Below are 576716 nucleotides of genomic sequence, written 5' to 3'. Positions count from 1 at the left end.
GTTACCCTTCCCATATACAGTTCCATCTTACGTATGAAAGTGCAGGTTCGGCCCACCCGCCATCAGACACACCACCGTACTATCAGGGGCCCTGTGCCAGTGCCGTCGCCAATGAGTGGGCCCCCCCTGCTTGCTCAGGATCACAGCACTTGCAAAGTTGAGATACTGTGCAGTGAGATGGAAGATGGGGATGACGAGGAGTCCAGACAAGTACAGGGATTCCCTAGCGAGGAGACTTATTTGATTGTTTTCAATGTTGGGACAGCAATTTTTGGGGAGCACTATACTCTGGAGAATGATAGATGGGGCCCACCATACACTGGAACATTCCAAAGGTGGACATCAGACACTGGAGCAGCATTTACAGGGCCCATTATACACTAGAGCATTAGAAATGGGGCCCATTATGTTTGGAGCATTATTTGGGCCCATAAGACAGTGGAGCTTCATCCATGGGGACCAACATATACTGTAGCATTATGTGGAGCTCATCATATACTGTTTCAAACATTATATGGGACCAATGATTCTGTATGGAGAAATAGATGGGCCTTGTCATGAGATGTAAAAAGTGAAGTATTTTTCATTGTACTATACCGCTATTTCTCTGCCGTATCGGAGCATGATGAGTTGTGGCATGTGTTAAAGGGGCGCTCTTTCGCCCAGGGCACATGAAAACCTGGAGCCAGCCCTCCCCCCCACAACTGTAGCCAAATAACCCCCATTTTTCAGTGCGTAACTTGTATTATGAAGTTAATTAAGGTTGACAAGCTTAAGTAAGAAGAATTGATGCTTTTGGCATTCAAATGGGCACTGTTGGTGTGTTTCCTGTCCTCCTCTCACTGCCGACTTTTATTCCCCATTGACTTACATTGGGTTTCGTGTTTCGGTACGACCCCGACTTTTCCCTATAATCGGACGATCTTGCTCGACCCGACTTTTGGAAAAGTCGGGTTTTACGAAACGAAACGCGACCCTAAAAAACCAAAAGTCGCTCAACTCTAGTGAGCAGGTATGGACTAGGACAGAAATTCAGCCCTGGCATTTGCAATCACACAAGCCCATGTTGTCCCCGTCTCCAAGCACCAGATGGGATATACACTGCTCAAAAAAATAAAGGGAACACTTAAACAACAGAATATAACTCCAAGTAAATCAAACTTCTGTGAAATCAAACTGTCCACTTAGGAAGCAGCACTGATTGACAATCAATTTCACATGCTGTTGTGCAAATGGAATAGACAACATATGGAAATTATTGGCAATTATCAAGACACCCTCAATAAAGGAGTGGTTCTGCAGGTAGGGACCACAGACCACATCTCCGTACCAATGCTTTCTGTCTGATGTTTTGGTCACTTTTGAATGTTGGTTGTGCATTCACACTCGTGGTAGCATGAGTCAGACTCTACAACCCACACAAGTGGTTCAGGTAGTGCAGCTCATCCAGAATGGCACATCAATGCGAGCTATGGCAAGAATGTTTGCTGTATCTGTCAGCGTAATGTCCAGAGGATGGAGGCACTACCAAGAGACAGGCCAGTACACCAGGAGACGTGAAGGGGGCCGTAGGAGGGCAACAACCCAGCAGAAATGTGGGGTGGCATTTCTTTTGAGGGCCGCACGGTGTTGGGCTGTGAGCACAAGCCCCATCTGTGGATGTTGGGCCCTCAGTCCATCCTCATGGAGTCGGTTTCTAACCATTTGTACATTTGTGGCCTGCTGGAGGTCATTTTGCAGGGCTCTGGCAGGGCTCCTCCTGTTCCTCCTTGCAAAAAGGATGAGATAGTGGTCCTGTTGCTGGGTTGTTGCCCTCCTACAACCCCCTCCTTGTCTTCTGGTGTACTGGCCTGTCTCCTGGTAGCGCCTCCAGCCTCTGGACACCACGCTGACAGACAAAGCAAACCTTCTTGCCACAGCGCGCATTGATGTGCCATCCTGGATGAGCTGCACTACCTGAGCCACTTGTGGACAGTTTGATTTCACAGAAGTTTGATTTACTTGGAGTTATATTCTGTTGTTTAAGTGTTCCCTTTATTTTTTTTGAGCAGTGTATTACTAATATTACACTGGATGGAGGGAAGCAAGATTTACTACCAGACCAATATTTCTAATGATACCCGTGGCCTGGTGGGGTAAGTGATGGAATCAGCGACTTTGTACTCGTCACAACTTTTAACCGTATAGCTGTTGAGAGCACCCATTGTGTTAGCAACGTATCAGACAAGGCAGTCCACGACCAGAGAGACCCTTCTGGCATTTGTCAGAATTGCCAGATGGCCAGTCTGGCCCTGTATGTGAGCAGCGTTTTATCCTTATACTTGTATTTACAAGTCAATTCATGTACTATAAATGTGCTCCTAGTATCTTGCCTCTATGTTGTAGAGAACATACAGTTGAAACCATAGGCAGGGCCTCCGGCGTGTCACTTCATTCACCCGCGCTGCAGTCGCTTCTTCCCTTACCCATGCTTTGCATGCTCCAAGCAGAGCTTCCAGCCGTGTCCTTAGGGCATGCACGCACGCTCCCACCCTCTCAAAGGGCTAGCCTGTGCACTTGCTATTTCCTCCCCAGCCAATGTATACATGTATGTATATATTGCTTCCTCCCCACTGGGAAGGTGCCTGAGCAACCTTCCTGTTTTGCAGTCTAAGTTGTGTAAGGTTCCATGCCAGTCCCTGCTGCACTCTGGTACAGACCCTGCTTGCTGCACTCTGGTGCAGACCCTGCCTGCTGCCTTCTGGTGCAGACCCTGCCTGCTGCCCTCTGGTGCAGACCCTGCCTGCTGCACTCTGGTGCAGACCCTGTCTGCTGCACTCTGATACAAACTCTGTCTGCTGCACTCTGATACGTACTCTGGCTGCACTCTGATACAAACTCTGCCTGCTGTGACATCCAGTCTGTCCTTCTGAGTCCAACTGCTGCACGAACATTGGTCTGTCCTCGAGTGGCACCTGGTGTTCACCAGGAGCCAAGTCTAACCTTACCATCAGAGGAGCTTAGTCACGCCCCACCAGGCTCTCCACGGTCCGTGGCACAGTGGTTCCACAAACCACATCCGTGACAGTTTGCCCAGGCCATGGGTCCTCCTGGACCCCAGATCCTGCCTGTTCGGACCATGTACGATGAGCTCTGCCAACAGAAAGACATGCAGAAGGAGTTGTCCTTGCACTTGCAGTCCCTGACTACCAAGTTGGAGGCCTTAAACATCTCTGCAGAGTTCCCACATGTTGAAGCAGCTGTGTCTTCCCAGGAGACTTCTCAGACTGCCTGCTTAGTTAAAGATCAAGGCCCACGACTCGCAGCTCAACCACACTTTGAAAGAAATCCAAAGCTCTGCCTTGGGGTCATCAATCAGTGCCGGGTACATTTTGAACTCTTTCCTCACCACTTCCCGTTGGACCGAGCAAAGGTGGCATTCCTTATGTCGCATCTTGGAGGTGAGACCCTGGCGTGGTTGAACCCATTATGGGAGAGGAAGGACCTGATTATCTCCAATTTGCCTGCATTTTTGGCGGCTTTTCGCAAAATATTTGATGAAGCCGGGTGAACCACCTCTTCACCTTCCGCTCTTCTCCGTTTATGTCAGTCCAATTCATCTGTGGGACAATATGTGGTACACTTCCTAGGCTCTAGTTAACAGTCTGGTGCTCGCTTAGTCACGCCCCCTCCAGGCTCTCCGTGGTCCATGGCACAGTGGTTCCATAAACCATGTCTGTGACACATACACTATATAAAAAGACATATATGCATGTATTTCTCAATATCTGACTTGAAATCAGAAAAAGCCTTTCCTGTTTTAGGTCAATTAGGATTACCATAAACATTAATATTTGCCAAATACCAGAATAATGAGAGAGAGCCTATTTTAAAGCATTTTTTTTACTTATTGCTTAGTCAAAAGTTTACATACATTTCATTAGTATTTGGTACCATTGCCCTTAAACTGAATGACTTGGGTCAAACGTTTGAGATATCCTTCCACAAGCTTCTCACAATATTTGGTCAGAATTAGGGCCCATTCCTCCTGGCAAAACTGGTGTAACTGATCCAGTTTTGTAGGTCGCTTTGCTCGCACCTGCCTTTTCAGCTTTGCCCATAAATTTTCAATTGGATTGAGATCAGGGTTTTGTGATGGACACTCCATATCATTGACACTATTATCCTTAAGCCACTTTGTTGCCATTTTGGTAGTATGCTTTGGGTCATTGTCCATTTGGAAGACTCATTTCCTCCCAAGCTTTAACTTCCTGGCTGATGTCTTGAGATGCTGCTTCAGTATTGCCACATAACCTTGTCTCATGATTCCATCTATTTTGTGAAGTGCACAAGTCCTTCTGCAGCAAAACAACCCCACAACATGATGCTACCACCCCCCATGTTTCACAGTTGGGATGGTATTCTTAAGCTTCCAAGCTTCTCCCTTTTTCCGCCAAACGTAGTGATGCTCATTATGCCCAAAACGTTCAATTTTTGTTTCATCAGACCACAGGAAATCTCAGTGGCTTCTTCCTGGTAGAGTGGCCTTTCAGCCCATGTTGATACGGTATTTGTGGTTATGATATTGACACAATCTTACCAGCTTCCACCATCATCTTCACAAGGTCTTTTGCTTTTGTTCTTACGTTGATACGAACGTGTCAGACCAAAAAACGTTCATCTCTGGGACACAGAACCCGTCTCCTTCCGGAGCGGTATGATGGCTGGACATTCCCATCTTGTTTATACTTGTGTATAATTGTTTGTACAGATGAACAAGGCACCTTCAAGCATCTTGAAATTGTACCCAAGGATGCCACCCCACCTGATGTCAATATCACGTCAGGAGGATCATGTGGTAAGGCCTCCTCAATTGTACCAACGTGATATTCCGCGCCCCGCGTAAGGTCCGCTTGGCACAGGTTTACACAGACACCCCCTGTTCATACAGGTTCAAGGAGGCATGGGGAATGAGTGAAGGTGGCCCATGCAGTCACTGACATGGCACCACGCTTGCCCACAATCCTGACAGGCTGAGAGGCCTCTTTCACCAGTGAAACAGAACCTTATCAGCCGGGTAGGACTGCCACCAGTTCCTCATTCTATGTATGTGTAGTCCGTTAACAGGGTTATATCAGGCCATAAACCAGCTCCAGCAACATGTGAAATTAGGCCGAGAAACGAACGTATGGATAAGAGGATCGAGATAAAAGAGATAAAAGGTTAAGTTATATGTTTAATGGGCTTAAGGGCACACTAGACAATACACTATATACAAATTGGTTTATACAGCTCTGGCAAAAATTTAGAGACCACTGCACAGTTTTATAAAAATCAGCTTCTCTACATGTCTGACAGCCATTCCATTCCAGTGTCAGTTGGATTCCAACCAGAGTACACCTCATTCTACTTAATGTGTTTCTGTTTAGGTGATCACATGAACCAAATCTTATTTAACAAAAGAAAGAATAAAAAACCCTGCTGTGGTGTTCACAATCCTCTTGCAATAGGACAAGCTGGATGCTAAAACAAGTGCTTGTGATATCCCAAAAGTAATAGGAATGAAAAGATAACTTTTAACCATGCCAAAGGAGTTGAAAAGAAAAGTATTGAGTGAGGAAAAGACGGGCTCAATTCTGACTTTACTAGCAGAGGGATACAGTTAAAATTTCTAAGACGGCAGTCCATTACAACAAGTTCAAGCAGCAGACATTGGGGACAACAAAGCTCCAGACCGTCAGAGGGCGAAAACGACTCTCTGCTGACCGGGATGACCGTCATCTTATTTGAATGTCATTCATCAACCGCAGGATGACATCAAGTGACCTACAAAAGGAATGGCAAATGGCAGCTGGGGTGAAGTGCACGGCAAGAACAGTTCATAACAGGCTCCTAGAAGCAGGGCTCAAGTCATGTAAAGCTAGAAAAAAAGCCTTTCATCAATGAGAAGCAAAGGAAAGCCAGGCTGAAGTTTGCCAAAGACCATAAAGATTGGACCATAGAGGACTGTAGTAAGTAGTTTATAGAATAAAAGATCAATTTACATTTTACTCAAAAATATACCTATAAAGAGAAAAATCAGACAAACTGAAACTTTTGCAGAGTTGTAATTGTCAGATATGCAAATAATATAGTGTTAGCACAAAAGATATAATCAGAATATACAGTGGGTACTGAAAGTATTCAGATCCCTTTAAATTTTTCACTCTTGTTTCAATGCAGCCATTTGGTAAATTCAAAAAAGTTCTTTTTTTTTTTCATTAATGTACACTCGGCACCCCATCTTGACTGAAAAAAAAACAGAAATGTAGAAATTTTTGCAAATGTATTAAAAAAGAAAAACTGAAATATCACATGGTCATAAGCATTCAGACCCTTTGCTCAGTATTGATTAGAAGCACCCTTTTGAGCTAGTACAGCCATGAGTCTTCTTGGGAATCATGCAACAAGTTTTTCACACCTGGATTTGGGGATCCTCTGCCATCTTCCTTGCAGATCCCCTCCATGTCCGTCAGGTTGGATGGTGAACGTTGGTGGACAGCCACTTTCAGGTCTCTCAAGAGATGCTCAAATGGGTTTAGGTCAGAGCTCTGGCTGGGCCAGTCAAAAATAGTCACAGAGTTGTTCTGAAGCCACTCCTTTGTTATCTTAGCTGTGTGCTTAAGGTCATTGTCTTGTTGGAAGGTGAGCCTTCGGCCAAGTCTGAGGTCCAGAGCACTCTGGAAGAGGTTTTCATCCAGAATATCTCTGTACTTGGCCGCATTCATGTTTCCTTCAATTGCAACCAGTCATCCAGTCCCTGCAGCTGAAAAACACCCCCATAGTATGATGCTGCCACCACCATGTTTCACTGTTGGGATTGTATTGGGCAGGTGATGAGTAGTTCCTGGTTTTCTCCACACATACCACTTATAATTATCACCAAAAAGTTCTATCTTTGTCTCATCAGACCAGAAAATCTTATTTCTCATAGTCTGGGAGTCCTTCATGTGTTTTTTTAGCAAGCTCTATACGGGTTTTCATATGTCTTGTACTGAGGAGAGGCTTCCATCAGGCCACTCTGCCATAAAGGCCTGACTGGTGGAAGGCTGCAGTGATAGTTGACTTTATGGAACTTTCTCCCATCTCCCTACTGCATCTGAGGAGCTCAGTCATAGTGATCTTGGGGTTCCTCTTTACCTCTCTCACCAAGGCTCTTCTCTCCGATGATTGCTCAGTTTAGCTGAACGGTCAGGTCTAGGAAGACTTTTGGTGGTCCCAAACTTCTTCAATTTAAGGATTATGGAGGTCACTGTGCTCTTAGGAACATTGAGTACTGCAGAAATTATTTTGTAACTTTGGCTAGATGTGTGCCTTGCCACAATTCTGTCTCTGAGCTCCTTGGCCACTTCCTTTGACCTCATGATTCTCATTTGTTCTGACTGCACCGCTTGGTCCTGCATCATTCAGATAAGTTATTTGTTTGCTGGAATCTTTTTGCATTTGATCCAGTTTTTGCCTTTCTCTGCTTTCTGCTTTACTGTGTGGGTTCAGCATTGTTCCCGGCTGGGACCAGTGCTGGACCCCATTCCATATGTCACAGATTATGTCAGTCTGTTCGGTATTGCTAGTCCCCTGTTATATCAGTATCTTTTGTTTTGCTTCCAATTCACACCAGAATGCTGATCTAGTGGGGGAGAGGTCGTGTGGCCTCAATATTTTTGCATATCAAACGTGTTGGATTTTTTTAGGGTTTTTTGCGTGATTGCAGACAGTATCTTTCCTGTCCTTTTCTGTCTAGACAGTTTGGGCCCCATCATTTGCTTACTCTATTTTCTGCCTGTGTTTGTCTCACCAGCAATATATGTTTGGGGGCTATCTATTCCTTTCCTATCTTAGCTTTCCCCTTTCTTGCTTTAGTCTTAGTTAACTCTTTGGCTGTGCCGAGGCGTCTAGGGCATCGTAGGTATGTCCCACAGCTAATTCTAGCTGTGTTGTTAGTTTAGTGGTCTGCAATCCACTTAGTTACCAACCTTTCTGGTTTTCTGGTTGCCTAGCTTATTCCCCGGCTATCCTCCTTGGTGACCTAATCATAACAGGTGTGTGACTTAACAAATCAAGTCCTATAAGTTTAATTAAACGCAGCTGGACTACAATGAAGGAGTAGAACCATCTCAAGGAGGATCACAAGGAAATGGACAGCATATGACTTAAATATGAGTGTCTGAGCCAAGGGTCTGAATACTTATGACCATGTGATATTTCAGTTTTTCTCTTTTTAATAAATTTGCAAAAATGTCTTCATTCTGTTTTTTTTTTTCAGTCAAGATGGGGTGCAGAGTGGACATTAATGAGAAAAAAATGAACTTTTTTGAATTTACCAAATGGAGGCAATGAAACAAAGAGTGAAAAATTAATAAAGGGGTCTGAATACTTTCTGAACCCACTGTATAGTCAATTACCAGTTAGATGAATGGCCTGACTTGCAGGGGAGGGGCTTACACATGGGAGGCTTGTGGTCCCCTTTGTGTGTGACTTCTCCTAACATAATGTGTCCTCAGGACCGCCCAGAGGAAAAGCAATAGAATATGCTTCACGCAAGCATTTAACCCTCTGGGTCATGCCCCTTCTGCCCTCTGGGCTTTACCTAAATCCCCTACCCTGATATATCTCCCAAAACCCCTGAAATATCAAAAGTCCTTTCTGGGTGGCCCTAGGGCAGCGGTTTTGGTGCCATCGGATCTGATCGAGTCCCTGCTACTCATAGAGATTAAACACAATTTTGCTACAGTATCTAGCTGCTACTGGCTGTTCTATGTGTTTCCCCTCCCGTGCATGTTAGAATGGCTTGAGAGCCAGGCAGATGCTTGCCCTGTTCTTGGGATCTCGGAAATATACACAATGTAGAGCTAGGACATATAGTATTTCCATAACTCCTTTATTAAATCCTAGCTGGCTGAACAAAGCACTGAGGCCTCATGGCTTTGATTCACAGGGGATCTTTCTGTAGAAGGTTGCATACCAGGTAGCTAGTGGGGGGTGGGAATCCCTTTGTTTGAAGCTAGCCAGATGTAATATTACCACCACACTTGCTAAAGGAGTTTTTTATAATTCCATGCCCTATAGGATACAGATGATTGACATAGAATTATATCTCCGAAACTCTGCACAGAAGTCTATCCTCTTCAGCAAAGAGTTCTGCTCTTTTGTTGGATGCCATAATAGCTGGAGATTACTCTGGAGACCAGGTGAGCAACACCATGAAGAGGCCTTCATGAGGCAATGTCTTACTGATCTTAATCCCGAGATTAAGGTGTGTGGTAGTATAATGTATGATAGCTGGATGCCTCTAGTATTCATTCCAGAAACACTAACAGTTCTGCATTACATTAATTTGGTTGTGGAACTAGTGGTATGACCATTTCTCCAAAGTATTCCACGAGTGATTTTTCAACATGACAATGCCAGGCTGCATGTTGCCCGTGCTACTGTGAGCAGCCTGGCTTAAACATACTACCATAGCCTGTAATATCCCTAGACTTGTCTCTAACTGAGTACATCTTGGGCATTATTCGTCAGCAATTGTAAAGTGAAAAGTAAGTTGCCAGCAGCGGACCTTGATGATTTTCTGCCCAAGTGCATTCAGCATGACAGGACATTCCTCAGACAACTATTAACAACCATTAAAGGTAACCTGTCACAGTGAAAATGCAGTCCGATCTGCAGGCATCATACTATAGAGCAAGGGAGCTGAGTGGATTGATATATAGTTTTGTGAGGAAAGATTTAGTATAGCCTTTTCATCGTTTAAGCTTCTGCTATTTCTGGGATTTTTCGATCAGTGGGTACTCCTATCAGTGACTGACAGCTATGTTTGTATGCACACATATACAAATAGAGCTGTCAGTCACTGATAGGACCGCCCACTGGACCAAAAATCCCAGAAAGAGCAGAAGTTTAAATGATGAATACACAGGTTATACTGAATCTTTTCCAACAAAAATATATATAATTCTACTCAGTTCCTTCTGCTCTTTAAAATCATTATCCACAACTCTAACATTGGTGGCCTATCCTTAGGATAGATACATGAAAGTCTGATCGGTGGGGGTGTGACACCCAGCACCCTCGCCGATCAACTGTTCTCGGTGTTGATTGGGGCTGGAACTGAACAGTTACAGAGTTGCACAGTGCAGCTCCTTCTACTCTACTGTATAGTGGCCACAGCTGAGTGCTGCACATCCGTCCCTATTGATTTGAATAGGATGTAGATGTTCAGTACTTGGCCGAGGCCACTATAGAGTACACGGAGCTGCGCTGTGCAGTTCAACTGGTCAGTGCTGACCAATACCGAGAACAGTTGGTCGACACAGAAGCCGAGTGTCACACCCCACCGATCAGACTTAATGACCTATCATAAGGATAGGCCACCAATGTTAAATTAGTGAACAACCTCTATAACATAGTGCCTACAAATTAGACGGCATTTTCATGATTCAGTTTAATTATTTAATTGATAGCAGACAAGGCGTGAAAGTGCAGGGATTTCTGTGCGTACTCAATCCTGAATAAATTGAGATGTTTTGAAAATTTTGTTCCCATTTTCCATCATTTGCATATCATTAATATGTATATGAATCCTATGATTTCCATAAGTTCACAACTTTTCCTCCTGGGTGTTGCAATTTCAAGGTTGAGCAGTGTGTAAACTATCATAGGTCTAATCTCGCCCCAGTCAATTTATTATAATAAAGTTTTATGCAAATTTGCCATCCACATGTCTTATTTTTACTTCTTGGTTTTTTATTGCATTGCTGTTATCTGCAGTATGACTTTCAGTGTGTATGTTCGGCTTCCTATTGCTCTCTAAGAGTTCCATTTATGTCGGTAGAGCCTAAAGAAATTTACGAATGAGTTCCAGTATGTTCAGTAGGAACAGACCTCACCTAAGGCACTGAAAGTATGACTAAGGGTACCGTTACACGTAGCGATGCACCAGCGATCCCGACAACGATATGGATCGCTGGTGCATCGCTAAGTGGTCGCTAGTGAGCTGCCACACAGGCAGATCTCACCAGCGACATAGCAGCGGTCGGGGGTCGCTACTTACCTGTCAGACGAGGCGATCCTGACGTCCTCCCGCCCGCGTCCACGTGTCGCTCGTCGGCGCCACAGGAAGCCCAGCAGGAATCGGCCGACGAGAAACGGCCCTGGCCGTTCTCGCGCGATCACTGATCATCGCGGGGGAGCCGGTCGGAGGTAAGTTTCACATGTAGCGATATCGCTAGCAATATTGCTACTAAGTCACAAAATCAGTGACGTTACAGCGATATCGCTACGTGTAACGGGCCCTTAAAGTACAGAAAGGAACTGCTACAACTAGAAAACCACAAATGCCATTTTCTTGATTGGGCACAACGGGTTCAGCTAAATGTATAATTCTTTAATGGCACATTATTTTTATTGTATGAGAGCAAGTGGTTTGGATTTTTATGTGAAGAATTTGTAAGAAACAGGTAAAATCTCTTTTGTGAGTCCCAGCAGTCAGAAGTGGTATCTGACTGTTGGCACTACCACTGCTCCTGAAGCAACAGTTATCTATACTACTCACAGAAGCGAATACAGTGGTGGTCACTCCATTCACCCAGGGACTTTGGGCCCCCTGTTCTAAGGGCAGTCAATGATTTTATTTTTATCACCTTTTCTAGAATGTCTGATAAATGTATCTAGTGGGAAAAACCTTAATAACACTGAATGCAGAAAACTCAAAATCTCCACCTCGTAGTGGCTGCAGTCACAATGTTATAATGAAGCTGATTTATATGCAGCAAATATGAATTTTTGGAGCAGTAAACTAGTGGTATTGCTAAAAAGGGAATATTTACTTGACTCAGTCTCTGAAGTTTTCACAATTTCATTAGCAGAGCTGTAGTCCGAAAGACTAACAGTACAAAAATGGAACAAACTTTGCCCAGGAGAGGTATCGGTGTATCAATGTCATTACATGGACGATAGAGCACTCTGAAGACTAATGTCAATAAGTGGAGAAAGTGAGGCGCCACAGGGCTTTCACTATATCCCTCCAAAGTTGATGACTGGATGAGATTAAAGCAATCAAAGCCTTTACCATCGTTAAAAATAAGTTGTAGATTGCACATCTAAGTGACCAAGAACTTTCTTTAGGAAAAGATTGAACTCTCAGACCAGTAATGGCAGAGTCCTTAGTCTGAATTGGCTAGATTGGCTAAAAAGTGCTGAGCTAATGTCATCCATTTACAGTTTGATGGGACAAATTATTTTGCCTGAGTTGTCTAGAGTCAAGAATCAGTGGCTCCTAAGGTACTCTGTCACACCCAAAACAGTTAATGTCTTATTTGCATGTGAATTAAAATAATTTATTGGAAATACAGCAGCAGATATCAACAAAGGTTTCTAAGGATTTAAATTTCAAATGTCCTCTTTCAGAAAAGCTTGGTATTGAAAAAAACATTCTGTACTCGCGATCCTTGGGTGTCACATTGTGACTGTTCGTGATTAGAGAGAAGGGCCCTGAACCGTCCCTAGGACTGCGACCCTAACTATCAAAAACAAAAAATATGGATCTATAAAAATAATGAGCCTAAAGAATAAATGTAAGAATATTTAGCCCAAGATCCAATGAAACAAGACATAGAGGGATAAATGCGAATAATAAAAATGTCATTGCATAAATTAGCAAAAGGACAAAAAACAGGTAATAAGGTGAGGTAGAACACAATTAAGCAGCTAAAATGACCAGTGCTCACAAGGTATATGAATAATGACAATAAATCACTAGAAAGGAAACACGGATGTCTCACTACAAGTGCCCGCACAGGGTCACATGAAAGGATAAATGTCCACAAGGTATATATAAACAAGGTAGCAAATGACACCAGCTGCCAGTGGTAAACTCAAACATGCCCCAGTTCAGGGCAATTGAGACATGTAATGTCATAAGAATAGAATATTCTTTGTCATTGGACCCTAACTATCCCTGCTCCCAAAGGTACTTCTAAAGGTGAGGAGGTTTGGGCCACCAACCTTACTGTTCTCCTCTTATTCCCTTAGCTGTCCCCTCCCCCTGCCCCTGGAGGCCCAGGACAGAAATGCTAGTGTATCAACACGTAAGACAGACAAGGATAACAGAATGGAACAAACATACAAACACTCACCAAATGTTTGCTATTTTCCCCGACCTATAGGTACAGAGTCTTGCAAATATGGGAATAGAGTCGCCAGCTTCCTACAGGAGAGACCATGGGTTTGAGCAAACCAAGCATCCACCATATTGGTGTCATGAGCGCTTCGGAGGTGACAGGCTATCATCCTGCGTCAGGCCTCAGAAGGTCTGAGCGCCTGTCCATATAGACTGCTCCTTGAACCATCTGTCTCTAGGTCCCAGCGTCGACCTCCTCCTGACCTGAGAAGTTTGGACCTATTTAGTTAGTGGCTCAGCTGTGACCCAGTGCAGGTAATAGCTTCATTTTCACTTCTGCTTGCTAGAGTGTTGGGCCTTCTCAGAGTGCTCCAGTTTGGTGTCTGGAATCCCTCTTCTGGTATCCATATCTGGCGATTCAGCTAAGTGTTCCCCTGTTTCTCTCACCTTACCGTCTTTAGTTTAGTGTAGACTAACTAGCATGCATCTCCTCCCATTCCCTATTCAGGACAAGGCCCCAGGGAGATTCAGGGCCTCAAGTTCCAGCTCGGTGATTGGTGAGGAACCAATATAGGGACTCGGTAGGAGTTCTAGGGAGAGATTAGATCTAACCTAAGGGTCTCCAAATCCCTTCCTTAATGTCTGGGCCCCCTTCCCCATTTCCCTTTATGTTACATTTGGTTTTCCCTCACCGTGTATTTGGCCCCTTCCCCAATATCAAGTAGGACAGATATGTCTCAGTTTTCATACCTATAGCGACTTCTGCAGGGAGGGTAACTGTTAGGCATCGGGTTACTGCCACTGCACAGCAGGAATCCAGAGCCTTGCAGCCAGCGGTCTCCCATTCTTCTTCAGCCGCAGTGGAGCCTACTCAGCAGATTCGTCGGTCCCGGCGCTCTGCCCAGGCCAACTCCGTGGGTTTCCTTGCTGCTGCCACCTCTGGCACAGCTATGACAATGCATGCTGCTCAGTAGCAAGATTCTCAAGGGACTAAGTCCTCATGTCGGGCCACTGAGCATGCCTGTGGAGTGGTCACGTGCTCAGGTCCTGCTCGTGTTCGGATTGGCCCATCCGTAAAGCCAGGAAAATCCCGGACGCCCGTGGCTATAAAAGGTTCGCATGGCCGCTCGCCCATGCGCTAGTATAGACTGTATTTACAGACTATGTGGAGTGAGTGATGTATGCACGTATGAATGTCTCTGGTGAGTGACTCATTAAGGAACCCCTACCCTTGGTACGGATGTGTTGTGCAGCCTAGACTGCTAGCGCCCAGGCTTAGGCGTAGGTAGGTCTGAGGTTGAGTCAGGCATCTGGCCTCACCAGGGACTCGGCACGCCTCAGTGCACATGCTCCATAGCCAGCATCTATAGCAGTGCTTGCGGCAGCGACGACGCGAGTTCAGTGGGCCTAGAAGGACTCTAACCCCGTGTCCTTGGGGTAGAGGTCTGTGGCCGTACACTGTGCGCTCTTTTGGCCGGGCTCTGTGAGTTAACAGGCTCCGGCATCTACTTTCAGCGGTGGTGCAGCTCTGTGCAGTAACAGAGTTCGCCCTGTTCACATTGGGTGACATAACCCACGTGTGACTGGTTTCACACCGCTTAATTCTTCCGCCATTACTTAGCAGCAGTGTACCACCTCTGCACGGTGGACCCCGGGCTGCGAACGCACCTACTATTATTTTATAATTTGGTGCGTTCCGACAGCCCTAACAGTAACTGAGATACACATGTGGAAGAGATATATATGCCCAGGTGGTAATCCTCCGCACAATCTGGGGTCAGAAGTTTTCCCGACGGTTTCTGGTGCTTAGGTATAGACAGACAAACCCCAATGAAAATACCCTTTTTTGCCACAGTAAAAGCACACCCCGTTTTGCGGCGAACCGCAAGAGACCATTGACGGGGGGAATCCCCCTTAACTGCATAGCTTCTTAAGAGCATATAGGGAGACATTTAGCTTTATGAAGTACCACAGTGTCTATCCCTGAGGTGTCTATAGATACATATGGCAATATCCATGGTGGCCTCCAATGACGGTGGCGTTTCATACTGCGCCAATGCATCCTTTAACTGTTCAGACAGGCCATGAAAAAATTGACTCATTCCACTGGGTGTCAGTGGCCCATCTATGGAATTCTGAACAAAATTCCTCTGCTGGTCAGTCTCCATTATACAAAAACGAAAGGCCAGCAGTCAAAATGTCATATAAAATGCAATATTTTATTGATAATTAAGTAATATAATGAGACATAGGTACATGGAAGAGGGAAGGGGGAAAAAGGACCCACAAATGGCTAAAAAAGAGGGCCTAGCATGGCACCCCCATCTCCCAGGAATACAATCCCATGTGGTCGTACCACAAAACAGCACATGTAGTAGTCATATGATTAAGTAATTGTAATATATATCTGCATATTGTGCCGAGACTCAGAGAGCTCACTATAGATTAAGGTATCTAGACAAGATATTCGTAATAACTAGACCTACAAGGGATCTGTAATGTTACCTGGACAGAGTGGGGTTAAACCATGCAGCGGCCCTCTTTTTTAGCCATTTGTGGGTCCTTTTTCCCCCTTCCCTCTTCCATGTACCTATGTCTCATTATATTACTTAATTATCAATAAAATATTGCATTTTATATGACATTTTGACTGCTGGCCTTTCGTTTTTGTATATTTGTATCTGTGATTGCAGTTGTCTTTATTAATTGTCCTTTATGTATATGTGTATTGGCGTATTCTATCCGCCATGTGATCTAGTGTGGCTTATTTTGGCCCCATACACATTATGTATACCACAATTCTTATTTACTGGTCAGTCTCCATGCTGGATCTTACAAAACTTAGACTCCGCAAGGGAGATCCAGTCCAGGTCATCATTGTTACAGAACCACTCAGCAGCCAGAATATGTTGTGCAGTTATAGGTATATATAATAGGTTCCATGTGAGATGCATGTCCCTAATGTATCAGCAGTGTCCGCCCTCCCCCACCTTTGTAATTCCCACAGTAAACATACGCAGGCTCCAGCCACCTGCGGCTTTTGTAATGCATGTCTGGCCTGACGCTTGTCTATTGGCCGGCCCTCTGTATCTGTGTGATATATTCTGTGTCCTGTGAGTAAAGTGTTGTCAGACTGGAAATACATGGAGAAGCAGTGATCTTTTATATGCGCCCATGCACTCAGAGGAATTCCAGCCAGCGTCCTTCATTCAGACTCCAGCCAACGCAGAGCGGACCTCCGAAAACACGGGGTGGTACTGAATGAGGTACCCCAGCTTGGAAGACCCCGTTACACTGGTGGCAGTCAGCGGGATTTGATACCCCTTCTACAGGAGGAAAGGAATGAATGGAAAATAATTACCAGAAGTTAAAGAGGACTACATTAAAAGACCTGGTGGAAGCCCGAGGGTTGATCGCCAGCAACAAAACAAAAGCGGATTTGATAGCAGCCATCATGGAACATGACAGTGCAGCGCCCCCCAATGTGAATGTGGAGGAGACCGAATTCCAGAGGGAGGTAAAGAACAGACTGGCGTTCTATGGCCCAAACCCTGCAGTGGAGATCATACGAGAGGTGATGGCTGATGTGCGTACTGATCGGAAGGAAAAGATGGCCAAGCGGACCACGATAGAGCTAGCCAAGATGGAGATGGCAGAGCGGACCAAAGTGGAGCTGGCCAAGATGGAGATGGCAGAGCGGAGAGAGGAGAGTCAGGAAGCAGGGGGAGCTCTGGCCTTTGACCAGGTACCTTCAACAGTAAGCCACAAAAAGATCCAGTACAATGCCTTCCGACAGTTGGGGGAGGCAGAGGAAGACATTAATGACTTTCTGCAGGACTTTGAGCGGCAGTGTGCTCTTCATCAAGTAAAGCCGGAGGAACGGGTTCAGATTCTGGCCAGCAAGCTGACAGGCCGGGCAGCGGACGCCTATTGCACGGTACCTGATGAGGACTGTATGGACTATGAGCGGATCAAAGAAGTGATCTTGGCCCGGTATGCGTTGACACCAGAGGCCTACCGCCAAAAGTTCTGCGGACTTATAAAACGCGTAACCGATACCCACGCTGAATGGGCCTGTAAATTACGGCGGTCACTGCTACAGTGGGTACAAGGGAGCCAAGCAACCACTAAGGAGGACGTCCTCCAGCTCTTCCTGTTAGAACGATTCTTTAATGGACTAAACCCCGAGACACAGGAATGGCTTCGGGACAGGCGGTCAACGACTTGAGGAAGCCACTCGTCTGGCCGATGAACATCATGATGCCAGGAGGCCGCAGTTGTCCGGATCAAAGGTGGTCACTAGGGGCCTGCCTATGAACCTGGAGGGCCCCAAACCACCGAAGATTGTAGGGGGACCAGATAGAAACCCGGCCTACAACAGTCCCCCTGGGGCGCGATGCCACACCTGTCGTCAGCTGGGCCACCTGCAAAGACAATGCCCCAACCGGACTCAGCATACCCAGTGGCCAAAGGCAGGAACAGCTACCTTCAGCCGGGCTGCTGTACACTGCTACCAAGGTGAAGCTGACCCGGCATTGGGGGCTACGATTAACCAAGGGGTGGAAGAGATGGAGGAAGTGCTGCATGAAGTAGACCCCGTGCAGGCAGCCCGGACAGATAATCCACAACAGCATCGACAAGTCGTGTGGGTTAATGGGAAACGTATACAGGGACTAAGAGATTCCGGGGGAACTTTGACCCTTGTGAAGCCTCATCTCGTCCAGGACCAAGAAAAGACGGACCGGACAGTGGCAGTCCGTGTAGCAGGGAGAGCCATACATCGACTACCCACTGCCAGGATTCACCTGAACTGGGGAGTCGAGAATGGCCTTGTTGAGGCCGGCTTGATGGAGGATTTGCCTGCAGACGTCTTGCTGGGAAATGAATTGGGGCCCATGTTGTCTGCATTCTCGGTGGCCCCTCTGGCTGAGACATATCCTGTGACCACCCAGAGACAAGCTCGAGCTGCGGAGGCGGAATCACACTCAGAGGCCCAGGTAAGACATTCCAGCCCTACACGTATTCCCATAGCCAGACACATTTCTTGGGCCACCCCAGATGAATTTAAGAGGGAGTTACTTGAGGATCCTTCATTAGAGGAATATCGTGGGAAGGCACAGGAGGGGAGAGGGGTACTGGAAGGGGAACAGTTTGTATGGAAGCAGGGACTCCTCTACCGGATCACAGAGCAGCACCACACAGGGACGAGCCCCACTATAAAACAACAGCTGGTAGTTCCCAAGAAGTATAGGCAGGAGTTACTGCGAATCTCTCATGATATACCCTTGGCCGGGCACTTCAGCGTCAGTCGCACCAGGCATCGTCTGACACAAAACTTCTTTTGGCCGGGGGTAACCTATGATGTTCGTCAGTACTGCCAGACCTGTGACAGTTGTCAGCGCATTGGCAAGAGGGGGGATCGATGCAAGGCCAGATTACGCCCCCTCCCCATTGTGGAGGAGCCATTTAGCCGAGTAGCAGTCGATCTGATAGGGCCGTTAGCCAAACCCAGTCCATCCGGGAAAAAGTATATATTGACAGTGGTAGATTATGCCACACGGTATCCAGAGGCGGTTGCGTTACCTAACATACTGGCAGAGACGGTGGCGGCCGCCCTGCTGCAGGTTTTCTCACGGGTTGGATTTCCCCGGGAGATTATCTCGGACCAGGGTACCCAGTTTACAGCAGAGGTGACCAACCAACTGTGGAAGCTGTGCGGCATAAAATCCATTAGAAGCGCCCCATACCACCTGCAAACCAATGGGTTGTGTGAACGCTTTAACGGGACATTAAAACAGCTCATTGGGACTTTTACCAGGACCTACAGGGACTGGGAGAAATTCTTGCCACACCTCCTGTTTGCTTATCGGGAGGTGCCCCAAGAATCCACGGGGTTCTCCCCGTTTGAGCTGGTATACGGGAGACGGGTAAGGGGACCCCTAGACTTAGTGCTGGAACACTGGGAAGGGGAGGGCCTCATAGAAGGGGTACCTATTGTACCCTATGTGCTGGAATTCCGGGACCGCCAACAGGAACTGACCCAGGTTGTACGTGAGAACCTGCAGGCGACACAGCGGCGCCAGCGCTTATGGTACGATCGGAGGGCCAGAGTGCGCACTTTGGAAATAGGACAGAAGGTCCTGGTGCCTGGTGTTAGAGCCTACTAAGCAGAATAAGTTTCAAGCTGCATGGCAGGGGCCGTACCAGGTAGTGGGGAAAATAGCTGACACAACCTATAATGTCGCCGATTGTAACGACCCCAGGGTTACCCGCATGTTCCACGTGAATATGCTGAAGCCCTACCGGGAGCGCCCTGAAGAGGTAGTGGCCATCTGTGCACCTGAAGCAGAGGATTTAGCCGGACTTCCCTTGCCGGATGTCTTAGGGGAAAGGACTCAGTCTAAAGCATGGGACCAGGTACACTTGGGCGAAGACCTAGGCCCCCGGGAGAGACAGCAGGTGGAGGCGTTGTTGAGGCTGTAACAGATGATGTTTTCAGAGAGACCGGGGTACTACTCGCCTGACACAACACAAGGTTGAGACCCAGGATCAGACCCCCCTGCGACAAAACCCCTTCCGCGTCCCTGAGTCTGTACGAGAGGGGATGCGACAAGAGATTCAAGAGATGCTGCGTTTAGGGGTCATTGAAGAGTCAGATAGTCCCTGGGCATCCCCCGTAGTGTTAGTGCCCAAGAAGGATGGGACTACACGGTTTATGTTCAGGTACAGATTGCACTTGATGTGGTCATGCTCTAAATGTATTTAGGAGGCCGTAATGGCACAGCATTTATTATAAATATATAGAGTAAGACCCCCCATATGAGATTGCCTTGGCGCGGCGGGGTGGCTCAATTGAATTGATCAATTTTTTTGCTAAATATCTCATTTTTGAATACAGCTAGACATTATGTGCATATGCACTCCAATTTATGCGTTCTAACCTTAAGCAGTGCTGGCTTCCCCCCCTATTTTCTTTAATTGTGCACCTGTGTCTGGGCCAACATCGCCCTTCATCTATGTTTGCTGGTCAGGCAATGTGTGGAGGCCATTCCTGATATGTCTATGTTCAGACCTGGTTGGCCTTCATCTGCACTTGCTCCATCTGGCTTCATGGGAGCGATCCAGTAATGTTCAGGTACAGATTGCACTTGATGTGGTCATGCTCTAAATGTATTTAGGAGGCCGTAATGGCACAGCATTTATTAAAAATATATAGAGTAGGACCCCCCATATGAGATTGCCTTGGCGCGGCGGGGTGGTTCAATTGAATTGATCAATTCTTTTGCTAAATATCTCAGTTTTGAATACAGCTAGACATTATGTGCATATGCACTCCAATTTATGCGTTCTAACCTTAAGCAGTGCTGGCTTCCCCCCCTATTTTCTTGTTGTTGGTTTGTGGCTCACCACCACTGTTGCCGTGCACGCTTGGTTATGTCCGCCATAATTTTTCTGTGTTCATTGTGATGGATTAGGCTGCTGTGCACACACACGGCAGCCCCGCCCTGCCCCAAGCTTTATTTAATTGTGCACCTGTGTCTGGGCCAACATCGCCCTTCATCTATGTTTGCTGGTCAGGCAATGTGTGGAGGCCATTCCTGATATGTCTATGTTCAGACCTGGTTGGCCTTCATCTGCACTTGCTCCATCTGGCTTCATGGGAGCGATCCAGTAATGTTCAGGTACAGATTGCACTTGATGTGGTCATGCTCTAAATGTATTTAGGAGGCCGTAATGGCACAGCATTTATTAAAAATATATAGAGTAGGACCCCCCATATGAGATTGCCTTGGCGCGGCGGGGTGGCTCAATTGAATTGATCAATTTTTTTGCTAAATATCTCATTTTTGAATACAGCTAGACATTATGTGCATATGCACTCCAATTTATGCGTTCTAACCTTAAGCAGTGTTGGCTTCCCCCCTATTTTCTACACGGTTTTGTGCAGACTATCGTAAGCTCAATGAGAAAAGAGTGACGGATGCATATCCCATGCCGCGTGTGGATGAGTTGTTAGACCGGCTGGCGGGGGCAAAGTATTTGACCACCATCGATCTATGCAAAGGCTACTGGCAGATTCCCCTTAGTCCTGACGCTATTCCCAAGTCGGCATTTGTCACCCCGTTCGGCTTATTCCAGTTTCGAGTTATGCCATTCGGGATGAAGAATGCCCCGGCGACCTTCCAAAGGCTGGCTGACCAGCTTCTGGATGGTCTCCAGGACTATGCTTGTGCCTACCTGGATGACATCGCCATCTACAGTGCGACATGGGAAGAGCATCTAAATCACCTAGAGACAGTATTGGACAGGATCCACCAGGCCGGAATCACCCTGAACCCAAACTAGTGTCCAGTTGGTCAAAGCAGAGGTTCAGTATTTAGGGAATTGGGTGGGAAGTGGTAAACAGCGACCAGAACCAGCCAAGATTGAGGCCATAGCCAAATGGCCCATCCCACACCCTAAAACCCAGGTCATGGCGTTTCATGGGACAGCGGGGTATTACAGGAAATTTGTTCCCAATTATAGCAGCGTAGCCAAGCCCCTCACTGATCTGACCCATAAGAACCAACCCCGCCAGGTAACCTGGACCTCAGAGTGTGAGGAAGCCTTCCGCCAACTAAAGGACGCCCTCACCAATACCCCTGTATTGGCCGTACCCGATCCAACTAAACGTTTCCTTGTTCACACAGACGCGTATATGTTTGAATTGGGGGCAGTACTGAGCCAAGTCGGGCCGGACGGCCAAGAACACCCGGTAGCTTACCTGAGTCGGAAACTACTGCCCCGTGAAGTAAGCTATGCAGCCATCGAGAAGGAGTGCCTGGCGGTAGTATGGGCACTCAAGAAGTTGCAACCATATTTGTATGGACGACAGTTTTCCCTCCTAACGGACCATAATCCCCTAGTCTGGCTTAATCGGGTCTCCGGAGACAACGCCAGATTGCTGCGGTGGAGTTTAGCCCTTCAACCTCTGGACTTCACCATCCACTACAGACCCGGCAAACAAAACGGTAACGCCGATGGACTAAGTCGACAAACGGAACTTGTACCAACCCCATAAACTTCGGTCATCCCCAAACCGATCCGTTGAGGATCAGACTGTGTACGCCGATCGCGTCGCTGAAAAGGGGGAGCCGTATTACAGAACCACTCAGCACCCAGAATATGTTGTGCAGTTATATGTATATATAATAGGTTCCATGTGAGATTCATGTACCTAATGTATCAGCAGTGCCCGCTCTCCCCCCACCTTTGTAATTCCCACAGTAAACATACGCAGACTCCGGCCAAAGCGGGTTTTGTAATGCATGTCTGGCCTGATGCTTGTCTATTGGCCGGCCCTCTGTATCTGTGTGATATATTCTGTGTCCTGTGAGTAAAGTGTTGTCAGACTGGAAATACATGGAGAAGCAGTGATCTTTTATATGCGCCCATGCACTCAGAGGAATTCCAGCCAGCGTCCTTCATTCAGACTCCAGCCAACGCAGAGCGGACCTCCGAAAACACGGGGTGGTACTGAAAGAGGTACCCCAGCTTGGAAGACCCCGTTTCAATCATAAATGAGGCCAAGAGCTGTGAAAAATCCATCCACTGACTGCAGTGACAATGAGTCGGATGGTAGTGAGAAGGCCAGGGATGTAGGGTCGCCTTGAAGAAGGGAGACAACACTTCCCACCCTCTGTACTGCTCTCCGAGATGACCGCAGATGAAGCCTGAAATAGAGCTTACAGCCATCCCAGAATGCAACAAATTCAACCCGACCCAAAATAAACCTATTTGAGAACCTTTAGGTTCCGGTTCAGCTGTCTGTGACGAGACATTAGATCATGGGTTGGACAGCTCAAAAGACAGACCCTGCAGCTGTCTCGCCAACAGGATGTCAAGATACAGAAAAATGTGGGGCCTGTGAAAGTGTCACACTGTGACTGTTTGTGATTAGGGAAAAGGCCATGAACCGTCCCTAGGACTGGAGCCCTAACTATCCCTGCTCCCAAAGCTACATCTAAAGGTTAGACTTCAGAGTGAAATTGCAGCATGCCGAATACAACTGAAAAAAAATATGTAGATCTGCATAGCCTCATAGAATAACGTTGGTCCGAGTAGAATACTTTTTTCTTGCATTGCACTCATCCAATTTATATGCTAGTGTGAGCGAGCTCTAAAACCAAGGACAGTGAATAAAGTGGGGGGGTAGGGCTGGCTCCAGGTTTTCATGTGCCCTGGGCCAAAGAGCGCCCCTTTAACACATACCACAACTGATGATGCTCCGATACGGCAGATAAATAGAGGTATAGTACAATGAAAAATACTTCACTTTTTACTTCTTATGACTGATATCCATTTTAAATTCTCCAATAGCTCCAAAAATGGACAGTATCTTACTCCATACAGTATTATGGCCACCGCATAGTGCGCTATACAAAGTAATGAGGCCCATATACTTCACCATACAGAATCATTCGTCCCATATAATGTTTGAAACAGTATATGATGAGCTCCACATAATGCTACAGTATATGTTGGTCCCCATGGATGAAGCTGCACTGTCTTATGGGCCCAAATAATGCTCTATATATAATGGGCCCCATCTCTAATGCTCTAGTGTATAATGGGCCCTGTAAATGCTGCTTCAGGGTCTGATGTCCACCTTTGGAGTGCTCCAGTGTATGGTGGGCCCCATATTTCATTCTCCAGAGTATAATGCTCCCCAAAAATTGCTGTCCCAACATTGAAAGCAATTAAATAAGTCTACTCAAATAAGTCTCCTCGCTAGGGAATCCCTGTACTAGTCTGGGCGTACAGACGTGATGTCATTGCGTTCTCTGATCAGAATATCACTGTCAGGAAACGCAGAAGACGTCATGGCGGTGGAGCAGGGAGAGGTAAGTATTTCAACTTTGCAAGTGCTGTGATCCAGAGCAAGCAGGGGGGGCCCACTCGTTGGCGACGGCACTGGCACAGGGCCCCTCATAGTACGGCGGTGTGTCTGACGGCGGGTGGGCCGAACCTGCACTTTCAGCTGCACCTTCCTTTTTGTCACCATGTAAGGTGGTACAGTATGTGGGAAGGGTAACCTGAGTTTCATCTGGGTCACATTCAGGCTGTGTAGAGTGCAAGGGGAATGTAGTGGTCTGGGTCAATGTACCAGCAGAATCATCTAGCAATGGCTGGGCCTCAGTGCACTTGTGGAGCCCCCAGGAGTACGGTCGCCACAGTGGCATTACCTTCCTCCTAGGGAGTGTGATGTCATGCTTGGGAGCAACGAAGGACCTCTCTAGCAGTTAAACCAACACCCAACACATTTCCCACTCCAGGCCAGCAGGGAGACCTCTGAACCTGACTGCTGAGGAGCTGCTGTCTGTGGTTGGGAGGAGGTAAGTTAGGGCAGTCTGTGAAGGGAAGGGGAAGTGTGTGGACATGAGAAAAGGAGCTGGAGGATGGGCAGAGTTAAGGCTCACTCCTAGCTTGAGCGCATGGTCCGGATTCCGGTCTCCGAGTTTGTAGGGACACTGATGTTCCTGCAGCTTACCCAACTAAGGCTCGGTGGCCCCAGCAGCGACGTGTGGGAGCCAGAAGGAAAAGGCTACAGCTGCCTGCCATACGAGAAAGTTCCAAGAGAGAGTCAACAGGGGGAACTTCATTGAACTCAGCACTGCGAGTACCTCAGATAAGCGCTAGAACGGAGGCCACACTACCTATCTGCAGAGAGAGAATTCCAAATTGGCTTCCAGGCTGACCAACTCCTTCTCCATCTGTACTCTGGGTCCTGGACGGCACTTACCAAGTACAGGTAAAGGAACTGCATGACTGTGTCTGTCCTCTTTCTCCTACGCCTGGCGCACGGCTCTGCTACATCCTGCACTGCACACCATCTACCAACTCTTTCATGTGCCCTGCAACAATGGCCATACCTGTGCAGGGCTTCTACATCTTAGCTGCACCACAACTTCTGTCCCAGAGAAGCGCCACTGCAGCGCTGGTTAATCTACTCAGAAACCACAGGTGGCGTCACGTATCATTCACCTATAAACATAATTCACCCCTTTGCATGGACACCCAGGGAGACACCGTCCCGGTACCGATTAACCCCACTGCCCTGCCTGGCCACCCACACTCCATGTCAGATTCATCTTGGACTGGGGAATTCAAGATTTGACTTGATAACCCATGCATGGTATTATAGAAAGAGCTACATGGACTAATGTGAAGTGTGGCCTGCTGCATCATTCACTTTGGGTGGGGGTGCAGGGGACAAGGAAAGGGGTTCTTCCTGACCAGGAGCCAGCACTTGACCACTCAGTGCTTGCATTTTTTGAAACTTCAGAAGAGGAGGGCATATTTGCTGGAGTCTGTTTCGGCAATGTAAGCCCAAACCAGTTCCTCATGCTCCGACTTTAAAAACGGTTAACCTACTCCCAGAAAAGGTAGCCTTCCAGGCGTTCCGTAGACAGACCATGACGCAGGCTCAACACCTCCTGCCTTAGCTGCTATTGTGCTTTTGCCACTACCAGCAGATACACCACCACCATCAGCACCAGATGGCCCCCCCACGCCCACGTCCGTGGCCTCTTCCACCAAACTTCCAAATTTAGCACAAAATAGACGCAAAATAACATCACATATATGGCACTGTATCAGAAGCGTACAGCTCTATTCAGTCAAAGGATAATTGTCAATCTCCATATATATTCCATCAGTCACACAGAGACACTCCCAGGCTCAGTATGGATTAGACAAGAATATAAAAAGTAGACAAAGTGTACAGTATCATCAGATAGCAGGTATATATAGCATAGTTTAAACATTAACAATGTACGTCTATATATCAGGAGTAGTGTTGAGCCATCACGCTAGTGTTTTGGTTCGTCACACAGGAGGCAAGTTTGTCGAATGTTCGTCGAACCCCATTGAAAACAATGGCAGGCAAACACAAACACATAGAAAACAATTACAAAACACCTTAAAAGGTGTCCCAAAGCAGAGAAAATGCTCAGAAGACAAAAATTACATATGGAAAAGGGCAACTACGTTTAGAAAAGAGGTGGAGGAGTAAAAGGAGGAGGTGGAGGAGACACAGATCTAGGCTTGTCATGCCCTTATGAAGTCAAGAAAGTCTGGACTAAAAATGTAAAAACCAAACACAAAAAAACAAAATCTGAAAATGAACACGATCATATACCATTGTACTTCCCAAAAATAAATTATGGCAACTGGCGATCGGGCGGCGTTATTCCCATGAACCTCCAAACAGCGTCCATGAAGCCAAAGTGTTTGCTTTCCGGGGGCAGTATGATTGCAAAGCTGAACCTTAAAGGAATGTCCAAAAGGGCACCACCAGGAGTGGAGCCGGCGGCTTAATTGGACTCCACCGGGGAAACCACAACCATGCCACCTCAAAAAAAGATGCACACATTGAAAGCTTTGTCGATTGTGTGTGTGGTGTGGTATGTCCGTTTGTAGTTGTGCTAGCGATTTGTCAGCTTTATTCCGTTAATGAACGAGACTCCGGCATGCCCATGCGGTACGCGTAAAGCTTACTAGAGGGATACGCGAGGCGCTGGCATGCGCGATCGAGCAATAACAGGGCTATCATGGCCTTCCATGTCCGGGGCTACATGCGCGCTACACTGAAAGGACCATCTTTTGTCGCTTACAGGTGCAGATAACCTGCTGAACACCGTTAGTGATGGGGATCTGGGAATCCAATAATTCGCTGTGAACGATGATTTCCCAGTAAGTGCAGGTCAACAGCAATTCCTGATTTCAGCCTAACCGCCATTCCAGAAAAAATGCAAAACATTACGTGTCCAAACCACAGGTGCTGTAGCTTGCTTAACAGCTCTGCAGCCGTTCTCAGGCCCAGAATGGATTCTACAAGATTCGAGAAAGTTGATAAAGGGTACAGTTTCACTGGTTAACACGTATATATGATGCATAGTTTACACATTAAAAACCTATGTGTATCGATCAGGAGGCAGGCTCAGACGGTCTCAGGCCCAGTATGGATTAGACCAGATTGTACAAAGTTGAGATAGGGTACATTAACACTGGATAGCAGGTATATAGAGCATAGTTTAAACATTTAAAATCTCCGTGTTTTCTGCATGGAATACACAACAATCTAAAAACTAGAAAAAAGGAAATGTATTTCAAGCGTACACCAAGATACACTTTTGGTGGTATTTTTAAATCTTCATTTATATTTCTGTCTCACTAAGACAGCCCAGACTCTCTGCAATAGGAAATTAGATGCATACAATTATTTACCTAAAGTCTAGTGATTGCAGAAATGTACGAATTACTATTCACGGGAACAACTTCCGTCACAATTCTCAGAGGCGATGCTGACCCTCAATTAATTAGTGTGTGGACACAGCAAAAACCTTTCTTTGTGAAGAAAGTGTTGCTGTATTGCAGTACCGTTGATCCCATCGCCGTTACTCATATCCATCCAATTTTGATCACAGGGAGAGATTTAAACATGGTGCTCACTGCCTATCATGATCTGTCACGTAACTGGAGTTCAAAACACAGAAGCCACAGGCCGTAGTCGATTCAATTGGATTGGCATGAGAGGGAGGGCACATTTAAAAATGTGCGCTGGAATGTCACACGTCTGTGGGTAGGAAAACTGTTAAAGCTGATGAGAAACCACCACTGCATCTCATTGTGAGTCGATGTCCATAAGAAATGGAAGCCATTGATCATCTGAAGCTGGATCCCGGCCAGTGGGACAGGGCATAGCTACGTCTTAACCATCATCTTCTATCAGTTCACCAAATTTGAAGTGCCAGTCCCAGTGATGGATTTGACAGCCCAGACTACACAGCGGAGGAGCAGGGAGAGGTAAATATTGCAAATGCTGGGGCCCTGCCCAAGCAAGGGGGGCCCACTCGTGGGCGTCGGCACTGGCACTGGGCCCCTCATAGTACGGTGGTGTGTCTGACGGCGGGTGTGCACCACCACCGTCAGAGACACTTGATTGCACTATGAGGGACCCTGTGCCAGTGCCCGCGCCCACAATTCGGCCCACCCACCTGTCCAGGGCAATGGCACTCGCACGGTTGCGTGCGCTCGGTGGTGACCCCGGCCATTGGGGGAGGAGGCTGCCCAGTTAGGGAGGTTTACAAAATGGCATATGTTGATGTGGGACATTCACCTGCTGCTAAAGGCGAAATTGGTCAAGTCCCAGGAACAGGCGGACCAAAGAAAACAATTTTTCTGGCAACCTATGTGTCATCACTCAGGGTAAGGTGGGACAAAATCCTGGGAAACCCATTCATGGTTCATTTTAATGAAGGTTAGATCATCCACATTTTGGTTCGATAGACGGGTCCTTTTTTCTGTCAGTATTGATCCAGCAGCACTGAAGACTCTTTCCGATAGCACACTTGCAGCTGGGCATGCGAGCTCCTGTAAGGCATATTGTGCCAATTCAGGCCAGGTGTCCAGTTTAGCTGCCCAATAGTCAAATGGGAATGACCTGTGAGGGAGAACATCGATATGGGAGGAAAAGTAGTTTGTATCCATACTTGACAAGTGCTGTCTCCTGTCACTTTCAATCGATGCAGTATTATCAGTCGTGTGAGCGGGACTTGAAAAATCAGTCCACAACATGGTCATGAAACCCCTGTCTCCAACGCCACTTCTGATGTGTCCACCACAAACACCGCTTCCAAGTTGCCCCCAGCCCCTATGGCTCGTGTGAGAACCATCACCGCTGCTGTGTGCTGGGAATGCCTCAACCAACCGGTCTACCGGAGTAGCTTGTTTGTTAGCCAATATTAGGTCAAGGTTCTCCTGTGGCATGATGTTTTGTAATTTGCCTTTATAGCGTGGATCCAGGAGTCATCATCGTTCATCATTTTGGCAATGCGGGGGTCCCTTTTTAAGGATCTGCAAGGCATAATCTGACATGTGGGCCAATGTTCCTGGTGTCAATGATGCACTGCGAGTGCTGGGTGGAGGAGCACTTTCTGGCAAATCCACATCCCTCCAGTCACGCACAAACCCTGTACCAGACCTTGCAAAGCCAACATTTTCTCTTGCCCCATGAGAAGCATCCTCCTCCCCTAAATAATCATCCCCATCATCATCCTCCTCCTCTTCCTCTTCTTCCTCTACCTCGTCCATGACAGTTCCCTGACCAGACAATGGCTGACTGTCATCAAGGCTTCCCTCCTCCTCTTCCTCCTCATCAACCTCGGCTGCAGACGCCTGCTCCTTAATGTGCGTCAAAGTTTGCATGAGCAGACGCATAAGTGGGATGCTCATGCTTATGATGGCGTCGTCTGCGCTTACCAGCTGTGTGAATTCCTCAAAACACTGAAGGACTTTACAGAGGTCTTTCAGCTTCGACCACTGCACACCTGTCATCTCCATGTCTGCCCTCAAAGTGCCTGCCCATGTATCCTCCCACAAATGCATTACGGCCTGCCTTTGTTCGCACAGCCACTCAACCATGTGCAGGGTGGAGTTCCACCTTGTTGCAATGTCGATAATTAGGCGGTGGTTGGGAAGGTGGAGCAATCGCTGCAGCTTCTGCATACGACTGGAGTGTACCGGCGACCGGCGGATGTTCGAGCACAGTCTTCGAACCTTAAGGAGCAGGCCTGTTTTATCCGGATAATTAGTGAGGAAGCACTGCACCACCAGGCTCAAGGTGTGAGCCAAGCAAGGTATGTGTCTGAGTTTTGAAAGGGCTATGGCTGCCACAAAATTCCTGCCGTTATCACTAACTACCTTGCCTGCCTCAAGATGTAGACTGCCCAGATATGACTCAGTTTGTCGCTGAAATTAGTCGGCCAGTACCTCTGCGGTGTGTCTGTTGCCCAAACACATCATCTGCAACACAGCCTGCTGACGCTTTCCACTAGCTGATCGATAGGGGGACACCTCGTTTGCAACGCTGTCAACTGCGGATGCAGTGCTCGTGCGACTGCGCTCTGTGGACCAGTTTTCGCTTCTGGAGGAGGAGGAGGAGGGTCGAACGCCTATAGCCAACTGTTTCCTATACCGTGGGCTAGGCAGCACTGTGCCACTACCACTGTCCCCTGTGGACCCTGCATCCACCACATTAACCCAGTGCACAGTGATGGACACGTAACGGCCATGGCCATGCCTACTGGACCATGCATCAGTTGTGAGGTGCACCTTTCCACTCACTGACAGCTTGAGTGCATGGACAATGCGGTCTTTCACATGAAGGTGGAGGGCTGGTATGGCTTTGCGAGAAAAGAAGTGGCAACTGGGTAGTTCATAGCGTGGAACTGCGTAGGCCATTAGTTCGCGGAAAGCTGCGCTTTCAACCAACAGATAGGGCATCATCTCTAGCGAGATTAGTTTGGCAATGTGGGTGTTCAAAGCCAGTGTACGCGGATGAGAGGATGAGTACTTTTTTGTCCTACTCATAGTCTCTGGTAGGGTGAGCTGGACTTGAGAGCTGGATATGGTGGAAGTAGCGGTGGACATGGCGGACTGAGAGAAGGTTGATGATGGTGATGGAGTTGGTGTTCTTTCTGATGGCCTAGATTCAGTCTTTCGTTGCAATAACAGTGTGATTCCCTGAATGATTTGCCCTTGCGACGACAACTCAACATTTGCAGCTGGTGGTGTGCTAACCGGTGGACTTACAGTGGGGGAAACAATGTTGCGTTGCTGACTACCTTCTTTGGGAGCAGTAGCACATGTGGTACGTGAGTTTTGGTAGTTCCTCCACGCTTGCAAGTGCATGGTGGTTAGATGTCTTAGCATGCAACTGGTATTCAAATGTCTCAGATTTTTCCCTCGGCTAAAGGTCTTTGCGCACTTCTTACAGATTACCTTTGCCTGATCATTAGGATTTTGTTCAAAAAAGTGCCACACTGCACTCTTCCTACTAGGGAAGACAGTTTGAGGCCTTGCACGATGTGCTTTTTTGACCATCTGGCCAAGCTGTCCTGCAATTTTTTGGGTTTTTGTAGCCCGTTTTTGGACTGCTCTGGGCCTGCCAGATAACAACTGTTGCGATGTCGATGCCCGCTGCGGATGCTCCTCCTCCTCTTCTGAGCTATTGGCAGCGGCACACTCTACCCCCAATGGATGCCAATCTGGGTCAACAACTGGGTCATCCATCACCTCCTCTTCAATGTCATGTGCACCTTCCTCTTTGTCACCGTGTATGGTGGTATAGTATGCGGGAGGGGGCAACTGAGTTTCATCAGGGTATGATTCTGGCTCAGTACACTGCGAGGACAATGTAGTGCTCTGAGTGAATGTACCAGCAGATAAATCTAGCAGTGGCTGTACATCAGTGCACTCCATGTCAGATTCATCTTGGCCTGGGTAATTCACGATTTGACTTGATAACCCAGGCATGGTATGTGAAATCAGCTCCATGGAGTAATCTGTAGTGTGGCCTACCGCATCCTTCAATTTTGGTATGGGTGAAGGACACAAGGAAAGGTGTGGTTCATGACCATGAGCCTCCAATGATGACTCAGTGCTTTTATTTTTTAAAACTTCAGAAGAGGAGGCGATAGAGCTGGAGGCTGAGTCAGCAATGTAAGCCAAAACTTGTTCTTGAAGCTCCGGCTTTAGAAGCGGTTTACCTACTTCCAGAAAAGGGAGTCTTCGAGGCCTTGTGGAGCCAGACGATGACGCAGCCTCAACACCTCCAGTATTAGGTGCTATTTTGCTTTTGCCACTACCAGCAGATCCACCACCAACACCATCATTACCAGCTGCCAACCCCCGCCCACTTCCACGGACTCTTCCACCACACTTTCTCATTTTATGGAAAAATTTACCCAAATTTACTCCAACTCTCTGGTTACTGTAAAACAAGGTACAAGGTGTATATAGTGCTGGGGAGAATTGGAATGTCTCTACACTTCAGGACACTGTGGGATTCAGTCAGGCCCTGTTTATTTAACACCGCAATATGACAGGCAGATTCTCTATGCTGTTAGAAAGGTTTATAGAGGACTGTGGAGAATTGGAATGTCTCTACACTTCAGGACACTGTGGGATTCAGTCAGGCCCTGTTTATTTAACACCGCAACATGACAGGCAGATTCTCTATGCTGTTAGAAAGGTGTATAGAGGACTATGTAGAATTGGAATGTCTCTACACTTTAGTACACTGTAGGATTCAGTCAGGCCCTGTTTATTTAACACCACAATATGACAGGCAGATTCTCTATGCTGTTAGAATGGTGTATAGAGGACTGTGTAGAATTGGAATGTCTCTACACTTCAGGACACTGTGGGATTCCGTCAGGCCCTGTTTATTTAACACCGCAATATGACAGGCAGATTCTCTATGCTGTTAGAATGGTGTATAGAGGACTCTGCATAATTGGAATGTCTCTACACTTCAGGACACTGTGGGATTCCATCAGGCCCTGTTTATTTAACACCACAATATGACAGGCAGATTCTCTATGCTGTTAGAAGGGTGTATAGAGGACTGTGTAGAATTGTAATGTCTCTACACTTCAGGACACTGTGGGATTCAGTCAGGCCCTGTTTATTTAACACTGCAATGTGACCGGCAGAAATTGCCTAGTGTATGACAAACTACAAGGTGTATATAGAATTGGGCAGAACTGGAATCTCCCTACAGTGTAGGTCTGTAAGAACGGAACAACTCCTCGACTTATCCTTACAGTCACACACAGATAGCTTCACTGTGGCCGTGATAACAGCCGTTACATGATACTGAGAGAGGAGCGTGCACGTACACCGCTGTCCAGTGTATGTAAAATTGTCAAGCTCCGTGTTTTAGTATACGGACTGACACACGCTGTCTCCCTATAGTTTTGAATGTAATCAAGCAGCAAATATACTAAACTATTTGAAAACCTGACAAAACTATAAGGTGGAGGTCTGTAAGAACAGATCAACTCCTCGACTTATCCTTACAGAGTCACACACAGATAGCTTCACTATGGCCGTAATAACAGCCGTTACACGGTACTGAGAGAGGAGCGTGCACGTATGCACGTACACCGCAGTCCAGTGTATGTAAAATTGTCAAGCTCCGTGTTTTAGTATACGGACTGACACACGCTGTCTCTCTATAGTTTTTGAGTGTAATCAAACAGCAAATATACTAAACTGTTTGAAAACCTGACAAAACTATAAGGTGGAGTGTTGTGAGTTCATTTTCCCCTTCACTGAGGTCTGGGGAACTCCCTATTCTGGTAAAGGAAGGTAATGAGCCTGATTATCAGGCACCTGAGTCTAATGAGGATGACTGGCTGAATGGAGTCACTGACTGGATATAAGGCTGCCGACGCCCTCCTGCCCTGCGGGTGATTTCTCTTTGGACTTCTAGGACACCAGTCTGATTCCTGCTTCCCTAAAGCTAAGTTTCTGCTTTGCCTGTTTGCATTTATGTTTTGTGTTTGTTTTCCTTGCTTTTCTGGATTCTGCCATTCCCTGCTGGGATGAGCTGAATCTCCTTTTGCCGGTTGCTCTGTCTTCGGAATATTCCTGAGTGCTGACATGGCTTTGTCGTAGCTGTTTTTGTTCTGACCAAGCGTCAGATCTTTCCAGATCACCAGTGAGGCCGGATTGAGAGGTTTTGTCGCCCTTCTGATGACAAGCGCTTGGAGACAAAGGACTCAACACACACGGGTCGTGGTCAAATCACTTTATCTGACGTAATGAAATATAAGACATGTTTTTATACCATTTACAACAATATGTGACTCTGGAGCTCATTTGGCCCCCACCATCACCTCAGGGTCGTACGTACCTTGTTTACAATATACCCAGAACACGTTGTTGAGAACAAATATGATAACAAGTATAGTTTCCTTGAAGACAGAGACTACTAGTCTACATAAGAATAATTCTAGCAATAATAAGGCAAAAGGCAATTGAAGTCTTAAAGGCATTTAAAGGGATATAAAAGCAAACCATTAACTCTTCTATATCAATTTCCCCCTTTTGTAAATGGTATAACCTTTGCCACAGGGTCAGGTGATGTCCACAAAGGAGCTACTCTCTCATGGGTCTAGTACCCATAAGGGGGCTTCCTACCTGCTTCGCCCATCCACCCTCAGTGTGGACACTCACCTTCCCCATCAGCAATGGCTACCTGGGGTCTATGATACACAACAGAAGGTTCAGCCTTAGATTTTTTTTTTCCACACATACATTATTCAGTAGCTTAAGTAATACATATATTAGCGCTTTTACGGCTACATAAAACAATAAGCAAAACAACAAAATTTGCATACAAGTCTGCAAAATGCCAAAAATCCATCCTGCTAAGCCATTAAACCAATTTGCTGGATTTAGGAAAGAGAATGTGTTACCTCACCAGGAGTCTCTGTTTGCACTGTGTTGCTTTAACCATTGGTCTCTACGTTCACCTGTTTTGTCTATACCGGCCCTGATCTGGAGATTGCAAGCAGGGTCTATAAAATTACAACAGGTGGGACCCATTATCTGACACATTCCTCCTTCTTTTGCTGTCAGGTAATCTAGTACTCTAGTATGTTGGTTAGTAACTATGATTAATTGTCTCTGTATTGTATTAGTCTCATTTAGAACTTCAAGAATCTGGAAAATCTGATCGTCCAGGTAGTCGGTAGCTTCCACTAATTTATCCCACATTTGTGTTATGAAGGGGTATATTAGCATACTACTGAATATTTTGTTATCCCCATCTCTACTAGATGCGGCCTACCATTTGGCTGGGGCGTATTGTCTGCAGCCCTTCTATACAAAGTGTGAATTGGGACTGCTGCTGTGTCTATTTTACTATGAGGAACTATGAAAGTGGCTGGTGTCAGTTTAGCAAGAGTGCAGACCCCTCTTATGTCTGGGCTCACCCACCTGTAGGCACGATGTCCGCAAACCAAGAATACTCCTTCAGGGAGAACACAAACGTGACCAGGGGTCTGTATACATTGGTATAAACTCAAAAGTCCTGACCTACTGCAGGCTTATGGGCACACCAAGTATTATTCATTGGTTTTCCCCTTATACCAGATGTACATTTACCCCTTTCTTTCCTTATTATTTTACCCGTAGATGCTCTACAGCCTTCAATACCATCCTGGTACATCGTCTTTTTAACCTGTGTTTGATCATGAGTGTAATTATTGTCCTCACCACAGGTGTCTGCTCCAGTGTGTTGAAGACTGAACCACCGTCCATCATTGGGAATAGGGTCTGAGTGAGGGATTTCAGTCCTCCTCCTGGCGACCATATTTCCGACATCTGAATCATATTCCCGCCACCACATTTGTACCTTTAGGCCGCGTTATATTAAACTGAAACCAGGGATTAGCGGCCCATTCGACAATAGCCAATGAGGCAGATATATCACGGGGCACATCTTTTCCCCAAAACCTAGATTGAGTCCAAGTCCCATTGTGTATGCAGTGTGGGGTTAATACCTCCCATGGCTAAAGAGGTAAGGCTAAGAACGGCATAGTCCTCACGGATACAGGGCTGTGTGTACAGATCCAACAGTCTTTCGGTTTCTGTCCTTCCATGTCCTTTATAAGAAGAGCATGATGCCGAATAAGTTTGTTGTTCCAATCAGCATTTAAGAGTTTGTCCTGTGTCTCTGTAGAGTGCAGTAACCCTGTCACTGCCAGCAAGGTGATGAGGAGAACAGTCATTCTGCTGTTGACAGGAACTTCTTGCAGTGACTGGCGTGGATCCAGGTGGACTTTCCCTCAAGTTTTACTGAAGTGGATGTGGTCAGCTGGACTTGGAAGGGGCCGTCAAATCGTGGGTCCCGGATCCTTCTCACGTGTCTGCGTATAACCACCCAATCACCTGGATTCAGCTGATGCACATCTGCACTGGCATTAGGATCTGGAATGTATGAGAACACATGTTTATGCACCACATTAAGTCTTTCCTTCAAGGCATGGACGTAGGCTGTCATAGCACCGTGTTGCATTTGTAGCACCTGTGGGAAGTACAGACCAGTCTTTGGTGCACTACCAAACAGGACTTCAAAGGGAGACAAGCCTGTGTTTCTATTTGGAGTGTGTCTGACTGAAAAGAGTGCAAGAGGCAAGCACTCCACCCAGCTCTTTCCTGTGTCTGCCATGGCCTTTTGAATTTTCAGTTTGTGTCCCATTTAGTCTTTCCACTTTCCCACTACCTTGTGGCCTATATGGTGTATGAAATGCTTGCTGTACACCCGGGGCCTGCATGACTTCCCTCATTATTTCTCCCGTGAAGTGTGCACCCCTATCTGTTTCTGTGGTTTCTGGGACACCATACCTGCAGATCAGTTCTTTCATCAGTTTGTCTGTAGTCATTTTAGCATTTGCACGTTCTAATGGATAGGCTTCCGGCCAACCAGAGAAGAGATCTACACATACTGGGATATTTGCATACACTCCTACCTTGGTAGCTGTATGTCGTCAATCTGCCGTCTCTGAAACGGGTAGAGAGGCCTAGGTGTCGCTTTCTTAGGGACTTTTACTGTTTTACCTGGGTTGTGCTGTGCACAGATGAGGCATGATTGTACAAGTTTCGCGGCTGCGTAACTGAAACCAGGAGCGATCCAGAAGGCATCTACCATGGCACACATGTGACTTTTTGAGGTGTGAGTGGGGCCATGAGCTGCTTGCGCCATGATTGGGAACTGGGACTTTGGTGGGCACATTTTATCCTTATTCTCCCATACTCCATTTGAGTTCAGCTCAGCTCCCAGTCTCCCCCGGTGTACCTTCTCTGTTTGGGCAGCCTTTTACTGGAGGGATTTCAGGACATCTAGACCCAATGTGGCTGGAATACGCTGACTCCCCGCCACCGTCCACTGCTCTCTAGGCCGCCTTGTGCTATTTTAGCAGCCTCGTTCGCCCTTCTATTGCCCTCTACCTCCACGGAGTCACCTTTGTGTGTGCTTTTACCTTGACAATGCCAACCTGGACTGGTAACATCAATGCCTCCATCAATTGTTTCACCAGCTCTTCATTTTTAATGGTCTTCGAATCTGTGAAAATATTAGCGACTTTACCTGCAGCGGCTCTACACGCCTCAGTGAGTGCCTTCAACTCTGCCTCCTGCGCCGACATGTGAGGAGAGAGTGGTTCCGCTCGGATTACCTCATGTGAGGATACTACTGCATATCCAGTGTAGAATCGTCCATCCTGGTGGTATCTGGGGCCATCTACATGAAAAAAACTCAAAATCTGCATTAGGAACAGGTTTTTCATGAATGTGTGCAAACCCAACTGTCTCCTGACTCATCAGTTCTATGCAGACATGTTCATGCGTCATGTCAAAGTATCCTTCCTCACTTGCTAATACGGTCACCAATTCCCCCTTTTCTGAATCCACAGGCAGGAGGGTGGCTGGATTCAGAACGTTACATCTTTTGAGGGGTGACATACTCAGGAATTAGTAGAGCACACTCAAGTCGGAGCTGTCTGGCCATAGACAGATGTTTTGGTTGAACTTGTAGGAGTATGGCATAGATGTCATGTGGGGAATAGATTGTTAAAAGAAACGTCAGTGTGATCTCACATGCCTTTCCTAGTAGTGTGGCTGCTCCTACCGCACAGACACAATCAATTTTGTGTGAGGTCCCGGGTCACTAAACCTAGGAAGATGCATAGATGCTTAGGTGACCTGGGTAGAGGAAGATCTTGAATTGCCTGTTTCCTGTCAGGTGTCTGGTACCTTCGGCAATATAATGTCCCAACAAATGTCACCTTTTGTTTGTAATACTGTAATTTGTCACGTGAGACCTTGCAACCCTTAGGGTCATCCACGTACTGTAATAGTACAATCAGCGGATGAGGTGATTGCCACTACTCAAGGATCCCTGCCATCGCTGCTGAATAGATGGCAGGGGGTTTCTTTCCCCCTTTTGTGGGTGGACTGTCCAACAATATTGTTCACCTCTATGAGTAAAGGAGAAAGATACTGACAGTCTGTGTGCAGGGGTACAGAGAAAAATGCACCTGCTAAATCAATGACTGTGAAACATTTTGACATTACTGGGATCTGTGACAGTATTGTGTGTGTGTGTTAGGGACGATTGAGGTCACACTCACTGTATCATCATTAATAGCCCTTAAGTCATGAACCTTTCTGTAAGTGTCAGCAAACCCTTGAGTTCCTTTTTTTTTTTTTTTTTTTTCCTAATGGGATACAAAGTGGTGTCACAGGGGGAAGATCTTTGCAGTCCGGGGGGGGTTTCTTTGCACCAGAACCCCTGCCTTAACATACTCTCTAATATCTCTGCTCGGGGCAATTGATTTGGCTATTGATATTGCTAGGCTCAAGGGGTATTGCTTTAAACAAGGGGGAGTGGTTCCTTCTTTCATTTTAATCATGACAGGGGGAATGGGCAACTGACCCACATCCGTTTTTCCCCTTGCCCAAACAGTGTCTGGCACCTGTCCCATTTCCTCATCCTCAGGCATTTTGGTGTCAGGTGTTAGTTTCACCGCTTTTGTCATATACACCATTGCCGCAATCTTACACAAATGTTTATCTGAGAGGGGACTTGTGACTGTAATACCCTCAGGAGAGTACTGTATGATGGCCGGGATCGCACTCAGCACATCTGCTCCCAGTAAATTCATAGGGGTATTGTCACTAACAATAAGTTTTGTAAGTACCACAATTCCAGCACCTCACTGTTTCTAGGTCCCTTGGTACCTTACTACGTCTCCACTGTTTTCCTTGTGCTCCAGCATACATGACAGGTCGTCTTATTGTCCTTGTTTGCTCAATTTCTTTAGCTACCTTAAGGAGGTCTTTCGGATCTACATGTCTCCATTCAGGTCTGGCTGTCTGTACTGTGTCTCGTAAGTCTTTGCTCATACCGTCAATGAATGCATTCACCAGTATTCTAACATCAAGTGGGTTTATGCAAATGTACCCCATGTCTGCCCATTTCAGCTGTAACCGTCCAAAGTACATCTCTACACTCTCTCCTCTTTGCTGTGTCACGTTAATCAGGAGTACAGACTGCTCTGATTGTTCCACTGTAGCCCATTGTCTTAATGACTCACAGTATGTCTCCCCAGACCGTGCAGATTTATCATCCATGCCCCAAGCCTGATTCTTTGTCACATCTGTGTGTATCTTAATTATATGTCCTAGTGCGTCACCTGCCTTTAAACTCACCAACCTCTCCAGGTCTGCCCAGGTACACTTATATGTCTGCTGTATTTCCTGTATGTGTCTGTAAAATGGGAATGGTTGGTCTTCAGGGTCAGGCAACTGTTTCAACAAAGCTAGCTGGTCAGAGGGGCTCCAGGGATAATACACCTGCATCTTTCTTATTCTAGTCGCACTGATGGGGTTGGTCGTCTGATGTCTACTGTCAGCTTACTCCTCAAAGGTCAATGTCCCCACTACCCACCAACCACACTATTATGTCAGCTTCTTATGTCACTACATATGATCTTGTCTGGACAGGATTTAGCGCAACTCGCTTAGGTCAGTAGCACAGGTCACACAAGTAGCTATTCAGTCTGGGTTTGTCTGAGTCTGATCACAGTGTTTACAAGTCCATCTGTTTTGTCTGAGTCTCTGGTTACTTTTTGTCAATCAAAACATTCATAATACACCTTCCACACTGCTGCACATTCATTCTCAAGCATCATTTATACACTTGCTATTTTCTTCCCTTGTCTGTGCCTTTTTGTACATCCAAACATTCATACTCTGGTATTTTTGCCTTTTTTTTTTTTTTTAAATTGGTCCAACCTGTATTACTGCTTCCTTTCTTCTCTGTCTTTTTCAATTTGCATAGCTCTCTTGGATCTCATTGGGGCACCGACGGTACACAGAAAAAGTCGCCATGGCTTCAACCTTTTTCTGCCGACAGCTCACTTTTCTTCTGAAATGCCCTCCCAGTGTGCCTGGACTTCTGTCTTACAGGCCACACTTAGCAAGTCAGAGAGAGCCTGCCAAGGTGTAGCGGGAAGGCTCCTTGCCTCTCACCCGGTAGACCTACAGGATGTAGCGGGAAGGCTCTCTGCCTCTCACCCGCTAGATCAGCTGGCTAGAATAGGATCAGGCCTGCATCCTTCCAGCCCAGCTTTTTTGAAGCCTAGCGTCTTCAGGGCCTTTTTCCACTGTCTGTCTGTTGGCTCTTATTTTCATAGGGTTTTTCACGGATTGCAGACAGCAGCCTTCCTGTCCTTTCCTATCTAGGTAGTTTTGGGCCCCGTCTTTGCTCAGTCTATCTTTCTGTCTGTGTTGGTGTTTTCATCTTGCTTCACCGTCATTATATGTTGGGGGCTGCCTATTGCTTTGGGGTCTGCTCTGGGGCAGTTTGGATTTCCCCTTTCTTTCTTTAGGCCTATTTAATTCTCCGGCTGTGATCGAGGGGTCTAGGGCATCATAGGAACCCCCCACGGCTACTGTTAGTTGTTGTGATAGGATCAGGGGTCTGCAATCCGATAGCTGCCAACCTCTCTGGTTTTCTGGACTTAGCTAGCATTTTTGTTTTTGCCTCCTACGGTGACTCAATCATAACAGAATCACCCGCCATGCCGCAGATCCTAGGGTACCCAATAGCAGGTAAGAATTGTGTTTAACCCCTTCACGACCCATGACGCCTACGTAGGTGTCATGAAAAGCCGTGCCCAAACGACCTATGACGCCTACGTAGGCGTCATGCTATAAATAGCCCCCCTGCGGGTCGGGTGACCGGGGTCACTGAAAGGTCACCTGACCCGCACACAGAGGACATGCTACAGTTAATCCCTGGGGGCGTGGCTTAGCCCCCACGTGCCTACGATCGCTCTGATTGGCTGTTTCACTTTTAACAGCCAATCAGAGCGATTTGTAATATTTCACCAATGAAATTTGGTGAAATATTACAATCCAGCCATGGCCGATGCTGCAATAGCATCGGACATAGCTGGACACCGACACCCGACCCCCCCCCACACCGACTGGCGGGGCCGATCGGCCCCCGCCACCGATGGACGGCGGCGATCGGTCGCCGCCGTCATCATCTGCTCCCCCTCCCCTTCCTATCGCTCCCTCCCACCTTCCGATCCCCCCGGGACCTCCGATCGTGCTCCCGGTGTCCCGCCGTGGCTCCCGGCGTCCGGATCATGGGCGCCGCCATCTTGCAAAATGGCGGGCGCATGCGCAGTGCGCCTGCCATTGTCCAAAATGGCGGCGCCCATGAATTTGCCGGTTGCCCGTTCATTTTTCATTTTGATCACTGTGATACACTCTCACAGTGATCAAAATGAAAAAAAAAGTAAATACACCCCCCTTTTATCACCCCCATAGCCAGGCGCAAATAATAAAATAAAAAAAATATTTTTTTTTCCATTTAGGGTTCGAACTAGGGTTAGGGTTGGAATTAGGGTTACAGATAGGGTTAGGGTTAGAAATAGGGTTAGGGTTGGAATTAGGGTTAGGGCTGGAATTAGGGTTAGGGCTGGAATTAGGGTGAGGGCTGGAATTAGGGTGAGGGCTGGAATTAGGGTGAGGGCTGGAATTAGGGTGAGGGGTGGAATTAGGGTGAGGGGTGGAATTAGGGTGAGGGGTGGGTTGGGATTAGGGTTAGAGTTGGGATTAGGGTTAGGGGTGTGTTGGCGTTAGGGTTGTGGTTAGGGTTATTATTAGGGTTGGGTTAGGGGTGTGTTGGGGTTAGAGTTGGAGTTAGAATTGAGGGGTTTCCACTGTTTAGGCACATCACGGGGTCTCCGAACGCGACATGGCGCCACGATTTATTCCAGCCAATTTTGCGTTCAAAATGTCAAACAGCACTCTCTCCATTCCGAGCCCCGACGTGTGCCCAAACAGTGGTTTACCCCCACATATGGGGTATCAGCGTACTCAGGAAAAATTGCACAACAACTTTGGGAGTCTAATTTCTCCTGTTACCCTTGGGAAAATAAAAAATTGGGGGCTAAAAAAATGATTTTTGTGAAAAAAAATGATTTTTTTTGTTTTCACGGCTCTGAGTTATAAACTTCGGTGAAGCACTTGGGGGTTCAAAGTGCTCATCAAACATCTAGATAAGTTCCTTGGGGGGTCTAGTTTCCAAAATGGGGTCATTTGTGGGGGGTTTCCACTGTTTAGGCACATCAGGGGCTCTGCAAACGTAACATGACGCCCGCAGACCATTCCATCAAGTCGGTATTTCAAAACGTCACTACTTCCCTTCCGAGCCCCGATGTGTGCCCAAACAGTGGTCCCCCCACATATTGTGTACCAGCGTACTCAGGACAAACTGGACAACAACTTTTGGGGTCAAATTTCTCCTGTTACTATTGTGAAAATAAAAAATAGCGGGCTAATAAAATCATTTTTTGAGGAAAAAAAATATTTTTATTTTCACAGCTCTGCGTTATACACTTCTGTAAAGCACCTGGGGGATCAAAGTGCTCACTATGCATCTAGATAACTTCCTTAGGGGGTCTAGTTTCCAAAATGGGGTGAGATGTGGGGGAGCTACAAAGTGTAGGCAGACAGGGCCTCTCCAAACACGACATGGTGTCCGCTAACGATTGGAGCTAATTTTCCATTCAAAAAGTCAAATGGCGCTCCTTCCCTTCTGAGCCCTGCCGTGCGCCCAAACAGTGGTTCCCCCCCACATATGGGGTGCCAGCGTACTCAGGACAAACTGAACAGCAACTTTAGGGGTCCAATTTATCCTGTTACCCTTGTGAAAATAAAAAATAGCGGGCTAAAAAATAATTTTTGAGAAGAAAAAATGATTTTTTATTTTCATGGCTCTGCGTTTATAAACTTCTGTGAAGCACTTGGGGGTTCAAAGTGCTCACTACACATCTAGATAAGCTCCTTGGGGGGTCTAGTTTCCAAAATGGGGTCACTTGTGGGGGGTTTCTACTGTTTAGGCACATCAGGGGCTCTGCAAACGCAACATGATGCCCGCAGAACATCCCATCAGTCTGCATTCCAAAATCGCGCTCCTTCCCTTCTGAGCTCTCCCATGCGCCGAAACAGTGGTTTCCCCTGACATATGGGGTATCGATGTACTCAGGTCAAATTACACAACAACTTTTGTGGTCCATTTTCTCCTATTAGCCTTGTGAAAATAAAAAATAGCGGGCTAAAAAATCATTTTTGAGGAGAAAAAATTATTTTTTTATTTTAACTGCTCTGTGTCATAAACTTCTGTGAAGCACTTGGGGGTTCAAAGTCCTCACCACACATCTAGATAAGTTCCTTGGGTGGTCTAGTTTCCAAAATGGGGTCACTTGTGGGAGAGCTCCAATGTTTAGGCACACAGGGGCTCTCCAAACACGACATGGTGTCCACTAACGATTGGAGCTAATTTTCCATTCAAAAAGTCAAATGGTGCTCCTTCCCTTCGGGACCCTGCCGTGTGCCCAAACAGTGGTTTATGACCACATATGAGGTATCTGTGCACTCAGGAGAAATTGCCCAACAAATTTTAGGATCCATTTTATCCCATTGCCCATGTGAAAATGAAAAAACAGGCTAAAATAAAATTTTTGTGAAAAAAAAGTCCTTTTTTTTTACGGATCAATTTGTGAAACACCTGGCAGTTCAAAGTGCTCACTATGCATCTAAATAAGTTCCTTGGAGGGTCTAGTTTCCAAAATGGGGTCACTTGTGGGGGAGCTCCAATGTTTAGGCGCACAGGGACTCTCCAAACGCGACATGGCAACCGCTAAATATTCCAGCATATTTTCCATTCAAAAAGTCAAATGGCGCTCCTTCCCTTCTGAGCCCTGCCGTGCGCCCAAACAGTGGTTTATGACCACATATAAGGTATCGGTGTACTCAGGAGAAATTGCCCAACAAATTTTAGGATCCATTTTATCCTGTTGCCCATGTGAAAAATGAAAAAATTGATGCTAAAAGAAAATTTTTATTGGAAAAATTAAATGTTCATTTTTTCCTTCCACATTGCTTTAGTTGCTGTGAAGCACCTGAAGGGTTAATAATCTTCTTGAATGTAGTTTTGAGTAGCCTGAGGGGTGCAGTTTTTAGAATGGTGTCACTTTTGGGTATTTTCTGCCATATAGACCCCTCAAAGTGACTTCAAATGTGAGGTGGTCCCTAAAAAAAATGGTTTTGTAAATTTTGTTGTAAAAATGAGAAATCGCTGGTCAACTTTTAACCCTTATAACTTCCCAACAAAAAAAAATTTTTGTTTCCAAAATTGTGCTGATGTAAAGTAGGCATGTGGGAAATGTTATTTATTAACTATTTTGTGTCGCATAACTCTCTGGTTTAACAGATTAAAAATTCAAAATGTGAAAATTGCGAAATTTTCAAAATTTTCGCCAAATTTCTGTTTTTTTCACTAATAAATGCAAACATTATTGACCTAAGTTTACCACTAACATGAAGCCAAATATGTCACGAAAAAACAATCTCAGAATCGCTAGGATCCGTTGAAGCGTTCCTGAGTTATTACCTCATAAAGGGACACTGGTCAATATTGCCAAAAATGGCCAGGTCATTAAGGTCAAAATAGGCTGGGTCATGAAGGGGTTAAAAAAAAAAAAAAAAGTGTGTGTATATTCTTTCCTCAATATCTCTGAGGCCGTAGGGGGAATTTTTTTTTCTCTCAATGGAGATAAAGCAATTGTCTGATCGTGTGGAGCAGCTCGCTGCGGAAGTGCTGGGAATTTCCACCTACCTTGCTCGTTCGCATGCTGTTGAACCAAAGATCCCTACACCTGATGTATTTTTTGGGATTGATCTAAATTTTTGAGTTTCAAAAATAATTGTAAATTATTTTTTGCCTTGAAGCCTAACTCGTCAGGGAACTCCGCGCAGCAGGTTAAAATTGTCATCTCTTTGCTGCTTGGCGATCCCCAGGATTGGGCGTTTTCTTTGAAACCAGATGATCCTATTCTGACTAATGTGAACGCATTCTTTCAAGCTTTGGGGTTGTTGTATGACGAACCTAATGCTATTGATCAGGCTGAAAAGACCCTGTTGGCATTAAACCAGGGTCGAGATTCTGCATAGTTGTACTGTCAAAAGTTCCGAAAGTGGGCGGTCCTTACTACCTGGAATGATAATGCCTTGGCTGCTCTCTTTCGGAAGGGTTTGTCAGAAGCCGTAAAAGATACTATGGTGGGATTTCCTGTTCCCTCTGGTCTGGACGATTCTATGTCATTAGCCATTCAGGTTGATCGGCGTTTACGTGAACGCAGGATTGCACGAGAGTTGTTGCCTCCGGTTGAACTGACGTCTGAACCTATGCAATGTGATAGAGTTTTGTCTAAGGCGCAACGTCAGGAGTTCAGAAGGCGTAATAAGCTGTGTTTTTTCTGTGGAGATGCCACACATATTATTTCTGGTTGTCCTAAATGAGAGAAACGCTTTGCACACACGTTTTCTGTTGGTGGTGTTCAACCTAAGTTTCTTCTGGCAATTACTCTGATCTGCTCCCTGTCCACATTTTCCGCCAAGGCTTTTGTGGATTCGGGAGCAGCGCTAAACCTAATGGACTTGGATTTTGCTAAACGTTGTGGATTTCCGATGACACCTCTGCAGACGCCTATCCCTTTGAGGGGGATTGATGCTACTCCTTTGGCTAAAAATAAACCTCAGTTTTGGACCCAGGTGGTCATGCGGGTCGCCCCAGACCATCAAGAAAATTGCAGATTTTTGGTGTTGCATGGTCTGCATGATGCCGTTGTTCTGGGGTTTCCCTGGTTGCAAATTCATAATCCAGTTTTGGATTGGAAGTCTGTGTCTGTGGTGAGTTGGGGTTGTCGGTGTGCCTTTAGTGAGGCTCCGGTTTTTTCCACCTCTCCTCAGTCGCATGATGTTCCTGACTATTTGGCGGACTTTTATGATGTATTTAGTGAGAATGAGTCTGCGTCCTTGCCTCCTCATAGGAGTTATGACTGTACAATTGAACTAAGCCCGGGGTGTAAATTTCCCAAGGGTCGGCTCTTCAATTTATCTGTACCCGAGCACGAGGCTATGCGGTCCTATATTAAGGAGGAGTTGGAGAAGGGTCATATTAGATCATCCTCTTCACCCTTAGGTGCCGTTTTTTTCTGTGGCCAAAAAGGATGGTTCTTTAAGGCCTTGTATTGATTATCGTGCCCTCAATAAAATTACTATTAAATATCAGTATCCGTTACCCCTGATTTCGGATCTATTCTCTAGATTTAGAGGTGCTTGCTGGTTTACCAAGCTTGACCTCAGGGGGGCGTATAATCTTATCCGCATTAAGCAGGGGGATGAATGGAAGACGGCGTTTAATACTCCGGAGGGACATTTTGAGTACCTGTTGATGCCTTTTGGGCTCACTAATGCCCCTTCTGTCTTCCAGTGCTTCATGAACGATATTTTCCGAGACTTTGTCGATAAATTTTTGATTATCTATCTGGATGATATTTTGATCTTCTCCAAGGATTGGGATTCTCATGTGGAACATATTCGGACTGTGTTCCGGATCTTGAGGGAGAATTCCCTGTATATCAAAGGATCGAAATGCCTTTTTGGAGTACAGAGGATTTCATTTTTGGGATTTATTTTGTCTCCGTCAACTATTGAAATGGACCCGGCCAAGGTACAGGCCATTTATGATTGGGTTCAGCCCACTTCTTTGAAGGCCCTCCAGAAGTTTTTGGGGTTTGCTAATTTTTATCGGAAATTTATAGCAAAATTTTCTAGTATTGCCAAGCCATTGACTGATCTGACTAAAAAGGGTGCTGATGTGTTGAATTGGTCTCCGGAGGCTGTTGCTTCCTTTCAGGAGCTGAAGCGAAGATTTACCTCCGCCCCGGTTTTGCGGCAAGCGGATGTCTCACTCCCGTTCCAGGTAGAGGTGGATGCTTCTGAGATTGGTGCAGGAGCTGTTTTGTCCCAAAAGGATCCTGTAACATCTAAAACGAATCCCTGTGCTTTCTTTTCCCGAAAGTTCTCTCCATCTGAACGTAACTATGATGTGGGGAATCGGAAACTGTTGGCCATGAAATTGGCATTTGAGGAGTGGAGACATTGGTTGGAGGGAGCTAAACATCAAGTTGTGGTCCTCACTGACCACAAGAATTTGATTTACATAGAGTCGGCTAAACGCTTGAACCCTAGACAGGCTAGGTGGGCCTTGTTTTTTACACGTTTTGATTTTCTGGTTTCTTTTCTTCCTGGAACTAAGAATGTCAAGGCAGACACCCTCTCTAGGAGTTTCTTTGCTGATTCTCCTGTGGTGACCAAGCCTGCTACCATCTTAGGCGAAGGGGTAGTTCTTTCTGCCATCTCGCCCGATTTGAGACTTGCTCTGCAAGTGTTCCAGGAGGACAAACCTGAGCGTTGTCCCAGTGGAAAGTTGTATGTTCCTGACCAGTGGAAGAAGAGAGTGATGTCTGAAGTTCATTGCTCTGCATTGGCTGGTCATCCAGGTATTTTTGGTACTAGAGATCTGGTGAGTCGCTCTTTTTGGTGGCCCACCTTGTCTCATGATGTCAGGAATTTTGTGCAGTCCTGTGGGACTTGCTCCCGGTCTAAATCTTGTTCTCGCTCTAGTGGGTTGTTGATGCCTTTGCCGGTCCCCAGGAGGCCATGGACCCATATTTCAATGGATTTCATCTCTGATATGCCGGTCTCTCAAAGAATGACTGTTATTTGGGTGATTTGTGATAGGTTCTCTAAGATGGTTCATCTTGTACCACTCCCTAAGTTGCCATCTTCCTCTGAGTTGGTGCCCCTGTTTTTGCAACAGGTGGTTCGCTTGCACGGGATTCCTGAGAACATTGTATCTGACAGAGGAGTTCAGTTTGTGTCTAGATTTTGGAGGACTTTCTGTTCCAAGCTGGGAATTCAGTTGTCCTTCTCCTCTGCTTTTCACCCTCAGACCAATGGGCAGACAGAGAGAACAAACCAGACCTTGGAGTTGTATTTGAGATGTTTTATTTCCGCTGATCAGGATGATTGGGTTTCATTTTTGCCCTTGGCCGAATTTGCTTTAAATAATAGAGCTAGTTCTGCCACTTTGATGTCACCTTTTTTTTGTAACTTTGGGTTTCATCCTCGATTTTCTTCAGGGCAGGTGGAGCCTTCTGCCTGCCCAGGTGTTGACAATGTGGTGGAGAGAATGCACCAGATCTGGGACCAAGTGGTGGATAAGTTATCTCTCTCCCAGGAAAAGGTCCAGCAGTTTTCCAATCGACATAGGACCATTGGTCCCCAGTTTAAGATTGGTGATATGGTGTGGTTATCATCAAAAAATATTGCTATGAAGGTGGCTTCTCCTAAGTTTAAGCCTAGATTTATTGGACCTTACAAGATTTTGGAGATTATTAATCTGGTCTCTTTTCGTTTGGCTCTTCCTGTCACATTTAAAATCCATAATGTGTTCCATAAGTCCTTGTTGAAGAGGTTTGTTGAACCAGTTGTTCCTGGGGTGGCACCTCCAGACCCTGTATTGGTTGAAGGTAACATGGAATATGAAGTAGAGAAAATACTGGATTCCCGTCTGGCTAGACGGAGACTCCAGTATTTGGTTAAGTGGAAGGGTTATGGTCAGGAGGATAATTCCTGGGTCTCTGCCTCTGATATTCATGCCAAAAGATTGGTGCGTGCCTTTCATCGGGCTCACCCTGATCGCCCTGGTGGCGTGGTTGAGGGTTCGGTGACCCCTCCTCAAGGGGGAGGTACTGTTGTGAGTTCATTTTCCCCTTCTTCACTGAGGTCTGGGGAACTCCCTATTCTGGTAAAGGAAGGTAATGAGCCTGATTATCAGGCACCTGAGTTTAATGAGGATGACTGGCTGAGTGGAGTCACTGACTGGATATAAGGCTGCCGACGCCCTCCTGCCCTGCGGGTGATTTCTCTTTGGACTTCTAGGACACCAGTCTGATTCCTGCTTCTCTAAAGCTAAGTTTCTGCTTTGCCTGTTTGCATTTATGTTTTGTGTTTGTTTTCCTTGCTTTTCTGGATTCTGCCATTCCCTGCTGGGATGAGCTGAATCTCCTTTTGCCGGTTGCTCTGTCTTCGGAATATTCCTGAGTGCTGACATGGCTTTTTTGAAGCCTAGCGTCTTCAGGGCCTTTTTCCACTGTCAGTCTGTTGGCTCTTATTTTCATAGGGTTTTTCACGGATTGCAGACAGCAGCCTTCCTGTCCTTTCCTATCTAGGTAGTTTTGGGCCCCGTCTTTGCTCAGTCTATCTTTCTGTCTGTGTTGGTGTTTTCATCTTGCTTCACCGTCATTATATGTTGGGGGCTGCCTATTGCTTTGGGGTCTGCTCTGGGGCAGTTTGGATTTCCCCTTTCTTTCTTTAGGCCTATTTAATTCTCTGGCTGTGATCGAGGGGTCTAGGGCATCGTAGGAACCCCCCACGGCTACTGTTAGTTGTTGTGATAGGATCAGGGGTCTGCAATCCGATAGCTGCCAACCTCTCTGGTTTTCTGGACTTAGCTAGCATTTTTGTTTTTGCCTCCTACGGTGACTCAATCATAACAGTGGAGGTCTGTAAGAATGGAACAACTCCTCGACTTATCCTTACAGAGTCACACACAGATAGCTTCACTGTGGCCGTGATAACAGCCGTTACACGGTACTGAGAGAGGAGCATGCAAGTACACCGCTGTCCAGTGTATGTAAAATTGTCAAGCTCCGTGTTTTAGTATACGGACTGACACACGCTGTCTCTCTTTAGTTTTGAATGTAATCAAACAGCAAACATACTAAACTGTTTGAAAACCAGACAAAACTATAAGGTGGAGGTCTGTAAGAACGGAACAACTCCTCGACTTATCCTTACAGAGTCACACACATATAGCTTCACTGTGGCCATGATAATAGCCGTTACATGGTACTGAGAGAGGAGCATGCACGTACACCGCTGTCCAGTGTATGTAAAATTGTCAAGCTCCATGTTTTAGTATACGGACTGACACACGCTGTCTCTCTATAGTTTTGAATGTAATCAAACAGCAAATATACTAAACTGTTTGAAAACCAGACAAAACTATAAGGTGGAGGTCTGTAAGAACGGAACAACTCCTCGACTTATCCTTACAGAGTCATACACAGATAGCTTCACTGTGGCCGTGATAACAGCCGTTACACGGTACTGAGAGAGGATCGTAAACCGCTGTACGGTGTGTGAAAAATGAAGGCTCAGTAACTCACAAGGACAAAACAATAAAATCTGGATTGCTTTGAAAAAAGCAGTTTGCTCAGCAGTGGGCACACAGCAATGCAGCTACCAGGTAGCCTTAAAAGGCAGCCTAATAACCAACAGAGCTGATGCACCAAAATATAGCCTCCCCTTGCACTGCACAGTGACTGGTGTGTTGTACAGGCAAAATCGCTAGCAGCAGAATCAGTTTTTTGGTATCTTCTTCCCTGCCTAACACTCTCCCTACAGAATCAGCAGCAGCTCTCCCTATTCTGAGATCAGCATGATAACATGGCGGTCGGCATCCCCGCCCTTTTATACCCCCTGTGACACCCCACAAAGCAAGCCAATCACTTGCATGCCCTTCTCCAAGATGGTGGTGACCGCTGCCTATGTCATCACGTTGCCCACAGTGTCCGTTCTTCCTGATTGGCTGCAAAAAGGGCGCTCAAGCATCTTTTGAAACGCGACTTTGGTGCTAAAGTCGCCGACCTCGTGGTCAACCTCACGCTAAGGTCAGGTTTCGTTTCATGAAACCCGACTTTGGCAAAGTCGGCGACTTTTCAATTTTTTCGACCCGTTTCGCTAAACTCTTGTAGTAAGCAGAACATCTTTTGAGGATGGCAACCAAACTAACTTCTTGTGCTCCCTTGTGCTTGCAATTCATCTTTTATGCGTTTTGGTGGCATTCACCTCAATTTTGGCACATCTTGTGGTCAGTATGTTCACAAAATTGTCTAGGATACAGTGCTAGTTTGAGCATTATGGGTCAGGTGTTTAGAATTTAAATGAAAGTCCAAAAGCTAAAAATCCTCAAATTTACCTGGTTATATATTTTTGGGGTCTCATTTAGACATCTGTTTTCCACATACATGTTATATCTGTGCATAAAAATATGTATGCTCACCTCTGCCAATCCAATATATTCACTTACAACACAAAGTGAAAATCCTCAGCAAACTTGCCAGCTTCCACAGGTGAAAAATTCAAAAGTCTCTTCTACTTATTGGGGCGTAGCGACAGGATTCTGCCGATGCAGTAACTGAACCTTCATCCGAGACGCAGGTTCAGTTACTTTATAGCCTTGCGGGCCCACAGGGCAATAGTTAAATGCACCAGCCAATTGGAGGCTAGCAGCTGGCATCAGCGCGCACATCGCCGGTGTATGATGTCATGTAGACAACGAGGCAAAATGGAGACACGGGGGCAGGTTGGGAGATGCATAGGCAGGATAGGAGACACGGGGCAGAATGGGAGACAGGGGCAGGACTGGAGACACAGAGGCAGAATGGAGACACGGGAGCAAAATGGAGACATGGGGGCAGGATGGGAGACAGAGGCAGGATGGGAGACATGGGGCAGAGTGGGAGACAGAAATGCAGACAGGGGGCTGAATTGGAGACACGAAGGCACGATGGAAGACACGGGGGCAGAATGGAGACAAGGGGCAGAATGGAGAAAAGGGGCAGAATGGAGACACGGGGCAGGATGGGAGACAGGGGCAGAATGGAGACAAGGGGCAGAATGGAGACACTGGGCAGAATGCGAGACACGGGAGCAAAATGGAGACATGGGGGCAGGATGGGAGACAGAGGCAGGTTGGGAGACACGGGGGCAAAATTGGAGACAGGGGGCAGAATTGGAGACATGAAAGCACAATGGAAGACATGGGGGCAGAATGGAGACAAGGGGCAGAATGGAGAAAAGGGGCAGAATGGAGACAGGGGGCAGAATGGAGACATGGGGGCAGGATGGGAGACAGGGGAAGAATGGAGACAAGGGGCAGAATGGGGACATGGGGGCAGGATGCGAGACACAGGGGCAGAATGGAGACACAGGGGCAGGATGGGAGACAAGGGGCAGGATGGAGACACGGGGGCAGGATGGGAGACATGGGGGCAGAATGAAGACACGGGGCAGTATTGGAGACACAGGGGGCAGGATTGGAGACACAGGGGGCAGGATGGAGACAGATGGGGCAGGAACATGGGGCAGAATGGAGACAGATGGTGCAGGATCAGGGGGCATGATGAAGACAGATGGGGCAAGATCATGGGGCAGGATGGAGACAGATGGTGCAGGATCAGGGGACAGATGGGGCAGGATCATGGGACAGATAGGGCAGGATCATGGGACAGATGGGGTAGGATCATGGGAAGATGGTGCAGGATGGGGAGATTATATTGGGTAGGATGGGAGAACATATGCCTGGAGCCAGGAATGAGACACATGGGGGCGAGGATGGGGGATATTATTACCATAGGGGTTAATTAAGGGATATTATTACTGCAGTGATGTATTTATTTTATTTTTTGAGGATATTGTTGTAAATGGGGGAGGCAGTCCTGTTACTGTACAGAGCAACACTGTCACCTTTTTTTCTTCATCTGGTGTAGTTTAGAATTTGGGAAAAAATAAGTAATGTGTTCTGCAAGCATTGCTCTAGATAACTGTGTTAATTCCTGCAGAGATGAGCCCTGACTGGAAGAAGTGATAGCAGTCTGTGCTGGATGAAGATGAAAAACGATGATGGAGGACTTCACCTAGAGACCTCACTAGTGAGTCAGTGTGTTGCCTGTACACTGACACTATACAATGTATACTATATACATCAGTTCTGTGTACAATGTCACCAGTGATCACTGTATTACCTTTACACAGACACTGCATATTCAGTACAGATCTCCTGTGTATCATGGCACTTATGGTGATATTAGTATTGTGTTTTTCTATTACTGATCAGTATTGTAGTATTCAGTCATTATGTGGTGGTAATATGTTGTCTGGTCATAGTGTGGCGGTATTTGTTCCTTGTATGTGCTATTGTTTGGTCACTATGTAGTGGTAATATGTGGTCTGGTCATGGTGTGGTGGTATTTGTTCCTTGTATGTGGTATTATTGGTCATCATGAGGTGGTAATATTTGATCTGGTCATGATGCGGTGGTATTTGTTCCTTGTATGTGGTGTTATTGGTCATCATGTGGTGATAATATGTGGTCTGGACATGGTGAGGTGATATTTGTCCTTTGTATGTGATATTATTAGGTCACTGTGGTGGTAATATGTGGTCTGAACATGGTGTGGCGATATTTGTGCCTTGTATGTGGTTTATAGGTCACTATGTGGTGGTAATATGGTGTCTGGTCATGGTGCACTGGTATTTGTCTCCAGTATGTGATATTATTGGTCATTTTAAAAATTGAAAAATAAATAAAAATATACCTAAATTCTATTGGATATTTTAACAAATGTTTAATAGGTTAGAGTAGGGCCCAGCCAAAAGAGTCTACCTTGTTGTGGTGTTGGCTTAAAAATCTTTTGACGGTGGACAGTTCGAGGGGTGGAGGCGGGGCTGGGGTGGAGTGTCAAGGGGGCCCGGAAAATGTTGTCAGTATGGGGCCTCTAAATTCCAACTGGCAGCCCTGCTCATCAGTACCACACGGATGGGTGCCAGGGAAGAAGCGCTGCAGGAAGCACTGTTCCCTGGATCCGGGTGCTGAAGACGTGCTCATCATTCTCTCCTGCTCTTCTGCCGGCGATCACGCAAGCAGGGGAGAATGATGAGAGTTGTATGTAAGTGAGAACAATGACAGCAAGTGGCGGCTGATACGACTATTACTCCAAACAGCCTACACCTGCTGCCACTAATAACAGTGATGGGAGTACTCATCATCTGCCTCCTGCGCTGTAAATAAATAAAATAAAAAATGATGTGGGTTCCCCTCTATTTTCTTTAACCAGCCAGGCAAAACTCACAGCTGGGAGCTGCAACCCTCAGCTCTCAGCTTCAGCAAAGCTGAAGTATTCACAATCAATAATGGTTTCAGGAGCCAAGTAATCTGCTGGTGTAGGTCCACTGTGTTTTATCAAGACCAAAGTCAGCGCAGCCGTCTACCAGGAAATTTTAGAGCACTTCATGCTTACCTCTGCTGACAAGCTTATTGGATATGGAAATTTCATTCTCCAGCAGATATTCACACTCACATGTCCACACTGTGAAAAGTACTAATTCCTGGTTTAAAAACAACAGTATCACTGTGCTTGATTGGCCAGCAAACTTATCTGACCTTAACCCCATAGAGAATCTATGGGGTATTGTCAAGAGGAAGATGAGAGACACCAGACACAACCAATACAGATGAGCGGAAGACTGCTATCAAAGCAACCTGGGCTTCCATAACACCTCAGCAGTGCCACAGGCTGATCCCTGCATTGATGCCGTAATTGATGCAAAAGGAGCCCCGACCAAGTATTGCGTGCATTTACTGAACATACATTTCCATAGGCCAACATTTTGGATTTTAAAATCATTTTGTCAAGCTGGTGTTATAAAGTATTCTAATTTACTGAGATAATGACTTTTGGGTTTTCATTGGCTGTAAGCCATAATCATCAACCTTAACAGAAATAAACCCTTGAAATAGATCACTCTGTAATGACTCTATATAATATATGAGTTTCACTTTTTGTATTGAAGAACTGAAATAAATTAACATTTTGATGATATACTAATTTTGTGAGATGCACCTGTATATGTAGAAGATAAGGAGCCTTGGCTCTTTTTGCAGCTACCGCATACTGAAATGGCTAATTCTCCAATCATTTCCATGTGAAAGCCAAAATTACCATAACACCTGCTTTGAATGTACAAATCACAGGGACCTGCTCTCCTGGGGGTCCTAAAAGCTTAGTGGCTCCAGTGCTATACTTATTCTTAGAGTTCTGTCCTCTGTAGGAAAATTGCAGAATTACGGTAATTTTCATGCTGATCTACTTCTTTATATCTCTACCTCTTTAAAATAAAAAAAAGTGAGGTATAAAATTATATTTTCCATTGCTTGAGCTTTATTGCAGCAAGCCAGAGAATTGTGCTTCAAAGACAGACAAGGTTTTGATGCTACCCAACTGAAAGTTCTCCTATAGAAGTCCAATAAAAGCAGAACAAAAGGGATAGACAGGACACAGCCAATTAGAGGTATGACTGTTTACATGCCAGATCCCATACCTTCAAATAACGCAAAAGTCAAAGAAGGACATTTACTACTCATGAAAGGCCCATTTCATTACATGCTGACAGATCCCTCCGACTATCATGTACACTAGTGCATGCTCTTATCATCTCCCGCCTTGACTACTGCAACCTCCTACTCTCTGGCCTCCCCTCTAGCACTCTGGCACCACTCCAGTCCATCCTACACTCTGCTGCCCGACTAATCCACCTGTCTCCCCGCTATTCCCCAGCCTCCCCCCTATGCCAGGCCCTTCACTGGCTTCTTATTGCCCAGAGGCTCCAATTAAAACCCTAACCATGACATACAAAGCCATCCACAACCTGTCTCCTCCATACATCTGTAACATGGTCTCCAGGTACCTACCCGCACGCAACCTTCGATCATCTCAAGATCTCCTTCTCTACTCTCCCCTTATCTCTTCTTCCACAACCGCATACAAGACTTCTCCCATGCTTCCCCCATACTCTGGAACTCTCTGCCGCAACACATCAGACTCTCACCATCAACGGAAACCTTCAAGAAAAACCTGAAGACCCACCTGTACTGACAAGCCTACAGCCTGCAATGATCCTTCGTCTACTGAACCACCGCACATCCTGCTCTACCCTCTCCTACTGTATCCTCACCCATCCCTGTAGACTGTGAGCCCTCACGGGCAAAATCCCCTCTCCTTATGTACTTGTGTGACCCTTGTCTTACACATGTTTATTATACTTGTCTATATTTCCCCTTTTCAAATGTAAAGCGCCATGGAATAAATGGCGCTATATAAATACATAATAATAATAATAATATTATAGAACAGGACAACTCCGAAAATGAAAGGAAGAGATAGAGAACGAAAGAAAGAAGCAATGAAAGAGAGAAAAAGAGAGAGAGAGGGAGAATGAGAAAGAGAGCAAGAAAGAGAGAGAAAGAAAGAGAGAAACATATAGTTATAGAGAAAGGAGGGAAGGAATGGGAGGGAGAGAGAAAGAAATATAGAAAAAGAGAAAAACAGAGAGAAAGAAGTAAAGAAAAAAAGAGAGAAAGAAGTAAAGAGAGAGCGAGAGAAAGAAAGAGAGGGAGAAAGAGAGATCCCTCTGTCTATCATGTACATATTAATGGAAAGGGCCACTCCGAAAATGAAAGAAAGAGATAGAGAACGAAAGAAAGAAGGAATGAAAGAGAGAAAAAGAGAGAGAGAGGGAGAATGAGAAAGAGAGGAAGAAAGAGAGAGAAAGAAAGAAAGAGAGAAACATATAGTTATAGAGAAAGGAGGGAAGGAATGGGAGGGAGAGAGAAAGAAATAGAGAAAAAGAGAAAAACAGAGAGAGAAAGAAGTAAAGAAAAAAAGAGAGAAAGAAGTAAAGAAAGAGAGAGCGAGAGTGTTAGCAGCGGATTAATCAGAGTAACATCCAGAGTCAGCAACACAGAATATAGATTTATTCATATCCAGGTTGAACAGCTTACAGCATGAAATGTGATCAGTTTGGTATCTGCTGTGGCTTGCAGCATGGGAGCATTACAACAACAAGAAAGGAAGAGAAGGAGGGGGCATCCTGTCTTTTTTTTTGTCACTGAACTTTGTTAACAATCTCACAATATGCACAATATCTAAAACAGTACAGTAGCAGTTGTTGCAATACATACAGATCAATATGCATTATTCCAACACCCCCACTCAACAACTACTTATCCTCTTAGCCCCAGTGTGGTTCTCAATTCTTGGAAACTGGCTCGTGGCAATGGCTTTAAATCTGTGGACTTTACCTTCAGAGTCATATTTGGTTTTGAAGACCCACTTGCACTTGATTGCCTTTTTGCCCTGTGGCAGCTTGGTGAGTTTCCAAGTTTAAAGTTGATGAAGCGATTTGATTTCCTCATTAGCAGCATTGATCCACTTTGTTCTTTCATGGACAGGTAGTTCTTGCATTTCATCCCATGACTGCGGCTCTGATTCAGGTAGTGTCTTGACTATGTAGGATAGACGTTTAGCTGGTACGCCTCTGTTTGATCTTGAAGATCTCCTGATTTCAGATTCACCTGATTTTTCTGTTGTTCCTTTAGTGGTTGAAGAATCCAGCCAGACCTCTACATCCTCCTTGCTATTGTCTTGTAATTGTGACTTCAGCTGGACTACTGGGGTGATGTCACAAAACTTGGGGGACACAAAGTTCTTATCAATCACTACATCTCTACTTATTGTGACCTTGTTTGCTTCTGGGTGTAGAATCCTATAACCTTTCTGGGTTTCACTGTAGCCTACCAGGATCCCTTCCTTAGTGTGAGATTCCCTTAGTTCATCTTTCTTTGGGAACATGTGCAAGCGCTTTACTTCTGAATATTCTTATATGATGTAGTTTTGGCTTTCTGCTGTTCCATTGCTCAAACAGAGTTTTCTCTGTAGTCTGTTCTAAAGATAGCAAGCTGTCATGATTGCTTCTCCCCAATATGCTGTGGCAGATTTGCATCAAACAACATACTTCTTCCACTTTCACAGAGTGTTCGGTTCCTTCTTTCCGCGACACCAAGTTTCTCTGGAACTTCTTTCTTGCTGTGAAGCAGATGGACAACTGTAACTGTATATCTTGAATGATCATCAATAAATGTGAGAAAATATCTCTTCTTCCCAGGAGTCTGAGTGCTCATTGGACCACAGACATCTGTATGTATTAAATCTAGTGTCTGTTCTGTTCTTGTAGTACTTCTCTTAGGAAAAGCTTTTCTAGACATTTTCCCTTTGATGCAGCTAGTACATTTCATTATCTGGTTACATAGATCAATTGTAATGTCCTCAGCTAGTTGCTTTTGAACTAACTTCCTTATTGCTTCTGGGTCTCTGTGTGCTAGGTGCCTATGCCATACATAAATGCAGTTATTGTGCCTTTCTTCCTGAGCAGTGTACACACTCTTTGGCATTTAAGCTGGTAAAGTTCATTTGTGATTTTTCCTTCTGCTAGTGTGTGGCCCTCTTTTGAGATGATGCAGCTATCATGCTTAAATGTAACTTCATTTCCTTGTTTTGTGAGTTTCTTCACAGATAGTAAATTACTCTCGACTAGGCACATAGAGCACATCTTTTACTGGGATCTTCTTGCTTTGTGTTGGTGAGATTTGACAAGCAATATAACCATCTCCTATACCTTGTGAAGTCATGTACTGACCATTAGCCATAATCACTTTCTCTGACTTACTTTGTTTAAGCTTAGAAAAGAAGTCCCTGCTATTAGTCATGTGACTTGTTGCTCCAGAGTCTATACACCATGCATGCTTTGATGTATTTACACTGACAGTAAATGCAGTTTCAGTATTCACAGAATCATTTTCTGCAGACACAGCACTTTTAACCCTTTGAAGACTGCTTTGCTTTTTCAGCTGATTCATTCTAGCTTTCCAGACTCTGCAGTCGGCTTTCAAATGTCCTGATTTCTTGCAAACAAAACATTCACGTGTTTCTTTTAGGTGCTTTCTGTTATCATTTAGATTTTGTGACTGTAAAGCAGATCCTGCATCGCATGTCCTGCTGTTTACACCTTCCGCTTTCTGCTTATATTCATCTATGAGCTTCCCTCTGACATACTCCAATGTAAGCTCATCATCTGGGCGCGCATCTAGTGCGGTTACAAGCATGTCATAGTTTTCTGGAAGACCACTTAGCAGTAATGCGGCTACATGAAAGTCCTTCAAATCTTCCCCAATGCCTCTCAGGCGTTCTACAATCTCTAGAATGCTTGTTATGTAGTCCTGCATATCCTGGTGTAGTTTAGACTGGTACAATTTTCTCATGAGACAAAGTTTGTTGCTTAAATTTATCCTCTCATGCACCTTTTGCAGCTGCTCCCAAATTTCTCTTGCAGTTTCACTTTTACACACATGCACAATCTGATCATCATCTATGCTGAGTGATATGGTACTTTGTGCTTTCTGATCCTTCTCTATCCACTCCTGTGATACTGGGTCAGGTTTAGGCTCCTGTGTGTATTTCCACGTACCTGCTCTTATCAGCAGCATTTTCACTTTGAATTTCCAGGATTGATAATTCTGGTTAGTGAGACTTGGTACTGTAAACTTCATTGAGTTGCTGCTGCTGGTGGCCATCTTTGCTGTCTTCCTTTCTTTTCTTTTCTCTGTGCTCTGGGGATCTGGGACTCTGGGCCCATAACCTGTTAGCAGCGGATTAATCAGCGTAACATCCAGAGTCAGCAACACAGAATGTAGATTTATTCATATCCAGGTTGAACAGCTTACAGCATGAAATGTGATCAGTCTGGTATCTGCTGTGGCTTGCAGCATGGGAGCATTACAACAACAAGAAAGGAAGAGAAGGAGGGGGCATCCTGTCTTTTTTTTTTTTTTTTGTCACTGAACTTTGTTAACAATCTCACAATATGCACAATATATAAAACAGTACAGTAGTAGTTGTTGCAATACATACAGATCAATATGCATTATTCCAACAGAGAGAAAGAAAGAGAGGGAGAAAGCAAGATCCCTCTGTCTATCATGTACATATTATAGGAAAGGGCCACTCTGAAAATGAAAGGAAGAGATAGAGAACGAAAGAAGGAATGAAAGAGAGAAAAAGAGAGAGAGAGGGAGAATGAGAAAGAGAGGAAGAAAGAGAGAGAAAGAAAGAGAGAAACATATAGTTATAGAGAAAGGAGGGAAGGAATGGGAGGGAGAGAAAGAAATAGAGAAAAAGAGAAAAAAAGAGAGAGAAAGAAGTAAAGAAAAAAAAGAGAAAGAAGTAAATAAAGAGAGAGAGAAAGAAAGAGAGGGAAAAGAGAGATCCCTCTGTCTATCATGTACATATTAGGAAAGGGACACTCCGAAAATGAAAGTAAGAGATGGGAAAAAAAGAGAGAAAGAGGGAGAAAGAGAAAGAGAGCAAGAAAGAGAGAGAAAGAAAGAGAGAAACATATAGTTATAGAGAAAGGAGGGAAGGAATGGGAGGGAGAGAGAAAGAAATATAGAAAAAGAGAAAAACAGAGAGAAAGAAGTAAAGAGAGAGCGAGAGAAAGAAAGAGAGGGAGAAAGAGAGATCCCTCTGTCTATCATGTACATATTAATGGAAAGGGCCACTCCGAAAATGAAAGAAAGAGATAGAGAACGAAAGAAAGAAGGAATGAAAGAGAGAAAAAGAGAGAGAGAGGGAGAATGAGAAAGAGAGGAAGAAAGAGAGAGAAAGAAAGAAAGAGAGAAACATATAGTTATAGAGAAAGGAGGGAAGGAATGGGAGGGAGAGAGAAAGAAATAGAGAAAAAGAGAAAAACAGAGAGAGAAAGAAGTAAAGAAAAAAAGAGAGAAAGAAGTAAAGAAAGAGAGAGCGAGAGTGTTAGCAGCGGATTAATCAGCGTAACATCCAGAGTCAGCAACACAGAATATAGATTTATTCATATCCAGGTTGAACAGCTTACAGCATGAAATGTGATCAGTTTGGTATCTGCTGTGGCTTGCAGCACGGGAGCATTACAACAAGAAAGGAAGAGAAGGAGGGGGCATCCTGTCTTTTTTTTTGTCACTGAACTTTGTTAACAATCTCACAATATGCACAATATCTAAAACAGTACAGTAGCAGTTGTTGCAATACATACAGATCAATATGCATTATTCCAACACCCCCACTCAACAACTACTTATCCTCTTAGCCCCAGTGTGGTTCTCAATTCTTGGAAACTGGCTCGTGGCAATGGCTTTAAATCTGTGGACTTTACCTTCAGAGTCATATTTGGTTTTGAAGACCCACTTGCACTTGATTGCCTTTTTGCCCTGTGGCAGCTTGGTGAGTTTCCAAGTTTAAAGTTGATGAAGCGATTTGATTTCCTCATTAGCAGCATTGATCCACTTTGTTCTTTCATGGACAGGTAGTTCTTGCATTTCATCCCATGACTGCGGCTCTGATTCAGGTAGTGTCTTGACTATGTAGGATAGACGTTTAGCTGGTACGCCTCTGTTTGATCTTGAAGATCTCCTGATTTCAGATTCACCTGATTTTTCTGTTGTTCCTTTAGTGGTTGAAGAATCCAGCCAGACCTCTACATCCTCCTTGCTATTGTCTTGTAATTGTGACTTCAGCTGGACTACTGGGGTGATGTCACAAAACTTGGGGGACACAAAGTTCTCATCAATCACTACATCTCTACTTATTGTGACCTTGTTTGCTTCTGGGTGTAGAATCCTATAACCTTTCTGGGTTTCACTGTAGCCTACCAGGATCCCTTCCTTAGTGTGAGATTCCCTTAGTTCATCTTTCTTTGGGAACATGTGCAAGCGCTTTACTTCTGAATATTCTTATATGATGTAGTTTTGGCTTTCTGCTGTTCCATTGCTCAAACAGAGTTTTCTCTGTAGTCTGTTCTAAAGATAGCAAGCTGTCATGATTGCTTCTCCCCAATATGCTGTGGCAGATTTGCATCAAACAACATACTTCTTCCACTTTCACAGAGTGTTCGGTTCCTTCTTTCCGCGACACCAAGTTTCTCTGGAACTTCTTTCTTGCTGTGAAGCAGATGGACAACTGTAACTGTATATCTTGAATGATCATCAATAAATGTGAGAAAATATCTCTTCTTCCCAGGAGTCTGAGTGCTCATTGGACCACAGACATCTGTATGTATTAAATCTAGTGTCTGTTCTGTTCTTGTAGTACTTCTCTTAGGAAAAGCTTTTCTAGACATTTTCCCTTTGATGCAGCTAGTACATTTCATTATCTGGTTACATAGATCAATTGTAATGTCCTCAGCTAGTTGCTTTTGAACTAACTTCCTTATTGCTTCTGGGTCTCTGTGTGCTAGGCGCCTATGCCATACATGAATGCAGTTATTGTGCCTTTCTTCCTGAGCAGTGTACACACACTCTTTGGCATTTAAGCTGGTAAAGTTCATTTGTGATTTTTCCTTCTGCTAGTGTGTGGCCCTCTTTTGAGATGATGCAGCTATCATGCTTAAATGTAACTTCATTTCCTTGTTTTGTGAGTTTCTTCACAGATAGTAAATTACTCTCAAGACTAGGCACATAGAGCACATCTTTTACTGGGATCTTCTTGCTTTGTGTTGGTGAGATTTGACAAGCAATATAACCATCTCCTATACCTTGTGAAGTCATGTACTGACCATTAGCCATAATCACTTTCTCTGACTTACTTTGTTTAAGCTTAGAAAAGAAGTCCCTGCTATTAGTCATGTGACTTGTTGCTCCAGAGTCTATACACCATGCATGCTTTGATGTATTTACACTGACAGTAAATGCAGTTTCAGTATTCACAGAATCATTTTCTGCAGACACAGCACTTTTAACCCTTTGAAGACTGCTTTGCTTTTTCAGCTGATTCATTCTAGCTTTCCAGACTCTGCAGTCGGCTTTCAAATGTCCTGATTTCTTGCAAACAAAACATTCACGTGTTTCTTTTAGGTGCTTTCTGTTATCATTTAGATTTTGTGACTGTAAAGCAGATCCTGCATCGCATGTCCTGCTGTTTACACCTTCCGCTTTCTGCTTATATTCATCTATGAGCTTCCCTCTGACATACTCCAATGTAAGCTCATCGTCTGGGCGCGCATCTAGTGCGGTTACAAGCATGTCATAGTTTTCTGGAAGACCACTTAGCAGTAATGCGGCTACATGAAAGTCCTTCAAATCTTCCCCAATGCCTCTCAGGCGTTCTACAATCTCTAGAATGCTTGTTATGTAGTCCTGCATATCCTGGCCATTGTGTAGTTTAGACTGGTACAATTTTCTCATGAGACAAAGTTTGTTGCTTAAATTTATCCTCTCATGCACCTTTTGCAGCTGCTCCCAAATTTCTCTTGCAGTTTCACTTTTACACACATGCACAATCTGATCATCATCTATGCTGAGTGATATGGTACTTTGTGCTTTCTGATCCTTCTCTATCCACTCCTGTGATACTGGGTCAGGTTTAGGCTCCTGTGTGTATTTCCACGTACCTGCTCTTATCAGCAGCATTTTCACTTTGAATTTCCAGGATTGATAATTCTGGTTAGTGAGACTTGGTACTGTAAACTTCATTGAGTTGCTGCTGCTGGTGGCCATCTTTGCTGTCTTCCTTTCTTTTCTTTTCTCTGTGCTCTGGGGATCTGGGACTCTGGGCCCATAACCTGTTAGCAGGGGATTAATCAGCGTAACATCCAGAGTCAGCAACACAGAATGTAGATTTATTCATATCCAGGTTGAACAGCTTACAGCATGAAATGTGATCAGTCTGGTATCTGCTGTGGCTTGCAGCATGGGAGCATTACAACAACAAGAAAGGAAGAGAAGGAGGGGGCATCCTGTCTTTTTTTTTTTTTTTTGTCACTGAACTTTGTTAACAATCTCACAATATGCACAATATATAAAACAGTACAGTAGTAGTTGTTGCAATACATACAGATCAATATGCATTATTCCAACAGAGAGAAAGAAAGAGAGGGAGAAAGCAAGATCCCTCTGTCTATCATGTACATATTATAGGAAAGGGCCACTCTGAAAATGAAAGGAAGAGATAGAGAACGAAAGAAGGAATGAAAGAGAGAAAAAGAGAGAGAGAGGGAGAATGAGAAAGAGAGGAAGAAAGAGAGAGAAAGAAAGAGAGAAACATATAGTTATAGAGAAAGGAGGGAAGGAATGGGAGGGAGAGAAAGAAATAGAGAAAAAGAGAAAAAAAGAGAGAGAAAGAAGTAAAGAAAAAAAAGAGAAAGAAGTAAATAAAGAGAGAGAGAAAGAAAGAGAGGGAAAAGAGAGATCCCTCTGTCTATCATGTACATATTAGGAAAGGGACACTCCGAAAATGAAAGTAAGAGATGGGAAAAAAAGAGAGAAAGAGGGAGAAAGAGAGAGAGAGAAAGAGAAAAAGGAGGGAAAGAAGGAAGGAAGAAAGAAAGAAAGAAAGAAAGAAAGAAAGAAAGAAAGAAAGAAAGAAAGAAAGAAAGAAAAAGAGAAAGAAAGAGAACAAGAGAGAAAGAAAGGTAAAGAAAGAGAAAAGATAGAGAAAGCGAATGAGAAAGAAAATGAGAGAGAGAGAAATAGAAAGAGAGAAAGGAGGGAAAGAAAGAAAGAGAAAGAAAGAAAGAAAGAAAGAAAAAAGAAAGAAAATAGCAAATCATATAAAGTTTAGGTTATTATTGCTCATAAGGATACCAAATAGCCGGCTGTCATTTTATTTTAAATGTCCTTTATTAAATAAAATAAATTTTATTCTTTTTAGGCTGTGTGCACATTATGAGTTTTTGGTGGGTTTTTGTCACTGCTTAATTTTGCTGCATCCAAAATTCAGCATCCTACAGTTCAAGCAAAGCAGATGAGATTTATAGAGAGCTCATGCCCATTGTGTTTTTTTAGCTCAATTTAAACTGACCTGTGAGTCGCGTCTGAAATCTCTGGCTGTTACGCTGAGTTACGTTGAGTTTTATGTGCAGATTTTTCTCATAAAATTGCATTAAATGCAGAAAATTCAAAGCTATAAAAAGCACACATGTGCTTTTAGAGCGTTTCTGTAACAGAAACACAAAAAAACACATGTAATCTGCACATGACAGTATCTAAGTTTTGTGAATTCCAATTACCAGGAGTTAGAAAAACAAAGCAACTTTCTCAATCAAGAAATCACTTAAATAGGACCTGCCCGACAAAGTGAAGTAGACCAAAAGCACCTCAAAAGCCAGATATCATTCAGCCATCCAAAGAAATTTTGGAACAAATGAGAAACAAATTAATTGAGATATATCATTCTGGAAAAGGTTATAAAGCCATTTATCTAGCTTTGGGACTCCAGTGAACCACAGTGAGAGCCATTATCCACAAATGGGGAAAACATGGAACAGTGGTGAACCATCCCAGTAGTGGCCAGCTGACCAAAATTACTTCAAGAGCACAGCGATGACTCATCCAAGAGGTCACAAAAGATGCCACAACAATAGCCAAAGAACTTACTTCAGCTAAGGTTCATGACTCCACCATAGGAAAGAGACTGGGCAAAAATGGCCTGCATGGCAGAGTTCCAAGCTGAAAACTACTGCTGAGCAATAAGAACATAAAGGCTAGTCTCAGTTTTGCAAGGAAACATCTGGATAATCCCCAAGACTTTTGAGAGAATACCCTGTGGACTAATGAGACAAAAGTTAAACTTTTTGAAAGGTGTATATCCCATTACATCTGGTGTAGAAGAAACAGCATTTCATAAAAGGAACATCATACTAACAGTAAAATCTGGTGTTGTTAGTGTGATGGTCTGGCTCTATTTTGCTGCTTCAGGACCTAGAAGACTTGCTGTGGTAAATGGAACCATGAATTCTGCAGCAGTCTACCAAAAAATCCTGAAGGAGAATGTCTGGCCATCTGTTCGTGACCTCAAGCTGAAGCATATTTGAGTTATGCAACAGGACAATTATCCAAAATGCACCAGCATGTCCACCTCTGAGTGACCTATTCAAAATCCTGACCTTAATCTCATTTAGATGCTTACAACAGTTATGCAAAGATGAGTGGGCCAAAATTCCTCCATACTGTTGTAAAATACTCATTGCCAGTTATCACAAACGCTTGATTGCAGTTGTTGCTGCTAAGGGTGGCCCAACCAGTTACTAGGTTTAGGGGGCAATCACTTTTTCACACAAGGCCCTTTAGGTTTGGATTTCGTTTTTCCCTTAATAATAAAAACCTTCATTTAAAAACTGCATTTTGTCTTTACTTGTGTTACCTTTTTCTAATATGTATATTTGTTTGGTGATTTGAAACATTTAAGTGTGACAAACATGCAAAAGAATAGGAAATCAGGAAGGGGGCAAACACTTTTTGACACAACTGTAGAAAGGTGTAGATGATTGGTGGGTATTCAATAGGCATCTGTCTTTTTCTTATTTTAAGACCACCATGGGCTAATTTTTAAAGTAAGTAAACTAGTAAACAAGCCCTTCACTTCTTTATAAGCAATATCCTGGCATAATTCTTTGTGCCAGCATAATGATTATGTGTCTATGCATACAAATATGCAGGTTTCATTTTACTTTTTTCCTTCCCGTCTTCCAAAAGCCATAACTTTTTTATTTTTCAACCAATATAGTCGTATGAGGGCTTGTTTTTTGCGAGAGTTGTACTTTTGAATAACACTATTCATTCTAAAACATAGTGGTTTTTATTTACCATGTTCACTATATAGTAAAACTGACTTGGCAATAAAATTCTCCAGGTCAATAGAAGTGCGCAGATAAACAAACTATATTTTCAGACTATAAGACACACTTTTTTCCTCCAAAAATGTGGAGAAAAATGGGGGGTGCATCTTATAGTCCAGATGTACCTGCACTGGCTGTGGATTTGGAAGTGGAGGAGCGGAGCAGCGGGTCACAGGAGGCAGAAGCCGGCAGCTGCGGCTAACTACTGTGCCTGCTGCTAAAGAGAAACGAATATTCACTGCTCCCCACACCCATGAGAGTGGAAAGCAGTGAATAGTCATTTCTCTTTAATAGCAGACACGCTGTTAGCTGCAGCAGCCGGCTTCCTGCAGCTGTCTGGCTTTTGCATGTGCCCGCTACTTAAGTTAATAAATATTCAAAACTTGCCACTCCCTTAGGCATTGAATGCAATGAATATTCAATCCCTTTAGGAGCGAGGACACGCAAAAGCTCGGCAGCTGCTGGAAGCCGGCGGTTGCGGCTAACAGTGTGTCCTCTATTAAAGAGCAATGAATGTTCACTGCTTTCCACATACATAGTCCTGTACTTTGGGAGCAGTGAGTATTCCTGCAGCTGTTCTCTGCTTGTAAGTAGAGCATGGCATCACTGTTATGTGGTTCTTACAAGTATAAAGCAGCTGCTGGCATACGAACAAGACGCTGCGAGAGAGTGCAGGAAGATAAGTAAAATAGTTTATTTTTTTATGTTTTTCTGATGGGGCTATACATACTAGAATGGGGAAGGGGGCCAATCATACCAGGATAAGGGTTAAGCCATGCATACAAGGACGGAGATGGTGGCCCTGCATACAATGATAGGGATGAGGAGGCCATGCATACCAGAATAGCAAAGAGGAGGCCATGCATACCAAGATATGGATAAGTGGGACCATGCCTACCAGGCTAGGGATAATGGGAACATGCATACCATGATTGATAGGGGGATGAGGAAATCATGCATACCAGGACAGGGATGGGGGAACCATGCCTAACAGGATTGGGATGAGGGGTCCATGACAACCAGGCAAAGGATAAGGGAGACATGCCTACCAGGCTGGGAATGAGGTACCATGCATAGCAGGATAGGGATGAGGAGGTCATTCATACCAGGATAGGGATGAGGAGGCCATGCATACCAGGATAGGGATGTGGGGTCATGCATACTAGGATAGGAATAAGGGGACCGTTTACACCAGGATAGGGATGAGGGGGCCATGTGAACCAGGATAGGGATGAGGGGGCTATGCATACCAGGATAGAGATGATGGGACCATATATACCAGGGTAAGGGTTATTAGTACAGAACTGACCATATTTTTTGCTTGAATTTTTTTTCTAATTTCCTCCTCTAAAACCTAGGCACGTCTTATGGTCCTATGCGTCTTATATTCTGAAAAATATGGTAAATATTTTTTTTTTCTTTTTTTGGGTGGTGAAAAAAATTAATAAATTTGTAAGAAAAAATATTTTGTCACCATTTTTTGAGACACGTAATGTTTTCATTTTTCAGTATATTGGGCTGTGTGAAGGGTTTATTTTTGCACCCTGAGCTGACATTCTTGCCATTTGGGGGGAAAAAAAATGATATTTTGACAGCCTCAAATTGCATTTTATCGCAATATTTAGATTTTTTTTACATTACGTCATTTACCGATTGAATTAATTTATTATATATTTTGATAAATTGGACTTTTAAGAGAAAATGTGTATTTTTCTTTAAATTGTTTATTTTCAGTAAGACAAGATGGGGGTGATTTGAACTTTTGTTTCTCCATATTTTTCCATATTTTTAAAAACTTCTTTTTTTCCCACCGTTTACTGGATTTAACCCCTTTCTGCCAGCAGACGTACTATCCTGTCCATGTGCCCTGGGACTTAATTCCCAGGGACGGGATAGAACATCATAGCGATCATCGGCACCCACGTGGTGAGCGCCGCTGATCGCGGCCGGGTGTCAGCTGATTATCACAGCTGACACCCGGCACAATGTGTCAGGGGTGGTCACAGACCGCCCCCGACACGTTAACCCCTTGTACACTGCGATCAAACATGATCGCGGTGTACCGGAGGTTAAAGGGAAGCATCGGCAGGGAGGGGGCTCCCTCCGTGCTTCCCTGAGCCCCCCACGGCAGCGCAATGTGCAGCGCTGCTGTGGGGGTCTCTTCCCTAAAGGTCCCCGGATCCAAGATGGCGACGGGGACCTTCGGGGGCCTGTAGGGAACTGACTTCCTCACTGCCTGCAAAGCACAGGCATGAGGAAGTCTGCAGAACTGCCTGTGACAGATTGCTGATCTGTCACAGTGATCTGTGATGTGACAGATCAGCGATCTGTCACAGGACAGTGATGTCCCACCTGGGACAATGTAATAAAGTAAAAAAAAAAAAAAAGTGTAAAAATAATTTTAAAAAAATCGCTAAATAAATTAGTAAAACAAAAAAAATATTCCCCAATAAATTCTTTTTTGAAAATAAAAAAAAAACAATAAAAGTACACATATTTGGTATCGCTGTGTCCGTAACGACCCGCCCTATAAAATTGTCCCATTAGTTAACCCCTTTAACGAACCCCTTAAAAAATAGAAATAAAAAACTAAACAAAAAATAATGATTTGTTATCATACCACCGAACAAAAAGTGCAATAACGTGCGATCAAAAAGACGCATATAAATATCCATGGTACCGCTGAAAACGTCAGCTTGTCCCGCAAAAAACGAGCTGCCATACAGCATCAACCGCAAAAAAATAAAAAAGTTATAGCTCGCAGAATAAAGCGATGCAAAAATAATTATTTTTTATATAAAATAGTTTTCATTGCATAAAACTGACAAAACATAAAAAAAGACCTAAATGAGGTATCGCTGTAACCGTACTGACCCGAAGAATAAAACCGCTTTATCAATTTTACCGCACGTGGAACGGTGTAAACGCACCCCCCAAAAGAAATTCATGAAACGCAGGTTTTAGTTCATTCTGCGTCCCACAAATCAGAATAAAAAGTGATCAAAAAATGTCACGTGCCTGAAAATGGTACCAAAAAAAACATCAACTCGTCCCGCAAAAAATAAGACCTCACATGACTTGGTGGGTCAAAATACGGAAAAATTATAGCTCTCAATATGTGGTGATGCAAAAACTATTTTTACAATAAAAAGCGTCTTTTAGCGTGCGACAGCTGCCAAACATAAAAACCGCCATAAATAGTAAATCAAACCCCCTGTTATCACCCCCTTAGTTAGGGAAAAATAATAAAATTGGGAAAATAAAAAAATTGGAGACTAATTGATCATGTTTGTGGAAAAAATACCATTTTTTTATTTTCATGCCTGGGCATTATAAACTTCTGTGAAGCCCTTGGGGGTTCAAAGTGCTCACCACACATCTAGATAAGTTCCTTAGGGGGTCTAGTTTCCAAAATAGAGTCATTTGTGGGGGGTTTCCACTGTTTAGGTACATTAGGGGCTCTCCAAAGGCAACATGAAACACGCAGACCATTCAATCAAAGTCTGCATTCCAAAACGTCACTACTTCCCTTCCGAGCCCCGACTTGTGCCCATAGTTTTCTCCCACATAAGGGGTGTCAGTGTACTCAGGACAAATTGGACAACAACTTTTGGGGTCCAATTTCTCCTGTTACCCTTGGGAAAATGAAAAAAATGGGGACTAAAAGATGATGTTTGTTGAAAAAATATGATATTTTTATTTTCATGCCCGGTCGTTATAAACTTCTGTGAAGCACTGGGGGGTTCAAAGTGCTCCCCACACATCTAGATAAGTTCCTTAGGGGGTCTAGTTTCCAAAATGGGGTCACTTGTTGGGGGTTTCCACTGTTAGGTACATCAGGGGCTCTCCAAAAGCAACATGACACCCGCAGACCATTCCATCAAAGTCTGCATTCCAAAACGACACTACTTCCCTTCCGAGCCCCGACGTGTGCCCATACAGTAGTTTTCTCCCACATATGGGGTATCAACGTCCTCAGAACAAATTGGACAACAACTTTTGGGGTCCAATTTCTCCTTGTACCCTTAGGAAAATAAAAAAATTGGTGACTAAATGATCATGTCTGTGGAAAAAATGCGATTTTTTCATTTTCACGCCCGGGCGTTATAAACTTCTGTGAAGCACTGGGGGGTTCAAAGTGCTCACCACACATCTAGATAAGTTCCATGGGGGGTCTAGTTTCCAAAATGGTGTCATTTGTGGGGGGTTTCTACTGTTTTGGTACATCAGGGGCTTTCCAAACGCGACATGGTGTCCGATCTCAATTCCAGCCAAAAACGTCAAATGGCGCTGCTTCCCTTCCGAGCTCTGCCATGCGCCCAAATAGTGGTTTACCCCCATATGTGGGGTATCAGCGCACTCAGGACAAATTGCACAATATCTTTTAGGGTCCTGTTACCCTTGGAAAAATAAGAATTGAGGGTGAAAAGATCATTTTTGTGGAAAAAATATGATCTTTTAATTGTACGGCTGTATGTTATAAACTTCTGTGAAGCCCTTGGGGGTTCAAAGTTCTCACCACACATCTAGATAAGTTCCTTGCGGGGGTCTAGTTTCCAAAATGGTGTCATTTGTGGGGGGTTTCGACTGTTTTGGTACATCAGGGGTTTTCCAATCGCGACATGGTGTTCGATCTCAATTCCAGCCAAAAACATCAAATGGCGCTGCTTCCCTTCCGAGCTCTGCCATGCGCCCAAATAGTGGTTTACCCCCATATGTGGGGTATCAGCGTACTCAGGACAAATTGCACAATAACTTTTAGGGTCCTGTTACCTTTGGAAAAATAAAAATTGGGGGTGAAAAGATCATTTTTGTGGAAAAAATATGATTTTTTAATTGTACCGCTGTACGTTATAAACTTCTGTGAAGCCTTTGTGGGTTCAAAGTTCTCACCACATATCTAGATAAGTTCCTTGGGGGGGTCTAGTTTCCAAAATGGGGTCACTTGTGGGGGGTTTCCACGGTTTAGGTACATCAGGGGTTCTCCAAACGCGACATGGCGTCTGATCTGAATTCCAGCCTATTTTGCATTGAAAAAGTCAAACGGCGCTCCTTCCCTTCTGAGCTCTGCCATGTGCCGAAACAGTGGTTGCCCCCCACATATCAGGTATCAGCATACTCAGGACAAATTGCACAATAACTTTTGCAGTCCAATTTCTCCTGTTACCCTTGGTAAAATAAAAAAATTGAACCTGAAGTATTTTTTTTGGTGAAACAAAGTTAAATGTTCTTTTGTTTTTTAAATATTCAAAAAATTCCTGTGAAGCACCTAAAGGGTTAATAAACTTCTTGATTGTCGTTTTGAGCACCTTAAGGGGTGTCACTTTTGGGTATTTTCTATCATATAGACCCCTCAAAGTGGCTTCAAATGTGATGTGGTCCATAAAAATAAAATGGTGTTGCAAAAATGAGAAATCGCTGGTCAATTTTTAACCCTTATAACTTCCTAACAAAAAAAATTTTGGTTCCAAAATTGTGCTGATGTAAAGCAAACATGTGGGAAATGTTATTTATTAAGTTTTTTGTGTGCCGTATCTCTGTGATTTACAGGCATAAAAATTCATATTTGGAAAATTGCAAAATTTTCAAAATTTTTGCCAAATTTCCATTTTTTTCACAAATAAACGCAAGTTATATGAATGAAATTTTACCACTAACATGAAGTACAATATGTCACAAGAAAACAGTGTCAGAATCACCGGGATCCAGGGAAGTGTTTCAGAGTTATAGCCTCATAAAGGGACAGTGGTCAGAATTGTAAATATTGGTCCGGTCATGAACGTGCAAACCACCCTTGGGGCTTAAGGGGTTAATAGTACCCTTATGGGTCTTGAAGTTACGAGCAACCGATCTCTTGTGCTATGTATAGTGAAAATCACGATCTCCTATGAACGCCCGCCACAGGCCACCCTTCACAGGAGGATCACAATGACAGGCACAAGGGTCTTTAGCAGACCCTTGGAACGACATAAGCCCCTGTCGGTGTGTGTTAAATGCCATTGTTAGAAATTTACAGTAGAATTTAACTGGTTAATAACCGCGGACAAAGCTCCACTCCACCTGCGGCTGTTAGAGGCACATGATGGCTGATTAAATCAGCTGTCATGCGCGAGGAAAGATGCGCGCTCGGTGTGCGTGCCTGCATCAAAGTCAGGGAGCCAGCATATGATGAAAGTTTACATCATACGTCGTGAAGTGGTTACTAGCACCTAGTACAATTATAATTATTAGATGGTCTTGTGAACCTTGGTGGGGCATCTTACCTGAGTAGCAGACTGTATTATAGCTCAGATCTACACACAATAATGCTGGCCCCAGAGCTGAATTTCCAGAGCATTCCTTGTTTTCTTAAAAGAAGTTGTCCCATCAGTGACATTACAACATTACCACAAATTACAAGCTCTCTATAAATGTAGATTTATCTGCATAAACTTGTGAGTAAATAGCTGTGCATTTCTTTAGTTCATTGCAGCAACTAGGGAAATGATTCCCTTCACGTTGCATTGTGTTTAGTGCTGTGACATATTGCACCAATTTCACTGTTACTGCCACTGCAGTCATATTATCCAAAAATAAAAGGAGGCGACAAGCGAGCAAAAGAAAAGACAGCAAGCACAAGTGGTTTTCTTTTTCATAAGTGAGGCTATTAGCTTTTATGTCTTCTTTTCACCAATATTTCTATAGATGTGTCTGTTCTTCTCTTTACATACATGTAATTAGCGACAGTTGTGTTAGTGCATTAAAGAGAACCTGTCATCAGATTTATGCTTCCCAAACCACGTACAGCATGAATGAGAGCCCGAGGGCACGACTGCAGACAGGTATGTTCTTCTCTGAAAACAACTAATCTTCAGCGAAAACATGGTTTGAAAAGGCGTCCACCACACTCCAGTTGACTGACAGATCTCTCCTTATGGACAGACATAGTAACATAGTAACATAGTTATTAAGGTTGAAGGGAGACTTTAAGTCCATCTAGTTCAACCCATATCCTATCCTAACTTGCCCTAACATGTTGATCCAGAGGAAGGCAAAAAAACCCCATGTGGCAAACAGTAAGCTTCACATTGGGGAAAAAAATTCCTTCCTGACTCCACATACGGCAATCAGACTAGCTCCCTGGATCAACGCAATATTAAGGAAACTAGTGTATATACCCTGTAATATTATACTTTTCAAGAAAGGCATCCAGTCCCTTCTTAAATTTTAGTAGGGAATCACTCATTACAACATCATATGGCAGAGAGTTCCATAGTCTCGCTGCTCTTACAGTAAAGAATCCACGTCTGTGAGTATGCTTAAACCTTCTTTCCTCCAGACGTAGAGGATGCCCCCTTGTCCCCGTCACAGGTCTAAGAGTAAAAAGATCATTAGAAAGCTCTTGGTATTGTCCCCGCATATATTTATACATTGTAATAAGATCACCCCTAAGCCTTCGATTCTCCAAACTAAATAACCCCAAATGTAATAACCTGTCTTGGTATTGCAGACCCCCTAGTTCCCTAATAACCTTGGTCGCTCTTCTCTGCACCCGCTCCAGTTCAGCTATGTCTTTCTTATACACCGGAGACCAGAACTGTACACAGTATTCTAAGTGTGGTCGCACTAGTGACTTATATAGAGGTAAAATTATGTTCTCCTCATGAGCATCTATGCCTCTTTTAATGCATCCTATTATTTTATTTGCCTTTGCAGCAGCTGCCTGACACTGGCCGCTAAATGAGAGTTTGTCGTCCACCCATACACCCAGGTCTTTTTCAGTGACTGTTTTGCCCAGTGTTTTACAATTAAGCACATAATTATACATCTTGTTCGTTCTACCCAAGTGCATGACCTTACATTTATCCCCATTAAAGCTCATTTGCCATTTATCAGCCCAAGCTTCTAGTTTACATAAATCCTCCTGTAATATAAAATTGTCCTCCTCTGTATTGATTACCCTGCAGAGTTTAGTGTCATCTGCAAATATTGAAATTCCACTCTCTATGCCCCCTACAAGGTCATTAATAAATATGTTAAAAAGAAGCTGGCCCAAAACTGACCCCTGTGGTACCCCACTGCTAACCGTGACCCAGTCTGAGTGTGCTCCATTAATAACCACCCTTTGTTTCCTATCCCTGAGCCAGCTCTTAACCCACCTACACATATTTTCCCCTATCCCCATTGTTCTCATTTTATGTATCAACCTTTTGTGTGGCACTGTATCAAAAGCTTTTGAAAAGTCCATGTACACCACGTCCACTGCATTCCCTTGGTCCAGTCTGGAACTTACCTCTTCATAAAAGCTTATCAGATTAGTCTGACAGGAACGGTCCCTTGTAAACCCATGTTGATATTGGGTCATGAGGTTATTCTTCTCCAGATACTCCAGTATAGTATCTCTTAGAAAACCCTCCAGGATTTTACCCACAGTTGAGGTTAAACTTACTGGCCTATAATTTCCAAGTTCAGTTTTTGTCCCCTTTTTGAATATTGGCACCACATTTGCTATACGCCAGTCCTGTGGTACAGACCCTGTTATTATGGAATCTTTAAAGATTAAAAATAATGGTCTATCTATGACTGTGCTTAATTCCTGCAGTACTCGGGGGTGTATCCCATCCGACATGTTGTCATTCAACAGAAACGGGGCAGGTGAAGGCTTCTCAACAATGGATCCAATTCATCACAGCTTTCACACCAGATTTTTGCCGTAAAAAGCTTTGAAAAGTTGTAAAATTGAGAAGCAACTTGGAGTTGTGCCCAAATTTTGCAACTTTTGGCATTTTCACTCCAGATTCTTCCAGCTGAGATAACTGGAGCTGAGGTTGGAAAAGGGTACGGCAGGAGTAGGACATCACAGTTCGGCTATTTCATGATAAGCTATGCCATTCCCTACGCCACAAATCCCACTCCAGTACCTAACAGAAGTGGCATTTCTGACACAGCACACGGAGGTGCACACCACTCATCTGACACTCCACATCTATGAAGACTCCAGCACCCCCTCATTAAAACCGGTGTGAACAATGTCTAAAACGTGATCGGGCCCCAAAGTGTTCTCTGAAAAAGTCGCAATGTTTCATAGTAAAATTTAGTAGTTCGAGCAGCATGAATCTAATAACAGGTTCCCTTTAAGTGTGGAGTAACCATCTCACATCCAAACCATGGTTAATCTATATTATTAGAAGGCTAGTAAAAGACAGATGATATACATTGCTGTATGAAGCTGCATCAATAAAAACATATTGGGACAAAGCCAAATCCTAATGAAAAAAGTGTGCATTGAACCATGTGAATAGATTACCAGCAGGTTTGCTGAAAATCTTAACTATGCAAAAGGAAGATGTATCTGGATCTGATCCAGGAAGAGATTTTACATTCAATGTATAGCAAGTAGAGGTAAAAATAGACTGTAGTAGACAATCTGGGGGCAGATTTACTAATGACCTTGGCAAAAAAAAGTAACACAAATTTACACTTACTTGCACTGATTCATCATTTGCTCTTTTTTTAAGTCATTTTCTTTTTTGTCTTGTGATATTAGTTGCCTTGTTTGGGGTCAAATTCTTCAAAATAGCGCATGTGATTCATGAATGAGGCACAAAGTCAAAATGGTCTTTTTTTCTGCTTTGAACTGGGGATTTTTTTTACCTTTCGGCGCCAAAAGTCGCTTGTCTCGTAAATTGGTGCAGAGCACACATAAGAGAATGGTATCACACGTGCAGAGAAGACGGAAAAATTAATTTCTTCATCTTCTTCAATGTCTGAGTCTGCAGATATCGGACTACACTTCTAGGCTTGAATGAGTGCATGTGATCCGATTTGCAGAGCAAGACCGGGGTCTCATGTGTGTGCAATGCAAGAAACTCGCGTGAGTCTCTCGCATCAATACCCGGCACTGCCGCTAACACTCGGGACCGGAGTGTGCGGCTGCATGTCTTTCTATGCAGCTGAACGCTCCAGTCTGAACCGCCAACGGCAGTGCCGGGTAATGATGTGAGAGACTCACGCGAGTTTCTCGCATGGCAGATAATAAGATGAAACCAGGCGCACTAAATGAGATGATCAATCAAGGGAGGTGCAAAACCAGTAGTAATGAAATTGCAAAGGAAAAAGGAAAGAAAGCACGAATTGAGACGAGGGGAAGTCTCTTTCCCTGACGAAGCCGTACCTGTTACGGCGATACGAGTGGGGCCACTTTCTTGGGTCTCCACTCCTGGCCCTACGAATTGGGATCCTTTTGCACGTATGACCTTACTTTGGTAATATTGCTATGATACCCCATGTACCATCGGGCTGTGTCATGATCCAGGTTGGATTGTGACAGATTTTGCACAAGTAACCTTTTTTTTCCTTTAAGCTGTTTGCTTAAAGTTAGTTTTGCCCCCGGTGGCCATTAGGGTTATTACACTGTGGTTGTTTTAGTTCTAGTTTTGGCCCCAGTGGCCGTTAGGGTCATTACACTCTGGTTACTTTAGTTTAGTTGCCCCCAGTGGCCGCTAGTGTTATTGCACGTGATTATGAAACAGGTGTGATTCCCTGGCTCCTACTATCTAATTATGGGTCTGAGGCCTACCCTCTGGCTCCACTAGAGGGTCCATTTGCGGCTTTGGTGAAGATGCACCTTGGAGTCCCTGCTGGGGAGCAGGACTTGCTTATACAGGTGGACGTAACCAGGCAGGTGGGAGGAGTTGGTGTACCCATGATGTGGCCTGGTGTTCCCCAAGGTGAAGGGGTATGTACCTGTAGTGAGCAGACTAATGATTTAGTCTTTGGCACTGACACCGAAACTTCTGTACTGTCAGAGAAGCCGTGCCCCCCTGGTCGTGTGGAGGAAGACGACCTGGGAGTGTATATTTCCTCCTCGCCCTCAGAAGGTACTATGTCAGCAGAGGTGATGGTTGGTGAGGTACCTGATAGCCCTCATGTGCAGCAAGCAGGGAAGATCCCTGCAGCTCCACTGCCTACAGGAGAAAATGTCAAAGGAGCGGAGCTGCAAGGATATGTCAGTCTCTTCCGGCCCGCTCTTCCTGTCTAACACAACAACACAGCTGAATGACATCATCATTCAGCGCGCAGCTGAGTCAGAGAGAGCTGCTGGCAATGAAGATGCTGCAGGGACGTGCTGCAGCTGTGGAGAGGTGAGTGGTGCTGAGTGTGTGACTGCCGGGAAATGTGCAGTGTGGTTGTGTGGGTGTGGCTGCCAGGGAACGTGCAGAGTGGTGCCGTGTGTGTGTGTGGTGGAGAGGGCAATGATGGGTGTGGTGGGGGAGAAAGCAATGAAACATGCGGTGGAAAGGGCAATGATGAGGGTGGTGGGAAGGAAGGCAATGATGGAGGTGGTGGAAAGGACAATGATGGGGTGGTGGAGGAGAAGGCAATGATGGAGGTGGTGGAGAGGACAATGATGGGGTGGAGGGGGAGAGCAATGATGGAGGTGGTGGAGAGGGTAATGATGGAGGTGGTGGAAAGGACAACAATGAAGGTGATGGGGAGGGCAATTATTGGGTGGTGGAGAGGGCAATGATTGGGGTGGGGAGAGGGCATTGATGGAGGTGGTGGAGAGGACAATGATAGGGGTGGTGCAGAGGGCAATGATTGAGGTGGAGGAGAACGCAATGATGGGGTGGTGAAGAGGGCAATGATGGGGTTGGTGGAGAAGGCAATTATGGAGGTGGTGGAGAGGACAATGATGGAGTTGAAGGGGAGAACAATGATGGAGGTGGTGGAAAGGGTAATGATGGAGGTGGTGGAGAGGGCAATGATTGGGGTGGTGAAGAGGGCAATGATTGGCGTTGGGAGAGGGCAACAATGGAGGTGGTGGAGAGGGCAATGATTGAGTTGGGGGAGAAAACAATGATGGGGTGGAGGAGAGGACAATGATGGGATGTGGGGGATTAGGATAAGAGGAAGGAGGACTTATAATGGACTTACGAAGCAAAGGAGGTGGAGGAAGATGTTATATATGGATATAAAATGAATTGGGTCATGGAGGAGGGGGCTAAGCCCCTGATAGCATCCTTCCCCATCTCACAATTCATTGTGATGCAATTGGGGACTTAACATTTTTAGTGGATTGGGAGAGGAGGGGGTCAGGTGCTTAGAACCCTTTGTAATGAACTAAAAGGAGGGAGAAGATGCTGTCAGGGACTTGTAATGAATTGGGAGGTGACAGAGGGTACTTGGTACCTGATAGCATCATAATGAATTTGGGCGTGAGAGAAGACACTATCAAGGAATTACAGTGAATGATGGGGACACAGGACAGGGACTAAAGTTATGTGCACATTTAAGGAATAAGACCAGGCTGCGGGTGCTGACAGGGCACCGGGTCTGGAAATGCTGGTGCCGTACCTCTTTTTGCAGGGGGGAAGGAAATTGAGGATGGAGGGGGCCCATGACCTGCAGAGAGGGGGCGTGGTGAATCGGGGAAGTATAAGGAGGTTTGAGTGGAAAGAGAGAGGTGCTTCCCGCCGGAGAGCAGAACAAGTGAGGACTGGTGCCGTAATGTGGGGAGAGATAGGCCGCAGAGTAGAGATCCTGGACAAGTGTGGTGAGAACTCTCAAGTACTGGTGGGCGTGCAAAGAAACACACATCGAGTGGAGGGTTGTGGAGGCGTCCACTCTATTGAACGGCAGCTAAATGGACTAGGGGGTCAGTGGGCAAAACCGGTGACCATCGGCTGCCACCAGAAGTAGGACCGTTTGTTAGGCGGGGAAACCGGAAAACTGAGCACCGGCCTCAGCCAGCAGCCAGATAGCCATCGGACTCAGAGAGAAACAGACAACCGAGTCACGATAAGTGAAACTGATATGGGTCGCCCTCCCAGGGCTGTGGGGTACTCGGTACCGGGCCAGTGTCTCGGATGGGAATGTCACAGCAGCGGTGACCCGGTCCGTGGCCCTGGACGCCCAAGTAAAACGGAGATTGAATGGTGAAATGTAGTTGAAATGAATAGTTCGTGACGCCACCTGTGGTGTTCGGCAAGGGAGGTGTTAAGCCGACGCTGCATGCAGATCCTCTGGAACTGATGGTATGGTGCAGCAAAGATGGTATAGCTCCCCACAGGTGGAGCTGTAGTCCCAGGGCAGTGTAGATGTAGATGCCAAGGGAAGGCATAGGTGAGGCAACGTCGAGCACCGAGATGTAGCAGTGCCTGGTGTGTTGGCGCAGGAATAAGTGGAGGACACCAGAGCATGCAGTTCCAAAGCTTTACTCACAGTCTGTTGTGCAAACAGGTGCCTGCCTCCGTGCCGTGTCCTCTGGGTCAGGGACTCAGTCAACCTCCAGGCCAGATGAAATACTCCTTTCCAACACTCCGCTAACATGTGCATTTCTGAACGTCTCCTCTTATAGCGCCTTTAGATGAAGTACTCCTAGTACTGAGTTACACTGGAGTTCCTCCTGTCCGATGTTCCTATGAGCTCTACTTGTATGGCAGACAGCTGTAACCTGCTTAGGGGACTCCTTGCTACTAAGTCCCGGCTCACTATCCAGTTGCTGTTGTGCCCCCAAGTCTTGTGTGGGAATAAAGTGGTCACTACTTCTGTTCCTCCGGTGTCTGCTGCAGGACCATTAGTATCCATACAACCTCGGGGACCGGGCCCCGGCCTTGCGCTTAGAACTTCTAGGAAGGGTTCTCCTCTAACCCACGTCCTCTGTTCTCTTTTACTCCTCATGTTCCGTACTAATCCTTTCTTTCTATGGAGAATCAGGCTTTCAGTCTATGTTGCTCTCTCTCTTCCTTTCATGTGCCAGCAGACCCAGGTCACTGGGATCTGCTGCAGCACTTCCATCCATCTATCCCTCTCTCCGGGGATCTTCTTTTCTCCAGCTCTCTAAACAACTGACCTCTCATCCTAAACTCTTCCCACTCCTTGTAATGTAAACTAACTCCACCCACCTCCCAGCATGTTTTGTGTTCCAAGCAGGGAGCCACCAAAGGTGCTTTGCTACACTACTTTGTGGTGTGGGGTGCAGGTGTTGGAGCATGGTCAGGAGTCTCCACCTTACCTGGATGGTGGGATACCACACCACAGGAGGAGGTGCAGTACCTCTGTGGCAGCTGAGCCTCAGGGGCGCCACATACCCCCCCATTAAACACAGCACGTCTGCGGGCTGCAAGGCAAACAAAGAACATACAGTTGTGGCCAAAAGTATTGACACCCCAGCAATTCTGTCAGATAATACTCAGTTTCTTCCTGAAAATTATTGCATATACAAATTCTTTGGTATTATTATCTTCATTTAATTTGTCTTAAATGAAAAAACACAAAAGAGAATGAAGCAAAAAGCAAAACATTGATCATTTCACACAAAACTCCAAAAATGGGCCAGACAAAAGTATTGGCATCCTCAGCCTAATACTTGGTTGCACAACCTTTAGCCAAAATAACTGCGACCAACCGCTTCCGGTAACCAAAACGTTTTGGGGTTGAAGATAATAATACCAAAGAATTTGTGTTTGCAATCATTTTCAGGAAGAAACTGAGTATTATCTGACAGAATTGCAGGGGTGTCAATACTTTTGGCCACCACTGTACAAACATTTCTATATTGCATAACAAACATTCCTTATGCTAAACTTCCCAATGTGGGAGGCACTGTTTCTTGAACGTTACAAACAAGTTAACTGTCTATCTATATTTAAAGTTATGCTACCTAATTCAAAGTGCTATAGGAACAGATTCGCTATCACTTGAGCAACACATTTGCTAGTGACACTTTTCTTCTCCATTTATCTTTCACATTTTTATTTAACTCTCACATCTTTTCGATCCTCCCGTACAGAGACCCCAGTCTCCGCGTGGTCATTTGAGTTGCTAGCAACACTGGAATAATTTGGAAATCACTGGATCAACTGTGAAGGGCTAATTTAGCCCTCCCAAAATAGCTACCTCGACAGTGGCGCCCAACGTGTGGCCCCCGAACAGGGACGCCTCTGCCCCCGGAGGACAACAACACAAAGGACCCTCAGAGCGGACACAGGTGCTGGAAAATTGGGACTGATCACCCCCCACGGCAACCACGGTAAATTGGCAGTTATACTGTTCAGACTGACCGTTGGTGTGGTTTTCCTGTGCTTGTTGCTGCAAAGAGGATCTGAGGTTTGTCCCCTGGTGGGGTGATTCATGGGTGGAATCATATAGAGGTGTAGTCCCGTTGGGGGCCCAGTGCTCGAACCGTACCTCATAAGGGATGGACACCCCGGATTGACCAGTGATTGTGGCTCTCTTTATAGTCAAAATATCCTGAAATTCCCCATCATTATTAGTAATCGGGCGTGGTGAGTGATTGAAGACTGGGTAGGATACGTAACTCAGGTATATATAGATAGATATATATAGCCAGAGGTGTCCGGAGGGATAGTCTGAGACACCCTCCTCCTTTCACTGAGTACCGCGAATTTTGGGCAATCCCAGAGGGGGGATTATTGACCCGGTGGAACAGAGACTGAAATAGCCGCCAGATCTGTTCACAATTTGTCAGGATATTTATCTCTAAAGGAGAGAATTATGTTTCTGTGGAAGAAAAAGAAAAGTTTGGAATTGTGTGAAGGATCAGATACTGTTAGTCTTATGATTCAAAGACGAGGAAAGAAATTTGTCAGGAATGCAGGAAAAATATTTTCGATTCTGGGATTTCCTAAGGGCGGGAGGCTACAGCCTACGCAATGGGACAAAGGAGTTAAAAAAAAAAAAGAAATAAAGGGAGGTTGACTGATGATGGATTACTTAAAGGCGCTGAGGAATTCCGTGGCTTGGCACATGAATTGTATAATGAAGGTTATGTAGAAGTTGAACACCAAGTGAATTCTGATTGTTTTTATTGCTATGTGGAAAAAGGAAAATTGTCTAACACTGTGAAAAAGACTGAAGGTGTTGTGGTACAGGAAAGAATTGAGAATGTGATTAACGAAGACACTGAGATCGAGGTTAATGTGTCGGGCAGGAAATTAGTTAAGAATGATTTGAAAGAAGAGGTCTCCCTGCTAGATGACAATTGTACAAGGAGACCGAGAGTCGCAGCCCCCACCTTTGCTGACCTATTATCATCCGCAGCCATCCTCAATCCCGGTTCACCCGATCCAGAGGAAAAAAAAAAAGTTTTCAGAAGACTTTAACCTGCTCTGTTCAGGAGAGAGAGAGAGAAAAAAAAAAGCAAGCTAGCAGCTGCAGCTGCTTCAGTACCCCCTCCCATCTTAGCCCACACCATATCTTCCTTCACCCCCACCGCAGCTGCGAGCACACAGTGTGCCCTTCAGCCCACACAGCAAACTCTCGTCCCCCCCCAGACTTCAGCTAGTGGGAACCCTGCTCCTCAGCCCCTCCCTGCTAATTCTCGTTACTGCTCAGTTTGTGATCTGTCCCACATGTCCAGTAAATTTATTAGGGGCAGATTTATTATCACAGTTCTGCTCCAGAATACAATTCCAAGATGATGGTCAGAAGGTTTTTTTGTTATATAATCCCTATGTAGATGAAGACAGTGAGGAAATCTGTATTTTGCATGCCCTTCTCACAGTTATGATGGCCCTGATAGGCTCAGATCCACCCCCAATATTGCCTGAGGATCAATGACTCACCCCATACCTCTCAGAGATACCATTTAAACTCTGGTCAAAAGGGCCAAATGATATAGGGAAAATGCCTGTAGAACCAGTAAAAGTGTTTCTCAAACCTGGTGCCTAATCCACATACTCTTTTGTCCTAAATACCCCAGGATGCTGCTTGGTTTACAGTTATTGATCTTACCAATGCCTTCTTTAGCATTCTGTTACACCCAGACTGCCAGTTTCTATTTGCATTCACTTAGCAGGAACGACACTTAAAATGGACAGTTATGCCACAAGAGGCCCAAAACAGTCACAACCAGTTTTCAAAAAAAATATGAGCAGGTGTCTTTTGCCATTTCTGCCACTGTTAGCCTCCTTAAAGCATCTGGCAGCACTGAACTGTTGAATTTCGGCCTCGAGACTTCAGTTCTGCCTTGGTCAAGTGATGTTCTTGGGTCACTGTCTCCTTCAGGGTGCCAGACACCTCGCAGAAGAAAGAAAAATAGCTGTCAGCTCCCTTCCTTTCCAAACAGATGAAACTGAACTCCAGCGTTTTCTTGGACTATGCACTTATTTTTGTTAGTGGATATCGGATGCATCCCACATAATGCAACCCCTCTACAATGCCTTGAAAGACGGTATAGCGAACTATAAGGAAAGATGGCAGTGATGAGGATTACCTCCAACATGACTGTTCCCAACTTCTGACTGAAGAAACAGCTACTCCACCAAATGTCAGTGAGAATCCACTCCCAAATCCTGATCTGGTGTTATACACGGATGGTTCAAGATATGCTGACGAGTTTGGTAGTTTCACACGGGATACGCTGTTACCACAGAGGACACTGTAGTGCACGCAGCTGCGCTCCCGCCATCACAGTCAGCACAAGAAGCAGAACTTCAGGCTCTGTTTACTGCATGTACTTTGGCCAAGAACAGACAGGCTAATATATACACGGACTCACGGTATACATTTGGTATTGCTCACAATTTTGGGGCTCTATGGGCCAATCTAGGGTTCATTATTACTGCCGGAACCCCAGGGAAAAATGCTGAAGCTGATAAAACCCTCATGGATTCGATCAAATTACCTTCTCAGGTGGCCATTATCAAAGTTAAGGCGCACGGTCCTAGGAACAGTCCACAGACTGTTGGCAACATATTTGCGGATATGCAAGCAAAAGCCGCCGCTCTCTTACCGGTTGAACCAACCATACCAACTATGGTGACCACACGCTCTCAGCGTAAACAGTTACAAGAAGCATTGACCCTACAAGAACCTGATGATCTACAACAGACTGAAGTTTTCTGTCGGACCCCACGAGACCACTTAATGACGATGCAGAGAATGTCTCCAAAGGAAGAGGTGAAGCAATGGAAGACTGATGGGGCACGAATGGATAATGGTCTCTGGAAAAGGACCAACTTGTGTGTCTCCCTAAGCGGATGAACCCTGCTATTGCCATATGGGCACATGGACCTATATATCAAGGAAAGAATCAGGCCCTCGCACTGGTGCAAAAATTCTACTGGGCCCCGATTCTCCAGTTGGCCGGAAGCATTCCCTGTTACCAACATGACGGCAAAGACCACAGCGAAGAAACTTGTGATGGAAGTTATATGCAGATATGGGGTTCCAGAAGTTGTTGAAAGTGATCAAGGCCCGGCCTTTTCTTCTCATGTGTACTAAGAAGTTCTGACAATTCTTGGATCCACTGTATCCCTCCATACTCTGTACCACCCACAATCCAGTGGGAAAGTTGAGAGGTTGAAAGGCACACTGAAGGGACAATTGACCAAAATGATGCAGGAGACTACGGCTCCATGGCCAGAGCTCCTACCCATTGTACTATACCATATTCGTACTACCCCTATTGCAAAGCATGGCCTGTCCCCATATGAGATATTGTTTGGTGCTAGGCCCCCAGTTGCAAATTTCCAGCCCCAACAGTTATCAGAAGAAACTGACCGTGCTGTTCAATGTGTTATTCAGCTTAGTAAAAATCTTGCTAACACCTAGGTTCTAGTTTTCTTTTCTTTTCCAGATTCAGCAGAAACCGACACCTGTCATAACCTGAAGCCTGGTGATTTGGTAGTCGTGAAGAAGCATGTCAGGAAGCATGGACTAGAACCCTTGTATGACGGTCCCTATCAAGTTCTCCTCATCACCCAACAAGCCAATAGCAAATGAAGGAACATAATGTTTTGGTTTTTCGCATTTTCTATATTATTATTGGTAGAAGTTAAAGATATTCAATGACTCAGAGATCAATACGATAACGATAATGATCGTACTAAGGACAGTTGGTGGTCAGACACCTTCTGCTTTCTCAATCCAGCCAATTGGTTTAAGGGAATTGGGGGCTGGGTAGCTGGGATCTTACAAAGGTTGTTACACATTGCTGCCTGTATCCTTGTTGTATATGTGATACTAAAACTTGTTCTTTGGTGTATTTCTGTATGTATTAGGAAATTCTACACTAAGCCAGATAATGATGATACCAAAGGTGTCGATGCCCCTGCTCTTCTCTGCACCGATCTCAAAAGGCTACTTGATGAAGATGTTGAAGCCAAGCACATGCCTACCTACAAAAGATCCCCACCACCGTCATCAAAAATTGTTATTCGTGAACTGCAGTACACAGGGAGGATGGGTGCGCCGCGACAGCCATGACCGATAACACGGCATCAGTCATGTGAAGACCAGTACCCCTCAAGCTGTTAGCTTGGGATAGCACCTCTGATGCCGCATATGTGTTAAAAAAATTTATCTAGGGGGGAATGTGAAGGGTTAATACTAATATCAGAGTTGAAGTTTCGTTTTATCCATTCTCTGAAGGTTTAGTTTCTCTGTTTTTGTTGCTGTAAGATAAATTTTTATAATTGGCATGGGCTGTCATGAAACCAGACTGTTCTCATCAGGTACAAAGATAAGGGAGGCAGGAGTGTAAAACTCTGAAGAATATGTCATTATACTACTTTCTATTTGGATACGGACATACACTCACTGGCCACTTTATTAGGTACACCATGCTAGTAAGGGGTTGGACCCCCTTTTGCCTTCAGAACTGCCTCAATTCTTCGTGGCAGAGATTCAACAAGGTGCTGGAAGCATTCCTCAGAGATTTTGGACCATATTGACATGATGGCATCACACAGTTGGCGCAGATTTGTCGGCTGCACATCCCTGATGCGAATCTCCCGTTCCACCACATCCCAAAGATGCTCTATTGGATTGAGATCTGGTGACTGAGGAGGCCATTTGAGTACAGTAAACTCATTGTCATGTTCAAGAAACCAATCTGAGATGATTCGAGCTTTATGACATGGCGCATTATCCTGCTGAAAGTAGCCATCAGATGTTGGGTACATTGTGGTCATAAAGGGATGGACATGGTCAGCAACAATACTCAGGTAGGCTGTGGCGTTGCAACGATGCTCAATTGGTACCAAGGGGCCCAAAGAGTGCCCAGAAAAAATTCCCCACACCATGACACCACCACCACCAGCCTGAACCGTTGATACAAGGCAGGATGGATCCATGCTTTCATGTTGTTTACGCCAAATTCTGACCCTACCATCCGAATGTCGCAGCAGAAATCGAGACTCATCAGACCAGGCAACGTTTTTCCAATCTTCTACTGTCCAATTTCGATGAGCATGTGCAAATTGTAGCCTCAGTTTCCTGTTCTTAGCTGAGAGGAGTGGTACCCAGTGTGGTCTTCTGCTGCTGTAGCCCATCTGCCTCAAAGTTCGATGCACTGTGCGTTCAGAGATGCTCTTCTGCCTATCTTGGTTGTAACGGGTGGCAATTTGAGTCACTGTTGCCTTTCTATCAGCTCGAACCAGTCTGCCCATTCTCCTCTGACCTCTGGCATCAACATGGCATTTCCGGCCACAGAACTGCCGCTCACTGGATTTTTTTTCTTTTTCGGACCATTCTCTGTAAACCCTAGAGATGGTTGTGCGTGAAAATCCCAGTAGATCAGCAGTTTCTGAAATTCTCAGACCAGCCCTTCTGGCACCAACAATCATGCCACGTTCAAAGGCACTCAAATCACCTTTCTTCCCCATACTGATGCTCGGTTTGAACTGCAGGAGATTGTCTTGACCATGTCTACATGCCTAAATGCACTGAGTTGCCGCCATGTGATTGGCTGATTAGAAATTAAGTCTTAACACACAGTTGGACAGGTGTACCTAATAAAGTGGCCAGTGAGTGTATATGTAGTTTCCGGTTTTCTTGCAATATTATTGGCTTACAAAGTGAAATGATGCTATTGGTACTTGAGAACCTATGCATAATTAAGCAAAATATTATAAAAGATGTGACTAAAATAAAGGGGCTTAGTGATCTGCCTCGGTCCTCCCGTACAGAGACCCCAGTCTCGGTGTGGTCATTTGAGTTGCTAGCTACACTGGAATAATTTGGAAATCACTGGATCAACCGTGAAGGGTTAATTTAGCCCTCCCAAAATAGCTACCTCGACACTTTATTCAAACTCTGTAACACAGTCACTGTATTTCTTTTCTCAATTAGACCCTATAAAATCTGTCAATAATACTTTCACGACACACTATCATTGTCTAGCTTCTTATTCAAAAAATATTAAGCATTATCAATAAGTGCAAAGAGTAGACACTGGTACGGCCATTATGTCTTGAAATGTCCTTATTCCGAGGTAGTCCTTGTTCCAGGGAAGGTTCCTATGTAAAACCAAGAGAGAGCACCTAAAGAGGTGCAAACTATTTACATTTACAGTTCTGGATCACTCAGCGACCATGATCTCCACAGTTCACGTGCAAAGGCTGCCATTGGAACTAGGCAACAACTGGATCAACAGATAACATAATCAAAAATAGAAAGATATTAGAAAAACTGAAAAAACAGGCACAATGGTGCAAATACCCTCCTGGGCAACAAAGTTAGTTTACTGTAAATTACTAGTGGTGATCCCCTCCTGGGGTGAAAAACGAGTTATCAGACCGCAAGTACTTTTCCTCCCAAAGGGTGAAATTGGTGACCTCTTGTACTTTTGGCTGCAGGACTGGTGCTGATGCAGCTTGGCTTATGGGGGCAGATACTCGCACGGCTTTGGTGATGACTGAGGGTAGAGGAGCAGCAGGTTGCTTCTGCATGTAACTCTCGATGAAATCCTCCGGGATACGGTGTATATTTAGGGCATACCACCCCCTTAGCCCCTCATGCCGGGTGAAAGTCACGTAATCCCCTGGGTGCAGGTTCCGGGCAGGGTGTCCCTTTTTCAGATGGGACTCCACGTCTCTCCGGTTAAAGAACAGGTTGGAGATCCATTTGGGGTCAGAGATAAAACCGAACCCCCGCTCATGGTTCACATTGAGAACCTGGCCCCATCCTGCTGAATCCCGGGGACCATAGTGACCAGCACTGGTTTTTTCTTTGCGGTCTAGGTCAGGGCCCAGCACAGACAACCTTCTCTGTCCCTCTCCCGCTGCTCGACTGCCAGTTGTCGGATGGTCTCCTGGCAGTGGGCCTTCGTCACTTCCTCCTCTTCCCGGGACTGATCTCTGCCCACCCTAGCCCGTGGTACTATGGTTAGGGGTTCCGGTGTTCCCCCCGGGGGACTGGTATCCTGGTCCCAGACCAAATCTAGCACGACCTGGCCAGCTGCTGGGACCCTGGTACACCCCAAGGTCTTCCCAGGTGCAGGGACGCCAGACATACCTGGAGCCTCCTGGCGGCACTCCGGTGCAGGTTGGAGATAGCCGGCGGCAGCGGGGATATCCACCGGGATGGGCCGGTGAGGCGACAGAGGCGCCAGCGGAGCAGATGGCGGCTCCGGGTCCGCAGGGGTCTCCGGTGGGATCTGCGCAGCCGCATCAGGTCCAGGCGGGAGCTCCTCTTTCTCCGCTTCGGTTCCTTTGGCAGCATGGAGCGGCAGGGAGATGCCCACAGACGCTGCCGAAGTCATTGCAGCCATCTAGAGTGATACAAGGTCTCCCTGGGGGAGATCCGGTGCAGCGGTGACAGGTACCAGTGTTGCGGGTACCGCTGGTGCAGGCCTCTCCTGGGCGCCCTGCCGGTTGAATGTCCATAAGGCTTCCTGCCTCAGTTGTAATCAGTGCATCAGCTGGGCAATCTCGTCTTCTAGCTGTCGGCGGTTCATCCTGGAAGCCGGGTCAGAGCCTTCAGCCATGGCGCCGGGGAGATTCAGCTCAACCTCCTCACGCTCCGCAGGCCTCTTCCCTTCTCCTTCCAATATGGCGTTCTCCCGTTCTTCTTCCTGCCTCGGCTCTTTTCCCGCCACTGGCCTCCGCTTCTCCTTCTGGGGGCGGCGTCTTCTTCCAACTCCTCCATACCAGGCCAGTATACGAACCCCTCGGGGGGTGGGCCATGTTGCTGTCGCACAGAAGTTCAGACAGGGGAGGCCCAGGACAGTGCAGTCTTTCTTAGGACGACCCATGTTGTCACACCCTTCTTCACCATGCCAGCGGCCATTTTTAGCGTTCATTTTACAGTCTATTAAATTGGGTCTTCTGCACATTTTCAAAAACTTTGAGTCTTAGGCACACAGAACCCGATGGCATCGGGTCTCGTCATCCTGTTTGTGACGCCAAGTTTGGGTCGCCCTCCCAGGGCTGTGGGGTAATCGGTATCGGGCCGGTCTCTCGGATGGGAATGTCACAGCAGCAGTGACCCGGTCCAAGGCCCTGGGCGCCCTAGTAAAAGGGAGATTGAATGGTGAAATGTAGTTGAAATGAATAGTTCGTGACGCCACCTGTGGTGTTCGGCAAGGGAGGTGTTAAGCCGACGCTGCATGCAGATCCTCTGGGACTGATGGTATGGCACAGTAAAGATGGTACAGCTCCCCACAGGTGGAGCTGTAGTCCCAGGGCAGTGTAGATGTAGAGGCCAAGGGAAGGCGTAGGTGAGGCAACGTCGAGCTCCGAGATGTAGCAGTGCCGGGTGTGTTGGCGCAGGAATAAGTGGAGGACACCAGAGCATGCAGTTCCAAAGCTTTACTCACAGTCTGTTGTGCAAACAGGTGCCTGCCTCCGTGCCGTGTCCTCCGGGTCAGGGACTCAGTCAACCTCCAGGCCAGATGAAATACTCCTTTCCAACACTCTGCCAACATGTGCCTTTCTGAACGTCTCCTCTTATAGCGCCTTTAGATGAAGTACTCCTAGTACTGAGTTACACTGGAGTTCCTCCTGTCCGATGTTCCTATGAACTCTACTTGTATGGCAGACAGCTGTAGCCTGCTTCGGGGACTCCTTGCTACTAAGTCCCGGCTCACTATCCAGTTGCTGTTGTGCCCCCAAGTCTTGTGTGGGAATAAAGTGGTCACTACTTCTGTTCCTCCGGTGTCTGCTGCAGGACCATTAGTATCCATACAACCTCGGGGACCAGGCCCTGGCCTTGCGCTTAGAACTTCTAGGAAGGGTTCTTCTCTAACCCACGTCCTCTGTTATCTTTTACTCCTCACGTTCCGTACTAATCCTTTCTTTCTATGGAGAATCAGGCTTTTAGTCTATGTTGCTCTCTCTCTTCCTTTCCTGTGCCAGCAGACCAAGGTCACTGGGATCTGCTGCAGCACTTCCATCCATCTATCCCTCTCTCCGGGGATCTTCTTCTCTCCAGCTCTCTAATCAACTGACCTCTCATCCTAAACTCTTCCCGCTCCTTGTAATGTAAACTAACTCCACCCACCTCCCAGCACGTTTCGTGTTCCAATCAGGGAGCCACCAAAGGTGCTTTACTACACTACTTTGTGGTGTGGGGTGCAGGTGTTGGAGCGTGGTCAGGAGTCTCCACCTTACCTGGATGGTGGGATACCACACCTCAGGAGGAGGTACAGTACCTCTGTGGCGACTGAGCCTCAGATGCGCCACAGATAGAAAAACTGTTCATCTGAATTATTGTTACCCTGTTTAACCCTCAGCTCTTTAACTGTATTTCCCTTGTTTTCTCCCTGCGAGGAGGTTATTTCTGCATTGATAAAGTGAATAATTGTTTAACCCTATGCATCCATGTACCTGTGTTACATTTGGCATAGTCGGCCGGATGCAGTCTTTGGACACAGACGCTGCAGACCAGTCTACCATAAGTGCCCCGAGATCCAGCTTGCCATTAGGGGCCATGCTCAGCAATCTCCCAAAATTCACATGGAGTAACACAATGCTGTGGAAATGGAATGAGATGGTTAGGAGCGTGTTGCGAATGCACCCCATGACCCCTGCTATGAGCTGAGATTACTTTGATGGCCCTGGATGGCGAGGCTCAGTATTCTGTCATGTTCCACCCCCCCATGAGTGGTATATACTGGATAAGTTGATACAGATCCTGGAAAAAGTGCATGGTGACCAAACTAATGGGGAGCTGCGGATGCGACTGCTTCATCGCGTCAGCGGGAAGGAGAGTCGGTGACCCAATATTTTAACGCGTTGCAGGAGGTGAATGCGCATATCATTAAGCGGGATGATGTGGGGGCCATAGGAGTGGGACTCCCTGATGTGATACTGAGAATTTGCGTCAGGTCTCAGGGACGCAACGCTCAAACATGCCTTGTGAGAACACCTATGTACTAGCCCGAGTATGACTTTCCTATAAATCGAGGTGGAGGCACGCATGAGAGAGCAGCAATAGGGGGTGGCAGCCCTAGCAGGGATGGTCCAGAGCAATGAAGTACCCACTCCACTCGCAGCTGAGCCAGAGTAGGCCCGGGAGATTCGGAGAGAAATACGGGAAATGCGGAATGAGTGGTCCAGCTTTAAAAGAGCCCCAGCTCCGGCCCAAAATACATCGAGAGCGGTCTCCTCATCAAGAGATAGGAGTGATTCAGTGTCCCGCTTGCCGATCGAACCTTGCCAGAGGACGAGACAACCCCGTGAGAATGGGTCCCGACTTGCTACAGGTGTGGAAAGACAGTACACTCTGCCCGAGGCTGTGCGAGACGAGGTCGGTCCCTACCACGGCAGCTATTAGTCTAGTGGGCTCCATGGCTGCGTCGCAGGGAGCCTGGAGCCCAAAAAACTGAGGAAGAGAGACGAGAGACCCGGAGGTATCATTTCCACGAGCCCTACCATCTGGGCTGAAGTAAATGGGCTAGAGGTTCACTGCTTAGTTAACACAAGGTCACAAGTGACTACCATGCCGTTAGCCTATTTAAGACAACATCTCCCAGAAGTGTCACGGCCAGAGTAGGGTCCGGTAATTAGATTGACAGCTGCCAACCAGTTGCCCATCTTGGTCACAGGGGTAGTCTGGATGGAGATCAGAGAGCGTGGGAAGGATGTCGGCCAATTAGGGGTCATGTTGGCTGTTGGGGATGTCGGCAGCAGGCCCGTAATGACCCTTGGAATGAATGTACTGAAAGAAACTGGAAAACTCCTGATCAGTGAACCGCAAGAGGTCTTTTTGGACCGGTGGAGCCTGCGAACCCCTCAACGAAAGGTGTTCAGCAGTTGCTCAGGCTCAGGAAATGTCAAGGGAAGGGAAAGTCTTGGGGAAGGTGATGGTTCCTGCAGCCGCTCAACTCACCCTACCGCCCAGTCAGACAGTGCTCATGTTACCAATACGAGCTTATACGCCTCTTGAGGGGATGGAGGTGCACATAGTGGGTACCTCCTGGACTTCTCATAGCTTGGACGCTAGCCACAGTCCATGGCGGTATTGTTATAGTGCGGTGCGTCTACATGGGAGAAGACAATCTCACCCTTTCACCTAAGAGTGAAGTGGCCCAGATTCTGGAAATGCCGGAAAAGTTAGTGCGACCTGAGGCCATACAATTGGCAGTCATGTGAAGAGATCCCTGGACTCTAGCAGTCACAATGGCACCGCAACACTCATCTGGAAGCACAAGGGAGGGTCATCGGATCCTAGAACAGATGTAGGCTGAATTGAAGGGACGCTCACCTCAGCAGGTGCTACAAGTGGAAGCTGTGTTAGAGCGCTATCAGGAGGTCTTCAACCGCCATGAAGATGATTTTGGTTGCACCCAGACCATCACCCATGAGATCCACCCATGCACCAGTTCGGGAAAGATACTGGCAGATACCCCCTCAGATGTATGAAGAAGTAATGGAGATGCTAGCTCACATGTTGCAGAGTGGAGTGATACGGGAAAGTCAGAGTCCATGGGCGGCTCCCATTGTCCTGGTTCGGAAAAAAGACAGAACTCTGCATTTCTGCGCTGATTATAGACGGCTGACTGCTTGCAGTGTGGGAATCCTATCCATTGCCCAGAATTGAGGAATCCCTATCTGCCTTGGAAAAGGCGAAGTACTTTTCGTCCCTCGACCTGGCCAGCGGGTATTGGCAGGTGCCCATAGCTGAACATGACCAACAGAAGACGGCATTCATATTGCCCATGGGACTGTTTGAATTTAACAGGGTGCCCTTTGGCCTGACCAATGCCACTGGGACGTTCCAGCGCTTTGAAAGAAGGTGACGGGAACCCTTGGTTGCTCCCTCTCCCCTTCCCTGATGTGGCCCTCCATGCGGTGCTCTGACAGTGGGTTACGCCTTGTGTATTGCTGTTATGTATGTACTAATGGGTATTAATAATGCTGTGCTGTGTTTGTAATGTCTTGATGTTGTATCATTGTAATGTTTATGTGTTAGTTAACTTAGGGATAGAAAAGGGTTAATTGAGGGGGTTGAGTAAGCAGCCTCCAAGCAGACAGGAAGTCTCTGTCTGCAGGCATGCCCATGGCAGGATGTGCTCCCATGTTGGGGGCTTGCTATACCCCTGGAGGGGACAGAGCTGTCAGGGACTATTGAGCACCAGGACTAGGTGTGTGCCCCACCAGAGACTTTTAGCACCGGAGAGCTTACTGGTATTTATTGTCTGTACCACTGCAGCCGTTGCTGGACATAGGGACAGCTTAGGGATTGTACCTTCTTTTCTTCATCACCTTTATTAAATATAAGTTGCCACTGCAGTGCCATACAACATGTGATGTGTGGTGCATCTGTTCCAGAATGGAGAGGAGCCAGATGTCTGAGTTAACACACTGTGACCAGGGGCTGGGACCAGAACTGCTTATTCATGTGCAAGGGGGGTTGTGGACTGATTGTACCTTGGTGGACTTGCCCGTGACTACCACCCTGTGCCACCTTGCTACATTTCGGCATAGTCAGTAGGATCAAACCCAGCAGCCCTGAAACCCTAAGACTACCAGAGAAGGATCTGGGATCTATGACCGGGGTGGGAGCAGCTGAGATGGTGTTCCCGGCACCTTTCCCAATTGGAACCGGACGAGGGACTGACAGTGATTTTGAAATGCTGATGGAGAAGACTCCCGGGCCTTTGTGAATTGTTGACCGCCATGAAGGAATTGAAGATGGTGGCTGACTGATTTTGAGATGTTGACCGCTGTGAAGGAATAAAAGATGGCGGCTGACAGTGACTTTAAGATTCAGGGATCTCATTCACTTTTCTTGTATGGTAAAACCTTGCATATTTTCCGTGTGCACAGTTAATTTGAGAGAGTCACAGAATGAATTATTTATATTATTGGCAGGGATTATAGGTAATGGGGGCACAGAACTGCTTATCCCTTTATATTTTTAATGGCGCTTGGCTAATAGTATATTAATGGTGGGATACATATCTGTATTCGGGGGGAGACACATGTATGTGTAAGGGGTATGCTAAATTTATGCTATTCTCATTCGTTACTTTCTCGTTCTGGTACCGTATGTTATAAGTGTATATATTCACTGCTCAAAAAAACAAAGGGAACACTTAAACAACAGAATATAACTCCAAGTTAATCAAACTTCTGTGAAATCAAACTGTCCACTTAGGAAGCAACACTGATTGACATTCAATTTCACATGCTGTTGTGCAAATGGAATAGACAACAGATGGAAATTATTGGCAATTATCAAGACACCCTCAATAAAGGAGTGGTTCTGCAGGTGGGGACCACAGACCACCTCTCAGTACCAATGCTTTCTGGATGATGTTTTGGTCACTTTTGAATGTTGGTTGAGCTTTCACACTCGTGGTAGCGTGAGACGGACTCTACAACCCACACAAGTGGCTCAGGTAGTGCAGCTCATCCAGGACAGCACATCAATGCGAGCTGTGGCAAGAAGGCTTGTCTGTCAGCGTAGTGTCCAGAGGCTGGAGGCACTACCAGGAGATAGACCAGTACACCAGGAGAGGTGGAGGGGGCCATAGGAGGGCAACAACCCAGCAGCAGGACCGCTACCTCAGCCTTTGTGCAAGGAGGAACAGGAGAAGCACTGCCAGAGCCCTGCAAAATGACCTCTAGTAGGCCACAAATGTGCATGTGTCTGCATAAACGGTTTGAAACCGACTCCATCAGGATGGTCCGCGTGCCCGACGTCCACAGATGGGGGTTTTGCTCACAGCCCATCACCGTGCAGGACGCTTGGTATTTGCCACAGAACACCAGGATTGGCAAATTTGCCTCTGGTGCCCTGTTCTCTTCACAGATGAATGCAGGTTCACACTGAGTACATGTGACAGACGTGACAGAGTCTGGAGACGCCGTGGAGAGTGATCGGCTGCCTGCAACATCCTTCAGCATGACCGCTTTGGCAGTGGGTCAGTAATGGTGTGGGTTGGCATTTCTTTGGAGGGTCGCACAGCCCTCCATGTGCTCGCCAGAGGTAGCCTGACTGCCGTTAGACACCGAGATGAAATCCTCAGACCCCTTGTGAGACCATATGCTGGTGCGGTTGGTCCTGGGTTCCTCCGAATGCACAAAAATGCCAGACCTCATGTGGCTGGAGTGTGTCAGCAGTTCCTGCAAGATGAAAGCATTGAAACTATGGACTGGCCCGCCCATTCCCCTGACCTGAATTCGCTTGTCTCGCTCCATCCACGAACGTCACATTGCACCACAGACTGTCCAGGAGTTGGCAGATGCTTTAGTCCAGGTCTGGGAAGAGATATCTCATGACAACATCCGCCAACTCATCAGGAGCATCCCCAGGTGTCGTAGGGAGGTCAAACAGGCACATGGAGGCCACACACTACTGAGCATCATTTCCTTGTCTTGAGGCATTTCCACTGACGTTGGGTCAGCCTGTAATTTGATTTTCCACTTTGATATTGAGTATCCTTCCAAATCCAGACCTCCATGGGATATTAATTTTGATTTACGTTGATCATTTTTATGTTTTCTTGTTTTATTGCATGCCACTATGTAAGGAATAAAGATTTCCAGCTGCGATATTTCTTTCAGTAATATCTACGATGTGGTATCTTAGTATTCCCTTTATTTTTTTGAGCAGTGTATATATATTCATGTATAATCGTATACTATTTTAATACTGCTATGCTACTATGTGTATTACCATTTTGCTAAATGTATATTTAACATTATATACCTTTGTGCTGCTATGTTTAGGGAATAGGGTAAGTGCAGTTACAAAATTGGCCACTAGATGGGGGAATTTTGGTACACAGATTTTTCAGCTAGAATGTAGCATAGGAAACAGCTAACCATAGCAGGGGCTGCAGTGTGGTAAGTGCAGATGGTGAGGTAGACTCAGAAGGGCCCTGGTGCCCAAACAGTCCACAAGGGTTATAGGCCCAGGACACTGCAGAAGTCACGTAATGTTAGTGAAGCAGTGAAGACCAGCCATTCAGGGTCCTTAGGACAGAAGAACAGTATTAAGCAGCAGTGTTGCGGCAGTTTGTAGGAGAAGAAAGCGGTCCGGGAAGAGTACAGGGCGCAGATTGTCCATTATGTGGCAGGTCAATACATGGGCTGATGCCCTCCGATCCAGGGTGAAACCGATGAGGGAGTCTCCATATACAGTGAGTGTGGACAAGGAGGACGCTGCGGTCCCGCCAAAGGCGCTATTACCCCGTAATGTAGTGGAGGACGAGGAAAGGAGTGCAGGGAAAGATGAAGATACATGTAGTGTGAAACCTGTGATTAATGCTGTGAAATAATTGGATGTGCTGAGAAATGAAAAAGGTTCACCACTTGAACCGAAACGTCGCACTTATAGGCTAAATAAACAGCTCTCATTTAACCCTGAAAAACCAGTGTGCTGTTCCAGCTTTTTGGATTTTTTGCATCATAAAGGTTTGGTACATGCCTTTGGGAGCTTTGCACCTGGACTCTCTTTTGTATTTTTGTGCTGCTCTATTTCTTGTCTTTAATATATCTATAGATAGATAGTCGATACATAGATAGATAGATAGATAGATAGATGATAGATAGATAGATAGATAGATATGGGATAGATAGATAGATATGGGATAGATAGATATGGGATAGATAGATAGATAGATAGATAATACTAGATAGATAGATAGATGCTAGATAGATAGATAGATACTAGATAGATAGATATGGGATAGATAGATAGATAGATAGATAGATAGATAGATAGATAGATAAATACTTAGATAGAGAGATGATAGATAGATTGATAGATAGATAGATATGAGATAGATAGATAATACTAGATAGATAGATAGATAGATAGATACTAGATAGATAGATAGATAGATAATAGTTGATAGATAGATAGATAGATAATACTAGATAGATAGATATGGGATAGATAGATAGATAATACTAGATAGATAGATAGATAGATAGATAGATAATAGTTGATAGATAGATAGATAGATAATACTAGATAGATAGATATGGGATAGATAGATAGATAGATAGATAGATAGATATGGGATAGATAGATAGATAATACTAGATAGATAGATAGATAATAGTTGATAGATAGATAGATAATACTAGATAGATAGATATGGGATAGATAGATAGATAGATATGGGATAGATAGATATAAGATAGATATGGGATAGATGGATAGGTAGATAGATAGATAGATAGATAGATAGATAGATAGATAGATAGAAGTGGTTTGTTCATGCATTCAAATTTTTAGCTCCCAAATATGCCTGAGCCATTGTTTTGCTGAGATTTTCCAAAATTGTGGCAAAATCATTGTATTTCTAAAAATAAATATGTATAAAGAAAAATTGCCGCCTGCCAGTGATGTGTGAACGCAGCCTAGCAGCTTCTTCTCAGCTTCTGTGCACTCGAAAGTCCCAGTCTATGACACCCATATAGTCAGCCAGTCATACTGTCTAATGTCTATGATAAAGTTCTAGCCCCCAAGTTGGCAGGAAATCAGAGGGTGGCCATAAAAACCACATCGTGTCCGTAGCGATGTCTACAAGAAGCCACTAGTTGCCTCAGCTCATGTGAAATGTTCTAGCCTTCATTTAAAGGGATCAGACCCCCTCGTGTCTCGGGCAGGAGCTGAGCGCACACAGGCGGCGGGCAGTGCTCCTGTACTCGGTGCAGTACGGTAGCAGTCGGGCTGCGCTCTTCCTCTCCTTCTGCTACAGGCACAGATGAGTAAAGTTGCGTTCACACAATGCGGGTGTTACTGTGAGGATCAGGCAGAGTCCTGATGAGCCCCGGACTGCAGGAATGCTGCTCAGCCATGGAGCCTGAGAGGAGCAGCTCCCATCTGGCCGGTGATGAGGTGAGTGACTCCACTTATTGATTATTGGCACATATAAGAACACAGATCCTGAGCCAAGAGCAGCCGGACCCCTCGGCCAAGTGCCTGGTGCTCCTGCTGGATCTACTCATTGATTTTGTAGGGGGATTTTGTGGAATGTTAGTGTTTCTTGCCTGTTTTCTGCCTACTGTCCCCATTAGGGTGACGGACCAGTTGTCTTTCTAGGTGATTCTGGGCACAGCTGCAGACAGTCCTCCTCCTCCTCCTCTGGAAATGTGATGAGGGGCAGAACCAGGTGTGATCACAAAGGTTCCTTAGACATCAGCCGATTCCGTCCCAAATAACTCGTCACCCCATCACTAGAGTGAGAACCACGGGAATTATCGCATTAAATATCCTCCGCGGCTCATTGGGCGCGACATTGCCAAATACATGACGGGATAGCAGTGGGCAAAAGACAAAAATATAGAATAATTTAAAATGTGTCTGATGATGAATTAATATGAATTGGATATATCCATTAATATATAATATTAATATTATTGAAACAAGTATGTGAATGGCCAATCCCAGCTATGGCACGCAACAATTCAATGATGGAACATCAATTAGGGGCTGGATAACGTGAAACATTGCATATAGTGTGGATATAATGTGTCTAGATGTGATAGAAGCAATGTGCTAGGGGTCTCCAGCGCTAGGGGTCTCCAGTGCTAGGGATCTCCTGTGCTAGGGAGCTTCAGTGCTAGGGATCTTCAGTGCTAGGGATCTCCTTTGCTAGGGATCTTCAGTGCCATGGGTCTCCAGTGCTAGGGGTCTCCAGTGCTAGGGGTCTCCAGTCCAGTCCAGTGCAAGGGATCTCCTGTGCTAGGGATCTTCAGTGCTAGGGGTCTCCAGTCCAGTCCAGTGCTAGGGATCTCCTGTACTAGGGATCTTCTGTGCTAGGGGTCTCCAGTGCTAGGGGTCTCCAGTGCTAGGGGTCTCCAGTCCAGTCCAGTGCTAGGGATCTCCTGTGCTAGGGATCTTCAGTGCTAGGGATCTCCAGGGCTAGGGACCTTCAGTGCTAGGGGTCTCCAGTGCTAGGGGTCTCCAGTGCTAGGGGTCTCCAGTCCAGTCCAGTGCTAGGGATCTCCTGTGCTAGGGATCTTCAGTGCTAGGGGTCTCCAGTCCAGTCCAGTGCTAGGGGTCTCCTGTGCTAGGGATCTCCAGTGCTAGGGATCTCCTGTGCTAGGGATCTTCAGTGCTAGGGATCTTCAGTACAAGGGGTCTCCAGTGCTAGGGGTCTCCAGTCCAGTCCAGTGCTACGGATCTCCTGTGCTAGGGATCTTCAGTGCTAGTGATCTCCAGTGCTAGGGGTCTCCAGTCCAGTCCAGGGTTAGGGGTCTCCAGTGCTAGGGGTCTCCAGTGCCAGGGGTCTCTTGTGCTAGGGGTCTACAGTGCTGGGGGTCTCCTGTGCTAGGGATCTTCAGTGCTAGGGATCTTCAGTACAAGGGGTCTCCAGTGCTAGGGGTCTCCAGTCCAGTGCTAGGGATCTCCTGTGCTAGGGATCTTCTGTGCTAGGGATCTTCAGTGCTAGGGGTCTCCAGTCCAGTCCAGGTCTAGGGGTCTCCAGTGCTAGGGGTCTCCAGTGCTAGGGGTCTCTTGTGCTAGGGGTCTCTTGTGCTAGGGGTCTCTTGTGCTAGGGGTCTACAGTCCAGTCCTGGGGGTCTCCTGTGCTATGGGGTCTCCAGTGCTAGGGGTCTCCAGGCCAGTAGAAACTTGTAGGCTCTGATAGAACTATTTAGTAACTAGCTGAGTACATCGTGGTCTCCTGCTGTTGGGTGAGAACTATTGCTGGCCACATACAGCTCTGGCAAAAATTTAGAGACCACCACATCAAAACCCTGTCTTGGGCAGCCATTCTCCAGACCTGAACCCCATTGAAAACCTCTGGAATGTAATCAAGAGGATGATGGATAGTCACAAGCCATCAAAGAGGAAATGCTTAGGCTGTGTGCACACGCTGCAGTTTCTGCTGCGGTGTACAGTACCATGATTCCCTATGGGAATCAAAAACCGCAGTGCAGACGGTGCGGAATTTTCCTTGTGGATTATCTGCGGTTTTCAATCCGCAGAAAGAATTGACATGTCAATTCTTTCTGCAGATTCCCCTGCGGTTTGCCATCTCCTCCATTGAGGAGATGAAAAACCGCAGGGCAAAACCGCAGAGCAATCCGCAGGTAAAACCGCAGGTATTTTGACCTGCGGTTTCACCTGTGGATTTTACAAAATCCGCGCGGATGAATCCGCACCTAATCCGCAGCGTGTGCACACAGCCTTAAACTTTTGTGCCAGAAGCAGTGTGACAGACTGGTGGAAAGCATGCCAAGACGCATGAAAGCTGTGATTACAAATCATGGTTATTCCACAAAATATTGATTTCTGAACTCTTCATGAGTTAAAACAATAGTATTGTTGTTTCTAAATGATCATGAACTTGTTTTCTTTGCATTATTTGAGGTCCGAAAGCCCTGACGTTTTTTTTTTAATTTTGACCATTTTTCTTTGTCAGAAAAATATACAAAATTTATTGCTTGGAAATTCAGAGACATGTCAGAAGTTTATAGACTAAAAGAACAATTTACATTTTACTCATAAATATACCTATAAAAAGACAAACTGAACATTTGAAAGTGGTCTCTTAATTTTTGCCAGAGCTGTATATACCATAAAACTTGATCCATCAGGTTTTATTAGAACTGATAGTTTCCAAGTAGAGAGGGGAATGTGGCATCAGACTGAAAGGTAACAGAACTGATTTTGCATTGCTGACTGCAGGTATCAAAACCATTTCTCCTGTATGTGATAGATCAGGACCCCTTATTCTGAGCCATTGGTGGACGTTTATAGGGGAGGACCCCTGTGCCATGGTTCAGTAATTCATCAGAATGGAAAATTATTTTTTTGACGGTGGAAATGGCCCCCCTTCCGTTACCTCTTTGTTCCCTGTGTGGCTGCACAGATTGCGCCAATGTTATGTCCACCCTTGTTCTAAACCATTGTTGATTGCTGAATTACCATTGTGGATAAATATTGCTACATTTAATCCCGTGTGGTCAGCTTCATTTTATAGATGGCGAGTCTTATGAATAATAAATACAGACTTGGCAAAAACTCCACATTTTATCGTAATGAGATATCATTTAATAAAAGGCTTCATTTACCATTTCATTAGCGAAGCGATGGGTCTTAAAAACGACTCGTGTTAGATGTGTCAGTGTTATCCGGGCACTGTGACGTCTCACTAAGTCTGGAGGTTTTACCTACAGTCCTATGGATTACTCAGTTGTTCAAAAAAGTAAAACTTGGCTCTGCTACATGAACGTCTCCACTGCTTTACTTTGTGTTTGTTGCTATTGTATATATCTTAGGTGTAATATTGTGCATGGCAGCTTTATGGATCCTACTTTAAACATCGGAATAGTTTACCACCATGTATGGGAACTTGTATAGAGTAAGACTTTAAAGGATGAGCGCATAAAGCAGCGGCGAGCACTGATATACTGATAGATTGGCCAAACCCCTCCATTTTTCTCATCCACAGCCTTAGGCTGGTTTCACATTTGCGTTTTTTAGCTCTGGAAAAAAACGCATATGTGCGCATGCGTTTTTTCCCCTATATTTAACATGGGTGCGCATACCTGCGCGCTTGTAAGCGCATGTATGCGATTTTCATGCGCTGCGTTTTTTTGGGGTGTGCGTTTGTATTTTCCAGACGCAGCATGTTGCATTTTTTGGCCCTGCAAAAAAGCGCATGCGCACATATGCGCACGTTTTGCGCTAAAAATGGCCATTATAGCCTATGGATGCGCATATGTGCGCACTGGCATGCTCATGTATGCGTTTTTTTGCACATGCGTTTTTTTTTGTTAACCATGGAATTTAGGGGTTTGGGTTAGAGTTAGGGTTAGTTAAGGGGGTTTAGGGTTAGGGTTAGGGTCAGGGTCAGGGTTAGGGTTGGGGTTTGGGTCAGGGTTAGGGTTAAGTATGGTTTGGTTAAGGGTTAGGGTCAGGGTTAGGGTTAGGGTTAGGGTCAGGGTTAGGGTTAAGTATGGTTTTGTTAAGGGTTAGGGTCAGGGTTAGGGTTAGGGTCAGGGTTAGGGTTAAGTATGGTTTGGTTAAGGGTTAGGGTCAGGGTTAGGGTCAGGGTTAGGGTTAAGTATGGTTTGGTTAAGGGTTAGGGTCAGGGTTAGGGTTAGGGTCAGGGTTAGGGTTAGGGTCAGGGTTAGGGTTAAGTATGGTTTTGTTAAGGGTTAGGGTCAGGGTTAGGGTTAGGGTCAGGGTTAGGGTTAAGTATGGTTTGGTTAAGGGTTAGGGTCAGGGTTAGGGTTAGGGTCAGGGTCAGGGTTAGGGTTAGGGTTAGGGTCAGGGTTAGGGTTAAGTATGGTTTTGTTAAGGGTTAGGGTCAGGGTTAGGGTTAAGTATGGTTTGGTTAAGGGTTAGGGTCAGGGTTAGGGTCAGGGTTAGGGTTAAGTATGGTTTGGTTAAGGGTTAGGGTCAGGGTAGGGTTAGGGTTAGGGTTAGGGTCAGGGTTAGGGTTAGGGTCAGGGTTAGGGTTAGGGTCAGGGTTAGGGTTAAGTATGGTTTTGTTAAGGGTTAGGGTCAGGGTTAGGGTTAGGGTCAGGGTTAGGGTTAAGTATGGTTTGGTTAAGGGTTAGGGTCAGGGTTAGGGTTAGGGTCAGGGTTAGGGTTAGGGTTAGGGTCAGGGTTAGGGTTAGGGTTAGTTAGGGTTTAGGGTTTGGGTTAGGGTTAAGTATGATTTGGTTAAGGGTTAGGGTCAGGGTTAGGGTTAGGGTTAGGGTTAGGGTTAGGGTTAGGGTCAGGGTTAGGGTTAGTAAAGTCATGGTTTGGGTTAGTGTGAGGGGCCACCTAATGTTGGAAAAAAACGCAAACGCGGTAAAAACGCACTAAAAACGCATACAAACGCATAAAAACGCTGCGTTTTTTTCATGCATGCTCATAAAAATGCTTGAAAAAAACGCAGCAGTTGTATGCTTTTGTATGCGTTTTTTCAATGCGTTTTTTTTGCGGGAAAAACGCGCTGCAAAAAAAAGCAAGTGTGAAACTAGCCTTACACAGTTACATAGGGTAACAAAGACACAGGAGGGTCAATCAAGTTCCACCTTTCTCCACCAGTTAAACATTTGCTATTGCTACATTAATTTTATTCCACAATGCAATTTGTTGTGAGAAAAGCCTCCAGCCCCTTTGTAAATGTTGCCATAGTGCCTGCCAGTCTGACTGCTCTGACTGTAAAGAACCCTTTCCTATTTAGCTGGCAGGATCGCCTTTCCTTAACACATAATGAATGCCCCCTTGGTCCTTGAAAGGTCCTTGGAAGGAATAAATTATATGCCAGTCTTCCATGCACATATATTTATACATACTGTATAAATGAGATCGCCTCTTCGGTTCCTATTTTCTAAGCTAAACAAGCCCAACTTTTCGAACCTCTCCTCATATGAGAGGCCTTCCATCCCTTGTAATAATCTAGTTTCCTGCCTTTGAATTGACTCTAACTTTACAGTACCCTTTTTAAAATGTGGAGCCCAAAACTGGATCCCATATTCTAGATGTGACCTCACCAGTGATTCATAAAGGTGTAATAATACGTTGAGATCTTGGGATTTTAGCTCTCTTTTTATACATCCTAAAATCGTGTTCGTTGTTTCAGCTGCTGCTTGACTGAGTACTGCTGCTCAGCTTACTTGTGACTAGAGATGAGTGAATATTTCAACGTTTGGTTCGGCTCACGATAGCTGAATTTGCAATATTCACCTCCGAATATAGCCGAACATACACAGGGACAGCCTGGGAAACACCGGCGTAGCTCTTATGATCAGCATTGAAATCATACCCGCCGGTAAGAGAGCCGCGGTTCCCATGCTGTCAGAAGACAGAATGGGCACTTAGCTGTGATCGGAGGTATAAAGCTTACCTCCATTCACTGGTGTCAGCTAATGGGACTACTGCTCCCATCAGCTGATACCTGCTTCCGCTAATAACAATGAGAGCAGGAGCGGCTGATGGGGGTATTCATCAGCGGCTCCTGTGCTGTAAATAAATAATTTTAAAAAATGGCGTGGGGTCCCCCATTTTTCACAACCAGCCGTGCTAAAGCTCACAGCTGGGGACTGGTATTCTCAGGCTGGTAAGGGGCCATGAATATAGGCCCCCCCTAGCTTAAAAATAGGAGCCTGCAGCTGCCCAGAAAAGGCACATCTATTAGATACGCCTATTCTAGCACTTTGCCCTGCTCTTCCCACTTGGCCTGTATAGGTGGCAAGTGGGGTTCATATTTGTGGGGTTGATGTCACCTTTGTATTGTCAGGTGACATCAAGCCCTGAGGTTAGTAATGGACAGGCGTCAATAAGACGCCCCCATTACTAACCCCATAGTCACATTGTATAAAAACACACACACCAAGAATAAAGTCCTTTAATTGAAAAAAAAGACACAGACTTCTTTAATAATTTTTATTTAACCATACTTACTGTATCGCCTAATTCCACCGAAGCCATCGTTCTCTTGTAATAAACCAAAAATAATAAAACAACAATCCCTCACCTTTTTGTCATTCTGTCCCACACCGTAATCCATGTCTGGGGGAGAAATAGTTTCCAACCTGGACGGTGACAAGATGCAACCGTCCAGGATGAGAACCCCTGGTGAATGGGCTGCTGGGAGCGCAGCTTCAGTGACTAGCAGTGACGTCACTGAGGCTGCGTTCCCTGCCGGGCTGAATTGCGGTGACCTCGGTGAGATCCCCACTAGCACTGTGAGAAAGTCACACGCAGCAGAGGTGAGTTCACCACAGTTTCTCAAGGAAGAAGTTACTGCGAAACGGCTTAGAGGTTGGGCATGCGTAGCTGTCTTGGTCTCCTGGTGCACTCTACTATTTTAACCTTTTCAGGTGATGTAGTCTTTTGTTTTACTAATCCTTTTCCTTGGCACTAAATGATATTGTATATGCATGGAGCATGGCTGTTTTGTATTTGTAACAATGTACCTTCATGCATGCTGGGGTTACAGCCTGTCCATAAATTATTTCTTTGGACTCTTTTTTAGCACTAAGCAACTTTTTGCACTAAGCACTTTTTTGGAGTCTCTAATAAATCTTAAAAGTAATTGAAAAAGGATTTTTCATTGGACAGAACTGCAGTCATTGACATACATGATAGGAAAGTTCCGTAGGCATCAGAGCGCTGTTTTATGTCATGAGCTTTGTATTATACTGCACAGGTGGCCCAGCTTTAGTTTGATTTCACATATACCCTTTTTTGGAGGTTTATTTCCACCCTGTTTTTTTATTTTTATGTTTTCTTATATTTTATGTTTATTCTTTAATCTTGTATCAATAAACTATTAACTTTTAAATTACCGCTGGAATCACTCTGTATCCTTAGGCAGTAAAATACCGCTAGTTTGGAAAGTGTGGGATCTGTTGGCCATGCAGACATATTGGGGCTGGACTGTAATGTTGTGTGCGTAGTAATACTAACATAAAAATAACCATAGCCATGAAATCTGCCATAATCACTGTACTGCACACATTGCAGGCTTTTGTGATTTGCAATGTAAAAAGTTTGTTCACTGTGTATTAACAGTTCTCAACTCTGAAATATTATAGGCTTAGGTGAGTTTGTCAGAGAATCGTTTCTTCTGTGTTCCGTAATATAGCGCTTAGTAAAGGTAATGTAATAGCTTTATCTATATATATAAAGCTGAGTGTGTGTATATATATATATATATATATATATATATATGTGTGTGTGTGTGTGTATCAAGCCATGCCCACTCCACATAACCCCACCCACTGGCAGATGGAGAGCGAGGTGGCAGAGGGAAAGTGTGGGACGCGGGTGGAGAGCGGAGCTGAGAGGGAGAGATCAGGACATGGATGGAGAGCAGTGCTGCGGAGGGATAGAGTGGAATGGCACGTGGAGAGCGGAGCTGTGGAGGGAGAGAGCGGGGCTGAGGAGGGAGAGCGGGACACGGATGGAGAGCAGGGCTGCGGAGGGATAGAATGGGACGGCGCATGGAGAGCGGGCCTGCAGAGGGAGAGAGCGGGACGGCGGGTGGAGAGCAGGGTTGCGAAAGGAGAGAGCATGATGGCGGGTGGAGAGCGGGGCTGTTAAGGGAGAGAGTGGGACGCTGGTGGAGTGCTGAGCTGCTGAGGGAGAGAGTGGATCGGCGAGTGGAGAGCGGGATGGCGAGTGGAGAGCGGCGCTGCAGAGGGAGAGAGGGGGATGGCAAGTAGAGAGCGGGGCCGCGGAGGGAGAGAGTGGGGCTGCTGAGGGAGAATGCGGGACGGCGGGGTGGAAAGCTGGGCTCCAAAGGGAGAGAGTGGGACGGCGAGTGGAAAGCAGGGCTGTGGAGGGAGAGAGCGGGACGGCAGTTAGTTACTATGCCCGGGCAACACCGGGCTCTTCAGCTAGTCTTTCTATAATGATGACTTGTCTATAAAATTAATTATAACAGTTGAAAATAATGTAGTTGTTGACTACAGGTGACTGTAGTTTATAGCAGGGGTCTGCAGGCTTCGACTGTCTAGCTGTTGTGAGACTGCAACTCTCAGCGTTACAGCCACAGGTTTTCAGTCGACAGAGCATAAACTGTGTTGTCATGGTCATGTAACAAACTTGTTTTGTTTCAATTCTGCAGAAAATGTCATTTTATGGGACTAATTGATAAGTTGCGAAGTATTTTATCGATATCTGTCAAATTGCTCTTGAGGGATCCAGTAGTGTACTTTACAGTGGCTTGTGAAAGTATCCCTCCACCTTGGCTTTTGTTACATTACAATTTGTGTTTAAATATTTTGGTAATCCAATTTGTGTATGATGCATCAGCACAGAATAGTCTAAGTTGGTGAAGTGTAGTGAGAAAAATATAGGCATAAATTGAATTTATGGGATCAAATAACTAAGAATTGGCATGAGCATATGTATTCACCCCTTTTGCTGTGAAGCAATTAAAAAAATTTGGTGTAAGTAATTACCTTCATAAGTCACATGCTTAAATGTAGTGAAAGGAAGACCACCTGTGGGCAATCTAAGTGTCACATGTCTGTCAGTATATACACACCTTTTCTGAAAGGCCACAGAGATGGCCACACCTATAACCCTTTAAAGGGGAGTTTCCCACAAACAAAAGTACACTTTAATTAATAATAATAATAATAATAATTATTATTATTATTATGCATTTATATAGCGCCATTTATTCCATGGCGCTTTACATTTGAAAAGGGGAAATATAGACAAGTATAATAAACATGTGTAAGACAAGGGACACACAAGTACATTAGGAGAGGGGACCCTGCCCCGAGGGCTCACAGTCTACAGGGATGGGTGAGGATACAGTAGGAGAGGGTAGAGCAGGTCGGGCGGTGGTACAGTAGACCGAGGATCATTGCAGGCTGTAGGCTTGTCGGAACAGGTGGGTCTTCAGGTTCTTCTTGAAGGTTTCCATTTATGGTGAGAGTCTGATGTGTTGCGGCAGAGAGTTCCAGAGTATGGGGGAAGCACAGGAGAAGTCTTGTATGCGGTTGTGGGAAGAAGAGATAAGGGGAGAGTAGAGAAGGAGATCTTGAGATGATCGAAGGTTGCCTGCGGTTAGGTACCTGGAGACCATGTCACAGATGTATGGAGGAGACAGGTTGTGGAAGGCTTTGTATGTCATGGTTAGGGTTTTGAATTGGAGCCTCTGGGCAATAGGAAGCCAGTGAAGGGCCTGGCATAGGAAGGAGGCTGGGGAATAGCGGGGAGACAGGTGGATTAGTCGGGCAGCAGAGTGCAGGATGGACTGGAGCGGTGCCAGAGTGCTAGAGGGGAGGCCAGAAAGTAGGAGGTTGCAGTAGTCGAGGCGGGAGATGATAAGAGCATGTACTAGTGTTTTTGTGGTTTCATGGTTGAGGAATGAGTGGATCTGGGAAATATTTTTGAGTTTGAGACGGCAGGAGGAGGCGAGGGCTTGGATATGTGGTTTGAAAGAGAGCGCAGAGTCGAGGATCACCCCAAGGCACCGAATGTGCGGGACTTGGGAAAGAGAGCAGCCATTGACATTGATGGATAGGTCTGGTGGAGGGGTGGAGTGAGATGGGGAAAGATGATGAATTCTGTTTTGTCCATGTTTAGTTTGAGAAAAAGCAGAGAAGAGGGCTAAGATAGCAGACAGACATTGTGGGATTTCAGTCAGTAAGGAGGCGAGGTTGGGTTCAGATAGGTAGATCTGCGTGTCATCGGCATAGAGGTGGTAGTGCAAACCGTGGGATTCTATGAGCTGTATGTTTTGTCGCTTTTACTAAATAAAAACTACTGTAGAAAAAATAATTATTTCTGCATCTCTTTATTCTGAGAGCTATCACTTTTTCTGCTAATGGAGGTGTATGATGGTTTATTGTTTGCTTTTTTGTTTTCGCTTCCAGCAACAACATTTTTATTTACATTTGTCTTTTTGATCACATTTTATTTTACGTTATTGAGGCGGTGTGATGAAAACACATACCATATTTTTTGGATTATAAGACCCACTTTTTTCCCAAAAAATTTTGGGGGAAAATGGGGGTGCATCTTATAATGTGTATATACCTTATTGGTACCATTGCTGCAGGCCACAGACTGGGAAGAGGGGGTGTCCGGCGGTGCTACGGGGGTGTCTGCCGCTGTGGGGGTGTCCGGGAGTGCTGCCCGGTGCTGCTGCGGGTGTCTCTGGTGCTGCTGGTGCTCTGTTGACATTTTGTGAAAGGCCAGAGGCCCGGCAGTTCCATGGTTTCCTGTGCAGTGTACTTTGGGAAAATGTCCGCCGGGGGTGGCGCATGCACAGATGGAGATCTCGGCACCAAGATCTCAAGAGGTGATATTTCAGCGCTGAAATCTAATCTCTCGAGATCTTGGTGCCGAGATCTCCATCTGAGCATGCACCGCCCCCCGGCGACCATTTTCCCGGAGTCCGCCGCACAGGAAACCATGGAACTTCCGGCGGCTCTGGTCTTTCACAAAATTTTGGCAGAGCCCAGGCAGCGCCGGACACCCCCGTAGCACCGCTGGGCACCCACAGAACTGGAGACACCCGCAGCAGTACCGGGCAGCAGTGATGGACACCCGCAGCAGCGCCGGACACCCGCAGCAGCGCGCCGCACATCAGCTCCCCCCCCTCATCCCAGCCTGCAAAACAGGGATCCCGCTTCATCGCAGCCAACACCTCCGGAAGGCAATAAGATGCATGGATTTGGGGTGCGTCTTATAATCCGGAGAGTCTTATAATCCGAAAAATTCGGTAGTTTGCCAAGTTTTGTTTTGTTTTTTGTTTTTACTTGAAGGGGTTAACTATTGTGACAGTTTTATAGATCGGTTCCTTCCAGCCTCGGCAATACCAGATGTGTATTTTTTTTGTTTATTTTTTTACATAAAAATGTGTATTTATTGGTGTATTTTTTTTTTAATTAAATTTTTTTTTAACTTTTTTACTTAGTCTCTCTATGGGACTTTCACTGTTTTTACTTTGATTGCAGGTATAATGCTGTCACAGGAGCTCTGATACTAAGGGGACTCTCTCTCCCTGCCTCCTAAATGTTGCAATCAGTCTGGAGTCACAGCTGTGATTGAGCCGGAGGTGCTGATAATTCACATGCAGTGACAGTTTAAAGTCATGAAGGACATAGCACATCATGATGCGAGAACTGACAACCGCTCATGACATGCTATGTCAACTGTTCGCCATTAAGGGGTTAAGCAAGAGGCACCACTAACCAAACAACACTTTGAAGACTTAAGAGATCTCCAAACAAGTCAGGTACAAAGTTGTTGAGAAGTCAAGGTTGGGTTCTAAAAAAAAAAAAATCTCTGGGGATTCCACTGAGCACTATCAGATCCATTTTCATCAAATGGAGAGAACAAGAGAACATGGTACCATAACAAACCTGCCAAGAGAGGACAGCCCACCACAACTCTCAGCCTAGGCAAGTGGGCTATTAATCATAGGGGCAGCACAGAGCCCAAAGATAACAGTGAAGGAGCTGCAGAGTTCCCAAGTCGAGACTGGAGTATCTGTTCATATGAGCACAATAAGGGTGGTTTCACATTGGCGTTTCATGCAGCAGCATCGGCCTGTGCACGGCCGCCGTTAAGCCCTGCCCCCTGCCATGCCTCCTCCGGTAGCTCCGCCTATGGGCGCATGACGCTGCATGCGACCTGCATCTCCTATCTTTAGCATTGGGGACGCAGGCCGTGCGCAGATATGCGTTTGCCGGCGCATGCGCCCTTTTGACGGTGTGTCGACCTTCGCCAAATGCACCATGTGTGCATTTTGGTGCGCCCGGCGCACCGTCAAAAGGGCGCACGCGCCGGCAAACGCATATCTGTGCATGGCCTGCGTCCCCAATGCTAAAGATAGGGGAGGCAGGTCGCATGCAGCGTCATAGGCGGAGCTACCGGAGGAGACGCGTCAGTGGGCGGTGCTTAGTGGCGGCCGTGCGCAGGCCGACGCTGCTGCATGAAACGCCAGTGTGAAACCACCCTTAGCCGTACACTCCATAGAGGTGGCCATTTTGGAAGAGTGGCCAGAAAAAAGCCTTTACTTGCTCACAGAAATTGTAAGGCTCATTTTGAGTTTGCTAAAAGACATGTGGGACACTCCCTAAATGTATGGCGGAAGGTGCTGTGGTCAGATGAGACCAAAATTCATTCGTCATAGCGATCAGCTGCGCTCACTGGGGTGTGCAGCTGATCACGGCCGGATTTCTGCTGATTATCACAGCTGACACCCGACACAATGTGTCAGGAGCGGTCACGGACCGCTCCCAGCACATTAACCACTGGGACACTGCGATCAAACATGATCGCAGTGTACTGGGAACATAGGGGAGAATCGCGCAGGGAGGGGGCGCCCTGTGTGCTTCCCTGAGCCCCTCGGAACAAAGTGAAGTACTCACATTGTTCTGAGGATTTCCTTCCTGCAGGCCCCCAGATCCAAGATGGCCGCGGGGGCCTTCGGGGGCCTGCAGTGCTATGCAAAGTGTCAGATCAAAAAGTGTAATAACACGCAATCAAAAAGAATATAAATAAACATGGTACCGCTGAAAACACATCTAGATAAGTTTCTTGGGGGCGTCTAGTTTCCAAAATGGGGTCACTTGTGCGGGATTTCCACTGTATAGGCACATCATGGGCTCTCCAAAACGCAACTGTCACAGGTCAGTAGGGGGAAAACAGGAGACATGGAACCTGGGCCCTTGCACTGCCCCTCATGCTAAGGGGGTGCCCTGACTCTCCTTAACTTGGGGGTACACTTGATGGTAGTGAGGCCCAAGTCCCTTATCTCCTGTTTAGCCCTGAGCTAAACCCCCAACCCCTTCCCCAGGAGGTGAGACAGAGAAAACTTGTACTGCACCAAATAACCAACAAGAAAAGATAAGACAGACACCTAAGGGTAAAGTAAACTAAAAAACAAGACTTAGCTTCTCTCTGCTGCTAATGCTCCGAGCAGCAGAGTAAGGCAGCAGAACAAGGGGATAGCTGGAGCTCCACTGCAACACAGCCTGCTCCTGAGTCCAGCTTGGTTGGTCTCCAAATGAATAATATCACCAACAGTGAGTTGCAGCACCTGATGACCCTTTATAGGAAGGAGGGAGTGGTCACACCTGCTGACTGACTAAACATGTAGTAACACCAGCGGCCACTGGGGGGGAAGCTCAGCAGCAGACTCACTAAACTTGTAACACCAGCGGCCACCGGGGGCAAAAACCCATATTAACCCCCGAGGGCTAGAAAGGAAAAAGGTTTATATAAGAGAGTCCAGACTCTGACACAGATCCAAAAATGGATCGTGACAGCAACATGGCGCCCAATCTCAATTCTAGCCAATTTTGCATTGAAAAAGTCAAGCGGTGCTCCTTCCCTTACGAGCTTTGCCATGCACCCAAACAGTGGTTTACCCCCACATATGGGGTATTTGCGTACTCAGGACAAATTGCACAATAACTTTTTGGGTCCTGATTCCCTTGGGAAAATAAAAATTGGGGGTGAAAAGATCATTTTTGGGAAAAAATATGATTTTTTAATTGTATGGCTGTACGTTATGAACTTCTGTCAAGCCTTTGGGGGTTCAAAGTTCTCACCACACATCTAGAAAAGTTCCTTGGGGGGTATAGTTTCCAAAATGTGGTCACTTGTGGGGGGTTTCCACTGTTTAGGCACATCAGGGGCTCTCCAAACGTGACATGGCGTCCGATCTCAATTCCAGCCAATTTTGCGTTGAAAAATCAAACGGCGCTCCTTCCTTTCTGATCTCTGCCATGCGCCGAAACAGTGGTTTCCCCCCACATATCAGGTATCAGCGTACTCAGGACAAATTGCACAATAACTTTTGGGGTCAAATTTCTCTTGTTACCCTCGGTAAAATAAAAAAATGGACCTGAAATAAATTTTTTGTGAAAAAAAGTTAAATGTTCATTTTTTTCATAACATTCAAGAAATTTCTGTGAAGCACCTGAAGGGTTAATAAACTTCTTGAATGTGGTTTTGAACACCTTGAAGGGTGCAGTTTTTAGAATGGTGTCACTTTTGGGTATTTTCTATCATATAGACCCCTGAAAGTGACTTCAAATGTGATGTGATCCCTAAAAAAAATGGTTTTGTAAAAATGAGAAATCGCTGGTCAACTTTTAACCCTTATAACTTCCTAAAAAAAAAATTTGGTTCCAAAATTGTGCTGATGTAAAGTAAACATGTTATTTATTAACTTTTTTTGTGTGCCATATCTCTGTGATTTAAGGGCATAAAAATTCAAATTTGGAAAATTGCGAAATTTTCAAAATTTTCGCCAAATTTCTATTTTTTCACAAATAAACGCAAGTTATATGAATAAAATTTTACCACTAACATGAAGAACAATATGTCACGAGAAAGCAATGTCAGAATCACTGGGATCCATGGAAGTGTTTCAGAATTATTACCTCATAAAGGTACAGTGGTCAGAATTGTAAAAATTGGCCTGGTCATGAACGTGCAAACCACCCTTGGGGGTAAAGGGGTTAAGAAGTTTCAATGTTAGTTATCACTGCCTGGTTTGGAGTTTGAGGTGTAGTTCGTGATTGGAGTTGGCGTTTGAAGATTTGATGAGGAGATTGTTGCTTTTGTTGATTGATGAGTTTTGTTTGTGTGCATATACTCATCCTCTCCTATTTGGGTTCTCCTTCCTTTAACTCCCCTGTGTTCTAGGGACCACTTTAGCGCGTACAGTCCCAAGACACTGTGTAACATGAAAACTGGCCCATACCTTTTTTTATCCATCATGGATCCAGTGGCTACTCTGATAGGGCAACTGAGCAACTCAGCCTGGAGGTGGAAAACTTGCGCACAGTTGTTTTGCAGCACACAAGAACATCAGGCTTAGGACCCGCGGCTCTGCGGCAACTCCTGGTAGATCCCAAGATCGCTCCACCGAATAGGTGTTCTGGGAGTCTGGATAAGTTTATTGTTTGCAGGAAGGCCTGTAAACTATATTTTAAATTAAGTCTTCACTCATTTAAATTGACTGGGAATACTTTACGCATAGGTCCCATCCAGCATTATGTTTGGGATTTTATCTCCTGTAAAATTAATTTTGTTGTATATATTACCTTTTGCCCCTGTGGCTTTTTTTTTACATTGGTAAGACTGTCCACCCACCATATGTTTGGTTTAGGGAGCACTTTAACTCAATCACGACTGGCAAAGGGGTTCCTCGGCTTATCAGACATATTAGGGAATGCCATGGTGGTAATGCTGAAACTCTGAGGTTTGCAGGGGTTGCGAAGGTTAAATCTCCCTGCCAAGAAGGTAACCACCGCAGAATGTTACTTGTAACAGAAGCTAGATGGATTTATGCTACAGGTCCCCTGGGCTTATTAGGTTTTTTGTGTGCCATATGTCTGTGATTTAAGGGCATAAAAATTCGTATTTGGAAAATTGCAAAATGTTCAACATTTTTGCAAAATGTCCTTTTTTTCACAAATAAAAGCAAGTTATATCAATGAAATTTTACCACTAACATGAAGTACGATATGTCACAAGAAAACACTGTCAGAATCACCAGGATCCATGGAAGCGTTCCAAATTTATTACCTCAGTGGGACAGTGGTCAGAATTGTAAAAATTGGCCCGGTCATGAACGTGCAAACCACCCTTGGGGGTAAAGGGGTTAAAGATTATTACAATATGAAACCATAATGGCATATCACTAAGATACAAGATTACTGTTTGATCAGTGGAAGTCCAGTGTCTAAGACCCTCAGGAATGCTGAGAACAAAGAGCCATCAGGTGCATTAAGCACTAAAGCCCCATTGTGATTTTTTCCTGGCACAGTGCACCCATTGACCAGGGGACTGCAGCATAGCTCCATTTAGGTGAAGGGCGTCATGCCACAGTTCCCTGCACAGCTGGTAGAGTGAAAGAATCAATGTGCAAGGAAAATTTTGACCAGGGTGCCATCATTGTCATAAAGCAGCACTGCGGCCCCTTTATTCTCAAAAACGTAGTAGCCCAAGCGGCATCCAGGTCAGCTTTGGTATCATTAATACTACCTATCTAGTAATTAATGGTATCTAGTGGAATCTCCTTTCTCTTATCCCATAGACCATTTCCTTAAACACCATCATTTTTTGTTTTCATTGATGAATCAGCACTTCCCAAAACTTGAATAAATGATATCTCATCCGGCCAAGCTGAACCCCGCTCTGTAACTGAAAAGGGTCGAGTCACAAAACAGCTGTCTACCTGAAGTTCTGGTTTGGTTAATATTTTTGGTCATGACTTCTGATGAGCGAACATGCTCGGATAAGGTGCATGCTCAGGTGTTAACCGAATGTCTTTGGCGTGCTCGAAAAATATGTTCGAGTCCCCGCAGGTGCATGTCTTGTGGCTGTTGAACAGCTGTCAGGCATGTGGGTGTGGGAACTCGAAGATATTATTCGAGCATGCGGAAGACACTCGGTTAGCACCAGAGCATGCTCAGATTACACCTTAACCGAGGAGGCTCACTTATCAGTAGTCATGACTCATGACATACAAATGACTTACAAATCAGCTACCTCCAGTAGGTGGCGCTAGAGAGACAGATGTCTTCTTTTTCTAAAAATGTATCTGCATACCTTTTTATCCTTAGTCGTTGCCCAAAATACTTAATACTTTTTCACTGGATCTCGTTTATAGGAACCAATGATCCTACAGAGCTAAGAGCTGAAGATATCTCTAACACTAGTGTTAAAGTTCTTAGCTCCCTTGAGTACGGCCAGGCATGGAGTATAAAAATAACTTAGAATTATATAACTAAGTTCTGTAACTTTCTAAAGTATTTAGAGCTTCACTTCGTCATCATTGTCAGGACCTCAAGAACATCAAGTTTAGGCAATCCTCTATGTCATTCATTGCTAACCTGTGGTTGTCATTCTGTTGCAAACTACAACTCCCAGCATGGACTGATGGACTGCAACTGCGAGGACATGTATTTTTTCAACAGCTGAAGAGCCACACATTGGTGACCTTTGATGATCAATACAGACTTAGAGGGCAATTCATCAAAGCTTTTTTTGCCAAAAAAAGCTTTTAAAAATAGAATTTTTTTTGAGAAAAACTATGTTGTGCACAAAAATGCGTCTTCTGATGTTTTCCATATCATTCTTACCCCAAACCTGACAAAGTGGGAACAGCTGGGGTGGGATGGGGGCATGACGGGGAATGGCGACCCCCTGCTCATCAAATTCATGATGCAGGGACAGATCCGACAAACTTGATGAATTGCCCCCTAAGTCCGAACGGACGTGTCCAGTGAATGGTAATAAGAATGGTTTCCATTCACGTAGACCAGTGGTTATTAATGTGTTTTCACGTCCACTTGTTGTTGCCACATGCATGGAAATCGTGGGCCAAATCATGGAGCTCAGAGTCTTATGGAAACTGTATAATCACTTTTGTAACCAGCTCCCCTTAGTGGTGGCCGCAGGAAGGCAGAATTTTAACTTTTAGCTCTTTGTTGTTGCAGAGCATTTGGAGCTATGAATTAGATAAAGTTCCAACCACTATAAAGTTATAGAACAACATTCAGCATAAATATTTGGCCTAAAAGCATGTTAAAAGCTAAAATATCACTTTGGTAATTAGTAATAAAGAGAAAAGAATTGTAAAGGTTGTGTTTGTGTCTGTACAAAATTAACTCTTCGCTCATGGTCAGCGTAGTATAAGCCATGATGCAGCTAGTTGTAATTGTATTAGGATGAAAATACAGCGCGATGAGTCATGTGGATGGAAACCAATTTACTGGGCCGTGAAATTTGACCGGAGCCCATTTGACACTGCCATTGCAATGTGTAAAGTGTCACATGAGCTGTCACTACAACACTTATACAATAACTTTCTACAATGACACCCATTCACGTCACATTGGGATTTATGGGTCTAAATACAGCAAGGTCACACAAGGTGCCCATACAAAATGTAGATGAGGTAGTGCTAATGGAAAAGAAAGATGCCTCAGCAGCTCCTAAAAATGGAAATCTTTTTATAGAAAGATGATCACTCTCATCCCATGCGCCAGACCATGATCCCCATCAGACAGCCAGTTATCCAGTTATTTATACGGGCACTACAATGCCCATAATGCTCAGTTGTACCTGTACTAAAGAGCCCATGAAGGGGAATTTAGTGCTACTCATATTCGGTGATTTCAGATTTGTAACTATGAAATATGGCCACTCATCCCAAGTCATAAATATCAGAAGCGTCTACACTCGCTCTTATGTATATCGATTCATTACTGCCTCGTTCACATGTAATGATCCCACAGGAAGCCAACAGAGAAGGAAAATCACAATATGCTGCGTTTTGTGGCTTATTAGGGGGGGTTCACCCATAAATGGGGGATTTTTTCAGCTCGGTTTTATCTGTGGCTTCATTGCATTTATTTGCACCAAATGTTTAAGTGTCACACAATGTTTGGAGCATTTTTAGATACAGCACTTCTATCCAGAGCTCCCCTCTAAAGCTACCCCTTGCTGGAGTGGGCATTGCAAGTTTTTGGGGACTTTTTTCTTATTATTAATAATAATAATTTTATTTCTATAGCGCCAACATTTTCCGCAGCGCTTTACATTTTAGAGGGGACTTGTACAGACAATAGACATTACAGCATCTCAATAATCACATAGATAAACAGATACCAAGAGAAATGAGGGTCCTGCTCGCAAGCTTACAATTTCGGTGGAAAAAGGAGAGACACAAAAGGTGGGTGGTAACAATTGTTTTCGTTGTTCGGACCAGCCACAGTGTAAGAAATCAGGTGTTCATGTAATCCTGCATGAACCAGTTATCAACCAGAATATGTAAAAGTACTGAAACATAGGGCTATTAAATGCATAAAACATGTGAGAACATGATACGAGGAACCTGGTTATGGTAAAAGTTTTGAATGGGCAGCACAGGGATAGTTAGATTAATGTGTCGAGGCGGTAGGCCAGTCTGAAGAAATGCGATTTTAGGGCACGCTTAAAACTGTGAGTATTGGGGATTAATCGAATTATCCTAGGTAGTGCATTCCAAAAAATTGGCAAAACACATGAGAAGTCTTGGAGACAGGAGTGGGAGGTTCTGTTCATTGAGGATATTAACCTCAGGTCATTAGCAGAGCGGAGGGCACGGGTAGGGTGGTAGACTGAGACAAGGGAGGAGATGTAGGGTAGTAGACTAAGACGAGGGAGGAGATGTATGGAGATGCTGAAGCGTGGATGGCTTTGTAGATTAGAATAAAAAGTTTATATTGAATTCTGGAGTGGATGGGTAACCAGTACAATGACTGGCACAAGGTAGGGGCATTGGTGTAATGGTTGGTGAGGAATATGATCCTGGCAGCATTCAAGACAGAGAGTTACAATAGTCCAGACAAGAATGAATAAGACCAACAGTAAGAGTTTTTGCAGAGTCGAAAATAAAAGGTCGAATTCTAGAAATGTTTTTGAGGTGCAGATAAAAAGAGCAAGCCAGTGATCGGATGTAGGGGGTGATTGAAAGCTCGGAATCAAGTATGGCCCAAAGACAGCAGGCAGGTTGCTGGGGAGTAATGGTAGAACCACACACAGAAATGGCAATGTCGGGTATAGGTAGGTTAGTAGAGGGAGGAAACACAAGGAGTTCAGTTTCTGACAGGTTCACTTTCAGATAGAGGGAGGAAAAGATATTGGAAACAGCGGCAAGACAATCACTTGTGTTTTCTAATAATGCAGTTGTGATGTCAGGAGTAGAGGTGTGTAATTGGGTGTCCTCAGCATAGAGATGGTACTGGAATCCAAATCTACTGATTGTTTTTCCAATAGGGGCAGTATACAAAGAGAAGTGAAGGGGGCCTAGGACTGATCCTTGAGAAACCACAACAGTAAGGGGAAGATGAGAGGAGGAGGAGCCAGCAAAAGATACAGTGAAGGAGCGGTCAGAGAGGTAGGAGGAGAACCAGGAAAGAACGGTGTCCTTGAGGCGGATGGAGCTGAGCATAGTGATGAGGAGGAGCTGATGATCCACAGTGTCGAGTGCTGCAGAGAGATCCAAGAGAATTAGCATAGAGTAGTGACCATTGGATTTAGCTGTTGGTAGATAATTACAGACTTTAGTAGGGCAGTTTCAGTAGAGTGTAAAGGGCGGAAACCAGATTGAAGAGGGTTAAGAAGAGAGTTATCTGAGAGATAGCGGATAAGACGGGAGTGGACCAAGCGTTCCAGGAGTTTAGAGATGAAGGGAAGATTAGAGACAGATCTAAAGTTAGCAGCACAGTTTTGGTCGAGGGATAGTTTTTTAAGTAATGGATGTATGAGGGCATGCTTAAATGAGGAGGGAAAAATACTGGAAGAGGGAGAGTAGGTGAGTGGTGACAGCAGGGGAAAGGGACTGGAAGAGATGTAACGGAATAGGGTCACTGGTACAAGTAGTACGGCGAGAAGATGCAAGTAGCCTGATCATTTCTTCTTCTGTGACTGGTTCAAAATCAGAGAGTGAGTTAGATGCAGTGGGGGAGAGGAGGACAGTGCATGGTATGAGGGGATTGGGAGATAATTTCCTGTCCGATATGGTCAATTTTTTCTTTGAAATAATTGGCCAGATCGTTAGCGCAGAGATCCGTGGTTGGGGCCTGCACTCTTGGGTTGAATATTGAATGAAAAGTGTCAAAGAGACGTTTAGGGTTATTGGATAGTGAATAGTGAGGTGATGAGGGTGTTCAAATAGGTTTGATTGGAGAGGTGAAGGGCAGTGTTGTATGTTATAAGCATAAACTTGTAATGGATGATATCTTCAGGAAGATTGGATTTTCTCCACAAATGTTCGGCACACCTGGAGCACCACTGTAGGAAACGTTTTTGCAGCGTGTGCCAGGGTTGTCACTGTCTGTGCTGAGTTGTTCTATGTATAGGAGGCGCATCTTCATCCAGGGCACTTTGCAGTGTTTCGTTATAATGCTTCAGTGCAGAGTCAGGACATGAGAGGGAGGAGATAGGGGCCAATGATGACTGCAAATTCTTCATAAGTCTCTGGGTGTTAATGGCCCGTATATTTCTATAAGTGTGGAAAGGGGGGTGTCCTGAGCGGGATGGCAGCTCTTGAACGAGAATGAAAGAAGGTTGTGGTCAGAGTGCAGGAGAGGAGAGTTGGTAAAATCATACACTGAGCAAAGCCAGGAGAAGACCAAGTTGAGGGAATTTCCGTCTTCATGCGTAGGAGAGTTAGCAAGCTGAAGGAGGAGGTGAGGGATAAAAAGTGAGTAGCAGATGGGGAGAGGGGAAAAGCCATGGGGATGTTAAAGTCTCCCATGATGAAGGTGGGGACTTTTTTAAAAAAAAAGCCACATTTCATAAATCTGGCTTAAACATAATTTGCACAGCTGAGCATGTCCACTTTTCTTAAAGGTGACAAGAAATGCGCAATATAGAAAAAAGTCACACATTTTTGTCAAAACTGACATATGACAAAATTTCAGTTTTTTGACGCTAAAAAACTTTTGGAAAAGTCTTGATTAATGCCCTCTCTTGCCAACAAACACACACATATACATACATATAATTTTTTTTAGATTATGTCTCAGTTCTGATATTTAAAAAAAGAGTAATATTTCTACTTCAACTTTTGCCTTTAACTCAAAAGACTGCATCTACAATCATAGCAGAATAGGCACTACGCACAGCTCAGGTGTGTGCACGAGACCTTTATCCGGACACTGTGTGGCTATGCCATGATTGAACAGGGTTTAACTAAGCTATGTACTCCTGCTACAATATTACCCTGAATGAGTTGAGAACTCACACATAACTTTACAGGGGTTGTCCACTGCTAGGACAACCCCTTCTTAAACTAAATGTTTTGCCCAGATAAAATAATAAAGTCTACACTTAACTCCTGTGCCGGCTCCATTCCAGCAGTGTTTGCACTCACTCTCCCCAGCGGTGTTGTGACACGTGACACCGTCAACCAATCTGGGCTGGCGTCACTGTCTCCACCTTTGGACAAACTAAACATGAAGAGGAATTCAGGGATCAGCTCCAGCCTGGACTTCCTCTTCTTGTTCAGTTTGTATGAAGGTGAGGACAGTGACGCCAGAGCTGATTGGGCACCGGGAATCATGTGTCAATCCACCACATCACAGCCCCAGGACCGCAAGTACCAACACCGCTGGAATGGAGCTGGCACAGGAGGCGAGTATATGCATTATTAATTTATCGGGTCCAAACATTTAGTTTAAGAAGGGGTTGTCCTAGTAATGGACAATCCCTTTTAGAGGCTTTTGTCAGCTTTCCTGGATAAACTGAGCTTTCAGCATTTGACTGGAAGAACTTTAAAGGGCAATTCTGATTTCTGAAAATAAAAGCTTGTATTTTGTAGACTAAAAAAATTATAATAGACATTTATTCCTAATATACTCGTTGGGGCTGCTGTAATACACTTGAATAGTTCCAATATTTTTGCACAATGTGAAGTTGTACAAAATGTTATAACTTTTGGCACTTTCAAGCAGCTCCGCCAATATGGGTGGAACTCGGGAGAGGCATGGGCAGAGTGAGGCTAAGCCCACCAATCAAATTCATTGACAGTGGTGGCAATTGTTACACTTGAAATATTACTCTAGTCCCTAACTGGAGTACAAGTCTCTGATAAGATGCACTAAATTCATGAGCTACATCTCCTAATGAATTCAGCACATCTTGTTCCTGCATGCCCACCATTAGCACTAGTATATGAAGCACCAGGCTTAATGATTGGGGGCTTTTATTTTAATTTCTCATATTTTAAAGGGAACCTGTCACCTCGTTTTTCAGCTCTAAGCTGCGGCCACTGCCTTTCGGGCCTTATCTACAGCATTCTAGAATGCTGTAGATAAGCCCCCGATCTCACCTGAAAGAGAAGAAAAACATGTTTTATCATACTCACGCGGGGGCGGTCCAGTCCGATGGGTGTTGCAGGTCCGGGTTTGGCACCTCCCATCTTCATGCGATGTCGTCATCTTCCTTGCTTCGTGTTGTGGCTCCTGCTCAGGCGTACTGATCTACCCTGTTGAGGGCAGAGCCAAGTACTGCAGTACGCAGGTGCTGGGCCTCTCTGACCTTTCCCGACACCTGCACATTGCAGTACTTGGCTCTGCCCTCATCAGTGGAATGCTGTAGATAAGTCGCGAAAGGTAGTGGCCGCAGCTTATAGCTGAAAAACGAGGTGACAGGTTCCCTTTAAAGATCTCAGCATTCATATGTTCAGTTCTTTCATTATCTAGTTCCAGTGGATGAATTTCTGTTCAGGTGATGATTCCATACAGTTAATGTACATCTCCTTACAGAAATTGGCTCCGATAACTGTACTGTAATGAGCCGTGCCTCTGCCTAATCATCAGAAAAGATTTGTATCCAGTAGTGAACAAGGAAGATTCATATTCAGTGACTGCACTCAGACATATGGAAAACCTTGAAGGGCTGATACACAATGTATATTAGAATATTGCATAGCTTTTCATTGCATATTAAATATTACATAATAAATGAGTTTTTTGTTTGCTGTAAATGTAAGACCACTTTAAATATAAGGAAAATGATATTATTAGAGTAATGCAAACTTCAGGCCAAATAGAGCACCTTCTCTGCTCCTTGTCTGCCCTTTGTCTGAGGACAGCTGTCATGTACTGCAAGATTAAATCTTTTCTTTTCATCCAGATAAGAATTGAGCTTCAGCAGGAAGCTGGGAATGCCCTCGCTCTATTGTTAAATTATGCTCATCTGCAGCCCCATAAATCTGTGGTCTTGGATGACAATAGCGACACAGTGACTGCGACTGGAAAAACAGCAAAGAATTTGTGCTGCACTTTTTTGTCCTTTGAAAATAGACTACTAACATGACACAAGAAACAACACATTAAATGGCCAGCTTTGCTTCCTTCAGTAACACTCTAGCTGGCACTGTCCATTTTTATTACATCATCATTATGATTTCCTCACCACTGTGACCTCCTAATGTTCCTTGCAGTGATGATGACTTTCAATGATATCATTCTACCCGCATCATCAAATGTAAAGGAGCCATAACTGCTTAAAGGGAACCTGTCAGCAGGATTTTTCTAAACTACAGGCATTATCGGGTTGCCGCTGTTATACTGATACCTGGGGTGAAGAAATCCATCTTGTGGTTCTTGTGTAATCAGTGTTAGAAGATTTCAGTTAATGAGATTGTTACAGAACCACTCAGCACCCAGAATATGTTGTGCAGTTATATGTATATATAATAGGTTCCATGTGAGATGCATGTCCCTAATGTATCAGCAGTGTCCGCCCTCCCCCTACCTTTGTAATTCCCACAGTAAACATCGGCAGGCTCCAGCCACCTGCGGCTTTTGTAATGCATGCCTGGCCTGACGCTTGTCTATTGGCCGGCCCTCTGTATCTGTGTGATATATATTCTGTGTCCTGTGAGTAAAGTGTTGTCAGACTGGAAATACATGGAGAAGTAGTGATCTTTTATATGCTCCCAAGTAACCCAGGGATTCCAGCCAGCGTCATTCATTCAGATTCCAGCCAACGCAGAGCGGACCTCCGAAAACACGGGGTGGTACTGAAAGAGATACCCCAGCTTGGTAGACCCCGTTACAGAGATGCCTGTGCTTCGGGGCGAAACCTTACCCGCTCCGGAGCACAGGTATCTCATTAACTGAAAACTTTTAACACTGATTACACAAGAACCACAAGAAGAATTTCTTCACTCCAGGTATCATTGTAATCAGTATAACAGCACCAACCTGACAGTGTCTGTAGTTTACTTAGCAAATCCTGCTGCTCAGTAGTGGATGCTTGTGATCTATGGGCCTTCAGGCGGCACTGCATTAAAAACAGACATGATTTCATCTTGCAAATCACTGCATCGGCTCACTAATACTTCCAGAATTATTGTCTGTGAATACAGTGTGCCATGCTATCCAATCCAGAAGCATCTCTGAGTCAAAGCTCCGTTAAAATGGACTGAAGCAAAGTGGGAAACTTCTGTAGTCAGGTGAATGAAACTTTGATAATTTTTTATAGAAACCACAAACTGGGTCCTGAGGACTCAAGTGGAGCGCGACCATCCCGCCTGTTATCAACATACAGTTTAAAAGCCACATACTGCACCTATCACAACAGCATGGCTTTGCAGAAGAAGAGTTCAGCTGGTGAACCGGCCGCCTGCAGTCCGGACCTTTCACTAATTGAAAACATTTGCTTCATTATGAAATGAGAAATCTGGCAGAGAAGTCCCAGGACTGTTGAGCAGCGAGAATCCGACATCTGACAAGAACGGGACAGAATTCCACTTCCAAAACTCCAGCATTTGGTCTCCTAACTTCCTAGATGTTTACAGACTGGTGTTAAATGAAGAGGGGATGCTACACAAGAGTAGACATGGCTCCCATCAATTTCTAAACGAGTTAAAGGGAATCTGACAGCAAGTTTTCTTCTATATATTTTGACAACAGCATAACATAGGGCAAGAAAGCCTGATTCCAGCAACGTGTCGCTTACTGGGCTGCTTGCTTTTGTTTACTGTACATAGAATACCTATTTTGTCTAATGTATGTAGATGTAGCAGAGCTACATTTTCTGAGCTGTGTATAACCCCACCCACACACTTGACCGGCAGCTTCCTATTAGGCTGGTTTCACATTAGCGTTTTTTAGCGCTGCGCTTCGTGAGCAATAGAAACACATGCAAAAAACGCATCATGCGTTTTGCACGTGTTTGCGTTTTTTAGGCGCGTGCGTTTTAACCAGTTTGGGTAACATTATTAAAACACCTTTATCTCCCTTGGATTAAACCCTATCGCACTGTCTGTTTCCTCCTAGTTTTATTCATTGAGTAATGGGAGGAGGAAATAGTTTAGAAACTTGATATTGCAATGAGAGTTCAGCAAAATTGGGGATTTCTACTCTAACAAGTAGAATTTTCTAAGCAACTGGTAATGTGTTCCAATCTATATGACCGGGGTTGGACCAGAAATGTTACTCCTTGTAGCAATTGTCCTGGGCTTCTGCTGTACCCCACACCCTGATAAAAACCTCATTCACACCAGTGTCAGCGTTAACCCTTACGTTAACCCTTACGTTAACCCAGCGTCGCTGGTCCTGATCGCTGGGGCTGTCTATGTGACAGCTCACCAGCGATCAGCCTAACGATGTCCCAGCGATCCCATCCATGTCGGATCGTTGGTGGGATCGCTGGGACATCGTTATGTGTGACGGGGGGCTTTAGTATGGCTGGAATTTTGTCAGTTTGGCTATTACATGTCTCATCTGTATTAAAAACTGTAGTCATCTCTACATCTCAAGTGTAAAAATTGTATACCCTGCAGGAGTCCATGACAGACTTACTCAAGCGTATAGGCAGAGAGTTATTGCTACAGAATAAACCACTTTTCTGATCAAAGTCCTGCCACCTGCAAACACCCAAAAGCTGGTCAGGCAGAAAGCAGACACGTTTATCAATAAGAAAATTTAATTTTCCATTATAGATAAAGATCATTGGAGGTTGATATTTCAACTTATACCTGAGTGCTCTTTCAAATCTACGCCATTTCTCCTTCCCAGTCCTAAGCAAAAAAGACATGGGTGTGTCCTCCAGAAATGAAGATCCCTGAGTAAAATACCTCCCAAAAAAGAGTTACTAAAAAATCTTAAAAAGAATCAGTCTCTAGGTCACCTTCCCGACTCAGAGTTTCGCCTCTTGGCTTCTTCCTGGAGTAAAAAGTATTTTATGGATGAAGTTTTGCCCACTGGTCTTCACCATTAGAGGATGCATCCTCATTTTTTCTGTTTTGAGACTGGGAAGCAGCGGTGGTCTGGTGATCCATGTATTCGCCCTGTGGATTTTAAAGAGCTGCTGCCTGTGCTGGCACTTAGATATGAGTATGTAAGATCATGGGGTCTTTATGTTTCTGAAATGGAAAATCAGCTAAAATCTCATACTTACCTTTTGATGAATGTGGCCGCGTGCTGTCTGACCAGCTTTTTGGTGCTGGCAGGAGGGTGATATAAAAGTGGTTTATTCTGTAACAGTACCCGAGTGCTCATCTAGTGCACACTTATCAGTGGCGTAGCTATGGGGAGCAGAGGGTGCGGTCACCCCAGGCCCCGCGCTCTGAGCTGCCCACCTGGAGCTATGCTACCCTGTATCAGCGTGTGAAGCTCGCAGAGACACACTTAATTTCTGAGGTAGAGGAGGGAGATATCATTTCCCGGCACTACCGCTCTCTGTTCTATAGACCGCAGGTCGGTTTAGGCCTGCAGCCGACAGACAGAGAGAAGCATGGATTAGATGGGGCGGAGCGGCGTGATGACGTGATGATGCTGGGACTCTGCGCGCCCCAGCAAAATGACGCGTTGGTCCGCTCACGCCTTGGTCCTGTCTGCCAGTAAACTCCTTAGGATCCATGGTCAGGAGAAATGTACTCAGAGCCTTACTACGATCTTTGCGAGGCAGAATGGAAAAATCAGTAGTATGTCAAGAATCAGTTCTATTAATTTTTTATGCTGTTCCTCGTGCAGCATAAGTGATTAGACAACATTATTCCATGGGTTGGTGTAATTACAGCCATACCAAATTTATATAGTTATAAAGTTTTTTTATGATTTTGGCAGCTATAATGTTTCCACATTTCATCTGACAGAGTCATGTGAGGGCTTATTTTTTGCAGGACGAGTTGACGTTTTTATTGGAACCATTTTCGGTCACCACATTATTTGATCTTTTTCTATTCCTGTAGAATGAACAAAGACCAGCAATTCAGGAATTGTTTAACTTTTTTATGCTGTTCCACGTCTGGTAAAATTGATAAGGACGCTTTATTCTTCGGATCAGTATGATTATAGTGATACCCCAGTTATATTGTTTTTTTATGTTTTGGCGCTTTTTGCACAATAAAAACTATTTTATAGAAAAATTATTATTTTTACATCACTTTTATTTTTCTGCTGATGGAACTGTATGGCGGCTTGTTTTTCCCATACAAGAGAGAGAGACAGAGCTCTGGAAAAAATTAAGAGACCACTGTCTGATCTTTCTCTTTATAGGTATATTTTTGAGTAAAATGTAAATTGCTCTTTATTCTATAAACATCTGACAACTAGAGTTGAGCGATACCAGCCGATACTTGAAAATATCGGATCGGAATGGATCGGCCGATCTTAAAAAAAAGTATCGGTATCGCCGATTCCGATACCGGGAACCAATGCAAGTCAATGGGGCCAAAATATCGGAATTAAAAAAAACCCTTTCTTTCCTTGTAGGTTAATTCTACATGAAGAAAAACAACTAAGAATAATGTAGAATGTATTGTGGGAGGTGGAGGAGATATTAAAGCCATAGAGGTTTAGCCCAATCAAATGGAATAGCAGGAATTAAACTTTTTTTTTAAAGACGTTAGGAGTTACAAAGATATTGACTATGTTAGCCTCATTTATATTTTGCCAGACATGTATGTCTTCTTCTTCTTTCTTCTTTCTTCTTCTTTCTTCTTCTTCTTCCTTTTTTTACCTTCTTCTTATTATTATTCCTTTTTTTACATTCTTCTTCTTCTTCTTCTTCCTTTTTTTACATTCCTCTACTTCCTTTTTTTACATTCTTCTTCTTATTCCTTTTTTTACATTCTTCTTCCTTTTTTTAAATTCTTCTACTTCCTTTTTTTACATTCTTCTTCCTTTTCTTACATTCTTCATATTCTTCTTATTCAACAATTATTATTCTACATATTCAGCTTCTTCATCTTCTTCCTATTCTTCTTCATCATATTCTTGTTTGTGTCAGGCATTCCTGTAGTTGTTATCTAGAAAAGTTAGAAGTTTACACCTTCTGTTCTGCCTGTCACAAAAGATTTACAACAGGATTTGTCCGCGTTCAGTTTGGCCTGCAGCAGCAGGCCTTTTCCAGGGGCACCACGAGGAGGAACGGACTCACCCCCATACACTGCTTAGTCTTCTTCTGCTTATAAATAAGATAATATCATTTGCTCAGAGTATTAGTCTTATGCTTAATGTTCTTCTGCTTTGTTTTTTTATGCTTCTTTGTCTTCTCTCTCTTGTTGTTCTGCATCTTGGTGGTTGTCTTCCTGTTCTTTGTCCTCTTGAACCAGCTGACGGTACTGGCTCCCGGAGGGGCAGCAGAAGGAACAAGAGCCAATGGCACTACCGAGGACCAGCTGACGGTGCTGGAACCCGGTTACTAAGCAGGAGGTACCTGTGCTACAAAGCACTACCAAGGACCAGCAGACGTTGCCGGAACTCGGATACCGAGATGGAGGCACCTAGGCCAAAGGCTCTGACGAGAACCAGCTGACGGTGCTGGAACCCGGAGGGGTAGCAGAAGCTGCAAGAGCAAATGGAAATAGCGAGGACCAGCTGACAGTGCTGGCACCCGGAGGGGCAGCAGAAGGAATAAGAGCCAATGGCACAACCGAGGATCAGCTGACGGTGCTGGAACCCGGTTACTAAGCAGGAGGTACCTGTGCTACAAAGCACTACCAAGGACCAGCAGACGTTGCCGGAACTCGGATACCGAGATGGAGGCACCTAGGCCAAAGGCTCTGACGAGAACCAGCTGACGGTGCTGGAACCCGGAGGGGTAGCAGAAGTTACCCCTGAAAAGCAAAGTTGGCATGCCGCAAGCTGGCCGCAGTTACCGAATCACACAGTCCTACAGGGGGTGCTTGTCCTACTGGCACTACGGAACAAGCCTTTCTTACCAGAACCCGCAGTCCAGATAGGAAGCACCTAAACTGCTGGCACCCTAGCCTCGGCTAACCCAACCGCAACACGACATGGCAACTTGGGGTGGCAAACTGACATTGACACTTCCCGGAAACAGCAGGCAGGGCTGGAACCAAGCTGGGCAGGAGGGAGTACCCGTGCCAAAGTCAGTTATGAGCAGCAACTGGCGATGTTGGAGCCCAGGATCAGGCGTGGAGCAGGCTGGGGCCTACTGGATTTTGGCAGGTGAAGGCAGCAGGAGACTTGCCATCTCCACAGCAGGGGAACAGCTGGCAGTGCTGAACCCCACTAACACTTGAACGAATGTGTTTGGCTCTGTGGAGACGACACTTCTGAACACCAACTGACGCTGTTGGAGCCCAGGATCAGGCGTGGAGCAGGCTGGGGCCTACTGGATTTTGGCTGGTGTAGGCAGCAGGAGACTTGCCATCTCCACAGCAGGGGAACAGCTGGCAGTGCTGAACCCCACTAACACTTGAACGAATGTGTTTGGCTCTGTGGAGACGACACTTCTGAACACCAACTGACGCTGTTGGAGCCCAGGATTAGGCGAGGAGCAGGCTGGGGCCTGTTGCTTTTGGCAGGTGAAGGCAGCAGTAGACTTGCCATCTCCACAGCAGGGGAACAGCTGGCAGTGCAGAAACCCACTAACACTTGAACGAATGTGTTTGGCTCTGTGGAGACGACACTTCTGAACACCAACTGACGCTGTTGGAGCCCAGGATCAGGCGTGGAGCAGGCTGGGGCCTACTGGATTTTGGCTGGTGTAGGCAGCAGGAGACTTGCCATCTCCACAGCAGGGGAACAGCTGGCAGTGCTGAACCCCACTAACACTTGAACGAATGTGTTTGGCTCTGTGGAGACGACACTTCTGAACACCAACTGACGCTGTTGGAGCCCAGGATTAGGCGAGGAGCATGCTGGGGCCTGTTGCTTTTGGCAGGTGAAGGCAGCAGTAGACTTGCCATCTCCACAGCAGGGGAACAGCTGGCAGTGCAGAAACCCACTAACACTTGAACGAATGTGTTTGGCTCTGTGGAGACGACACTTCTGAACACCAACTGACGCTGTTGGAGCCCAGGATCAGGCGTGGAGCAGGCTGGGGCCTACTGGATTTTGGCAGGTGAAGGCAGCAGGAGACTTGCCATCTCCACAGCTGGGGAACAGCTGGCAGTGCTGAACCCCACTAACACTTGAACGAATGTGTTTGGCTCTGTGGAGACGACACTTCTGAACACCAACTGACGCTGTTGGAGCCCAGGATCAGGCGTGGAGCAGGCTGGGGCCTACTGGATTTTGGCTGGTGTAGGCAGCAGGAGACTTGCCATCTCCACAGCAGGGGAACAGCTGGCAGTGCTGAAACCCACTAACACTTGAACGAATGTGTTTGGCTCTGTGGAGACGACACTTCTGAACACCAACTGACGCTGTTGGAGCCCAGGATTACGCATGCCGCATGCAGAGGCCAATGGGCAGCGGTTTTTATGGAGGTTGTTGACTACTACTGATTCTAACCATGCTCCACTTAGGCCTCTGGCTCCACTGTCTCTACTATTTACCCTGGCCTCCAACCCCGCCAGCTACATCTCTGAAGTGGCGTCAGCACAATCTACACTTGTTCCTGTGTTACTGGTGCTCAGTCCCATCAGTTGATCCCCTGATGTTTGTCCGGCAAGTTCACCAGCTCTGTCCTCATTCCCACTACTGGTTATGGGAATGTGGACAGAGCAGGAGACCTTGCCGGACACACATCAGGGGATAAACTGATGGGACTGAGCCACAGGAACACAGGAACAAGTGTAGATTGTGCTGACGCCACTTCAGAGATGTAGATGGCGGGGTTGGAGGCCAGGGGAAATAGTAGAGACAGTGGAGCCAGAGACCTAAGTTGGGCACGGTTAAAAATCAGTAGTGGTTTGAATGTTGATGGAGCTGGTGACTTTGCCGTCCACACAGCAGGGGATCAGCTGGCGTTACTGAACCCCACTAACACAGGAGCTAGTGTGTTTCTCTGTGCAGACGACACATCTGAGCGACAACTGGCTGTGTTGAAGCACAGGGATTATAGTTCAGGTGGTAGAAAAATGAACACACCAGCAGACCTGGATACAGTTGCCAACCACTAATTTAGTCTGTAAGAGGAATGGCAAAGTCTTTGGAGATCCAGGCCTTGTTCATTTTCAGAAAAGTCAGCCGGTCAACATTATCGGAAGATAGTCGCGTGCGACGGTCTGTTAGTACACCACCTGCGGCACTAAAGACGCGTTCCGATAATACACTGGCAGCAGGGCAAGCCAGCACCTCCAATGCATACTGGCTAAGCGCTGGCCATGTATCCAGCTTAGAGACCCAAAACTTGAAGGGGGAAGAGCCATCTGGGAGTATAGTGACAGGGCAAGACATGTAGACTGACACCATCTGACGGAAGCGTTGCCTTCTGCTGACTCAAGGCGTCGCTGATGGTGTAGACAATTGTGGTGGACACACAAAACTTTGCCACATTTGGGCCATAGTGGTCTTGCCTTGTGCTGCGGTGCTGCCTCTGCTCCCTCTTTGTGCAGAGTTTCCTCCACTGCCTCGACGCACAGAGCTGCTTTGTAAAGCACTAGCAACAATGCTGTCGGGTGGAATGGAAAACATTATGGACTGCACCAGTGACTCTTCGTACTCCCACAGTTTACGCTCCCGGTTCAACGTTGGTATGAGCCTTTGTACGCTGTCCCGGTAGCGAGGATCTAGGAGGGTGTACACCCAATAATCAGCCGAGACGAGAATGTGGGCAATGCGGCAGTCGTTTCTCAGGCACTGCAGCATGAAATCAACCATGTGCTGCAGACTCCCAACTGCCAAAGAACCGCTGTCCCCTGCTTGAGGCGTGACCTCGGCCTGCTCTGCATCACCCCACCCTCGCTGTACATACTGAGTAGAGGTTTGTGTACCTCCCTCCTCTGGAGAGATGTCTTCCTCCTCCATCGACTCCTCCTCATCCTCCTCACAAAGTGTCCCCTGCCTAGGCCTTTGTGAGGAAACACGTAGCGCAGACTGTCCAGAAGCAGATGGCATTTGGGACTCCTCATCCTCCACCTCTTCCGAAACCTCATCCCTTAGTGCTTGCAGTGTTTTTTGAAGCAGGCAGATAAGGGGGACAGTCATGCTGACTAGTGCATCATCTGCACTCGCCATCCGCGTGGATTCATCGAAGGCACGCAAAACGAGGCAGATGTCCTTCATAGAGGCCCACTCAATGGTGCTGAAGTGTGAACGGCGCACAGTGCGACTTGTTTGCGCCTGATGCAGCTGGTACTCCATGACTGCTGCCTGCTGCTCACACTACCGCTCCAACATATGTAACGTTGAATTCCACTGGGTGGGTAGGTCACATATGATGCGATGTTCCGGAAGGCCAAATCGTCGCTGCAGAGCAGCAAGGCGCGATCTTGCCGTGCTGGAACGCCGCAAGTGAGCGCACTCTATGCGGACCTTGTGCAACAGTGCATCAAGATCCGGATAGTCCCTCAGAAAGCTCTGCACGACCAAGTTAAGCACATGTGCCAGACATGGGATGTGTGTGAGGTTGCCTAGGCCAAGAGCTGCCACCAGATTTCGGCCATTGTCACACACTACCAAGCCCGGCTGGAGATTCGCTGGCCCAAACCACACATCGCTCTCCAGCTTGATAGCATTCCAGAGCTCCTGCGCTGTGTGGCTTCGATTCCCCAAAGAAATTAATTTGAGTACAGCCTGTTGACGTTTGGCCACGGCTGTGCTCATATCGGTCGTAACAGGCTCCTGCTCTGCTGTTTCTGAGGAACTTGAGTAGGAGGAGGAGTCTATGTGTACAGACTGGAGTCCTGCAATCCGTGGCGTTGGAAGAACACGTACAGCGCCACTCTCCGGATCTGTACCCGGCTCCACAACATTGACCCAGTGGGCAGTGAGGGAAAGGTATCGTCCCTGTCCATGGTTACTGGTCCACGCATCGGTGGTCAGGTGGACCTTGCTACTAACGGCGTTTAGTAGCGCAAGTTTTATTTTGCCCTCAACATGTTTCTGCAGGGCAGGGACAGCTCGCCTGCTGAAATAAAAGCGGCTGGGCACGTTGTATTGGGGGACTGCCAATGCCATTAAGTCCCGGAAGGTGTCAGTGTCCACCAGCCTGAATGACAGCATTTCAACTGCCAGAAGTTTGGCAATGCCAGCATTCAGAGACTGTGCTCGGGGATGGTTTGCCGAGTAAGGGCGCCTTTTATCCCATGCCTGTGCTACCGATGGCTGTGATGGATGGGAACGTGCTGCTATGGGTGGAATCTGACAGGGTCTCCGGACAACAGTGGCAGAGGTTCTTCCTTGGCGATCCTGTGAGGAAGCCGAACCAGCAGTGCGTGAGCTGGAGGAAGAGGCCCCAACACGAACTGAAGAGGTGGTAGGTGGTGCTGTATGTTGGCCTACGTCTTCAGGGTGTCTCTGCAACTCCAACTCGTGCTTGGAGCGCACATGTTTCCACATATTTGTGGTATTGAGGTTGCTGACATTTCTCCCTCTTTTGACTATCTGATGACACAGCTTGCATTTGACAAAGCAAATGTCATCTGCAACTGTGTCAAAAAAGGACCACGCACTGCAACTCTTGGGAGCGCCCGTTTTGCCTTTGGAATGAGGAATGCTCCTAACGGGTGTCGAAGTGGAGGGTACAGGCAACCAAGTCTTCCCCCTCCCTCTGCCTCCTGTTTTGGCCGGTAGGGGAATCTCTTCCTCCGAGCTGCTCCCACCACCTTCCTGTTCCTCACGCCATGATGGGTCAAGGACCTCATCATCTTCCCTCCCCTCTTCAAACAGCTGCTTCTCCGGGGTTGTCTCGCCAGCACCGTACGCACCAGAAAGTGGCAACTGAGTCTCGTCATCATCTGATGCGTACTGAGGTGTGCTGACCATAGGCACTGGCCCACTCGCCTCTTCAGATTCAGAGGGACAAAGAAGTTGCGCATCACTGCATACTCCCTCTTCTTCACATTCAGGAATGCTGCTTGGCTGGCCCCCTCTTTCCAAGCCAACAGATTCCGAGAACAGAAGTAGAGACTGTGATGGCTCCTGTCCATGTCTCTCTGACGGCCTGGGCACTTTGGCAGGTGGTGAAGAGACAGATGGTTGCTCTTCGGTGCTCTGGCCCTGAGAGGATGTGGAAGTAATTGAAGTCGATGCGTTAGCTGCCATCCATCCGACAACGGCTTCAATTTGTTCCTCCCGCAGCAGTGGGGTACGTTGAGGTCCTACAAAGCTGCGCTTAAAGGACTGTTGCCTGCTAAAACTGGGGGATGCTGATCCTCTGGTGCCCGCAGCAGGCCCAGAATCCCCACGTCCTCTACCTGCAGAATCCCCACGTCCTCTCCCTGCAGAATCCCCACGTCCTCTCCCTGCTGAAACTCCACGCCCACGCGCCTTACTCCCTGCCTTCTTCATCTTGCCAGACTGCTTAAGATAGGCAGAAAAGTACAAAGGGGGGCCTTAGTGTGCTTATTCCTGAACAGCTGGTTACAGGTACAAGAAACACTAATTTTATGAAGTGTGTGTGTGTGGACTACACTTTAATAGGAGCTGATGTGGCCTACACAAGTTCCAAATGTAGTGTTTGGTGAACTTTTTTTGTGGTTTCTTTGTTGGAAACAAACTCAAAGTATGTGAACAAAGAATTGAAACTGATAGTATCACCAACTTTTTGGAGCTATTACAATGCAGGCAGGTAACCTACAATGCAAAAGATGAGGCTCCAAAAAAATTGGGTAATACTAATCTGGCTGCGCCGGCAGGGCACAAGCCAGAAAAAAAGGCTCCTCTATCTACTCCTATATAGTGTTTGCAACCAACCAGTGTTGATGGATACGGATGGATGCACACTAATAGGAGAAGAAAAAATGAGCTGCACTCAAAGACAAATATGTGTGAGGCAGTGACGCACGTTGAGCGTCCTACAACCAGACGTAGCTGCAGGACACTCTACTCTGCGTGAGCTGCACTCACACACAGTCAGAGACCTCTCAGACAGCCGTGAACAGTGCAGCTAAGTGGGCACTGGCACTGACAGGCTGCAGAAAGGCTCCGCTGTGTACTCCTATATAGTGTTTGCAACCACCGTAGATGGAGACGGATGGATGCACACTAATAGAAGAAAAAATGAGCTGCAATAAAAGAAAAATGTGTGAGGCAGTGACACGCTGAGCGTCCTACAACCAGACGTAGCTGCAGGACACACTACTCAGCGTGAGCTGCACTCACACACAGAGACCTCTCAGACAGCCGTGAACAGTGCAGCAAAGTGGACACTAGCACTGAAAGGCTGCAGAAAGGCTCCGCTGTATACTACTAGTGTTTGCAACCAACGTATATGGATACGGATGGAAGCACACTAGATTGAAATTATGTAAAAAATGCAGCTCAAAAATTAAAAGATGTATGAGGCAGCAGTGATCACACTGGGTGGCCTACCGTGGCTGCAGGACCCACTCCACAGCGTGAGCTGCACTCACACAGCCCTTGCAGACAGCTGTGAACACTGCTGCTAGGGCAAAGAAGGCTACAGTGGTGGTTTATGTAGCCTGGGTAAAGCACTAGATGTTTGGTGGAATCGCTATTTCTAACTGTCCCTCACAGTCTTCTACAGCAGCCTGTCCCTAACTGAATTCACAGCAGAGTGAACCAGAAATGGCGGCTGCAGCGCTTTTTATAGTGCATCATGACATCATTTCGGCAGCCAATCACAGCCATGCCAATAGTTAACATGCCTACATGCCTAACAGGATGTGCCCACACTTCGGAGGATTCCCATTGGCTTAATCAAAGCAAGCAGGCTCATAGCATGATGGGAACTTCCGATTCCGATTCCGGAATCCGATATGACAAAAGTATCGGAAGTCAGTATCGGAATTCCGATACCGCTAATATCGGCCGATACCCGATACTTGTGGTATCGGAATGCTCAACACCACTGACAACATGTCTTCGAATTTCCAAGCACTAAATTTGTATTTATTTTCAGAAAATGCGAAATGGTCAAAATAACAAAAAAATGCAGTGCTTGCAGACCTCAAATAATGCTAAGAAAAGACGATCATAATCATTTAGAAACAACAATACTAATGTTTAACACAGGAAGAGTTCAGAAATCAATAATTTGTGGAATTATTGATTTTTAATCACAACTTTCATGGGTCTTGGCATGTTTTCTACCAGTCTTTCACACTGCTTTTGGGTGAATTTATGCTACTCCTTGTACAAAAAATTAAGCAGTTCTTATTTGTTTGATGACTTGTAACTATCCATCTTCCTCTTGATTACATTCCAGAGGTTTTCAATGGGGTTCAGGTCTGGAGATTGGGCTGGCCATGACAGAGATTTGATGTGGTGGTCCTTCATCCACACATTGATTGACCTAGCTGTGTGGCATGGTGCATTGTCCTGCTGGAAAAAACAGTCCTCAGAGTTGGGGAACATTGCCTGAGCAGAAGGAATCAACTGTTTTTCCAGGATAACCTTGTATTCGGCTTGATTCTTACGTCCTTCACAAAGATTAACTGTCCAATTCCAGCCTTGCTGAAGCATCCCCAGATCTTCACCAATCCTCCACCAAATTTCACAGTGAGTGCAAGACACTGTGCCTTGTACGCCTCTCCAGATCTCCATCTAACCATTAGACCACCAGGTGTTGGGCAAAGCTGAAAATTAGACTCATCAGAGAAGATTACCTTACTCCAATCCTCTATGGTCTTTGGCAAACTTCAGCCTGGCTCTCCTTTGATTCTCATTGATGAAAGGCTTTTTGTAGCTTTACATGACTTGAGCCCTGCCTCTAGGAGCCTGTTACGAACTGTTCTTGTCGTGCACTTCACCGCAGCTGTCATTTGCCATTCCTTTTGTAGGTCACTTGATGTCATCCTGTGGTTGCTGAGTGACATTCGAATAAGATGACGGTCATCCTGGTCAGTGGAGAGTCATTTTCACCCTCTGCCGGTCTGTAGCTTTGTTGTCCCCAATGTCTGCTGCTTGACCTTGTTGTAATGAACTGTCATCTTAGAAATTTTAAGGATGGAGGAAACATGACGCTCACTGTATCCCTCTGCTAGTAATGCCAGAATTGAGCCCTTCTTTTCCTCACTCAAGACTTTTTTTTTCAACTCCTTTGGCATGGTTAAAAGCTATTTTTTCATTCCTATTACTTTTGGAATATTATTAGCATTTGTTTTGCCATCCTGCTTGACCTATTGCAAGAGGCTTGTGAACACCACAGCAGGGTTTTTTTTATACTTCCCTTCGTTAAATAATAAGATTTGCTTCAGGTGATCATCTAATCAGAGGCACATTAAGTAGAATGAGGTGTACTCTGGTTGGAATTCAACTGACACTGGAATGGAATGGCTGTCAAACATGTAGGGAAGCTGATTTTTATAAAAGTGTGCAATGATCTCTTATTTTTTGCCAGAGCTATATATATATAATTTACAATTTATCATTTGTTTTAAATATATATATATTTACAATTTTTTTACTTCTTTACTTAGTCACTCTATGGGACTTTTCCTTTTTTTTTTAACTCTGCTTCTGATCGTTTATAAAGCATAGAATGCACGAGCATTGCTATGCTTTATAAACTGTCAGTTCTGCACTGACACACAAGCTTGATACACCATGCACTGAGCATGGTGTAACAAATGTGCTAACTCTGGTGACCCAGATGTCGTCATGACAACATCGGGTCACCATGGCTACAAGTGGCCTCTTGTGATGAAGTCATAGGGGCGCCATTCGGAGGGCAGAGGGGGCCTTCTAAATGCTGCGATCAATATCAATTGTAGCATTTAACGGGTTAAACTGCCAGAAGCTGAAAATCCAGTAGTGATCTCCTGAGCACAGCCTCCTCTGCACGGGCAGTCGCCATGATGTATATATACTTCATCGATCGGAAAGTACTAACCAACCATGATGTATATATGCTGCAAATGTCGGGAAGGGGTTATATTGCAAGCAGTTTCCAAGCAGAAGCCACCAAAAGCATGAACTTGCTCCCTCTTTTAACCACTTCCCGGGTTTCAAAGCCTGAAGCCGTTAAAGAAGTGACAAAAGGTAGAACATATGCACGGTATGCCGATTTTACATTGCTGTGCATTATGTTCATTCTTTGCAGCACTTTTTTAGCACATTTTTTATCCAGGCGGAACGCACCTGAAAGAGTTGTGTGCACAAACTCTGAAGTTGACTTAGGCCGGTTTCACATTGGCGTTTTGTTGCGCAGCGCATCGTGCGCGTCCATGCGCATGCATCATGCGTACCTATGTTTAACAGGGGGGGGGGCGCATGGTCTTGCGTTTGCACGCGTTCGTATGCGTTTTCTTGCTCATGCGTTTTTTCGTTGTGTGCGCCTTTGCGTATTTTGGGTCCGCAGAAAGGCGTCAAAAAACCGCTTGCGCACAGAATGCGACAAAATAACGCATTACAGTCTATGGGAACACAGACGTGCGCATGGACATCTGCATTTTCGTGAGCATGCGTTTTGCCGTAAAAATGTGTAGTCACTGGTTTTAACCTCTAGAGAACGAATGCGCATAAAAAACGCAAATGCGTTTTTTGCATGCATTTTTATTGCGCACGATGCGCTGCGCAAGAAAACGCCAATGTGAAACCGGCCTAAGCCATTTCTGAAGCCATCTGTTGCAGCTCTGTACTATCGTGGAGCAGTCACATCTCCTACCTAGAATATTCTTTTCTTGTGTTTTGAATTTCAAGCTTCTGCACCGATGCTCTGCAGAGCCGGCTATCAGTCAAAGAGCTGGGGTCCGCTTACATTCGCTGCAGCTGCGCCGCCACGTCTGTATGGCTGAAAAGAGAAATAAAGTTCATTTTCTCCCAGGTGCAGTTTTAGTTCGGTGGCCGGGGACCTTCCTACCGCTATAAACCTGTAGACTAAGCCCATGTCTGCAGGTTAATAGTGTTATGCAAACTGACAGCTTCCCTCTAAAATATGACTCTACCTATCCAAAAAGTCTTGTTCAAATCAAATCTCTGCTTGCCGCTCTGCCTCTAGGCACAACAGACCGTTAGAGAAATGTCACCAGAACACTATGAAAGACAAATTAAAAGCTATTTAAAGAGAAGTCATTTCAACTGATGTGTCTAAACAAGTGAAATTTTGTCTGGAAGAGGCGAAAGTTCTCCAGACAGTCATGACATTGATCATCCAATATGCCTCCATCAGAGGCGTAGCTAGGGTTTTGGTTCAGGGGGGGGCGAAACTTCTGAGTGGGCCCCTAACCAGAGAACCTCAGCAGATGACCGCACTGTTTTTCACTGGGAAAATAATGCAGCGTCTTACAGTTACTGTAAAGTGGATGGGATTTATGGAAATCTCTTGACGTTGGTATTGTCAAGTATTTACCTCGTGGGGATAACAAGCATCTTGACTTACCCCCAAAAACCCCACCGTGACCATAAAATCACCACCCCCACCTCGGCGCCAACTAATACACAGACACCAGTATTTCTATTGGAATTTTATGGCCACAGCAGCCTTTTATTATAACAACAAACAAACAATAAACACTGTATCATAAATAACGTGAGTACAATGAATTTAACCCTGGAAGGAGAAGTCCTTGAAGCCACAAGATCATGGTGAAATAGTCCAAAATATTGTGAACAACCCCCGACCATTTGCGCCCAGCCGTTACCCCACAGGCTCGGGAGCATCAGCACACCAATAGATGTTGTCCACAAACTCCTTGGAGATCCGCCCTCTTCCGATGAAAAACTCCCCATCCACCTTTCACCAGATCACGACCAGCATACCTTTAAACGAAGGAGACCCTACCCAGAGAGTCTCCCAAACCAATTTCCACCGACTTCAAGGACTCCCCCTCCCCCAAAACCCGCCAAGCGACAGCCTTCTCTATACCCTCCTGAAGGGCAAGAGCCCAAATATCAGAACCCACTGCATTCAAGTGAATCCCGTTCGCCAACCAGTAATCGCCCTCACCCTTTTCCAAATCGAAATGTCGCATGGCAACTCCCCCGTTTTTAACTATAAAAGCAAACACCACTCTGTTGACCTTGATCCTGGCCCGGTTGACCTTTTCCAACGATCTCATGGACCGCCAACGCCTACGTGGCACAATCTCCGACCACACAATCGTGATCTCCCGATAGGTTACCTACAACCGCAAGCAATCTTGCTTAATGTCCTTGATCAATTCCCGAAAGGGACGGACAGCCAGATCGTTACCCCCAGCATGAATAACGAGAACATCTGGTGCCTGGTCCAACTGGACACACTCGTGAATTTCCGGCAGCACCCGACGCCATACCAGGCCCCTAAAACCGGTCCACCGCACCACCGTCGCCGTTCTGGAAATTCCCAACTGTCTGCCGTCGTTCCTGACATCGGCTCTCACCGCTCCCCAATAAACAAAGGAGTGACCAAATATCCAGACCAGCAGCGGTTCCGCACCTGAAACACAAAACGACACTCACAGAAAAACATATCGCAAAAAGATAATGCTCCAACCCCTGTAACATTTAATCGACCCCATGAACCCCACCAACCAGGCCCACCTCCTGCACACCTGAAGGCCGAACATAACTGCGATAACGATTAGACCTCCACCCGCCGATGCGCTGTATGAAAGAGGGACCCAAACCACGCTCAGATGCCTCAGTCGCCGCACCAATCCTAAAAGAATGAGAGGCAAACCGTGAATCATCCAACCCCAAACACCGAATTGACTTCTTAAACACTGCGCCAAACTGATACCGAGACAGACTACCACCGTCTGCGTGACACAACAAAGATCCGCCCAGACTGGGACGAAGGTCCCAAAAATTACGCAAACACTGAACCGGGCACATTCCGGAACCAGACACAACACCCAACACAACTCGACGGCCTTTTCCAGACTGGTCCGTTTTTGACCTACGCAGCCAAAACTCGACGCCCTGGGAAGTCAAAACCACATCCCTGGCTAGCAACCCGCCCATCGACTCTTTATCGTGAGACACGAGTTCCCCAATCCGCAGTGCCCCAAAAAATGCAAAGGAAAAAGCCAGACGAAACAACGCAACCTCATAACCATCTGCGCATACCGATCCCAGAACCAGTCCCAATTGCTCTAGCATATTAAACAACACGGGCCGTCTTAAATCACCCCCCCCTCTGAAACGGTGAAAACCTTTCACTGCCTGTCTCACCAGAAATGTTTTCGTCAAATCCCTGTACCCGCGCAACCGAAAACCGAAAGACAATCCGGCCAACAAACGTGTCACCTTCACACGAGACCAACCTTCGCTTGCGCCCTGCCCCAACCACGACAACAACAGACCCTCTTGCTCAAGCCTAACCCCAGTGGTGGGGCCAGCCGTAAGGACCTCTTCCCACATACGCCACACATTCCGGTAGGCCTCCTAGGTTTTTGGTGCCAACGACGATACAATCAGTGACTCCACGGCTCGTAAGCCACCCTCCACAACTCCTCTGGACAAATCAGACCCTCGAACTCTGCCTCCGGAGCCAAGGAACGAAAACGATCAAATGCAAGCGAGAGAGAGAGTGAGCTATCTCGTTCTTCACTCCAGGCACATGCGTCGCAGTCACATGCGCATTCAAAGACAAACATGATAGCACCAACTTCTGCAAAACCCTGACAACTGGAGGGGACGATGCAGTAAGACCATTAATTGTGCTCACAACCCCCATGTTGTCACAATTAAAACGAACGCGCCGATTCCGAAAATCCTGACCCCACAAATGTACTGCCACCAGAATCGGAAAAATCTCCAACAACGTGATGTTACGCACCAACCCCGCCGAAACCCACGCAGCGGGCCACTGAGCAGCGCACCATTGCCATCCAAAATAGGCACCAAAACCGAATCCACCCACCGCATCCGTAAACAAACCCAAAGCATCGTTACAAACCACATCAGCCATTACCAACGAACGACCATTGTACTCCTCCAAAAAGGACTCCCAGACCACCAAATCAGCCCTGAGTTTGGAAAAGCCAAACTTCACATGCCACAAATGCAAGCTTGTGACCCTGTTGGAGGAAAAGTTGCAAAATCTCGAAGAGAGGTTAGCTACGTTGAAGATCATTAAGGAAGGTGAAGAGTTCTTGGACAGAGCAGAATTATCTCTTCATGTTACAGAAAGAGAAGAAATTCGAAGTGCACCTGAAGAAACAGAGGATTGGAGACATGTGACCCAGAGAAGCAGGAGGATCAGGAGGCAGTCAGCACCCATACTGCTCAGAAACCAGTACCAGGCTCTCACGCAGGAAAACGATGAAGAAATACATCAGGATAAGACTTTGCCAACAAACAGCAACCTTGTACGCCTTCAGAGTCCTCCTGGATGGAGAAAGAAAAATGTTGTGAAGAAGAAACGAAGAGTGGTGGTCATGGGGGATTCCCTGTTGAGAGGAACAGAGGCCGCTATCTGCAGACCGGATATAACTTCAAGAGAAATTTGCTGTCTTCCAGGTGCAAAAATTAAAGATGTGTCTGACAGGATATCAGGACTCTTCAGACCTACAGATGACTACCCATTCCTGCTACTACATGTGGGGACAAATGACACCGCAAGAAACGACCTGGAAACCATCTGCAGAGACTTTGAAGACTTAGGCAAGAAAGTGAAAGAACTGGGAGCGCAGGTGATCTTCTCTTCCATCCTCCCAGTGGATGGCCATGGAACAAGGAGGTGGAATAAGATTCTGCAGGTGAACAACTGGCTACGTCGATGGTGCCGTCAGCAACGATTTGGATTTCTGGATCACGGAGTGAACTACTTATACGATGGACTACTTGCTAGAGATGGGGTGCACCTTACGAAGACTGGAAAGCAGGTATTTGGAAGTCGCCTTGCTACACTTGTAAGGAGAGCTTTAAACTAGAACAACATGGGAAGGGAAGCAAAAGACCAGAAAAAGCCATACACCTGACAAATGCTACTGAGAACTCTGCTATTAGAAGTGGAAAGGAAGAACAAAGATGAAAGAATCTAATTAAAAAAAATATTGGAGAAAGAGAAACCAATCACAAACTAAAATGTTTCTATACTAATGCACAAAGCATGGGCAACAAACAAGGAGAATTGGAACTACTAACACAGGAAAAGAAATATGATGTCATTGGAATCACTGAAACTTGGTGGGACAATACACATGATTGGAATACAAGACTAGAAGGATACAACTTATTTGCAAGAAACAGACTTGATAAACGAGGAGGGGGTGTCGCATTGTATGTTAGAAATGCATGTATCTGCACAGAGATTGAAGCTTCAGAGACTGGGAGTTCTGTGGAAACTGTTTGGGTAAGAATACAAGGACAGAACAATGGAAAGGACACCATTGTAGGCATTTACTACAGGCCGCCTGTGCAAGCTGAAGATATGGATGAACTCTTTATGCATCAAATGGCCAAGTTCTCCAAAAAATATGACATAGTTGTCATGGGAGATTTCAACTATCCAGACATTTGTTGGGAATCTCTCTCAGGCAAAACTAACAGGTCAAGGAAATTCTTATCCTCTCTTGCTGACAACTTTATCTTCCAAAAGGTAAAGGAGAAAACAAGGGGAACTGCTACCTTGGATCTAATCCTTATAAACAGGGAGGAAATGGTTGAGGAGGTAAAAGTGGCTGGGACCCTAGGAGGTAGCGACCATGCTATTTTAGAATTTTGGATAACTAGAGGCGGAAGACCTGTGAAGACTCAGACGTCAAGGTTAGATTTCAGAAAGGCAGATTTTAAGGGATTCAGAAAGAGAATTGGAGGGATCCAATGGCTGGATATCCTTAAAGACAAAAATGTCCAGGAAGGATGGGAAATCTTGAAAAATGAAATTCTCAAAGCACAGTTGTTAACAATTCCGAAAAGAGGGAAGAATAGGAAGCATTTAAGGAAACCAGGATGGATGAACACAGAACTTAAGCACATGCTAAAAAGGAAGCAAAAAATGTTTATAAAATGGAAAGACGGAGGCATATCTAAAGAAGAATATAATGCTGTCTGCAGAACCTGCAAGGCACAAATCAGATTATCTAAAGCTGAAAATGAATTGAGGCTTGCAAGAGATGTCAAAAGCAATAATAAAGGATTTTGGGGATATGTCAAAAGTAAAAGAAAAGTCAAAGATGCTATAGGATTTTTACAGGATGAAAATGATGAAATGGTAAGACAGGATGTTGAGAAGGCTGAACTTTTAAATTCCTATTTTGCATCTGTTTTCTCTCAGAAAGGAAATGTAACATCAACTGTTATTCACTGTCCTATTAAGGGAATAGAAGAATCCAGGATATCTATAAACAGAAAGATAGTGAGGAAACACTTAGCTAACCTAAATGTATTCAAGTCTCCAGGTCCAGATGAATTACACCCCAGAGTACTGAAGGAGATAGCAGAAGAAATTTTTGAACCCCTCTCCATAATCTTTGAAAATTCTTGGAGAACAGGAGAAGTGCCAGAAGACTGGAGAAGAGCAAATGTTGTTCCTATCTTCAAAAAGGGGAAGAAGGTGGACCCAGGCAACTATAGGCCGGTGAGTCTGACTTCTATACCAGGAAAGATCTTTGAACAAATTATTAAACAACATGTATGTCAATACCTGGATAAGAATGAAGTGATTAAACAGAGTCAGCATGGGTTTGTAACTAATAAGTCATGTCAGACTAATTTAATTTCCTTCTATGATGGTATTACTGATTGGGTGGATCAAGGAAATGCTGTAGATATAGTATATCTTGACTTCAGCAAAGCATTTGACAAAGTCTCTCATACAATCCTTATTGAAAAAATGACTAAGTATGGAATGGACAAGGCAACTGTTAGGTGGATTCATAACTGGCTTAGTGATCGGACCCAAAGAGTGGTCGTAAATGGCTGCACATCCAGTTGGAAGAATGTCTCAAGTGGGGTACCACAGGGCTCTGTCCTGGGCCCTGTATTGTTCAACATCTTTATCAACGATTTAGATGAAGGAATTGAGGGTAAACTGATTAAATTTGCTGATGACACAAAGCTAGGAGGGATAGCTAATACTAGAGAAGAGAGAGGATTCAAAAAGATTTAAATAAACTGGAGAAGTGGGCAGCAACTAACAGAATGGTTTTTAACAGGGAGAAATGCAAAGTACTACATCTGGGCAATAAAAATGAAAAAAGCATATATAGAATGGGAGGAATAGGGCTAAGTGACAGCACATGTGAAAAAGACTTGGGTATACTAATAGATCACAGACTGAATATGAGTCAACAGTGTGATGCAGCAGCAAAAAAGGCAAATGCAATTCTAGGATGTATTAACAGAAGCATACAGTCTAGATCACGTGAAGTAATTATTTCCCTCTACTCCTCTTTGGTCAGACCTCATCTGGAATATTGTGTCCAATTTTGGGCACCACATTTTAAAAAAGACATCAACAAACTGGAGCAAGTTCAGAAAAGAGCGACCAGAATGGTGACCGGTCTGCAAACCCTGTCTTATGAGGAAAGGTTGCAGGATTTGGGAATGTTTAGTTTGCAAAAGAGAAGACTGAGAGGAGACTTAATAGCTGTCTACAAATATCTAAAGGGCTGTCACATTGTAGAAGGATCAACTTTATTCTCATTTGCACAAGGAAAGACTAGAAGCAATGGGATGAAGCTGAATGGGAGGAGACACAGATTAGATATTAGAAAAAACTTTTTGACAGTTAGAGTGATCAATGAGTGGAACAGGCTGCCACGAGAAGTGGTGAGTTCTCCTTCAATGGAAGTCTTCAAACAGAGGCTGGACAGACATCTAACTGGGATGATTTAGCGAATCCTGCTTTGAGCAGGGGGTTGGACCAGATGGCCCAGGAGGTCCCTTCCAACTCTACGATTCTATGATTCTATGATTCTATGATTCTATGACAATCTCACAAAATGATGAGGAGCCCGAATCCCCGAAGTAGCGCTAGCCAGCCTACGTGAAAAAACTCAACCCATCGGCATCACCCGACAAGCGAAGTTAAGCTTTCCCAACAGCGAATGAAGATCCCGCAACAATATTTTTCGCAACCGACGTGCACGAACCACCTCAGACCTATCTACACCTATCTACAAAAAACCTGCCTTCCCAAAAACAACCCAACAACCTCACGCTTTCTGGGTGGACCAGAAGTAAACGAAAAGCGGATTCAACATCAGTCTTAGCCATAAGGGCACCGCGACCACATTTCCGGACCCAACTTGCCGCCTCGTCAAATGAAGAGTATACCACCGAACAAATCTCCAGATCAATACCGTCATTAACCGACCTCCCACGTGGGTAAGACAAATGCTGAATTAGCCGAAATTTATTGGGCTCCTTCTTTGGAACCACCCCCAACGGGGAAACCACCAAATTCGGAAAAGGAGGGGACACGAAAGGGCTCGCCATGCGACCCAACAAAACTTCTTTCCGGATTTTCTCCGAAACAACTGAAGAATGCTCCAAAGCGGAGCGCAAATTTTTTAAAACAAACGGGATTTCAAACGGAGGTCCCGGAATGCGAAAACCCTCCTTAAAACCTGAATACAACAGCCCCGCTCTTACCCTATCAGGGTATCTATTTAGATAGGGGACCATCCTTTCCAGATTCACTGGAATCTCCCCCTTGCGAATTACCCCCACCCGATTTGGACTTCCCTTTCTTGAAACACTTTGATGCCCCGTGTGAGGCACCATTGCAATTTGAGCAGAGGTATTTAAATTTACAGTTGGCCCCGAACTTACACTGGCCGTCATTAAACTGCCAGCACACCCCCGCCTTGTGTGTTCCCGACTGCCCTTGACCCCCGCCACTCGTAGAGCCGGAAGTGCCGCTATTCTGGCTGGTGCTTCCAGCCCCCCCATGAAAGGAACTCCGCGACTTATTCTGCGCTATCACACGCATCCACAAACCAATGTCTTTTTGTTCCCAGCGGATAGCCGGACGCACAGCTTTCCTCTGACGAAATTGCTCATCATACCGCAGCCACGCCTGACCGCCATATACTCTGTAAGCCTCCTCAATAGCATCCAAATAACAAAACAATGCGGAGCAATTATCGGGGGCCTGTTCCCCAATAACACTCGCCAAAATGGCAAAAGCCTGCTGCCAATTTACAAATGTCTGAGGAATCAAGCGCCACCTCCGCTTTTCCTCCTCTTCCTTTTTGCTATCCTCTTTCTTACTTTTATCCAAATTAAACTTCTCAAGAGGCAATAGCGAAAATATTTCCACATATTCATCCTTCCAAATCCGCTCTTTCACCTCCTTTTTTAAATGGGCCCCCAACGAACCTTCGAAGCACACATACACCTCGCCATGCGCCCGATCATCCAGATGCACACGACACTCCTTTTCTCTGTCGGTTTGCACCGACACTGACACCGGCTCGCCAGCACAAGGGCCCGACGCAGCCACGCCCTGACCCGCCAACCCGCCACCCTGTGGCCCAACCCACGCTGCTACCGGTGACGACCCAACAAAACCCCGCTCCAAACGTAAAAGCAAGCTACGCACATCCGCCAGCATATCACATACACCCCCGGCCGACCCTGAACTGCTCAACCCAGCCTCAAACCCACCGCCCCTGGATTCTGCTAAGGGGCCCCCTACCACCACTGACGAAGACAATAGCGGGTGACAAACAGGGGACATAGACACATACTCACCGGGCTGCGAGGGGGCTGTGTGCCCTCCAGCCGGAAATCCTGTATCCCCTGATGCCTCGTGGACCTCGTGCCTCCCGGCGGCGAACTCACCGCCTCGTTGTTGCGGCCTGAACACCCCCGCAGGCTGAGCCGGGGTAGGAGGCCTGAACCCTCGGACTGAACCGGGCAGCGGTACCCCCACATACGAAGGCTCCTGGCCCCCCCACCGAGAGTCATTCCAGACGTGCCATCGCGAAGCACCTGGTCGCCTAGGGCCCCCCACGGCAACTGGGAGCCCGACAGTGTCCTCCGCCCAAATCTTCTTGCAGCTGGCCCCGACTCAGCCGGGCTGCACTCTGGTCCCGCTGCAGCCCCAGGGCTGTGACACATACTCAGGGGGTCAGAAGCAAGCGCCTCTGCGGGGCCAGCGCAGCAGCGCCCACCCGCTCCAACCATTTCCCCACACCGCTGGGGACGAGACAGGACCCGGCCCTGCCGCCTGGCAGGCCGCCACTCTGCCGGCGGCCGAAATGCTGGGAGCTGGGGCAGGCCGCGCGGCACGTCCATAACCGCCGCGGCCCCCCGAAGGACCTGGTGCTGCCGGATGTCGGGCGCGCACCGGCCCCGCCCCCTTCCTGCCCCGGAGTGAAGGTCCGGACGCCGCCGCAGGGCCTCGCCGCGTATGAGGATTCCTCCCAGGCCGCGCCCCCATGGATGGGGAAGGCAGCGTCGCGCGGCCTGGAGGGTCCCGGGAGGGGCTCCGACGGAGATGCGAGGCCCGGGGAGCGGTGTGGGGCGATAACCGCTCTGGAGGCCGCGCCCGTCTGGACCTCCGCTCCCTCACCTCGGCCTGCGCTGGAGCCCCCTGAAGCAGGCCAGCCACTTGAGCCTCCAACCATCCAGGAGGCTGCCCTGCCGCTGCCGCCCGCAGTCTGTCCAGGGCCTGATCCACTACAGACATCCCGGTAAGCTTGTGGGACTGTTCTGGAGCTGGGAAAAACAGGAACAGAGGGCGGGCACCCCCCAGTCCCTGTCTTAAATACCCCCTAGCTCCCCCTCCCCTTTAACCCTTCCCTCACTAAACTTCCAACCCCCCGTCATGATGGCCTCCGCCCACGCCTCCTCCAGGCTCACTCCGGCCATTTCTTAACCGTTGTGCTTTTTTTAACTCGGTGTAGTCTGATCTGTGGAGCTTGTTTCAAAACTGTAACATCACTTTCTTTTGCGGGTACATTGAGTTTTCTGAGCACATTTTCCTCATAGGCTTGTAATAGACACAGAAAATCTGCAAGCAAAAAACGTATGTAAGGCCGGTTTCACATTTGCGTTTCAGGGCGCAGCGACGGCCTGCGCACGGCCGCCGCTGAGCCCTGCCCCCTGCCGCGCCTCCGCCGGTAGCTCCGCCTCATGTAGCTGCGTCATGCGTCCCCTATCTTTATCACTGAGGACGCAGGCCGTGCGCAGTATGCATTTTGGCGGCGCCTGCGTCCTTTTGACGGTGCACCGACCAGCGCCAAACGCAACCTGTTGCAATTTGGTTGCGCTCGGCGCACCGTCAAAAGGATGCAGGTGCCGCCAAACGCATACTGCGCACGGCCTGCATCCTCAGTGATAAAGATAGGGGAGCTACCGGCTGAGGCGTGGCAGGGGGCGGGGCATAGCGGCAGCCGTGCGCAGGCCGTTGCTGCGCCCGGAAACGCATATGTGAAACCGGCCTTATCCGCACATTAGGTTTTGTCAAAGCCAAATGCCAAGAAGTATTAACAGCAAAGCAGCTTTATTTAAAACATGACACATCAAAAATAAACAAAAAGGCAGTGTCAAAAGCGTAAGGGTATGTGCACACGATGCGGATTGCTGTGCGGAATTTTCCGCGTGGAATCTGCATAGAATCATAGAATCGTAGAGTTGGAAGGGACCTCCTGGGCCATCTGGTCCAACCCCCTGCTCAAAGCAGGATTCGCTAAATCATCCCAGTCAGATGTCTGTCCAGCCTCTGTTTGAAGACTTCCATTGAAGGAGAACTCACCACTTCTCGTGGCAGCCTGTTCCACTCATTGATCACTCTAACTGTCAAAAAGTTTTTTCTAATATCTAATCTGTGTCTCCTCCCATTCAGTTTCATCCCATTGCTTCTAGTCTTTCCTTGTGCAAATGAGAATAAAGTTGATCCTTCTACAATGTGACAGCCCTTTAGATATTTGTAGACAGCTATTAAGTCTCCTCTCAGTCTTCTCTTTTGCAAACTAAACATTCCCAAATCCTGCAACCTTTCCTCATAAGACAGGGTTTGCAGACCGGTCACCATTCTGGTCGCTCTTTTCTGAACTTGCTCCAGTTTGTTGATGTCTTTTTTAAAATGTGGTGCCCAAAACTGGACACAATATTCCAGATGAGGTCTGACCAAAGAGGAGTAGAGGGAAATAATGACTTCACGTGATCTAGACTGTATGCTTCTGTTAATACATCCTAGAATTGCATTTGCCTTTTTTGCTGCTGCATCACACTGTTGACTCATATTCAGTCTGTGATCTATTAGTATACCCAAGTCTTTTTCACATGTGCTGTCACTTAGCCCTATTCCTCCCATTCTATATATGCTTTTTCCATTTTTATTGCCCAGATGTAGTACTTTGCATTTCTCCCTGTTAAAAACCATTCTGTTAGTTGCTGCCCACTTCTCCAGTTTATTTAAATCTTTTTGAATCCTCTCTCTCTCTTCTCTAGTATTAGCTATCCCTCCTAGCTTTGTGTCATCAGCAAATTTAATCAGTTTACCCTCAATTCCTTCATCTAAATCGTTGATAAAGATGTTGAACAATACAGGGCCCAGGACAGAGCCCTGTGGTACCCCACTTGAGACATTCTTCCAACTGGATGTGCAGCCATTTACGACCACTCTTTGGGTCCGATCACTAAGCCAGTTATGAATCCACCTAACAGTTGCCTTGTCCATTCCATACTTAATCATTTTTTCAATAAGGATTGTATGAGAGACTTTGTCAAATGCTTTGCTGAAGTCAAGATATACTATATCTACAGCATTTCCTTGATCCACCCAATCAGTGATACCGTCATAGAAGGAAATTAAGTTAGTCTGACATGACTTATTAGTTACAAACCCATGCTGACTCTGTTTAATCACTTCATTCTTATCCAGGTATTGACATACATGTTGTTTAATAATTTGTTCAAAGATCTTTCCTGGTATAGAAGTCAGACTCACTGGCCTATAGTTACCTGGGTCCACCTTCTTCCCCTTTTTGAAGATAGGAACAACATTTGCTCTTCTCCAGTCTTCTGGCACTTCTCCTGTTCTCCAAGAATTTTCAAAGATTATAGAGAGGGGTTCAAAAATTTCTTCTGCTATCTCCTTCAGCACTCTGGGGTGTAATTCATCTGGACCTGGAGACTTGAATTCATTTAGGCTAGCTAAGTGTTTCCTCACTATCTTTCTGTTTATAGATATCCTGGATTCTTCTATTCCCTTAATAGGACAGTGAATAACAGTTGATGTTACATTTCCTTTCTGAGAGAAAACAGATGCAAAATAGGAATTTAAAAGTTCAGCCTTCTCAACATCCTGTCTTACCATTTCATCATTTTCATCCTGTAAAAATCCTATAGCATCTTTGACTTTTCTTTTACTTTTGACATATCCCCAAAATCCTTTATTATTGCTTTTGACATCTCTTGCAAGCCTCAATTCATTTTCAGCTTTAGATAATCTGATTTGTGCCCTGCAGGTTCTGCAGACAGCATTATATTCTTCTTTAGATATGCCTCCCTCTTTCCATTTTATAAACATTTTTTTCTTCCTTTTTAGCATGTGCTTAAGTTCTGTGTTCATCCATCCTGGTTTCCTTAACTGCTTCCTATTCTTCCCTCTTTTCGGAATTGTTAACAACTGTGCTTTGAGAATTTCATTTTTCAAGATTTCCCATCCTTCCTGGACATTTTTGTCTTTAAGGATATTCAGCCATTGGATCCCTCCAATTCTCTTTCTGAATCCCTTAAAATCTGCCTTTCTGAAATCTAACCTTGACGTCTGAGTCTTCACAGGTCTTCCGCCTCTAGTTATCCAAAATTCTAAAATAGCATGGTCGCTACCTCCTAGGGTCCCAGCCACTTTTACCTCCTCAACCATTTCCTCCCTGTTTATAAGGATTAGATCCAAGGTAGCAGTTCCCCTTGTTTTCTCCCTTACCTTTTGGAAGATAAAGTTGTCAGCAAGAGAGGATAAGAATTTCCTTGACCTGTTAGTTTTGCCTGAGAGAGATTCCCAACAAATGTCTGGATAGTTGAAATCTCCCATGACAACTATGTCATATTTTTTGGAGAACTTGGCCATTTGATGCATAAAGAGTTCATCCATAGCTTCAGCTTGCACAGGCGGCCTGTAGTAAATGCCTACAATGGTGTCCTTTCCATTGTTCTGTCCTTGTATTCTTACCCAAACAGTTTCCACAGAACTCCCAGTCTCTGAAGCTTCAATCTCTGTGCAGATATACGCGTTTCTAACATACAATGCGACACCCCCTCCTCGTTTATCAAGTCTGTTTCTTGCAAATAAGTTGTATCCTTCTAGTCTTGTATTCCAATCATGTGTATTGTCCCACCAAGTTTCAGTGATTCCAATGACATCATATTTCTTTTCCTGTGTTAGTAGTTCCAATTCTCCTTGTTTGTTGCCCATGCTTTGTGCATTAGTATAGAAACATTTTAGTTTGTGATTGGTTTCTCTTTCTCCAATATTTTTATTAATTAGATTCTTTCGTCTTTGTTCTTCCTTTCCACTTCTAATAGCAGAGTTCTCAATAGCATCTGTCAGGTGTATGGCTTTTTCTGGTCTTTTGCTTCCCTTCCCATGTTGTTCTAGTTTAAAGCTCTCCTTACAAGTGTAGCAAGGCGACTTCCAAATACATGCTTACCAGTCTTCGTAAGGTGCACCCCATCTCTAGCAAGTAGTCCATCGTATAAGTAGTTCACTCCGTGATCCAGGAATCCAAATCGTTGCTGACGGCACCATCGACGTAGCCAGTTGTTCACCTGCAGAATCTTATTCCACCTCCTTGTTCCATGGCCATCCACTGGGAGGATGGAAGAGAAGACCACCTGCGCTCCCAGTTCTTTCACTTTCTTGCCTAAGTCTTCAAAGTCTCTGCAGATGGTTTCCAGGTCGTTTCTTGCAGTGTCATTTGTCCCCACATGTAGTAGCAGGAATGGGTAGTCATCTGTAGGTCTGAAGAGTCCTGATATCCTGTCAGACACATCTTTAATTTTTGCACCTGGAAGACAACACATTTCTCTTGAAGTTATATCCGGTCTGCAGATAGCGGCCTCAGTTCCTCTCAACAGGGAATCCCCCATGACCACCACTCTCCGTTTCTTCTTCACAACATTTTTCTTTCTCCATCCAGGAGGACTCTGAAGGCGTACAAGGTTGCTGCTTGTTGGCAAAGTCTTATCCTGATGTATTTCTTCATTGTTTTCCTGCGTGAGAGCCTGGTACTGGTTTCTGAGCAGTATGGGTGCTGACTGCCTCCTGATCCTCCTGCTTCTCTGGGTCACATGTCTCCATTCCTCTGTTTCTTCAGGTGCACTTCGAATTTCTTCTCTTTCTGTAACATGAAGAGATAATTCTGCTCTGTCCAAGAACTCTTCACCTTCCTTAATGATCTTCAACGTAGCTAACCTCTCTTCGAGATTTTGCAACTTTTCCTCCAACAGGGACACAAGCTTGCATTTGTGGCATGTGAAGTTTGGCTTTTCCACTGGTAAGTCTGTGAACATGTAGCAAGAAATGCAGCTCACCAAATGGCTCCTGGCCTCTTCCATCTTGAGATTTCTTAAAAACGATGAAAGATGAGCCCAAATTTTCCGATTTCCTCTTTTCAGCTGCAACGGCCAAAACCCAGTGATCGTTGAGCTCGCGGAGACTCTTCACTTATCCCAGAAGGCACTGGGAATATGCAAATGATCTCCTCAAGACTCTTCCCCTGGTTTTCCGATTTCCTCTTTTCAGCTGCAACGGCCAAAACCCAGTGATCGTTGAGCTCGCGGAGACTCTTCACTTATCCCAGAAGGCACTGGGAATATGCAAATGATCTCCTCAAGACTCTTCCCCTGGTTTTCCGATTTCCTCTTTTCAGCTGCAACGGCCAAAACCCAGTGATCGTTGAGCTCGCGGAGACTCTTCACTTATCCCAGAAGGCACTGGGAATATGCAAATGATCTCCTCAAGACTCTTCCCCTGGTTTTCCGATTTCCTCTTTTCAGCTGCAACGGCCAAAACCCAGTGATCGTTGAGCTCGCGGAGACTCTTCACTTATCCCAGAAGGCACTGGGAATATGCAAATGATCTCCTCAAGACTCTTCCCCTGGTTTTCCGATTTCCTCTTTTCAGCTGCAACGGCCAAAACCCAGTGATCGTTGAGCTCGCGGAGACTCTTCACTTATCCCAGAAGGCACTGGGAATATGCAAATGATCTCCTCAAGACTCTTCCCCTGGTTTTCCGATTTCCTCTCGATTGCATCTCTTGGCAGAATCCGCAGGTGAAAATCCACGCTTTTTTTATGCAGATTTCCTGCAGATTTGGCCTGCGGTTTTACACCTGCGGATTCCTATAATGGAATGGGTGCAAAAACGGTGCGGAATCCACACAAAGAATTGACATGCTGCAGAAAATAAACTGCTGCGTTTCTGCGTGGATTTTTCCGCAGCATGTGCACGGCAACATTTTTTCCCCATAGAATAACATTGAACTGTAAATCAATTGCGGATCCGCAGCAAATCCGCAACGTGTGCACATACCCTAATAAAAATGCATGGCAAAAACGCAATGAAAAAATGCAAGCAATCTAATATACTAAATGGGTACAGAATATCTGCAACATCAAAAATTCACAAAAAGCTAATCGTGGAACTACAGCCTTGAAATGAGTCAGTATTATGTGTTGGTTTTCTTTTAGTTTTGCCAAAACCTTTAGATTTCAGCAAAATGGTGGTCGCGCTGGTTGCCATTTTGCAGTTCTCGTATGGAGCGAATTGCAGTAAATCTGTATTCTAGAGAATATGGATTTTGTCATATTCGAGTAGAATTCAATACAACTCGAATTAATTTGATTAATTTGCACATCGCTATTGGTGAGATGATTTTAATGTAATAACCCACTGGTGTAGATTTATCAACACTGACTAAAATAAAAACTGTTTTTATTGCCCATAGCTACCAATCACAGGACAGATTTCATTTTACAAGAGCTGTTTCAAAGATGAAAGCTGTGTTCTGATTGCATGCTATGGGCAGCAAAGGCAGTTTTTCTTTTAGACAGGTCTGATAAATTACTGCCTATAAAAAGAGTACGTCTATACGTCTATCAATGTTTTATTGGGCAGGGTTTATGGTGCCAAAATAATGTCCCATATATTAAATCTTCTCTGGTGCAAATTTATCCCTGTCAGTAGGAACAATGAAGGATAAATTGTTTCATCCATTCAACTGATAATGTGGAAAGAATAGGAATGTCATAGAAAAATTGCTTAAGGTCATGGGTTCAGTCTGATGAATATAAACTGGAGGTCATCTCAAATTGCCTTTATTTTGGCAGTAGGAGAAATTAACAGGGTTTACCATCAGTATTGCCACCCAACAAAGTCCTTGAAGCCTCTCAAGATACCTGAGATTACTCTACCTAAGGCCGGTTTCACACGTCAGTGGCTCCGGTATGTGTAGTGACAGTTTCCTCACGTATCGGAGACACATTAAAATGAATGTCTCTCTGCACATGTCAGCGTATTTTCACGGACACACGGTCCGTGTGAAAAACACTGAGACATGTCAGTGTTCGTGGGAGCGCACAGTCCGCAAAAGTGCTGAACACGTGCACACAGAGAACAGTTCACACTGTCCCGAACAGTTGCCGGGGAAGAAGCACTACTGTAAGCGCTGTTCCCCTGCGGCTGGTGCTGAACATTCTTCTCTCCTGTTCTGCCGGCAGCAGCGAGCAGGAGAGAAAGAATGAATGAAAACCCGACGTGGGGTCCCCCTCTGTTTGAGAACCAACCAGACGAAACTTACAGCTGGGGTTAAATCAGCTGAAACTTAAAGCCACGTTGGGTTTTCATTCATTCTTCTCTCTTGCTCGCTGTTGCCGGCAGAGCAGGAGAGAAGAATGACAGCCGCATTCAGCACCAGCCGCAGGGAAACAGCATTTACTGTAGCGCTTCTTCCCGGCGGCTTCCCGTGTGGTCCTGATTCTGCACGCGTGCGACACATGGTGGCCACACGTGTGCCACACGGTGGTACCACGTATGCACACGGACATATGGACACGGATAGCTCTGGTACTGTTTTTTCCAGTACCGGAATTATCTGGACTTGTGAGACCGGCCTTAGGGCTTGTTTACATGACCGGATTTCGGTCAGAGTGTAATTTGAGATAACATCAGATCACACGCTGACCAATATTATTCTATGGGGCTGTGTACATGTCCTGATTTTTCTTTGACGGAGTGTGTCTGAGGAAAAAGTTGCACCGTGTCTGAGTTGAATCCAATTATCAGACTGCACTTGACCATGCAAGTCAATGAGTGCGTGGAAAGCATAGGGCTGCAGTAGGATGATATCTGACTGAGATCTGATTTTCACAAACTGTTTTTTTCCATCTACTCCCCATCTGAGAAAATCAGATCACACTGTGATCAAACTCTGATCAGACTTTGAACATAGCGTTATTAGCATAATCCACCCGATTCTCTCAGAGGAGAGAAAATGCTGTCATGTGAACCTAGTCATAGTGAAAGAATTATCTTATCATTCTGTTCGGGTTTGATGTAAGGCCATGTTCACACTTTGCGAAAATGCTGCTTTTTTCTGCTGCTTTTTATCTGCGAGTTTTCTTGTCAGCACCAAAATATGCAACAACAATCTTTTCTAATTATTTCAGTTTGCTGTGTTTTCTATTTTGCCACTCATTTGATATGTTTTGGATGCAAATTTGAAGCAGCATGTTTATTGTGTTTCTTTTAGCACAGAAAAGTTTTGATTCTGCACTTAAAACTGCGTTTTCTTCATGTATTTTGGAAGCCTATAGCGAATAAATGCACCAAAAAACGCAGTTCAACAATGTCTTTACACGCACAGTGGGCAGGAACGCGCATGTCTGGAAAGAAGACAATTTCTTCACCACTGGACATTCATACTGTGCCTCTGAAGCTGGGAAGGGTACACCCGACTTCAGAGGCTTAATGACTTGGGCAAAGAAAGCCATGCGAGATTTGCAGAGAGCTGGCAATGACCCCATCTCTTGCACAGCATGTAATCATGCTCACACGGGCGTGATAACATGCTGAGTAGGACATCTAGTCTGGAGAAATAAACTTCCCATCAAATGGCACACCCCAGGAAGAAGCGATAGTGAAACGCGCATCGGGGTTTTCCCTCCTGAGCAATCTCATCTACACAGGTACTGGCAGCACTTCCACAACTTATTCTCTTATTCATATTTTTGGATCCCCTTGTTGCAATGATCATTATGCACTTTCATGCACGTGGGCTTTAGCACATTGCGCTTTCATCCCATGTGGTATTATTCCCTTTTTGACCCTTTATATGCAACACATTATTTAGTTTCTTGCTTTATGCACAGGCCTGCATTTAACATCCTTAAACACCTTCATTTGTCACTTTAGTGCTTTGCTAGTGTACTCTTATACTTACATTCTTATTCCATTGCAACATCTGTGTTGAAATTATCTCAGCCACTGGGCTTACATTGTTATTAAATACACTGTATCTGGCCGTTATTTCCTCTTTTATTGAATGTGTTCTTACCTGTTTTACTTGATTTTCTATGATTTTGGGTGCTCTGCCTTGTTCTATGCCCTTACCTCAAGTATTTACTTGTATTATTATTCTTTTTTAAGATCTCTGCTTTTATCCGATATAGGCCGGGGTCACACGAGAGCATCAGATGTGATATGCTGATGACCCTTTGCTCCTTCTCTGCTGTGAGTGGGAACTGTTGTGAGTTCATTTTCCCCTTCACCATTGAGGTCTGATGAACTCCCTCTTCTGGTGAAGGAAGGTAGTGAGGCTGATTACAAAGCACCTGAGCAGAATGATGATGACTGGGTGACTGGAATTGCTGACTGGATATAAGGCAGTCGACACCCTTCTGCCTTGCGGGTGATTTCTCTGAGGGATTCTAGGAGACCAGTCTGATTCCTGCTCCTCAAAAGCTAAGTTTTCTGCTCTGTTTTTTGCATTTGTGTTTTGGTTTTATTTTGCCTTGTTTTTCTGGATTTCTGCCTTCCCCTGCTGGGTGAGCTGAATTCCTTTTTGCTCTGTCTTCAGAAAATACCTGAGTACTGATATAGTCTTTTTGAAGCCTAGCGTCTTCAAGGCTTTTTTCCCTATCAGTCTGTTGGTTCTTGTTTTTGAGAGGGTTTTGGCGGATTGCAGACAGCAGCTTTTCTATTCTGTCCTATTTAGTTAGCTTGGGCCCCATCATTTGCTCAGCCTAACTTTCTATCTGTGTGAGTGTTTTTTTATCTTGCTTCACCGTCATTATATGTTGGGGGCTGCCTATTGCTTTGGGGTCTGCTCTGGGGCAGTTTAGATTTCCCTTTCATTCTTTAGGCTATGTAGTTCTCCGGCTGTGATCGAGGGGTCTAGGGCACTGTAGGAACCCCCCACGGCTACTGCTAGTTGTTGTTGTTAGGTTCAGGGGTCTGCAATCCGATAGCTGCTAACTTCTCTGGTTTTCTGGACTTAGTTAGTATTTCTGTTTTTGCCTCCTATGGTGACTCATTCATAACAGGGAACCGTGTGTCATGCTGCTGTGCTCCGATCCTCTCGCACAGAGAGAATCGGAGCACAGCTGCGGAGGAGACGGAGAAATGAATTTCTACATCTCCTCCATTGCCGGGGTCAGCGTACAGTATATCGCACATCACTACGATGATATCTGAGTTATGTGCTCTGTGTCACTCGCAACCACATGCTTATATGGGTGCGAGTGCGCCGAGGCTCGGCCGAGCGTCGGTGCAAATCACAGCATGCTGCGATTTCACTCGGGACGCTGAAAACGGCCGAGAAAAATAACCTTTATGAGAGCTGCCCCATAGATGAATACTGGTCCGAGTGCTATGCGATGTTTTATCGCATAGCACTCGCCCATATTCCTCACAAGTGTGACAACGGCCATATACTAATAAAATATTTCAATTTTACTTTGGCTTGTGCACTTCCCTTTTTTTGGGTATATTATCTATTTTGGAAGTTTCCCTCTACATTTTTTATTATATGGTCTTTATTTGGGTTTTTAGCATATGAAAAGCGAAGTTTATAAAGATTTTTTTTAAACAGTTTTTTAGGCATGGTACAAATCCTGGTGGCTTGGAGAACAGAGGGGACCTGTCAGTTTCCTTTTAAATTCTCAACGGAGCAGGTCTTAATTTGTTTTATGCCTGGATGTAACTACTTTATTTGTTTTGTACACCAACAACGAAGTACGGGAGAAGCCCTCTTTTGAACCGAACTTCTTTGTCACTTTCTCTGACTGTATTTGAGCTCATTTTGCCTACTGCTACGCAACTAATTTTTCTTTATATATATATATATATATATATATATATATATTAGAAGCATAGCTAATAGGGTCAATCAAAGCTTTTGCCCTTGGTGCTTTGCGTCAGAAGGTGAGTCAACAAACTATCTTTCCTGGGTCAGGGTATTTAGATACATGGTCAGGGCAGCACGTAGAATATGTTTCTCCAGGTGAAGAAGGAAAGTGTAGCTACAGCTTTCTATTATTTATATATTTAGCCCAACATCTGCAGGAGGTCAAATTGTTATTCCGTTCTGCGTACGCCACATTTTCCATATTATGACACATCCTAGAACGCTCAATTAGAGTTGAGCGACTTTGGTCAGATCGGGTTTCATGAAACAAAATTCGTTTCAGATGAAACTGGTCCGACTAGGGCAAAAAAAAGTTTGAGTTTTGTCCAAAACCCGACCCCAATGCAAGTCAATGGGGAATAAAAGTCGGCATTGAGCGGATGAATGTCATCCTCTCAATGCCGACTTTTATTTCCCATTGACTTGCATTAGGGTCGGGTTTCGGACGAAACTCCAACTTTTTTTTGCCCTAGTCGGACCAGTTTCATCTGAAACGAATTTTGTTTCATGAAACCCGATCCGACTAAAGTCGCTCAACTCTATGCTCGATGCATCAATTCCGTTAATAGACATTGACCCACAGAAAAAGATATATAAATATCTTCTTTGATAAATGGAGAGCTATAATATACATATTTCCATAGTGATTTACAAAATGTAAAAAATGTGTGAATCACCCTACGGAGCCCATCTCCATGCCTGGATTTCACATCTTTTATTTATGTTCTGTAGATATATCTATGAGCAAATCACTTTCTATTATTTATATTATACACACGGATACACAGTAGGGGATGAAATCGTGGAGCTTCAAAGATATAATAGCTTACAGGTTTTATAAAGTGAATGTGTGAGCTTCACATGGTGTAGCCAGCGGTCAGTTCTCTGGAAAGTTAGGACATTACTGATATATAAAGCCTAAAGTTCCTAGAAAACTGATTCCCTAAAAAATACATCTCTTAAAAAATATTCATTTTGCTAATTTACAGTCTGCGGACTATTTCCTTCCTAATATGTGAATATGGTAGAATTTTCAAACATACAGTTCTATTTGCAAACCTTTGTCCATGTTCTTTTGCATCATAGAACTGGATTATACATCACCTTTTTTCATGTTGCCAATTTACTATTACCATCTGTGTTCAAGTTTTAGTGAGAGGAATGATTGCTCAAACCAGATCACTAATGCTCTATTATCCCACCTCTCTGCCACCAAATGTCAGGAAAAAAGACCTTTGGCCGGCACACGGCTATCACATGTGCAGGGGGGTTTATCTTAGTTATCCCACCACTGCCAGCAATGTGATGAAAAACAGCAAACAAGGCTATTGACCTATCAATTTACCGCAGGGGCTTATTTTAGTTATCCCACTGCTGCCCACAATATGTCACAAACTGCCAGGATTTATTTATATCCCACTTTCCAGTTCTGCTTTGGAACTTGCAGCTCTCCGGCGCCCCACCATACCCTCAGGTCAGTCAGGGAACTGCACCTAGGATATTTGGTCGCCGGATGGGCCGCTTCACTGTGGACTGGCTGTCAGGCACGCTGCAGCGAGGGAATTATAAATGCTCTGGCCACAGCCAGACAATAGCTTATAAAACCTGTTCTGTCACTGCCAGCTTTACCCACCTAGCCCAGAACACACTTCGCTGCCACCTGCTCCGATTACTCTATTAAGATTTCCAAATTAACAAAGGAGTACGAAGCCAACCCAAATTAGTAGCGTAATTAACTTCAGGAACGTGTAAATTCATTATAGAGCATGGAGAAGACGAAACTAATAGTTTTATATTTTACTCCAAAAGGTAGGCAGTGTTTACAGAAGGTATAAAAAGATTTTACAATATGAGACAATTAGAGTATGTACAAGGCAATTGCAAAAAAAAAAACAGGATTAAAGAAGAAAAACACTTGCAATTGCTTAGATCATCTCAGGCAAACCAGGCTGGTGGGAGGAGCCATATGTCGCAATGCATTACAGAGTGGCTCTGTATCTGTTTCCCCAGGCAGACTGAGACTGCAGGCTGAGTGGCAGTAACTTATAATTCTGGGTCATGACATAACTAAAGGGGCTGAGTTACTGATGTCCTCCCCTTTTCTCTGAATTGCGATTTTGGTTCTGAAAACTTCTTGGCTATATAACTGGGCTGGAGAAACTAGCAGAGTAACGCCAGAATCATCACTCATTTTGTCTTGAAATTAGATTCCTATTGACTCTAAACACGGACTGTCTATTCAGCTCGGTTCAGGAGAAATATATTTCTCGGATTCTGCTGGCGCTGGAGCCTGGAAAAACACAGGCTAAGAGGTTCTGTCGAAGCACGTCCCAGATATGTAATTATCATATTCCTACCATAAACTGGCATCGCATTATGTCCAAATGATTGGATTCTAACTCTAGGCTATGAAAGACCCAGAGCACATGTTGGAAGACAAAGGACATTCCTTAGGGAGGGGTGAGGAGATCACATACTAGAGTATTGGATTACAGGCAGGTAGAGAAGAAACTCTCCCAAGGAGCAGGGGGGTCACAGCTGCAGCATGTGTGTGTGTGTGTGTGTGTGTGTGTGCACGTGTGCAAGCCATGGACCGTTATGGAACAGTGTAGAGAATGGAAGATTCCACAAGGTGTGTTAATAAGGGAAACCATAGATCATATTCACACTATCGTGACAGGCACTTCGCCCTTGCAGGACGCATGATGGTGGGAACGTAGGCTAGCCAGTATCGGATGTTATAGATTTTTATGAGGGAGACCACCACTTAAAAATAAACTGTCTTTTACTGAATCATAACATGGGGAGGAGTATGTACAGTGAATAGTGCAAAACTTCAAGGACGTTTCTCTTAACACACAGAACATTGTTATACACATTCTTTCTTTACTTCCTAAATTCACAAGGTTCTGCCTCAGTTAGTTCCTCTGCTTTCACCACAACTCAGCATAGTGCTTCAGTAAGTGAGAGCCCTATTTCTCCACCCATGGTTCCACGTCCTTTTCAGTGAGCTACTTCTGACGCTATGGCCTTTACTAACTTCACTACTTGCCAATACCTGAGAAATACCACACGGGGCACTCTCCTCTTCTCACGTTCACTCCTCCGAAATAGTTCTGTTACCTTTATGGCTTGCAAACTTGGGACGGTCTCGCTAAGCCTACTGACCCAGGTCACATCTCAGGAGAATCTCTCACTCCTTCTATCATTTTTCCTCATCTCTATCCTGGTTCATGCTTTTCGTTGCCTCTGTCTCCTCCCACTTTAGGGACACAGGCTTCATGTGGCTCTGCTCGGTGGTAAGATCATAGGTCTGCTTCTAATGCACGCTTGCACTGTCTCACATTCTGACCGGAAACTGTCTCCCTTCCTTCACTTTACCTCCTTCCACTCAGGGCTAGTCCCATCTATTAATACTAACTGACTGTCCCTATTAACTACTGCTGCTGGCTAGAATACAATCTATCACTGATAACACACATTACTAAACATGTCGCACATAAAATACATTGTAACAATAAACATGTCTTTGAGGGGAAGCATGGCCAACACTTCCATCTTCTTACACACACCTGTGTTTTGGTATTAAGACTCTTAGCTTTCTGGTGTCCAGCCTGCCTGCGGTCTCCAGTGCATCTAGTACCTGCTCTATACCTGCTTTCTCATGTCCTGTCTCCCTGATGCTTTCAGTCCTTTTAGTAAATGCTCCTTACCTGCTTTCCGGTGTCCTGTTTGCCTGCAGTCTCCAGTGTTTCTAGGACCTGCTCCATATCTGCTTTCCAGTGTCCTGTCGGCCTGCGGTCTCCAGTGCTTTTAATACCTTCTCCATACCTGCTTTTTGGTGTCTTGTCTGCAGTCTCCAGTGCTTCTCATACTTACTCCATACCTACTTTGTGGTGTCATGTCTACCTTTGGTCTCCAGTGCTTCTAGTACCCGCTCCATACCTGAGAGGTGAGTATTGTGTGATATATATATATCAGTGGGTGAGTACTGATGGCCATAATACTGTGGAGAGGCGACAGTATATTCTATGGAGGGGGGCTGCATTATACTCTTATGAAAGTCTACATTATATTCTGGGGTGGCTGCATACTATATGAAGGGAACTGCGTAATACCCTATGAGGGGGCTGCATTATACCCTGTGAGGGGGCTAGATTATCTTCTTTGGGGGGCTATATTATATGATATGAGGGGGCTGCATTATTCTCTGAATGTCTACATTATATTCTATGGTGGGTGCATGATACTATATGAGGGGAGCTGCATTATACCTTATGAGGGGGCTACATTATATTCTATGAGTGGCTTCATTATACCCTATGAGGGGGCTACATTATATTCTTTTGGGGCTGCATTATACCCTATGAAGGGACTGCATTATACTCTGAGGGGGCTATATTATATTCTATCGGGGGACTGCATTATACCCTATGAGGGGGCTGCATTATACTCTGAGGGGGCTATATTATATTCTATGTGGGGCTGCATTATACCCTATGAGGGGCTATATTATATTCTATGGGGGGCTGCATTATAACCTATGAGGGGGCTACATTATATTTTATGGGAGGCTGCATTATACCTTATGAGGGGGCTGCATTATACCCTATGGGGGCTACATTATATTCTATGGAGGGGAGGCTGCATTATACTCCGAGGGTCCACATTATATTCTATGGGGGGCTGCAATATACCCTATGAGGGGGCTACATTATATTCTATGGTTGGCTGCATTATACCCTATGAGAGGGCTACATTATATTTTATGGGGGGTTGCATTATACTCTTAGGGGCTGCATTATATTCTATGGGGTTCTGCTTTATACTATATAAGGGGGACTGCATTATATTCTCTGGGGAGGGGGGGCTGCATTATACCCTATGTGGGGGCTACATTTTATTCTATGGAGGGGAGGCCGCATAATACTCTGAGGGTCTGCTGCTTCTAGTAACTGCTCCATACCTGCTTTCCTGTATCCTGTAGTGTTTCCATCATTTGCGGCAATTCGTTAGCTAAATTGCAGAGCACTCACTTTACATAAACATTTTGGAATCCTAGATCATTAATAATTCTCCTAACCTTGATGATAGCAGTCTTGATATGAACATTGTTTGCACCTTACGGAAAGGATCTTGTTTGGTACAGTAGAAGTCATTAGTATTCTCTACATTATCAAAACACAGTGATTTATTTGCAAAACCATCTGTCTCTTCTATTCGCTTCAGGTCGGGCACAGAAAATTGCATTTACTTTTGGTTGTAAGCCGCATTACAGAAATGTCACAGTGCGCAGCAACAGATGATATTTCTAAGGAATAATACAAACAGACTCAACGTATCCAGTTTAGGTGATTTGTAAGTAGCATCCATCATCAAAGCCAGGATAATTCAAGTTAAATCCTTGCAAATATAACATTTTATAGGTTTAAAAATATATGAGCATTTACTGTATGTTGGGGCTTGTTGGCCAACCCAGTCTAAAATCATGGGTGTTAAAGGTGTATACCCAAAATGTAATAATGTACGGATATATTTAGTAATGTGTATCAATTAGAGTTGAGCGAAACGGGTCGAAAAAATTCAAAAGTCGCCGACTTTTGGCAAAGTCGGGTTTCATGAAACGAAACCCGACCCTAGGATGAGGTCGGCCACGAGGTCGGCGACTTACGCGCCAAAGTCGCGTTTCAAAAGTTTGTTTTGCGCTCTTTTTCAGCCAATCAGGATCCACGGACACTGTGGGCAACGTGATGACCTAGGCACGGGTCACCACCATCTTTCAGAAGGGCATGCAAGTGATTGGCTTGCTTTGGTGGGCGTCACAGGGGGTATAAAAGGGCGTGCACGCCGACCGCCATCTTACTTCTGCCGATCTTAGTATAGGGAGAGTTTGCTGCTGATTCTGTAGGGAGAGCGTTAGGCAGGGAAGAAGGCAAAAAAACTGCTTCTGCTGCTAGCGATTTGGCCTGCACAACACACAAGTCACTGTGTGTGCAGTGCAAGGGGAGGCTATATTGTGGTGTATCAGTGGTGTTGGTTGTTGGGCTGCCTTTTAAGGCTTCCAGACACGCTGGCATTGCTGTTTACCCACTGCTCCGCAAACTGCTTTTTTAAAAGCAATCCAATCTCCCTTATCCTCTAGTCACTTTTGTCACAGCTGTGCCATCGAGCGTGTCACATAGCGCTCAGATATCAGTGGGCCTCACACAATCCACAAGTGTCCAGTGTCCAAAAGTGTGCGCAGAGATTCAAAATCTCCATTATCCTCTCGTCACTTTGGTCACAGGCAGCTGTGCCATCGAGCGTGTCACATAGCGCTCAGATATCAGTGGGCCTCACACAATCCACAAGTGTCCAGTGTCCAAAAGTGTGCGCAGAGATTCAAAATCTCCATTATCCTCTCGTCACTTTGGTCACAGGCAGCTGTGCCGTCGAGCGTGTCACATAGCGCTCAGATATCAGTGGGCCTCACACAATCCACAAGTGTCCAGTGTCCAAAAGTGTGCGCAGAGATTCAAAATCTCCATTATCCTCTCGTCACTTTGGTCACAGGCAGCTGTGCCATCGAGCGTGTCACATAGCGCTCAGATATCAGTGGGCCTCACACAATCCACAAGTGTCCAGTGTCCAAAAGTGTGCGCAGAGATTCAAAATCTCCATTATCCTCTCGTCACTTTGGTCACAGACAGCTGTGCCATCGAGCGTGTCACATAGCGCTCAGATATCAGTGGGCCTCACACAATCCACAAGTGTCCAGTGTCTAAAAGTGTGCGCAGAGATTCAAAATCTCCATTATCCTCTCGTCACTTTGGTCACAGGCAGCTGTGCCATCGAGCGTGTCACATAGCGCTCAGATATCAGTGGGCCTCACACAATCCACAAGTGTCCAGTGTCCAAAAGTGTGCGCAGAGATTCAAAATCTCCATTATCCTCTCGTCACTTTTGTCACAGGCAGCTGTGCCATCGAGCGTGTCACATAGCGCTCAGATATCAGTGGGCCTCACACAATCCACAAGTGTCCAGTGTCCAAAAGTGTGCGCAGAGATTCAAAATCTCCATTATCCTCTCGTCACTTTGGTCACAGGCAGCTGTGCCATCGAGCGTGTCACATAGCGCTCAGATATCAGTGGGCCTCACACAATCCACAAGTGTCCAGTGTCCAAAAGTGTGCGCAGAGATTCAAAATCTCCATTATCCTCTCGTCACTTTGGTCACAGCTGTGCCATCGAGCCTGTCACATAGCGCTCAGATATCAGTGGGCCTCACACAATCCACAAGTGTCCAGTGTCCAAAAGTGTGCGCAGAGATTCAAAATCTCCATTATCCTCTCGTCACTTTTGTCACAGGCAGCTGTGCCATCGAGCCTGTCACATAGCGCTCAGATATCAGTGGGCCTCACACAATCCACAAGTGTCCAGTGTCCAAAAGTGTGCGCAGAGATTCAAAATCTCCATTATCCTCTCGTCACTTTGGTCACAGGCAGCTGTGCCATCGAGCGTGTCACATAGCGCTCAGATATCAGTGGGCCTCACACAATCCACAAGTGTCCAGTGTCCAAAAGTGTGCGCAGAGATTCAAAATCTCCATTATCCTCTCGTCACTTTGGTCACAGGCAGCTGTGCCATCGAGCGTGTCACATAGCGCTCAGATATCAGTGGGCCTCACACAATCCACAAGTGTCCAGTGTCCAAAAGTGTGCGCAGAGATTCAAAATCTCCATTATCCTCTCGTCACTTTGGTCACAGCTGTGCCATCGAGCCTGTCACATAGCGCTCAGATATCAGTGGGCCTCACACAATCCACAAGTGTCCAGTGTCCAAAAGTGTGCGCAGAGATTCAAAATCTCCATTATCCTCTCGTCACTTTGGTCACAGGCAGCTGTGCCATCGAGCGTGTCACATAGCGCTCAGATATCAGTGGGCCTCACACAATCCACAAGTGTCCAGTGTCCAAAAGTGTGCGCAGAGATTCAAAATCTCCATTATCCTCTCATCACTTTGGTCACAGGCAGCTGTGCCATCGAGTGTGTCACATAGCGCTCAGATATCAGTGGGCCTCACACAATCCACAAGTGTCCAGTGTCCAAAAGTGTGCGCAGAGATTCAAAATCTCCATTATCCTCTCGTCACTTTGGTCACAGGCAGCTGTGCCATCGAGCGTGTCACATAGCGCTCAGATATCAGTGGGCCTCACACAATCCACAAGTGTCCAGTGTCCAAAAGTGTGCGCAGAGATTCAAAATCTCCATTATCCTCTCGTCACTTTGGTCACAGGCAGCTGTGCCATCGAGCGTGTCACATAGCGCTCAGATATCAGTGGGCCTCACACAATCCACAAGTGTCCAGTGTCCAAAAGTGTGCGCAGAGATTCAAAATCTCCATTATCCTCTCGTCACTTTGGTCACAGGCAGCTGTGCCATCGAGTGTGTCACATAGCGCTCAGATATCAGTGGGCCTCACACAATCCACAAGTGTCCAGTGTCCAAAAGTGTGCGCAGAGATTCAAAATCTCCATTATCCTCTCGTCACTTTGGTCACAGGCAGCTGTGCCATCGAGCGTGTCACATAGCCCTCAGATATCAGTGGGCCTCACACAATCCACAAGTGTCCAGTGTCCAAAAGTGTGCGCAGAGATTCAAAATCTCCATTATCCTCTCGTCACTTTGGTCACAGGCAGCTGTGCCATCGAGCGTGTCACATAGCGCTCAGATATCAGTGGGCCTCACACAATCCACAAGTGTCCAGTGTCCAAAAGTGTGCGCAGAGATTCAAAATCTCCATTATCCTCTCGTCACTTTGGTCACAGGCAGCTGTGCCATCGAGCGTGTCACATAGCGCTCAGATATCAGTGGGCCTCACACAATCCACAAGTGTCCAGTGTCCAAAAGTGTGCGCAGAGATTCAAAATCTCCATTATCCTCTCGTCACTTTGGTCACAGGCAGCTGTGCCATCGAGCGTGTCACATAGCGCTCAGATATCAGTGGGCCTCACACAATCCACAAGTGTCCAGTGTCTAAAAGTGTGCGCAGAGATTCAAAATCTCCATTATCCTCTCGTCACTTTGGTCACAGGCAGCTGTGCCATCGAGCGTGTCACATAGCGCTCAGATATCAGTGGGCCTCACACAATCCACAAGTGTCCAGTGTCCAAAAGTGTGCGCAGAGATTCAAAATCTCCATTATCCTCTCGTCACTTTTGTCACAGGCAGCTGTGCCATCGAGCGTGTCACATAGCGCTCAGATATCAGTGGGCCTCACACAATCCACAAGTGTCCAGTGTCCAAAAGTGTGCGCAGAGATTCAAAATCTCCATTATCCTCTCGTCACTTTGGTCACAGGCAGCTGTGCCATCGAGCGTGTCACATAGCGCTCAGATATCAGTGGGCCTCACACAATCCACAAGTGTCCAGTGTCCAAAAGTGTGCGCAGAGATTCAAAATCTCCATTATCCTCTCGTCACTTTGGTCACAGCTGTGCCATCGAGCCTGTCACATAGCGCTCAGATATCAGTGGGCCTCACACAATCCACAAGTGTCCAGTGTCCAAAAGTGTGCGCAGAGATTCAAAATCTCCATTATCCTCTCGTCACTTTTGTCACAGGCAGCTGTGCCATCGAGCCTGTCACATAGCGCTCAGATATCAGTGGGCCTCACACAATCCACAAGTGTCCAGTGTCCAAAAGTGTGCGCAGAGATTCAAAATCTCCATTATCCTCTCGTCACTTTGGTCACAGGCAGCTGTGCCATCGAGCGTGTCACATAGCGCTCAGATATCAGTGGGCCTCACACAATCCACAAGTGTCCAGTGTCCAAAAGTGTGCGCAGAGATTCAAAATCTCCATTATCCTCTCGTCACTTTGGTCACAGGCAGCTGTGCCATCGAGCGTGTCACATAGCGCTCAGATATCAGTGGGCCTCACACAATCCACAAGTGTCCAGTGTCCAAAAGTGTGCGCAGAGATTCAAAATCTCCATTATCCTCTCGTCACTTTGGTCACAGGCAGCTGTGCCATCGAGCGTGTCACATAGCGCTCAGATATCAGTGGGCCTCACACAATCCACAAGTGTCCAGTGTCCAAAAGTGTGCGCAGAGATTCAAAATCTCCATTATCCTCTCGTCACTTTGGTCACAGGCAGCTGTGCCATCGAGCGTGTCACATAGCGCTCAGATATCAGTGGGCCTCACACAATCCACAAGTGTCCAGTGTCCAAAAGTGTGCGCAGAGATTCAAAATCTCCATTATCCTCTCGTCACTTTGGTCACAGCTGTGCCATCGAGCCTGTCACATAGCGCTCAGATATCAGTGGGCCTCACACAATCCACAAGTGTCCAGTGTCCAAAAGTGTGCGCAGAGATTCAAAATCTCCATTATCCTCTCGTCACTTTGGTCACAGGCAGCTGTGCCATCGAGCGTGTCACATAGCGCTCAGATATCAGTGGGCCTCACACAATCCACAAGTGTCCAGTGTCCAAAAGTGTGCGCAGAGATTCAAAATCTCCATTATCCTCTCATCACTTTGGTCACAGGCAGCTGTGCCATCGAGTGTGTCACATAGCGCTCAGATATCAGTGGGCCTCACACAATCCACAAGTGTCCAGTGTCCAAAAGTGTGCGCAGAGATTCAAAATCTCCATTATCCTCTCGTCACTTTGGTCACAGGCAGCTGTGCCATCGAGCGTGTCACATAGCGCTCAGATATCAGTGGGCCTCACACAATCCACAAGTGTCCAGTGTCCAAAAGTGTGCGCAGAGATTCAAAATCTCCATTATCCTCTCGTCACTTTGGTCACAGGCAGCTGTGCCATCGAGCGTGTCACATAGCGCTCAGATATCAGTGGGCCTCACACAATCCACAAGTGTCCAGTGTCCAAAAGTGTGCGCAGAGATTCAAAATCTCCATTATCCTCTCGTCACTTTGGTCACAGGCAGCTGTGCCATCGAGCGTGTCACATAGCGCTCAGATATCAGTGGGCCTCACACAATCCACAAGTGTCCAGTGTCCAAAAGTGTGCGCAGAGATTCAAAATCTCCATTATCCTCTCGTCACTTTGGTCACAGGCAGCTGTGCCATCGAGCGTGTCACATAGCCCTCAGATATCAGTGGGCCTCACACAATCCACAAGTGTCCAGTGTCCAAAAGTGTGCGCAGAGATTCAAAATCTCCATTATCCTCTCGTCACTTTTGTCACAGGCAGCTGTGCCATCGAGCGTGTCACATAGCGCTCAGATATCAGTGGGCCTCACACAATCCACAAGTGTCCAGTGTCCAAAAGTGTGCGCAGAGATTCAAAATCTCCATTATCCTCTCGTCACTTTGGTCACAGGCAGCTGTGCCATCGAGCGTGTCACATAGCGCTCAGATATCAGTGGGCCTCACACAATCCACAAGTGTCCAGTGTCCAAAAGTGTGCGCAGAGATTCAAAATCTCCATTATCCTCTCGTCACTTTGGTCACAGCTGTGCCATCGAGCCTGTCACATAGCGCTCAGATATCAGTGGGCCTCACACAATCCACAAGTGTCCAGTGTCCAAAAGTGTGCGCAGAGATTCAAAATCTCCATTATCCTCTCGTCACTTTTGTCACAGGCAGCTGTGCCATCGAGCCTGTCACATAGCGCTCAGATATCAGTAGGCCTCACACAATCCACAAGTGTCCAGTGTCCAAAAGTGTGCGCAGAGATTCAAAATCTCCATTATCCTCTCGTCACTTTGGTCACAGCTGTGCCATCGAGCCTGTCACATAGCGCTCAGATATCAGTGGGCCTCACACAATCCAAAAGTGTCCACTGTCCACAAGTGTGTGCAGAAATTCTAAATCTCCCCTGTCCTATAGATACCTTGTACCTTGTTTTACATTACTATATAGTTTGTTGGATTTTGTCTACATTTCTACCAAAAATGAGGAAGGCTGGTGGAAGAGGCCGTGGAATTGGGCGGGGGTTGGCAGCTGGTAATGATGGTGTTGGTGGTGGATCTGATGGTAGTGGCAAGAGCAAAATAGGACCGAATGCAGGAGGTGATGACCCTGTGTCATCGTCTGGCTACATAAGGCCTCGAACGCTTAGTTTTCTAGGAGTTGGCAAACCGCTTTTAAAGGCAGAGCATCAGGAAAAAGTTTTGTCTTACATTGCTGACTCAGCCTCCAGCTCTATCGCCTCCTCTTCTTCAGTTGTAAAAAGTAAAAGCACTGAGTCGTCATTGGAGGCTCATGTTCATGAACCACACCTTTCCTTGTGTCCTTCACCCCAACCAAGATTGAAGGATGACGCAGGCCATACTACTGATTACTCCATGGAGCTGTTTTCACATACCATGCCTGGATTATCAAGTCAAATGGTGAATTACCCAGGCCAAGATGAATCTGACATGGAGTGCACTGATGCACAGCCGCTGATGGATGATTCTGCTGGTACATTCACTCAGAGCACTACATTGTCCTCGCAGTGTACAGAGCCAGATTTTGACCCTGATGAGACTCAGGTGCCCCTTCCCGCACACTATACCACCATACACGGTGACAGAGAGAAAGGTGCACATGACATAGAAGAGGAGGTGATGATGACCCAGTTGTTGACCCAGATTGGCATCCATTGGGGGAAGAGGGTGCTGCTTCCAATAGCTCAGATGAGGAGCATCCACAGCAGACATCGACATCGCAACAGCTGTTATCTGGCAGGCCCGGAGCATCTAAAGACAGGTTCCAAACATCAAAAGAGTTGCTGGACAGCTTGTCCAGAGGGTCAAAAGATCACAGCGTGCTAGGCCGCAAAATGTCTGCCAAAGTAGGAAGAGTGCAGTGTGGCACTTTTTTGAACAAAATCCTCATGATCAGGCCAAGGTTATCTGTAAGAAGTGCGCAAAGACCTTTAGCCGAGGGAAAAATCTGAAAAATTTGAATACCAGTTGCATGCTTAGACATTTAACCAGCATGCACTTACAAGCGTGGACACAACACCAAACCTCAAGTGCCACATGTGCAACTGATCACAACGAAGGTAGTCAGCAACGCTACATTGTTTCCCCCACTGTAAGCCCACCGGTTAGCACAGCAGCAAATGTTGAGATGTCGTTGCAAGACCACAGCAGTCAGGGAATCCCACTGTTATATCAACGAAAGACTGATTCTAGGCCATCAGAAAGAACACCAACTCCATCACCATCATCAACCCTCTCTCAGTCCGCCCTGTCCACCGCTACTTGAACCATATGCAGCTCTCAAGTCCAGCTCACCCTCCCAGACACTTTGAGTAGGTCAAGAAAGTACTCAGTCTCTCATCCGCGTACACTGTGTTTGAACGCCCACATTGCCAAACTAATCTCGTTTGAGATGATGCCCTTTCGGTTGGTGGAAAGCACAGCTTTCCGCGAACTCATGGCCTATGCAGTACCACGCTATGACCTACCCAGTCGCCACTTCTTCTCTCGCAAAGCCATCCCAGCCCTCCACCATCATGTGAAAGACCGCATTGTCCATGCACTCAAGCAGTCAGTGAGCGGAAAGGTGCACCTCACAACTGATGCATGGTCCAGTCGGCATGGCCAGGGCCGTTACGTGTCCATCACTGCGCACTGGGTTAATGTGGTGGATGCAGGGTCCACAGGGGACAGCGGTGGTGGGACAGTGCTGCCTAGCCCACGGTATAGGAAACAGTTGGCTGTAGGCGTTCGACCCTCCTCCTCCTCCTCCTCCAGAAGCGAAAGCTCGTCCACAGAGCGCAGTCGTACGAGCACTCCATCTGCAGCTGCCACTGTTGCACACGATGTGTCCCCCTATCGAGCAGCTAGTGGAAAGCGTCAGCAGGCTGTGTTGCAGATGATGTGTTTGGGCGACAGACACACCGCCGAGGTGCTGGCCGAGTACTTGAAGCGACAAACTGAGTCATGGCTGGGCAGTGTACATCTTGAGGCAGGCAAGGTAGTTAGTGATAACGGCCGTAATTTTGTGACAGCCATAGCCCTTTCAAAACTCAGCCACATACCTTGCTTGGCTCACACCTTGAACCTGGTGGTGCAGTGCTTCCTCAAAAATTATCCGGAGTTAACAGCCCTGCTCCAGAAGGTGCGAAGACTGTGCGCGCACATCCGCCGGTCGCCTGTACACTCCGTTCGTATGCAGAAGCTGCAGCGATTGCTCCACCTTCCCAACCACCGCCTCATTATCGACATTGCAACAAGGTGGAACTCCACCCTGCACATGGTGGAGCGGCTGTGCGAGCAGAGGCAGGCCATAATGCATTTGTGGGAGGATACACGGCCAGGCACTTTGAGAGCAGACATGGAGTTGACAGGCGTGCAGTGGTCGAAGCTGAAAGACCTTTGTAAAGTCCTTCAGTGTTTTGAGGAATGCACACGGCTGGTAAGCGCAGACGACGCCATCCTAAGCATGAGCATCCCACTTATGCGTCTGCTCATGCAAACTTTGACGCACCTTAAGGAGCAGGCGTCTGCAGCCAATGTTGATGAGGAGGAAGAGGAGGAGGGAATCCTTGATGACATTCAGCCATTGTCTGCTCAGGGACCTCTCCTGGACGAGGTGGAGGAAGAAGAGGAGGAGGAGGAGGATGATGGGGATGATTACTTAGGGGAGGAGGATGCATCTCGTGGGGCAAGTGAAAATGTTGGCGTGGCAAGGTCTGGTACAGGGTTTGTGCGTGACTGGAGGGATGTGGATTTGCCAGAAAGTGCTCCTCCACCCAGCACTCGCAGTGCATCATTGACACCGGGAACATTGGCCCACATGTCAGTTTATGCCTTGCGGATCCTAAAAAGGGACCCCCGCATTGCCAAAATGATGAACGATGACGACTACTGGTTGGCCAGCATCCTGGATCCACGCTATAAAGGCAAATTACAAAACATCATGCCACAGGAGAACCTTGACCTAATATTGGCTAATAAACAAGCAACTCTGGTAAATCGGTTGCTTGAGGCATTCCCAGCACACAGCAGCGGTGATGGTTCTCACACGAGCCGTACGGGCCGGGGGCAGCTTGGCAGAGGTGTTCGTGGTGCACACAGCAGAAGTGGGGTTGGAGACAGGGGTTTCATGACAATGTTGTGGACTGATTTTTCAAATACCGCTCACACAACTGGTAATACTGCATCGATGGAAAGTGACAGGAGACAGCAGTTGTCAGCTATGGTTACAAACTACTTTTCCTCCCATATCGATGTTCTCCCACACAGGTCATTCCCCTTTGACTATTGGGCCGCTAAACTGGACACCTGGCCTGAATTGGCCCAATATGCCTTACAGGAGCTCGCTTGCCCAGCTGCAAGTGTGCTATCGGAAAGAGTCTTCAGTGCAGCTGGATCAATCCTGACAGAACAAAGGACCCGTCTGTCAACCCAAATGTGGATGATCTAACCTTCATTAAAATGAACCACGCATGGGTTTCCAAGGATTTTGTCCCACCTTCCCCTGATGACACATAGGGTGACAGAAAAATGGCTTGCTTTGGTCCACCTCTTCCTGGTACTTCACCTATTTCGCCTTTTGCATCAGCTGAATGTCCAACATCAACATATGCCACTTTCTGAAACTCCCTAACTCTGCTGCCTCCCCCCCCATGGCCGGGGTCACCACCTACCGCACGACACCGTGCGAGTGCCGTTGCCCTGGACAGGTGGGTAGGCCGACTCTTGGGCGCGGGCACTGGCACAGGGTCCCTCATAGTGCAATCAAGTGTCTCTGACGGTGGTGGTGCACACCCGCCGTCAGACACACCGCTGTACTATGAGGGGCCCAGTGCCAGTACCGACGCCCACGAGTGGGCCCCCCTTGCTTGGGCAGGGCCCCAGCATTTGCAATCTTTACCTCTCCCTGCTCCTCCGCTGTGTAATCTGGGCCGTCAAATCCATACTGTGCCTGACACCGTCTGAGCCTGCCTCATGCTGTATAGACATATATTTTGAATGTGTACGCTATCCATACATGTTATCCAGGGATACGGTACCCTTTCTAACCTTTGTGCAATCACGTGCAATCCATACTGGGCCTAACACCGTCTGAGCCTGCCTCATGCTGTATAGACATATATTTTGAATGTGTATGCTATCCATACATGTTATCCAGGGATACGGTACCCTTTCTAACCTTTGTGCAATCACGTGCAATCCATACTGGGCCTGACACCGTCTGAGCCTGCCTCCTGAGACATATATTTTGAATGTGTACGCTATCCATACATGTTATCCAGGGATACGGTACCCTTTCTAACCTTTGTGCAATCACGTGCAATCCATACTGGGCCTGACACCGTCTGAGCCTGCCTCCTGAGACATATATTTTGAATGTGTACGCTATCCATACATGTTATCCAGGGATACGGTACCCTTTCTAACCTTTGTGCAATCACGTGCAATCCATACTGGGCGTGAGAACGGCTGGCGAGCTGTTAAGCAAGCTACAGCACCTGTCCAGACAAGTACAGGGATTCCCGAGCGAGGAGACTTATTTGATTGTTTTCAATGTTGGGACAGCAATTTTTGGGGAGCACTATACTCTGGAGAATGATAGATGGGGCCCACCATACACTGGAACATTCCAAAGGTGGACATCAGACACTGGAGCAGCATTTACAGGGCCCATTATACACTAGAGCATTAGAAATGGGGCCCATTATGTTTGGAGCATTATTTGGGCCCATAAGACAGTGGAGCTTCATCCATGGGGACCAACATATACTGTAGCATTATGTGGAGCTCATCATATACTGTTTCAAACATTATATGGGACCAATGATTCTGTATGGAGAAATAGATGGGCCTCGTCATGAGATGTAAAAAGTGAGGTATTTTTCATTGTACTATACCGCTATTTCTCTGCCGTATCGGAGCATGATGAGTTGTGGTATGTGTTAAAGGGGCGCTCATTCGCCCAGGGCACATGAAAACCTGCAGCCAGCCCTCCCCCCCCCCCACAACTTTAGCCAAATAACCCCCATTTTTCAGTGCGTAACTTGTATTATGAAGTTAATTAAGGTTGACAAGCTTAAGTAAGAAGAATTGATGCTTTTGGCATTCAAATGGGCACTGTAGGTGTGTTTCCTGTCCTCCTCTCACTGCCGACTTTTATTCCCCATTGACTTACATTGGGTTTCGTGTTTCGGGACGACCCCGACTTTTCCCTATAATCGGACGATCTTGCTCGACCCGACTTTTGGAAAAGTCGGGTTTCACGAAACGAAACGCAACCCTAAAAAACCAAAAGTCACTCAACTCTAGTATCAATATAACCCATTTTTAAATCTGCCCCGTTTTGCACATATCACCCCACTATTATCCATCACTAAGGCTGAGTTCACACGTGGCAGTTTTTTCGCGTTTCCGCGACGGTTTTAACCGCACGATTTTGCCGCGAAAACGCGAAAAATAAGCATCCCATGCATTGCTATGGGATTCCGCAATGCTGTGCTAATGCTGCAGTTTTTACAGCGGCGGAATCGCTACGCAGTAAAAAACGCAGCATGCTCATTAATTTCACGGAATTGCGGCGATCCCGCACCCATAGGAATGCATTGTTCTGCTTACTTTCCGCATGTGGCTGTGCACACCATGCGAAAAGTAAGCAGAACATTTGCGGATGGTACCCATGGTCCGGAGGAGAGGTGACTGTCCTCCGGGCTTTGGGTACCATATCCCTGTAAAAAATAGAATTTAAAATAAAAAATATTGTTATTCTCACTTTTCGGAGTCCTGCGCAGCCTTCCACGCTCAGTAAGCCTTTGCGAGTGATGACATCCGTTCTCGCGGGATCGCAAAGTCTCGCGGTCATTAGCGCCACGTCATCGCAAATGACCGTGAGACGTCGCGATCCCGCGAGAACGGACGTCATCGCGGTAATTGTTGCAAAGGATTACTGGGACCGGGGGCGTGGAGAGAGGTGGAAAGGCTGCGCGGGACGTCAGAAGGTGAGAATAACAATTTTTTTTTTTTTTATTATTATTTTTTACATTCTATCTTTTACTATTGATGCCGCATAGGCGACCTCAATTGTAAAAAGTTGGTCACACTCGTCAAACACTATGTTTGACGAGGGTGACCAACCTGTCAATCAGTTCTCCAAGCAATGCTACAGATCGCTTGGAAAACGCTAGCAATTCTGCAAGCTAATAACGCTTGCAAAATGCTAGTTTTTCCGCAGGAAAATCGCAGGAATTTAAAATGCGATTTTCCCGCGGAATGGAATTCCTGTAATTTCCGCGAGCGTTCCGCTATGTGTTAACCCACCCTAACAGTTGGGACTGTCCTGCAGTTGATTCTGTGCAGTGCTGTCTCTGTGAGTGCCATCCTGCCAGTCTAGCTATATTTGTGTAGGGACAGTATCCTTCTTCCACCAAATGTTTTAATATACACTATACATTCTGGTAGATAGGCCTCTACGGGCATCTGTCAAAGCCAAATTTGTCTGTTACTAAGGGTATGTGCGTCAGGCGTTCAGTAATTGGCAGCGCTTTGGATACAGCACATGTCCGCTGCGTCCAAAGCTCTGCCGGATATTGAACGCAGGAGAATCCACATGTGATCACTGAACCGTGCGGAATCACCGCGTCCTATACATTGTACGGGTGAAATTTTTCTTGCGAAGGCTCATGTCTCTGCAAGATAAATAGACATGCTGTGGTCTGGAAAGACGCGTCGTATGTGCGTCTCCGCAGGTGAGCGACTGGTGTCTGTGCATGCATAGTGAGCATGGGATTTCTTGAAATCCCCTGCACTATGCTGTAACAACTGGATGTTGCAGGTTGGATGTTGCGCAAGTACGCAGCATCCAGTCCGCAGCATTTACTGACCGTGTGCACCTACACTAACATGTGGTACTGTGCATGGTAATCTAAGGTTTGTGTGCTGGTGCTGAATCATGGATACAAAGTTTACGAAGCTCCTGATACTTAGATTTTGTGTAGTCACTCCCAAATATAATTTATGACCCTGTAGTAAGTGATGCAACTGATTATGGACGATCTTTGCTGCCCACACGTTTTAGCACTTCACCTCTCTGTTCTGCCTAGTTGTCTAGTGTACTGCTTTATGACTGAACCCTTACGGTATGTGCACACTTTGCAGATTTGCGTGCTGAATTTTCTGCACGGAATCTGTATCTCTTGGCAGAATCCGCAGGTCAAAATCCACACCTCTTTTTGCGGATTTTGTGCGTTTTTGTGTGGATTTGCTGCAGAATCTTTGCGGATTGGCATACGCTTTTACCCCTGAGGAATGGGTGTAAGAATGCATGCGGATCCGCAAAAAGAATTGCCTTGCTACTTAAAATAAACCGCTGCGGATTCCATGCGGAATTTTCCGCAGCATGTGCACAGAATTTTATTTTCTCCATTGATTTACATTGTACTGTAAATCACTTGCGGACCTGCAGCGATTCCGTGCGGAAAATCTGCTGCAAATCCGCAGCAAATCTGCTTGCATTTTTGCCGAAAAAAATGCAGCATAAGGCTGTGTTCACACGTAGCTTTTTTTTGCGTTTTCGCGGCGATTTTAAACACGCGATTTTGCCGCGAAAGCGCAAAAAAAAGCATCCCGTGCAATCCTATGGGATTCCGCACATGCTATGCTAATGCTGTGGATTCTTCCGCGGCAGAATTGTATCGCGGAAAAATACGCAGCATGCTCATTCTTTGTGGGAATCGCTGGAAAATCCGCACACATAGGAATGCATTGTTCTGCTTACTTTCCGCATGTGGCTGTGCCAAACATTCGAATAGTAAGCAGAACATTTGCGGATGGTACCCACGGTCCGGAGGAGAGGAGATTCTCCTCCAGGCTCTGGGTACCATATCCCTGTAAAAAATAGAATTAAAATTAAAAAATTGTGATATTCTCACCTTCCGATGTCCCTCGCAGCATCACCAGGCCTCAGCGATGCTCCCGGCAACTCCTGTTCCCAGTGATGCATTGCGACAATGACCTTTGATGACGTCGCGGTCTCGCGAAACCTTAGCGGCCTCGCGAGACCGCGACATCATAAAAGATCATTGTCGCAATGCATCACTGGGAACGGGACCTGCCGGGAGCATCGCGATGATCGGGAACGCTGCGCGGGATGCCGGAAGGTGAGAAAAACACCATTTTTCATTTTTTGTATTATTTTTAACATTAGATCTTTTTACTACTGATGCTGCATAGGCGGCCTCAATAGTAAAAAAGTTGGTCACACCAGTCAAACACTATGTCAATCAGTTTTCCAAACGATGCTACAGATTGTTTGGAAAACGCTAGCATTCTGCAAGCTAATTACGCTTGCAAATCGCTAGTTTTTCCACGGGAAATAGGCGGAAATTAAAATGCGGTTTTCTCGCATATTTCCCCGCGGAATGGAATTCCCGCGGAAATGTCCGTGGCAATTCCGCAACGTGTGCACTTAGCCTTATACTGTCCCAGCAAAGCAAATGAGATTTCAGAATTTTTCTTCAGATCTGCTGCATGGCAACTATTTCAGCATTTTTGCAGTATGTTTCACCCATTTTAACCACTGGGGGAAAAAAAAATTATTCAGTGTTTTTCCTTGCAAGTGACACTTTTTTGATGCAGAAATGACTCTAGCAAATAATTATCGTATGCACGTACCCCTTACTTAGATGGGTCCACATGTCATTACTAGAACTTTCTGTTCACTGAAGCAGATCTAGAGGATCAGAAATGTCATCAACTGACTTGTAGTCAGGGTAGTGCATGTTTATAGTGAATATGTCTTTAGAAAACAACCTATTGTGTATGGTAATGGTTACCTGGATGTACATACACATTTATGTAAAAATAAATATAGCAATGTGTTTTTTCCAAAGAATCATGTGTACTAAAAATAAAAGTTAGAAATCTTTTAATCTCACACTTGCCACTGGGACTATTTCAGACTTTATCTTCCTGTGGTATCAGAAAATCCACATGTACATTAGCAGCAAAGAACAGACTCTGGCCCTATCTTTTGTACTGAAGCATCTAATGAGCATGTGAAATCACCGATTATGATTGGTAGTTGGTAGATCCTGTGTTATCAGCTGTGAAAAGGGTTGTTTCCTACCATTGTAATCCTGCCTCTGATGGTATGGTGTCTGTTGAAAACTCTTCCTGAACGGACAGGAAATATGGGTTATTAAAGCTCCAGTAGCCACTGGTAAAACTGCAAGATGACTAATTCTGTTTTTCTTTTTACAAAGATTGTAATATGGAGAAAAAAAATTCCTTTAAACAAATGCATGTAACACAAAATTCTGATTTAAACAATAAGTCATTTTTTTATGACACTTTCCCTTTAGAGTCACTGAGCTCTTCACTATGACCCATACTACTACGGGTATGATGTTACCAAAAGTCGCCTACACACTAGAAAATAAAATTGACTTTCAGGGTGGGAAAAAATATTCTGCATGCCAATTTACAGTTAGAATTTGCACTTCAGAATATACACCCTTTAATGAGCAGGGGTGAAATCCACAGTAAGTTTGCAGTAAAATCGGTGACAATATCTGAATTTAATGGTCACATTCATTATAGATTTATGGATGTTCTCAGTTCAGTTACTGTTAGGGAACAACCATACAGAATCATAATGGTTTGATGGAACCGATGTACCGTATATACTCAAGCATAAACCCGGTTTTTCAGCCCTTATTTATGCTGAAAAAGCCCCTCTTGGCTTATCCTCGAGTGAGGGCCCACAAACTGGAGGGGGAATGGCAGCGGTGGAGCAACGGGTCACAGGAGGCAGGAGCCAGCTGTTGTGGCTAAAGCCTGTGCCTGTTGCTAAAGAGAAATGAATATTCACTGTTCTGGCAGTGAATATTCATTGCTCTCTTATAGTGTGCACAGTTAGCAGCAGCCGCAGGCTTCCTGCAGCTGCCAGATGATCACATGTGCCCGCTACTTAAGAGAAATGAATATTCACTTCTCTCCACTCCCATGTGCATGGAGGGCAGTGAATATTCCTTCCCTTTAGTAGCATGCAAACGTGATTGCCTGGCCACTGCAGGAAGTCGGTGGCTGCTGCTGCTGTGCCCGCTACTAAATAGCAATGAATACTCACTGCTGTCCATGAACATAGTAGTCCCAGTATGCAAAGCAGTGAGTATTCCGTCAGCTGTCCTCTGCTTGTAAGTAAGATGTTTTTTTCTTTTTTAACATTTCTCTGGTGGGTGCCATACCTACCAGGATGGGGGTGGGGGCCAATCATACCAGGATAGGGATGAGGAGGCCATACATACCAGGATAGGGATGAGAGTGCCATGCAAACCAGGATAGGGATGAGGGGGCCATGCATTTGATGATAGGGATAAGGAGACGATGCATACCAGGACAGGGATGAGGAGGTCATGCATACCAGGATAGGGATGAGGAGGCAGTGCATACAAGTAGGGGGATGAGGGGGCCAAGCATACCAGGATAGGGATGAGGAGACAATGCATACCAGGATAAGGATGAAGAGGCAGTGCATACAAGGAGGGGGATGAGGGGGCCAAGCATACCAGGATGGGGATGAGGAGACAATGCATACCAGGATAAGGATGAAGAGGCAGTGCATACAAGGAGGGGGATGAGGGGGCCAAGCATACCAGGATAGGGATGAGGAGACAATGCATACCAGGATAAGGATGAAGAGGCAGTGCATACAAGGAGGGGGATGAGGGGGCCAAGCATACCAGGATGGGGATGAGAGGGCAATGTATACCAGGCTTATACTCGAGTCAATAAGTTTTCCCAGTTTTTTGTGGTAAAATTAGGTGCCTTATCTTACATTCGGGTCGGCTTATACTCGAGTATATGCAGTATTTCTGACCTACTAATATAAGAGGAATATTGTGATGATCAAAATTTATACAAATGTAACAGGCGGAAACGCTTACTTTTGCCAGTTATTTTTATGCGTAATCCACTGAATGACAATCACTTTCTAATAATATCCTAATGTTTTAAACATTGGGATATTTTTCTTCATCATTGATCACATTCCCTGGTTAATGTCTGGTAATTATATTCCCTTCACATACAGTGATCTCATGACATTGAGATAATCTTTGCTGTTTGTCTTGTCACATATGTCCTTTACTGACCTGTAATATAAATTGGAGGTCACTAACATTTGCTGCAGCAGAGTATAAGACTTCACACTTCTACAGATTTTTCCAGGGTATGTTACCTGCAGTTCAATTGTATGTAAATTTGGCTTTAATTTATTTTTATAGTTATTATGCAAATCAGATGGTATAACAGCACCTTGGCATAGACGGCGGTTATAAGAAGTAAATCATGTTTGTTCTCTGTTATACATATTGTAGCTATTTGCAAAGATTACATCTTGTTTTGTGAAATTGACATTCAGGGGATCATAGAGATTTGCTAATCTTGTCTGTATTGTGCCAAGTCTTTCTAAACGATGTTATCCACCTTTGGACAATTTGCATAAAAGAAAAATGACTCCTCTAGAATAGAATTGTGGTTTCAGTAACATTGAACTTCTCATATAATACTGAATTAAAGAGGTATTTTATCTTCGAGATCTTATAAAAATATGTAGTAAGTGTAGTAGTAATAATAATAATATTAGCAAATACCTCTAATTAGAAATGAAGTCTAGCTCTTCTGATAACGTATGTCACTTTCCCCATGTACAGGACATTAAGCAACAAAAGAGACAGTGCATAGGGCTATTTTGTTTTTAATCTAGGCTCTAAGCTTGGCATCTTCATGACCGTGCTGTGGTTGGTCCATTCTTCTGGTACATCTGGTGAATAGTTCTTCTGATGAACATGACATCTTCGTGTGCAATAGATGAAGATGGAGTTTATTCCCCTCCTTTTTTTCTTTTTTCTTCTTTCCTTTTTGTGGTTATTATTATTCATTATTATTCCTTTGGACTCTGCATGGGTTGTTTATCCAAATTTGGGACTCTTTTGTCCCTTTGGGATTTATACAACGTACCGATATTAGATATTTATGGGAATTAATGCCTTATATGATTGCTACTATGCTATGCGATATTTTCTCGTTGTGGGTATGACATATTCAGATATTGTAACTCCTTGTATTCCCATATATATATTTATTGTACTTTTGTACCTTACTGTCTGTATGTATTCTTTGCCTATATAATTTGCATTACTAACCTTGCGTCCTGGAGTCTTGGTATCTCATCATTTTTATATTACCTTCATCTATTCATATATGCCCGTCAGTAATTCTGCTTTATTTTTGTTTATTTCTCTGTGTATTTTATCTAGACAACTTGCCCATGATGTTGCCCTTTTTCAAGATGGCCGCGGTCTGTTTTGACCGCGTCTGCGCATGCGCGGGTGACGCGCTCGTCGCTCTACCCACATCCACCCGTGGTCTGGCGTCTGACATCACGGGGCCCCGTGCATTGTCGGCGCCAGCCCGGGAGAGATGGGAGATTATGGGTGTCACGCGGCGGCTGCCGCGGACCTCCTCTCTTACCTCCCTCCGGCCCCGGCTCACCCGCTCTCCGGGGGTCACCTCTCTGCCTCACCGGCCGCTGCGGGCCTCGGCGCGGTCTCTCCCGGTCCCCCGTCCACGGCCCACGCCTGCCTCTGTCCGGCCCCCTGGTGCGCGCTCCCGCTCCTCCTCCTCGGCGGGTGCGTCTCCTCACTATGGCCGGGCGCGCGCTCTCCCCCGCCTGAGGACGCGCGTCTCCTCCTCCAGCTGGAGGTCATGACCTGGCAGGCCTTCGCTCTCCCTATATCAGGCCGCCTCCTTCTGGAGGCGATGCCTGACTATCATTAGTATTTGCTAGTGACTCTGGCCGCTCTCCTAGCGCTCCCCTGCCTTTTCCGTGCATTTACCTTGCTCCTCTTGTGTTTCCTCTCCTAGGTTCTGTGGCTTCAGTCCTCGCCCGTTTCCCTCCTGTGTCTTCAAGCCTTGCCATTCCTCCTGTCTCGCCAAGACTTGCCGTCTCTCCTGTGTCTCCGAGCCGTGTCGTCTGTCCAGTGCCTGCCCTTCGGATCCACCTCTCTGACCGCCCTGACCTTCCCGGGTACCGGCTACCGTGGTGATAGTCCCCCGTGGGCCTGCCCCATACACTCCCTGTATAGGGGGTGGTCCACCTGGTCAGCTCGCCCTTGGGGGATTCGTTGCCACGGTCTAGTGGGTCCACCCCAGGAGTACCTTACAGTATAGTCAGGCCATGGATCCCGCTGGTACCTCGACCCCGACCCAAAAGGAACTTTTGTTCCTTCGTGAGAACCAGGCGAGGATCATGTCGTTCCTCAAATCGATGGATTCCCGACTTTCCGCTTTGCAGACCTCCGATCCGGGAGTTGCCTCCCAGATCTCCGGCCTGCAGCAGGAACTGGCCCAGCAGCGCGACACCCAGGCCCATATTTTGAACTACATCGCCTCTGTAGATAACCGCTTACTAGCCCTACAGGCGGCAGCCGCAGTACCGGCACCTGTGGCAGTTCCACACGCCTCTCCCCGGTTGGCTAAACCCCCACGTTATAGCGGAGATCCCAAACTCTGTCGGGGGTTCATCAACCAGTGCCAGTTGCATTTCGAGTTGGCTCCCCTACAGTATCCCTCCGACCGGGCCAAAGTGGCCTTTATGATTTCCCACTTTGAGGGTGAGGCACTGTCCTGGGTGAATCCCTTGTGGGAACGCGATGACCCGATTGTCTCCCAGCTCGCGACTTTCTTGGAGACCTTTCGTAAGGTCTTCGATGAGCCCGGTCGCCTGGTCTCTGCTACCGAGTCTTTGTTCTGCCTGCGCCAGGGTACCCTCTCGGTTGGACAATACGCCATCCAGTTCCGTACGTTATCCTCGGAGCTGGGGTGGAACAATGAGGCCCTGGTTGGGGCTTTTTGGCGAGGCTTATCATCCCGAATCAAGGACGAGCTGGCAGGCCGGGATACACCCTCGACTTTGGAGGACCTCATCTCGCTGGCAACACGAGTTGATCTGTGTTTCCGGGAGCGTTCCCGCGAGATCGCCAGGGAGAGAAGGCCCAATCATTTTTCTCCTCCTACACACAGCCCACCACGCTCACGGTCCTCCGCCGCAGCCACAGCTCCCGAACCCATGCAAGTGGACCGACTAAGGCCCGCGGAGCTTCGCCGCCAGGACAGACTCGCTCATGGCCTTTGTCTCTATTGTGGCAGCGCCTCCCATCTCCTACGTTCCTGTCCTGTGAGGCCGGGAAACTCCTCCGCCTAGGACAGGTAAGAGAGGCCTCCCTAGGTGTCACTGACACCTCTCTACCCTTGACCCTTTCTGTTGTGTTTTTCCTGGGCTCCAAACGTTTTTTGGAGTTAGCCTATATTGATTCGGGGGCTGCGGGAAACTTCATCCAACTCGAGGCGGTGAAGAGATTAGGGATACCTGTCAGGTCCTTGGAGGTTCCCCGGCAGTTAGCCTCTGTCGACGGTGCTCCCTTGCGCGAAGCCGTTACCCTGGTCACTGAAGAGCTGGACTTACAGATCGGGGTCTTGCACCGTGAAAAGATAACCTTCTTCGTGCTGCCGTCTTTGTCCCACACCGTGCTTCTGGGCCTTCCGTGGTTGCGGATGCATGAACCTGTTCTGGATTGGCGCTCCGGAGACATCCTTCGTTGGGGCCGTTTCTGCCAGACCAGATGTCTCCGCCCAGTACGACCCCTCAAATGCTCGTCTCCTGTCTCGGGCCCTGTGGACTTGCCTTCGGCTTACTGGGCCTTCGCGGACGTCTTCGATAAGAAGGAAGCAGAGGTCCTTCCTCCGCACCGGCAATATGATTGTCCCATCGAGCTTGTTCCTGGCTCGACTCCGCCCCGAGGGCGGATCTATCCGTTGAGTCCACTCGAGTCCCAGGCCATGACCGAATATGTACAGGAGAATTTGGCTAGGGGCTTCATCCGAAAGTCTTCCTCCCCCGCTGGAGAGGGCTTCTTTTTTGTCAAGAAAAAAGACGGGTCCCTGCGCCCCTGTATTGACTATCGTGGTCTCAACGAGATTACCGTTAAGAATAGATATCCGCTACCTCTCATCCCCGAGTTGTTTGACCGGCTGCGTGGGGCACGAATCTTTTCTAAATTGGATCTCCGTGGAGCCTATAATCTCATCCGTATTCGCTCTGGAGATGAGTGGAAGACCGCCTTCAACACCAGAGATGGACACTATGAGTATCTCGTCATGCCCTTTGGGTTATGCAACGCTCCCGCAGTCTTTCAGGAATTTGTGAACGATGTCTTCCGAGACCTTCTGTATTCCTGCGTGGTTGTGTACCTCGACGATATCCTGGTCTTTTCTCCTGATCTGTCCACTCATAGAAGATATGTCCGGCTCGTCCTGTTCCGTTTGAGGGAGAATCGTCTGTACGCCAAGTTGGAGAAGTGTGCCTTTGAGCAGTCCTCTCTCCCATTTCTGGGCTATATCATCTCCGACTCTGGTCTGCGTATGGATCCTGAGAAGGTTTCGGCCGTGCTTAACTGGCCACGTCCTCAAGGGGTGAAAGCCATTCAGCGTTTTCTCGGCTTCGCAAACTACTACCGGCAGTTCATCTCCCATTTCTCCTCTTTGACTGGCGCTATCTCATCTTTGATCCGTAAGGGAGCCAACCCACACGTCTGGACCCCTGAAGCAGAAGAAGCCTTTCTATCTCTGAAACGTGCCTTTGCCACGGCCCCCGTACTCCGTCGCCCTGAGGTCAACAAACCATTCGTCCTTGAGGTGGATGCATCCGCAACAGGAGCCGGAGCTGTTTTGTCTCAGAGGTCCTCCTCCGGCAGGCTCGTTACGTGCGGTTTCTTTTCAAAATCCTTCTCCACCCCAGAGCGGAATTATTCCATCGGAGACCGAGAACTGCTTGCCATCAAGTTAGCGCTAGAAGAGTGGAGGTACTTGTTGGAGGGCGCCGCACATCCCTTCACAATCTACACAGACCATAAGAATCTGGCGTACCTGCGGTCTGCACAAAGACTCAACCCTCGGCAGGCCAGGTGGTCTCTGTTCTTTGGCCGATTCGATTTTGATCTGCATTTTCGTCCAGGCAACAAGAACCTCAAAGCCGACGCCTTGTCCAGGTCCTCTCTTTCCACGGATGTCGAGGAGGAACCTGCACATATTTTGGATCCATCCAGGTTCATCACCGTGGCTCCGCTTTCTCTCCTCGCTACCCCACCTGGTAAGACTTTTGTTTCTGAGACGGACCGAAGACGAATCCTCCACTGGGGCCATGCTTCTAAACTGGCAGGTCATCTCGGCCATAAAAAGACACTTCTTCTGGTGTCCCGCTATTACTGGTGGCCGACCCTTTCCCAGGATGTCCGGGATTTCGTCGCCTCCTGTCTCTCGTGTGCCAAGATCAAGGTGCCTCGGCAGCTGCCTTCTGGTCTTCTACATCCACTTCCAGTACCCTCGTCGCCTTGGCAACACATTGCCATGGACTTTATTACGGACTTACCCTCCTCTGCCAAGTGTACTGTCGTCTTAGTAGTAGTGGATAGATTCTCTAAAATGGCCCACTTCATCCCTTTGCCTGGCTTGCCATCGGCTTCCGCCTTGGCGAAGATTTTCGTCCAGCACATCTTTCGTCTCCATGGTCTGCCCCAACATATTGTCTCGGACAGAGGAGTCCAATTCACCTCTCGCTTCTGGAGAGCTCTATGCAAATCGATGGATGTCACCCTTGACTTCTCCTCATCTTATCATCCACAGTCCAACGGTCAGGCAGAACGGACGAATCAGAGTTTGGTGAACTACCTCCGGCACTTTTCTAATATCCACCAGAACGACTGGTCTGAATTACTCCCGTGGGCTGAGTTTTCCTATAATAACCACATCAGTGAATCTTCTGGCAAATCCCCGTTTTTTGTTGTCTACGGTCTACATCCTGGTGTACCTCTACCAATTCCCCCCGCCTCGGGTGTACCGGCGGCTGATCTTCTGTCCGGCGAATTCTCCAGGATCTGGCAGGAGACCAAGACCGCTCTCGAGTTGGTGCGTAACAGGGTAAAAGGATTCGCAGACAAGAGGCGCCTGGATGTCCCACCATATCACCCAGGTGACAAAGTTTGGCTAGCCTCCAAGTTTATTCGCCTCAAGGTCCCATCCCACAAACTGGGTCCCCGCTATATTGGACCTTTTGAGGTCTTGTCCCGTATTAATGATGTCTCCTATAAATTGCGTCTTCCCGCCTCTCTCCGCATCCCTAATGCTTTCCATGTGTCTTTGCTTAAGCCAGTTATTTTCAATCGTTTCCTTTCTGAAGCTCCTCACTCACCTCCGCCTGCCGCCGCAGACGATGTATTTGAGGTGAGAGATATTTTGGCCATGAGAAAGCAAAAAGGGAAAACCTTTTTCTTGGTTGATTGGAAGGGCTTTGGTCCTGAGGAGAGATCCTGGGAACCCCAGGAGAATATCCAAGCTCCTCGAATCCTGGCTAAATTTTTGTCCGGTCTGCAGGGGAGGGCGCGTAAGGGGGGGGGTACTGTCACGCGGCGGCTGCCGCGGACCTCCTCTCTTACCTCCCTCCGGCCCCGGCTCACCCGCTCTCCGGGGGTCACCTCTCTGCCTCACCGGCCGCTGCGGGCCTCGGCGCGGTCTCTCCCGGTCCCCCGTCCACGGCCCACGCCTGCCTCTGTCCGGCCCCCTGGTGCGCGCTCCCGCTCCTCCTCCTCGGCGGGTGCGTCTCCTCACTATGGCCGGGCGCGCGCTCTCCCCCGCCTGAGGACGCGCGTCTCCTCCTCCAGCTGGAGGTCATGACCCGGCAGGCCTTCGCTCTCCCTATATCAGGCCGCCTCCTTCTGGAGGCGATGCCTGACTATCATTAGTATTTGCTAGTGACTCTGGCCGCTCTCCTAGCGCTCCCCTGCCTTTTCCGTGCATTTACCTTGCTCCTCTTGTGTTTCCTCTCCTAGGTTCTGTGGCTTCAGTCCTCGCCCGTTTCCCTCCTGTGTCTTCAAGCCTTGCCATTCCTCCTGTCTCGCCAAGACTTGCCGTCTCTCCTGTGTCTCCGAGCCGTGTCGTCTGTCCAGTGCCTGCCCTTCGGATCCACCTCTCTGACCGCCCTGACCTTCCCGGGTACCGGCTACCGTGGTGATAGTCCCCCGTGGGCCTGCCCCATACACTCCCTGTATAGGGGGTGGTCCACCTGGTCAGCTCGCCCTTGGGGGGTTCGTTGCCACGGTCTAGTGGGTCCACCCCAGGAGTACCTTACAATGGGTTGGGGGTCGGGCGCTCTTCCCTGACTGGCGCTCATTTTGATTTGTACCTCTATTTAAATCACACCCGGCATCCATTCTGACACACCCCCTGAGGAAGGAAGCTCTTTTTGCTTCCGAAACGTACTGTTATGTTGGACACTGTTCACACCAGGGTGTCCGGCAGACAGCGGTAATACCCTGTTGGGTATTCTGTTCCAGTTGGGATAGGGTTAACCAGGTTGTCATGCTGGCTGAGGGCTGGGCCACGCCCTAGGTCTTTAAATAGTTCGTCCTGACTATGGGCGTCGCCGACTATAGCTTTAGCCTAGTGCTAGCAATACCGGTCAGTAGTGGTGGTGTTGGAGCCTCTGATATCTGGTGCAGTTGTAGTGTCGGTGGTGGGGTGCCGAGCTGGGGGGGGTGGTCCTACTTTTATACCGCGCAGAGATGACAACAGAGACACGATGGAGGCAGATTCTGGGTGCAACAGGTCCAAGTTTATTTCTTCACTTGCCGTCCGACTGACGGCACACCTCGCGGCCCTCCGTTTCCAGAGCCGCTTCTCACACCGTACACTGGAGACGTGTCTGCACACACCGTCCCCTCCTTTACTGTCGATGCTCCTGACAGTTCCGTCACTGTGGCCGCCTTAGGCCCATTAACCAACAGCGCTTCTACTGCTCAGTCGTCGTGTCACATACGGTGTCTTACACCCAGTACCTCGTCTCAACTGCGGTCCTTTCCTGTTAGGACCACCCCCCTGACGTCCTCTCTCCTCAGTCCCCCTGGTCTGGATTCTCCTCAGAGTGCACAGACTGTCGTAGTCCTCCTGTCACTTGAGCTCCCCCTGGGGACTGGAACTTTCTGGAACCCTCCCTCAGTATTTATAACTCCCCCGGTTCCTTGAAACTGTCACTCTGTCACCACGCCCCCCATGACCAACGGTTTCTAAAGCCCTAAGCTGCTGTAAAGTCCTTTGCTCACACTCCACCCTGCCATCTAATGGTCATCCCAAGGTACTGCACATCCACTACACTTTCCTAGTTGTTTCCCCACTGTAATCACTGACTCCTACCTACACTGTGCAAACCTATCATTCTTCACTCTGACTAGTCCGTCCGTCCGTCAGGTCACCTTCCCTACACTCCCCCTTCCTTTGTCCATTGTCGTCCTCGACAATCGTCATCCCTGCCTTCGTCGTTCTGAATCTACACCTACATTCTGTTGTCGGACCAGAAGTTGAGCCAAACCCACTATCTGCGGGGGCCGAACTATACTGGGAGCACTATGCTCTGAGCAGCCTACTGCTACTCACCAGCGCGCACGCCACATGACAACGTCTTTCAAATTGGGCAAGGTACACCCGTATTCTCTCTACGGCGTGTATCTTTCCCCTACTCTCCCCTACTGTTACCTTTCACTATCCGGTACGCCATGATCGAGGCCACTCACCTACCAGATCATTGCCGGCGCCCGCCTTTCCTTCTTCAGGGGTGTCCGTGGTGTTGGGGACCTGACCTAGGACGGCTGTCTTTCTCACGTCTTCCAACTCATTTTCCTTCTTTCAATTACATGTCATGGTCGGCGTCCCGGTCTCCCAGACCTCCTCAACTCTTACATCCCTACCGGATCTCACACTTTCCTTTGGTCCCGCAGACCTTCCCTTACCCGGACCTGTTGCATTTACTTTGGCATATTATACATTAAACAACTTTATAATAGCACAAGTACCCATTTTTATATTATTTTTTTTTCATTTTCTTTTGCTTTAAAACTCAACGTTCAACAATAAACATCGCCAGTACTCCTTTTCCCTCCCCCTTCCTTGGACATGAACACTCCCTCTTGTCTTCGTATCCCCGTTCTGTCAAGTTTCCAAATCAGTAAAATAACATCCTGTAAGAGGAACATTCTAAAAAAAAACAGCTTAATCACATAAAACATTTTTTTTTTTAAAACTAGAACTGTTCTTTCAGACTCTGACAGTCCAGGCCATCTCCTGATGGCCGGTAGCAAGGGGCCCACAGCCGTGGAACTCCTGGGGTGAAGGGAGTGTCCAATACAGTCCTCTTTACGGGGGTTCGCGTTCCTCAGGTACCGCCAGTACCGCCACCGCATAATACCCGCGGGGGCAGTATTCTTTATAATAAGAGACAAAGTCCCCTATTTCCAGGGCACGGCCGTGGCGTATGGAGGCTACGTTCACGTATACCTTCTGACCAGTCTGATCACATATGAAGCCATACCCCCGGGCCACATTGGTGTACACCAGCCGCCCCCGGGATCTTTCCACCGCCATGCCAGCCTCCCCTTTTGAATGAAGCAGGCTCCATACCTCCTGCTCTCGAACCTTCTTTTGTTTTACCACCTCCGCAACCCAAACGGAGGGTACCGCGCCAGTCCCAGAGTCCGGTGGGCGGGACCTTGCCGAGAAGGGGCGCGGGGCAGAGGCGGTCGATGATATCTGTGGCCCAGCAGCCGCTGGGGCCGGGTAGCGGATGGGAGCAGCCGTGATTCCGGAGGGCTGGTTCACAGGGCCCGTTAAACAGACCATAGCCGGTTCCAATACTGGCATTACCGCGGCCGCAGGGTAGGCCACATCCACAACTTCCAGCAAAGCCGGAGTAACGGCCGGTTCGGGTGATGAGGCTGACACCGGCCGAGGGAGCGCAACCGCGCCTTCTGTAAATAAGCTCCGCCCTGGTGACTCCGGGCGGGAAGGCTCGGGAACGGGAGCTAGGGCCTTGCTCAATTCCACGTATAGCATAGGGCCCTCCGCAGCCGGGCCTTCCGGTACACTGGAGGCTGCGTGTTGTGGCAAAATGATAGGGGCCGCTTGTGAAGCCGCCGGCAGGGCCGGGGGAACTCTCACCTTCCCCGGCGCCACGGCCTCCGTCACACCACCGCACGGCTTATCCCGCAGCCTCCGCTCTCCAACTCGCTGCTCAGCGGGCCTAGCTTCCAGACTCAGGGGCTCCGCGGGGAGACTCTCCGCCGGTATCAATGGCGGCCGCTCCTTCTGGTTCTGCACGGGCTCCGCACAGATTCCTCTTCTTGCCCATGGACCCGAAGATGACGTCTTCTGTCTCAGCTCGTTCTCCTGCCACCACTGCCATTCTAGGCGGCCGATGCCCCGACACCTGCAGAGTCTCATACCGTCCGTTGGGCAGCACTCGAATGGCATCAGACAGCCGCAGCCAAGTTTTTCTTCTGTGCCACTCCCTCTGTGAGGTGAGGTGTCGGCAGGCCTCTCCACCATCCTGTCAGGGTCCAATATATGGAAGCGTCGATTTCCAGGCACATACTGCTTCCTTTTGGGGTACGTTGGAGGGGGTCCCAGTCCATTCAACACGACTGTAAACACCCGGACCTCTCCTCTGCGCTGAAGCAACACCGCCATACTGCACAGTACCTGGTACCGCCCCGGACCCTCTGCTGGCCACACAGATCCGCCACAGCGCTTCCCATTTGTATTCCACAGGTAGGTCATTTGTAATCCACAGGTAATTGTAATCCAAACAGAGTAGTCCAAGTCCTTTTCCATTCTTTGAGGCAGGTCTGCCGCAGAAGATGGGGTATTAGCGGCGGCAATCCTGCCGACTACGCCAAATGTAGTGTCGGTGGTGGGGTGCCGAGCTGGGGGGGTGGTCCTACTTTTATACCGCGCAGAGATGACAACAGAGACACGATGGAGGCAGATTCTGGGTGCAACAGGTCCAAGTTTATTTCTTCACTTGCCGTCCGACTGACGGCACACCTCGCGGCCCTCCGTTTCCAGAGCCGCTTCTCACACCGTACACTGGAGACGTGTCTGCACACACCGTCCCCTCCTTTACTGTCGACGCTCCTGACAGTTCCGTCACTGTGGCCGCCTTAGGCCCATTAACCAACAGCGCTTCTACTGCTCAGTCGTCGTGTCACATACGGTGTCTTACACCCAGTACCTCGTCTCAACTGCGGTCCTTTCCTGTCAGGACCACCCCCCTGACGTCCTCTTTCCTCAGTCCCCCTGGTCTGGATTCTCCTCAGAGTGCACAGACTGTCGTAGTCCTCCTGTCACTTGAGCTCCCCCTGGGGACTGGAACTTTCTGGAACCCTCCCTCAGTATTTATAACTCCCCCGGTTCCTTGAAACTGTCACTCTGTCACCACGCCCCCCATGACCAACGGTTTCTAAAGCCCTAAGCTGCTGTAAAGTCCTTTGCTCACACTCCACCCTGCCATCTAATGGTCATCCCAAGGTACTGCACATCCACTACACTTTCCTAGTTGTTCCCCCACTGTAATCACTGACTCCTACCTACACTGTGCAAACCTATCATTCTTCACTCTGACTAGTCCGTCCGTCCGTCAGGTCACCTTCCCTACACAGTATATCCCTCAGTGGTTCTTTCTCCAATCTGTTATATATATATTTGGTTGCCCTTGCACATTATTGTATTCCCTTGTGTATTTACTGTGTGGTGTTTTCTTTTACCCCTGTCCATACGTATTTGTGGGGTCTGGTGTCTGGTCCCCTCACTGGGTGGAGGGAGGTGGGTTCAGCTTAGGGCTGGACAGGAGACAGGGACAGGGTGGAGGCTCAGGCAGGCACACCTTCAGTGTAAACCCTGGGTAGAGGGACAGACAGGGTTCCCCTAGTCTGAGGGACATCACAGGGGTCCCGGGGTTTTTGCCTAAAGTAACCTAGGCATTCCATGACATTATAGTCGGCCCAAATAATAAAGTGAAAGAAAAAAAAAAAAAAAAAAAAGGAATATAGGGGTTACTTACTATGGATCCTATACTTTCCCTAACCAAGCAGCTGGAGGCTCTATCCATACAGGTCACTGATCTCAGGGGGGCGGTCCAGCAACAAGGCCTGTCAGCTCCTGCAGTACCTGCTGAGGCTGCAGCCAGGGCAGCTGAGCCCAAGTTTCCCCTTCCTGAACGATTTGCTGGTGATCGTGGTAAGTTCACGGTGTTTCGTGAGTCATGCAAATTGTATTTCCGTATGCGTCCACATTCCTCAGGTAATGAGGCTCAACGCGTGGGCTTGGTGATTTCTTTGCTGAGTGGTGACCCACAGGCCTGGGCCTTTTCACTCCCTTCAGACTCACCGGCATTTGAATCTGTAGATTTTTTTTTCTCTGCTCTGGGTTTGATCTATGACGATCCAGATAGATTAAACTTAGCAGAGTCTAAGATACGCTCACTGCTACAGGGTGATCGACCAGCTGAGGATTACTGCACGGAATTCCGGCGCTGGGCGGTGGACACGCAGTGGAATGACCCTGCGCTTAGAAGTCAATTTTTGCATGGGGTTTCTGGAAGGGTTAAACAGACTCTCCTAATGTACGAGACTCCCGCCTCTCTGGAGGCTGCGATGGCACATGTAGTACGCATAGACCGACGTCTCCGTCAGGGGGCGCTGGTTTCGTTGCCTCCGGGAGGTGGGGGAGTGGTCGGTGAGGTTGCCGCGGGTGAATCCGTGGAACCCATGCAGATCGCTGGTATAGCACAGTCACCGAGTAACAAGCCTAAACGTCCTTGGCACAGAAGCCAGGTCATCCAGGGGTTAAGAGCACTCTGGAACTGGTATCGCGTCGTTTTTGGTGGCCTAAAATCCGGCAGGATGTGGCCTCATATGTGGCTGCCTGTAACACGTGCGCACGGGCCAAGACTCCTCGTTCCCGTCCCGCTGGTAGCTTGCAGCCTCTCGGGGTGCCCAGTAAGCCATGGACTGAGATTTCCATGGATTTTATTACTGACTTGCCCGCCTCGGCAGGGAACTCGGTCATTTTGGTAATTGTTGATAGGTTCTCCAAAATGTCACATTTCGTTGCTTTACCGTCTTTGCCCAATGCTAAGACTCTTGCTCAGATATTTATTTGCGAGGTGGTCAGACTTCATGGTGTCCCGTCTGACATTGTGTCTGATCGAGGTACGCAGTTTGTGGCAAAGTTTTGGAGAGCTTTTTGTTCTCGCCTTGGAATCAAATTATCTCATTCATCGGCTTTCCACCCTCAGTCGAATGGACAGACTGAGCGGATGAACCAAAACCTGGAGCAATACTTGCGCTGCTTTATTTCCGACAATCAGGAAGAGTGGTCAGCGTTTCTTCCTCTGGCAGAATTCGCAATAAACAACCATTGCCAGGAATCGTCTGGAGAATCTCCTTTTTTTTGTGTGTATGGTCAACATCCTCAATTTTGCACCTTGCGTCAGGGGTGCTCAGTTGGCGTCCCTGAGGAGGACCAGTTGGGAGCTCAATTGTCATCTGTTTGGAGGAGAGTCAAGCAGCGCTTGTTGAAGGTGGGTTCCAGGTACAAACGGGTGGCTGACTGCAGACGTGTGCCAGGTCCGGACCTGTGTGTGGGTGATTGGGTGTGGTTATCTACTAGGAACATTAAGCTCAAGATACCGTCACTTAAGTTGGGTCCCAGGTTCATTGGCCCATTTAGAATCTCCGCAGTGATCAACCCCGTGGCATTTCGTTTGGAGTTGCCAGCTGTGTATAAGATTCATAATGTATTTCACAAAGCATTGCTAAAGAAGGTCGTGGGTTTGGTGGATGGTTCCCCCGGGCCACCACCTCCCGTCTTGGTGGATGGCGCGTTGGAATTTGAGGTGTCCAAAGTGGTGGACTCTAGGGTTGTGCGTCGCACTCTACAGTACCTGGTCCACTGGCGTGGCTATGGTCCTGAGGAGAGGACATGGGTGCCGGCCTCTGACATTCATGCTGATCGACTGGTTACTATGTTCCATCGTCGCCATCCGGACAAGCCAGGTCCTTGACATGGTGAGGTTCCGGAGGTCCCTCGTAGAAGGCGGGGTACTGTCATGTTGGACACTGTTCACACCAGGGTGTCCGGCAGACAGCGGTAATACCCTGTTGGGTATTCTGTTCCGGTCGGGATTGGATTAACCAGGTTGTCATGCTGGCTGAGGGCTGGGCCACGCCCTAGGTCTTTAAATAGTTCGTCCTGACTATGGGCGTCGCCGACTATAGCTTTAGCCTAGTGCTAGCAATACCGGTCAGCAGTGGTGGTGTTGGAGCGTCTGATATCTGGTGCAGTATATCCCTCAGTGGTTCTTTCTCCAATCTGTTATATATATATTTGGTTGCCCTTGCACATTATTGTATTCCCTTGTGTATTTACTGTGTGGTGTTTTCTTTTACCCCTGTCCATACGTATTTGTGGGGTCTGGTGTCTGGTCCCCTCACTGGGTGGAGGGAGGTGGGTTCAGCTTAGGGCTGGACAGGAGACAGGGACAGGGTGGAGGCTCAGGCAGGCACACCTTCAGTGTAAACCCTGGGTAGAGGGACAGACAGGGTTCCCCTAGTCTGAGGGACATCACAGGGGTCCCGGGGTTTTTGCCTAAAGTAACCTAGGCATTCCATGACACGTACGTTGGGTTCTTACAAACATCAGGTATCTTGTGTCCCCCTTTTACGGTATGTGCAATATTATTGTATTTGCATAATCTTATGTTACATTGGGTAGCTGATCGTTTGGGGATGGTTCCCCTTATGATTTAATGACTGGTCGGCCTCTCTTTTTTCACTGTGTACCATTTTGCACACATGTGGGGATTCTGATTATCCTGGTGCTTTTTCTATGTCACTCTTGTTATGCCATTATGCCATATTTTACCTATGTGTCTAAATAAAGATCTGTGATGTTTATATCTACTTTGGATGTCTATGCACTGGTTCTTTCTCTGCTTTTATGTACAGGACATTGTAGTAACTTAAGCATCCATGGTTACGACCACTCATATATTGACAATTGGTTGTTAGTGGTCATAACCATGGATACCTAAGCTACTGCAATGCCCTGCACATGGGGTAAGCGACATAGCGAGTCAGAAGCACTACCGTATATACTTGTGTATAAGTCGACCTGAGTATAAGCCAAGGTACCTAATTTTGGGGAAAAAAACTGGGAAAACTTATTGAATCGAGTATAAGCCGGATATGCATTGTCCCCGCATCCCTATCCTGGTATGCATGGTTCCCCATCTCTGTCCTTGTATGCATGGCTCCCCGTCCCCGTCCTTGTATGCAAGGCTCCCCATCCCTATCCTTGTATGCATGGCTCCCCATCCCTGTCTTTGTATGCATGGTTCCTATAAAAAGAAAAAAAAATCCTACTTAACATCTCTGCGCGCCCTCGTATCTCGTTCCAGTGCCAGCAGCTATTTTGGCCGAGCGATCACGTGGCCCCACTCATTAACCCCTTTACCCCCAAGGGTGGTGTGCATGTTAATGACCAGGCCAATCTTTAACATTCTGACAATTGTCCCTTTATGAGGTAATAACTCTGTAACCTTTCCATGGATCCCGGTGATTCTGACACTGTTTTCTCGTGACATACTGTCTTTCATGACAGTCGTAAAAATTTTTAGATATGACTTGCGTTTATTTGTGAAAAAAAATGGAAATTTGGTGAAAATTTTGAAAATTTCACAATTTTTCAACTTTGAATTTTCATGCTCTTAAATCACAGAGATATGGCATACAAAATACGTAACATTTCCCACATGTCTACTTTACATCAGCACAATTTTGGACCAAAATTTTTTTTGTTAGGAAGTTACAAGGGTTAAAAGTTGACCAGCGATTTCTCATTTTTTACAAAACCATTTTTTTGGGGGGGCCACATCACATTTGAAGTCACTTTGAGGGGGTCTATATTATAGAAAATACAAAAAGTGATACCATTCTAAAAACTGCACCCCATACAGTGCTCCAAACCATATTTAAGAAGTTTATTAACCCTTCTGGTGCTTCACAGGAATTTTTGGAATGTTTAAAAAAAAATGAACATTTAACTTTTCTTCACCAAAAAAATTACTTCAGCTCCAAACTTGTTTATTTTCCCAAGGGTAACAGGGGAAATTGGACTCCAAAAGTTATTGTGCAATTTGTCCTGAGTATGCTGATACCCAATATATGCAGGTAAACCACTGTTTTGGCGCATGGCAGAGCTCGAAAGGAAAGGAGCGCTGTTTGACTTTTTCAATGCAAAATTGGCTGTAATTGAGATCGGACGCCATGTCGCGTTTGGAGAGCCCCTGATGTGCCTAAACATTGGAAATCACCCACAAGTGACCCCATTTTGGAAACTAGACCCCCCAAGGAACTTATGTAGATGTGTAGTGAGAACTTTGAACCCCCAAGGGCTTCACAGAAGTTTATAACATAGAGCTGTAAAATTAAAAAATCATATTTTTTCCACAAAAATGATCTTTTCACCCCCAATTTTTATTTTCCCAAGGGTAACAGGACCCCAAGAGTTATTGCGCAATTTGTTCTCAGTACACTGATACCCCATATATGCAGGTTTACCCCTGTGTGGACACATGGCAGAGCTTGGAAGGGAAGGAGCGCTGTTTTACTTTTCAATGCAAAATTGGCTGGAATTGAGATTGGATGCCATGTCTCGTTTGGAGAGCCCCTGATGTGCCTAAAAAGTGGAAACCCACCACAAGTGACCCAGTTTTGGAAACTAGAACCCCCAAGGAATTTATTTAGATGTGTGGTGAGAACTTTGAACCCCCAGGTGTTTCACTAAAGTTTATAACGCCCGGGCGTGAAATTAAAAAAAATCATTTTTTCCACAAACATGATCTTTTAGTCCCCAATTTTTTATTTTCCCAAGGGTAACATGAGAAACTGTACCCCAAAAGTTGTTTTCCAATTTGTCCTGAGTGTGCTGATAACCCATATGTGGGAGAAAACTATTGTATGAGCACACGTCGGGCCTCGGATGGGAAGTAGTGATGTTTTGGAATGCAGACTTTGATGGAATGGTTTGGAGAGCCCCTGATGTGCCTAAACAGTGGAAACCCCCCACAAGTGACACCATTTTGGAAACTAGACCCCAAAGGAACTTATCTAGACATGTGGTGAGAACTTTGAACCCCCCCCAGGTGTTTCACTAAAGTTTATAACGCCTGGGCGTGAAAATAAAAAAATCATATCTATTCCACAAACATGATTTTTAGTCCCCAATTTTTTTCCCCAAGGGTAACAGGAGAAATTTGACCCAAAATGTTTTTGTCCAATTTGTCCTGAGTACGCTGATACCACATAAGTGGGAAAAAACTACTGTATGGGCACACGTCGGGGCTCGGAAGGGAAGTAGTGACATTTTGGAATGCAGACTTTGATGGAATGGTCTGCAAGTGTCATGTCGCATTTGGAGAGCCCCTGATGTGCCTAAACAGTGGAAACCCCCAAGTGACCCCATTTTGGAAACTAGACCCCCCAAGGAACTTATCTAGATGTGCTTCACAGAAGTTTATAACGTTGGGCCATAAAAATGATCATATTTTTTCCACAAAAATGATCTTTTCGCCCCCAATTTTTTATTTTCCCAAGGGTAACAGAAGAAATTGGGTACGCTGATACCCTAAATGTGGGGGTAACCACTGTTTGGGCACATGGCAGAGCTCAGAAAGGAAGGAGCACCAGATTTTACTGTTATGGTTTGCCGATGCCATGACCCAGTTGGAGAGCCCATGAGGTGCCAAAACAGTAGAACCCTCCCATAAGTGACCCCATTTTATGAATTACACCTCTCAATGAATTCATCTAGGGGTGCAGTGATCATATTGACACCATGGGTGTGTCACAGAATTTTATACCATTGGGCAGTCATGCGGAGAGACTCGGGAGGAACGGAGCGCTGTTTGCCTATTCAAGTGAATGGGACTTTGCACGTCAGTGTGTTTCCACGGACCATTTATCTGTTTGCAAAACACGCTGACATGTCCATTTTTTAATGTCAGCATGGGCCTCATAACACACATGGATGTCATCCATGTAACACGCATCGACGAAGAAGCCTTACAGTAAGCGCTGGTCCCCGGCGCCGGGTGCTGAACACGGCTCTCATCATTTTCCCCTGCTTGTGCCGATCACTTACTGTAACACTTCTTCCCTGGCACCCGTCCTTGTTGTACTGATGCGGCACACGCATGCGACACGTGTGCCGCAAGTATTACACACACGGACACTGACATCTCCGGGACCAGAAATATCAAGACGTGTGAAAGAGGCGTTATAGCGTGTTTTTATGTTTGGTGCTGTCACACATTAAAAGACACTTTTTATTGCAAAAAATAGTTTTTGCATCGCCACATTTTGAGAGCTAGAATTTTTCCATATTTTGGCCCACACAGTCATGTGAGGGCTTGTTTTTTGCGGGATGAGTTGACGTTTTTATTGGTACCATTTTCGGGCACATGACACTTTTTGATCGCTTTTTATTCTGATTTTTGGAAGGCACAATGAACAAAAACCATCAATTCATGAATTTCTTTTGTGGGACATATATATACCGTTCCACGCGTGGTAAAATTGATACAGCAGTTTTATACTTTGGGTTAGTATGATTACAGCAATACCTCATTTATATTTTGTTTATGTTTTGGCGCTTTTACACAATAAAATCTATTTTATATAAAAATCCATCTGCTACAGATGGATCTGGATAAGTTGGGAACTTGGGCCGAAAGGTGGCAGATGCAGTTTAACAATGATAAATGTAAGGTTATACACATGGGAAGAAGGAATCAGTATCACCATTACACACTGAACGGTAAACCACTAGGTAAATCTGACATGGAGAAGGACTTAGGGATCCTAGTTAATGATAAACTTACCTGGAGCAGCCAGTGCCAGGCAGCAGCTGCAAAGGCAAACAGGATCATGGGGTGCATTAAAAGAGGTCTGGATACACATGATGAGAGCATTATACTGCCTCTGTACAAATCTCTGGTTAGACCGCACATGGAGTACTGTGTACAGTATTGGGCACCGGTGCTCAGGAAGGGACTGGGAGTTCTGTGGAAACTGTTTGGGTAAGAATACAAGAACAGAACAATGGAAAGGACACCATTGTAGGCATTTACTACAGGCCACCTGTGCAAGCTGAAGATATGGATGAACTCTTTCTGCATCAAATGGCCAAGTTCTCCACAAAATATGACATAGTTGTCATGGGAGATTTCAACTATCCAGACATTTGTTGGGAATCTCTCTCAGGCAAAACTAACAGGTCAAGGAAATTCTTATCCTCTCTTGCTGACAACTTTATCTTCCAAAAGGTAGGGGAGAAAACAAGGGGAACTGCTACCTTGGATCTAATCCTTATAAACAGGGAGGAAATGGTTGAGGAGGTAAAAGTGGCTGGGACCCTAGGAGGTAGCGACCATGCTATTTTAGAATTTTGGATAACTAGAGGAGGAAGACCTGTGAAGACTCAGACGTCAAAGTTAGATTTCAGAAAGGCAGATTTTAAGGGATTCAGAAAGAGAATTGGATGGATCCAATGGCTGGATATCCTTAAAGACAAAAATGTCCAGGAAGGATGGGAAATCTTGAAAAATGAAATTCTCAAAGCACAATTGTTAACAATTCCGAAAAGAGGGAAGAATAGGAAGCATTTAAGGAAACCAGGATGGATGAACACAGAACTTAAGCACATGCTGAAAAGGAAGAAAAAGATGTTTATAAAATGGAAAGAGGGAGGCATATCTAAAGAAGAATATAATGCTGTCTGCAGAACCTGCAGGACACAAATCAGTTTATCTAAAGCTGACAATGAATTGAGGCTTGCAAGAGATGTCAAAAGCAATAATAAAGGATTTTGGGGATATGTTAAAAGTAAAATAAAAGTCAAAGATGCTATAGGATTTTTACAGGATGAAAATTATGAAATGGTAAGACAGGATGTTGAGAAGGCCGAACTTTTAAATTCATATTTTGCATCTGTTTTCTCTCAGAAAGGAAATGTAACATCAACTGTTCTTCACTGTCCTATTAAGGGAATAGAAGAATCCAGGATATCTATAAACAGAAAGATAGTGAGGAAACACTTAGCTAACCTAAATGAATTCAAGTCTCCAGGTCCAGATGAATTACACCCCAGAGTACTGAAGGAGATAGCAGAAGAAATTTTTGAACCCCTCTCCATAATCTTTGAAAATTCTTGGAGAACAAGAGAAGTCCCAGAAGACTGGAGAAGAGCAAATGTTGTTCCTATCTTCAAAAAGGGGAAAAAGGTGGACCCAGGCAACTATAGGCCGGTGAGTCTGACTTCTATACCAGGAAAGATCTTTGAACAAATTATTAAACAACATGTATGTCAGTACCTGGATAAGAATGAAGTGATTAAACAGAGTCAGCATGTGTTTGTAACTAATAAGTCATGTCAGACTAACTTAATTTCCTTCTATGATGGAATCACAGATTGGGTGGATCATGGAAATGCTGTAGATATAGTATATCTTGACTTCAGCAAAGCATTTGACTAAGTATCTCATACAATCCTTATTGAAAAAATGACTAAGTATGGAATGGACAAGGCAACTGTTAGGTGGATTCATAACTGGCTTAGTGATTGGACCCAAAGAGTGGTCGTAAATGGCTGCACATCCAGTTGGAAGAATGTCTCAAGTGGGGTACCACAGGGCTCTGTCCTGGGCCCTGTATTGTTCAACATCTTTATCAACGATTTAGATGATGGAATTGAGGGTAAACTGATTAAATTTGCTGATGACACAAAGCTAGGAGGGATAGCTAATACTAGAGAAGAGAGAGGATTCAAAAAGATATATATAAACTGGAGAAGTGGGCAGCAACTAACAGAATGGTTTTTAACAGGGAAAAATGCAAAGTACTACATCTGGGCAATAACAATGAAAAAAGCATATACAGAATGTGAGGAATAGGGCTAAGCAACAGCACATGTGAAAAAGACTTGGGTATACTAATAGATCACAGACTGAATATGAGTCAACAGTGTGATGCAGCAGCAAAAAAGGCAAATGCAATTCTAGGATGTATTAACAGAAGCATACAGTCTAGATCACGTGAAGTCATTATTTCCCTCTACTCCTCTTTGGTCAGACCTCATCTGGAATATTGTGTCCAGTTTTGGGCACCACATTTTAAAAAAGACATCAACAAACTGGAGAAAATTAAGAAAAGAGCGACCAGAATCACCATTCTGCAAACCCTGTCTTATGAGGAAAGGTTGCAGGATTTGGGAATGTTTAGTTTGCAAAAGAGAAGACTGAGAGGAGACTTAATAGCTGTCTATAAATATCTCAAGGGCTGTCACATTGTAGAAGGATCAACTTTATTCTCATTTGCACAAGGAAAGACTAGAAGCAATGGGATGAAACTGAATGGGAGGAGACACAGATTAGATATTAGAAAAAACTTTTTGACAGTTAGAGTGATCAATGAGTGGAACAGGCTGCCACGAGAAGTGGTGAGTTCTCCTTCAATGGAAGTCTTTAAACAGAGGCTGGACAGACATCTGACTGGGATGATTTAGCGAATCCTGCTTTGAGCAGGGGGTTGGACCAGATGGCCCAGGAGGTCCCTTCCAACTCTACGATTCTATGATTCTATACCAAGGAAGGTGACGGTCACAAGGGGGCATTCTCTGCGTCTGGAGGAGAAAAGGTTTTTCCACCAACATAGAAGAGGATTCTTTACTGTTAGGGCAGTGAGAATCTGGAATTCCCAGCCTGAGGAGTTGGTGATGGCGAACTCAGATGAAGGGTTCAAGAGAGGCTTGGATGTCTTCCTGGAGCTTAACAATATTGTATCTTACAGTTATTGTTAGGTTCTTTAGAAGGACGTAGATCTGGGGATTTATTCTGACAGAATTTTATAGGCTGAACTGGATGGACTAATGTCTTTTTTCGGCCTTACTATGTTACTATGTATGTTTTACATCGCTTTATTCTGAGAGCTATAACTTTTTTATTTTTCTAGTGATGGAGCTGTATGGGGGCTTATTTTTTGTGGGACAAGATGACGTTTTCAGTGGTACCACTTTTTTTTATATGTCTTTTATGGGTCTTGTGGAGGAGTTTTTCATAAAAATTGGTGTCAGATAAAATCCTATAGGATTCCTGTACATAGTCTTTCCTGTCCTGTATTACAATACCACTGCCTTTATCAGTCCAAAAACCCAAAGATTTATCAGGAAAATCACACTCCTCAGACACTTTGAGATAAAAAAATCTCTTCCTCCCACTATTGGGGTTAATTCTACTGATTCCTCCTTCCACTTGGATGTGAAAGGCAAATCCACCTTTTTCCCCGTGGAAAGTAAAGGCCACCATCTAGAAACTTTCTCTGATCTACTTCTAGACCAGTTGAAAGATCTAGATAAGGAGCATACCTCTATCAACAAAAATCTTACTAATAGGGAGCAGGCAGCATTGACTAAGCTTGAGAAAAACTGCAATATTAACATCAAATCTGCTGATAAAGGCGGTGGTATTGTAATACAGGACAGGAAAGACTATGTACAGGAATCCTATAGGATTTTATCTGACACCAATTTTTATGAAAAACTTCCCCACAATCCCATCCCTTCTGCCACCATTGCTTATAACCTTTTAATCAATGAAGCTTTTACTGAAGGAACCATCAATGATCAAGAGAAGAAATTTCTGGTCAATAAAAATCCATCCACTCCCTTCATTTATCATCTTCCTAAAATACATAAATCTACAACCAACCCCCCAGGTAGACCCATAATTTCTGGCATAGGGTCCCTTACAAGTAACTTGTCCTTTTTTATTGACCGAATAATGCAACATCATGTTCTCTTTTTACCCAGCCACCTGAAGGACTCCACTGAATTGATTAATCTGGTTCATGATGTGTTATGGAAAGACTCTTAATATTTTATTTCATTTGATGCATCTGCTTTATATACAAACATTGAACATGAGTTGGGTCTTGAATGTTTTAACAGGTTCCTTTTATCAGACATTCGTTTATCTGTTGTATAAAAAGCTTTTATCTACAAAGGGATGGATTTTATTTTGCATAATAACTTTTTTACTTTTCTGGGGGAATTTTATCACCAGACACGTGGGACCGCTATGGGATCACGAGTAGCACATACGTATGCAAATCTTTTTATGGGGGTCTTTGAACAAAATTTTATCACCAATGAGACTTTTAATAAAGGCATCATTTTATACAGAAGATACATTGATGACCTGTTCTTAATCTGGGACAATGACGTTTTAGATGTGGGTGCTCTTATTTGTTCCATCCAGAATAATCCATGGGGCTTGATTTTTACCCCATATGTTAATAATCAGTCCATGGATTTTTTAGACATCACATTTTTCATCAGGGATTCCAAGATTTGCAGTAAAACGCTTTTTAAAGAGGTGGATTCTAATAGTTATGTACATTTTAAGAGTGGACACTACAAAAAATGGCTTTTTAATATTCCTCACAATCAGTTCCAAAGGATAAGAAAGAACTGCACTAATGATGAGGATTTTAACACACAATCCGAGGTCCTGAGGGAAAGGTTCCTTGCTCAGAGGTATCCCAAAAAACTCATTAGTTCTACATGTAATAATGTTTTTAAAAATTTTAACCAGAATATTCTCCTCAGCAAATCTCTGACTAAACAAAAGAAAGATGATGCTGAACTCTTTAGAACAAATTTTATTACAACATTCAGTTCACAACAGAACAGGATAAGAGATGTTCTAAATAATTTATGGCTCATCATTAAGAAGGACCCAATACTTAATGGGGTTCTTCCAGACAAACCTGCTATCACCTTCCAAAAGGCCAGGTCATTAAAGAATATTCTGGCTCCAAGTAGACTTCTACCCCAGAAGCCTACTACCCATACCATTTCATCACCAGGGATTTATAGGTGTCACCGTCCTAATTGTGTTTGCTGTCATACCATTTCACACTGCACGTCTGTGTTTGTCCACCCCATTACACTTGAAAAATTTCCCCTCAAATTCCACCTCACTTGTCATTCCTCTCATGTTATATATGTCATCTCCTGTCCTTGTCCCAGATTGTATGTAGGTCGCACTACATTGTCGCATGAATTCACACCGTCACAATATCAAAATAGGCTTCCAAAAACATGGACTTTCACGACACTTGACACCACACATTCCAGAGATTTCAGTAAAGCCACCATTTATCCCATTGATCACATACCAGACCACATCCCCAATAGGTTTCAATCACTATGCAGAAAGGAAGTTTTTTGGATCTACAAACTCAAATCTATTGAGCCCAATGGTCTTAATATCATCAATGATGTTTTTTATTGATTTTATTTTGACCATGTGTTTTAATATCTTATCCTTTCAATTCCTTTATATAATCATCTTCGTTTTTTAAAGAAAAAAAATTTTATGCATTTTTTTTTCACCCATTAATTTTTTTTTTTTTTTTTTATTAAGTCTTAACACTCAATTTGTAACCATTTTTATATCACCTATTCCAGAGAGTTTCTTCTTATTGTTCTTCTCTTTTATCCACCTAGAAAAAAGATATTTGAGGCTAGTTTTAGCTATTTACACATGATTTTAACCATTTTTCTCCTCACTTTTCAGTTTCACATGTAGCATAGTGGACTAATACCATGAGTTATATCTTCTGAGGCAAGTTCTAATCCACCTCAGGACTCGCGAGCCATTTTTTTAATCTTTTACCTCATGATCCCCCCGTGTCTTTTTATTTTTTAATCACGTTTTTTATACCAACACTCTTTTTATGGCATTTTAAACATCGTTTTTAATATGGTTGTAATAAAGTTTTATTGTTTTGTATGATTCATGTATATATTCATGTATCCATGCTGACGTGTCACACCACTATTCTTGGCGCCTCCCCCCTTTTTTTTTTTTTTAATGTATATATACCCTTGCAATGATCTTCTGTAACATGCCCTGATGAAGTGAGCTGGGACTGGCTCAGGAAACGTGTTGGCAATATAGATATCTTGAATTCTACCACAGCAGCGCAGTCTCTTATTGCACTACCAGCCTTCTCTAAGTTTCTCTACCTGTGTGTTTATAGGGGGATACCTGTCAGTTAAATGGAGCATGGTGCTTTAAATGACATTGGCTATTAAGCAGGGGCGTAACTACTGAGGTTCAGGGTCGCATCTGCAACGGGGCCTGAGTGCTCATGGGCCCGGTGAGTCCATCAAAGAAGCAGCTGGCTCCTATCTGTGAGCTGCGTCCGCGTCATTTCCGGTCCTGTGCATTGTGGGGAGTATTGGGTGTACTCACCATCTTCAGAATGTGCAGTGCGCATGCTCTGGTGCCGACCGGTACACCCAATACACCCCCACAATGCACAGGACCGGAAATGACACACTGCAGTGTCATATAAGGAAGAACTCTGTGTCTGCACATCCTTCCCATAGCTCCCAACCATCCCGGATTTCGCAGGACAGTCCTGATTTGGCCCCCTCTCCACCCGCTGTCCCGCGCAGGGTTTCACTTTGCCACACTGCAGGGAGATAAGCTGCACCCCCATGCACCGACCCCATCCTCGCCCTCCCAGAGACCAACGCAGCCCCTCAGAGCGAGCAATCTCCGCTAGGCTGTTCTATTCTGTGCGCACAGGACCTGTGATGAGGTCACAGGAGGGGAGGAGTCAGGGGTCACATGATCAGGGGCCTCGGTGTGCAGGACTCTGCTGTGCTGGTTGCCATGGTGCTGGATGAGGGTAAGTTTATGTGTGGGGTCAGGAGGGGTTTCCAGTGTGGATGTAGTAGAGCCATGTGGTAGAGCCGTGTGTGCAAGGTGTACGGAGTGGAGCTATGTGTGTACGAGGTGTATGGAATGCAGCCGTATGTGTATGAGGTGTACGGAGCGCAGCTGTGTGTGTACAAGGTGTACGGAGCCGAGCCGTTTGTGTATAAGGTGTACGGAGCGCAGCTGTGTGTGTACGAGGTGTACGGATCCGAGCCGTTTGTGTATGAGGTGTACGGAGCGGAGCCGTGTGTGTACAAAGTGTACGGAGTGGAGCCGTGTGTGTACGAAGTGTACGGAGTGGAGCCGTGTGTGTACGAGGTGTACGGAGCGGAGCCGTATATGTACGAGGTGTGCGGAGTGGAGCCGTGTATGTACGTGGTGTACGGAGAGGAGCCGCATGTGTATGAGGTGGACGAAGAGGGGCTGTGTGTGTACGAAGTGTACAGAGCGGAGCCGTGTGTACGAGGTGTACGGAGTGGAGCCGCGCGTGTACGAGGTGTATGGAGTGGAGCCGTGCTTGTAGGAGGTGTACGGAGTGGAGCCGCGCGTGTACGAGGTGTACGGAGTGGAGCCGCGCTTGTAGGAGGTGTGCGGAGCCGCGCGTGTACGAGGTGTATATAATGGAGCCGCGCATGTACGAGGTGTACAGCATGGAGCTGCGCGTGTACGGAGCGTAGATGTGCGTGTATTTTGGCATGGGGGGGCCCCATTTGCAAGTTCGCACCGGGGCCCATAACTTTGTAGTTGCGCCACAGCTAATAAGCCCTATCACACATTTTCTTACAGGAGCTGTTCATATTGTGCAGCAGAGCTTTCTGCAGCATAATCTCTTGAGCTGAAGAACATTTCCTGGACATAACATAAGAGATTACTGTAATAGCATTTCTTACATAACGTCTTGCTGCCCAATCGAATGCCATGCATTCTTTATGCAAAGGCTCAGCCACGGCACAATGTACATTAGGAAGGCAAATAAAACCATAAATGTTTATAAATTAAGTTATGTGTAATAATGAGAAATGTCACAGGGTAAAAAAGCATTGAACACATGAAGCAAGAAGGGTGTGAAAAGCCATGGAAAGTCATGTACAGTACTTAGAAAGCAATTCTGCCACTTAGTGAAAAATAGCTGAGAAATATCAGCTGGTTCAACTGATAGCCTATAAAAAAGTGTCTCCTTACCAAGTTGTCATGCCACGGCAGCTGCCGTTCTCACCGCCGCTCCCCGCTCCTCGGCACACTTACTCATCGTCCCTGCGCGCTCTCTCTCTGTCTCCTGCTCCCCGACGGGCGCACCCCCCCACTTTGCTTTCTGCTCCCCGACGGGCGGGCGCTCGCACTGTGTTTAGGAGCACACGTGCACTCCGTCCTTCCTGAGTGCGCCCGCTCCTGTCACTCTGCCCTGTGGGGGTCCTGACCCGGAAGTCCTTGGTACATTCCCCATATCAGGCCGCCTCTTCCTCCTGACGGTGCCTGATTGTCATTTGTGCCTAACAAGTGATTCTGGCCCCATGTTCCGCTGCGCGTGTCCCTGCCTGCAGCTTCTGCTCCCCGTGCCTGTATCTTATCTTTCTCCATTCTCCTCTCTCCTAGTGCCTGGCTGTGCGTGGTTCTATCCTGTCTTGTTCTGGTGTCCCAGCTGTGTCCTCCAGCCCGTGCCTCGACCCTGCTGCCTTGCCAGTGTTTCCAATCCGGCCCGCCATCCGTGTTCCTGTCCTAGTGGTCCTCCACCAGCCTCTCCAGTCTCCCGCTGTGACTCCTGAGTCCTTCCCCTGGCTACCAACTACCATGGTGATAGTCTCCCGTGGGTCTGCCCCTAAGGCTCCCTGTATAGGGGGGTCCACCTGGTCAGCTCGCCCGTGGTAGGTTCGTTGCCACGGTCCAGCGGGTCCACTCCAGGAGTACCTCCAAAAGTCTCACAGTACAATCAGGCCATGGACCCCGCTGGTACCTCTGCCGCCGCCCAAAAGGAACTAGCATTCCTGCAGGAAAATCAGACCCGGATCATGGCTTTTTTGAAGACCATGGAGTCCCATCTCTCGGCTTTACAGCCCTCCGATCCAGGGAGCACGTCCCAGCTCTCCAGTCTCCAGCAGGAACTCACCCAGCAGCAAGACACCCAAGCCCACATACTTAATTACATGGCCTCGGTGGACAATCGACTGCTCTCTCAACAATCCGCCACCTCTGCTCCGGTTCCGGCCTCACATCCGTCACCCCGTTTGGCTAAACCTCCATGGTATAGCGGAGATCCCAAGCTGTGTCAGGGGTTTCTTAACCAATGCCAGCTGCATTTCGAATTGTCGCCACAGCAGTACCCCACCGACCGAGCCAAGGTGGCCTTTGTGGTATCCCATTTGGAGGGTGAGGCACTGGCCTGGGTAAACCCCTTGTGGGAGCGAGAAGATCCTCTGGTCTCCCAGCTCGCAACCTTTCTGGAGACTTTTCGTAAAGTCTTCACCGAGCCCGGTCGCCTGGTGTCTACCACCGAGTCCCTATTCAATCTCCGCCAGGGTACTCTCTCTGTAGGCCAGTACGCCATCCAGTTCCGTACGTTGTCCTCCGAGCTAGGATGGAACAACGAGGCCCTAGTAGGAGCTTTTTGGTGCGGTTTGTCCTCTCGAATTAAAGATGAGTTGGCTGGGCGAGACACACCAACGTCCTCAGATGACCTCATTTCCCTGGCAACGCGTATCGACTAGGGATGGGCGAATCTACTCGTTAGGACTCGTTACTCTGCGAGTAGTAGGGGACTCGCAGGAGTCGGTACTCTGCGAGTTTCCAAGTGATTACTTGCACAGTAACGAGTCCAATGCAAATCAATGGCAATCCTAGTTTTTTCAGAGTTTAATACAAGCAATCCTAGTTTCTTAGCGATTTTGTGTCCCGCTGTCAGCAGCGAGTCTTAGCGAGTCTAGGACTCCTATATACTGTATTCGGGACTCGCAGAATACAGAATATGTTAATTTTCAGAGACAGCCTAGTTTGTTAGGTGAGAAAACTGTGAAGAGCACTACTATGATTGGCTGCTGTCCATCGTGATGCCTATGTCATGTATCACAGGCAAGGCTGTATATAAACCCTGCCCCCGCCATTTTGGGCACATTCCTGTGACGATCTGAGCTAGTGCAGGGCGAGTTGGAGACATAGAGCAGATCTAGGGACTGTTAGTCAGTGTAGGACCTCAAGATTCCTCACATATAACACAAAAGTTCTTTTCAGAACTACCAGGACGGAGGAGTACTGTAGAGGACTGTAGGCAGGGAGAAAGGCAGGAGCAGCCTTACAGTGCATACAGCACCATCCTCAGAGCTTAGCTTACTCACTCAGCATCCATCAGAGCTGAAATCAGAAGCATAGCTAAGCAAATTTTCTTTTTTTTTTCCACCAGATATTATTGGGGTCATATTTACCCCTGCAGCGTTATTGTTTCTGTGGCAGACCAGTGCGTTGCTGCTATCTATCCCACCAGCTAATAGCACGCACGCTGCCTGCTTGTGTGCACTAAACAATTTTTTCAGGGAGAGTGCGTTGCTTCTCTGCTAAGTTACAGCACGCACTTCACCCCAGAGCGGTGACGCAGACAGCACCACAGTCCACCTAGGTGACTGCCTTTGCGCACTAAACAATTTTTTCAGGGAGAGTGCAGGGCTTCTCTGCTACCAGCTAATAGCACGCACGTTACCTTCCTGCTGTGCCAATACGCATCACTAGCCTTGATTGTCCTCCTATTACAGTCCCCTGTAGTTATCCCCTTTGCACTGTGCATCCCCTGAGACTACAGCACGGGTCACATCACATCCCCCAGTGAAGCAGACCCCGGCCCGGTGCTGGGTACCACGGTTTCAGTGCGTCACAGACGCCAATGGTGACACAAGAAATCTCACTCTCTCCTAATCCAAAAAAGGGTACAGTAAAAGAAAATAGAAGAAATGACATCACATAACTCTTACCCATGTTTGCCTGCCCATCTTCTCCAGCGTGATCAAATGACGGGAACATACTTCTGGCGATGGACCTCCAAGCCATATTTCGCTGTCTTTCATCACCATAGCCAGGGTGGGTGGGCTGCCACAGCTGGGGCCACTCTCCGACCAGGCCGATCAGCCTCTCTGTATCACGTCTGCTACACATCTTTGGTGGGCCTGTGTGTGCAGATCTGATCGCCCTGTGTGTGCAGATCAGATCGCCCTGTGTGTGCAGATCAGATCTGCCTGTGTGTGCAGAATATCAGATCAGCCTGTGCAGTAAATCGGTTAGCACAGGCGACTTCCTGTTTAGCTTCTAGCGTGATGTAGAAACGATTTTCTGTGCTTTAGGGATGAATTCTAAATCGCTAAGTTAGGGGCCACTTGCGAGAGTAAAGAGTAAAAAAAATGGCAGCACAGGAATCGCTGCAATACTCGCATCCCCATTCATTAACATTGGACTCGCTAGACTTGCAACGAATAGCGAGTTTCCGAGTCGGACTCGTTAGAGTCTAGCGATTCCGAGTATTTCAGGATTCGCCCATCCCTAGTATCGACCTATGTTTCCAGGAGCGTTACCGCGAAGCTGCTAGGGAGAGAAAACTTCCTCGTTCGTCTCCCTCTACACGCAGTTCTCCCTGCTCATGATTTTCTACCGCGGCTTCAGCACCAGAACCCATGCAGGTGGACCGACTCAAGCCGGCTGAGCAGCGTCACCAGGAGAGACTCGCACAAGGTCTCTGCCTCTATTGTGGCAGCGCCATCCATCTGCGTTCCTGTCCGGTGAGGCCGGGAAACGCCTCCGCCTAGGACAGGTAAGAGAGGCCTCCCTAGGTGTCAGTGATACCTCTCTACCCTTTACTCTCTCTGTCTTGTTAAACCGGGGTTCTAAACGTTTTTCTGAGGTGGCCTATATAGATTCAGGGGCAGCATGGAACTTCATCCAGCTTGAGGCGGTAAAAAAATTGCGGATACCTGTCAGGTCCTTGGAGACTCCTCAGTAGTTAGCTTCGATCGACAGTGCTCCCCTGCGCGAGACCGTTACCTTGGTCACCGAAGAGGTGGAGTTACAGATTGGAGCCTTGCACCGAGAGAAGACAGCCTTCTTCGTACTGCCATCATTATCCCATACGTTTCTTTTAGGTCTTCCTTGGTTAAGGATACATGAACCTGTCCTGGATTGGCGGTCTGGAGACATTCCTCGTTGGGGTCAGTCCTGCCAGACTAAGTGCCTCCTTCCTGTGCAGCCTCTCAAACCTTCGCCACCAGCCACGGTGCATGCAGGTTTGCCTTCGGCCTATTGGGCCTTCGCCGACGTCTTCAATAAGAAGGAGGCAGAGAGTCTTCCCCCGCACCGGCCATATGATTGCCCGATCGATCTTATTCCAGGCTCTACTCCACCCAGGGGTCGAATTTATCCTCTGAATCCTCTTGAGTCTCAAGTCATGACCGAGTACGTCCAGGAAAATTTGGCCAGAGGCTTTATCCGGAAGTTGTCTTCACCCGCTGGCGCAGGTTTCTTCTTTGTCAAGAAGAAAGATGGGTCTCTTCGTCCTTGTATCGACTACCGGGGTCTTAATGAAATCACAATCAAGAACAAGTACCCGCTACCTCTCATCCCGGAGTTATTTGATCGGCTGCGGTTAGCACGAATCTTTACCAAACTAGACCTTCGTGGAGCCTACAACCTCATCCGCATTCGCTCCGGAGATGAATGGAAGACCGCTTTCAACACCAGGGATGGGCACTGTGAATATCTTGTCATGCCCTTCGGTTTGTGCAACGCTCCCGCAGTATTCCAAGAATTTGTAAATGATATTTTCCGAGACCTTCTGTACTCCTGTGTGGTGGTACATCTGGACGATATCCTCGTCTTCTCTCCTGACCTGTCCACCCACAGAAAAAAATGTCTGTCAAGTACTGCTGCGCCTGAGGGAGAATCGCCTGTATGCTAAAATGGAGAAGTGCGCCTTTGAGCAGTCGTCCCTCCCGTTCCTTGGTTACATCATCTCCGACTCAGGCTTACGCATGGATCCAGAGAAAGTGTCTGCTGTGCTCAACTGGCCCCTTCCCCACAGTGTTAAGGCAATTCAGCGATTTCTTTTCTTCGCGAATTACTACCGGCAGTTCATTCCTCATTTTTCCTCTTTGTCCGGGCCCATCTCCTCTTTGATCCGCAAGGGAGCTAACCCTTATGTCTGGCCATCCGAGGCCGAGAACGCATTCCTGTCTCTGAAACAAGCCTTCGCCACGGCACCCGTGCTCCATCGCCCAGAGGCTAACAAACCTTTCATCCTCGAGGTTGATGCCTCGGCAACCGGGGCCGGAGCAGTGCTTTCTCAGAGATCATCCTCCGGCCGGCTTTTTACTTGCGGTTTCTTTTCCAAGACATTCTCCACTTCGGAACGGAACTAGTCCATCGGAGATAGGGAACTGCTGGCCATCAAGTTAGCTCTGGAGGAATGGAGGTACTTATTGGAGGGAGCCGTACATCCTTTTACAATCTACATGGACCATAAGAACCTAACTTACATCCGATCGGCACAGAGGCTCAACCCCCGGCAGGCCAGGTGGTCCCTGTTCTTCGGCCGTTTCGATTTTGACCTTCACTTCCGTCCCGGCAACAAAAACCTCAAGGCCGACTCTTTGTCCAGGTCTTTCTTGTCTGCAGATACTGAGGAAGAACCCACGCACATCTTGGACCCTTCCAGGCTCATCACGGTGGCACCTGTCACGCTAACTTCGCCACTTCCTGGTAAAACTTTCGTGCCAGAGAAAAACCGGATGTGGGTCTTACGCTGGGGGCATGCCTCCAAACTTGCAAGTCATGTTGGCCTTAAAAAGACGCTTGTCCTTTGTCCCGCTACGACTGGTGGCCTACCCTTCTCCAGGATGTCCGAAGTTTTGTCGCCTCTTGTCCGTCCTGTGCCAAGAACAAGGTTCCTAGGCAGCTGCCCTCTGGTCTTCTACACACGCTCCCAGTCCCTTCGGCTCCCTGGCCGCACGTCGCCATGGACTTTATTACCGATCTACCTCGGTCTGCAGACTGCACCGTCATCCTTGTGGTCGTAGACAGATTCTCCAAGATGGCACACTTCATCTCTCTCCCTGGGCTACCCTCAGCGCCTGACTTGCCGAAAGTTTTCAACCACCATATCTTTCGTCTCCATGGGCTGCCTCAGCATATTGTTTCGGACAGAGGAGTCCAGTTTACCTCTCGATTTTGGAGAGCTCTATGCCAGTCTATGAACATCACACTTCACTTCTCCTCATCGTATCACCCACAGTTCAATGGTCAAGCGGAGCGGACTAACCAGAGTTTGGTGAATTATCTCCGGCATTTCTCTAATGCCCACCAGAATGACTGGTCTGACTTACTCCTGTGGGCTGAATTCGCATATAACAATTATATCAGCGAGTCTTCTGCCAAGTCACCTTTTTTTGTCGTCTATGGGCAACATCCGGGTGTACCCCAACCGGTTCCTCCTGTCTCGGCTGTACTGGCGGCTGATCTTCTGTCCAGGGATTTCTCCAGGATCTGGCAGGAGACCAAGACCGCTCTCGAGTTAGCACGTGACAGGGTGAAAAGACACGCAGACAAGAGGCGCTTGGATTCCCCACTATATTGTCTGGGTGATAAGGTTTGGTTATCCTCCAAGTTCATTCGCCTAAAGATCCCTTCGCATAAACTGGGTCCCCACTACATTGGACCCTTTGAGGTCTTGGCTCGCCTCAATGATGTCTCCTACAAACTGCGGCTTCCCGCCTCGCTCCGCATCCCTAATTGCTTTCACGTGTCCCTTTTAAAACCTTTCATCCTCAATCAGTTCCATGCCTCTACTACCCATTCACCTCCGCCTGTCTCCGCTGACGATGTGTTTGAAGTTAAAGACATTCTGGCCATGAAAAAGCAAAGAGGGAGGACCTTTTTCCTGGTTGATTGGAAGGGCTTTGGTCCCGAGGAGAGATCCTGGGAGCCTCAGGAGAATATCCAAGCTCCTCGAATCTTGGCTAGGTTTCTTTCCAGCCTCTGGAGGGGGATGCGTAAGGAGGGGGGTACTGTCATGCCGCGGCCGCCGCTGGTCTCACTGCCGCTCCCCGCTCCCGGGCACACTTACTCATTGTCCCTGCGCGCTCCCGCTCTGTCTCCTGCTCCCCGACGGGCGCGCGCCCCCACTTTGCTTTCTGCTCCCCGACGGGCGGGCGCTCGCACTGTGTTTAGGAGCGCACTTGCACTCCGTCCTTCCTGTCACTCTGCCCTGTGGGGGTCCTGACCCGGAAGTCCTTGGCACATTCCCCATATCAGGCCGCCTCTTCCTCCTGACAGTGCCTGATTGTCATTTGTGCCTAACAAGAGACTCTGGCCCCACGTCCCGCTGCGCGTGTCCCTGCCTGCAGCTTCTGCTCCCTGTGCCTGTATCTTATCCTCTTTCTCCGTTCTCTCTCCTAGTGCCTGGCTGTCCGTGGTTCCATCCTGTCTTGTTCTGGTGTCCCAGCTGTGTCCTCCAGCCCGTGTCTTGACCATGCCGCCTTTTCCGTGTTTCCAGTCCGGCCCGCCGTCCATGTTCCTGTCCTAGTGGTCCTCCGTCTGCATCTCCGGTCTCCCGCTGTGACTCCTGAGCCCTTCCCCTGGGTACCAACTGCCGTGGTGATAGTCTCCCGTGGGTCTGCCCCTAACGCTCCCTGTATAGGGGGTGGTCCACCTGGTCAGCTCGCCCGTGGTAGGTTTGTTGCCATGGTCCAGCGGGTCCACTCCCGGAGTACCTCCAAAAGTCTCACACAAGTTGCCACACAAGAACCATCTCATGATGGATTAAATCAGTGAACTGCCTCAATACCTTTGCAACCTCATGTTGCCAAACATACTTACGACATTGGTATCAGAATAATTCCTAAACTGAGGTTCCAATGAGCACTGTTGGGGCTATAATTCGAAATTAGGAGAATATAATTTCACCATAAACCAGCCACAAGGTGGTCCCCACAAGATTTCAGACAGAGAAATGAAAAGAATTTTCAGAAGAGTTGTCCAAGAGCCACGGATCACGTATGGAGAGCTACAGAAAGACCTGGAGTCCCAACTTTGATCCCAACTTTGATCGTCTATATAAAACTCGGACAGTAGTTGAACACTTCAGCAGAGTATTTGCTGAGGCGTACAACCCCTAAATGGACATCTGCATGGACAAATATCTGATGAATATCTGAGGCTAAAATTCCAACAATATTTTCCCAGCAAGAGGGCAAGGTATGGAATTAAACTGTACAAGCTTTGCGAGAGTACCTAAAGGTATGCCCACAGATTTATGGTCTACGAAAGGAGGATTGACCCACCTGAATGCTGCCCTGTCTTGGAGGTGATATTGAAAATTCGGATGGAACTGGTGCACCCATTGCTGGATAAGAGTTGTCACCTCTACTATGATAATTCTTATACCAGCATTCTACTCTTCAAGACCCTCTCTGCCAGAGGTACAATTGTATGCGGCATTGTGCAAAGAAATCAGAGAGGCCTCCTTAAGCCGCTAATTGGGCAACTGCTGAGAAAGGACAACATCAGAGCCCAAAATCAACAACAACATGCTGGTGGTTAAGTATAAAGGGGGCTTTACACATAGCGATATCGCTAAAGCGTCACCGATTTTGTGACGCAGCAGCGATATCGGTAGCGATCTCGCTACATGTGACACTTGTCCAAGAAGAAAGGAAAAAAATTCGGCACCACTGCCGCCACCTTGATGTGCACTATAGTGCGGTACAAGTGCACACACCTGGGCTGCACACCAGCTACCCACAGAACGGGTGCTCAATCCAAAGAAAAACATGCATGGCTACGTTGTGTGTAGCAGAACAAAAGGGATGACACTCACCGTCCTCGGAGGACACGTTGAAGCGCAGTTGGCGTGAAACGGCCGTTGTCCACAGTTCACACATCTCTCCCGAGCCTATGCTTTTTATCTGAAAATAAATTCACTACTTCAGAACGTTGAGTGCCATTCCTTTTGTTCTTCTCCACACAACGCTACATGTGACACTTACCTCCGACCCGGCTCCCCGCTGGATATCGCTGATCGCGCGAGATCGGCCTTGTCCATTTCTTGTCGTCGGCTTCCTGCTGGAGCCGACGAGCGACTCCATGGACGCGGGCAGAGGACTGTCATCATCACCGTGTCTGACAGGTAAGTAACAAACGCCGAGTATCGCTGTGTCGCTAGTGAGATCTGCCTGTTTGGCAGCTCACTAGCGACCATTTAGCGATGCACCAGCAATCCTGACCGGGTCATATCGTGGTCGGGATCGCTGGTGCATCGCTAAATGTAACGGGGCCCTTAGGAACAGAGGGATGTCCTTGTTGAATTGTTTCAGAACGTATCACATGTCCATGAATTGATACAATTTGTTAACACAACACACTTTTATAATCTGATGTCCTCCATACAACTTACACATAATACCACATAATAAATTTTTACACCAGTAAAGCCAAAAGCATTATTACTAGAACTATGCCTCTAGATAATTTTTTGAGGGGTGTAGTTTCAAAATGGGGTCATTTTTTTCTCATTAATGTACACTCTGCACCCCATCTTGACTGAAAAAAACAGAAATGTAGAAATGTTTGCAAATTTATTAAAAAAGAAAAACCGAAATATCACATGGTAATAAGTATTCAGACCCTTTGCTCAGACACTCATATTTAAGTCACATGCTGTCCATTTCCTTGTGATCCTCCATGAGATGGTTCTACTCCTTCATTGGAGTCCAGCTGTGTTTAATTAAACTGATAGGACTTGATTTGTAAAGGCACACACCTGTCTATATAAGATCTAACAGCTCACAGTGCACGTCAGACCAAATGAGAATCATGAGGTCAAAAGTAACTGGCCAAGGAGCTCCGAGACAGAATTGTAGCAAGGCACAGATCTGGCCAAGGTTACAAAAGAATGTCTGTAGTACTCAAAGTACATAAGCGCACAGTGGTCTCCATAATCCTTAAATGGAAGAAATTTGGGACCACCAGAAGTCTTCCTAGACCTGGCCGTCCAGCCAAACTGAGCAATTATGGGAGAGGAGCCTTGGTGAGAGAGGTAGAGAAGAACCCGAAGATCACTGTGGCTGAGCTCCACAGATGCAGTAGGGAGATGGGAGAAAGTTCCGCAAAGTCAGCTATCACTGCAGCTGTCCTCCAGTCAGGTCTTTTTGGCAGAGTGGCCCAACGGAAGCCTCTCCTCAGTGCCAGACATGAAAGCCCATATAGAGCTTGTTAAAAAACATATGAAGGACTCCCAGACTATGAGAAATAAGATTCTCTGCTCTGATGAGACGAAGATAGAACTTTCTGATGATAATTCTAAGTGGAATGTGTGGAGAAAACCAGGCACTGCTCATCACCTGCCCGATACAATCCCAACAATGAAACATGGTGGTGGCAGCATCATGCTATGGGGGTGTTTTTCAGCTGCAGGGACTGGACGACTGGTTGCAAATGAAGGAAACATGAATGCAGCAAAGTACAGAGATATTCTGGATGAAAACCTCTTCCAGAGTGCTCTGGACCTCAGACTTGGCCGAAGGTTCACCTTCCAACAAGACAATGACCCTAAGCACACAGCTAAAATAACAAAGGAGTGGCTTCAGAACAACTCTGTGACCATTCTTGACTGGCCCAGCCAGAGCCCTGACATAAACCCAATTGTGCATCTATGAAGAGACCTGAAAATGGCTGTCCACCAACGTTCACCATCCAACCTGACGGAATTGGAGAGGATCTGCAAGGAAGAATGGCAGACGATCCCCAAATCCAGGTGTCAAAAACTTCTTGCATCTTTCCCAAGAAGACTCATGGCTGTACTAGATCAAAAGGGTGCTTCTACTCAGTATTGAGCAAAGGGTCTGAATACTAGTTATGACCATGTGATATTTCAGTTTTTCTTTTTTAATAAATTTGCAAACATTTCTACATTTCTGTTTTTTCAAGATGTGGTGCAGAGTGTACATTAATGAGAAAAAAATGAACTTTTTTGATTTTACCAAATGGCTGCAATGAAACAAAGAGTGAAAAATGTAAAGGGGTCTGAATACTTTCAGTACCCACTGTAGTTTGAGGCTGTGTGCCCACGTTGCGTTTTTTTAAGCGTTTCTGCAGCGTTTGTGCCGGCTCAGACACTGCAGAAACGCTTGAAAGAAGCTTCACATTAAATTGCATGCGTTTTTGGCTTTTTGTGTTAATGCATGCGTTTTTAAACGCTCAGGAATCGCTTAGCAGCTAAAAACGCAGCATGCTCATTAATTTCCGCATTGCTGAGTGTTTTTAGCCTTTTCCAATGTTTCCAGAAAACGTGAGGAAAAAAACGCGCGTCTTTTGTGCAAAAAACGTGCAAGAAATGCGCGGAAATAAAATGCGCGTTTTCTGGGAAAGGGATCAGTTTCCTGAGCGTTTAAAAACGCTAACGTGGGCACATAGCCTGAGCCTACAGATAATTTTGCATAAATAAGTTATCGCCACTTCCAATCGTCCTTCATTGTACTGCAAAAAGTCATTTTTACTTACACATTTAGTTATCCAACTTTAGACAAAAGTTATCATAGCTGCCTGACAATATAATCAATGACTCCACTCCCATAGGATCTAACAATCATTTATGTTCTGCCATCATCAAAATATTTCTTATCTAGCTTTTTGAGAAATGTTTCTTATTTTCCTGCCTCAGGAAAATAACTGATGGTTTCTGCACATTAAATTATTCCTTTTCTTGTGCCCTCAAGTCCTTAGCACTTATAAGAAAAAAAGAAGTGTTTCCTGGATCTCACTTGGAAAACCAATTCCCCATGTGCCACAAGAGAAATTACTGCATTTCTCTAAGCTGCATCTATTTGAGGTCACATTCAGGCCTTGTTGAACGGACAACGTTATGAATGAGAACTATAAAGCAATTTACATTTCAGTACTGTACCACAGGTGATGGTACGTGTCACCACGACCGTCCAGTTATCTCTTAGGCTTTACAGAACAGTGCTTGAGCATATCGCCATTTTTTATCGTTGCATACGTATAAAATATGACAGACAAAAAATCTTTGTACCAGCTTAAGAGACTTGAGGCACCCGAGGAGCCTCCTGCCACATTGAGAAGCTCCAAATACACATGAGGCGATCCCAATTGGGAGAAAGTTGTGGATGACCTAGGGCTAAAAGATAAAATTGAGAAAATAACAATAGAAAGCCGTTTTTTTTTTTGCGGCGCTGCTGAGACCAAGCGAGTAAAGGTAACCAGAGGATTGGAAAAAGGAGGACTTTATTGACAACGCGTTTCAGAGTCGTTTTTATATGATACTTCCAAAACGCATTGTCAACCAACCATGTACTCTTTACCCATTCCTCTGATTACCTTTTCTCCCTTGGATTCAGCAGTGCCCAGAAACACAGCGTCTTTCAATTGTTATTATCCCAACTTCCATGCCTGACTTGGTCAGGTTCAGCGAGTGGAGCAGCAGCCAAGTCTGACCAGTTCACATGCCCCACAACCTTACCAGATGAGCGGCTCCTTTGAGTCTTTATTCCTCAGCCTCATCCCACTGATTTTACCCATAGTGCATTCCTGCTTCTTGTTCTTTCATTAAAAGATACAACTGGAACTTCAGAGATGGCAGTTCAGGCCTCATTTACAGCATGGGACATTTTAAAGCTTCCAATTGTAAGTTCTGCACCAGTATTGGGTTTCAAACAGACATACATTATAAAGGTTTTTACGTGACTTGGAGCATGTTGGGACCACCCGGTAATGTCCCAGGTTTCACGCTTTGTACCTTTCCATCCAGTCTTTTAAATGGTTGGTTCCTCATCAGCATTCTGCCTGCGCTATATGTGCAGGAACCTCCTTTTACGTCACTTTTCAGTATCAATAGGAAAGCATAACCCCAACTTTCTGTAATCATCCTCCATGTCTCTGGTGCCGGAGATCAATGTACCTGACAATAGAGAGTGGACAGCAAGTTGGCTAAAAGGGAAACTCCTAATGACCAATGCTTTGGAGTGATATAAAGTGATTTGCAGATTTTCTAGGTAGCGTATGGTCTATCAGATGAGATCCAAGTGGCACTTAGATTTTACGGTAAGCCAAACGTCTTATCAGACGAGCTTGAATCTGTTGGGTATAAAAATTGTGATAGAGCTTTAACTCTAAATGACTTCTATACGCTGCCGGCTCTTCCTAATGACCCAGCCATGGATGAATAAAAGACAGCATAGCTAAACTCCTGAGCGTGGAAATGTAATTTACACACCGCTATTTTCTAATCCTGCCGGTTCAAACAGTTCCTTCATTCTGCTGCAATGAATGACTCGATGCCTGCGTGTGATTGAAACATAACTGGCTTCCGTTTCATTCATCTCAATGTGCTATGATAACATTTATTAGACGGGGTAAAGTAATTGATTTTTTTTTTTTAAAAATGAAAGATGAGAGAATTAAATCTATTCCCTAATGAAATAGGTAATTGCTGTGTCTGTTATATTTTTCTAATAAAGCACACTTGATACTTTTTCTGAATCAGAACGAGCACTAGAATATTAAATACGTTGAGAGGAATTTAATAAAATGTGTATTACTCCAGCCGATGAAACGTCGACTGACAACCGAGAAATCACAATTTACACCGCGGAATTTAGCAAGTTGTTAATCTGTTTTTCATTTGTTATTTTAATCCCACTGATTACCTACATGCCGATGTGCAATGACCTCGATGATTGGTAACCTTTATGCCGTGACAGCATATTGCCATGGACTTTGACAGAACTAGTAGCAATTAATAGGTGTGGAAAGAATTCTCTAAGTAGCATGCTGAAAATTAGAGACAGTGTTGTACATTAAAAGGATTGATAAAGAATAAAGGTCTTTTCAAGAGCATAGCCACACAAATTGGCACAGTCTTTAGAAATGTGTGATTATTGTTCAGTAACCATGAAAGTATTTAATGAAATGATATTAGCAATATAGAAATGTGAAATATTACTCTTATAGCTCGTGCACACGACCGTTTAATTCAGTGGTTTTGCTCTTGGTTTTTTCCTCGGACCAAGGAAAAACATTACAGTATCGGATGGCACTAGTCCATCTGAGTGCAGTCCAATTTTCACATACTGACATAATGGAAAAGGTGGAGAAACTTCTTTCTTTCCACCTTCGAGAAAATCAAATCTCACTCTGATCGAACCAGTATAATCGGACTGTTTTTTCCTGAATGGAGAGAAAACGGTCGTGTGACCATAGCCATACTTGATCATAGTGTGCCGCAAAGCCCTGGCTATTATTATTTTCAAGAAGTTGTCTCATCATCTTAAATGTATAATATTCTAGCAACATAACTGGGATGAAAATCTAGGGACACTATTATATTGGCTGTCTCTATGTACCACTACTCACACAAAGAGATTTCATCAGATAGCTTGACTCGACTGCAGGAGGCTTGCATGAAGATTAGTGATGGGTGAACCCCTGTATGGTTGGGTCCAGTGGGTTCAGTCGCACATTTAAAAGAAGTTTGGGTACCAGAACAGTACCCGAATGCCGACCCCATTCACATGAATGTGGGTCCCGAACATCCAGTGTTTGCCACACTGTCAGGTGCACGGCAGCACATGAAACACTGCTTCTGATCAGCAATAAGATCATTACTGCTAGTCAGAGCGCTGCGGCTCGCTGTCAGATGACAGCGTGAGCCCACAACTGTGACCGGAGGTAAAAAGTTTACCTCCTGTCACAGGCATCGGTTGATGGGACTAATACTCCCATCAGCCTATGCCTGCTGTTGCTGATAACAGCAGGAGCAGGCAGCGGCTTATAGGAATGTTTATCAGTCGGCGCCTGCGCTATAAATAAAAAAAAAAATGATGTGGTTCCCCTGTATTTTGGATAACCAGCCAGGCAAAATTGACAGCTGTGGGCTGCAAACTTCAGCTGTCAGCTTTAGCAAGGCTGCTTATCAAGAATAGAGGGGTCCCCACGCTGTTTTTCTACATTAAAAAATGGCATGGGGTCCCCCCCAGTTTTGACAACAAGTCAAGCTAAAGCAGACAGCTGGGGGCTGGTATTCTCAGGCTGGTAAGGGGCTATGGAAATTAGCACCTCCAGCCTAAAAACAGCAGCGTGCAGTTGCCCTATAAAGGTGACATCAACCCCACAAATATTAACCCCACCTGCTGGCTGCTATTTTCTGGCTAGGGAGGGCAATACCCATGGCCCCTTACCAGCTTGAGAATACCTGCTTTAACTGCTTTAGCTTGGCTGGTTGTTAAAATGAGGGGAATCATAATTTTTTAAACTATTTATTAAAATAATTTAATAAACAGTGTGGAACCCCTCTATTCTTGATAATCAGCCTTGCTAAAGCTGACAGCTGAGGGCTGCAGCCAACAGCTGTCAGTTTTGCCTGGCTGATTATTAATAATACAGCGCAGGCACCAGCTGATGAATACACCCATACACCCATCAGCGACGCCTGCTCACACTGTTATCAGCAACAGCAGGCGTAGGCGGATTGGAGTAGTAGTCCAATCAGCTGATACCTGTGACAGTCCCTCATTTGACAGAGAGGGAGCTGCAGCACTCTGACTGGCGGTAATGATCTTACCGATCAAAGCCGCTGGTCACAGCGCGAGAAACATTTGGCATTTGTGGTGCCGAACCCAAACAGTAATGGATCACCCCCAGGGCTGTTGGTTTTACTCTGTACTGGGCCGGTCTCTTACAGGGGATGTGTTGCGGTGGCGGTGACCTGGTCCGTGGCCTTGGGTGTCCATGTACAAGAGGTGGAATGAAGCTGAATAAAGTTTATAGGTAGATAGTTTGTGACGCGACCTGTGGTATCTGGTCAGAAGGGGGACCAGCGCTGCAGTGCAGATCCTCTGGGACAGATGGTGTGGTGCAGAAAAGATGTAATAGCTCTCCACAGGCAGAGCTGTAGTCCCAGGGCAGCAGTAGTAAGTGTTGAGGTAGATGATGTAGTGTTAGGCACAAAGTTGTAGCAGTGCTGAGTAGGTTGGCGCAGGAAGAAGACAATGACACAGCTGAGTGCAGTTCCAATGCTTTACTCATGTTTCTGGCATAAGCAGGTGCCCGCTTCAGTACCGTGGTCTTCAGGTGAGGGACCCAGCCAACTCCCAGGCAGATGGAATACATCCTTCCAGCACTCCCTTCCAAATGTTCCTTTTCTGAACATCTCCTTACTAGCGCTAATCTGAAGTACTTGTAGTTATGAATTACACTCAAGTTCCTCTTTCTTACTGTTTCTTAGAACTCCACTCGCATGACAGGCAGCTGTAGCCTACTTCGGGGACTCCTCACAATCATGTTCCGGCTCATACACGTTGCTGCTGTGTCGTCGAGCCTTAGGTGGGAATAAAGTAGTCACAACTTCTATTCCTCCGGTTTCTGCTGTAAGATCATAAGTATCACACACAGCCTCAGACACTGGCGCCCGGCCTTGGCGCTTAAACTTAGAGAAGAGCTCTGCTCTAGCCCTAGTCCCCAGTCTCTCTCTTCCTCACGTTCCGTTCTTATCTATCTTCCTTCTGAACAAATGATCTTTCCTTTTCTCTCCTTGCCAACAGCTCCAGCTCACAGGAGGCTGCTCCAAACATGTCCTCTCTCCATCCCCCATCGGGGATCTTCTGTCTTTCTCCCCCTCTCTGGGGATTCTGACCTTCCTGTCAGCTTTCCCCTCTAGTGTAATCTAAGCTCCACCCACCACCCTTCATGAACCAAAGCAGCTGCCAAAAGGGTGCTCTGCTGTTCTAAGGTGTCTGTGCTGGATATAGGTGCTGAAGTCTGGTCAGGTGTTACCATCTTACCTGAGGAGTGGGCTACTACACCGCAGGAGGAGGTGCAGTACCTCTGTTGGCGACTGAACCCTCATGGGCGCCACAGTAACATAGACTTCCTGATGAAGTCCATGTTCGGGGTCAGTGCCCGAACAGCAGGTGTTCGGTACAGACCTAAACTTTATTGGTCAGGTTCACCCATCTCTAGTGAAGATTCCTGAAGGTTTATTTTCAAGCTGAATTCTAGAACTTATGCACAATTACAGTGGGTAAAAAAGACTAATCTGAATCAGCTGAAGACATGTGCTTCTTGAGATGGCTGACACAGGATGAGGAAAAAGGTGAGTTGCTGACATCAGAGCTAAGGAGGCAGATGGAAAAATAGGATAGACATAAAAAAGCAACACCTTATTGCATAACAACACGAGCAACAATATAATATAGTATTGTTCGATTCCCAAGTCGTGAGACATGATAGGTAAATTAGCAGATCGTCTGCAAAAAAAAAAAACTTTGCAATTTACGACTTATTAAAATGTTTCATTCTCAAGAACAAAGGAATTTGTAATGTTATTGTTTACTCATTACCTAGGCTACCAGCCCTTTCCGCTATCTACTAATGATGGCTGCTATCCTAGGCAAAGAGTGCAGTGCTAACAAGATCTTTGCTAAAGAGCTTGTAAGCACTGCTCTAAACTTGCATGATTTCTGGATACAGCCAGCTTCATTGTTTCTGCACTCATCTCAAGCTGTCTGATATAGTGTTATCAGAGAGCACAGTCCAGGTCAGCAGCATAACCAAGACACTGGTGTGAACATTCAGTTAGGAGCTCATCATTCTCCCCAGCAAGCAGGAAGGAAGGAGGCAGAGAAGTTGTGTGATCTTGTTTAACAACATGAAGCAACAACCTTTTTAGGCTGCTGTCTGGATTAAGTGTACCTAAAGCTGTATCAAGGTTGTAAAAGGAACAAGGACAAAAATATTGGTGGCGCTTATCTCTAATTTTTGTGGCCAAAGACATTAATGATATTGTCAAAATCCAACAATAAACTAATTTATATAGTGACCACTTTCTCCCAAATACTTTCTGTCTGGAAATATCTGCTCTGAGACTTGAGCTTGCACTGTTCAGCTAGAAGATAAGTGGAAAAAGATGTATTTTGCAGTTGATTATTCTCCTTTTTTATTGAATTTAAAATGCACTCTTAAATTTCTCATTTCTTTTTGTTACTGCAAGAATTGATCTTCTGTACTAGAACTTTATAGAGGGGTCCCTGCTGGTAACCAGAGCCAAAAATCACTGTGATAAACTGTTATACTTTATCTTCTTCTTTACTGTTGGGAAATGCGTAGGTGTTGGCATCTTCCCCTGGAAATACTGCTTGTTGCTGGGATATCCAGCTGTCAGCAATCAGCTTATAGTTGAAGGAGCGTCAGATGGAACGGGCTTGTCTTAATGTCAAAGGAGAAAACAAAGAATTGTTATTCCATGCGTTGGTACTAAACTTACCATAGTTTTCATTTCAGGACTTATCTGATTCTTTGATTTAAAGACAACACTTTCATATCACTGAATCTACTCAGTTTCTTGTATCAGTCAGTGCCATAGCTTATTTTTCACAATGAATGAAATTGTGTAAAAACATTTAGCAATGGAAATCATCAAGATCCGCTGTTGGCAGCTCCCTTTGTCCAAGATGTGATCAATGAAAGACGGGGATGGAGATGTTGCAGGCACAATGGTTTTCTCTTCTTCCTATATTGATATTTCTGCTTCACATCTCTTGTCTCATTACTGCACTATTCCTGGGTCCTTTGTACAGATATGTGACTTTTCATATTTTGTGTTATACTACAGTATGCCTGTATGCCTGATAAAGAGAACTGAGTAGTGTAGAAAGATTGCTAATTGTTATCATTTTCAGGTAGCCATTAACAGGTATCAACTGCTCTCAATTTTGACTATTTTTGGTTTTTGGTTCTACGACCAAGTTAATGTAAAATTAAGCTGTTAGTGTAACCTGTCTACAGTTTCCAGCTCGTCTCCTCGCTTCCTTTGGCCTACAGTCCCTCAGTCTCCTGTCCACCTGTGGTCTACATTATCTCTGATATCTGATTCCTATGTGCTTCACCTGCTTGCTGCACCGACACCTGTGAGCCATAAATGTACTACAATGACCTGCAGCATCTACAGACTTGTCACAATGGGTGACAATTACAAAGAGAGCTGCCAGCAGCGGATTTTGATGATGTGAGCTCAAGTGCATTCAGTATGGCCGAACATTCCTCAGACAACCATTAATAACCTCATTGACAGCATGCCAAGTTGTATTACTACGTGTATATCTGCGAGTTGCACTTATACTCGATCCTGGGACTTTTCCATCTTGGTTTTGCAATTTCAATGTAGAGAAGTATATTTACAGTAGTTTTACAGCAATGTAGATAACACTAAACATCTTTTAGCATTTGATTTAAAAAAAATGTTTTACTTGGCCTCATCCTTTTATCGTAATGGGTAAATCTTTTTTATTGATACTCTGCAAAGAATATAAACTTTAGATTACTACTAAAATTTTTACAGATGAATCTAGACTAACAATATCAAAATCCACATTAGTACATTCCTGGTTGCAATATTCATTTTTCAGAAGGGTTTGTAACTGCTCCATGATACAATCTCTGAGCCACAATTGTCAAATCAGCGGTTCTGCTTTCTGCTCCAAATTTTATGCACTGGCTGTCAGAAAACCTTTTTCCGCAGCTCCGAAACCAGGGAACACTAACTCAGCCTTCAATCTGCTCTGCCTCTAAGAAGAATTACAGCACAGGCTTTCAGCACCCTGGTCCAGCTCATAGCACAGTTAGTCCACATTTTCTATATTGGTGCCAAACTTTAACTTCATATAGGTCAGTGCTGGTGAACTTATGGCACATGTCCTAGAGGGGGCACTCAGTGTGCTTTCTGTGGGCACACATGCCAGGTCCGCCACCTCATGCACGCCGCTTCTTTCCCTTGTTGAAATGTATTCGCTTCTTAAAGTCGCAAATTCATTTGAACAGTGCTGCGCCGGGACTGGGGCAGATCATAGATGAGCGCCTGCAGCCCCAGGTCCAATGTGTAGCAGTGTGAAGTCAGGTATCAGGAGTCAGGTATCAGGTATCAGAATCAGGTATCAGGTATCAGAAGTCAGGTATCAGATGGAGTATTTCTGATGTTTGATTTTGATATATGATCATGTCCTAAAATGGACACTGTACGCCACTGACCTCATCACACTACTGCCGGGGCCGCAGAGGAGCAGAGACAGCATGGGCACTGGTAAGAGCTCCAGGGGGAGCCGAACATTAGATGTATCATAGTGAAAGGGGGTGCATTTTTGACAGAGGCAGTGTGTGGGGATGAGGGGCTGCTTTATTTAGTGGCAACAGTGTGTATGTGTGTATATACTGTGCAGAGGGACAATGTGTGTGTATATTGCAGAGGGGCAGTGTGTGTGTTTGTGTATGTTTGCATAGGAGCAGTGTGTGTGTGTTTTTGCAGAAGGACAGTGTGTGTCTTGTTTGCAGCGTAGCAGTGTGTGTGTCTGTGATGTCTGCTTCAGCCCCATGTTAAATTGCCATGTTGGCACTTTGTGATAAATCAGTGGGTTTTGGGTTGCTGTTTGGGCATTCTGTCTCTAAAGGGTTCGCCCTCACTGATATAGGCTATCCACTTCTCCACTTGACACAGTGGTGATGTAGGTCGCCCTCCCAGGGCTGTGGGGTACTCGGTACCGGGCCCGATGAGCTTCAGTGGGAGATGTTACGGTAGCTGGGACCCGGCCCGTGGCCCTGGGTGCCCATTGTAAAAAGGGGAATGAGTTCAGTGTGATCAAAGTCTATGAATGATTCGTGACACCACCTGTGGTGTTCAGCAATGAAGATGTTAAGCCGACGCTGCAGACGGATCCTCTGGGACAGATGTTGTGGTGCAGCAATGATGGTGTAGCCCTCCACAGGCAGGGCTGTATTCCCAGGGCAGTGTAGAAGAAGAGATAGAGGAGAGACGTGGATGGTGCAGGGCTGGACACAAGGATGTAGCAGTGCTGGGTGTGCTGGCGCAGTAATAAGTGGAGGACACCAGGGCATGTAGTTCCAAAGCTTTACTCACAGTCTGTTGCAGGTACCGGAGCCTGCCTAGGTGCCGTGACCTCCGGGTCAGGAGCTCAGCCAACCTCCAGGCAAGATGAAGCACTCATTTCCAACACTCCGCCAACATATGTGCCTTTTCTGAACGTCTCCCTTTTGCGCCTATAGTGAAGTACTCACAGTACTGAGTTACACTGGAGTTCCTCCTGTCAGATGTTCCTATGCACTCTACTTGTACGGCAGACAGCTGTAGCCTGCTTCGGGGACTCCTTGTTCCTAAGTCCCGGCTCACTCACGTTGCTGTTGAGCCCCCAAGTCTTGTGTGGGAATAAAGTGGTGACAACTTCTATTCCTCCGGTGTCTGCTGCAGGACCATTAGTATCCATACAACCTTGGGGACCGGACCCCGGCCTTGTGCTGTGAACTTGGGAATGGTTCTGCTCTAACCCTAATCCTTAGTCCTCCTCTCCTCACGTTCCGTACTAATCCTTTCTTATGGAGAGAGTCAGGCTTTCTCTCCTTGTTTCTGTCCTGTGCCAGCGGACCCAGGTCACTGAGGTCAGCTGCAGCACTTCCTTCATTCATCCCACTCAGGGGATCTTCACTCTTCCTCTGACTCTGTCAGACTGCCCCAAATCCTAAACTCTTCCCGCTCTTTTGATGCAACCTAAACTCCACCCGCCTCCCAGCACGCTTCGTGTTCCAAGCAGGGAGCCACCAAAGGGTGCTTTGCTACACTACTGTGTTGTGTGGGATGCAGGTGTTGGAGTGTGGTCAGGTGTCTCCACCTTGCCTGAATGGTGGGGTACCACACCTCAGGAGGAGGTGCAGTACCTCTGTGGCGACTGAACCCTCAGGGGCGCCACATATGCATCTGAGTCACCAGAGTCCATCCCCAACCATCTCCAGGCTGAGGTCCTACACAATTATCTGCAATAAGCAGCCACTATTAGATCATATGAGAAAAAATAGAGGTGAACCCCTTGCCTTGGCCCTCTCATTTAGGCCGATTTCACACATCCTGATATTTCCGGTACCTGAGATATCCGTGTCCGTGAGTCAATTTGTCACATTTGTATGGCATCCGTGTGCTATCCATGTGTCCGTGTGAACCATCCGTGTGTGATCTGTGTGCTGTCCGTATGCTGTCCCTGTGTCCGTGTCCGTGTATTGAAACAATTTGTTTCAATGTTATCCCTATGATTTTTAAAAACGCACACGGCTGGCACACGGACGCCATCCATGTGCGGAACGTGTTTACATGGACCCATTGACTTGTATGGGTCCGTGTGATCCGTGCTGTTGCTCAAAAACGGAAATGGCGTGTTTTGCACACGGTCACACGATCCGTGAAAACATGCTGACATGTACATAGACCCATTCATTTGAGTGGGCCTACGTGTGTTAGTGTCTCCGGTACGTGAGAAAATTGTCACCACAGGTACCGGAGACACTGATGTGTGAAACTGGCCTTAAGGGCCCATCACACTAAGCGATATTGCTAGCGATATCGCTATATGTGATACTTACCTCCGACCGGCTCCCCCGCTGGTTATCGCTGATCGCGCGAGAACGGCCTGGGCCGTTTCTCGTCGTCAGCTTCCTGCTGGGCTTCCTGCTGTGGCAACGAGCGCCGACCGCTGCTGCATCGCTGGTGAGAACTGCCTGTTTGGCAGCTCACTAGCGACCACTTAGCGATGCACCAGCGATCCTGACAGGGTCATATCGCTGGTCGGGATCGCTGGTGCATCGCTAAGTGTGACAGTGCCTTTAGTCAAAGCAAAGAACTTTTCACTGAAAGTGTCTCTGTATCTGAAGAACCCAGCTCGTCTGGCGTTTTTTATGGACAGCCTATTGATTTTAATGAATGCTTTGTAATGCTTGTTTTCCATCACCAATGAAAATCCCAACTGGTGACTCCCTGATAAGAATAGCTGATGTCACACTAGCAGGGGCTTCTCAGAATCAACTTGTTGTTGTAAAACCTTTGAAATGTTTAAGTGTTGTTTAAATTGCAGTCGATTTTTTTTCTACCACACACAAGACCACTATTTAAGGCTGTTTTATGGGCTTGATTATTTGTCTTTTGTGTTCCCGATTCTGCTGCTCAGCTGTTATTCAATTCAATAGGAGCTGAGTTGCAGTAACCAAGAATGTCCACTACACAGTGAACAGAACTGTGCTCTTCAGCTCCATTCATTGCTTCCATCCAGCCATTGCAGCAGATGAACACACCTGCCAAGTGGGACTGCCGGATGTAGGAGCTCCCACTATTATAATACTGGTGACTAGAGTTGAGCGACTTTTGTTTTTTTAGGGTCGCGTTTCGTTTCGTGAAACCCGACTTTTCCAAAAGTCGGGTCGAGCAAGATCGTCCGATTATAGGGAAAAGTCGGGGTCGTACCGAAACACGAAACCCAATGTAAGTCAATGGGGAATAAAAGTCGGCAGTGAGAGGAGGACAGGAAACACACCTACAGTGCCCATTTGAATGCCAAAAGCATCAATTCTTCTTACTTAAGCTTGTCAACCTTAATTAACTTCATAATACAAGTTATGCACTGAAAAATGGGGGTTATTTGGCTACAGTTGTGGGGGGGGAGGGCTGGCTCCAGGTTTTCATGTGCCCTGGGCGAAAGAGCGCCCCTTTAACACATACCACAGCTCATCATGATCCGATACGGCAGAGAAATAGCGGTATAGTACAATGAAAAATACTTCACTTTTTACATCTCATGACGAGGCCCATCTATTTCTCCATACAGAATCATTGGTCCCATATAATGTTTGAAACAGTATATGATGAGCTCCACATAATGCTACAGTATATGTTGGTCCCCATGGATGAAGCTCCACTGTCTTATGGGCCCAAATAATGCTCCAAACATAATGGGCCCCATTTCTAATGCTCTAGTGTATAATGGGCCCTGTAAATGCTGCTCCAGTGTCTGATGTCCACCTTTGGAATGTTCCAGTGTATGGTGGGCCCCATCTATCATTCTCCAGAGTATAGTGCTCCCCAAAAATTGCTGTCCCAACATTGAAAACAATCAAATAAGTCTCCTCGCTAGGGAATCCCTGTACTTGTCTGGACTCCTCGTCGTCCCCATCTTCCATCTCACTGCACAGTATTTCAACTTTGCAAGTGCTGTGATCCTGAGCAAGCAGCGGGGGCCCACTCGTTGGCGACGGCACTGGCACAGGGCCCCTGATAGTACGGTGGTGTGTCTGATGGCTGGTGGGCCGAACCTGCACTTTCATCTGCAGCTTCCTCTTTGTCACCGTGTAAGATGGAACTGTATATGGGAAGGGTAACCTGAGTTTCATCAGGGTCAGATTCAGGCCGTGTAGCGTGCGAGGGGAATGTAGTGGTCTGGGTCAATGTACCAGCAGATTCATCGAGCAGTGGCTGAGCATCAGTGCACTTGTGTCGCCCCCAGGAGTACGGTCGCCACAGTGGCATTACCTTCTTCCTAGGGAGTGTGATGTCATGCTTGGGAGCAACGAACGATCTCTCTGGCAGGTTAACTGATTGGGCGGCGTTATTCCCACGAGTCATGACCCTCCAAACAGCGTTCATGAAGGCAAAGTGTTTGTTTTACGTGGGCAGTATGGTTGCAAAGCTGAACCTTAAAGGAATGTCCAGAAGGGCACCACCAGGAGTGGAGCCTACGGTTAAATTCGACTCCACCTGGGAAACCTCAACCATGCCAGCTACAGAACAGATGCACACATTGCAAGCTTAATTCCGTTAACGAACGAGACTCCGTCATGTCCCGCGGTCCGAGTCCAGCTTACTAGAGGGACACGTGAGGCTCTGGCACATGAGATTGGCCAATAACTGGTGTGTCATGCCCTTACATGTCCGTGGCTGCATGTGCGCTACACTGAAAAGGCCAGCGTTTGTCGCTTACAGGTGCAGATAACCCGCTGAACAACGTTAGTGATGGGGATCACTGATTACAATTATTGCCCGCGAACAATGATTTCCCAGTAAGTGCAGGTCAACCGCAGTTCCGGAATTAGGCCTAACCGTCATTCCTGAAAAAATGAAAAACTTACGTGTGCAAACCACAGGTGCTGTAGCTTGCTTAACAGCTCGCCAGCCGTTCTCACGCCCAGTATGGATTACACGTGATTGCACAAAGGTGAGAAAGGGTACCGTATCCCCAGATAACATGTATGGATAGCGTACACATTCAAAATATATGTCTATACATCAGGAGGCAGGCTCAGACGGTGTTAGGCCCAGTATGGATTGCACGTGATTGCACAAAGGTTAGAAAGGGTACCGTATCCCCAGATAACATGTATGGATAGCGTACACATTCAAAATATATGTCTATACATCAGGAGGCAGGCTCAGACGGTGTTAGGCCCAGTATGGATTGCACGTGATTGCACAAAGGTTAGAAAGGGTACCGTATCCCCAGATAACATGTATGGATAGCGTACACATTCAAAATATATGTCTATACATCAGGAGGCAGGCTCAGACGGTGTTAGGCCCAGTATGGATTGCACGTGATTGCACAAAGGTTAGAAAGGGTACCGTATCCCCAGATAACATGTATGGATAGCGTACACATTCAAAATATATGTCTATACATCAGGAGGCAGGCTCAGACGGTGTTAGGCCCAGTATGGATTGCACGTGATTGCACAAAGGTGAGAAAGGGTACAGTATCCCCAGATAACATGTATGGATAGCGTACACATTCAAAATATATGTCTATACATCAGGAGGCAGGCTCAAACGGTGTCAGGCACAGTATGGATTTGACGGCCCAGACTACACAGCGGAGGAGCAGGGAGAGGTAAAGATTGCAAATGCTGGGGCCCTGCCCAAGCAAGGGGGGCCCACTCGTGGGCGTCGGTACTGGCACTGGGCCCCTCATAGTACAGCGGTGTGTCTGACGGCGGGTGTGCACCACCACCGTCAGAGACACTTGATTGCACTATGAGGGACCCTGTGCCAGTGCCCGCGCCCAAGAGTCGGCCTACCCACCTGTCCAGGGCAACGGCACTCGCACGGTGTCGTGCGCTTGGTGGTGACCCCGGCCATGGGGGGGGGGAGGCAGCACAGTTAGGGAGTTTTAGAAAGTGGCATATGTTGATGTTGGACATTCAGCTGATGCAAAAGGTGAAATAGGTCAAGTCCCAGGAAGAGGTGGACCAAAGCAAGCCATTTTTCTGTCACCCTATGTGTCATCAGGGGAAGGTGGGGCAAAATCCTTGGAAACCCATGCGTGGTTCATTTTAATGAAGGTTAGATCATCCACATTTTGGGTTGACAGACGGGTCCTTTTTTCTGTCAGGATTGATCCAGCTGCACTGAAGACTCTTTCCGATAGCACACTTGCAGCTGGGCAAGCGAGCTCCTGTAAGGCATATTGTGCCAATTCAGGCCAGGTGTCCAGTTTAGCGGCCCAATAGTCAAAGGGGAATGACCTGTGTGGGAGAACATCGATATGGGAGGAAAAGTACTTTGTAACCATAGTTGACAACTGCTGTCTCCTGTCACTTTCCATTGATGCAGTATTACCAGTTTTGTGAGCGGTACTTGAAAAATCAGTCCACAACATTGTCATGAAACCCCTGTCTCCAACGCCACTTCTGCTGTGTGCACCACGAACACCTCTGCCAAGCTGACCCCGGCCCGTACGGCTCGTGTGAGAACCATCACCGCTGCTGTGTGCTGGGAATGCCTCAAGCAACCGATTTACCAGAGTTGCTTGTTTATTAGTCAATATTAGGTCAAGGTTCTCCTGTTGCATGATGTTTTGTAATTTGCCTTTATAGCGTGGATCCAGGATGCTGGCCAACCAGTAGTCATCATTGTTCATCATTTTGGCAATGCGGGGGTCCCTTTTTAGGATCTGCAAGGCATAATCTGACATGTGGGACAATGTTCCCGGTGTCAATGATGCACTGCGAGTGCTAGTTGGAGGAGCACTTTCTGGCAAATCCACATCCCTCCAGTCACGCACAAACCCTGTACCAGACCTTGCCACGCCAACATTTTCACTTGCCCCACGAGATGTATCCTCCTCCCCTAAGTAATCATCCCCATCATCCTCCTCCTCCTCCTCCTCTTCTTCCTCCACCTCGTCCAGGAGAGGTCCCTGAGCAGACAATGGCTGAATGTCATCAAGGATTCCCTCCTCCTCTTCCTCCTCATCAACATTGGCTGCAGAAGCCTGCTCCTTAAGGTGCGTCAAAGATTGCATGAGCAGATGCATAAGTGGGATGCTCATGCTTAGGATGGCGTCGTCTGCGCTTACCAGCCGTGTGCATTCCTCAAAACACTGAAGGACTTTACAGAGGTCTTTCAGCTTCGACCACTGCACACCTGTCAACTCCATGTCTGCTCTCAAAGTGCCTGGCCGTGTATCCTCCCACAAATGCATTATGGCCTGCCTCTGCTCGCACAGCCGCTCCACCATGTGCAGGGTGGAGTTCCACCTTGTTGCAATGTCGATAATGAGGCGGTGGTTGGGAAGGTGGAGCAATCGCTGCAGCTTCTGCATACGAACGGAGTGTACAGGCGACCGGCGGATGTGCGCGCACAGTCTTCGCACCTTCTGGAGCAGGGCTGTTAACTCCGGATAATTTTTGAGGAAGCACTGCACCACCAGGTTCAAGGTGTGAGCCAAGCAAGGTATGTGGCTGAGTTTTGAAATTGCTATGGCTGTCACAAAATTACGGCCGTTATCACCAACTACCTTGCCTGCCTCAAGATGTACACTGCCCAGCCATGACTCAGTTTGTCGCTTCAAGTACTCGGCCAGCACCTCGGCGGTGTGTCTGTCGCCCAAACACATCATCTGCAACACAGCCTGCTGACGCTTTCCACTAGCTGCTCGATAGGGGGACACCTCGTGTGCAACAGTGGCAGCTGCAGATGGAGTGCTCGTACGACTGCGCTCTGTGGACGAGCTTTCGCTTCTGGAGGAGGAGGAGGAGGAGGGTCGAACGCCTACAGCCAACTGTTTCCTATACCGTGGGCTAGGCAGCACTGTCCCACCACCGCTGTCCCCTGTGGACCCTGCATCCACCACATTAACCCAGTGCGCAGTGATGGACACGTAACGGCCCTGGCCATGCCGACTGGACCATGCATCAGTTGTGAGTTGCACCTTTCCGCTCACTGACTGCTTGAGTGCATGGACAATGCGGTCTTTCACATGATGGTGGAGGGCTGGGATGGCTTTGCGAGAGAAGAAGTGGCGACTGGGTAGGTCATAGCGTGGTACTGCATAGGCCATGAGTTCGCGGAAAGCTGCACTTTCCACCAACCGAAAGGGCATCATCTCAAACGAGATTAGTTTGGCAATGTGGGCGTTCAAACACAGTGTACGCGGATGAGAGACTGAGTACTTTCTTGACCTACTCATAGTGTCTGGGAGGGTGAGCTGGACTTGAGAGCTGCATATGGTGGAAGTAGCGGTGGACAGGGCGGACTGAGAGAGGGTTGATGATGGTGATGGAGTTGGTGTTCTTTCTGATGGCCTAGAATCAGTCTTTCGTTGATATAACAGTGGGATTCCTTGACTGCTGTGGCCTTGCAACGACACCTCAACATTTGCTGCTGTGCTAACCGGTGGGCTTACAGTGGGGGAAACAATGTAGCGTTGCTGACTACCTTCGTTGTGATCAGTTGCACATGTGGCACTTGAGGTTTGGTGTTGTGTCCACGCTTGCAAGTGCATGGTGTTTAAATGTCTAAGCATACAACTGGTATTCAAATTTTTCAGATTTTTCCCTCGGCTAAAGGTCTTTGCGCACTTCTTACAGATAACATTGGCCTGATCATGAGGATTTTGTTCAAAAAAGTGCCACACTGCACTCTTCCTACTTTGGCAGACATTTTGCGGCCTAGCACGCTGTGATCTTTTGACCCTCTGGACAAGCTGTCCAGCAACTCTTTTGATTTTTGGAACCTGTCTTTGGAGTGCTCTGGGCCTGCCAGATAACAGCTGTTGCGATGTCGATGTCTGCTGTGGATGCTCCTCATCTGAGCTATTGGAAGCAGCACCCTCTTCCCCCAATGGATGCCAATCTGGGTCAACAACTGGGTCATCCATCACCTCCTCTTCAATGTCATGTGCACCTTCCTCTGTGTCACCGTGTATGGTGGTATAGTGTGCGGGAAGGGGCACCTGAGTCTCATCAGGGTCAGAATCTGGCTCTGTACACTGCGAGGACAATGTAGTGCTCTGAGTGAATGTACCAGCAGAATCATCCATCAGCGGCTGTGCATCAGTGCACTCCATGTCAGATTCATCTTGGCCTGGGTAATTCACCATTTGACTTGATAATCCAGGCATGGTATATGAAAACAGCTCCATGGAGTAATCAGTAGTATGGCCTGCGTCATCCTTCAATCTTGGTTGGGGTGAAGGACACAAGGAAAGGTGTGGTTCATGAACATGAGCCTCCAATGACGACTCAGTGCTTTTACTTTTTACAACTGAAGAAGAGGAGGCGATAGAGCTGGAGGCTGAGTCAGCAATGTGAGACAAAACTTTTTCCTGATGCTCTGGCTTTAAAAGCGGTTTGCCAACTCCTAGAAAACTAAGCCTTCGAAGCCTTATGGAGCCAGACGATGACGCAGGCTCAACACCTCCTGCATTCGGTCCTATTTTGCTCTTGCCACTACCATCAGATCCACCACCAACACCATCATTACCAGCTGCCAACCCCCGCCCAATTCCACGGCCTCTTTCACCAGCCATCCTCATTTTTGGTAGAAATGTAGACAAAATCCAACAAACTATATAGTAATGTAAAACAAGGTACAAGGTGTCTATAGGACAGAGGAGATTTTGAATTTCTGCTCACACTAGTGGACACTGGACACTTTTGGATTGTGTGAGGCCCACTGAATATCTGAGCGCTATGTCACAGGCTCGATGGCACAGCTGTGACCAAAGTGACTAGAGGATAAGTGAGATTTTGAATTTCTGCTCACACTAGTGGACACTGGACAATTTTGGATTGTGTGAGGCCCACTGAATATCTGAGCACTATGTCACAGGCTCGATGGCACAGCTGTGACCAAAGTGACTAGAGGATAAGTGAGATTTTGAATTTCTGCTCACACTAGTGGACACTGGACACTTTTGGATTGTGTGAGGCCCACTGAATATCTGAGCGCTATGTCACAGGCTCGATGGCACAGCTGTGACCAAAGTGACTAGAAGATAAGTGAGATTTTGAATTTCTGCAGACACTTGTGGACACTGGACACTTTTGGATTGTGTGAGGCCCACTGAATATCTGAGCGCTATGTCACAGGCTCGATGGCACAGCTGTGACCAAAGTGACTAGAGGATAAGTGAGATTTTGAATTTCTGCAGACACTTGTGGACACTGGACACTTTTGGATTGTGTGAGGCCCACTGAATATCTGAGCGCTATGTCACAGGCTCGATGGCACAGCTGTGACCAAAGTGACTAGAGGATAAGTGAGATTTTGAATTTCTGCAGACACTTGTGGGCACTGGACACTTTTGGATTGTGTGAGGCCCACTGAATATCTGAGCGCTATGTCACAGGCTCGATGGCACAGCTGTGACCAAAGTGACTAGAGGATAAGTGAGATTTTGAATTTCTGCTCACACTAGTGGACACTGGACTCTTTTGGATTGTGTGAGGCCCACTGAATATCTGAGCGCTATGTCACAGGCTCGATGGCACAGCTGTGACCAAAGTGACTAGAGGATAAGTGAGATTTTGAATTTCTGCAGACACTTGTGGACACTGGACACTTTTGGATTGTGTGAGGCCCACTGAATATCTGAGCGCTATGTCACAGGCTCGATGGCACAGCTGTGACCAAAGTGACTAGAGGATAAGTGAGATTTTGAATTTCTGCAGACACTTGTGGACACTGGACACTTTTGGATTGTGTGAGGCCCACTGAATATCACAGCGCTATGTCACAGGCAGAAATTGGCTAGTGTATCACAAACTACAAGGTGTATGTAGAATTGGGCAGAGTAGGAATCTCCCTAGAGTGCAGGTCTGTAAGAACGGAACATGTCCTCGACTTATTCTCACAGAGTGACACAGATAGCTTCACTGTGGCTGTGATAACAGCCGTTACACGGTACTGTGTGCGGAGCGTACACCGCTGTATGGTGTGAAAACATGCACGCTCAGTACCTCAGCAGGACAAAAAAAAAAATTGGGATTGCTTTTAAAAAAGCAGTTTGCAGCTCAGTACCTCAGCAGGACAAAAAAAAAAATTGGGATTGCTTTTAAAAAAGCAGTTTGCAGATCAGTGGGTAAACAGCAATGCAGCTGTCAGGAAGCCTTAGAAGGCAGCCCAACAACCAACACCACTGATACACCACAATATAGCCTCCCCTTGCACTGCACACACAGTGACTGGTGTGTTGTACAGGCACAATCGCTAGCAGCAGAAGCAGTTTTTTTTTCTTCTTCCCTGCCTAACACTCTCCCTACAGAATCAGCAGCAACCTCTCCCTATGCTAAGATCGGCAGAAGTAAGATGGCGGTCGGCGTGCACGCCCTTTTATACCCCCTGTGACGCCCACCAAAGCAAGCCAATCACTTGCATGCCCTTCTGAAAGATGGTGGTGACCCGTGCCTATGTCATCACGTTGCCCACAGTGTCCGTGGATCCTGATTGGTTGAAAAAGAGCACAAAATAAACTTTTGAAACGCGACTTTGGCGCGTAAGTCGCCGACCTCGTGGCCGACCTCATCCTAGGGTCGGGTTTCGTTTCATGAAACCCGACTTTGCCAAAAGTCGGCGACTTTTGAAATTTTTCGACCCGTTTCGCTCAACTCTACTGGTGACCTATTCTAAAGATAAGTCATCAACATGTTAAAGGGGTTATCCAGTTTTAAACTACAAGTCTACAGTCACTCTATGTGACTACAGACTTGTGAATCCTCACATCGCATGCACTGCGAGTGTAATGAGCATGGCCAGAATGTGGCCAGCAGTATACATATATTATCGCCCATGACTTCCTGCTCCTAGTGCCGGTGTAGGTATCAGCAGGTTCGCAGGATGCAGTGATGAGACGCGAGACTGGTTTAACTTTGAAAAGCAAACTTTTTATAATTTAAAGCCGCTAGGGCTATACTAAGCAACCAAAAAGGGATAACAACAGTTGTCCTCGCAGGGACTCAGTACAACCAGACTCAGTACAACCAAACACTATTTGGAAGAACACGACTAACCCGGCCGAGGCCGGTTACTATGGGGCCACGGTATGGCCGTCTACAGGTCCTTATACTCTATAATGTCACTTATCCGTACTGATGTCCCTCGGCGTCTCTGTGGAAGCTGCGTTGCTGATGAAGCTGCTTTGGCGTCTTTGATACATTTGACAAATTCTTGGAGAACAGGAGAAGTGCCAGAAGACTGGAGAAGAGCAAATGTTGTTCCTATCTTCAAAAAGGGGAAGAAGGTGGACCCAGGCAACTATAGGCCGGTGAGTCTGACTTCTGTACCAGGAAAGATCTTTGAACAAATTATTAAACAACATGTATGTCAATACCTGGATAAGAATGAAGTGATCAAACAGAGTCAGCATGGGTTTGTAACTAATAAGTCATGTCAGACTAACTTAATTTCCTTCTATGACGGTATCACTGATTGGGTGGATCAAGGAAATGCTGTAGATATAGTATATCTTGACTTCAGCAAAGCATTTGACAAAGTCTCTCATACAATCCTTATTGAAAAAATGACTAAGTATGGAATGGACAAGGCAACTGTTAGGTGGATTCATAACTGGCTTAGTGATCGGTCCCAAAGAGTGGTCGTAAATGGCTGCACATCCAGTTGGAAGAATGTCTCAAGTGGGGTACCACAGGGCTCTGTCCTGGGCCCTGTATTGTTCAACATCTTTATCAACGATTTAGATGAAGGAATTGAGGGTAAACTGATTAAATTTGCTGATGACACAAAGCTAGGAGGGATAGCTAATACTAGAGAAGAGAGAGAGGATTCAAAAAGATTTAAATAAACTGGAGAAGTGGGCAGCAACTAACAGAATGACAGGGAGAAATGCAAAGTACTACATCTGGGCAATAAAAATGAAAAAAGCATATATAGAATGGGAGGAATAGGGCTAAGTGACAGCACATGTGAAAAAGACTTGGGTATACTAATAGATCACAGACTGAATATGAGTCAACAGTGTGATGCAGCAGCAAAAAAGGCAAATGCAATTCTAGGATGTATTAACAGAAGCATACAGTCTAGATCACGTGAAGTCATTATTTCCCTCTACTCCTCTTTGGTCAGACCTCATCTGGAATATTGTGTCCAGTTTTGGGCACCACATTTTAAAAAAGACATCAACAAACTGGAGCAAGTTCAGAAAAGAGCGACCAGAATGGTGACCGGTCTGCAAACCCTGTCTTATGAGGAAAGGTTGCAGGATTTGGGATTGTTTAGTTTGCAAAAGAGAAGACTGAGAGGAGACTTAATAGCTGTCTACAAATATCTAAAGGGCTGTCACATTGTAGAAGGATCAACTTTATTCTCATTTGCACAAGGAAAGACTAGAAGCAATGGGATGAAACTGAATGGGAGGAGACACAGATTAGATATTAGAAAAAACTTTTTGACAGTTAGAGTGATCAATGAGTGGAACTGGCTGCCATGAGAAGTGGTGAGTTCTCCTTCAATGGAAGTCTTCAAACAGAGGCTGGACAGACATCTGACTGGGATGATTTAGCGAATCCTGCTTTGAGCAGGGGGTTGGACCAGATGGCCCAGGAGGTCCCTTCCAACTCTACATTTCTATGATTCTATGATTCTATGATTCTATGATAAGGCTGCTTTGGCATCTTTGATGAAGCTGCTCTGGCGTCTTTGATGAGGCTGTTGTGGCGTCTTTGAGGCTGCTCTGGCGTCGCAGCCGCTGGGCCCAGCTGCTGAAGATTTGGAGTAGTCTTCAGGCGCCCAGGAGGAGTTGGGGCACAACAGGCCCTGATGGAGTCCTGAGATGAAGTAACCCCTTGTTGTAACAGCAGAACAGCAGGGTTGCGCTTTTTAGCGAGTTCAATGGGACTCCTGTTCCCAAGCAAGGTTGTGTCGCAGTGCTCAAGATTGGCGGTTTACTGGCCACGCGCACAGCCTGGGGCTGTGTGCAGAGTGTCTCTGTTGATGGAGAACAGGCCCCAACTGCCGCCTGCAGCGGGGTGAAGGCAGCTGTGAGCGGTGATAGACAGGCCGCAACCACGGGCTGATGTGAAACGGCAACGTCCACGGGAGGCAGCGGGCAGGCCGCAACCGCGGGCTGAAGGGGGATGGCAGCAGCTGGGAGAGGGAGTGGACAGGCGCGGAGGGCTCGAGCTCATCGGTAACGGCCGAGGATGACCGGGGGCAGATCGTAACCCGGGATTGGGGTGAAGAGACAGTCCCCTGTTGGCAAGCTCAGCACCTCTTTCCTGAGGGCCACTGCATATCTATCCTCTGCTGCTGGTCTCTTCTATGAACTGTCAGTGTCCTTCCTGTTCTCTCACGCCCCCTCCGTCTCCTGCTCGGTGTCTGCCGTATCACCAACTGACTACTCTGCGCGCTCCCTGTCCCTTTTATACTCGCCCCTCCCCTTGCTGTCCTGTCACTCTCAACAGTCCACTCTCCTCCTCTGTTCCCCGGGTACTGTTTCCTTAGGAACTCAGATGGCGGTCCCCTTGCTTCCGACCCGGACACTCTGTGGGGGTCCTCCTCCCTACACCGGCACCAGAGAATCACTTCATCGTGTAGTACGCACGATGTGAGGATTCACAAGTATGCAGTCACATAGAGTGACTGCAGACTTGTAGTTTAACCCTTTCCTGATATTAGATGTAGTGGTACATCCTATTTTATAGTGCGTTCCCACAAATGGACGTACCAGTACATCCTGGTGATCGATCGGCCACAGGAGATATGCCCACATGGTTGCCACTGTGAGTTCGACTTATGTGATAGCCGAGGCCCAGCTGTCATAGCCATCAGTGGTGCCCACACAGCCCCTGACTGTTTAACCCTCTAAATGCCGCGATCGATAGTGATTGCAGCATTTAGAAGGCTTGGAGAGGGAGGGACTTCCTTTCCCATCCAATCAGCACACTCACTACATCATCGCAGGCTGATGACTGTTGTCATGGCAACCCGAGGTCAAATGACAACCTCTGAGTCTGCCAGCTATGGTGGCCTGTTTAGTCCATGCCAGCAGCATGGTCTAAAAGGCATTCTGTCAGTGGAAGGGCTCGCTCACACATGCATATAAATAATCAGTCCTATTCTACTCCAGGAGTGTGACTTTTTTTTCCCACGTGTCATCCGTGTGCTGCCCTTGTGCTCCCTTTTTTTAACTCAGCAGCTATTAATCTTACTGAACCATTTACAGTTTCCTATGCTACAGAATTATAAAGCGACCATAAAAATCAGATGCTTTACTAATGATCCATATGGCATGCGATTTTTTTCTCGCACTGTTCAATTTCGGAGTGGAAAACTGCATTGTATTAGTGATAAGAGAAATAAAAGTTAAAGTCTCATAGAGGAACTAAGTAGAAAATTGAAAAAAAAAAGTTTAAAAAACTGGAAAAATATTTTTTTAATCACAAAATAACAAAAAATGGAAAAAATATTATACCAATAAATTTGTATATTTATATAAAAACAAATATAGATAATGTTCAAATATTTGTTTTCACTGAGTCCGGAGCGAACCAATCTATAAAACTGTCCCACCAGTTAAGAAAAAAGACGAATGTAAATAGAAATCATACCAATCAAAACGTCAAGTCATCTTGCAATAAAGAAACCCTCACATGACTGTCAGCAGAAATATAGGAAAATTATAACTCTCAAAAGAGCCGTTTTTAGTGTGGGATAACAGACTAACATAAAAAAAAATATAAATCTGGTATCAATGTAATTGCACAGACGCTGCCTAATCACTTATACTGCACAAGGAACGGAATAAAAAATAAATATTACAAATTCTTGACCTGCTGTTGATTTGTTTATTCTGCCTCGCAAAATGCACAGGAAGGCTCGGCTCACATCTATCCTACGCTCTACACTGAACACTTACACCGGCGTTTCCATGTAAATCTCTGAACCACCCAATTCAGACGGAACTCCCAATGGAAGATGAAGCAGATGGAGTCATAGTTGATGCCACTTAACCTATGATCCTGTAGGGTGTCCGTCTTTTTAAGCATGCATAAAAGAACGGTCGGTTTCAGTTTTGTGCACCTCTGAAAAGAAGGACACCCTTACTGATGGAAAAGATGGAAACCCTTACTGATAGCACAATGGCTCTGGAAAAGCGCTATGGCTCCTCACTCCCAAAAGAAATATGGTGAATTCTGCACTCCCAAATCCAAATGCCCATCGCCCTTCTGAGCCCCAATGTCCACGTGTTTAGCATTTCTGTAGCAATGTGAGCTCTCTTAACTTACAGGGTGTATGCCTCCAGAAGCACAAACTTGGCATAATGAACTGAGAGCTACAATGTACTGGGCTCTACAATGGTAGATTTGCAATTTTCAGTCAGCATTATCCACTGCTGCTTGTTTCTGGAAAGCAAACATGGAGTCATAATCGACACTACACCTGTAGATAAATTCCCAGAGAAATGTAATTTCCGAAATACTGTAGGGTCACTTGAGAGGGTATTCTGTTCTTCTGGCACTTAAGGGCTCTGTATATGGAGTCTGCAAACTATACTCCGAAAATCTGTGCTCCAAGAGACAAATAGGGCTCCTTCCTTCCGGAGTCTCGCTGTGTGGCAAACTAGTATTGTACAGACACATATGGGGTATTGCCACATTTAGCTGAAATTGTGGCAAATTTTGGTGCCATTTTTACCCATTTCCCTGTGGGAAAATGTAAAATGTGGGGCTTGAACAAAATTTTTGTGGTAAAAATTTAATTACTGTATTTTCCTTTCATTGCCCAATGGCATAACAATTTGTGACACAACCGTGGTGTCAATATGATCATTGCACCCTAAGATTAATTAATTGAGAGGTGTAGTTTTATTTATTTTTTTTTACTCATCTATATAGCGCCACGCTTTACAGACATTATTGGCACTCATTATTGGTGTCATGGTTTGAACAGGGTTCTTGCCCTGCACTCACAGGGTTAAGTGTTTGTGGCCTCTTTCTGGATCTGGGAGGGGTATTTATACTCACTCTTTACCAGGGTTCTCTGTCAGCTATACTGTTGTTCTGGTGTGTCTGACCCCTGGTGTGCGTGTATTCGGCATTGCTTGTTTGCTTCCCGTGTATGACCCGGTCTGTTCCCTCACTCTGTACTCCGTCTCTCATTTTTGTACTATTGTCTTTTCTGGTTCTGACCTCCTGGCTTGGATATCGTTACTCCGTTACAGTTTGTCCCTATTGTACCATCTATTGCCCGTTCCATTCTGTCTAACCCTTTGGTACTGTACTGCTATCTCGTGCTTTGACCTGGCTTGATCTGGTTTTTGAGTCTGTCTATGCCCCTTGGTAACATTGCCCTGTAGTTACCTTTCTAGGAGTTTCCCTGCAGCTCTTGGCTCTGTGGAGCTGAGGCCACGCCCCCAGCAGTCACGTGCTTCAGGTCCTGTGAGCTTTGAGCTTGCATCGTCTCCACTGAGACCCCGCTCTGCAGGTATCTTTGTGCACAGTCTTTGTACTCAGGACATGCGCACTGGCTCAGTGAGCAAGTGCAGTGCGGTGTTCCTGACAATTGGGCTCACAATCTAGACTCCCTATCAGTTTGTCTTTGGAGTGTGGGAGAAAACTGGAGAACCCGGAGGAAACTCACGCAAACACGGGGAAAACATATAAACTCCTTTCAGATGTGGTCCTTGGTGAGATTTAAACCCAGGACGCCAGAGCTGCAAGGCTGCAGTGCTGACCACTGTGTCCCTGAGCCCTCAGAGGCTCCTTCAGTGGCCATGGCATCCACAAACCATAACCATAAAATAAACACTATAGTATGGCGCTTCATCCATTCTGAGCTTTCCACTGTGCCTGAAAAGCAGTTCCCAATGCAATACATCACAAACTGTGATGTCTGTTCTTTCCTCTTAGCCCTTATAAAAATTAAAAACTTGGGATAAAACAACATATTATTGTTAAAAATGTAATTATTCTTTCTTCACCGCTCAATTAATTGACAATCATTCCCTTCTGAGTCCTGTCATATGCCCAAACAGTAGTTTTCCACTACATATGGGGTTTTGGTTTTAGGGTCCATTTTCTCCTGTTTTCCTTGTGAAAATGAAAAATGTGAGGCTAAAGCAAAATTTTTGCAGAAAAAATTTATTTTTTTCAATTTTGCAGCTGTGGAATTAGGGGTTCTCACTATACCTCAAGATAAGTTGCTTACGGAGTGTAGTTTCCAAAATGGGGTTACTTGTTGGGGGGGATTTTCACTGTTTAGGCACATCACGGGCTCTGTAAACATGACATAACGTCGGTTATCTATTACAGCAATTTTTGTGCTCCCAAAGTCAAGTGGTGCTTCTTCCCTTCCAAACCCTGCCATGCGCCCAAACAGTAATTCTCCAAAATATATGGGGTATCGGTATACTCAATAAAAATTGCACAACAAATTGAATGGTCCATTTTCTCTTGTTACCATTATGAAAATGAAAAATTTGGGGCTAAAGCAACATTTTTGTGGGAAAAAAATACAATTTTTATTTATTCGTTCCTCATTGCTTTAAATCCTGTGAAGCGCCTAAAAGGTTAATAAACTTCTTGAATGTGAATTTGAGGGGTGCAGTTTTTAAAATGGTGTCACTTTTGGGTATTTTCAGCCACATAGGCCCCTCAACACTGGTAACACTGTGGACCCACTGCGCCATAGGTCGGGCTTACCCTGGAGGGGCATAACTAAGTGACTACTTGGTTTTCACTTGAGCCTCTAATGGTAAGGATAGGCTTGGCTGCAGTCAGTCACCAAGTACCATTCCATGGCAGCTCCCATGTCTGCAGCAGCTGACTGGAGGGTCAGAGAGGAGGTACTGGAGACAGAAGTTAAAGACATGGTCAGATATTTTTGTGGTCAAGGAAGGCAGCATGGCAGCACAGTGTCAGAGTACAAAGCCAATGTCTGGAGCGGAGAGATAAGACAGGACACGTACACGAGCCGGGTTGATAATGAGAGAATATAAACAAGCATATAAACAGTATACTAGCAGGTGAGCTAACTAGGAACCAACGGTGAGGCAAGAAATTGTAGGAGGAGCTGCCTAATAAACCTTCTGCTGCCTAGGGATAGGCTGGAGAAGTTATACACTGCAGGTAGCAACAGGGTTAATTTAAGGTGCAGCAGGATTTAGCTGCGCCTCCCTATAGTCAGGTGGAGATAGCAGGGTAATGTAACAGAGCTGAAAGAGCTGCATGAGGACTAAGCATGGCGGCCTGACACAGGAAAGAGCAGAGCGGCAAGCGCAGTGAGCAGCACAGCTCTGGGAATGAGTGTACATTACTGCCATGACACAAAGTCACTTCAAATGTGACGTGGTCTCTAAAAAAATTGTTTTGTAAATTTTGTTGGAAAAATTAGAAATTGTGGTTAAACTTTTAACTTCCTATCAAAAAAAAATGTGGTACAAAATTTTGTTGATGTTAAGTAGACATGTGGTAAATGTGATTTATTATCTATTTTGTGTGGTATAACTTGGTTTAAAAGTATAAAAATTTTAATTTTGAAAATTGCAGAATTTTCACATTTATTGTCAAATTTTCTATATTTTCAGAAATAAATGCAAAAAATATCGACCTAAATTTACCACTAACATGAAGTACAATGTGTCAAACAAAACAATCTCAAAATCGCTGGGATATGTTGAAGAGTTACAGAGTTATTACCTCGTAAAGTGACGCTGGTCAGAGTTGTAAACTTTGGCCTGGTCAGGTAGGTGAAGCAGACTCGGTGAAGAAGGAGTTAAAACAAGACAGGCACTTTAAGTCAAGAAAACCACTTTATTAATTAAGTATAAGTATTAAGCTATATTCACAATATTAGGAGCTGTAGATTCAGTCATTTTGTCATTTCTTTCATCAACTGCTGAGGGTATTATGAGGGTATATTTACCATCTCTTCATAATTATCTGGACTGATTTTTCTCATAAAGGCATTATATAATGCACATTTTATTTTAACCTTTATTTAAACCAACTGTATTTTCTGTTCTTTAGACTTTATTATTTAGTGGTCTAAACATGTATGTGGGAATGATGTAGCTTCTGACTGGAGTGGAGGAAGTGTTTAGAGAGGCTGGAAAGAGGTCTGAATTGATGCTCGGGATACAGACAATGAATTCTCTATAGTGTTTGTTGGAGTGTGCTGTTCAATGTTTGAGGCAGTACTAACATACTAAATAACTGGGAGCAATGGTTATGTAGTTCAGTATCAGAAGCGACAGTCCATCTGTTTAATAATGCATGGTCACCCTAGTGCAGCTAGTGCACAATAGCTATGCTATGGGAAACACATGGTGGTCTATTGAAGCTAATATAGTACAGCAGGCAATTATAATATCACATTTATTTAATCATCATTATTAGTGAAGCACCATGGATTCTGAAAATGATTACAATATTTATGGCACCTGAAATCATGTACATCTGTGTCTGGCATTGAATGTAAAAGTAAGTATTTTAGGGGCACCTTCAATGACACCCATTTTCAATAGAAAATTTGTACAGTAGCTTTAGTGAATGAACTGCAACATCAGTGGTTGTCAATACATTTTTTCCAGAAAGTTTATGTGTGGAGACACAGGGGGGTCAGCAGGTCCCCTAGTACGCTAGCCTAAACCGCATGGACCAGGGATCATCCCACCAAGCGCCCACTCTCCTTTTACCGTGGGTGTAATACTACTCATACAACATAGGGTGAAGTTAGAACAGTGTGACAATACTTTCTTGAACCACAAAACAAGCAAATAACACATAGAACAGTCCCAGCAAAATAGCCAAGATGGTGCAAATTACAGAGTCTCACCATTTCGCTGACTTGCCAGGATAAGAGTAGCTGTGACTTCAGAGCTTCTAGAGCCGACAATCCCCACCATTATAACGCACAGAAAAGAGCTAACAACAAGCTTATAAACCAATAGAGAAGAGAAAAGCCGGGGTTTGACCGCGCTAGACCACAAATACCATTGCTGCCCTGATGAAGTGGCCAGGAGGCCATGAAACGCGTTGGCTTGAATGTGAATAAAAGGTTTGCTTGCATCTTCGGTTGGTTCCTTGTGGTCTAGCGCTGACAAACCCCGGCTTTTCTCTTCTCTATTGGTTTATCTGCATCCCGGGGTCTGCAGCGGCCAAAACTTCCTTAGGTGGTTGTGACCCTTCACAACCACATCAGGTGAGTGGATTACCTTTGTTAAACACACTGGTGTCCCTCATTTACCGCCTTAGTGCGCTCCCCCTCTTTTTATTTTTTATTTTTAACAACAAGCTTAGGAAGCTGACATTCCATTGAGGTACAAGGACAGGTGACCGGAGGGTCACAACCTGGCATCTCCGAACATCTCCATGAAGCCAGGTGTTTGGTGGGTCCCAATCCTGGTATTCCCAAATATATCCATAGGGTTTAGGTGACTGGTGGGTCCACATCCTCACTACCCCAAACGTATCCATGGGTTCACTGATGGTTAATGGAGCAGATCTGTATTCTTTCAGCAGGGGCGTTGGTCCCCTATGCTAGCATCCTGTAGAATGTCAAATCTGTGTCCCTCGTGATGGAGCTATGAACAGGCAGTTATCCTGCAGAGTGATCTCAGCTGTGGTTTTGTAAAGAGTCTCTGGTTCTTTGGATCTCTAGATCTCTTGGCTGTCTAGATGTATCTTTTTAGAGGTATATACCACTTACATGGCTCATAACTGTTGTCCTTCAAGCAGCATCTAGAGGTCAAGAGGAAGGTGTGATGAGATTAACTCACATTGTTTGACTAATCAATTTGGATAGTTTTTACTCCTCTGTTTTGCAAGTCAACTTGCCACAGGACCCACACAAGGTCATTCAACATATTAAGCAAACATATATTGTTCAATGATCCTGCATCACTGTCTTGCAATGATAGTAGACAATAAGTTGTAGGATATGATATAAGAGGCAAACATTAGCCATTCAAAAATAGCAAAAATCAATGTTTAAGACTCATGACAACAGTGTATGGTTCTTGACCAGCTCAAGAACAAATGCATAAATTCAAAAGTCAACATATAGATAACAGTCTATTCCTCTTGACTTACTGAAAATAGATGTCTGGTAAATTAAGATAAAATGCTGTGTCGTTACATTATGCTTATTAATCTCTTTTATCTATAGAGGACAGCACGGTGGCTCAGTGGTTAGCACTGCAGCCATGCAGCACTGGGGTCCTGGGTTCAAATTTCACCAAGGAAAACATCTGCAAGGAGTTTTAATTTTTATAAGGGCTAAGAGGAAAGAACAGACATCACAGTTTGTGATGTATTGCATTGGGAACTGCTTTTCAGGCACAGTGGAAAGCTCAGAATGAATGAAGCGCCATACTATAGTGTTTATTTTATGGTTATGGTTTGTGGATGCCATGGCCACTGAAGGAGCCTCTGAGGGCTCAGGGACACAGTGGTCAGCACTGCAGCCTTGCAGCTCTGGCGTCCTGGGTTTAAATCTCACCAAGGACAACATCTGAAAGGAGTTTATATGTTTTCCCCGTGTTTGCGTGAGTTTCCTCCGGGTTCTCCAGTTTCCTCCCACACTTCAAAGACATTCTGATAGGGAATCCAGACTGTGAGCCCCAATGGGGAAAGTGCCAATCATGTCTGTAAAGTGTTGTGGAATTAATGGCGTTGAGTAAAATAAATAAATAAATAGTGGCTTAAGGCCTGTTTCGTTGATAAAATGGTCCAAATGCAAATCTAAAGTTATATTGTCACTGTATTTTTAGACAACTTGATCTCATTTTAAGTATGGTATGCTATATAAATAATCTGCAAATCACTTTATTTATAAATTATGTTATCTTGCATAAGAAAAATCATTCTAAAGTGATGGCCGTTCAGTGTTTCCTTTCTGTCTAACTTGCTGTACATTGGCTGTTGTCAGATGCAATCGCTACTAAACTGCATACAGACATCACAGAGTTTCAATTTCAGGCTTTCAGTTCAAAACTGACCAGCATTGGACAGTAACAGAAGCAATGCATAATCTGTTCAATTCAATTGAAATACAAACTGAAATCTTTTTTGATGGAAAAACAAAAATAAAGATCTAAAATAATTTAAATTAATACTTTGTTGAAGTACCGTTTGAATTTCTAACAAAGGTGAGTGTAGACCCACTGTGCCATGGGTCGGGCATACTCTGGAGGGGCATGGTTAAGTGACTACCTGGTTTTTGCTAGAGCCTCTGGTGGTGAGGATAGACTTGGCAGCAGGGAGTCACCAGGTGTCACTCCATGGCAGTCCCTAGACCTGCAGCAGTTAACCCATGAGTAAAAGCATGAAGGTGAAGCACAAAGGGTGAAGAAAGAAGTGTAGCAGATGGTTTCAGGTCTGGGCAAGCAGTACAGGTTCATAAAACTAAGCCGAGGTCAGTAGTGGAGAGGTTAGACAGAACGGGAAAATAAGCCAGGTCAGTAGAGACAAGACAAAATACTAGACTGAACACTAGAGATGGACAGCAAAAGGAAACTAAGTTCAGGCAGGGAACAGAAAGAATAGCAGCCTAATATATCCACTGGTGCTGGAGGATAGGTTGGGGAAACCGAACCCTGCAGGACACAGGAGAGTTAAATTCCTGCAGGATCTGGCAGTGCCTCCCTGTAGCCAAGTGGAGACACCAGGAATATGCAGCAAAGTTGGAAGTACTGTATGAGGTACACATCACCTACAGACTGACATGGGAAGCAGCAGAGCGACAAACACAGTGAGTAGCATGGCACTGGGAATGAGTGCGAGTTCTGACAGAATTTATGACAGCAATCTTTTTGAGTATGAGTCTGGCAACCTGGCACATATAGTATTGACAATCCTTGCCCATCTTTCTTGCAGCAACCACCTCTGCAACTTCCGCTCTTCTCCGTTTATGTCAGTGAAATTCGGATGGAACAACAAAGCTTTGGTGGCGACATTCTGGGAGGGGCTTTCTGGAGATATTAAGAATGAGCTAGGTGGTCGAGATCTACCAACTACCTTCGAATACCTGATCTACCTCACCATCTGTATAGACCTCCACTTATGTGAGCATGTTCCATCTTTTCAAGGACCGCCCTCTCCTTTCAGGGACTAATCTGAACCAAGGCAGTTCGACCACCTTGCCCTTGCTAGACTGTGACTGAGGGATTGTTGCGCTAAAGGCCAGTGCCTGTATTGTGGAGACATGGGTCACTCCATTCGTGTCTGCTCCGTGAGACCGGAGAAGCTCTCTAGACAGAAAGGACATCTCTTTACCCCGGACCCTTACTGTGGCCATGACAACTGGGTGAATCCCAGTTTGGTGAGTCAGGGGATTTGGATTCCGGGGCAGCCGGAAATTTTATCCTTCAGGCTGTGGTGGATCGGTTCCAAATCCCAGTTCACCAGCTCCAGAACCCTCTGGCAATAACATCTATCGATGGGAGAACTCTTCGGGAGATGGTTCATCTGGCTACTGAGCCATTTGAGGTCCATATTGGGATGCTTCATACGAAGAGGATGGTCTTTTATGTTCTTCCCACATGTCTCACGCCTTTCTCTTGGGCCTACTATGGGAATGACAGCATGAACCTGTGTTGGACTGCAGAACTGGAGAGATTCTCTGCTGGGGAAATTCCTGTCATGGGAGGTGTCTGGCTCCAAGACATCTGGCTAAGGGCCCATCTAATCCAGCATCACTGCCCAATTTGCCATCTGCCTATTGGTCATTCGCCAATGTATTTGACAAGAAGGAGGCAGAGACTTTACAGACCGTATGACTGCCCTATCGACTTGATTCCTGGATCTATACCCCCTAGAGGCTGAATTTACCCTCTGTCCCCAGCTGAGACTAAAGCTATGTCAGACTATATTCAGGAGAATTTGGCCAGGGAGTTAATTCAGAAATCCTCCTCTCCTGCTGGCACAGGATTTTCTTAGTTAAGAAAAAGGATGGATCACTCTGACCCTGTATTGACTATCAGGCTGAGTTCACACGTGGCGTTTTTTTCGCGTTTCCGCGGCGGTTTTAACCGCGCGATTTTGCCGCGAAAACGCGAAAAATAAGCATCCCATGCATTCCTATGGGATTCCGCAATGCTGTGCTAATGCTGCGGTTTTTACCGCGGCGGAATCGCTTCCCGGTAAAAACCGCAGCATGCTCATTAATTTGCGGAATCGCGGCGATCCCGCACCCATAGGAATGCATTGTTCCGCTTACTTCCCGCATGTGGCTGTGCACACCATGCGGAAAGTAAGCAGAACATTTGCGTATGGTACCCACGGTCCGGAGGAGAGGAGACTGTCCTCCGGGCTTTGGGTACCATATCCCTGTAAAAAATAGAATTTAAAAATAAAAAATATTGTATCCCGCGCAGTCTTCCCGCTTCTCTTCACGCTTTCGTTCCCAGTAATCCTTTGCGAAAATGCCCGCGATGGCGTCTGTTCTCGCGGGATCGCGAAGTCTCGCGGTCATTCGCGCGACGTCATCGCGAATTACCGCGAGACATCGCGATCCCGCGAGAACGGACGTCATCGCGGGCATTTTCGCAAAGGATTACTGGGAACGGCTGCGCGGGACGTCGGAAGGTAAGAATAACACCATTTTTTTTTTTTTTTTACATTTTATCTTTTACTACTGATGCCGCATAGGCGGCCTCAGTAGTAAAAAGTTGGTCACACTCGTCAAACACTATGTTTGACGAGTGTGACCAACCTGTCAATCAGTTCTCCAAGCGATTCTACAGATCGCTTGGAAAACGCTAGCATTTTGCAAGCTAAATACGCTTGCAAAATGCTAGTTTTTCCGTGGGAAAATCGCGGGAATTTAAAATGCGATTTTCCCGCGGACTGGAATTCCGGAATTCTCGCGGTAATTTCCGCGAGAGTTCCGGTACGTGTGTACTTAGCCTCAAGGTCTCAACCAGATCACAGTGAAAAGTAAAATACCCCTTTCCCTCTGATTCCTGAGTTTGACCGATTAAGAGGTGCCAGGATCTTCACCAAATTAGACTTAAGAGGCGCCTACAATCTAATCCGCATTCACCGAGGAGACAAATGGAACACGGCTTTCAACACCAGGGACGGACATTATGAATACAGAGTGATGCCCTTCAGTCTCAGTAATGCACCGGCAGTTTTTCAAACGTTCGTCAGCGACATCTTCCAAGACCTGCTTTATTCCTGCATTGTCATATATCTGGATGATATTTTGGTATTCTCCCCAGATCTGGCCTTCCACAGACGAGCAGTCCAGCAAGTTCTTCAGTGTCTTAGGGATAATCGCCTCTACGCCAATTATGAGAAATGCATTTTTGAACAATCCTCTCTTCCCTTCTTGGATTATATTATCTTGGATTCCGGACTCAGGATGGATCCTGAGAAAATCCCCTCCATCCTTAAATGGCCTCTGCCCGTGGGAGTCAAAGCAATGCAGCGGTTCCTTGGCTTTGTTAATTATTATCGGCAATTCATTCCTCACTTCTCCGCAGTAAATGCTCCCATCTCTGCTATGATCTGAAAGGGAGCCAATCCAAAATACTGGTCCTCCAAGGCTGAAGAGGCCTTCCACTCTCTTAAACGGTCCTTCTCCACCGCTCCCGTCCTACATCACCAAGATTTGAACAAACAGTTCTTCTTAGAGGTGGATGCATCCTCGTTAGGGGCTGGAGCAGTGCTCACTCAGAAGTCCTTTTCGGGTAGCCGCGTAACCTGCGGTTTCTTCTCTAAGGCCTTGGCCGCTCCTGAGCATAACTACTCCATCGGGGACCAGGAGTTACTCACCATTAAGATGGCTTTGGAGGAGTGGAGATACCTGCTGGAGTGCGCAGTCTATCCAATGGTAATCTACATGGACCATAAGAACCTGGCTTATCTCCAGTCCGCCCAGAGACTTAATCCACGCCAAACTAGGTGGTCTTTGTTTTTTGCCCGCTTTAATTTTCTTTTACATTTCAGGTCCGGTGACAAGAATGTCAGAGCAAATGCCCTCTCTCGCTCTTTTCTGTCTGAGGATCAAGAGGAGGATCCACAATTTATCATCGAACCATTCAAGCTGGTCATTGTTGCTCCGGTCAGTCTGTCATGAATTTCCACAAGGAAGACTCTTGTGGCTATATCCGAGAAGGAGCGAGTTTTGTTTCGGAGCTACACGTCCAAGGTGGTTGGTCACGCGGGACAAAGGAAGACTCTACAGTTGATTTCTCGCCACGATAGGTGGCCGTCCATAAGGGAGATCTATGCTTACGTGGCTGCCTGTTTTTTGCCTGCAATAAAGTCCCCACATGACTTCCTACCGGTTCTCTCCTGCCGTTACCCGTCCCATCTGGTCCATGGCAGCACATAGGATTTCATTATGGATTTGCCAGTATCCGAGGGTTGCACAGTTGTCTGGGTTCTCATGGATCGCTTCTCCAAAATGGTGCACTTTACTCCGTTGTCAGCTCTTCCGTCCGCTCCTGAACTGGCTGACAGCTTCATCAAACATATTTTCCACTTGCACGGATTTCCTCATCACATTGTGTCTGATCGAGGTTCGCAGTTCACTTCCAGATTCTGGCGAGCTCTCTGTAAACATCTAGATCTCGCCTTGGATTTCTCATCGGCCTATCACCCTCAGTCCAGTGGGCAAGTGGAGTGTGTCGACCAGGTCCTGGGCAATTACCTGTGGTACTTCGTCAATGCCCACCATAATAATTGGGTGAAATTACATCCCTTGACTGAGTTCTCGTACAACAATCACATTGGTGAGGCCTCAGGAAAATCTCCATTCTACATTATGTTTGGTCAGCAACCCTAGGGTCCCCTTCTGGTAACAGTTCTTTCTGATGTCCCTGTGGTAGATGTCCTCTCCAAGGATTTTGTAAAGTTGTGGGAGGAGACCAAAGCCACGTTAGAAGCATCTTCCACCCGTATGAAGATACATGCAGACAAAAGGCGTCTGGATCCTCCGTGCTTACGCCCTTGTGACAAGTTATGGCTCTCGTCCAGGTATGTCTGGCTGAAGGTCCCTTCTTACAAGTTGGGTCTTCGTTTTATCATACTTTTCAAAGTGTTGAAGTGGATCAAGGAGGTCTCCTATAAATTGAAGTTGTCTCCTTCTTTACGGATTCCAAACTCCTTCCATATATCTCTGTTATGAATGAGTCACCGTAGGAGGCAAAAACAGAAATACTAGCTAAGTCCAGAAAACCAGAGAAGTTAGCAGTTATCAGATTGCAGACCCCTGAACCTAACAACAACAACTAGCAATAGCCGTGGGGGGTTCCTACGGTGCCCTAGACCCCTCGATCACAGCCGGAGAACTACATAGCCTAAAGACAGAAAGGGAAATCTAAACTGCCCCAGAGCAGACCCCAAAGCAATAGGCAGCCCCCAACATATAATGACGGTGAAGCAAGATGAAAAAACACTCACACAGATAGAAAGATAGGCTGAGCAAATGATGGGGCCCAAGCTAACTAAATAGGACAGAACAGAAAAGCTGCTGTCTGCAATCCGCCAAAACCCTCTCAAAAACAAGAGCCAACAGACTGATAGGGAAAAATGCCCTGAAGACGCTAGGCTTCAAAAAGACTATATCAGTACTCAGGTATTATCTGAAGACAGAGCAAAAAGGAATTCAGCTCACCCAGCAGGGAAAGGCAGAAATCCAGAAAAACAAGGCAAAACAAAACCAAAACACAAATGCAAAAACTAGAGCAGAAAACTTAGCTTTTGAGGAGCAGGAATCAGACTGGTCTCCAAGAATCCCTCAGAGTAATCACCCGCAAGGCAGAAGGGCATCGGCTGCCTTATATCCAGTCAGCAATCTCAGTCACCCAGTCATCATCATTCTGCTCAGGTGCTTTGTAATCAGCCTCACTACCTTCCTTCACCAGAAGAGGGAGTTCATCAGACCTCAATGGTGAAGGGGAAAATGAACTCACAACATATCTCTCTCATGCTCTGCATGCTCCCAGCAGCACTTCCTGCCGTGTCCTTAGGGCACGCATGCACACTCCCACCCTCTTAAAGGGTCTGCACGTGCACTTTCTATTTCCTCCCCAGCCAATGGTTGAGAGGCATTATATATATATATATATATATATATATATTGCTTCCTCTCTACTGGGGAGATACCTGAGCAACATTCCTGTTTTGCAGTCTAAGCTGTGTAAGGTTGCATACCAGTTCTTGCACTCTGGTGCAAATCCTACCTGCTGCACTCTTGTGCTAATCCTGCCTGCTGCACTCTAGTGCAAATCCTGCCTGCTGCGCTCTGGCGCAAATCCTGCCTGCTGCACTCTGGTGCAAGTTCTGTCTGCTGCACTCTGATGTGAACTCTGTCTGCTGAACTCTGATGCAAATTTTGCGTGCTGCACTCTGGAGAAAATCCTGCTTGCTGCACTCTGGTGCAAACTCTGTTTGCTGCACTCTGGTGAAAATCCTGCCTGCTGCCAATGGTGCAAGTACTGTCTGCTGCACTCTAGTGTGAACTCCGCTGCACTCTGCTGCAAAATCTGTCTTCTGCACTCTACTAAAATCTCTGCCAACTGCTTCCTCCAGTCTGTCCTCTGGGTTCAGCTGCTGCGCGTCCGTTGGTCTGTCCTGGAGTGGCATCTGGCGTTCATCGGGAGCCAAGTCTAACCTCACCATCAGAGGCTCTAGTGAACTGTCAAGTGTTCACTTAGTCACGCCCCTCCAGGCTCTCCACGGTCCGTGGCACAGTGGTTCCACAAACCACATCCGTGATACTGTTGCACTTCACAAAATAGATGGCATCATAAAGCTTGGGCGGAAATGGGTCTTCCAAATGGACAATGACCCGCAGCATACTGCCAAAATGGTAACAAAGTGGCTTAAGGATAGCAAAGTCACTGTTTTGGAGTGGCCATCACAAAGCCCTGATCTCAATCCTATTGAAAATTTATGGGCAAAGCTGAAAAAGCAGGTGCGAGCAAGGCGACCTACAAACCAGGATCAGTTACACCAGTTTTATCAGGATGAATGGGCCCAAATTCCTACCAACTATTCTGAGAAGCTTGTGGAAGGGTATCTCAAATGTTTGACCCAAGTCATTCAGTTTAAAGGCAGTGGTACCAAATGAATGAAAAGTATGTAAACTTTTGAATTTGCCGTAAGTAATAAAAATGCCTTAAAACATTCTCTCTCATTATTCTGGCATTTGGCAAATATTAATAATTACGGTAATCCTAATTGACCTAAAATGGGAAAGGTTTATTCTGATTTCATGTCAGATATTGAGAAAAACATGCAGATGTGTCTTTTTATATAGTATATGTAAGCTTCTGTATTCAACTGTATACTCGCCTAACGCCGATTCCATTGAATCCCTTGTCTCCTGTAATGAAATAAAAATAAAAAACAATAATATCCCTCACCTCTCCATAATTCTGTCCTGTGCCATAATCTATGTCTGGGGATAAATAGTATTCAACTTGTATGGTACCAAGATACGACCATCCGGGCTGAGAACCACTGATGAATGAGCTGCTGTTAGCGCAATATCAGTGAATAGCGGTGACCTCATCGACATGACAAAGGTGACATCAACCCCACCGTTTTTTACTGAGCATGCGCCAGCTGCTTCCCATTCATTCCCCAGTAGTTTACAGTCGGAGCGGCTGTGTTAGCAGCGCTTCAGCTGTAAACTGATTAATACCCCCGAGATGGATTTACGCTGTGGTACGTGACTGATCGCCGGACAGGTATGGGATATTGTTGGTTTATTATTTTATAATTTTTTACAGGAGAACGATGGCATCGATATGGAATTACAAGCATATTAAAGCTTTAAACACTGTGTGTAATGCATTCTTTTATTAAAATACTTTGTTCTTATTGTGTGTGTGTTTTTTTAACCCTTGAATAACTCTAGGATTAGTAATGGACAGGTTTCTTTTTGACACCTGTCCATTACTAAGGGTCCCGTTACACATAGCGAGGCTCCATCGATCCCGACAGTGATACAACCTGGTAAAGATGACTGGGGTGTCGCTACATGGTCGCTAGTAAGCTGCCAAGCAGGCAGATCTACTCAACGACGCAGCAATGATACATCGATACTCGGCGGTCGTTGGGACCTTGTCACACAGCAGCTATTCTGATGACTCAGACCTCGATAGGCGTGCTTCAACAAGGTCGCTCGTCATTGTTATGGCGTTAAACACAGCAATGCATGCTGGTCAGCAGGACACCAATGATCAAAAAATGGCCTGGGACTTTCGAGCACGATCAGCGATATCACAGCGGGGGGACGGTCGCCGCTATGTGTCACACGTAGCGAGATCGCTGGCGAGGTCGCTGTTGTGTCACAAAATCTGTGACGTTTCAGCGATCTCGCTAACGATCTCGCTATGTGTGAAGTACCATTAAGCCAGGCTTAATGTCACCTTACAATAGCAAGGTGACATTAACCCCTTCACCCCCAAAGGTGGTTTGCACGTTCATGACCGGGCCAAATTTACAATTCTGACAACTGTCCCTTTATGAGGTAATAACTCTGAAACATTTCCATGGATCCCGGTGATTCTGACATTGTTTTCTCCTGACATATTGTACGTCATGATAGTGGGAAAATTTCATTCAAATAACTTGCGTTTATTTGTGAAAAAAATGGAAATTTGGCGAAAATTTTTATGCCCTTAAATCACAGAGATATGGCATACAAAAAACTTAATAAGTAACATTTCCCACATGTTTACTTTACATCAGCACAATTTTGGAACCAAAATTTTTTTTTGTTAGGAAGTTATAAGGGTTAAAAGTTGACCAGCGATTTCTCATTTTTGCAACACCATTTTATTTTTACGGACCATATCACATTTGAAGCCACTTTGAGGGGTCTATATGATAGAAAATACCCAAAAGTGACATCATTCTAAAAAACGCACCCCTTACGGTGCTCAAAACCACATTCAAGAAGTTTATTAACCCTTCAGGTGCGTCACAGGAATTTTTTGAATATTTAAAAAAAAAATGAACATTTAAGTTTTTTTCACACAAAAAATACTTCAGGTTCAATTTTTTTTATTTTACCAAGGGTAACAGGAGAAATTGGACTGCAAAAGTTATTGTGCAATTTGTCCTGAGTACGCTGATATACCTGATATGTGGGGGGGGAACCACTGTTTCGGCGCATGGCAGAGCTCAGAATGGAAGGAGCGCCGTTTGACTTTTTCAGTGCAAAATTGGCTGGAATTCAGATTGGACGCCATGTCACGTTTCGAGAGCCCCTGATGTATCTAAACAGTGAAAACCCCTCACTAGTGACCTCATTTTGGAAATTAGACCCCACAAGGAACTTATATAGTTATGTGGTGAGAACTTTGAACCCACAAGGGCTTCACAGAAGTTTATAACGTACAGCGGTACAATTAAAAAATCATATTTTTTCCACAAAAATGATCTTTTCACCCTCAATTCTTATTTTTCCAAGGGTAACAGGACCCTAAAAGTTATTGTGCAATTTGTCCTGAGTACGCTGATACCCCACATGTGGGGGTAAACCACTATTTGGGAGCATGGCAGAGCTCGGAAGGGAAGCAGCGCCATTTGACGTTTTTGGCTGGAATTGAGATCGGACACCATGTCGCGTTTGGAAAGCCCCTTATGTACCAAAACAGTGAAAACCCCCCACAAATGACACCATTTTGGAAACTAGACCCCCCAAGGAACTTATCTAGATGTGTGGTGAGCATTTTGAACCCCCCAGTGCTTCACAGAAGTTTATAACGCCAGGACATGAAAATGAAAAAATTGTATTTTTTTCAACAAACATGATCTTTTAGTCACCAATTTTTTTTATTTTTCCAAGGGTACCAGGAGAAATCTGACCCCAAAAGTTGTTGTCCAATTTGTCCTGAGTACGCTGATACCCCATATGTGGGAGAAAACTACTGTATGGGCACACGTCAGGGCTCGGAAGGGAAGTAGTGACGTTTTGGAATGCAGACTTTGATGGAATGGTCTGTGGGTGTCATGTTGCTTTTGGAGAGCCCCTGATGTACCTAAACAGTGGAAACCTCCCACAAGTAACCCCATTTTGGAAACTAGACCACCCATGGAACTTACCTAGATGTGTGGAGAGCACTTTGAACCCCCCAGTGCTTCACAGAAGTTTATAACGCCCGGGCGTGAAAATAAAAAAATCGTATTTTTTCAACAAACATGATCTTTAGTCACCAATTTTTTTATTTTCCCAAGGGTATCAGGAGAAAATGGACCCCAAAAGTTGTTGTCCAATTTGTCCTGAGTACGTGGATACCCCATATGTGGGAGAAAACTACGGTATGGGCACACGTCAGGGCTCGGAAGGGAAGTAGTGACGTTTTGGAAAGCAGACTTTGATGGAATGGTCTGTGGGTGTCATGTTGCTTTTGGAGAGCCCCTGATGTACCTAAACAGTGGAAACCCCCCACAAGTGACCCCATTTTGGAAACTAGACCCCCCAAGGAACTTATCTAGACATGTGGTGAGCACTTTGAACCCCCAAGGGCTTCACAGAAGTTTAAAGTGCCCGGGCATGAAAATAAAAATATCGTATTTTTTCCACAAACATGATCATTTAGTCCCCAATTTTTTTATTTTCCCAAGGGTATCAGGAGAAAATGGACCCCAAAAGTTGTTGTGCAATTTGTCCTGAGTACGTGGATACCCCATATGTGGGAGAAAACTAATGTATGGGCACACGTCAGGGCTCGGAAGGGAAGTAGTGACATTTTGGAATGCAGCCTTTGATGGAATGGTCTGTGGGTGTCATGTTGCTTTTGGAGAGCCCCTGATGTACCTAAACAGTGGAAACCTCCCAAAAATGACCCCATTTTGTAAACTAGACCACCTATGGAACTTATCTAGATGTGTGGAGAGCACTTTGAACCCCCCCAGTGCTTCACAGAAGTTTATAACGCCCGGGCGTGAAAATAAAAAAATCGTATTTTTTCTACAAACATGATCTTTAGTCACCAATTTTTTTATTTTCCCAAGGGTACCAGGAGAAAATGGACCCCAAAAGTTGTTGTCCAATTTGTCCTGAGTACGTGGATACCCCATATGTGGGAGAAAACTACAGTATGAGCACACGTCAGGGCTCGGAAGGGAAGTAGTGACGTTTTGGAATGCAGACTTTGATGGAATGGTCTGCGGGTGTCATGTTGCTTTTGGAGAGCCCCTGATGTACCTAAACAGTGGAAACCCCCCACAAGTGACCCCATTTTGGAAATTAGACCCCACAAGGAACTTATATAGTTATGTGGTGAGAACTTTGAACCCACAAGGGCTTCACAGAAGTTTATAACATACAGCGGTACAATTAAAAAATCATATTTTTTCCACAAAAATGATCTTTTCACCCTCAATTCTTATTTTTCCAAGGGTAACAGGACTCTAAAAGTTATTGTGCAATTTGTCCTGAGTACGCTGATACCCCACATGTGGGGGTAAACCACTATTTGGGCGCATGGCAGAGCTCGGAAGGGAAGCAGCGCCATTTGACGTTTTTGGCTGGAATTGAGATCGGACACCATGTCGCGTTTGGAAAGCCCCTTATGTACCAAAACAGTGAAAACCCCCCACAAATGACACCATTTTGGAAACTAGACCCCCCAAGGAACTTATCTAGATGTGTGGTGAGCATTTTGAACCCCCCAGTGCTTCACAGAAGTTTATAACACCCGGACATGAAAATGAAAAAATTGTATTTTTTTCAACAAACATGATCTTTTAGTCACCAATTTTTTTTATTTTCCCAAGGGTACCAGGAGAAATCGGACCCCAAAAGTTGTTGTCCAATTTGTCCTGAGTACGCTGATACCCCATATGTGGGAGAAAACTACTGTATGGGCACACGTCAGGGCTCGGAAGGGAAGTAGTGACGTTTTGGAATGCAGACTTTGATGGAATGGTCTGTGGGTGTCATGTTGCTTTTGGAGAGCCCCTGATGTACCTAAACAGTGGAAACCTCCCACAAGTAACCCTATTTTGGAAACTAGACCACCCATGGAACTTACCTAGATGTGTGGAGAGCACTTTGAACCCCCCAGTGCTTCACAGAAGTTTATAACGCCCGGGCGTGAAAATAAAAAAATCGTATTTTTTCAACAAACATGATCTTTAGTCACCAATTTTTTTATTTTCCCAAGGGTATCAGGAGAAAATGGACCCCAAAAGTTGTTGTCCAATTTGTCCTGAGTACGTGGATACCCCATATGTGGGAGAAAACTACAGTATGGGCACACGTCAGGGCTCGGAAGGGAAGTAGTGACGTTTTGGAAAGCAGACTTTGATGGAATGGTCTGTGGGTGTCATGTTGCTTTTGGAGAGCCCCTGATGTACCTAAACAGTGGAAACCCCCCACAAGTGACCCCATTTTGGAAACTAGACCCCCCAAGGAACTTATCTAGACATGTGGTGAGCACTTTGAACCCCCAAGGGCTTCACAGAAGTTTAAAGTGCCCGGGCATGAAAATAAAAAAATCGTATTTTTTCCACAAACATGATCATTTAGTCCCCAATTTTTTTATTTTCCCAAGGGTATCAGGAGAAAATGGACCCCAAAAGTTGTTGTGCAATTTGTCCTGAGTACGCTGATACCCCATATGTGGGAGAAAACTACTGTATGGGCACACGTCAGGGCTCGGAAGGGAAGTAGTGAAGTTTTGGAATGCAGACTTTGATGGAATGGTCTGTGGGTGTCATGTTGCTTTTGGAGAGCCCCTGATGTACTTAAACAGTGGAAACCTCCCAAAAATGACCCCATTTTGTAAACTAGACCACCTATGGAACTTATCTAGATGTGTGGAGAGCACTTTGAACCCCCCAGTGCTTCACAGAAGTTTATAACGCCTGGGTGTGAAAATAAAAAAATCGTATTTTTTCAACAAACATGATCTTTAGTCACCAATTTTTTTATTTTCCCAAGAGTACAAGGAGAAAATGGACCCCAAAAGTTGTTGTGCAATTTGTCCTGAGTACGTGGATACCCCATATGTGGGAGAAAACTAATGTATGGGCACACGTCAGGGCTCGGAAGGGAAGTAGTGACATTTTGGAATGCAGCCTTTGATGGAATGGTCTGTGGGTGTCATGTTGCTTTTGGAGAGCCCCTGATGTACCTAAACAGTGGAAACCTCCCACAAGTGACCCCATTTTGTAAACTAGACCACCTATGGAACTTATCTAGATGTGTGGAGAGTACTTTGAACCCCCCCAGTGCTTCACAGAAGTTTATAGTGCCCGGGCATGAAAATAAAAAAATCGTATTTTTTCCACAAACATGATCATTTAGTCCCCAATTTTTTTATTTTCCCAAGGGTATCAGGAGAAAATGGACCCCAAAAGTTGTTGTGCAATTTGTCCTGAGTACGTGGATACCCCATATGTGGGAGAAAACTAATGTGTGGGCACACGTCAGGGCTCGGAAGGGAAGTAGTGACATTTTGGAATGCAGCCTTTGATGGAATGGTCTGTGGGTGTCATGTTGCTTTTGGAGAGCCCCTGATGTACCTAAACAGTGGAAACCTCCCACAAGTGACCCCATTTTGTAAACTAGACCACCTATGGAACTTATCTAGATGTGTGGTGAGCACTTTGAACCCCCAAGGGCTTCACAGAAGTTTATAGTGCCCGGGCATGAAAATAAAAAAATCGTATTTTTTCCACAAACATGATCATTTAGTCCCCAATTTTTTTATTTTCCCAAGGGTATCAGGAGAAAATGGACCCCAAAAGTTGTTGTGCAATTTGTCCTGAGTACGCTGATACCCCATATGTGGGAGAAAACTACTGTATGGGCACACGTCGGGGCTCAGAAGGGAAGTAGTGACGTTTTGGAATGCAGACTTTGATGGAATGGTCTGTGGGTGTCATGTACGTTTGGAGAGCCCCTGATGTACCTAAACTATTGAAACTCCCCACAAGTGACCCTATTTTGGAAACTAGACCCCCCCAAGGAACTTATCTAGATGTGTGGTGAGCACTTTCAACCCCCAAGTGCTTCACAGAAGTTTATAACGCCCGGGGGTGAAAATAAAAAATCATTTTTTTCCACAAAAATGATATTTTTGCCCCCAATTTTTTATTTTCCTACGGGTAACAGGAGAAATTGGACCCAAAAAGTTGTTTTGCAATTTGTCCTGAGTAGGCTGATACACTATATGTGGAGGTAAAACACTGTTTGGGCGCATGGCAGAGCTTGGAAGGGAAGGAGCACCATTTGACTTTTTCAACACAGAATTGGCTGGAATTGAGATCAGATGCCATGTTGCATTTGGAGAGCACCTGATGCGCCCAAACAGTGGAAACCCCCCAATTATAACTCAAACCCTAACCCCAACACACCCCTAACCCTAATCTCAGCCCTAACTCTAACCCTAGCCCTAACCCTAGCCCTAATGGGAAAATGGAAATAAGTAAAAAAATTTTTAATTGTATTATTTTTCCCTAACTAAGGGGGTTATAATGGGGAGTTTGATTTATTATTTATGGCGGGTTTTATGTTTGGCAGCTGTCACACGCTAAAAGACGCTTTTTATTGTAAAAATATTTTTTGCATCACCACATATTGAGAGCTATAATTTTTCCAAATTTTGACCCACCGAGTCATATGAGGTCTTATTTTTTGCGGGACGAGTTGACGTTTTTATTGGTATCATTTTTGGGCACGTGACATCTTTTGATCGCTTTTTATTCCGATTTTTGGGACGCAGAATGAACAAAAACCAGCGTTTCTTGAATTTCTTTTGGGGGGTGCGTTCCACGTGCTTCTTCGTTATTCTTCGGGTAGGTACGGTTACAGCAATACCTCATTTAGGTCTTTTTTTATGTTTTGGCGCTTTTATGCAATGAAAACAAATTTATGTAAAAAATAATTATTTTTGCATCGCTTTATTTTTGCTGATGATGCTGTATGGTGGCTCGTTTTTTGCGGGACGAGATGATGTTTTCAGTGGTACCATGGATATTTATATGTGTCTTTTTGATCGCGCATTATTGCACTTTTTGTTTGGCGGTATGATAATAAATCATTATTTCTGCTTCGGTTTTTTTTGTTTTTTTTTAAGGGGTTCGCTAAATGGGTTAACTAATGGGATAGTTTTATAGGGCGGGTCGTTACAGGCAAGGCAATACCAAATATGTGTACTTTTATTGTTTTTTTTTTTATTTCCAAAAAATGAATTTATTAGGGAATATTTTTTTTTTTATTTATTTATTTAGCGATTTTTAAAAAAATTATTTTTACACTTTTTTTTACATTTTTTTAACTTTATTACATTGTCCCAGGGGGGACATAGCTGTCATGTGACAGATCGCTGATCTGTCACATCACATCACTGTGACAGATCAGCAATCTGTCACAGGCAGTGCACTTGGCTTCCTCGTGCCTGCGCTTTGCAGGCACTAAGGAAGCCAGCTCCCTGCAGGCCCCAGAAGGTCCCCGTCGCCATCTTGGATTCGGGGACCTGCAGGGATGGAGCCCCCTGCAGCAGCGCTGCACATTGCGCTTCTGTGGGGGGCTCAGGGAAGCATGGAGGGAGCCCCCTCCCTGCCGATGCTTCCCTTTAACCCCCGGTACACCGCGATCGAGTTTGATCGTGGTGTGCAAGGGGTTAACGTGTCGGGGCGGTCCGTGACCGCCCCTGACACATTGTGCCGGGTGTTAGCTGTGATAATCAGCTGATACCCAGCCGCGATCAGCGGCGCTCACCATGTGAGCGCCGCTGATCGCGCTAGACATACTATCCCGTCCATGGACATAGGGGCCCGGGTCCCATGGACGGGATAGTACGTCTGATGTCAGAAAGGGGTTAACCCCTTATTAACCCCACTTGCCACCGCTACAGGGCAAGTGGAAAGAGCCAGTCAAATCGCCAGAATTGGTGCAGCTAATAGATGTGCCTTTTCTGGGTGGCTGCGGGCTTACCAGACTAAGAATACCAAGCCCCAGCTGTCTGCTTTAGTTTGGCTGGTTGTCAATAATGGCGTTGATCTCCACTCCGTTTTTTTTAAATTATTTATTTAAATAATTTAAAAACACGGTGTGGGGAGCCCTCTATTCTTGATACCCAACCTTGATGAAGCTGACAGCTGAGAGTTGCAGCCCGCAGCTGTCAGTTTTGCCTGGCTGGTAATCAAAAATAGAGGGGAAACCCACATCATTTAAAAACAAATCTATTTACTTATAGTGCAGGCAGGATGAATACTCCCATCAGCCACCACCTACTTTCATTGTTATCAGTTGAATGCAACTCTCAACATTGTCCCCTGTTAGCGCTGATAGCTGTCTTCAGCACCTGTCACCAGGGAACAGTGCTAACAGTGCCGCTGATTCCCAGGTGCCAGTACGTGTGATACTGATGTGACACATGAGTGGCACATGGTTGTCACATGTATGCTGCAAGTATTATACACACAGATGCTGATATCTCCAATGCCAGTTTTTCCACTACCAGAAATATCACGACGTGTGAAAGAGCCCTTAAGGTGTAATATAATGTTTGATGTCTACATAATCAGATCATAATTATAGTTTTAATAAAGCTATTTTTTTCAACCACTTATTCGATCACCATGGGATTTCATGCAGAGAATGACTTAAATTGTGCTGCCATAACAGCTTTGGAGAAATACTGAATAATATTGCTTCCAATTTACTTCAAAACAATAGGTTTATAAGTATGTACCCAGAACATCTGTACTGTGCGAGAATGGGAGTCATGGTGTTCAGTTTTCAGCTACGGTGCATTCACATCGGTAATTATGATCTCACCATGGACACATGAAAACTGGTGAATATTAAAAACCTCTAATTGCATTTTAGCAGACATACAGTAGCTTTTTAAAAAAAGCTGTAAACAAATAAAGTAAAAAATATCAGAACATCTGTAATATACAATTTTATATCTGACTTATAATTAAGAATAGTGCCTGTAATGCAATTCAGGCATGGAGAGGTTAATTTAAATGTTTCTACACTCTCATTGCCCTTTGTGAGGAGCGTAACAAACATAGTCGACCACGATCGGGCTCGTGCAGGTAAGGGCTCACTGATATCAACACAATCTTCAACTGGATATGCGTCCTCGGTCACAAATTCAGCTGAAATGTATTGAGGTGCAGAGACCCATCAGGTCCCTGCAGAGCAATACGTGCTGCCGGCCAATCAGAGGATAGCAGCTAACATCGGCATGCACATGCCTGGGGGTGCTTGCATGCTGAAGTCAGCTGCCGGCTTCAAAAGAGGACGCCACACAGCAGGGGATCGGATGGGAGGTGAGTAGAAATGTTTATTTTTTTCTGTGCATTAAAAAACAGCATCAGAACGGGTAAAATATACCAGGATGGGGAACATACATACTACGATGGGGGATATGTATACTAAGATGGGGGATATACAGCTCTGGCAAAAATTAAAAGACCACTGCATAGTTTTATAAAAATCAGCTTCTCTACATGTCTGACAGCCATTCCATTCCAGTGTCAGTTGAATTCCAACCAGAGTACACCTCATTCTACTTAATGTGCTTCTGATTAGGAGATCACCTGAACCAAATCTTATTTAACGAAGGAAAGTATAGAAAACCCTGCTGTGGTCTTCACAATCCTCTTGAAATAGGACAAGCTGGATGGCAAAACAAGTGCTAGTAATATTCCAAAAGTAATAGGAATGAAAAAATAACTTTTACCCATGCCAAAGGAGTTGAAAAGAAAAGTCTTGAGTGAGGAAAAGAAGGGCTCAATTCTGGCTTTACTAGCAGAGGGATACAGTGATCGTCATGTTGTCTCCATCCTTAAAATTTCTAAGACAGCAGTCCATTAGAACAAGGTCAAGCAGCAGACATTGGGCACAACAAAGCTACAGACTGGCAGAGGGCGAAAACAACTCTCCACTGACCGGGATGACCGTCATCTTATTTGTATGTCACTTAGCAACCGCAGGATGACAAGTGACCTACAAAAGGAATGGCAATTTGCAGCTAGGGTAAAGTGCATGGCAAAAACAGTTAGTAACAGGCTCCTAGAGGCAGGGCTCAAGTCATGTAAAGGAGAAGCAAAGGAGAGCCAGGCTGAAGTTTGCCAAAAACCATAAGGATTGGACCATAGAGGACTGGAATAAGGTAATCTTCTCTGATGAGTATAATTTTTAACTGTGCCCAACACCTGGATGTCTAATGGTTAGATGGAGACCTGGAGAGGCATACAAGCCACAGTGTCTTGCACCCACTATGAAATTTGCTGGAGGATCGGTGATGATCAGGGGATGCTTTCACAAGGCTGGAATTGGGCAGGCTAATCTTTGCAAAGGACGTATGAATCAAGCCGCATACAAGGTTATCCTGGAAAAACAGTTGATTCCTTCTGCTCAGGCAATGTTCCCCAACTCCGAGGACTGTTTTTTCCAGCAGTACAATGCGCCATGCCACACAGCTAGGTCAATCAATGTGTTGATGAAGGACCATCACATCAAATCCCTGTCATGGCCAGCCCAATCTCCAGACCTGAACCCCATTGAAAACCTCTGGAATGTAATCAAGAGGAAGATGGATAGTCACAAGCCATCAAACAAAGAAGAACTGCTTACATTTTTGTACCAGGAGTGGCATAAGGTCACCCAAAAGCAGTGTGATAGACTTGTGGAAAGCAGCCAAGACGCATGAAAGTTGTGATTAAAAATCATGGTTATTCCACTAAATATTGTTTTCTGAAATCTTCCTGAGGTAAAACATTAGTATTGTTTTTCTAAATGATTATGAACTTGTTTTCATAGCATCATTTGAGGTCTGCAAGCACTGCATTTTTTTGTTATTTTGACCATTTCTCATTTTCTGAAAATAAACCCAAAATGTAGTGCTTGGAAATTCGAAGACATGTTGTCAGTAGTTTATAGAATAAAGGAACAATTTACATGTTACTCAAAAATATACCTATAAAGAGAAAGATCAGACAAACTGAAAAGTTTGAAGTGGTCTCATAATTTTTGCCAGAGCTGTATATATGCAATAGCAGGATAAGGTACATATATACCAGGATGGAGGACATATATATATATATATATATATATATATATATATATATATATACATAAAATCAAAAGGATAGAGGCAGCACACCACATTGAAATAGAAAAAAGTGCTTTTAATAGCCCATGTGGCGACATTTCGGTCTTGAGTGCAGACCTTTCTCAAGCAGTTACAATAGTGCATATGCTCAGTATTTAAGGCAACCCAAATAACAAGTATTTAGTAGCAATATATAAAATATATAGCATTGTGATAATGATTTTCACATGATTCATATAAAAGTGCAATATAGCTCAATAATATAAAGTGACATAGTGCAAAATATTGTGCAAAAATATACATTACACCATAAGAATCATGTATATAAGATAATTGATAATTTAGACCAGCTGTGCATAATCATACAGCATGACTCACCCCATCCTCACATAATGCATTGCATCGAAAACCGGCGTCCTGCAATAACTAGTGCGCATGTCATAGAAAAAAGTTCCACTATAGATAGATGATCCTATCCGGTCATGCGCAGTTACAACTGGAAGTTTTCAGCACGCCATCTTGGAATAGGGCAACTCAATGCAGCACGCATGCGTCAAACATCGCTAACAACCATCTGGACAATCGCATGCTCAGTAGAGAAAGGCGATGTTTTAAACGCCAACTTAAACATTATTTAGAAAATGGATAATGAATACTTGCACCAATAAATCAATATTAAATTATAATAAATTAAAAAATATATGCTCATTAGCACTAATCAATTAGACACCTGTCCACTACTAATCCTAGAGTTATTCAAGGGTTAAATAAACACACACTCAATAAGAACAAAATATTTTAATGAAAGAATACACTACACACAGTGTTTAAAGGTTTATTATGCTCCTAATTCCATATCGATGTCATCGTTCTCCTGTAAAAAATTATAAAATAATACACCAACAATATACATACCTGTCCGGCGATCAGTCACGTCCCACAGCGTAAATCCTTCTTGGGGGGGGTTAATCAGTTTACAGTCCAAGCACTGCTAATACAGCCGCTCCGACTGTAAACTACTGGGGAATGAATGGGAAGCAGAGAGCCTGTGCGCGCTGCTTCTCCTTCATTTTAATAGATGCGCCTTTTCTGGGCAGCTGCGGGCTGTTGTTTTTAGACAGTGGGGGGCCAAGTTCAATGGTCCCTTACCAGCCTGAGAATAGCAGCCCCCAGCTGTGAGTTTGGCCGGGTTGGTTCACAAACAGAGGGGGACCCAATGTCAGGTTTTCATTCATTCTTTCTCTCCTGCTTGCTGTTGCCGGCAGAACAGGAGAGAAGAATGACAGCTGCCGAGGAACAGCGGCTTACAGTAGCGCTTCCTCCCCGGCGGCTGTCCGGAGGACAGTGTGAACGTGTTCAGCACGTTTTGCAGACCTTGCGCTCCCACAAACACTGACATGTCAGCATGTTTTGCACACGGACCGGTTTCACACTGAGGCTGGAGTCACACACAAGGAATAAAAAATCGGTCCCATTTTAACGGTCCGAAATCGCACAAAGGTATCTTAACCAGTGATGCGTTTTTGATGCGATTTATCTTCATTGATGCGATTATAATCGCATGTAAGGATCCTTTTGACATCCTTCTGGCGAGATTTTCTCGCAGGAAAGCAAAATGGACATATAATGGAGCCTAATGACAGCTTTCCCCACACAAACTAATTAATAGATATAGACACATTAAATAAATATATATATATTTATATATATATATATATATATATATATATATATATTTTATACATGTCATAGAGACACATTAATATATATATTTCTAGTTCTTACAGTTCTTAATTGCAGAATAGCCGCTGACACATTAGCGGGCTTTTGTATAATTCTGCTCCTGCCCGACATGAAATGACACATGGTTTACATATAGTTAACCATTTCATTTCATGTTTTTTATTTTATGTCTCTCACTATTAATTATATGAGGGTTTGTGGGTTAAATTTTGGGCTTGTAGGGGTTCATTTAAGGGGTTAATTCGTTGTATTAAATTGCGGAGACTCCCGCTGACGTCACTGAGGCTGCAGGGAGTCCCCGTAATTTAATACAACGAATTAACCCCTTAAATGAACCCCTACAACTCCAAAATTTAACCCACAAGCCCTCATATAATTAATAGTGAGAGACATAAAATAAAAAACATGAAATGAAATGGTTAACTCTATGTAAACCATGTGTCATTTCAAGTCGGGCAGGAGAATGTTATACAAAAGCCGGCTAATGTGTCAGCGGCTATTCTGCAATTAAGAACTGTATGAATTAGAAATATATATATAAATGTGTCTCTATAACATGTATAAAATATATATATATATATATATATACATATAATAGATATATATATGTGTGTCTAGATCTATTAATTCGTTGCTTTATTTAACCGGTCACTGTGATTTTACTGTGTTTAGGAAATAAAATTGCCGGCTTTTGGTGCGATTTTTATCGCAACTCACACATCGGGTCCGTTTTTAGTCCCATTTTTTCTCGCCCCCATAGACTTGCATTGTCGAATCCGATCCGAAAATCGGTGACAATCGCAGCATGCTGCGATTGTCTCAGTCAGAGGATCGGATGCAATAAAAAAATCGCATGATGGGAGCTGCCCCATAGAATAACATGGGTTCGAATGCAATGCGATTTTTTATCGCATTGCATTCGTCCGTTTTATTCGCCAATGTGACCCCGGCCTGACGTGTGAAACCGGCCTAATATGATGTTTTGAGACAAGTCTTCCACGATGTCGCTTATTGAGGCTCCTTTTAAAAGGCGTCACAATTACCTGATAATGAAATCATTTGTGATTTATAGTGATGTGTGGTTAATCATCGCTCTAGCCAATTATATATATGTCTGTAACCATCAAGCTCATTTCTCCCAAGTGAGAAATATCTTTTTGAACTGTTGCTAGTATCTGACAATATTCCTGGGGGACTAAACAATTCTGTTCATCAAGTGCCAATGTATTCAAAATTAAAAATGGGCATAACACATAACCCGTTCACAGGTGTATACATGTTAGGAGGACGATTTCACACATCGGTGGCTTCGGTACGTGTAGTGACGGTTTCCTCACGTACCAGAAACACTGACACACGTAGACACATTAAAATGAATGTATCTCTGCACATGTCAGCGTGTTTTCACGGACACACAGTCCGTGTGAAAAACACAGAGACATGTCAGTGTTTGTGGGAGCACACGGGTCCGCAAAAGTGCTGAACACGTGCACACAGAGAACAGTTCACACTGTCTTCAGTGCTCACTGACAGCCGCCAGGGAAGAAGTGCTACAGTAAGCGCTGTTCCCCTGCGACTGGTGCTGAACGCGGCTGTCATTCTTCTCTCCTGCTCAGCCGGCAACAGCGAGCAGGAGAGAAGACTAAATGAAAACCCGACGTGGGGTCCCCTCAGTTTGTGAACCAACCAGATGAAACTTACAGCTGGGGGCTGCAGCCCTCAGTTGTCAGCTTCAGCAAGGTTTGTTCTCAAGAATAGAGGGGTACCCATGCTGTTTGTTTAATTATTTAAGTAAATAACTTAAAAAGGTGTGGGGTCCCCCCTATTTTTGACAACCAACCTGACAGCTGAGGGCTGATATTCTCAGGCTGGTAAGGGGACATTGATCTTGGCCCCACAGCCTAAAAACAGCAGCCCCTAGCTGCCCAGAAAAGGCACATCTATCAGATGTGCCTATTCTGGAGCTTTGCCTGGTTCTTCCCACTGCCCTGTAGTGGTGGCAAGTGGGGTTAATAAGGGGTTAATGCCACCTTTCTATTGTAAGGTGACATTAAACCCGGATTAGTAATGGAGAGGTGTCAATAAGACACCTCTCCATTACTAATCCTAGAGTTATTCAAGTGTTAAATAAACACACATACAATAATAACAAAGTGTTTTAATGCAAGAATACATTTCACACATTGTTTAAAGCTTTATTATACTCCTAAATCCAAAATGACGCCATTGTTCTTCTGTGAAAAAGTATAAAATAATAAACCAACAACATACATTGCCTGTCTGGCGCTCTGTCACATTCCACGGCGTAATCCATCATGGGGGGGTTAATCAGTTTGCAGCCCCCAGCTGTAAGTTTCGTCTGGTTGGTTCACAAACAGAGGGGGACCCCTCGTCGGGGCAGAGCAGGAGAGAAGAATGACAGCCGTGTTCAGCACCAACTGCAGGGGAGCAGCGCTTTCTGTAGCACTTCTTCCCCGTCAGCCGTCCGTGTGGTCCTGATGCGGCACACGTGCTGCACAAGTTTGCCACATGTGTGCCACACGGTGGTACCACGTATACACATGGACACAAATAGCTCCGTTTTTTTCCAGTACCGAAATTATCTGGACGTGTGAGCCTGCCCTTAGAAGATGTCCTTTATTTTCCAGAGCAGACCGCCAGTACCAAAGAGCAACTCTCTCTTGAGCAGGTCCAGATGGTCTATATATTATGTGACTAGCAATTCATGTGTATAAGCAGCATGGGAAATGGCTGCCAGATGCTGAAGAGGATTACTGTGGCTTTTTCTACAATATGCCATACAAATCTGGACACTGGTTCCTAAAGAAGAATGACGGGTCATAACATATAGTCTGCGGATGCCAACTGTGTTATACAGCTTGAATCTGCCTGTAACAGTGGATCGCCCGCCAGGGTAGTGAGGTACTCGGTACTGGGCCGGTAACTCAGAGGGAAGTGTCACAGTAGCGGTGACCCGGTCCATGACCCTGGGCGTCCATGTAAAAGGGCTGAAACGTGGCTGATTAAAGTTTATAAGTGGATGATACAGTGGGGCAAAAAAGTATTTAGTCAGTCAGCAATAGTGCAAGTTCCACCACTTAAAAAGATGAGAGGCGTCTGTAATTTACATCATAGGTAGACCTCAACTATGGGAGACAAACTGAGAAAAAAAAATCCAGAAAATCACATTGTCTGTTTTTTTTTCATTTTATTTGCATATTATGGTGGAAAATAAGTATTTGGTCAGAAACAAGCAATCAAGATTTCTGGCTCTCACAGACCTGTAACTTCTTCTTTAAGAGTCTCCTCTTTCCTCCACTCATTACCTGTAGTAATGGCACCTGTTTAAACTTGTTATCAGTTTAAAAAGACACCTGTGCACACCCTCAAACAGTCTGACTCCAAACTCCACTATGGTGAAGACCAAAGAGCTGTCAAAGGACACCAGAAACAAAATTGTAGCCCTGCACCAGGCTGGGAAGACTGAATCTGCAATAGCCAACCAGCTTGGAGTGAAGAAATCAACTGTGGGAGCAATAATTAGAAAATGGAAGACATACAAGACCACTGATAATCTCCCTCGATCTGGTGCTCCATGCAAAATCCCACCCCGTGGGGTCAGAATGATCACAAGAACGGTAAGCAAAAATCCCAGAACCACGCGGGGGGACCTAGTGAATGAACTGCAGAGAGCTGGGACCAATGTAACAAGGCCTACCATAAGTAACACACTACGCCACCATGGACTCAGATCCTGCAGTGCCAGACGTGTCCCACTGCTTAAGCCTGTACATGTCCGGGCCCGTCTGAAGTTTGCTAGAGAGCATTTGGATGATCCAGAGGAGTTTTGGGAGAATGTCCTATGGTCTGATGAAACCAAACTGGAACTGTTTGGTAGAAACACAACTTGTCGTGTTTGGAGGAAAAAGAATGCTGAGTTGCATCCATCAAACACCATACCTACTGTAAAGCATGGTGGTGGAAACATCATGCTTTGGGGCTGTTTCTCTGCAAAGGGGCCAGGACGACTGATCCGGGTACATGAAAGAATGAATGGGGCCATGTATCGTGAGATTTTGAGTGCAAACCTCCTTCCATCAGCAAGGGCATTGATGATGAAACGTGGCTGGGTCTTTCAACATGACAATGATCCAAAGCACACCGCCAGGGCAACGAAGGAGTGGCTTCGTAAGAAGCATTTCAAGGTCCTGGAGTGGCCTAGCCAGTCTCCAGATCTCAACCCTATAGAAAACCTTTGGAGGGAGTTGAAAGTCCGTGTTGCCAAGCGAAAAGCCAAAAACATCACTGCTCTAGAGGAGATCTGCATGGAGGAATGGGCCAACATACCAACAACAGTGTGTGGCAACCTTGTGAAGACTTACAGAAAACGTTTGACCTCTGTCATTGCCAACAAAGGATATATCACAAAGTATTGAGATGAAATTTTGTTTCTGACCAAATACTTATTTTCCACCATAATATGCAAATAAAATGAAAAAAAAAACAGACAATGTGAATTTCTGGATTTTTTTTTCTCAGTTTGTCTCCCATAGTTGAGGTCTACCTATGATGTTAATTACAGATGCCTCTCATCTTTTTAAGTGGTGGAACTTGCACTATTGCTGACTGACTAAATACTTTTTTGCCCCACTGTACGTGATGTCACCTGTGGTGCTCGGCAATGAAGGGGTTAAGCCAACGCTGCAGGCAGATCCTCTGGGACAGATGGTATAAGTAAGCAAGATGTAATAGCTCCCCACAGGTAGAGCTGTAGTCCCAGGGCAGTAGTAATAGGTGTTGAGGAAGAGGGTGCAGTGTTAGGCACAAAGATGTAGCAGTGCCGAAGGGGTTGCAGGAAGAAGGCTAAATAACACAACAGGGTGCAGTTTCTTTTACCTTTACTTTGCTTTGCAAGTGCAGTCAAGGATCCAGATTACAGATGGAACAGGAGTTGGCCAGCCTGGAAGCAACTTAGGAATCTCTCTATGCAGATGGGTTGTGTAGTCTCCTTTCTAGCGCTTATCTGAGGTACATGCAATACTGAGTTACACTAAAGTTCCTCTTGCTTGCTCTCTTTTAGAACCCCCTCGTATGGCTGACAGCTGTAGCCTCCTTCTTCTGGCTCACACATTGCTGTTGTGCCTCCAAATCTTATGTGGGAACAGAGCATTTACAGCTTCCTATTCCTCCGGTTTCTGCTGCAGGAACATCAGTATCCTTACATCCTCGGAGACCGGACTCCGCAACATGCGCTACGCTAGAAGTGAGCCTGAACTCTGTTCAATCCTCTAGCTCTTCTTCTCCCGTCCATACACTTCGCCCTCCTCACACGAACTAACTAACTTCCCCTTCCCGGCCCCCAGAGAGCAGCTCCTCCCCCAGCTTTGGTTCAGAACTCCCTCTGCTGGCCTGGAGTGGGAACTGTGCTGTGTGTTGCATTTACCTGACAGAGAGACGATTTATTGCTTCCAAGCATGACATCACACTCCTAGGGAGGAAGGTAATGCCACTGTGGCGACCATACTCCTGGGGGCACCACATTCCCCCCTAGTGCAATTCAGTACTCCCGGACTGAAGAAAACATGCAAACATATTAACAAATTAACAATTGTAACTGTTAAGATTTAAAAAATGAAAAATTACAAAAACCAAAGCTCAAAAATAGTCCTTGTGACGATTAGTCCATGCGCCAATGTCCATGGTCCAATTCCTGAGCAGTTGGTAAACTATGTACAAGTAGAGTTTTGGCCACACATAGTCCAGTGGCCCAATTGTCCATCAAAAACAAACTGATATTGCTCAAAAGATTCTTACAGAGTCTCTGTAGGCACATAAGCTTGAAAAGTTGCATGTTTACAGTTTACCATTTACATAACTTATTTATATACAAAACCTTAGGGGTGTTAGACCTTGGGTACCACGGACAGACCTACGTAGAACTGGTGTTGTTGGGGACCTTACTGGATGCCTTTTGTTAACTACTGGTGTAGTGTGTGTTGTACTGGCTGCACTACTGGTGGTTCTGCGTAACACAGGGATACTAGATTTCCTAAGACCACTTCTACTCACTGTGGGCATGACAGATTCACCACTGGCAGGGTGAGAAGTCTCTTGTTCCACTGCTGCCTGTACTTGCTGGTTTTCAGGGTGGTCTTGAGTCACTTTTTCTTGTATTACCAGTTGGGGAAAGGTCAAAACTGGCCCCACTATGGCTTGATTCGCTCTAGTCCAATTTGCAAGGAATTCTCCGATTACAGTACTGACCTTTTCTTCTTCTTCCTCTATGGGCTGAAGTTTGTTTTGCTCTTCCTTTCTGTCCTTTAGTTGGTCAGGGCACAGTTTCAGATGATCCTCGACACTGCTGATCAGCTTCCCATTGGTCATCCAATTTATGCATCCCTCTTTTCCTCTTTAGGACTTGTTCTCCTGGTGACAAGGGAACTGCAGGTGCATGTTGATTGTAGTTCTTCTGCTTTTGTCTCACCTGAGCTAGACTCTTTTCTACACACTCTTGTACTCTATGGTACTGCTGCTACCACTCTGTATCCCAGTCAGCACCAGGTGATGTCACCTCAGGTGTAAGGACTCCCATATCCAAATCAATAGGCAACTTGCCAGGCCTCGCTCTCATTAGGTAGGCTGGAGTGCAGTTGGTGGAATTCACAGGAATGTGATTGTAGAGGTCTACCAGATCTGGCAACTTCTCTGGCGACAGATTCATCTCTTCCAAAGGCAAGGTCTTCAGTAGTTCGATCACCACTTGATTCATCTTTTCACACATGCCATTCGTCTGTGGATGGTATGGTGTTGTCCTGATCTTCTTGCAACAGTACAAGTTATAGAATTCCTGGAACACTTCTGCCTCAAAGGCTGGACCTTGATCTGTAAGCACTCGCTCGGGATATCCGTGTGGTCGACAAAAGTGCTGTTGGAATGCTCTGGCTGCTGTCCTGGCTGTTTGTTCCTTGACAGGCACGACTACCAGGAATCTCGAGTAGTGGTCAACGATGGTAAAAGCATAAATGTAGCCTGAACGGCTTGGGACCAGTTTCACATAGTCCAGGGTGACCAACTCAAGTGGTTGTTTGGTTATTATTGGCTGCAAAGGAGCTCGCTGGCTGTTACAGTCCTTCCTGCGCATGTTGCATTGTCCACACTCCCGGCACCAATTTTCAATGGCCTTCCTCATACCAGCCCAGTAGAATCTCTCTCGGAGCAAGGCCTCCAACTTCTTCCATCCGAAGTGTCCAGCTCCTTTGTGGTATGCTTCCAAGACCATTGATGCCTCCCTCTTTGGGACTACCACCTGCCAGACCAACTCATGAGTGCGGGCATTGATACTCCTCTGGCACAGCTTTCCCTCATAGATGAACATCCTGCCTCTTTCCTTTCACAACTGCTGGGCTTCTTCAGGAGCATCTGGACTTGGGCGTGAGTCAGCTTGTGACAGTAGCTCCTTTATCAGGCTGATTGCGGGGTCGTTATATTGTGTTTCTGCTCAGTCATGATGAGGCAATGGATTTAGGGTGGCCTCTTTCATGATAGATCGTCTGTTTCTCACTCCTTGAGCACGCTGGGCCACAATTGGCCGGTGGAATGCAGGTAACTCTATTTCTTCGAGTGCCTCAGGGTCTTCTGCATCTGGCAGATTAGGCATTCTTGACAGCGCATCAGCATTGGCATTCTTGTGCCCCGCTCGGTACTTGATGGTGAATTCATAGTTAAATAGCCGGGCCATCCATCGCTGCTCCAGTGCACCTAGTTTGGCAGTTTCCAAGATGGTCAACGGGTTGTTGTCCATGAAGATGGTACACTTGGCTGAAGCTAGGTAATGCTTGAATCGTTCAGTCACAGCCGAGACTATGGCGAGGAACTCCAGTTTGAAGGAACTGTAGTTGTCAGGGTTCCTTTCAGTGGGACGAAGCTTCCTGCTAGCGTAGGAGATCACTCTTTCTTTGCCATTCTGTACCTGTGACAGTACTGCTCCCAGTCCCACGTTGCTGGCATCAGTATACAAAACTAATGGTTGGTCATAATCTGGTTAGGCCAGAACTTCATCTCCTGTAAGAGCCATCTTCAGTCGAGTGAAGGACCTCTCCAGTTCCTCATTCCATTCAAATGTAGGACTCTTCTTCCTGGCTTTCTTGGGCTGGCCCACCAGAAGATTTTGCATAGGCGTGGCTATCTCAGTGAAGCCTTTGATGAACCTTCGGTAGTAGCCTACCAACCCGAGGAATTGACGTACCTCATGGAGGTTGCTGGGCTTCTGCCAGTCCCGGATGACACTGACTTTGTCAGGATCCGGTGCCACACCTTCTGCACTCACTACATGACCGAGGTACTGTACCTTGGGCTTCAGGAGGTGGCATTTGGATGGCTTCACTTTCAGGCCAAAGTTGGACAAGGCTTCAAACACCTCAGCCAGGTGCTTCAGATGGTCTTCATAAGTCTTGGAGAAAACAATGACATCATCAAGGTACAAAAGGACTGTCTCGAAGTTCTTGTGTCCAAGACAGCACTCCATTAGCCGTTGAAATGTCCCTGGGGCGGTGCAGAGCCCGAACGGCATGTAGTTGAACTAGCAGAGACCCATTGGTGTAGTAAACGCTGTTTTCTCCTTGTCTGCCTCTGCCACGGGAACCTGCCAATACCCACTATTGAGATCTAAGGTGGAAAAATAGTTAGAAGTTTTAAGTGCTGCTAATGACTCCTCAATTCTGGGTAATGGGTAGGCATCCTTATGTGTAATGCTGTTAATTTTTCTGTAATCAACACACATTCTCATGGTACCATCTTTCTTTTTCACAAAGACTATTGGAGCTGCTCAGGGGCTACAACTGTCTCTGATCACCCCATCCTCCTTCATTTCCCGCAACATACTTTAGGCACATTGATATTGTGTTGGGGTAAAGGCCAGTACCTTGTATTAATGGGTGGATGATCTCCAGTGAGGATATGGTGTTGAACCCCTTTTGCCTTCCCAATGTCTAGAGGGTGTTTACTGAATACCCGCTCATACTCCCGAGTCACTCGGTAAACCCCACTCTTTTGGTATGAAGGGGTGGAGTCAGTTCCCACCTGCAGCTGCTGACACCACTCCTCCAGCTGCTTTACAGAGCCATTTTCCCCTGCCAGGTCGGACAAGACCAAGGGCTCTGCTGCCTGTATTGCGTTGTTACTGATGGTAAGCAGCTTAGCAACTGTGGCATACCGAGGTATTGTGGCCTCCTCTTCCCCACAATTCAAGAGGCGTACAGGTACTCTCCCTTTGCGAACATCAACTACTCCGCTGGTTGTCAGGACAGTGGGCCGGCTATCAGAGTACACTGGCTCTACCAATGCTTGGTAATCTTTTCCTCTGAGGCCGGTGGCTGCCCGACACCAAATTAACATTTCACATCTGGGGGTATCGCAATGGGGAAAGAATCACTCACTCTGACGCTGCCAATTTCTCTGCCAGACAATTCTACCTGCTGTCTTTGCATCAGGGCCTTGATCTCCTTCTGCAGGACTCATTGTTCACTGGAACCAGCAGTCTCGGCTACCTGTTGCAACAAAACAATAACCTCGGCAAGACAATTTTTAATCACAATAGTACCTAAGGTCATCATTGGGTTACATTCTCGTCGATCAATGTCTACAACTATCAGACCTTGAGATTTTTACTCTACTCGCCCCACTTTAATGGTAATCTCTTTACATCCTACTTGCGGCAAAGACTGACCATTGCTGGCAACTACGGTCAGTTCATCACTTGAGCCAGGGGTAAGTTCAGAGTCATCCCAATATCGCTTGTAAAGGATATATGGCATAGTTGTCACCTGAGAGCCAGTGTCCAGCAAAGCGTTCATGGGGATGCCGTCAATCACCACTGGGAGGACTGGTCGCCCTCCAACATACTTGGCTCACAAGTTCTTTGGGCCTTGTGGTCCTACTCCTGGGGGTTGGCCCTCTGCCCCAGGGGTTGCTCGTTTAAATAGCAGAATCTTGCGATGTGGCTTGCCTTGTGGCAGTGACGACAAATGGGACGTCCGTCCTCGTCATAGCGATCATTGTTTCTCCCTCGGAGTGGCGGGATCCTCTTCCGTAGCCACGGCACATCCTCTGGACTGGAGGCCAGCTGGATCTACTCCTTTGAGGACACCTGCATGGACTGCACAGTTTTGGCAAGTGCAGCCATACTTTTGGTCAGCTCATGGACCTGAAGGCGCAGTTCTGTAGATGGATCATTATCCAGAGTCTGTGCATCAGCCCCCACAGGGCTGGGAGGGAAAGATGCTGCTTCTTGTTGGTATGTGATCGCTGGTTGCCTAGGGGCACTGGACGGCTGACATTTGGTTCATGCAGCACACGGATAGCCCTGTCTTTGAAGTCTGCAAAGTCTAGGTCAGGGTTTTGTAGGGCTATGATGCGCAGCTGTGCTCTGTGGGTACTGGATAGGAGTCCCTCAATAAATTGCTCCTTTAACAGTCTGTCTCCATCTTTCACACTGTCTGGGTCAATCTGCTTTATGGCTCGCAGTGCCTCCTGCAGGTTAAGAGCATAGTTCCGTATACTGTCCTGCGCTCTCTGCTTACACCCAAAGAATCTCATTTTTATTTCAGCTGCAGTGCGGGTGTCAATGGTGCTTCTTAGCTTAGCCAGAATCGTTTTAACAGTCTCTTTATCAGTGTCCTGCCAGGCTTTTACCTCTCTTTGCGCTACACCAGTTAGCTGCCCAATAAGGATGTTCACTTTTTGGTTTTCAGACAGAGGATACACTTCAAACAAACTGCACAGTCTCACTTTGAATTCACTCAGGGTATGTGACTCCCCTGAGTACTGCGGTAGCCAGGCTGCTCCCGGTATATTGGGCATGGACAGCGGCATTTATGAGGACTGTTGCGGTGGGCGCTTGTTCCTGCTGCGCTCTGGAGGCGGCGCTGACCGCTGAATTATGCGGTGCCATTGGAGCTGCAGCTGCGCTGGCCCCTGCATCTTGCAGTGCTGTGGGGGGTGCGGTGGCATTCACAGTGGCATCTTCTCTTGCCTCAGACATTCTCCTCCCCCCCAGTTAACATTGGCCAGGCCCTGGTTTGCGCTGGCTTACCGGTTGCCTCTCCACAGGGTGGATGATCGAGAGACGCCGGGACTGCAGGCCTCTGCTTCTCATTTCCCGCGCGCTGGTCTCTTCCCACACAGCACTTCACTTTTCGCGCTCTCCGGCTGGCTCTGCCCACGATGGCCAGCCCCTTTGGCTTCCCGGGCGCGCCAAGTGGCGGGGTGATGGTGGCAATGGTGCAATAGGCCTATGGCACACACACAGTCTCTGGCACACAGGACCCGGGGACACTGGGCTTCTTAAATCCTGTTCGTGATGCCAAAATGGATCACCCGCCAGGGTAGTGGGGTACTCTGTACCGGGCCAGTATCTCAGAGGGAAGTGTCACAGTAGCGGTGACCCGGTCCGTGGCCCTGGGCGTCCATGTAAAAGGGGTGAAACGTGGCTGATTAAAGTTTATAAGTGGATGATACGTGACGCCACCTGTGGTGCTCGGCAATGAAGGGGATTAGCCAACAATGCAGGCAGATCCTCTGGGACAGATGGTATAAGGCAGCAAGATGTAATAGCTCCCCACAGGTAGAGCTGTAGTCCCAGGGCAGTAGTAATAGGTGTTGAGGAAGAGGGTGCAGTGTTAGGCACAAAGATGTAGCAGTGCTGAAGGGGTTGCAGGAAGAAGGCAATAACACAACAGGGTGCAGTTTCTTTTACCTTTACTTTGCTTTGCAAGTGCAGTCCAGGATCCAGATTACAGATGGAACAGGAGTTGGCCAGCCTGGAAGCAACTTAGGAATCTCTCTATGCAGATGGGTTGTGTAGCCTCCTTTCTAGCGCTTATCTGAGGTACATGCAATACTGAGTTACACTGTAGTTCCTCTTTCTTGCTCTCTTTTAGAACCCCCTCGTATGGCAGACAGATGTAGCCTCCTTCTTCTGGCTCACACGTTGCTGTTGTGCCTCCGAGTCTTATGTGGGAACAGAGCATTTACAGCTTCCTATTCCTCCGGTTTCTGCTGCAGGAACATCAGTATCCATACAACCTCCGAGACCTGACTCCGGAACATGCGCTATGCTGGAAGTGAGCCTGAACTCTGCTCAATCCTCCAGCTCTTCTTCTCCCGTCCACACACTTCGCCCTCCTCACACGAACTAACTAACTTCCCTTTCCCAGCCCCCAGAGAGCAGCTCCTCCCCCAACTTTGGTTCAGAGCTCCCTCTGCTGGCCTGGAGTGGGAACTGTGCTGTGTGTTGCGTTTACCTGACAGAGAGACCCTTTATTGCTTCCAAGCATGACATCACACTCCTAGGGAGGAAGGTAATGCCACTGTGGCGACCATACTCCTGGGGGCGCCACAACAGCTCCAGACAGAGCAAGCTCTGGCATTTTCAACATTGAAATGCTGCTGTCAATCACTCAACATGCATTTAAATAGTTGGCTTTTGGTGTGTGTGTGCACTGACTTCCATCATGTTGTGGCACAATCACTGGGTGCCAATGAGTTGTCAGGGCAGCCAGGGGCTCGTATTTCCTCCACTAAAGCTAAGAAAGTGGACTGTTTGTATTCATGCATGTAACTGCAGCAATTGGAGCTTAGCGCTGATCCCTGTTGTTAACCATTTAAATGCCAGTCAATCTCTGAAAGTAGTATTTAACACAAGTTGTAATGTGGACACCGTTCTGGGCACTTATCATCCCCTCCCCCACAATGCGATGCAATGGGTTATCATGGCAGCTTGGTTTCTGGTTAAGACCCCATGGCTGCCATAACGGTATGTCAGGACTCCAATGGAACCTAGCCGCAACCGTCGTTTTTGCTGTATACTGCAATACCGTGGCATTTCAGTGTATAGAACCAGTAATCAACTGATTTCACAAAAAGACTATGTAAAAGTAAAACAAAAATAAAATAAAAGTCCCCCATTAAAGATAAAGACATAAAAAATAAAAACATTTGTTATAATCACATCTGTAAAAGTCTGAACTATCAAATTATAAAATTATTTAACTCATACGGCAAACAATGTAATGAAAAAAATAATTGGAATTTTTGATACTTGCCACCTTTCGATCCCTGTGCTCCCCTCATCCCCTTCAAATGCAATAAAAAGCAATTAAAACAATTTACCTCACAATGGTATCAATGAAAGATTCATCTCACCATGACAAAAACAAGTACTCCCACGGGCCGTCAGCGAAAAAATAAAAAAAACTACACACCATTTTGTTGTTTTTTTTCACAGATTTCTGATTTTTTTCTCACCACTAAAATAAAAAAAATACAAATTTGGTATTTGCCTAATCACACTGACCTGATATTTTTATAGAACAATGAACACCATATTAATAATAATAAAAAACCCCAAAACACACTGGGGAAACTGTGTTCTATTCTCCATTAAAACCGCTTTTGGATTGTTTCCCATTTTTAATTACATTATGTAAAATGGTGTTGTTAAAAACTACAACTCGTCCCACAAAAGCAAGCCCTTAAATAAAAAAGTTATTGCTATTGGAGGAAGGGGGGATAAGACGAAAGCCTAAAAGCAAAAAAATCTGTAAGGAGTTATTTGTAATTTTCCTCCAAATTTCCCTCAAAATGAAATGATGCTCCCGATGTCCTCAAAACTTCTTCTGATTCGAAAACTGTTTCAGAGCTTTATGGTTATCTGTAATCCAGCATCCAGTAATCTCAAAAATCTACTAATCCACCACATCCATAGGGCATAAGGCTCAAACACTCCATATCTTTCTAGTGAAATGATCTTTTATTGCGTGTGACGGTCTGACCTGACCCTGGCGATGTACGGTCGCCTCTCCAAGTATTTTCCAGAATTGCATTATATGTGACGCCTTTAGGGAATGGCCGTTATTTACTCAGCAGAGTGAGCCGGTCGCATTGGAAGCTCTGTGCTAGCTGTAGTCATTCGACCCCAGTGTGCTAAGGAAAATATGAGGGATTTATGAAGCCCCTGTGTGTGTTTTCCATCTACTGACGATAAGGACAGATGCTGTATAAGCTCCCTGACACTGAGCAGGTCCATGCTCCTTGTGATGTTTTTTTCCTTGCAGTGGAGTGTGGCCCCTGTTCATGGCGGCTGTTTTATAGCACTTTATCATTATTAACTTGTCAGGGATAATGGTCACATTAAAGCATTTTGCAGCTCGCACATTTTTACTGTTTAACATTACATCTGTTCACTACAATAAAACATCCCTGGGGTATGGGTCATACAGCGGTTTATCCGTCATTTTCTTTTTCGAAGTGCTGCTACTCCTGTTCAACGGTAAGTTAACCTATTCTATCTGGAGAACAGTCATAACATGATGCTGATCTCTGCTTTCGGCATTTATTAGCACATTTATATGGATACAGTTGTGGCCAAAAGTGTTGACACCCCTGCAATTCTGTCAGATAATACTCAGTTTCTTCCTGAAAATGATTGCAAACACAAATTCTTTGGTATTATTATCTTCATTTAATTTGTCTTAAATGAAAAAACACAAAAGAGAATGAAGCAAAAAGCAAAACATTGATCATTTCACACAAAACTCCAAAAATGGGCCAGACAAAAGTATTGGCACCCTCAGCCTAATACTTGGTTGCACTACCTTTAGCCAAAATAACTGCGACCAACCTCTTCCGGTAACCATCAATGAGTTTCTTACAATGCTCTGCTGGAATTTTAGACCATTCTTCTTTGGCAAACTGCTCCAGGTCCCTGATATTTGAAGGGTGCCATCTCCAAACTGCCATTTTTAGATCTCTCCACAGGTGTTCTATGGGATTCAGGTCTGGACTCATTGCTGGCCACCTTAGAAGTCTCCAGTGCTTTCTCTCAAACCATTTTCTAGTGCTTTTTGAAGTGTGTTTTGGGTCATTGTCCTGCTGGAAGACCCATGACCTCTGAGGTAGACCCAGCTTTCTCACACTGGGCCCTACATTATGCTGCAAAATTTGTTGGTAGTCTTCAGACTTCATAATGCCATGCACACGGTCAAGCAGTCCAGTGCCAGAGGCAGCAAAGCAACCCCAAAACATCAGGGAACCTCCGCCATGTTTGACTGTAGGGACCGTGTTCTTTTCTTTGAATGCTCTTTTATTCTCCTGTAAACTCTATGTTGATGCCTTTGCCCAAAAAGCTCTACTTTTGTCTCATCTGACCAGAGAACATTCTTCCAAAACATTTTAGGCTTTTTCAGGTAAGTTTGGCAAACTCCAGCCTGGCTTTTTTATATCTCGGGGTAAGAAGTGGGGTCTTCTTGGGTCTCCTACCATACAGTCCCTTTTCATTCAGATGCCGACGAATAGTACGAGTTGACACTGTTGTACCCTTGGACTGCAGGGCAGCTTGAACTTGTTTGGATGTTAGTCGAGGTTCTTTATCCAACATCCGCACAATCTTGCATTGAAATCTATTGTCAATTTTTCTTTTCCGTCCACATCTAGGGAGGTTAGCCACAGTGCCATGAGCTATAAACTTCTTGATGACACTGCGCACGGTAGACACAGGAACATTCAGGTCTTTGGAAATGGACTTGTAGCCTTGAGATTGCTCATGCTTCCTCACAATTTGGTTTCTCAAGTCCTCAGACAGTTCTTTGGTCTTCTTTCTTTTCTCCATGCTCAATGTGGTACACACAAGGACACAGGACAGAGGTTGAGTCAACTTTAATCCATGTCAACTGGCTGCAAGTGTGATTTAGTTATTGCCAACACCTGTTAGGTGCCACAGGTAAGTTACAGGTGCTGTTAATTACACAAATTAGAGAAGCATCACATGATTTTTTAAACAGTGCCAATACTTTTCTCTACCCTCTTTTTTATGTTTGGTGTGGAATTATATCCTATTTGATTTTAGGACAATTCTTTTTGTGTTTTTTCATTTAAGACAAATTAAATGAAGATAATAATACCAAAGAATTTGTGTTTGCAATCATTTTCAGGAAGAAACTGAGTATTATCTGGCAGAATTGCAGGGGTGTCCATACTTTTGGCCACAACTGTATCTGTATCTCACATAATCCATTATTAGGCATTTGTCCTTTTATTCACTTAAAGGCTACTTACATGTCATTTTGTACAAAACCTTGGGAAAAACATTGTCTTGCTGCTCTCATCCCCTTCAACAAGATAAATATGATATTTTTTCCAGGGACTGTCCCAGGGCTCATGCAGTGGCCAGCTCCTCTTAGGGTAGGTGAATGTAACACAGGTAATTGGATGCAGTTGACACAGAAGCACAGAGCAAGGGTTAACAGGGGTAAACAATTAATGGTTTACTTATTACAGGGATAGACCTCCTCGCAGGGAGTAACAGGGAATAAATCAGGTGAATACCGAGGGATACAAAGGGAAAGGATAACTCATGGTGGCAGTTTATATACAGTATAACTTACTTTCACTTAGCGTGACTCGGGTGTCTGTCTCTTCTCATGGGTTGGGTGGCTGCCGGCTGAGGCTGGTGTTGAGTTCTTCCAGCTCCCCCACCTAACAAGTCGATCTCATTCTGGTGGCAGCGGGCGGTCACTGGTCTGACCTGCTGAGCCCCTAGTCTGTTGTGCTGCTGCGCAGCCAAGAGTCGTCCACGGCAATTCTCCACCCGGCGTTCACTTCTCCACACGTCCGACGAGGTCTGAGAGTCCTTGCGGCACCCTGTCTTTATTGCTGCTGTGCGGCCTATCACTACCCGCAGCTCAGCGCCGGTCCTCACTGACTCTTCTCTCTGGCGGGAAGCCCCTCTCTTTTCCCGCCCAAACCCTCATACTTCTCTGGCTACCCACGCCCCCCATTAAACTGGTCAACAGTAGACCTGGCCCTAGCAGTTCCAGACATAGTGCTCTGTCAGCACCCACAGCCCGTTATTCGCCTCTACATGAACACCACCATTTTTGCTCCTTCCAAGAAAAATGGTACTATTATTCTGATCAGTTTTTGAGCAGAGTGGCATCGTTTTTTTTATAGCTCCATTAATTCCACAGACATCATCATCACTGTCCCCATTGGGGCTCTCAATCTACATTCCCCATCAGTATGTCTTTGTAGTGTGGGAGGAAACCAGAGAACCAGGAGGAAACCCACCAAAACACGGGGAGTACATACAAAGTCCTTTTAGCTGTTGTCCTTGTTGCCCACCCTCCCCATTCTTTCAGTCCGTGAAAATCAGACTGTACTCAAATGTCATGTGAAAATTATATTAATTGGAAAACCACATTATGCGCATACACATAGCTTAATTTTCTGTACCTTTTGTCTTGCCTAGTTTTCAGAATAAGTTGCAGGGGGATTAATCCGTGACAATGTGCCTTTATTGCTAAGCGCTAACAGTAATAATCATTGGTAACGATCATGTGTTAGTAAACGCAGCCACCTAGAATGTGCAAATAAACCATAAAACCAATACCAAATGCATAGTAAAAAGTAAAAAAAGATTTAATGCAGACCGACATATAAAGTTACAGCTTTTCTACTTGCAGCTATTCTACTTAAAAAATGGAGCTTCAGTTTAGTTTGGCAGGTCACGGGCAATTATTCCCATGCGCCTAATTATGCCTTTATTTTTGGGTTTAATGTGGAAAACATCCGTTGTTTTGTTTTTTTACTGACAATTTTCATATTGAGATAAATAAATTAGTTTTGTTTGCAATTTTAGCAAATAAGTCTTCAGAGGCATTAACCCAAATGTATCTTTCATGATTAATAGTATGAATTACTATCATTGCACTAACAAGTATACAACCCTTTAGGACTGCTGCAGTACATAGTGTGCCTCTGAGTCATCAATATGATGTAGGTGGGTGTCTGTCAACCAGAATCCCCACTAATCAGCTGAAATCTGCAGCATCCCGATAAAAGCAATGTACAGGTGGGAATGGAACACCTACATATGTTGCTTAGTGGCTGCTTATGAGTACTGGACCTGATTTTATTTTCCAGTGAAAAGAAGAAAAAGTGCAGTCAGATTTCAGCTGATCAGTAGATCTCATAGTGATCCATTGGCTAGGTCATCAGTTGTTAAGCCTTGAACATTTTATTATCTATTACAGAGATATTCTCCCTTAGGCCGAGTTCACACTTGCGAGTGCAATGCGAGAAATTTGCGCGAGTCTCTCGCCTCAATACCTGCCACTGGCACGCGGTACCGGAGCAATCAGCTGCTAGAAATACATGCAGCTGCACACTCTGGTCCTGAGTGCCGGCGGCAGTGCCCAATATTGAGGCGAGAGACTCGCGCAAATTTCTCGCATTGCACTCGCAAGTCTTAGCCTTAGCATCATTGCCCCATGAAGGCACTATACAGTTCCTTTAGGTCAGTTATACATATACGAACGCCATACTTTTTCATACAGTGTCCCTTTATTTAGCCCTGCCATGTATATAGATCCGAGAGCTAAGGCTTAGTTATAAAAAACATTTTTTTAAGCAATGCAGTATACGCCTTTGCAACTAAGTGGTATAAAACAGTATAAGGCTAAAAATAAATGCCAGGAATTTAATGTTTTTTACAGGCCCTTTTTCACATTGTTTATGAATTACTTTGTTCCTATAGATAGTCTGCAGGAAGATTTCTTGGAAATAATGTTGTACCTAATGCACATTGCATTTAAAAAAAAAATTATAGACCCCCCAAAAAATCTCTAAGCGTGAAAAAAATTCACAAAAAGGCAGTTTGTTGTGAATTTACAACTCTTTGGTGCTCAGTAATTTTTTTGTTTTTTTCTTCCACTTTGCGAGCCAACGTTTTAACTCCGTATCCAGGCTTCTTTTTTACAGGATGAGTTGTAGTTTTGAAAATCATGAATTACTTAACCAAAAATGGAAGAGAAGTGAAAATGAAAAAAACAGCTACCAGTATTTTGCCATTGTTCTTTTGAATTTTATTTTTACAGCGTTCACTTAATGATTACCGTACATTTTATTTATTTATTTTTATTACTTAAATGGGTTGTTCTATGCTGGACCACCCCATCTTGTGATATTGTTATGTCACATGACTGCAGTAGCCAATCAACAGCTACTGATTGGCTGCAGCCTTACCACTCAGTCAGCATGGTCAACTTGGGACACAGAGCAGCAATTGGTGGAATGACCCTGGTCTGTTAGGTAAGAGTTCAAGGTTTTTATTCTTTGATGGAGGGTGCAGGTGCTAAGGAGGAGTTGTTAAGTATATGAAAATCCCTTTAAAAAGAAATTACAAAAAAATTACAAAAAAAATTGTTTTGTCACCATATCCTGCGAGCCACATCATTTTTAATTTTTGATAAGTGTAGATATATGATTGCTTGTTTTCTGGAGGATGAAGAGTACAGATGGGCAAAACCAAACAGTAAAGTTCGGCGTCCGTACCGAACACCTACTGTTCGGGCACGGACACCGAACATGGACTTCACCAGGAATTCCAAGTCCATGTTACTGTTCGGGTTCAGGCCCCCGAACACTGGGTGTTTGTCGCGCTCTACCGCCGATCAGATAGCCGCGGTTTCCATGCTGTTAAATGGCAACATGAGCCCGCAGCTGTGATAAAGTTTTCTTTTGGTCACTGGCGCAGGCTGATGGGACTACTGCTCCCTTCAGCCTACACCTACTGCCGCTAATAGCAGCGAGAGCAGGCGGTGGCTGATGGGAGTAATCATCAGTCGTGCCTGCGCTCTAAATAAATAATTTAAAAAAATGGAGTGGGGTGTTCCCCGTCTTTGACAAGCAGCCATGCTAAAGCTGAAAGCTGGGGGCTGGTATTCTCAGGTTTGTAAAGGGCCATGGATATGGATTGACCGACCAGCCTAAAAATAGCAGTCCACAGTCTCCCAGAAAAGGCACATCTATTAGATGCACCAATTCTGATGCTTTGCCCGGCTCTTGCCACTTGCCTTGTAACTTTGGCAAGTGGGATTTATATTTGTGGGGTTGATGTAACCTTTTTATTGTCAGGTGACATCAAGCCCACAGACTGGTAACCGAGAGATTTTTTAAGACACCTCTCCATTACTAAACCTACAGTTGTATTGTAAATAAAAACACAACCAGAATAAAGTCCTTTATTAGAAATAAAACAAAATGCTTTTGGATTTTTTATTTCAAAATAAGAAACACAGTTATACTCACGTAACACCAATTCCATTCAATCTCGTCTCCTGTAATAAAACAAAAATAAAAAACAACCATATTCCTCACCTGTTCAATGTTCTGCCTCACGTCGTAATCCATTTCTGGGAATAAATAGTTTTAAACCTGGACAGTGCCAAGATGTGACCGTCCAAGCTGAGAACATCAGTAGCATAAGGGTCTAGCGGTTACATCATCGAGGTTACCTTCGGTCACTGAGGCTGCTTTCCCGGGCCGAACTGCGGTGACCTCCCTATGGTGAGAGGTGAGTCCACCAGAGTTCACTGGGAGAATTTCACTTCTGTGAATTCACCTCTCACCAGAGGGAGTTCATCACAGTTCAGCCTGACTGAGAATGCAGCCTCAGTGACCAGAGGTAACCTCGATGAGGTCACCGCTGCTCATTGATGCTGCACTCATAGGAGCTCATTTATCAGTGGTTCTCAACTTGGATGGTTGCATCTTGGCACCATCCAGGTTGAAAGCTATTAATCCCCAGACATCGATTATGGCATGGGACAGAACGTCGGACAGGAGAGGGATATGGTTGTTTTTTATTTTTGTTTTTTAACAGGAGACAAGGATTTAACGAAATGGGTATTAGGTGAGTATAACTGTGTTTGTAATTTTTAAATAAAAAATGGAAAAGTTTGTTTTATTTTTATTTCAAATAAAAGACTTTATTCTGGCTGTGTCTTCATTTACAATACAACTATAGGATTAGTAATGTATACGTGTCTTATAGACGCCTCTCCATTACTAATTTATGGGTTTCATGTCACCAGTAATGATTTCACCGCCGATCAGAAGCAGTGTTGCCGCGCTGGTGAACTGTCATGTTCGGGCCCCCCATTCAAGTGATTCATATCTGGGTACTGTTCTGGTACTCAAACCCAAACTTTTTTTTTAACTGTTCTGCCTGACCCGAACATCCAGGGGTCCGCTCATCTTTAATGAGGAGCGTTTTTTATTCAAACTGCTTGGGGAATTATATGACTTTCTCATGTATTTTTATGGCATTATGGCTTAATTATTATTAATTACCGTAATTATTAATTATGGTATTATGGCATTTTTAGGGAGTGACAAAGTGATCAAAAAACAGTGATTCGACCATTTCAAATTTTTCATTTTCGCCTTCATTGTGTTATATATAGTGCATATTATTGGTTCAGACAGTTGTGCATGTGTGCATTAAATCTGTTTTATGTATTTTTTTCATAATTTATTTTTGTTCAGGTAAAAGGAGGTGATTTGAAAGTTCATGTGTTTTAGGTGAGGGGCTAACATATTTAAAAAATACTTTTGCTTCTACATTGGTACCCCTAAGGCACTTGAATCTGCGATCTCTTGATCACTTGTACAAAATATTGCAATATTGTAGTATTGCAGCCTATTGTAAAAACCAAGCTATTGCATCACTCATAGACGAAAGCTGAGCGGTTTTGTCAACAGAAGGGACTCCCGCCAATTTGCAACCGCTTGAATAAAGTTGTCAATATTAACAGGTATACTACAGTGCCAGCTGTAGAAATACAGCCAGCGCATGTAGCGTATGGAGTTCCCTCAGCTTCTGAGGCTGGTGTACACATCCAATGTATATATACAGTTTATGTCACCAGGGATCTTAATATTTCCCCAATGATTTCTAGCTGACATCTGTTAGTACCAGAAAGCAAAAGATGCCATGAAAAATGCTGCATAAATGTATACATTAAAAAAAAAAATAGCATGTTGTAAACCACCCCAACAAGGGAATATGGCACGACTACTGTTGTTCAACTGATTTTTCTAATTGTGTACATCTTTCCAAGCGCGTGATAGAATATATTCTATCTATGTCATTTTTCTCTCAGTTCTAAATATAATGGAAAAACCACCTAGTGAGATAGAAAGGGATCATTACTTCTGCCAGAGGAAGCTGAAAAGGCGAAACTGGTGATGAGTCAAGCTAGAAAACCCATTAATCACTATGACATAAAGAATAGTCACTTCAAACTGGAGTTGTAAAAAGAAAAGGGTTTTTCCATTAAATTCCAAGAACAAATTGATAGATAATTACATGGCAGAACTATAAAGGTCCCAAGCAGAGCTGCATGTACAAGCGGAACAGAAGCGTGTGACTCCATGTTGTGTGTCACCGAGAGATGCTGCGTGAGGTGCTGCATTAGCAAGCGATCCTCCCCCAGAAGCAATGTTCTGTCCTATCTCCATAAGACGGCAGCCAAATTCACACAGAATAAAACTGCAGGCACAGAGAACAATAAAAGGATTCTAGTCAATAGGTGAAATTTGTGGCATTTCATCGAAGCTTGGAGCTCTTTTTAGGAATTTTTCTTCAGCTGTTTTTGACCTGCTGGATAGCTCCATTGTTTCATAGAGCAAGACAAAGGTCATCACTCAATTCAAGTCTATCAGTCTTGTTCTGGCTCTCTCTCATAGACTTGCACTTGTGACTGTCAGATACTGTGGTCACAAGATGACGCCGTGAGACCGGAGATGTGCCGAAAAAAGTGAAGATGCCCAAGGGTGATTAGAAGACGGGGGGCATGGATCTTGTGTTAGAACCACCCCTCCTAGGCTGAAAAAAAAATCTGAAGTCCTGCTTTAAGGCTGTGTGCACACGTCCGGAATTCCTGCAGATGTTATGCATTTTTGCCGCGTTTTTTTTGCCACGAAAATGCAGCGTAAACGCTGCAAAAATGCATAAAATAAGCAGTCCATTGTATTCAATGGCATTCCGCACATGCTGTGCTAATCCTGCGTATTTTTCCGCAGCAAAATCACATCGCAGAAAAATACGCAGCATGCTTATTTTTTGTGCGGAATTGAGGGAATTCCGCACACATAGGAATGCATTGTTTCGCTTACTTTCCGCGTGTACCATGCGCAAAGTAAGCGGAAAATGTGAGGCTGGTACGCAGGGTCTGGAGGAGAGGAGATTCTACTCCAGGCTCTGGGTACTGTAATGTATAATAATTAGATCTGTCTCTTTAAGCAAGCCAGACTTATGGGACTTGGGGGGTGGAGACAAGAAGGATGAGAAGGGAAGTTTCAGTTTCACTTCTGTGTAGCCTGGGAATGCAACTGTTATGCTGTGTGCTGGAGGATGAAGAATAAAACATATCTAAAGTTTAATACCTTGAATTCTTCATAACGTGTGGATATTACAACTGGCGACGAGGATGGGATATAATCACCTACTGCTGTGAGTACGGACTATATTTTACCGCTTCACACGCCAGCACCACTGAGAGACTCTATCATGGCTGACTACTTGCACACTTTCCCACAATTTGATATGACTGATGTCATTAATCTCTCCCATAACTGGAGAAAATGGCTAAACAGATTTGAGAATTTCCTAGAAGCCATGGACATAAAGGAGGAGAAAAGAAAGAGAGCTTTGCTCCTGCATTGTGCAGGCACAGGAGTTTATGACATATACAGTACGTTACCTGCAGCAGAAACAGACACATACAACAACTGCACTAAAGCTCTCACTGGCTACTTCAACCCTAAACAGAACATCAGATATGAAATATATAAATTCAGGATTGCCAAGCAGCTTCCAGAAGAGTCCATAGACACTTATGTCACACGGCTGAAAGAGTTAGCACATGGATGTGCCTTTACAGATGTAGATGATGAAATCCTAACTCACATAATTGTCACCTGCTCATCTAATAACCTAAGGCGTAAGGCTCTGCAGCAGGATATCTCTCTACATGATTTGCTCAAAATGGCCTGTGCTATAGAAATAGCAGATCATCAGGCTACCGTAATGGAGAATGGGGATAAATTACATGTGCATAATCTCAAACAGAAAAATTTACCAGACAAACAAGCCCAGAAACAGAAGAAATGTTATAGATGTGGACAGGATTTCCCTCACCACCAGAACAAATGTCCAGCTATGGGACAAACCTGCAGTAAATGTGGAAAAGGGAATCATTTTGCAGCTGTTTGCAAATCAGCACACTACAAGCCTCCGCTGCCTATGACAAAATCTGCAGAGGTAAAAGTGATAAATCAGGACACAGAAGAAATGTCTGCGACTGAGAACTATGTGTTCACTACCTCTGTCACTGGTTCAGTACAGTCTCCCTGTGTTACACTCTCAATCTGCAACACTGACATTACCTTTACAATAGATACAGGAGCTTCAGTGGATATCATAGATGGCACTACATATGAACAATTGAAAACAAGGCCAGTCTTACAACAAGTGCAGACTAAAATCTTTCCTTATGGATCTAAAACATCTCTAGCTATAATGGGACAATTTGATGCTGAAATTAGATATAAAGAAAACAGGCAGAAAACCACTTTCCACACATTACAAGGATCGGGAGGCTGTCTTCTCAGCTATCACACTGCCTTGGAGCTAGGGCTCATCCAGGTTATTCATACCATAACTGACCCTGAGGATATGGATGTACAAACTATGGTGAACAGCTTTCCCTCCCTATTTAGTGGTTTGGGAAAACTAAAGGACTCTCAAGTACACCTTCATGTGGATGACAATGTTCGTCCAGTAGCCCAGCCTCACAGGCGTATTCCATTTCACCTGAGACAGAAGGTAGAAAAAGAACTCCAATTGCTCATGGATGAGGACGTTATTGAAACTGTTACTGGTCCCACTCCGTGGGTCTCTCCACTTGTGGTAGTTCCAAAACCAAAGACTCCTGATCAAGTGAGACTGTGTGTTGACATGCGCCTGCCCAACACCGCTATACAGAGGGAAAGACATATCTCACCTACGATTGATGACATTATTCATTTATTAAATGGAGCCACCGTCTTCTCAAAGCTCGACCTCAATAAGGGATATCATCAATTAGAACTGAGTCCAGAGTCCCGATACTTGACCACATTTTCCACCCATGTGGGCCTCAGAAGATACAAAAGATTGACTTTTGGAGTCTGCTCAGCAGCAGAAATTTTTCAGGATGCAATAAGGAGTGTCATTCAACACATCCCAAATGCCTTTAATTACAGTGATGACATATTGGTTTTTGGTAAAACTCAAGCTGAGCATAATCGTGCTCTATATGCTGTCTTCGAATGTCTGCTTTCTGCTGGACTCACTTTAAACAAAGAGAAGTGCGAGTTTGACAAGGGTTCATTAGAATTCTATGGTCACATCTTCTCGGCAAAAGGAGTACAACCAGACCCCAAGAAAGTGGAAGCCATCAGAACAGCCTCAATTCCACAGGATGCCAGTGAAGTGCGTTCTTTCCTTGGAATGGCAAGTTACTGTGCTAGATATATTCCGAATTTTTCAACAATCAGCAATCCACTACGGGAACTTACAAAACAAAGTTGTATTTTTCAATGGTCTCAAGACTGTCAGGCCTCTTTTGAAACAATTAAAAATGAACCACTATGGCTTATTTTGATCCAGCTCTTCGAACTGAACTGATTGTGGACGCCAGTCCCGTGGGACTGGGTACTATTCTAGCGCAGTACAAGGATAACAATCAAAATCCTCACATCATTTCTTATGCAAGAGCTTAACAAACACTGAAAGAAAATATTCTCAACCTGAAAAAGAAAGCTTGGCAGTTGTCTGGGGATGTGAACACTTTCACTTATTTCTCTATGGAGCTCCCTTCACCATTGTCACAGATCATCGAGCACTTCTTACAATTTTTGGAAATCCCAGAGCTAAAATGCCTGCACAAATTGAACGATGGGGCCTACGTCTACAGGACTACAACTATAAAATTGTTCACAAACCTGGAAAATACAGCAATCCGGCTGATTATCTTTCAAGACATCCTACTAATGATGATATACCTGTGCATTCCTCCATTGAAGAATACCTACGTTTTGTTACAGATCATGCCGTGCCAAAAGCACTTTCTCTTGATCAATTTATAAATGAAACAACAAAAGACAAGACACTCTGTGCCCTAATACAAATCATCCAAAATCGAAGGTGGCATGAAATTCAAAAGGAAAAATTTCCTGATTCTGAGATTGATCTGAAAGAGTTAAAACTATTCTCAAACGTACGTGAGGAATTATCAGTCACTGAAGAACACCTCATTCTTCGAGGTACCAAACTAGTTGTACCTAAGACTTTGCGTAACTTAGTCATACAGATAGAACATGAAGGTCATTTAGGAATTGTTGGCACAAAGAAGTTACTCCGAGAAAAAGTGTGGTTGCCAAATATGGATCACTTGGTGGAAGAAAAGATTAGACGCTGTTCTACTTGTCAATTAATCACTCCATCATCAAACTTAGAGCCATTACAAATGTCTCCGTTACCCACTGCTGTCTGGGAGGAAGTGGCAGTCGATATATATGGACCATTGCCAAATGGCCAATACATTCTCGTAACAATTGATGAATATTCTCGATACCCTGTCATTTCATTTATCTCTTCAACATCTGCTAATAATGTCATACCAGAGCTGGACGACATTTTCTCGGCATATGGTATTCCAAGAGTGGTCAAAACAGACAATGGACCTCCATTCAATGGACATGTGTTTACACAATTTTCTGAATACTTGGGATTCAATCACAGGAAAATCACACCTTGCTGGCCGCAAGCCAATGGAATTGTGGAACGTTTTATGCGTACTCTGGGGAAACGTATCAAGGCAGCGAGTCTGGAGCACATCCCACTGAAACAGTCATTATACAAATTCATGCGTAATTACCGCAATACGCCACACTCCACTACTAATGCTGCTCCAGCTCATTTAATGTTCAGCAGAACCCTGCGTATACGTCTCCCTGATGTGACCAGCCATCCCCGACCGAGTGACTCCTCAGTGAGATCCACAGATTTCTCCAACAAACAAGCCATGAAACGTTATGCAGACAGAAGGCGAAGGACACAGTCAAGTGCCATCGAAAGAGGGGATGTCGTGGTGGTACGTCAAAGACCAACCAACAAGACCTCACCTGTATATGGTCCTGCAAAATATTATGTTACTAAAAGGAAAGGCAGCATGATCACAGCTGAACGAGATGGACACTCCATAACGCGAAATTCTTCATATTTTAAAGTCATACCGCAGAATGATGACAATGAACTCTCTTTGGTGGAAGATTTGGTATGCGATGGTGGAGACGACCAACAAGAGGTAGCTGGTCCATCAATAATGAACCCTCTCAATGAGCCCAGACGTTATCCTACACGAGAGAGAAGAGCTCCATCGAGGCTTATTGAAGAAGTGTAACTACAGTTTTGTTTTGTTTTTTTTTTGTTTCTCTGGTTTTTGAATTGAACAAATAACACAAAACGGACATATGATTTCTTTGGACGTTTTCATGTTGTTGCATTTATTAGTAATATGGGTTATTTATAGTAAAAAAAAAAAAGGAAAAAAAAAGGGGGATGATGTAATGTATAATAATTAGATCTGTCTCTTTAAGCAAGCCAGACTTATGGGACTTGGGGGGGTGGAGACAAGAAGGATGAGAAGGGAAGTTTCACTTTCACTTCTGTGTAGCATGGGAATGCAACTGTTATGCTGTGTGCTGGAGGACGAAGAATAAAACATATCTAAAGTTTAATACCTTGAATTCTTCATAACGTGTGGATATTACAGGTACCATATTCCTGTAAAAATAATAATTAAAATAAAAAATGGTGATATACTCACCCTCCGGCGTCCCACGCAGCGTGCCTCAGCGATGCTCCCGGCAACTCCCGTTCCCAGTGATGCCTTGCGACAATGACCTTTGATGAAATCGCGGTCTCACGTGATGCTACATCATCAAAGGTCAATGTCGCAAGGCATCACTGGGAACGGGAGTTGCCGGGAGCATCGCGAGGATAGGGAACACTGCGTGGGACTCCGTTTTCCAATCGATGCTTCAGATCGCTTGCAAAATGCTAGTTTATCATGGGAAATGCGCGGGAATTCCGCATGCAGAATTCTAGCGTATTTCCCGCAGCCCTGAGTTGTGGAATTCCCCCGGAAATTTCTGCAGCAATTCCGCAATGTGTGCACATAGCCTAAATGTATATTTTTGACTGAAAAGCATTTTTTTAAAATAGGGTCATTAACAATTTTGGACTGTTTGGCTACCACAGCCTTAAGATATAACAGTACCTAGATGTCTCAAGAACGAGTTCAGTGGAGTTCTTCAGTGAGCTCATCTGATCGCAGAGTCTGTAATTTTTTTTGTGTTTTTTCAGCTGGTTTTAACAAAATAAACTTCAATTGATCATAAATCATTTTAGAAGATCATTCATGGGAGAATAGATAAGGGCTACAGACCCTGCCATTGATAAAATCTTAATAATGGATTTCAATGTTGTAGAAGCCCTCCTCCTCCTTCTCCCATCAAAGCTTTTATCCTCTTAATATATTGCAGTCATCACATTATATAGCACTGTGTACTTACAATTGTTCATTTTTCCTTTCTACCCAGCTAATTCTTCTCTTTTCTGTTAGGTATATGACATCAAGTGATTAAAAACAGACAAGCTGAATCCTTTTAAGCTCTATGTTGAAACAGAAAGTCTCTTTTCCTTGTATGAGTGATCATTAGAACTACAATTCTACATCATTAACAAAAGGAAACAAGGAAGAGAGATAAAAGCAAGGGGGAGTAATGGAGCTGGACTGCCAGGGACTTTGCTGTGATGTAGAATTGTAACTCCAATGATGACTCATGCAGGGAAAAAACACTTCCTGTTTCTACTTTGATCGGAGTGCTTCTTTAAAGATATTTTCAAAGACTTCTCAAAATTTAGCAGCCTCAAGACAAGAAGTGATAACACCCCTTTAATCAGTCACCTGATTACTTTAGCCAGTCACAGGCCATAGCTACCATGTGTTCATGTATAGCATGTGCTCGCTGAGGTCTTTATGTACAGGATCTCACAACATTGGAAGTGATTACATACTGGAAATCAGTCATATGACTGGTGCAGCCAATCAGCGGTCTTACCACCCTATCAATACTGCTGCTAGAATGGTAAGTAATGATTCATTTCTTTATTTTGTAGCAATTGCTACAGTCTACCAAATTAAAACAATAGAAATAAAAACTGAAACCCCTTTAACAGGTAATATAAAAATGATAAAAATGGTACAGAAGCTAAACGGCCCAACATTTTTAATGAAACACTATTGGGAAAAATGCTTTTTAGCCACAAATAAGCGATTTACATAAAAATATTCACCAAAGGTGACCGTATATTATAGCTTTGACTCCAATATGTATAAAATAATATAATCTGTATAATTTGGAATTTTTTGCCATAACGCCTGACAACCAAGGATTGTGTGTTGACAAGACGCTGAACCTTGTTTTTCGGGGAAACAAATATTTACACAGAATATAATTGCCTCTGTCAGATTGCCTGTCGGAGAGTTCATGATTAATAAACAAATAGAAAAAATTGTTCAGCTTCATTTAACTCGGGAAGTCTGTCACGTTGTCTTTAGCTAATAGACTTTATATTTAGCCTGCAGAAGAAAAAATCTAATTCTTAGGGTTTTCCATTCTCGTAACAGTGAGGGCAGAGCTCTGATACACCTTCACTTTGTGCTTTTTGGGAGTTTGACCTCTTGGAACCCTTCTAATTTTTCCTGCACAGAATTCCAACTGCTCGGGTAATTGGGCTGTATTGTAGGTTTCCTCACAACCAGGTAGCAACGGGCCATTGTACATTGTGGGAGACAGCGATGAGTTCTTCCTTTTCAGTTAAGATGTGTAGGGGGCCGCAGGTCAGACCCTCACTGATCGTAGAGTGATAGCTTGTCCTAGCAATATTCTCAAAGGAGTTGGGAAAACATGCAGGAAAAACAGTGTATTATTTTTAGACCTTGGAAAACATTCTTAATAATGACATACATCAGTAACATGTTCAAGGGGATGTCAGTCTATGAACAAGGCACAAAATGGCATTAAAAAAATTATAATCCCACCCCCCCATTCCCATAACTCCTCCCCATTGGTCTCTACTTCCTGGTCGTTCTCAATACACAGGAAATGACTACTCGGCCAATCACTGGTCACAGAAGTGACCCACACCAGCCAGTGACTAGCTGCAGTGGTTTCATGTCACTATCCTTGGATGTCATTGCTGGAAGAGACTGGGTGGGGCGGCCATCCTGGGTAGAAGCCTTTGGACACGACGGGTGATGTATAGAGAGTTTCTTGAATTTTTTTAAGTAATTCCAAGCCTTTCTAAAAATATGTGATTTGAACAACCCGTTTAACTATTAATAGTAGAATATAACAATTTACAGACTGAAGCCCCCTGTTAGGTGCTGGCGGAACGCACCAAATAATAAAGATGGTATAAGGTGCGTTCGCAGCCCGGGGTCCACCATGCAGAGATGGAAAACTGCTGCTCAGGAATGGCAGAGACTATATGGTGTTGTACTAGACACCGGCGGGATAACCGCTGACCCAGTGTGTACAAAAGCGGGCTCTGTTACCTCACAGAGCCGCACTACCAGTAAACATAACTGCTTGTTCAAGCTCACAGAGCTCGGCAATGAGGAGCGCTCCACAAATGGTCACAGAACACAGCCCCAAGGACATGGGGTCAGAGTCCCTCTAGACCTGCAAAGCATGCAGCGCCACAACTGCGAGGCCAGCAGTAGATACACTACAGATATAGCGCGCAAGTGTGCGCAGCACCGCTCAGGCGGACACCAGTAATTGCCCTGGGTTGGGCTAAGATAGTGCACAACTTGCACACGGCACTGCACAGGAGGTTGCTGTTACTATGTGCAGTACGAAAGTGCCCTATACAGGTAGGCACAATCGGACGCTAGTGGGTGCGGATACTAGGAGCATGGCGTCGTAAGCATTGCCACCCGTTGGTGCTGACTCCAACTCTAATTCCCAAATACTAGCATAACCAGAGGGAGGGAGTTTTTATTGAGACAGTCACCAGTTTCATGCATCCATCATCATGCACACAACTACCAAAAAAAGTCAATACTAGCGCACGGCTTGCGGCTGTGCGATCCTTTTATAGGAGCAGCCTTCTGGGACCTTCCAGATGGTCCAATCCGAGCTGTAGCAGGACCTGAGCATGTGACCCCCGACCTCCAATGAGAGGACGACCCGCGAGCATGCTCAGTAGCGCGAAAGAAGGAATTAGTCCCAGGAGCTGCTTGCTGCTTACCAGTGCAGGAGGCTATAGCTGACCCTGAAACGGCAGCAGCAACTGAACCGACAACACTGGCCTGATTAAGACGCCGGGAACTACATCTTTGCTGAGGAGCCTCCTCTGCGGCCGGGACTGAATGGGAGACCGCAGAAGGCAAGGCTCGGGATTCCTCCTGTGCAGAGGCAGGAACCCGATGCTTAACACCCCCCATATACATTAGACTAAGATTGAATTGATGACCCTGTAAATGTCTCCATTTATATACACTGAAACTAAAGATGACTCTGCACTAGATTCTCTAATTCTATCATTATTGTCATAAGTCACTTGATGGCAAAGTCATGATAGTAAGATTATACATGGAAAAATTCCTGATGTTCCATCTAATATTCTATTTATCCCGTCTCCTCATTAGCATAGTGTAGACATATTGAAGCTTGAAGCTATTTCATCCACCATTCATGAGTCGGTTATAATCTTATCATCTATGTTCTATCATAAATGCAGTGTAAAGCTTTTCATGCACTTTGGGCGTAAATTGGAGAAAACGGATCATTTCATCCAGTTTGGCTGATGGTTGTGGGAAGACATAAAGAGACAATAATTCTTGAAAAGCAATATGTATCAGCTGAAGCTTGTGTCGGTAGTGTGGATCTTTTAGGCAGTGGTGCGTGAATTGCATCTCTGTAGTTGGCCAAGAATTTTCTGAAACCTGTACCCCCAAAAATGGTCTGTTGTTGCAGTTAAAGGGAACCTGAAAGCTGACACATGCTGCCCGATCCACAGGCAACTTGTATGAGACAGTGACTGTATGATACCACTCATTTATGTTTAACTATGAAATGCTGAGGCGTTTCAGAGATAAACAGTTTATTAGACACCCCAGGCAGAGACCTATCAATCCAGGGCAGGGGGAAACCACCAGGGACTCACTTGTCTGAATGGTCCCCAGCAGATAATTAACTATGTATTTCTCTGAAATATTTCAGAGTTAAATATATTTGGCTGGAATCGTGCAGCCTTTGTATGATACATGCTGCCCGTGGATCGGGAACCATGTATTAGCTGTTAGGTTCATTTTAATGTAAGTGTATTTTGGAATGTTCAATTGTATCAAGATCTAGCAAACAATTGATTGGCCATTTGTATAAAAGCAATAAGAAAGAAAACGCGGACGGCACCGCTGTTACCGTGTCTTGTCAGGAGAGTTGCGGTACATGGGAAACCAGCAGCTGCAACACTCAGGTGCTTGACCTGAAATCAGATGATCCTCAAGGTACATAAGAAAGAATGAAGGTCGCACTCATCGAGTGAAAAATTCATGGGTTTATTGGCATACAAATATATTCATGCCAAACCGGGGGAGTGACAAGGAGTGCAGAAAAGGCTGACAACGGCCGTTTCGCGCTACTCGAGGGCTTCAACGGGTCATGAATATATTTGTATGCCAATAAACCCATGAATTTTTCACTCGATGATTTGATTGGCCATGTTTAGTCAACTTTTGATCTAATATGTATAACGAGTATAATGGGGTACTACTGTGGGGAGGAGGACCCCCATACAGTGATTGGGCTGGAACCAGGGGGACCGCCATCAGGGTTGTTGAAGAAACCACATCAGGGGGATTACAAAGGGAGACATGCGACTGAAGTTGTCAGGGCAACAGGGGGCGGGGCGAGGGTAAAAGGAGCAGGGGACGCGCTGAGGTGGCAGTTGGCAGAGAGCCTGACAGGAGAGAGGAAGCCGTGCAGCAGAGAGAGGACTGTGGCAACTGACGGTGTGGAAAAGAGAGACAGGCAGGAGTCTGAAAAAGGGAAATTTGAGACTGAGCAAAGGTTGACGCGTAAGAGACTCTCCCCGGGAGTCCCTCCCTGCAAACATTCAGATAAAGTGACGGCCGCTGATTCCCTCCGTGGTGTGACAGGACCAGGATCTCAGGTGACCGCTGCGACGAGACAGAAATCCGGTACAGTGGTCAGGACACTGCCCCCCTGTCTTCTCCCACAGCTACGGCCCCGTCATCACCGACCTCAGGGGACGCCACCTCGCTATAGGCGGCCGCAGAGCCCCGTCCCGGTTACTGAGGGGACACTGAGCAGAGTTTGTTAACGTTTATGTTTTTGGAACTGCGTCATGACCTGGCTGGGGAACGAGCGCCTCTAAATGGACGCCTGGGAGATTTACCCCCCCGAACAGTCTCTTCAGGGCCCGTTGTGCCCCACCGACCCCATTTCTTCAGGGCCTGTTGCGCCACACCGTTCCAGTTTCTCCAGGGCCTGTTGTGCCCCACCGTTCCAGCTTCTTCAGGGCCCGTTGTGCCCCACCGACTCCATTTCTTCAGGGCCTGTTGCGCCCCATCATTCCAGTCTCTTCAGGGCCTGCTGCGCCCCATCGTTCTGGTTCCTTCAGGGCCTGCTGCGCCCCACCGTTCCGGTATCTTCAGGGCCGGACGAGCACGAGTCCTTCCGGGAAATCGTGGATTGCAAGACAGCTACATCTGCAACCCCTGAGTGGTCGTGAACTCGAGCGACGCCCAGAAGGCTAAGTGCACTATAGAAAAATAAGGACCCTTTCTGTTTGAATGTTGTTTTACGAGTCCCTGCGTGGACAAATAGGTGTTTCTTCTTTATTTGATTGAAGCAGTTTAGCCCTTGCGGCTTTAAACTTATAAAAGTTTATTTCACCCCACGTTCAGTCTCGTGTCTCGTCACTGCATCCTGTGAGCCTGCTCGAACCCTACACTTGGCGTAGTCGGCAGGATGCAGTCTCCGAGCACGGACAGTGGTAGCCCCGAACATGGGGGAGCTGTAAGCTCTGTAAATAATGAGGGTCCCCGTACCAGCATCTCATTGGGGGCCATGTTGAACAACCTGCCTAGATTCTCTGGCTCAAATACTATGCTATGGAGCTGGACAGAGCGGATGAGGGGGCTTTTTCGGATACACCCAATGACCCCTGACCTGGAAGCTGAAGTGGCACTCATGGCCCTAGACGGGGAGGTGCGGAGGTCAGTGATGTTGAAACCTCCGGGGCACCGCAACACTTTTGAAAAGGTGTTGCAGATAGTGGAACAGACCCACGGGGATCCCACTAATGTGGGAGAGTTAAGGACCCGACTGTTTAGCCGGATGCAGACAGAGGGGGAGACGATTACTCAGTATATGAATGTACTCCAAGAGTTGCATACGGCTATTGAAAGAAAAGACGGGGTAGGGGTAGGACCTGTTGACATTACCCTACGTGACCTACTGGTGACTGGACTACGAGATCCACTGATAAAGCAGGCATTACGGGAACGGATCAGAATGAATCCCCAAATAGACTTTTCAGAAGTGGGAAGTCAGGCACGAGTTCGGGAGCAAGAGCAGGGGATGGCGGTCCCCGTGGGGAAGGTCCGAGGTGTGGAGGCCTCCTCGAACACAGTTGAGGAACCTCAATGGGTGGAGGAGATGAAGCGAGAATTGAAAAATATTAAGAGTGAGTTGGCTGAAGTAAAGAGAAGAACCGAACCGGAGACTGGGCGACCCAGTGTTAATCCCGGTCCCTGGGGGTCACGCTCTCCGCGGGGTGGTCAATCTCTACCGGCCCGGTGTTATGAGTGTGGAGAACCAGGCCACTTTGCCCGAAAGTGTCCGCGGCGTGGGAGATACCCACCCCGGCGGCCATTAAACTAAAGGGCTCCGGGCTGGGGGGACGCCGCTCGGAGCCGAAAACCACAACTAGGGGTGGTGGAAGTCCCGAAGATTTGGTAGCAAAGTGTCCAGTAGTTTGGGCAGAAGTAGAGGGCCGGGCCGTCCGGTGTCTGGTGGACACAGGGTCACAAGTAACCACTATGCCCGCAGCGTACTTTCAACAAAACTTTCCGGAGGCAGCAAGGCCTCAGTGGGGGCCCATGATTAGACTAGTAGCCGCCAACCAACTGCCGGTTCCGGTTGCCGGGGTAGTGTGGGTGCAGGTGACGTTGTGCGGTAAACCCCTCGGCCGCAGAGGGATGGTGCTGACTCAAGGAGAAGCTGATCAACGACACCCCGTCACCCTAGGCATGAATATTTTAAAAGAGTTTGGTAACCTGTTGCTTAATGATCCCACACAAAGGACACTGAAGCAGTGGGGTTCTCGCACAGCTCAGGGACAGGTATTCCAGCAGCTGGTGCGAGGTGCGCGGGTGCATCGGGACTGCCAGGAGGGTGAGGCTCTGGGCAAGGTCATCGCGACAGCGGCACCCCTGCTTGTGCTGCCTCCTGGACAGACAGTGGTGGCCCTGCCAATTCGGGCCCCGATACCTTTGGAAGGCGTAGAGGTGCAGGTGGAGCCGTGTCACTCAGAGCACTTACCTCCTGGCATACTGGTGGCCCGTTCCCTCGCTACGGTGCGAAAAGGAACCGTCCTGGTCCGCTGCGTTAACCTTGAAGACCGAGATACCATTCTGAAAGCACGGACTGTACTGGCCAAACTAGTAAAGCCTTTAGAAGAAGTGCTGCCCGCCCCTGCGGTTCAATTACGAGTACACCCCGAGGATCCTTGGGAGGTAACAATACGAACCCTACAGGCCCACGAAGTCTCGACACAAGAGAAGGGCCGAAATATTTTGGAGCAGATGCGGGCCGAGCTTTCTGGACTAACTGCGGCCCAACTTTCACAAGTAAAAGCATTGCTGGGACAGTACCATGAAGTATTTGCTAGTCATGAGGACGACTTTGGGTGTACCACCGCCATCACTCATGAGATCCCCACAGCAGGAGCGGCCCCTATCCGAGAACGATATCGACAGATCCCGCCACAACTCTATCAGGAGGTGAAAACTTTGCTGGCTCAGATGCTACAAAAAGGGGTGATACGGGAAAGTCAAAGCCCTTGGGCGGCCCCCATCGTGTTGGTCCGGAAGAAAGATGGTACACTACGATTCTGTGTTGATTATCGTAAATTGAATGCTTGCACTATTAAAGACTCATACCCACTGCCCCGCATAGAAGAATCTCTGTCTGCATTGGGTAAAGCAACATATTTTTCGACCCTGGACTTGGCCAGTGGGTACTGGCAGGTGCCTATGTCAGAAGAGGACAGAGCTAAGACGGCGTTCATAGTGCCCATGGGACTGTTTGAGTTTAATCGAATGCCATTCGGGCTGGCCAACGCCCCCGGGACATTTCAGCGATTGATGGAGCGATGTCTAGGGGATCTCAATTTTGAGGCCACGTTGATCTACCTGGACGACATCATCGTCTATGCCGCCTCATTCGAGGACCACCTGAAGCGGTTGGGACAGGTACTCAGCCGGCTGCAAAAGTACGGGTTGAAGGTGAAGCCTCAGAAATGTCACCTATTTCGCTCTCAGATTGAGTATCTGGGTCATGTCGTTTCGGCAGAAGGTGTGAGGCCATCCCGGGAGAAGATTGCTGCTATCCAGGAATGGCCTACCCCCGAGACGGTGAAAGACGTGCGGGCTTTTCTGGGGTTAGCTGGATATTACCGTTGTTTCGTAAAGAATTTTGCATGTCGAGCTCGAGCCCTACATGACCTGCTGAAGGGGGCTCCCGCTGGGGCCAATGGGCGAAAAATCCAGTGGCAACACCCTCAGGAAGAGGCCTTCCGAGATCTCAAGGCTGCACTCTCGGATGCCCCAGTGTTGGCTTATGCGGATTTTTCTCAGCCGTTCATCCTGCACACTGACGGGAGTCTTCACGGGCTAGGAGCTGTGTTGTCACAAGTTCAGGATGGCCGGGAAAGGGTGATCGCATATGGAAGCCGTTCACTCCATGACTCCGAGCGTAACCCTGACAATTACAGCTCTTTTAAGCTCGAGCTCCTCGCAGTGGTGTGGGCTATGACGGAGAGATTCGCAGAGTACCTAGCGGGCTCCGAGGTGGTAGTGCGAACTGACAATAACCCACTGGCTCATTTGGAAAACGCCAAGTTGGGGGCTTTGGAGCAGCGATGGGTGGCCCGAATGGCGAAGTACAATTACAAGATTATTTACAAAAGAGGGGCCGAGAATGTTCATGCAGATGCTCTCTCTAGGATTCGACATACAACTCCTGGACAGAATCGAGACGAAGAATTAGAAGGAGAGGAAATACCGTTCGCTCTTACCGCTGCTGTGCTCACCAATGTTGATGCAAAAGTATCTTCCCCAGAGGCCCACAGGGGCATCCTGGAACAATCTCGTAATAAGTGGATACAACAGCAACAAGAAGATGAAGAAGTTGGACTTCTCCGGACATGGGTCGCCGCTGGTCAATTACCCACTGATACTCAACGACAAGCTTTGACCCAAGACCTGTCGCTGATGCTGCGACAATGGGAGAGACTGATTATCCGAAGGGGATTACTGTACCGTAAGATCACTTCGCAAACAACCTCAACGACTGTTTGGCAGGTGGTTACGCCCGGAGCTCAACTACACGAACTGGCTCGAGAGGCTCACGAAAAAGGGGCCCACTTTGGAGTCAAAAAGACTTTGCAATGGTTACAACAGAAAGTTTATCACCCACGCTTGTCGGCTGTTGTGGACGAAGTTTGTCGTACTTGCCGCTTATGTGAATTGGCCAAACCGCCTGCTCAGAGGGCCGCAACACAGACGATTGTGACTTCAGAACCCTTGGAGCTCTTGACGGTGGATTATCTGCACATTGGTCCCGCATTCCAGGGATACGAACACTGCCTCGTCATGGTGGATCATTTCACTAAATTCGCTGTGGTCACCCCTACTCGAGACCAGACCGCGGAGTCAGCCGCCTCCGCAATTTGCAGAAATTTTATACAAGTGTACGGCTGTCCTCAACGCATACATTCCGACCAGGGAGCATGTTTTTTGGGGAAAGTTATGGAGGAACTACATCATCTTTATGGGATTGATAAATCCCGGACCACACCATATCACCCGCAAGGGAATGGGGCTTGTGAGCGATTTAATCGGACATTGATTCAAATGCTACGCACTCTGGAGAGTGACAAGAAAGCTCGTTGGCCTGAATATGTTTCTGAATTAGTGTGGGTTTATAATAATCGGGTACATCGAGTAACGGGCTATACTCCTTATTTCCTGCTGTTCGGACGAGAGGGTAAAGGGATCACGGAGGTAGAGTTGGACCCCGAAGAGCCTCGGCCCTGGACCGGAGTGTCGTCTTGGGTCCGAAATCATCGCCACAGGTTGCAAACTCTTCACCGAATTGTACATACCAAACTTCAAGACTGGGAACACCCCGGGAAGAATACAACCTCCCCTCCCCATCTCTAAAGCGGGGACCGTGTGCTTGTACTAGATCAACGCCCCCAGAATAAACTGGAGTCACGTTGGGAAGAGAGTCCTTATCGGGTACTACGCCGTATCCATTCAGAAGGACCTGTGTACGAAATACAGCCCGAGCAGGATGAAACACTGCCTACTCGCATTGTGCATCGTAATATGTTACGCCTGTGTATTTCTTCCGACCCGAAGCAACTGGAACCCGTCCCCAAGACATCCGAACCGGAGTCCATATGCTGGGACTCAGACGACGAGGATTTCCCTCCAGTTCCCAAGGGCCCTCCACCCAATAATGAGCCAGTTGACACAATTAACCCACCGGCATCTTGCAGCTCACCGACGTCCACCACCCCAGAAGATTCCACCCCAGTCGAACTTAGACGCTCCGAGCGGTCAACAGCCGGCAAACCCCCCGAACGGTATGAACAAGACCAGTTCGTATGGCAACAAATATTGACACCTTTACAGACCAATCTCAATAGACTAACACCCTCGCCCGAGGACTGGCGAGCTTACAGGGTGGGGGAATGTGGGGAGGAGGACCCCCATACAGTGATTGGGCTGGAACCAGGGGGACCGCCATCAGGGTTGTTGAAGAAACCACATCAGGGGGATTACAAAGGGAGACATGCGACTGAAGTTGTCAGGGCAACAGGGGGCGGGGCGAGGGTAAAAGGAGCAGGGGACGCGCTGAGGTGGCAGTTGGCAGAGAGCCTGACAGGAGAGAGGAAGCCGTGCAGCAGAGAGAGGACTGTGGCAACTGACGGTGTGGAAAAGAGAGACAGGCAGGAGTCTGAAAAAGGGAAATTTGAGACTGAGCAAAGGTTGACGCGTAAGAGACTCTCCCCGGGAGTCCCTCCCCGCAAACATTCAGATAAAGTGACGGCCGCTGATTCCCTCCGTGGTGTGACAGGACCAGGATCTCAGGTGACCGCTGCGACGAGACAGAAATCCGGTACAGTGGTCAGGACACTGCCCCCCTGTCTTCTCCCACAGCTACGGCCCCGTCATCACCGACCTCAGGGGACGCCACCTCGCTATAGGCGGCCGCAGAGCCCCGTCCCGGTTACTGAGGGGACACTGAGCAGAGTTTGTTAACGTTTATGTTTTTGGAACTGCGTCATGACCTGGCTGGGGAACGAGCGCCTCTAAATGGACGCCTGGGAGATTTACCCCCCCAAGCAGTCTCTTCAGGGCCCGTTGTGCCCCACCGACCCCATTTCTTCAGGGCCTGTTGCGCCACACCGTTCCAGTTTCTCCAGGGCCTGTTGTGCCCCACCGTTCCAGCTTCTTCAGGGCCCGTTGTGCCCCACCGACTCCATTTCTTCAGGGCCTGTTGCGCCCCATCATTCCAGTCTCTTCAGGGCCTGCTGCGCCCCATCGTTCTGGTTCCTTCAGGGCCTGCTGCGCCCCACCGTTCCGGTATCTTCAGGGCCGGATGAGCACGAGTCCTTCCGGGAAATCGTGGATTGCAAGACAGCTACATCTGCAACCCCTGAGTGGTCGTGAACTCGAGCGACGCCCAGAAGGCTAAGTGCACTATAGAAAAATAAGGACCCTTTCTGTTTGAATGTTGTTTTACGAGTCCCTGCGTGGACAAATAGGTGTTTCTTCTTTATTTGATTGAAGCAGTTTAGCCCTTGCGGCTTTAAACTTATAAAAGTTTATTTCACCCCACGTTCAGTCTCGTGTCTCGTCACTGCATCCTGTGAGCCTGCTCGAACCCTACACTACAGCCTCTTGAGCCCCTTAATCCTTCTGCGATCAGTTAAAGCTCTTTGTGGTCGTTTATTTCTACTGCTTCTGTGACTGCAAGGGAAATGTAGAATTACACAGTGCCCATCAGTCACTCTAAGTCTGCTAGAGGAGTGGCCTTTTTAGCCTCCTCTACTCTGAAACATAGAGATTAGTTGTCCACGTGGGACAACCCTTTTAAGAGTGAGAATATCTGACATATCCGCCTACTGATATGCAACTAATTTTAAGCTCGAAATATGACTTTTAATGCTTGATTTATCTATAAATGATGATAAAAACTAAATAACACTTTCAGCTTGCATATCACTCTCCCAAACCTTCAGTTTTGTTATCTGATTATACTTTAGCACTTTCTTTTCTAATGGGTTGGGCATATCTAAACATCTCTTCTTCACTTTTCCTTCAAGTTGGTAAAGGAGATTGAAACCTTTCCTGCCATACTTGGTTATCATTAAGTAGCGAAAAAGTGGAAGGAATATTTTCTCCTCTCTTTGACCTCTTCTCTGGAGAGATTTATTCTATACAGCAATGAAAAAAATAATTTTACTGTTTTTTATTCAAACAGCCATTTCCGTTGTCATTGTCAAGTTTAAGTCAAGTGAACATTATACCATTTGTCATTGACCTGGCATCGAAGTTATTATGTATTGTGTATCTAATCTAATATATAAAGCTCAAGTGTGTGTATGTATGTATGTATGTATGTGTGTGTGTATGTGTGTGTATATGTGTGTATGTCCGGGATTGGCATCCGCACCGTCGCAGCTACAGCCACAAAATTTGGCACAGTCACACGTCTGGACCCCGAGAGCGTCCTAGGCTATGTTGTGAGGTGAAATTTTAACCCCACGCGTTCCAATTCACCAAGCAATTTTGCCCCTATCTACATAATGGGGAAAAGTGTGTGTATCAAGCCCCGCCCCTCATTATGATGGCATAATGGTTGCCATGGTGATGCTGATGTCATCATAAGTTGCAAGCCCCGCCGCTCATTATGATGTCATAATGGTTGACTATGGGATGGAGGATGTGTGATGGGTATATGTGCACTGGACTATGGGATGGAGGATGTGTATGACGGGTATATGGGAACGGGACTATGGGATGGAGGATGTGTGATGGGTATATGTGCACTGGACTATGGGATGGAGGATGTGTATGACGGGTATATGGGAACGGGACTATGGGATGGAGGATGTGTGATGGGTATATGGGCATGGGACTATGGGATGGAGGATATGTATGATGGGTATATGGGCATGGGATTATGAAATGAAGGATGTGTGATGGATATATGGGCGCTCGACTATGGGATGGCGAATATGTATGATGGGTATATGGGCACTCGACTATGGGATGGCAAATATGTATGATGGGTATATGGGCATGGGACTATGGGATGGAGGATGTGTGATGGGTATATTGGCATGGGACTATGGGATGGAGGATGTGTGATGGGTATATGGGCAATCGACTATGGGATGGAGGATATGTATGATGGGTTTATGGGCACCGGCCTATGGGATCGTGGATATGTATGATGGGTATATGGGCACGGGCCTATGGGATGGAGGATATGTATGATGGTTATATGGGCACGGGACTATGGGATGGAGGATAATTATAATTTGCTATAACTAACCACAGTTAGTTACTATGCTCAGGCAGCGCCGGGCTCTTCAGCTAGTATGATATATAAAAATGGGAAAACCTGGGAAAGTATCAGTATGAATATAAAACTCATTTCACGAGGGAATAAAAGCGAAATGCATTAATGAGGTTATTGTAAAATCTCTTTAACAGGAATATCAGACGACATTTTTCGTTATTGGAAAAATGTGACATGTCCAGTGCAAATAATTTGGAGCAAAAGCAGAGTTTAGTTTAAAAGTATTTGATCACTGAGTACAGCTTTATTCATGAGCCTTGGCAGACACATAGCGCATGCATTAATCTAATGTGTCTCCGTTGTAAAAAAAAAAAAAAAAATTTCAGAGAAAAAGTGGACAAATTCGTCATAGTTACCAGGAACTCAAGAGTTTTCTAAACTGCACGGGAGCCATTTTCATAGACCAAAGTTTGTATGTTTTGACAATGTAAACATATGCATGGATAGTAATAGTCGTACAATTGTGCATTTGAGGCTACGGTTGGAAGTACAGTACATCAAACAAAATTATGAAGTATATCACTATATGGCTATATATTGGCTATCATTATAAGTAAAACATTCTTATGCCATATGTACATCGTATTATTGGCTGCAAGATACTGACATAAAGAAGGCTTTAAACCTGTCTAACCATTGCCTTATTATGTTTCAGCTGAATACACACCTGGATTAACATAAGAAGAACTCGTCGTTCTAACCATCACACACTCCGGTTTCTACTACTTTATCTAGCAGACATCTGGTGTGATCCTTCTCCTTCAACGTCTCAAAAAGGCTTATTTAAGTATTGGAGTACTCTAAAATGTATCTGTGAACACCTGGAGCCCCCATCTAGAGGTTCCTCCGAATTAACGGATTTTAGAGCAGTGTTTCAAACTTTCATACAAAAGAGCCCAAAGGAAACACTAGAAATATATTGTGTTAACCCCCAAGGAGCACACTTAGTTTATGAACTTCTCAACGGTTTACAGCCAAAACCTATAATGACCAATTTAAACCAAGGACACTGATGTAAAATAAGTTGTGTCGGAGTCCAGCAGGAGGTACTAAAACTCTTATTCCACCAAAGAATAATGACAAGAGATTTATCCAAACATCTGTAATGCATCTCACTGAAAGAGTCCAAAGTAAAAGAAAACATTGCAAAAACAAAAAGTAAAAGTTGCCATCTTCACATCATTCTAAATGAATGGGAATGTAAACAAGGCATTGGCTGAATTCTTCATTTTATACTCTAATCAGTGCCTGGCTGTACCTCTTGGCCCAAAAAATTATTTCCATAGCATTTACTCATAAACAAGATTTCTTCAGTCAAAGACCTGGGAAAATAATCTCTGCGAACGAACATCATTTTTCTTGATCATGGTCCTGTTTAATGAGAATAACTCGGTAGAGTCCATCCCTCTCTGTCTAAACTGTACCCACCAGACATCTACAAACAATATTTCCAAATCGATCATCATAGGAGTCATTTTTGGAATATTCATCACATTTGGTGTACTTGGAAATATTTTGGTCATTCTTTCGGTGGCATGTCATCGGCATCTACAGTCTGTAACCCACTACTTCATTGTCAACCTTGCTGTTGCAGACCTTCTCTTAATGTCCATGGTGCTTCCTTTCTCTGCTACTTTTGAAATCCAAGGATATTGGCTCTTTGGCCGCATCTTCTGTAATATATGGGCAGCTGTTGACGTTCTTTGTTGCACAGCTTCCATAATGAGCCTATGTGTAATATCTATAGACCGCTACATCGGTGTTAGTTACCCACTGAGATACCCCAGTATAATGACTGAAAAACGAGGTCTTCTTGCTCTCCTTTGTATATGGGTCTTGTCTCTTGTAATCTCAGTTGGACCATTGTTTGGCTGGAAAGAACCAGCACCAGAAGATGAAACAATCTGTAAAATTACAGAAGAGCCAGGCTATGTTCTCTTCTCAGCTTTTGGATCGTTCTACCTTCCACTCACCATCATCCTCATCATGTATTTTAGGGTCTATATTGTGGCCAAAAGGGAGGGAAAAGTCCTAAATCGTGGAATGAAATGTGACAAATCAGACTCTGAAGAGGTAACCTTGAGAATTCATCGAAAAAATACTCCGGATAGTATAAATTCCAATTCCAGTGCGAAGCAAAAGACTCACTTCTCAGTGCGACTCCTCAAGTTTTCAAGGGAAAAGAAAGCAGCAAAGACTTTGGGAATTGTAGTAGGATGTTTTGTCCTCTGCTGGCTGCCATTTTTTATGGCAATGCCTATAGGTAAGAACGCAAATAAAAAATGTATTTGTAGAGTGTTTTTAAGGATCTCCTAATATTAATGTATAGAACTTGTTTATATACTTTTATTTCCAAAGGTTCCCCAATCTTCAGATATTGATGTGGTATGAGCAGTTGTAGTTCCAAACTTGGGCTCAACTGTCTTTCAGCAGTTATCCTCAAAGCTGTGAGAGAAGGAGGATGTCAGGTTCACTTCAATAGCTAAGCCAGCCACCTTCATGGATTATGCATCAGCTGCGACAGAGAAGGAGGCAAGCCTAACCATAGAAAGTAGTTAGTGCTGCAGCTGCTTTCACGCCACCGAATGGCATGCCAACAGAGGGAATCTTCTATGTCGAGCACAGGGTTGGAAGTAGAACAGCCACAATAGCGACCAGAGTGGATAACTGATTAACGGGGCACCTTTGGAAGCAAAAATAAATTAGTAGATTTTAAATAAAACATTTAGAAATAATTTTTTAAGACAAGACTACCAAGTTAAGGATAAACATACAGATATCATATTTTCACTGTTGATCATCCTGCAGCATGCTGTAGAGAAACATTGCCCTTCTGTGTGTCTTTAATTAGGTGCACCAGCGTTTTTTCTTATTAATTGTGACTTATATAAAGAAATGCTCTATAAAACTCTATCCTATGGGCAAGATGTTGGTTCTCTCAACACAGTCAAGCAGCTCGGCCCTGATAGTACCAATCTAGTATACAGATTTGTGCACAGCAACACAGTGAAGCAACCCCTTTGTCATAATTAATTATCAGGTGTAACCAGGTTTCAATTATAAAGTCTGTGTGTAATGGAGTGTTACAGCAGCACACGCTTTTAACTAATATTTTCATTTTTTTAAATTAACATAAGACCTTAGCAGCTGCTAAGCTGATGATGATGTACATAAATGATATTTCTGGCGCACATGCCCAAGCAGCTATGTGCAGTGGGGTGCTTCCTGTTAATATAGGGGTAGTTCAAAGTTAAGTAAAATGGGCTTAGGATGACCAAAAATATATAATGTTGTGAAAAGAAATTACTTTGCAGCTGACAATGTGAGGAATTTTCACATTTACAAATTGAGGTCCATTTAACCCCTTAATGACAGCCAATACGTCTTTTTACTGACCTGAGATATATGAGAATATCATCCCCATACAGGTGATAATCCAGCAGCTGTCGGCTGTACACTATAGCTGACAACTTGCTGCATTAGCCACGGTCAGTGTTGGCTCCGTCCATATCTGTTTAACCCCTTAGATGCTGCTGTGAATAGTGACTAAATCATATAAATGGTTAACAGAGTGTGGGGGCTTCCTCTTCATCCCCATCAGCACCCTGAGATCATGATTGTGTGGTTCTAATGTTTGCCATGACAATTCACAGCCAAATAGCGGCCTTAGAGTCTGCCGGCTACAGCGGCCTCTTCAGAAGTCAGCGACATTTAAGTGGTAAAAATATATTTTTTCATTTCTGCCATGCCACTTTGCATTCATTCCTTAATTTCACCAGAAGGGTTAATAAAATACCTGACAGCAGTTTTCAATATGTCAGGGGGTGCTGTTTTTAAAATGGTATCACTTTTGGAGGTTTTCCGATATCTAGGACCCCAAAAGTCACTTCAAAGCCGAATAGGTCCTTCAAAAAATAAAGTTTTGTAAGTTTCCTTGAAAAAATTAAAAATCACTGCTATATTTTTAAATCTCCTAAAAGGCTAACAAAATAAAATAACATTTTACAAATGGTGCTGATGTAAAGCCAACATGAGGGAAATGTGATTTATGAATGTTTTTCTGTGATATGACTATCTGTATTAAAGGGATAATCATTCAAAGTTTGAAAATTGCAAACATTTTTTACATTTTTGTCAAATTTCTGATATTTTTTATAAATAAACACAAAACATATAGAAATAAATTTACCATTAACATAAAGTACAACATGTCACGAAAAAACATTCTCAAAATCATTGGGATCTGTTGAAGCATTCCAGAGTTATTACCACATTAAGGGACACTGGTCAGATTTAAAAAATTTGGCCCCGTCACTAATTAAACATAGGGGGTTCTGGCCTAGAGGACCCTTATTTGGTTAAAGCTTACCTGTTTGAGAATAAGCTGTTGGGTGTGTATATCATGAGTAATAACACCATTTCTGGCCATTGCATAACCTCTATCCTGCATTTTTCCATCAATTCACCTTCTATAGGGTCTATTTACTTTTTATTTGCCTCTGAGCTAGCAGATGGAGACTGATTGCTATGTCTCCATGCACAGAGACATGAAGGATTACCATTCTCCTGTCTCCATGTAGGTCAGAAGTAGCTTTTTTAGAGAACCATTGATTCCATTGCACTGTACATGAGAAGGGGTTACATACAAAATACAAATATATATTACAGTGAATAAACTGTGACAGACTGGTACAGAAGGGAAGGGGTCCTGATCTCGCAGGCTTACAGTCTACAGGATAATGGGGAAGGAGACAGTAGGTTGGTGGATTGTGGTAGCTCCAGTGGTGAGGTGGCAGTGGGGTCATTGCAGGCTGTAAACCTTCTTGAACTGATGCATTTTCAAGTTCTGTCTGAAAGTTCCGAATGTGGTAGATAATCGGACATTTTGGGACACAGAATTCCAGAGGATGAGGAATACTCAGGAAAAGTTTTAGAGGTGATTGGGTGAGGAATGTTTAAATATAGAGAGGAGAAGGAGGTCATGGGAGGATCAGACATTATGTGTTGCAAGATATTGGGCGATTAGTTCGGAGATATATGGGGGGACAGATTATTGACAGCTTTGTAGCTCAGTGTTAGTAGTTTGAACTTAGGGAATTGGGAAATAATGAAGAGATTTGTAGAGGGGAGAAGCAGATAAGTAGTAAGGAGCAAGGTGAATTAGTCTGGTGTTAGGATGTTGCAGTAGTTGAGGCGGGAAATGATGAGAGCATGCACTAACATTCTATTAGTTTTAGGTTGGAGGAAAGGACAGATTCTGGAATTTTTTTTGAGTTGGAGGTGGCAGAAGTTGGTGAGAGGTTGAATGTGTGGATTCCAAAGACATACTGATAGAGAATTTAGATTGTGAGCCCCATCAGGGGCAGCGATGATAATGCGTTCCAACTTTAAAGTGCTGCGGAATATGTTAGCGCTATATAAAAATAAAGATTATTATTATTATTATTATTATTATTATTATTAAAGAATGGGGCAGAGTCAAGGATTAATACGAGGCAGCGAACTTCCCGTATGGTCGAGAACATGATTAAATTTATTGTGATAGATACAACAGGTGGGGGAGTTAAGTTAAAAAGAGAAAAAATTATGAGTTCAGTTTTTTCCACATTGAGCTTTAGGAAGCAGGATGAGAAGAAAGAAGATATGGCCGATAGACACTCTGGGATTCTGGACAGTAGAGAGGTGACATCTGGGCTAGAGAGGTAGGTCTGCGTATAGATGGTACTGAAAGCCATGGGGCTTTTTGAGTTTCCCCAGGTCAAAGGTGTAGATTGAGAAGAGTAGGGGTCCCAGGAAAAAGCCTTGTGGAACACCAACAGAGAGCGCGTAGGATGATGCGGTAGTATAGGGAAACTCTAAATCTGCTTTTAGAAATGTATGAGTAGATCCAGAAGAGGGCAGGGTCTTTGATGCCAAGGGAAGAGAGGATCTGCAGCAGGAGGAAGTGGACGACTGTGTCAAAGGCAGAAGACTGGTCTAGAACGAGGAGTATAGAGAATTATCTGTTAGCTTTGGCGGTAAGTAAGTCATTATTAATTTTGGCTACGGCAGTTTAAGTGAAGTGGTGGGGATGGAAATCGGATTGTAGGTTTTCAAGGAGCGAGATAGATGAGAAGGGGGGAGTTCAGCATGGGCATGCTCTTTGAGGAATTTGGAGGTGAACGAGAGCAGCGACAACGCAAGTAGGACATACAACAGAACTGAGCAGTGTAGTTGTGAATCCAGGGACTCTTTTATGGCTAAGGTTTTTAAACTTTAACACATAAAAGATTTCCAAAATTAACTCCTTTACTTAGTTCAGTACATTGGTAAGTTTTCAAATACAAATGTGAATAATATGTAACGGACAAACGCATGAAAAAGTTGTTTCTTGCCAACATTCCTCTAGTTACAGTGGGGAAAAAAAGTATTTAGTCAGTCAGCAATAGTGCAAGTTCCACCACTTAAAAAGATGAGAGGCGTCTGTAATTTACATCATAGGTAGACCTCAACTATGGGAGACAAACTGAGAAAAAAAAAATCTAGAAAATCACATTGTCTGGTTTTTTTTCATTTTATTTGCATATTATGGTGGAAAATAAGTATTTGGTCAGAAACAAGCAATCAAGATTTCTGGCTCTCACAGACCTGTAACTTCTTCTTTAAGAGTCTCCTCTTTCCTCCACTCATTACCTGTAGTAATGGCACCTGTTTAAACTTGTTATCAGTATAAAAAGACACCTGTGCACACCCTCAAACAGTCTGACTCCAAACTCCACTATGGAACCAAAGAGCTGTCAAAGGACACCAGAAACAAAATTGTAGCCCTGCACCAGGCTGGGAAGACTGAATCTGCAATAGCCAACCAGCTTGGAGTGAAGAAATCAACTGTGGGAGCAATAATTAGAAAATGGAAGACATACAAGACCACTGATAATCTCCCTCGATCTGGTGCTCCACGCAAAATCCCACCCCGTGGGGTCAGAATGATCACAAGAACGGTGAGCAAAAATCCCAGAACCACGCGGGGGGACCTAGTGAATGAACTGCAGAGAGCTGGGACCAATGTAACAAGGCCTACCATAAGTAACACACTACGCCACCATGGACTCATCCTGCAGTGCCAGACGTGTCCCACTGCTTAAGCCTGTACTTGTCCGGGCCCGTCTGAAGTTTGCTAGAGAGCATTTGGATGATCCAGAGGAGTTTTGGGAGAATGTCCTATGGTCTGATGAAACCAAACTGGAACTGTTTGGTAGAAACACAACTTGTCGTGTTTGGAGGAAAAAGAATACTGAGTTGCATCCATCAAACACCATACCTACTGTAAAGCATGGTGGTGGAAACATCATGCTTTGGGGCTGTTTCTCTGCAAAGGGGCCAGGACGACTGATCCGGGTACATGAAAGATTGAATGGGGCCATATATCGTGAGATTTTGAGTGCAAACCTCCTTCCATCAGCAAGGGCATTGAAGATGAAACGTGGCTGGGTCTTTCAACATGACAATGATCCAAAGCACACTGCCAGGGCAACGAAGGAGTGGCTTCGTAAGAAGCATTTCAAGGTCCTGGAGTGGCCTAGCCGGTCTCCAGATCTCAACCCTATAGAAAACCTTTGGAGGGAGTTGAAAGTCCGTGTTGCCAAGCGAAAAGCCAAAAACATCACTGCTCTAGAGGAGATCTGCATGGAGGAATGGGCCAACATACCAACAACAGTGTGTGGCAACCTTGTGAAGACTTACAGAAAACGTTTGACCTCTGTCATTGCCAACAAAGGATATATCACAAAGTATTGAGATGAAATTTTGTTTCTGACCAAATACTTATTTTCCACCATAATATGCAAATAAAATGAAAAAAAAAACAGACAATGTGATTTTCTGGATTTTTTTTTCTCAGTTTGTCTCCCATAGTTGAGGTCTACCTATGATGTAAATTACAGACGCCTCTCATCTTTTTAAGTGGTGGAACTTGCACTATTGCTGACTGACTAAATACTTTTTTTCCCCACTGTATATGTGTCCTATAGGGAACCCATGGAAAAGAGTCTTATTTTTTTAGGCACTATATGGCCCACCATAAGCAGGAGAGATATCATTTAAAAGGCACTGCACAGGAAGCTAGCCAAATAACAGTTCTGCCAGTCTAATTCCCTCCAAGTTCCAATTTCTATACATTGATTGAACTTGTTTTTATAACTAATTCTGCTTTTATTAGCATTCCTGTCCTTATTTATATATGGCATTTTGTAAAGAATGATTGCACCCTTGTTGTTAATTATTTCTCTGATAGTCCACAAAAAAATTGTTTTAATTAGTCAAAGTTTTCATTAACAGTGAAGAATTTGCCAGCTCTGCTTCTGTGCTACTGTTGAAAGGCCCACGAGGCTGTGAAACATTTTCACATGCTGTATGAGTTCTGGGGCACACCTCTCCTAACTGAATTTTATTACTTTCATTCATTGTATTGCATTTGTTTTACTCCTGATTGACTTTACTTGATTTTACCTGTTGGGGGATGGAATTGGAAAAAAAGTGATGAAGCAACACAATCTGTTAAGGTTCTCTGGGAATTGTAGTTTTGCAACAATTTGTGATTTAAAGAGGACTTGTCAATAGCTCAGAAGTTGCAATTTTTTGCTCTTCATTCCTGCTGATATCCCTTTCAGTATTCTGTTTTTTTGTTGTTTTTTTAACCCCTTTACGAACTGGGATGTATAGGTATGTCTAAGATCACCTTCCTCTGCACATGACAGCTGATCTGATCATCTGTCATGTGTCTCTAACAGCAGCAGGTGGGTAGTTAACAAGTTAAATGCTGCTGTCAATATCTTACAGTGGCATTTAACTCATATGAGCCTGAACCGCATCATAAGACACACCCATCAGCTCCGTCACGTGATTGCATCATTTTAAATCTACTTTGAGGCCAGCGTCCATAGGAGATCATGATTTATGCTACACATAGCAGGGCACAGATTATCTGATGATTGCAGCTGCAAGTCTGCTAAGGGAACTATGGAAGTAAGTAAAAAAAAGTTTTAAAAAATAAAAACAATTCAAAAATATATAAATGTTCAAATCACCTCCTTTTGCCCCATTCAAAATAAAAGAATAAAAAATACACTTTTGGTATTGCTACTTTCAGAAACGTCCAATCTATCAAAATATAAAGTAAATTAATCCGATTGGTAAACGATGTAAAGAGAAAAAAGATTGAAATGCCAGAATTATGTTTTTTGTCGTCACCACAGCATTGAAATAAAATGCAGTATCCAAGCAATCTATCAGGATCCTGTCAGCGCCGGCGGACTGCCGCGGCTGAGGCTAGTTTCACACTTGCTTTTTTTTGCAGCGCGTTTTTCCCGCAAAAAAACGCATTGAAAAAACGCATACAAAAGCATACAACTGCTGCGTTTTTTTCAAGCATTTTTATGAGCATGCATGAAAAAAACGCAGCGTTTTTATGCGTTTGTATGCGTTTTTAGTGCGTTTTTACCGCGTTTGCGTTTTTTTCCAACATTAGGTGGCCCCTCACACTAACCCAAACCATGACTTTACTAACCCTAACCCTGACCCTAACCCTAACCCTGACCCTAACCCTAACCCTTACCCTAACCCTTAACCAAATCATACTTAACCCTAACCCAAACCCTAAACCCTAACTAACCCTAACCCTGACCCTAACCCTAACCCTGACCCTAACCCTTAACAAAACCATACTTAACCCTAACCCTGACCCTAACCCTAACCCTGACCCTAACCCTAACCCTGACCCTAACCCTAACCCTGACCCTAACCCTTAACAAAACCATACTTAACCCTAACCCTGACCCTAACCCTAACCCTAACCCTGACCCTAACCCTGACCCTAACCCTTAACCAAACCATACTTAACCCTAATCCTGACCCTAACCCTGACCCTAACCCTTAACAAAACCATCCCTAACCCTAACCCTGACCCTAACCCTTAACCAAACCATACTTAACCCTAATCCTGACCCTAACCCTGACCCTAACCCTTAACAAAACCATCCCTAACCCTGACCCTAACCCTAACCCTGACCCTAACCCTTAACCAAACCATACTTAACCCTAATCCTGACCCTAAACCTGACCCTAACCCTTAACAAAACCATACTTAACCCTAACCCTGACCCTAACCCTAACCCTAACCCTGACCCTAACCCTTAACCAAACCATACTTAACCCTAATCCTGACCCTAACCCTGACCCTAACCCTTAACAAAACCATACTTAACCCTAACCCTGACCCAAACCCCAACCCTAACCCTGACCCTAACCCTAACCCTAAACCCCCTTAACTAACCCTAACTCTAACCCAAACCCCTAAATTCCATGGTTAAAAAAAAAAAACGCATATGCAAAAAAAGCATACATGAGCATGCCAGTGCGCACATATGCGCATCCATAGGCTATAATGGCCATTTTTAGCGCAAAACGTGCGCATATGTGCGCATGCGCTTTTTTGCAGGGCCAAAAAATGCAACATGCTGCGTCTGGAAAATACAAACGCACACCCCAAAAAAACGCAGCGCATGAAAATCGCATACATGCGCTTACAAGCGCGCAGGTATGCGCACCCATGTTAAATATAGGGGAAAAAACGCATGCGCACATATGCGTTTTTTTCCAGCGCTAAAAAACGCAAATGTGAAACCAGCCTGAGCAGGGTCACTCACCCAGACTACGGGAGGGCCCGGGGTCCGAAACTGCAGGGAAAGTTCTGAGAACAGGACCTGCGACACTAAAGGTAGTAAAGAGTACAAGGACCTATGATCATGTGACCACAGGGGGCGTGGCTTAGCGTCCTGCTGCAGTTGATGACTGTAGGATTCTATTACAGGAATCCTGGAGTAAAGATTAGGGGAACTTAGGTCAGACAAGCGGGGGGTCATACACAGAGAGGGCAGCGTGGTACCAGAGTAGCAAGCAGAGAATAGTCAGAACGCAAGCAATGAGTCATACACAGAGATAGCAACGCAGTACAAAAGGAACAGGCAGAACTCGTAACAGGGACAGAACCGGGTCAAAACCAAATAAGCATAAAGTATCACAGTCACAAAGCACACCAGGGTCACACACACTCGGCCAAGGATCTGAGTATAAGCGACGAGGAATGAGTCCACAATGAGGCTATTAAAAGCCTCCCAGAATCTCAGAGTGAGGCCGTCCAGCATAGATCACAGGATAAATGTGATGCCAAACGTTATGTAAAATGTTTACAATAAAAGCTTCAACTCAATCCATAAAAAAAACCACACTCAGGTCCGACATCTGTCAATGGAAATATAGGGGGCTTCCACGTTACTGGTAGCACAAAGACTCTGTAAAAGCAAAATTGCTCCTCACCTCCTAAAAGAAATTTAGAAAATTCTACGCTCCCAAATCCAAATGCCTGCCGCCCTTCTGAGCCTCACAGTGTACCTAAACCTCATTTAGCATCCACATGTTTTTTTAATTTCTGTAGTGATGAGAGCCCACCTAATTTATGGGTGCGTGTGTCAAGAAGCATGACTAGGGCATAACGTACTGATCACTACAGCGTATTGGTCACTACAACGTACTGAGTAAACCAAAGATTAAAGGCCCTCCTATAAACTTTGTAAACAAAACCTATACAGAAACTAGGAGTATAAATCCATATGAGGGTACAATAAACTTTTTTTGAATACATAACACAATAAGCAAACAGATAAAAAGGAGATTCTAAAACAGAAATATATCTCACCAGGGTAATTACTGTACAAAAGATCTAAATATCATAGATTTGGAGGACTCAATAATAGGTTTATAAAAAAGTTAATCGAATATGTCCTCTTTATGGAGCAAAGAAATAGACACTACTGTATGTTAGAAGTAGGCTCTTCAACAACAGATGATGTTGAGGTGGTAGGGATTATTATTATTTATTATTATAGCGCCATTTATTCCATGGCGCTTTACATGTGAGGAGGGATATACATAATACATACAAGTACAGTAATCTTAAACAATACAAGTCATGACTGGTACAGGATGAGAGAGGACCCTGCCCGCGAGGGCTCACAATCTACAACATGTTCATCTGAAGATTATTGAAAAGGTAAGGTGTACAAATAAATAAATATAATGTATAAGTGGACAAAATGCTACAAAAGATACTAGTTGAAAACGTTTATATGCTTAAATTACATGAAACTACCCTCTATCAGTTATCATGCAGTTAACAATGCTTTAGGCAAGTTCAACATCCTCCACTCATGCGCAGGTTAGTAGCGTAATCATGTCCCAAGAGTCATATCTACCCATGGTGAGAGTCAGTACCTGGAAGAACACCCCTAACGCGCGTTTCACGTCTGGCTTCTTCTCTGAACCACATATTGGTATTTCCGCATTCCGCAGAAACTGTAGAACAAATATTAGTGCCATTTTTACCCAAATTTTTCAGTGTGAAAGTGTAAAATCTAGGGCCAAAACAAAAGTTTGGTGGTAAGAATGTAATTATATTGTCTTCACTGCCCAATGGTATAACATTCTGTGACCCACCCCAGATGAATTCATACAGAAGTGTAGTTTGTAAAATAGGGTCTCTTATGAAAGGTTCTGTTATGGCACCTCAGGGGCTCTGCCAATGTGACATGGCACCCTCAAACCAGTGAAGCAAAATCTGAACTCTGAATCTGAATCTTTCCTTCTGAGAGTTGCACTGTGCCTCAAAAGTAGTTTTCGACTACATATTGGGTATCGGTGTACACAGGAGAAAATGGAATCTAAAATTTGTTGTGCAATTTATCTTTTTTACCCTTGTGAAAATAAAATAATTGGGGCTAAAATAACATTTTTATAGGAAAAATGTGATTTTATTTTCACGGCTACGTTATAAACTTCTGTGAGGCACCTGGGGGTTCAAGGTGCTCAAAACACATCTAGATACTGTATATTCCTTGAGGGGTTTAGTTTCCAAAATGGGGTCACTTGTGGGGGCTTTCCACTGTTTAGGCATATCAGGTGCTCTCCAAAAGCGACATGAGACCCACAGACCATTCCATCAAAGTCTGCATTCCAAAACATCACTCCTTCCTTTCTGAGATCTACCATGTGCCCAAACAATAGTCCCTCCCCCCGCACATATGAGGTGTCTGCGTACTCAGGAGAAATTGCACAACAAATTTTGGTGTCAAATTTCTCCTAATACCTTGTGAAAATAAAAAAATTGACTAAAGGAACATTTTTGTTGTAAAAATGTGTTTAAAATTTTACAGCTCTACGTTATATACTTCGGTAAAGCAATTGTGAGTTCAAAGTGCTTACCACACATCTAGATAAGTTCCCTGAGGGGTCTAGTTTCCAAAATTGTGTCACTTGAGGGAAGTTTCTACTATTTAGGCACATGAGGGGCACTTCAAATGCAACATGGCGTCCACTAATTAATCCAGCAAATTTTCCATTCAAAAAGTCAAATAACACCCTTACAAGCCCACAGCAGCACTCAAACAGTAGTTTTCCTAAAAACATATGGGATATCAGCATAATCAGGAGAAATTGCAAAACAAATTGTATGGTGCAATTTCTCCTGTTACCCCTGTGAAAATGCAATATTTGGGGCTAAAATACATTTTTGTGGAAAAAATTTGATTTTTTTTATTTTCATGGCTCAATGTTATAAACTTCTGTGAAGCACCTGGGAGTTCAAGGTGCTCACCACATATCTAGACTAGTTTCCAAAATGGTGTCAATTGTGGACAGTTTCCACTGGTAGACAAATGATAGGCTCTCCAAACGTGACATCGTACTCTAATTATGCCAGCATATTTTGCATTCAAAAACTCAAATGGTGCTCCTTACCTTCCGAGCCCTGCCGTGCGCCCAAACAATGGTTTTCCCCCACACATGGTTTATTTTCATGCTAAGGAGAAATTTCACAAACAATTTTTTATTACATTTTTTACACTTGCAAAAATAAAAATATTTGGTTCCAAAGTAAATTTTTTGTGAAAAAGTTAAATGTTAATTTTTTTCCACATTCCAAAAATTCACTTGAAGTTCCTGAAGGGTAAATTTCTTTAATGTGGTTTTGAGCGCCTAGAAGGGTGCAGTTTTTAGAGTGGTGTGACTTTTGTTTTTTTGTATGTCATATAGACCCCTCAAAGTCACTTCAAATTCTATTTTATATGAGAAAGCTCTCTGATTTAAGGGCATACAAATTAAATATTTCAGGGTTTTTTCACAAATAAATGCAAGTCATATCAAAGACGTTTTGCCACTATCATAATATACTGTCCTCATACACGTTAGCAAAGTGTGTAGTGAGACATATAGCTAAATAACTATGCTTAGAGCAGGCTATTTAAGGAGCATAAAGAAAATGAGTGATGTGTTTTCTCCTCGGAAGCATGGAGGAACGATGGCTGCTGTTCCTTTCACAGTGTCATAATAAGACCACAATGCAACAGGAACAATCGCACAATGCCCTAGGAACTTCCCATAATACATTGCATATTAAACTAGAATCTATACATTATACTGCCAGCAGATGGTGCTGTTACCTTACAATATAAAATATAGGAAGGATTAATACACAGAAAAACACATTGTCTGTAATAATGGAGACATAAAGAAATACGACTAAAACTTCAGACAGCAATTATACTGCTTGACAGAACATATGAAGTACAATATGTCATGAAAAAAACTGCCTCAGAATCAGTGGAATCTTTTGAACTATTCCAGAATTATTACCTCATAAAGTGAAAGTGATCAGAATTGTAAAATTTTGCCAGGTCATGAAGGTGAAAACAGGTTTGGGGGAGAAAGGGGGTTAATGATACTGGCTGTTTGTGTTTCAGTAGCTAATTTTGGTAGCTTGATTCCTTTTTTACATTTCTTTTTGAGATTTTTATACTCCTGAAATGCTATTTCTGTATTCATGGCCTTTAAGATTTTGAATGCCCTTTTTTATCTTATTAAACCTTGCAGTCTTATTTATCCACAATGGTTTCTTTTTAATCTTGGACATTTCATTACTCTGGGAAGAAGGGGAGCAAAAAACAAAAATGCAAAAACGGAAAATTGCAACGTGGTGAAGGGGTTAAAATAGTTTCTGGGGACATTTGTGCTCTGCATTATTATATGCTTTCTAAACCTACAACGAAATATCTACCGTATATACTCGAGTATAAGCAGATCCGATTATAAGCCTAGGCACATAATTTTGCCACGAAAAACTGGGTAAACTTATTGACTTGAGTATTAGCTGGGTATGCTTTGTCCCCTCATGCCTGTTTTGGTATGCATGTCTCCCCCGTCCCTGTCCTTGTATGCATTGTTCCTTATCCCCTATCCTTGTATGCTTGGCTCCCCGGTCCCTGTCCTTGTATGCATGGCACCCCCATCGCTGTCCTTGTATGCATGGCTCCTAATCCCCTATCCTTTTATGCATGTTTTCTATTAAAAAACAGACATCCTACTTACCTTAGGCTGGTTTCACATTTGCGCTTTTGTGCGCAGCGCATCGTGCGCACCAGTGCGCATACGCACTGCGCACCTATATTTAACATGACGTGCGCATGGTCTTGCGCATACTTGCGCTTTCGTGCGCATGCGTTTTTTTGTCTTTCGCGCCAGGCGCGTCAGAAGCAACATGTTGCATTTTTGGTTCCGCCCTGTCTCGTCAAAAAAACGCATGCGCACGCTTGCGCACGGAATGCGCAAAAACACCACATTGGAGCCTATGGGAGCGCATACATGCGCATGGTCTTGCGCACGCTTGCGTTTTTATGCGCATGCGTTTTTAAGATAAACACGACTGAAATGTGGTCTAGACAGTAAAAAAAAAATTAAACCAAGGTGATAAAATGGTGTGGGCACTGCACTGGGATTCCACAATACTTTAAGGATTGCTCACGAGTGGACACACAGCACAAGCTGCACCAATGTAAGTATGAAAAACCTAATGTCTGGCTGAAATTTCAATACATTTCTATGTACTTATGTCTCTTTTTTTTTTATTGCAGCATGTCTTCATCTGGTGAGGAATATGTCCCCGGGACAGGGCAAGAGGCAGAAGTGAGTACCATGCTTCCGTATGGATTGGAAAAAATAAACACATGTGGTTAATTTTTTTTGTTTAATTTTCAGACCTCATCCTCCATCACGCCACCACCACCGGAGGAACGGCAGGAGCAGCAAGGCCAAGTGCGGGCGGGAAGACGTGATGTAAGTACAGACGGACTGTTTTTTTTTTTTTACTTAATTTCTATGCTGGTTTATTTTCTTTTTTTTTTTAACTGCATTGAAAATTCTTTCAGGTGTTTATTTTTTTTATGTTTTTGGTAAATTTTTATTAGTATTTTTTGGTAATTTTCCTTGTTTTTTTTGCTGCTTTTTTGGTTACAGATTTTTTTTTAAACTTAATTTCTATGCTGGTTTATTTTCTTTTTTTTTTTCGGTATTTTTTAAAGTATTTTTTTTAAATTTTCATGGTTGTTTTTTTCGATGTTTGTTGCTTTTTTTGCATTTATTTTCATTTAAAACAAAAAATTTTTTCATGGCTTGTGTATCAATATCTAAAGCTCAAAGTGTGTATGTGTGTATGTATGTGTGTGTGTGTGTGTGTGTGTGTCATGGTATGCCTAGGTTACTTTAGGCAAAAACCCCGGGACCCCTGCGATGTCCCTCAGACTAGGGGAACCCTGTCTGTCCCTCTACCCAGGGTTTACACTGAAAGTGTGCCTGCCTGAGCCTCCACCCTGTCCCTGTCTCCTGTCCAGCCCTAAGCTGAACCCACCTCCCTCCACCCAGTGAGGGGACCAGACACCAGACCCCACAAATACGTATGGACAGGGGTAAAAGAAACACCACACAGTTAATACAATAATGTGCAAGGGCAACCAAATATATATATATAACAGATTGGAGAAAGAACCACTGAGGGATATACTGCACCAGATATCAGACGCTCCAACACCACCACTGCTGACCGGTATTGCTAGCACTAGGCTAAAGCTATAGTCGGCAACGCCCATAGTCAGGACGAACTATTTAAAGACCAATGGCGTGGCCCAGCCCTCAGCCAGCATGACAACCTGGTTAACCCTATCCCGACTGGAACAGAATACCCAACAGGGTATTACCGCTGTCTGCCGGACACCCTGGTGTGAACAGTGTCCGACATGACAGTACCCCGCCTTCTACGAGGGACCTCCGGAACCTCACCATGTCGAGGACCTGGCTTGTCTGGATGGCGACGATGGAACATAGTAACCAGTCGATCAGCATGAATGTCAGAGGCCGGCACCCATGTCCTCTCCTCAGGACCATAGCCACGCCAGTGGACCAGGTACTGTAGAGTGCGACGCACAACCCTAGAGTCCACCACTTTGGACATCTCAAATTCCAACGCGCCATCCACCAAGACGGGAGGTGGTGGCCCGGGGGGGAACCATCCACCAAACCCACGACCTTCTTTAGCAATGCTTTGTGAAATACATTATGAATCTTATACACAGCCGGCAACTCCAAACAAAATGCCACGGGGTTGATCACTGCGGAGATTCTAAATGGGCCAATGAACCTGGGACCCAACTTAAGTGACGGTATCTTGAGCTTAATGTTCCTAGTAGATAACCACACCCAATCACCCACACACAGGTCCGGACCTGGCACACGTCTGCAGTCAGCCACCCGTTTGTACCTGGAACCCACCTTCAACAAGCGCTGCTTGACTCTCCTCCAAACAGACGACAATTGAGCTACCAAATGGTCCTCCTCAGGGACGCCAACTGAGCACCCCTGACGCAAGGTGCAAAATTGAGGATGTTGACCATACACACGAAAAAAAGGAGATTCCCCAGACGATTCCTGGCAATGGTTGTTTATTGCGAATTCTGCCAGAGGAAGAAACGCTGACCACTCTTCCTGATTGTCGGAAATAAAGCAGCGCAAGTATTGCTCCAGGTTTTGGTTCATCCGCTCAGTCTGTCCATTCGACTGAGGGTGGAAAGCCGATGAATGAGATAATTTGATTCCAAGGCGAGAACAAAAAGCTCTCCAAAACTTTGCCACAAACTGCGTACCTCGATCAGACACAATGTCAGACGGGACACCATGAAGTCTGACCACCTCGCGAATAAATATCTGAGCAAGAGTCTTAGCATTGGGCAAAGACGGTAAAGCAACGAAATGTGACATTTTGGAGAACCTATCAACAATTACCAAAATGACCGAGTTCCCTGCCGAGGCGGGCAAGTCAGTAATAAAATCCATGGAAATCTCAGTCCATGGCTTACTGGGCACCCCGAGAGGCTGCAAGCTACCAGCGGGACGGGAACGAGGAGTCTTGGCCCGTGCGCACGTGGTACAGGCAGCCACATATGAGGCCACATCCTGCCGGATTTTAGGCCACCAAAAACGACGCGATACCAGTTCCAGAGTGCTCTCAACCCCTGGATGACCTGCCAGTACCGTGTCGTGATGTTCGCCCAACACTCTAGAGCGTAGATGTAGCGGCACAAAAGATTTATTAGCAGGCAACCCCGGCGGTACCACCTCCTGAGCCTCCGCAATCTCTGCCTCAATCTCTGTCGTGATGGCAGATACCACCACACCCTTTTGGAGAATAGGCACCGGCTCTTCACATAACTCTCCACCAGGAAAACACCTGGATAAAGCGTCTGCCTTAACATTCTTCGACCCAGGTCGATAGGTAACAATGAAGTTGAACCGGGTGAAGAATAATGCCCAGCGAGCCTGTCTGGAGGACAGGCGCTTAGCAGATTCTAAATAAAGCAAATTCTTATGGTCGGTTATCACAGTAATCTGATGAACAGCCCCCTCCAAGAAGTGTCGCCACTCCTCAAATGCCAATTTGATGGCCAATAATTCCCTGTTGCCAATATCATAATTACGCTCCGCAGGCGACAGCTTCTTGGAGAAGAAGGCACACGGATGCAACTTGGCCCAAGAAGGGCCCTGAGACAGTACAGCCCCCACTCCAACCTCCGACGCATCCACCTCCACGACAAACGGTAAGGAGACATCAGGCTGCACCAGAATGGGCGTTGAGGCAAAACTATTCTTGAGGAATTCAAACGCCTGTACCGCAGGCTCAGACCAGTCAGAAAAGTTGGTACCCTTCTTAGTCATGTCAGTCAGTGGTTTGGCAATCATAGAGAAGTTCTTAATAAATTTCCTATAGTAATTGGAGAAGCCAAGAAATCGCTGAAGCGCCTTAAGATTATCAGGCCGATCCCAATGTAGTACCGCCTGCACCTTTGCGGTGTCCATCTTAAAACCTGAGGCGGAGATTATATAACCCAAGAACGGTAGCTCCTGTACGAAAAACACACATTTTTCAAGCTTGACATAGAGCCTGTTCTCTCTGAGCAACTGCAGAACCTGTCTAACATGCTCTATATGTGTATCATGGTCGCGAGAGAAAATGAGGATGTCGTCAAGATAAATTATAACGAACCTCCCCAACAGCTGAGAGAAGACATCATTAATGAAGTGTTGAAAGACCGCAGGTGCCATAGTCAACCCAAACGGCATTACCAAACTCTCAAAGTGACCCTCAGGGGTATTGAACGCCGTCTTCCACTCATCCCCCTGACGGACTCTTATAAGATTGTACGCCCCCCTGAGGTCCAGTTTGGAGAACCACCTGGCACCAACCACTTGGTTGAATAAATCGGGTATAAGTGGCATAGGGTAAGGATCACGGACCGTAATCTGGTTGAGTTCTCTGAAATCCAGACACGGGCGTAAACCGCCATCCTTCTTTTTAACAAAGAAGAAGCCAGCAGCCAGAGGAGAAGAGGAAGGTCTAATATGACCCTTGCTCAGGCTATCCGCAATGTATTCCTTGAGAGCTAGCCTCTCGGGACCTGAGATATTAAACATTCTAGCTTTAGGTAACTTGGCCCCTGGTTTCAACCTAATAGCACAGTCATAGGGGCGATGCGGTGGTAGTTCTGAACAACCCTTCTCAGAAAATACATCCGCATAGTCCAGCAACGGCTCCGGGATACTGGGGGTCAAAGCGGAAATACATGTAGCCAGGCACTTCTCCTGATACTCCCTGCTCCACTGAATTATGTCCTGGGTCTTCCAATCAATAACAGGATTATGCATTGACAACCATGGAAAGCCCAGAACCATCTGAGCTGGTAAGTTACTAAGCACCTTACAAGTTACCCGCTCTGAGTGTAATACTCCAATGTGGAGTTGTATATCCAACACACACTCTGTGATCTCCCCTTGAGACAACGGGGAAGCATTGATGGTAACCACCCGGATGGGGTTCGGCAATTTCTCCAACGGAAATCCCGCTGTATGCGCGAACGTCTCATCAATGAGATTGGCAGCTGAGCCACTATCAACAAACACTGTAATAGAGAGCATTTGCCCCCCAAGTGCTACCCTAGCAGGGAGCATACACTGGGAAACCATGATGGAGGATACACAAAGGCTCAGACTAGACTCCTCCAAACCCTCTGAGCCTATCAGTTTTCCGCCGGTGCGCCCTTCTTAGGTACCAGGGGGCAAGCGTTAATAAAATGTCCTCCTTTGCCACAAAAAAAACAGAGCCCCTGCCTTCTGTGCCAAGGACGTTTAGGCTTGTTACTCGGTGACTGTGCTATACCAGCGATCTGCATGGGTTCCACGGATTCAGCCGCAGCAACCTCACCGACCACTCCCCCACCTCCCGGAGGCAACGAAACCAGCGCCCCCTGACGGAGACGTCGGTCTATGCGTACTACAAGTGCCATCGCAGCCTCCAGAGAGGCGGGAGTCTCGTACATTAGGAGAGTCTGTTTAACCCTTCCAGAAACCCCATGCAAAAATTGACTTCTAAGCGCAGGGTCATTCCACTGCGTGTCCACCGCCCAGCGCCGGAATTCCGTGCAGTAATCCTCAGCTGGTCGATCACCCTGTAGCAGTGAGCGTATCTTAGACTCTGCTAAGTTTAATATATCCGGATCGTCAAAGATCAAACCCAGAGCAGAGAAAAAAAAATCTACAGATTCAAATGCCGGTGAGTCTGAAGGGAGTGAAAAGGCCCAGGCCTGTGGGTCACCACTCAGCAAAGAAATCACCAAGCCCACGCGTTGAGCCTCATTACCTGAGGAATGTGGACGCATACGGAAATACAATTTGCATGACTCACGAAACACCGTGAACTTACCACGATCACCAGCAAATCGTTCAGGAAGGGGAAACTTGGGCTCAGCTGCCCTGGCTGCAGCCTCAGCAGGTACTGCAGGAGCTGACAGGCCTTTTTGCTGGACCGCCCCCCTGAGTTCAGTGACCTGTATGGATAGAGCCTCCAGCTGCTTGGTTAGGGAAAGTATAGGATCCATAGTAAGTAACCCCTATATTCCCTATCTATACCTCTTTTTTTTTTTTTTTCTCTCACTTTATTATTTGGGCCGACTATAATGTCATGGTATGCCTAGGTTACTTTAGGCAAAAACCCCGGGACCCCTGCGATGTCCCTCAGACTAGGGGAACCCTGTCTGTCCCTCTACCCAGGGTTTACACTGAAGGTGTGCCTGCCTGAGCCTCCACCCTGTCCCTGTCTCCTGTCCAGCCCTAAGCTGAACCCACCTCCCTCCACCCAGTGAGGGGACCAGACACCAGACCCCACAAATACGTATGGACAGGGGTAAAAGAAACACCAAACACAGTTAATACACAAGGGAATACAATAATGTGCAAGGGCAACCAAATATATATATATAACAGATTGGAGAAAGAACCACTGAGGGATATACTGCACCAGATATCAGACGCTCCAACACCACCACTGCTGACCGGTATTGCTAGCACTAGGCTAAAGCTATAGTCGGCAACGCCCATAGTCAGGACGAACTATTTAAAGACCAATGGCGTGGCCCAGCCCTCAGCCAGCATGACAACCTGGTTAACCCTATCCCGACTGGAACAGAATACCCAACAGGGTATTACCGCTGTCTGCCAGACACCCTGGTGTGAACAGTGTCCGACATGACAGTGTGTGTATGTTTGTTTGTTTGGGTATATGGGCACGGGACTATGGGATGGCGGATATGTATGATGGTATATGGGCACAGGACTATGGGATGGAGGATATATATGATGGGTATATGGGCATGGGACTATGGGATGGAGGATATGTATGATGGTATATGGGCACGGGACTATGGGATGGAGGATAATTATAATTTTCTATAACTAACCACAGTTAGTTACTATGCCCGGGCAGCGACGGGCTCTTCAGCTAGTTTTTGAGATTTTTTTTTTTAAAATCTTTCAAAGATTAATGTTTGTCTTTCTTTTCTAGGCTCCACAGCGGGAGGAGGACCTCGCCCTGGACAACGACGAGCTCATCCGTCTAGTCCAGGAGCGAGTCCCGTTGTGGGACACCCGTCACCAACTGCACTCGGACAACGTGGTGATCCGGCGGCTCTGGAACGAGGTGGCCGCATCGCTGATGGATGGCTGGGACAACGCCTCTCCCCGGGTCCGCAAGGATTTTCGTAAGTATTTAAATGCAGTGTGATGCAGCAGTGATCTTGGCCGGGATCACCCAACTGTGTGTGATGCTATTAACTCCATGGAGTTTCTATCATCACACACAGTTGGATGATCACAGCCTCCAGTGCATAGTCTTACTTTTTTTCTTTTTTTTTTTCCACCACAGTGAACAAAGTCAGAACCCGTTGGCGCTCGATGAAGGACCGCTTCAACAGGGATATCCGTCAGGAGAATCAGGTTCGCAGTGGTGCTGCGGCAAGGACCGGCACGAAGTACAGATACCATCGTGCCTTGGCATTTTTAAGACCGGTCCTTGCCTCCCGAACGTAAGTATTTTCTAGTTGTATTGTGTTTTATTCTGTGCTTTTCTATTCCACAGGAGTTGGCGATTGTTAATTTATGGTAGTAATTTCTTTCTTTTCTTTTCACAGCACCTGGAGCAGCACCCTGCAACCTGGGCCCGAAGCGGTCCTTCATCAAGCTGCCCCGGACCCCTCCCAGCCATCCATCAGCGAGGAAGCACCTTGCAGGTCTGCACCACAGTCATCTGGAGACCAGGAAGCTGGTCGCTCAGGTGTTCCCCTGTCCCAGGTCTCTGCCACTGGTTTTGCGGGCACTTCCCGCCAGCAGCGGCAGAGGACCTCGGACAGGCCTCTCATGCCCGAGTTCGTTGAATTGAGCTCGGTCTTTCAGAGTAGCCTCAAGGCACTCTCCGATAGACTTGAGAGTGGTTTCCTCCTTTTGGACCAACGCTACAAGTCTATCGAGGGTCGCCTTGAGCGCCTGGAAGTCGACCTCGCCAGACCAGCGCATCATTTTTATGCCCAAATAGCTCGGGACACGGCGGAACACCTTACCCCTGACCTCCAGTTGACTGTCATGCAGGCCTGCAACAATGCTTTTATGCAGGCTATGCAGCAGAGTAGGATTATGCAGCAGTCAGCGGTGGCATTTCCACCGGTGCCACCCCTGACTCGTTTTACAGCATTACCTACTTCTGCTGCATATCACTGCACAGCCACCACACTTCCAAGCCTCGCCGGACACCAATATACCGCCCCAAGTCCGAGTGCAGCTGGACACTTACCCGCCAACACCATGCCAAGCGCTGCTCCTGCCTGGCCCACCACTGCTGCCGCCACCACCACTGGATGGCCCGTCGTCACCACCCCTGCCTGTAGCGCCGCCACCACCACCACCAGCGGGAGGACCACCCCGGTATGGACCGCCACAGCCATCACGCCTGCATGGACCGCCACCACCACCAGCACCACCACCTCGGAGCAGCATCAGCTGGGGGACCCGCATTCAATATTTACGGCCCCTGCCAGGACATCCACCACCACCAGCATGCCACAGCAGGTACAAGATCCTGGCAGGCGGTCCACAAGCGCCAGGCGGTCCCCCAGCTCCAGCCAGTCCACAGCCTCCAGGCGTTCCAGAGGCTCAAGGCGGTCCAGAGGCTCAAGGCGGTCCAGAGGCTCAAGGCGGTCCCCTGGGTCTAGCCAGTCCTCAGGCTCTAGCGAGGACAGCAGCAAGACGACGGGCCACCGTCATAAAAAAACAAAGATGAGGACTCTGACCATCCCTCCTCCCTCACCTCCCACTTCACAACTTTCCTTGCCTCGGCTCCCTTCCCCCACTTCTTTGGTTCCTCCTTCCCCTAGAACCCCTTACTCCACCCAAAGCCGTTCCTCATCCCTCCACACCCCCCAGTTTCCACCAACTAAAAAATAAGTAAAATAAATGTTATATTTTTATTTCAAAATAATGTTTGGTTATTGTGTCTTTCGCCGCCTGCACACACTGCGCCGTACACTATGGTTTGTTTTTCTTTAGTTTATACCGGATGGTCAGCCATACTATATTTCATTTTTTTATTTTTTTATTTATATATATATATATATATAAATATATATATATATATATATATATATATATATAAATAAAAAAATAAATGAAATATAGTATGGCTGACCATCCGGTATAAACTAAAGAAAGGGAAACCACCATAAAAAAAAAATTATATATATATATATATATATATATATATATATATTTATATATATTTATATATATATATATATATATATATATATTTATTTTTATTTTTTTTTTTATGGTGGTTTCCCTTTCTTTACTTTAACCTGGGCAGGTGAGTAGTGGAGTTTATTAAGACACAGTACACTGGGTACAGGTATAAAAAAACATGTATTTTATTTTTAACAAACAACAAAACTATTAAACCATTTGATCCTGCCATGCTACACGACCCACATCGGATAAAAGAAGTCCGCAAATTGGTCCCTCATTTGGGCAACTTCGACTGAGGACCGAAGAAGGTGCTGAGTAAAATCTGGCAAAGGGTTGGCAGCAGGCTCATCCATGTCAAAGTTCGGCCGCTCCTTTGCCATAACAAAATTGTGCAGAACCACGCATGCCTTCACCACCTCATCCACTGTTTCCATCTTGAGATTGATGGCGGTGCTGAGAATTCGCCATCTGGACACTAGAATGCCAAAGGCGCACTCTACAGTCCTGCGAGCCCTCGTAAGCCTGTAGTTGAAAATTTTCTTGGGGTGGTCCAAGTCACGGCTGGAGTACAGCTTCAGCAGGTTTGGGCACATCTGAAATGCCTCATCCCCAACCACTACAAATGGCAGTGGTGGAGTTTGGGTTTGGGGAAGAGGCCGTGCCAGTGGAAAATTGAAATGGTTGCCGTACAACCTCCAGCCCATATCAGAGTTCTTAAAAGTCTGTGAATCGTTGCCCCGTCCGAATGCCCCTATGTCCACCGCCACAAACCGGCAGTCTGCATCCGCAATGGCCATTAGGACTGTGGAAAAGTACTTCTTGTAGTTGTAGTACTCAGAGCCACTTCTTGCAGGTTTTGTGATGCGGATGTGCTTCCCGTCCACCGCTCCTAGGCAGTTCGGGAAATTGCAGACTGCCCAGAATTTCTCCGATATTTGAAGCCACTTTTCGGCAGTGGGCAATGGCAGAAACTCCGGACACAGAACATCCCACAGAGCCCTGCAGGTGTCGGCAACAATCCCGGATAAAGTAGAGATTCCCAGCCGGTACTGGAAATGCAGGGATGAAAGACTCTCTCCAGTTGCCAGGAACCTGCCAAACATAAAAAGAAAAAATAATTATATTTCTGTCTTGGGTATTACTAAAAACACTGAAATTAAAAAAGTACATGGCCTAACTATTTTGCATGTTTTTTTAATACAACATAGCAAAAAAACATTTTATAAAGGCTTGGGATTAGTACATGCCAGAAGAAAAACCATTATGCAAAAAAGCAATTTCCCAAAAATAATGTTAAAATTAAATAGCCAAAAAAAAACCTAATTTTTTGGATCAAAAAAAAAAAATGGGATTAGTACATGCCAGAAGAAAAACCATTATGCAAAAAAGCAATTTCCCAAAAATAATGTTAAAATTCAATAGCCAAAAAAAACTAATTTTTTGGATCAAAAAAAAAAATGGGATTAGTACATGACAGAAGAAAAACCATTATGCAAAAAAGCAATTTCCCAAAAATAATGTTAAAATTCAATAGCCAAAAAAAAACTAATTTTTTGGATCAAAAAAAAAAATGGGATTAGTACATGACAGAAGAAAAACCATTATGCAAAAAAGCAATTTCCCAAAAATAATGTTAAAATTCAATAGCCAAAAAAAAACCTAATTTTTTGGATCAAAAAAAAAAAAAAAAAAAAAAATGGAAAAAGCCAAAAAAATTATGCAAACATAACAACATACATACCGTAAGGTGACAAGGAGCCTTTCTTAGGAAGGAATGGCACGCCGGAGCTGAGTGTCCCGTCTCCGGATGTTTCCTTCAACCATACCCAGCAAGTCAAGGAAGCTTTCCTGGGACATCCGTGTATAGTCAGCAAATTTCTCCGGGTTTTCCTGTAGCTTGCTGTACAGCGTGTGATATGCTCCACGGCTTGCCCGGAGTTCGATGATTGGATGCCTCCAAAACCGACGCCGCTGCCGTCTCTGCTGTCTCTCCCTCTCCCTTTCTTGCTGGCAACAAAAGGCATACGCCTGAGACAGCGCGATGTCAAGATCCAGCTTGAAGCGGAAATTATCCAGACGCAGGTCCATCTTGACACCGGAAACAGCAGCAAAATCTGATGAATTCAGCAGTACAGAGTCTATAAAACATTCCAATGACTACGCCCACTGGTGACCCATTGGTGTTCAAGGATTTTTCTATTGTGAAATGTCACACCTAAAAACGCATGCGCATAAAAAACACAACCGCATGCAAAAACGCATGTAAAACGCAAGTAACGCTGCGTTAATTTGACGCGCGTTTGTTTTGCGTTTTTCTTTGCGTTTTTTATGCGCACGATGCGCTGCGCAAAAAAACGCTAATGTGAAACTAGCCTTACCTGCACGCCCTCAATGCATCTCGTTCCAATGCCAGCAGATCTTCCTGCCGAGCGATCACGTGGCCCTTTTCATTAAGGTAATGAATATTCACTCCCCACCTATGGGAGTTGAGAGGTGTGCATATTCATTGCTTTAATGAGCAGGGCCATGTGATTGCTCGGCCGGAAATGCTGGCTCCGTAACCAACGAGATGCAGCGAGGGCGCGCAGGAAGGTGAGTGGGATGTCTTTTGTAAGCCGGTGGCTGTGAGTGCCACTGTGCGCACTATGAGGGTATGTGCACACGCTGCGGATTCTGCTGCGTTTCCGCAGCGTTTTAGGCTCTGCAGAAACGCAGCAGATTCTGCTGCGTTGTACAGTACCTTTATTTCCTATGGAAATAAAAAAAAGCTGTGCACATGCTGCGTGTTTTTCTGCGCGGTTTTGCTGCGGTTTACAATCCGCAGCATGTCAATTGTTTGGTGCAGAAACGCTGCAGTTTTACACCTCATCCATTATGAGGTGTAAAACCGCAGGGCAAAACCGCAGAAAAAACGCAGATAATCCGCAGATAAACCGCAGAAAAACCGCAGCACTTTGTCCTGCGGATTTCCTGCGGTTTTCTCTACAAAATCCGCAGAGACTAAAAACTACGTGTGCACATACCCAAAAATGAATATTCATTTTTCTTTAGCAGCGGGCACAGTTACAGCCACCGGCTCCTGCCTTCTCTGTGATCCGCTGCTTTGCCACTCCCCCTCCCCCGCCAGCCCTCTGGGACAATTGACTCATTTGTGATGGTGGGATATGGTATGTGGATATTATTTTGTTTGTATTAATAGCTGTTGTTGCCATCTGATATCTGCCCCCACAGTACTGTACTGTTTGCTAATATGCTAATGACATATTGACCTAGCTTGTTGAAACAATGAGCCCCTGCAACCTTCCCCCCCCCAACCTGTGAATGAGGAGGGAGACTTTTAAAATATAAGTGTGGTGAGACACTATCTCAGATCATGTATGGAACTATGATATGGTCACAGCACCTAAGAGAAAGAAGAGTAGATGGCTTATGTTATCCTCTCTGCTGGATTGTTGGACTCTCTTTTTCCCAGGGCTGTTATCCTGTTACTGAACTGCATTCATGTTCTGGACTATCTTATCCTTTGTGTGGTGGATCGTATATGGACCTTTCATATATTTGCCTAAATAAAGGTCTTCGGATTGTTCACTCTTCTTTTGCTCTGTTGATTGTGTGATACCAGAGTTGGACCCAGTGACAACTGGTGGCAAGCAGTGGGATGAACAGAGCATAACCAAATGGAGAACCACTCACAGAGTGAGTGCAGAAATTTGACTGTATCCAGTTTACAGGAGAGAGCCAGAGACCTGGGCCTGAACTACCAGGGACTGACTAAAGAGGCCTTAATTGATTTACTGGTGGGTGCTAGCCAGACCACCTACTCCCATATGTGTGAAAGACAAGCGCAGGAGACGGGGACCCCCGCACCAAAAAGCAAGTGGGTGGTGTGATACAAAGAAGAGATGGCAGTTCTGGGCAAAGGTGTCTCTCAGGAGTATAAGAAGGAGGCTGCTCGCTGAGCACAGCGGAGACAAGAAGCAATGGAGATCAAAAGAGGGAGTAATGTAATGTGGAGTGTAAACTCCACAATCCAGGAGCCTGTACGGATCACCAGGACAGACTTTAAGCCATTTGATAAGGCTTCAGGAGATGTGGAGGGGTTCTTTAAGGACTTTGAGCTGCAGTGTGTTGTGATGGAGGTACCCAACTCTGGCTGGATGCGTTTATTAGTGGGACTCCTGAACCGAAGCATGGCGGAGGCTTACCGAACCATTGACTCCCAGCAGAAAATGGATTATAACATTGTATCCTGGATTACCATGCTATCACCCCAGACTCACATAGGGCCCAGTTCCAAGACCTCCAATGCACCACGGGGGGGTTGTTTAGGATGTATGCCCATAAGATGTCCCAGGCATGTCGGAGATGGCTGGAAGCAGAAAACGCGTTTACTGTGGAAGATGTTCCTTATGGAACAATTTTTTGCCAAGTATCCCACAGAATTAAGTGAATGGGTCCGGAAGCGTACACTGTGCACTGTGGACAGAGCTGCAGCTCTGGCCGATGAGGACCTTACTATCTGACCGCAATGGAGGAGGCTTCTGGACAATTAACCACAGCCTGCTCCCTCGCCCCCTCAGACTATATCTGCCCTTCCACCCAGCCACAGGCCGATGACAATCACACCTCACAATCCTGGGCCCCCACAGTTCTGACCATGACCTGGGGATATCACCGAGAGGCGATGTTATGGGTGTGGCCAACCTGGGCATTTGTAATCCAGCTGTCCTTCAAGGATTCGAAGGGAGCCCCACGCAGCCCCAACTTGTCCAGTGCATCTTGTGCACTCCATCTCTCCTGAGGAGGAGTTACCACCACCCCCACCTGAGTGGACCACCGACCATGGCACCATAGATACCCCTCCTGGAGTGTACGGAACCCAGCCTTTGTCACTCAGCTAGCTAGAGCAATGGCAGCGACACCTGCAGGATGCTTTAATTGATGGATACAAAGTGTTAAGATTTAGAGGCAAGGGGGCATTCCTGACTATCGCTTACCCACAACCCGAAGCAATTCACCAGGGCCCAGGAATTCCCATTTTCCTGGCAGGAGGTGCCCTCAAATATATACAGCGAGCTTCTGTACGTTTGGATTATGCTACTAGCTAGCTACTTTGGCTAGTGAACAACAGCGAATGGCCCAATCCAGACAAAAACCTGGTATGACTGTAACACCAACACCAGGACCAGGGAATTTATAGAAAGATTATTGCTTCCCCTGCCAACAAGCTTCAAGCAACATGGGAAGGCCCTTATCAGGTTGTCAAGAAAATTAATGACACTAACTACGTTATTGCCCTGGACCCTAGTGGTCGATGACAGAAGACCATCCACATCAACATACTGAAAGAATATCATGACCGATCTATGCCTGTTCTAGCCGTCTGCCACCTCCAAGTGATACCGCAGAGGACGAGTATCTCGCTGATCTTCTCCAGGTAGCCCAAGAGGGAGGATCTCTGGAACAAGTGCCCCTGGGCTCCCATTGCATATACAAAAGAATGATATTTTCTCTGTACTAAGACCGTGGGCTGCTGCTTTCTCCTCAAGACTGGGTCATATTACTCTCACCAGCCACCTTGTGGAAACCTCTGGACAATGCCCGATCCAGCAGGCTGCCAAACGGGTTCCAGAGGTTGTTCAAGGAATGATAAAGAGCGAACTGGAGGAGATGAAACAACTGGGAGTTATCCAGCCATCTCTTGGGCCTCTCCTGATGTCCTGGTCCCCAAGAAGGATGGTACAACGTGGTTCTGCGTTGATTACAGATGACTAAATGATGCCACTAGAGATGAGCGACTTTGCCTTTTTTCGGGTCGAGTCGGGTTTCATGAAACCCGACTTTCTCAAAAGTCGGGTCGAACGAAATCGGCCAATTATCGTGAAAAGTCGAAGGCTGACTGAAACACGAAACCCAATGCAAGTCAATGGGGAAGAAAAGTCGGCAGTGAGTGGAGGACAGGAAACACACCTACAGTGCCCATTTTAATGCCAAAAACATCAATTCTTATTACTTAAGCTTGTCAACCTTAATTTACTTTATAATAATAGTTAGGCATTGAAAACTGGGGGTTATTTGGCTAAAGTTGTGGGGGGGGTAGGGCTGGCTCCAGATTTTCGTGGGCCCAGGGCCAAAGAGTTTCAATGGGCTCCTTTAACACATGCCACAATTCATGATCCTCTGATACGGCAGAGAAATAGCGGTATAGTACAATGAAAAATACTTCACTTCTTACATCTCATGACTGATATCCATTTTAAATTTTCCAATAGCTCCAAAAACGGACAGTATATTACTCCATACAGTATTATGGCCACCGCATAGTGCGCTATACAGAGTAATGAGGCCCATATATTTCTCCATACAGAATCATTGGTCCCATATAATGTTTGAAACAGTATATGATGAGCTCCACATAATGCTACAGTATATGTTGGTCCCCATGGATGAAGCTCCACTGTGTTATGGGCCCAAATAATGCTCCATATATAATGGGCCCCATTTCTAATGCTCCAGTGCAGAATGGGCCCTGTAAATGCTGCTCCAGTGTCTGATGTCCACCTTTGAAATGCTCCAGTGTATGGTGGGCCTCATATATCATTCTCCAGAGTATAGTGCTCCCCAAAAATAGCTGTCCCAACATTGAAAACAATTAACAAGTCTCCTCGCTAGGGAATCCCTGTACTAGTCTGGACTCCTCGTCATCCCCATCTTCCATCTCTCTGCACTTGCACTGTTTAGGCAGAGGGCGTACAGACGTGATGTCATCGCGCTCTCTGACCAGAATGTCACTGTCAGGAAACGCGGAAGACGTCACGGCGGTGGAGCAGGGAGAGGTAAGTATTTCAACTTTGCAAGTGCTGTGATCCTGAGCAAGCAGGGGGGGCCCACTCATTGGCGACGGCACTGGCACAGGGCCCCTTATAGTACGCTGGTGTGTCTGACGGTGGGTGCTCACCCACACCGTCAGAGACATTTGATTCTACTATGAGGGACCTTGTGCCAGTGCCGTTGCCAAAGAGTGTGCCCACCCACCTGTCCAGGGCAACGGCACTCGCACGGGTGTGTGCGCCAGGTGGTGACCCCGGCCCTGTGGGGGGAGACAGCCCAGTTAGGGAGGTGGAAAAATTGGCATATGTTGATGTTGAACATTCAGCAGCTGCAAATGGAGTAATTGGAGAAGTCCACGGAAGAGGAGGACAAAAGCAAGCCATTTTTCTGGCAACCTACGTGTCAGCAGGGGAGGGTGGGACAAAATCCTTTGAAACCCATGCATGGTTCATTTTAATGAAGGTTAGATCATCAACATTTTGGGTCGACAGACAGGTCCTTTTTTCTGTCAGGATTGATCCAGCAGTACTGAAGACTCGTTCAGATAACACACTAGCAGCAGGGCAAGCGAGCTCCTGTAAGGCATATTGTGCTAATTCAGGACAGGTGTCAAGTTTACTGGCCCAATAGTCAAAGGGGAATGACCGGTGAGTGAGAACATCGATATGGGAGGAGAAGTAGTTTGTTACCATAGTTGACAACTGCTGTCTCCTGTCACTTTCGATCGATGCAGTATTACCTGTCGTGTGAGCGGTACTTGAAAAATCAGTCCACAACATGGTCATGAAACCCCTGTGTCCAACGCCACTTCAGCTGTGTGCACCACGAACACCTCTTGTTGCCCCCTACGGCTCGTTGGAAAAACATCACCGCTGCTGTGTGCTGGGAATGCCTCAAACAAACGGTTTACCAGAATTGCTTGTTTGTTAGCCAATATTAGCTCTTGGTTCTCCTGTGGCATCATGTTTTGGAATTTGCCTTTATAGCATGGATCCAGGATACTGGCCAACCAGTAGTCGTCATCGATCATCATTTTGACAATGCGGGGGTCCTTTTTTAGGATCTGCAAGGCATAATCAGACATGTGGGCCAATGTTCCAGGTGTCAATGATGCACTGCGAGTGCTGGGTGGAGGAGCACTTTCTTGCAAATCCACATCCCTCCAGTCACGCACAAACCCTGTACCTGACCTTGCCACACCAACATTTTTTCTTGCCCCCTGAGAAGCATCCTCCTCCCCAAAATAATCATCCCCATCATCCTCTTCCTCCTCTTCCTCTTCTTCCTCCACCTCGTCCACAAGACTTCCCTGACCATAAAATGGCTGACTGTCATCAAGGCTTCCCTCCTCCTCTTCCTCCTTGGCTTCAGATGCCTGCTCCTTATTGTGCGTCAAGTTTGCATGAGCAGACGCATAAGTGGGATGCTCATGCTTATGATGGCGTCGTCTGCGCTTACTGGGTCGCTCTCCCAGGGCTGTGGGGTACTCGGTACTGGGCCGGTGTCAGGGGGTTGTGTCACAGCAGCGGTGACCCGGTCTGTGGCCCTGGGCGCCCAAGCAATGGGGAGATGTAGTTAATGGTAGAATAGTTCGTGATGCCACCCGTGGTGTTTGGCAAATATGGTATAAGGCCAACGCTGCATACAGATCCGCTGGGACTGATGGTATGTGCAGCTTAGATGGTAAAGTTCCCCACAGGTGGAGCTGTAGTCCCAGGGCAGTGTTGATGTAGCTGGCATGGGGATGTAGCAGTGCCGAAAGCATAGGGAACAGACAAGACACAGCGGTTGTAGTTTCTGTACCTTTACTGAGTATATGCAGTCCAGAGTCCTGATTACAGATGGTATTGGAGCAGGTTAGCCTGGAAGCAGATCAGGATTCTCTCTCAGCAGAAGGGCTGTGCAGTCTCCTTCCTAGCACTTTGTAGTGTGAAGCACTCCAGTACTTAGTTACTCTGAAATGCCTCTCTTCGGATGTTCCTAGAACTTGTATGACAGACAGCTGTAGCCTCTCTCGGGGACTACTCTCCTGAGTCCTGGCTCTCCATTCAAATGCTGTTATGTCCCAAGTCTTTGGTGAGAGCAGGGCATTTACAGCCTCCTACTCCTCTGGTATCTGTGGCAGGACCGTTAGTATCCGAACCACCATGGAGACCAGGCTCCAGTCTTTGCGCTCTAGCGGTGAGGGAGCTCTCCTCCCGGAGCTCAACCTCCACCCCGCTTCACACGTCTGCACACGTGGACCTCCTCACACTATCTGACTACTCCTTCCTCCTGACCCTCAGAGAGCACTCTGCTCCTCAATCCTGGTTCAGAGCTCCCCCTGCTGGCCAGAGTGGAACTGTGTTGCATGCATTAGGTTAACTGCTGGAGAGACCCATCACTGCTTCCAAGTCTGGAATTACCCTCCCCTGGAGGAAGGAAAAGCCAGTGTGGCGACCATACTCCTTGGGGCGCCACACTTACCAGCCGTGTGCATTCCTCAAAACACTGAAGGACTTTACAGAGGTCTTTCAGCTTCGACCACTGCACAGCAGACAACGCCATGTCTGCCTGCAAACTGCCTGCCCCTGTATCCTCCCACAAATGAATTACAGCCTGCCTCTGTTCGCACAGCCTCTGAACCATGTGCAGGGTGGAGTTCCACCTTGTTGCAACGTCGATAATTAGGCGGTGCTTGGGAAGGTGGAGCAATCGCTGCAGCTTCTGCATAAGACTGGAGTGTACGGGCGACCGGCGGATGTGCGAGCACAGTCTTCGCACCTTATGGAGCAGGGCTGTTAACTCTGGATAATTATTGAGGAAGCACCGCACCACCAGGTTCAAGGTATGAGCCAGGCAAGGTATGTGTCTAAGTTTTGAAAGGGCTATGGCTACCACAAAATTCCGGCCGTTATCACTAACTACCTTGCTTGCCTCAAGATGTAGACTGCCCAGCCATGACTCAGTTTGTCGCTGCAAGTAGTCGGCCAGTACCTCCGCAGTGTGTCTGTTGTCTCCCAAACACATCATCTTCAACACAGCCTGCTGACGCTTACCACTAGCTGTTCGATAGTGGGACACCTCATGTGCAACACTGGCAGCTGCGGATGGAGTGCTCGTGCGACTGCGCTCTGTGGATGAGCTTTCGCTTCTGGAGGAGGAGGAGGGTCGAATGCCTACAGCCAACTGTTTCCTATACCGTGGGCTAGGCAGCACTGTCCCACCGTCGCTGTCCCCTGTGGACCCTGAATCCACCACATTAACCCAGTGCGCAGTGATGGACACGTAACGGCCCTGGCCATGCCTACTGGACCATGCATCTGTTGTGAGGTGCACCTTTCCACTCAGTGATTGCTTGAGTGCATGGGCAATGCGGTCTTTCACATGCACGTGGAGGGCTGGGATGGTTTTTCGTGAAAAGAAGTGCCGACTGGGTAGGTCATAGCGTGGTACTGCGTAGGCCATGAGCTCGCGGAAAGCTTTGCTTTTAATCAACCGGTAGGGCATCATCTCTAAGAAGATTAGTTTGGCAATGTGGGTGTTCAAAGCCAGTATACACGGATGAGAGGATGAGTACTTTCTTGTCCTACTGAGAGTCTCTGGTAGGGTGAGCTGGACTTGAGAGATGCATATGGTGGAACTAGCGGTGGGCATGGCGGACTGAGAGAGGGTTGGTGATGGTGATGGTGTTGGTGGTGTTGCTGATGGCCTAGATTCAGTCTTTCATAACAATAACATTGTGATTCCATGACTGCTTTGCCCTTGCGACGACACCTCGACATTTGCTGCTGGTGGTGTGCTAACCGGTGGGCTTACAGTGGGGGAAGCGATGTAGCACTGCTGACTACCTTCATTCGGAGCAGGTGCACATGTGGTACGTGAGGTTTGGTAGTCCGTCCACGCTTGCCAGTGCATGGTGGTTAAATGTCTAAGCATGCAACTGGTATTCAAATTTTTCAGATTTTTCCCTCAGCTAAAGGTCTTTGCGCACTTCTTAAAGATAACTTTTGCCTGATCATTATGATTTTGTTCAAAAAAGTGCCACACTGCACTTTTCCTACTATGGAAGACATTCTGAGACCTTGCACGCTGTGCTAATTTGACCGTCTGGCCAAGCTGTCCTGCAACTCTTTTGGTTTTTGTAACACGTTTTTGGACTGCTACGGTCCTGCCAGATAACAGCTGTTGCGATGTCGTTGCCTGCTGCGGATCTTCCTCCTCTTCTGAGCTATTGGCAGCGGCACCATCTTCCCCCAATGGATGCCAATCTGGGTCAACAACTGGGTCATCCATCACCTCCTCTTCAATTTCATGTGTACCTTCCTCTGTGTCACTGTGTAAGGTGGTATAGTATGCGGGAAGGGGCACCTGAGTTTCATCAGGGTGTGATTCTGCCTCAGTACACTGCGAGGACAATGTAGTGCTCTGAGTGAATGTACCAGCAGAAAAATCTAGCAGTGGCTTTGCATCAGTGCACTCCATGTCAGATTCATCTTGGACTGGGGAATTCATGATTTGACTAACCCAGGCATGGTGTGTGAAGAGAGCTCCATGGAGTAATCAGTAGTGTGGCCTGCCACATCCTTCACTTTTGGTAGGGGTGAAGGACACAAGGAAAGGTCTTGTTCCTGACCAGGAGCCTCCAAAGACGACTCAGTGCTTTTATTTTTTGAAACTTCAGAAGAGGAGGCGAGAGAGCTGGAGGCTGTGTCAGCAATGTAAGCCAAAGCTTGTTCATGAAGCTCCGGCTTTAAAAGTGGTTTACCTACTCCCAGAAAAGAGAGTCTTTGAGGCCTTGTGGAGCCAGACGATGAGGCAGGCTCAACACCTCCTGCCTTAGGTGCTATTGTGCTTTTGCCACTACCAACAGATGCAACACCACCACCACCACCATTGGGACCAGCTGGCAACCCCCGCCCACTTCCATGGCGTCTTCCACCATACTTGCTCATTTTTGTGAAAATGTACCCAAAATACCACCAGCTATATGGTACTGTAAAACAAGGTAGAAGATGTATCTACTATTGGTGAGAATTTGAATCTCACTATAGATTTGAGGACGCAGAACTATTGTCTCTGGCCCAGTAGAGATTACATCTCAATGTAACAGACTGAAATTGGATGGTGTATGACAAGGTGGAGGGTGTCTATAGGATTGGTGAGAATTTGGATCTCACTATAGATTTGAGGACACAGAACTATTGTCTCTGGCCCAGGAGAGATTACACGTCAATGTAACAGGCTGAAATTGGATGGTGTATGACACGATGGAGGGTGTCTATAGGATTGGTGAGATTTTGGATCTCACTAGAGAATTGAGGATGCTGACAATGATGCTCTCAGTCCAAGTATGGACGCAGGCAGCCTAATAAGCAGGACTGCTGCACAGTGCACACACAAAAGGGTGGAAAAATGAACCCTTGTGCAGAAAAGAAGAAGAAAAGTATTTTTGCTTTTAAAAAAGCAGCTTGCACAGCAGTGTGCAAACAGCAATGCAGCTATCAGGGGGCCTTATAAGGCAGCCTAATAACCAACAGAGCTGATGCACAAAAATAGAGCCTCCCCTGTCACTGCACACAAACTTTTGTGTTGTACAGTGGAAATCGCTACCAGCAGAAGCAGTTTTTTGTTTTTTTCTTCCCTGCCTAACGCTCTCCCTACAGAATCATCAGCAGCAGCTCTCCCTATGCTAAGATCGCCATAAGTAAGATGGCGGTCAGCGTTCACGCCCTTTTATAGCCCCTGTGGCACCACACAAAGCCAGCCAGTCACTTGCATGCCCTTCTCAAAGATGGTGGTGACTGATGCCTATATCATCGCGTTGCCCACAGTGTGCGTCCTCCATCATTGGCTGAAAAAGGGCGCTGGAAGCATCTTTTGAAATGCTACTTTGGCGCTCTAAGCGCCGACCTCATTGCCGACCTCACGCTATGGTTGGGTTTCATTTCATGTAACCCGACTTCAGCGAAAGTCGGCGACTTTTGAATATGACCGACCCGTTTCGCTCAACTCTAGATGCCACCAATAGTGACTCTTATCCCATGCACAGGATTGATGATCTATTAAATCGTCTAGCCAGTGCCCAATTTGTAACCATGTTAGACTTGAGCAAGGGATACTGGCAGATACCCTTAACAGAGGATGCTCAGGAGTGCTCAGCCTTCTTTACTCTACTTGGGCTTTTTGAGTTCCTGAGAATGCCCTTTGGGAAGAAAAATGCCCCTGCTACTTTCCAGAGATGGGTAGATCGACTGTTAGAACAATGTCAGGATTTTGCATGTGCTCACTTGGATGACATTGCCATTTTTAGTACAACTTGGGAGGAACATCTTAAACGCTTGGGCATAATGATGGACTGTATCCTTACTGCAGGACTGATCATTCACCCTGATAAATGCCAGTTGGGAATGGCTGAGGAGCAGAATCTCGGGCATAAAGTAGGGGGTGGGACCCTAAAGCCCGAGCCTGCCAAGGTGGAAGCCATTAGTAACTGGAGTAGACCCTATACTAAAGCAGGTACTTACATTTTTAGGAACTGCTGGTTACTATAGAAAATTTGTTGCTAATTTCAGCACCTTGGCCAAACCTCTAATTTATCCTGACCCGCAAGAACATGCCTAGGACTGTGACGTGGACGACCGAATGTGAGGATGCCTTTTTAGCATTAAAGACTGCCCTCAAGACTGCCCTCATATCTTGGCTGCCCCTGACTATAAGCACAGGTTCCTTGTGCAGACAGATGCATCAACTTTCAGGATTGGGGCAGTACTTAGCCAAGTGAACGCCGCCGGAGAAGAGCATCCTGTTGCTTTTGCCAGTCGGAAACTACTGGATTAGGAAGTTGCATATGCCACCATTGAAAAGGAGTGCCTTGTCATCGTATGAACACTAAAAAAATGGAAGCTATATTTGTATGGCAGAGGCTTTACAATTGTCACAGACCACAACCCCCTCATGGGTCTCAACCACGTATCAGGGGACAATAGAAGATTGCTACAGCTTCTCCAGATGACATGGCTCCCCAAACCTTCACTGATTGTGGAAACTTCACACTAGACCTCAAGCAGCTTGGATTTTGTGCCTCTCCACTCTTCCTCCAGACTCTGGGACCTTGATTTCCAAGGTCTAGTGTTGAGTATCCACAATCAATGATGGTTTCGGGAACCATGTCATCTATTGGTGTAGGTCCACTGTGTTTTATCAAGACCAAAGTCAGCGCAGACGTCTACCAGGAAATTTTAGAGCACTGCATGCTTCCTTCTGCCTACAAGCTTTTTGGAGATGGAAATTTCATTTTCCAGCAGGACTTGGCACCTGTCCACACTGCCAAAAGTATCAGTACCGGTTTTAAAAACAACAGTATCACTGTGCTTTATTAGCCAGCAGACTCGCCTGACCTTAACCCCATAAAGAATCTATGGGGTATTGTCAAAAGGAAGATGAGAGACACCAGACCCAACAATGCAGACGGGCTGAAGGCTGCTATCAAAGCAACTTGAGCCTCCATAACACCTCAGCAGTGCCACAGGCTAATCGTCTCTATGCCACGCCGCATTGATGCAGTAATTGATACAAAAGGAGCCCCGAGCAAGTATTGAATGTATTTACTGAACATACATTTCAGTAGGCTAACATTTCGAATTTTAAAATCATTTTTCACGCTGGTGTTATAAGGTATTCCAATTTACTGAGCTAATGACTGTTGGGTTTTCATTGGCTGTAAGTAGTGTTGAGCATTCCGATACCACAAGTATCGGGTATCGGCCAATATTAGCTGTATCGGAATTCCGATACTGACTTCCGATACTTTTTTCATATCGGATACCGGAATCGGAAGTTCCCATAATGCTATGAGCTCGCTCGCTTTGATTCAGCCAATGGGAATCCTCAGAAGTGTGGGCACATCCTGTTAGGCATCTTCACTATTGGCGTGGCTGTGATTGGCTGCTGAAATTACGTCATCATGATGCGCGGTCTGTGCCGACTGCGGGGGTCTGTGCCAACTGTCGGGGGTCTGTACGGGCCTCTCGGGGGCCTGTGCCGGCTGCCGGTGGTCTGTACGGGCCTCTCGGGGGCCTGTGCCGGCTGCCGGTGGTCTGTACGGGCCAGCCGGGTGCCTGTGCCGGCTGTCGGTGGTCTGTGCGGGCCTGCCGGGGGTCTTGTGTGTGTGCAGGCATCGTCCGATGGGACTACAAGTCCCATCGGGTGATGCCTGCTACACTGACAGTGATTGACACATTAGCCAATGATGGGACAGTAGTAGTCCCATCATCCGGCTAATGTGTTGAATGTAAGAAAAAAAAAAAAACACTATATACTGTATATACAACATTCATACAACATACATACATACTACATACATACTTCATATATACTACATTCATACAACATACAATCATACTACATACATTCTACATATATACTACATTCATACAACATACATACATACATGCTACATATATACTACATTCATGCAACATACATACATACTGTAGGGATGTGACTCGCTCAGGTGCAGCGGGAGACAATCATGAGACAGGTTTTCCCAAAGTTCATGGGGTTTATTAACTTCATAAACCCACAAGGCAGCATAACACTGAAATGTAACCTTCACTTCAGGCAAAGGAACAGAAATGTCCGTGGCTTCAGACTCGGACTGAGAGTCTCAGCACATGCTGGGAGCTGTAGTCCTCCCCGTATACACTCTCTGTAGTGTCCCACCTGGACACATGGAAGTCTGTCCACACTTGGACAGACTCCCTCCACTCTCTCTCACATGTGCCAAACACCTCAATTACATAGCCCTGTAACCACACCCACAGGTGATCACATGACTATGACATCACTAAAGGTTGTATAGACACACACAGGCTTCCCTGACACAGTGTAACAGAAAGATCAGCAGTACTTCTGCTGATCAATACACCCTGGAGCCTGCATCCCAAGGCCACCCACCTTGAGACCCATAATGGTCATTTAGGACCCTGCTCCTGTTACCACACTGAATGTGCCTGTACACCCATCCTGGGACACCCACGCAGCGCCCCCTAGCTGACATAGTGGTAACTACACCACATACCTCCCCCCTCTGTTCAAACTTGTGGGGTTGAACACATGACATCACCCAGGGATCTTGAGACCTGGCACCCATGTCACCTTGCCCTACCAGTCGGGAGGACCATCTCCGTCTGTTTCGGTAGTCATACTGCATATTTACGTTAGGCCTCCCCTGCCCCCAGCGGTCAGTATCTCGGCCTTGGGCCTTCCCGTCAACGTCCGTCAGTGTGACCAGACACTCTTTAGTCTCCGCCTGTCTGCAGTGTGCTCCATCACGCGACCTTTCTCTCACTGACTGGCTCTCCCAGTTCACACGGTCATGAGTCCCACGTCCAGCTGGGCCAACTGGCTGGTCTGAGTCTGACCCTCTGTCGCTATGTCCACCACCAAGTCTCGTGCCTATGTTACTAAGATTAGACCGGCCACTTGCGGACTCTCGACGTTCTTGCCTTCGACTACCTGTCCTTTCATTCCTTGGAGGATCCCTTCGGGTCCTTACACCTTGGGTTGGAGGGGGACGCCACCTGACATTCTGTATCTGCTTATTCACCTGCAGTCGATCCTGTCTAAGCTGCTCAATCTCCTTCAGGTACGCTACCCGATATTCCAGGAGCATGCGAAGCTTCCCAATGCTTTCCACCGAACCAACCACAATGACAGGAACCATGTCATCTTCAACAGCGACTTGGATTTCAGCAGCAGGTGGGATCCTCACTCTCTTCACACTGGATCGATTCACCATCTCCTGCATTACCTTTCCAAGTCTGCCAACAACTTTCCCCACCAGATTTTTGGGTACCGGAATTATGTCTTCCACAAAGCCCAGCCGACTTTGCGCTTCCCTTGCAAGCTCCAGACGTCGAGCGGCTTTCCTATTACGCTCCACGAGCATCTGTTTCGTGCGGAGACATTGTAGGTGCATCTCCTTCAGGACAGTCACCCTTCTCTCAGTGTCTTCCGTTTCTGCCAGTATCACCAACTGGTCTGTTTCTGGTGCCCAGCTCACACTATAGGCCTTTACTGCCTTTTTAAAGGTCTCATGCACACCTTCGCTGGCACACGCTTCTCGCACGTCTTCGGGTACCTCCATCACGCACTTGAAGGTCATGGACTTGCTCTCATCCTGGACAGATGGCTCTAGGTTCCCCACGGACACTTCCCTCAAGGTATCTGCCAAGACCGGGTGACTGTCTTGTGCAGCTCTTGGCTCACCATCTTCCTGAGATTTACAGTCTTCAGGACCCTTTTCCAAGATGGGCTTTGGCAGTTCTGCCTTGCTATTAGTCGGGCAAGGCCGCTGTACGTCTTCGCCCATCCACTTCTTCTCCTGTAGAAGACCTTTTACTACTCCATTGAGTTCTTGCAGAACTTAACTCGCTCCTCTGCCAGGTAGCGACGCTGATCCTCTCTCCTGAGAATCTCCTGTTGATGCTTCTCTTGGGCCTCTCTGAGCACCTCCATATCTTCCAACAGGGTCTTGTTCATGGTTTTACACGCTGACAGGTGACCTCTGAGCTCAGAGACTTCCTTCTCCAGCTCATCCACTCTGTGCTCAGCTGCTTGCCTTAGGACTCTTTCCCGTTCGACATGTTCTGTTACAGTCTCCTTTATAAGCTGTATCTCACGATCTTGTTCTCTTTTGGCCAGCACGTGTCTCACCACTACCTCTTTAATTATATCATCAAAGGGTACCACTGGGTCAGTCACACCAGTCGAGTGAACCCTCCAGTTACCGTTCAGCACCAATGTGTCTAGTCCAGTAGTCTCATCTCCCAGCCCACCATCTGTCTTATCACGAGACGTCAGGTCCGTCAGTTGGGCAGATGTACTTCTTCCTCTGGTCAGTTCTACCTCTGACCTGTCCATGTCAGGAGCCGTCACTGTTTCAGTGTCTGCTTGCCCCACAGTCGAAGCATCTCCACCGTCCGACCAAACGTCATCAAACAAAAGAAAGTCCCGGCCCCTCTCCCAGGCATAGACTAAGTCCTGTGGTATCCCTCTACCTTGGCACTCACCACCTTTGGTCCCCTCAAACACTACTGTGTCTACTGCGTAGTTCACCGTGACCCCGTGTTTACAGCGAACCCTGACGTTTTTCTCGGTCAGAGAGAAAACGAGAGGCGCTCCTGTCAGAGTCACCTGACTCTCTGAGTCCAGCCGACCAAAGGCTCCTTCCCGGTGCAGCATCACTGTACACATCTGTGGCCCATCATTACTACCTGGAAAGGATATTCCACATTCTGAAAAAGACCTGCACATACACTGCGGTACTCCAGACATACCTACTGAGTCACCCAGTGCTGTCACTTCTTCACACTTGGCCACTTTCTGGACCACCACCCCACTTTGGGTTGCCACTCCAATTTGGGTCACCGCCCCCTTTTGGGACCCCACCCCTTTTTGGGTTACCACTCCAATTTGGGTCACCGCCCCCTTTTGTGACTCCACCCCTTTTTGGGTTACCACTCCAATTTGTGTCACCGCCCCCTTTTGGGACTCCACCCCTTTTTTGGTTACCACTCCCTTTTGGGTCACCGCCCCTTTTGGGATTTCCCCATGTCCGTTCTGCAGAACTTCTTATGCCACAGTTCACACAGTACAGTTTGTCTTTTAACGATACCACACAAGTCTTTGTTGGCACCACCACAGCTCCTGCTGTCACTGATCACTGGCACCTCCGGCTGCTGTTCACACACACACAGCGGCTGGTGTCACTGCAGCTCCTGCTGCGCCATCTTCGTGGACCCGCCGATCCACCAGAAGCCGCTTGTCCCCTTCTTAACCCCGCCGGGTTACCGGAAACCGCTTGTCACCCTCAAAGATAAAAACCACAAAAGCGCGCCCATAGGGCCTTACCAGTGCAGGTATAATGGGTTATGAAGCAATGATACAGGGTACTCACCCTCAATAGTTGTGTAAAGCCACAACTACTGTATCCGCTTAGTCACATGCAATAAAGCTGCAGCAGGATGGTGTAGACAGACAGCGTCTGCTACCAATGCTCCCAGGGCAGATCCCAAAAAAGGAAAAACACCAGGACCCTGTGCTGCGAGACCTTCGTGACCCCACTGAGCCACAGCAAGCACCTTCAGGTTTTGCAGAGGAAAAGAAAAAAAAAAACAAAAACACATGCACAGTCTCTCATGTCCTGTCCGTGTGCTGTTCAGGACGTACCGTCTCCACCTGAGACCGTCCAACACACAGGCGCACACCGGGTGCTATTCAGGGAGCAGCCCTCCTCCCAGGGTTTCCCAACACACCGGTCTCACCAGGTCCAGGGGCTCAGCGAGTGCTCTTCAGGACATCCGTCTCCACCTGAGATTGCCCAACACACGCCTCACCAGGTCCAAGGTCATAGCACGTGCTTCAGGGCTCCTCCCAACACTGACCCTCCAGGACCTTGCTCACTGACCCCTCCAGGGACACAGTCTCTCACTGACCCTGGTCAGTGCAACACAGACTCCTGTCTGTTACCTGTGTCGACCACACAGGTTCTCGGATGCCTCTTCTCCTCAGAGGTATCCCACAAATATTAACACAGTCACTTTCTCTGACCTCGGTCAGTATTACTCACGGTTGTCAGACAGTCTGCTCTCCTGGCTCAGAATCGCCAGCACTGCCACACGTGCTTCTGGGAGTCGCTGCCCGCAGTCTGTCACCAATTGTAGGGATGTGACTCGCTCAGGTGCAGCGGGAGACAATCATGAGACAGGTTTTCCCAAAGTTCATGGGGTTTATTAACTTCATAAACCCACAAGGCAGCATAACACTGAAATGTAACCTTCACTTCAGGCAAAGGAACAGAAATGTCCGTGGCTCCAGACTCGGACTGAGAGTCTCAGCACATGCTGGGAGCTGTAGTCCTCCCCGTATACACTCTCTGTAGTGTCCCACCTGGACACATGGAAGTCTGTCCACACTTGGACAGACTCCCTCCACTCTCTCTCACATGTGCCAAACACATCAATTACATAGCCCTGTAACCACACCCACAGGTGATCACATGACTATGACATCACTAAAGGTTGTATAGACACACACAGGCTTCCCTGACACAGTGTAACAGAAAGATCAGCAGTACTTCTGCTGATCAATACACCCTGGAGCCTGCATCCCAAGGCCACCCACCTTGAGACCCATAATGGTCATTTAGGACCCTGCTCCTGTTACCACACTGAATGTGCCTGTACACCCATCCTGGGACACCCACGCAGTGCCCCCTAGCTGACATAGTGGTAACTACACCACAATACATACATGCTACATATATACTACATTCATACAGCATACATACATGCTACATATATACTACATCCATACATACTACATACATGCTACATATATACTACATTCATACAACATACATACATACTTCATATATACTACATTCATACAACATACAATCATACTACATACATTCTACATATATACTACATTCATACAACATACATACATACTACATACATGCTACATATATACTACATTCATGCAACATACATACATACATGCTACATATATACTACATTCATACAGCATACATACATGCTACATATATACTACATTCATACATACTACATACTGTACATGCTACATATATACTACATTCATACAAGATACATAATACATGCTACATACATACTACATATATACTACATTCATACAACATACATACATACTACATACTACATACATGCGCTACATGTATACTACATTCATACAACATACATACATACTACATACATGCTACATATATACTACATTCATACAACATACATACATACATACTACATACATGCAACATATATACTACATTCATACAACATACATACATACATACATGCTACATACATACTACATATATACTACATACAGTCATATGTTAAAGTTTGGGCACCCCTATTAATGTTAACCTTTTTTCTTTATAACAATTTTGTTTTTTGCAACAGCTATTTCAGTTTCATATATCTAATAACTGATGGACTCAGTTATATTTCTGGATTCAAATGAGGTTTATTGTGCTAACAGAAAATGTGCAATCTGCATTTAAACAAAATTTGACCGGTGCAAAAGTATGGGCACCTCAACATAAAAGTGACATTAATATATCATAGATCCTCCTTTTGCAAAAATAACAGCCTCTAGTCGCTTCCTGTAGCTATTAATGAGTTCCCGGATCCTGGATGAAGGTATTTGTGACCATTCCTGTTTACAAAACAATTCTAGTTCAGTTAAGTTTGATGGTCGCCGAGCATGGACAGCCCGCTTCAAATCATCCCACAGATGTTCAATGATATTCAGGTCTGGGGACTGGGATGGCCATTCCAGAACATTGTAATTGTTCCTCTGCATGAATGCCTGAGTAGATTTGGAGCGGTGTTTTGGATCATTGTCTTGCTGAAATATCCATCCCCTGCGTAACTTCAACTTCGTCACTGATTCTTGCACATTATTGTCAAGAATCTGCTGATACTGAGTTGAATCCATGCGACCCTCAACTTTAACAAGATTCCCGGAGCTGGCATTGGCCACACAGCCCCAAAGCATGATGGAACCTCCACCAAATTTTACTGTGGGTAGCAAGTGTTTTTCTTGGAATGCTGTGTTTTTTAGCCTCCATGCATAACGCCTTTTTGTATGACCAAACAACTCAATCTTTGTTTCATCAGTCCACAGGACCTTCTTCCAAAATGTAACTGGCTTGCCCAAATGTGCTTTTGCATACCTCAGGCGACTCTGTTTGTGGTGTGCTTGCAGAAATGGCTTCTTTCGCATCACTCTCCCATACAGCTTCTCCTTGTGCAAAGTGTGCTGTATTGTTGACCGATGCACAGTGACACCATCTGCAGCAAGATGATGCTGCAGGTCTTTGGAGGTGGTCTGTGGATTGTCCTTGACTGTTCTCACCATTCTTCTCTGCCTTTCTGATATTTTTCTTGGCCTGCCACTTCTGGGCTTAACAAGAACTGCACCTGTGTTCTTCCATTTCCTTACTATGTTCCTCACAGTGGAAACTGACAGGTTAAATCTCTGAGACAACTTTTTGTATCCTCCCCCCTGAAAAGCTATGTTGAATAATCTTTGTTTTCAGATCATTTGAGAGTTGTTTTGAGGAGCCCATGATGCCACTCTTCATAGGAGAATCAAATAGGAGAACTACTTGCAAGTGGCCAACCTAAATACCCTTTCTCATGATTTGATACACCTGGCTATGAAGTTCAAAGCTCAATGAGGTTACAAAACCAATTTAGTGCTTCAGGAAGTCAGTAAAAAGTAGTTAGGAGGGTTCAAATCAAGAAAATGATAAGGGTGCCCATACTTTTGCACCGGTCAAATTTTGTTTAAATGCAGATTGCACATTTTCTGTTAGTACAATAAACCTCATTTGAATCCAGAAATATAACTGAGTCCATCAGTTATTAGATATATGAAACTGAAATAGCTGTTGCAAAAACCAAAATTGTTATAAAGAAAAAAGGTTAACACTTGTAGTCCCATCGGACGATGCCTGCACACACACAAGACCCCCGGCAGGCCCGCACAGACCACCAGCAGCCAGCACAGGCACCCGGCTGGCCCGTACAGACCACCGGCAGCCGGCACAGGCCCCCGGCAGGCCGGCACAGGCCCCCGAGAGGCCCGTACAGACCACCAGCAGCCGGCACAGGCCCCTGGCAGGCCGGCACAGGCCCCCGAGAGGCCCATACAGACCACCAACAGCCGGCACAGGCCCCCGAGAGGCCCATACAGACCACCAACAGCCGGCACAGGCCCCCGAGAGGCCCATATAGACCACCGACAGCTGGCACAGGCCCCCGAGAGGCCCATACAGACCACCGACAGCCGGCACAGGCCCCCGAGAGGCCCATACAGACCACCGACAGCCGGCACAGGCCCCCGAGAGGCCCGTACAGACCACCGAGAGACCCGTACAGACCCCGCCCGCACACACAAACACGCACAGTGTCTGCCCATGCACCGCCCACACTCTTCCCCCCTCCCAAACAGGCTGTACAAGGCAAGAAAGGGTTTTTTTTAATTCCGATATTTCTGTCCCATAGACTTGAATGGGACTTCCGGGATCGGAATCGGCGATACCCGATACTTTTTTTTAGATTGGCCGATCCATTCCGATCCGATATTTTTCAGTATCGGGTGGTATCGCTCAACACTAGCTGTAAGCCATAATCATCAACATTACCAGAAATAAACACTTGAAATAGATCACTCTGTAATGACTCTATATATATATGAGTTTCACTTTTTGTATTGAAGAACTGAAATAAATTAACTTTTTGAAGATACTCTAATTTTGTGAGATGCACCTGTATATACGGTACTTCAAATACGGAGTGCACATACCCTAACACTACATTCCCATGATGAGTTTTTGATGTGGCAAATTTATTGCACCTATTAAGTAAATTAGATTACTTGCATTTTTTCATTGCATTATTTACATGCTTTTTATCACATTTTTGACACTTCGTTTTTCGTCTCCGGTGTGTCATGTTTTAACCCTTTAGTGACCGAGCCAATTTTGACCTTAATGACGAAGCTAATTTTTACAATTCTGACTACTGTCACTTTATGAGGTTATAGCTCTGGAACGCTTCAACGGATCCCACTGATTTTGAGAATGTTTTTTCGTGACGTATTATACTTTATGCTAGTGGTAAAATTTATTTGATATGACTTAATTTATGAAAAAAATGGAATTTGGAAAAAAATGCTGAAAGTTTTGCAATTTTTAAACTTGTAATTTTTGTGCCCTTAAATCAGAGAATCATATCGCACAAAGTAGTTAATAAATAACATTTCCCACATGTCTACTTTACATCAACACAATTTTGGAAACATAATTTTTTTGTCAGGACATTATAAGGGTTAAAAGTTGACCAGTGATTTCTCATTTTGCCAACAAAATTGACAAAACCATTTTTTTAGGGACCACATCACATTTGAAGTGACTTTGGGGGGTCAAAGTGACATAAAATACCCAAAATTGACACCATTCTATATACTGCACCCGTCAAGGTGTGCAAAACCACATTCAAGAAGTTTATTAACCTTATAGGTGCTTCACGAGAACTAAAGCAATGTGGAAGGAAAAAATTAACATTTAATTTTTTTCACAAACAAATTTACTTTAGACCCAAACTTTTTTTTATTTTCACAAAGGTATCAGGAGAAAATGGACCACTAAATTTGTTGTGCAATTCCTCCTGAGTATGCCGATATGGGGGAAAGCCAATGTTTGGGCTCATGGCAGGGCTCAGAAGGGAGGGAGCACCGACTGAATTTTTGGCTGGAATCAATGGAGAGTCGCATTTGGAGATACCCTGATGCACCTAAACAGTGGAAACCCCACAATTCTAATTCCAACCCTAACACAGCCCTAACCCCAGTCCTAACCCCAAAACACCCCCAACTGTTGTGAGTTCATTTTCCCCTTCACTACTGAGGCCCGAGGAACTCCCTCTTCTGGTAAAGAAAGGTAGTGAGCCTGATTATCAAACACCTGGGCCTAATGATGATGACTGGCTGAGTGGAGTTACTGACTGGATATAAGGCTGCCAACGCCCTTCTGCCCTGCGGGTGATTTCTCTGTGGGATCCTTGGAGACCAGTCTGAATTCCTGCTCTTCTAAAGCTAAGTTTTCTGCTCGACTTTTTGCATTTGTGCTTTGACTTTGTTTTGCTTTGTTTTTCTGGATTTCTGCCATTCCCTGCTGGGGTGAGCTGAATTTCTTTAGCTCTGTCTTCTGAAAATACCTGAGTGCTGATTTAGTTTTTGAAGCCTAGCTGCTTCAGGGTCTTTTTCCATATCAGCTTGTTGGCTTATGTATTTGATAGGGTTTTGGCAGATTGCAGACAGCAACCTTCCTTTCCTGTTCTGTTTAGTTAGCTTGGGCCCCATCGTTTGCTCAGCCTATCTTTCTAGCTGTGTGAGTGTTTTTTCATCTTGCTTCACAGTCATTATATGTTGGGGGCTGCCTTTTACTTTGGGGTCTGCTCTGGGGCAGTTTAGATTTCCTTTTCTGTCTTTAGGCTATTTAGCTCTCCGGCTGTGATCGAGGGGTCTAGGGCACCGTAGGAACCCCCCACGGCTACTGCTAGTTGTGTTGATAGGTTCAGGGGTCTGCAATCTGATAGTTGCCAACTTCTCTGGTTTTCTGGACGTAACTTCTGTTTTTGTGTCTGCCTCCTACGGTGACTCAATCATAACAGAATCACCCGCCATACCGCAGATCCTAGGGTACTCAATAGCAGGAAAGAATTGTAAAAAAAAAAAAAAAAAAAGTGTGTATATTTTTTCCTCTATATCTCTGAGGCCGTAGGGGGAATTTTTTTTTTTTTCCTCTCAATGGAGATAAAGCAATTGTCTGATCGTGTGGAGCAGCTCGCTGTGGAAGTGCGGGAAATTTCCGCCTACCTTGCTCATTCACATGCTGCTGAACCAAAGATTCCTACACCTGATGTATTTTTTGGGGATCGGTCTAAATTTTTGAATTTCAAAAAAAATTGTAAATTATTTTTTGCCTTGAAGCCTAACTCGTCAGGGAGCTCCGCGCAGCAGGTTAAAATTGTCATCTCTTTGCTGTGTGGCGATCCCCAGGATTGGGCGTTTTCTTTGAAACCAGATGATCCTATTCTGACTAATGTGAACACATTTTTTCAGGCCTTGGGGTTGTTGTATGACAAACCTAATGCCATTGATCAGGCTGAAAAGACCCTGCTGGCATTGAACCAGGGTCGAGATTCTGCAGAATTGTACTGTCAAAAATTCCGAAAGTGGGCAGTACTTACTACCTGGAATGATAATGCCTTGGCTGCTCTCTTTCGGAAGGAGTTGTCAGAAGCCGTAAAAGATACTATGGTGGGATTTCCTGTTCCCTCTGGTCTTGACGATTCTATGTCATTAGCCATTCAGGTTGATCGGCGTTTGCGCGAACGCAAAGCTGCACGAGAGGTGTTGCCACCTGTTGAAGAAATGTCTGAACCTATGCAATGTGATAGAGTTTTGTCCAGAGAGCAGCGTCAGGAGTTCAGAAGGCGTAATAAGTTGTGTTTTTTCTGTGGAGATGCCTCGCATATTATTTCTGTCTGTCCTAAATGAGAGAAATGCTTTGCACACATGTTTTCTGTTGGTGGTGTTCAACCTAAGTTTCTTCTGGCTATTACGCTGATCTGCTCACTGTCCACATTTTCCGCCCAGGCTTTTGTGGATTCGGGAGCAGCCCTAAACCTAATGGACTTGGATTTTTCTAAACGTTGTGAATTTCCGATGACACCTCTGCAGACGCCTATCCCTTTGAGGGGGATTGATGCTACTCCGTTAGCTAAAAATAAACCTCAGTTTTGGACCCAGGTGGTAATGCGGGTCGCCCCAGACCATCAAGAAAATTGCAGGTTTTTTGGTGTTGCATAATCTGCATGATACTATTGTTCTGGGGTTTCCCTGGTTACAAATTCATAATCCAGTTTTGGATTGGAAATCTGTGTCTGTGGTGAGTTGGGGTTGTCGGTGTGCCTTTAGTGAGGCTCCGGTGTTTTCCACCTCTCCTCAGTCGCATGATATTCCAGATTATTTGGCGGACTTTTATAATGTATTTAGTGAGAATGAGTCTGCGTCTCTGCCTCCTCATAGGAGTTATGACTGTGCAATTGAACTGAGCCCGGGGTGTAAATTTCCCAAGGGTTGGCTCTTCAATTTATCTGTACCCGAGCATGAGGCTATGCGATCATATATTAAGGAGGCGTTGGAGAAGGGTCATATTAGACCATCCTTGTCACCCTTAGGTGCCGGGTTTTTTTTGTAGCCAAAAAGGATGGATCATTAAGACCTTGTATTGATTATCGTGCCCTCAACAAAATTACTGTTAAATATCAGTATCCGTTACCCCTGATTTCTGATCTATTCTCCAGAGTTAAAGGTGCTTGCTGGTTTACCAAGCTTGACCTCAGGGGGGGTGTATAATCTTATTCACATTAAGCATGGGGATGAATGGAAGACGGCGTTTAATACTCCGGAGGGACATTTTGAGTACCTGGTGATGCCTTTTGGGCTCACTAATGCCCCTTCTGTCTTCCAGTGCTTCATGAACGATATTTTCTGAGATTTTGTCTATAAATTTTTGATTATCTATCTGAATGATATTTTTGATCTTCTCCAAGGATTGGGATTCTCATGTGGAACATATTCGGACTGTGTTCCGGATCTTGAGGGAGAATTCCCTGTATGTCAAAGGATCTAAATGCCTTTTTGGAGTACAGAGGATTTCTTTTTTGGGATTTATTTTGTCCCCGTCAACTATTGAAATGGACCCGGCCAAGGTACAGGCCATTTACGATTGGGTTCAGCCCACTTCTTTGAAGGCCCTCCAGAAGTTTTTGGGTTTTGCTAATTTTTATCGGAAATTTATAGCAAAATTTTCTAGTATTGCCAAGCCATTGACTGATTTGACTAAGAAGGGTGCTGATGTGTTAAATTGGTCTCCGGAGGCTGTTTCTTCCTTTCAGGAGCTGAAGCGAAGATTCACCTCCGCCCCGGTTTTGTGGCAACCTGATGTCTCACTTCCGTTCCAGGTAGAGGTGGATGCTTCTGAGACTGGTGCAGGAGCTGTTTTGTCCCAAAAGGATCCTGTAACATCTAAAATGAATCCCTGTGCTTTCTTTTCCCGAAAGTTCTCTCCATCTGAACGTAACTATAATGTGGGGAATCGGGAATTGTTGGCCATGAAATGGGCATTTGAGGAGTGGAGACATTGGTTGGAGGGAGCTAAGCATCAAGTTGTGGTCCTCACTGACCACAAGAATTTGATTTACCTAGAGTCGGCTAAGCGATTGAACCCTAGACAGGCTAGGTGGGCCTTGTTTTTTACACGTTTTGATTTTGTGGTTTCTTTTCTTCCTGGAAGTAAGAATGTCAAGGCAGACGCCCTCTCTAGGAGCTTCTTTGCTGATTCTCCTGTGGTGACCAAGCCTGCTACCATCTTAGGCGAAGGGGTAGTTCTTTCTGCCATCTCGCCCGATTTGAGACGTGCTCTGGAAGAGTTCCAGGAGGACAAACCGGAGCGTTGTCCCAGTGGAAAGTTGTATGTTCCTGACCAGTGGAAGAAGAGAGTGATGTCTGAAGTTCATTGCTCTGCTTTGGCTGGTCATCCAGGTATTTTTGGTACTAGAGATCTGGTGAGTCGGTCTTTTTGGTGGCCCTCCTTGTCTCGTGATGTCAGGAATTTTGTACAGTCCTGTGGGACGTGCTCCCGGTCTAAATCGTGTTCTCGCTCTAGTGGGTTGTTGATGCCTTTGCCTGTCCCCAAGAGGCCATGGACCCATATTTCAATGGATTTCATCTCTGATATGCCTGTCTCTCAAAGGATGACTGTTATTTGGGTGATTTGTGATAGGTTCTCTAAGATGGTTCATCTTGTACCACTCCCTAAGTTGCCATCTTCCTCTGAGTCGGTGCCCCTGTTTTTGCAACAGGTGGTTCGCTTGCCCGGGATTCCTGAGAACATTGTATCTGACAGAGGAGTTCAGTTTGTGTCTAGATTTTGGAGAACTTTCTGTTCCAAGCTGGGAATTCAGTTATCCTTCTCCTCTGCTTTTCACCCTCAGACCAATGGGCAGACAGAGAGAACAAACCAGACCTTGGAGTCGTATTTGAGATGTTTTATTTCCGCTGATCAGGATGATTGGGTTTCATTTTTGCCCTTGGCCGAATTTGCTTTAAATAATAGAGCTAGTTCTGCCACTTTGATGTCACCTTTTTTTTGTAACTTTGGGTTTCATCCTCGATTTTCTTCAGGGCAGGCGGAGCCCTCTGCCTGCTCAGGTGTTGACACTGTGGTGGAGAGAATGCACCAGATCTGGGACCAAGTGGTGGATAAGTTATCTCTCTCCCAGGAAAAGGCCCAGCGGTTTTCCAACCGACATAGGACCATTGGTCCCCAGTTTAAGGTTGGTGATATGGTGTGGTTATCATCAAAAAATATTGCTATGAAGGTGGCTTCTCCTAAGTTTAAGCCTAGATTTATTGGACCTTACAAGATTTTGGAGATTATTAATCCAGTCTCTTTTCGTTTGGCTCTTCCTGTCACATTTAAATTCCATAATGTGTTCCATAAATCTTTGTTGAAAAGGTTTGTTGAACCTGTTGTTCCGGGGGTGGCACCTCCAGACCCTGTATTGGTTGAAGGTAACATGGAATATGAGGTAGAGAAAGTACTGGATTCCCGTCTGGCTAGATGGAGACTCCAGTATTTGGTTAAGTGGAAGGGTTATGGTCAGGAGGATAATTCCTGGGTCTCTGCCTCTAATATTCATGCCAAAAGATTGGTGCGTGCCTTTCATCGGGCTCACCCTGACCGCCCTGGTGGCGTGGTTGAGGGTTCGGTGACCCCTCCTCAAGGGGGAGGTACTGTTGTGAGTTCATTTTCCCCTTCACTACTGAGGCCCGAGGAACTCCCTCTTCTGGTAAAGAAAGGTAGTGAGCCTGATTATCAAACACCTGGGCCTAATGATGATGACTGACTGAGTGGAGTTACCGACTGGATATAAGGCTGCCAACGCCCTTCTGCCCTGCGGGTGATTTCTCTGTGGGATCCTTGGAGACCAGTCTGAATTCCTGCTCTTCTAAAGCTAAGTTTTCTGCTCGGCTTTTTGCATTCGTGCTTTGACTTTGTTTTGCTTTGTTTTTCTGGATTTCTGCCATTCCCTGCTGGGGTGAGCTGAATTTCTTTAGCTCTGTCTTCTGAAAATACCTGAGTGCTGATTTAGTTTTTGAAGCCTAGCTGCTTCAGGGTCTTTTTCCATATCAGCTTGTTGGCTTATGTCTTTGATAGGGTTTTGGCAGATTGCAGACAGCAACCTTCCTTTCCTGTTCTGTTTATTTAGCTTGGGCCCCATCGTTTGCTCAGCCTATCTTTCTATCTGTGTGAGTGTTTTTTCATCTTGCTTCACAGTCATTATATGTTGGGGGCTGCCTTTTACTCTGGGGTCTGCTCTGGGGCAGTTTAGATTTCCTTTTCTGTCTTTAGGCTATTTAGCTCTCCGGCTGTGATCGAGGGGTCTAGGGCACCGTAGGAACCCCCCACGGCTACTGTTGATAGTTGCCAACTTCTCTGGTTTTCTGGACGTAGCTTCTATTTTTGTGTCTGCCTCCTACGGTGACTCAATCATAACACCCAACCTTAATCCCAATCCTAAACACAACCATAACCGTAACTCCAACACCACAACCGTAATCCTAACATCACCTTAACCCCATCACCACAAACGTAACCCCAACCATAACTGTAACCCCACATAACCTTAATCCTGGCCCCAACCCTAACCATAGCCCAACCCTAACCATAGCTCTAACCACAACCCTAACCCTAGCTGCAAAGAAAGGGAAAAATACAATTTTTTTATATTTTTATTTTTACCAAACTAAGGGGGTGACAAAGGGAGGTTTGATGTACTGTTTTTTTTTATTTTGATCACTGTGATAGGGTCTATCACAATGATCAAAATGAACAAATGAGAAAAAATTTCCTATAGTTTCCAGGGGCCATCTGGCAGATCTCGGTGGGCGCACTTTGCATATGCCCGCCATTTTCTCCCAGGAAGTTGACACAAAGGGTCGGGGGATAAAGCAAGAGGGTCCGGGGATGGCAGAGGTACCGGGGGAGCTCAGGGGACCCCATTTCTCTCTTCTCTGGTATGCTAGATCATATCAGAGGAGAGGGAAATACATTGAAAATTGGACTTTTTTTTGGCGATCGCTGTTATCCAGTGAATAACGGCAGTCACAAGACTGGGGATGGTAAAAACAGACCGGAATCATGTTCTCCAGGGTCTCGGCTACTATCAGAAGCCAAGACCCCGGAGATTTTCCGACGCTGGTGGTGCTGTACACTTATTTCTCAGCGTCGTTAAAAAGTGGAGCTGATGAATAAGTACCCTTAACAGTTAAAAGGTTTATCAGCAGTTGTTAAGGGGTTAAACAAAACTGCTTTGTTTTTGATATTTTCTGATATTTGGCTTTGACAAAACTTTATTGATACAGTTGTGTGTAGATTACATACATTTTTTGATACGTTTCACCTGTGGAAACGCACTAAAAACACATATTCATTTTTTACCTGCTGATTTTTCGCATCTAATGCAAATCTATAGGAAAAATCTGCACATAAGGCCAAGTAGTTCACATGTTCAGTATTTGGTCAGTATTTTACACCAGTAAACTGAGCATTTGTAAGCCAAAACCAGTAGTGGAACAATCAGAGGAAAAGTATAAAAGAAGCATGTCACCACTACTGTATTATCACCCACTCTGGGTTTTGGCTTACAGATATTGATGCAAAAAAACCCTCACCAAATACTGATAGTGTGAATGTGACCCTAAGGCTACGGCCACACTATTACTATTAGTGTTTAGTCAGTATTTCACATCAGTATTTGTAAGCCATAACCCGGAGTGGGTCAAAAATGCAAAATTGGTGCACTTGTTTCTATTGTAGATAGATAGATCTATAGATAGATAATGGATAGTTAGATAGATAGATAGATAGATAGATAGATAGATAGATAGATAATGGATGGATAGATAATAGATAGATAGATGATTTATAGATTGATAGATATTAGATTAGATAGTTAATAGATACATTTGTGCAGAAAATTAGTGATAGCAACACTGGGTGCAAGCTGCGGTATCTTACAGTAATTGTGCTTTATTCCTCAGTTGACGTTGCAGTGTAATTACCTGCTGACATGCTGCTCGGCAGTGTGCCAATATCAGTAAATATATCTCAGTGTGTTCCCTTTTTTTTCTAAATACATAAACCATAATGCTCCTGTATAAATCTATGGGGACTTTCTGTTGGTTCGTGGCTGTATTTTCCAGGCGATCAGGGTTGAGCTGCGGCAGTGTTCTGCGCTCCTTCATGTCCCGTTTGGCTGTGACATTCTGAATTACCTCAGAGCAGGAGAATGAGTTTGTTCGTCTGCATTTCCGAAGCTGCTGTGAAACGATCTCTCCCGAGTGCTCGTTATTAATAGTGAAGTCAGGAAAGGTTTGATACTGCTGTGAAGCTTTTTCCTCTACACAAAGGCCTCCAAGGGTCAGTAATAAGGAAAAACTGCAGTATTGCCTATAATTACTTAGCATTTCTACTCCTTTTTAAAACCTTAATAAAATTTCACGGTGGTTCTATATATATCTGTGCATTTAAAAGGACGCTATTCCCATACAGATCCTTGCTGTTGTGGTAACAGATCCAACTGAAAGAGTGCTGGACGTAGTGAACAAACAGCGAGGAACGTTTATACCCCTGACAGTTTAATAGGATATATTAAAGGGAGTGTGTAGGAAACTGGGAATCTCTTGTTAATGCGCTCTGTCTGGTATCACAGTTAATCCCCATTCATGTGAATGTTAATAAGTTGCAATACTAAATGCAGCTTGCGAACAAACCCTGTAAGGCTATGTTCATGTGGGGAAGGTGACTTGATGGACAGACTTGACTGGAAGTAGGAAGGAACGGTTGGTGCACTATGGATGGAGATTGACAAGGACAGCAGGGTGATAGCTGGGACAGACAAGAGAGTGCAGTACCTAGAAATGACCACAAGATGGCAGGGGGGAATAGTTCAGGACTCAACAGCAGCTTAGGGCTTGAGAAACGCTTAGTCATGGGGGCAGGGACATAGGAACCCAGGAGGGGAATTCCTGGTGAGAGAGGGGATGAATAGGACTGGTGGGGGTTCCAGGCAGGTTAGTCCCGGGAGGAGCTCAGCAGAAGACGGAGAACAGGGAAGAGCTCAGCGAGGGGACTGACAGGAAAGAGACAGTCAGGGGGGTGGCCCTGACCCGATGGACCGCAGGACAGATGAGGCGATTGGACGACGACCTCGGGCAGGTGAAGCGCTGGTGGTAGATTGGTCTAGGACAGCCCCAGCGAAAGATCCATGAGGGACGTTACTTCGACTGGAGGAAAGGTGCAGGTACCCGGGCCTGGAAACGGAGAACTGTAAAGAACTGCGGTGCGTGGTTGTGGTCGTCAGGAGGATGACGAATAAAATCCGGAACTATTACAACTGAACTCTGCCTCTGTCTTGTCCTTGCTTCGTCTGGTGCCTGTGTTGTCCGGACGTGGTAAGCAGTGGACCACCCCCCCAACCCCGGCCCCTACCACATTCACACGTTGCGTTTTTTCAGCATTCATTCAATGCATTTTTTGAAGGCAGTTTTAAGCTGCGTTTTACAGTACCAGCAAAGTGTGTGAGATTTCAGAAATCTCATGCACACAGCTTGGTATTTTTGTCCTCAGTATTTTGTGCAACCCCTCGGTTTTTGCAAAATGCAGCATATCACTTCTTTCAGTGTATTTTCAGCATTCTCACCCATTGAAAGCAATGGATGGTGCAAAAAAAACCACTGCAAAAAATGCCGGTATCAGTTTTTGCTGCGTTTTTGGTAGCAAAACCTGATAAAGCAGAATCAGATTTTTTTTATGCACTAAACTTTTTGAGTGTGCACAAGAGACAAATGTATCATGGAAAAAAACACAGGAAAAACACACCAAAAGCGCAGAAAAACATCACAACAACAACTAAGGCCTCTTTCACACTTCAGTTATTTGTGTCAGTTAAAATCCGCCAAAAAGGCGTAAAAGCGGATCCGTTCTTTACTGATGTGAACGGATGCCACCGGATCCGTTTTTGTACGGATCTGCCGAATGAAGAATTTTAAAGGAACCGCTGGAGAGAGAGAGAGAGAGAGAATTTTTTTTTCCACCGCCAGAAAGGATTTCAGGGTTAAATTCACGGCTGACTTCCTTTCTCCGGACATGCGCACTGTAAAATGCGGATCCTACAGCAAAAAAAAGGTTGCATGGTCCGTCCAGGCATGCCGGCGGACGCAAACATTTTGGCGCATCTGCAAAAAATGGATCCAACGGATGGCCATCCGTCAAGATCCGCCGGTAATGCAACTCAATGGGGAAAAAAACGGATCCGCCAAAAAAAATGGCTGATCCCTTTTTTTCAAAATCTGGCGGATTTTGACTGATGGTCAAAAACGGATGTGTGAAAGAGGCCTAAGAAAAACCTGCTTTTTTTAAGTAAGTTTCTTACTGCCAAGAAAGCAGGTTTCGCATGAGGAAAAAAAAAACGCATTAAAAACGCAATGTGTGAACACAGCCTTAGATGGATCTTGATAGTCCATACTGATTTATTAATTCATTTAATCCATTTATTGGAGAATTTAGGCCAATCTTAAACCAATGAGCCAGATTGGCAGGAATCATCCCAAATGTCTGTTCTTAGACGTAAACTTCATGGTTAGATTGCATTACTTGGTTCCAGACCAACAACTCATAGTGGGATTGTGTTATTGAAAGTTGGCTGATAAACTGTCATCTGTATATCGGGATTTTTGGACAGGAGGCTTACAATCTTTTACCTTCCGTGATCACCAGAGCAACTTTTGATTAGCCACATCATCATTGCGGCATGACGCATAGATGACTTTGTACCAGCCCAGCTATTCAAAAGAGCCATGCTGGGGATTCCAGAAATGGAGAGATTGGTGAGCGTTCCATCAAGCAGAGAGTACCGAAGTGACGGATTTGCCGGAGACTTGTGAATCGTTTCACCCAACTCTAATCTACACCAAAAGTAAAATACGTGTATAGAAATTCATAAAAGAAAAAAATGTAAACATTACTTCCCCTTCCCCCACACTCCTCTAATTTACAAAAAGCCAGAACCAAGAATGATACGTCGGTTGGTAGGTATACGAACATAAAGGAAGATTTGGCACTAGCCTGTAGGATAGTTGTGGGAATGGACGGTTGCTAAAATGAATGGGTGTAGGGTTGCTAAAAAAAACATTTTCCTTTAAAACAAAATGACATGATGAGAAACTCTAGGTGGTACACGTCCCAAAAACCAACATCTGCCACAGGTCATTTGTCTGGCGAGTAAGGGTGTAATGTTGGACTATAGAAAACAAGAGTGCAAAAAAAATGTAAAAAATTGTACAACACAGCACACTTTATGTGAATTCTCTCTGTCTGACTAACTTTATTTTCAGTATTTTCTTTCTGTGGAAAAATTATGACTGAGGGGACTTAAGAACACCAATTTACTTTAATTTTTTTATGTTATGACTGAGGCGCCGGGCACTTAAGAACACCAATTTATTTTAATTTTTGACGTATCACATACAAGAGCAAATAAGGTGCTCATGATGGCCAACCTTCCAGAAATTTCTGGACAGACTGTAAAAATAGGACACTATGTCACTATCGGATGATAGGGAAAGATAAGAAGATGTCTCTGTGTTTGACTTGTGCTGCCTATGTGTTGAATACGCTGCTGTCTAGTAAAGTTAAGCTTTTGGAAAAAGACCTCGTCTCTGAAGTGATTTGCAGAGCTCATGAATGTGGAGCCGACATGGCAGTAGCTGAGGGGAATCTGACAGAGCCTGTGAGTGTGCTGTGGTGCATGCTGCACATGCAGAACAAGGGACTTTATCTTTTCATGTACAAGGTGCCGGGGTGCTCACTGACTGTTGCTTAGTGAACTCGCCCACGACTACCACCTTGTGCCACCTTCTTACAGTAGTACAACAACCTGATTTAGCATTTCTAGCCTTATACCTAATGAAGAGTTGTGCACTTATCTTCCTATCCCTAAAGTGTAAAATGCTGAAATGGTAACTGCATTCCCTGTATCATATAGTATACCACCTGTGAGAGTCTCCCCTGATTTGCTGCGCTAGACCATGTCATGTGATAGCTGCAGGGCATTATGGGGAAACCTGCATGGCCACATAGTCATGTGAAACCCATTCTGTGGCTGGTGAAGTCCTTAAGAAATGTGTGAAAGAGAGCTAGGCTTTTCTTTTTTTTTTTAATCCAGACCTATGAAATTGCAATTTGCTTAAATTCACAAGGTTTTGCAAATGTCATGAAATTTGTCTCAATGTCGACTCACAGCTGATTGGTTTAGTGTCAATTAAAATTATTATTATTATATTTATTATTATAGCACCATTTATTCCATGGCGCTTTACATGTGAGGAGGGGTACACATAAATACAAGTACAGTAATCTTAAACAATACAAGTCATGACTAGTACAAGAGGAGAGAGGACCCTGCCTGCGAGGGCTCACAATCTACAAGGGATGGGTGAGGATACCGTAGGCGAGGGTAGAGCTGGTCGTGCAGCGGTTTGGTCAATCGGTGGTTACTGCAGGTTGTAGGCTTGTCGGAAGAGGTAGGTCTTCAGGTTCTTTTTGAAGGTTTCCATGGTAGGCAAGAGTCTGATTTGTTGGGGTAGAGAGTTCCAAAGTACGGGTGATGCGCGGGAGAAATCTTGTATGCGATTGTGGGAAGAGGAGATAAGAGAGCAGTATAGAAGATCTTGTAAGGAGGTTGCGTGCAGGTAAGTACTGGTAGATGAGGTCACAAATGTATGGAGGACACAGGTTGTGGATGGCTTTGTATGTCATGGTTTGGGTTTTGAACTGGAGTCTTTGGGTAATGGGGAGCCAGTGCAGGGATTGACAGAGGGGAGAGGCCGGGGAATAGCGAGGGGACAGGTGGATTAGTCGGGCAGGAGAGTTTAGAAGAGATTGGAGGGGTGCGAGAGTGCTAGAGGGGAGGCCACAGAGCAGGAGGTTGCAGTAGTCAAGGCAGGAGATGATGAGGGCATGAACTAGGGTTTTTGCAAATTCTTGATGTAGCAATGCACGGATCTGAGAAATGTTTTTGAGTTGAAGTTGGCAGGAAGTGGAAAGGGCTTGGATATGTGGTTTGAAGGAGAGATCAGTGTCAAGGATTACTCCAGGGCAGCAAGCTTGTGGGACTGGGGAGAGTGAGCAGCCATTTACTTTAATGGATAGGTCTGTTGGGTGATTCGAGTGAGATGGGGGAAAGATGATGAATTCTGTTTTGTCCATATTTAGTTTTAGAAATCTAGCAGACAAGAAGGATGAAATAGAAGACAGACATTGTGGGATTCTGGTTAGTAGGGTGGTGATATCTGGTCCAGAGATGTAGATCTGTGTGTCTTCGGCATAGAGATGATACTGAAAGCCATGAGACTCTATAAGCTGTCCAAGGCCAAAGACGTAGATGGAGAAGAGCAGAGGCCCTAGGACTGAACCTTGCGGAACTCCGACAGATTGGGGGTGAGGTAAAGAGGTGGTGTGTGAGTGGGAGACGCTGAATGTCTGGTCTGTTAGGTATGACAAGATCCAAGATAGGGCCAAGTCAGTGATGCCAAGAGATTAGAGGGGCTGTAATAGTAGGGAATGGTCCACTGTGTCAAAGGCACAGAACAGGTCTAGGAGGAGGAGGACAGAGTAGTGTTGCTTGGCTTTGGCGGTTAAAAGGTCATTGGTGACTTTAGTTAGGGCAGTTTCAGTGGAGTGATGAGGCCAGAAGCCAGATTGTAAGCAGTCGAAGAGGGAGCAGGAAGAGAGGTGGGAGGACAGTTCAAGATGGATGTGTTGTTCCAGTAGTTTTGAGGCATAGGGGAGAAGTGATATGGGGCAATAGCTAGATGCAGAGGATGGGTCGAGAGGGTTTTTTGAGGATAGGTGTGATTGAGTCATATTTAAAGCTTGAGGGGAAAACACCAGGTGTTAGTGATATGTTGAAGAGATGGGTTAGGGTTGAGATGAAGACTGTGGTGAGGTTTGGGATGAAGTGGGATGGGATCGAGTCAGGTGCACAGGTGGTGAGATGTGATCTTGAGAGTAGAGTGGAGAGTCGATCTTCTGTAAAGGCGGAGAAGTTGGTTTTGGAGGACGAGGGTTGGGCAGTTAGGAGGAAAGGCTCTGGGGGTTGTCGACCAAAACTGTCTCTGATGTTATCAATCTTTCTGCTTGAAAAATGATGCAATGTCTTCGGCTGAGATGAGTGGAGAGGGAGGGGATGCTGGGGGATGGAGGACAGAATTCAAAGTGTTGAATAACTGTTTAGGGTTGTGAGACAGGGAGGATATGAGAGATTAGAAGTAGATTTGATTTGCTGCAGCGAGTATGGCCTTCAAAGTAGTGAGACACCTCCCTGTCTTGCGATGGATACCGTGACATAAGATACCCGGCATATACCTATTTTGGCATACCTGTTTGCAGGGCACTGACCACCCATGTTCCGGGCTACACTCTTTACCTGATCTTTGGCTACTATTTGTGATTTACTCACACTAGCATCTAGAAATTAACCCTAGTACACTGATGAAGGTCTATCACAACCGAAACGTTTGTAACTAGTGGCTACTGTATGCATTAAAATTCAGATTTTTTTTGCATCAAAAATCCTTGAGTGTGCCCGGTATTTGATACAAAGTAGTGTGGGACTGTTTGAATGCGGTGAAGTGCTTGTTGGAGTGGGATCTTTTCCATCTCCGCTCAGCAACCATGGTAGCCCGTCTCAGTTCTTTGGTCAGGCTGGTGTGCCAGGTCTGTCTTTTAATTTTGCAAGCTTTGGTATGTCTGAGAGGGGCAACCAATTCCAGAGCTACATCTATTGTGATGTTATATAGAGCATTGTGGAGGGAACTTAAGAGGGAGGAGGGATTCAGAGAGTGAGTGTAGATCGGGGTGTTTAAGATTTCTGCGAAGGGGTGCAAGTTTGTAGAGTGGGGATTGTGGACAAAGAGTGGTCAGGAAAGAGATTGTAAGTAGGTTGTGGTCAGAAAGAGGGAGAGGTGAGTTAGAGAGGTTAGATAGGGAGCAGAAGTGGGTGAAGGTGAGGTCCAATGTGTGGACATCTTTGTGAGTGGCTGCAGAAGACCATTGATTGAGGCCGAAGGAGAAAGTGAGAGATAGAAGTTTAGTGGCAGCTGAGAGGGAAGTGTCAATGGGGATGTTTATGTTGCCCATGATGATAGTGGGGATGTCAGCAGAAAGGAAATGAAGTAGCCAGGTGGTAAAGTGGTCAAACAAGGTGGTGGCTGACCCTGGGGGGTGGTAAATGACAGCCAGTTGAAGGTTGGAGGAGGAATAGATGCGCACAGAGTGCACCTCAAAGGAAGGGAGGGTAACAAAGGGTGGCAGTGGAATTGGGGTGAAGGAGCAGTTGACTGACAGGAGAAAACCAACTTCTCCATTATGCTTGCTGCTGGGGCGGGGGAGTGTGGGAAAGGTGGAATCCACCATACGAGAGTGCAGCAGGTAAGGCTGTGTCAGAGAGGGTGAGCTAGGTTTCGGTGATGTTGAGGAAGGAAAGTTTGTGAGTAATGAAAAGATCATGGATATAGGAAAGTTTGTTGCAGACAGAGTGAGCGTTCCATAGAGCTCCTGTTATTGGGACTGGGGAAGTGGGGGCTGGGTGAATGGGTATAAGTTTAGAGAGGTTACAGAAAGTGGTGAGAGAGAGTGTGGATGGGAGGCAGAAATGACTGGGAATGTGGTGAGGAGGACCAGGATTTGGAGAAATATCAGCTGTGAGGAGGAGCAGAGAAAGTGTTAGCAGGTGGAAGTAGGAGAGGGCATGAGGGGGCTGTCTGTGTTTGGAGACAGAGGACTGTATGTTGAGGAACAGTTCAGAGGAGGAGGTGAGACGGATGGGAAGGATTGAAGAAGAGATGACCAGTTCCTTACTGGGTATAAGGATTAGGGGGGGTTAGCAGAAAGAGTGAAAACAAACAGGAACATTGTTTACAGTGATTGTATACAGTTACCTTCAGTTCCCTTCTGGTTCAATTCTGGATTAATTTTGAGCTTCACACTTGTATGATACATGGAACAGACTGACGTCTTGGCAGACATATGCTATACAATATACAGTACAGACCAAAAGTTTGGACACACCTTCTCATTCAAAGAGTTTTTTTTATTTTCATGACTATAAAAATTGTAGATTCACTCTGAAGGCATCAAAACTATGAATTAACACATGTGAAATTATATAATTAACAAAAAAGTGTGAAAAAACTGAAAATATGTCTTATATTCTAGGTTCTTCAAAGTAGCCACCTATTGCTTTGATTACTGCTTTGCACATTCTTGACATTCTCTTGATGAGCTTCAAGAGGTAGTCACCGGAAATGGTTTTCACTTCACAGGTGTGCCCTGTCAGGTTTAATAAGTGGGATTTCTTGCCTTATAAATGGGGTTGGGACCATCAATTGTGTTGTGCAGAAGTCTGGTGGATACACAGCTGATAGTCCTACTGAATAGACTGTTAGAATTTGTATTATGGCAAGAAAAAAGCAGCTAAGTAAAGAAAAACGAGTGGCCATCATTACTTTAAGAAATGAAGGTCAGTCAGTCAGAAAAATTGGGAAAACTTCGAAAGAGTCCCAAGTGCAGTGGCAAAAACCATCAAGTGCTACAAAGTCACACAAAAAGTATGGACATACAGACCAAAACACCTCTGCAACTATATATGCTGCAAATTACCATAAAGCATGATGCAGGCAATATTAGGTAGAGAGCCAATGCTCATGTGGCGCAAAAAGGATTAATTATAAGCATGCTGCAAGCAATAATGAATAGAGAGCCAGTGCTCATGTGGCGCAAAGAAGGGGGTTAATTTGCACAAGGCAAGACCCTATATTGTAAAAGCACAGAGGCCATATATGCAGGCTGTAGCATATTAGGAGACAGTGCTCATATAATAAAAACAAGGATTACATGTCTATAACCAACAGCCATGCATGATACAGGCTGTGCTGTACTCAGAGCGAATGCTCATATGGCGCCAAAGGAATTGCAGGCATGAAAAAGTAGCCATACACCAAGAACAATATGACCTGGATAGCAGGGGGATGTTGCAGAGGAGCAATTTGCTCCCCACGTACAGAGGCATTCTTTACTGTAAGAGCAATTCGACTATGGGAATCATATTTTCAACAAAAGTTCACTAAAAGAGTTTAAAGTCAGCCTAGATACTAATTGTGAAAAAACAGTTATGGTTACTGGGGATATGTTGTTGATCAGAGATTTATTCTGATTGGCATATATACAGTAGAATAGGGGAGGACATTTTATTTTTATTTTATTTTTTTTATTTTTTTCTCTAAGATGAAAAAAATTGTCTTTTGTGTCATGAGGCTTGAATGGACTTACAAACTATGTTATTATGTTACTATGTAATTCTGGATAATAAATAATATTCAGTGAGCATACATTATAAAAGTAAAAGCCTTTTCCCTAGCCACCAAGGGAATTAGATTTATATGGTAATTTTCCTGAGCTGTCTATTCATCAAGCGTCTATCTTTAGCTGCTCACTTATGGGCTTATTCAGCCACTTGGCTATCAAGTCATGTACAGGACTCCTCTTACCGAGCAAACGGTGCACTTCAGAAGGCTGGGAACACCAGCCAAGAGGCACTGACAGATTCTCGGACTGCATTTCCCAGCTTTTATGATAATGATTTTTTTTTTATATATCAAGTATTTAACAGGATTGTCAAGTACAGCATTATAACCCAAGATGTTACATAGTATTGTAGTTAATAAAATCCCTTGCAGACATATGGCTAAATATACATAAAATACAGGCTTTGCCTCATCACCTACTTTCATGTGGATCATATAGAATAACTAAAGCAAAAGGTTGCAGAGCATAGCTATTTAATGCAATATGCCACAGTAAATACAGAAAATATACAGTGTTGACATGGCTATGTAATACTGTATCAGGAGACCTGGAGTCCAAGGGAAATATCCAGAGCTCTGGATTTGGATTGATATACACAGTACAGACCAAAAGTTTGGACACACCTTCTCATTCAAAGAGTTTTCTTTATTTTCATGACTATGAAAATTGTAGATTCACTCTGAAGACATCAAAACTATGAATTAACACATGTGGAATATATAATTAACAAAAAAGTGTGAAACAACTGAAAATACTGTATGTCTTATATTCTAGGTTCTTCAAAGTAGCCACCTTTTGCTTTGATTACTGTTTTGCACACTCTTGGCAGAAAAAAGCAGCTAAGTAAAGAAAAACGAGTGGCCATCATTACTTTAAGAAAGGAAGGTCAGTCAGTTCGAAAAATTGGGAAAACTTTGAAAGTGTCCCCAAGTGCAGTGGCAAAAACCATCAAGCGCTACAAAGAAACTGGCTCACATGAGGACCGCCCCAGGAAAGAAAGACAAAGAGGCACCTATGCTGCGGAGGATAAGTTCATCTGAGTCACCAGCCTCAGAAATCGCAGGTTAACAGCAGCTCAGATTAGAGACCAGGTCAATGCCACACAGAGTTCTAGCAGCAGACAAATTTCTACCACAACTGTTAAGAGGAAACTTTGTGCAGCAGGCCTTCATGGTAAAGTAGCTGCTAGGAAACCACTGCTAAGGACAGGCAACAAGCAGAAGAGACTTGTTTGGGCTAAAGAACACAAGGAATGAACATTAGACCAGTGGAAATCTGTGCTTTGGTCTGATGAGTCCAAATTTGAGATCTTTGGTTCCAACCACCGTGTCTTTGTGCGATGCAGAAAAGGTGAACGGATGGACTCTACATGCCTGGTTCCCACCGTGAAGCATGGAGGAGGAGGTGTGATGGTGTGGGGGTGCTTTGCTGGTGACACTGTTGGGGATGTATTCAAAATTGAAGGCATACTGAACCAGCATGGGTTCCCACAGCATCTTGTAGCAGCATGCTATTCCATCCAATTTGCTATTAGTTGGATCATTTATTTTTCAACAGTACAATGACTCCAAACACACCTCCAGGCTGTGTAAGGGCTATTTGGCCAAGAAGGAGAGTGATGGGGTGCTACACCAGATGACCTGGCCTCCACAGTCACCAGACCTGAACCCAATCAAGATGGTTTGGGGTGAGCTGGACCGCAGAGTGAAGGCAAAAGGGCCAACAAGTGCTAAGCATCTCTGGGAACTCCTTCAAGACTGTTGGAAGACCATTTCTGGTGACTACCTCTTGAAGCTCATCAAGAGAATACCAAGAGTGGGCAAAGCAGTAATCAAAGCAAAAGGTGGCTACTTTGAAGAACCTAGAATGTAAGACATATTTTCAGTTGTTTCACACTTTTTTATTAATTATATAATTCCACATGTGTTAATTCATAGTTTTGATGCCTTCAGAGAGAGTGAATCTACAGTTTTCATAGTCATGAAAATAAAGAAAAAACTCTTTGAATGAGGTGTGTCCAAACTTTTGGTCTATACTATATATATATATATATATATATATATATATATATATATATAAAAATATACATCAAGATAAAGGAATACACCTGCTTTAAAAAGTAAGTTTTTAATCAATATCTCACTAAACACGAAAGCATTTTCAAAAATTTTGACTAAACTGAGTCTCATAGATCTTTTTTGAACCTACAGCATGAAACTACGATTAATAATATAACTTTCATTATTAAATCTTCAGTTTTGCTCAAATTAGTTGGTGCAAAAATGAATACACCCTACATCAAAATCTACTACATCTACAACTAGCATTTTGCATGACATCTGTCATGGTTTGGTTTCGAGATTTGATCTCGTGACCTTTTTCTGTGATGTCAGTTTCCCTCTCTGCTGGGCTACATTGCTTTTCGTCTCTGTCCATATGCTGATGGATTCTTTTTTCTTGGTTTTCTTTTATTGGTTGGCTTTTTTCCATGTGTTTTTTATTTTCCCTTTTGGCTCTGTCCTATCACATTTTCAGATGGGTTTTATATTTTCATCTTTCACTTACCTCACTTGCTGGCTATACTTCCATGTAGATTGGTGTTTGAAGTTTCAGTTCCTCAGCTAGGAGTTTATCTTGTCTGGTAAGCCCCAGTTGTTCCAGAACCTTTCCCTTCTGTACGTTTAGGGATCTGGGAGGTTTCACTTATTCAGTTTATTTTTTTTTGTTCTACTTATTTATTCCTGTTTATGCTTTGTTAACATGTTTTAGTTTCTCACCATGGCATTTCATGTCTTTCTGCATGCTTTCCTCTACCTTTGTTGGATTTGTGTTGCTGCTTCTCCTCTGGTTCCTCAGGAGGTATGAGAAACCCCTTGATGGGCTTTTAGGTAGCCAGGTCTCAAGGTGTATTTAGTTGTGTGGCTAGGGTCTTTTCTAGTTTGCACAGGGACCAGTTGGGTACAGGTGCAGCTTGATTCTTTGGTATTTTTTTCCCCTCTTCTGTTACTCATGTGCGTTTGAGCATGATCTTAACATTATAGCCTGGTCGTTTAATGTGTGCTGGGGTGTCCACATGGTATCAGAAAATGCATTGACCGTACAACTATAGGCAATGTCCATGGAGGTTGCAGACTTCAAGTATTAACAGCAGCACGCATATTTTGCTGCTACAAATGACTCAGACCATCAGCGTGTCACTGTGGATCCCAATGTAAAATTGCCAGACTGCTTCAACAGGGACAGAATTAAGTTTTCTATCTTTTCTTCTTTGTGTAAGTTATACTTTTGCCTATGTCTGGTATTCTCTGGGTCCGTGAGTCAGCAAGTAGGCATTGTTTTGTCTTTGTGAAGATGCACAGGCTTAGGTATTTTTTTATGCCTGAGGATTCCACTTCGTTGTCCTCTGTTGAGGCATTTTTCTTGGCCTCATTAATGATGACGCTGACAAAGTCACTGTGGCTGAAACCAAGATCTGTCTATTGGTTCAGGGATAGTAAATACAGATGACAGCACAAAAAGCTGGAAAGCCATAACACCATATTTGAAAAAATCAAAGGGGTGAACACATCAGCTCATTACAAGGACAGTGCAGGACCCGCTGCAAATATATATGTAACCCAAAAGAACAAGCAATGAAACAAAGTCCAAAGTCATATGGTAAAATTACCAAATCTTTATTAACAAACCAGATAAAGAACAATGTGGCTAAAAAGTGACATATGAACAAGCAATAGCGCAATGGTGCACAATGCCTAGAAATGTATACTAAAACATGTGGAAACCTATTCCAGATCGTTAGAATGGTTAGAACTACATTCACAGGGTTATAGCATAAATTAAGTGACCAGCATTTATAATAAGTATAGGTGAAAGTCCCCAGCCGGCCAGAAAAAGAGTAATGGTTAGTGTTTAGCGATACCTTCCGATATCGGGAAATATCGGATCGGATCGGACCGATACCCCAAAAATATCGGGTATCGCCAATTCCGATAACGGAAACCCATGCAAGTCAATGGGGCACAAATATCGGAATGAAAATAAACCCTTTCTTTCCTTGCACATCCAGTTCGGGAGGGAGGAATAGTGTGGGCGGTGCGTGGGCGGAGACTGTGTGTGTGCGGGCGGGGTCTGTGCAGGCCTGCCAGGGGTCTGTGCGGGCCTGCCGGGGGTTGTGTTTGTGTGCAGGCATCGTCCGATGGGACTTCAAGTCCCATAGGGCTATTCCTGCTACAATGACAGTGATTGACACATTAGCCAATGATGGGTAGTAGTCCCATCATCCGGCAAATGTGTTGAATGTAAAAAAAAAAAAACATACATACATACTACATATATACAACATTCATACAACATACATACTACATACATACTACATATATACTACATTCATACAACATACATACATACTACATACAAACTACATATATACTACATAATACATACTACATATATACTACATTCATACAACATACATACTACATATATACTACATTCATACTACATACATATATACAACATACATATATACTACATACATACTTCATATATACTACATTCATACAACCTACATACATACTACATATATACTACATTCATACAACATACATACATACATACTACATATATACTACATTCATACAACATACATACATACATAGTACATACTACATACATACTACATACATACAACATACATAAAACATGCTACCGACATACAACATACATACAACATACAGTACATACTAAATACATACTACATACAATACATTCATACATATAGACATACAGTACATATAACATAGAGTACATACTCACCATCACTTGTCACTTTGATCCCCGAAGCCAGTGTCATCTGTAAAAAAATATTAAAATAACAAACAACCAATATACTCCCTGATCCACTGAAATCCTTGAGTGTCCCACGACGATCTCCCGTGGAGAACAGCAGCATCAGCTGATGCGACCGCTCTCTAGGGGCTCCAGGAATACAATGACGGGAGGTAGGTATCCTTCCGCACTGTATTCCTCTGCCACTGTAAAAAAAATAGTCCTTAGTCTCACTTTTGGCATTGCTGTGTGAGAAAGTTCCCACACAGCTTTTGCCATAAAGTGAGACCAGTGAACTATAGTAACCTCTCAGTGATGCACTGCAGGAGATCGTCGAGGGACACTCGTGGATTTCTGTGGATCAGGGAGTATATTGGTTGTTTGTTATTTTAATATTTTTTACAGTGAGATGACACTGGCTTCGGGGATCAAAGTGACAAGTGATGGGGAGTATGTACTCTATGTTATATGTACTGTATGTCTATATGTATGTATTGTATGAATGTATTGTATGTAGTATGTATGTAGTAGGTATGTTGTATGTATGTTGTATGTATGTAGCATGTTGTATGTATGTTGTATGTATGTAGTAAGTATGTAGTATTGTAGTATGTATGTATGTGTGTTGTATGAATGTAGTATATATGTAGTATGTATGTAGTATATGTATGCTGTATGAATGTAGTATATATGTAGTATGTATGTATTATGTAGTATGTATGTATGTTGTATGAATGTAGTATGTTTGTAGTGTGTATGTATGTATGTTGTATGAATGTAGTATATATGTAGTATGTATGTAGTATGTATGTATGTTGTATGAATGTAGTATACATGTGGTATGTATGTATTATGTAGTATGTATGTATGCTGTATCAATGTAGTATATATGAAGTATGTATGTAGTATGTATGTATGTTGTATGAATGTTGTATATATGTAGTATGTATGTAGTATGTATTTTTTTATATTCAACACATTAGCAGGATGATGGGACTACTACTGTCCCATCATTGGCTAATGTGTCAATCACTGTCATTGTAGCAGGCATAGCCCAATGGGACCTGTAGTCCAATCGGACGATGGCTGCACACGCACACACAACCCCCGGCAGGCCCGCACAGACCATCGGCAGCCATATATATAAAAAGCACAGAACTAGAGATAGAGAAGGAAACAAAAAATCAAAGATCCCACATAACGGGTTCAAATATATACATATATACACTTATAAACAAGTATGAAGTCCAGTCGATCATATATAAATTCTAATTCCTCCTTCATCCTCAACATAGAAGAATGGCGCCGATATTCTTATGAAATGAAGATAGCAACCTCACAGCAACACTCATAGGACGAGTAGTAGTCACTGAAATAAAAACAATTATTAAAAACACATAAAGATAACACATGTCATCATACAGCTAGCGAGAAACTACCAAAAGGGGGCAAAAGATAAACATTCATTTAGGCCATCTGGACGTACAGTTTTCAATCTCCATATCCATTTTGTTTCAAGTTGCCCAGTTGTTTAGACAGTCCACCACCCCTAATGTCGATTTTCAACGCCTCAATGCCTCGCACTTTCAATAGTGTCGAGTCACAATTGTGATGTTCCTTAAAATGTCTCGGAATAGTCTTAAGGGCGGCGGCATCAACATGGCCGCGTGCAGCCTGAATCCCCAACACATGCTCCCTTACCCATACCTTCAATTGGCGCGTAGTCAAACCTACATAATTGAGATCACAGGGGCATGTAGCATAGTAGACAACGTATCTCGCTGTACAAGAGATCCATTGTCTAATATTGAAGGTCTTACTATCATCCGAGGTATTAAAAGTATTAATACGAACAATGTTGGGGCAGGCTACACAACGGCCACATGGAGTACACCCACCCGTAGGAGTAAAATTATCTAGGAATGTAGATGGTTTATGATTCACATAATGACTCGAGACTAAGCAATCTTTCAAATTTTTTGCTCGCCGAAAAGATAAAGATGGCTGCTCCATCATGAACTTATTAATAATGGTATCAACCCGTAAAATAGGCCATGCCTTCTGTAGAGCCATGCGTACAGCATTTGATCTAGAATTAAAAGAAGTAGTAAACCTTACTATCTGATTTTTAGTAGAAGATCTTATTGGATCAGCTCTATATAGGAGGTCCTGGCGAGAGGCATGTTTGGCCCTATTAAAAGTCTTTTTAATGGATCTGCGGCTATAGCCACGTTCCAAAAAGCGTACACGGAGTTCTTCGGCTCTGCAAAAAAAATCAACATCCGTAGAACATATACGGCGAACCCTTAAAAATTGACCAACCGGGATAGACCGAACTACGTGATCTGGGTGTCCAGATGAAGCATGGATTAGAGAGTTGGTGGCCATTGCCTTCCTGTATATGTCAGTCTGCAAAAATCCAGCAGGGTCCCTGCTAATAGTGACATCCAAAAAATTGGGATTATTCTCAAAAGTGAGATGAATGTTAACCCTCCGTCAGGAACAATGGATCTGACAGGCGTAGCTCTTCTACTTTCATTTCTCCCTTCTCACCAGATTTTCAGGAAACCCCCTCCCTCTAGATAGTCTCCTGGCTCTAGCTGCTGTGTGAAGCCTGATACCACAGTTGGTCTGCAGTTGGTCTTCAGGAAGGAAGATATAGCTGTGCTGGCTTCTCAGGCTCATTGGTTCCGAAAACATCACACTTTATGAGGTTGGTATGTAATGTTTTTAGTCATTACTATTGTTTATTTAAGCTTGTTTTATGAATGGATAGAGAAAGGTTTGTGGATATTTCATATAAATAAGGCAGATTGTCTTACAAATGAAAGTGTGCTTCTCAGGCACATTGTTCCCTAATGCATATTCTCTCTCTTGCTTCAGATTATCTTCTGAAATGGAGAAGAAAATGTATGATCTTTCAAAACCCCATTATGTTGAGGAAGTGGGAAACATGCTGTTAGATGATGATGATGCAGACCTCACAATGAATGAGGATTTTGAAGAAAGTGAGATTGATTCTCATGATGAGGTGGAAGTCTGAACTAAATTCTGAAACAGAGCAAGATGGTGACAGTGATGAGGAGGAAGAAGATATAGAATCTTATTATATGGGAAAAGATAAATAAAACAAATGGAACAAGAATCCACCCATAAAAAAACGTATGGAACCTCATACATACTTTGGGGTATAGAAAGTGATGGAATTGAAAAATTTAGCCTTGTTATGTCTCTAAAAAGATTCAAGATTCTAATTCGTTGCCTTCGGTTTGATGACAGAACTACCCGAAACGAACGTAAAACATGACCGGCTTGCTCCAATTCGCGATGTATTCCAAAAATTTGTGGAAAACTGTAAGATAAACTATCTCCCTGGGGCAAATGTCACAATTGACGAAATGCTCCCTGGTTTTCGTGGCAGATGCGCATTTCGTCAATACATACCATCAAAACCTAGCAAATACGGAATACAAATGTATGCCCTTGTTGATGCCAGTAAGACCTACACATACAACATTGAAATTTATGCTGGAAAACAGCTAGATGGTCCTTACTGTGTCAGCAACAAACCCACTGATGTTGTGAAAAGAATGTCTGAGCCCTTATTTGGGTCAGGTCGCAATATAATTGCTGATAATTGGTTTTCAAATTGTGATCTTATTGATTATCTAAAAACGCAGAAGCTTTCATATGTCGGAACTGTAGGAAAAAATAAAAAAGAATTGCCGCCACAGCTTGTTACTGTGACAGGGAGAAAACAGTACAGCAGTATGTTTGCATTCCATGATGGAAAGGTTTTGGTTTCCTATGTACCACGCGAAAAAAAAAAATGTACTTCTTCTCTCAACGCTTCATAATGATGATGCCATCGATCCTAAATCTGAAGCACAACAAAAACCAGAGATTATTACATTTTATAATGAAACCAAAGGGGGTGTTGATACAGCTGATCAGATGTGCTCAACTTTCAGTGTCAGCAGAAACACCAAGCGCTGGCCAATGGTCATATTTTTCGCTATGCTAAATTTGGGTGGTATAAATTCACAAATCATTTACCTTGAAAACCAGCTTGATCCACTCCGTAGACAATTGTACCTGAAAAAATTGGCCCATGAACTAATGCTTGGAGAGCTACGCAGGAGAAGTATGAAAACCATCGGTATCCCCTCTGGCCTTCAAGTTAGGCTCAAAAGATTCCGCCCAGATATTGATACTGAAAATCCAACACCTGTACCACCTCCCAAAAGAAGGAGATGCACCACCTGCATCATGGAAAGCGGGAACAGAAGGCTTTCTAATTATGAATGTCTCAAATGTCATCATGCAATCTGCCTGACACATGCAAAAATGTATTGCAATTCTTGCTCTTTGCTTTGCAAATGTGTTTTTTCTGGGGAACCTTCAGGATCTAATTCAGATTAATTCTGTGTGTAATATTATTCTAGGTGCCTAGAAAATGTTTTTGTGCCAAAATTTTCTCTTTTTAATAACCATTACTTGATATCATTGGGGGCTATTTGGTGGGAGTTTTGAAATTTGTGTATATCAAAGTTATTACTTTTATGTTGAGTAAATGGGTTTGTTTTGCACCTGATAGTGTAGTCTCTTTTATTACATCCCTATGAAGGTCTCTGATCACTTTTAGATCACTGAAATTGAGAAAATTAGATATTCTAGGCATTTTTCTAGCCTGCGCTTGACAGGTACATTGTTCCATTACGAGTTAGTGCGAATATTGTTCCTGACGGAGGGTTAAGGTCATTGCAATTTAGAAGAGACATTAGCTGCTCATGGTCGAAGAACGTGCCATGCCAGATGAAGAAGACATTGTCAATGTACTGCATCCAAAGGGGGACGCGGCACATTGACGTCTCCTCATCTGACAAAAAGAGGTCCCTCTCCCACAGCCTCAGGAAAAGACCAGCATAGGAGGGCGCATAAGCTGCCCTATAGCGGTCCTCTGGAGTTGCAGATAGAAGTACACCTTGAACACAAAGAAATTGTGCGTGAGGGTGAACTCTAATAGTTCCAGCAGGAGGTCCCTCATACCCATAGAAAGGTTAGATGAACCAAGGAAGAATCCCACTGCTCTAAGGCCGTCACTATGTCTATTGTTGGTATAGAGGGACTCAACATCTGCTGAAACCAGAAGAGTATCACCCTCAAGGCATAGCCCATCGACCCTGCGCAGTAGATCACCTGTATCACGGAGGAAGGAAGGGAGGTTAGTTACCAGAGGTTGTAGATGGTAATCAATCCATCTATTGATGTTTTCCAAAAAAGTTCCCATATCCAGATACTATTGGTCTACCAGGTGGCACAGAGGAGTTCTTGTGTACCTTAGGGAGAAAGTATAAAGTTGGAATCACTGGTTCTAGAACCCTAATGGTTCAAGGATGTCTAGAGCTGAGGACTAGTGTGCTGAGTTTAGACACTGGGCAGTAGAGACCTCTTGGAATGACCCCGCTGTTCGGAGTCAATTCTGCCAGGGTTTGGGTTTGGAATAGATTAAAGACATGATGACTTACATTTCCTTTCCACAGTCTCTGGAGGAAGCTATGACTCTTGCTGTTCGTTTGACAGACACATGAGAAGTAGACACATTTAAAGGTGTTTCAATGGCATCTTCCCCATTAGTTGAAACTGGTGAACCTATGCAAATTGGTGCTTGTAAAGATTCCAGAGGGGGTACAGAACTTGGAGCATTAGCAAGTTTCTGTTAATATTGTGGTTGTCCTGATCATGTTATAGTTCAATGTTTCAAAAACAATAATTACGGTAATTTCTAAAGAAAAAAAAGGGGATGCTAAAGTGTAAAGATGCAGGTTCCAAGAGTTTGATATTGTCTCTTGCAGGCATCCGTTTATTCCTTATCAGTATTCCTGGAAACTATGTCTTGTTTTATTTTTACCCCTGAATTTGTGGATTCAGGTTCTGTCTTGAATCGAATTGATCACGATTTCACTAAAAACTTTGGCTATGATATTTCTACTCTTAACATTCCCATACAAGTTTTTGCTATTGACAATTCTCATCTTTCACAAAGTCACGTTAATTTGAAGGTTGAGAAAGTATGTATGAAGGTAGGAGTATTACACACTGAGTCCATTTCATTCAGGTTTTTTCCTTCTCTACTTGCAAAGTTAGTATTGGGCCTACCATGGTTAATTAAGCATGGGAGACTCAAGTATTGGGAGACTCAAGAGATTACGTCTTGTGGTCACTCTTGTTTTTATTGAATATCTGTTGAGATCCTTGGCTTCTGTAGATCTCGCCATCCAGAATTAATTTAGGTTTTTAGTGATGTTTTTACTGAGGTTGAATGAGATGTTCTACCAATGCATAAATCATATGATTGTGCTCTCAACTTCATATCAGAAGCTAAAATGCCTAAATCTAGTTTAACTTTTCTCTTCCAACTGGATCAATGTCATGTTGGAAAAGTGCACGTCTACCAAGAGCACAGAGTATTAGGAGGGTCTTCTCTTTCAGTATAGAGTAGTGCATCTGTGAATTCATGATACCATCAATGAAATGTAGTTCCCTGACTTGAGCAGCACTCAGACAGCCAAATATACAGACACTGCCAACACCATGTTTCACTGTAGGCACCATCAGTTTAGAAAAATGTGTTTAGAAAATGCATGGTGTCAGCAGTGAAACTTGGTGGTGACAGTGTCGGTTTGTGAAGCTGAATGAATGCTGCTGTTGATAGGGAGCTACATTTCATAGACGGTATCATTAATTCACACAAGTGCTGCTCTCTAGTGAAAAGAGAAGATGCTACCATTACTTTGTGCTCTTGGTAGACATACACTTTTTTAAAATGACAATGATCCAAAACACACATCTATTATATTTCTGAAAAAGAACAGGGTGAATGTGATTCAATGGCTACGTATGTCTCCTACATTTCCTCGAGGAATAACACATAGCAGAGTTCTAAGAACAGATGTCCCAAATTGTTGTTAAATGAGGAATACATGTATTTACAGAAAAAGACATGTCAGAGGAGTGACAAGTCTCCTTTATGTTTAAGTTTAATTATTACCCTCATCCTGATAGGCAGCATACAGGTGCTTCTCACAAAATAAGAATATCATCAGAAAGTTAATTTATTTCAGTTCTTCAAGACAAAAAGTGAAACTCACATATTATATAGAGTCATTACAGAGTGATCTATTTCAAGTGTTTATTTCTGGTAAAGTTGATGATTATGGCTTACAGCCAATGAAAACCCAAAAGTCATTATCTCAGTAAATTAGAATACTTTATAACACCGGCTTGAAAAATGGCTTTAAAATACGAAATGTTGGCCTACTGAAATGTATGTACAGTAAATGCACTCGATACTTGGTCGGGGCTACTTTTGTATCAATTGTTGCATCAATGCGACGTGGCATGGAGGCGATCAGCCTATGGCACTGCTGAGGTGTTATGGAAGCCCAGGTTGCTTTGATAGCAGCCTTCAGCTCATCTGCATTGTTGGGTCTGGTGTCTCTCATCTTCCTCTTGACAATACCCCACAGATTATCTATGGGGTTAAGGTCAGGCGAGTTTGCTGGCCAATCAAGCACAGTGATACTGATGTTTTTAAACTAGGTGTTGGTATTGGTACTTTTGGTAGAGTGAACAGGTGCCAATTCCTGCTGGAAAATGGAATTTCCATCTCCAAAAGCTTGTCGGAAGAGGGAAGCATGAAGTGCTCTAAAATTTCCTGGTAGACGGCTGTGCTGACTTTGGTCTTGATAAAAAACAGTGGACCTACACCAGCAGATGATATGGCTCCCCAAGCCATCACTAATTGCGAAAACTTCACACTAGACCTCAAGCAGCTTGGATTGTGATCTCTCCACTCTTCGACTCTGGGACCTTGATTTCAAAATGAAATGCAAAATTTTCTTTCATCTAAAAACAACACCTTGGACCACTGAGCAACAGTCAAGTTCTTTTTCTCCTTGGCCCAGGTAAGACACTTCTGGCGTTGTCTATTGGTCATGAGTGGCTTCATACAAGGAATGCGACACTTGTAGCCCATCTCCTGGATACGTCTGTGTGTGGTGGCTCTTGAAGCAATGACTCCAGCAGCAGTCCACTCCTTGTGAATCTTCCTCAAATTTTTGAATGGCCTTTTCTTAACAAGCCTTTCAAGGCTGCGGTTATCCCGGTTGCTTGTGCACCTTTTTCTACCACACTTTTTCCTTCCACTCAACTTTCCATTAATATGCTTGGATCCAGCACTTTGTGAACAGCCAGCAATGAGATTTTGTGGCTTACCCTACTTGTGGAGTGTATCAGTGACTGTCTTCTGGACAGCTGTGAAGTCAGCAGTCTTCCCCATGATTGTGGAGCCTCCTGAATCAGACTAAGGGACCTTTTTAAATGTAAAGGAAGCCTTTGCAGGTGTTTTTTGTTAATTATTCTAATTTACTGAGATAACAACTTTTGAGTTTTCATTGGCTGTAAGCCATAATCATCAACATTAAAAGAAATAAACAATTGAAATAGATCACTCTGTTTGTAATGACTCTATATAATATAGGAGTTTAACTTTTTGTATTGAAGAACTGAAATAAATTAACTTTTTGATGACATTCTGATTTTGTGAGAAGCACCTGTACATTTATGTCATGTCAGCGGCGTGATATTAAAATGGGCTCAAAAGCTGTGTCTGCTACATATATTGCAGATGCAAGCAGTGTTATTCAGTTGGCATCATCGCAGTCACTAAAGTATACCCACTATAGCAACCACTGCCTGTAAGTTATTAGACATCTCCCATGATGCGATCATGGTGTGCCAGTGGCCATCATGGCAGTCTGGGACCTATTGAAAGCTCCAGTGTCTGCAGTCTTTGCACTCTGGTATGGCCTCAAAAGAGATTGCTACATTTTCAATACACTGCAATACACAAGCATTCCTTGGTATTTACCTACGTTCCAGCAATCTCAGGTTTTAAGATAACCATACACCTTAAAGGCCCCTTTACATTTAGCGATGCACCAGCGATTCGACCACGATACGACCCGGTCAGGATCGCTGGTGCATCGCTAAATGGTCGCTAGTGAGCTGCCACACAGGCAGATCTCACCAGCGATGTAGCGACGCAGCAGCGGTCGTTACTTACCTTTCAATAATAGAGAACGGGGTGCTCACTGCTTTCACGGTCTGGTGCTCAGAGGAAAATAAAGCAACTTTTAGAAAAAAAACCTCGGCACACAGTATAATATGAATCTATTATTTATTCATCCAAAGAGGGCATAATATAATATTGTGAGACCAGTGTAAGGCCGGTTTCACATTAGCGCATTTTCAGCGCACGCACGGCCGGGGGTAGCTCCGCCCCCGATCCGGCTCTCTGCCCGGCGTGCCCGCCCCTTGCTTGTAGCGCCGCCTACTAGCGGACAGCGGCGCCTGCGATCGGCGCACCCTATCTTTAGCATAGGGTGCGCAGATCGTGCGCAGGCCGTGCGCTAGTTGCGCTTTGACCTGTGCTGCGCACTTTTGACGGTGCGCCGTGCGCGCCAAAATCCGAAAAGTTTGATTTTGGCGCGCACGGCGCACCGTCAAAAGTGCGCAGCACAGGTCAAAGCGCAACTAGCGCACGGCCTGCGCACGATCTGCGCACCCTATGCAAAAGATAGGGTGCGCCGATCGCAGGCGCCGCTGTCCGCTAGTAGGCGGCGCTACAAGCAAGGGGCGGGCACGCCGGGCAGAGAGCCGGCTCGGGGGCGGAGCTACCCCCGGCCGTGCGTGCGCTGAAAATGCGCTAATGTGAAACCGGCCTTATGCAGACAAAACATCAACATTTCGGCTATTAGGCCTTTTTCAAGATATTATCACCAAGAGTGACCGTCCGGGAGGCGCACAGGCAGACGCCAATGAGAGTCGGATGAATAAATAATAGTTACTTACCTTTCAGACGCGGCGATCCTGACGTCCTCCGTCCGCGTCCACACGTCGCTCGTCGGTGCCAGCAGGAAGCGCCTGACGAGAAATGGAGCTGGACGATCTCGCGCAATCAGCTACAGACAGCGGGGGAGCCGGTCGGAGGTAAGTATCACACATAGCGATATCACTAGCAAAATCGCTGCTGCGTCACAAAATCAGTGATGCTTTAGCGATATTGCTAGTGATATCGCTATGTGTAAAGCCCCCTTAAATGACTGTCAGCTGAGCACTCGGTTAGCTGATAGCCATCTCTCTTGACTCTCCATACACATGAATGCTTGAATCAGCCAAGTTTTCTTGTTCTCTATGGTGACAGCTAAGTAATCTGCTGCCAGACTCCTATTTCAGTGGCTTATCTGCTTGCAAAAGAAAAGGATAGGGCAAAAACATTTAAACCACCTGATCTTTACCTTCTCTGACATTTTCTAAATGCAATAAAATAAATAAAGGGTATTGACAGTCGCAGGTTCAATTCCTCTAGATTTACTAGTAGAAAATGTTTAAAAAAAAACATAAAAACTTGAATCATCCTTCTTTTCCCATTCCCTGATAAAAAAAAAATACAAATATATATATATATATACATATATATATATATATATATATATTTATATTGAATTGTTTATCTATCATAGTGAAGGGTGTAATGAAGCATAAAAATGCCAGAATAAACTTTTTGTTTCTATCAGTCTGCTGCCTAAAAAAATACAACACAGTGCAATTGTAAAAGTGTAAAAGTTGTATATACCCCAAAATGATAAAAATCGAAACTACAACAGCTAACCTTGCAGAAATCAATACATCCATACACACACACACACAGTTCCATCAATGAGAAATAAAAATGTTATGGGTCATAGTATACAGTCAATATAAAAAGTATATACACCCCTCTTCAAATGTCAGGTTTTTGTTCTGAATCTATCAAATTGTGAGGGCATCTTCTGTGTACAGCGCCCTCTTCAGATCTACCCACAGATTTTCCATTGGATTCAGGTCTTCGCTCAGACTGTGCCATTCCAATATGTTGAGCTTCTTCTGGTGAAGCAATTCTTTTGTTAATTTGGAGATATGCGTAAGGTCGTTTTCATACTGAAAGATGAAATTCCTCTTCATCTTCAGCTTTTTAGCAGAGGCCTGAAGGATTTGTTGCAAAATTGACTGATATTTGGAACTATTCATAATCCCCTTTGCATACACTAAATCCCAAGTTCCACCTGCCAAATAGCCCCCAAATTAAATTGCTGCCTACACCATGCTTCACTGTGGGTATCGTGTTCTTTTAGTGATGCGTAATGTTGGCTTTGCACCAAACATACCTTTTGGAACTATGGCCAAATGCTTTTGGCATACTTGATGTTGTTTTGGCAAAACATAGATTGACTTGAATGTTTTTTTTCTTTTTGTGATAAAAGGCTTCTGTCTAGCCACCCTCCTCCACAGATTAGACTTGTGAAGATTACGGGAAATTGTTGTCACATGCAGTACATAACCTGCACTTGCCATAAATTACTGAAGCTCTTTTAAATGTTGCTGTATGCCTCTTGGCAGCCTTACAGACAATAGATATAATCGTAATACACCGGCGCTTCCAGCAGTGCCTGCTAAAGCTGCAGGTGCTCAAGCCGTTACTGTGCAAATAACTGGCAAAAATATTGGAGCCTTACAGACAAATATTCTTCTTGTCTTTTTATCAAGTTTTGAGGGAAGCCTAGTTCTAGGTAATATTACTTTTGTGCCAAATTTAAGCCACTTCTTGATAACTGTCTACACCATGTTCAATGGTACTGTATGTGTAATGCCTTGTACATTTTTTTCGTAACCTTCTCCTGACTGATAACTTATAACAATGAGATACCTTTGCCACGTTGGAAACTGTTTATAGACCATGATTTTTGCTCCAAAATGTCAGGAAAATTCTTCTAGAACAGCTGAACTTTATATGGGGTTCATCAGAATCCCTGTAAATGAGGGCAGCTGTATTCTGACTACTACTAACAATTAGTTTAAATGTGATTGGCTAATTCTGAACTCAACCACATTCCCAGGTTTAAGAGGATGTTCACTTGTATACTACCACATTATTTTTAGATTAGTTATTCCCACCTTTCCTTCACTAAATAATGATTTCAGTTTGATTCTCAATGGATTTGTACAGATTATGGGGGATATTAAAGGTGGAGAAAGTTCTAAAATGATTCTTATTGGTAAGATTTGTTTACCTGAGAATTTCCTGGCTTTTTAACATGGGTGTGTTGGCTTTTTATATACACTGTGTCTGTCTATTTGAAAATATACAGTATATGGTATCTCTATAATTGTACTGACCCTCAGAAAAAACTTACCAGACCATTTTAACCACAAAGTACGATAAATGTCATTTAAACTACTCAAGAACAACCATTGAGGGATTTTTTTATTTATTTTTTTCTTTGCATCATTCTATCCCACAAAGATTTTTTTTTGTCCTGTTTTGCAGGCCATTATATGATAAATTAAATGATAAACTTCCAAAATACAAATTGACCCACAAAAATCAAACCTTCATATCGTTATTTTTGATAAAAAAATAAACAGTTTTACTTTTGGCAGATGAAAATGAAGACGCAAAAGCGGAAAAAAAACAAACAAAGGTTTAGTTGTCTGCATATTTTAAACCTATAAAATATATGTAATGGATGTCATGGGTTGGAATATTTCAGATGCATTCTGATGTCACGCCTGATAAAATGTTTAGAGCTTGACATAAAGTCTGAGCACAGGACTTTTCAGGGCAGAGGGAAATATTTAAAAATGCTTGGGAACCTGCTAAGCCGCCGGCCAGTGTTTGAAAAGGGCAGCTGTCATTTGAAATGGGGGATTGCTGTGCTATCCATTTTCCATAAACTCAGCCTGCCTGGGTATTTGTTGCACTCCCTTTCATAGGACAAAGGGTAATAAAAGTCATTTTAGTGAAAGCAGATATGAAGTGTTTGTAGTAATCTCCACCAGATTAGTCCTAACACATGTAAACCGTTTACATTAGCTCAAGTGGTGACAGTGCCCACCGAGGATGAGCAAGAGAGGCAGTGATCAATCTGAACAAGATTTCGGTGTGTTATTGTACACATTAATTTACATTTACATTATGTGTACTGAACTTACAGTGGGGCAAAAAAGTATTTAGTCAGTCAGCAATAGTGCAAGTTCCACCACTTAAAAAGATGAGAGGCGTCTGTAATTTACATCATAGGTAGACCTCAACTATGGGAGACAAACTGAGAAAAAAAAATCCAGAAAATCACATTGTCTGTTTTTTTTTCATTTTATTTGCATATTATGGTGGAAAATAAGTATTTGGTCAGAAACAAGCAATCAAGATTTCTGGCTCTCACAGACCTGTAACTTCTTCTTTAAGAGTCTCCTCTTTCCTCCACTCATTACCTGTAGTAATGGCACCTGTTTAAACTTGTTATCAGTATAAAAAGACACCTGTGCACACCCTCAAACAGTCTGACTCCAAACTCCACTATGGTGAAGACCAAAGAGCTGTCAAAGGACACCAGAAACAAAATTGTAGCCCTGCACCAGGCTGGGAAGACTGAATCTGCAATAGCCAACCAGCTTGGAGTGAAGAAATGAACTGTGGGAGCAATAATTAGAAAATGGAAGACATACACGACCACTGATAATCTCCCTCGATCTGGTGCTCCACGCAAAATCCCACCCCGTGGGGTCAGAATGATCACAAGAACGGTGAGCAAAAATCCCAGAACCACGCGGGCGGACCTAGTGAATGAACTGCAGAGAGCTGGGACCAATGTAACAAGGCCTACCATAAGTAACACACTACGCCACCATGGACTCAGATCCTGCAGTGCCAGACGTGTCCCACTGCTTAAGCCTGTACATGTCTGGGTCCGTCTGAAGTTTGCTAGAGAGCATTTGGATGATCCAGAGGAGTTTTGGGAGAATGTCCTATGGTCTGATGAAACCAAACTGGAACTGTTTGGTAGAAACACAACTTGTCGTGTTTGGAGGAAAAAGAATACTGAGTTGCATCCATCAAACACCATACCTACTGTAAAGCATGGTGGTGCAAACATCATGCTTTGGGGCTGTTTCTCTGCAAAGGGGCCAGGACGACTGATCCGGGTACATGAAAGAATGAATGGGGCCATGTATCGTGAGATTTTGAGTGCAAACCTCCTTCCATCAGCAAGGGCATTGAAGATGAAACGTGGCTGAGTCTTTCAACATGACAATGATCCAAAGCACACCGCCAGGGCAACGAAGGAGTGGCTTCGTAAGAAGCATTTCAAGGTCCTGGAGTGGCCTAGTCAGTCTCCAGATCTCAACCCTATAGAAAACCTTTGGAGGGAGTTGAAAGTCTGTGTTGCCAAGCGAAAAGCCAAAAACATCACTGCTCTAGAGGAGATCTGCATGGAGGAATGGGCCAACATACCAACAACAGTGTGTGGCAACCTTGTGAAGACTTACAGAAAACGTTTGATCTCTGTCATTGCCAACAAAGGATATATCACAAAGTATTGAGATGAAATTTTGTTTCTGACCAAATACTTATTTTCCACCATAATATGCAAATAAAATGAAAAAAAAACAGACAATGTGATTTTCTGGATTTTTTTTCTCAGTTTGTCTCCCATAGTTGAGGTCTACCTATGATGTAAATTACAGACGCCTCTCATCTTTTTAAGTGGTGGAACTTGCACTATTGCTGACTGACTAAATACTTTTTTGCCCCACTGTATATAAAGATTCATGTAAGTTGTGTTAATAACCTGATATGTTTATGACACATTTATTTATGGAAACATTTTTTTATAAAAAAAATTATAAAGTTTTTTTCCTGGTTGGTATTTGGCTCTTCATTTTAATTACAGTTAAAAACAATATTCTGTATAATGCTTGTAGCTGTTGACATACGCGGAAGCAATCAGATTTTTTTGAATCTTAATAGTATTTTTAACCCCTTTCCGACATGGGGCGTAATAGGTCACCAATGTTGGACTCCCCATTTGTTGTGGGCTCCAGCGTGAGCTCGCACCTTTCTGGGCACATGTCAGCTGATATATACAGCTGACATGTGCCCGCACCGGCTGCGGGTGGAATCCCGATCCACCCGCCGCTGTTAACTAGTTAAATGCCTCTGTCAATCTCTTATCAGAAGCACGTCGGAAATTCCACCCATAGGTGACCATTTCACATGATTGCAGGTCATCGATGGTTTTGCAAAACAACCAAAGGTCTCCGGATATTCAGTTTGGAAATTGTGTGGATATCATCCGCGCTGCTGTGAAAAATGAATGTCCAGGCATATTGGAGATCAAGGATGATGGTTTATTCTCAACAAGTTTCAAAGTCACTAGCATCTCCTGAGGAAGAAGTCCTAGTGACTTTGAAATGCGTTGAGAATAAATCATCATCCTTTATCTCCAATACGCCTGGAGATCACAAAAAATGAAGACTACAGGTATGAACACCTGCAAAAAATGCCTGTACTAAAAGATACGAATATATGTATACACACTCAGTGTGTACCGAGAGGTGACTGAAATTGGGACAGTACTCCTCTATATCTGAAAGATGGAGGCTGCTGGGAGGAATACAATTAATTTTCTCCTGCAAATTAACCCCTTTTCTGCATTCTAATAACATTTGGGGATATGAAGGTTCCCTTCAATTCCAGAAAGAAGAAAACTAATTGCCTCTCTAATGCCACCCATAGGAGTATGCCCTATAAGTAAGTATTGGACCCTTTAGAAAGTTTTTTTAATTTATTTATGTTTTGCTTATATAGCACCATCATATTACGCAGCGCTTTACATATATTATTGTCTCCATTGGAGCTCACAATCTAAATTCCCTATCAGTATGTCTTTGGAGTGTGGGAGGAAACCAGAGGAAACTCATGCAACATGGGGAGAATATACAAACTCCTCCCAGATTTTGTCCTTGGTGGGATTTAAACCCAGGACCCCGATGCTGCAATGCTAACCACTGAAGCACCATGAGATTTCATTTATTTGTCAATTCAAAGACTCCCATCTGTAGACAGCACTGTTTTAGAGATGTTGCTCTTCAACAAAACAGAGTAGAGTTGATTTTAATCTACAGGGTAGGCTCTTATAGGTGAAACTAGATAATCTTCCTTCTTGAGGAGTCTTGTGCTATTTTGCCTACTTTTTCCAAAAATCTTTCTACCAGCTGAATCTCCTAAATATTATGAGTACCTATCATGAGCTATTAACGTATCTCTCTGCATGTTTATTACATGTGTCAAACTGTTTTGTGAACTTCTTGCTTTTTTTAAAGAAGTTATATATATATATATATATATATATATATATAAGAGTTCATATATAGTACCTTAATCCATTTTGCCTCAATATATGAAACAAAACTAATCTGCTTTTGACCTAGTCCGTGAAACAAAACTGTGCTTTTAATATCCTCCACATGTAATTTATCACATCACTTCTAACTACTTTCCTTTCTTGATATTTGGTGGAGGAACCATGGTTGTCTTCCAGTAATTGTTGCACATTAAACTTCTCATTGAATGGTTCTTACGTTATATAAATGGTGAGGATTGTTTAATCCCTTTACTCCCGATGGTGGGTTGCACCTTACTGACCAGACCAATTTTTACAATTGTGACCACTGTCCTTTTATGAGGTAATAACTCTGGAACGCTTCAACGGATCCCGGTGATTTTGTGGTTGTTTTTCCGTGACATATTGTACTTCATGATAGTAATAATAATAATAAATTTTATTTTTATAGCGCCGACATATTCCGCAGCACTTTACATTTCAGAGGGGATTTGTACAGACAATAGACATTACAGCATAACAATAATCACATACAGTAGATTATAACAAATACCAAGAGGAAAGAGGGCCCTGCTCGCAAGCTTACAGTCTATGAGGAAAGAGGTAGACACGAAAGGTGGGTGGTAACAGTTGCCCTGATTGTATGGACCAGCCATAATGTTAAGTGTGTAACAGTACAGACACAGAGGGCTAATGGATGCATAAAGCATGTGGGAACATGATGCGGGAAATCTGGTTATGGTAAAACTTTTGGCTCTGCCACACAGGGATAGATTAGGTTAATGTGTTGAGGCGATAGGCCAGTCTGAATAAATGCTTTTTCAGGGCACGCTTAAAATTTTGGGGATTGGGGACTAATCGTATTGACCTGGGAAGTACATTCCAAAGAATTGGCGCGGCATGTGTAAAGTCTTGGAGACGGGAGTGGGAGGTTCTGACTATTGAGGATGCCAACCTCAGGTCATCAGCAGAATGGAGGGCGCGGGTAGGGTGGTATACTGAAACAAGGGAGGAGATGTAGGGTGGTGCTGAGCCATGGAGGGCTTTGTGGGTGAGGGTAATAAGTTTTTACTGAATTCTGGAGTGGATGGGTAGCCAGTGTAATGACTGGCACAAGGTAGAGGCATCGGTGTAATGATTGGTGAGGAATATGATCCTGGCTGCAGCATTCAAGACAGATTGGAGAGGGGAGAGTTTGGTAAGAGGGAGACCGATTAGAAGGGAGTTACAATAGTCCAGACGAGAATGAATAAGAGAAACAGTAAGAGTTTTTGCAGAGTCAAAAGTAAGAAAAGGTCGAATTCTAGAAATGTTTTTGAGGTGCAGATGACAAGAGCGAGCCACTGATCGAATGTGGGGGGCAAAGGAAAGCTCGGAATCAAGTATGACCCCAAGACAGCGGGCCTGTTGCTGGGGAGTAATAGTGGAACCACACACAGAAATAGCAATGTCAGGTATAGGTACATTAGTAGAGGGAGGAAACACCAGGAGATCAGTCTTTGACAGGTTCAGTTTCAGATATAGTGAGGACATGATGTTAGACACAGTGTTTAGACAATCGCCGGTGTTTTCTAGAAAGGCTGGCGTGATGTCAGGAGAAGAAGCGTATAATTGGGTGTCATCAGCATAGAGATGGTACTGGAAACCAAATCTACTGATTGTTTGACCAATAGGGGCAGTGTACAAGGAGAAGAGGAGGGGGCCTAGAACCGATCCTTGGGGGACCCCAACAGTAAGGGGAAGGTGAGAGGAGGAGGAACCGGCAAAAGATACAGTAAAGGAGCGGTCGGAGAGATAGGAGGAGAACCAGGAGAGAACGGTGTCCTTGAGCCCAATGGAACGGAGCATAGTGAGGAGGAGCTGATGATCCACAGTGTCAAATGCTGCAGAGAGATCCAAGAGAATTAGCATGGAGTAATGACCATTTGATTTAGCTGTTAGAAGATCATTAGAGACTTTGGTGAGGGCAGTTTCAGTGGAGTGTAAAGAGCGGAAACCGGATTGGAGAGGGTCGAGAACAGAGTTTTCTGAGAGATAGCGGATAAGACGGGAGTGGACCAGACGTTCCAGGAGTTTAGAGATGAAGGGAAGATTAGAGACAGGTCTATAGTTAGCGGCACAGTTTTGGTCAAGGGATGGTTTTTTTAAGTAGTGGATGTATGATGGCATGCTTAAATGAGGAGGGAAAAATACCAGAAGAGAGAGAGAGGTTAGATATTTTAGTTAGGTGAGGGGTGACAGCAGGGGAAAGGGACTGGAGGAGATGTGACAGAAATGGGTTACTGGTGCAAGTAGTTGGGCGAGAAGATGCAAGGAGCCTGCTTACTTCTTTTGTGACTGGTTCAAAATCAGAGTGAGCTAGATGCAGTGGGGGAGGGAGGACAGTGCATGGTATGAGGTAATTGGGAGATAATTTCCTGTCGAATCTGGTCAATTTTTTCTTTGAAGTAATTGGCCAGATCGTCAGCTCGGAGCTCCGTGGTTGGGGCCTGTACTCTTGGATTGAGTAGAGAATGAAAAGTGTCAAAGAGACGTTTCGAGTTATTGGACAGTGAGGTGATGAGGGTGTTGAAATAGGTTTGTTTGGAGAGGTGAAGGGCAGTGTTGTATGTTCTAAGCATAAACTTAAAATGGATGAAATCTTCGTGTAGCTTGGATTTTCTCCACAGACGTTCGGCGCACCTGGAGCACCGCTGCAGGAAACGTGTTTGCACCGTGTGCCAGGGCTGTCGCCGTCTGCGTTGTGGTGTTCTATTTATAGGGGGTGCAAATTCATCCAGGGCAGTTTGAAGTGTTTCATTGTAATTCTTCAATGCAGAATCAGGACATGAGAGGGAGGAGATAGGGGCCAATGAAGACTGCAAGTTCTTCATAAGTTTCTGGGTGTTAATGGCCTGTATGTTTCTATAAGTCTGGACAGTGGGGGTGACCTGAGCAGCCTGGCAGTTCTTGATAGAGAATGAAAGAAGATTGTGGTCAGAGAGTGGGAGAGGGGAGTTTGCAAAATCATCCACTGCACAAAGTGGTAAAAGTGATAGTGGTAAAATTCGTTCAATATGCCTTGTGTTTATTTGTAAAAAAAAATGTAAATTTGGTGAAAATTTTGAAAATTTTGCAATTTTCAAACTTTGAATTTTCATGCCCTTAAACACAGAGATAAGTCAAACAAAATAGGTAATAAATAACATTTCCAACATGTTTACTTAACATAAGCACAATTTTGGAACCAAATTTATTTTTGTTAGGAAGTTATGAGGGTTAAAAGCTGACCAGCGATTTTTCATTTTTCAAACTAAATATACAAAACTATTTTCTTTTAGGGACCACGTCACTTTGAGGGGTCTATATGATAGAAAGTACCCAAAAGTAACACCATTCTAAAAACTGCACCCCTCAAGGTGCTCAAAACCACATTCAAGAAGTTTATTAACCCTTCAGATGCTTCACGGGAAATTTTGGAATGTGGAAAAAAAATTAACATTCAACTTTTTTCACCAAAAATTTACTTCAGATCCAATTTCTGTTTATTTTGACAAGGGTATCAGAAAAAATGGACCCAAAAATGAGTTGTGTAATTTCTGCTGAGCATGCCAATACCCATATGAGGGAGAAAACAACTGTTTGGGTGCACGGCAGGGAAAGGAGCGTCATTTGACTTTTTTTAAAATTTCTTGAAATTATTAGCAGATGTCACATTTGGAGAGCCCCTGTGTGCCTAAACAGTGAAAATCTCCCACAAGTGACCCCATTTTGGAAACTAGACCCCTCAAAAAATGTATTTAGATGTGTGGTGAGCACCTTGAACCCCCAGGTGCTTCACAGAAGTTTATAATGTTGAGCCGTTAAAATATTAAAATCACATTTTCTCCACAAAAAAGTTATTTTGCCCCATATTTTACTTTTTCATAAGGGTAACAGGAGAAATTGCACCGTACAGTTTGTTGTGCAATTTCTCCTGAGTACACCAGTACCCCATATTTGGGGGAATACTGCTTTTGAGGCACAGTGCAAAGTTCGGAAGGGAAGAGGTGCCATATTGGGGTACAGATTTTCCTGGAATGGTTTGAGGGTGCCATGTCACATTGGCAGAGCCCCTGAGGTGACAGAAAAATAGAAACCCCCTATATGTGAACTTATTTTACAAACTACACTCCCCAATGGATTCATCTAGGGGAGCAGTGATCATATTGATACCACACGTGCCTCACGGAATTTTAGATCATTGAGCGTGAAGAAAGAATAAATTACATTTTTACCACTAAAATGTTGTTTTAGCTCCAAGTTTTTAATTTTTCTAAGGGCTAATAAGAATATTTTATTACAACAAACTGAGGTCCATTTTTTCGCCAATACCCTACATGTAATCAGGAAATATTTTTCAGGCGCAAATGCAAACCTCAGAAGGCAAGTAGCGCCAGATTGGACCCCATTTTGGAAATTATACCCCTTTGAGAATTTATCTTCAGGTGTAGTGACGATTTTGACTTCACAGGTATTTTCCAGACACAAGCAGCAATGAATGTTGCTGAGTGAAAATTGCAATCGGCCGTTGTTGTGGCCAGTATGTTGCAGTCACCAGTATGTTATGCCCAGCACATGCTTCTGGAGACAGGCACCTGTAAGTTAGGCAGGCTCTCATTGCTTCAGAAATGCCAGACATGGATGCAATATATGGTTTAGGCGACTTTATTCTTGGGGTCGGTGCAATTACAGCGATACCAGATATATATTGGGTTTTTATGTTTAGCTACTAAAAGACATTTTCTATTGTAAAAAAATGTTTTTGCATCACCATATTTTGAGAGCTATAATTTATCAATATTTTGGCCCACAAAGTTATGTGAGGGCTTGTTTTTTATGGGACAAGTTGATGTTTTTATTGGTACCATTTTCAGACAGTTGCTATTTTTTGATAGCTTTCTATTCCTATTTTTGGGAGGCAAAATTAACAAAAAACCGGTATGGATGGACGCCGTGTTACCAAATATGTGTACTTTTATATTTTACAATTATTTAAAAAAAAATTACTATTTTTTAACTTTTTGACTTTGTCCTACTATGCGACTATCATTTTTTGCAGGTTGATTGCTTGTATAGCATGAGGATGCAGGAGCCATCCCTTTGCTATGCAACCTGTCTGCTGTGCACTGACAGATAAAGTTGCTGATCATGCACTGCGCATGATGAAACAACTTTCCTAGCTCTGGTGACCCAGATGTCATCATGACAACATCAGGTCAAAGTGGCAACGATTGGGACCTTGCGTGACGACCCATGGTCTCCAATCCAAGGGCTGAGGGGGCTGTCATCCCTCTCCTGGCTCCCAAAATGGTACGATCAAGTTCAATTGCAGCATTTAGGGAGTTAAAGATCCGGGAGCGGTGCGAGACTGCTCCTGACACTGAGTTCCGGGTGTCAGCTGTCAGAATCCTCTGACACCCGGCGGCGATCATATGCGCACAGCCCGTGTGTGCGTACGAACGCCTAGTCATAATAATCTGTCACGCGTCATTAAGTACCCGGGCGCGTGGATGTATTATTACTGACTATGTCGGAAAGGGGTCAAAATATAGGACTTTATACCTTAGAGCTGTGTCCTCCACCTGATTTGCCTGAACACGTATAACAATTCAAAGCGTATAATCATTCAGAGTGTCCTTGGCTGGACCCAAGAAGTGACAACAACAAAGAGGAGGTAATGGCCAACGCTTATAAAAGTGTGAGATAAAATAGTGATCATGGTCCAGATATTCTTTGGACTTGCCTTCTTCCTCTTCCAAAACATGCGCGCCTCTTAATGAATCAGGAGCAATCTGACAAGTGGTGTGTGCCTACATGAGTCTCTCCAGAAATCCTACTCCAGTCAGGAACTGAGGTACACCACAACTTATCATGAATTAGACAAGCTGTGGCATCTTGCCCCCATCATCCTCCAGCTTCACTCACTTGTATAAGAGAAAAACTTGTGAAAATGCCAAAAGTCTCAAAATTCTTGTGCAACTCCGTATGACGCAAACATTTTTGCCACTTTCCAAAGCGAATTCTGTCGTAATTACTTTGATGATTCATGGCTATGAACTGTTGATTGAGTCGAACATTCATATGTGCTAAGGAATTGGGATAGCGAACTGTCGGCTGAATGAGCGATCAGCATCAGCGATTTTATGTGTATGGCCAGCTCTCAGCACATAAATGTGGGGTGATTAACATCCATATTATACATGGGTAGACAACGCTTTCTACGTACTCTTATTACATGGGCTGATATACTGGCATAAACTGTATAGATGCCTATATTTTGAGATATAGAGCATCTTATAATCAATATGGCACTAGATTTCTAGTCCCCTTCCTATCTGAAGAGACAATTTGCACAAGTTTATTTTAAATCTACAGTTAAAAAAGTCAAAAACATTTTTTACTTTGAAATTTGCTAAAAATAAATTTCAAGATACCTAATAATATAGATATGTAAGATTTCAGCACAACAATAACAACAGGTGCAATACAACAAACTTGAAAGGCTATTCCCACGATTGCAATATTTTTATGGAAAACACAGCATCTGCATGACGATTGTTAATTTATAGTACAAGCTCAACTTAAACGCTCATTCTTGTACCTTTGTGTATTTTTCTTTATCTCTTTCTGCCCCGGGGACATCCAGCTTCACAGATCTAAATGAGCACACAGCTTCTCCAAAGTACTGCAGGCCTCACCCTCTGCTCTACTGTTTGCTTTTTGATAGCGACATATGGACAATTGTCAGTTATATGAATGAGATGAGCATTGATATGTAGTTTTTGAAGGTAGGTAATGGGGAGGAGCTTAGACAGTGGAGTGATGTAGAGCAGCCAATGGGAACAGCGAGTGGGCAGAGCTTAGAGAAAGAGTGGGAGATTTGAAGACAGTTGAGAGAGTTCCCTCAGGGGGAGAGCAGGTGGAAGGATGCGCTTGGAGCAGCTCCTGTCAGGAGGAGCTGCCGGACAGATTGGCTGGGAGGGAAAGCTCCCCGGAGGAAAGAATGGAATTTCTAGAGTCCCACGCTGATTGCTATCAGGTGGGGGAAGAAAATAGGTCGCAAAAAGGTCTCAGCCCCTAGCCTAGCGAAGTAAACAACGAATTTAATTAGCAAGCTGACAGTTGTGGTTGCTGTATGGGCCACAGCGAATCCCACAGTTATCTTCCCAGAAAGGCAGCCATATAGGATCAAGGAACTGCCTGAGTGATGAATTCTGACAGGATCCGCGGCAGCTAGCCTGGGACACTGACTGTGAAGGTGCTGGAAAGGGAGGAAGGAGAGGACACCAGTACAGTGAGACGGCCTAGGAAGGAACATACTGAAAGGGAGAGTTGGAGGGGTGTACTCATCTACCTGGAAGTTTACTGGACCCCTGACCTGGAGGACTCAGCACTGAAGCGGGCATCTGTACTGCAGACAGACTGTTAGTAAAGCCCATTGAACTACATGCAATTGTGTCCTCCATTTTATTCCTGCTCCACTCCACACCACAACCCTATCAACAACTTCATCTATTCTGCCCTGGGACTACAGCCCTACCTGTGGAGGGCTACAACATCATAGCTGCGCCCGACATCCATCCCAGAGAAGCAACACTACAGCGCTGGTCACCTCTGACCAGAATACCACAAGTGGCATCACGTATTTAACCAACCATAAACTTTATTCCCATCTCCTTAAATACCACACAAATAATTGCCATTGACCGCCTGGGGCCATAGACTGGGTCCCAGCCGCCGTGACACCATCCCCCATTGAAGTCGATGGGCCCGGCTCCGAGTACCACGCGGCCCCCGGGGCGCGTCACATGGAGCATGCTCAACTGACAGTATTAGGAATACTGGAATACACATCCAATGGCAATGGATAATACAGATGGCCATGGGAGTCATCATTTTGGGTGGGTGGGTGACAGTTGCAAATCAGCTTTATAAAAAAATAGGTAGTATTGGCACATATGAATATCTATGTATAGAAAACAATCCACATTTTAAAAATAAGCCTTTAATTATATAGTTAATGACTTATTGACCAATCCAACCACTGGGACCTGCACTGGCAGGCAGAACAGGGATTTTTTTTATCCCCATTAGAATGGAGTGGCAGAGCGCATGCCCGACTGCTGCTCCATGTGTTTTCTACCTAGCTGCCAGAAAAAGCTGAGAGCAGCACTCAGCATGCCCATAAGGAATAAATGGAGTGGCAGTGGAGTAAGCGTACTGTCACTCCATCTTTTAGAGTGATGATAACTTGTTTTCACCGGACATCCCTTGTAGGTTATGAAACGTATTGCCTGAAGAAAGTATATAATGAAAACCTGATGGATTACCTAGAGACAAAGAAATTCACTTGCTCCTGTAGGGGTTAAAAGAATGTCTACCAAAAAAAAAAAAATAGATGACATGCCTCCTTCTGATATAATCTCATTGGTACAGTACCTATACTCACATAGAAGTAAGTATTGCTTTTTCATTCACTAATAATAAATCATGGCCTAAATAAAAAAGTCACCAGGAGTCTAAAGAAAAACTCAATCCTAGAAATCCATAAACTTGTATTATTATTATTGAGATGTTGTCTTTCGATCACTTCTGTACAGCCTTTATATTGACATTTAGAATAACCTTCCTTATCTACACCTATGACCTTCCAACAAGTGCAGATATGTGAAGCCCTTCAATATGAAGCTGAAGGAGCAAGGGACGGCTCCAAGTGCATTATTATTCTGTTCTGGGCCTGCAGATCTATAATTGTTTAACAGTGCTACTTCAGGAGATTACATTAAATTCCCAGCTTCATCCGCTTTCATAAAATGTAACGTTGTCACCAAATAAATCAGTAAGCAGCACAATCCCGCTGTGTCTCAGGAGCTGCGCTCTGTAGTAAAGCCATTTACATTTTAGAAAATCTCATTGATCATATCTATCTATGCGGCTAGGGTTGTTTCGGTGTTTATAAGTAGCATATAGTTTCATGTCTTGAAGTATATCGCCAATTTGTGATTGTAATAAATACACTCCAATTTTTCACATTCACCAGGCAGAGGCATCCAGTCTTTGTCCCACAAACAAAGTACATTTTAAGTCCACAATTGAATATGTAAAAAAATATTCCTGTGTTGATATAATCTTATAAATATGCCTCTACTATACACTGTTATTTACAGTCTCCGAACATGCAAAGCTGCTCCAGTTCTTGGATGGCGTACATCACAACTTCTGTCCAGGTCAATTTTGATAAGAGAGTATACAGACCTCCCAGCAGGGCCTTCTAACTGCTGTTTTCTTAAGTAATATATTCCCCTGCCTGTTTTATCACAGGATTGTTTCTGCCTTGTTGTTAGTCCTGTGAGCTCATCATAAATCAAGTAAGTGATGCAGGAGCACTAGCAGCAGATGAGCACTTCACTGACTTGATTTATGATGAGCTTAGAGAGCTGGAGAAGAGGCAGAAACACTCGCTTCTGTGATAAAACAAGCAGAAAGCAGCAGCTATGAGCCATTGATGTTTTGTCCATGTACTCACTAATAATTATTCGCCTCCTCCCCTGGCCTGGAGCTGTGGTGTGTGCCAACCAAGAACTGGAGCAGCTCTGCATGGCCAGACACAGCAAATAAGACAGTACTTAGCAGTGTAAGCAAGTGACTAAATGCAACAGAGAAGGCACCAGGTGGAAACAACAATTTAATTATTGTATTAACAATATGAACTAGAAACAGGGATGCTTGACCATCGATGAGCGCAGTCTGGACCTTGACCAGCATACCTCTGGTCTTCGGTGCTTAACCATTGTCTTGGTCCGGGCCTAAATCGTACCTGCGGCGGCGGCCTACTGTCTCGGCTGCTGGAGCTGCAGTGGGAACATCTGCCATTTCTCTTCGTGCCAAATCTCCCATTTTTGGGCACTGACCCTTAATACTGGAGGTTGATTTCAACACGGTCACCTGATCCGAGGCACTGCCTAATTCTACAACTCTTCTCCTTGAGATTAGTTCTGCAGGGTTTTGAACAAGTCTGTAGGCTGCATAGCTATTCTGCACTTTGTCTCCTATGCTCCATTCTCCTATCCAGGGACATATTTTTAAAGTTATATCAGCACAGGAACATTTTTCCTTCACACATCCAAATATGGAAATATTTGTTCCAAGCTCTATTAGTTAAAATACACTTTGTTGGTTCCACAACCTCTTTAAGTCCCTTTGCCTGATAATAAAAGGTGCCATAGTAGTATATGGTAGATGGTGACTTATTGCAAATTTGTATTTGTATTGTAAAGAATGTTTATGTTAATTATATTGTTTAAAAATTGTTGATAATGTTTTTTCAGATTTCCTTATCACCATTTACATAAAAATATGAGATCTTGCATCATTCACAGTGGTCAGGATGTTTTTTACTAGAATCAAACTTCCTATTCTATAAAGTAGACTTTTCAGTAGTTTCATTATCATCACAGAAAGTACTTTCCCTTCCCTGCACAAAGACCTTTTTCCAGATTATAGCACACCCAGCTTATATTTCTATGCAACAAATAGGCTATGAATCAGTCTATCGATGCTAATGTCCATAGGAGGAAGTATGGGTCCAATATTAGGCCCCAATCCCACTGTGAAAACTGCAGGTTTTTATATTTGTAGGTGGTGATATGAAAACTAAAAATGTAAATCATTAAAAAAAAACACATTTAACATGAAAACCTCATGAAATTAAAATGTCATTTTCTGATGACACGTTACCTTTAAAGTAAATTGGCACATACATAAAGAGTAGAGATGGGCGGAAACCTGGATGTTCGGGTCCGGCGGATTCCGCTGAACAGTTACAAAAGTTTGGGTTCGGGTACCAGAACAGTACTCGGACCCGAACCCAAACCTGGACTCAATTCACTTGAATGGGGTGCCCAAACATCCAGTGTTTGCTACGCTGTCATGTGCATGACAATGCGGCAAACACTGCTTCTGATCGGCGGTAAAACCATCACCGCAGGTCAAAGAGCCACGGTTCCCACGCTGTCAAAAGACAGCGTGAGCACGCAGTTGTGATCGGAGGTATCATGCCATGTGCATGACAGCGCGACACACATTTAGTGTACGGGGGGGCCGAACCCAAATAGTAACACAGACTTCCTGAAGTCCATGTTCGGTGTCCTGCCCGAACAATAGGTGATCGGTACCGATGACGAACTTTACTGTTCAGGTTCACACATCTCTAATGAGTCCTGACGTCTCAGCTCTCTACAACTGGACTTCTAAATTGTAGGGAACAAAACATTCAAAGGCTTTTCTGGCATGGATCATCAAACTAAGTACACCGGTCTCATCAAGTCTAAAAGATCTTACTAATGCTTGCAGTTTGTATTGTGAAATCTGTTCAATGATTCCAGATTTTTTTCTATGAAAGTGAAAAAATGGAAAATAGTCCAATGTAATACTACAAAAAGTGATATTTTAGTGGCGCTCTCTTATTTCTCAGGTATCTATTAGATATGATAATATATCTTATTAGTTTGTTTTGGGTTTTTCAAGTATATAGCCAAACGAACCACAAGTGCTTAACCTCAGTAACCTCAGGTATGGCAATATTCTTAGTAAAACTTTTCCCATTAATAGAAACCATCCTAAAGTGATAAATCTTAGGAATTAGATACTTCTAAAAAGATCACACTATATTGTTATGTTTTTTATTTTCTGCCTCACTTGTCCATACATAATAAATTCTGCTTTGTGACAGATGAGACGGTTAGTGATTTCTATTTTCAGCTGTACGAAGACTGACAGCAGCAAGTTTTCATTCCTTCTAACCAAAGTAAAATTAAATTTCTCCTACGTGATCATCCTCTTAGAATAATAACATGACTACAAGAGATTGCTTAGCGCGATGCATGTGACCTCCACCGCTGGTAATTTAATTTGGGGATTGTGTTTTGTCATGACCATTCCGTCCATCATGAAATATCACATCGATCAAATCAAGGAAATTCTGTATCAAGACTATAGTAATGATTACATTGTGTTTAAGGAATTATTTTTGAAATGTCGGATTAAAATAGAAAAGTCTGTGTTTTAAGATGAGAGGTTAGTGCTGTGTATACATATAATTGTCTCTGTTGAATAACGAGCCCCCATAAGATGCTCGTATAAAGGTGCTTGGCTTATGCTATTGAGCACAGAAATAGACATGGGAAATTCTGGTTTAGTGTCGTATTTAAAAGAACAAGCCATGTGCTAATTACATATATCACCATGTAGGTGGCCAGGAAACAAAATATGTAGAGCTGAGTAAAATGAATCACAAGCCCCTGGTCTAGTAGTCATATTGGTAGTCCATGCCTGCCAGACCAGAGCCCAGCGAACTTCCCCCTACCTGCCAGCATTCTTAGCGTCTCTTCTGATTAGTGGGTCCATAGTGATGTCATGGTTGTGAAGTTTGGCTTACTAATTAGACAAGGCATTGTGAATATTGGCAGGTAGAAGGAGGCTCGCAGGACTCTGGCCCTGTGGACACAGACTGTCAGCATGATCACTGAACCATGGTCCTGCAAATCTTTTTGCCCAACTGTAACCATAAGGTCACAACCATGGCAAGTGGGTGCTAAATGATGCTCTAACTGGGACCACGTAGAATCTTCCAGGAAGTCTTGCCAGGAGGTACAATAACTAGCTTGTGACTAGTGCTTTTGAACCAATCCCTGAATGGGGTTTCAGGGCACTGTTCATCACAAACTATGACCATAGCCCTCTGAAGTGCCATGCTGGGAGCACGTAACTGATCTCCTTCAATAAAGGGGTCATCTGTTCATCACTCATCCAAGGTACTTGCTGGATACCAAAATATCTATTATTTTAGAACGTAAAATATAAAGATTTTCTTTACAATGTAAACCATATTTACTATGTAACTTACTTTACAGTAATAATAGGTAATCAGCTGTAAACCCTAAATAATAGAATGCTGAAAACCTTCCTTATGTTTACCTAGCAGCACAAAGTAACAGTTTGGGAAATGCATTGCTTAAGCCTCTTATTCTACAAGAATTCCATCATTTTTCCTGCTGCCATCGAAACTCTGTTATTTTGGCCTCAATGTACCGTACTTCAACTCTAGTCATTTTATATTTTAGGGTACTGTTTAGTGCATCAAGTACAAAAAAGACATAGAGAAGCACACTGATTGTCCAATAGTTACCTCAATTTCTGTGGGACCGTAGAAAAAGGATTGAGACAGTGATTTACAGTCATTGAAATCTACAACTATGTCAAAGGAATTCAGGCTCTTGTTAAGGCCCCTTGGAAACGTCGTCCAAACTCAGAGACTTGCACCAATAACGTTTTTATGACATGCCAGTGACATACCATCACAACATATCATATATCAATGCGGATTTTCCCTTTTAACAAAATTTCTATCCTGGAATGTGAGATAGCACCAAAGGACGGATGCAATAATGGAGAATTGTTATGTGAAATGCACAAGTACCATATTTGTGTTGGTTACACTGAGGTTTTGAAATTTGTCCAACAAAGGAGCAGTACTGTGCTGCTAAATTCTGCTGAAAATTTTTGGCTCAAAGTAAGCCAACAAAACTAGACAGTCTAAAAATGCACCAAATTTCTCAACTAGCATTATCCACCGTGATAAATCTGGTGCATTTTAAGATTGCCTAGTCCAAGCACTATCTAAAAATTAGTTTTAACAAACTTCCCCCATTGTTTTATGCTTGGGAGGGCGACACATGGCTCAAAAGTAAAGCGATGTTACAGTATAAACCTCTTCTTCAGGCCATGTAGTTCAGTAGATAGACCACAGTGTGTATGTTTTTCCTGGAATGTTTTTTTTTTTTTAACTTTTAGGATAGGGGTTTTCATGTGAATTGTTGGGCTGGAAAATCCACAGTGTAAAATAGTATCGGCATTGTGGATGAAATTGACCGCCGCTGCAGATTTGTCTCCAATATGTCCTTTTATTCTGTGGATTACCACTGTTGATTTCATGGTTTGCAATGCAAAGGGTGAATTCTGCAGTAAATGTGCAACATTTCCACAGGGCTGCACAAAATCCACAGCAGATGATGCCCAGGTGCACATACCTTTGGAGTTTCATGAACAGCAATAGACTAAAATCTTTTCTATAAGTTCAATAAATGCATGTTTATATGTTTAGTTAAATTCTGACAAGGTAATTCTGACTTGATTTTTGCTTACTTTACAGGCTCCCTTTACCCTTCAGCCAAACCATCTGTAACTATTTTTAAAATAACCTTTTGGCTGGGTTATTTTAACAGCTGCATCAACCCAGTTATCTACCCATGTTCCAGCCGTGAGTTTAGGAAGGCCTTCCAGAACATTCTGCATGGTCGCTGCTCTCATAGGAGACAGGCTTCGAGTAAATACTCATCGGGATACATCCTGAGCAGCCCAATGCATCGTAGTCCAGAGGAGCAAAGGGATATTGTGCGAATCCCAGTAGGTTCTGGAGAAACGTTCTACAAGATCACAAAAACTGATGGAATCTGTGAATGGAAATACTTCTCTCCAGTGCCAAGTCCATCTTCTCCTTATGGGCCACCAAAGGACTTTTCAAACTGTTCAACAGCTAGGACAAGCAGTAAGTCAATTTTACGGACATGCTGTTGTATTGGCACAGAGAAAATCCGAACGTGTCATAATATTCCTACAATTAAAATACATAAAATCTCCACAAGTGAAAATGGAGAACCCGTCTGAGAATAGCAGGACAAAACTATTGTTGCAAACTCCAATACTCAGTCATGTGCTGCATGTGGAACGGAAGTGACCATGTATTTCTGTTCAATCAGGTTGTGCGAAAAGTTCAATGGTTCGATTCCCGTCAGCACCCTTTACATTCCATTGTATCTGAGCCTCACTTTAACCATTGACTTTTTATACCCTCAACGTTTTGAACCTCCACTGATAATGAACAATGCTGCTATAATTGCACCTCGGATGTGGATGCATGGAATAAAAACTTGCTTTAAAAGCCTCCATGGTGCTATCTTATTCTTTTATAAAGTTATCTGGAAATATCATTCGAAACTAATTGGCCGACGCTGTACTATTTAGGTCCAGTTAAGGCTTGTGGTGATTCGACATGTGCCGTGCTGTCTGTACAGGTGGAGAACATCCAATTCTAGTTTTGGATGGTTAAGTTTCCATCTGCAATTCACTTGCAATAAACACAATCACAAACAATAGTGTCATTGGTTCTTTCAGCCAAACTTGTGTATCCTTGGTCATGCAAAGTCTTCATTATGTGTAGCTGTACCGGGTTGTTCGAGAGTTCATCATCTGGACAATTTCTAAATTCCAGATATGAAAGAACACAGAGTACAAATTCCTACAATAAGTTTAGTTATCACGCTGGAAGAGAATTGCAAAATGGCGCACAATGTATTCATCTGTGACTTTAAGAAAATTGTCTTTGTGTAAAGGGCATAGCAACTGATAATGTAAGGATAAAATAGGAATGAGTTCCAATTTATAACATTAGCTCTCAGGTGCACTGAAATAGTATGGACTCATGCACACAGCTATATTACAACTCCATTTTGTACTGACTCATGATAAAGTCTTTACTGTACCTTCATACGAATCTGAATTTTTACAAAGGCATACAGAATCATTTGTCATATCTGTACGTACAGTATGGGGTCTGATGGACTGGAAAAAACAATTCTGTTGTATTCATATACTGTATGTCAAACTTAAAGGGGTAGTCTCAAACTAAATGTTATTTTCTCTTAAATTCTATCTATTTAAAGTCATCTTTTTCCAATATACCTTAATTAAAAATTCTCTACCCTTCCCTACCAGTAACTGCTATTCTATTTTTCCTACTTCCTCATTGATGATGCTTTGTTTGAGAATCCCAGTGCATGCTAAAATACTCAAACAAACCATCATTAGGGGACAGAGGCTGTGGTAACTGTCTTGCAGTCCCTGCCTCCACCCTAAAATGAAGCATCATCAGTGACCTCTGTTTTAGGGGCTTGGCTAGTCCATGCTGCACTGAGCATGACTCAGAATTTGCTCAGTAGACTCCCGTTACTGCGCACTGTTCTTCTCTGTGCACAGTGACAGTGCACTTTCTCGCTTGCTCTGATCAGAAGTGTCGAATCAGCAACAGAGAAAGTAAAGAGAGTGCAAGCAGCAACCACTGCCGAGCATCAGTTGCAGGTACGGGTGCTGGTCTCTGCTTTCTTGTTACTGAGAACAGTGCACAGTGACAGGAATGTACTGACCATCTGTCGGAATTCAAAGCAGACGCATGCTCAGCAGAGCAAGTACAAGCCCAGCCCCTAAAATGGAGCTCACTGATGACACGTTGCTTCAGAGAGGGGACAGAGGCTGGGGCAGTGACAACGCTTTACTTGACTCTCCCAGCATGCACTGGGATTCTCAAATAAAGTGTCTCAGAGCATTCTCAAGGATTCTCAAAGAAATTGAAAAAATTAAGCAGTTAAATAGTAGTTAGTGAAGGACAGGGAATTTTTAATTAAAGCATATTAGAAAAAGATTAGATTATGACATTAAATAAATGGAGTTTAGAATGAAAATAAAATTTAGTTTAAATGGCCCAGTGCATTAAGACTGACATTGTACAAGCCAGTCTTACTTAAAGGGCATGGTGGAGTAATATGCGCCAAATAATTTAGGAGTTGCTTATTCTCAGTGGAGTGAGCCTCACCATAAATGTTTATCCAGGCAGAAACTGGAATCCAATTTCAGGTGTAAGTGTCATAATTTGATGAGTTTGGTGGGTGGCAAACGGTACGCCCTGTTCTGCCCATTCTCTGTCAACATTGGAGGAGCTGCCCGGGACTGGCATGAAAATGCCAAAAATTACAATATTTTTTCTACAACTTCGTGTTACCAGAAAATTAGCTCAAACACTTTGATGGTTCGTCTCCAAAGATTTTAGAGTTTGACTGTTTAACTTTAAAAGTGCCCAAATTATTTTAAAACATGAGATTTCTTGTACCTTCATTTATTTTTTCGCTCATCCTTTTTTAACCAAAGGATATGACTACATGGTGACATATTTCTTCAAGAAAAAGATTATTATGAGTGTCATAATTTTTTGTGTGTCAACATGTTTATCATCAGAGCAATTACAGAAATTGAATGAAGTTTCTCTCCATCCTCCAAATTATTTGTGCTCCTTAAAAGTCATTCTCTTTCTCAGCGACAAACTGCCATTTGTATGCCTCGGAAGCTGGGTGGTGGTACGTGTTGGACGGAATTCTCCCATTCCAGACATCTTTACCTTGCTCTACTGTACAGATGTGGACCTTCAGGAGTAAGACAATAAGCTGGAGTGTAGTGCTGGAGCAATTCTCTTTTCTTATACTAGAATCTGATTTGAAAAATCAGTTGGAGATATTAAAAAGAAAACTCCCAGCACTATTAATAGCAAATGCAAACAATGAAGAAACTATAGGACCCAAAGTGTAATAAGCAACCGTTTATAAGAAATAGTTTTGGGATCTTAAATCAGTCAAATCTCTGCATTCTCCTGGCCTTTCTAAAAAGGGGTTTTCCCACAAACAAAGTACATTTTAGTTAATAGATTTTGGAATAAAAATAAGTTCCACAATTGGATGTGTTAAAATAAATGTTCCTGTGCTGAGATAATCCTAAAAATGTGGCCATGCTGTGAACTGTGTATTGGCCGTGTCTGACTGTGCTGGAAGATGGTCTGATCATACCACAGCTACTGGGCAGGGGATGAAGGAAAAGAGTATACAGACAGGACATCAGGAGATTGCATCTGATTCTTTTTGTGAGTCAAAACAGTTCCCTGTCTGTTTTTTAGCTTTGGTTTACCACACAGAAAAAATCAGCTGTGATCCCATGCTGTAATGTCTGTATACTCTTTTGCTTTTACCCCTGCCCAGGAGCTGTGGTATGATCAGACCATATTCCTGTACGGTCAGACACAGCCATTACACAGTACACAGCAGGAGCACAATTATAAGATTATCTCAGCACAGGAACATTTTTTAACACATCAAATTGTAGAAGTTATTATTATTATTTAAAGATCTATTGACTAAAATTAACGTTGTTCGTGGAAAAACCCTTTCAAGGCCCCCATACTAGTGTTGAGCATTCCGATACCCGATACTTGCAAGTATCGGGTATCGGCCGATATTAGCTGTATCGGAATTCCAATACTTAGTTACGATACTTTTTTCATATCGAATACCGGAATCGGAAGTTCCCATAATGCTAGGAGCCCGCTCGATTTGATTCAGCCAATGGGGATCCTCAGAAGTGTGGGCACATCCTGTTAGGCATGTAGGCATGTTAACTACTGGCATGGCTGTGATTGGCTGCTGAAATGATGTCATGATGCACTATAAAAAGCGCTGCAGCCACCATTTCTGGTCACTCTGCTGTGAATTCAGTTAGGGACAGGCTGCTGTTGAAGACTGTGAGGGACAGTTAGAAATAGCGATTCCACAAAACATATAGTGCTTAACCCAGGCTACATAAACCACCACTGTAGCTTGCTTTTCCCTAGCAGCACTGTTTTCACAGCTGTCTGCAAGGGCTGTGTGAGTGCAGACCCACGCTGTGTAGTGTGTCCTGCAGGCCCGTCTGCTTGTAGGCCGCCCAGCGTGTGTCTCTGCCTCATACACATTTTTCTTTTATTGCTGCTTTTTTTTTTCTCCTGTATAGTGTGCTTCCATACGTATCCATATACGTTGGTTGCAAACACTAAAGGAGTGGACAGCGGAGCCTTTCAGCAGCCTTTCAGTGCTATAGCCCATTTCTCTGCACTGTTTTTGGCTGTCTGATAGGTCTCTCTGTGTGTGAGTGCAGCTCACGTTGCAGTGTGTTCTACAGCCACCGCTAGCTGTAGTCCGCTCACTGCCTCATACATAGTCCTTTTTTTGCAACTAATTTAGCCAGATTTTTGCTCCTATATTAGTGTGCTTCCAACCGCATCCATTGTCATTGGTTGGTTGCAAACACTATATAGGATTAGATAGAGGAGCCTTTTTGCTGGCTTGTGCCCTTCAGGGCCAGCCAGGCTAGTATCACCCTATTTTTTGGAGCCTCATCAATTGCATTGTAGGTTAGCTTCCTGCATTGTAATCGCTCCAAAAAGTTTGTGATACTATAGCTTTCAAACTTTGGTCACATCCTTTCCTTTTCCCCCCCCAAAAAAAAAGGAAATAAAGTTCACCAAACACTCCATTTACAGTTGTCTAGGCCACATTAGATCATATTAAAGTGTAGTACACACACTCTTAGCCAAATTAGTGTTTCTTATACTGTTTAGCAGGTGTTCAGGAATAAGAACACTAAGCCACCCCTTTTTTACTTTTCTGCCTATCTTTATCAGTCTACCAAGATGAAGAAGGCAGGGAGTAAGGCACGTGGTCGTGGCCGTGGAGTTTCAGCAGGGAGAGGACGGGGGGATTCAGCAGGGAGAGGACGTGGGGATTCGGTGTCTGCTGCGGCCACCAGTGACCCGGCATCCCCCACTTTTACCAGGCAACAGTCCTTCATGCGCAGCTTTGTAGGACCTCGCCGTACCCCACTGCTGCGTGACGAACAAATTGAAGCCGTTGTCGGATGGATGGCAGTTAACGAATCCACTTCAATGACTTCCGCATCCTCCCAAGGCCAGAGCACTGAAGAGCAACCATCTGTCTCTTCACCACCTGCCAAATTGCCCAGGCAGTCTGAGAGCCCTGGACAGGAGCCATCTCAATCTTTACTTCTGTTCTCAGAATCTGTTGGCTTGGAAAGAGGTGGCCAGCCAAGCAGCATTCTAGAGCGTGAAGAAGAGGGAGTATGCAGTGATGCGCAACTGCTTTGTCCCTCTGAATCTGAAGATGCGGGTGGGCCAGTGCCTATTGTCAGCACACCTCAGTGCTCATCTGATGATGATGAGACTCAGTTGCCAATTTCTGGTGCGTACGGTGCTGGCGAGACAACCCAGGACCAGCCGGTGCTTGAAGAGGGGAGTGGAGATGATGAGGTCCTTGACCCATCATGGCATCAGCCACAGGAAGGTGGTGGGAGCAGCTCTGAGGAAGAGATTCCCCGAACGGCCAATTAGAGGAGGGAGAGGGCGGGGCTGACTTGGTTGCCTGTAGCCTCCACTTTGGCACCCGTGAGGAGCAATCCTCTTCCAAAACACAAAACCGGCGCTCCCAGGACTTGCAGTGCGTGGTCTTTTTTTGACACAGTTGCAGATGACATTTGCTTTGTCAAATGCAAGCGGTGTCATCAGAAAGTGAAACGAGGGAAAAATGTGACCAACCTCAATACCACAAATATGTGGAAACATGTGCGTACCAAGCACGAGGTGGAGTTACACAGACACACTGAAGATGTAGGCCAACCTTCAGCAGCACCTACCACCTCTTCAGCTCGTGTTGGGGCCTCTTCCTCCAGCTCACACACAGCTGGTTTGGCTTCCTCACTGGAACGCCAAGGAAGAACCACTGCCACTGTTGTCCAGAGACCCAGTGAAATTCCACCCACTGAACCACGTTCGCAGTCATCAGCACACTCCCAGGCCACTCACCAGCAATCGGTAGCACAGGCATGGGAGAAAAAGTGGCCATACTCGGCAAACCATCCCCAAGCACTGGCTCTGAATGCCGGCATTGCCAAACTACTGGCCCTTGAGATGCTGTCATTCAGGCTGGTGGAGACTGACACCTTCCGGAACTTTATGTCATTGGCAGTTCCACAATACAATGTGCCCAGCCGCTTTTATTTCAGCAGGCAAGCTGTCCCTGCCCTGCAAAAGCATGTGGAGGGAAAAATTAAAAATGCGCTACTAAATGCCGTCAGTAGCAAGGTCCACCTGACCACCGATGCGTGGACCAGTAGCCATGGACAGGGGCGATACCTTTCCCTCACTGCCCATTGGGTCAAGGTTGTGGAGAGTGGCTCTGTACGTATTCCGCCAACTCCAAGGATTGCAGGAATGCAGTCTGTACATATTGAGTCCTCCTCCTACTCTAGTTCCTCAGAATCAGCACTGCGTGAGCCTGTTAGGCCAGATATGAACACAGGTGTGGTCAAACGTCAACAGGCCATCCTTAAATTAATTTATTTGGGGAATCGGAGCCACACAGCACAGGAGCTCTGGAATGCCATCAAGCAGGAGAGCGATGTGTGGTTTGTGCCAGCGAATCTGCAGCCAGGTTTGGTAGTGAGTGACAATGGCCAAAATCTAGTGGCAGCTCTGGGCCTAGGCAACCTCACTCACATACCATGTCTGGCACACGTGCTCAATTTTGTCGTGCAGAGCTTTCTGAGGGACTATCTGGATCTTGATGCACTGCTGCACAAGGTTCGCCTAGAGTGTGCTCACTTGCGGCATTCCAGCATGGCAAGATCGCGCATTGCATCTCTGCAACGCCGATTCCGCCTGCCAGAACATCGCATCATATGTGACCTCCCCACCAGGTGGAATTCAACGTTACATATGTTGGAGCGGTTGTGTGAGCAGCAGGCAGCAGTAATGGAGTACCAGCTTCATCAGGCGCAAACAAGTCGCACTGTGCGCCGGACACACTTCACCACCACTGAGTGGGCCACTATGAGGGACATCTGCCAAGTTTTGCGTGCCTTCGATGACTCCACGCGGATGGCCAGTGCAGATGATGCACTAATCAGCATGACTGTCCCCCTCATCTGTCTGCTTCAAAAAACCTTACAAGCACTAAGTGAGGAGGTTTTTGAAGAGGTCGAGGATGAGCAGTCAGAAATGCCATCTGCTTCTGGCAAGTCTGCGCAACGTGCTTCCACACAAAGGCCCAGGCAGGGGACACTTAGTGAGGAGGATGACGAGGAGTCAATGGAGGAGGAGGAACACATCTCTCCAGAGGAGGGAGGTACACAAGGCTCTAGTAGTCAGTGTGTACAGCGAGGGTGGGGTGATGCTGAGCAGGCAGAGATGCTGCCTCAAGCTGGGGACAGCGTTTCCGGTCCAGTTGGCAGTCTGCAGCACATGGTTGATTTCATGCTGCAGTGCTTGTTAAATGACCGCCGCATCGCCAACATTCTCCACACGGCTGATTATTGGGTGTACACCCTCCTAGATCCTCGCTACCGGGACAACTTACAAAGCCTCATACCACAGTTGAACCGGGAGCGAAAAATGCGGGAGTACCAAGAAACAATTGTGCAGGCCATCATGTTCTCCATTCCCCCCACAAGTGTTGCTGGTAGTGCTTTTCAAAGCAGCCATGTGGGTAGAGGCAGTGGAGGAAGCTCTGCACAAAGAGGTAGCAGAGGCAGTGCCGCAGGACAAGGCAAGGCCAGTATGGCCCAAATGTGGAAAAGTTTTGTGGGACCGCCACAAACGGCTACACCATCACAGACAGCTCCAGTCAGCAGGAGGCAACGTTTCCGTCAGATGGTGACAGACTACTTGTCGTGCCCTGTTAGTGTTCTCCCAGACGGCTCTTCCCCGATCAAGTATTGGGTCTCTAAGCTGGATACATGGCCAGAGCTTAGCCAGTATGCATTGGAGGTACTGGCTTGCCCTGCTGCCAGTGTATTATCGGAACGTGTCTTTAGTGCTGCAGGTGGTGTGGTAACAGACCGTCGCACGCGACTATCCGCCGATAATGTTGACCGGCTTACTTTTGTGAAAATGAACAAGACCTGGATCTCACCTGAATTTGCCAGTCCTCTTCCAGAATAAATAATTGGCTGGCAACAGGATCCAGGTCTCCTGTTGTGTTCATGTTTCTATGACCTGAACTTTATTTCCTGGGCTACAGCAACGCCCGTTGTTGCTCAGAAGTGCTGTCCACACAGACAAAACACTCGCTCATGTGTAAGTGGGGTTCGGTAACGTCAGCTGATCCCCTGCTGTGTGTATGGCAAAGTGTCCTGCTCCCTCCACAGTCAAACAACCTCAGATTTACACCTGGTTCCAAGTAGGCCTCGGCCTACTACCTGATTTTCCCTGGGCTCCGACACCGCCAGTTGGTGCTCAGAAGTGCTGTCCGCACAGACAAAACACTCGCTCATGTGTAAGTGGGGTTCGGTAATGTCAGCTGATCCCCTGCTGTGTGTACGGCAAACTCTCCTGCTGCCTACAACTTCTGACTACCTCTGATTTAATATGTTCTCTGATTTGCCCTCTGTCTCCACTCTGTTTTGATTATTTCCTCCGGCCTACAACACCGCCTGTTTCTGCTCTCAAGTGCCGTCTGCACAATCCACACTTGTTCCTGTGGTACCTGGGTCCTGTAACATCTGCTCATCTCCAGAGTTGAGCATGGCAATGTCTCCTGCTTTGTCTACATTCCCACTACTTGTAGTGGAAATGTGGACAGAGCAGGAGACATTGCCTGACTCACCTCTAGGGAGAAGCTGCTGTTACAGAACCCCAGTAACACAGGAACAAGTGTGGGTTGTGCAGACGGCATTTCAGAGCATCAACTGGCGTGGTTGGAAGCCAGAGGAAATACTCGAAACAGAGTGAAGACAGAGGCCTAATTGGAGTACGTTGACAGTTAGTAATAGTCTAGAAACAATCGCAAACTGCCACCAAGTAGGCCTCGGCCTACTACCTGATTTTCCCTGGGCTCCGACACCGCCAATTGGTGCTCAGAAGTGCTGTCCGCACAGACAAAACACTCGCTCATGTGTAAGTGGGGTTCGGTAATGTCAGCTGATCCCCTGCTGTGTGTATGGCAAAGTGTCCTGCTCCCTCCACAGTCAAACAACCTCAGATTTACACCTGGTTCCAAGTAGGCCTCGGCTTACTACCTGATTTTCCCTGGGCTCCGACACCGCCAGTTGGTGCTCAGAAGTGCTGTCCGCACAGACAAAACACTCGCTCATGTGTAAGTGGGGTTCGGTAACGTCAGCTGATCCCCTGCTGTGTGTACGGCAAACTCTCCTGCTGCCTACAACTTCTGACTACCTCTGATTTAATATGTTCTCTGATTTGCCCTCTGTCTCCACTCTGTATTGAGTATTTCCTCCGGCCTACAACACCACCTGTTTCTGCTCTCAAGTGCCGTCTGCACAATCCACACTTGTTCCTGTGGTACCTGGGTCCTGTAACATCTGCTCATCTCCAGAGTTGAGCACGGCAATGTCTCCTGCTTTGTCTACATTCCCACTACTTGTAGTGGAAATGTGGACAGAGCAGGAGACATTGCCTGACTCACCTCTAGGGAGAAGCTGCTGTTACAGAACCCCAGTAACACAGGAACAAGTGTGGGTTGTGCAGACGGCATTTCAGAGCAGCAACTGGCGTGGTTGGAAGCCAGAGGAAATACTCGAAACAGAGTGAAGACAGAGGCCTAATTGGAGTACGTTGACAGTTAGTAGTAGTCTAGAAACAATCGCAAACTGCCACCAAGTAGGCCTTGGCCTACTACCTGATTTTCCCTGGGCTCTGACACCGCCAGTTGGTGCTCAGAAGTGCTGTCCGCACAGACAAAACACTCGCTCATGTGTAAGTGGGGTTCGGTAACATCAGCTGATCCCCTGCTGTGTGTATGGCAAAGTGTTCTGCTCCCTCCACAGTCAAACAAACTCAGATTTACACCTGGCTCCAAGTAGGCCTCGGCCTACTACCTGATTTTCCCTGGGCTCCGACACCGCCAGTTGGTGCTCGGAAGTGCTGTCCACACAGAAAAACACACTCGTTCATGTGAAAGTGGGGTTCGGTAACGTCAGCTGATCCCCTGCTGTGTGGAGGGCAAACTGCTGCTGCCTCCAAATTGTAACTACTTCAGATTTAAACATTCTCTGATTTGGCCTCTGTCTCCACTCTGTCTCTAGTATTTCCCCTGACCTCCAACACCGCCAGTTCCTGCTCACAGTTGCCGTCCACGCATTCCACACTTGTTCCTGTGTTCCTGGTGTTCTGTAACGTGAGCTGATCCCCCAATGTGTGTCCGGCACTGTCTCCTGCGTTGTCCACCTTCCCACTGCAAGTGGTGGGAAGGTGGACAGAGCAGGAGACATTGGCAGACAAACATCAGGGGATCTGCTGACATTACAGAACACCAGTAACACAGGAACACGTGTGGATTGGGCAGACGGCTACTGTACGCATAAACTGGGGGTGTTGGTGGTCACGTGAAATCCTGGAAACAGAGTGGAGACAGATGCCTAATTGGAGCACGTTGACAGTCTGTTGTAGCCTACAAACAATCTAAAACTGCCACCAAGTAGGCCTCGGCCTGCACCCTGGTTCTCCCTGGGCTCCAACAACGCTAGTTGGTGCTCGGAAGTGCTGTCCACACAGAAAAACACACTCGTTCATGTGAAAGTGGGGGTCAGTAATGTCAGCTGATCCCCTGCTGTGTGGAGGGCAAACTGCTGCTGCCTCCAAATTCAAATAACGTCTTATCTTAAACTGCCTCCAAGTAGGCCTCAGCCTACAAAATGACTATCCCTGGGCTCCAACATCGTCAGTTGTTGCTCGGAAGTGCTGTCCACACAGAAAAACACACTCGTTCATGTGAAAGTGGGGTTCGGTAACGTCAGCTGATCCCCTGCAGTGTGGAGGGCAAAGTGTCCTGCTCCCTCCTAAGTCAAAATACCTCAGCTTTATACCTGGCTCCTAGTAGGCCTCGGCCTGCACCATGATTGTCCCTGGGTTCCAACAACGCTAGTTGGTGCTCGGAAGTGCTGTCCACACAGAAAAACACACTCGTTCATGTGAAAGTGGGGGTCGTTAACGTCGGCTGATCCCCTGCTGTGTGGAGGGCAAAGTGTCCTGCTCCCTCCAAAGTCAAAATACCTCAGCTTTACACCTGGCTCCTAATAGGCCTCGGCCTGCACCATGATTGTCCCTGGGCTCCAACAACGCCAGTTGGTGCTCGGAAGTGCAGTCCACACAGAAAAACACACTCGTTCATGTGAAAGTGGGGTTCGGTAACGTCAGCTGATCCCCTGCTGTGTGGAGGGCAAACTGCTGCTGCCTCCAAATTGTAACTACTTCAGATTTAAACATTCTCTGATTTGGCCTCTGTCTCCACTCTGTCTCTAGTATTTCCCCTGACCTCCAACACCGCCAGTTCCTGCTCACAGTTGCCGTCCACGCATTCCACACGTGTTCCTGTGTTACTGGGGTTCTGTAACGTCAGCAGATCCCCCAATATGTGTCCGGCACTGTCTCCTGCGCTGTCCACCTTCCCACTGCAAGTGGTGGGAATGTGGACAGAGCAGGAGACAGTGGCAGACACACATCAGGGGATCTGCTGACATTACAGAATCCCAGTAACACAGGAACACGTGTGGATTGGGCAGACAGCTGCTGTACGCATAAACTGGCGGTGTTGGTGGTCACGTGAAATCCTGGAAACAGAGTGGAGACAGATGCCTAATTGGAGCACGTTGACAGTCTGTTGTAGCCTACAAACAATCTAAAACTACCACCAAGTAGGCCTCGGCCTACACCATGATTGTCCCTGGGCTCCAACAACGCCAGCTGGTGCTCGGCAGTGTCTTTGGCACGGGTACTCCCTGTTGCCCAGCCTGGTTCCAGCACGCCTGCTGTTTCCGGGTAGTGTCAAGGTCACTATGCCACCAATCCGTTGTCCTGTCGTCTTGCGGCCGGGTTAGCCGACTCTACGGTGCCTGCAATTTAGGTGACTCCTATGTGGACTGCGGGAACTGGCACTGAAGGCTGGATCCGTAGTGCCAATGGGACATGGACCCCCTGTAGGACTGTGGGTTTCGGTAACTGCGGCCGGCTTGCGGCCTGGCTACTTTGCTTTGAATGGGTACCTTCTGCTACCCACCCGGGTTCCAGCACTGTCTGCTGGTTCTCGCCAGAGCCTTTGGCCTAGGTGCCTCCATCTCGGTATCCGAGGTCCAGCACCGTCAGCTGGTCCTTGGTAGTGCTTTCTAGCACAGGTACCTCCTGCCTAGTAACCGTGGTCCAGCACCGTCAGCTGTTCCTCGGTAGTGCCATTGGCTCTTGTAGCTTTTGCTACCCATCTGGGTTCCAGCACCGTCAGCTGGTTCTCGGCAGTGTCTTTGGCACGGGTACTCCCTGTTGCCCAGCCTGTTTTCAGCACGCCTGCTGTTTCCGGGTAGTGTCAAGGTCACTATGCCACCAATTCGTTGTCCTGTCGTCTTGCGGCCGGGTTAGCCGACTCTACGGTGCCTGCAGTTTAGGTGACTCCTATGTGGGCTGCGGGAACTGGCACTGAAGGCTGGATCCGTAGTGCCAATGGGACATGGACCCCCTGTAGGACTGTGGGTTTCGGTAACTGCGGCCGGCTTGCGGCCTGGCTACTTTGCTTTGAATGGGTACCTTCTGCTACCCACCCGGGTTCCAGCACTGTCTGCTGGTTCTCGCCAGAGCCTTTGGCCTAGGTGCCTCCATCTCGGTATCCGAGGTCCAGCACCGTCAGCTGGTCCTTGGTAGTGCTTTCTAGCACAGGTACCTCCTGCCTAATAACCGTGGTCCAGCACCGTCAGCTGTTCCTCGGTAGTGCCATTGGCTCTTGTAGCTTTTGCTACCCATCTGGGTTCCAGCACCGTCAGCTGGTTCTCGGCAGTGTCTTTGGCACGGGTACTCCCTGTTGCCCAGCCTGTTTTCAGCACACCTGCTGTTTCCGGGTAGTGTCAAGGTCACTATGCCACCAATTCGTTGTCCTGTCGTCTTGCGGCCGGGTTAGCCGACTCTACGGTGCCTGCAGTTTAGGTGACTCCTATGTGGGCTGCGGGAACTGGCACTGAAGGCTGGATCCGTAGTGCCAATGGGACATGGACCCCCTGTAGGACTGTGGGTTTCGGTAACTGCGGCCGGCTTGCGGCCTGGCTACTTTGCTTTGAATGGGTACCTTCTGCTACCCACCCGGGTTCCAGCACTGTCTGCTGGTTCTCGCCAGAGCCTTTGGCCTAGGTGCCTCCATCTCGGTATCCGAGGTCCAGCACCGTCAGCTGGTCCTTGGTAGTGCTTTTTAGCACAGGTACCTTCTGCTTAGTAACCGTGGTCCAGCACCGTCAGTTGGTCCTCGGTAGTGCCATTGGCTCTTGTTCCTTCTGCTACTCATCCGGGTGCCAGCACTGTCTGCTGGTTCTCGCCACAGCCTTTTGCCTAGGTGCCTCCATCTCGGTATCCGAGGTCCAGCACCGTCAGCTGGTCCTTGGTAGTGCTTTTTAGCACAGGTACCTTCTGCTTAGTAACCGTGGTCCAGCACCGTCAGTTGGTCCTCAGAAGTGCCATTGGCTCTTGTTCCTTCTGCTACCCATCCGGGTGCCAGCACTGTCTGCTGCTTCTCGCCACAGCCTTTGGCCTAGGTGCCTCCATCTCGGTATCCGAGGTCCAGCACCGTCAGCTGGTCCTTGGTAGTGCTTTTTAGCACAGGTACCTTCTGCTTAGTAACCGTGGTCCAGCACTGTCAGTTGGTCCTCGGTAGTGCCATTGGCTCTTGTTCCTTCTGCTACCCATCCGGGTGCCAGCACTGTCTGCTGGTTCTCGCCAGTTTCTCAGCCTTCTTGTACCTTCTGCTACATTTCCAAGATCAAGCTTTTTGAAATTGTCTTTGGTAATCCTTATTGATCTCCATGACGACGACCCTGATGACGACGACCCTGAAGACCACACCAAAGAAGACCAGAAATATGACCCTAAATAATAAGACCAAGAGGACAAAGAACATGAAGACAACCACCAAGATACAGAACAAAAGACAGAAGAACAAGAAGCAGAAGAAGCAAAAGCAGAAGAACAGAAAGCAGAAGAACATTAAGCATAAGACTAAAAATCAGCATAGAAGAAATCAAAATTATAAGCAGAAGAAGACTAAGCAGTAAATGGGGGTGAGTCCGTTCCTCCTCGTGGTGCCCCTGGAAAATGCCTGCTGCTGCAGGCCAAACTGAACGCGGACAAATCCTGTTGTAAATCTTTAGTGACAGGCAGAACATAAGGTGTAATCTTATAACTTTTATAGATAAGTACTACAGGAATGCCTGTCACCATAAGAAAATGAAGACAAAGAAGAATAGGAAGAAGATGAAGAAATAGCATATTAAAATTGATAATAGCTGAATAAGAATAATATGAAGAATGGAAAAAAAAATTAATGGGAAGAAGATGAAGAAGAAGAAGATGAATAAGGTGAAGAAAAAGTTGATGAAAAAAATGCTACTGCTGCGGATCATGAAGGAGAAAGTGTGGGAGAAGTACAAAAGAACGTGAAGAGCATGGAAGTTGTGAAACATACATATCTGACAAAATATAAAAAAGGTTAACATAGTCAATATCTTTTTAACTCCGAACGTCCTGGAAAAAAAAATTGGAATTAATGCTATGCCATGTGATTTGAATAAACCACTATGCTTTTAATGTCTCCTCCACCTCCCACAATACATTCTACATGATTCTTATTTGTTTTCAATTATGTAGAATTAGCCAACAAGGAAATAAAGGGCTTTTTTTAATTCCGATACCCGATATTTTTTTCGTATCGGGCGATACCATCCGATACGATATTTTTGGGTATCAAACGGTATCGCTCAACACTACCCCATACACATGAGACTAAAGTCGCCGATACTGGCAAGAATAGCGACAGCCTAATTTGTATGAGGACTTCTGAGATTTGGGTTGTGCATTTTAATTTTAGTACCCAACTGGTTTTGTAAACCAGCAGATAAGTTGCCATTAGACCTGGCCTTCTTCACTTTCCCTTTTCAAAGCCCTTGAATGTTCATCCAAGCCTAGCGTGCATGTCTTGGGCGAGATAGCTAATGTCCATACGAGTGCTCACCCATCAGCTGTCGTTTGTGTATGGTCAGCTTTAGTATTCATATGGATAGCCCCAGGACAAATCAACAAGGCACAAGGGTAGGTTTTGTACTCCGTAATCTATACTACTTGCATTTCTCTGTATAGCAACGCATTACAGTAAATCGATATTTCCACTGAAAGTGTGAAAATCTAAGCATCCTGCACCTTGACTAAGTTTCCTAAGTAAGCCTATTAACATATTGATGACCCTTTGCCTGTTTCCATCACTTTGATGTGGTTAGTGGAACCCCTGGAAGCAATAGAGAGCAGACATTTCCGTTTATTTTTTTACCTCGTAATTAACTAGACAAAGGTCTAATGGGACATTGAGTGAAAACGCCTTGTCTACATTAATAAATCTTAAACCTTAAGTAGTGCTAAGCCAAAGATTCAGTAGATTTTAATTAATTCACTCATTCTCCATTGACAGGAGATCAATTGATGCACCCTCTTGTGAGGGGTTTCATAAATAAGCTACATGAAGCTGCTAAGTACATGGCTTCATTGTTGATTTTGAAAAGTTTTGTTGGAAAAAGGGATCAGCGGACAGGAGATTAGTTTCTCGTGACATTGTGTGTACAGGTGCGTTACCAGGAGATACAACTGGAGATATAAATCTTTCAGACTAGGTAGAAATATAAAGTCACTGAATCTCATCCCACGAAGCAGAGCAGATCTGTAGAAAAGGATGATTTAGCTTAGTCATGGTGTCTGAATTCCTACAACCTTCTGCATGGTAAATGTCTCTGCTCAGCATGAAATCTGCCCTGGATTTTATGGAAGCTTAAAGAGAGAACTGTACATAAACACTTCTGATAATTAAACCTCTATGAAGCGCAAAGCATAAAAAATAATTATAGAAAGGAGCTTCGGGAACGTGTGTCGTATTCCTCTCTCAGTGGTTAATACAATTATCAACACTGGATGGTGCCTAAAGATTTCAAGGTATACAAAAATGTGAATGTTATAAGAAAACAGAAGAGCGAAGAATTCCAATATACTGAACCACTGCTGTGTTGTGAAGAACATCAGCAAAATCAGGCATTCCTGCTGGATGAAGCATTGCAGATTTTTCTGATGTTCTTCACAACATAGCAGTGGTTCAGTATAGTGCTTAGCCTAAAGGAGACCTTTATCTTGGAACATCACTCTTCTTTTTGTTTTTGTCGCCCATGATTTAGCAATGGTTCACTGTTTCATCGGAACCTTGAACACCTCTGTAGTTCTGTGCCCAACCTAAGATAGCACAGAATTCTTGGACCACATTACACATGAAATGTGGACAAGGGACAGCCACAGGATGAGAGGTACAGTAACAATCAGCAGACAAGCACAACGATTAGATAATATTAGATTAACCATTTTATAAAACAAAAGAAAGGATGGTAGGAAAGCAGTGTATAAGTAACAAATGCAATGACAGCAGTGACTCTCAGTAACACCAACTAAGAGCAGGTACACTTAAAAAGAATTACGGTAACAGTTATATGCGAACAAAATACAACGCAATTAACACTTTCTATGCAGAAATAAAAAAATGACAGTGTTGTGCCAGTAGCTTAGTAATCGGCTACTCAGAGAAGTTTTCGAAGTGTCTCTTACAGAAAAATCATAGAATCTCAGAATGGCAGAGTTGGAAGGGACCTCCTGGGTCAATCTGGTCCAACTCCCTGGTCAATGCAAGATTCACTAACTCATCCCAGACAGAGGTCTGTTCAGCCTCTGTTTGAAGATTTTCATTGAAGGAGAACTCACCACCTCTCGTGACAGCCTGTTCCACTCATTGATCACCTTCACTGTCAAAAAGTTTTTTCTAATACCTAATCTGTGTCTCCTTCCATTCAGTTTCATCTCATTGCTTCTAGTCTTTACTTGTGCAAATGAGAATAAAGTTGATCCTTCTACAATGTGACAGCCCTTGAGATATTTGTAGACAGCTATTAAGTCTCCTCTCAGTCTTCTTTTTTGCAAGCTAAACATTCCCAAATCCTCTAACCATTCCCATTCCTCATAGGACATTGTTTGCAGACCAGTCACCATTCTGGTCGCTCTTCTCTGAACTTGCCTGCCTTGTTCATATCTTTTTTAATATGTTATGCCCAGAACTGGATGCAAGAGGCTTTTTCTCCAAACTACCTGGCCCTCTATAAGGCCAATTATATTTAGAGATGAGCGAACTTGTTCAGAAACTGTTCACCAATCTCAAATTTGGCATAAACGTTGCACATTTGGATTCATGTTCGGATTCCCGAGGATTTTTCCTAAAAATCTGCAAAATTTTACCAAAGTTCAGTAAATGATCGCGCTCACTAAGGGATCCTTCAGACATCAGTGTTTCCAATATTAGCACAGGCCGGAAAACGTCCAATATGGGAAAGGTTGTAACTGCACTGATGCTGATGTCAGTGAGTTGAACTGAGTTCATTGTCTGTGAACTCCCAGGGCCTTTCTGACGGCACAGCGAGCATGAGAACTTTCTCACACTTGCGGTAACATAATGCCATAGGAGTTCACCACGAGACATTGACCAGCGTTAGCACACGCTGCTCTGTGTTTTTGCTGGAAGGCAAGCAATATAGTCTCATCATACAACAATGCAGCCTACCATCTAGTTTTGTTCATGTCTACTCAATCATTTCTGAAGAATTGATTCACTCTGGCAGCGAAGCTCATCTATGTGTTTATCCAACTGCATCTATGCTTTGAATGAGGGTATATACAGTGGCATGTGAAAGTTTGTGCACACCATGCAAAATTACTGTTATTGGGAACAGTTAAGTAAGTTGAAGATGAAATGATCTCTAAAAGGCCTAAAGTTAAAGATGACACATTTCCTTTGTATTTTAGGAAATAAATACTGTATATACTCTTAATTTCTTGTTTGAAGGATTTTCATCCATTTTTCCATGGAAAATTTTTCCAATTCCATGAGATTCTTGGATTGTCTTACATGCACTGTTATTTTGAGGTCTAGCCACAGATTCTAAATGATGTTCAGATCAGTGGACTGTGACGGTTATTGTAAAACCTTCAGCATGCACCTTTGTAGGCAAAAAAAATATGTAATCATTCTTTACATTTTAAAAACTACAAAAAGAATAATGGGCCGATGCAAAAGTTTGTGCATCCTTAGAGATCTGAGTGATCAGATAACTTTGAACAAGGTTTCAGACCTTAATTAGCCTGTTAGGGCTATGGCTTGTTCACTAGCATTGTTAGGAAAGGTAAGGTGACACAAATTTTCCAGCTTTATGAAAACTCAGCCTCCTCTAACTTTGTACCAAAAACAGCATCCATGGGTTCTTCTAAGCAACTGACTCGCACTCTGAAAATGAAAATAGTGGACACCCACAAAGCAGTAGAAAGCTATAAGAAGATATCATAGAGTTTATAAGAAACCCCCCCACACCCCACCCCGACTGCAAAAGACTTTCAGAAAGATTTAGCAGACTCTGGTACATTGTTCTACTGTTCAGAGACAACTGAACAAATATGGTCTTCATGGAAGAGTCATCAGAAGAAAACCTCTCCGGCATGCTCATCAGAAGTATGCAAAAGAACATCTAAGCATGCCTGATGCATTTTGGAAACAAGTCCTGAGGACCAATAAGGTTAGAATAACTCTTTGGACACAATGATCAAAGGTATGTGTGGAGAAAAAATGGGCACAGAATTTCAGGAAAAGAACATATCACGAACCATGGGGGTGGGTCAATCATGCTTTGGGGTTGTATTTCAGCCAATGGCTATGGGTCGTGACTGGGATTTCCAGCATGAACCCGAAACACACAGCCATGGCAACTAAGGAGTGGCTTCATAAGTAGCATTTCAAGGTTCTGGACAGTCTCCAGACCTAAACCCAATACAACATCTTTGGCGGGAGCTGAAACTGAATATTGCCCAGTGACAGCCCCAGCAATAGGTTGGACATGATGACCCTTGAGGTCCATTCCAACTCTAACATTCTATGATTCTATGTACAAAAGCCCTAAATGTGCTTTATGTGTCAGAATAATGTAGTAAGAGAAAAAGTGGGTGAAGACACAGATGAGCAAATAATTTTGAGGCTGACATTTACAAAATAACTTGGATTCACCAGTATTGAAAATTTTTTACCATGCACTTTTTGTAAATCCAGCACCTGGTGGATAATGCTTACATGGTCTTTCAGCACTTTCTAGACCTTGTGACAACATACTTCATGTCATCGCATGCATCAGAGACACAATAAAGCACTGTGAAGGCAGAAGAGGGATGAATGCACATAGGAGAGGAACAGAAAACTGAACAAAATCTGCTCAGAGAGGCATGGGAGGGAAGGGGAGAACGAGTATAATTTTTTAAAACTCTACTTTCATAATGTCTGAAAAACCTGAGAGCATAATAAGGAACATTTTATTCTCATTGAAGAAATATGATGAGAATCAAATTTCCCATCTGAATTTGAAAAAAAGAGACGGCTATACTCACAAATAAATAAAAAAAGGTGAGACTTTCTTAACCTCTTTCCGACGTTGGGCGTAAATTTACGCCAACATTGGACTCCCACCCTTTTATGTGGGCTCCGGCTCTTAGCCCTCATCCTTCCCGGAACAGCTGACATTTGCCTGGAATAGCCGTGGGTGGAATCGCGATCCACCTGCGGCTAATAACCCGTCAAATACTGACAGCGGTATTTAACTCGCGCTTCCGGCCATCAGGCCAAAAATCCGCCCACCGGTGACCCCCGTTACATGATCGCGCGTCACCGGTTAATTGGCATGAAAACCAGAGGTCTCCTGGAGACCTCTATGGTTGTCAGGGCCGGATTGCTGTGAGCACCACCCGGTGGTCAGCGCTAATAGCATGTGAGTAATTCTGCTATATGGAGGCAATCTGATCATCGCTTCTATGTAGCAGAGCTGATTGGGTTATGGCAGCGTCTAGTTTCTCATCAATCCCCTTTCACCCCATTCACAGTAAAACAATAGAAAAATCAAACATACACATATTTGATATCGCCGCATTCAGAATTGCCCGATCTATCAATAAACAAAAGGATTAACCTGATTGCTAAATGACAGTGAGAAAAAAAGTTATAACACTAGAATTACATTTCTTTGGTCGCTGCGACATTGCATTAAAATGCAATAATGGGTGATCAAAAGATCGCATCTGCACCAAAATGGTATCAATAAAAACGGCACCTCGGCACGCAAACAATAAGCCCTCACCCAACCCAAGATCAATAAAAAAGGAGAAGCTACGGGTATCGGAAAATGGTGCAATTTTTTTTTTTAACAAAGTTTGGAATTTTTTTTCACCACTTAAATAAAAAAGAACCTAGACATGTTTAGTGTCTATGAACTCATAATGACCTGGAGAGTCATAATGGCAGGTCAGTTTTAGCATTTATTGAACCTAGTAAAAATGTCAAACAAAAAACAAGTGTGGGATTGCACTTTTTTTTGCAATTTCATCTCACTTGGAATTTCTTTCCCGTTTTCTAGTATATGACATGGTAAAACCAATGGTGTCATTCAAATGTACAACTCGTCCCTCAAAAAACAAGCCCTCCCATGGCCATATTGATGGAAAAATGAAAAATGTATGGCTCTGGGAAGAAGGTTAACAAAAAATGAAAATGCAAAACCAAAGATAGCTCTGGTCGTTAAGGAGTTAATATTAATGATTGCAACATTTCAGACTGCATTAGATATGATATACAGTGGCTTGCAAATGTATTCATGCTTTTTACCTATTATGTTACATTACAACCTATGTTTAAAACATTTTGTAATCTGATTTGCGTGTGATGCATCAGCATTAAAAAGTCTAAGTTGGTAAAGTGAGAAAAATATAGTCAGAAATTATATTTATGGGATCAAATACAGTATATACTCGAGTATAAGTTGAGATTTTCAGCCCATTTTTTTAGGCTGAAAGTGCCCCTCTCGGCTTATACTCGAGTTACCCCACCAGTCTTCCCTCTCCCCCAGTTCATCTCTCTTCCCCGGGGGTGGATCTTACCCCCTCCTTCACAGCAGCAGCGGCAATGGCAGAGCAGCGCAATCCCGGCATGTATTGAGGTAGCAGCATGCCGGTACTGTATGGAGCAAGCAGTAGCGGGCGGCCTGAGTCCCGAAGGTAGCTGCGAGCTGGTAACTTATGGAGTAAGTGGTAGCTGTATGGCAGGTGGAGGTTGCGGGCTGCCTGTATTTTCACTGCGCACACTTCACTTCCGGTCCCGCTCATTATGGCTATTCGTGATGTCACCAAAAGTGAAGCGTGAGGCACTGAAAATACAGGCCGCCCGCATCCTTCACCTGCCATACAGCTACTGCTTGCTCCATAAGTTACCTGCACGCCACTACCTCCGGGACTCAGGCCACCAGCAATCTCCACATGCCAAATGGCTATGGCTTGTTCCATAACTTACTGGCGCTCCGCTACCTCCGGGACTCAGGCCGCCCGCACCCTCCACCCGCTGTACCACTTGCTCCATAAGTTACCAGCACGCTGCTGCCTCCGGGACCCAACACATGCCAGGATTGCGCAGCTCGGCCGACGCTGCGGCTATGAAGGAGGGGATAAGAAACATCCCAGGGAAAGAGAGATGGACCAGGGGAGAGGGGAGACAGACTACTTGCCTACATGACTGCTATTGCTGCTCCAGGATGGCGCTGCTGTGAAGAAGTGGGTAAGAAACACCCCTGTGGGAGGTTCGTGGACTGACGGGGAGAAGGGAGACTCGCGGGGAGAGGTGAGACTCTCAGGCCCAGTAGCTGCCTCACCAATTCTGGCTTTACTAGCAGAGGGATACAGTGAGCATCATGTTGCCTCCATCCTTAAAATTTCTAAGACGGCAGTCGATTACAACTAGTTCAAGCAGCAGACATTGGGGACAATAAAGCTACAGCCCGGCAGAGGGCGAAAACGGCTCTCCACTGACCAGGATGACCGTCATCTTATTAGAATGTTACTCGGCAACTGCAGGATGACATCAAGTGACCAAAAAAGAAATGGCAAATGGCAGCTGAGGTGAAGTGCATGGCAAGAGCAGTTCGTAACAGGCTCCTAGAGGCAGAACTCAAGTCATGTAAAGCTAGAAAAAATCCTTTCATCAATGAGAAGCAAAGGAGAGCCAGGCTTAAGTTTGCCAAAGACCATAAAGATTGGACCATAGAGGACTGGAATAAGGTAATCTTCTCTGATGAATCTAATGTGGCATCCCAGGAGTCCGGTTGCCACAGTGGCATTGCCTCTCTCCCAGGGGGTGAGTGATGTCATGCCTGGAAGCAAGGAGCGTTTCCCTAGCCAGATAACACTAGCATACAACACATTTCCTGACTCCAGATCAGAAGGGGGAGCTCAAAACCTGGTTTCAAGAAACTTCCTTATTAGTTCTGGCATGGAGTTGGGGTTAGTCCGTCTGGTATATTCTGTACAAGGGACAAGAGCTGTGAGGAGCTCGTAGTGAAGAGAGAGGAAAGTGGAAGTTTAGGAAAGCCTGGGGATTGGAGCTGTGACCAAACTCACCCCAGGGAAGAGCGCTTGACACCGGACGCCGGAGTCCGTGGCTGCATGGGTACAACAGTCCCAGCAGCCAAATCCAGAGGGCAGGAGACTGCAAGCCTCCTGGCCTCATCAAACACATGAAGGCACAGCAGCATACCAGAGCCGGAGCCACCATGAAGGAGTGACATATGTGAAAGGCTCAAGCTGCCTGCCATACAGGCAAGGACTAAAGAACAGTAAAGAACAGAGGACTGAGCATAGCTTCAGGCAGCAAGGACCGCAGAGAACAGCACAGTAAGGAGGCCTCCAACGCCATCTGGCTTTGGGGATCCCAAATTGCTTCCAGGCTGCCCGGATCTCCATTACCATCTGTAATCAGTGCCCTGGACTGCACCACAAACCGTGAGTAAAAATGTGAAGACTGCACCATGCGGTGTCCTCAGAGTTATTTACGGCACCATCCCCTCTGCAATACAACCATCACTCTGCACTACAACTATCACCACTATCTTTAACATCATAAATGCCCTGGGACTTAGCGCTACCTGTGGAGAGCTGTACCAACTCTGCTGCATCACCATCAGTCCCAGCAGTCTCTTTAAGCAGCGTCGGCTATCCCTTGTCGAATTCCACAGGTGGCGTCACGAACTATATTTTATTAAATTCATTCCCCTTTAATCATCATTTTCATTGGATGCCCAGGGCCATGAACCGGGTCACTGCTGCAGTGACGTATCCTCTTAATAACTGTCCCGGTACCGAGTATCCCCACGGCCCAGGTGGGTGCTCCACTAATTTTTAGCTTTGCCCAACACCTGGTCGTCTAATGGTTAGCCGGAGACATGGAGAGGCGAACAAGCCACAGTGTCTGTGAAATTTGGTGGAGGATCGGAGATGATCTGGGAATGCTTCAGCAAGGCTGGAATTGGGCAGGTTAATCTTTGCGAAGTACGTATGAATCAAGCCACTTACAAGGTTAACCTGGAAAAACAGTTGATTCCTTCTGCTCAGGCACTGTTCCCCAATGCTGAGGACTGTTTTTTCCAGCAGGACAATGTGCCATGCCAAACAGCTAGGTCAATCAAAATGTGGATGAAGGACCACCATATCAAATCCCTGTCATGGCCAGCCCAATCTCCAGACCTGAACCCAGGGGTGAATTAAGGGTAGCCAGGGCCCCGGGCTGTTCAGACTCTGTGGGCCCCCCGGTCATGTGATGAGGTCATGTGACGGGGTCGGGAAGTCACTAGTTTTCATGACGCATACGGTGCGTCAAGGGGTGGGAAGGGGTTAAATACTGAGGTAAAAAACTCAGCAAATACACAACATGTGCACAAGGCCTCACAAATACTGAAGTAAAAAACACCAAATACTCAGCGTGTCCATGAGGCTTTACAAATACTGAGCGAAAAACTCACCAAATACTTAGTGTGTGCATGAGGTCTTATAAATACTGAGGTAAAAACTCACCAAATACTCAGCGTGTGCACGAGGCCTTATAAATACTGAGGTAAAAACTCACCAAATTCTCAGCGTGTGCACGAGGCCTTATAAACACTGAGGTAAAAACTCACCAAACACTCAGCATGTGCACGAGGCCTTATAAATACTGGAAGGCTTCCACCCAACATCTAGTCCTGACTCACCTGTACCTAACTTCGAAACCAGCTAAAAGTCTGCAATCACCTGCTGACCTGGACCCATGACCTGTCAGACAAGTTACTTCACATGAGTCACACAGGGGCTTCTGCTTCATGAACTTCCCCAAATAGAAGAAGCAGCCTCCGATGTGCAGCCTGTGGTTGGATACACAGGAAGAGATGCTCCTCAGCTCAGGCTGTGCCCAACATGGCAGCAGAGGGGTTAATGCCACAGACAAGTCCCATCTCCTCACACACTGGACATGACGCTGCATCTGGCGATGAACAAGCGCACATTGCGCAATGTTAGTCATGTCCCAGATGTTCAGCATATGGAGGACCAAGGGGGGACAAAAAGACCCCAGGATTGGAACAGGAGCATGGGAAAGTGGACGGTGGTTGGAGGGACAGGGTTTATATAGGGGTCAGAGTAAGTAAATATAAGCACACACATATTGCTACATGCGGGTAGTGCACACATGCACAATCCTCAGGTTGTATAACTTTCAACTGGTCAAAACATTTCTCTCAGTAGGCCAAGAAAGAAATGTGGCAGGAATAAAGTACACCTCATAGTAACTTATGTGTGAGGCAGAGGTGACAAGACCCGCCATCTCGTGCCCACCATACTAGAGGTGCCCACTGCCCACATATAACAAAGTTGATGGAAACAGACGACTTCCACTATGATGATTGGTTACCGGCCCCTGGCCACACCCATTTTCACTAGTCACACCCATGTCCACACCCAAACCACACCCATTTAGCACTGCTGATCACACTGACTGGTACTGAGGGCACAGTGGCTGGCATTATGGGCACAGTGGCTGTTACTGTGGGCACACTGACTGGTACTGAGGAAAAGAAAGAAAGAACAGAGAAAGAAAAAAGAAAACAGAGAGAGAGAAAGAAAGGAGAGAGATTGAAAGGAGAGAAAGAAAGAACAGAGAGAAAAAAAGTAGAAAGAAAGAGAGAAACAGAGAGAAAGAAAGAAAAGAGAGAAAGAAAGGGTACAGAAAAAAAGAACAGAGAGAGAGAAAAAAGAAAGAGGGGAAAGAAAGAACAGAGAGGGAGAGAGAAAGAAAGATGGGAAAGAAAGAACAGAGTGGGAGAGAGAAAGAAAGAGGGGGAAAAAGAACAGAGAGAGAAAGAAAGAAAGAGAAAGAAAGAGGGGAAAGAAAGACCAGAGAGAGAAAAAAAGAAAGAAAGAGGGCAAGGAAAGGACAGAGAGCAAAAGAAAGAGAAAGAAAGAACAGGGAGAGAAAGAAAGAGGGGAAAGAAAGAACAGAGGGGGAGATAGAAAGAAAGAGGGGAAAAAAAGAACAGAGAGAGAAAGAAAGAGAAAGAAAGAGGGGAAGAAAGAACAGAGAGAGAAAAAAAGAAAGAAAGAGGGGAAAGAAAGGACAGAGAGCAAAAGAAAGAGAAAGAAAGTGTCATGCTTGCCATGTCTGCCATGTCTGCTATGTCTGTTTTTGCCTCATGTCCCTGGAGCGGTGTGCACGCGCATCTCTTGTCTGCTATTCTGCTTTTTCCCTAGAGCAGTGTGCACACTCAGCTCATGACTGCTGAGCTGCAAGATGCCTGTGTTTCTGCTTTGCCTTCTGTGATCGTCTCGTCACGTCTGAAACTCTGATCATGTGACTTGCCTAGGTTTCAGCACTGGTTCTGCAATCTTCTCTGCATGTCTGGAACTCTGATCATGTGACTTGCCTAGGTTTCAGCACTGGTTCTGCAATCGTCTCTGCATGTCTGAAGCCCTGATCATGTGACCTTTCCTAGGATCCTGCACTGCCTGGTTCTGCAATAATCCCTGTATGTCTGGAGTCCTGATCATGTGACTGCGCTCTGTGATCCTGGAGGAACTGAACTGGAAGCTCTTCCCTGGTCCTGACCCGGAAGTGGTGATGCTGTGCCCTATATCAGACCGCCCCTTCCTATGCTCAGGGCCTGAGTATTGTGTCGTGTCCCTGCATGGCTGCTTGGTCTGTGGGGTGCTCCCTATATTCTGTGCCCTTGCACCTAGCTCTGTAGTGCGTCTCTGCACACGCTCCGTGCTCATATTCCATCTCTTGTCTCATGCCTTGTCTAGTGTTTGTCCTTCGTGCCATGTTTTGTCTCTGCTCTGCTTTGCCTTGTAGTCCTTCTTTGCTCTGATTCCGTTGTGTTCTGTCTGGTTCCGTTCCTGGTTTCGTTCTCTGTCTGGTTTGCAGTACCTTTGCCAAGCCCTGCCTTGTGGCTCCATGCCCTCGTGCACGTGCCTGGTTGCCCGGTGCCTGCCTGTTGTGCCTCAACCGTGCCGCCTCTAGTCGTGCTCGCCTGTGTGCCTCAGCCGTGCCCGCCGTCCAGTGCTATAGTGGTTACCGGCTGTGTGAGCCACAGCGGTGCCGCCTCTAGTCATGCCCGCCTGCATATGCCACTGTCGGTACCGCCTGCCGATGCCCCAGCTGTGGTCTCCGTGCTCCCTTGCACTCACGCTGGTTCTCGCACTGTGCCTTTTCGTGCTACTCTTGCACTACTCTTTTGCTTTCTTTCCTCCTCTCTGTACCCTGTCCCTGACGTGTCTCCCTACACGTGCAGGCCTCCGCTCTGTATCCTGTCCCTGGAGTGTCCCCTACACGCGGAGGTCTCCATCCCTGTACCTGTCCCTGGCGTGTCTCCTACACGCGCAGGCCCTCGTCCTGGAATCTGACCCTGGTGTGTCCGTTGACACGCATCATGTTGTTAATCTTGTCTTGTCTCCTTGCATGGAACCCTGGCTGACTTTCGGATGTCCGGATCCTGATGATCGCCTACAGAGCTTCAGAACCTGATGTCCCGGTTGATCTGCGCTTGTTGTCCAGAGTCCGATGTCACCATGCCTCTGCCTACCATCTGCACGTACCATGCTTGGACCTCGGCGCGCCCTTGCACGCACCTTGCTATGTTTTCCCTGTTCTGTTTATGTTTGTACCTGATGTTATCCCTGAAGTGTTCCTTAAATGAAGTTTCCTTGAACTAATGTCTCGTCTTGCCTTGTCTTTTTTCCCTGAGCCGGCCGTCTGGTCCAGCTGGCGTGGTGGCTCACCCCCTTGGTCTTGCCCTTGACACTCCCTGTATAGGGGGTGGTTCCTCACTAGGTCAGCTCCCCCTAGGTGGGTGGGTGCCACGGCCCAGAGGGTCCACTCATTTAAAGAAGAAACGACTCAGCGTAAGCTGACGCTCGTCACAGAAAGAATAGAGAGAGAAATAAAGAGGGGAAAGAACAGAGAGAGAGAAAGAAATAAAGATTCTATAAAGATACTATAGCAGCCCGGCTCCCATTGTAATGCCCACCTGAGCCTACTGTGCAGGACATATCATGATCCACTCACATGGCTAACATCCCCGAGTCCAAGGCGATCCCGCTGTCCGCACTGTTGGAGTGCCTCCATGGTTTCATCACAATCTCCTCCCGAAATTACCTCATTTCCGGTCAGCTTCCAGCACGTCACTTCCGATGGAATGTCACGTGCGTGTTTTCAAGTGCTCCGCCGTCTACTCCTGTGTCCGCTGGAAAAGTAAGCTCCCGGTCGGCGCAGTGGGGCAGACTCTCAAAATCTGGGACGGTTGGGAGGTATGAATGCTCCCCATCATACAACTTGTAAACGCATGGCTCTGCACACCTCATACACACACACACGGTTCCGCTTTCTATGCCTCGTACACACACGGCTCCACTCCGTAAACCTTGTACACGCACGGTTCTGCTCCGTACACCTTGTACACACATGGCTCCACTCCATAAACACACGGCTCAGTGCCGTACATTTTGTACACATAGGGCTTCGTTCCGTACACCTCGTACACACACGCGGCTTCGCTCTGTACATCTCGTACATGCGCGGCCCCGCTCCGCACACCTCGCACACACACAGCTCTGCTCCGCACACCTCGTACACGTGCCGCTCCGCACACCTCGCACACACACAGCTCTGCTCCGCACACCTCGTACACACGCGGCTCCGCAAATCTCGTACACATTCACCTCATACATACGTGGCTCCGCACACATCATACACGCTCTGCTCTGCACAACTTGCACACACGTGGCTCCGTACACCTCGCGCACATACATGGCTCCGCGCCGTGCACCTCACGCATAGAGCTCTGCTATATCCACCCTGTAAACCCCTCCTGACTCCACACATACTTCCCTCATCCAGCACGGTGACAACCTGCACTATATATGCTTTCATTGAGCTCATGGACACATACACAGTCAGAGGGTACCATATGTGGAGCCCCATGCTTCAGAAGATGTTCTTACATGTCTACCAGTTTAGAACACTCTAAATTAACATTGAGAAGATATCAGATGCTGAGACAAACATTCTAGATGACATTCTCACAAGTCCCCAGCTTCATAAATCTTCTGACTTATTCTGCAATTGAGAACATGAACACTTCATGGTCAGAACATTCCAAATGTGGAGACCAACACACCAAAACATGTGCTCTTAAGTCTCCGACTTCATGACTCTTCTAACATAATCTCTCATTGCACAGCAGAGTCCTGCATACAATACATTGAGGGCTGTGCACACAGGACCTGTGATGAGGTCACAGGAGGGGAGGAGTCAGGGGTCACATGATCAGGGGACGCGGACTGAATCCTCTGATCATGTGACCCCCTGACTCCTCCCCTCCTGTGACCTCATCACAGGTCCTGTGCTCACAGAGTGGGGATTTATGAGTGAGGGGCAGCGGCAGCAGTGGCGCCAGTGGGCTTGTCTGGGAGGGCGAGGATGGCGTCGGTACATGTGGGGCCGTGGCGCTATGGTGGCAGATTATAATGGGGCAATTTTACCCTGGGCTGGTGGGGCCCCCCCACACCACTGGGTCCTGGGCTACCGCCCAGATTGACCTCATTATAATCCGCCACTGCCTGAACCCCATTGAAAACCTCTGGAATGTAATCAAGAGGAAGATGGATAGTCACAAGCCATCAAACAAAGATGAACTGCTTACATTTTTGTACCAGTAGTGGCATAAGGTCACCCAAAAGCAGTGCAAAAGATTGGTGGAAAGCATACTAAGATGCATGAAAGCTGTGATTAACAATCATGGTTATTCCATAAAATATTGATTTCTGAACTGTTCCTGAATTGAAACATTAGTATTGTTGCTTCTAAATGATTATGAACTTGTTTTCTTAGCATTATTTGAGGTCTGCAAGCACTACAATTTTTTTTGTTATTTTGACCATTTCTCATTTTCTGAAAATAAATACAAAATTTAGTGCTTGGAAATTCGAAGACATGCTGTCAGTAGTTTATAGAATAAAAGAGCAATTTACATTTTACTCAAAAATATACATATAAAGAGAAAAATCGGACAAATTGAAAATTTTGCAGTGGTTTCTTAATTTTTACCAGAGCTGTACATATAGCCACGCACACATAAATGTATATATATTACATAGTCTCCTTTATTATGTATATTGTCAACCCTTATTATACAGTGCCCTCTCTTTTTTAATATAATCAATAAAGAATAATGTTTTAACAATTTATATTTTCTGTTATCTTCACTTTCTTTCCACATGACATATATCATTGTGGAATATGTTGAGCTCTCTTGTTATGTACAGCACCGTCCCTTACATTTTGGATTATATAGAGCACTGTTTTTTATTTCATACCGTCCTGTGTTGTTAGCTTTATAATGCAATGATGGCTGATGGAGCATTGGAAAGCTTCTTTTCTAATGGAGGACCTGATAGACTGGTAGTCTGGTCACCGGCTCCTCCATCAGCAGTTTATATCTAACAAGAGAGGGGACTATGTAATAAAAGAGGGTGCTGTGAATAAGAAAAATAACAAGAATACACTATGTAAGAGACAGCGCTGTACATAACAGCAGAGGAAGCGATATAACAAGGGACGGCATCATAAAAAGTGACTACACTATATACTGAGGGATGGCACTATACAAAAAACCGAGTACACTATATACTAAGGGACTGTGTTAGACATACAGTTGTGACCAAAAGTATTGACACCCCTGCAATTCTGTCAGATAATAATTCTCAGTTTCTTCCTGAAAATGATTGCAAACACAAATTATTATCTTTATTTAATTTGTCTTAAATGAAAAAACACAAAAGAGAATGAAGCAAAAAGCAAAACATTGATCATTTCACACAAAACTCCAAAAATGGGCCAGGCAAAAGTATTGGCACCCTCAGCCAAATACTAGGTTTCACAACCTTTAGCCCAAAATAACTGCGATCAACCGCTTCCGGTAACCATCAATGAGTTTCTTACAATGCTCTGCTAGAATTTTAGACCATTCTTCTTTGGCAAACTGCTCCAGGTCCCTGTAATTTGAAGCGTGCCTTCTCCAAACTGCCATTTTTGGATCTCTCCACAGGTGTTCTATGGGATTCAGGTCTGGACTCATTGCTGGCCACCTTAGAAGTCTCCAGTGCTTTCTCTCAAACCATTTTCTAGCTCTTTTTGAAGTGTGTTTTGGGTCATTGTCCTGCTGGATGACCCATGAACTCTGAGGGAGACCCAGCTATCTCACACTGGGCCCTACATTATGCTGCAAAATTTGTTGGTAGTCATCTGACTTCATAATGCCATGCACACAGTCAAGCAGTCCAGTGCCAGAGGCAGCAAAGCAACCCCAAAACATCAGGGAACCTCCGCCATGTTTGACTGTAGGGACCGTGTTCTTTTCATTGAATGCCTCTTTTTTTCTCCTGTAAAGTCTATGTTGATGCCTTTGCCCAAAAAGCTCTACCTTTGTCTCATCTGACCAGAGAACATTCTTCCAAAACGTTTTAGGCTTTTTCAGGTAAGTTTTGGCAAACTCCAGCCTGGCTTTTTTATGTCTCGGGGTAAGAAATGGGGTTTTCCTGGGTCTCCTACCATACAGTCCCTTTTCATTCAGATGCCAACGGATAGTACAGGTTGACACTGTCATACCCTCGGACTGCAGGGCAGCTTGAACTTGTTTGGATGTTAGTCGAGGTTCTTTATCCAACATTCGCACAATCTTGCGTTGAAATCAGTGCCATGGGCTTTAAACTTCTTGATGACACTGCGCACGGTAGACACAGGAACATTCAGGTCTTTGGAGATGGACTTGTAGCCTTGAGATTGCTCATGCTTCCTCACAATTTTGTTTCTCAAGTCCTCAGACAGTTCTTTGGTCTTCTTTCTTTTCTCCATGCTCAATGTGGTACACACAAGGACACAGGACAGAGGTTGAGTCAACTTTAATCCATGTCAACTGGCTGCAAGTGTGATTTAGTTATTGCCAACACCTGTTAGATGCCACAGGTAAGTTACAGGTGCTGTTAATTACAGAAATTAGAGAAGCATCACATGATTTTTCGAACAGTGCCAATACTTTTGTTCACCCTCTTTTTTATGTTTGGTGTGGAATTATATCCAATTTGGCTTTAGGACAATTCTTTTTGTGTTTTTTCATTTAAGACAAATTAAATGAAGATAATAATACCAAAGAATTTGTGTTTGCAATCATTTTCGGAACAAACTGAGTATTATCTGAGAGAATTGCAGGGGTATCAATACTTTTGGCCACAACTGTAATAAGCAATAATAAAGTCTTCCTCCACCTCCCCCTGTTCTTAAATCCTTTATCAATCCCCTTTCCTCCCATCCCAATCCCCCACACTCCTCATTGTCCTCCTCCCCTGCATCCCATTATTGTTCTCTTCACCACCTCCATCATTGCCTTCTCCCCCACCACTCCCATCATTGACCATTCCACCACCTCCATCATTTCCTCCACCACCGCCATCATTGTCATTTCAACTGCCACCATCATTGCCTTCACCCCCTCCACCCCCCATCATTGTCCTTTCCACTGCCACAATCTTTGCCCATTCCACCACCTCCATCATTTCCTCCTCCCCAACCATCCAATCACTGTCCTTTCAACTGCCCCCATCATTGCCTTCTCCCCTATCACTGCCTTCTCCCCCACCTACACACACAGCACCATTCATCTCTCTGCAAGTTTCCCTGCAGTGACACACACACACACACACACAGCACCTCTCTGCACCTCTCAGGGTTGGTTTCTGAAAAAAAAATCCAATCTCTGATGATCCCCCGGAGCACCATCAAATCTATTATTATCAAATTGAAAGACCATGGTACCACAACAAACCTGCAAAGAAAGGGTGCCCCACTAAAACTTCAGGATTCTGACACTGTCTCTCCTACTGCCATTTCCCATGGTGGCTTACATTTCTTCTATTCCCCGACAGCCGCAAGCAGACTTGGTGGTGGGGTCAGCATACTCCTGTCCCCACAATGCACTTTCCAAGTCATCCCCCCAGTTCCATCACTCTCATTCCCTCCTTTTGGAGGTCACACCATCAGGCTCTACCTTCCCCTCTCCCTCAGAGTAGTTGTCATATACTATGCTCCAGCTCACCCATCCACTTCCTTGATCATTTCTCTGCCTGGCTGCCACACTTCATGACCTCAGAACTACTAACCCTTATCCTGTGAGACTTAAACATCCCCATAAACAGTCCCTCTTCTCCATCTGCATCCCGCTTCTACCTCTAGCCACTTCTCTCACAGCTCTCAACCTTAGAAACACACAAAGATGATAACACCCTTGATCTGGTCTTTGTCCAACTCTGTTCAATATCCTACCAAGATAACTCACCTCTTCCCCTCTCTGACCACAAAATTTTCTCCTTCACACTCACAAGTACTCGCCCACCCCAGCTCACTCCTACCTACCATGAATGCAGATATCTACAAGTCATTAACCCTACACTTTCAGACTCCGTACACTGATCACTCCCCAATCTCTTTTTTCTGTCCAGATCTGGCTGTACACCACTACAATGATGCTCTCAGAAGCACACTGGACCAAGTAGCGCCCCTCGCCCACAGAACCTCCAAACACAGAGTAAAATAGCCCTGGCTCACATCGCAAACTTGATTTCTCCAGCGATGTTCTAGGAGTGCTAAACGCCTATGGAGGACTACTCACACACCAGAATACTTCATCCATTACAAATTTATGTTAAGGACCTATAACTCTGCCCTTCACCTCGCCAGACAGACCTACTACACTACCCTGATCTCCTCACTATCTAAAAACCCTAAAAAACATTTTGACACCTTTCATTCCGCCTCAGTCCAAAAACACAGGCCCCAATCCCAGACATCTGTGCTGATGACCTGGCCTCCCAATTTATCGAGAAAATAGATAATATCCGTCAGGAAATCCATTTCCAGCCACCAGGTGCCGTGACTCCCATCCCTCCCCACATCTACTCTGGCTCACTCTCCACATTTGATCCCATTCCTCTCTTCTTCTCGTCCTACTACATGCACTGCCAACCCCATTCCCTCAGATCTTCTCCAATCTCTGTCTCCTGTCATCACTACCCACCTAACTACAATTTTCAATCTCTCCGTCTCTCTTCTGGTATCTTCTCCTCCTCCTTCAAACACTCTATCCTTATTCCATTATTAAAAAAAGCCCTATCTAGATCCATTCTGCACAAATAACTACCGACCAGTCTCCAAACTCCCTTTCATCTCTACGCTCTTAGAGTGCCTGGTCTACTCCCGCCTTACCCGTTACTTCTCTACTCACCCTTTCCTAGATCCATCACAATCCTGCTTCTGCGCCCTACATTCTACAGAAACCACACTCATCAAAGAGACGAACGACCTTCTGACAGCAAAATGTAAAGGTGACCACTCTCTGCTCATTGTTCTTTTCCTCTTTGAATCTTTCAACACTCTTGACCACCATCTCCTACTCTCTATGCTCCAATCTATAGGCATAAAGGACACTGCCCTCTCCTGGTTCTCTTCCTATATTTGGACCGCTCCTTCAGTGTTTTGTTTGCTGGCTCCACTTTGTCTCCTCTTTCTCTCACTGTTGGGGTCCCTTAGGGCTCTGTGCTTGAACCCCTTCTCTTCTCTCTCTACACGGTGCCAATTGGACGGACCATCAGCATATTTGGCTTTCAGTACCATCTTTATGCTGATGATACACAACTATACACATCATCCCCTGACCTTATCCCTGCTGTACTACAGAACGCTAGTGACTGTCTGTCCGTAGTCTCCATCATGTCCGCTCACTATCTGAAACTCAACATTTCCAAAACTGAAGTTCTTCTGCTCCCGTTGTCTCCTAACCTCCCTAAATCTGACATCTGCTTCTCCATAGGTGGCACCATAATAACACCCCAGCAGCAGACCCCTATCTGGGTGTTATGTTTGACATCAATCTTTCCTTCACCTCCCATATACAATCTCTTGCCCGCTCTTGCCACTTACACCTAAAGAACATCTCTAGAATCTGTCCCTTTCTCACCATGGAAACAGCAAAAACCCTCACTGTTGCCCTGATCCACTTCTGCCTGGACTACCGTAATGCTCTATTAATTGGCCTCCCCCTCACTCAACTTTCCCCATCCAGTCCATCCTTAATGCAGTACCCAGGGTCGTCCATAATCAGTACTTGGACATGTCCGCTCTTCATCACTCATTGCACTGGCTGCCCATTCATTATAGGATCCAATTCAAACTGCTTGTTCTCACCCACAAAGCTCTCCACAGTGCGGCACCCCCCTACATCTCCTCCCTCATTTCTATTTATCGGCCTACCTGCTCTGCAAGCGACTTTCGACTAACCTCTGCACTAATCCTTACCTCCCACTCCCGCCTCCAAGACTTCTCCCAGGTCGCGCCAATCCTCTACCCCAAGAAATTAGGATTATCCACAATTTACTCAGTTTTAAGCACTTCCTAAAAACATATCTGTATAGCGTGGCCTATTACGTTCCCTAATCAAAGTCTGTGTGTGTGTGTATAGCCCATTCACTATCTGAGAATAACCCTCCATCAAACTCCACCGCCCCCAATAGCACCACAAATACTGGCTGGTGACTACCTCATGCAGACTTTATCTATCCCCCACTCCCTCAACATGGCTGGACCATCATTTTAAATAATCCCCTGTACTTTGTCTCCCCCCTACATAATTGTGGATTGTAAGTTTTCACGAGCAGGGTCATCTTATTTTGTTTTAATTATTGTATTATTGTTACATTGTTACTTATGGCTTGCATATGAACTGTTGAATTGTAAAGCGCTGCGGAATATATTGGCGGTATATATATACATAAAGATTATTATTAGTCTTGAGTAAAACCTGTTTCAGTCTGTCAGTGATTGGAGACTGGGAATGAGGTTCACCTTTCAACATGACAATGACCGGAAGCATACCATTAAATCCACACTGGAGTGGTGTAATGGGAAACGTGTAAATGTTTTGGAGTGGCCTAGTCAAAGCCCAGACCTTAATCCAATTGACAATCTGCAGTCAGACTTGAAGATTGCTGTTCACTATAGGAAGCCATCTAACATGAAGGAGCTGGAACAGTTTTGCCTTGAGGAATGGGCAAAAATCCCAGTGACAAGATGTGGAAAGCTCATAGAGAAATATCCAAATTCTCTTGGATGCAAACATAACACCATCTGTAAAATAGAATCATAGAATCATAGAATCGTAGAGTTGGAAGGGACCTCCTGGGCCATCTGGTCCAACCCCCTGCTCAAAGCAGGATTCGCTAAATCATCCCAGTCAGATGTCTGTCCAGCCTCTGTTTGAAGACTTCCATTGAAGGAGAACTCACCACTTCTCGTGGCAGCTTGTTCCACTCATTGATCACTCTAACTGTCAAAAAGTTTTTTCTAATATCTAATCTGTGTCTCCTCCCATTCAGTTTCATCCCATTGCTTCTAGTCTTTCCTTGTGCAAATGAGAATAAAGTTGATCCTTCTACAATGTGACAGCCCTTTAGATATTTGTAGACAGCTATTAAGTCTCCTCTCAGTCTTCTCTTTTGCAAACTAAACATTCCCAAATCCTGCAACCTTTCCTCATAAGACAGGGTTTGCAAACCGGTCACCATTCTGGTCGCTCTTTTCTGAACTTGCTCCAGTTTGTTGATGTCTTTTTTAAAATGTGGTGCCCAAAACTGGACACAATATTCCAGATGAGGTCTGACCAAAGAGGAGTAGAGGGAAATAATGACTTCACGTGATCTAGACTGTATGCTTCTGTTAATACATCCTAGAATTGCATTTGCCTTTTTTGCTGCTGCATCACACTGCTGACTCATATTCAGTCTGTGATCTATTAGTATACCCAAGTCTTTTTCACATGTGCTGTCACTTAGCCCTATTCCTCCCATTCTATATCTGCTTTTTTCATTTTTATTGCCCAGATGTAGTACTTTGCATTTCTCCCTGTTAAAAACCATTCTGTTAGTTGCTGCCCACTTCTCCAGTTTATTTAAATCTTTTTGAATCCTCTCTCTCTCTTCTCTAGTATTAGCTATCCCTCCTAGCTTTGTGTCATCAGCAAATTTAATCAGTTTACCCTCAATTCCTTCATCTAAATCGTTGATAAAGATGTTGAACAATACAGGGCCCAGGACAGAGCCCTGTGGTACCCCACTTGAGACATTCTTCCAACTGGATGTGCAGCCATTTACGACCACTCTTTGGGTCCGATCACTAAGCCAGTTATGAATCCACCTAACAGTTGCCTTGTCCATTCCATACTTAGTCATTTTTTCAATAAGGATTGTATGAGAGACTTTGTCAAATACTTTGCTGAAGTCAAGATATACTATATCTACAGCATTTCCTTGATCCACCCAATCAGTGATACCATCATAGAAGGAAATTAAGTTAGTCTGACATGACTTATTAGTTACAAACCCATGCTGACTCTGTTTAATCACTTCATTCTTATCCAGGTATTGACATACATGTTGTTTAATAATTTGTTCAAAGATCTTTCCTGGTATAGAAGTCAGACTCACCGGCCTATAGTTGCCTGGGTCCACCTTGTTCCCCTTTTTGAAGATAGGAACAACATTTGCTCTTCTCCAGTCTTCTGGCACTTCTCCTGTTCTCCAAGAATTTTCAAAGATTATGGAGAGGGGTTCAAAAATTTCTTCTGCTATCTCCTTCAGTACTCTGGGGTGTAATTCATCTGGACCTGGAGACTTGAATTCATTTAGGTTAGCTAAGTGTTTCCTCACTATCTTTCTGTTTATAGATATCCTGGATTCTTCTATTCCCTTAATAGGACAGTGAATAACAGTTGATGCTACATTTCCTTTCTGAGAGAAAACATATGCAAAATAGGAATTTAAAAGTTCAGCTTTCTCAACATCCTGTCTTACCATTTCATCATTTTCATCCTGTAAAAATCCTATAGCATCTTTAAGTTTTCTTTTACTTTTGACATATCCCCAAAATCCTTTAATATTGCTTTTGACATCTCTTGCAAGCCTCAATTCATTTTCAGCTTTAGCTAATCTGATTTGTGCCCTGCAGGTTCTGCAGACAGCATTATATTCTTCTTTAGATATGCCTCCCTCTTTCCATTTTATAAACATTTTTTTCTTTCTTTTTAGCATGTGCTTAAGTTCTGTGTTCATCCATCCTGGTTTCCTTAAATGCTTCCTATTCTTCCCTCTTTTCAGAATTGTTAACAACTGTGCTTTGAGAATTTCATTTTTCAAGATTTCCCATCCTTCCTGGACATTTTTGTCTTTAAGGATATCCAGCCATTGGATCCCTCCAATTCTCTTTCTGAATCCCTTAAAATCTGCCTTTCTGAAATCTAACCTTGACGTCTGAGTCTTCACAGGTCTTCCGCCTCTAGTTATCCAAAATTCTAAAATAGCATGGTCGCTACCTCCTAGGGTCCCAGCCACTTTTACCTCCTCAACCATTTCATCCCTGTTTATAAGGATTAGATCCAAGGTAGCAGTTCCCCTTGTTTTCTCCCTTACCTTTTGGAAGATAAAGTTGTCAGCAAGAGAGGATAAGAATTTCCTTGACCTGTTAGTTTTGCCTGAGAGAGATTCCCAACAAATGTCTGGATAGTTGAAATCTCCCATGACAACTATGTCATATTTTTTGGAGAACTTGGCCATTTGATGCATAAAGAGTTCATCCATATCTTCAGCTTGCACAGGCGGCCTGTAGTAAATGCCTACAATGGTGTCCTTTCCATTGTTCTGTCCTTGTATTCTTACCCAAACAGTTTCCACAGAACTCCCAGTCTCTGAAGCTTCAATCTCTGTGCAGATATACGCATTTCTAACATACAATGCGACACCCCCTCCTCGTTTATCAAGTCTGTTTCTTGCAAATAAGTTGTATCCTTCTAGTCTTGTATTCCAATCATGTGTATTGTCCCACCAAGTTTCAGTGATTCCAATGACATCATATTTCTTTTCCTGTGTTAGTAGTTCCAATTCTCCTTGTTTGTTGCCCATGCTTTGTGCATTAGTATAGAAACATTTTAGTTTGTGATTGGTTTCTCTTTCTCCAATATTTTTATTAATTAGATTCTTTCGTCTTTGTTCTTCCTTTCCACTTCTAATAGCAGAGTTCTCAATAGCATTTGTCAGGTGTATGGCTTTTTCTGGTCTTTTGCTTCCCTTCCCATGTTGTTCTAGTTTAAAGCTCTCCTTACAAATGTAGCAAGGCGACTTCCAAATACATGCTTTCCAGTCTTCGTAAGGTGCACCCCATCTCTAGCAAGTAGTCCATCGTATAAGTAGTTCACTCCGTGATCCAGAAATCCAAATCGTTGCTGACGGCAACGATTTGGATTTCTGGATCACGGAGTGAACTACTTATACTAGAGCTGAACTAGAAAAAAGGATGGCTTCTACAAATGGATAATGAAGGATTCTAATACACGTCAAAATCCACAATAGACGACCTCAAAAGGCGCAGGTTGAAGGTTTAACAATGGTCCTCACGGTCCACTGATCTGAACCTGATTTAAAATCTGTTGCTAGACCTCAAAATAGCAGTGCATGCAATATGACTCAGGCATCTCACAGAACTGGAAGAATTTTCCAAGTAACAATGGATAAAAATCCCTCAAACAAATAATTAAAGACTATATACAGTATATAGCCTAAAATACAAAGGAAATATGTCATCTTTAACTTTAGGCCTTTTAGAGATCATTTCATCTTCAACAAGCTTAACTGTTCACAATAACAGTAATTTTGATCAGGGGTGCTCAAAGTTTTACATGCCACTGTATGTAATTCTTTGGGTCTGTACTGTTTGTGCATCACAATGACTAATAATCTAGAAGGTCATGCTATGAGTAGAAATCAGTAATCTGATTTGAAATGCATTAGTAGTGCTTTTTCGTGGAGCTGAATAATCGAAGATAATTTAGCTATCTCACCCAAGGTTTGGCATGATGAAGAAGCTGACATGTTCAGGTGATGAACTTTTCTTTTTTGGCTATGCCCCTGATGTAGTGTACCTGCAATTCTATGAGAAATGACAAGCTTGCCTCTCCATTCATCTGTGAGCTCAGCATTCATTACAGACTGCAATCTAACAAGTATCACATTGTTAAACCAATTCCTTATTTTTGGATAAGAGATTTGCCTTCCATGGTAACTCTAATCTGATTCTACTTCTTTGCTATGTTGTTGCTTTTCTACGTTCTAAAATAGGTTGAATTCCAGCCCAGGTCCCTCTCCCACGCCAAAGATTCACAGAATGCCTTGCGTCCAGACTAATTCTAGTCATTGAGAAATTCAAGGTCATTTAAGAAATCAGCATTATATTTTTTATATTATTATAACATAATCTATCCATGCTACTTTACTATATCTTCCCTATTATTCATGAGCTAGAAGAGACCTGAGCAAAGTGTATTCACATGGGCCACAGTTGGCACTCTGGCTGTTCTAGTCTGGTCCATGGACCGAGAGTGTCAAGAGTGGAAAACACTGGCCCATGGACTGTGCCATACTCTCGCCATCCCACTCCTCAGGATACGGGTAGCAGTGATAATGGTGAGTTAGAGAGCTGGTGGCCCCTACTTCCATAATTCAGCATGTGCAACTGAAAAAGCAGACGCAAGGACATCACTACATCACATCTGCTGTGCAGAGGGTTAGTGCACACAGGAAAGACTAGAGCAGAGGAAACTGGGAGAAATTGATCAAACTGAGTATGTATATGTGGGGGGCTATGCAGGGGCTTATGATGTAGATATCCCCCTTATGTGGGGATAATAATGTATATAGGGAACTATATGGGGGCTCATACTGTACATAGGGGACTATGTGGGGGTCATACTGTATATAGGGGCTATTCTTGGGCTCAAACTGTATATAGGGAGCTTTATGGGGGTTGATGGTGTATTTAGGGGTTAAGTAGGGTTTCACACGTATATAGGGAGGCTATGTGGAGGCTCATACTGTATACAGGGGGACTATGTGGGGTTCAAAATGTTTATTTGGGGGTGTGTATGTGAGCTAATACTGTATATGAGGGGATTTATATTGTATAGAGAGGGGTCTGGGGGGGCTAGTGCTGTATACTTTGACAAGCAAAAGGTTAACAACTTTTGACTTTCAGTCTCCATATCTCACCATCCACTACTGTGTTGAACGTGAGACTACCATCAATTTATAAACAGTCATCTTGGATATCCCATACATAAACGGCTTGCAACTGTTTGTATGTGATTAGTTATGCAGATTCTTGTTATGTCACTGCATTATTACTGTTTTTCTCCTTGTGGTGGAATCATCTTTTTCTTCATGTATACTACCAAATACAACATATTCTCACATTCCCTAATAGCTCAGTGGTTATTAGGTTGATTCCCAAACAAAATGTTACTGGTTTGAATCAAGGAGGAGCCATGAAGAAGATTTCCCAAGAAAAGAGGAACCTGATCATCCACAGCAGTCTCTCGGTCAAGAGAATTGCCAAACTGCATCATGTGAGTGCCATGACATAAGTATCAGCTCGAGTTTTCAAAAAAGTACAAAACGTTGATAACAGAACATTGGAAATGAGTGATTTTCAGTAATGAGAGGAAAGTCTATAGACTAGGTTATGATGGTGCAAATGCGTCTGGAAGAAAAAGGGGCAAACGGATCAAGAAATTCAAGGTACTGTCAAGTTCGGTGCATGAGGCCTGATGATATGGGGTTGTTTCACAGCCAAAAGCATTAGATACTTCACCAGGATCGATAGTGGTCTCAATGTTGAGCTATACAGTATGTGAGTATTCTACAAGACAATATACTTAGTACACTTGAGTACTATGGGTATGAAAAGAACGATACAGTGTTCCAGCAGCACAACGACCCAAAGCATGCCTCAAGATTGGCGAAAAAATGGTTCACTGACAATGAAGTAGAGCTGCAGGATTGGCCTCCACAGTCCCCAGACCTCAATCCAATCGAACACTTGTGGGTAGAGATTAAGAAAAAGCTGTATGCATGCTCAATTCAGTTGACCAGTTTTCCTCCACTTTGAGAAAGTGTAGGAGAGACCTGGGATCAGATTTTGGCCAAGACATGCATGAATCTGATAGAGAGCATGCCAAATGGATTTATGCATTGTTAAAAGCCAAAAGTGGATTTATAAAATGCCGACAAAATAATAAAAATTTAAATTTCGATTTTTTTTTTTTTGGGGGGGGGGCAAAACAGTAATAATGCAGTGACATTACAAGAATCTGCATAACTAATCATATGCTAAATGGTTGCAAGGCAAATTGAGATGAGATATAAGATAGCCAAGATGATTGTCTATAAAATGATAGAAGTCTAACATTCGAAGCAGTAGTGGATGGTGAGTAGTGTCGAGCTTTCCGATACCGCAAGTATCGGGTATCGGCCGATATTTGCCGTATCGGAATTCCGATACCGAGTACCGATACTTTTTTCGTATCGGATACTGGAATCAGAAGTCCAAAATGCAATGAGCCACTTTTGTGGCTCTGATTGGCTGCCGAAATGACGTCATCATGATGCGCTGTCTGTGCGAATCATGATGCGCCGTCAGTTCGGGCCTTCGGGGGGGCTGTGCCGACTGTCCGGGGGTCTGTGCCGGCCTGCCGGTGGTCTGTGCAGGCCTGCCGGTGGTCTGTGCTGGCCTGCCGGGGGAGCTGTGCCGGCCTGCCGGTGGGCTGTGCAGGCTCCGGGGGTCTGTGCTGGCCTGCCGGGGGAGCTGTGCCGGCCTGCCGGTGGGCTGTGCAGGCTACGGGGGTCTGTGCCGGCCTGCCGGGGGAGCTGTGCCGGCCTGCCGGTGGTCTGTGCAGGCTCCGGGGGTCTGTGCCGGCCTGCCGGGGAGCTGTGCCGGCCTGCCGGTGGGCTGTGCAGGCTCCGGGGGTCTGTGCAGGCATCGTCCGATGGGACTACAAGTCCCATTGGGCGATGCCTGCTACCATGACAGTGATTGACACATTGGCCAATGATGGGACAGTAGTAGTCCCATCATCCGGCTAATGTGTTGAATGTAAAAAAAAAAAAAAAAAAAAAAAAATTTACATGCTACATACATGCTACATACATACTACATACATACTACATACATACTACATGTAACATACATACTACATGCAACATGCATACTACATACATGCTACATACTACATGCATTCTACATACATGCTACATACTACATACATACTACATACATACTACATATATACTACATGTAACATACATACTACATGCAACATGCATACTACATACATGCTACATACTACATGCATGCTACATACATGCTACATACTACATGCATGCTACATACATGCTACATACTACATACATACTAAATATATACTACATGTAACATACATACTACATGCAACATGCATACTACATACATGCTACATACTACATGCATGCTACATACATGCTACATACTACATGCATGCTACATACATACTACATACATACTACATATATACTACATGTAACATACATACTACATGCAACATGCATACTACATACATGCTACATACTACATGCATGCTACATACATGCTACATACTACATACATGCTACATACATGCTACATACATACTACATATATACTACATGTAACATACATACTACATGCAACATGCATGCTACATAATACATGCATGCTACATACATGCTACATACTACATACATGCTACATACATACTACATATATACTACATGCATGCAACATACATACAACATATATACTACATGCATGCAACATGCATACTACATATATACTATATATACTACATGTAACATACATACTACATATATACTACATGCTACATACATGCTACATACATGTTACATACTACATACATAATACATATATACTACATGCATGCAACATACATACAACATATATACTACATGCATGCAACATGCATACTACATATATACTATATATACTACATGTAACATACATACTACATATATACTACATGCTACATACATGCAACATACATACTACATACATGCTACATACATACTACATACATAATACATATATACTACATGCATGCAACATGCATACAACATATATACTACATGCATGCAACATGCATACTACATATATACTATATATACTACATGTAACATACACACTACATGCTACATACATGCAACATACACACTACATACATGCTACATACATACACACTACATGCTACATACATGCAATATACTGTACATACATGCTACATACTACATACATGCTACATACCACATGCATGCAACATGCATACTACATATATACTGCATATATACTACATGCATGCAACATACATATATACTACATACAATACATACATATAGACATACAGTACATTTAACATAGAGTACATACTCACCGTCACTTGTCACTTTGATCCCCGAAGCCATTGTCCCCTTGAGGAATAAATATCAAAATAAAAAAACACCAATATACTTACCCCGATCCGCAGAAGTCCACGAGGGTCCCACGTCGATCTTGCGTGGAGAACAGCAGCATCAGCTGATGCTACCGTTCTCTACCAGCTCCAGGAATACAATGACGGAAGGTAGGTATCCTTCCGCACTGTATTCCTCCACCACTTTAAAAAAAAAAAAAAAAGTCCCTAGTCTCACTTTACGCCATTGCTGCGTGGGAAATTCCCACAGACCACCGGAGCCTGCACAGCCCACCGGCAGGCCGGCACAGACCACCGGAGCCTGCACAGACCACCGGCAGGGCGGCACAGCCCCCCCGGCAGGCCTGCACAGACCACCGGAGCCTGCACAGACCACCGGCAGGCCTGCACAGACCCCCCGGCAGGCCAGCACAGCCCCCCGAAAGGCCCGTACAGACCCCAGAGAGGCTGTACAAGGCAAAAATAGGTTTTTTCTTATTCCGATACCGGAAGTCCCATAGACTTGAATGGGACTTCCGGTATCGGAATCGGCGATACCCGATATTTTTTTTAGATCGGCCGATACCATCCGATACGATACTTTTAAGTATCGGACGGTATCGCTCAACACTAATGGTGAGATAGGGACTCGGGAGCCTGAAAGTCAAAAATTCAAAACATTGGTACCTTTTTGCTCATCAGTGTACAGATGGCTATGTGGACTCATACTGTATATATTGGGGACTGTGTGGGCTCATACAGTATAAAAGGGGTGCTGTGTGGGATCATAATGTTTACAGAAGGCTAGGTGTGGGACAAAAAGGTATATAGGGGTATACTCAATTCTGCTCCATATTAAGATTGATTGATACAATTATTAACATAAAATAAAAACTATAATAATATATTAATAACATAGTATTAATATTGCGCATAATTAATGTCAGCCTATTGGTTTGGCCCCACTTTCATAATCACAGTCTCTAATGTGGCCCTTTGGGAAAATTAATCACCCACTCCTGAGGTAGAAAAGGTCCATTGGTGGTTTATTTATTATGTATTCTTTAATTGTTATTGCCTGTTAGTTTTTTGCTTTTGTTTAGCAGGAAGAAAGAGGTGAGAGTGAGAATGAGCCGAAATTAACGTGATGATTATGTTCTCATAATCATGTTCCTCATTAGAGTGTTTTCTTTTAGAAGAACTGAACATGCTGATCTATCAATAACTACCTTTAACTGCATATACCGATATAGTTAAGGGTACTGGTAGATCTGGCTGGGCCCTTCTGAGTGCAGGGCCGGACAAGCGCCCCCTTTGCCCCCTTTCCTCTGTAGCTACACTACTGCCTGCCACCAAGATTGGTGTTATTGGCAGGTTAGGGAGGGCTCACAGAACAACAAGTGTATACAGTGCCTTGCGAAAGTATTCGACTCCCTGGAACTTTTCGACCTTTTCCCACATATCATGCTTCAAACATAAAGATACCAAATGTAAATTTTTGGTGAAAAATCAACAACAAGTGGGACACAATTGTGAAGTTGAAGGAAATTTATTGGTTATTTTAAATTTTTGTGGAAATTCAAAAACTGAAAAGTGGGGCGTGCAATATTATTCGGCCCCTTTAATTTAATACTTTGTTGTGCCACCTTTTGCTGCGATTACAGCTGCAAGTCGCTTGGGTATGTCTCTATCAGTTTTCTACATCGAGAGACTGAAATTCTTTCCCATTCTTCCTTGGCAAACAGCTCGAGCTCAGTGAGGTTTGATGGAGATCGTTTGTGAACATCAGTTTTCAGCTCTTTCCAGAGATTCTCGATTGGATTCAGGTCTGGACTTTGACTTGGCCATTCTAACACCTGGATACGTTTATTTGTGAACCATTCCATTGTAGATTTTGCTCTATGTTTCGGATCATTGTCTTGTTGGAAGACAAATCTCCGTCCCAGTCTCAGGTCTTTTGCAGACTCCAACAGGTTTTCTTCAAGAATGGTCCTGTATTTGGCTCCATCCATCTTCCCATCAATTTTAACCATCTTTCCTGTCCCTGCTGGAGAAAAGCAACCCCCAACCATGATGCTGCCACCACCATGTTTGACAGTGGGGATGGTGTGTTCAGGGTGATAAGCTGTGTTGCCTTTATGCCAAACATATCGTTTGGCATTGTTGCCAAAAAGTTTGATTTTGGTTTCATCTGACCAGAGCACCTTCTTCCACATGTTTGGTGTGTCTCCCAGGTGGCTTGTTGCAAACTTTAAACTATGAATATCTTTGAGAAATGGCTTTCTTCTTGCCACTCTTCCATAAAGGCCAGATTTGTGCAGTGTACAACTGATTGTTGTCCTATGGACAGACTGTCCCACCTCAGCTGTAGATCTCTGCAGTTCATCCAGAGTGATCATGGGCCTCTTGGCTGCATCTCTGATCAGTCTTCTCCTTGTTTGAGATGAAAGTTTAGAGGGATAGCCAGGTCTTGGTAGATTTGCAGTGGTATGATACTCCTTCCATTTCAATATGATCACTTCCACAGTGCTCCTTGGGATGTTTAAAGATTTGGAAATCATTTTGTATCCAAATCCGGCTTTAAACTTCTCCACAACAGTATCACGGACCTGCCTGTTATGTTCCTTGGTCTTCATGATGCTCTTTGTGCTTCACACAGAACCCTGAGACTATCACAGAGCAGGTGCACTTATACGGAGACTTTATTACACACAGGTGGATGATATTTATCATCATTAGTCATTTAGGACAACATTGGATCATTCAGAGATCCACAATGAATTTCTGGAGTGAGTTTGCTGCACTGAAAGTAAAGGGGCCGAATAATATTGCACGCCCCACTTTTCAGTTTTTTAATTTCCACAAAAAATGTAAAATAACCAATAAATTTCATTAAACTTCACAATTGTGTCCCACTTGTTGTTGATTCTTCACCAAAAATTTACATTTGGTATCTTTATGTTTGAAGCATGATATGTGGGAAAAGTTTGAAAAGTTCCAGGGAACCAAATACTTTCACAACGCACTGTATCTGAACTAATATTGTTTACATTCACCATTTCTTTTGTAATGTAAGGAATCATTATGAAGAATACCTATCTGACACTTGTAGCAGTAGACCTCATACCAAATGGAGATAGTTTCTTCTTTCAAGTTCTAATTATATACAAAATAGCTATAATATTTTGCAGTCAAATATTATTATTATTTAAATATAAATAAACTTAAAAAATGCTTTATTTTACTCATCAAATTATAAAATTATAAACTCAACTTAATGGAAACAACAAACTCTTCAATCTCAAGAGAATTCATATCCTCAAATTGGATAATTACAGGATGTTCTACAAACGAGACTGGAGTCCAACAACTATGACCCCGTGGTCATGGCTAAGAAAGGAGCACTGTCTTAATGGATTCTCCTGGTGTGAATCTTTCCTCATCTCATAACCTACACTTAGATAAACTTATAGCATGAACACATGGGGAATTATTTTAGATGGTATTCTAAAAAAGAAATACAGATTTATGCAAAGCGGATAGTGGAATAATAAACGTTCTGTGGAACTGAACATGCCGGGCATGTGTGCCCCATGCGTTGCCCTGATGGTTTGGTTCTAAGATAATGCATTAACATTGTGTATCACTGTTTTATTAATGTGTCTGTATGTCTGATGTTGTACTATTGTGGGTGTACTGAATTATAGAAATACAGCACAAAAGTGGATTAAATACCCACAAATTCTCACGATATAGAGTGGCAAATCAGCAATAGAGAAATAACATAAAACATAACTTTTAATAATAAATGTAAAAGCTACCAAGAATAGTAGTGCAAATAAATCACTAGATCAAATGCCACAGACCATAATGGAGGTAACTGTATAAGTCTCTGTAACAGATTACTACCAATATATACATGTGGCTATTCCAAGTCCAAAAATTTGAAAAGATTGGACCAAAAAAGTACTAGGACTAAATCAATAAGAAGAAGACCAAGTACAAAATGAACAGTTTCCTTATCAGAGGAACTAAAAAGACCTCTACCCTGTAAAGGTTATCAAGGAATATGCCTATTCATGTATATAACAAAGACATCAAAATAATAAAGCCATCAACATAATGTGAAAAGGAAAGATCTCACCACATGAAGATGGAAGATGTCCAGGGTCAGATGTCCCATCAGAGTCATATCAGGTCAGGAAGAAAAGGGGAGTTCACCCTATACAAGCCCTGTTTGAGCTACAAATTCTGACACCCATGACTCCCGCCCTAACAAGGGCAGTCCACATCTAATCCCTATAAACCATAGCCCTACAAAGTCCCTGTGCATCCCGACGCGTTTCGTCACTTATTGACTCTTCAGGGGACCTATTAGCACAAATTGGGCATCATCACAGAGTATACAGGCTGCCTCCTAAGATGACAATGGAGTAAGGCAGACTGATGAGGAGGGCACTAAAATAAACTGCCAATCAAATAAAGTACATCCACCTGAGATGACTTGGAACGCACGCCGTCCACCATTACCCCTTATGGAACGCAGGCACATGATGAGCGTGTTAATTAGAAACGCCCACCTCCTATACCACATTCAAATCAAAGCAATAGTGTGTAAACACCGGCGTGTCCCGCGGCAAAGGCCGCCCTATTTCCGGTCGCGTCATACTGCCCAAAAGCAAAATGGCCGCCACACTTCCGGACATGCGCACTCATTGGTGCCAACAGGAAAAATGGCCGCCACACTTCCGGTCATGCGCACTCGTGTTTAATCGGTGCCAGCAGGGCGGAAGTAAAAAATGCGACAAAGGTCGCAATACTGCCAGAAGGCAATATGGCGCCGAACTTCCGGTCATGCGCGCTTTAATCAGTCCGTGAGCCCATATTAAACAAGCGGATGGACAGATTATGCATCTCTAAAAGGCCTCAACCACAACAAAGATTGCGAAAAATAGTACCCAGCAACCTAAATCATGGGATGGATATTGTCCCAATCAGAGGGCCTCAAAGGAGCAATGCTAGAATCAAAATAAACAAAGGTGGAAAATAACAAAAATTCAAACTCAGAATATAAAGGTAGCAAGTACATATATAAAAAAGGTATTTTACAGTATATACAAAGGAAATAAAATAATAATAAACACACATATCAGAACCCTAAATATAGCAGCCAAAATTGAGTTGATCATTAAGCCCTCTGGTATTCAAACAAAAGATCCACTTGGTCTCTTTTTGTAGAATGATGCGATCCCAATTACCACCCCTTGGTGGTTTTTTTACCCTTTCAATCCCCAGAAATTGGATGGAATTAACATTCCCTCCTTGACACTGATTAATGTGGCGTGAAATAGGGGTATCTCTCTTATGGATAATGTCTCCAATATGTTCCCCAATCCTACGTTTGAATTCCCTGATGGTTTTACCCACATATTCTTTGCCACATGTGCATGTGGCCTTATAAATCACTCCCTTGCTGCTACAGTTGATAAATTCCCTAATCTGATATGCTTGTCCTGTGACATTACTGACAAAGCCAGCACCAGGGGAAATGTGGGAACAAGCAACGCAGTGGCCACATCTAAAGCAACCATTCACATTGGTAGGCAACCAAGTTGTACGGGAAGGTCTGGTGAAGTGACTGTTGACCAGCCGATCCTTCAATGAACGGCCTTTCTTGTACGTGATCAGAGGTCGTATCGAAAGTTCTCCTCCAACATCCTTATCCATTAATAACACAGGCCAATGTTTGGCCAGAATAGCACGTACATCACTTGCTCCATTATCAAAAGTGGTAATCAACCTCATTTCACTTTTATTTTCGACTCTGGGTCTAGGTTTAAGGAGTTCCATTCTGTTTTTACCCTTAGCATGTTTATAAGCACGTTTCAAAACATCATGAGGATAACCCCTATCCAAAAATCTGTCTCTGAGTTCTCTCGCCTGTCTCTCAAAAGATTCATCTGTAGAGCAATTTCTACATATCCTAAGGTATTGACCCTTAGGCACTCCACGTTTTAGATGTATAGGGTGACTGCTATCCCACCTCAACAAAGAGTTAGTAGCCGTATTTTTCCTGTAAGTGCAGGTAGTAATAGTACCATCATCTTTCCTCTCAATCAATATATCAAGAAAGGACAATGAAAACGGGTCAATCACAGAAGTAAAAAATAGACCACACTCATTGTGATTCAGTGTATCTACAAATGCAGAAAAACTATCCTTAGAACCCTTCCACAGAATCAGGATGTCATCTATATACCGAACCCACAGCTCGATTCGTCCCATAACATCCAAGCCACTCCTGAAGACCTGGGTCTCCTCCCACCAGCCCAGGAACAAATTTGCATATGCCGGGGCACATGGACTCCCCATAGCGGTGCCCCTGAGCTGGTGGTAGATCTTATGATCAAACAAGAAGAAATTCTTAGTGAGACAGAAACGAAGTAGTTTGATGACAAACTCGCTGTGGGCCCGGTATTGACATCCTCTGGTGTTCAGGAAATATAATACAGCTTCAAGCCCCTTATCGTGAGGTATGGAAGTGTAAAGCGCCTCCACATCGATACTACCCAGATTAACCTCAGGATCAACACATAAACCCTCTATTCTCCGAAGAAGATCAGGGGTGTCCTGTACGAAGGATCGTAAAGAGGCAACGAAGGGTTTCAGGACACGATCTAGATAAATGCCAATGTTGTGGGTAATGCTGCCCATTCCTGACACAATAGGACTCCCCTTTAAAGGGGAAAGACCCTTGTGTAATTTCGGTAGGCAGTAAAAGGTAGCAACTGTTGAATCTTTTGGCATTAAAAAATCAAATTCAGATTTAACAATAACTCTCATGGATAAACCTTCATCCAAAATGTTTTTAAGTTCAAACAAATAGTCAGAAGTAGGGTTATGATCCAAAATCCAATGATCTTGGAAGGGGTCCCTTTACTGATTTAAAAAACAGGAGTACTAAAATGCCCCCTCCTACTGGAGATGTGTCTGCTATAGATATCTTTGAAAACTTGGTTACACAAGATTTGAAATCCTTACAAGGAAAGAAGATCTTTTCCAGGTATAATTGTACGAAAACAGAAATGGCAGTTATCAATAGGCTCGAGCAGGATGACCGCATTGTCATTAAACCCTCAGATAAGGGTGGCAATGTGGTCATCCTTGACTCTATACAATATTCTAAAATGTGTGAGACCCTCCTTGAGGACAGAGTGAGCTATGAGATTTTGGATCATAACCCTACTTCTGACTATTTGTTTGAACTTAAAAACATTTTGGATGAAGGTTTATCCATGAGAGTTATTGTTAAATCTGAATTTGATTTTTTAATGCCAAAAGATTCAACAGTTGCTACCTTTTACTGCCTACCGAAATTACACAAGGGTCTTTCCCCTTTAAAGGGGAGACCTATTGTGTCAGGAATGGGCAGCATTACCCACAACATTGGCATTTATCTAGATCGTGTCCTGAAACCCTTCGTTGCCTCTTTACGATCCTTCGTACAGGACACCCCTGATCTTCTTCGGAGAATAGAGGGTTTATGTGTTGATCCTGAGGTTAATCTGGGTAGTATCGATGTGGAGGCGCTTTACACTTCCATACCTCACGATAAGGGGCTTGAAGCTGTATTATATTTCCTGAACACCAGAGGATGTCAATACCGGGCCCACAGCGAGTTTGTCATCAAACTACTTCGTTTCTGTCTCACTAAGAATTTCTTCTTGTTTGATCATAAGATCTACCACCAGCTCAGGGGCACCGCTATGGGGAGTCCATGTGCCCCGGCATATGCAAATTTGTTCCTGGGCTGGTGGGAGGAGACCCAGGTCTTCAGGAGTGGCTTGGATGTTATGGGACGAATCGAGCTGTGGGTTCGGTATATAGATGACATCCTGATTCTGTGGAAGGGTTCTAAGGATAGTTTTTCTGCATTTGTAGATACACTGAATCACAATGAGTGTGGTCTATTTTTTACTTCTGTGATTGACCCGTTTTCATTGTCCTTTCTTGATATATTGATTGAGAGGAAAGATGATGGTACTATTACTACCTGCACTTACAGGAAACCTACGGCTACTAACTCTTTGTTGAGGTGGGATAGCAGTCACCCTATACATCTAAAACGTGGAGTACCTAAGGGTCAATACCTTAGGATACGTAGAAATTGCTCTACAGATGAATCTTTTGAGAGACAGGCGAGAGAACTCAGAGACAGATTTTTGGATAGGGGTTATCCTCATGATGTTTTGAAACGTGCTTATAAACATGCTAAGGGTAAAAACAGAATGGAACTCCTTAAACCTAGACCCAGAGTCGAAAATAAAAGTGAAATGAGGTTGATTACCACTTTTGATAATGGAGCAAGTGATGTACGTGCTATTCTGGCCAAACATTGGCCTGTGTTATTAATGGATAAGGATGTTGGAGGAGAACTTTCGATACGACCTCTGATCACGTACAAGAAAGACCGTTCATTGAAGGATCGGCTGGTCAACAGTCACTTCACCAGACCTTCCCGTACAACTTGGTTGCCTACCAATGTGAATGGTTGCTTTAGATGTGGCCACTGCGTTGCTTGTTCCCACATTTCCCCTGGTGCTGGCTTTGTCAGTAATGTCACAGGACAAGCATATCAGATTAGGGAATTTATCAACTGTAGCAGCAAGGGAGTGATTTATAAGGCCACATGCACATGTGGCAAAGAATATGTGGGTAAAACCATCAGGGAATTCAAACGTAGGATTGGGGAACATATTGGAGACATTATCCATAAGAGAGATACCCCTATTTCACGCCACATTAATCAGTGTCAAGGAGGGAATGTTAATTCCATCCAATTTCTGGGGATTGAAAGGGTAAAAAAACCACCAAGGGGTGGTAATTGGGATCGCATCATTCTACAAAAAGAGACCAAGTGGATCTTTTGTTTGAATACCATGACCCCAAGAGGGCTTAATGACCAACTCAATTTTGGCTGCTATATTTAGGGTTCTGATATGTGTGTTTATTATTATTTTATTTCCTTTGTATATACTGTAAAATACCTTTTTTATATATGTACTTGCTACCTTTATATTCTGAGTTTGAATTTTTGTTATTTTCCACCTTTGTTTATTTTGATTCTAGCATTGCTCCTTTGAGGCCCTCTGATTGGGACAATATCCATCCCATGATTTAGGTTGCTGGGTACTATTTTTCGCAATCTTTGTTGTGGTTGAGGCCTTTTAGAGATGCATAATCTGTCCATCCGCTTGTTTAATATGGGCTCACGGACTGATTAAAGCGCGCATGACCGGAAGTTCGGCGCCATATTGCCTTCTGGCAGTATTGCGACCTTTGTCGCATTTTTTACTTCCGCCCTGCTGGCACCGATTAAACACGAGTGCGCATGACCGGAAGTGTGGCGGCCATTTTTCCTGTTGGCACCAATGAGTGCGCATGTCCGGAAGTGTGGCGGCCATTTTGCTTTTGGGCAGTATGACGCGACCGGAAATAGGGCGGCCTTTGCCGCGGGACACGCCGGTGTTTACACACTATTGCTTTGATTTGAATGTGGTATAGGAGGTGGGCGTTTCTAATTAACACGCTCATCATGTGCCTGCGTTCCATAAGGGGTAATGGTGGACGGCGTGCGTTCCAAGTCATCTCAGGTGGATGTACTTTATTTGATTGGCAGTTTATTTTAGTGCCCTCCTCATCAGTCTGCCTTACTCCATTGTCATCTTAGGAGGCAGCCTGTATACTCTGTGATGATGCCCAATTTGTGCTAATAGGTCCCCTGAAGAGTCAATAAGTGACGAAACGCGTCGGGATGCACAGGGACTTTGTAGGGCTATGGTTTATAGGGATTAGATGTGGACTGCCCTTGTTAGGGCGGGAGTCATGGGTGTCAGAATTTGTAGCTCAAACAGGGCTTGTATAGGGTGAACTCCCCTTTTCTTCCTGACCTGATATGACTCTGATGGGACATCTGACCCTGGACATCTTCCATCTTCATGTGGTGAGATCTTTCCTTTTCACATTATGTTGATGGCTTTATTATTTTGATGTCTTTGTTATATACATGAATAGGCATATTCCTTGATAACCTTTACAGGGTAGAGGTCTTTTTAGTTCCTCTGATAAGGAAACTGTTCATTTTGTACTTGGTCTTCTTCTTATTGATTTAGTCCTAGTACTTTTTTGGTCCAATCTTTTCAAATTTTTGGACTTGGAATAGCCACATGTATATATTGGTAGTAATCTGTTACAGAGACTTATACAGTTACCTCCATTATGGTCTGTGGCATTTGATCTAGTGATTTATTTGCACTACTATTCTTGGTAGCTTTTACATTTATTATTAAAAGTTATGTTTTATGTTATTTCTCTATTGCTGATTTGCCTGTACTGAATTATACAACATGTATGTAATTAGTTCAGGGTTAGAACAGGTTAACAAAAGGGGGCTGGGTTAGCAGCCTGGAAGAAGCAGCAATTTCCTGCTTCTGGTGCAGAGCCCCCACAGACTTGCCCATGGCAGGACAAGCTCCAGTGATGGGAGCATAACATACCCCTGAAGGGGAGGAAGTGCTGCCAAAGGACTGCTGGGCATCTGGAATGGGCACTAGGACTTTGCAAGTCCCTGTAAAGGACTGTCTGCTCCTCTGAACAGGACGGGAGCTGTTGGGACAGAATATCTGGATAGGGACAGCGCAGGAAGCATTATCTTCTCTATTTCATCATTACTAAAGTGTTGGAGCTGAAGTTTGGCATGTGGTGCGCCAGAGAAAAACAACTGTGCCATAGGGCTGAGACTGGAATTGTCTTTTCATGTGCAAGGGGCCAGGGTGCTCACTGACTGTGACCTAGTGGACTCGCCCATGACTACCACCCCGTGCCACCTTGTTACAATACCATTATACATGCAAATGCTCATTAGCTAAGCACATTTTGATCAACCCCCTTCCAGTTATTTACAATTATTTACATATCATGCATACATCTGTCATTACTTCTCTCATCTTTTTCACTTTTTCACATACTCATTAGGACATACACTTTTTCGCTTACATTTTTTACATTCAACACACACTATTTTATGATATATACAGTATGTGATATATGTGATGAGATATATGTTATGTATATATCCCCGATGCACTCATTGGGAGAGAAGTCCATAGGCTGTCTGGGACACTTTCACATTCGTTTGTGAAAGCCTTGTCATAGCTTGTCCAAGTGGTCCCCAGACAAATTCGGGCAATAATTGCATCCAAAACATCTCTAGACTAATTTATTACATCATCTCTGAAGAGGACAGACCTCCATTTCAACTTTGATTGCTGTCTTGCTCAGCACCATGATAGCCTTTGAATGTGGAGGAGTTCAATTGCACACCTGTAGCAGGACGTCTGTCTCGAAGCCCAATGCCATGCAAACACTTTCTGATGGTTTGATGCCTAAAGCTTGGTATATCATGTTTAATATGACTTGCAGTATAGAATGGACCACTACACACCATGAAAACTGCAGTTTGTCCGGCAAACAACAAGCCACCCAAAAACCTCCATTTCCAGAAAAAAATGTATGATTTTCAGAATGCACTGATTCACTTACAAAGTGTTTTTATTGTGCAAAAGTAATAAAACATAGGAAATGTTATAGTGCTGTAATCCCACTGACCCACAGAAAAAAGTGATTATGTTGTTTATACCACACAGCATGGCTGCATTCATAAATTGCCATTGTGGTACATTTTAACCCAGGCAAAGTCACACCGTTTTGAAGACATACCAATTTGACATCGAGAAGGAAGCACTACACTACATGTGAACGACATGGATCTAAATGCCTTAAAAAGAAAACCAGTACAAAACTAAGGTGGATTTTCTGTTTTATTTTCATCATCCCCACTTCCCTAATAAAACAAAAAGTCTTTACATGTACCCCAAGATGGTGCTGTTAAATAAAACAACTAAAAAAAAGCAAATCACTTACGTGCCATGAGATTTAGGTGCTGCAAGTTAACAAACAAAAGCGTGGAAAAGTCATGAGGTCACCAGAACCTCCTGTTACAGGTGGTCGAGGGTGCAGAGGTGTCAAACAATCACTGAAAGGGCCTTCTTTAAATTTGAGATATTGCACCCCATTCCCTCTACGGACACAACTGCAGATGTTCTGAATACTGACAGTAATGCTCTGCAGTCTGTATTGTGTGGCTTATCTACACAATCAATACTCCCAGAGGCAACAATGGCTTTTTCAAAAAAATTTCATGAATGTCCAAGAGAAATGAAATCAGGATTCATTATTTTTCCCCTCATCGCATCCCCATCTCTAAGATTCTGGCCCATGGGAACTAAATTTTACATGAATGCCAACAAGATTACGGGAGTTGTTGTGGCGCAGACATCACTCTCTATCACCCGCTGCTCATCCTCTAATATAATAACAGATGGTTCAGCTCTCCTTGTTCCCTGAGATTTGCATACACATTCATTTAGAGAGCATTACGTGGCCTCTTTTTATAGACATGTCATGATGGATCACTTGGTTATCCGTGATGCGATTCTGCCTTTCTATTTACCGAAGAGCTGGCAGCACAGAAGATTTGTGATCTTTACAAATGATATATGTGGATATGAACTTTCTAAATGATCTGTAAAGAACACAGTGTCAAGCATTTTATTTGTATCTTTTAATAACAGTGCTCATTTCAATAGTTCTTTTTACAATAAAGAAGATTCCTATAGATGAAATAACACATGGAAACTACAATATACTACATATACCCAGCACCGGACAAAAGTTTGGACACATATTTTCATGCAATGGTTTTCCTTGATCTTATTGGAATGTGCACATTGTAAAATCAGAAAAAAGGCAGCAAAACCACAAATGAACACATATGGAGTAAAGAAACACTTGTGCAACAAACCAAAATATGTATAACACTGTAGGTTCTTTAAATTCTTTATTTTATTTTAGATTTTTTTTTAATTTAGATTCTTTATTTTTCAATGACAGCTTTACACCCACTTGGCATTCTCTCAGGCAGCTTCATCAGGTAGTCTCCTGAAATAACTTATGTGTACGTGTGTGTAGCCCATTCACTATCTCCATCTAACCCCCACCCCCTGAAGATGGCTGGACCGTCATTGTAAATACATCATTGTAAATACAAACCTGTGCTTTGTATCTCCCCCACCTCATTGTAGATTGTAAGCTCCACAAGCAGGGTCGTCTTATTTCGCTTTAATTATTGTATTGTTAACGTTGTTACTTATGACTGTTGTGTTTGAAACTGTTCAACTGTAAAGCGCTGCGGAATATGTTGGCGCTATATAAATAAAGATTATTATTATTATTATTATTATTATTATTATTATTATTAAATAACTTACAGTGAATAGCTCATTTGTGGAATCACTGGCCTTCAGAAAATGTTGGTGACTATTACGTGTGTTTTGTAGTGCCAGTTTTGGTACACAGTTCAATACAGTGCTGAGCTCTATTTCACAGCTGTTCTAAAGCCGAATATAGCAAGAACCACTCAATTAAGTAAAGAAAAACTAAAGTCTGTCATTACTATAATACATTGAGGTCAGTCAATCTGGAAAATTCCTTGAACCTTAAATGGTATCCTCAAGAGCAGTCATGAAAACTATAAATTGCTATGATGAAACTGCCCTACAAAATAAAAACCAAGAATTACCTCTACTGGAGAGGATAAGTTCATCAGAGTTCCCAGCCTCAGAAACCACAAATTGACAGCACCACAGATAACAGCTCTCCTAAATGAAATATGGACATGATGTAGCAGACACATTTCAACACCTGTCATCTCGATGAGACTACAAGACTCAGGTCTGTATGGTTGAATTGTTGCAAAAAAAAAAAAAAAAATAGCAGTCGAAGATCCAAACAAGAAGAGACTCATTTGGGCCAAGCAACACATTGACTGGACATAAGATCAGTGGAAATCTGTATTGTTGTCAGAAAAGTCAAAATTTTGGAGCTTTCTGTACCAACTGTTATTTTTTTGTGGTGGTGGGGGTGTGATGGTGTGGGGGTGCTTGGCTGGTGACACTGTTGGTGAATTATTCCAAATTTAAGGCACACTTACCCAGCATGGCTACCATATTATTTTGCAACAACATGCCATCCTATATGTATTGCACTTAGTGGGACCATCATTTGTGTTGCAGCAGGACAGGGCTATGTGACCAAAAAGAGGAGACATTCAGTGTTGCATCAGATGACATGGCCCCCACAATCGCTCAAACTCAACCCAACTGAGATTGTTTTAGATCAGTTGGAGCGCTAAGTGAAGGCAATACAGACAACAAGGTCTCAGCACTTCTGGGAACTTCTTCAAGATTGTTGGCATGTTATTCCAGGTGACTTCTAGACAATGCTGAAGATTGTGTCAAGGGTGTGTAAAGTTGTCATCAAAGTAAAAGTAGGATTCTTTAAGGAATCTAAGGTTTAACAGATGTTCTGGTGTTCATGCCCCGCCAGCTTTTCCACATTTTTCATGTTACAACCACAACCTTAAATGTTATTTTAGGGGGTATTATGTTCTACAGTATTTATAAATAGAAAAAGACATGCAGGAAAACTTTTAGGATCACCACACAACAGTAACAATCAGTATAACAAAATAGTTTATTGTTTACAGAATCACAGAGACACTACACACAGTTTAAAAACACTTAAAATCAGTTGAAGGGGCGGAAACAAGTGTAATCCCCATAATCAAAGATAGTAATATAGCCACTAGCTGCTTAATAAGTAAATAACATACACAAAACTGTGTATATAATGATATTAATATGCTGCTGATATATGCCCCCTAGATTCACAGATGAGTACAGGTTATTCAGCAAAATAGTACTCAGCCAGAGTTATTGGGTCAAAACCTGGCATATGATGGTAAACCAATAGGTACTAGGGTAAGGCGGTATATAACAAGATGTACAATAACACTCCTACAAACCAGAGATGATCAATAGGGAGATGCCACACCAAAATAACTAGCACAAAAATATATCTATGATATGATGTTAATATACTGTTTTTATCGGTCCCCAAAATCACAAATGCATATAAATGGTATGGCTGACTAATGAGCAGCCAAAGAAACAGGATCAAGCATTTTATAATGCACTACTTAATTCTAGAGTCCAACAATGTGCAGCATGGTCTGCAGCATTATTCCTAAACCTATAAACAGTCATTGGAAAAAATATACATCACCGCAACTTAATCCATTCAATAGGAGGTCATGGTCGCCCCGTCACCCATATGTAGCAGTCAAGCAGTCAGGCAGACATAGTGGCATGCAAAGACCCACGCGTTCCGACACTCAAGGTGTCTTCTCCAGGGTGACGCTCATTTTATAATGCACTACTTATAATTCAGTAGTGCATTATAAAATGCTTGATCCTGTTTCTTTGGCTGCTCATTAGTCAGCCATACCATATATATGCATTTGTGATTTTGGGGACCGATATAAACAGCAAATTAACATCATATCATAAATATATTTTTGTGCTAGTTATTTTGGTGTGGCATCTCCCTATTGATCATCTCTGGTTTTAAGGAGTGTTATTGTACATCTTGTTATATACCGCCTTACCCTAGCACCTATTGGTTTACCATCATATGCCAGGTTTTGACCCAATAACTCTGGCTGAGTACTATTTTGCTGAATAACCTGCACTCATCTGTGAATCTAGGGGGCATATATCAGCAGCATATTAATATCATTATATACACAGTTTTGTGTATGTTATTTACTTATTAAGCAGCAAGTGGCTATATTACTTTCTTTGATTATGGGGATTACACTTGTTTCAGCCCCTTCAACTGATTTTAAGTGTTTTTAAACTGTGTGTAGTGTTTCTGTGATTCTGTAAACAATAAACTATTTTGTTATACTGATTGTTACTGTTGTGTGGTGATCCTAAAAGTTTTCCTGCATGTCTTTCTCTATGTATTGATACAGATGCTTCACATGCAGTTTTAGTGATCCCAGTGGGGTTTATTTCCCATATTATTGAACTATGGTGCCCGCTTAAGTATTCTATATATTTGTTCTACAGTATATAAGTACAATATATATATATATAAATATACACATGTGATCTTAGTCATTGTTACAGTTGAGAGATTTTTGTTTTCAAAGTTTAATAAGGGACATGGATTTTTGTCACAGCATGGCGCTTTTTTCCCATCCATGCCCAAATGTGTTTTGTTTGCAAGGCCCGCTGGCTAGCAGCAGTTGGCTTTCAGTTGGTTGAACAGGTGTAAGGCTGCCAGGGTGCCTGGCTTTACTGTTCCCACACTCTGGCGCTCCACAAATTAAATACACAGTCCCTTCAGTTGTGTGTGTGATGTGTGCAGCAGAGTACTCACTTCATTTGCTGGAGTCTCCTTGGTCTCTGTCACTCCAGCTTCAGGTTTCCAGGTTCCATAAAACACTGCAGAGTCACAGTTCTTTTCCAACAGTTCAACTTTACTGATAACATGAGCAGTGCACACATCACTTTGGCAGCACAATTCACACAGAGCCACATATCTTGCACTTTCCCTGCCTTCCGGGCAGACTCCATTCTTACTGTAATCCTTCTCTTTTTTCTCCTGGCAATCCCTGTTGTCTCTTTCAACAATCCTTATCCCATCCGTGCCTTCCTTTTTCCTGCTATCCGGGCAGCCTCTTTGGACTATCTGTGTCCCATCTGTACCTTCCATGTCACCAGCTCCCTGTCAGCCCCTCATCCAATTCCACTAGGGAAAGGTGCCGGGAATGCCATCTCAGCTGCTCCTATCCCCGTCTTAGACCCTGGATCCTGGTCCTGCTGAGCTGGTGCCTGTCTGTGCTACTCAATTGGATTAAGGCATATCAATGTGAAATACAAGAAGTGTGAATAGCGAAATGGCTTTTGAAATTTAGGGAAAAAAAAAAACACATGAGATACTTGGCACAAAATTTGGCCAAAAAATGTGAGCCCATTTCACCATGTCAAAGTGATCTCATTGAATGGGTCCCTGACCTGACTGCCTAATGTGAACACTTACCTATGGCTAATAACTTTGTAAAGCCTGTATTTATAGGAAGGGCAGAACCAAATGTGATTGGATGGAATTAAAATCACAGCATGATGAAGGGCGGAGTGTTCAGTCAGAAAGCTAGCATGCAAATTACAGAAAACTGACGGCACATCTAGAACTAGTCTGAAAAGGTGCATACCAAAAAACAGCTTACATATCAAAATGAGGAAATGGTTGCACTCAATTGCGTTAAGGCATATCAATGAGAAATAAAAGAAGTGTAAATAGTGTAATGGCTATTGAAATTTAGGAAAAACACATGAGATACGTAGCACAAAATTTGGCCAAAAAATGTGAGCCCATTCACCAACATCAAGGTGATCTCATTGAATGGGTCCCTGACCTGACTGCCTAATGTGAACACTTTCCTATGGCTAATAACTTGGTAAAGCCTGTATTTATACAGTTGTGGCCAAAAGTATTGACACCCCTGCAATTCTGTCAGATAATACTCAGTTTCTTCCTGAAAATGATTGCAAACACAAATTCTTTGGTATTATTATCTTCATTTAATTTGTCTTAAATGAAAAAACACAAAAAGAATTGTCCTAAAGCCAAATTGGATATAATTCCACACCAAACATAAAAAAGAACGTGGACAAAAGTATTGGCACTGATCGAAAAATCATGTGATGTTTCTCTAATTTGTGTAATTAACAGCACCTGTAACTTACCTGTGGCACCTAACAGGTGTTGGCAATAACTAAATCACACTTGCAGCCAGTTGACATGGATTAAAGTTGACTCAACCTCTGTCCTGTGTCCTTGTGTGTACCAAATTGAGCATGGAGAAAAGAAAGAAGACCAAAGAACTGTCTGAGGACTTGAGAAACCAAATTGTGAGGAAGCATGAGCAATCTCAAGGCTACAAGTCCATCTCCAAAGACCTGAACGTTCCTGTGTCTACTGTGCGCAGTGTCATCAAGAAGTTTAAAGCCCATGGCACTGTGGCTAACCTCCCTAGATGTGGACGGAAAAGAAAAATTGACAAGAGATTTCAACGCAAGATTGTGCGGATGTTGGATAAAGAACCTCGACTAACATCCAAACAAGTTCAAGCTGCCCTGCAGTCCGAGGGTACAACAGTGTCAACCCGTACTATCCATCGGCGTCTGAATGAAAAGGGACTGTATGGTAGGAGACCCAGGAAGACCCCACTTCTTACCCTGAGACATAAAAAAGCCAGGCTGGAGTTTGCCAAAACTTACCTGAAAAAGCCTAAAACATTTTGGAAGAATGTTCTCTGGTCAGATGAGACAAAAGTAGAGCTTTTTGGGCAAAGGCATCAACATAGACTTTACAGGAGAAAAAAAGAGGCATTCAAAGAAAAGAACCCGGTCCCTTGAGTCAAACATGGCGGAGGTTCCCTGATGTTTTGGGGTTGCTTTGCTGCCTCTGGCACTGGACTGCTTGACCGTGTGCATGGCATTATGAAGTCTGAAGACTATCAACAAATTTTGCAGCATAATGTAGGGCCCAGTGTGAGAAAGCTGGGTCTCCCTCAGAGTTCATGGGTCTTCCAGCAGGACAATGACCCAAAACACACTTCAAAAAGCACTAGAAAATGGTTTGAGAGAAAGCACTGGAGACTTCTAAGGTGGCCAGCAATGAGTCCAGACCTGAATCCCATAGAACACCTGTGGAGAGATCTAAAAATGGCAGTTTGGAGAAGGCACTCTTCAAATATCAGGGACCTGGAGCAGTTTGCCAAAGAAGAATGGTCTAAAATTCCAGCAGAGCATTGTAAGAAACTCATTGATGGTTACCGGAAGCGGTTGGTCGCAGTTATTTTGGCTAAAGGTTGTGCAACCAAGTATTAGGCTGAGGGTGCCAATACTTTTATCTGGCCCATTTTTGGAGTTTTGTGTGAAATTATCAATGTTTTGCTTTTTGCTTCATTCTCTTTTGTGTTTTTCATTTAAGACAAATTAAATGAAGATAATAATACCAAAAAATTTGTGTTTGCAATCATTTTCAGGAAGAAACTGAGTATTATCTGACAGAATTGCAGTGGTGCAATACTTTTGGCCACAACTGTAGGAAGGTCGGATCCAAATGATTGGATGGAATTAAAATCACAGCATGGTGAAGGGCAGAATGCTCAGTCAGAAAGCTAGCATACAAATTACAAAAAACTGACGGCACATCTAGAACTTGTCTGAACAGGTGACCCATTCAATGAAATCACCTTGACAATGTTGAATGGGCTCACATATTTGGGCCAAATTTTGTGGTAAGTATCTCATGTGTTTTTCCTAAATTTCAAAAGCCAGTACGCTATTCACACTTCTTGCATTTCACATTGATATGCCGTAATGTAATTGACTGCAACCTGTTAGGCGTCGGGTTCCTGCAGCTGCACAGCGGGCATCCAGAGCCTTCCATCCTGCGGTCTCCCATTCTTCTCCAACCGCTCAGGAGCCTGCACAGCAATCTCAGCATCGCAGGCACTCTGCTCAGACCAGCTCTGTAGGACTGGTTATTGCTGCCACCTCTGGGTCAGCAATAGCAGCCACTCCAGTGGCTAAGACCTCTCGTCACGCTACTGGGCATGCTCACGAGACGATCTCCCATTGGAGATCGGGAGTCACGTGCTCAGGTCCTTCTCCTGATCTGATTGGTCCATCCCAGAGATCTGGAAAGTCCCGCACGGCTATAAAAGGTCCGCATGGCCGCTCGGCCATGCGCTAGTGTAGTCTCTAATTGCTACTTTGTGAATGATGATTGATGCATGAACCTGCGAATGACTCATTAAGATCCCCTCCCTCTGATATTACGTGTGTGGATAGGGACTTAGCCTTAGAGTCAGCGCCAGTCAGTGGCATGCTACAAGCCACAGTGCTCATCTCCACAGAGCTAGCGTCCGACAGTGCGCCCCTCCTGGGCATTGTCGTATAGCGGCTGAGTCCGTTGCCGCGCTGCGGTCAGCAGCACTTGTGGGCATCCACAGTAGCGACGCCGCATGCACGGTAGGTCTAGGCGGACACCGACCCTGTGTCTTGGGCCCGAGTCCTGTGACCATATACCGTGCGTGCACACCGCTGAGACCAGTGAGGTCAACAGGCTCGGCATTTATGTTTATGCCTTAAGGCGACTCTGTGAATATAACAGAGTACGCGCATTGCACACCGGGTGACGTTCAACCCATGTGTGATATACCGCCATATTGTGCATCTGCCATTATATAGCAGCAGTTTAACACCTCTGCACGGTGGACCCCGGGCGGCGAACGCACTTTCTATTATTTTATATTTAGTGTGTTCCACCGTCCCTAACACAACCATTTCCTAATTTTGATATGTAAGCTGTTTTTTGGTATGCACCTGTTCAGACCAGTTCTAGATGTGCCATCAGTTTTCTGTCTGTGCTACTCTCCAGCCTGGGGCTGGGCCTGGGCCAATTACTGCCATCCGCATCTTTATCCCTATTGTTACGGGTCTGCAGCACAGGACTAGGGTAGGAGGGGGAAAACTGACCCTGCACTGCGACTAGGCTGATGCCCTACGATGGAGTGGGCAACCCATTCCTTGTGAATAGGCCCACCGACGATCTTAGGCTAATCTCAAGTGAAGACCTACAGATAGGGGGAAGGAGGTCCCTGAAAGATATAAGTACTGGGTACAAAAACGGGTCACCTCCTAACAGAAAACACAAAGAAGGCTGCAGAAACAAACTGAAAACAGAAATGAAGACTAGCAGAACTGGAGGTCCCAGAACTGCACTAATTAAACACTCAGAAAGTAAAGCAAGGCTCCAAGTCAGACTTCAAGTGGATTAACACTGTTGTCCAGCAAGGAATGGGAGACAGGTGCAAGCTAATAAAGGGTGATACAATCACCTGACCATAGGCAAACCCAGCACCAGGGGAAAAAGACCGGCAGCCAGAACACAACAAGAAAATGGCAGATAGTCACAAACTGAGGAGATTCTAACAGTACCTCCCCTTTAACGAGGATCCCCCGGATCCTCTAGACCGAGCCTTATTCGGAAATCTCCTGTGAAAAGCCCTAATCTTGAGGCTGAGACGTCCACAGATTTCACCCAGGAATTGTCCTCTGGACCGAAACCCTTCCAGGACACGAGATACTGTAAGCCTCCTCTGTGCCACCTGCAATCAAGAATGTGTGAAATCTCAAACTCACAGTCCTCATCAATTGGAGGAGCAGACGGCATAGCCACCTTATCAGGCATGTCATCTTTCTTCAGCAAAGATACATGAAAAAGTGAATTAATTCTCCAGGACGAAGGAATGTCCAATCTGATCGCTGCCGAGTTGACAATCTGAACCACTTTGAAGGGTCCAACAAATTTAGGCCCCAATTTTTAGAAGGGATTTTTAAACACAGATTCTTAGAGGACAACCAAACCATGTCCCCAACAACAAACCTCGCCTCCCTTCTTTTCTTGTCAAAAGATTTCTTAGACCTCCTATTCGCCTGATTCAGATTATGGCGTACACTGGTCCAAACCCTTTCCAAATTTCCAGAAAAACTCTCCTCCTCAGGCACCGCTGCCCCAATCCTAGAAAAAGGACCGAAAGATGGATGCTTCCCAGTACAGTAGAAAAAAGGAGAACACCCAGCCGAAGAAGACGTATGATTATTGAGAGCAAACTCAGCTAATGGTAGATATTTCAACCACATCTCTTGATTGTCTGCTACAAAACATCTCAAAAACTGATCAACGTCCTGGTTCTTCCTCTTGGTCTGTCCATTGGACTCCGGAAGATAACCTGACGGAAATGACAAATGAGCCTTAAGTCTGTCACAAAAGTCACGCCAAAATTGAGCCACAAACTGTGGTCCCCTATCGGAGACATTGTCTGTGGGGACACCATGGAGTATGACAATCTCTTTCACGAATGCCCTGGCAAGTGTCTTAGCACTGGGTAATTTATTGAACGGGACCAGATGACACATCTTACTAAACCGGTCTACCACAACCCAGATGACAGAAAAACCCTCAGAGACGGCAGATCGGTGATAAAATCCATTGCAAGATGCATCCATGGGGAAATAGGAACATCTAATGGGCCCAGCAACCCTGCCGCTGGAGAATGAGAAGCTTTAGACCTAGCGCACATGGTACACTGACGCATCCACTTGACGATTTCTCTTAGCCACCCTGGCCACCAGAAATTCCGGCTGATCAACTTTCTCATTTCGGCAATCCCTGGATGACCCGCCAGACAAGACTCATGACATTCCGTAAACAAAGCTCTCCTCAGGGCTTTAGGCACAAATAATTTCCCATACAGAGTGTTGGTTGGCACTGCATCCTGGGCTTTAACAATGCTATTTTCCAATTCAGAACCTAAAGCTGCCACCACCATCCCTTTCTGCAGAATAGATTCCTCCTTTTCAGTTTTAACCGCTGGGGAGAAACTTTGAGACAAAGCATCGGCTTTAACATTCTTTGTCCCAGGGATATATGTCACAGAAAAATGGAACTAGGCAAAAAAAAATGCCCACCTGGCTTGACGAGCATTCAAATGTTTGGCAGCATCCAGATAGATCAGACTCTTGTGATCAGTAAAGACTTGTATAGGATGTCTAGCGCCCTCCAAAAATGTCGCCAATGCTCAAACGCAAGCTTAATAGCCAGCAATTCTCGGTTCCCAACATAGTAGTTGAGCTCTGCCTACGAAAATTTCTTAGAGAAGAACTCACAGGGATGTACCCCATTCTCTCCCTCCTGTGACAGAACAGCCCCCACTCCTACTGATGAGGCATCCACCTCTACCATGAAAGGGCTTAGTCTCGTATGTCTGTATCAAGACAGGAGCAAAGCTAAACTTCTCCTTGAGATGCTCAAAGGCCTTGACAGCCTCAGGGGACCATTGGACAGTATTGGCACCCTTCTTAGTCAGATCAGTAAGGGGTTTGGCGATAACAGAAAAATACTTTAGGAATTTTCTGTAATAATTAGCAAACCCCAAGAATCTCTGAATTGCCTTCAAGCATTCAGGTCTTGGCCACTCCAATACCACCTGAACTTTCACCGGATCCATCTCAAACTCATCACTGGAAACAATGTACCCAAAAAAAACTAATTTTATGTACAGCAAACTCGCATTTCTCCAGTTTAGCAAAGAGTGAGTTTTCTCTCAGAATCTGCAGAACCTCGTGGACTCTCTGCCAATGCGACTCCAGATCGGGCGAGTAGATCAAAATATCAACCAAATAAATGATAACACTCCTACCGATAAACGGTCTTTGAATGTCCTTGATGAAATTTTGAAAGAACGCCGGAGCATTTGTAAAGCCGAAAAGCATTACTAGACACTCAAAATGACCTTCTGGGGTATAAAAGGTTGCCTTCCATTCATCGCCTTGTTTAATTCGCAGCAAATTATATGCCCAACGGAGATCAATCTTAGAGAACCACTTGGCTCCAACCAATTGGTTAAACAAATCCGGAATCAGCGGCAAGGGGTAAGGATTGCGTACAGTGATCTTGTTAATCTCCCTGAAATCCAAACACAGCCTAAGACCCCATCTTTCTTTTTGACAAAAAAGAATCCCACAGCTACAGAGGACTTGGAGGGTCTTATATGACCTGCAGCAAGACTAGTCTGCAGGTATTCATTTAAGGCCTCCCTCTCTGGGATCGTCAGATTAAATAATCGACTCTTAGGGAGAGTAGCACCTGGGACAAACTCAATAGCGCAATCGTAATCTCTATGCGGTGGCAGAGCTTGTGACTCAACTTCAGAAAATACTTTCCAGAATTCTTGAATGGGTTCAGGTTGATTCCTGGTGCTACATATTCACAGTGAGTGGAAACCCGGTGACCTTTCGGGAAATGCACCCATGCTCTAGCGGAGTGTTATCAATCACCACTACAGGAAAAGGGGATGACAAAGGTACAGACTCAATCTTATACTTGTCAAGAAATTGTTGATCAATCAAATTCAGTGCAGACCCACAGTCCACCATCACTTGAAAATCCATAGAATGACCATGACAGATAGAACTACCAGAAAAAGAAACTCCTGCGGACCGTAAAAATGCAATACGAACGGGAGGGTTACTCCGAGCCTTTTTTTTTCTTTTTCTGATTTATGTGACCTTCACATTGCTTGATAAAATGGCCAGTCTTACCACAATAAAGGCATAGCCCCTCAGAGAACCTTCTCTCCCTTTCCTGGGAATGAGAGGACATCGCATCAAGTTGTATCGGTTCCCTGTAGTCCACGGGGTCTCTTGAGAGACAGGACCCAGCAGAATTGAATCCTCATTCTGCCTTTCTCTCAATCTTCTATCCACCCTGAAGGCTAACTGCATTGCAGCCTCAAGTGTATCAGGTGCAGGATATGCAATGAGTAAGTCTTTAACCCTGTCATTCAGACCTGCCAAAAACTGACTCCTGAGTGCAGGGTCATTCCAGCTGATTTCTGCAGACCATCGTCTGAACTGGGTGCAATATCCCACAGCGTCACTAGAACCCTGTTTCAGCCGTCTGAGATTTGCCTCAGCTGTAGTGACCCGATCTGGATCGTCATAATTTAACCCCATAGCAGAAAAAACGCTTCTACTGAAATCAAACAAGGGTCATCTGGACGCAATGAAAATGCCCAAACTTGCGGCTCCCCTCGCAATAAGGACATAATAATCCCCACACACTGTAATTCAGCTCCTGAAGACCTGGGTCTAAGCCAAAAGTAAAGTAAACATGCATTTTTAAACAAAAAAAATTCCTGCCATTTACCAAAAAAACATTCAGGCAAGCTCACCTTAGGCTCTTTGGGGCGGACCCCTGGGCAGTTACTCACGTGCTGTTGTAAGCCGGAAACTTTCAACATTAACTGTTGCAAGCGTTGAGATCTTGAACACTGTTCATATTGCAGAAATCCGGGAGGGGTTTTTGTTTTTTATAAACTTTCTCGGGCTGGACAAACTGTTATGGTTCTGCAGCACAGGACTAGGGTAGGAGGGGGAAAACTGACCCTGCACTGCGACTAGGCTGATGCCCTATGATGGAGTGGGCGACCCATTCCTTGTGAATAGACCCACCGACGATCCTAGGCCAATCTCAAGCGAAGACCTATAGGTAAAGGGAAGCGGGTCCCTGAAAGATCTAAGGACCGGGTACAAAAATGTGTCACCTCCTAACAGAAAACACAAAGAAGGCTGCAGAAACAAACTGAAAACAGAAATGAAGACTAGCAGAACTGGAGGTCCCAGAACTGCACTAATTAAACACTCAGAAAGTAAAGCAAGGCTCCAGACTTCAAGCCGATTAACACTGTTGTCTAGCAAGGAATGGGAGACAGGTGCAAGCTAATAAAGGGTGATACAATAAACTGACCAAAGACAAACCCAGCACCAGGGGAAAAAGACCAGCAGCCAGAACACTACAAGAAAATGGCGAATAGTCACAAACTGAGCAGATTATAACACCTATGGCCTGTAACCATCTTCCAGACTGCATGTACCCTGCCTTTGGGCAGACTGCCTGGGCTTCTGATTCCAATCAGGAAGTGCCTTTGCTATATCTCCCTGCTGTATGCTACTCTGCTCTGTGCACCTCCCATTTACTTAACCCCTATGCTGCCTATATCTTACTAACTCATATCTATTCTATGCTATCCTACCTCTGATGCCCCCCTTGTACTCTAATTCCCTATGGTGCTAAACCATGTCCTTATCTATCCCTAAGCTAAAGTACAATACATCACATTACAGTACATGACAATAACATTGGGAAACCACACATTAACAATGAGGTGCCGCATATAACCGTGCGAACAGTGTCCAGGAGAGAGAAGGCACACGAGGGTCCCTGCCAACTCCTTACACAGGAACGGAACTAAAGTATAGAATAAAGTGGGCATAGATGGAGACTTGTTTTTCTATGAATTTCAGATGTTCAATAAAGCTGTGGTCAACCCATTTAGCCCAATTTTGGTATGCTGTGTATTTTGTTACATAAAGTTAGGTTACATAAGTGTAGGGAAGGTGACCTGATGGAAGCACTTGTCTGTAGGGAGAAGGGACAGTTGGTGCACTGTAGTCGGATGTTTGTAATGACAAAAGGGGAAAAACGGAAAAGAAGTGCTGGGGAAAACGGAAAAGAAGTGCAGTATCTAAGTTTGACCACAAGCTGGCAGGAGGGAGCGTAAGAACAGGACTTTACAGCAGCTTAGGGCTACAAAAACACTTAGTCATGGGGCAGGGAGACAGGAACCCAGGAGGGAATTTCCCGAGGAGGGAGATAAATAGGACAGGAGAGGGTTCCAGATGTTTCCAGTCCCGGGAGGAGCTCAGGAGGAGAAGAGACAGTCAGGAGAATGGACAACGGTGGAGAGCTTGACCAAGGGACAGAAAAGAAGAGACAGTCAGGGGGGTGGCCCCGACACGAAGAACCGCAGAACAGACAAGGCCCCGGGGGTACCAAACTGACGACGACCTCGGACTGGTGAAGCGCTGGCGGTAGATAGGCCTAGGGCAGCCCCAGCGAAAGAGCCGCGAGGAACGTCACTACGACAGAATAAAGGTGCACGTACCCGGGCCTGGATACGGAGAGCTGTGAAGGTGCTGCGGTGTATGGCTACGGTCGTCAGGGGGATGGCCAATAAACTCGGACCTGTTGTACCCAAAAATCGGCTCGCCGCCGCCAATACTTCAACTTCAAATCCAAAGGAAAAAAGAGGGGGTCTACAGCACCAACATTAGTGAAAAAAGATAAAATTCACATTTGTTAGGAAGGTTTTAAAATCATATTAATAAGCCACCATGACAGGCAAGGCTACCTTACGCGTTTCAGAGAGATATTACATGTTCTTAGTCATAGTTATATCTTATCAAAACTAGGAAGCTTAAATAGATGAATACATGAGGAGACTGCAGAGTGAACACCCAGTTTCAGGTAATTAAAGATGTCAATAAGTTTGTTCGCTTGTTAGCAGTAAAAAAACACTTTCATCAATCTATGGCGGATTCTGCTACTATGTCAACATCTATTGCTGATCCAGCGTCTGAATTTCCTGTTATTCCACTATCTATGACTTTGACTGAACAGATAGCATCTAAAACCTTGATGGACCTTGATACTAATAATAATAATAATAATAATCTTTATTTATATAGCGCCAACATATTCCGCAGCGCTTTACAGTTTAACAGTAATCGGAGGATTGTAAAATCTATGGAACTAAAACCGATACAAACTCCAAATCCAGACTTTTATCCTGTTTCAGCAAGGGTTCCCATCATGGACAGCTTTCAGGATGTGTTGGAGAAGGAAATAAAAGATATTCTAACTACTGGCCTAGGAGCTGTAAACAATCTAACAAAAGCTGAAAAAAAAGGCTTTAAATGATTTATCATGTAATCCTAATGTTGTGATCCGCCCTGCGGATAAAGGGGGCTCTCTGGTTATCTTGGTAATACCTTATATGAGAGAGAAATTCAGAGCATGCTATCAGATTGTAATACTTACAGAAAATTGGATGCTGATCCTACATCAGAAATTAATAGGAAATTAAGATGTTTATTAGGTGAAGGGGAGGCTTTGGGCATTTTTGACAGAAAAATGATTGATTATCTTGTGTCTGAAAACCCTGTGTGTGCTATTTTTCATGGCCTACCTAAGGTGCATAAAGAGTTATTTCCTCCTGCCTTTCATCCTATTGTGGCTGGCATAGGATCTTGCACAGAGAGACTGTCTGCCTGGCTGGATAAGATTTTGCAGCCATTTGTTAACAGAACAGTGGGTTATATCAAAGACACAAAACACTTATTACAAGCACTGTCAACTATGTCTTGGTCCAAAGATTCGATTTGGGTTACCTGTGATGTTGAAGCCCTATATTCTCATATCCCCCATCATTTAGCTATCAGAGCTCTCAATTTCCATTTGGAACAATATGGGGATTTTGAGGCTTCCCACACTGAGTATATTCTACAGGTTGCAGATTTTCTGCTTAAACATAATTGTTTTAGGTTTAATAAGCAGTTTTATATTCAGGTGTGTGGTTGCCCTATGGGATCATCTTTTTCACCATCTTTGGCGAATTTATATATGTCATGGTGGGAAGAGACTTATATTCATTCGTCATTTAACCTTTTCTGTGACAAAATTTGCTGGTACGCCAGATACGTAGACGTTTTGGTGATTATCTGGCGTACTAACACACAACACGATGTACAGAGGTCTTGTGTGGATTTTCAAAGATATCTGAATGGTAACTCTCTAAATTTGAAATTCAAGGTGGGTATTCATAAAAATTCTTCTCCTTTTTTGGATGTTTTTCTACATGGAGATGATAAGACAGGTTTGATCACCACTACTTTATACAGAAAATCGACAAGCGGTAATTCTACATTACATGCTACTAGTTCACACACGGCTAATACCATCCGTAATTTACCTATTGGAGAATTTGTGAGGGTACGTAGATTGTGTTCGACTGAAATTTCCTTTCATTCAGAATGTGGAGTTATATTTGATAGATTGAAACAGAGAGGGTACTCTAATGCAGTGGTCCCCAACCTTTTTTGCACCGGGGACCGGTTTCAAGCAAGACCATTCTTCCATGGCCCGGCAGGGCGGGGATGGAGGTGTGGCAGGGGCGGGGCTTTGGTCATAAGGGGGCGGGGCTATGGACACGGTTGTAGTGTAGCAGTGCATACTTATAATTAAATAACATTTATAATGTGACTCAACTCACCATAGGTTTTGAATAAGTGCTCCATCACCCCCTTCTCCCCATCATTGCCTTCACCCCATCACTCCCTTCTCCCCATCATTGCCTTCACCCCATCACTGCTGTCTCCCCATCATTGTCTTCACCCCATCACTCCCCTCTCCCCATCATTGCCTTCACCCCATCACTCCCCTCTCTCCATCATTGCCTTCACCCCATCACTCCCTTCTCCCCATCATTGCCTTCACCCCATCACTCCCTTCTCCCCATCATTGCCTTCACCCCATCACTGCCATCTCTCCCCATCATTGCCTTCACCCCATCACTGCCATCTCTCCATCATTGCCTTCACCCCATCATTCCCCTCTCCCCATCATTGCCTTCACCCCATCACTGCTGTCTCTCCATCATTGCCTTCACCCCATCACTGCTGTCTCTACATCATTGCCTTCACCCCATCACTCCCCTCTCCCCATCATTGCCTTCACCCCATCACTGCTGTCTCCCCATCACTGCCTTCACCCCATCACTGCTGTCTCTACATCATTGACTTCACCCCATCACTCCCCTCTCTCCATCATTGCCTTCACCCCATCACTGCTGTCTCTACATCATTGCCTTCACCCCATCACTCCCCTCTCCCCATCATTGCCTTCACCCCATCACTGCTGTCTCCCCATCACTGCCTTCACCCCATCACTGCTGTCTCTACATCATTGCCTTCACCCCATCACTCCCCTCTCTCCATCACTGCCTTCACCCCATCACTGCTGTCTCTACATCATTGCCTTCACCCCATCACTCCCCTCTCCCCATCATTGCCTTCACCCCATCACTCCCCTCATGGCCTTCTCCTCATGTCCCCATCTCCTCCAGGGCCAGGCTACACACACACACACACACACACACACCACCTCTCTCCTCTCACCTGCCCGCCGCCCACGCTTCCTCGCTCTGACACAGCAGCGGCCGCGCTCTCCTCTCTGTGTCAGTCAGAGACAGGAAGCGCAGGCGGCGGGCAGGAAGCTGGACGGGTCCTTGCAGCTCCGCTCCTGCTATTCCCTCTTGCAGGCAGCGGAGCTGCTTGATCGCTCCCTGCCCGCCGCTAAGAGCTGCTGCGCGCCGCCCCCGCCCCTCCCCCGCTACGCCACTGACCGCCCCTGGCTCCCCTTGTGTCCGCGGACCGGCAAGGGCACTGCTGCGGCCCGGTGCTGGGCCGCGGACCGGCGGTTGGGGACCCCTGCTCTAATGAATCTCTTAAGAGGGCTTTATTTATTGCTACTAAAAAATCAAGATCAGATTTGTTGAGGGATAATGAACCAGGATTAGATGATAAAAATCAGTTTACATTTTCTACCCCTAAGGCTGAGTTCACACGTGGCGTTTTTTTCATGTTTCCGCGGCGGTTTTAACCACGCGATTTTGCCGCGAAAACGCGAAAAATAAGCATCCCATGCATTCCTATGTGATTCCGCAATGCTGTGCTAATGCTGCGGTTTTTACCGCTGCGTAATCGCTTCGCGGTAAAAACCGCAGCATGCTCATTAATTTTGCGGAATCGCGGCGATCCCGCACCCATAGGAATGCATTGTTCCGCTTACTTCCCGCATGTGGCTGTGCACACCATGCGGAAAGTAAGAAGAACAATTGCGGATGGTACCCACGGTCCGGAGGAGAGGAGACTGTCCTCCAGGCTGTGGGTACCATATCCCTGTAAAAAATAGAATTTAAAATAAAAAATATTGTTATTTTTACCTTCCGGCGTCCCGCGCAGCCTTCCCGCTTCTCTCCACGCTCCAGCTCCCAGTAAGCCTTTGCGAAAATGCCCGCCATGGCGTCCGTTCTCGCGGGATCGCGAAGTCTCGCGGTCATTTGCGCGATGTCATCGCAAATTACCGCGAGACATCGCGATCCCGCGAGAACGGACGCCATCGCGGGCATTTTCGCAAAGGATTACTGGGAATGGATGCGCAGGTAAGAATAACACCATTTTTTATTTTTTTTTTACATTCTATCTTTTACTACTGATGCCGCATAGGCAGCCTCAGTAGTAAAAAGTTGGTCACACTCGTCAAACACTATGTTTGACGAGTGTGACCAACCTGTCAATCAGTTCTTCAAGCGCTGCTACAGATCGCTTGGAAAACGCTAGCATTCTGCAAGCTAAATACGCTTGCAAAATGCTAGTTTTTCCGCGGGAAAATCGCGGGAATTTAAAATGCGATTTTCCCACGGAATGGAATTCCAGAATTCTCGCGGTAATTTCCGCGAGAGTTCCGGTACGTGTGCAATAGGGTGACCGGATCTCATATGGGGGGGAAAAAATGTCAGAATCTTGTTCGTCTGGACCCCACAAAATGATTCCCCTTTCCAGATATTGAGATAGCCAAAATTTGAGCTCGATCAAACGACGTTAACCCGTGCCGCTTGTCGCTCAAAGTTTGAAAAAATCCAAATTGAGGTATTTTAAGATTTAGGTATTTTGCATAGTCTGTTAGACTATAAAGAATGTGACAACAACATTGCAGAAATAGCCCTGACCAAATTTTCGAACCATTTGTGGCATTTGAATGCAGAGTTGGTGGGATTATCGTTTTTTGATCCCACCATAACAGACAATGAAAAGTTGTTAATGGCTAATAAATTGCTCAGTAGCACAGATGAACCATCAGAGCACGCTAACCTACATGAGTTGATAATTTTACATAGTTATCTAATCTATTCTAGAGCTTTTGTTAAAGTAGTTTTTGAAACGTCAGAATATAATGCTCGGCATTTGCTTACAACTTGCAGGACATATTGCTTTTGTTCTTCATCTTTTGTCAGAAGGTCGTTAAAGTTGGTTACTTCCTACCTCTTTTAATTTTTCTTTCCTAACTTTTGGATTTACAACCCTAGCGTGCTCTGATGGTTCATCTATGCTACTGAGCAATTTATTAGCCATTAACAACTTTTCATTGTCTGTAAATGGATCCTGCTTCTTGATGCTTGTGCACCGAAGGGTTTAAATTATAGATCAGAGTTGCAATATATAATGTAATATGGGTTTTTTTTGTTGTTTTGCAATACTCATCTATTTATGTCTATTGTGATTTGTGGTTTATTGCTGTTTTTGCTTGTATTCATTTATGTCTGCAAACATATATTTCTTATTTATATGTTAGATTTGTTTAGCAGCTTAATTGCTTACGTCTGACTAAGGTGGAGCTAATTAATCACCTGAAACTGGATGTTCACTTTGCAGTCTCCTCATGTATTCATTTATTTAAGCTTCCTAGTTTTGATAAGATATACCTATTAGAGTTGAGCGACTTTTGTTTTTTTAGGGTCGCGTTTCGTTTCGTGAAACCTGACTTTTCCAAAAGTCGGGTCGAGCAAGATTGTCCGATTATAGGGAAAAGTCGGGGTCGTCCCGAAACACGAAACCCAATGTAAGTCAATGGGGAATAAAAGTCGGCAGTGAGAGGAGGACAGGAAACACACCAACAGTGCCCATTTGAATGCCAAAAGCATCAATTCTTCTTACTTAAGCTTGTCAACCTTAATTAACTTCATAATACAAGTTACGCACTGAAAAATGGGGGTTATTTGGCTACAGACTGTGGGGGGGGAGGGCTGGCTCCAGGTTTTCATGTGCCCTGGGCGAAAGAGCGCCCCTTTAACACATACCACAACTCATCATGCTCCGATAGGGCAGAGAAATAGCGGTATAGTACAATGAAAAATACCTCACTTTTTACATCTCATGACGAGGCCCATCTATTTCTCCATACAGAATCATTGGTCCCATATAATGTTTGAAACAGTATATGATGAGCTCCACATAATGCTACAGTATATGTTGGTCCCCATGGATGAAGCTCTACTGTCTTATGGGCCCAAATAATGCTCCAAACATAATGGGCCCCATTTCTAATGCTCTAGTGTATAATGGGAACTGTAAATGCTGCTCCAGTGTCTGATGTCCACCTTTGGAATGTTCCAGTGTATGGTGGGCCCCATCTATCATTCTCAGACGGTGTTAGGCCCAGTATGGATTGCACGTGATTGCACAAAGGTTAGAAAGGGTACCGTATCCCCGGATAACATGTATGGATAGCGTACACATTCAAAATATATGTCTCAGGAGGCAGGCTCAGACAGTGTTAGGCCCAGTATGGATTGCACGTGATTGCACAAAGGTTAGAAAGGGTACCGTTTCCCCGGATAACATGTATGGATAGCGTACACATTCAAAATATATGTCTCAGGAGGCAGGCTCAGATGGTGTTAGGCCCAGTATGGATTGCACGTGATTGCACAAAGGTTAGAAAGGGTACCGTATCCCCGGATAACATGTATGGATAGCGTACACAATCAAAATATATGTCTATACATCAGGAGACAGGCTCAGATGGTGTCAGGCACAGTATGGATTTGACGGCCCAGATTACACAGCGGAGGAGCAGGAAGAGGTAAAGATTGCAAATGCTGGGGCCCTGCCCAAGCAAGGGGGGCCCACTCGTGGGCGTCGGTACTGGCACTGGGCCCCTCATAGTACTGCGGTGTGTCTGACGGCGGGTGTGCACCACCACCGTCAGAGAAACTTGATTGCACTATGAGGGACCCTGTGCCAGTGCCCGCGCCCAAGAGTCGACCTACCCACCTGTCCAGGGCAACGGCACTCGCACGGTGTCGTGCGCTAGGTGGTGACCCCGGCCATGGGGGGGGAGGCAGCACAGTTAGGGAGTTTTAGAAAGTGGCATATGTTGATGTTGGACATTCAGCTGATGCAAAAGGCGAAATAGGTGAAGTACCAGGAAGAGGTGGACCAAAGCAAGCCATTTTTCTGTCACCCTATGTGTCATCAGGGGAAGGTGGGACAAAATCCTTGGAAACCCATGCGTGGTTCATTTTAATGAAGGTTAGATCATCCACATTTTGGGTTGACAGACGGGTCCTTTTTTCTGTCAGGATTGATCCAGCTGCACTGAAGACTCTTTCCGATAGCACACTTGCAGCTGGGCAAGCGAGCTCCTGTAAGGCATATTGGGCCAATTCAGGCCAGGTGTCCAGTTTAGCGGCCCAATAGTCAAAGGGGAATGACCTGTGTGGGAGAACATCGATATGGGAGGAAAAGTAGTTTGTAACCATAGTTGACAACTGCTGTCTCCTGTCACTTTCCATCGATGCAGTATTACCAGTTGTGTGAGCGGTATTTGAAAAATCAGTCCACAACATTGTCATGAAACCCCTGTCTCCAATGCCACTTCTGCTGTGTGCACCACGAACACCTCTGCCAAGCTGCCCCCGGCCCGTACGGCTCGTGTGAGAACCATCACCGCTGCTGTGTGCTGGGAATGCCTCAAGCAACCGATTTACCAGAGTTGCTTGTTTATTAGCCAATATTAGGTCAAGGTTCTCCTGTGGCATGATGTTTTGTAATTTGCCTTTATAGCGTGGATCCAGGATGCTGGCCAACCAGTAGTCGTCATCGTTCATCATTTTGGCAATGCGGGGGTCCCTTTTTAGGATCCGCAAGGCATAATCTGACATGTGGGCCAATGTTCCCGGTGTCAATGATGCACTGCGAGTGCTGGGTGGAGGAGCACTTTCTGGCAAATCCACATCCCTCCAGTCACGCACAAACCCTGTACCAGACCTTGCCACGCCAACATTTTCACTTGCCCCACGAGATGCATCCTCCTCCCCTAAGTAATCATCCCCATCAACATCCTCCTCCTCCTCTTCTTCCTCCACCTCGTCCAGGAGAGGTCCCTGAGCAGACAATGGCTGAATGTCATCAAGGATTCCCTCCTCCTCTTCCTCCTCATCAACATTGGCTGCAGACGCCTGCTCCTTTAGGTGCGTCAAAGTTTGCATGAGCAGACGCATAAGTGGGATGCTCATGCTTAGGATGGCGTCGTCTGCGCTTACCAGCCGTGTGCATTCTGCAAAACACTGAAGGACTTTACAAAGGTCTTTCAGCTTCGACCACTGCACACCTGTCAACTCCATGTCTGCTCTCAAAGTGCCTGGCCGTGTATCCTCCCACAAATGCATTATGGCCTGCCTCTGCTCGCACAGCCGCTCCACCATGTGCAGGGTGGAGTTCCACCTTGTTGCAATGTCGATAATGAGGCGGTGGTTGGGAAGGTGGAGCAATCGCTGCAGCTTCTGCATACGAACGGAGTGTACAGGCGACCGGCGGATGTGCGCGCACAGTCTTCACACCTTCTGGAGCAGGGCTGTTAACTCCGGATAATTTTTGAGGAAGCACTGCACCACCAGGTTGAAGGTGTGAGCCAAGCAAGGTATGTGGCTGAGTTTTGAAAGGGCTATGGCTGCCACAAAATTACGGCCGTTATCACTAACTACCTTGCCTGCCTCAAGATGTACACTGCCCAGCCATGACTCAGTTTGTCGCTTCAAGTACTCGGCCAGCACCTCGGCGGTGTGTCTGTCGCCCAAACACATCATCTGCAACACAGCCTGCTGACGCTTTCCACTAGCTGCTCGATAGGGGGACACATCGTGTGCAACAGTGGCAGCTGCAGATGGAGTGCTCGTACGACTGCGCTCTGTGGACGAGCTTTCGCTTCTGGAGGAGGAGGAGGAGGGTCGAACGCCTACAGCCAACTGTTTCCTATACCGTGGGCTAGGCAGCACTGTCCCACCACTGCTGTCCCCTGTGGACCCTGCATCCACCACATTAACTCAATGCGCAGTGATGGACACGTAACGGCCCTGGCCATGCCGACTGGACCATGCATCAGTTGTGAGGTGCACCTTTCCGCTCACTGACTGCTTGAGTGCATTGTCCATACAATGCGGTCTTTCACATGATGGTGGAGGGCTGGGATGGCTTTGCGAGAGAAGTGGCGACTGGGTAGGTCATAGCGTGGTACTGCATAGGCCATGAGTTCGCGGAAAGCTGTGCTTTCCATCAACCGAAAGGGCATCATCTCAAACGAGATTAGTTTGGCAATGTGGGCGTTCAAACCCAGTGTACGCGGATGAGAGACTGAGTACTTTCTTGACCTACTCATAGTGTCTGGGAGGGTGAGCTGGACTTGAGAGCTGCATATGGTGGAAGTAGCGGTGGACAGGGCGGACTGAGAGAGGGTTGATGATGGTGATGGAGTTGGTGTTCTTTCTGATGGCCTAGAATCAGTCTTTCATTGATATAACAGTGGGATTCCCTGACTGCTGTGGTCTTGCAACGACACCTCTACATTTGCTGCTGTGCTAACCGGTGGGCTTACAGTGGGGGAAACAATGTAGCGTTGCTGACTACCTTCGTTGTGATCAGTTGCACATGTGGCACTTGAGGTTTGTTGTTGTGTCCACGCTTGCAAGTGCATGCTGGTTAAATGTCTAAGCATGCAACTGGTATTCAAATTTTTCAGATTTTTCCCTCGGCTAAAGGTCTTTGCGCACTTCTTACAGATAACCTTGGCCTGATCATGAGGATTTTGTTCAAAAAAGTGCCACACTGCACTCTTCCTACTTTGGCAGACATTTTGCGGCCTAGCACGCTGTGATCTTTTGACCCTCTGGACAAGCTGTCCAGCAACTCTTTTGATGTTTGGAACCTGTCTTTGGAGTGCTCCGGGCCTGCCAGATAACAGCTGTTGCGATGTCGATGTCTGCTGTGGATGCTCCTCATCTGAGCTATTGGAAGCAGCACCCTCTTCCCCCAATGGATGCCAATCTGGGTCAACAACTGGGTCATCCATCACCTCCTCTTCTATGTCATGTGCACCTTCCTCTGTGTCACCGTGTATGGTGGTATAGTGTGCGGGAAGGGGCACCTGAGTCTCATCAGGGTCAGAATCTGGCTCTGTACACTGCGAGGACAATGTAGTGCTATGAGTGAATGTACCAGCAGAATCATCCATCAGCGGCTGTGCATCAGTGCACTCCATGTCAGATTCATCTTGGCCTGGGTAATTCACCATTTGACTTGATAATCCAGGCATGGTATGTGAAAACAGCTCCATGGAGTAATCAGTAGTATGGCCTGCGTCATCCTTCAATCTTGGTTGGGGTGAAGGACACAAGGAAAGGTGTGGTTCATGAACATGAGCCTCCAATGACGACTCAGTGCTTTTACTTTTTACAACTGAAGAAGAGGAGGCGATAGAGCTGGAGGCTGAGTCAGCAATGTAAGACAAAACTTTTTCCTGATTCTCTGGCTTTAAAAGCGGTTTGCCAACTCCTAGAAAACTAAGCGTTCGAGGCCTTATGTAGCCAGACGATGACGCAGGGTCAGCACCTCCTGCATTCGGTCCTATTTTGCTCTTGCCACTACCATCAGATCCACCACCAACACCATCATTACCAGCTGCCAACCCCCGCCCAATTCCACGGCCTCTTCCACCAGCATTCCTCATTTTTGGTAGAAATGTAGACAAAATCCAACAAACTATATAGTAATGTAAAACAAGGTACAAGGTGTCTATAGGACAGGGGAGATTTTGAATTTCTGCAGACACTTGTGGACACTGGACACTTTTGGATTGTGTGAGGCCCACTGATATCTGAGCGCTATGTGACAGGCTCGATGGCACAGCTGTGACAAAAGTGACTAGAGGATAAGGGAGATTTTGAATCTCTGCACACACTTTTGGACACTGGACACTTTTGGATTGTGTGAGGCCCAATGAATATCTGAGCGCTATGTGACAGGCTCGATGGCACAGCTGTGACAAAAGTGACTAGAGGATAAGGGAGATTTTGAATCTCTGCACACACTTTTGGACACTGGACACTTTTGGATTGTGTGAGGCCCAATGAATATCTGAGCGCTATGTGACAGGTTCGATGGCACAGCTGTGACCAAAGTGACTAGAGGATAAGGGAGATTTTGAATCTCTGCACACACTTTTGGACACTGGATGGACACTTTTGGATTGTGTGAGGCCCACTGATATCTGAGCGGTATGTGACAGGCTCGATGGCACAGCTGTGACAAAAGTGACTAGAGGATAAGGGAGATTTTGAATCTCTGCACACACTTTTGGACACTGGACACTTTTGGATTGTGTGAGGCCCAATGAATATCTGAGCGCTATGTGACAGGCTCGATGGCACAGCTGTGACAAAAGTGACTAGAAGATAAGGGAGATTTTGAATCTCTGCACACACTTTTGGACACTGGACACTTTTGGATTGTGTGAGGCCCAATGAATATCTGAGCGCTATGTGACAGGCTCGATGGCACAGCTGTGACAAAAGTGACTAGAGGATAAGGGAGATTTTGAATCTCTGCACACACTTTTGGACACTGGACACTTTTGGATTGTGTGAGGCCCAATGAATATCTGAGCGCTATGTGACAGGCTCAATGGCACAGCTGTCACAAAAGTGACTAGAGGATAAGGGAGATTTTGAATCTCTGCACACACTTTTGGACACTGGATGGACACTTTTGGATTGTGTGAGGCCCACTGATATCTGAGCGCTATGTGACAGGCTCGATGGCACAGCTGTGACCAAAGTGACTAGAGGATAAGGGAGATTTTGAATCTCTGCACACACTTTTGGACACTGGATGGACACTTTTGGATTGTGTGAGGCCCAATGAATATCTGAGCGCTATGTGACAGGCTCGATGGCACAGCTGTGACAAAAGTGACTAGAGGATAAGGGAGATTTTGAATCTCTGCACACACTTTTGGACACTGGACACTTTTGCATTGTGTGAGGCCCAATGAATATCTGAGCGCTATGTGACAGGCTCGATGGCACAGCTGTGACAAAAGTGACTAGAGGATAAGGGAGATTTTGAATCTCTGCACACACTTTTGGACACTGGACACTTTTGGATTGTGTGAGGCCCAATGAATATCTGAGCGCTATGTGACAGGCTCGATGGCACAGCTGTGGCAAAAGTGACTAGAGGATAAGGGAGATTTTGAATCTCTGCACACACTTTTGGACACTGGACACTTTTGGATTGTGTGAGGCCCAATGAATATCTGAGCGCTATGTGACAGGCTCGATGGCACAGCTGTGACAAAAGTGACTAGAGTATAAGGGAGATTTTGAATCTCTGCACACACTTTTGGACACTGGACACTTTTGGATTGTGTGAGGCCCAATGAATATCTGAGCGCTATGTGACAGGCTCGATGGCAAAGCTGTCACAAAAGTGACTAGAGGATAAGGGAGATTTTGAATCTCTGCACACACTTTTGGACACTGGATGGACACTTTTGGATTGTGTGAGGCCCACTGATATCTGAGCGCTATGTGACAGGCTCGATGGCACAGCTGTGACCAAAGTGACTAGAGGATAAGGGAGATTTTGAATCTCTGCACACACTTTTGGACACTGGATGGACACTTTTGGATTGTGTGAGGCCCAATGAATATCTGAGCGCTATGTGACAGGCTCGATGGCACAGCTGTGACAAAAGTGACTAGAGGATAAGGGAGATTTTGAATCTCTGCACACACTTTTGGACACTGGACACTTTTGGATTGTGTGAGGCCCAATGAATATCTGAGCGCTATGTGACAGGCTCGATGGCACAGCTGTGACAATAGTGACTAGAGGATAAGGGAGATTTTGAATCTCTGCACACACTTTTGGACACTGGACACTTTTGGATTGTGTGAGGCCCAATGAATATCTGAGCGCTATGTGACAGGCTTGATGGCACAGCTGTGACAAAAGTGACTAGAGGATAAGGGAGATTTTGAATCTCTGCACACACTTTTGGACACTGGACACTTTTGGATTGTGTGAGACCCAATGAATATCTGAGCGCTATGTGACAGGCTCGATGGCACAGCTGTGACAAAAGTGACTAGAGGATAAGGGAGATTTTGAATCTCTGCACACACTTTTGGACACTGGACACTTTTGGATTGTGTGAGGCCCAATGAATATCTGAGCGCTATGTGACAGGCTCGATGGCACAGCTGTCACAAAAGTGACTAGAGGATAAGGGAGATTTTGAATCTCTGCACACACTTTTGGACACTGGATGGACACTTTTGGATTGTGTGAGGCCCACTGATATCTGAGCGCTATGTGACAGGCTCGATGGCACAGCTGTGACCAAAGTGACTAGAGGATAAGGGAGATTTTGAATCTCTGCACACACTTTTGGACACTGGACACTTTTGGATTGTGTGAGGCCCAATGAATATCTGAGCGCTATGTGACAGGCTCGATGGCACAGCTGTCACAAAAGTGACTAGAGGATAAGGGAGATTTTGAATCTCTGCACACACTTTTGGACACTGGATGGACACTTTTGGATTGTGTAAGGCCCACTGATATCTGAGCGCTATGTGACAGGCTCGTTGGCACAGCTGTGACCAAAGTGACTAGAGGATAAGGGAGATTTTGAATCTCTGCACACACTTTTGGACACTGGATGGACACTTTTGCATTGTGTGAGGCCCAATGAATATCTGAGCGCTATGTGACAGGCTCGATGGCACAGCTGTGACAAAAGTGACTAGAGGATAAGGGAGATTTTGAATCTCTGCACACACTTTTGGACACTGGACACTTTTGGATTGTGTGAGGCCCAATGAATATCTGAGCGCTATGTGACAGGCTCGATGGCACAGCTGTGACAAAAGTGACTAGAGGATAAGGGAGATTTTGAATCTCTGCATACACTTTTGGACACTGGACACTTTTGGATTGTGTGAGGCCCAATGAATATCTGAGCGCTATGTGACAGGCTCGATGGCACAGCTGTGACCAAAGTGACTAGAGGATAAGGGAGATTTTGAATCTCTGCACACACTTTTGGACACTGGATGGACACTTTTGGATTGTGTGAGGCCCACTGATATCTGAGCGCTATGTGACAGGCTCGATGGCACAGCTGTGACCAAAGTGACTAGAGGATAAGGGAGATTTTGAATCTCTGCACACACTTTTGGACACTGGACACTTTTGGATTGTGTGAGGCCCACTGATATCTGAGCGCTATGTGACAGGCTCGATGGCACAGCTGTGACCAAAGTGACTAGAGGATAAGGGAGATTTTGAATCTCTGCACACACTTTTGGACACTGGACACGTTTGGATTGTGTGAGGCCCAATGAATATCTGAGCGCTATGTGACAGGCTCGATGGCACAGCTGTGACAAAAGTGACTAGAGGATAAGGGAGATTGGATTGCTTTTAAAAGAGCAGTTTGCGGAGCAGTGGGTAAACAGCAATGCAGGAATGTCAGGAAGCCTTAGAAGGCAGCCCAACAACCAACACCACTGATACACCACTATATAGCCTCCCCTTGCACTGCACACACAGTGACTGGTGTGTTGTGCAGGCCAAATTGCTAGCAGCAGAAGCAGTTTTTTTGTCTTCTCAGCAGGACAAAAAAAAAAAATTGGGATTGCTTTTAAAAAAGCAGTTTGCGGAGCAGTGGGTAAACAGCAATGCAGGAATGTCAGGAAGCCTTAGAAGGCAGTCCAACAACCAACACCACTGATACACCACTATATAGCCTCCCCTTGCACTGCACACACAGTGACTGGTGTGTTGTGCAGGCCAAATCGCTAGCAGCAGAAGCAGTTTTTTTGTCTTCTTCCCTGCCTAATGCTCTCCCTACAGAATCAGCAGCAACCTCTCCCTATACTAAGATCGGCAGAAGTAAGATGGCGGTCGGCGTGCACGCCCTTTTATACCCCCTGTGACGCCCACCAAAGCAAGCCAATCACTTGCATGCCCTTCTGAAAGAAGGTGGTGACCCGTGCCTATGTCATCACGTTGCCCACAGTGTCCGTGGATCCTGATTGGCTGAAAAAGAGCGCAAAACAAACTTTTGAAACGCGACTTTGGCGCGTAAGTCGCCGACCTCGTGGCCGACCTCATCCTAGGGTCGGGTTTCGTTTCATGAAACCCGACTTTGCCAAAAGTCGGCGACTTTTGAATTTTTTCGACTCGTTTCGCTCAACTCTAATACCTATGACTAAGGACATGTAATATCTGTCTGAAACGCGTAAGGTAGCCTTGCCTGTCATGGTGGCATATTAATATGATTTTAAAACCTTCCTAATAAATGTGAGTTTTATCTTTTGTCACTAATTTTGATGCTGGAGACCCCCTCTTTTTTCCTTTGGATTTGGATTTATAGCACCAGTTGAACTGACTGGACATCTCCTGGCATCAGACCGCTTATGGACTATATGGACACTGATGTACGGTAGGCTGAATATTTTTTCTTCTTTTTTTTGCTAATACTTCAACTTCAGCGGCAAGCCTCCGTCAGAAGAACCCAAAAGGACTCGAGTTGTTTTACTTGTGGATTACAAATTTGAGACTTTATTCCGGATCATTGGCTGTCATCAAAGGATTTGGGGCAGTACAAAAATCTTACAAAATAGCCATGGTATTCCAGCGTCAGGAAGAGGCACAGGTTTTTGCAGCTGTACTGGACGATCTGGGGCTATATCAAACCCACCCCTGAGGGGAGCGGTGTGCATCTGAAGACAGCCGCCTCCTCATGCTGGACCCTGGAAGATGGGTGGAGAGGCCGACCACCGCCCCACCCAAGAACGGGAGTGGCCCAGGTGGGGAAACTGGTGCCATTCAGTTGCTGTACACTGGACGGAATGCGATGCTGCAGCTGCTGCGGTCTTGGACGCCTGGAATGGCGGTGGCACCTGGAGGTCGAGTCTCATCGGGAGACCTGCCCCTGGGAGCCACCGACAATACCCCGGACACCAGTCGGAAAAGAGGAACGACTTTGGGCCCTGCTGGAGCAGCCGCCGAAATCTTCATGGAGCCTCCCCGTGGAACCATCGAGCCTGGAGGCTGGCCCTGTCAGACGGTAGGGTGAAGATCCACAGCAGTTGAAGGAGCGGAGGGAAAGCCTGCTTGGAGCCGCGACGCCGGGGAAGGTGAGCGTTCCCCCGGCCCCGCCGGCGGCACCGCAGACAGATCCTGTCCCCACACTCCGTGCACCAGACAGGCCTCGAGGCCCCGACACCGGCCCTCGGCCTTCCCGACCGACATCCCACTCTTCGGTGACCCCGGCTCAGGACGACTATATGGTCCCCGCCAGGCCGACCGTCGCCACTGACAATGACCCCGAGCCACCCCGCCCGGAGGCACCGCGTCCTGTGTCGCCGGTGCGGAACCAACCCGCGGCCGCCCCTGCTGCACTCCAGCGTTCAGCGGCGGTCTATCCATCGGGGCCTGCCGCCACGTCAGCCCCACTCCCGGTCACTGCTGTAATCGGGCCATCAGCCGCCGTGGTTGACTCACCGGCATCTGCGGTCGCTGTTGTTCCATCTGCGGTCTTGACTGTGGTCGACTCGCTGGTGCCCATGGCCGCCTTGGTTCCAGTTGCGGCCTCCCACACGGCCACTCCGACTTCTGTTCTGGAGCCGGCTGCGGCCTACTCACCAGGATCCGTGGCTGTCTCTGCCCATCGCCCGGCCCAAGCTGCCGCTGGGCCGCCGGAATCCACAGCCGCCTCTGCCCCGTTCTCGACCCCGACCACGGCCCGACCACTGGACTCTGTGGCCTACACCAGACCTTCCGCTTTGGTTGCGGAGGTCATTGAGAAAAAGAAGGCCAGAGAGCGGGAAATCTGGGGGCTGCTCCACGAGAAAGGAGAGGCTGGCATGGCGACCCCACGGTCCACCGGGCGGCTCGTATACACAAACATGGAGAAGGGCTACGGGTTCATTTGGGATCTCGCAACCGGCCAAAAGGTATACCTGAATGTGACCTCCATCCGTCACGGCCGGGCTCTGCGGGAGGGAGACCTGGTCTCCTACTATAAGGAGTACTGCCCCCGCGGCTACTACGCTGTAGCATTGGTCGCCTATCCCGAAGGCTACGAGCCCTCATAAAAGGACCCACAGAGACACTTCAAGCATCCCGGGGACTTCACGGCTGTGGAGTTCCCTGTTGATTGGCGGAACATCGGCCGTCAGGAGATGGCCCGTTGTGCAGCCTACAGGACAGTTTCTCGTCCAAGATAAGGAAATAGTTTTTTTTCTGTTTTTCTCCTGATACAGCGGGGATGCCTAGGGGAAGGTGCTTATGTTAAAGTAAGGGGGAGTATTCATGTTCTGTTTTTTAAATGTTGTGCTTAAAGAAATGTTGTGTTGAAGGAAAAATAAACAAAACAAAAAAAACAACAAGAAAAAGAGGTTTCTCCTGTTAAGTAACTCATATTGTTATTAAAACAAAGGAAACTGTATATACGGTATACAAAAAGCTGGTTTAATGTGTAATATGTATAAGAATGTGCAACAGGTCCCGGGTACAGGGTACGATAAAAACGCTGACCATGACTTTCTAACTTGATGGACAAAGAGATGGAAGATATTGAACCAGACAGTGGTCCTTCAGTCAGGTCCCTGACACCACATACAAATAAAAGGATAGGCGGACGCTGACGATGAACTGGTAGGCATAAGGCCTCGGTCATGGCGTTCCGGACAGTTGAGGGTAACAGAAGGGGAGAGTAGTGGGAGGTACACACCGTAGAGTAGTCCGGGTGGACCTAGCCCAACCTGAAAGAAGTTGTCATGTGGCGTGCGCGCCGGCGAGCAGTGGTAGGCTGCTCAGAGCATGGTGCTCCCGGTTTGGTTCAGCCCCCTGCGTATGGCGGGTTTGGCCCAACAACCGGTCCGACAACAGACAGTGGAAAAGCTTCAGGACGACGAAGGTAGGGAATACGATTGTTGAGGACAACAATAGACAAAGGAAGGGTGAGTGCAAGGAAGGTGACCTGACGGACGGACTTGTCTGTAGGGAGAAGGGACGACTGGTGCACTGTAGACGGATGTTTGTAATGACAAAAGGGAAACAGCTGGGGAAAACGGAAAAGAAGTGCAGTACCTAAGTTTGACCACAAGATGGCAGGAGGGCGCGTGAGAACAGGACTTTACACCAGCTTAGGGCTACGAAAACGCTTAGCCATGGGGGGCGGGGAGACAGGAACCCAGGAGGGGATTTCCCGAGGAGGGAAATAAATAGGACAGGAGAGGGTTCCAGACGGTTCCAGTCCAAGGAGGAGCTCAGGAGGAGAAGAGACAGTCAGGAGAATGGACAGCGGTGGAGAGCTTGACCAAGGGACTGAGAAGAAGAGACAGTCAGGGAGGGTGACCCCGACAGGAAGAACCGCAGAACAGACAAGGCCCCGGGGGTACCAAACTGACGACGACCTCGGACTGGTGAAGCGCTGGAGGTAGATAGGCCTAGGGCAGCCCCAGCGAAAGAGCCGCGAGGAACGTCACTACGACAGAAGAAAGGTGCAGGTACCCGGGCCTGGATACGGAGAGCTGTGAAGGTGCTGCTGTGTATGGCTACGGTCGTCAGGAGGACGGCCAATAAATTCGGACCTGTTGTACCCGAAAATCTGCCTCCGTCTCATCTCTGTGTCATCTGTGCGCGGTAAGCAGTGGACCATCTCCCAATCCGGGCCATTACTACATTAGTAAGGTTAAAGAAACCCATGTTTGAAGAAATATAAAGGCCTGTCTGTGTTTTACACTCTTTACAGTCTTCTCTGCATTTGTTTACCTATATGCTACTTTCTTCGACTATTGTATACAAACTCTCCATGCTGCTGCTTCTAAGGGGACATCACAGAGTCACACTCAATGCGACTGATACCAACAGGCTCCAGGCTCAGGCTTTCAAAGGAAAGGCTTAGCAATGGTATATGTCCATTTATGAACAGTTGCTATATATTATAATTACATATTTGATATCAGTTTAGATGCAGTGACTCAGGTGAGAACATTTTCCCTTATCAATATGCTGTAAGCATTCAGCCACCATCAATGATGCGCAACCATGAACTAGAGCACACAGATGTCTTTCCATTTCCACTTCTTCCAGTTGATCCCTGAATGCTTCAATCACCAAAATAGTACCCTGAGTGCTAGAGCCCGCCCTTATTGGGGTGATATTGAAACATATTCCACTACATGTTGTCAGAATTCTTTTTGTGAAGGAAACCTAAAAACATGATACAAATAGAGCCTAGTGTCATGATCCAAGGTGGATCTGACAGTTTAAATGCACAAAGTGAACTTTTTTTTCCTTTGGCTTGGTGCCAAAGTGGGTTGATTGCCCCCGTTGGCCATTAGAATTATTACACGTGGTGTCGTTCATTCTAAGTTGCCCCGGTGGTGGTGAGCGGTAGTGCACTTTAGTTTCTTTGGTTTAATGTGCACTTAATTACAAATAAGGTGTTAGGCTCTATAAAAGGGAGCCAGGTTTGTTCAATCACTGTTGGTGATATTGTGTGTTCATTTGGCAAGTAAGCCTGGGGTGAGGAAGGAGTTGAACATTAGTCCTGCGCAGCCCAGCCAGAGGGGACAAGTGGCAGCTATGTGGTCTGCAAGAAGGGCTGGCATGGCGTGGTGGAGTCACAGTTTATGGTGTCGGCAGGAAGTGCTTGCATGGCTTGGTGGAGTGGCGACTATGGAGAGAGTTGCACTCAGCATGCGGGACTTGGTTGCTGAGAGCTGGACTCAAGCATGCTTGACTTTTTGGGCAGGAGCTGAACTCATCTATGGGACTCTGTTACTGGACTTCTGCAATTGGTGGTGGACTCTGCTCCAAGGCTGCACTATGGTGAAGGATCCAGTTATGGTGATGGATCCTGGTGGAGGAGAAGATGCACACAGGTGGTGGGCTCTGTTGCTTGGAGCGTACGCCACAGAGCAAAGCTAAGTGGTGTTTCCCCTGTTTTGTCATCTTTCCTCATGTGTGTTTTAGTGCAGTGGTGGGATTAGTTTCCGCACCGACCAATTCCCTAGTGAGGGTTTAGGTCAGGGCGAGCTAGGGTTTTTAGGTTCCTGTGCGCGCCTGGTGCGGAACCAGCATAGGGAACGTAAGGAGTGCAGGGACACTGGCTCAGGGGAGCTCAGGAGGTCTCCATTTCCCTATTCCCTATCGCAGGGCCCACCATTGTTAATGTTTCCCAGGTTTCCCATATTGTTTAAATTCACCAGTTGGAGGCGGTGTATCCAGCTGCACGTGTTTATTATTTAAATTCGCCCAACTGGAGGCGGTGTATCCAGGGTCACGTGTGTCATATGGGTTTGCCTTGCGGTACTCGCTGCGTCCAGACACACGTGACCGTGACACCTAGCATGCATGTTTAGACATAAATCTGGCCATGCGAAGTCATTAGTAAAGAGAATAACATCCTCTATAAAGATATGACACAAGACCAAATCATATCAGAAAAATCATTTATGACTCTTTCAGATATATCACTGCTAACCATTGACTTATGTCATCCATTTTCTGAAAAAAAGCATTCAGGCATAAATGAAAACTTGGTCACTTTGTGTTTTGTAGTAATGTGAAATAATTCAGTGTGAAAAATCAATAAAGGAAGGAATAGAAATAACTAAAGAGACCACAAGAATCCTAAATACAGATGAAACATCAATAATCCCATAAGGTCATTTTATCTGGAGCCATCATGAATCATAGTGCAAAAGAAAGTTTAATTGTCAGGCAAGCGAAATAAATCAATGCTAAACAAACAGAGCTCAGACCTGGAATAAATAGGGGTATATGAAGGGTCGGAGCAAACAATGCATTATATGTCATGCTCACTGGTTGTCAATCACCATTTGTAAAAAGAATACAGTAGGATCATAGCAACAATGGAGCCAGACTGATGATTTTTGTGAATATGGTGCCTTCACAAAAATGGCTAAATAATAAGAGAACAGATGCCAGAAAAGTTCATTGAACAATATGTAATACTTAATTTTGCCTCCTGGAGTGCTACAGGAAAATTGAGCACTTGCTGCCAAAGAGACACAGGAAACAGAAGCCTCGGTTACTGCATATAGGATCCTTACATTGGAAAAATGATATCATTCAGTGGTAAGGGTGCATTCAAACTTGGCAGATTAGTTGCAGAAATATTTGCAACTGTTGCATACATCTGAGTGGAGTTTGTGGAAAACCATATGCCTACTCCAGACTCCAATCATACTTTCAATTACAGACGTGTTTGCAAGAAATCTACTATATGTGAATATTACTTTAAAGGGGTTTTCTGGTCCAGATCGATAAGTCTGCAGTCACTCTGTGTGACAGCAGACTTATGAATCCCCCCAGCGTAAACTGTCTGCCGCAGGGATTCGCTGGTTTCTGAGCCAGGACCGGAGTGTATGAATGTGTTATACATTCTCCAGGCCAGACTGCGCGACCTCGTTTCCATACACGTGTATATAGCGGGGCGGTGCCTTGTCAGACATGCCCACTGGATGACAGCATCACTAGAGTGGGCGTGGCCTCGCTCAATACAAGTGTTTGGAATCAAGGCTGCCTCTACAGGCAGAGAGTGGGTACAACTCATGCATACCCTCCAGTCTTTGTTCAGAAACTATGCGCTGCCAGGATTCATAAGTCTGCAGTCACACAGAGTCACTGCACACTTATCGATTTGGACCAAACACCCGATTTAAGACTGAGGCAACACAGTGACATAGGCCACAAAGTTTGTCAATGCTACATCACAATTTCTTCAGCATAAGGAGGAGCTGGCATCTCTCCTAACTTGTATTTTAGTAAATCCAAGTATAGGAAGAGGATTATTGCATTATTTCTTACCTCCTTTTTGCATATGCCTACCTGTGTGGCATATAGTGATATATCCATAAATAATACTTCATAATACCTGTATAAAAAGTGAAGAATACTAATCAGGTTTTAGCCAAAACAATTTATTGACAACAGTGTGCTATACTGAGCTATTTGCATCAGTCCCACAGACAATGAATGGGTTAGCAGTAGAGTTGAGCGAAACGGGTCGAAAAATTTCAAAAGTCCCCGACTTTTGGCAAAGTCGGGTTTCATGAAACGAAACCCGACCCTAGGATGAGGTCGGCCACGAGGTCGGCGACTTACGCGCCAAAGTCGCGTTTCAAAAGTTTGTTTTGCGCTCTTTTTCAGCCAATCAGGATCCACGGACACTGTGGGCAACGTGATGACATAGGCAGGGGTCACCACCATCTTTCAGAAGGGCATGCAAGTGATTGGCTTGCTTTGGTGGGCGTCACAGGGGGTATAAAAGGGCGTGCACGCCGACCGCCATCTTACTTCTGCCGATATCAGTATAGGGAGAGGTTGCTGCTGATTCTGTAGGGAGAGCGTTAGGCATGGAAGAAGACAAAAAAACTGCTTCTGCTGCTAGCGATTTGGCCTGCACAACACACCAGTCACTGTGTGTGCAGTGCAAGGGGAGGCTATATAGTGGTGTATCAGTGGTGTTGGTTGTTGGGCTGCCTTCTAAGGCTTCCTGACATTCCTGCATTGCTGTTTACCCACTGCTCCGCAAACTGCTTTTTTAAAAGCAATCCCAATTTTTTTTTTTTGTCCTGCTGAGAAGAAAAAAAAACTGCTTCTGCTGCTAGCGATTTGGCCTGTACAACACACCAGTCACTGTGTGTGCAGTGCAAGGGGAGGCTATATAGTGGTGTATCAGTGGTGTTGGTTGTTGGGCTGCCTTCTAAGGCTTCCTGACATTCCTGCATTGCTGTTTACCCACTGCTCCGCAAACTGCTTTTTTAAAAGCAATCCCATCTTTTTTTTTTGTCCTGCTGAGAAGAAAAAAAAACTACTTCTGCTGCTAGCGATTTGGCCTGCACAACACACCAGTCACTGTGTGTGCAGTGCAAGGGGAGGCTATATAGTGGTGTATCAGTGGTGTTGGTTGTTGGGCTGCCTTCTAAGGCTTCCTGACATTCCTGCATTGCTGTTTACCCACTGCTCCGCAAACTGCTTTTTTAAAAGCAATCCAATCTCCCTTATCCTCTAGTCACTTTTGTCACAGCTGTGCCATCGAGCCTGTCACATAGCGCTCAGATATTCATTGGGCCTCACACAATCCAAAAGTGTCCAGTGTCCACAAGTGTGTGCAGAAATTCAAAATCTCCTTTATCCTCTAGTCACTTTGGTCACAGCTGTGCCATCGAGCCTGTCACATAGCGCTCAGATATTCATTGGGCCTCACACAATCCAAAAGTGTCCAGTGTCCACAAGTGTGTGCAGAAATTCAAAATCTCCCTTATCCTCTCGTCACTTTTGTCACAGCTGTGCCATCGAGCCTGTCACATAGCGCTCAGATATCAGTGGGCCTCACACAATCCAAAAGTGTCCAGTGTCCACAAGTGTGTGCAGAAATTCAAAGTCTCCCTTATCCTCTAGTCACTTTGGTCACAGCTGTGCCATCGAGCCTGTGACATAGCGCTCAGATATCAGTGGGCCTCACACAATCCAAAAGTGTCCAGTGTCCACAAGTGTCTGCAGAAATTCAAAATCTCCCTTATCCTCTCGTCACTTTTGTCACAGCTGTGCCATCGAGCCTGTCACATAGCGCTCAGATATTCATTGGGCCTCACACAATCCAAAAGTGTCCAGTGTCCACAAGTGTGTGCGGAAATTCAAAATCTCCTTTATCCTCTAGTCACTTTGGTCACAGCTGTGCCATCGACCCTGTCACATAACGCTCAGATATCAGTGGGCCTCACACAATCCAAAAGTGTCCAGTGTCCACAAGTGTGTGCAGAAATTCAAAATCTCCCTTATCCTCTAGTCACTTTTGTCACAGCTGTGCCATCGAGCCTGTCACATAGCGCTCAGATATCAGTGGGCCTCACACAATCCAAAAGTGTCCAGTGTCCACAAGTGTGTGCAGAAATTCAAAATCTCCCTTATCCTCTCGTCACTTTTGTCACAGCTGTGCCATCGAGCCTGTCACATAGCGCTCAGATATCAGTGGGCCTCACACAATCCAAAAGTGTCCAGTGTCGACAAGTGTGTGCAGAAATTCAAAATCTCCCTTATCCTCTAGTCACTTTGGTCACAGCTGTGCCATCGAGCCTGTGACATAGCGCTCAGATATCAGTGGGCCTCACACAATCCAAAAGTGTCCAGTGTCCACAAGTGTCTGCAGAAATTCAAAATCTCCCTTATCCTCTCGTCACTTTTGTCACAGCTGTGCCATCGAGCCTGTCACATAGCGCTCAGAAATTCATTGGGCCTCACACAATCCAAAAGTGTCCAGTGTCCACAAGTGTGTGCAGAAATTCAAAATCTCCTTTATCCTCTAGTCACTTTGGTCACAGCTGTGCCATCGAGCCTGTCACATAGCGCTCAGATATTCATTGGGCCTCACACAATCCAAAAGTGTCCAGTGTCCACAAGTGTGCGCAAAAATTCAAAATCTCCCTTATCCTCTCGTCACTTTTGTCACAGCTGTGCCATCGAGCCTGTCACATAGCGCTCAGATATTCATTGGGCCTCACACAATCCAAAAGTGTCCAGTGTCCACAAGTGTGTGCAGAAATTCAAAATCTCCTTTATCCTCTAGTCACTTTGGTCACAGCTGTGCCATCGAGCCTGTCACATAGCGCTCAGATATTCATTGGGCCTCACACAATCCAAAAGTGTCCAGTGTCCACAAGTGTGTGCAGAAATTCAAAATCTCCTTTATCCTCTAGTCACTTTGGTCACAGCTGTGCCATCGAGCCTGTCACATAGCGCTCAGATATCAGTGGGCCTCACACAATCCAAAAGTGTCCAGTGTCCACAAGTGTGTGCAGAAATTCAAAATCTCCCTTATCCTCTAGTCACTTTTGTCACAGCTGTGCCATCGAGCCTGTCACATAGCGCTCAGATATCAGTGGGCCTCACACAATCCAAAAGTGTCCAGTGTCCACAAGTGTCTGCAGAAATTCAAAATCTCCCTTATCCTCTAGTCACTTTGGTCACAGCTGTGCCATCGAGCCTGTCACATAGCGCTCAGATATCAGTGGGCCTCACACAATCCAAAAGTGTCCAGTGTCCACAAGTGTCTGCAGAAATTCAAAATCTCCCCTGTCCTATAGACACCTTGTACCTTGTTTTACATTACTATATAGTTTGTTGGATTTTGTCTACATTTCTACCAAAAATGAGGAAAGCTGGTGGAAGAGGCCGTGGAATTGGGCGGGGGTTGGCAGCTGGTAATGATGGTGTTGGTGGTGGATCTGATGGTAGTGGCAAGAGCAAAATAGGACCGAATGCAGGAGGTGTTGAGCCTGCGTCATCGTCTGGCTACATAAGGCCTCGAACGCTTAGTTTTCTAGGAGTTGGCAAACCGCTTTTAAAGCCAGAGCATCAGGAAAAAGTTTTGTCTTACATTGCTGACTCAGCCTCCAGCTCTATCGCCTCCTCTTCTTCAGTTGTAAAAAGTAAAAGCACTGAGTCATCATTGGAGGCTCATGTTCATGAACCACACCTTTCCTTGTGTCCTTCACCCCAACCAAGATTGAAGGATGACGCAGGCCATACTACTGATTACTCCATGGAGCTGTTTTCACATACCATGCCTGGATTATCAAGTCAAATGGTGAATTACCCAGGCCAAGATGAAACTGACATGGAGTGCACTGATGCACAGCCGCTGATGGATGATTCTGCTGGTACATTCACTCAGAGCACTACATTGTCCTCGCAGTGTAGAGAGCCAGATTCTGACCCTGATGAGACTCAGGTGCCCCTTCCCGCACACTATACCACCATACACGGTGACACAGAGGAAGGTGCACATGACATAGAAGAGGAGGTGATGGATGACCCAGTTGTTGACCCAGATTGGCATCCATTGGGGGAAGAGGGTGCTGCTTCCAATAGCTCAGATGAGGAGCATCCACAGCAGACATCGACATCGCAACAGCTGTTATCTGGCAGGCCCGGAGCACTCCAAAGACAGGTTCCAAACATCAAAAGAGTTGCTGGACAGCTTGTCCAGAGGGTCAAAAGATCACAGCGTGCTAGGCCGCAAAATGTCTGCCAAAGTAGGAAGAGTGCAGTGTGGCACTTTTTTGACCAAAATCCTCATGATCAGGCCAAGGTTATCTGTAAGAAGTGCGCAAAGACCTTTAGCCGAGGGAAAAATCTGAAAAATTTGAATACCAGTTGCATGCTTAGACATTTAACCAGCATGCACTTGCAAGCGTGGACACAACACCAAACCTCAAGTGCCACATGTGTAACTGATCACAACGAAGGTAGTCAGCAACGCTACATTGTTTCCCCCACTGTAAGCCCACCGGTTAGCACAGCAGCAAATGTAGAGGTGTCGTTGCAAGGCCACAGCAGTCAGGGAATCCCACTGTTATATCAACGAAAGACTGATTCTAGGCCATCAGAAAGAACACCAACTCCATCACCATCATCAACCCTCTCTCAGTCCGCCCTGTCCACCGCTACTTCCACCATATGCAGCTCTCAAGTCCAGCTCACCCTCCCAGACACTATGAGTAGGTCAAGAAAGTACTCAGTCTCTCATCCGCGTACACTGGGTTTGAACGCCCACATTGCCAAACTAATCTCATTTGAGATGATGCCCTTTCGGGTGGTGGAAAGCACAGCTTTCCGCAAACTCATGGCCTATGCAGTACCACGCTATGACCTACCCAGTCGCCACTTCTTCTCTCGCAAAGCCATCCCAGCCCTCCACCATCATGTGAAAGACCGCATTGTCCATGCACTCAAGCAGTCAGTGAGCGGAAAGGTGCACCTCACAACTGATGCATGGTCCAGTCGGCATGGCCAGGGCCGTTACGTGTCCATCACTGCGCACTGGGTTAATGTGGTGGATGCAGGGTCCACAGGGGACAGCGGTGGTGGGACAGTGCTGCCTAGCCCACGGTATAGGAAACAGTTGGCTGTAGGCGTTCGACCCTCCTCCTCCTCCTCCTCCAGAAGCGAAAGCTCGTCCACAGAGCGCAGTCGTACGAGCACTCCATCTGCAGCTGCCACTGTTGCACACGATGTGTCTCCCTATCGAGCAGCTAGTGGAAAGCGTCAGCAGGCTGTGTTGCAGTTGATGTGTTTGGGCAACAGACACACCGCCGAGGTGCTGGCTGAGTACTTGAAGCGACAAACTGAGTCATGGCTGGGCAGTGTACATCTTGAGGCAGGCAAGGTAGTTAGTGATAACGGCCGTAATTTTGTGGCAGCCATAGCCCTTTCAAAACTCAGCCATATACCTTGCTTGGCTCACACCTTGAACCTGGTGGTGCAGTGCTTCCTCAAAAATTATCTGGAGTTAACAGCCCTGCTCCAGGAGGTGCGACGACTGTGCGCGCACATCCGCCGGTCGCCTGTACACTCCGTTCATATGCAGAAGCTGCAGCGATTGCTCCACCTTCCCAACCACCGCCTCATTATCGACATTGCAACAAGGTGGAACTCCACCCTGCACATGGTGGAGCGGCTGTGCGAGCAGAGGCAGGCCATAATGCATTTGTGGGAGGATACACGGCCAGGCACTTTGAGAGCAGACATGGAGTTGACAGGTGTGCAGTGGTCGAAGCTGAAAGACCTTTGTAAAGTCCTTCAGTGTTTTGAGGAATGCGCACGGCTGGTAAGCGCAGACGACGCCATCCTAAGCATGAGCATCCCACTTATGCGTCTGCTCATGCAAACTTTGACGCACCTTAAGGAGCAGGCGTCTGCAGCCAATGTTGATGAGGAGGAAGAGGAGGAGGGAATCCTTGATGACATTCAGCCATTGTCTGCTCAGGGACCTCTCCTGGACGAGGTGGAGGAAGAAGAGGAGGAGGAGGAGGATGATGGGGATGATTACTTAGGGGAGGAGGATGCATCTCGTGGGGCAAGTGAAAATGTTGGCGTGGCAAGGTCTGGTACAGGGTTTGTGCGTGACTGGAGGGATGTGGATTTGCCAGAAAGTGCTCCTCCACCCAGCACTCGCAGTGCATCATTGACACCGAGAACATTGGCCCACATGTCAGATTATGCCTTGCAGATCCTAAAAAGGGACCCACGCATTGCCAAAATGATGAAAGATGACGACTACTGGTTGGCCAGCATCCTGGATCCACGCTATAAAGGCAAATTACAAAACATCATGCCACAGGAGAACCTTGACCTAATATTGGCTAATAAACAAGCAACTCTTGTAAATCGGTTGCTTGAGGCATTCCCAGCACACAGCAGCGGTGATGGTTCTCACACGAGCCGTACGGGCCAGGGGCAGCTTGGCAGAGGTGTTCGTGGTGCACACAGCAGAAGTGGCGTTGGAGACAGGGGTTTCATGACAATGTTGTGGACTGATTTTTCAAATACCGCTCACACAACTGGTAATACTGCATCGATGGAAAGTGACAGGAGACAGCAGTTGTCAACTATGGTTACAAACTACTTTTCCTCCCATATCGATGTTCTCCCACACAGGTCATTCCCCTTTGACTATTGGGCCGCTAAACTGGACACCTGGCCTGAATTGGCCCAATATGCCTTACAGGAGCTCGCTTGCCCAGCTGCAAGTGTGCTATCGGAAAGAGTCTTCAGTGCAGCTGGATCAATCCTGACAGAAAAAAGGACCCGTCTGTCAACCCAAAATGTGGATGATCTAACCTTCATTAAAATGAACCATGCATGGGTTTCCAAGGATTTTGTCCCACCTTCCCCTGATGACACATAGGGTGACAGAAAAATGGCTTGCTTTGGTCCACCTCTTCCTGGGACTTCACCTATTTTGCCTTTTGCATCAGCTGAATGTCCAACATCAACATATGCCACTTTCTAAGACTCCCTAACTGTGCTGCCTCCCCCCCCCATGGCCGGGGTCACCACCTAGCGCACGACACCGTGCGAGTGCCGTTGCCCTGGACAGGTGGGTAGGCCGACTCTTGGGTGCGGGCACTGGCACAGGGTCCCTCATAGTGCAATCAAGTGTCTCTGACGGTGGTGGTGCACACCCGCCGTCAGACACACCGCAGTACTATGAGGGGCCCAGTGCCAGTACCGACGCCCATGAGTGGGCCCCCCTTGCTTGGGCAGGGCCCCAGCATTTGCAATCTTTACCTCTCCCTGCTCCTCCGCTGTGTAATCTGGGCCGTCAAATCCATACTGTGCCTGACACCGTCTGAGCCTGCCTCCTGATGTACAGACATATATTTTGAATGTGTACGCTATCCATACATGTTATCCGGGGATACGGTACCCTTTCTAACCTTTGTGCAATCACGTGCAATCCATACTGGGCCTAACACCATCTGAGCCTGCCTCCTGATGTACAGACATATATTTTGAATGTGTACGCTATCCATACATGTTATCCAGGGATACGGTACCCTTTCTAACCTTTGTGCAATCACGTGCAATCCATACTGGGCCTAAAACCGTCTGAGCCTGCCTCCTGATGTACAGACATATATTTTGAATGTGTGCGCTATCCATACATGTTATCCGGGGATACGGTACCCTTTCTAACCTTTGTGCAATCACGTGCAATCCATACTGGGACTAACACCGTCTGAGCCTGCCTCCTGATGTATAGACATATATTTTGAATGTGTACGCTATCCATACATGTTATCCAGGGATACGGTACCCTTTCTAACCTTTGTGCAATCACGTGCAATCCATACTGGGTCTAACACCGTCTGAGCCTGCCTCCTGATGTACAGACATATATTTTGAATGTGTACGCTATCCATACATGTTATCCGGAGATACGGTACCCTTTCTAACCTTTGTGCAATCACGTGCAATCCATACTGGGCCTAACACCGTCTGAGCCTGCCTCCTGATGTACAGACATATATTTTGAATGTGTACGCTATCCATACATGTTATCCGGGGATACGGTACCCTTTCTAACCTTTGTGCAATCACGTGCAATCCATACTAGGCCTAACACCGTCTGAGCCTGCCTCCTGATGTATAGACATATATTTTGAATGTGTACGCTATCCATCCATGTTATCCGGGGATACGGTACCCTTTCTAACCTTTGTGCAATCACGTGCAATCCATACTGGGCCTAACACCGTCTGAGCCTGCCTCCTGATGTATAGACATATATTTTGAATGTGTACGCTATCCATACATGTTATCCTGGGATACGGTACCCTTTCTAACCTTTGTGCAATCACGTGCAATCCATACTGGGCCTAACACCGTCTGAGCCTGCCTCCTGATGTATAGACATATATTTTGAATGTGTACGCTATCCATACATGTTATCCAGGGATACGGTACCCTTTCTAACCTTTGTGCAATCACGTGCAATCCATACTGGGCCTAACACCGTCTGAGCCTGCCTCCTGATGTACAGACATATATTTTGAATGTGTACGCTATCCATACATGTTATTCGGGGATACGGTACCCTTTCTAACCTTTGTGCAATCACGTGCAATCCATACTGGGCCTAGCACCGTCTGAGCCTGCCTCCTGATGTATAGACATATATTTTGAATGTGTACGCTATCCATACATGTTATCCAGGGATACGGTACCCTTTCTAACCTTTGTGCAATCACGTGCAATCCATACTGTGCCTAACACCGTCTGAGCCTGCCTCCTGATGTACAGACATATATTTTGAATGTGTACGCTATCCATACATTTTATCCGGGGATACGGTACCCTTTCTAACCTTTGTGCAATCACGTGCAATCCATACTGGGCCTAACACCGTCTGAGCCTGCCTCCTGATGTATAGACATATATTTTGAATGTGTACGCTATCCATACATGTTATCCGGGGATACATTACCCTTTCTAACCTTTGTGCAATCACGTGCAATCCATCCTGGGCCTAACACCGTCTGAGCCTGCCTCCTGAGACATATATTTTGAATGTGTACGCTATCCATACATGTTATCCGGGGATACGGTACCCTTTCTAACCTTTGTGCAATCACGTGCAATCCATACTGGGCCTAACACCGTCTGAGCCTGCCTCCTGAGACATATATTTTGAATGTGTACGCTATCCATACATGTTATCTGGGGATACGGTACCCTTTCTAACCTTTGTGCAATCACGTGCAATCCATACTGGGCCTGACACCGTCTGAGCCTGCCTCCTGAGACATATATTTTGAATGTGTACGCTATCCATACGTGTTATCCGGGGAAACGGTACCCTTTCTAACCTTTGTGCAATCACGTGCAATCCATACTGGGCCTAACACCGTCTGAGCCTGCCTCCTGAGACATATATTTTGAATGTGTACGCTATCCATACATGTTATCTGGGGATACGGTACCCTTTCTAACCTTTGTGCAATCACGTGCAATCCATACTGGGCCTAACACCGTCTGAGAATGATAGATGGGGCCCACCATACACTGGAACATTCCAAAGGTGGACATCAGACACTGGAGCAGCATTTACAGGGCCCATTATACACTAGAGCATTAGAAATGGGGCCCATTATGTTCAGAGCATTATTTGGGCCCATAAGACAGTAGAGCTTCATCCATGGGGACCAACATATACTGTAGCATTATGTGGAGCTCATCATATACTGTTTCAAACATTATATGGGACCAATGATTCTGTATGGAGAAATAGATGGGCCTCGTCATGAGATGTAAAAAGTGAGGTATTTTTCATTGTACTATACCGCTATTTCTCTGCCGTATCGGAGCATGATGAGTTGTGATATGTGTTAAAGGGGCGCTCTTTCGCCCAGGGCACATGAAAACCTGGAGCCAGCCCTCCCCCCCACAGTCTGTAGCCAAATAACCCCCATTTTTCAGTGCGTAACTTGTATTATGAAGTTAATTAAGGTTGACAAGCTTAAGTAAGAAGAATTGATGCTTTTGGCATTCAAATGGGCACTGTAGGTGTGTTTCCTGTCCTCCTCTCACTGCCGACTTTTATTCCCCATTGACTTACATTGGGTTTCGTGTTTCGGGATGACCCCGACTTTTCCCTATAATCGGACGATCTTGCTCGACCCGACTTTTGGAAAAGTCGGGTTTCACGAAACGAAACGCGACCCTAAAAAACCAAAAGTCGCTCAACTCTACTCTCTAGATTTACCGCTGCTTAAATTCATGAAGCCATTTGCAATAAGCAATAGCATTTGCTTGTTCTGTTGGTGTGGGGCAACAAAATATGGAAATGGCCACCATGGAGCGCAACAATGGTTTGCAGTCACATTTTGTGCTGACTAAACCATATACATAGCTCATACTCACTGACTACATTTCTTACTTCTTCCATGGAGAGCTTAAGAAACAGAAATTTAGAAGCTCTAAACCAGTCTGGTTTTATTTTAGGGAACAGAAAACATTCAGTCAACGAATAGCAACAAATGAGTCATGGATAACATAAATGAGCCATTGACAGTATATAGAGAAATGAGGGTGAGATATATACACCTAATAAACATGTTACGTCATCTTATTTCCTGACTATCATGTAACTACTCACTAGAAGAACCCTGGTAAGTAAATTTATGGTTACATCATTATATTTCTTGAATGCATGACTTGAAAGTCCTTACACATTTGAGTCCTGTCTAAAATCATGACATAGATGAACTTTGTTTTTGTGTGCGCATGGAATACAGTGTAGACCTTAGAACGATACAGCCAGTTATGTACAATTCAACAATATCTACTGCAGCTGAAGATATTAGTTGGAACCTCACTTGTCATATGAGATATATGTATAGGATTTATTGTAGTTGGGTAAACATTATCTCATTATTAGTTTTTCTAGTTTACACATTTATAAAGTATTCGCATGACATATCATAAATGTCAGGGTGAAGACATATTGAGTAGAGTTGAGCGAAACGGGTCGAAAAAATTCAAAAGTCGCCGACTTTTGGCAAAGTCGGGTTTCATGAAACGAAACCCGACCCTAGGATGAGGTCGGCCACGAGGTCGGCGACTTACGCGCCAAAGTCGCGTTTCAAAAGTTTGTTTTGCGCTCTTTTTCAGCCAATCAGGATCCACGGACACTGTGGGCAACGTGATGACATAGGCACGGGTCACCACCATCTTTCAGAAGGGCATGCAAGTGATTGGCTTGCTTTGGTGGGCATCACAGGGGGTATAAAAGGGCGTGCACGCCGACCGCCATCTTACTTCTGCCGATCTTAGTATAGGGAGAGGTTGCTGCTGATTCTGTAGGGAGAGCGTTAGGCAGGGAAGAAGACAAAAAAACTGCTTCTGCTGCTAGCGATTTGGCCTGCACAACACACAAGTCACTGTGTGTGCAGTGCAAGGGGAGGCTATATTGTGGTGTATCAGTGGTGTTGGTTGTTGGGCTGCCTTCTAAGGCTTCCTGACACGCTGGCATTGCTGTTTACCCACTGCTCCGCAAACTGCTTTTTTAAAAGCAATCCAATCTCCCTTATCCTCTCGTCACTTTGGTCACAGGCAGCTGTGCCATCGAACGTGTCACATAGCGCTCAGATATCAGTGGGCCGCACACAATCCACAAGTGTCCAGTGTCCAAAAGTGTACGCAGAGATTCAAAATCTCCATTATCCTCTCGTCACTTTGGTCACAGGCAGCTGTGCCATCGAGCGTGTCACATAGCGCTCAGATATCAGTGGGCCGCACACAATCCACAAGTGTCCAGTGTCCAAAAGTGTACGCAGAGATTCAAAATCTCCATTATCCTCTCGTCACTTTGGTCACAGGCAGCTGTGCCATCGAGCGTGTCACATAGCGCTCAGATATCAGTGGGCCGCACACAATCCACAAGTGTCCAGTGTCCAAAAGTGTACGCAGAGATTCAAAATCTCCATTATCCTCTCGTCACTTTGGTCACAGGCAGCTGTGCCATCGAGCGTGTCACATAGCGCTCAGATATCAGTGGGCCGCACACAATCCACAAGTGTCCAGTGTCCAAAAGTGTACGCAGAGATTCAAAATCTCCATTATCCTCTCGTCACTTTGGTCACAGGCAGCTGTGCCATCGAGCGTGTCACATAGCGCTCAGATATCAGTGGGCCGCACACAATCCACAAGTGTCCAGTGTCCAAAAGTGTACACAGAGATTCAAAATCTCCATTATCCTCTCGTCACTTTGGTCACAGGCAGCTGTGCCATCGAGCGTGTCACATAGCGCTCAGATATCAGTGGGCCGCACACAATCCACAAGTGTCCAGTGTCCAAAAGTGTACGCAGAGATTCAAAATCTCCATTATCCTCTCGTCACTTTGGTCACAGGCAGCTGTGCCATCGAGCGTGTCACATAGCGCTCAGATATCAGTGGGCCGCACACAATCCACAAGTGTCCAGTGTCCAAAAGTGTACGCAGAGATTCAAAATCTCCATTAGCCTCTTGTCACTTTGGTCACAGGCAGCTGTGCCATCGAGCGTGTCACATAGCGCTCAGATATCAGTGGGCCGCACACAATCCACAAGTGTCCAGTGTCCAAAAGTGTACGCAGAGATTCAAAATCTCCATTATCCTCTCGTCACTTTGGTCACAGGCAGCTGTGCCATCGAGCGTGTCACATAGCGCTCAGATATCAGTGGGCCGCACACAATTCACAGGTGTCCAGTGTCCAAAAGTGTACGCAGAGATTCAAAATCTCCATTATCCTCTCGTCACTTTGGTCACAGGCAGCTGTGCCATCGAGCGTGTCACATAGCGCTCAGATATCAGTGGGCCGCACACAATCCACAAGTGTCCAGTGTCCAAAAGTGTACGCAGAGATTCAAAATCTCCATAATCCTCTCGTCACTTTGGTCACAGGCAGCTGTGCCATCGAGCGTGTGACATAGCGCTCAGATATCAGTGGGCCGCACACAATCCACAAGTGTCCAGTGTCCAAAAGTGTACGCAGAGATTCAAAATCTCCATTATCCTCTCGTCACTTTGGTCACAGGCAGCTGTGCCATCGAGCGTGTCACATAGCGCTCAGATATCAGTGGGCCGCACACAATCCACAAGTGTCCAGTGTCCAAAAGTGTACGCAAAGATTCAAAATCTCCATTATCCTCTCGTCACTTTGGTCACAGGCAGCTGTGCCATCGAGCGTGTCACATAGCGCTCAGATATCAGTGGGCCGCACACAATTCACAAGTGTCCAGTGTCCAAAAGTGTACGCAGAGATTCAAAATCTCCATTATCCTCTCGTCACTTTGGTCACAGGCAGCTGTGCCATCGAGCGTGCCACATAGCGCTCAGATATCAGTGGGCCGCACACAATCCACAAGTGTCCAGTGTCCAAAAGTGTACGCAGAGATTCAAAATCTCCAGTATCCTCTCGTCACTTTGGTCACAGGCAGCTGTGCCATCGAGCGTGTCACATAGCGCTCAGATATCAGTGGGCCGCACACAATCCACAAGTGTCCACTGTCCACAAGTGTACGCAGAGATTCAAAATCTCCATTATCCTCTCGTCACTTTGGTCACAGGCAGCTGTGCCATCGAGCGTGTCACATAGCGCTCAGATATCAGTGGGCCGCACACAATCCACAAGTGTCCAGTGTCCAAAAGTGTACTCAGAGATTTAAAATCTCCATTATCCTCTCGTCACTTTGGTCACAGGCAGCTGTGCCATCGAGCGTGTCACATAGCGCTCAGATATCAGTGGGCCGCACACAATCCACAAGTGTCCAGTGTCCAAAAGTGTACGCAGAGATTCAAAATCTCCATTATCCTCTCGTCACTTTGGTCACAGGCAGCTGTGCCATCGAGCGTGTCACATAGCGCTCAGATATCAGTGGGCCGCACACAATCCACAAGTGTCCAGTGTCCAAAAGTGTACGCAGAGATTCAAAATCTCCATTAGCCTCTTGTCACTTTGGTCACAGGCAGCTGTGCCATCGAGCGTGTCACATAGCGCTCAGATATCAGTGGGCCGCACACAATCCACAAGTGTCCAGTGTCCAAAAGTGTACGCAGAGATTCAAAATCTCCATTATCCTCTCGTCACTTTGGTCACAGGCAGCTGTGCCATCGAGCGTGTCACATAGCGCTCAGATATCAGTGGGCCGCACACAATTCACAGGTGTCCAGTGTCCAAAAGTGTACGCAGAGATTCAAAATCTCCATTATCCTCTCGTCACTTTGGTCACAGGCAGCTGTGCCATCGAGCGTGTCACATAGCGCTCAGATATCAGTGGGCCGCACACAATCCACAAGTGTCCAGTGTCCAAAAGTGTACGCAGAGATTAAAAATCTCCATAATCCTCTCGTCACTTTGGTCACAGGCAGCTGTGCCATCGAGCGTGTGACATAGCGCTCAGATATCAGTGGGCCGCACACAATCCACAAGTGTCCAGTGTCCAAAAGTGTACGCAGAGATTCAAAATCTCCATTATCCTCTCGTCACTTTGGTCACAGGCAGCTGTGCCATCGAGCGTGTCACATAGCGCTCAGATATCAGTGGGCCGCACACAATCCACAAGTGTCCAGTGTCCAAAAGTGTACGCAAAGATTCAAAATCTCCATTATCCTCTCGTCACTTTGGTCACAGGCAGCTGTGCCATCGAGCGTGTCACATAGCGCTCAGATATCAGTGGGCCGCACACAAACCACATGTGTCCAGTGTCCAAAAGTGTACGCAGAGATTCAAAATCTCCATTATCCTCTCGTCACTTTGGTCACAGGCAGCTGTGCCATCGAGCGTGTCACATAGCGCTCAGATATCAGTGGGCCGCACACAATCCACAAGTGTCCACTGTCCACAAGTGTACGCAGAGATTCAAAATCTCCATTATCCTCTCGTCACTTTGGTCACAGGCAGCTGTGCCATCGAGCGTGTCATATAGCGCTCAGATATCAGTGGGCCGCACACAATCCACAAGTGTCCACTGTCCACAAGTGTACGCAGAGATTCAAAATCTCCATTATCCTCTCGTCACTTTGGTCACAGGCAGCTGTGCCATCGAGCGTGTCACATAGCGCTCAGATATCAGTGGGCCGCACACAATCCACAAGTGTCCAGTGTCCAAAAGTGTACGCAGAGATTCAAAATCTCCAGTATCCTCTCGTCACTTTGGTCACAGGCAGCTGTGCCATCGAGCGTGTCACATAGCGCTCAGATATCAGTGGGCCGCACACAATCCACAAGTGTCCACTGTCCACAAGTGTACGCAGAGATTCAAAATCTCCATTATCCTCTCGTCACTTTGGTCACAGGCAGCTGTGCCATCGAGCGTGTCACATAGCGCTCAGATATCAGTGGGCCGCACACAATCCACAAGTGTCCAGTGTCCAAAAGTGTACTCAGAGATTCAAAATCTCCATTATCCTCTCGTCACTTTGGTCACAGGCAGCTGTGCCATCGAGCGTGTCACATAGCGCTCAGATATCAGTTGGCCGCACACAATCCACAAGTGTCCAGTGTCCAAAAGTGTACGCAGAGATTCAAAATCTCCATTATCCTCTCGTCACTTTGGTCACAGGCAGCTGTGCCATCGAGCGTGTCACATAGCGCTCAGATATCAGTGGGCCGCACACAATCCACAAGTGTCCACTGTCCACAAGTGTACGCAGAGATTCAAAATCTCCATTATCCTCTCGTCACTTTGGTCACAGGCAGCTGTGCCATCAAGCGTGTCACATAGCGCTCAGATATTAGTGGGCCGCACACAATCCACAAGTGTCCAGTGTCCAAAAGTGTACGCAGAGATTCAAAATCTCCATTATCCTCTCGTCACTTTGGTCACAGGCAGCTGTGCCATCGAGCGTGTCACATAGCGCTCAGATATCAGTGGGCCGCACACAATCCACAAGTGTCCAGTGTCCAAAAGTGTACGCAGAGATTCAAAATCTCCATTATCCTCTCGTCACTTTGGTCACAGGCAGCTGTGCCATCGAGCGTGTCACATAGCGCTCAGATATCAGTGGGCCGCACACAATCCACAAGTGTCCACTGTCCACAAGTGTACGCAGAGATTCAAAATCTCCATTATCCTCTCGTCACTTTGGTCACAGGCAGCTGTGCCATCGAGCGTGTCACATAGCGCTCAGATATCAGTGGGCCGCACACAATCCACAAGTGTCCACTGTCCACAAGTGTACGCAGAGATTCAAAATTTCCATTATCCTCTCGTCACTTTGGTCACAGACAGCTGTGCCATCGAGCGTGTCACATAGCGCTCAGATATCAGTGGGCCGCACACAATCCACAAGTGTCCAGTGTCCAAAAGTGTACGCATAGTTTCAAAATCTCCATTATCCTCTCGTCACTTTGGTCACAGGCAGCTGTGCCATCGAGCGTGTCACATAGCGCTCAGATATCAGTGGGCCGCACACAATCCACAAGTGTCCAGTGTCCAAAAGTTTAAGCAGAGATTCAAAATCTCCATTATCCTCTCGTCACTTTGGTCACAGGCAGCTGTGCCATCGAGCGTGTCACATAGCGCTCAGATATCAGTGGGCCGCACACAATCCACAAGTGTCCAGTGTCCAAAAGTGTACGCAGAGATTCAAAATCTCCATTATCCTCTCGTCACTTTGGTCACAGGCAGCTGTGCCATCGAGCGTGTCACATAGCGCTCAGATATCAGTGGGCCGCACACAATCCACAAGTGTCCAGTGTCCAAAAGTGTACGCAGAGATTCAAAATCTCCATTATCCTCTTGTCACTTTGGTCACAGGCAGCTGTGCCATCGAGCGTGTCACATAGCGCTCAGATATCAGTGGGCCGCACACAAACCACAAGTGTCCAGTGTCCAAAAGTGTACGCAGAGATTCAAAATCTCCATTATCCTCTCGTCACTTTGGTCACAGGCAGCTGTGCCATCGAGCGTGTCACATAGCGCTCAGATATCAGTGGGCCGCACACAATCCACAAGTGTCCAGTGTCCAAAAGTGTACGCAGAGATTCAAAATCTCCATTATCCTCTCGTCACTTTGGTCACAGGCAGCTGTGCCATCGAGCGTGTCACATAGCGCTCAGATATCAGTGGGCCGCACACAATCCACAAGTGTCCAGTGTCCAAAAGTGTACGCAGAGATTCAAAATCTCCATTATCCTCTCGTCACTTTGGTCACAGGCAGCTGTGCCATCGAGCGTGTCACATAGCGCTCAGATATCAGTGGGCCGCACACAAACCACAAGTGTCCAGTGTCCAAAAGTGTACGCAGAGATTCAAAATCTCCATTATCCTCTCGTCACTTTGGTCACAGGCAGCTGTGCCATCGAGCGTGTCACATAGCGCTCAGATATCAGTGGGCCGCACACAATCCACAAGTGTAAACTGTCCACAAGTGTACGCAGAGATTCAAAATCTCCATTATCCTCTCGTCACTTTGGTCACAGGCAGCTGTGCCATCGAGCGTGTCATATAGCGCTCAGATATCAGTGGGCCGCACACAATCCACAAGTGTCCACTGTCCACAAGTGTACGCAGAGATTCAAAATCTCCATTATCCTCTCGTCACTTTGGTCACAGGCAGCTGTGCCATCGAGCGTGTCACATAGCGCTCAGATATCAGTGGGCCGCACACAATCCACAAGTGTCCAGTGTCCAAAAGTGTACGCAGAGATTCAAAATCTCCAGTATCCTCTCGTCACTTTGGTCACAGGCAGCTGTGCCATCGAGCGTGTCACATAGCGCTCAGATATCAGTGGGCCGCACACAATCCACAAGTGTCCACTGTCCACAAGTGTACGCAGAGATTAAAAATCTCCATTATCCTCTCGTCACTTTGGTCACAGGCAGCTGTGCCATCGAGCGTGTCACATAGCGCTCAGATATCAGTGGGCCGCACACAATCCACAAGTGTCCAGTGTCCAAAAGTGTACTCAGAGATTCAAAATCTCCATTATCCTCTCGTCACTTTGGTCACAGGCAGCTGTGCCATCGAGCGTGTCACATAGCGCTCAGATATCAGTTGGCCGCACACAATCCACAAGTGTCCAGTGTCCAAAAGTGTACGCAGAGATTCAAAATCTCCATTATCCTCTCGTCACTTTGGTCACAGGCAGCTGTGCCATCGAGTGTGTCACATAGCGCTCAGATATCAGTGGGCCGCACACAATCCACAAGTGTCCAGTGTCCAAAAGTGTACGCAGAGATTCAAAATCTCCATTATCCTCTCGTCACTTTGGTCACAGGCAGCTGTGCCATCGAGCGTGTCACATAGCGCTCAGATATCAGTGGGCCGCACACAATCCACAAGTGTCCAGTGTCCAAAAGTGTACGCAGAGATTCAAAATCTCCATTATCCTCTCGTCACTTTGGTCACAGGCAGCTGTGCCATCGAGCGTGGCACATAGCGCTCAGATATCAGTGGGCCGCACACAATCCACAAGTGTCCACTGTCCACAAGTGTACGCAGAGATTCAAAATCTCCATTATCCTCTCGTCACTTTGGTCACAGGCAGCTGTGCCATCGAGCGTGTCACATAGCGCTCAGATATCAGTGGGCCGCACACAATCCACAAGTGTCCACTGTCCACAAGTGTACGCAGAGATTCAAAATCTCCATTATCCTCTCGTCACTTTGGTCACAGGCAGCTGTGCCATCAAGCGTGTCACATAGCGCTCAGATATTAGTGGGCCGCACACAATCCACAAGTGTCCAGTGTCCAAAAGTGTACGCAGAGATTCAAAATCTCCATTATCCTCTCGTCACTTTGGTCACAGGCAGCTGTGCCATCGAGCGTGTCACATAGCGCTCAGATATCAGTGGGCCGCACACAATCCACAAGTGTCCAGTGTCCAAAAGTGTACGCAGAGATTCAAAATCTCCATTATCCTCTCGTCACTTTGGTCACAGGCAGCTGTGCCATCGAGCGTGTCACATAGCGCTCAGATATCAGTGGGCCGCACACAATCCACAAGTGTCCACTGTCCACAAGTGTACGCAGAGATTCAAAATCTCCATTATCCTCTCGTCACTTTGGTCACAGGCAGCTGTGCCATCGAGCGTGTCACATAGCGCTCAGATATCAGTGGGCCGCACACAATCCACAAGTGTCCAGTGTCCAAAAGTGTACGCAGAGATTCAAAATCTCCATTATCCTCTCGTCACTTTGGTCACAGGCAGCTGTGCCATCGAGCGTGTCACATAGCGCTCAGATATCAGTGGGCCGCACACAATCCACAAGTGTCCAGTGTCCAAAAGTGTACGCAGAGATTCAAAATCTCCATTATCCTCTCGTCACTTTGGTCACAGGCAGCTGTGCCATCGAGCGTGTCACATAGCGCTCAGATATCAGTGGGCCGCACATAATCCACAAGTGTCCACTGTCCACAAGTGTACGCAGAGATTCAAAATCTCCATTATCCTCTCGTCACTTTGGTCACAGGCAGCTGTGCCATCGAGCGTGTCACATAGCGCTCAGATATCAGTGGGCCGCACACAATCCACAAGTGTCCACTGTCCACAAGTGTACGCAGAGATTCAAAATTTCCATTATCCTCTCGTCACTTTGGTCACAGACAGCTGTGCCATCGAGCGTGTCACATAGCGCTCAGATATCAGTGGGCCGCACACAATCCACAAGTGTCCAGTGTCCAAAAGTGTACGCATAGTTTCAAAATCTCCATTATCCTCTCGTCACTTTGGTCACAGGCAGCTGTGCCATCGAGCGTGTCACATAGCGCTCAGATATCAGTGGGCCGCACACAATCCACAAGTGTCCAGTGTCCAAAAGTTTACGCAGAGATTCAAAATCTCCATTATCCTCTCGTCACTTTGGTCACAGGCAGCTGTGCCATCGAGCGTGTCACATAGCGCTCAGATATCAGTGGGCCGCACACAATCCACAAGTGTCCAGTGTCCAAAAGTGTACGCAGAGATTCAAAATCTCCATTATCCTCTCGTCACTTTGGTCACAGGCAGCTGTGCCATCGAGCGTGTCACATAGCGCTCAGATATCAGTGGGCCGCACACAATCCACAAGTGTCCAGTGTCCAAAAGTGTACGCAGAGATTCAAAATCTCCATTATCCTCTAGTCACTTTGGTCACAGGCAGCTGTGCCATCGAGCGTGTCACATAGCGCTCAGATATCAGTGGGCCGCACACAATCCACAAGTGTCCAGTGTCCAAAAGTGTACGCAGAGATTCAAAATCTCCATTATCCTCTCGTCACTTTGGTCACAGGCAGCTGTGCCATCGAGCGTGTCACATAGCGCTCAGATATCAGTGGGCCGCACACAATCCACAAGTGTCCACTGTCCACGTGTACGCAGAGATTCAAAATCTCCATTATCCTCTCGTCACTTTGGTCACAGGCAGCTGTGCCATCGAGCGTGTCACATAGCGCTCAGATATCAGTGCGCCGCACACAATCCACAAGTGTCCACTGTCCACAAGTGTACGCAGAGATTAAAAATCTCCATTATCCTCTCGTCACTTTGGTCACAGGCAGCTGTGCCATCGAGCGTGTCACATAGCGCTCAGATATCAGTGGGCCGCACACAATCCACAAGTGTCCAGTGTCCAAAAGTGTACGCAGAGATTCAAAATCTCCATTATCCTCTCGTCACTTTGGTCACAGGCAGCTGTGCCATCGAGCGTGTCACATAGCGCTCAGATATCAGTGGGCCGCACATAATCCACAAGTGTCCACTGTCCACAAGTGTACGCAGAGATTCAAAATCTCCATTATCCTCTCGTCACTTTGGTCACAGGCAGCTGTGCCATCGAGCGTGTCACATAGCGCTCAGATATCAGTGGGCCGCACACAATCCACAAGTGTCCACTGTCCACAAGTGTACGCAGAGATTCAAAATTTCCATTATCCTCTCGTCACTTTGGTCACAGACAGCTGTGCCATCGAGCGTGTCACATAGCGCTCAGATATCAGTGGGCCGCACACAATCCACAAGTGTCCAGTGTCCAAAAGTGTACGCAGAGTTTCAAAATCTCCATTATCCTCTCGTCACTTTGGTCACAGGCAGCTGTGCCATCGAGCGTGTCACATAGCGCTCAGATATCAGTGGGCCGCACACAATCCACAAGTGTCCAGTGTCCAAAAGTTTATGCAGAGATTCAAAATCTCCATTATCCTCTCGTCACTTTGGTCACAGGCAGCTGTGCCATCGAGCGTGTCACATAGCGCTCAGATATCAGTGGGCCGCACACAATCCACAAGTGTCCAGTGTCCAAAAGTGTACGCAGAGATTCAAAATCTCCATTATCCTCTCGTCACTTTGGTCACAGGCAGCTGTGCCATCGAGCGTGTCACATAGCGCTCAGATATCAGTGGGCCGCACACAATCCACAAGTGTCCAGTGTCCAAAAGTGTACGCAGAGATTCAAAATCTCCATTATCCTCTTGACACTTTGGTCACAGGCAGCTGTGCCATCGAGCGTGTCACATAGCGCTCAGATATCAGTGGGCCGCACACAATCCACAAGTGTCCAGTGTCCAAAAGTGTACGCAGAGATTCAAAATCTCCATTATCCTCTCGTCACTTTGGTCACAGGCAGCTGTGCCATCGAGCGTGTCACATAGCGCTCAGATATCAGTGGGCCGCACACAATCCACAAGTGTCCACTGTCCACAAGTGTACGCAGAGATTCAAAATCTCCATTATCCTCTCGTCACTTTGGTCACAGGCAGCTGTGCCATCGAGCGTGTCACATAGCGCTCAGATATCAGTGGGCCGCACACAATCCACAAGTGTCCACTGTCCACAAGTGTACGCAGAGATTCAAAATCTCCATTATCCTCTCGTCACTTTGGTCACAGGCAGCTGTGCCATCGAGCGTGTCACATAGCGCTCAGATATCAGTGGGCCGCACACAATCCACAAGTGTCCAGTGTCCAAAAGTGTACGCAGAGATTCAAAATCTCCATTATCCTCTCATCACTTTGGTCACAGGCAGCTGTGCCATCAAGCGTGTCACATAGCGCTCAGATATCAGTGGGCCGCACACAATCCACAAGTGTCCAGTGTCCAAAAGTGTATGCAGAGATTCAAAATCTCCATTATTCTCTCGTCACTTTGGTCACAGGCAGCTGTGCCATCGAGCGTGTCACATAGCGCTCAGATATCAGTGGGCCGCACACAATCCACAAGTGTCCACTGTCCACAAGTGTACGCAGAGATTCAAAATCTCCATTATCCTCTCGTCACTTTGGTCACAGGCAGCTGTGCCATCGAGCGTGTCACATAGCGCTCAGATATCAGTGGGCCTCACACAATCCACAAGTGTCCACTGTCCACAAGTGTACGCAGAGATTCAAAATCTCCATTATCCTCTCGTCACTTTGGTCACAGGCAGCTGTGCCATCGAGCGTGTCACATAGCGCTCAGATATCAGTGGGCCGCACACAATCCACAAGTGTCCAGTGTCCAAAAGTGTACGCAGAGATTCAAAATCTCCATTATCCTCTCGTCACTTTGGTCACAGGCAGCTGTGCCATCGAGCGTGTCACATAGCGCTTAGATATCAGTGGGCCGCACACAATCCACAAGTGTCCAGTGTCCAAAAGTGTACGCAGAGATTCAAAATCTCCATTATCCTCTCGTCACTTTGGTCACAGGCAGCTGTGCCATCGAGCGTGTCACATAGCGCTCAGATATCAGTGGGCCGCACACAATCCACAAGTGTCCAGTGTCCAAAAGTGTACGCAGAGATTCAAAATCTCCATTATCCTCTCGTCACTTTGGTCACAGGCAGCTGTGCCATCGAGCGTGTCACATAGCGCTCAGATATCAGTGGGCCGCACATAATCCACAAGTGTCCACTGTCCACAAGTGTACGCAGAGATTCAAAATCTCCATTATCCTCTCGTCACTTTGGTCACAGGCAGCTGTGCCATCGAGCGTGTCACATAGCGCTCAGATATCAGTGGGCCGCACACAATCCACAAGTGTCCACTGTCCACAAGTGTACGCAGAGATTCAAAATCTCCATTATCCTCTCGTCACTTTGGTCACAGGCAGCTGTGCCATCGAGCGTGTCACATAGCGCTCAGATATCAGTGGGCCGCACACAATCCACAAGTGTCCAGTGTCCAAAAGTGTACGCAGAGATTCAAAATCTCCATTATCCTCTCGTCACTTTGGTCACAGGCAGCTGTGCCATCGAGCGTGTCACATAGCGCTCAGATATCAGTGGGCCGCACACAATCCACAAGTGTCCAGTGTCCAAAAGTGTACGCAGAGATTCAAAATCTCCATTATCCTCTCGTCACTTTGGTCACAGGCAGCTGTGCCATCGAGCGTGTCACATAGCGCTCAGATATCAGTGGGCCGCACACAATCCACAAGTGTCCAGTGTCCAAAAGTGTACGCAGAGATTCAAAATCTCCATTATCCTCTCGTCACTTTGGTCACAGGCAGCTGTGCCATCGAGCGTGTCACATAGCGCTCAGATATCAGTGGGCCGCACACAATCCACAAGTGTCCAGTGTCCAAAAGTGTACGCAGAGATTCAAAATCTCCATTATCCTCTCGTCACTTTGGTCACAGGCAGCTGTGCCATCGAGCGTGTCACATAGCGCTCAGATATCAGTGGGCCGCACACAATCCACAAGTGTCCACTGTCCACAAGTGTGTGCAGAAATTCTAAAACTCCCCTGTCCTATAGACACCTTGTACCTTGTTTTACATTACTATATAGTTTGTTGGATTTTGTCTACATTTCTACCAAAAATGAGGAAGGCTGGTGGAAGAGGCCGTGGAATTGGGCGGGGGTTGGCAGCTGGTAATGATGGTGTTGGTGGTGGATCTGATGGTAGTGGCAAGAGCAAAATAGGACCAAATGCAGGAGGTGCTGACCCTGCGTCATCGTCTGTCTACATAAGACCACGAACGCTTAGTTTTCTAGGAGTTGGCAAACCGCTTTTAAAGGCAGAGCATCAGGAAAAAGTTTTGTCTTACATTGCTGACTCAGCCTCCAGCTCTATCGCCTCCTCTTCTTCAGTTGTAAAAAGTAAAAGCACTGAGTCGTCATTGGAGGCTCATGTTCATGAACCACACCTTTCCTTGTGTCCTTCACCCCAACCAAGATTGAAGGATGATGCAGGCCATACTACTGATTACTCCATGGAGCTGTTTTCACATACCATGCCTGGATTATCAAGTCAAATGGTGAATTACCCAGGCCAAGATGAATCTGACATGGAGTGCACTGATGCACAGCCGCTGATGGATGATTCTGCTGGTACATTCACTCAGAGCACTACATTGTCCTCGCAGTGTACAGAGCCAGATTTTGACCCTGATGAGACTCAGGTGCCCCTTCCCGCACACTATACCACCATATGTAGGGAAGGTGACCTGACGGACGGACGGACTAGTCTGAAGAAGAAGGAAAGGGATGCACAGTGTAGGTAGGTGTCAGTTATTACAGTGGGGAAACAGCTAGGAAAGTGTAGTGGACGTGCAGTACCTTGGGTGGACATTAGATGGCAGGGAGGAGTGTGAGCAAAGGACTTTACAGCAGCTTAGGGCTTTAGAAACCGTTGGTCATGGGGGGCGTGGTGACAGTTGGAGTGACAGTTTCAAGGAACCGGGTGAGCTATAAATTCTGAGGGAGGGTTCCAGAAAGTTCCAGTCCCCTGGGGGAGCTCAGGTGACAGGATGACTGCGCCAGTCTGTGCGCTCTGAGGAGAATCCGACCAAGGGGACTGAGGAGAAAGAATGTCAGGGGGGTGGTCCTGACAGTAAGGTACCGCAGAAGAGACGTGGCAGTGGGTGCAAGATACCGTATTTAACACGACGACTGGCCAGTGAAGCGCTGTTGGTTTACGGGCCTAGGGCGGCCACAGTGACGGACCTGTCAGGAACGTCAAACACTGAAGGAGGGTCGGTATGTACAAATACGTCCCTGGTGAAAAGTACAGTGTGAAAACGGCTCTGAAAACGAAGGGCCGACAAGTGAAGAGAAGTGCGGTGTGTTGCGGAGGCCGTTAAATGGACGGCAAGTAAAGAAATAAACTTGGACCTGTTGTACCCAGTACCTGCCTCCATCTTGTCTCTGTGTCATCTCTGCGCGGTATAAAAGAGGGATCACCCCCCCAGCTCGCCCGACCCACCGACCCTACATTTGGCGTAGTCGGCAGGATCGCCGCCGCTAATACATCATCTTCTGCGGCAGGCCTGCCTCAAAGAATGGAAAAGGACTTGGACTACTCTGTTTGGATTACAATTACCTGTGGATTACAATTGGCTTACCTGTGGATTACAAATTGGGAGCGCTGTGGTGATTCCGTGGTGCTGACAGAAGATCCGGGGCGGTACCAGGTACTGTGCAGGATGGCGGTGTTGCTTCAGCGCAGAGGAGAGGTCCGGATGTTTGCAGTCGTGTTGAATGGACTGGGACCCCCTCCAACGTACCCCAAAAGGAAGCAGTATGTGCCTGGAGATCGACGCTTCCATATATTGGACCCTGACAGGATGGTGGAGAGGCCTGCCGACACCTCACCTCACAGAAGGAGTGGCACAGAAGAAAAACTTGGCTGCGGCTGTCTGATGCCATTCGAGTGCTGCCCAACGGACGGTATGAGACTCTGCAGGTGTCGGGGCATCGGCCGCCTAGAGTGGCAGTGGCGGCAGGGGATGGAGCTGTGCCAGAAGTCGCCCTCAGAGCCACGGGAGAGCAGCGGGATGCTGAGCTGGGGAGCGGAGCCTGAGCGGAGTCAGCGAGAATGGCCGCCACCAATACCAGCAGAGGACTTCTCAGCGGAGCCCCCGAGTTTAGGGGAAGGCCCGCAGGACAGTGGAGCGGGGGACGGAGGCTGCGGGGGAAGCCGTGTGTTGATGTGATGAAGGCCGCAGCGCCGGGGAAGGTGAGAGTACCCCCGGCACCTCCAGTGTCTCCGCAAGCGGCCCCCACCATTCTGCCACAGCACGCAGTCTCCAGCAAACCGGAAGGTCGGGCTGCAGAGGACCCTATGGGATACGCAGAGTTGAGTGAGACCCCTGCCCCCGTCCCTGAGCCATCCCGCCTGGAGTCACCAGGGCGGAGCTTGTTGACAGAAGATGCGTCTGTGCTCTCTCGGCCGGAAAAACCGCCATCACCAGAACCGGCTGTCACTCCGGCTCTGCTGGAAGTACTGGATGCGGCCTACACTGCGGCCGCGGTGATGCCTGCATTAGAACCGGCTGTGGCCCGTGTGACAGGCCCTGTGGACCAGCCCCCCGGAAACACGGCTGCTCCTATACGCCACCCGGCTCCAGCGGCTGCTGAGCCACAGAAATCATCAGCCGCCTCTGATTCACGCCCTTTCGTGGCAAGGTCCCACCCACCGGACTCTGGGACTGGCGCGACCCCCTCTGTCTGGGTGGCGGACGTGATAAAACAAAAGAAGATCCGGGAGCAGGAGATATGGAGCCTGCTTCACTCAAAAGGGGAGGCTGGCATGGCGGTGGAAAGATCCCGGGGACGGCTGGTGTACACCAACACGGACAGGGGGTACGGTTTCATTCGTGACCAGTCTGGCCAGAAAGTGTACGTGAATGTAGCATCCATACGTCATGGCCGGGCCCTGAAAGAAGGGGACTTCGTCTCCTACTATAAAGAATACTGCCCCCGCGGGTATTATGCGGTGGCAGTACTGGCGGAGCCTGAGCAAAGCGGACCCCCGTGAAAAAGGACTGATATGGACACTCTCGGTTCCCCCAGGAGTTCCACGGCTGTGGGGCCCTCACCTCTGTCCACTGAGAGGAGGATAGACTGTCAGGAGTTCGATGCACCATTGTGCAGATTATAAGGACAGTTGCATTTAGGAAAAAGTTTTTGTTGTTGTTTAACTGATGCAACTATCTTCTCTCTCTCTTTCTTTCTTTCTTCTTTCTATGTTTTTTTTTATATACGAAAATATGTTTACCTGACAGAACGGGGATACGGAAAGCGGAGGAGTGTCCAGGTCCAAGGAAGGGGGGAGGAGGAAAGAAGACATGCAATGTTATGTTATATTTTGGTTTTAAAAGCAAGAGAAAATGAAAAAAAAATTATAAAAATGGGTACTTGTGATATTGTAAAGTTGTTTTGGTGTACAATATGCACAAGTAAAATGCAACAGGTCCGGGTAAGGGAAGGTCTGCGGGACCAAAGGAAAGTGTGAGATCCGGTAGGGATCTAAGAGTTGAGGAGGTCTGGGAGACCGGGACGCCGACCATGACATGAAATTGAAAGAAGGGAAAATGAGTTGGAAGACGTGAAAGAGACAGCCGTCCTAGGTCAGGTCCCCAACACCACGGACACCCCTGAAAGAGGAAGGCGGGCGCTGGTAATGATCTGGAAGGTAAGAGACCTCGATCATGGCGTACTGAATAGTGAAAGGTAACAGAAGGGGAGAGTAGGGGAAAGATACACGCCGTAGAGAGAATACGGGTGTACCTTGCCCAATGTGAAAGACGTTGTCATGTGGCGTGCGCGCTGGTGAGTAGCAGTAGGCTGCTCAGAGCATAGTGCTCCCAGTATGGTTCGGCCCCCGCAGATAGTGGGTTTGGCTCAACAGCTGGTCCGACAACAGGATGTAGGTGTAGCTTCAGAACGACGAAGGCAGGGATGACGATTGTCGAGGATGACAATGGACAAAGGAAGGGGGAGTGTAGGGAAGGTGACCTGACGGACGGACGGACTAGTCTGAAGAAGAAGGAAAGGGATGCACAGTGTAGGTAGGTGTCAGTTATTACAGTGGGGAAACAGCTAGGAAAGTGTAGTGGACGTGCAGTACCTTGGGTGGACATTAGATGGCAGGGAGGAGTGTGAGCAAAGGACTTTACAGCAGCTTAGGGCTTTAGAAACCGTTGGTCAAGGGGGGCGTGGTGACAGTTGGAGTGACAGTTTCAAGGAACCGGGTGAGCTATAAATTCTGAGGGAGGGTTCCAGAAAGTTCCAGTCCCCAGGGGGAGCTCAGGTGACAGGATGACTGCGCCAGTCTGTGCGCTCTGAGGAGAATCCGACCAAGGGGACTGAGGAGAAAGAACGTCAGGGGGGTGGTCCTGACAGTAAGGTACCGCAGAAGAGACGTGGCAGTGGGTGCAAGATACCGTATTTAACACGACGACTGGCCAGTGAAGCGCTGTTGGTTTACGGGCCTAAGGCGGCCACAGTGACGGACCTGTCAGGAACGTCAAACACTGAAGGAGGGTCGGTATGTACAAATACGTCCCTGGTGAAAAGTACAGTGTGAAAACGGCTCTGAAAACGAAGGGCCGACAAGTGAAGAGAAGTGCGGTGTGTTGCGGAGGCCGTTAAATGGACGGCAAGTAAAGAAATAAACTTGGACCTGTTGTACCCAGTACCTGCCTCCATCTTGTCTCTGTGTCATCTCTGCGCAGTATAAAAGAGGGATCACCCCCCAGCTCGCCCGACCCACCGACCCTACACATACACGGTGACACAGAGAAAGGTGCACATGACATAGAAGAGGAGGTGATGGATGACCCAGTTGTTGACCCAGATTGGCATCCATTGGGGGAAGAGGGTGCTGCTTCCAATAGCTCAGATGAGGAGCATCCACAGCAGACATCGACATCGCAACAGCTGTTATCTGGCAGGCCCGGAGCACTCCAAAGACAGGTTCCAAACATCAAAAGAGTTGCTGGACAGCTTGTCCAGAGGGTCATAGAATCATAGAATCATAGAATCGTAGAGTTGGAAGGGACCTCCTGGGCCATCTGGTCCAACCCCCTGCTCAAAGCAGGATTCGCTAAATCATCCCAGTCAGATGTCTGTCCAGCCTCTGTTTGAAGACTTCCATTGAAGGAGAACTCACCACTTCTCGTGGCAGCCTGTTCCACTCATTGATCACTCTAACTGTCAAAAAGTTTTTTCTAATATCTAATCTGTGTCTCTTCCCATTCAGTTTCATCCCATTGCTTCTAGTCTTTCCTTGTGCAAATGAGAATAAAGTTGATCCTTCTACAATGTGACAGCCCTTTAGATATTTGTAGACAGCTATTAAGTCTCCTCTCAGGCTTCTCTTTTGCAAACTAAACATTCCCAAATCCTGCAACCTTTCCTCATAAGACAGGGTTTGCAGACCGGTCACCATTCTGGTCGCTCTTTTCTGAACTTGCTCCAGTTTGTTGATGTCTTTTTTAAAATGTGGTGCCCAAAACTGGACACAATATTCCAGATGAGGTCTGACCAAAGAGGAGTAGAGGGAAATAATGACTTCACGTGATCTAGACTGTATGCTTCTGTTAATACATCCTAGAATTGCATTTGCCTTTTTTGCTGCTGCATCACACTGTTGACTCATATTCAGTCTGTGATCTATTAGTATACCCAAGTCTTTTTCACATGTGCTGTCACTTAGCCCTATTCCTCCCATTCTATATCTGCTTTTTTCATTTTTATTGCCCAGATGTAGTACTTTGCATTTCTCCCTGTTAAAAACCATTCTGTTAGTTGCTGCCCACTTCTCCAGTTTATTTAAATCTTTTTGAATCCTCTCTCTCTCTTCTCTAGTATTAGCTATCCCTCCTAGCTTTGTGTCATCAGCAAATTTAATCAGTTTACCCTCAATTCCTTCATCTAAATTGTTGATAAAGATGTTGAACAATACAGGGCCCAGGACAGAGCCCTGTGGTACCCCACTTGAGACATTCTTCCAACTGGATGTGCAGCCATATACGACCACTCTTTGGGTCCGATCACTAAGCCAGTTATGAATCCACCTAACAGTTGCCTTGTCCATTCCATACTTAGTCATTTTTTCAATAAGGATTGTATGAGAGACTTTGTCAAATGCTTTGCTGAAGTCAAGATATACTATATCTACAGCATTTCCTTGATCCACCCAATCAGTGATACCGTCATAGAAGGAAATTAAGTTAGTCTGACATGACTTATTAGTTAGAAACCCATGCTGACTCTGTTTAATCACTTCATTCTTATCCAGGTATTGACATACATGTTGTTTAATAATTTGTTCAAAGATCTTTCCTGGTATAGAAGTCAGACTCACCGGCCTATAGTTGCCTGGGTCCACCTTCTTCCCCTTTTTGAAGATAGGAACAACATTTGCTCTTCTCCAGTCTTCTGGCACTTCTCCTGTTCTCCAAGAATTTTCAAAGATTATGGAGAGGGGTTCAAAAATTTCTTCTGCTATCTCCTTCAGTACTCTGGGGTGTAATTCATCTGGACCTGGAGACTTGAATTCATTTAGGTTAGCTAAGTGTTTCCTCACTATCTTTCTGTTTATAGATATCCTGGATTCTTCTATTCCCTTAATAGGACAGTGAATAACAGTTGATGTTGCATTTCCTTTCTGAGAGAAAACAGATGCAAAATAGGAATTTAAAAGTTCAGCCTTCTCAACATCCTGTCTTACCATTTCATCATTTTCATCCTGTAAAAATCCTATAGCATCTTTGACTTTTCTTTTACTTTTGACATATCCCCAAAATCCTTTATTATTGCTTTTGACATCTCTTGCAAGCCTCAGTTCATTTTCAGCTTTAGCTAATCTGATTTGTGCCCTGCAGGTTCTGCAGACAGCATTATATTCTTCTTTAGATATGCCTCCCTCTTTCCATTTTATAAACATTTTTTTCTTCCTTTTTAGCATGTGCTGTGGTCAAAAGATCACAGCGTGCTAGGCCGCAAAATGTCTGCCAAAGTAGGAAGAGTGCAGTGTGGCACTTTTTTGAACAAAATCCTCATGATCAGGCCAAGGTTATCTGTAAGAAGTGCGCAAAGACCTTTAGCCGAGGGAAAAATCTGAAAAATTTGAATACCAGTTGCATGCTTAGACATTTAACCAGCATGCACTTGCAAGCGTGGACACAACACCAAACCTCAAGTGCCACATGTGCAACTGATCACAATGAAGGTAGTCAGCAACGCTACATTGTTTCCCCCACTGTAAGCACACCGGTTAGCACAGCAGCAAATGTTGAGGTGTCGTTGCCACAGCAACAGCAGGGAATCCCACTGTTACATCAACGAAAGACTGATTCTAGGTCATCAGAAAGAACACCAACTCCATCACCATCATCAACACTCTCTCAGTCCGCCCTGTCCACCGCTACTTCCACCATATGCAGCTCTCAAGTCCAGCTCACCCTCCCAGACACTATGAGTAGGTCAAGAAAGTACTCAGTCTCTCATCCATGTACACTGGGTTTGAACGCCCACATTGCCAAACTAATCTCGTTTGAGATGATGCCCTTTCGGTTGGTGGAAAGCACAGCTTTCCGCGAACTCATGGCCTATGCAGTACCACGCTATGACCTACCCAGTCGCCACTTCTTCTCTCGCAAAGCCATCCCAGCCCTCCACCATCATGTGAAAGACCGCATTGTCCATGCACTCAAGCAGTCAGTGAGCGGAAAGGTGCACCTCACAACTGATGCATGGTCCAGTCGGCATGGCCAGGGCCGTTACGTGTCCATCACTGCGCACTGGGTTAATGTGGTGGATGCAGGGTCCACAGGGGACAGCGGTGGTGGGACAGTGCTGCCTAGCCCACGGTCTAGGAAACAGTTGGCTGTAGGCGTTCGACCCTCCTCCTCCTCCAGAAGCGACAGCTCGTCCACAGAGCGCAGTCGTACGAGCACTCCATCTGCAGCTGCCACTGTTGCACACGATGTGTCCCCCTATCGAGCAGCTAGTGGAAAGCGTCAGCAGGCTGTGTTGCAGATGATGTGTTTGGGCGACAGACACACCGCCGAGGTGCTGGCCGAGTACTTGAAGCGACAATCTGAGTCATGGCTGGGCAGTGTACATCTTGAGGCAGGCAAGGTAGTTAGTGATAACGGCCGTAATTTTGTGGCAGCCATAGCCCTTTCAAAACTCAGCCACATACCTTGCTTGGCTCACACCTTGAACCTGGTGGTGCAGTGCTTCCTCAAAAATTATCCGGAGTTAACAGCCCTGCTCCAGAAGGTGCGAAGACTGTGCGCGCACATCCGCCAGTCGCCTGTACACTCCGTTCGTATGCAGAAGCTGCAGCGATTGCTCCACCTTCCCAACCACCGCCTCATTATCGACATTGCAACAAGGTGGAACTCCACCCTGCACATGGTGGAGCGGCTGTGCGAGCAGAGGCAGGCCATAATGCATTTGTGGGAGGATACACGGCCAGGCACTTTGAGAGCAGACATGGAGTTGACAGGCGTGCAGTTGTCGAAGCCGAAAGACCTTTGTAAAGTCCTTCAGTGTTTTGAGGAATACACACGGCTGGTAAGCGCAGACGACGCCATCCTAAGCATGAGCATCCCACTTATGCGTCTGCTCATGCAAACTTTGACGCACCTTAAGGAGCAGGCGTCTGCAGCCAATGTTGATGAGGAGGAAGAGGAGGAGGGAATCCTTGATGACATTCAGCCATTGTCTGCTCAGGGACCTCTCCTGGACGAGGTGGAGGAAGAAGAGGAGGAGGAGGATGATGGGGATGATTACTTAGGGGAGGAGGATGCATCTCGTGGGGCAAGTGAAAATGTTGGCGTGGCAAGGTCTGGTACAGGGTTTGTGCGTGACTGGAGGGATGTGGATTTGCCAGAAAGTGCTCCTCCACCCAGCACTCGCAGTGCATCATTGACACCGGGAACATTGGCCCACATGTCAGATTATGCCTTGCGGATCCTAAAAAGGGACCCCCGCATTGCCAAAATGATGAACGATGACGACTACTGGTTGGCCAGCATCCTGGATCCACGCTATAAAGGCAAATTACAAAACATCATGCCACAGGAGAACCTTGACCTAATATTGGCTAATAAACAAGCAACTCTGGTAAATCCGTTGCTTGAGGCATTCCCAGCACACAGCAGCGGTGATGGTTCTCACACGAGCCGTACGGGCCGGGGGCAGCTTGGCAGAGGTGTTCGTGGTGCACACAGCAGAAGTGGCGTTGGAGACAGGGGTTTCATGACAATGTTGTGGACTGATTTTTCAAATACCGCTCACACAACTGGTAATACTGCATCGATGGAAAGTGACAGGAGACAGCAGTTGTCAACTATGGTTACAAACTACTTTTCCTCCCATATCGATGTTCTCCCACAGAGGTCATTCCCCTTTGACTATTGGGCCGCTAAACTGGACACCTGGCCTGAATTGGCCCAATATGCCTTACAGGAGCTCGCTTGCCCAGCTGCAAGTGTGCTATCGGAAAGAGTCTTCAGTGCAGCTGGATCAATCCTGACAGAAAAAAGGACCCGTCTGTCAACCCAAAATGTGGATGATCTAACCTTCATTAAAATGAACCACGCATGGGTTTCCAAGGATTTTGTCCCACCTTCCCCTGATGACACATAGGGTGACAGAAAAATGGCTTGCTTTGGTCCACCTCTTCCTGGGACTTCACCTATTTCGCCTTTTGCATCAGTTGAATGTCCAACATCAACATATGCCACTTTCTAAAACTCACTAACTGTGCTGCCTCCCCCCCCATGGCCGGGGTCACCACCTAGCGCACGACACCGTGCGAGTGCCGTTGCCCTGGACAGGTGGGTAGGCCGACTCTTGGGCGCGGGCACTGGCACAGGGTCCCTCATAGTGCAATCAAGTGTCTCTGACGGTGGTGGTGCACACCCGCCGTCAGACACACCGCTGTACTATGAGGGGCCCAGTGCCAGTACCGACGCCCACGAGTGTGCCCCCCTTGCTTGGCCAGGGCCCCAGCATTTGCAATCTTTACCTCTCCCTGCTCCTCCGCTGTGTAATCTGGGCCGTCAAATCCATACTGTGCCTGACACCGTCTGAGCCTGCCTCCTGATTTATAGACATATATTTTGAATGTGTACGCTATCCATACATGTTATCCGGGGATACGGTACCCCTTCTAACCTTTGTGCAATGACGTGCAATCCATACTGGGCATAACACCGTCTGAGCCTGCCTCATGCTGTATAGACATATATTTTGAATGTGTACGCTATCCATACATGTTATCCAGGGATACGGTACCCTTTCTAACCTTTGTGCAATGACGTGCAATCCATACTGGGCCTAACACCGTCTGAGCCTGCCTCATGCTGTATAGACATATATTTTGAATGTGTACGCTATCCATACATGTTATCCGGGGATACGGTACCCCTTCTAACCTTTGTGCAATGACGTGCAATCCATACTGGGCCTAACACTGTCTGAGCCTGCCTCATGCTGTATAGACATATATTTTGAATGTGTACGCTATCCATACATGTTATCCAGGGATACGGTACACTTTCTAACCTTTGTGCAATGACGTGCAATCCATACTGGGCCTAACACCGTCTGAGCCTGCCTCATGCTGTATAGACATATATTTTGAATGTGTACGCTATCCATACATGTTATCCAGGGATACGGTACCCTTTCTAACCTTTGTGCAATCACGTGCAATCCATACTGGGCGTGAGAACGGCTGGCGAGCTGTTAAGCAAGCTACAGCACCTGTCCAGACAAGTACAGGGATTCCCTAGCGAGGAGACTTATTTGATTGATTTCTATGTTGGGACAGCAATTTTTGGGGAGCACTATACTCTGGAGAATGATAGATGGGGCCCACCATACACTGGAACATTCCAAAGGTGGACATCAGACACTGGAGCAGCATTTACAGGGCCCATTATACACTAGAGCATTAGAAATGGGGCCCATTATGTTTGGAGCATTATTTGGGCCCATAAGACAGTGGAGCTTCATCCATGGGGACCAACATATACTGTAGCATTATGTGGAGCTCATCATATACTGTTTCAAACATTATATGGGACCAATGATTTTGTATGGAGAAATAGATGGGCCTCGTCATGAGATGTAAAAAGTGAGGTATTTTTCATTGTACTATACCACTATTTCTCTGCCGTATCGGAGCATGATGAGTTGTGGTATGTGTTAAAGGGGCGCTCTTTCGCCCAGGGCACATGAAAACCTGCAGCCAGCCCTCCCCCCCCACAAATTTAGCCAAATAACCCCCATTTTTCAGTGCGTAACTTGTATTATGAAGTTAATTAAGGTTGACAAGCTTAAGTAAGAAGAATTGATGCTTTTGGCATTCAAATGGGCACTGTAGGTGTGTTTCCTGTCCTCCTCTCACTGCCGACTTTTATTCCCCATTGACTTACATTGGGTTTCGTGTTTCGGGACGACCCCGACTTTTCCCTATAATCGGACGATCTTGCTCGACCCGACTTTTGGAAAAGTCGGGTTTCACGAAACGAAACGCGACCCTAAAAAAGCAAAAGTCGCTCAACTCTAATATTGAGTGTTCGGCATTTACCCTATTCGAGCACATTCTAAATGGAGATGTGAACTTGCATATCGTCGTCTCTCTCCATTGCAGAGTCTGCTGCTTTCTAGTAAATGTTTATCACACTGCAATGCTGGAATCATATCTACACAGCTCAATACGACTGTAAAATGTCATCCATGGTGCTGCTGCTTCTGAACATGTGCTGCACAGAGACAAGAAGAGCTGGGTTGACTCTTGTCTGTCTGTGTCTTGTATGGAGACATCATAGCAAATAGAGTCTGAAGACAAGGAAAACTGGGGAAAAATGGAGGATATAAGTCATATAAACCAAACACACCTCAAATGCAACTAAAGCCTTACTAAAGGAAGTGCAGGTAAAGGTACTGGACTGTGCAATAGACAAAAAAAAAAAACATGGACGGCACCTTCAAAAAAATCATACATTGATCTAATGCCATTAGGCAGTGATATATTACTGAACATAAGGTTTTAGTTTAAAGGTAACCTGTCACCTGCTTTGGCAGCTATAAGATACGGCCACCACCTTACAGAGCTTATCTACAGAATTCTATAATGCTGTAGATAAGCCCCTGGTCCGACCTGAAAGATAAGAAAAATAAGTTTTATTATATTCACCTGGGGAGGCGGTCTGGTCCGATTTATGTCACAGGCCTGCCTGCTACACTGACAGCTAGCCAATGATGGGACAGTAGTAATCCCCTGATCAGGCTAGTGTGTTCAAGTGTAAAAAAAAAAACCACATACACACATACACACAGAACACACATGCGTACCATACAGCTAATCCCCAACGCCCTTGATCACCTGTAAAAAAATTAAATAATAAAGCAATAGTATACTCCCTGTTCTGACATAATCCATGTAATAACAATTGTCTAAAACAGCTGACATGTCCCAGCTTTGATGCGGGCTCACCGACAGAGCCCTTATCAAAGCGGGGGTACTGCTATTGGACGTACTATTCCATCCAATGGCAGAAAGGGGTTAATGAAATAAAACACTAAACACAGTTTCCCATCTTTATTATTACTCCTAATTCCTGAAACGCTCTCGATCTCCTGTAAAAATGAAAAAAAATAAACCAACAGTATACTCCCTGATTCGACATAATCCATTTAATAACGAGTATCCCACGACGATCTCCCCTATAGAGCAGTCACATAAGGAGATTTAACCTCTCTACAGGGCCTCCAGTGACACACTGACAGGAGACAATGGCTCTTGCAGAGTTATCACTGAGGATTCGCTGGAGTTCATGCTCTCACTTTACGGCACTGCTGCATGAGAATTTTCCCACACAGCAGTGCCGCAAGTGACAGCCTGAACTCCATTGACCTCTGACAGCGGAGTGATACACTTGAACACACTAGCCGGATGATGGGACTGCTACTGTCCCATCATTGGCTAGCTGTCACTGTAGCAGGCATAGCTGGATGGGACACACACATTCTCCGCACACAAATAGCTCTGCCCAAGCATATAGTCTCTGCCCACACACTCCTCCTCATGATCTGCAGCGTTTCTAACATGCAACTCCGCAGCAAAACCGCAGATCTTTTTAAACCTGCGGTTTTGATGTGGATTTCCCTGACTCAATGGTAGTCAATGGGTGCAGAAACGCTGCAGATCGGCAAAAAGAATTGACATGCTGCGGAAAATAAAATGCTGCAAATCTGCGTGTATATTTCCGCAGCATGTGCACAACAATTCTCAATTTCCCATAGATTAACATTGGTGGTGCACTACATTGCGATTTGATGCAATTCCGCGTGTCCAAAAAAACTCCAATAGGTGGCACTAGAGTTCTAGTCCTCTTCCTCTCTGAAGAGACAATTTGCATAATTAGCATATTTCCCAGAGGAGCATTGCGGCTTTAAGTCTCCTCACCTCGACATGCTTAACATGTCATTCTCTGCAAGGAGAAATGATACTTCTTGGATATCGGTCAGACGCTTCTCTCACAGCCAAATCAAATCTCCCACTTTGCACTGATGAGGGGCAGTACCCCGAAACACAGTGTCTGCAAATGGAGTTTCTGGCTTGGGTTTTATCCTAAGTCATGTAACTAGGCTCGTTAAAGGGTCAACATTGACTTTTAGGATTGCTACCTCCAAAAGGTGGCACTAGAGTTCTAGTCCTATTCCACTCTGAAGAGACAATTTGCATAATTAGCATATTTCCCAGAGGAGCATTGCGGCTTTAAGTCTCCTCACCTCGACATGCTTAGCATGTCATTCTCCGCAAGGAGAAATGATACTTCTTGGATATCGGTAAGACGCCTCTCTCACAGCCAAACCAGATCTCCCACTTTGCACTGATGAGGGGCAGTACCCCGAAACACAGTGTCTGCAAATGGAGTTTCTGGCTTGGCTTTTATCCTAACTCCCGTAACTAGGCTCGTTAAAGGGTCAACATTTACTTTTAGGATTGCTACCACCAATAGGTGGCACTAGAGTTCTAGTCCTCTTCCTCTCTGAAGAGACAATTTGCATAATTAGCATATTTCCCAGAGGAGCATTGCAGCTTTAAGTCTCCTCACCTCAACAAGCTTAGTATGTCATTCTCCGCAAGGAGAAATGATACTTCTTGGATATTGGTCAGACGCCTCTCTCACAGCCAAACCAGATCTCCCACTTTGCACTGATGAAGGGCAGTACCCCGAAACACAGTGTCTGCAAATGGAGTTTCTGGCTTGGCTTTTATCCTAAGTCATGTAACTAGGCTCGTTAAAGGGTCAACATTGACTTTTAGGATTGCTACCTCCAATAGGTGACGCTAGAGTTCTAGTCCTCTTCCTCTCTGAAGAGACAATTTGCATAAAAAAACTGCGAAAACACATCCAAATCTGCAATGTGTGCACCTTATACAAGCTGTACACTGACTACTTTACATTGTATCAAAGTGTCATATCTTCAGTGTTGTCCCATGAAATTATAACAAAATATTTACAAAAATGTGAGGGGTGTACTCACTTTTGTGATATACTGTATAATGGCTAGAAATTATGTCTTTCCTCTTCTACATACAAATGACAGCTTATTCCAAAAAGTCACCTGAAAAAACAGGTACGCATTAAGGACCAGTAGTTAGCAGAGGCATATAAATCGGTTTTCATGACACTGGATCACCATTTTGAGTTCACCAGAGCAAAATAGTCAAGGAAGAAAAGATTGCCAGATTGAGATGTCAGATGCTGTTGGAACATTTCCTCACATGCGCTTACTGTCTCAAGGGAAACCTTATAAAATACTTAAACATTATATCATTATGATGGATTTTCCCACTGGGGCATGTCACTGACAGAAGTACTGCCAGTCCCTGAACATAGCTGGCATTATCAACAAGAACACGACTAAATTAAATGCCAGACGTCCTAATGCACGTATCTGCTCAGTACAAGGACGTCACCTGCAAAAACTGGGAACCGCAAGGTAATAGATGAGGAAAGAGAATCAAGTCGACATAGACCTATGTATGCTTATTAAGGTCGTCTTTAGCGATCAATGCCTCAAACTTGTTTTTATGGTTATTATTTTCAGTTATGCAGATGAAGCTTGAAGTAGATCCATGTAACAAAAACATATATTGAGAATGAATTCTCTCAACGAAAACTTCTGCTACTGGCCATCTTGGTTTGCCATTACTTATATGCGCTAATGGACATTATGCTGGAAAATATACTTTACTGTATTTAAAAAGAGCTTGTCAATTTTTGACAATATCTGTTCAGAGCCAGAATCATGCCACCACTGGGAGCCTTACCGAACAAGCACAGGTTTCCCCTTCAAAATGTGGAATTGGTGGAAATTTAGAGCACAGGTCCACCTTTAAGGTTTAGCCGCCTTTTTTTGAGCTTGTTCTTGCTGAGTGTTGGACTAGAGCTACAATTCATGAGATGTTCGCAAAATGTGTAATGTATAAAAAGTAGGGATGGGCGAATCCTGAAATACTCGGAATCGCTAGACTCTAACGAGTCCGACTCGGAAACTCGCTACTCGTTGCGAGTCTAGCGAGTCCAATGTTAATGAATGGGGATGCGAGTATTGCAGCGATTCCTGTGCTGCCATTTTTTTTGTTCTGCTTACTTCCCGCATGTGGCTGTGCACACCATGCGGAAAGTAAGCAGAACAATTGCGGATGGTACCCACGGTCCGGAGGAGAGGAGACTGTCCTCCGGGCTTTGGGCACCATATCCCTGTAAAAAATAGAATTTAAAAATAAAAAATATTGTTATTCTTACCCTCCGACGTCCCGCGCAGCCTTCCCGCCTCTCCACGCATCCGTTCCCAGTAGTCCTTTGCGAAAATGCCCGCGATGGCGTCCGTTCTCGCGGGATCGCGAAGTCTCGCGGTCATTCGCGCGACATCATCGCGAATTACCGCGAGACATCGCGATCCCGCGAGAACGGACGTCATCGCGGGCATTTTCGCAAAGGACTACTGGGAACGGATGCGTGGAGAGGCGGGAAGGCTGCGCGGGACGTCGGAGGGTAAGAATAACAATATTTTTTATTTTTTTTTACATTTTATCTTTTACTACTGACGCTGCATAGGCAGCCTCAGTAGTAAAAAGTTGGTCACACTTGTCAAACACTATGTTTGACGAGTGTGACCAACCTGTCAATCAGTTCTCCAAGCGATGCTACAGATCGCTTGGAAAACGCTAGCATTTGCATTGGACTCGTTACTGTGCGAGTAATCGCTTGGAAACTCGCAGAGTACCGACTCCTGCGAGTCCCCTACTACTCGCAGAGTAACGAGTCCTAACGAGTAGATTCGCCCATCCCTAATAAAAAGATTAAGGTCACCTTCTGCACTTTGGATTTGTAGGTACTTTTCCCAGGGGAGCTATGTCTGATGGAAAAGGTTAGGGACCCATTAAAAATAAGGTTTCCCTATCGTGTCTGGTGGGCATAGACAATTTGTGCACTAAATACCTTAATTTTATAACCATATTCTATATAGCATTAATGCAATTCAACTCTTTTTGTAGCGTAAGCTGGAATTTTTAGTTTTGGGCTTTATTTCTTTTCATCCACTTGTTTCAAAAGTCTTAACTTTTGTAATTTTTCATCTACATTGCCACATGAAGGCTAGTTTTTTGCAGGACGAGTTGAATGATTCATTTTACTACACAATGAATTAGAAAACTGGAAAAAAAAATTCTAAGTGTAGTGAAATTGCAATTTCACCATTATTTTTGTGGATTTGTATTTATGGCTAAGCCACTATGTCTAAAGATACCCTCAAATGAGCATTCCAATCATGTATATTTATGCTGTTACAGCTGCGACCGCGGACGCGGCCCAGCCGACGCCTCCACGTCGCCAGACCACGACGACGTGGGGTGAGGTGGAAACGGAATGTGGACCCACTGGACCACAGAAGGGAACCTGGACCTACCCAGACTAAGGAAGGGCAGCAAGCAGGATCTGTGGCAGCTGAGCTTGTGGACAAGATGGCGACATGCAGAACTAGATAACAACACCGCACAACTGCAGGTGTGAAGAAACAAAGTTTACTCAAACAAAATCACAGTACATAACTATGCCAGGCTCCTGATTCCGCACATCAAGGAAGGGTAACAGACGAAGGCAGGAGGACATCACGGGTTGATGCAGTCCAGGGTTATCTGGCACGGGCTTACTAGGACAGCCTCTCTCTCAGGCCTCAGACGTAGCACAGGCTCAGCAGTAGAACATCAGACACCGACCTCAAACAGATGTCGGATGATGGCAGGGGTCATCACTGGTTGACGCAGTCCAGGGTCATCTGGTACAGGCATACTAGAATACTAGAATGGCTTCTCTCTCAGGCCTCAGGCATAGCACAGGCTCATCAGGAGAACATCAGACACCGACCCAGGACAGACGACATCACAGGGTGGACTCAGGGGAACCGGCAGGATAGCGGGACACAAACAGGACAGCGGGACTCAGGCAGGACAGCGGGACATAGGACACAGGCAGGACATCAGGACCTCGAGACATCGGACACATGCAGGACATCAGGACATCTGGACACAGGCTGGACATCAGGACATCTGGACACAGGCAGGACATCAGGACACAGGCTGGACATTAGGACACAGGCGGGACATCGGGACATCAGGACACAGGCAGGACATCAGGACATCGGACACAGGCAGGACATTAGGACATAGGCTGGACATCGGGACATCAGGACACAGACTGAACATCAGGACATCGGAACACAGGTGTGGCAGCCTAGGGCATCGGCTGGGACATGGAGGGCACAGGACCAGGAACAACAGTGTGGCAGCTCAGATCACTGACATAGACATGGACAGCGCAGGTCCAGGAACACTGGCGTGGCAACTCAGGTCATCGGCTGAGACATGGACAGCACAGGACCAGGGAGAGGTGGTCAGGCTTCAGATACCAGACAGTGGTTGCCAGACTCCAGACATTGGACACCATCTCCAGGCACCAGGCAGCAGTTGTCATGTTCCAAACTTTGGTCGTCAGGCTCCGGGCATCGGACATAGGAAGAAACTCAATTGGGATGGTGCAAGCACCGCTGGGTTGGACAGGAGCCGGACAGAGTTAGCACCGCATAGCAGGCTGAGCACAGCATGGTAAACACGCAGCAAAAACACTAGACTCATCTTTAAAAGACGAACCCAGATTAGTTCACAGTCACTGGGTACAAGGTTCCTGACATAGAGGGACTTCAGGAACATAGCACAGAGGACACAGTTCAGACAGGGTCAGGTACAGGAAATGATACAGGATCAAGGGTCCAGGCCAGAGAATGCAGCCCTCAGGGAGGCGGGAAACAAAACTCAACAGAAACGGGCCTGGATATGCAGCCTCCAGGAAAGGCAGATCTGGGTACTCAGCCCCCAGAGCAGGTGGCAAAACAGGACACGAACAGTAATGGATCTAGGTACTCAACCCCCTGAGCAGGCGGAAAAACAGGCATCAGCTTTCCTAGAAGTGAATGCAGGCAGAACAGGAGTTGCACACCAAACACACATGGCAAGATGCAGAAACTTAATGTAAAGCTCTGGCAATGCCCAATAGGAAAGAGGGAGTTTATATAGGAGCTGCCCCTCAGCAACAGGCTGAGGAAAGCAACTCAGGTGCACACACTAACCCTAATAAAAGCAGGGAAGGTGTGGCCGCACGCACCCTAAGCACAAACAGAAACCATTACAGAACAGTCAGCACAGGAACCGAGCCTTAGGGCACCTGGCAGTGGCTGCAGGCCTGGACACACATGAAAAATCATGCACCAGCTGCAAAGGACCTTTCAACCCTCGGATAGCTTCCACAGTGGCAGCCAAGGACCACACATGCGGATGGTCATGCACCGTAGCAAAGTCATCACAACACATGTACAGCTGCGCAGTGGAGCAGGGAACTGAGCAGCATCCATACAGGTAACAGACAACAGTATCACTGCTAGTTAGGGGTAGAGGAGAAAAGGGTTAAAGCAGAGACATGCAGAGTAACGCCAGAGAAACAAGGTACAAACCCACCAGCGTTACATATGCCATATGCATAGGATTTGACATAAATGTAGATGCAGATTCCACCAAGAAAACTCATATCCAGAGGCGTATCTAGGGGGGGCAGCCGGGGCATTTGCCCCAGGTGCAGCCGGCAGGGGGGCGCAGTCAGGCCGCCTAATGCGGCGGTCCGCACTGTCTCCCCCCGACGGCTGTGTTCTGCCGCCCCCCCCGGCCTGGGAGTCGGCTGTTCTCTGTGTCGGCTGTCAAGCTGACAGCCGGTGCAGAGAAGCTGCGCGCACCGGCTCCCAGGGAGCAATTGTACTGGTGTCTAAGAGATGCCAGTACAATTGAAGCTCTGACCGCTGCTGACGTCACTCCCCAGCGCCCAGAGCGAACGCTGGTGGTAAGTGTGCTCCAATGTGGAGCTGAAGAACAACCGAAGATTAAGCAGGGGGGACACAATGTGTGGGGGGATTTTGAGGGTGGATGGGAGATACTTTATGTGTGGAGGGATTTGGACAGTGGAATGGGGGGTTATTTAATGTGTGGGGAGATTTGGAGTGGGGATGGGGGGATTTAATATGCGTGGGGAGATTTGAGAACACAAAATGAAGAGAATGTATGTATGAGGGCATGTATGAGGAAACAGTATGGGAGTATGGGAGATGGGTGCAGACAGTATGGGGAGCGAAAGGGTAAATGTATGTGGACACAGTATGAGTAGCGGTGGGAAAAATGTATGTGGACACAGTACGGGGAGTGAGGGTGATGGGATTTGTGCAGACACAGTATGGGGAGTCAGGGGCATGTGTGAGCAAACAGTATAGAGAGTGAGGGGGTAAATTTTATATGAGGAGACAGTATGGTGAACAGGTGGGATGTTAGAGGAGACAGTATGAGGAGGGAGGTATGAGGAGGGAGGGGAATAGTGTGAGGCGACAGTATATTGCAGATATTTTTATTCAGGAGCCTTATAATGACACTTCTATTTTTAAGGGGATCGTGTGGAGATTTGCTGCAGAAGATTGGAGAAGATGGAAGTCTGCAGAGATGAGATGTGGATGAGAAAACTCATCATGTGGTCTGGACAAGAAGAGGAAAAGAACGACTGCAGAGACGACGTCATCTATAAGGTACGTGGATGTAAATGTTATTTGTGATACTGACTAATTCTCATGTTTTTATTTATGCTAGGAACATTAAAGGGGTTGTCCAGGTTTGTGATGAGTCTGCAGTCATGCTATGTGACTGCAGACTTCTGAATTCTCACAGTGCTCACTGAACACTGTTAGGATTCTCTCATGCCGGTAATTTACATACATGCGGTCACATGCTGACTAGACATGTGTGGCCTCACTGAATGAAAATGAACAGAGCAAGGCCGGGCACGTCTAGTCGGAATGTGGCCAGAAGTATATAAATCACATACTTGTGCTGACATAACTGTACATCGGCAAGGGAGAATCCTAAATGTGTGCAGTGCATTAGTTGTTAAAAAGAGAAAAGAAAGCACTACCATAACATGCACACTACACCAAGGGAAGTCCCCTGACGAAGCCGTACCTGCTACGGCGATACGCGTGGGTCCACCGTTCGGGTCCCCAGGACGGGTCCTGCCGTTCCTTGTGCATGTATGATTTTGGTCTGGTAATCCTTTTGCCTTTTATGCTCTCACCATGAATCATTTATTGTGGCTACTGCTCCCAGGTCTATTGTGACCTCTGCTCTGTGGCTATACTTAGCCCACATGCTTAGCCCACATGCTATGGTTTGGAATGCATTCATCTCTATATGCTCATTTGTGGGATTGATCATATCTACACTATTATTGTGAACCTTTTTTATAGCGGTCTTTATTATTATATATATGACTTCCAATCTTCTGGTTCCTACTCCAGAACCAGCCTGGCAGTTCAGCAGCTAGTACCATTATATATTATGTTACTCAGATGGATTTTTCGCATTAGCCTTAGCCTAAGCAAGCATTGCTCTTTGCATTGCATATTTGCTCATTGGGTCTCCAGCATGATTTTTTGTATTGTATTATATTATGTGACATGTCTGCACATTGGCAGGTACCCGGTTCTGGGTCCTTGTTTTTAATTGTGTTTTATCATGCACTTTTCTATTGTGTGTACCAATAAAGCCTTGGTTTCACTACTTTGTTTATTAATTGGTGTAGTGTGCATGTTCTGGTAGTACTTTCTTTTCTCTTTTTAGCATATATTTTTACTACCAATTTGCACCTCATTTGAAGCTCATCAAGAGAATGCCAAGAGTGTGCAAAGCAGTAATCAAAGCAAAAGGTGGCTACTTTGAAGAACCTAGAATATAATACACATTTTCAGTTGTTTCACACTTTTTTGATAATTATATAATTCCACATGTGTTAATTAATAGTAGAGTTGAGCGACTTTTGCTTTTTTAGGGTCGCGTTTCGTTTCGTGAAACCAGACTTTTCCAAAAGTCGGGTCGAGCAAGATCGTCCGATTATAGGGAAAAGTCGGGGTCGTCCCGAAACACGAAACCCAATGTAAGTCAATGGGGAATAAAAGTCGGCAGTGAGAGGAGGACAGGAAACACACCTACAGTGCCCATTTGAATGCCAAAAGCATCAATTCTTCTTACTTAAGCTTGTCAACCTTAATTAACTTCATAATACAAGTTACGCACTGAAAAATGGGGGTTATTTGGCTAAATTTGTGGGGGGGAAGGCTGGCTGCAGGTTTTCATGTGCCCTGGGCGAAAGAGCGCCCCTTTAACACATACCACAACTCATCATGCTCCGATACGGCAGAGAAATAGCGGTATAGTACAATGAAAAATACCTCACTTTTTACATCTCATGACGAGGCCCATCTATTTCTCCATACAAAATCATTGGTCCCATATAATGTTTGAAACAGTATATGATGAGCTCCACATAATGCTACAGTATATGTTGGTCCCCATGGATGAAGCTCCACTGTCTTATGGGCCCAAATAATGCTCCAAACATAATGGGCCCCATTTCTACTGCTCTAGTGTATAATGGGCCCTGTAAATGCTGCTCCAGTGTCTGATGTCCACCTTTGGAATGTTCCAGTGTATGGTGGGCCCCATCTATCATTCTCCAGAGTATAGTGCTCCCCAAAAATTGCTGTCCCAACATAGAAAACAATCAAATAAGTCTCCTCGCTAGGGAATCCCTGTACTTGTCTGGACAGGTGCTGTAGCTTGCTTAACAGCTCGCCAGCCGTTCTCACGCCCAGTATGGATTGCACGTGATTGCACAAAGGTTAGAAAGGGTACCGTATCCCTGGATAACATGTATGGATAGCGTACACATTCAAAATATATGTCTATACAGCATGAGGCAGGCTCAGACGGTGTTAGGCCCAGTATGGATTGCACGTCATTGCACAAAGGTTAGAAGGGGTACCGTATCCCCGGATAACATGTATGGATAGCGTACACATTCAAAATATATGTCTATACAGCATGAGGCAGGCTCAGACGGTGTTAGGCCCAGTATGGATTGCACGTCATTGCACAAAGGTTAGAAAGGGTACCGTATCCCTGGATAACATGTATGGATAGCGTACACATTCAAAATATATGTCTATACAGCATGAGGCAGGCTCAGACGGTGTTAGGCCCAGTATGGATTGCACGTCATTGCACAAAGGTTAGAAGGGGTACCGTATCCCCGGATAACATGTATGGATAGCGTACACATTCAAAATATATGTCTATACAGCATGAGGCAGGCTCAGACGGTGTTAGGCCCATTATGGATTGCACGTCATTGCACAAAGGTTAGAAAGGGTACCGTATCCCTGGATAACATGTATGGATAGCGTACACATTCAAAATATATGTCTATACAGCATGAGGCAGGCTCAGACGGTGTTAGGCCCAGTATGGATTGCACGTCATTGCACAAAGGTTAGAAGGGGTACCGTATCCCCGGATAACATGTATGGATAGCGTACACATTCAAAATATATGTCTATACAGCATGAGGCAGGCTCAGACGGTGTTAGGCCCAGTATGGATTGCACGTCATTGCACAAAGGTTAGAAGGGGTACCGTATCCCCGGATAACATGTATGGATAGCGTACACATTCAAAATATATGTCTATACAGCATGAGGCAGGCTCAGACGGTGTTAGGCCCAGTATGGATTGCACGTCATTGCACAAAGGTTAGAAGGGGTACCGTATCCCCGGATAACATGTATGGATAGCGTACACATTCAAAATATATGTCTATACAGCATGAGGCAGGCTCAGACGGTGTTAGGCCCAGTATGGATTGCACGTCATTGCACAAAGGTTAGAAGGGGTACCGTATCCCCGGATAACATGTATGGATAGCGTACACATTCAAAATATATGTCTATACAGCATGAGGCAGGCTCAGACAGTGTTAGGCCCAGTATGGATTGCACGTCATTGCACAAAGGTTAGAAGGGGTACCGTATCCCTGGATAACATGTATGGATAGCGTACACATTCAAAATATATGTCTATACAGCATGAGGCAGGCTCAGACGGTGTTAGGCCCAGTATGGATTGCACGTCATTGCACAAAGGTTAGAAGGGGTACCGTATCCCCGGATAACATGTATGGATAGCGTACACATTCAAAATATATGTCTATACAGCATGAGGCAGGCTCAGACGGTGTTAGGCCCAGTATGGATTGCACGTCATTGCACAAAGGTTAGAAAGGGTACCGTATCCCCGGATAACATGTATGGATAGCGTACACATTCAAAATATATGTCTATACAGCATGAGGCAGGCTCAGACGGTGTTAGGCCCAGTATGGATTGCACGTCATTGCACAAAGGTTAGAAGGGGTACCGTATCCCCGGATAACATGTATGGATAGCGTACACATTCAAAATATATGTCTCAGGAGGCAGGCTCAGACGGTGTCAGGCACAGTATGGATTTGACGGCCCAGATTACACAGCGGAGGAGCAGGGAGAGGTAAAGATTGCAAATGCTGGGGCCCTGGCCAAGCAAGGGGGGCCCACTCGTGGGCGTCGGTACTGGCACTGGGCCCCTCATAGTACAGCGGTGTGTCTGACGGCGGGTGTGCACCACCGCCGTCAGAGACACTTGATTGCACTATGAGGGACCCTGTGCCAGTGCCCGAGCCCAAGAGTCGGCCTACCCACCTGTCCAGGGCAACGGCACTCGCACGGTGTCGTGCGCTAGGTGGTGACCCCGGCCATGGGGGGGGGAGGCAGCACAGTTAGGGAGTTTTAGAAAGTGGCATATGTTGATGTTGGACATTCAACTGATGCAAAAGGCGAAATAGGTGAAGTACCAGGAAGAGGTAGACCAAAGCAAGCCATTTTTCTGTCACCCTATGTGTCATCAGGGGAAGGTGGGACAAAATCCTTGGAAACCCATGCATGGTTCATTTTAATGAAGGTTAGATCATCCACATTTTGGGTTGACAGACGGGTCCTTTTTTCTGTCAGGATTGATCCAGCTGCACTGAAGACTCTTTCCGATAGCACACTTGCAGCTGGGCAAGCGAGCTCCTGTAAGGCATATTGGGCCAATTCAGGCCAGGTGTCCAGTTTAGCGGCCCAATAGTCAAAGGGGAATGACCTGTGTGGGAGAACATCGATATGGGAGGAAAAGTAGTTTGTAACCATAGTTGACAACTGCTGTCTCCTGTCACTTTCCATCGATGCAGTATTACCAGTTGTGTGAGCGGTATTTGAAAAATCAGTCCACAACATTGTCATGAAACCCCTGTCTCCAACGCCACTTCTGCTGTGTGCACCACGAACACCTCTGCCAAGCTGCCCCCGGCCCGTACGGCTCGTGTGAGAACCATCACCGCTGCTGTGTGCTGGGAATGCCTCAAGCAACCGATTTACCAGAGTTGCTTGTTTATTAGCCAATATTAGGTCAAGGTTCTCCTGTGGCATGATGTTTTGTAATTTGCCTTTATAGCGTGGATCCAGGATGCTGGCCAACCAGTAGTCGTCATCGTTCATCATTTTGGCAATGCGGGGGTCCCTTTTTAGGATCCGCAAGGCATAATCTGACATGTGGGCCAATGTTCCCGGTGTCAATGATACACTGCGAGTGCTGGGTGGAGGAGCACTTTCTGGCAAATCCACATCCCTCCAGTCACGCACAAACCCTGTACCAGACCTTGCCACGCCAACATTTTCACTTGCCCCACGAGATGCATCCTCCTCCCCTAAGTAATCATCCCCATCATCCTCCTCCTCCTCCTCCTCTTCTTCCTCCACCTCGTCCAGGAGAGGTCCCTGAGCAGACAATGGCTGAATGTCATCAAGGATTCCCTCCTCCTCTTCCTCCTCATCAACATTGGCTGCAGACGCCTGCTCCTTAAGGTGCGCCAAAGTTTGCATGAGCAGACGCATAAGTGGGATGCTCATGCTTAGGATGGCGTCGTCTGCGCTTACCAGCCGTGTGCATTCCTCAAAACACTGAAGGACTTTACAAAGGTCTTTCAGCTTCGACCACTGCACGCCTGTCAACTCCATGTCTGCTCTCAAAGTGCCTGGCCGTGTATCCTCCCACAAATGCATTATGGCCTGCCTCTGCTCGCACAGCCGCTCCACCATGTGCAGGGTGGAGTTCCACCTTGTTGCAATGTCGATAATGAGGCGGTGGTTGGGAAGGTGGAGCAATCGCTGCAGCTTCTGCATACGAACGGAGTGTACAGGCGACCGGCGGATGTGCGCGCACAGTCTTCGCACCTTCTGGAGCAGGGCTGTTAACTCCGGATAATTTTTGAGGAAGCACTGCACCACCAGGTTCAAGGTGTGAGCCAAGCAAGGTATGTGGCTGAGTTTTGAAAGGGCTATGGCTGCCACAAAATTACGGCCGTTATCACTAACTACCTTGCCTGCCTCAAGATGTACACTGCCCAGCCATGACTCAGTTTGTCGCTTCAAGTACTCGGCCAGCACCTCGGCGGTGTGTCTGTCGCCCAAACACATCATCTGCAACACAGCCTGCTGACGCTTTCCACTAGCTGCTCGATAGGGGGACACATCGTGTGCAACAGTGGCAGCTGCAGATGGAGTGCTCGTACGACTGCGCTCTGTGGACGAGCTGTCGCTTCTGGAGGAGGAGGAGGAGGGTCGAACGCCTACAGCCAACTGTTTCCTAGACCGTGGGCTAGGCAGCACTGTCCCACCACCGCTGTCCCCTGTGGACCCTGCATCCACCACATTAACCCAGTGCGCAGTGATGGACACGTAACGGCCCTGGTCATGCCGACTGGACCATGCATCAGTTGTGAGGTGCACCTTTCCGCTCACTGACTGCTTGAGTGCATGGACAATGCGGTCTTTCACATGATGGTGGAGGGCTGGGATGGCTTTGCGAGAGAAGAAGTGGCGACTGGGTAGGTCATAGCGTGGTACTGCATAGGCCATGAGTTCGCGGAAAGCTGTGCTTTCCACCAACCGAAAGGGCATCATCTCAAACGAGATTAGTTTGGCAATGTGGGCGTTCAAACCCAGTGTACGCGGATGAGAGACTGAGTACTTTCTTGACCTACTCATAGTGTCTGGGAGGGTGAGCTGGACTTGAGAGCTGCATATGGTGGAAGTAGCGGTGAACAGGGCGGACTGAGAGAGGGTTGATGATGGTGATGGAGTTGGTGTTCTTTCTGATGGCCTAGAATCAGTCTTTCATTGATATAACAGTGGGATTCCCTGACTGCTGTGGCCTTGCAACGACACCTCAACATTTGCTGCTGTGCTAACCGGTGGGCTTACAGTGGGGGAAACAATGTAGCGTTGCTGACTACCTTCATTGTGATCAGTTGCACATGTGGCACTTGAGGTTTGGTGTTGTGTCCACGCTTGCAAGTGCATGCTGGTTAAATGTCTAAGCATGCAACTGGTATTCAAATTTTTCAGATTTTTCCCTCGGCTAAAGGTCTTTGCGCACTTCTTACAGATAACCTTGGCCTGATCATGAGGATTTTGTTCAAAAAAGTGCCACACTGCACTCTTCCTACTTTGGCAGACATTTTGCGGCCTAGCACGCTGTGATCTTTTGACCCTCTGGACAAGCTGTCCAGCAACTCTTTTGATGTTTGGAACCTGTCTTTGGAGTGCTCCGTGCCTGCCAGATAACAGCTGTTGCGATGTCGATGTCTGCTGTGGATGCTCCTCATCTGAGCTATTGGAAGCAGCACCCTCTTCCCCCAATGGATGCCAATCTGGGTCAACAACTGGGTCATCCATCACCTCCTCTTCTATGTCATGTGCACCTTTCTCTGTGTCACCGTGTATGGTGGTATAGTGTGCGGGAAGGGGCACCTGAGTCTCATCAGGGTCAAAATCTGGCTCTGTACACTGCGAGGACAATGTAGTGCTCTGAGTGAATGTACCAGCAGAATCATCCATCAGCGGCTGTGCATCAGTGCACTCCATGTCAGATTCATCTTGGCCTGGGTAATTCACCATTTGACTTGATAATCCAGGCATGGTATGTGAAAACAGCTCCATGGAGTAATCAGTAGTATGGCCTGCGTCATCCTTCAATCTTGGTTGGGGTGAAGGACACAAGGAAAGGTGTGGTTCATGAACATGAGCCTCCAATGACGACTCAGTGCTTTTACTTTTTACAACTGAAGAATAGGAGGCGATAGAGCTGGAGGCTGAGTCAGCAATGTAAGACAAAACTTTTTCCTGATGCTCTGCCTTTAAAAGCGGTTTGCCAACTCCTAGAAAACTAAGCGTTCGAGGCCTTATGTAGCCAGACGATGACGCAGGGTCAGCACCTCCTGCATTCGGTCCTATTTTGCTCTTGCCACTACCATCAGATCCACCACCAACACCATCATTACCAGCTGCCAACCCCCGCCCAATTCCACGGCCTCTTCCACCAGCCTTCCTCATTTTTGGTAGAAATGTAGACAAAATCCAACAAACTATATAGTAATGTAAAACAAGGTACAAGGTGTCTATAGGACAGGGGAGTTTTAGAATTTCTGCACACACTTGTGGACAGTGGACACTTGTGGATTGTGTGCGGCCCACTGATATCTGAGCGCTATGTGACACGCTCGATGGCACAGCTGCCTGTGACCAAAGTGACGAGAGGATAATGGAGATTTTGAATCTCTGCGTACACTTGTGGACAGTGGACACTTGTGGATTGTGTGCGGCCCACTGATATCTGAGCGCTATGTGACACGCTCGATGGCACAGCTGCCTGTGACCAAAGTGACGAGAGGATAATGGAGATTTTGAATCTCTGCGTACACTTGTGGACAGTGGACACTTGTGGATTGTGTGCGGCCCACTGATATCTGAGCGCTATGTGACACGCTCGATGGCACAGCTGCCTGTGACCAAAGTGACGAGAGGATAATGGAGATTTTGAATCTCTGCGTACACTTTTGGACACTGGACACTTGTGGATTGTGTGCGGCCCACTGATATCTGAGCGCTATGTGACACGCTCGATGGCACAGCTGCCTGTGACCAAAGTGACGAGAGGATAATGGAGATTTTGAATCTCTGCGTACACTTTTGGACAGTGGACACTTGTGGATTGTGTGCGGCCCACTGATATCTGAGCGCTATGTGACACGCTCGATGGCACAGCTGCCTGTGACCAAAGTGACGAGAGGATAATGGAGATTTTGAATCTCTGCGTACACTTTTGGACAGTGGACACTTGTGGATTGTGTGCGGCCCACTGATATCTGAGCGCTATGTGACACGCTCGATGGCACAGCTGCCTGTGACCAAAGTGACGAGAGGATAATGGAGATTTTGAATCTCTGCGTACACTTGTGGACAGTGGACACTTGTGGATTGTGTGCAGCCCACTAATATCTGAGCGCTATGTGACACGCTCGATGGCACAGCTGCCTGTGACCAAAGTGACGAGAGGATAATGGAGATTTTGAATCTCTGCGTACACTTTTGGACAGTGGACACTTGTGGATTGTGTGCGGCCCACTGATATCTGAGCGCTATGTGACACGCTCGATGGCACAGCTGCCTGTGACCAAAGTGACGAGAGGATAATGGAGATTTTGAATCTCTGCGTACACTTTTGGACAGTGGACACTTGTGGATTGTGTGCGGCCCACTGATATCTGAGCGCTATGTGACACGCTCGATGGCACAGCTGCCTGTGACCAAAGTGACGAGAGGATAATGGAGATTTTGAATCTCTGCGTACACTTGTAGACAGTGGACACTTGTGGATTGTGTGCGGCCCACTGATATCTGAGCGCTATGTGACACGTTCGATGGCACAGCTGCCTGTGACCAAAGTGACGAGAGGATAATGGAGATTTTGAATCTCTGCGTACACTTTTGGACACTGGACACTTGTGGATTGTGTGCGGCCCACTGATATCTGAGCGCTATGTGACACGCTCGATGGCACAGCTGCCTGTGACCAAAGTGACGAGAGGATAATGGAGATTTTGAATCTCTGCGTACACTTGTGGACAGTGGACACTTGTGGATTGTGTGCGGCCCACTGATATCTGAGCGCTATGTGACACGCTCGATGGCACAGCTGCCTGTGACCAAAGTGACGAGAGGATAATGGAGATTTTGAATCTCTGCGTACACTTTTGGACACTGGACACTTGTGGATTGTGTGCGGCCCACTGATATCTGAGCGCTATGTGACACGCTCGATGGCACAGCTGCCTGTGACCAAAGTGACGAGAGGATAATGGAGATTTTGAATCTCTGCGTACACTTGTGGACAGTGGACACTTGTGGATTGTGTGCGGCCCACTGATATCTGAGCGCTATGTGACACGCTCGATGGCACAGCTGCCTGTGACCAAAGTGACGAGAGGATAATGGAGATTTTGAATCTCTGCGTACACTTTTGGACACTGGACACTTGTGGATTGTGTGCGGCCCACTGATATCTGAGCGCTATGTGACACGCTCGATGGCACAGCTGCCTGTGACCAAAGTGACGAGAGGATAATGGAGATTTTGAATCTCTGCGTACACTTTTGGACACTGGACACTTGTGGATTGTGTGCGGCCCACTGATATCTGAGCGCTATGTGACACGCTCGATGGCACAGCTGCCTGTGACCAAAGTGACGAGAGGATAATGGAGATTTTGAATCTCTGCGTACACTTTTGGACACTGGACACTTGTGGATTGTGTGCGGCCCACTGATATCTGAGCGCTATGTGACACGCTCGATGGCACAGCTGCCTGTGACCAAAGTGACGAGAGGATAATGGAGATTTTGAATCTCTGCGTACACTTTTGGACACTGGACACTTGTGGATTGTGTGCGGCCCACTGATATCTGAGCGCTATGTGACACGCTCGATGGCACAGCTGCCTGTGACCAAAGTGACGAGAGGATAATGGAGATTTTGAATCTCTGCGTACACTTTTGGACACTGGACACTTGTGGATTGTGTGCGGCCCACTGATATCTGAGCGCTATGTGACACGCTCGATGGCACAGCTGCCTGTGACCAAAGTGACGAGAGGATAATGGAGATTTTGAATCTCTGCGTACACTTTTGGACACTGGACACTTGTGGATTGTGTGCGGCCCACTGATATCTGAGCGCTATGTGACACGCTCGATGGCACAGCTGCCTGTGACCAAAGTGACGAGAGGATAATGGAGATTTTGAATCTCTGCGTACACTTGTGGACAGTGGACACTTGTGGATTGTGTGCGGCCCACTGATATCTGAGCGCTATGTGACACGCTCAATGGCACAGCTGCCTGTGACCAAAGTGACGAGAGGATAAGGGAGATTGGATTGCTTTTAAAAAAGCAGTTTGCGGAGCAGTGGGTAAACAGCAATGCCAGCGTGTCAGGAAGCCTTAAAAGGCAGCCCAACAACCAACACCACTGATACACCACAATATAGCCTCCCCTTGCACTGCACACACAGTGACTTGTGTGTTGTGCAGGCCAAATCGCTAGCAGCAGAAGCAGTTTTTTTGTCTTCTTCCCTGCCTAACGCTCTCCCTACAGAATCAGCAGCAACCTCTCCCTATACTAAGATCGGCAGAAGTAAGATGGCGGTCGGCGTGCACGCCCTTTTATACCCCCTGTGACGCCCACCAAAGCAAGCCAATCACTTGCATGCCCTTCTGAAAGATGGTGGTGACCCGTGCCTATGTCATCACGTTGCCCACAGTGTCCGTGGATCCTGATTGGCTGAAAAAGAGCGCAAAACAAACTTTTGAAACGCGACTTTGGCGCGTAAGTCGCCGACCTCGTGGCCGACCTCATCCTAGGGTCGGGTTTCGTTTCATGAAACCCGACTTTGCCAAAAGTCGGCGACTTTTGAATTTTTTCGCCCCGTTTCGTTCAACTCTAATTAATAGTTTTGATGCCCTCAGAGTGAATCTACAATTTTCATAGTCATGAAAATAAAGAAAACTCTTTGAATGAGAAGGTGTGACCAAACCTTTGGTCTGTACTGTATATACACACACACACACACACACATATATATATATATATATATATATATATATATATATATATAGACTGCTCAAAAAAATAAAAAATAAAGGGAACACTTAAACAACAGAATATAACTCCAAGTAAATCAAACTTCTGTGAAATCAAACTGTCCACTTAGGAAGCAACACTGATTGACAATCAATTTCAGATGCTGTTGTGAAAATGGAATAGACAACAGATGGAAATTATTGGCAATCAAGACACCCTCAATAAAGGAGTGGTTCTGCAGGTGGGGACCACAGACCACATCTCAGTACCAATGCTTTCTGGCTGATGTTTTGGTCACTTTTGAATGTTAGTTGTGCTTTCACACTCGTTTTAGCATGAGACGGACTCTACAACCCACACAAGTGGCTCAGGTAGTGCAGCTCATCCAGGATGACACCTCAATGCCAGCTGTGGCAAGAAGGTTTGCTGTGTCAGTGTAGTGTCCAGAGAGCTAGATGCACTACCAGGAGACAGGCAAGTACATCAGGAGATGGGGAGGGGGCCGTAGGAGGGCAACAACCAAGCAGCAGGACCGCTACCTCAGCCTTTGTGCAAGAAGGAACAGGAGGAGCACTGTCAGAGCCCTGCAAAATGACCTCCAGCAGGCCACAAATGTGCATGTGTCTGCACAAACGGTAAGAAACCGACTCCATGAGGATGGTCTGAGTGCCCGACGTACACAGATGGGGGTTGTGCTCACAGCCCAACACCGTGCAGGATGCTTGTCATTTGCCACAGAACACCAGGATTGGCAAATTCGCCATTGTCGCCCTGTGCTCTTCACAGATGAAAGCAGGTACACACTGAGCACATGTGACAGACGTGACAGAGTCTGGAGACATCGTGGAGAGCGATCTGCTGCCTGCAACATCCTTCAGCATGACCGGTTTGGCAGTGGGTCAGTAATGGTGTGGGGTGGCATTTCTTTGGAGGGCCGCACAGTGTTGGGCTGTGAGCACAACCCCCATCTGTGGACGTCGGGCACTCAGACCATCCTCATGGAGTCAGTTTCTAACTGTTTGTGCAGACACATGCACACAGACTGGGGTTGGTGATATTATGTCCAATCTCTGCTAGACAGGAAAACTCTAGTGGTGAGTCAGTAGCTCCTCCAGAATCAGGAGAGAACTCCTCACTAGAGATGAGCGAACCTTTCAAGGTTTGGTTCGGTTCGAGCTCAATGAACGGTTTGACAAACATTTCCATACCCCCATTAGATTCAATGGGAGGCAAAACCAAATGCATAGACATCACCTTAAGGGGTGACAAAAGCTTCCCAAACAGCTAAAATTAGGGGCAGACACCACAAAAAGTGGCATCAACTGACCCACAGTAGAAATTTGCAAATGGCACAGCAGCAGTCAGCCAAGGGCCATGCATGAGGTATCAGGGCCTGGCCAAGCATTTACAGCTTGGAATTGAAGTTTTAATGAGGACCTGGAGGTTAAGGGAACAGTGTAAGCCTACTTAGCTAGGAGACCTCAAACCTCATGCAACACCTCCATTCTTTTTATTCCTGCCACACTCAGTTGGCACAAACATCAGTTTCATAGACTGAAGTTGCCTGAAAGTAAGTGCAGGGCTGCCTGTCTGGGAGCCCTACTTACACAGGCAAGCCACTAGATGGAGACTAATGATGAGCGAGTATACTCATTGCTCGAGTTTTTCCAAGCATGCTCGGGTGACCTCCGAGTATTTTGGCGTGCACGTTGATTTAGTTTCTGTCCACGCAGCTGCTGGACAGCCTGAATACATGTGAGGAATGCCTATTTGTTAGGAAATCCCCACATGTATTCAGGCTATCCAGCAGCCACAAATCATGCAGCTGAGACTATGAAAACTAAATCTCCGAGCACGCCAAAATACTAGGAGGACACCCGAGGATGCTCGGGAAAACCAGAGCAACGAGTATACTCGGTCTTCACTAATGGAGACCCAACTTAGCATCTATACATTTAAAAAAAGAATTGTCATACAGCTCTATTATGGCATCAATTTCCACAGAGTAGAAACAGTCTAATACTTGGTCAGCAACAGCAGTAGCAACAGCAGGCACAAAAGACGCCACAAAGATTGCACAGACTGCAAAAATGCAAGATCAATTCTTGAGACTAAAGAGAACATCATTGCCTAGTCTACCCAATCTGTGACTGGGGTGCAAAAGTCATTGGAGATCCATAATTTGTTCATTTTGATGAAAGTTAGGTGGTCTACACTTGAGGGTACAGCCGGATGTGCTTATACATCAGGACACCACCAGCAAGGCTGAAGACACTTTCTGAGAGTACGCTGGCTGCTGGGCATGACAAAACCTCCAAGGCGTGACAGGCAAGCTCAGGCACCTCCTCCATTTTTGAAGACCAAAATGTAAAAGTGTCCAACCCCCCTGATGACATTGCTATTGAGCTCCAGATACTCCTGCACCATCCTCTCTAGTCGTTCACAATGTGTCAGACTTGTACTCTTCTGCTAGTGCACAGGTTGGTCTAAAAAAATGTGTTAAACAACTCACAGAAATAGCTTATGTCACTTACGCTGCTGCTGCTTCTAATGCTTTAGCGATGACACCTTGACATTCCCAGAGCTGGACGTCTATAACTGGAATGCACACCGAGTGCCTCACTGCTGCCTTGGGGAAAACCACTCTTAAGATTGTCTACAAACTTATTTCGATACTCCAGCATGCCCACGTTCCTTTTAAGGAGGGAAGCAACTAGCTAAATTTACTCTTGTGCCGTGGATTTAACAGAGTGACAACCCAGTAGTCAGCACTATTTCTAACCGTAAGAATACAGGCATCTTGTGAGATAGTGAAGCAAGAAGGCACTTCCATGAGGTCTAAGTCCATACTGTGATGGTGGCTTGGTAACACTCAAGGTTGCTTCCTCCGTCCCCTCCCGCCAACCACGGACAACAGAGTGCGTATCATTATCCTTATCATCTTCTAACTGTTGTGCATCCATCACCTCCTCAATTTTTTCCTCGGCTCCAACACCTTCACTAACAGTTTTTCTGGTACCATGAGCCCCTCTTGATCGCTGTAAGCCACCCTCCCATGGCACCAGACTGGGCGACAACAGTCTGGAAATTTAAGACATTGTTATCCCTTCCGCATCCTCCTCTGCTTCTGACTCTTCCTCTGGGACCATCACCTCCTCACACAGAGTATTCAAACTGTGCTCCTGCATGGAGATGACCAGAATAGTGATGCTGATGATGGCATTGTCAGAGCTAACCATTTTAGTAGCCATTTCAAAACTGTGCAGAAGGGTGCATAGGTCCTTCACCTGTGCCCACTTCGCAAGCATCATTTGCACCACGTAACGACTGAGTTGGCCTAGGCTATGCAAAAGGCCATACTGCACCTAGGCTTGTCGGTGTTGCCACAGCCGCTGCAACATGTGCAAAGTGGAATTCCTCAGTTTCGGAACATCGCCAGTCAAACGGTTAACCAGTAGGCTGAAAGACCTCTGTAATAATGCAAGTCAATGACCTGCGAGGTGCGATCATCAGAAGTGAGCAAAAAGTGACCATGCTTTCTGCAGCAGCGCATCCAGGCTGGGATAGTGGAGTAGAAATTACTGTACCACGAGGTTGAAGACGTGAGCTATGCAAGGCACGTGTGTGATGTTGCCATGGCATGGGGCTGCCACTAGGTTTGCACTGTTATCACACATGGCCTTCACTGGCTACAGGTTTAGTGGAGGCAGCCATTGCTCTAACTCGACCTGGATACCTTTTCACAACTCTTGAGCTGTGTGACTGCGATCTCCAAGCCATATTAATTTGAATACAGACTGACTGCGGTGAGCTATGGCTGCGCAATACAGAGGTGGAGGAGATTCTATCTGCACTGTTGGAATGCATGTCTGATTAAGGGAGAGGTTGAGGGCACAGGTGGAGATCGCAGAAGAGGTGGAGGAGGCAGAAGTAGTGGAGGAAGTGTTAGATACAGGGGTTTGTCCCACAAGCCTTGGGAATTCAAAGACTTGTGAGATCTAAAACCCCTGCCCATGTTTGGTTGTCCAGGTGTCAGTGGTGAAATGCACCCTGGCAGATATACCGCATTTTCAGCTTTGTAAGACACACTTTTTTTCCCCCAAACTTGGGGGGAAAATAGGGGTGCATCTTACAAAGAGGATATACATTACCGGGTGTAGGCCGCAGGGGTGTCTGGCTGTCCGTCGGCGCTGTGGGTGTCTCCGGGTGCCCAGTCATGTCTCCACGTGCCCAGCGGTGTCTCCGGTTCCAATCCCGGGGCTCTGGCGACATTTTGCGACAGGCCAGAGCCCCGGGGCTCCGCCTCGGTTCCCTCTGTTTTGGCTCCGGCTATATAGCGGCCGCTACCGGGGGCAGTGCATTCGCTGATGGTGATCTCGGGAAAGATCTTGCTGAAATCTCATCTCTCGATATCTCAGTCCCGAGATCACCATCAGCGCATGTGCCGCCCCCGGCAGCGGCCGCCATATTGCCGGAGCCCAAAACAGAGGGAACCGAGAGGGAGCCCCGGGGCTCTGGCCTGTCGCAAAGTGTCGCCAGAGCCCCGGGATTGGAATCGGAGACACCGCTGGGCATGTGGAGACACGGCTGGGCCCCCGGAGACACCCACAGCGCCGACGGACACCCGGTAAATGTGGGCAGAGCCCCGGGCTGCTGCACAGACCCCCCTGGCAGCAGCGCAAGCCCCCCCTGGTAGCAGCATGAGCCCCCCTGGCAGCAGTACAGCCCCCCTGGCAGCAGCGCAAGCCCCCCTGGTAGCAGCATGAGCCCCCCTGGTAGCAGCACGAACCCCCTAGCAGCAGTACAGCCCCCTTGCCAGCAGCATGAGCCCCCTGGCAGCAGCACAGACCCCCCTAGCAGCAGTACAGCCCCCCGGCAGCAGCGCGAGCCCCCCTGGTAGCAGCACGAGCCCCCCTGTTAGCAGCATGAGCCCCCTGGCAGCGCGCTGCATATCGGAGCACTCTCTCATCCCTTCCTGCGGCCTGCAGTATCACCCCACTCCTGCCTCCTCCAGCAGTGACCCTGGGACCCCACTTCACCGCAGCCACCACCCCCGGTAAGCAATAAGACACCTGGATTATAAGAGGCACCACCATTTTATTAAAAAAAATGTTTTTTCCTATATTTCTCCTCAAAATTTGTGGTGCGTCTTATAATCCGGAGCGTCTTATAAAGTGAAAAATACGGTAGTTTTTTCAGGGAACGGGTGATGTTGTCGATGACTTGCTGGTTTAGCGCAGGCACAGCATTCTTAGGCTACTTTCACACATCAGTTTTTTGCCGTCAGGCAGGATCCGGCTATTTTTAGAAAAAACGGATCCGGCATAAATTTTGGAGAACTGTAGAAACGGATCCGTTTTTTTGCTGGATCCGTCTAGCAGGTTATATCTGTTCCTGGGGGCTGGCCAATTGGATCTGAGCATGCGCAGACTTAAAAAAACCGGATCCGGTGGCTGGATCCGTCTTTTTCTGGATCCGGCGCATTCCGGCGCCCATAGACTTTCATTGTAGCAAAAAGCTGGAAGCGCCGGATCCGGCGCTTCCGGCTTTTTCGCCGGAGACAAAAAACGTTACAGTAGCAGTTTTTTCCAGACGCCGGAATGAGACAAGTTGCCGGATCCGGCAAAAAACGGATGAAACGCAATGCCATCCGGCACGATCCGGCGCTAATGCAAGTCAATGGGGAAAAACTGGATCCGGCATTGCATTTTGCCGGATCCGGTTTTACAAAAAAAAGCCGGATCGCGCCTGAAGGCAAAAAACTGATGTGTGAAAGAGGCCTTAGAGAAGTAATGGTGACTGGGCAACTGGTACTGTTAGACTGCGACGGCCATCAACTTTCGAAAACCATCTGTATCCACCAGTTGGAAAGGCAGCATTTCCGTGGCCAACAGATTGGAGATGATGGAGTTCAAGCTCCTAGCTTTGCCCTATGTAGGAGGAAACATTCTTTTACATGACCACAACTGTGAGACCAAGGGCTGGCTGCTATGCTGGGAGAGAGTGGAGTACGGAGAACAGGACAAACTGCTGGACTGTGAGTGAGGTGAAAGTGGAGATGCTATGGTGGATTGAGAAAGATGTGTTGTGCTAGGTGACACAAAAGCAGCAGTCATGTCTACTTCCGTAACAGCTGACCGCATCACTCACCCCGACCGACTGTCGTGGGTAAACAATTGTAGTTTCTGTAACTGGAGACCTGTGTGAGAAGACTTGGAATAGTGACGGAGGAGGAAGAAGCAGCAGATGGAGTGGAAGGGACAGCCATGGTTTAGGTTAATGATCAGTGTGGCAGTGTTATTTATTTTACTCACTTATATAACTATTATTTCCACAGCTCTTTACAGACATCAGCATCGCTGTCCCCATTGGGGCTCACAATCTAGATTCCTTATCAGTATCTCTTTGAAGTGTGGGAGGAAACTGGAGAACTCAGAGGAAAACCAGACAAACACAGGGAGAACATTAAAACTCCTTACAGATGTTGTCCTTGGTGGGATTTGAACCCAGGACACCACAACTGCAAAGGGGTCTTTAAAGACAGGCTATCTTAAAACATACATAGTAACATAGTTATTAGGGTTGAAGGAAGACTTTAAGTCCATCTAGTTCAACCCATATCCTATCCTAACATGCCCTAACATGGTGATACAGAGGAAGGCAAAAAAACACCGTGTGGTTAACAGTAAGCTTCACATTGAGGAAAAAAATTCCTTTCCGACTCCACATACGGCAATCAAACTAGCTCCCTGGATCAACGCAATATTAAGGAAACTAGTGTATATACCCTATAATATTATACTTTTCAAGAAAGGCATCCAGACCCTTCTTAAATTTTAGTAGGGAATCACTCATTACAACATCATATAGCAGAGAGTTCCATAGTCTCACTGCTCTTACAGTAAAGAATCCGCATCTGTGATTATGCTTAAACCTTCTTTCCTCCAGACGTAGAGGATGCCCACTTGTCCCCGTCACAGGTCTAAGAGTAAAAAGATCATTAGAAAAGTCTTTGTGCTGTCCCCGCATATATTTATACATTGTAATAAGATCACCCCTAAGCCTTCGATTTTCCAAACTAAATAACCCCAAGTGTAATAACCTGTCTTGGTATTGCAGACCCCCCCAGTTTTTCTAATAACCTTGGTCGCTCTTCTCTGTACTCGCTCCCGTTCAGCTATGTCTTTCTTATACACCGGAGACCAGAACTCTGCACAGTATTCTAAGTGTGGTCGCACTAGTGACTTATATAGAGATAAAATTATGTTCTCCTCATGAGCATCTACAGGTATGCCTCTTTTAATACATCCCATTATTTCATTTGCCTTTGCAGCAGCTGCCTGACACTGGCCACTAAATGTGAGTTTGTCGTCCACCCATACACCCAGGTCTTTTTCAGTGACAGTTTTGCCCAGTGTTTTACAATTAAGTGCATAATTATACATCTTGTTTGTTCTATCCAAGTGCATGACCTTACATTTATGCCCATTAAAGCTCATTTGCCATTTAGCAGCCCAAGCTTCTAGTTTACATAAATCCTCCTGTAATATAAAATTGTCCTCCTCTGTATTGATTACGCTGCAGAGTTTAGTGTCACCTGCAAATATTGAAATTCTACTCTCTATGCCCCCTACAAGGTCATTAATAAATATGTTAAAAAGAAGCAGTCCCAATACTGACCCCTGTGGTACCCCACTGCTAACCATGACCCAGTTCGAGTGTGCTCCATTAATAACCACCCTTTGTTTCCTATCCCTGAGCCAGCTCTTAACCCACTTACACATATTTTCCCCTATCCCCATTGTTCTCATTTTATGTATCAACCTTTTGTGTGGCACTGTATCAAAAGCTTTTGAAAAGTCCATGTACACCACGTCCACTGCATTCCCTTGGTCCAGTCCGGAACTTACCACTTCATAAAAGCTTATCAGATTAGTCTGACAAGAACGGTCCCTTGTAAACCCATGTTGATATTGGGTCATAAGTTTATTTTTCTTCAGAAACTCCAGTATAGTATCTCTTAGAAAACCCTCCAGGATTTTACCCATAGTTGAGGTTAAACTTACTGGCCTATAATTTCCAAGTTCAGTTTTTGTCCCCTTTTTGAATATTGGCACCACATTTGCTATATGCCAGTCCTGTGGTACAGACCCTGTTATTATGGAATCTTTAAAGATTAAAAATAATGATCTATCTATGACTGTACTTAATTCCTGCAGTACTCGGGGGTGTATCCCATCCGGGCCCGGGGATATGTCCATTTTAGTGATTTTTAGCCGTCGCCGTACTTCCTGCTGGGTTAAGCAGGTGACATTTAATGGAGAATTTTTATCACTGATCATGTTATCCATTATGGGATTTTCTTGTGTAAATACTGTTGAAAAAAAGTCATTTAGCATATTGGCTTTTTCCTCATCCTCATCCACCATTTCACCCAGACTATTTTTAAGGGGGCCTACACTATCAATTTTCAGTTTCTTACTATTTATGTAGTTAAAGAATATTTTGGGATTATTTTTACTTTCTCTGGCAATGAGTCTCTGTCTCAATCTTTGCTGTCTTGATTTGCTTTTTACAGAATTTATTTAATTTTCTGTATTTATTTAATGCCTCATCACTACCTACTTGCTTTAATTCTCTAAATGCTTTATTTTTGTCACTTATTGCACCCCTTACAGCTCTATTTAGCCATAGTGCTTTCCTCCTATTTCTCGCATGTTTATTCCCATACGGTATATATTGTGCACAGGTCCTATTCAGGATGCTAATAAATGTCTCCCATTTTCTTTGTGTATTTTTATGTCTCAGGATATCGTCCCAGTTAATTGCACCAAGATCATCTCTCATCCGTTGGAAATTTGCTTTCTTGAAGTTTAGTGTCCTTGCAAACCCTCTACTACACATCTTATTAAATGATACATGAAAACTTCTTATTTTGTGATCACTAGAAGTCTTTAAAGACAGGCTACCAATATGGGTTCCCTATGGTCATTAACCCCTTCACGACCCATGACGCCTACATAGGCGTCATGAAAAGTCGTGCCCAAACGACCTATGACGCCTACGTAGGCGTCATGCTATAAATAGACCACCTGCGGGTCGGGTGACCGGGGTCACTGAAAGGTCACCCGACCCGCACACAGAGGACACTCTACAGTTAATCCCTGGGGGCGTGGCTTAGCCCTCACGTGCTTACGATCGCTCTGATTGGCTGTTAAAAGTGAAGCAGCCAATCAGAGTGATTTGTAATATTTCACCAATGAAATTTGGTAAAATATTACAATCCAGCCATGGCCGATGCTGCAATAGCATCGGACATGGCTGGACACCGACACCCGACCCCCCCCACACACCGACTGGCGGGGCCGATCGGTCGCCGCCATCATCATCTGCTCCCCCTCCCCTTCCTATCGCTCCCTCCCACCTCCCGACCCCCCCACACACCGATGGATGGCGGCGATCGGTCGCCGCCATCATCATCTGCTCCCCCTCCCCTTCCTATCGCTCCCTCCCACCTTCCGATCCCCCCGGGACCTCCGATCGTGCTCCCGGTGTCCCGCCGTGGCTCCCGGCGTCCGGATCATAGGCGCCGCCATCTTGCAAAATGGCGGGCGCATGCGCAGTGCGCCTGTCATTGTCCAAGATGGCGGCGCCCATGAATTTGCCGGTTGCCCGTTCATTTTTCATTTTGATCACTGTGATACACTCTCACAGTGATCAAAATGAAAAAAAAAGTAAATACACACCCCTTTTATCACCCTCATAGCCAGGCGCAAATAATAAAATAAAAAAAAATTTTTTTTTCCATTTAGGGTTGGAATTAGGGTTAGGGCTGAAATTAGGGTTAGGGTTAAAATTAGGGTTAGGGTTGGAATTAGGGTTAGGGTTGGAATTAGGGTTAGGGCTGGAATTAGGGTTAGGGTTGGAATTAGGGTTAGGGCTGGAATTAGGGTTAGGGCTGGAATTAGGGTTAGGGCTGGAATTAGGGTTAGGGGTGGGTTGGGATTAGGGTTAGGCTTGTAGTTAGGGTTAGAGTTGGGATTAGGTTTAGGGGTGTGTTGGCGTTAGGGTTGTGGTTATGGTTATTATTAGGGTTGGGTTAGGGTTAGGGGTGTGTTGGGGTTAGAGTTGGAGTTAGAATTGAGGGGTTTCCACTGTTTAGGCACATCACGGGGTCTCCGAACGCGACATGGCGCCACGATTTATTCCAGCCAATTTTGTGTTCAAAATGTCAAACAGCAGTCTCTCCATTCCGAGCCCCGACGTGTGCACAAACAGTGGTTTACCCTCACATATGGGGTACCAGAGTACTCAGGAAAAATTGCACAACAACTTTGGGAGTCTAATTTCTCCTGTTACCCTTGAGAAAATAAAAAATTGGGGGCTAAAAAATGATTTTTGTGAAAAAAAATGATTTTTTTTGTTTTCACGGCTCTGAGTTATAAACTTCGGTGAAGCACTTGGGGGGTTCAAAGTGCTCATCACACATCTAGATAAGTTCCTTGGGTGGTCTAGTTTCCAAAATGGGGTCATTTGTGGGGGGTTTCCACTGTTTAGGCACATCAGGGGCTCTGCAAACGTTATATGACGCCCGCAGACCATTCCATCAAGTCGGTATTTCAAAACGTCACTACTTCCCTTCCAAGCCCCGATGTGCCCAAACAGTGGTCCCCCCCACATATGGGGTACCAGCGTACTCAGGACAAATTGGACAACTACTTTTGGGGTCCAATTTCTCCTGTTACCATTGTGAAAATAAAAAATTGCGGGCTAAAAAATCATATTTTGAGGAAAAAAAAGATTTTTTATTTTCATGGTTCAGCGTAATAAACTTCTGTGAAGCACTTGGGGGTTCAAAGTGCTCACTATGCATCTAGATAACTTCCTTAGGGGGTCTAGTTTCCAAAATGGGGTGATATGTGGGGGAGCTCCAAAGTGTAGGCAGACAGGGCCTCTCCAAACACGACATGGTGTCCGCTAACGATTGGAGCTAATTTTCCATTCAAAAAGTCAAATGGCGCTCCTTCCCTTCTGAGCCCTGCCGTGCGCCCAAACAGTGGTTCCCCCCCACATATGGGGTGCCAGCGTACTCAGGACAAACTGAACAGCAACTTTAGGGGTCCAATTTATCCTGTTACCCTTGTGAAAATAAAAAATAGCCGGCTAAAAAATCATTTTTGAGGAAAAAAAATGATTTTTTATTTTCATGGCTCTGCGTTTATAAACTTCTGTGAAGCACTTGGGGGTTCAAAGTGCTCACTACACATCTAGATAAGCTCCTTGGGGGGTCTAGTTTCCAAAATGGGGTCACTTGTGGGGGGTTTCTACTGTTTAGGCATATCAGGGGCTCTGCAAATGCAACATGATGCCCGCAGAACATCCCATCAGTCTGCATTCCAAAATCGCGCTCCTTCCCTTCTGAGCTCTCCCATGCGCCCAAACAGTGGTTTCCCCTGACATATGGGGTATCGGTGTACTCAGGACAAATTACACAACAACTTTTGGGGTCCAATTTCTCCTGTTAGCCTTGTGAAAATAAAAAATAGCGGGCTAAAAAATCATTTTTGAGGAAAAAAATTATTTTTTTATTTTCACTGCTCTGCGTCATAAACTTCTGTGAAGCACTTGGGGGTTCAAAGTCCTCACCACACATCTAGATAAGTTCCTTGGGTGGTCTAATTTCCAAAATGGAGTCACTTGTGGGGGAGCTCAAATGTTTAGGCACACAGGGGCTCTCCAAACACGACATGGTGTCCACTAACGATTGGAGCTAATTTTCCATTCAAAAAGTCAAATGGTGCTCCTTCCCTTCGGGACCCTGCCGTGTGCCCAAACAGTGGTTTATGACCACATATGAGGTATCGGTGCACTCAGGAGAAATTGCCCAACAAATTTTAGATCCATTTTATCCCATTGCCCATGTGAAAATGAAAAAACTGAGGCTAAAAGAAAATTTTTTTGAAAAAAAGTCCTTTTTTTTTTACGGATCAATTTGTGAAGCACCTGGCGGTTCAAAGTGCTCACTATGCATCTAAATAAGTTCCTTGGAGAGTCTAGTTTCAAAAATGGGGTCACTTGTGGGGGAGCTCCAATGTTTAGGCGCACAGGGACTCTCCAAACGCGACATGGCAACCGCTAAATATTCCAGCATATTTTCCATTCAAAAAGTCAAATGGCGCTCTTTCCCTTCTGAGCCCTGCCGTGCGCCCAAACAGTGGTTTATGACCACATATGAGGTATCGATGTACTCAGGAGAAATTGCCCAACAAATTTTCAGATCCATTTTATCCTGTTGCCCATGTGAAAATGAAAGAATTGATGCTAAAAGAAAATTTTTATTGGAAAAATTAAAATGTTCATTTTTTCCTTCCACATTGCTTTAGTTGCTGTGAAGCACCTGAAGGGTTAATAATCTTCTTGAATTTAGTTTTGAGTAGCTTGAGGAGTGCAGTTTTTAGAATGGTGTCACTTTTGGGTATTTTCTGCCATATAGACCCCTCAAAGTGACTTCAAATGTGAAGTGGTCCCTAAAAAAAATGGTTTTGTAAATTTTGTTGTAAAAATTAGAAATCGCTTGTCAACTTTTAACCCTTATAAGTTCCCAACAAAAAAAAATTTTGTTTCCAAAATTGTGCTGATGTAAAGTAGACATGTGGGAAATATTATTTATAAACTATTTTGTGTCACATAACCCTCTGGTTTAACGGAATAAAAATTCAAAATGTGAAAATTGCGAAATTTTCAAAATTTTTGCCAAATTTCCGTTTTTTTCACAAATAAATGCAAACATTATTGACCTAAGTTTACCACTAACATGAAGCCAAATATGTCACAAAAAAACATTCTCAGAATCGCTAGGATCCGTTGAAGCGTTCCTGAGTTATTACCTAATAAAGGGACACTGGTCAATATTGCCAAAAATGGCCAGGTCATTAAGGTCAAAATAGGCTGGGTCATGAAGGGGGTTAATATCTTAGCATTACAATCCACCTTTGACCATTGGGAAACTGAATATCATTTATATACAATGCCATATTCCAAGGGAATAGCTTCAGCAGATAAGCAGCACACTGATATGCATAAGGCAATACAAGCACAGCTTATAACAAAAAGTACTCCTAAAACATAGCGTACATAACCAAAATCAGGCAACCATTACCTCATGTAACTGGTCTCAGACTGCAAATCCTGGCTATGATCTGACAAGTTAAAGCAACACATACCTTCAAACTCTTGACATCTATGATAGTGAACAAACAATCTATAGTTGCTTTATTCTATTAGATAGCTTCTCGGTAACTCTGTATATCTAATATCTTCTAAGGCTCTACTGGTAGT

The 576716-nt window shown here is 45.5% G+C and overlaps 2 protein-coding genes across 2 annotated transcripts; both read left to right on the top strand.

Annotated features, from left to right (window-relative positions):
• Positions 1-98166: 98166 nt before the first annotated feature.
• Positions 98167-416396, top strand: ADRA1A (adrenoceptor alpha 1A). The gene is made up of 3 exons (XM_073569022.1): positions 98167-98371; positions 315193-316800; positions 415396-416396. The coding sequence occupies exons 2-3, from the start codon at positions 315903-315905 to the stop codon at positions 415908-415910; spliced, it is 1413 nt and encodes a 470-aa protein (XP_073425123.1). The 5' UTR covers positions 98167-98371; positions 315193-315902; the 3' UTR covers positions 415911-416396.
• Positions 335969-338862, top strand: LOC141084336 (uncharacterized). The gene is made up of 3 exons (XM_073569020.1): positions 335969-337036; positions 337201-337360; positions 337466-338862. The coding sequence occupies exons 1-3, from the start codon at positions 336991-336993 to the stop codon at positions 338769-338771; spliced, it is 1512 nt and encodes a 503-aa protein (XP_073425121.1). The 5' UTR covers positions 335969-336990; the 3' UTR covers positions 338772-338862.
• Positions 416397-576716: the final 160320 nt, after the last annotated feature.

Source organism: Dendrobates tinctorius, unplaced genomic scaffold (assembly GCF_039654945.1).
Source record: "Dendrobates tinctorius isolate UK_male_01 unplaced genomic scaffold, ASM3965494v1 ptg000022l, whole genome shotgun sequence".
Lineage (NCBI taxonomy): Eukaryota > Metazoa > Chordata > Amphibia > Anura > Dendrobatidae > Dendrobates > Dendrobates tinctorius.
Note: the sequence above shows the minus strand (reverse complement) of the source record. Positions and strands in the feature narration are given on the sequence as shown.

Bases quoted from the DNA above. Each gene is read 5' to 3' on its own strand.
- LOC141084336 (XM_073569020.1), top strand. From the start codon at position 336,991: ATGGATGGCTGGGACAACGCCTCTCCCCGGGTCCGCAAGGATTTTC. The intron at 337,037-337,200 runs GTAAGTATTTAA...TTTCCACCACAG, and splicing joins CCGGGTCCGCAAGGATTTTC to TGAACAAAGTCAGAACCCGT. The intron at 337,361-337,465 runs GTAAGTATTTTC...TTCTTTTCACAG, and splicing joins CCGGTCCTTGCCTCCCGAAC to CACCTGGAGCAGCACCCTGC.
- ADRA1A (XM_073569022.1), top strand. From the start codon at position 315,903: ATGGTCCTGTTTAATGAGAATAACTCGGTAGAGTCCATCCCTCTCTGT. The intron at 316,801-415,395 runs GTAAGAACGCAA...CTTACTTTACAG, and splicing joins TTTTATGGCAATGCCTATAG to GCTCCCTTTACCCTTCAGCC.